General features: G+C 42.9%; 37 protein-coding genes, 4 long non-coding RNA genes and 3 other non-coding genes across 79 annotated transcripts in view; 15 read left to right on the forward strand and 29 right to left on the reverse strand.

Annotated features, from left to right (window-relative positions):
- Positions 1-1,627: 1,627 nt before the first annotated feature.
- LOC131105196 (igLON family member 5-like) lies at positions 1,628-4,755 on the reverse strand. The gene is made up of 8 exons (XM_078790823.1): positions 4,547-4,755; positions 4,111-4,200; positions 3,311-3,477; positions 3,067-3,228; positions 2,849-2,989; positions 2,079-2,309; positions 1,969-1,998; positions 1,628-1,899 (listed from the first exon to the last, which is right to left on the reverse strand). Exons 3-8 carry the CDS (start codon positions 3,333-3,335, stop codon positions 1,721-1,723), a joined length of 768 nt encoding a protein of 255 aa, XP_078646949.1. The 5' UTR covers positions 3,336-3,477; positions 4,111-4,200; positions 4,547-4,755; the 3' UTR covers positions 1,628-1,720.
- Positions 4,756-4,923: 168 nt separating this feature from the next.
- usp5 (ubiquitin specific peptidase 5 (isopeptidase T)) lies at positions 4,924-13,772 on the reverse strand. 2 transcript variants are annotated; one of them, XM_058053058.2, is made up of 20 exons: positions 13,481-13,772; positions 12,905-13,033; positions 12,767-12,830; positions 12,561-12,688; positions 12,342-12,487; positions 11,437-11,621; positions 11,264-11,358; positions 10,992-11,185; positions 9,788-9,859; positions 9,606-9,693; positions 9,395-9,520; positions 9,160-9,313; positions 8,924-9,086; positions 8,764-8,852; positions 7,300-7,485; positions 6,887-7,030; positions 6,644-6,786; positions 6,359-6,509; positions 6,134-6,218; positions 4,924-5,438 (listed from the first exon to the last, which is right to left on the reverse strand). In XM_058053058.2, exons 1-20 carry the CDS (start codon positions 13,586-13,588, stop codon positions 5,345-5,347), a joined length of 2,544 nt encoding a protein of 847 aa, XP_057909041.1. In that variant the 5' UTR covers positions 13,589-13,772; the 3' UTR covers positions 4,924-5,344. The 2 variants fall into 2 exon arrangements, with proteins under 2 accessions (XP_057909041.1, XP_057909042.1); XM_058053059.2 differs by having other exon boundaries at positions 4,926-5,438; positions 7,357-7,485; positions 13,481-13,769.
- On the forward strand, positions 13,347-20,780 carry p3h3 (prolyl 3-hydroxylase 3). The gene is made up of 16 exons (XM_058053060.2): positions 13,347-14,680; positions 14,889-15,073; positions 15,404-15,562; positions 15,678-15,870; positions 15,940-16,071; positions 16,475-16,608; positions 16,801-16,890; positions 16,958-17,010; positions 17,082-17,155; positions 17,232-17,359; positions 17,427-17,522; positions 17,602-17,752; positions 18,527-18,644; positions 18,736-18,811; positions 18,902-19,042; positions 19,338-20,780. Exons 1-16 carry the CDS (start codon positions 14,395-14,397, stop codon positions 19,491-19,493), a joined length of 2,172 nt encoding a protein of 723 aa, XP_057909043.2. The 5' UTR covers positions 13,347-14,394; the 3' UTR covers positions 19,494-20,780.
- LOC144898528 (uncharacterized) lies at positions 15,623-19,514 on the reverse strand. Its single transcript, XR_013627412.1, has 3 exons — positions 19,313-19,514; positions 16,473-17,504; positions 15,623-15,815 (listed from the first exon to the last, which is right to left on the reverse strand). It is a non-coding gene; the product is annotated as an uncharacterized LOC144898528 (long non-coding RNA).
- Positions 20,781-22,926: 2,146 nt separating the features above from the next.
- gnb3a (guanine nucleotide binding protein (G protein), beta polypeptide 3a) lies at positions 22,927-32,224 on the forward strand. 2 transcript variants are annotated; one of them, XM_078790824.1, is made up of 9 exons: positions 22,927-23,144; positions 25,964-26,039; positions 27,471-27,616; positions 27,721-27,784; positions 28,403-28,565; positions 28,659-28,725; positions 29,741-29,942; positions 30,013-30,229; positions 31,452-32,224. In XM_078790824.1, the coding sequence occupies exons 2-9, from the start codon at positions 25,983-25,985 to the stop codon at positions 31,556-31,558; spliced, it is 1,023 nt and encodes a 340-aa protein (XP_078646950.1). In that variant the 5' UTR covers positions 22,927-23,144; positions 25,964-25,982; the 3' UTR covers positions 31,559-32,224. The 2 variants fall into 2 exon arrangements, with proteins under 2 accessions (XP_078646950.1, XP_057909047.1); XM_058053064.2 differs by having other exon boundaries at positions 22,928-23,144; positions 25,920-26,039.
- Positions 28,664-31,203, reverse strand: LOC131105197 (uncharacterized). Its single transcript, XR_013627413.1, has 3 exons — positions 31,074-31,203; positions 29,994-30,210; positions 28,664-28,722 (listed from the first exon to the last, which is right to left on the reverse strand). It is a non-coding gene; the product is annotated as an uncharacterized LOC131105197 (long non-coding RNA).
- On the reverse strand, positions 31,827-35,892 carry cdca3 (cell division cycle associated 3). Its single transcript, XM_058053062.2, has 6 exons — positions 35,784-35,892; positions 35,055-35,221; positions 34,820-34,925; positions 33,960-34,751; positions 33,835-33,899; positions 31,827-32,533 (listed from the first exon to the last, which is right to left on the reverse strand). Exons 2-6 carry the CDS (start codon positions 35,184-35,186, stop codon positions 32,438-32,440), a joined length of 1,191 nt encoding a protein of 396 aa, XP_057909045.2. The 5' UTR covers positions 35,187-35,221; positions 35,784-35,892; the 3' UTR covers positions 31,827-32,437.
- Positions 35,893-36,211: 319 nt separating this feature from the next.
- On the reverse strand, positions 36,212-45,291 carry pex5 (peroxisomal biogenesis factor 5). Of its 3 annotated transcripts, XM_058053958.2 has the most exons (17): positions 45,060-45,291; positions 43,395-43,553; positions 43,273-43,311; positions 43,063-43,180; positions 42,844-42,990; positions 42,565-42,649; positions 42,223-42,313; positions 41,912-42,034; positions 40,727-40,840; positions 40,348-40,431; positions 40,015-40,134; positions 39,727-39,870; positions 39,580-39,650; positions 38,082-38,303; positions 37,843-38,008; positions 37,613-37,770; positions 36,212-37,107 (listed from the first exon to the last, which is right to left on the reverse strand). In XM_058053958.2, exons 2-17 carry the CDS (start codon positions 43,506-43,508, stop codon positions 36,861-36,863), a joined length of 2,043 nt encoding a protein of 680 aa, XP_057909941.2. In that variant the 5' UTR covers positions 43,509-43,553; positions 45,060-45,291; the 3' UTR covers positions 36,212-36,860. The 3 variants fall into 3 exon arrangements, with proteins under 3 accessions (XP_057909941.2, XP_078646955.1, XP_078646956.1); XM_078790829.1 differs by lacking the exon at positions 40,727-40,840 and having other exon boundaries at positions 43,395-43,554; positions 45,060-45,290; XM_078790830.1 differs by lacking the exons at positions 40,727-40,840; positions 41,912-42,034 and having other exon boundaries at positions 43,395-43,554; positions 45,060-45,290.
- A 383-nt stretch (positions 45,292-45,674) lies between these two features.
- clstn3 (calsyntenin 3) lies at positions 45,675-74,439 on the reverse strand. 2 transcript variants are annotated; one of them, XM_058052999.2, is made up of 19 exons: positions 74,142-74,439; positions 73,599-73,665; positions 69,577-69,699; positions 66,706-66,916; positions 66,417-66,625; positions 64,918-65,067; positions 63,406-63,591; positions 63,039-63,326; positions 61,283-61,395; positions 59,680-59,839; positions 57,441-57,488; positions 57,213-57,361; positions 55,911-56,059; positions 51,088-51,314; positions 50,770-50,931; positions 50,291-50,436; positions 50,083-50,212; positions 48,473-48,657; positions 45,675-48,399 (listed from the first exon to the last, which is right to left on the reverse strand). In XM_058052999.2, exons 2-19 carry the CDS (start codon positions 73,663-73,665, stop codon positions 48,244-48,246), a joined length of 2,859 nt encoding a protein of 952 aa, XP_057908982.2. In that variant the 5' UTR covers positions 74,142-74,439; the 3' UTR covers positions 45,675-48,243. The 2 variants fall into 2 exon arrangements, with proteins under 2 accessions (XP_057908982.2, XP_078646954.1); XM_078790828.1 differs by lacking the exon at positions 73,599-73,665.
- A 281-nt stretch (positions 74,440-74,720) lies between these two features.
- lpcat3 (lysophosphatidylcholine acyltransferase 3) lies at positions 74,721-96,824 on the reverse strand. Of its 3 annotated transcripts, none has more exons than XM_058053001.2 (13): positions 96,535-96,824; positions 93,293-93,400; positions 89,015-89,124; positions 85,879-85,972; positions 85,684-85,721; positions 84,953-85,131; positions 84,765-84,873; positions 84,606-84,692; positions 83,688-83,851; positions 79,939-80,086; positions 79,532-79,687; positions 76,499-76,619; positions 74,721-76,408 (listed from the first exon to the last, which is right to left on the reverse strand). In XM_058053001.2, the coding sequence occupies exons 1-12, from the start codon at positions 96,617-96,619 to the stop codon at positions 76,500-76,502; spliced, it is 1,398 nt and encodes a 465-aa protein (XP_057908984.2). In that variant the 5' UTR covers positions 96,620-96,824; the 3' UTR covers positions 74,721-76,408; position 76,499. The 3 variants fall into 3 exon arrangements, with proteins under 3 accessions (XP_057908984.2, XP_057908983.2, XP_057908985.2); XM_058053000.2 differs by having other exon boundaries at positions 76,494-76,619; positions 96,535-96,823; XM_058053002.2 differs by having other exon boundaries at positions 76,494-76,619; positions 89,015-89,121; positions 96,535-96,822.
- Positions 96,825-97,499: 675 nt separating this feature from the next.
- On the reverse strand, positions 97,500-97,556 carry LOC131105757 (U7 small nuclear RNA). Its single transcript, XR_009119990.2, has one exon. It is a non-coding gene; the product is annotated as a U7 small nuclear RNA (small nuclear RNA).
- Positions 97,557-98,150: 594 nt separating this feature from the next.
- Positions 98,151-103,875, forward strand: tpi1b (triosephosphate isomerase 1b). The gene is made up of 7 exons (XM_058053228.2): positions 98,151-98,444; positions 100,132-100,255; positions 101,548-101,632; positions 101,699-101,831; positions 102,996-103,081; positions 103,165-103,252; positions 103,322-103,875. The coding sequence occupies exons 1-7, from the start codon at positions 98,336-98,338 to the stop codon at positions 103,438-103,440; spliced, it is 744 nt and encodes a 247-aa protein (XP_057909211.1). The 5' UTR covers positions 98,151-98,335; the 3' UTR covers positions 103,441-103,875.
- A 1,363-nt stretch (positions 103,876-105,238) lies between these two features.
- LOC131105533 (uncharacterized) lies at positions 105,239-107,326 on the forward strand. The gene is made up of 2 exons (XM_058053718.2): positions 105,239-105,483; positions 105,553-107,326. Exons 1-2 carry the CDS (start codon positions 105,321-105,323, stop codon positions 106,200-106,202), a joined length of 813 nt encoding a protein of 270 aa, XP_057909701.2. The 5' UTR covers positions 105,239-105,320; the 3' UTR covers positions 106,203-107,326.
- A 3,959-nt stretch (positions 107,327-111,285) lies between these two features.
- Positions 111,286-122,401, reverse strand: atn1 (atrophin 1). Of its 8 annotated transcripts, none has more exons than XM_078790826.1 (10): positions 122,064-122,397; positions 120,887-121,018; positions 119,108-119,209; positions 118,783-118,902; positions 115,919-118,620; positions 115,607-115,817; positions 113,510-115,001; positions 113,242-113,385; positions 112,928-113,051; positions 111,286-111,973 (listed from the first exon to the last, which is right to left on the reverse strand). In XM_078790826.1, the coding sequence occupies exons 2-10, from the start codon at positions 120,911-120,913 to the stop codon at positions 111,940-111,942; spliced, it is 4,956 nt and encodes a 1,651-aa protein (XP_078646952.1). In that variant the 5' UTR covers positions 120,914-121,018; positions 122,064-122,397; the 3' UTR covers positions 111,286-111,939. The 8 variants fall into 8 exon arrangements, 7 of the variants coding, with proteins under 7 accessions (XP_078646952.1, XP_057909685.2, XP_057909686.2 ...); XM_058053702.2 differs by having other exon boundaries at positions 112,928-113,108; positions 113,218-113,385; positions 113,510-114,998; positions 122,064-122,396; XM_058053703.2 differs by having other exon boundaries at positions 112,928-113,108; positions 122,064-122,395.
- Positions 117,968-124,972, forward strand: LOC144898529 (uncharacterized). The gene is made up of 3 exons (XR_013627414.1): positions 117,968-118,907; positions 121,885-121,946; positions 124,944-124,972. It is a non-coding gene; the product is annotated as an uncharacterized LOC144898529 (long non-coding RNA).
- Positions 124,021-131,686, reverse strand: LOC131105529 (gamma-enolase-like). 3 transcript variants are annotated; one of them, XM_058053712.2, is made up of 13 exons: positions 131,609-131,686; positions 130,952-131,037; positions 130,317-130,412; positions 129,043-129,101; positions 128,890-128,959; positions 128,673-128,806; positions 127,153-127,375; positions 126,883-127,080; positions 126,581-126,657; positions 125,284-125,408; positions 125,102-125,210; positions 124,545-124,603; positions 124,021-124,447 (listed from the first exon to the last, which is right to left on the reverse strand). In XM_058053712.2, exons 2-13 carry the CDS (start codon positions 131,034-131,036, stop codon positions 124,378-124,380), a joined length of 1,305 nt encoding a protein of 434 aa, XP_057909695.1. In that variant the 5' UTR covers position 131,037; positions 131,609-131,686; the 3' UTR covers positions 124,021-124,377. The 3 variants fall into 3 exon arrangements, with proteins under 3 accessions (XP_057909695.1, XP_057909694.1, XP_078646957.1); XM_058053711.2 differs by lacking the exon at positions 131,609-131,686 and adding an exon at positions 131,259-131,416; XM_078790831.1 differs by lacking the exon at positions 131,609-131,686 and adding an exon at positions 131,140-131,198.
- Positions 126,572-138,770, forward strand: LOC144898530 (uncharacterized). The gene is made up of 3 exons (XR_013627415.1): positions 126,572-127,386; positions 131,156-131,355; positions 137,870-138,770. It is a non-coding gene; the product is annotated as an uncharacterized LOC144898530 (long non-coding RNA).
- On the reverse strand, positions 133,034-138,383 carry mlf2 (myeloid leukemia factor 2). 2 transcript variants are annotated; one of them, XM_058053724.2, is made up of 8 exons: positions 138,076-138,383; positions 136,659-136,770; positions 136,537-136,572; positions 136,393-136,446; positions 134,902-135,030; positions 134,550-134,709; positions 134,265-134,482; positions 133,034-133,261 (listed from the first exon to the last, which is right to left on the reverse strand). In XM_058053724.2, the coding sequence occupies exons 1-7, from the start codon at positions 138,117-138,119 to the stop codon at positions 134,268-134,270; spliced, it is 750 nt and encodes a 249-aa protein (XP_057909707.1). In that variant the 5' UTR covers positions 138,120-138,383; the 3' UTR covers positions 133,034-133,261; positions 134,265-134,267. The 2 variants fall into 2 exon arrangements, with proteins under 2 accessions (XP_057909707.1, XP_057909706.1); XM_058053723.2 differs by having other exon boundaries at positions 134,258-134,482; positions 138,076-138,382.
- A 209-nt stretch (positions 138,771-138,979) lies between the features above and the next one.
- cdc42l (cell division cycle 42, like) lies at positions 138,980-146,714 on the forward strand. The gene is made up of 6 exons (XM_058053725.2): positions 138,980-139,116; positions 141,949-142,053; positions 143,621-143,693; positions 143,788-143,897; positions 144,118-144,315; positions 145,107-146,714. The coding sequence occupies exons 2-6, from the start codon at positions 141,949-141,951 to the stop codon at positions 145,194-145,196; spliced, it is 576 nt and encodes a 191-aa protein (XP_057909708.2). The 5' UTR covers positions 138,980-139,116; the 3' UTR covers positions 145,197-146,714.
- Positions 146,715-147,010: 296 nt separating this feature from the next.
- On the reverse strand, positions 147,011-151,478 carry wnt4b (wingless-type MMTV integration site family, member 4b). The gene is given in 7 exon segments (XM_078790832.1): positions 147,011-147,385; positions 147,453-147,615; positions 148,752-148,907; positions 148,909-149,105; positions 149,315-149,612; positions 150,775-150,928; positions 151,264-151,478. Coding segments are annotated over 7 exon segments (1,227 nt in total). The 5' UTR covers positions 151,353-151,478; the 3' UTR covers positions 147,011-147,215.
- A 6,129-nt stretch (positions 151,479-157,607) lies between these two features.
- On the forward strand, positions 157,608-175,661 carry chd4b (chromodomain helicase DNA binding protein 4b). 3 transcript variants are annotated; one of them, XM_058053698.2, is made up of 38 exons: positions 157,608-157,773; positions 157,945-158,139; positions 158,976-159,100; positions 159,848-160,087; positions 160,166-160,281; positions 160,745-160,844; positions 160,922-161,111; positions 161,186-161,307; positions 161,392-161,515; positions 161,592-161,764; positions 162,081-162,530; positions 162,627-162,838; positions 162,992-163,123; positions 163,212-163,311; positions 163,735-163,926; positions 164,145-164,345; positions 164,436-164,573; positions 165,150-165,271; positions 165,349-165,522; positions 165,852-165,993; positions 166,075-166,324; positions 166,393-166,517; positions 167,114-167,348; positions 167,482-167,651; positions 167,725-167,914; positions 168,217-168,303; positions 169,775-169,866; positions 169,959-170,092; positions 170,964-171,108; positions 171,194-171,350; positions 171,471-171,556; positions 171,633-171,846; positions 171,916-171,960; positions 172,082-172,252; positions 172,341-172,449; positions 173,684-173,816; positions 173,887-174,082; positions 174,244-175,661. In XM_058053698.2, the coding sequence occupies exons 2-38, from the start codon at positions 158,076-158,078 to the stop codon at positions 174,444-174,446; spliced, it is 5,859 nt and encodes a 1,952-aa protein (XP_057909681.2). In that variant the 5' UTR covers positions 157,608-157,773; positions 157,945-158,075; the 3' UTR covers positions 174,447-175,661. The 3 variants fall into 3 exon arrangements, with proteins under 3 accessions (XP_057909681.2, XP_078646951.1, XP_057909683.2); XM_078790825.1 differs by having other exon boundaries at positions 171,919-171,960; XM_058053700.2 differs by having other exon boundaries at positions 167,725-167,902.
- Positions 175,662-175,952: 291 nt separating this feature from the next.
- Positions 175,953-190,578, forward strand: ptpn6 (protein tyrosine phosphatase non-receptor type 6). 4 transcript variants are annotated; one of them, XM_078790839.1, is made up of 17 exons: positions 176,234-176,477; positions 176,944-177,126; positions 177,238-177,319; positions 178,963-179,085; positions 179,552-179,746; positions 183,620-183,803; positions 185,041-185,157; positions 185,251-185,379; positions 186,834-186,930; positions 187,017-187,096; positions 187,175-187,321; positions 187,409-187,540; positions 187,622-187,776; positions 188,957-189,024; positions 189,108-189,259; positions 189,419-189,483; positions 190,287-190,578. In XM_078790839.1, exons 3-17 carry the CDS (start codon positions 177,312-177,314, stop codon positions 190,381-190,383), a joined length of 1,749 nt encoding a protein of 582 aa, XP_078646965.1. In that variant the 5' UTR covers positions 176,234-176,477; positions 176,944-177,126; positions 177,238-177,311; the 3' UTR covers positions 190,384-190,578. The 4 variants fall into 4 exon arrangements, with proteins under 4 accessions (XP_078646962.1, XP_078646964.1, XP_078646965.1 ...); XM_078790836.1 differs by having other exon boundaries at positions 175,953-176,477; positions 187,017-187,321; XM_078790838.1 differs by having other exon boundaries at positions 175,953-176,477; positions 176,985-177,126; positions 187,017-187,321.
- Positions 190,579-190,738: 160 nt separating this feature from the next.
- Positions 190,739-194,044, forward strand: rbp5 (retinol binding protein 1a, cellular). The gene is made up of 4 exons (XM_058053727.2): positions 190,739-190,987; positions 191,174-191,358; positions 191,790-191,891; positions 193,941-194,044. The coding sequence occupies exons 1-4, from the start codon at positions 190,912-190,914 to the stop codon at positions 193,992-193,994; spliced, it is 417 nt and encodes a 138-aa protein (XP_057909710.1). The 5' UTR covers positions 190,739-190,911; the 3' UTR covers positions 193,995-194,044.
- Positions 194,002-201,573, reverse strand: LOC131105530 (tumor necrosis factor receptor superfamily member 5). The gene is made up of 8 exons (XM_058053716.2): positions 201,450-201,573; positions 201,245-201,370; positions 201,017-201,163; positions 200,847-200,940; positions 200,701-200,777; positions 198,425-198,532; positions 195,569-195,718; positions 194,002-195,510 (listed from the first exon to the last, which is right to left on the reverse strand). Exons 1-8 carry the CDS (start codon positions 201,523-201,525, stop codon positions 195,359-195,361), a joined length of 930 nt encoding a protein of 309 aa, XP_057909699.2. The 5' UTR covers positions 201,526-201,573; the 3' UTR covers positions 194,002-195,358.
- A 916-nt stretch (positions 201,574-202,489) lies between these two features.
- On the forward strand, positions 202,490-207,299 carry tapbpl (TAP binding protein like). 3 transcript variants are annotated; one of them, XM_078790843.1, is made up of 9 exons: positions 202,490-202,564; positions 202,663-202,720; positions 202,954-203,154; positions 203,230-203,499; positions 203,568-203,768; positions 204,964-205,131; positions 206,325-206,433; positions 206,499-206,724; positions 206,829-207,299. In XM_078790843.1, exons 2-9 carry the CDS (start codon positions 202,672-202,674, stop codon positions 206,922-206,924), a joined length of 1,320 nt encoding a protein of 439 aa, XP_078646969.1. In that variant the 5' UTR covers positions 202,490-202,564; positions 202,663-202,671; the 3' UTR covers positions 206,925-207,299. The 3 variants fall into 3 exon arrangements, with proteins under 3 accessions (XP_078646969.1, XP_078646968.1, XP_057909967.2); XM_078790842.1 differs by lacking the exon at positions 202,490-202,564 and having other exon boundaries at positions 202,571-202,720; XM_058053984.2 differs by lacking the exon at positions 202,490-202,564 and having other exon boundaries at positions 202,571-202,720; positions 206,325-206,428.
- A 90-nt stretch (positions 207,300-207,389) lies between these two features.
- On the forward strand, positions 207,390-219,279 carry lag3 (lymphocyte activating 3). Of its 2 annotated transcripts, none has more exons than XM_078790841.1 (8): positions 207,390-209,267; positions 216,160-216,271; positions 216,336-216,556; positions 217,165-217,419; positions 217,494-217,805; positions 217,881-218,135; positions 218,223-218,338; positions 218,943-219,279. In XM_078790841.1, exons 3-8 carry the CDS (start codon positions 216,364-216,366, stop codon positions 219,036-219,038), a joined length of 1,227 nt encoding a protein of 408 aa, XP_078646967.1. In that variant the 5' UTR covers positions 207,390-209,267; positions 216,160-216,271; positions 216,336-216,363; the 3' UTR covers positions 219,039-219,279. The 2 variants fall into 2 exon arrangements, with proteins under 2 accessions (XP_078646967.1, XP_078646966.1); XM_078790840.1 differs by lacking the exon at positions 207,390-209,267 and adding an exon at positions 215,852-216,036.
- Positions 207,893-211,499, reverse strand: vamp1b (vesicle associated membrane protein 1b). The gene is made up of 6 exons (XM_078790844.1): positions 211,403-211,499; positions 211,030-211,089; positions 209,752-209,899; positions 209,511-209,669; positions 209,376-209,427; positions 207,893-209,013 (listed from the first exon to the last, which is right to left on the reverse strand). Coding segments are annotated over exons 2-6 (378 nt in total). The 5' UTR covers positions 211,032-211,089; positions 211,403-211,499; the 3' UTR covers positions 207,893-208,996.
- mrpl51 (mitochondrial ribosomal protein L51) lies at positions 212,131-213,228 on the reverse strand. The gene is made up of 4 exons (XM_058053494.2): positions 213,062-213,228; positions 212,787-212,877; positions 212,489-212,596; positions 212,131-212,412 (listed from the first exon to the last, which is right to left on the reverse strand). The coding sequence occupies exons 2-4, from the start codon at positions 212,875-212,877 to the stop codon at positions 212,216-212,218; spliced, it is 396 nt and encodes a 131-aa protein (XP_057909477.2). The 5' UTR covers positions 213,062-213,228; the 3' UTR covers positions 212,131-212,215.
- plekhg6 (pleckstrin homology domain containing, family G (with RhoGef domain) member 6) lies at positions 218,353-231,382 on the reverse strand. 6 transcript variants are annotated; one of them, XM_078790834.1, is made up of 16 exons: positions 231,284-231,382; positions 230,972-231,011; positions 230,218-230,471; positions 229,163-229,297; positions 228,734-228,871; positions 228,523-228,618; positions 228,398-228,448; positions 228,070-228,219; positions 226,770-226,880; positions 225,134-225,283; positions 224,933-225,067; positions 224,729-224,848; positions 224,525-224,657; positions 224,342-224,457; positions 221,985-223,090; positions 218,353-218,772 (listed from the first exon to the last, which is right to left on the reverse strand). In XM_078790834.1, the coding sequence occupies exons 3-16, from the start codon at positions 230,347-230,349 to the stop codon at positions 218,655-218,657; spliced, it is 2,691 nt and encodes an 896-aa protein (XP_078646960.1). In that variant the 5' UTR covers positions 230,350-230,471; positions 230,972-231,011; positions 231,284-231,382; the 3' UTR covers positions 218,353-218,654. The 6 variants fall into 6 exon arrangements, with proteins under 6 accessions (XP_078646960.1, XP_078646961.1, XP_078646959.1 ...); XM_078790835.1 differs by lacking the exon at positions 218,353-218,772 and adding an exon at positions 218,809-219,464 and having other exon boundaries at positions 230,258-230,471; XM_078790833.1 differs by lacking the exon at positions 218,353-218,772 and adding an exon at positions 218,809-219,464.
- Positions 231,383-232,366: 984 nt separating this feature from the next.
- Positions 232,367-240,120, reverse strand: tnfrsf1a (tumor necrosis factor receptor superfamily, member 1a). Its single transcript, XM_058053267.2, has 10 exons — positions 239,968-240,120; positions 239,161-239,261; positions 238,926-239,034; positions 238,721-238,846; positions 237,392-237,547; positions 237,233-237,311; positions 236,731-236,786; positions 235,015-235,175; positions 234,600-234,726; positions 232,367-234,460 (listed from the first exon to the last, which is right to left on the reverse strand). The coding sequence occupies exons 2-10, from the start codon at positions 239,191-239,193 to the stop codon at positions 234,144-234,146; spliced, it is 1,164 nt and encodes a 387-aa protein (XP_057909250.2). The 5' UTR covers positions 239,194-239,261; positions 239,968-240,120; the 3' UTR covers positions 232,367-234,143.
- A 3,012-nt stretch (positions 240,121-243,132) lies between these two features.
- LOC131105517 (tumor necrosis factor receptor superfamily member 3) lies at positions 243,133-246,330 on the forward strand. The gene is made up of 6 exons (XM_058053685.2): positions 243,133-243,301; positions 243,439-243,574; positions 243,638-243,763; positions 244,484-244,618; positions 245,737-245,823; positions 245,897-246,330. Exons 2-6 carry the CDS (start codon positions 243,439-243,441, stop codon positions 245,986-245,988), a joined length of 576 nt encoding a protein of 191 aa, XP_057909668.2. The 5' UTR covers positions 243,133-243,301; the 3' UTR covers positions 245,989-246,330.
- A 671-nt stretch (positions 246,331-247,001) lies between these two features.
- Positions 247,002-255,476, reverse strand: LOC131105487 (uncharacterized). The gene is made up of 10 exons (XM_078790516.1): positions 255,438-255,476; positions 255,294-255,366; positions 255,094-255,145; positions 251,354-251,464; positions 250,310-250,453; positions 248,605-248,716; positions 248,277-248,506; positions 248,181-248,203; positions 247,976-248,033; positions 247,002-247,914 (listed from the first exon to the last, which is right to left on the reverse strand). The coding sequence occupies exons 2-10, from the start codon at positions 255,363-255,365 to the stop codon at positions 247,637-247,639; spliced, it is 1,080 nt and encodes a 359-aa protein (XP_078646642.1). The 5' UTR covers position 255,366; positions 255,438-255,476; the 3' UTR covers positions 247,002-247,636.
- Positions 255,477-460,919: 205,443 nt separating this feature from the next.
- On the reverse strand, positions 460,920-470,392 carry LOC131105516 (non-homologous end joining factor IFFO1). Its single transcript, XM_058053684.2, has 9 exons — positions 469,106-470,392; positions 466,775-466,835; positions 463,867-463,962; positions 463,629-463,769; positions 463,358-463,563; positions 463,162-463,288; positions 461,734-461,823; positions 461,336-461,466; positions 460,920-461,256 (listed from the first exon to the last, which is right to left on the reverse strand). Exons 1-9 carry the CDS (start codon positions 470,041-470,043, stop codon positions 461,154-461,156), a joined length of 1,893 nt encoding a protein of 630 aa, XP_057909667.2. The 5' UTR covers positions 470,044-470,392; the 3' UTR covers positions 460,920-461,153.
- A 504-nt stretch (positions 470,393-470,896) lies between these two features.
- On the reverse strand, positions 470,897-474,748 carry gapdh (glyceraldehyde-3-phosphate dehydrogenase). Its single transcript, XM_058053570.2, has 12 exons — positions 474,652-474,748; positions 474,322-474,367; positions 473,543-473,642; positions 473,119-473,225; positions 472,459-472,549; positions 472,264-472,379; positions 472,108-472,189; positions 471,883-472,034; positions 471,721-471,799; positions 471,501-471,584; positions 471,333-471,430; positions 470,897-471,270 (listed from the first exon to the last, which is right to left on the reverse strand). Exons 2-12 carry the CDS (start codon positions 474,342-474,344, stop codon positions 471,201-471,203), a joined length of 1,002 nt encoding a protein of 333 aa, XP_057909553.1. The 5' UTR covers positions 474,345-474,367; positions 474,652-474,748; the 3' UTR covers positions 470,897-471,200.
- Positions 474,749-476,711: 1,963 nt separating this feature from the next.
- Positions 476,712-478,623, reverse strand: nppcl (natriuretic peptide C-like). The gene is made up of 3 exons (XM_058053654.2): positions 478,475-478,623; positions 477,442-477,591; positions 476,712-477,335 (listed from the first exon to the last, which is right to left on the reverse strand). The coding sequence occupies exons 2-3, from the start codon at positions 477,538-477,540 to the stop codon at positions 477,039-477,041; spliced, it is 396 nt and encodes a 131-aa protein (XP_057909637.2). The 5' UTR covers positions 477,541-477,591; positions 478,475-478,623; the 3' UTR covers positions 476,712-477,038.
- A 1,068-nt stretch (positions 478,624-479,691) lies between these two features.
- On the reverse strand, positions 479,692-494,673 carry ncapd2 (non-SMC condensin I complex, subunit D2). Its single transcript, XM_058053652.2, has 32 exons — positions 494,503-494,673; positions 494,075-494,194; positions 493,794-493,869; positions 493,666-493,724; positions 493,406-493,581; positions 492,803-492,945; positions 492,468-492,595; positions 492,271-492,394; positions 492,044-492,191; positions 491,769-491,966; positions 491,183-491,317; positions 491,010-491,097; positions 490,035-490,230; positions 489,837-489,955; positions 488,626-488,826; positions 488,373-488,547; positions 487,780-487,864; positions 487,508-487,644; positions 486,727-486,859; positions 486,268-486,343; positions 485,979-486,185; positions 485,732-485,892; positions 485,230-485,341; positions 484,989-485,112; positions 484,753-484,908; positions 482,721-482,898; positions 482,537-482,631; positions 482,376-482,456; positions 481,719-481,902; positions 481,473-481,641; positions 480,307-480,429; positions 479,692-479,994 (listed from the first exon to the last, which is right to left on the reverse strand). Exons 2-32 carry the CDS (start codon positions 494,190-494,192, stop codon positions 479,912-479,914), a joined length of 4,188 nt encoding a protein of 1,395 aa, XP_057909635.2. The 5' UTR covers positions 494,193-494,194; positions 494,503-494,673; the 3' UTR covers positions 479,692-479,911.
- Positions 490,669-490,952, reverse strand: LOC131105762 (small nucleolar RNA U85). Its single transcript, XR_009119994.2, has one exon. It is a non-coding gene; the product is annotated as a small nucleolar RNA U85 (small nucleolar RNA).
- LOC131105761 (small nucleolar RNA U85) lies at positions 493,020-493,341 on the reverse strand. The gene has a single exon (XR_009119993.2). It is a non-coding gene; the product is annotated as a small nucleolar RNA U85 (small nucleolar RNA).
- A 302-nt stretch (positions 494,674-494,975) lies between the features above and the next one.
- Positions 494,976-499,160, reverse strand: ing4 (inhibitor of growth family, member 4). Its single transcript, XM_058053653.2, has 8 exons — positions 499,068-499,160; positions 498,570-498,641; positions 497,642-497,808; positions 497,445-497,559; positions 496,513-496,624; positions 496,260-496,404; positions 495,967-496,028; positions 494,976-495,882 (listed from the first exon to the last, which is right to left on the reverse strand). Exons 1-8 carry the CDS (start codon positions 499,102-499,104, stop codon positions 495,843-495,845), a joined length of 750 nt encoding a protein of 249 aa, XP_057909636.1. The 5' UTR covers positions 499,105-499,160; the 3' UTR covers positions 494,976-495,842.
- Positions 499,161-499,380: 220 nt separating this feature from the next.
- Positions 499,381-506,640, reverse strand: nop2 (NOP2 nucleolar protein homolog (yeast)). Its single transcript, XM_058052741.2, has 16 exons — positions 506,530-506,640; positions 505,611-505,737; positions 505,482-505,524; positions 505,344-505,408; positions 504,770-505,098; positions 503,921-504,158; positions 503,420-503,619; positions 503,241-503,330; positions 502,100-502,187; positions 501,878-502,018; positions 501,653-501,792; positions 501,490-501,579; positions 500,499-500,621; positions 500,321-500,418; positions 500,039-500,175; positions 499,381-499,961 (listed from the first exon to the last, which is right to left on the reverse strand). The coding sequence occupies exons 2-16, from the start codon at positions 505,714-505,716 to the stop codon at positions 499,531-499,533; spliced, it is 2,319 nt and encodes a 772-aa protein (XP_057908724.2). The 5' UTR covers positions 505,717-505,737; positions 506,530-506,640; the 3' UTR covers positions 499,381-499,530.
- Positions 506,641-506,791: 151 nt separating this feature from the next.
- On the forward strand, positions 506,792-508,262 carry emg1 (EMG1 N1-specific pseudouridine methyltransferase). The gene is made up of 5 exons (XM_058052747.2): positions 506,792-506,981; positions 507,283-507,384; positions 507,459-507,600; positions 507,673-507,878; positions 507,946-508,262. The coding sequence occupies exons 1-5, from the start codon at positions 506,832-506,834 to the stop codon at positions 508,057-508,059; spliced, it is 714 nt and encodes a 237-aa protein (XP_057908730.1). The 5' UTR covers positions 506,792-506,831; the 3' UTR covers positions 508,060-508,262.
- Positions 508,263-509,753: 1,491 nt separating this feature from the next.
- kel (Kell metallo-endopeptidase (Kell blood group)) lies at positions 509,754-519,229 on the reverse strand. 2 transcript variants are annotated; one of them, XM_058052739.2, is made up of 17 exons: positions 518,658-519,229; positions 517,492-517,765; positions 517,143-517,406; positions 516,942-517,063; positions 516,720-516,878; positions 516,575-516,646; positions 515,430-515,618; positions 514,363-514,523; positions 514,008-514,281; positions 513,844-513,942; positions 513,690-513,767; positions 512,262-512,365; positions 512,098-512,187; positions 510,656-510,723; positions 510,434-510,585; positions 510,271-510,360; positions 509,754-510,207 (listed from the first exon to the last, which is right to left on the reverse strand). In XM_058052739.2, the coding sequence occupies exons 1-17, from the start codon at positions 518,682-518,684 to the stop codon at positions 510,061-510,063; spliced, it is 2,370 nt and encodes a 789-aa protein (XP_057908722.2). In that variant the 5' UTR covers positions 518,685-519,229; the 3' UTR covers positions 509,754-510,060. The 2 variants fall into 2 exon arrangements, with proteins under 2 accessions (XP_057908722.2, XP_057908721.2); XM_058052738.2 differs by having other exon boundaries at positions 512,262-512,383.
- Positions 519,230-519,312: 83 nt separating this feature from the next.
- zyx (zyxin) lies at positions 519,313-530,143 on the reverse strand. Of its 2 annotated transcripts, XM_058052745.2 has the most exons (11): positions 529,953-530,143; positions 529,705-529,864; positions 525,176-525,420; positions 524,426-524,730; positions 523,957-524,052; positions 522,778-523,302; positions 522,557-522,698; positions 522,276-522,445; positions 522,001-522,179; positions 521,790-521,910; positions 519,313-520,735 (listed from the first exon to the last, which is right to left on the reverse strand). In XM_058052745.2, exons 3-11 carry the CDS (start codon positions 525,402-525,404, stop codon positions 520,622-520,624), a joined length of 1,881 nt encoding a protein of 626 aa, XP_057908728.2. In that variant the 5' UTR covers positions 525,405-525,420; positions 529,705-529,864; positions 529,953-530,143; the 3' UTR covers positions 519,313-520,621. The 2 variants fall into 2 exon arrangements, with proteins under 2 accessions (XP_057908728.2, XP_057908727.2); XM_058052744.2 differs by having other exon boundaries at positions 529,705-530,143.
- A 9,276-nt stretch (positions 530,144-539,419) lies between these two features.
- Positions 539,420-560,443, forward strand: part of fam131bb (family with sequence similarity 131 member Bb) — a 33,008-nt gene continuing 11,984 nt past the window's right edge. For 2 of the 4 annotated variants that reach the window (XM_078790847.1, XM_078790849.1), the window contains exons 1-2: positions 539,420-540,124; positions 558,497-558,534. In XM_078790847.1, the coding sequence (XP_078646973.1) occupies positions 540,097-540,124; positions 558,497-558,534 (66 nt within the window). In that variant the 5' untranslated portion in view covers positions 539,420-540,096. The remainder of the gene's footprint in view (positions 540,125-558,496; positions 558,535-560,443) is intronic. The other 2 variants (XM_078790848.1, XM_078790850.1) reach the window with 1 other exon arrangement.

Raw genomic sequence — 560,443 nt, forward strand, 5'->3', positions numbered from 1 at the left:
GAATCTGGGTGTCACATTTCGGATGGTTCGTGGTTTACTGCATCTACCGTGTACTCATTTTGGCAACGCACCTGTGTCGCATTGCAACAGTTGTGGCAAAAGTACACAGCTGATGTTCACCTTCTTTCAATATAAACTACATTTTTTTGAAAGGTAAAAATAAGTATTTTATTTAGACACATGTAATGGAGTATAAATGATACATAGATAATACTGTCTTGTTTTAGTTCAAAAAGATTCATACCCTGGTCAAATGTGAGTTATGGGGGATTTATTTTCCCCCCCAAATAATTTTATTTTGTTTGAGTTTGTTTTCTTTTTTCTTGTTTTGTAGAAAGTGGCAAACAACTAAGAACTTCTGTTGAAAATATTACAGAAAAATATTGGCTGTCTTATTAAAACATGCATATGTATATTTGTATTTTTATTGTGCATATGCATATATTAGTATGTCATATTTTATACGAATCATATAAGGTAAACCTATAGCATATATTTACACAGTGATGCATTAAAACAAATGTATACATAGTTTAATATATGACTTACTATTTTTTATTTACACATTTTGTAAAAAAAAAATATTTTTTTAATATTAATATTATTATTTTAAATTATCATTATATTTTTCAACAATATCTTAGTATTTTGCCACTTTCTTGTGTCATTTCCTGATAGTAAAATACTAATAAACGCATAATAAATTCACTTTCACTTACTTTGGTCATGGTATGAATAATGTTGGGCTTAAAACAATAGTTTTATATTTCATCATTTAAATAATAGTAAAAGTAGATGTTTTTAACCACAGGAATTACAAATGCATAATGTGACAGTAATGTGTAATTAATGAAAAAAATATTAATCCAAATTATAGTCATCTTCTTTACATTCATGTCACTGCTAGTCAAAAAAAAAGAATATGCTGCATAATTAAGAATTCTTTGTCTTCACTCCTTATCCATCTTTTTGCATTCTTCTATCACTTCTGTGCTGAGAAGGCGGGCAGCGGCGGCGGCGGCTTCTTCTTCTGTGGTGGCGGTGCTGCTGCAAGAGCAGCTGGCGGGCTGCGATAAAAGAAGGGGGGAGAGGTGGGATAATATGGTGGGTGGGTGAGGGACGTTTCCGCACTAATTAGCACACATTAATGAAGTACATGGTGGTAAAAAGGCAAAAAATGAAGGATGGAAAGAGCGGAATACCAGCGACAATGGCAATACTGTCGGGAATTCTGAGACTTTCTGGGGTTCTTCATCTGGTGGGAAATTTTCTAAAAGATGAAAAAAGGAAAGAACAATGAGACGAGAGCATATAAGGTAACTGGACTGAATCAGATTCAGACTCCATTTGCATTCTCATTGTCATTCATTTCGTTTCTATGCTGCTTAGTCTTCGTTAGGGGTCACAGAGGTGCGCTGGAGACGATCCTAGCTGACTTTGGACAGGGGGACGGGGTACACCCTGGACTGGTCGCCAGCCAATCACAAGGCACAAAAAAAAACAAACACCCTTTCACACTCACATTCATACTTACGGTCAACTTATAGAGTTGCTAATTAACATGATATTCATGTTTGTGGGATGTAGGAGTCTTTATGATAACCCATAAAGACACAGTATAGCCGAAATTGAAGGTGCACAAGGTCAACCAACCAACCAACCAATCAGATGATTAAAGTGCTATTTAATATGAACAATATCTGACCTAACAAATACATTTTTATCCAATCTCAATGTTACAGTATACGTTAGCATAACTTGCCTTCCTTCTTCTAACGTGTAGGTACAACACCAGCACCAAGACCAGCAGCAGAAACACCACCACGCTGCCACCGGCTGCCAGACCCCACAAGGTCGGCTTTGGAACTAAACCCTCACGGGGGGCCGGGGAAGTACCGCCTAAACAGACACAATGTTTGCTCAAGAAAAAATGGCCTCACTCTCACAAAAAGACGCAGGTTCACTTACCAAAAATCTGGAAGGGGGTTGTCATGGAGGCTGGAAAAAAAAAAAAAAAAAAAAAATTAGATTAGACACAAACAAAATTTAAGCTCTTTTAGTTGGCAATTTTTTTTTACCTTGAACACTAATAACCATCTCTGCGTACGTGGAGGCATCATTTGTGATCATGCACCTCCAAATGCCACTATGAGAAGCCTCCACGGGGTTGAGGCTAGCCGAGGAGCTAGGGTGATGACTCCCATCAGGACCCCTCCATTGGACCACCGTGTCCAAAGGCAGACCGGATACTCTACAGTTTAGTGTAGCCTGGCCACCCACGTGGAGGAAACCCGGGGGCTCGACCCATACTGACAACACATCAGACAGAAGGTGGTCACATGATGATAGATTGACGACTGTAGCGGTTTTATATTAGAAATATTTGTCATGTTCATTCATTCATTCATTCATTCATTTTCTAATGCTTTTTTCCTCACAAGGTATCGCGGGGGGTGCTGGAGCCTAGTCGAGAGGCGAGAGGCCAGTCGGGTACACCCTGGACTGGTGGCCAGCCAATCACAGGGCACATATAGACAAACAACCATTCACACTCACATTCATACCTATGGACAATTTGGAGTCGCCAATTAACCTAGCATGTTTTTGGAATGTGGGAGGAAACCGGAGTACCCGGAGAAAACCCACGCATGCACGGGGAGAACATGCAAACTCCACACAGAGATGGCCGAGGGTGGAATTGAACCCTGGCGCTAACCACTAGACCGCCGTGCCATATTTGTTATGTTCTGTAAAGATATTACTATTTACATTACTTTTATATTATTGGTGGAGGTCACATGATCATATGATTGTACATACAGCATCATATGCTGAGTTCACTGCTCACCGGTAAAGACGGCAAGAGTGTGCTCTTCACGCTTATTGCCTGCAATGCACGTGAACCGTCCGGCGTCTCCTTCCTTCACACCTGATATGACCAGATTTTTCTCATACGTGACCTTTGACCTCAACGCAATGTCAAAATTGCCTGAAGAAGAATACACACATGAGCTGAATTAATGCATAATTATAATAATAGGAAGAGGTTTTTGTCATATAGGTCACCTTTCTGAGGAATGCGATTCCTGCCACTGATCCTGACGATTAAATCTTTGCCATGAAGCCACTCTAGGTTGTTGACGAAGTTGTTGAGGCCGCACTTGATGGTGACTCTACGGCCTGCTGCGGTGTGGACCAGTTCACCAGTGGCAGAGAGCGCATTCAGCACTAATGAAGTAAAGACAAAGCGAGGAAAAACTCAGGTTAGATCTTAATATAAGCACATACGCCATTGTGTGTTGTCACTCACCTAGCAGAAATAACATGATCATCATCGTTGTGAAAGGACTGCAGAATTTGACAAGTGTTGTTTTAAATCCAGGCTAGACGCTCCACGCCGAGCTTCTGTTTGAGATAAGATGACAAGATCTAAACGACTCGACTCCTTCTTCACTTCCTTCCTCTCTCTTTCTTTGTCTGGGAATCAAAAAAATGTAAATTTGCTTGGCAAATAATTAAACATTATAATCACAGAGAAAAACATCAAAATAAATCAAATACTGTAAAATAGTCTATAATTGGTTTGTTATTAAATGTAGCATAATTTTGGTTACTGACCAAAGAAATGTAAAGCACCGCTTTTACTCATGTTTTAACTGTGTATTAACCAATGAATGTTGTATTTTGGTGTGTCTTCTATTCTGTTTACTTGCTTTATTCAACTTCACTCTTCTATAAAGTGTCTGAGTATTTTGAAAAGCACTATACAAATAAAATGTATTATTATTATTTAAAGTGTAACTCCCTGGAAAGTGATACAACCTGGCATTGAAACAATAATTTTGTGTCAAAAGTCACAACAAAAGCTGGGAGTTTAAATAGTCAGCACCTTTAAAATAAACTTGAAACTTCAGCTCAGTAAAAATAAATGTCATTTTTTTGCAATTGCATGACAGAAAGGCACCTGTGATGGCAAACAGGACATAAGTGATAACCACAGAACCAGACATTGCTACATACGTAAGTATAAGGCTGCTCCATGCACTACAATTAATTACAATTACAATACTACTTATGAAACACCACAATATCGACAATATCACCACACACCTTTGTTTCCTCGCTGTTGCTTTGTTTTGTGTTCGGGTTACGGGGGTATGCTGGAGCCTATCCAACGGGGGTACACCCTGGTGGGGTCGCCTGCCAATCACAGGGCGTGCCTGTTTTATTTTAAATGTCACGTTAAACAATTGCATGTACAGTTAAAGGTTAGATGATGGTGAGTTTGATTTACTTTCCACAATTTTCTTTGGGACAGTATAGAATGTGAATACATTTTCTTCTGTTTTAACTGCTTTTTAGCCTTGTATTACAGTTAAAAATATTAATCATTGCTTGTACAGTCAATACAATGTTTATAGATGTTGAGTTAGAATATGGAAGAGATTAATTCATTTTCCAGGATTTGATTTCCCAAAGAGGAAAAACAGTCCAGTTAGTCACAGAGAGAACATTAGAGAACATGAAATAAACGAGTGGGTCTTACCTTCACTTGGAGGTAGTTACATGTCCTTTGTATTCTGATTTAAGGCTGAAATCCTTCCTCACTCTTGCGAGGATGCAAACTCTGTAAAGGTACAACTTCAAAAAAGTACAAATAAGGTTGCACTTTAGAAAGTTGTAGGCCAGTATAAAACTTTGTGGCTTTGATCCTCATGTTGAGATTGCACACACTGCATCTTAAATACAGAATGTGTCATTCAGAAATGTAACATCACTTCATAAGACAGAATTTCATCAACATTTCCTGCAGGAAAAATAATTTTAATACACAAAAATGGGTACCCTTTGAAGCTGAACCTGATTAGGTTCAACAAAAAGCAACTCTACAGAATTTGTTTGACTTTTTTTTATTCTTTTCTTGATAGCACACATTGGAGCTGACGCTACTTGCTCTGTGATTGAATACGGTGGAGAGTCCAATAGAAGTAACTGAAGCCATGCATTGTAAACCAGAGGTAATCGAATATTTAGTAAGGGAATCAATAGTGTGACTCCCTCCACGTGATTTTGTTTCAAACATCACATAAAAGTCCAGATTTTCAGGAAAAATGAAATTTATGCAAGTAAAAAAAAACAAAAACAAATATGCGCAGCCAAGCAGCGAGGAGTAAAGAGAGATGTATTTACACTTCTTATAACATGGATGCTCCAAAGAGCTCGTTGGGGTGTGTGTGTGTGTGTCAATAAAAGTTGTGTGCATGTGTTCTGTGAGCATCCACACTAGCCACATTCACTTTTTCACAAAAAGTGCAGCCACGCGCCCCCATCCTCCATTACGGTCTCATTCAGCCACCCGCCGATAGAAGTAGAGGTAACCCAGGTCTTTGGGAGGTTTCTCTGAGGCGGCCACCTTCTGGTCATTGAAGATAACCCACCTGAGAGACACGAACACACACAGAGCACATCAATGAGAGGGTTCTTTATAACGCAACAACAAAACACAAAGCATATGAAGTATAAAATTCAGTAAAATCATATAAAAGTATGATATATTGAATGGTTCAATGGGTGAGTTTGTCTAGAAAACAAATTAATACAAATCACATTTTAGATATAAATGATAATAATACTGAACTTAAGTAGCATAAAATAAAGGTTCAGTATTATTATTGATATCATGATATAACATGATTGTTAAGGTGAAACTGTAACCCTACTTTTGGCACACCCTGTACACATTGGCACATATTGGAACAATGAAGAGCGCCATCTGCTGGTTTATTGTGTAGGTCGTTTACATAGAGAAAAGTGCACTGCATCGTATTGAGAAGTGGTTCTATTTTGGCCCTCTCATGTATCTATTATAGACAATAACAAGTTAATTTAATAGAAACACGGCCGATGTGTCAATCAAAAAATAGTATTATCTTTGTAACGGCAGAATAAGTTTACAACAGAATAGAAGTGCAATGTTTTATATATTGTGAAGGGATTCCATTTTGGCTCTGTCATGTATCTATACACATTAGCAAGGTGAACTAATAGAGACACAACTCAATGTCAATCAAAAACCAGCATTATTATTTGATCTCTGCATCTCCATGCCTGCTAATGTAAAAGAGACACTTACTGTTGATCCTTCTTGATGTGACAGACATAGTGGCCACACATGGTACTTGTACCCATGTGGCTGATGAAGGCAAACAGTTCGTATTCTGGACAGCGAGGAGAAAGCATGGTGAGATATTGAGGACAAGAAAGAACGCTTTTTTTATCCCCATGCCAACCACCTCACAAACTCTGCTCCCATTCTAAGACAAGACGCTTTGGTCCCGTCCGCCTATGCGGTACTCACTGCCTGGTCCATCTCTGACGCAAGGCCCAGGAGGAGGATCCCGACCGCTCTCGCTCTCGGCGGCTGAACGTCCTCCTTCAGACACCTCCATGGACTCGAGGTCGTCCAGGTGTGAGAAGATCCAGTCGACGGCCCGGTCCAGGGTATTGCTCTGAGAGAAAGAGACAATAAAATAACTGTAAAAAAAAAAAAGAGCATTACTACCTTAACCATTTCAATACATGGCTTCTATTTGTTTGTGTTGCGGCCCGTCGGTTTAACTACGTTAAAGGGTGGGATTCTAACCGTTGCTCGGAGTGCTTTGGTCGCCTGGTCTCTGCTGAACCCCATTGACACAATGGTTGCCACATGCTCCTCGGAGATGCTCTCAGTCGGCGTTGTCCCACCACCTGAGCTGCAGCCGGGCAGGACCAGGGGAGTGGAGAAGTCTGCAGCCAATCAGAAAAGAGAGGAACAAAATGACATTTACAATTGAACAAGCAAGTTCCTCGGATGAGGATATGAATTAAGTCTGGCTGCTCGGCACACCCGGGTCGTCCATGTGTCCCATAACCCAGTTCATGGCGGCATCAATTCCAGTGTTCCCGGTGTAGTACACAGCTTTCCGACAGGCCTCCAAGGGGAATCCCATGTCACAGAGCTGGGACACGGTAGAATCGTCTAGGGCCGGAGCTGAGGATTGTGGAGTTTAAAGAAAAAAAATGGCTGAATTACTTTGATGTGCTTTTTCTTCTCAGAGGAACAAACATCACAAATGTCAACAAAACTTTAAATAATGCTATAAATCACTAAAAACAAAATCATGACATGTAATATAACCCAAGTGATGCAAAGTGAACAACGAAGGCAACATGAGGACAGCAAAGGCAGAAAAGAAGTAGAAAAAGGAGGACAGGACCAGTGGACGTGAGGAAAAGAGCAGAAATGACAGACAGACTGACACAGCAGTGGGGAGTAGAGAGAGTCGTCCTCCTCGTTGCCGTGGGAACCCAGGATACCTTTAACCTCCACATCTGGGGTCATGAGTGGGGGCGGGGCCACCTCTGGTAAGAGCTCCTCCCCTGGCTGCTGGCCCGCCGCACGGAGTGCGCTCAGGTCCAGCGTGTCCGGGACATCGATGCTGACATCTGCAGAGAACGTCATTGCCGACATCACATTTAAAGACATGTTTGCACATAATTCATATAAAAAGTTATCATTTTATGACAGTAAATGTTCTTTAAGGACAATATAAATGAAACCGGAATATGCTTTAGAGTAGTCAGTGTATACCAGCTTGTATAGCAGTATTCAACTTGTGAAAATGAAATGAAATGAAAATTTTTGTGTAACTATCGGGCAAAACATGAGAGTGGTGTTTGAATGCCTGATCCACGCATTTATCACATCCAGAATTGACTACTGCAACAGTATTCTCTACGGTATAACATCCAAAACCCTCAACAAATTACAATATATTCAGAACTCAGCTGCTCGCCTCCTCACCTCCACCCGCTCCCTAAAAACCTCCACTGGCTTCCCGTCCCCCAACAAATCCATTTCAAAGTCCTTCTCATCACCTACAAAGCTCTCCACAATCTAACCCCTCCATACTTCACAGACCTCCTTCATCCACACAATCCCCCGCGTCCCCTTTGCTCCTCAGACTCCAACCTCTTGGCAACTCCCCTTTTAAGACCAAGCTCCGAACCTGGGGAGACAGGGCCTGCCATCCATCGCTGCCCCCACCCTCTGGAACTCTTTGCCACATTCACTCCGTGCTTGCCCCGACCTTCCCACCTTCAAAAAAACAACTCAAAACCCAACTTTTTATACCCGACTGCTGCGCCCCGCCCCGCTTTTAGCCTTGTTTTAGCTCTAAATGAATGTTTGCATATTGTATTTTAATGCTTTTACTCAACTCTATTTTTTATCTCTACTGTAAATGGTCTTTGAGTACCCTGAAAAGCGCTACACAAATAAAATGTATTATTATTATTACAGTCAAGTATGGCCGTGGCAGTTATAGTATGTAGTTATAATATATAGTCATAGTATGGCAGTGTCATGTTATAGGGCTGCATGAGTGTTGCCGGCACTAGGGATTCCCTAGCTTAGGAATCCCAAGCCCAAGAGAAGCTAGATAACAATGATGCTCATACTAAACATTCACACCCTGGACACAATCTGGGCGTGTTCACTGTAAGGCGTCCTCACTTGTGTTGCCAGCTGTTTAGAGCATCATGGCTAACGGTAGACTCATGTTCAGTCGACAGTATATCTATCCAGCTCTACACACCAACTACTCTAAAGTATATTCATCGTAATCTGCAATAAGAAGATATACAAATTGTTTTTGACAGAGCACCCATTTACACAGATTTGAGCTACTGTAGGTGTCCTTTTAACAGTGTTTGTGTACTTACCGAGTTTCTTGGGGACCCAGTCAAGGCCAAAGGTGAACTTCTTAATCTGAATAACCAAGTGGTCTGGGAATGAGGCAAATCGGGTTGTTCTGAAGAAAGAAACAGAAACACTGAATAACACTGATCATTCATACTTTAATCATGTTTCATCAGCGCATACTTGGTGGCAGTAGTCTTGGCTTGTATAGCAGAGCTCCAGAAATCAGTGAGGAGTTCAGGTTCACTGAGGGCCGCCATGCAAGTCGCAAAGGGAATTTGCGCACGTACGGGCAAAACTGATGAGTCTCCATTCTCACGCCGACGCTCCACTTCCTGTAGCTCGTCTGACAGGGAGACAATATCAAATCAAAAATAGTGTTTGTGCCAAGACAAACATGTCCCATCAGCCTTCTTTACCGGTATTGGTGGCCTGGTCCATGGGCACGGGTAGCTGGATGATGTAATCCACCCGCTGCGTGTACTTGGCCTTTTGGGATTGCTGACACACAATCTTCTCCTCCACCAGGAACCTGAAGGCTTCAGATGGGTTGGGCCCAGAGCGACAATTTCTCTGAAAAAACGGCGAAAAAAAAATGAAGAAAATCTGAATAATGGAGGAGGACCAAGGAGCATCAAGTAATGTCACATTTACCTCCACCATGTTTATGAAGTGCAATAAAAACTCCTGAGCGTCTTGTTGCCGATTGGTGGAGAACTCCGGGTGACCTCGCCCAACAAGTGCTTTGAACATTTGAGGTGCTATGCCGATTTGGTAATCCTGGCAATAAAATACTCTGACAATATCAGCTTCGGCAATTATACAGAAAACAGTGTCAGTATTTATTTATTTTAGCTTTTCTTACATTGTGCTCAGATGCACCATTTTCATCAGCGGAATCTGGTGCCGGTTTGGAATAGTCGCCCGACAACAGACCGTAGCCCAGTTTGGCTCTGAGTGACAGCAAATAATGACATTGTTGCAGTGGACATCAACAAAATACCTCAGAAATGTTTATTTGTCAACACTTTAAAAAGAGACACTCACACTTGGGTCTTGAAATCTTGAGTGGGGTCGCTCGGGGCCTCGTCAATAATCTTGTCAATGTTGCACACATACCTAGAAAAAGCATGGGAACTACTTTACATTCATGGCTACTAAAACAGTCTCAAATTAGATTGTAAAAGCAAGTAAAAAAAGCATGGTTTTGTGTTGTTTTTTTGTTTTTTTTTACTATTGCTATATTTTGTTCCACTTACCTCATTCCAAAAAATGTATAAAATACCATTTCATTTAAACATAACTTAAACATACCCTTGATCAGCCAACTAATACTGCACTCTAGTGTGTAGTTCCAATTATCAACCTAACAGATTTATTTATTTATTCCCATGAGTGAAAATATATCTATAAACCAGGGGTCTCAAACACGCGGCCCGCGAGCCAAATGTGGCCCGCAGGACCCTAGTTTGAGGCCCCCGCCTTGATATGAAAGTTTAATGTTAGTGCGGCCCGCGCAAGTTTGATATGGATGCTGTATGGTATCATGTACCCAGAAAAAATTATTACGTTTGATTAATGTTCATGTTAAAGGTTAAATAACTGTTAATAGTTATCCTCCCTATCCGTGTGGAAGTGGTAAGTTTTTGGCTATTTAAGTTTAAAGGAAATAACTTGAAGGCTACCGTTTAGGTCGCTAGCTCTCTAGTTTGCGAGTTAGCATGTGTCTCAAGACCCTGCAGTTGCGCAATATGTTGTAAATAAAAAGAGTATAAATGTGACTATAGTCGTGTTTTGTCATGTCTACTGGGCTCTAATAATGCTTTGTTAATTTTAATCTGAAAAAAAAACAAAATTTGTCGACCCACCAACTATATGTGCTTTCTTAAGTTTTTATTATTTGCCGTTTTATTGTTCTTATTATATTTATTTATTCATTACTGATTGATTTTCTTTATTCTTGATTTGTTTATTTATTTTTCATCTTATTTTGTGTAGAAAAATAAAAAATAAGATATTTGAGAACAGTGGAATGTTTTATCAGAGCTTTTCTTGTAGAAAATCAAAACCAAAGCAAAGTTTATTCATTTTTCTGTTTTTAATAAATGCGTTTTTTTTTTTTTTTTGAGGGGGAAAACCTGATGCGGCCCAGTCTCGCCCAGACTCTAGCCCCAGTGGCCCCCAACTAAATTGAGTTTGAGACCCCTGCTATAAACAAACATAGTGGAGAGGAGGAGGACAGAATACATACTTGCTCTGGAAGTCCGGAACAGTGAAGAGCACTTGCATGACAGAGTTGAGGTAGCAGCTGTTGCCCAGGTTCTTCATGCCAGTCAGGCCGGGTCCAAACAGGGGACGCAGAGTAGTCCCTGATTCTTGGATCACCTCCCACTCCCCGACACGCTGATTAACGGCAATTTCCAGCTCTGTCATGGTCCGCTCAGTCTGAAGAGGAGCAGAGGAGGAGGACATCAGAAAGAGGAATGAATATTAAGTAAATACTTAATATTTGAAGTAACTTGCCTTTTCCATGGTCATCATGTCAATGCCAAAATGAGAAAGGTGCTCTGGTAACTTGGAGTCCAGTACCATGTCATCCTCGTCGTACGAGTAAACATCTGGACATAAAAATAACATACAACAAATCAAATAGGTACATTTTCAGAATGAGGTATTTCCCATTGTGCAAGTCTCACCTGCTCCGTCGGGTGTGATGGTTCCCAATTTGACAGCCAATGGGTGGCCCGTCTCCTGGAAGTGGAGCAGGGCGTGGTTATTGCCGCCCGAGCCATCAAAGTACCTGCGACCGCAGAGCACTTTGCCGTCTGTCAGGTTCATCCAGATGTTCTCCTGGAGGCCGCACACTTCGCACCGCCAGCCGCTATCACAGAGGGACACACCAGGGATGTTAACGCTTCCATAGCCACCTTTTCTTCAAGTGGACGTGGTCGTATCCGCCATAGTCTTATAGACGTGTGCTATGTTTACTGTGAATGCCGAGTAATATGCTCGAGTAAATTGAAATGTTTATGTTTTGGTGTTGGACGCAGAAATGGGTGTTATGGATGTAAAATGAGACAGACAGGAACAGACTGTTAGACAGGTTGCTGTGTTTGCATGTGTGTGTGTGTGTAATGCAGCCAATGACTGAGCCTCGCCATCCCATTTACATACCTCTGAAATTACAACAGTTTCTTTAAGCTGTAAAATTCGGAAGTCATACACCCTTGTCATTTTTGTGCGGTCCATGTGTTTGCTATGTCATTTATCTCGCTACAAACATCTTAAAATGGTGCCCACGACCCACAATGCTTTGCACAATTATGTGCAAATATCTTGCGATTTCGTCTTATGCACGTGATCCAAGATAGGCAGCATAATTAAAACAGATGTCATTTCGGAAGCTAAACAAGCAGACAAATGCAAGCTAAGGCAAAATTTGAGGAATAAATTTGGTTGTTAACCAAAAAAAAAACTCTAATCGAGGTACCACTTTCAATTTCCATTATTTCCTGTACAATATGGAGTTCAGTCATCATCCAAGAATGGATTGTGCAAAATTTGTTTAGTCAAGGGGGAAGACTGTGGACTTCAGTCTCACCTGGGAGGGATCTTGATTCCGTTGTCGAGCTGCTTGAGGCCGGCGGCATGTCGCGACTCCTGTCTCACCTCTCCGTCCCACTGTTGCACTTGCAAGATGTGCGACACAGAGTCAGCCGCCATGATGCCCGTCATGGAGAGTGACACCTTTGCGGATCGTTAAAATGATTCGGTCAAAAGTGCTGTTAAGATTTTAGACATTAATGGCACCCTCTCTCACCCGTTCTTTCACGACATCAGGCATAGCTGCAAGGTCCTCTGATGTCACTTCCTGTCTGTCTGGGAAGATGACAACCTTGACGTCCTCCTCATAATACTCCTGGTCTACATCAAAGCCCCCTTCGATCCCTTGGAAGCGACAAATACATATGAGTATTTAAATATCATGTGTATTTATGGTAGTAATAACAGGCATCAAAGCTTCACCTATAGCCAGCCTAGTGGGCTTCTTCTTAGGCGGGTGACCTGATCCAGCGGTATCGTCTTCCTTCTGAAAAAACACAATAAATTGTGACAACAGAAATGGTATGAAAAGCGCTGTTGATTATAATTTTTGTTTAATACCTTGGCCTTACGAGTCCTGGTGATGTGCAAGTAAGCCCTCTGACCAGCCCGAGCATGGTGCCTGCCCACATACTGGCTTCCAAAACCCAGGAAGCTGTTCATGCACACATAAAGGCCTCCTTCGCTTTCCTAGGGGGGGGACACAAATCCAAAAGATGTTGGATGTTGTCCTCCTCCATCATCACAACGCTGGGAAGTTCTCAGCAATGTGGCTAACTTTCCATGAATCTGTTGAAACTTGACGAGACAGCAAACTAACTCGCCGAATAACATATCAACTTTGATGTAAACGTTATAATGTCTAGAATACTTACAATGAACGCCTGCGAGTAAGTTTGACAGTGTTCAGGTTCTAAGTATTTCTGCTAGCTAGCATGCTAGGTGCTAAGTTTACTGTGCTCTATTAGCTTAGCTTAACGTCTGCTGGCTAGTTAATGAGGTGGTAAAGTAAATGTAGCACGACATTAACTGCTTATTAAATAGCAAAACAACACGGAGCGGAAATCCACTGTAGAACTGACTACTGTTGTTTGGTTTGTTGACAAATTAGACCATGAAAGGAGAGATGATTCTTACCGGGGAGGAAAATGACAAGGCGCATTCATCTTTGTGGACACGGTCTCCAGGTTTCGGAACCCGAATTGTGGACAAAACCGACATCAAAACCTCACTGACGTCCCCCATGGCCAGATAGCGAGTACCGACGTTCAGTGAGACACTCGCCTGTGTGTAAATGTGGACACCCCCGGGCAACCTTAATTCCCGAAAAGAGTGCCTAGCCTAGCCCGTCTAAAGTGACTGTGTTTGGTTGAATGAACCATGAGACGCTGCTGCCGTGTGTTGTGGGAAGGCCCTGAACGTAGCAGCTACTACCGTAACTATTCTGTTAAAATCGCAACTTAATCTTAAAATTAGTTTAATGGATGTGGGTGAAATTTGCCAAATAATTTTAACAACCTTTTTCTCATCGTTTGGGTTGTAATGACAAAAAATGTCAAATTTTTCACGAGTTATAATAAACTAATGCAACCCTTTATAAGTTTTTAGAAATGGGCGGATCAATCCATATATCAATACCAGGAAAGTATCAATATTGGATCGATACTAGCATACTGAGCTCAATGTTGCTGACAATCGTTGACCCATAGCAGGTTCTGATAAAAAAATGTAAGGTGGGTGTTTACTCTCCCATTGTGTAAAATCAAATGTTTTAAGCGGTCACTCCATTCAGCGATAATTACGGTAATAGCTGTTGCAACATAAACACAGCGTCCTCTTTCGTTCACTTGCTGGTACTGCAAATCAGGATCAACATGGGTGTAAATAAATACGCATTAGTACATTTCTTATGGATGATTTTTTTTTAAGGTCGTGGTTTTGTTTTTGTTTTTTTTTTATGACGAAAGAGGAAGTTAGTTCCCCAAGTCCCTCCTCCTTGCCTCCAAACTTCCACAGCCTTGACGCTGTCTCTCCTCTCCTCTCCTCGGACCATGGCGCTTCCCTCCGACTTGGTCGCTGTCTACGTGGCGTCTCGGGTCGTGTGCCTCCTTGTGCTATTTCACGAAACCTCTGCAAACTCGGACGTTTCGTCGTCGCTGCTGCAGCCTTATGACTTTTTGTACTACAAAGGCGTACGCGCGTACTTTGGTGGAGAGTGGGCCAAGGCTGCAGAGCTCCTGGAGCGCTCCATTGCCACCAAGGAGGCTCTGTTCAAGCACCGAAGGCTGTGTTATGATGAATGCTTGGCCGCGGGGCGAGATGCTCTACAAAAACTGGGTAACTTTCAGCTGCAGACAGTAACTGTAGTACTTACAGTTTATAGCTGCAAACGTGCAAATTAGGGGTGTCCAAAGTGTGGCGCATGGGATATTGGTGTACAATTAAGGTCTGTTTTTAAATCCGTTTGCACACCCCTGATTTAAATTTAAACTCTTTGACCTAAATGGGAACTATGAAGCTAATGGTCACTTCTATGTTTTGTCAGACACCGAAGAAGGGAGCCTGTGGGACCTTTGGGTCTTGGACTGGATGCAGAAGAAGGCGGAGTGTTTGAGGTTCTGTATGGGACGTTCTGTCACCCATGTGGGACAACTTCCTGTATCTACAGACATTGAGTATGAGTTCAGCTCCAGGAACCCTTACAACTTCCTGCAGGTTACATATTACAAGGTCAGTTGTTATTATTTTATACATAAGTTTATAATGGCCATGCTGGCCAATCACAAATGATCCCATTTATTGGATTGGCTTGAAACTTCTCACATAGCTCTATAAAAAACAGTAAATTTAGAGTGCTTAGTCAAATCACCATGGAATTTGGTACATACCTTTTAGGGGACTGACAAGCACATGTGAAAAGTTTGAATAAGATCAGTTGAAAAACATGGCCGCTGTCAAACAAAGCATCTTTGTAGGAGCATGGACGGGAATGAGCAACTAAGGTGTTGATCGTTTGTATTATGATTATACAATTTATCTGCTGTCACCTGTATTTGTCAGATGGAAAAGCTGCAGAAGGCGGCGTCAGCGGCTCAGACTTACTTCACGGCCAACCCCGGTCACCTGGAGATGAGGAACAACATTGAGAAGTACAGAAGGATGGAGGGAGTGACAGATGAAGCCTTTCAGGACAGAGAGACAGCGAATGAAAAGCACTGGGTTAGGAATGATGGAAAAAGAAAAATAATTCATTTCACATGTCTGCTATTGTGGTTGTAGTTGTGAGTGGTGAGGCTAGTCTGCATCAAATCGTTGATTGTTTTTACGTATACAGGCGCTGTATGATTCCGCACTCCAGCATGAGGCGTTGTCTGAGTGGGCACAGGCGGCGGACACATGGCGAGCGTGCGTGAACGAAACGCTGCGTCAGACAGAAGAGTGCAGGGTGCAGTGCGTGGTGGCCTGTCAGCGCCTGCCTGAGGACAGGGGAGAAGAAAGCGTGGATGGCGTGTTTGAGAAAGCCGCAGGTATAATAAAAGTGTTTTTCTACCAAAACCGAGAAATAGGACATCACTTTTTTTTTTTTTGTCATCTAGCGCTTTCCTTGTCGCTGCTGTCTTGTCAACAGTCGTGTGTGACTCAGGTGGCCACACGTCCCGGGAGGATCTCCTCTCAAGAGGACTTCCTGCCCACTCAGTTGGAGCATATGCACATTGCACAGTTTAAAGGTTTGTGTTTCCAATAGGGATGAGCAAATACACCACCATTTGTACTCGGAATGGGCGGGGCTTAAATTGGTATATTATTTTTACAAGGATTGATCAGAAGTTGCTATATTTATTGTTTATTATTCAGCTATATGTGTATGTGTGTAAGTCATGTATAAGACTTAAATGTATTAGTTGTTAGTATCAACTAAAGGTCTTTGAGGAGTTCTTCCTCACAAAACTCAAAACATGGCTGCATTGACATTGTGCTGTATACTGGGCACTGAAAATAGCCTTGACTTGTCCAAAATTAAACTAAGGATTCTAATCCAACCTGAGAATGATTAATTAGTGTTGTCCATCAAATATGTAAATAGATTGGACTGATTGGATGTCTTTTATAAGTGTCACTGCTTCCTCACAGCTGGAGATGTCAGAGGTGCAGTGCAGACGCTTCGCTCCCTTCTCCTCTTTTACCCTTCTGATCAGGACTCTTTAGACAACCTGCAGCTCTACGTTGACACACTAGGGGGAGACAAAGAGGCACAAACTGCTCAGGTATGAGCACTGCAATAATGACAATGTTTCCTTTCTATATTAAATGGTTGATATTCTTTCTAATGCAGTCAGTTTTGCAGGGATTTGTGTAAATTAGGCGCAAATATGCAAATATTTCTGGTAAAAAATGTTGGTCACATTGATGGGGGTTTTGTTAACTTCAAATATGGATTTCATGTGTTTATCACACAGGAGATTGCTCGTTATGTAAGCCGCTCATTACAGCAGAAGAAGCTGCTGTATTTTAGTATGGAGAATCTTAATTTCACCTTCATTGACCCCGTAAGTCACCATAAATATGCACTATTATGCTCATTTGGGACATTTTAATAAGTGTTTTCCTGTGCAGGATCTTTGGACTCCAGAGGATGTTGTTCCTGAATCCCTCAGGGAAACATGGAGGTAAGACAGCCCAAAAAGAAAGTTGGTCAGTAATCAAAGTTAAAAGTATTTACGTTTTTTTGGGGGGTCAGAGCAGAGAAAGAGAAAATTAATGAAAAAGCGGACGAGCAGCCGGAAGATGTGGATGACAGCGGCTTTTTTGCAGGTTAAACATGCATACTTTTTATAGTGCTTTTGAGCACAACACAATACTTTCCTTTTCCTGCTCGTCCTACCTCCAGGTGGTCCAGTCCCTCAGGTGGGTGTGACCATCACCATGGATGACGTGCTCCTTAACGGCACCAATCGTGTGGTCCTGGATGGAGTCATGACTGAAAAGGAGTGTGACAGGATGTTAAAGTTAGCAGAAGTAAGTTTGAGTTTGAGTCTAGCGTAACCATCTTGCCTCATTAATACATTCTGGTGTTTCTTCATAGGCTGTGGCGTCTGCAGGAGACGGTTACCGGGGGCGACGGTCGCCACACACACCTCACGAGACACTGAATGGCCTCACCCTGTTAAGAGCCGCAAAGGTGGGCTAACAATATGAATATTTTTGTTCACAAAATGCAACATTTGCGAAACATTTCATTCTTTCACTGCACGTCACAGCTGGTTCAGGACGGCCTGGTCAACCACACTGACGCCAAGTTATTACACGAGTTGGGTGAGAGAGTGCGAATCCTTCTCCATTCCTACTTTCGGAGCCCATCGGGGCTCTTTGTCGCTTTCACACACTTGGTCTGCCGGAGTGCTATTGCAGGTAAGGGGGATAACCTTGTTGTAGATTAAGCCATTATAGTATTTAAGTAAGAGGGCCCACACTAGCAGCACGGTGGTCAAGTGGTTAGCATGCAGACCTCACAGCTAGGAGAACAGGGTTCAATTCCACCAATTCTGTGTGGAGTGTGCACATGGGTTTTCTCCAGGTACTCCGGTTTCCTCCCACATTCCAAAAACATGCTAGGTTAATTGGCGACTCCAAATTGTCCATAGGTATGAATGTGAGTGTGAATGGTTGTTTGTCTATATGTGCCCTGTGATTGGCTGGCAACCAGTCCAGGGTGTACCCTGCCTCTTGCCCGAAGACAGCTGGGATAGGCTCCAGCACCCCCGCGACCCTCGTGAGGAAAAAGCGGTAGAAAATGAATGAATGAATGAAGTAAGAGGGCCCATACTAGCGGCACGGTGGTCGAGTGGTGAGCTTGCAGACCTCACAGCTAGGAGAACAGGGTTCAAGTCCACCCTCGGCCATCTCTGTGTGGAGTGTGCACGTGGGTTTTTTCTGGGTACTCCGGTTTCCTCCCACATTCCAAAAACATGCACTCCAAATTGTCCATAGGTATGAATGTGAGTGTGAATGGTTGTTTGTCTATATGTGCCCTGTGATTGTACCCCGCCTCTCGCCCGAAAACAGCTGGGCTCCAGCATAGGCTCCAGCACCCCCCGCGACCCTCGTGAGGAAAAGCGGTAGAAAATGAATGAAGGGCCCACACTAAATATCAAATGTGAAAAACACATTTTCTACCCCCAACAGGGGACCAGGAAGGCAGACTGGACCTGTCTCATCCTGTCCATGTGGACAATTGTCTCCTTGAGCCAGATACCAAACAGTGCTGGAAGGAACCACCGGCTTTTGTACACAGAGACCTCAGGTACACTTTTAAATATGGCTTTCTTTGATTGTTTTTTAGTGTAATTTAGTGCTAGTTATTTCATATCAAATCTTAATATCTCTCTGCACAGCGCCATTCTATACCTGAATGATAACTTTGATGGCGGCGAGTTGTTCTTCACCAACAGGGATGCCAAAACAGTGACAGTATGTTGTTTTTTTTTCTTCATCCCCACATTTTGTTTTTATTCCTTCCAGCTATTTAAAGTCTTATCGTTTACGATTTTGCCCCCGCAGGCTAGAGTCAAACCGACATGCGGTCGACTCGTCGGTTTCTCATCAGGACCGATAAATCCGCACGGTGTTACCGCGGTAACAAAAGGCCGGCGGTGTGCGCTGGCTCTGTGGTTCACCAAGGAGAAGTTATACAGGGACATGGTGAGTGTTCATGTCCTGATCCTTGTTGCCATGACAGTGAGAGCACAATGCAAATCCGGTGGTGGTTGTCCTTGTTTACAATATTGTTGTTAGCTCATGGAAGAGCAGTTAACCTTAAGGGGAGCTCTCAGTTGTGTGACTGTGTTATTTGCACTTTTGCTGCTTTTAAAGTGTAATAATATTTAACTGAGTGCCACTGAAACTCACCAACCGCATCATTAGCTGATAATGAGGGAGCCAATAGAAAAAGTGTATGATAAAAATGTCTACATTAATGGCATTGTCTTTCCTGCAGGAGCGAGAGGAGGTGGAGACAGCCTGGGCCGCCGATGGACAGGCTGTGACCAAAAAGGATGAAAAGGAGGAGCCCAAGAATGCTCGCAATCAAGCTCCAGCTAAGGTGGCCAGCAGAGGGAGAGGACGTGTGACGTCGGGCAAAGATGAACTGTGAGCGTGTGAAAGTGGATTTCCTGTCTGCCAGTGAAAGTAATTTATAAGTGACTTTAGACTGCATAAGAGAAACACAATACATTTCATGTGTTGTCATGACTGGAGTTGAGCATCAGGTGTTCAATCTGTATTTGTCTTCAATGCTGTATTTGAGTAAGAACCGTGTTCGTTTTTAGCGGTGTTTCACACAATATTTTCGCCATTCGCTAAGGTCAAAGGTCATCATTCAGTTCAACTATCAAAAAGTCTAACTGATGTTTTTTTTGTTTTGTTTCATGTCACAAGGATAGACTTTTAAATTATATTATGATGATCCAAGATGGCTGCTGTAGCTCAGGTCAACAATTCAACCATTTTCCCCACAGGAAATAATATAAAGTGGATTTATCCCTTCCAGTGTCAAACTGGCACCTTCATAAAACATTTAACTGTACAGGCAGTGTAACATTCTTATCTGTCATACAAGTTTAAAAAAAAAAGTTAATCACTGTGCAATACAACTAAAAGTTAAAAAAACATTTTTGTTTTGACGTTTTTTTTCATTAATTCATTCGTTTTATACCGCTTATGCTCGCGGGGGTTGCTGGAGCCTATCCCAGCTGTCTTTGGGCGAGAGGCGGGGTACACCCTGGACTGGTCGCCAGCCAATCACAGTGTTTTGACGTTTCATGTCTATCAATGTTTTTCACACTTAAGTCATTGTATCGCTTCTATTGTCCATTTCTGGTTCTATGTTTATCATCACTTTTTGTCTTTTTTCCATTCTTCTGTGTTTGCAAAAAAATATTTAGACACAAAAAAAGGCACAGAAAAAAGCACAAGCACTACATGGCGTCTTTTTGAAGGGTTAGAGGTTCTACTTTATTACACAGTGGATGACTTATTTCTACTCTTGTATGACAGTTAGGGACGCTAATGTTACTTTTTACATCATCTGTACATTTAATAAACATGACCCTGTTGCATAATATAATTCTTTTACCTCCCAAACCCTGATTAGGAGCCCAAAATAGACAAATATGCATAATTGGACTTGAACTATCAAGTTTTCTTTGATAGTTGCACGTTTTCAGTTTCTTAATGCTGCAATTTTTCAGTTTTTCCTCCATTTCTAAGTATTTATTGCACCTTTCTGTATCACCTTACTTTATGGAGGTGTATCTAATGTAATGAAGTGTGTGTAAAATTGCTTGTGTGTTGTTTGTATTTATACTTACTGTGAGCAAATGTTTTTTTTTTGTTTCTGTTCCTCTTTTTTTCCACCTTTCAGAGTACAAGTCTGTCGGAAAGTGCAGTCAAATTCACACTCTGTTGAAACCTGCAAATAAAAAAAAATAAGAAATGACTGTGTAGTTACATTAGTGTGTCAGAAATTGCAGCAGCAGCAAAAAAAAAAAAAAACGAGCATAGAAAATGGGGGGCTGCTGGGATAGAAATAGAGAGATTACTGCTAATCCCTCCATAAATGAGTGCATTTGTTTATGAAGCTTAAAAAGTCTCCCATTTAGAATATGGAATAGTAATCCAGAGTGATCATTTAATCATTCAGCGCTCTCATGCAGCCACGTCTGTCTTAACCCATTTCAACCAGTGGACCCCTGTCCCATCACCCCCCCCCCCCCCCACACACACCCGTCATCATCTTCTCAGTACAGAGTCAAGTGCTGTTTATGGCCCATATTAACACTCTCACCTCTCACCCCCCCGTCTGTGTGTTATAATCCCACTCCCACCACCATTACTTTTACTTCTGCTAGAATTGGGTCGGCGTGCCTGTTTAATGGCGCTTTAAACTTGTCGTCCTCTTGCAAGCGGAAAACACAGCGTACCCTAAACATCTGCAGTAATCCCCTCTTAAGTAGGTGTAATGTCTACATAATGCATATCGTCGCATTGGTGCTCTAATTATGCGTGGCAGGAAGTTTATGGGTCGCCATCTTTGTATTTTACTTCATGACCCAAGGCTTCCTTGCATAATATTAATCATTTAATCAATCAATTCAACAAGGGATTTAGTATGGTTTGTAGAACCATCACCGATGTCCTTTACAAAGAACCATGTGAAAATACAGCTGGAATAGGTGCAGATTCTGGAAGATCTAGAAAGCTTTCCGTGTGGGTTATCATGTGTAACATGTGTTGATTTAACAAATTAAAGCCAAAATCAGTATGCGGATCAAAAGATCCTCTGTTGCGAATCCAAAATCGGGAAAAAGCCAAAAGAAACAAACAAAAAGAGATAAAGTCAACATAGCCCGTTATTCTTAGATTACTGATCGTTAAGCATCACTGCACCTAGTTAGTTTACTGCCAGATGCTTTGAATGAACCCTTACTATGAGACTGTAAAAGTGCTGATTTCTCCCAAATCAGTGAAGAAAAAAAAGATGGAAAATATAACAATTAATTTAACCAATTATAATCATTAAATATAAATTTTGAATATAATAACAAAAAATGTTGCACAAATCACAAAAATAAACAAATTTTAAGATTTTGGTAAGAACTCAATAGACAACAATTGACAAGTGTCATTCAACAAGGGATTTAGTATGGTTTGTAGAACCATCACCGATGTCCTTTACAAAGAACCATGTGAAAATACAGCTGAAATAGGTGCAGATTCTGGAAGATCTAGAAAGCTTTCCGTGTGGGTAATCATGTGTAACAACTCAATACAAAGGGTGGAAAAATGCTATCCTATGCCACTTAATCCTCACTATATTTGGAGCGTATCCAAGCTGACTTCGGGCAAGAGGCGAGGTACACCCTGGGCAGAGAACTGGTCCCCTTTAAAATCAGATATGTGGGAGAACTTTGCTTTAGCATTACAAGCTATGTCATTACAATGTAAAATACTTGGGAAATACCAACAAGCTCCCAGTCCACCTCAAACGTCACCTTTGGTTAGAACTTTTCCACTTTTATTATTATTATTATTATTGTGTAATAGTTCTAACCAAATATGGTTTGCTGCTGTATAAACAACTGTGATAATTGACTTTCATGTAATCAAGTCACACTGAGGTCATATTTGTCATAAGTGGTGTATTGAGTTATACATATATACAGTATATATATTTTAAATGTACTATATGTTAGCCTTGTTGTGTTTTGATCTCACGCTCTGTCCTATTAGCTTTCTAATCTTAGCTCTCCTCTCAGGTTCCTAAAACATCAGTTGTGCTGGTTGCCAGTCATGGAAGTTTCAGGACTACCTCGTCGCCATAAAAAGTAATCTTCCCAGAGCTTCTTATTTTGCTTCTTCCACTCCCCCCCTCCATTATTTCCATCCCTTTATTCACCCCACACTCGTGTCTTGTGACCCCTGCACTGTACACCAACACCTTCTTTGGTCTCCCCCCCATGTCTCCTCTCCCTTTTTGTCAGCCCCCACCACCACCAACGAGCCCACACCTCTCACTGTGTCCATCCCAGGGTTTATCCCCTCATCTCTGATCTCCCTTCATCCCTCCAATCCTCATCTGTTCCTCACAGGACGACAAGAGAGAGTGACTTACAAAGGGGAGCATCACACCGGCTGTGTTGTGTCCCATAGCAAAAGTGAATGGAAAGTCTCATGACAACATTCAGAGGACCACGGGTGCACGAGTGTGATTAAAAGTCTTTCGGAACATCCTGACCGGAAGCTGGTAAGGCCTATTTATGTGTTTTGTTTGCTGCTGTGATGAAAGATCCAGAAAATGCTGTGAATTAATCAAATATTTGAATTAATTGGAACTAAATTGTGTTTTTTTGGAACTAAAGATCTTTTTTCTCAAAGTGCTGCTTGCGCTAAATTGTAAATATTGATTAAGATCAAAATATTAATTTAAATTACATTACAATGAACAATTTAAGTTCATACATTTAACATTACAATGAAATTAATTAAAATCTTAAAACTGGAAATATTAAAATACACTGTAGGATATTGCAATGTTAATAAATTACTGTAAATATATTTTACATATTATATATATATTTGATTATATTTTATTAAATTTTTTAGACAAATTCAGCATAATTATGATTCTTTCCAGAAACATGGGCCAAAAACTGGATTATAGCATTAATATATATTCAAAGAATTATTTAAATGAACTAAAAATAAATTATATTTAAATGACCACATATTAGCATACCACGGGCAATGTCTATTTTTTTTAAAATCAACAATTTTATTTAAGTGTACTTTGACTGATGGTTGAATGGCTCGAAACATGTTTAAAATACAAAACCGTCAATTGAACAGGTGGGTTAAGTTGATTTAACAAATTAAAGCCAAAATCAGTATGCGGATCGAAAGATCCTCTGTTGCGAATCCGAAATCAGGACAAAGCCAAAAGAAACAAACAAAAAGAGATAAAGTCAACATAGCCCGTTATTCTTAGATTACTGATCATTAAGCATCACTGCGCCTAGTTAGTTTACTGCCAGATGCTTTGAATGAACCCTTACTATGAGACAGTGAAAGTGCTGATTTCTCCCAAATCAGTGAAGAAAAAAAAAGATTGAAATATAACATTTAATTTAACCAATTATAATCATTAAATAGAAATGTTTATATAATAACAAAAATTTTTGCACAAATCAGAAAAAATAAACAAATTTTACGATTTTGTTAAGCACTCAATAGACAACAATGGACAAGTGTTTCCAAACTGTGGGTCAGCATCCAATTTTTTTTCAATTGGGTCAGAGTTCAAGTGTGATACATGAACAGCACATATGTCCGTCATAATTAAGTAATCTTTATCATTCATTTCTATGTTTATATTACGGTAATACATGATGAAGTAACAAAGTCTGTCAAATTTGTGTCTTTCGGATCATTTCCAGTAAAAATGCAAAGACAGCAGCAATCAGCTTTTAAAAAGTCATTTCCCACCTTCTATCCCTTCCATCTCCATCTACTAGACCCTGGGTGTCATCCTCCCCATCCCCTCTCCTCCCTCCATCTATTAACCACATGCAAAGAGCAGTCAGTAATCGGATGAGAGCAGATTTGATTCAAAAAGCACCCACCAACCCACCCACCCTCCTCGCCACCACCCGCCCTGCCCTCTTTAAAAATCTCAGTCTACAGGGATTTAAAGCTCACTCTCCTGCCGTGCCTCTTGAACTACCAGACCGTCCCCTTTCTCTCTCTCTCTCTCTTTCTCTCTCTCTCGGATGGTGTTAATGCACTTCACAATCCAGCAACGTCACCACTACCACCACTACCCCCCCCCCCCCCCCCCCCAACACTCTCCTGGCGGCCATTTAATCACATACAACAATGGCAGGCGAAAAGGGCAGTGGCACGAGACTTTCCATTCAAATGATCTTATTGACAATTTGAGGAGTTAAATCATCATTCTAATGTCATTTTAACAGGAAGGTGAAATTCACTAGCAGATTTCCAGATGGCTAAAAAAAGTCACACACGCTTTGGCCTTTTCCCTTTAGACAAATTAGAGGCAAATCCATGTGGTGAGGTGTTTTCACAGCCACTCTAATTCAAATAGGAAGGGAGAAAGTACTGCAGGGCTGCGAAAGATAGAGCGGAAATTGTCAGTTTTTCACTGGATCTTGATTGTGACGGTTCTCCACCGTGCATGCGTGGGTTTACTCCGGGTACTCCGGTTTCCTCCCACATTCCAAAAACATGCTAGGTTAATTGGCGACTCCAAATTGTCCATAGGTATGAATGTGAGTGTGAATGGTTGTTTGTCTATATGTGCCCTGTGATTGGCTGGCGACCAGTCCACCAGGATGTACCCCGCCTCTCGCCCGAAGACAGCTGGGATAGGCTCCAGCACCCCCGCGACCTTTGTGAGGAAAAAGTGGTAAAAAATGAATGAATGAATAAATGAATGTGACGTGCAGGAAAGAAGTCACTCGGGTTTGTGTGGTTTGCCCCCCCCAAAAAAAATGTGTCAGGGCGTGTGTCATGTGTGGCAATTATTGCACTCTCTGATTTTGTCCATTAGCAGATTACTGCAGCCTATTTTGTAATCATGACGTGACCAAAGTGAATTAGAATCACCCCCCCAAACCGCGACAGTGCTAGTGAGTGACAGACTCTACAGGTGATGACATTGTGACAGGATGTACTGGTTTGTGTGTACAAGGAGCAAATAACTTTCACTGTTAATGTCCTACTTGAATATTCATACACTTACATGTAGCATGAGCTTGATGTGCGTGTCCGTGTGTGTGTGTGGGGTGGGGGGCAGGGTGTGCTCTACCGGTTTCTGTGTGTTTATAGAGGTTTGCAAAGCAGCCAAGAGAGCAAGTTTGACTTGCAAAAACGTTACTTCCTATTAGACCTGGGACCTGTCACATAGGTAAACACTCACGCCGCACCGCCTGACGATGTGATGTTGTTAGCACACGGGAAGTCCTTCATTTAGTTTGAATGAGTCGTTGTTGTGTTTCTTTAGTCAGTTTTTTCCAGCCATCCCATCCCTGTTTCTGGTGGTGACAGTGCCTAAACGAGCATCGCCATGGGTGAAATGGAGCAACTGCGGAAGGAGGCGGACAACCTCAAAGACCAGATCACTGTAAGTAGACAACCCTCTACAAGCCAAGTGCAGAACCTTCAAATTCCAACGCAGTGACACCGGTTCCATTCTAACTTCAATTTCAAACCTCTTTTCCACATAGTACTGTAATGTGAATCAGACTGTCCCCTTTATAAAACCATTACTAACTGTATAGGCCAGGGGTGTACAAAGTGTAGGGCTACAAAGGAAAAAGTGAAAACATCAATGCTACTAACACAAAGCTGACATGGAGCCATTTTTTTTTCCATTTTAAAGCTGCTGTATGTCATGGATAGCCCGCTACCGAGAAGGTGCTAAATTAAATACTACCGTATTTTCTGGACTATAAGTCGCAAAATGCCAAAAATGCATAATCAGGTAGAAAAAAACATACATAAGTCACACTGGAGTATAAGTCGCATTTTTTGCGGGTAATTTATTATACAAACTACTTGACCAAAACCGACATTACATCCTCATGGAAAGCAAGTTCTAACAATAAAATAATAGAGAACAGGCTGAATAGATGTCAGCTATGCTAACACAATGGTTATTCAGTTACAAAAAAAAAATAAACATAAACAGAAAAGGTGTCCAGTGTTTATGTAACATAAACAGTTTTTTCATTTATAAGTCGCTCTGGAGTATAAGTCGCAGGAACAGCCAACCTATGAAAAAAAGTGTGACTTATAGTCCGGAAAATACAGTAATTTAATAGTAGCATCATCATCATCATCACTGAAAATTGTCCCTTCTCTGCGACTGATTCTGTGTATGCGCTAAGGTAGGCCTGTGACGATAATACATTTTGCTGGACGATAACTGGCCTACAAAGGATAGATTGGTTGTTGCAAAATGGTGATCTCTGCTTTGCAAACTCATTGTATAAAAAGGGTGGACACCCTTCTACTAAAAGTGATGTTTAAACTTTTGTCTTTTGCGTGTCCGTTTGCCTGTGATAGTTCAGATTTTTATACTATGTTGTGGATCCATTTTTTTTTAGAAAAAATATAAATATACGTGCAGCAAATGGCCACCGGACTAGACTTTGGACATCATCAACATTCTCATAATTTAATTATCAATCATTTCAATTAATTCAAGTGTTATGTATGTAATGGAATAAGCAATAGACCAAGAAAAAAACGACGCTTCACATATAGCCAAATCGCTGTATAAGACCCTTAACAGTATTTTGCCGACTTTGCCTTTCACACAGAACCCAGCAAAGGCAGGATATTGTTGTAACTGTGCGCTCTTTCACACAAACTGTATAAACTTGTCCAGCAACAATCGTTTTCAACACAACAAGGTGGAAGAAGTGAGAAACTTCAGAGCCCTATTTGTCGCTCTGTTACACAGGAGTTGTCCCACCTCTGTTACAGTTCTGATCAAACCTGAGATATTATAGATTATTTACATTATTTACATTGTGTGCCCTTTTATTAGGCGGCACGCAAGGCGATGCAGGACACCACCCTGCAGGAGGCCTCGGCCAGCATCAACGTGGTGGGCCGGGTCCAGATGAAGACCAGGAAAACACTGAGGGGTCACCTGGCCAAGATCTATGCAATGCACTGGTCCACTGACTCCAAGTGAGGACTACTGTATTGTATTATTCATACCAGTGCCAAAAGTTGTTTTTTTTCATGAGACAAAAATTGCAAAGAAAGATGATTTTCTGCCAACATGTCACTAGGCTGTGCGTCAGCGCGTCACAAGATGGAAAACTGATTGTGTGGGACAGCATCACGACCAACAAGGTAAGACAAGACGTGTGTTTAAACTCCTCCTGAGGGGAAAACTTACACCATTTGGCAGTGTTTACCGAGGAGGTACTATAGTGTGCAGAAGGTTTTTCTCTGCAAATGCAGAGCCAACGTGTCAAGTAAAGTATAATATGTCACGTCAAATTGGACGTATCCAAAAACCTGCATTAGCTACATAATTATCCCTTAATGCATTTTATTTGTTTCCCAGAGAAAGTAATCATTGCTTTAAAAATACAATAAAATACGGTATATATTATTGCTATGCAAATATATTTGTAGGTCATTTAAAAAAATCTATTCAATATAATTGTAATTAAAATGAAATTAATGTTTAAATCTGTATTATTGTGATATTATAATAAGGAAAGTTACATATTTACAACAATAACAATAATAATACTTGTGTCTAAGCATTATTGTAGCATAACCAAATTTTTACTTGTTGATATACTGTACATAAACTAACAATAAACACAACATTAATATAATTATTTAATTTTTTGGGCCCCTGATCGACAGTGTGGCAAATACTGTTATACGTTATATATATTATATACTATATATACATATATATGTATATATATATGTATATTTGTGTTTATTCTCCAGGTGAATGCCATCCCTCTCAAGTCATCATGGGTGATGACTTGCGCCTACGCACCTTCAGGCAATCTTGTGGCATGCGGAGGTCTCGACAACATGTGCTCCATCTACAATCTCAAGGGCAAGGACGGCAATGTAAAGGTCATGCGGGAGCTGGCTGCACACACAGGCAAGAATCAATACATATTTAATAGAACAATGACGTCGCCTGCTTTCTTTGAGCTTATCTTAGTTAAGCATGTTGTCACTGTGGTCGCCGCAGGTTACCTCTCCTGCTGTCGTTTCCTCAGCGACACAGAGATCATCACTAGCTCTGGAGACTGCACCTGGTGAGGAACACGTTTGGAGCACTTCAGTGGGGACACGTGTATCAGAAGTCTGCCTTTACAAACAAAAAAAGTTTTGATTTGATAAATCATTTGTCAAAATTCTTCTCTGACAGGAGAGCGGTGTTGGTTTTCAGGATGAGGAGTGCTCTTTTGTTTTTAAGGACCTATTACAAAAACACAAGTCAAAGAGCCTCTATATCACAGGAGCGCTGTGTGATTTTAAAGAACCTACTGAAAAAAATATGAGTCAAAGATCCTCCATATGACGGGAGTCCGCTGCTATTTTAAATAATCTACCTTCTGACTTCTACATCGCTATGTATATCTGTGCAATACTCTGTTTTTTATATTCAGTATAGTTACTCCAGACTCCATTCTCTGTGCAATATTAAGGCTCTAAATGCAATATATTAAGTTCTATGTGAAGTATTTCTATAATGCCTCATATTAACTCACTAGCAAAATCTCATAGTGTATATACTGGTCATATATTTCATCTCGTTTCATATTATCTACATATTGTATTTGTATATAACTCTGGGTAAAACTGTTGATTTTGTTAATACTTGGGTTATTTATATTGTTTATTTTTCTTTATAGTGTATTTTGTACTGCTTAACTGATTCTGTACTCTTGCTGCTGTGCAATGCAAATTTCCCCACTGAAGGACGAATAAAGGCATATCTTATCTTATCGTAGAAACACTTGTCAAATGTCCGTCATAAGAACGCTAGTCAAAGATCCTCTGTATGACAGACACTTCACTGCTGTTTTTAAGGACCTACTGCAAAAAAACAGTTGTCAAAGATCCTCTATATGTTACAAGAGTAGCCTTCTGTTTTTAATGATCTACCACAAAATGCTAGTCATTGATCCTCTTTATATGACATGAGTTATCTTCTTCTATACCGCTGTGGTGGTTTTAATGATCTACCTAGTACTATACTAGCCAGTGCATTAGTACTATGCTGTATTTCCTGTCAAATATCAATCTAATGGTCTCCTTTCTTTCCAGTGTTCTATGGGACATTGAGACCGGGACCCAAAAGACCATTTTCTCAGGCCACCAAGGAGACTGCATGTCTCTGGCCGTGTCCCCAGACTTCAAGTTCTTTATCTCAGGAGCGTGTGACTACACGGCCAAGCTGTGGGACATCAGGGAGGGCACCTGCAGACAAACCTTTGGAGGCCACGAGAGCGACATCAACTCTATCGGGGTGAGGAGAGTAGTTGTGCGACGTGTGATTGAGCATTTCCTAGTTCCTCACCACTTTGCTCTCTTTGAAGTTCTTCCCCAACGGCAACGCAGTCATCACAGGCTCAGACGACGCCTCCTGTAAGCTGTACGACCTGAGGGCTGACCAGGAGCTCCTCACCTACCAGGACTCCAGCATCATGTGCGGTGTCACCTCACTGGCGCCATCCCTGTCCGGACGCCTCATTCTGGCCGGTTACGACGACTTCAACGTCAACATTTGGGACTCTCTGAAGGCAGAGAGAGTGGGTGAGTTGAATTCAGTGATTACAAATTATTTTTTATACACCAGGATACAGTCATCAATTATATGAAAATTACTTATACCGGTAAAAATGATAAACATAACATCATCATCGCTTTAATGTAAGCAGCGTTTCATAATACCCAATGACGACATGCAAGTTATGAGTGAAGATGAGAAGCACATTTATTCTTGTATTCAACTCCTCGGACAGACATTCTCAACACACATAGGCCTTCAAAATAAAAGCATTGTTTTCCGTCTACCTATGTAAATAGGAGTCATAAAAATATCGACATATTAGTAGTTGGAATTGCATGGGTTACTACAGTACATCTTCCTTAATCACAAGCACAAGCATTACAGTTTGTTGATGATTTAGACAGACATCCCATTTCATATATACTTGTTCATAAATGACAATAGGGTCAAATGGAGTCAATTCCACTTTCTCATGCACTCCACATCATTATTTTCTGCACTAGGGTTGCAGGTATGCTGGAGAGGCAAGGTCGGTGGGGTACAACCTGGACTGGTCGCCAGCCAATCACAGGCACATATAGACAATCATTCACATTCATACCTATGGACAATTTGGACTCGCCAATTAATTAATATGCATGTTTTAGGAATGTGGGAGGAAACCGGAAAAGGCCACGAGACAGTGTAGCTTACATGCTAACCACTCGGACGCTATGATTACATAGATTTGTAGATAGATAAGGATAAAACAGTCACTATCACAAAACCTTTAACTGACACATTTTAACATGAACTGTCATACAAGTGTAGAAAACACCGTTAATAGTAACAGAAGAAGTACAAGCAGTAAATATGTTGGTGACTTACCCAACTTCAATTAGCATGGTAGCAGTTAGCATGTTGGCTTTCATGCTCAATGGGGACAATATGAGGACAATTTCCTCGCGACCGCCTCTTAAATTTCCATCGTGTATTTGCTAATAAATTATCAACAAACGAAAATATTTATTGAATTAGTTGAGTTTCACCGACAATACTTCGACCTTTTTCCTGTTTACTTTCTTGCGCGCCAACTGCTGTTCAATCAGCGAAAACTACGACATCGTTTGGATTAGTGATGCATTAAGGTACAGTGGGAATTTTGCCCACTGAATCGGAACATACAAAAAGGTAAAACGGTTGATTTTTGAGCGTCCAGTGTAGCCTAAATGTGACATTTCCCCCCCCCCCCATGTGTTGGTCCAGGGGTGCTGGCTGGTCACGACAACAGAGTGAGCTGCATCGGAGTGTCTGCAGACGGCATGGCGTGCTGCACAGGGTCCTGGGATAGCTTCCTCAAGATCTGGAACTGAGGCCAATCACCTGCTTATGGGTTGAAATCTGGATATCCAGAGGATGTTTTGGGTGAAGGAGACACAATGGGCGGTATTTAATTGTGCCAAGTGCTATCTGAAGTAGGGTTGTAATGTGAATGGCGAGATAATTTTACAATGTCAATCAATAATTTAGTGGATTTTAGCACAATTTCTGCTGCAGTTGAGTGGTCACACACACAAAAAAAATAAGACAGGACACTGCAAAAAGTAACTACACTGGTATGCTGTGTTTAATGTCAAGTAAAGCAAAATGAAGACAGTTGTTTTTGTTCCCCCCACCTCTTTAGATGCTTACTTCCTTTTCTATGTAGATGTTTGAGTTTATTTTGAATGTGATTGATGGATTTGGTGAAGATTAGGGGTTCTTGTTGTGACAACCCCCCTTGCAGCACAGACAGTACATGTGACAGATGGGACAATAAAAAATGGTTTCACTAAGCACTTACAATAAGCCATGACCTAGTTGTCTTATTAAAAGGATGCTAACAGCTATTGTAAATACTAGCTACCCTTCTCCTCAGTGTGCCACCTGCCAGACAAGAGGAGTAACATGTTCATATTAGTATACCACTTTTACAAAACACTGCACCATGTTTAGATTGTTTTCTTAAAAAGAACTGTCAAATAAAAGATGGGATTCTACTCGTGGGCTTTTCTTTCAGTTAACAAACACGTTTATTTATATTTACAGAAGGACAAAACAAGATAAAGAAAGTTGCATTACAATTTGACAGTAAAAGCAAACAGGAAAAAAAGTCAGTTCCTTAGAAACTACATATAAAAATTTTGAGATTTAAAAAAAAAAAAAAAAAAAAAAAGGAGGGATCTTACAAAGCTGTACAAATAATGTGGGTATCATCGATTCTCTTTGTCCAGAGACACGGCCAGAACTCTGCGGTCAATCTGTGCAGGCCGCAGCTTCTCTGGGGTGGACGAAACCTTCAGCTTCATCTGAAATAATATTAAAATATTACTTTTTAACTTCAAATCATTGATGAATACTGAGATGGATAAACACTTGGGAACCAAACGGATACAGGCACTGACTCACTGACTTAAATATACTGAAAAACTATAAATATATACTAAAAAAACAATTTCTTTCCTCGAGCCATCATCTCCCTCAACAAGACCATGTAACCAAGGCAACAAGTCGTTCTCTACAATGTAGACCCTTTGTTATTTATTCTTCTAATTTCTATATTTTGTACTGTCATACTGTTTTGCACTGAAAATGGAGCTGCTGCAATTTCATTCTACTATATGTAAAATGACAATAAAGGGCATTCTGATTCTGATATAGATTTATATATTATGTACATCATACCCAAAAAAAAATACATTTATAGCTAATGGAAGACACAGTAGAGTATATGTAATACAGATTTAATACCAGTTTTATCATCAGATAAATGGTCAGGGAATAATGGACAATTAGTTACCAACTCCTGCAAAGATATATTGCTTGATGGTGGCCATGTTTTTCCAGCCAATCTTGCTGAAATTGTACACACACTCGTGTTTACACCGAATCTATTTAAAGTGGTAGCAACATAAAAGCCAACAAAACAAACTTACCCTCCTTTGAAACGCCATGCACCTAACCCACTTTTCCCGTGATTGTTGTTCTCTTAAAATTGTTAACATCTCGTGCACCTCTCGTCTATTCTTGTGAGCTAGCTAGGTAGCAATAATCTAAAGAGAATAGCACAGCTTGTTTTACATGGCTGAAGCCATACTGTAGCTAGAGATATAGATTGTTATAGAGAAATGGTGTATAAAATGTGATTAATTATGACTACAAATAACCTAATGCGGGGGGCGGCACGGCAGCCTAGTGGTTAGCGCGCAGACCTCACAGCCAGGAGACCCGGGTTCAATTCCACCCTCGGCCATCTCTATGTGGAGTTTGCATGTTCTCCCCGTGCATGGTTTTCTCCCACATTCCAAAAACATGCTAGGTTAATTGGCAACTCCAAAATGTCCATAGGTATGAATGTGAGTGTGAATGGTTGTTTGTCTATATGTGCCCTGTGATTGGCTGGCGACCAGTCCAGGGTGTACCCCGCCTCACGCCTGAAAACAGCTGGGATAGGCTCCAGCACCCCCGCGACTCATGAGGAAAAAGCGGTAGAAAATGAATGCCAGTGGTAGAGGGCAAAGGTCAAGAAGGTTCTGTAGGAACACATTCAACTTTGTTTCTGAAATGTCCAATTAAATTGTTCTTGAATGAGAGATAAAATGTGCTTTACCTGAGGACGCCCTCTTGGAGAGTTGGTCTCTTTGAGGATCTGCAGTGGGGAGCGGCCCTCTGTACCTAAAACAAGAGAGATGTATTTAAAATATGTTGAGTCATAATATAAAAATATGAATTTACCTTTCTGCTTTGGTTTTCCAGAGTGTCCCTTGTTTTCATTGTTGACATTCTTCACAGAGACCGACACGGCAAGAGGAGAGGATCCTCCTTTCCCGCTCTGCACCGTTCTGGCTCTCAGCCCCGTGGCCCCAAACCCTTTGCCGAGCCACTGAGGTTTGAACACCAGCTGACTTGGGCTCCTGGGGTCAAAGGTGAGTCGGTGGACACCCACAGAAGGTTGCTGGTGCTGTGGCTCGAGGCTCGGTGCCTCGGGAGATTCCTTGGCGGGTTCCGCAGGAGTTCCGAAGTCAGGGGAGTCGTCAAATGTGACAATAGGGAGGGCGTAGAGGTGGTCCACGCCCTGAGTGACAGACTCTTCCACGTGATGCGACAAAGTGGAGGTCTCGTGGTGCACCTCGGCAAATACCTGGGAGGCAGTGGCGCCCTCGTGGTAGGCGATGAGACTCATGCTGAGCCTCTTGTGCAGTGGAGACTCGCGGGCTTCCTCCGCCTCCTCCAGGCTCACATCGGCTTCGATCTCCACCTCCACTTGGGGCTCCTCCAGTAGCACGAAGGGACTCGAGGCGCCCATGTTGTGGGTGGGCGTGGCAAGGAAGTTAGCATGCTCCGCCGGGGAACCAAAGGTGCGTGGTCTTGGCGGACTGAGAAGGGGCTTGGTGGAATCCTGTTCCTGGCTCTTGTGGACTTCCTTCTCCTCCTGGACAGTGTTGCTGGAGCCGTGTTGGGGGATTTTGCCTTCAGCCTCCATGTGGAAGAGCATGCCCAGGCGACGAGCGAAGGAGCCCACCTTGGCTGCAACGTGAGGTTCGGTCATTTCACAACCCACATGGTTACTACGCTCATTTAAGCAAAGCTCTTACCTCTCATGACTTCTCTCACGGGCGTACGAATAATGCCCACAGTGGGAGACCGAGGGTCACTCAAACCCAAAGGACACTGTTCATTTGTCACCTTGAGCCCACCGACCTAAGAAAAATATAGTTATTGCAGTTTGGAGGGGTGATCACATGGCAGGCACAAGTTTTGGATTTTCCAGTATAGCTCAATTAGTGTTGATAGCGCGAGAGCTAAAACATAGATGTGTATATACTCTACCTGAATGGGAGTGCGATCAATCGCCACAGATGGAGAACGTGGATCCACCAAATGAGCAACCTGGGTGTTCTTGATGGGTGCTTCAGGTTTGTCCGCAGCGCACACAGTCATCTTGCTCTCAATGGATCCCATAGTTTGTACGTTGTGTTTGTATTATTCCTCCGAACCTGGTTGCCACACCAATACATCAACATGCATACAACTTTAATGATAAGATAAAACACTTGTCAGCACAAATTCCATAATTATTAAATACCTACAGTAGTTTGTGAAATACAAAGTAGCATAATAACAGTTTATAGTGTGAAATATCGTTCCAAACAAAACAGTACTACCTAAAAATGTAAATACAGGTAAATAGCCATAATTGAACACAAAATGTAAGTCTTTTCAGGGTGAGTTTGAACCCAACAGCTGTTACACAATATACTATAATATACTGACATACATACTCTGATACACTGCTTTACTTGACATTAAACACAGCATACCTGATATATATATACACACACACACTGGTATATACGATATATACGCATATTTATTCTTCAAGAGTCGCTTAAAGGCGAATAATGCTGTGCTAATTCTAGCTAGTTAGCAAGTTAGTTTTGCTAAAGTGGGCTAACGTGTCTTCGTTTCACTTTAATTTCACATTAACTTTGTCGTATTGTGATAGAAATAATCTTGGAACAGCCGCCGGTAGAAATAAGCGAATATTTTCTAGCTTACCTTAAAAAGGAGTCGACAGTCGAGAGTACGAGTGGCGTTTAAAGCGATTTTTAAACCTTCGTACAAACTTCACATTTGAAATAAACACAGGGCTCTTGATACTTTTAAATGGCTCGGGAGAGGCCACGCTTTTTTTGAACTAACCAATCCGCTATTGGTTACTGCCCTCTGCCATGCACTGATTGGCTCAAGGAATTGTGATCGACAGGTAGGCGGGGCGTGTGGCTGCATCTTTTAAAATAAAACTGTCGTTTGCACACGTGACTCACGAAGCTTGCCAAAACTTCCTTAAGACTAAAATGACTGTTTTCAGTAAGGCGTTATTTTTTTTAAGGTATGTTTTCACATATTAATAATGTTATAATTAATAAACGACCTCCAATAATTAATGTAATTTAGCATTAGTGAACAAAACATAACATACAATCTGACAATTAGAGAATCAAAGCTTTATTGCTGATTATTATATTAAACATTGCAGTCAGATCATAACTCTGCCTTGCAACAACTGTAGAGCAACAATTACAATGCACATAAATTACAATGGAGGAAATATTTTTTTTTAAACATGAAATTTGAAAAAGAGAGGGAGGAGCCCAGAGGAACCAATCATTCCATACATGATGTTATCGTTCAATGTCCCTGCTTATTCTGGTGCACACAAACATGATGAGTAACAGTCACACTGGTTGTCAGTTCAATGTCCAGGTTAATTAATTAATCTTGACATAAAAAATGAAACTATCACTTATGATTATATTTATATAATCATTCCATTAACAAGTACTTGAGATAAAAAAGTAACAGTACCATAAATCTGTGGTACATGGTGGGAGTTTAGAGTTCTACATATGACTTGCTTTGTAAGAGGAAACAGGGACTCGTTATGTACGTAAAATAAAGAAAATGCATTCTCATTGGCTGCTACTCTCAAACACTAATACTGCATTTGTCCCAGAAGTGCACCAGATGGAGGATGATTCACAGTGTTTTCCTCCTGTCATTGTCCCTTTCGTTCAAACATGTGCCTCCATGCAGAGAACATTCACACTCAATTCGTCCTCCCTGGACGGACCTTCATTCATGCCCTCCTTCGACCTCCCGCTGGCAAAAGTGAGCCAGCAATGTGTCCAAATCCCGCCGGTCAGCGGCCGAATACAGCGAGCTCTCCCCCATCATGCTGAGAGCCATGCGCAAGGTGGACCAGATGTTGTCGGACATCACGGTGGCGGCGGCGCCTCCGGGGCCTCGCACTGCTCTTGCTTCATCACCGGCGGCCTGCCGCTGGAGAGACAGGGCTTCCAGGAAGTGCTCCACTGCCTCCCTGCAATATTAAGGAAACAATTGGCATTTATTGATGAGCTTCGGTATTGCAGACTAACATTATAATGCATATTTGTTGACATACCATAATAACCACATTAATTGCGTAATAAATGCCATAATTTGAGTGCAATGTACCTTGTAAACAGCAACTTTCACAGCACTGATTGTGCCATCTAGTGGACATACAAGTTACTTGTACTCACTGTTCAAACTAGGTGGTGAAAATAATGACTAAACTATCTAACTATAATGTAACTCTGTAATTAAAAATAACTCAACACAATTAAATATGCCAAACAACAAATTACACTTAGTCTGAACCATCTATTGATCTATTAGGGGCATGTTAAAAAGAAAATTCTATGAAGTTATTTGTACAAAAATGAAATATTAAATTACAAAAAAACAGCCTTAATGTTTCCACGAGGCTGTTGGGGAAAAAAAATAGTTTAATAAGAATAAATCATTTCCCAAAATGATGTTCTTGGACGCCACATGCTCACCTGTGTGCTCCTAAATTGACACAACTGATTCCCAAGTTGTAGCGACTGCGTACAAAACCCGGCTGCAACTCCAGGGCTCTCCTGTAGGCGGCCACCGCTTCCTCTGAGCGGCTGCCGTTAGCTAGTGTTGCGCCCAGCTTATTCCACAGCAAGTAGTCCTGAGTGGGGACAGCGAAATGTCAAAAATGACCAAACAAACACCGTTCAGGTCTACAGTGATGTTAGCTCACCTGTGGCGTGGCAGAAAGAGCTGCACTGAAACAGTCCACCGCTTTATCGTACTCGCCACTGAGGTTGAAGAGAACTCCGAGACCACACTGCAGCTGAGGGTCCACCTGAGCGGGGTCTGTGTTAGCTGCCCGGAGGAATAAAGTCTGCACGTCTGTAAACAAAGATCTGCAAAAAGACAGGCACATATTGAAACAGCTTTAAAATCACCGAATAAAAACAGGAGCTGATGGATACTCACTCAGGCAGCAGGGAGCCAAACCGCTCCCGTTCTTTATCCCTTTCTCTTGAAGCTTCCCTCTGCCGCTCCAGCTCGTGCTGCTCCCACACCGTGCGGTATTTGGGGTTGTGCTTCAGCCAATCACGAAGAGTCTCGCAGGCTTGCCTGTGCAGCGACTCATTGGTAAAGCTGACGGCCAGCGCCATCAAAGCGATCAGGTTGTCATTCTTCAGCTCCAAACACCTAACACAAAGACAGATTGAATGTTATTCTACCTCAGTCATTTGCTTTATCGTCCAATTAAGGCTTCTGGAATGGAATGGAATGGAATGGCCTTTATTGTCATTATACAAGATGTACAACGAAATTGGAGAGCTTCTCTTTTCAGTGCAGTAGTCAAGTTAAAAAAACAAAAAAAGTATATAAAGTAGAGTAAAAAGACAATTTAACAGATATATAAAAGATATATACAAGATATCCAATATATACACATACAGTAAAGTCTTGTTATATCGATATTCTCGGGAGTCGGAAAAAATACCGATATAACCGGACTATCCATATATCCGATCCTGCGCCGAACTGCATTAAAAGTGGGCAATAATGCACTGCTTCCAGTCAACTTTATTTTTCACACTTCCACCACCAGAGCGCAGCACACACACCGATTCCCGCACTTCCTGGTTCACAGGTCATGCTCAACCCGCCCCACATAGCTGGCCACACACATGCCTGCAACAGAAGAACCAACTGCAGCATGTACATATGAAAAACAGTGATTATTGCAAGCGATAAAAAGATATCTGAATACAACACAATTAAATACATGTATTTGTACGCATGTGTCTTCGTTGGAATAGGTGTGTATGCTATGTCAGTTGGTTCTTCTGTTGCAGGCATGTGTTTGGCCAGCTATGTGGGGCGGGTTGAGCATGACCTGTGAACCAGGAAGTGCGGGAATCGGTGTGTGTGCTGCGCTCTGGTGGTGGAAGTGTGAAAAATAAAGTTGACTGGAAGCAGCCGTTCGCCGTGTTCTTTTTTGGTATTGAAATCCTTAAGCAAAGATTGATTTAAGCTGCTTTTGTATCGATATAAGCAGACCAAATTGGCTGGCGGGAGATGAAAAGGGCATCGTAGTAACCGGATTTCATAATAACCGGGTATCGTACTAACGGAACTAATTATATCATAAAAGACTAGAAATTTGCTGGGAAATGAAAATAGTATCGTAATAAGTAGTAATTCGTTATAACCGATATCGATATAACGAGACTTTACTGTAGTATTGCACAGGAGCATATACAGGAGCAGATATATTAATTTTAGTGCAATGATCAATGGGTCATAGTGCAAATAATGACTGGTGTATACTACTGGCATCTCTAACAACATTGGCATAAAACAGCCAGTAGTCGTTCAAGAAATATAGAAAAGTCAAAGTTTTGGCATGATTCTAACTCTTTATACTCGCTGGGTGGGCGTGCATGTGGCGTTTGTGATGTTTTATTATGTTTCTAACCTGCGGAGGGCGCTGATGGCAGCAAATTCTTGTTCATTTTCTGCTTGACACGTGCCCAGATATTGCCAAGCCTGCATAAATTAAAATGAGTGAAATTATCAGTGGCAGCCAAACGCTTTCCTTCATGTTGTGCTTTCAGATTCTCACCAGCTGGTTTTGTGCTTCTTTCTGCACCGCGCTTTCAAAGAAGCGCACAGCGCCAGGGATGTCCCCAGCCTCCATCCTCTTCACACCTTCTGTAAAAGGGTCCTGGTGAGTCAAGTAAGGGTTGTCTTCTTCAAACTGATAACCCTGAGAGAAGGGACGGAGAGAGAGGATGTTCTAACTATGTGAGGATTAATTAATTCATGTGCATGAAATTAAGTAATGGTCAGAAGTAATGGTGCAGAATTTCCCCAAGGGGATTATTACGACACGTATGTAAGTGAGCTTGACCTTGTCGTAAGATGAATTGAGTAGCTGATCAAAGTCTGACAGCCATGGATGACTCTCTGCATCCCGTTTGGCCATCTCCTCCCACTCCTGCTGCAGCTTCTCCCAAAAATCCACATCGCTCTGATAAAATGACAATAAATCATTACTGAGGCACGACAGAGAAGGCGCTCTTCTTTAAAACTGATTTATGAGGAAGAGGAGGCGTAAGGAGGAATTTCCCTGCATCTCCTCATGACATAATTCATTTTCAAATCTTGCACTTTCCCCGATATGCCCTTCCATCATGTCTTGATCTCTGTATTCAATTATCAATGTGGTTTGGCTCCATCTCACCTCCACTGCGGCTTTGGCTTGGTGGAAATCCGGTCCTGATGTGGTGAACTCATCCACCCAGGCTTCGGCTGACTCCTCCGACACCTGAATATTAGGCCAGCAATGACACAATGGGTTGCTTGGAGTCTGTGAAGTCAACTTTGAGGTAGGAATATGTGTGTGTGTGTGTGTGTGAGTGGGGGGTTGGGAGGGCGCAGTAAATCAGGAAAAATATAGTGGAAAAGTGAATGGAAAGATGGAAGATGAAAATACAGAAAAGGCTAATACAATCCTCCCTAATGATGCATCCTAATTATCCTTAAAAAATAAAATATGTCTGTCTAAATAATGTGTGCCACAACACTAGAGTCTATCGCTGGCACGACCGCAGCGGTCCTACCTGCCTGATGACCTTGGCCCACTGCTGTGCCTGCTTAGCTTTAGCTTTCTCAATCTTCTCCTTCCTCTCTGTGGATTCCAAGGGAAGACTCCCTCCCCCTGTTTCAGTCAGGAACTATGTCGAGGAGGCGAGGTTTTTGAGGGGGGGGTCGGTGTGGGAGTATGTTTAAAATGGTAGGAGGAGCAGGGTGAATGAATGGTGGTTGTTATTAATTAAAAACGGGGCATTGATAGGGTCAAAAGTGGGAAGAATACATGGTAAAGTTAGAGCGCCCTGATTATGAGCAGGTACTCATGACACACACACATGCACAGTAGAGCGCAAGGAGCCCATTTCTCACGGAAAAAGAACACCAAAATATCCGACAAAATGTCAAAAATATAAACAAGCAGCCAAACAACTTTTTTTTTTTTTTTTACACATGATTTACATCTGATTTGTCTTCATTTTCCTCAGAAGAAATAGGCTTCTACACCGATTTGAAGGGGAATCCTGTGGAAGTTTAGCACCAGTCACAGTGAAAATACACTGTCTCATAAAAGTGAGTACACCTCTCAAATTTCGGCAAGTTTTTTTTTTTTTTTTTTTATAACAATATATCGATGTTCTGAGACACTGCAGGTATTGTTTCCAACCGGTCACAAAAGCAGGTCATTTTAATGATCAACAACACCTTCAGTTTGATGGAAAATCACCTGAAATTGGTTGGAGAGAAAACCTGCAGTGTCTTCGCCCTCCATGGCACAAGTTTGACACATGTGCTATATCTTCTCCAGGGACAATACTATAGAGATGAAATTGGATATACTTTAACATTAGTCTGTGTACAGCTTGTATAACAGTGCAGATTTACTATCAACGTAGCCATTGTTGTCCAATAGCAAAGTTATGAAAAGATAAACTGATAATGACCGGATATGAGGTTTGATAAGCAAGAATCGTCAAATTTAGAGACATGCACCGGGTATCGTCAAACCAGTGCGTCTCGAAAACAATGCTGCTGATGAAACACGGCATACAAGCCGTACATAGACTATTCTAAAGTTTATCCAAGTTTAGTATCAATGGAATTGCCCTTGAGAAGATATTATCAAATGGTTGCTGGGTGAGTTGGCTTTACTGCAGCGGAAAGACCCGTCAAAGTTTCCCAGTGGCGAGAACCTCATCCTCAAGGGGACAGCGTACCTGGTTGAGGTTGGAAGCCCAGTTGTGAGCCTCCGTGGCCTGAGCTTTATCTGTGAGCTGTTTGTCTGTTCTGCTCTCCACTGTCACACTGCCCTCGCCAATTTGCCTAATGAACTGCAGGAACTACACAACAATGAAAAACAAAAACAAGAACAAAAAAGCGATACAAAAAAAAATTACCATGACTAGCTTATTAAAAATCTAACTTTAAAGTAACGAAGTAATGGGGAAGGTGAAAGAGCAGAGTGATAGAAGTGGCATGAACTGGGATTTGATGAGATTTGGCGAGTGTACAGGAAGTTGTTGCTCACCTCTGTGTTTTGTAACTTGGGGTCGTCCACTTTTGCCACGAGCTCATTGGCTGTCTGCCTCAGCTCCTCTCCTTGCTGGTATTCTTTTGTCCTGTTTAATTAACAAGAATAAATATTCTAGGTAGTATTTTTATGATTTCATAACCTTTTCACACACAATCTTTGTTACAGTATAACATTTCTACTTTTTCACTTTGATTTTATTCTATAATGTGTCATGGCTCTAAAAAAAATGACCACAAATTGCCCCCTGGGACACACTTTGGACACCACTGCTTTAGAGGATGTCAGAATCTTTACAATAACACTTTTATGTGTTTTTCTTCTTTTTCTTTTTCTCACCAGGCGTTCTCTTTGTCTCCAAAGTCTCCCAGCCACAGCTTCTCCTCTGACTGCTCCAAATATTCCTCAGCCCAGCGTCCAGGATCTGGAAGAGAAAATAAAACACACACTAGGAGAACACACAGTAAGATTTGTTCCCCCTCCAAACACTGAAGAAAAATAGTGCAGGTTTAAGATTGATAGCGGCCCCACAGCACAGCAGTAGTCAGACAGTATAAATATATATAAATCCTATTCATTGTATTGACTTTGAGAAAAAAAAAGCCATTTTGAAGCTACCTGCAGCCTCAGCAATGAATTCTTTCGTCCAGTCGGCATCTGCAGCATCACCGAGTGCGATGAGGCCTGGCGCTGATGCGGACTCTGAGCCCGAGACAAACTCTGCTGCCCAGTCACCTGAGAGAGCCAAGGCCGCCACATCCGGAGCTGGAACATGAAATGAAAATATTGCATTGGAGACAGCCGTGAGGTTAAGTTGATGATTAAAGTGATAGGTACCTCTCTGTGGAGCTTGTCTGTAGCTTTGCTGGTCGATCTGCTGCATCTCCTCCAACAGCTGACCCATGTCAAATGTCTGTGGGGGCCGAGGCGGTGCCTGGAGGAACTCATTGACCAGCTGGAACCCCAAAACACACCTTAGTACACTTCCATGTGGTTCAATTGCCACATTAGCCAAAGTAGAAAACAAAAAAAAATATGAGCACTCACGTCTTCCTCAGTTGCAATTTCAATGGGAGTTGGGGGAATCTAGCATGAAAAATGTCAACATTAGCAGTTTCATTTCAAGAACAGCAATTTAAAACTAACTTCAAAATTCAAAAATTGCCCACTGTGGGTGTAGCGCGGTGCCGCCATGCTCCGCCCTCCTTGGTTATGTGACCGGTCAACTTCATGAGGGGATTGGCACCGCCGCATTCTGCCTCCACCAACTCCCGCATCGCCATGGCGACACAAGGATGAAACAATCCCAATGAGGCCCACTAAAAAAAACTTAGAGGACAAAAAAATACATTAATTTAGCATTTTCAAAAATAAGTTACTGGTTTATTGGATAAGGTCCTACCATTGACAGTCACTTTAAATGCACAACATAAACAGGTTATCCTGAGAATTACCATTTTAATATCTTATATAAAATTCTCTAATCTGATGAACAGGTTTTCCGACTTCCTCTAACAGTGGAAAAAGGCCAAGCGAGGTGAAACGCGTGCCCCAGTTATCTGATGCCACATAACCATGTTAAAGCTCCATCTGCTGTTTTCCATGCGATTTCCTTGTTAGGCTGAACCATGAATAATGAGGTTGGAACGAGCCTGAACACACAGGCATGCTCCGCCAGTTGAGATACGTGGGTGAATCTTTGCATCGAAAAGACCCTTTTGGACGGCAACAAAGATCAAATTTAAAGCTACGGGTTTTTTAAACATGTTATGGTTACAAGGCACCAACATAATTTACAGTAGCATAGCATAGCATATCATTAACATGAGCAAAGCCAAACAGAGGTATTAACATATGCGGTTGTTAAAAATGTTAATAATACAATTGGAATTGCATTGGTGACTACCTCTTCCTAAACCACAAGCACGGACATTACAGTTTGTTGAGAATTTGTTTCTGAAATACTGGGCAAAATTGTCCAAAGATGTATTGCATCAATAAATGTCGTGATTTTTGCATGTCATTGTTGTCATAAAAGTACACACTGTGTCAGTAATTGACTGCACAAGACAGTCAATTTTCTGTTATCAATTACATTTAGGCTGTCTGCAAATTCACACGGCTATGATATCATAATCAGGATCGATGTAAGAGGATTAGATATTATCAATGCACCCTCAACACTATCGGTGTCCACAACAATAGAGACAATACATTAGTTGTGTCAAATAATCTGCCTTTTTGAGGACAACAATGCTCACTTTTGATTGACATGAAAAGGACAACATATTGGAAAATGTTGAATGCTGTTACAACTACAATGATAAAGATCCAGTTAAATAATACCACAAAATATGACATTATCCTCTTTGTAAAAGCTAAATTATAACAAATAGGCCAAGGTGACACCTGTCTGTTTACACACCACTGACCTAATGACCGTTAAGTATTTATTTTCCGTGTTTCGCTTTTAATATTCCTTAATGTATTTTAATATATACAAAATACATAAGTTATTCAGCAGTTGTTACCTGTTTTATCTAACATGATTGACTGTCATGTGTTACAACTGACTGGCAGGCAGTGATTATTAAACACGTTTATTTAACCAGGAATAAATACAATTACGGTTTTAAATTATATTATGGTTTTATATAAGTAAATAGAATACAGAATGCTCGAGAAACAAGCCTGTAACGCATCCAACAATAGCAAGCTAGCTCGATGCTTGCTAGCTAAGCTAACTCAAAAGCTAGCTCCAGCCAGCGGTGCCGAAGAAGACAAGCAAGCCGCTTAAGACGCAAGAAGAGACGGATAGCATGATATTCACTCACCGCCGACCGAATCACAACGGTGGTCCCTCCTCTGCGTTAAGTCTGATTCCACTGCTTCAACCAAAGCTGTCAGACTGCCATCTCTCACGGAAAACAGTCAGTCGTAATCCGCCGTCGTGTGTTGCTCGTTCCTTTATTTACCTGCCTCCTCCATTCCACTAACACTGTACATTACACTGACAGCGTGGAGAAGCGCTTATTAATCAACTACAGAATGGTATTCTCAGAAGGCCTTTACGTACGTACACTGCCAGTCATGTCTTAAAGTACCTACGTAAAATGATTTAGCGTAAAATATCAAAGTTCAACAGTTGTCAGGCGCCCCAAAAGAGTCATCGAAAAAGACAAATTTGACTTAATCTGCTTGTGATTTTTTTTGTTTAATCATAGATAATGGGCTCGTTTCTGTCGTAATATTACATAATATGTACTGTTACCAATTTATCATGCATTAAAGCAATCACGTGACTACATGATCATACAGTATATACAAACAATCCTCAATATTGAAAACTTTGTACTATATTATTAAACATTTTACAATTTTATGTTATTTTTGGAATTGATGATATTTACCATTCCATTATTTCAAATAATAAAAAAAGGCTTCTCGTGGAGACGTCATATATTGATTTTATTATGAATTTTGTTGACAGTGGTCTCTCTCTCTGTAACAATCCATGTCCTCACACCACACCGGTAATTACATAATATTCCAGTGGGTATAATATAATATAAGTTATGCAATGCAAGGTTTACTCCTTCATAACATCACATTCAAAACAAAACAAAAATAAACAGGCATTTAAATTGATTTACTGACAGGTTTTTAGCACTGCACATACACAGACGGACAGCAAGAAGACACGGAAGGGGGTGGGGGGGACGGTGGAGGTGTCACATTCACTGAACCCAAATATCGGTGGACAAAAGAATGTCGAAATTTGGTGAAAAGAGAGCAGAAGATGAGACATTTATCTACAGTTGCAGGTATCACAACAAGTGTGCCTCCCAGTCTTTTTTTTCCCCCCCCTTTAGTTTTCTGTGAGTCAGATATGGACAAGTTCTTAAATTACAACATTATCACACATAAAAGTAAGAGACACTCATCAAGCCAGGAGCTATCATCCTTACCGCTACTACTATAGTATTATATATTCCTACTTATTTCTTTGATGCCGGAATTAACATAAACAGGAAATGACATCTCAAAATGTGCTGGAAAAGTGGCTGTTGCAATAATAACAATTCATAATGGTAATAATATGATGATAGTATTTATTGTTGTATGTACATAAAACTCATTACAATCAATTACAATCAAACTGCCCAAGCTGAGCGGACATTCCGGGGACAGCGGGGGGTTCGTGTGGTGTGTTGTGTGCGCGCATGTGTGTGCGGTTGTGTAGTTTTTGGAGACATTCCAGAGGTCAATGTGTGATGCCTTATAGGTCAAGTCCAGCTGTTTTATTGTAGACAGTTATTTTAACAAGTACCATAATGTGCCATAGGTACTTCAGAAGTACCAGTTTGTTTTTGTTTTTTTATAAAGTCTGCATAATAAGAAGTCAGCATTAAGTCGTAATATGAGAAAGAAGTGGTAATGTTAGGATGTTTTTCTGACCAAAAAGTTGTATCATTATAAAAATGAAGTTGCCGTGTCATGAGAATACAGTCGTAGTGCCACAAGATAGTGTTTGTCAAGAATAATAAGTTGCCACGTTACCAGAATTCGGTTGTAATATTGCGACAAAAAAAGTCGTAATGTTACGAGGATAGTCACATTTTTCAGAGGAAAAAGTCTAAACCTTATGAACGAAGTTGCCGTGTTACGAGGAACTGTTTATCGGGGGAAAAAAAGTTGCCATGTTAGACAAATGAAATCGTAAAATTTGAGAAAAAAAAGTTGTGTTACCAGAAAGGTCATATTTTTCTGAGAATGTTTTCATATTACGAGAATAAAGTCGTAATGTTACGAGAATTAAGATGTACTATTACGAACAAATTGTTTATAAAGAATAAAATGACCATTTTATTAAACATAAGTTGTTAAATGTTACGAGCCATGTTTTTCACAACCAAAAAAATCATAGAAGTTGTAATTTTACGAGAATAAAGTCGCCACGTTACAATAATAAAACACTATATTGCGAGAGAAAACAATGTTAAGAAAACAAAATGGGAATGTTGGGAGAACAAAGTCAGAATGTTACAGGAATAAAAATGGCTTACCGAAAAAAAAGGGAATATCGCAAATCGTAATGTTAAGCGAATAAAGTTATGAGACTAAAGCTACAATATTACAAGAATAACGTTGCCATGTTCCTTGAATAAAGTTGTAATATTGCAAGAATAAACTTGTTGAGAGAATAAAGTTGAACTGTTACAAGAAAAAAATGCAATATTACAAGAATAATGTTGTCATGTTACGAGATAAGTCATATTGTATGAAAAAAGTTGCAACATGACAATCATCATGTTTGTCAATAGTTGCTGAATTAAATAGTAATATTATGAAAAAAAGTAGTTTTTGAGAAGAAAAATTAAATCCTAAAAATGTAAGATTAATTCTTAAAAAATACGACTTTATTTTAGTAATATTTGTATTTTTTTCTTCTTGTAATTCCATGTTTTTTTTTGGCTTGTTTTTCAATGTGACACTACTACTCTTTTGTAGATGTAAGCTTTACAAAACATACCTTTTGTACGGAATGTGTTGCGAGAGGTTGCAAAGAGGGAGGAAACAGCTTGTGCACTGACTTTGTGAGTCAGGTGTTGGCATGTGGAGAGCAAGTATTTCAATTGTGTTCGATAACCAAGTACAATACAATCTATTTTTTGTTCGTTTTTTTTTTTAAAAGAAAGCAGCCTCATTCATTCAGCCTCACGCTATACAGACACATTATCATTGTGATGCACCACAAATCATTAAGGTGGCTCAGACTGTTAAATGACATTAACTGTATACATTGTGCCACTGAACATTTAAGTGGAGAACAATCGCCCCATTGTTGGCTATAGGTTACGTATGGCGTGGTGTGTGTGTGTGTGTGTGTGTGTGTAGCCGAGTATATCACATTGAAGGTGTTGTGTGTGTTGTTTGCAGGTATACATTCCATACATGATCATAAAAGTGTTGTGACCGGTGGTTTCCATGAGAACGGGTGCAGGGTTTACATGCAGCTCAGTAGCGGCGGGCGTTGCCCTCCCTCCCCTCCTTCTTGAAGATGATACGCTGGTCGTCGCCGGTGTTGTCAGGCGACTCTGCCACCTCCTCTTCCTCTTCCTCCTCGCCTTCTCCCTCCGTGTCAGCAGAGATGCCCATGCGAGACTCGTACGACTGCAAGTGTGAAGGACGGAGTGAGACATCGTCTTTTTAAAGATTGCACCAACTTTTTTTTTTTTTTTTTTACCTCCATGGGGTTAACGATGATAGTGAGTGCAGAGTCATCCCACTGGCCACCGCCCTCCTTCGCTGCCTCCCGGGCCTCCTCGCTGCGGCGATGGATGGAGCGGATTCGGAATACGCCGAGGATCACCATGATGACTAAGAAGCCCACACACACCATGATGATGATGGTGGCGGCCCCTGGCACCACTGATAAAAAAACAACAACAGATAATTAATACATAAAATGAAAAAACATAGTCATACTTGGGCGGCACGGCGGACCAGTGGTTAGCGCGCAGACCTCACAGCTAGGAGACCAGGGTTCAATTCCACCCTCGGCCATCTCTGTGTGCATGTTCTCCCCATGCATGCGTGGGTTTTCTCCGGGTACTCTGGTTTCCTCCCACATTCCAAAAACATGCTAGGTTAATTGGCGACTCCAAAATTGTGAGTGTGAATGGTTGTTTGTCTATATGTGCCCTGTGATTGGCTGGCGACCAGTCCAGGGTGTACCCCGCCTCTTGCCCGAAGACAGCTGGGATAGGCTCCAGCAACCCCCGCGACCCTCGTGAGGATAAGCGGTAGAAAATAAATGAATGAATGAGAATGAGCCCGCCGTAGTGTAGTGGTTAGCATTCTGGACTTGGGGTTCGAATCTCCACTAGTAAGCATCATCAGTAATCGTCGGAAATCAGTATGCAGATCAAAAAGATCCGCTGTGGCGACTCAGAAATCAGGAAAAAGCCAAAAGAATCAAACAAAACGAGAAATAAAGGCATGAATGAGATTAAACTCATAACATTACAGAAAAAAACTGTAATGAGAGGGAAAAAGTTGCAATATTACGAGATTGAGTTCTTTCTCAATTGCTTTTTTTAATCAATTACCTAAAATGTCATCCAATACTTCTCTACAAGAGAGGAGAAATATGATCTCAGGGAAGAACTACATTTGAAACACTTATATGCTAGGACTACGTTAAAAAGCCATAGCATTTCAGTATGTGGAATCAAACTGTGGAATGGATTGAGTAAGACCCTCAAACAATGCACAACGATGAGCCAATTCAAGAAACAATACAAGCAGTTGATGTTTGCTAAATACAAGGATGAAGAGTCTTGAACCAGTCATGATGTGCTATACATATCACTATATTGACACTTACTATGGTACCCATTATGTCATTGGATGCTCATATCACCTCGTACTTCGGTACGTGACAAAAAAAATCTATATTAGGAAAGCAGGAAGTGAACAAATGTAACAATTACTGATTGTAAAAGTAGATGGAGGGATAGGATTTAATAAGCTTTGCTTCTTCCTACTCCTTTTGGACATGTGGAACTGTGAACTGATTATGCATTCAATTGTAATCTGATGCATGTTCAAATGAAATAAAACCATTACCATTACTATAAATCACTCCGAGTTGGTTTGTCTGTTAGTAGGATGACACAAAAACCACACATAGGCTTTCCATAAAACTTTGTGGATATGGGAAGATGAAGTCCATTGCATTTTGGAATAAATTTGAATAAAATATGCCAATAAAAAAAAGTCATCCCAACAGTTCGATATTTTTTTTTTATCTAACATACGTTTAAAATACAAGCAGAGCATTGAAAATGTCACCTGTGTTGCGATGTTGGCTGGGCAGAGCGTGCCCACTGAGCTCGCCTGCATGTTGATGGAGAAACTGTTGCTGGGACGCCATCAAGTGGGAGGGATGGTACATACTATCCAAGGAGTGAAGGACGTTCACCTACCAGTAGAAAAAAAATACATGACTATTTCCGTTCCTATATCAACCCATCAGGAGTCAAAGTGTATGTTGCTTCACCTCCAGAGTCAACTCATTGCTGGTGTATCTGCCGTTCATCTCAGAGCAGGACAGACGGAAGCGTCTCTCGAAGCGAGACGAGCTTCTGGACAGTCGGTAGTGGACAGAGCGAAGGACGTCCTCATACACAGAGATGGATTCAGCACCTGGAGAACATGAGAGTCAATATGGCGGTGCATAAACAGAATCAGAATCAGAATCAGAATCAGAATCAGAATCAGAATCAGAATCAGAATCAGAATCAGAATCAGAATCAGAATCAGAATAGGTTTATTGCCAGGTATGATCAAACACATACTCGGAATTTGTTTTGGTATAGTAGGTGCAGACACATCTATTAAAAAAGAATGAAAAATACAAAATATACAGAATAACAGTATAAATATATGTACACAGTCTGTTTTTAAAACTCACTCTTGACCGGATCCACTTTCAAATTAACTTGCAATGTGAATGCACCAGGATCAGGACTATTTTACCTGTGATGGCAATGTAGGCTGTAGTATTGATGATATCCAAGCCCCGCTCCCGTACGACATCCATATCCACTAGAAGCTCCTCCCTCTCCGGGTCCAGTTCCTCCCCCAAAGGTTGGACCTCACAGCCGTCCAAAGTGTGGGCCACGGCGTCGGACATCAGCGCTGAGACACCAAATGTGAGAACATTTTGAAGAGTCAACCAATTATTAAGAAACCCACAACCAGGTCATTTGTGGCTGCAGATTGTTTACAATGTGAACACTAAATCCATACCGTGCTGATCTAAACCAAACTGGAAAAATTCAGTGTTCCACTCACCTCCACCTTCCATCCCTTGTGCAGCTGTGTTCACAGCGTGAGTCAGTGAGCAGACGATGCGCAGCTCAGGGAAAAGGGGGACGCCTCGGGGGCCTTCGAACTCGGGAGCAGGGCGAGCCAGATGGGGGCCGACCCCAGACAGCGAGATCTGTGGAGCATCAGGCTGCAGGACCACAAGGTACCCTTCCAAGGGCTTGAGGGACAGACAGCTCTCCTCGTTGAAACATCTGGAGGAGAGGGTGGGGGGGGCAATTACCCAGGAGGTTATCCTGCACCTGCTCCAGCTGTCTTCAGGCGAGAGGCGGGGTACACCCTGGACTGGTCGCCAGCCAATCACAGGGCACATATAGACAAACAACCATTCACACTCACATTCATACCTATGGACAATTTGGAGTCGCCAATTAACCTAGCATGTTTTTGGAATGTGGGAGGAAACCGGAGAAAACCCACGCATGCACGAGGAGAACATGCAAACCCTGGTCTCCTAGCTGTGAGGTCTGCGCGCTAACCACTAGACCACCGTGCAGCCCAGTTATTTTTATATTCTGCTTAATGTGATTAATTCATTCATTTTCTACCGCTTATCCTCACGAAGGTCGCGGGCATGCTGGAGCCTATCCCAACTGTCTTTGCGCAAGAGGCGAGCTACACCCTGGACTGGTCGCCAGCCAATCACAGGGCACATATAGACAAACAACCATTCGCACTCACATTCATACCTATGGACAATTTGGAGTCGCCAATTAACCTAGCATGTTTTTGGAATGTGGGAGGAAACCGCAGTACCCGGAGAAAACCCACACATGCACGGGGAGAACATGGCTCATGCCCGAGAGTGGAATTGAACTAGGGTCTCCTAGCTGTGAGGCCTGCACACTAACCACTCCATGCATCCCTATACCTAAAGAGCTGTAGCGGCTTATCTTGGACTTCGGACTAAAAAGCTAGCTACAAAAATTGCAATCAAAGCACAGGAGAGTCTTCCACAGAAAAATGAAAGTGAAACCTAATTTTTAATGCCAGTGTTGAATTCAGTAATGCTCATGAGGTTTGGTTGCAGTCCGCACTTATTTAGTCAGCAATCATACTGGTTCACACAATTTGCTTTTTGTCAGAATTTTGCCCATCATCCACAATGTTTATGTGAGACATGAACACAAATGTAGGGCTGCATGGCGGTCTAGTGGTTAGCACGCAGACCTCAGAGCTAGGACCAGGGTTCAAATCCACCCTCGGCCATCTCTGTGTGGAGTTTGCATGTTCTCCCCGTGCATGCGTGGGTTTTCTCCGGGTACTCCGGTTTCCTCCCACATTCCAAAAACATGCTAGGTTAATTGTCCATAGGTATGAATGTGAGTGTGAATGGTTGTTTGTCTATATGTGCCCTGTGATTGGCTGGCGACCAGTCCAGGGTGTAACCGGCCTCACGCCTGAAGACAGCTGGGATAGGCTCCAGCACCCCAGCGACCCTCGTGAGGAAAAGCGGTAGAAAATGAATGAATGAATGAACACAAATGTCACTATTTGTGCATTCTAAAGATATACAAACAGCTAAAAAGACGCATCTAGGAATGCACGTAATGGGAAACGTATGCACACTCTTGTCAAAATGACTGCAGGCCCTTAAAGCCAAAAGATTAAAGCCTGAATCAACAGCACCCTCTGCTGGTTTCTGCATATTCCTTTTTTTACCTCCAATTCCGGAAGAAATTATCAATTTGATGACATATATTTCTTCAACTGTAGTATAAATCAGCATCATATTAAAAAGAGGAATTGAGTACAGTGTGTGTTGCATATTCTCCATTAGAGTGAGCAGCTGCTTCTGTCAGCTTCTGCAGAAAGACCTGCTGTTCGGCCATATGGATGACTCCTGACCCAAAATCTATCTAATCTTCACACATCCACGTGCAATAAAACATGCATGATGAGTAAGGGAAAAAAAAAAAAAACGACTGCACACTTGAGCTAAAACTAAAACAATCTCTTTATGACCTTCACTTGCTAAAAAAAAAAAAAAAAAAAATCAGATATGCCCTGCAAGAAATCATTCTAATTTTATAGAGCGGCTTTCAAAGATGCAATATGTCGCTTTGAGCTTGATGGGATATGCCTTGTCAGCAGGCCGCTTTTCTTCTCTGGCTCTAGTATAAATATAAATCTAAACGACTCACCGCATATGCACTGGACTGCACTAATCTGAGGGGGGAATGAATATTTCAGTGACTAAAAGTGACTGCTAAAGCCAGAGACAAAGTCAGTTTGCAGTCGTGTAGAACACGCTGAAGCGCTGACCCAGGATAAAAGACAGTAGTTGTGTGATTTAGCCCCATTTGCTGAATACATGCATACGGTATATACGGCGTCATACATGTGGTCTTATTTGAAATAAGCCTCTTTGTACTGGCACCAAGTCCGTAATGAGACACTTGAATTAATATTTAATGAAAAGTAGACAGCAGTATGTTAACCATTAACGACTGAGTTTAGTTAATAAGAAGCCATGACTAAGTTAAAGTTCACAATTAGTGAGCCTCATAAGTATTTCATAACATATCCACAAAATAGCAGTCGCTTCACGATTTCACAGGCTTTTTTTTTCTCTAAATATTTACCAGTCCCCCTCGGGAGGTTTTGGCATCGTTGACATATTAATTAACACTGGTGCCAAATCAGTATTTTTGAAAGTGTGCCTCAACGGTGCCTGAACCAGTACTTAAATTATCACAGAAAAACAGGCAACATGGGAATGTGCAAAACATTTTAAGTGCATACATTTACTGTTTAAATGAATACATGCCATATAATTTGAGGAGAAATTGCCAATTGATACACCGATATCTTGCAAAACATTACTTGCACAATACCACCTTCAAGTACTTGTTGCAGGTCTGTAAAAATTTTTAATAAATGTTTAGTGGTTTGCTGGAGAGCCAAGCAGCCATGTTTCTGTCAGACAACCACAAAGCAGCTGTGACTACGGATGTACATTACCAATGGGTTCACTTCATTGTGAAGCACTGTAAAATGTAATCCATTATTATTATTATTATTCATTCATTTTCTACCGCTTATCCTCACAAGGATCGTGGGGAGTGCTGGAGCCTATCCCAGCTGTCATCAGGCGAGAGGCGGTGTACACCCTAGACTGGTCGCCAGCCAATCACAGGGCACATATAGACAAACAACCATTCACACTCACATTCATACCTATGGACAATTTGGAGTCGCCAATTAACCTAGCATGTTTTTGGAATGTGGGAGGAAACCGGAGTACCCGGAGAAAACCCACGCATGCACGGGGAGAACATGCAAACCCTACACAGAGATGGCAGAGGGTGGAATTGAACTCGGGTCTCTTAGCTGTGAGGCCTGTGCGCTAACCAGTCATCCACCATGCATATAATAATAATAATAATAATAATAATAATAATAATAATAATAATAATAATAATAATAATAATAATAATAATAATAATAATAATAATAATAATAATAATAATAATAATAATAACAACATACAATAACTATTATTATTGTTATTATAATTAATATACATAAAATATAATAACAAACATTATTATTACTATTATTAATAATAACATATATAATAATATAATAACAACTATTGATTATTATTAATAATAATTAATATTTTTAACAGTTATTTTTATTTTTATTGATTTTATTTGTAACAATATTAACAATTAATATTGTTATTATTATTATAGTTGTTGTTGTTGTTATTATTATTATTATTAACATCACACATTCACCCTCAAGGTAAAACAAGGACATAAGGACGTGAGTGAGCGATGCAGGGACACACTTGATTGGTTGACAAAATGATAAGGTCAAAACACTAATCTTACCTAATTTTCAATTCTAGAGAAATATAGCGTTTTCATGTCAAAATATAGAGTTTTCGGACCTCCTGGAGGCCATATTTGTCCAGCCAAGCTGTGGTTCTCATGTTGTATCATAGTACATCTGTGTACTAGCACCATAGTACCATTGAAGTTTCTCAGTGCAAGTCTTACAATTAACAGGACTTAACTTCTTGAAATTAGCAATAGTAGATATTTTGCACTATTTTAGCACGTCAGTTATTTTCAAATGTATCATTTTTACCAGCATTGTTCAATATACTAGCTATATCTTTTTCCCTCCTACGCCCACGCAGAATATCATACTGCAGTGAAAAACAAGCCCAAGTCGAGTAGAAATGCGATGTAATAATGTAATAATGAAAGTGCTTGGCATTCAGAATGTGCTGATACTTGAAAACTAACTGAATGAAGTAATCCTTGATGTAAGCCAGAAAGCCATAAATGAGTCTGTGACCTGCAAGTTTGCTCCAGCAAAAAGAGCACAGGTGACTTTTGCAGCAGAAATGAGCAAAGAGATAAGATATTTCTCCTTATCGCTCACTTTGACTAGGTTTTCTTTTTTCTTTTTTTGCCTCTATTTGGCAGATGGAGCCCTTTCACGGCGCGGTAGGACTTATCGCTGCTGGGGCGAGGGTTCATGTTTGAGGAGTTCAATGTCAAAGGAGAAGGAGGCGTCACAGCTCAGCCGTGACACTTTCTCTGACAAGCGCCCGAGGACCTGTCTGCTGCCACTGTACAGTTTCAACTACAGAAACATTCAACTTTCACAGTTTTCAAACCACGAAGGCGTTGTTCCCTCAGCTTGACTTCATTTTCTATTGATTCAGTCTTTTTGAAGAGCGGCAGCCAATTCTGTCTGTTATTTGAGATGAAAAAGCTTCTTTCTGCAACTAAAATGTGCTTCAAGACGATAAGAGACAGTTTTCGTACCTGAGCGAGGTGGTGAGTTTGAGGGGTCGCACTCCCGGCGTGGCGAAGCGGAGGGAGTTTCTGTAGGTCACCTGCTGCACGGCACGGTTAAAACTCTCGATGTCATCTCCCTCCAGCACCAAGACCGACTGACTCGGGTTCACGTGCACCTGTAAAGGTCAAAGGGCAGGTCATTTAAAGCAATTAGGGTAGCAAATTACGCACTGGACATGCACAGTACATGGTTTAGTTTTGATGTTAATATACATTAGATCTGAGGGTTTTGTTTTTTTATTGAGAAAGTAATACTACATTTTCTAAAAGGGTATAAACAAACTTCTCAAATGTTTGAGAAGTTTGTGTAGAAATATGGGGTAATAACTAGAAAAGCAATCTTCACTTGCTAAATGTACTGCAAAAAAGGTCAGTAAGGATAATTCATAATGCCGCCTACATACAAACTCCTTATTTCTAAAATCACAAATATGATAAGATAAGATAAGATATGCCTTTATTTGTCCCTCAGTGGGGAAATTTGCATTGCACAGCAGCAAGAGTACGGAATCAGTTAAGCAGTACAAAATACACAATATAGAAAAATAAACAATATAAACAACCCAAGTATTAACAAAAACAACAGTTTTACCCAGTTATATACAAATACAGTATGCAGATAATATGAAATGAGATATATGACCAGTCTATACACTGAGATCTTGCTGGTGAGTTAATACGAGGCAAATACTTAAACTTGCTGATATAGTTCATCTTCAAACAGCTAAAATAACGCATAAGTCTAAAAATAACCAATTACCTAAAAATGTCATCCAATACTTCTCTACAAGAGAAGAGAAATATGATCTCAGGGAAGAACTACATTTGAAACACTTATATGCTAGGACTACGTTAAAAAGCCATAGCATTTCAGTATGTGGAATCAAACAATGCACAACGATGAGCCAATTTAAGAAACAATACAAGCAGTTGATGTTTGCTAAATACAAGGATGAAGAGTCTTGAACCAGTCATGATGTGCTATACATATCACTATATTGACACTTACTATGGTACCCATTATGTCATTAGATGCTCATATTACCTCGTACTACGTGACAAAAAAAAAAAAAAAAAACTATGTTAGGAAAGCAGGAAGTGAACAAATGTAACAGTTACTGATTGCAAAAGTACCAGATGGAGGGGTAGGATTTAATAAGCTTCGCTTCTTCCTACTCCTTTTGGACATGTGGAACTGTGAACTGATTATGGGATGCATTCAATTGTAATCTGATGCATGTTCAAATGAAATAAAATGGAGTCTATTACCTTCATACCGGAGCCCAAAGTCTCCAGGTCTCCAAAGTCCAGCCCCTCCCTGCAGGCATACAGACACTCCACCACGCTGTGAGGCTCCACGCTGCCTGGACGCACAGTCACCCCTGACAAGAGCCCGTGGTAACCTCCGACATACTTCACTGAAAGCACATACATGGATATGTATATTAAGAAAAACAGCACAAGCCAAGAGTAGCATTCTTTTTTTTTTATTATTACCTTCTGTGATGCTGTTGTTCACTATCTCCTTCTGCTTCTCCTCTGGCTCTGCAGAGAATACAAATCAGGGGGGGGGTGAAGGAGGAAAAAAAGCAAAACACAAATGAGAAATACACTCATCAAAATGTATGACGACAATGTGAGGAGAAGCCTGAACAGGCCAGAGACAGACGGGAAGAATGAAAAAGCAACATGGCTTAAAAGACGCATGCTAAAATATATATATACTCATGCATGACTAATACATTCATTTCAGATGATTTCAAGATACGTGCATAGAAGGTGAATTATTTTTGTATTACTGGCAAGTATGTCAGCCTCCGCTACAGTACAGTAGTACATACATAGCCACAGTACTATCTCTGATGAAAATAACATTTCTGGCACCGAAGCAATACTATTTTTATGTAAAGCAATGGTCAAAATGGCGTCATTTCGTGTGCATAATGCAGAAATCTCCCACGGTATGATTTGCCATTTACAGTTGTCCCTTGTTTAGCACAATTAATTGGCTCCAGACCCAACAGTGATAAGTGAATTTCCGCCAAGTAGGATTCATTCATTCATTTTCTACCACTTACCCTCACGAGGGTGCTGGAACCTATCCCAGCAGCTTTGAGCGAGAGGCGGGGTACACCCTGGACTGGTGGCCAGCCAATCACAGGGCACATATAGACAAACAACCATTCACACTCACATTCATACCTATGGACAATTTGGAGTCGCCAATTAACCTAGCATGTTTTTTGGAATGTGGGAGGAAACCGGAGTACCCGGAGGAAACCGGAGTACCCGGAGAAAACCCACGCATGCATGAGGAGAACATGCAAACTCCACACAGAGATGGCCGAGGGTGGAATTGAACCCTGGTCTCCTAGCTGTGAAGTCTGCGCGCTAACCACTAGACCGCCGTGCCACCAAGTAGGATTCAATATTTATAAATTTCATAGAAAAAGCATAGAAAACCTGACTTTCTAAATATATTCTATTCCCGTTATTAGAGCCCTGTAGTCATGAAATAACACCCCTATAAATTACATTGACACTTTCATTCTTTGTTTACGCCACATTGCTAACACACACATACTACTGGACTACACAAACTTTAATCATAACATGCTAGCGACCCAACTACTTTGCCTCCAGTTTATGTATTCTAAACCTAAGAAATTGTTTATACAATGGAGTGGGAAAGAAATTAAAAGTAAGAAGCCCAAAATGTACCACTTCCACAAGGAATAGGAGGAGAACTTTTCTTCCCCCAGTTTATCATGCAGTGTGAAGGCTGTAGACACAATCTTACAGTCATGTTTCTGTCAGACAACCACAGAGCAGCTGTGACTACGGATGTACATTACCAATGGGTTCACTTCATTGTGAAGCGCTATAAAATGTAATCCATTATTATTATTATTATTATTATTCATTCATATTTGACCGGTTATCCTCACAAGGGTCGCAGGGGGTTGCTGGAGCCTATCCCAGCTGTCTTCGGGTGAGAGGCGGGGTACACCCTGGACTGGTCGCCAGCCAATCACAGGGCACATATAGACAAACAACCATTCACACTCACATTCATACCTATGGACAATTTGGAATCGCCAATTAACCTAGCATGTTTTGGGGAATTTTCTTCCCCCAGTCTATCTTGCAGTGTGAAGGTAATGTTAGATTCTTGTTTCTCCCAGCAGTTCTCCAGTGCTGGCAGCACTCATGCACTCACAGGCCATGTATTTGTATGCACTTAAAATACTTGACCATGCATCCTAAAAGTCTGTAAAAGTCTGCTTATTATACACAAGCTGCTCCCAGCAACTTCTGCAGTGTTTGTAAGAGCGTATTTGCGCTTCTCTCTGCTAATTGGCATCCAGAGATTCAGACATTTTAGTTGTTGCTGCTGTCGGAGGCTGATAGCTGTCCGGCCCTTGCTGAATAATTGATGATTCAGTTATATTATTAGCCCTCAAAGACAAAAACGGCTAAATCATAAGCGAGCGAATGTGAAAAACATCCCACGAGAGCAAGTAAAAAAAAAAAAGTTCTGACGACAGAATGTGGAGCTGGCGGCGTGATTTAAACGACACGTTGGTGACGGAAGGGACTGCACGGCTGCAGCTCATGGTGTTTATGCAAAAAACGTATTTCACTCGCCCTCCGCTCTCTGATGCTGCCTGTCACAATCAATCCTGCTTAGTGAAGGTGAAATATACATCAGCATCGTCATCAGCGTTCCTCTCACCCCAGCAGGCGCCGATGAGCATCCTCTGACGCGGGACCGGGTTTGGCAGAGCGCCGTTGTCGTGGATGAGGGCGGGGTCAAAGGTAACGCCATCCACATACAGGGTCACTGAGGGGAATTGGACGCTGAGCGACAGGTGGTGCCACTCACTGTCGCATACCTGTTGACCGCAGAGGACATTAAAACAGAGTATTATGGACAAACCAGTTGCAATCTAATTGGCCAATAAATACAATAAAATAATGACAAAATGTGCTGATCACAAGTTTAGGCTATTGACTGCAGTAAATGCGGACCTATGTATCCAGAAGTCCTCGAGAGCGCTTGGGAGTGCTGAAATCTAAGATGACAATGCTTCAATTTAACTGTGCATTTGACAAATGAAAGTATTTTGTCTGCACTTTTTTGTTTATGAATTGATTTATGAAATTTTAGGTAATTCATTTAGAATTATTTTATGTTTTTATGAAGTGTTCTTCTGTAAAGCATTTTCAATGACCTTGTGTACAAATGGTGCTTTAGAAATTAACTTGACTTGCTTGAGCTATATATTTTAATATATATTATTTCTGGTTTTTTTTTTATTTTGCAAAATATATTTGTACCTTCTTAAGCTTAACTAAACTTAGTTGGTAAACATTATTTTTTATACTAATACATTTATATATTATACTTAAAAAAATATCCATCCAACCATCCTTTTTCTAAGATGCTTGTTTAAAAATATTTAAACAGTATTTCTATTTGTGTTTGTAAATGTTTTACACTTCTATTGTTTATATTAAAAAAAAATATATTACCAGTAAAATATATCAAATATCAAAAATACTCTTTAAATACAAATTTAAAAAATAAATATATAATATCTATATAAAAATATTAATATATTTTATGTTTATTTGTTGTTATATTTTTAATTCTAAGATTTTAATGTTGGAAAAATACATTTTGGCGTTGGTGCCGGCCAATGATGTTATTAGTAAACACACAGTATACTTGCTAATATTATCATCACTTTTAGAATATATTATTTTAATTTAATTTTTTAAATGTTCATAACAACAATGTTATAAAACAAAATAAATTAAATTAAAATATTAAATAAAAATATTTTTAAATGTGTATTTATTTTATATTACTATATTTATATGTATTATATTTTCTATTAAAAAATATATATTTGGTCAAATATTTCCTTTGAATATTACCTAAAGAAATATAAATCCCACTGAATCATGAGCAAAAAAGGTAGAATAATAAAGGTTAAAATAAGCAATAAAAGTCTTGAAATAATGGTTGTAATAAGAGCGGTATCAGCAGACGGTTCAGACAAATCTTAAAAGCTTAAACTCTGTATCAGCTTTAATGTAATCCTCTTCACTCTGTCTGGGGCCAGTGGCTCGAGCCAAAACTGAACCCACCACACCAAAGCCCATTGGTTTATGCTCTAATTATTCAACTTAAGATGATTTATTTCGTCTCATATGTAATGTATGGTCAGATCGGTCTTTGGGGCGCATGCGTGACCATTAACCTTTCACGGGTCTCAGAGTTTCCTTTGAAAGTTAGCAGGGAAAGGAAAGTGTTCTCGCTCCCACAGTACCTGTTCCAGTTTCCACAAGAACTTGACGGGCCGTGCAGCGGAGACATCGGGCCAGTAGAAGAGAGAGAGACGGCAGCCATGCACCGACAGGGAGTAGTGGGAGAACGAGTCGTCTGTGAAGAAGCGCAGAAGCGGCAATTAATTGGCGGCTTAGAGCGGTCTGGTCTTCATCTCGGGTTTCCTATGGATTTTTTCTTTAGTTGAATCTTTCAACTGTGTGTGCCTCCAAGCATTACTTCTTGTGCTGAGCAGGCCAAGCCTTATACAGCAAAATACAGGCTGTGGATTCACTCGTTTATTGGACTTGTACTGCCCACTTGGCTGCCCGTGTGGAGCATCTGGAGCTGAAATGCCTCCCTGAAGAGCAGCGTAAAGACTCGGGCTATAAACATGCAGGAGTTTTCTCTGCCAAATTTTCACCCCTGAAGATCTGAGATGATAGCCCGCTGAAGGCCAAAGCAGTGAAATACGGTCAAAACATTAAAAAAAACCTCTTGAGAGGCAGGTGGATTGGTTATAGCAGGGAATCTCAACTGGTGGGTCACAGACAACTTGTCTGGAATAGAGTGGAGGCCATGTTGGTCTTTAACACTGACATTAGGAGTGTAAAAAACATGTCTCGTGGGCATTAGATGATAATAAATAAATACATTTGTCACACAATATGGCTGCACGGCGGTCATGTGGTTAGCGTGCAGACCTCACAGCTAGGAGACCGGGGTTCAATTTCACCCTCGGCGACTCCAAATTGTCCATAGGTATGAATGTGAGTGTGAATGGTTGTTTGTCTATATGTGCCCTGTGATTGGCTGGCGACCAGTCCAGGGTGTACCCCGCCTCTCGCCTGAAGACAGCTGGGATAGGCTCCAGCACCCACCCCGGAACCCTTGTGAGGATAAGCAGTAGAAAATGAATGAATGAATGTCACACAATAAATGAAATTTTGATCATTTTGCCGGCCTCAATAGATCGCCATGTGCATGTGTTTCCTCATCTTACGCCTTCAAACGGGCAGGAAGAGGGTTCACTCTGTGCATTGGTTTCAGCACCTTGGCAAGTTCGTTCTATAGAACAACTGCACGAATGTAGTGAGCCCTTTTGTCAATCATGTAGTCTCTTTGTCTAGAAGAGTGTGTAATGTAGTATATTTTTTCATTATACTTCTTAGAAGTAATGTTAAAATCTCGTCTTGTCACGTCAACCCAATCTCGTGTATCGTCTTTCTTGTACACCGATTGTCTTGTGCCCCTAACATATAAATATGACTTGAATTACAATTTAACACACCGTGACTTCATGTTGGAATTCATGTTTCACTCTCGGTGAACCACAGCTCCCCATTAATGACAGCATTCGTGTAGACTCACATGGTGACTCATCGGCAAGACAACTATCTTACAACTCACTTGTGTTTCCAACTACTTAGACAGTAATGGACGTGTTGAAATATTTAGTGAATAGTGAATGTTATACTGGTATTTAATATGATGTTGTACACAGACTACTCTAAAATATATGATTTAAAAAAAAAGTACAAAACTTCAGTTGATGTCAAAGTTCGGAATAAGTGTTTTGAGACTAAAGAGGGTAAAAGAGAGAACATTGTGGAGGTCAAGGGGTAATGAGTTCTGAAGACAAGGGGCAGAAGTGGAGCAAACAAATAAGGGAGATTTTTCTCATGTTTGATGCCCAGAAAATAGGCTCATATTTCTAGCTCTCCAATTATTTTAAATTAGAAGTATTCGGTGTAACTCACCATTCTTAACAGTGCCACACACGATGGTCTCCTCCTCCTTGCGACTCCCCTTAGGCTGAGTGGCCATAGGCTGGACATTGGTGCCCCACCTTCGCATCCAGAGCTGCAAGGTAAAATGGTCGCCGGACAGCCCAGAGATGACCGAATCGGGCACCACGGCCACGTGATTTGACCCATTAAAGGAAAAAACCAAGGATGAATCAGAGGAGGGCAGTGTGGGAAGAACTGACGTCCAGTTGGCTGCAGGTGACGGAGGAGGGAGAAGGTCCACCTCGCCACGAACAGCACCTGAAGAAGATTTAGTGAAGATATACATAAGAACAACAGTAAGAGTCCGATTTTTTTTTAGATTTGGACCAAAACGCACCACAGAGTCGTCGCACGGATCTGTCGGAGTAGCTGTCTCGGTCACAGCCTTTGCCGATGTGGCCGGTCTGAAGCTCTACGGAGGCTTGGATGTTCCACACGGTCTCCTCACACGTCTCCAAATGCAAACTGGGGAAAAGCGGGATGCTGCCTGATCCAGGTGTGTACTCCACTCGCTTGGTCCAACCTGCATTTAAACCATCCATGTCAGTCTTTATCCAGTACAGTATACTGATTTACAGGGCTAGAGACTACTTTAGCTTTTTTTCAACATAGTGTCTCCACTGACAAAAAACATTAACATGCATGGCAGGCCAGTAGTTGCATTGTAAAGAAACAGTACTTATACTTTATTTTTCCTCATCCTGACATCCTGACTACATTCCCACATTCCAAAAACATGCTAATAATTGTTGCGGTCACTTAGGTCTGAGGGCCAGCTCCAACTTGTGGTGCCCAAGATGAGACTTAAGACCAGGGGAGACCGAGCCTTTTCTGTGGTTGGCCCCAAGCTATGGAACTTTCTCCCCTCCGAAGTAAAAAAAGGCCCCCAACATCGAAAGCTTTAAGTTTTGTCTTAAAACCTACTTTTATTCTCTGGCTTTTAACTCGGAGTGAGTCGTATGGTCCTCTGTCTTTTAGTTCTTTCTTTTTATTTTAATTGGTTTTATTTTTTTATACTTTTATTGTTTAGCTTCTTGTTTTTAATATTTTAAATATCTATTTTACTATTTTATTTCTTATTTGATCTTTTAGTTTTGGATTACATAAAATGTTGTACCTATAGTTATTGTTGTTTTTTTTATTGTATTTTATTTTTATTTTTGTGAGTGTGAATGGTTGTTTGACTATATATGCCCTGTGATTGGCTGGCGACCAGTCCAGTATGTACAAAGCCTCTTGCCCGAAGACAGCTGGGATAGGCTCCAGCAACCCCGGCGACCCTTGTGAGGAAAAAGTGGCAGAAAATTAATGAATGAATGAATGAATTTCTTATTAGATTTTTTAGTTTCGGATTAAATTCAATGTGTACCTATATTTATTGTATTTTATTTGTATTTTTTTGTGAGTGTGAATGGTTGTTTGTCTATATATGCCCTGTGATTGGCTGGCGACCAGTCCAGTATGTACTCCGCCTCTTGCCCGAAGACAGCTGGGATAGGCTCCGCGACCCTCGTGAGGATAAGCGGTAGAAAATGAATGAATGAATGAATAATTATGCCCATCTCTTATGATAATGTAAAGTGTTGCTGGACCATGAGACAAAGTCATAGTGCCGAAAAAACTATACAGACCGATTTGTAAGGAAAAACCCACAATGATGCAGACTTATATAGAAACAATGGAATTTAGATAACTTGCCTGAATATTATTAAGCCGCACCACCAGCTCCTTCAACTCAAGGGTGACTCACAACAAGCACCAGCCCACATAAATCCCAACCCACAGACTAAAATCCAGCCATGTGACAATTAAAGCAAGAACTGGTGATGCAATGCAAATGCATTGTTACCCATCCAGCCGGGTTTGCAGGACGGTTTAACCGTGACGGCAACTTGAGCGTCGGCTTGAGCGCGGTTCTTCCCGCAGTCGAAGGCGGTCACCCAGAAGGTGTGTACACGCTGACGCCTGGAGTCCAGTGGCTCGGTGTTCTTAATGTTACCTAGGAAACGGCAGTGGAGAGAGGGGAGGGGAGGGAGGGGGGATGCAGAAGAGAATATAATGACACCAGAACTAAAAGTGGAACACTCACCAAATCCCCAACACAATGGCTACTTTTTGATACACAGCACGTGTACTTGAGGGTGTTTGTGAGGTGAGACAAAGTGATTGTCTCACAATAGGATGCGAGAGTGGGGAACAAGGATCAAGGAGCATCAAATAGACAGGAGAAGCCTCCGAGGACGAGGTGGGGGGGTCAGAACACAAGGTCCTCAAATTAAAGAAATACTGTAGCGTCACAGTGAGCCAGCTTCCTTCCTTCCTCCCTTTTATTTTTTTTCTTTCCTGTTTTGTTTTGACCGTCAGTCTTCCAGTGGACGGCTTAATGAGGAAGAACAGCAGCAACAAAGAGACACTGCATATACCTGAACAGCTGCTGGAGTGTTTATGCAGATAGAAACACATAACAAAAGTCCACCCACCCACGCTTTAAGTCTATTTTCAACATTTTGGGGCTTCTACCTGGCAGAAGACAAAAATCGCTGCAATTGTTTGGACTATTCTTGTGCATGCGGTCTATTTTCTATAGGCTCTGTTGTGATTCATTCATTCATTTTCTACCGCTTATCCTCATGAGGGTCGCGGGGGGTGCCGGAGCCTATCCTAGCTGTCTTCGGGCGAGAGGCGGTGTACACGCTGGACTGGTCGCCAGCCAATCACAGGGCACATATAGACAAACAACCATTCACACTCACATTCATACCTATGGACAATTTGGAGTCGCTAATTAACCTAGCATGTTTTTGGAATGTGGGAGGAAACCGGAGTAAAACCCACGCATGCACAGGGAGAACATGCAAACTCCACACTGAGATGGCCGAGGGTGGAATTGAACCCTGGTCTTTTAGCTGTGAGGTCCGCGCGCCAACCACTCTTCCACCGTGCAGCCTGTGTTGTGATTGTTTTTTTCCAATTGGGATTACAATGTACATAGAGATGATGACATATAGACACATAATCATCAGGTTTTCTCCAGGTACTCCGGTTTCTTCCCACATTCCGAAAACATGCTAGGTTAATTGGCGACTCCAAATTGTCCATAGATATGAATGTGAGTGTGAATGGTTGTTTGTCTATATGTGCCCTGTGATTGGCTGGCGACCAGTCCAGAGTGTACTCCGCCTCTCACCCCAAGACAGCTGGGATAGGCTGCAGCATGCCTGTAACCCTAGTGAGGTTAAGCGGTATAGAAAATGATGCCCGGCGTTTTTGTCACGTAAAAAGACTAGTCAAGCTAATCTCCATTTGGAACAATGAAAAATGATGTCGGATGTATTTTAAGTGTCTTACCGTCGTTGTCAATAGCAAAGGGCACATTGGGGGTGATGATGTCATAGAAGCAAATCTGGCTGTACTGTGGAGAGCAGTCAGCATCCAGAGCTTCCACTCGTACGATACGGTCGAAGAGACGCCCCTCTGGGACAGATGCCTCATAGCGACGCTCCACAAACACGGGAGAGAACTCATTGACGTCATTGACACGTACGTGCACAGTCGCCCTGAGGGATGAAGACAGTTTGGAATGGCTGGGAAAAAAAAAAAAAAAGATGTGCAATCATTCCCGGGAGGATGGACCCACTTGTGGGATTTCTTGCTGTTGACTCCATCGGGTCCCTCGCCACAGTCATAAGCCTGGATGGTGAAGCTGTGCTCCCGCTGGCTCTCACAGTCCAGCGGCTCCTTGGAACGAACAAGACCCTCACCGGTGGAGCGGTCCAGAACCACAGCCTCAAACTGGACCGAACCTGAGCCAGAAGGCCCGTTGTGTACCCGGAAGCCACAAATTTCACCTAAAAAATGGAGGGAAATGAGGCACAAATCACATATTTATAAATATATTTACCCATCGCTAGCTAGCAATATGTAGATAACTACCTAGCTTGTCATTTCTATCTATTGACCTATTGCTAGTTAGCAATATGTAGCTAACTACCTAGCTTGTCATTTCTATCTCTTGACCTATTGCTAGTTAGCAATATGTAGCTAACTCACTATCTAGTCCTACCTGCCTATGTATCAATCTATGTAACTGTATCCTGTATGTCTTTATGTAACTTTATGTACTTAATTTATCTATATTTTACTGTATATTTGTGTATATTCATTTATCCACCTATAGCCTTTCTTGGCTAATTTAGCTAACTATCCATATGTAGCTAACTATCTAGCTACCTTGCTAGCTAATCTTGCTAGCTAATGACAATGACTGACTCAAAGATATTATAGGATATTACCGTATTTTCCAGACTATAAGTCACATTTTTTTTCATAGGTTGGCTGTTCTTGCGACTTGTACTCCAGAGCGACTTATAAATGAAAAAACTGTTTATATTACATAAAGACTGGACACCTTTTCTGTTCATGTTTATTTTTGTGTAGCTGAATAACCATTGTGTTAGCATATCTTACATCTTGCAATGTCTGTTTTGGTCAGGTAGTTTGTAAAATAAATTACCCGCAAAAAATGTGACTTATAGTCCAGTGCGACTTATGCATGTTTTTTTGTCCTGTCTAATTATGTATTTTTGGCCTTGTGCGACTTATACTCCGAAGCGACTTATAGTCCTGAAAATACGGTGTACTGATAAAAATATATAAAAAGTACAGCATACTCTGGGTGTCAACAGATTTCATGTCACAAGATCTCACAAGATTAAAATGTGACAAGATTTCTTGTTTAGAAAAAAAACTGTCTCGCAATCATCACACAATACATAAAAGCTAACTTGATCAATTTCGCCCGCCTCCATATTGCCATATGCATGCATGTCTGATTTTCTCGTCTTGCACCTCCAAACAGGCAGGAAGAGGGTTCATATGCTTCATGCATATATTCAACAGCGAACAGAGCGGGGCCTCTTGTCAGTCATACAATCGCTTTGTCTTAGTGGCGGAAGGCGGGGCCACTAGCATACACACACACACAGCAAGCGTGGTGCTTCGTGAGGAGCAATGCAAAACAACATGAGGGGGAAAAAGATGCTTTCAAAGCCAAATGCCACAGCCTCCGTGTGGGATATTAATAATGACCAAGGTGAGCCCGTCAACAAAAACAAGCCAGTATGCTAAATTTATTAGAAAATAAATATTGCATTATTATGATATATTATTATATTTTATAATATTAGTGGTTCATTTGGTTTTATAAAATGCTGAGAATAATATTGTTTTGTGTCATGATAATTTAAAATATTATATTTAATAAATGGGCGGCACGGTGGTCTAGGGGTTAGCGCGCAGACATGTGCATGCGTGGGTTTTCTCCGGGTACTCCGGTTTCCTCCCACATTCCAAAAACATGCTAGTTTAATTGGCGACTCCAAATTGTCCATAGGTATGAATGTGAGTGTGAATGGTTGTTTGTCTATATATGCCGTGTGATTGGCTGGCGACCAGTCTAGGGTGTACCCCGCCTTACGCCCGAAAACAGCTGGGATAGGCTCCAGCACCCCCCGCGACCCTCGTGAGGAAAAGCGGTAGAAAATGAATGAATGAATATTTAATAAATCAGAGATGTTCCGACCAGGGTTTTATGCTGCCGATTCTGATACCAATTATCTGGGTCTGATATCGTCTGATACCATATTAACATTGTAATGCCAAAGAACTACTTTAAAGGCGTAGTAGTGTCACCACATTACATCAGCTAGCTGCTAGCCAGCTAGCAACTAGCTTCATCGCACATTCACTCACAGTGCATACATACATACTTTTCATTTTGGAACATGCTACGTGTATCTTTCGTATTTATGTTGCTAATGTGAATCAATATAACCAAGAAGGGCGTTCTTTTAAAGCTTAAACTGACTAAAGTACACCAAAATACTTTCATAAGTATTACATGTTATCATGTATGTACAGTATGTATTATATATAAAACCATAAAACATTTGCGGAACAGGCGTGTCCCATTAAGAGCATCAATGAGCTGCCTCTTTTTTTATCTGTTTTTATATCTTTAAAACACACAGAAAGATGGGCTAAATTCCCCCCAAAAGTGTAGTTTTCCCTTAAGGTCTTAATATAAGGAATAAAATAACATACCGTATGGTGTACCAACCATCAATTAGGATTCAATGACATAAAAAAAAACATGTTAAGTGTATTTTAAGTATAAATCATTGGTGACAATCTGCAAAGTACAACAGAGACGAATGGTTCCACCACTCCGTGCCAAATTGAATGTCATCCAATCTCTTATTCTGAGCGACACTAGCCCATTACGTTGTAGCGAGTCCTTCGAGTTGCTCTATGATAATTTGAAGCAACATAGTTATTTTCAGGTCCCAGGGTGCACACATGATAGAGTAGCTGACTGTTGCTGCAATGATGGCTTCAATTACACTACTGTGCTCTAAATATAGAAGCCCTCGGCGGGGCTAAAATGAGGAAAATATGGTGGAAGAAATCATCTCCTCTGAGGTTGTCCAGGTCATTGCATGTACTGTACCGGCGTAGTGCAGCGGAGCATCTTTATCCAGGGCGAAGAGTGGTGGGTTGAGGAGCACGGTGTTGTCGTTCTCCATGACGATGCCCTGGTACTCGGTCTCGATCCATGGCTTGTGCTTATTAGCTGGAAGGACCAAGGAGGCTTTAGGTCAAAGGGAGCTATTTAAAGAAAACAAATTATCGGACAAAAACTATTCTGCACAATGTTAGAGGACTGAGAAGCATGTGTACAATTTGGGAAAGAATGGTTGAAAAACATGACCACCACCAAAACATCCTTGTTCATCTGCCATTTTTTTGGTGTGCATGTATTCAAGCATGTTTTCCAGTGCGTCAGCAGCCATCTTTCCAGTTTCCGCCCAACAATGACACCCTGATCAAATTTCCCTTTTTTTTTTTTTTTTTTTTAAATCACCCTCATACCATATGGAGCGGCTATCCATCAGCTGCACAAGGTTTCTAACTCTAACGCCTGAGGTTTTTCCTGTGAATTTAACCTTTAATTGCCAATTAATTATTCATCTCAGTGCTGGATGTTCAGTTGCTGGAGGATCAAAAGGCCAAGTTAATGAGCAAGATGGGAGGATTGTTCTACACACTGCCGCAAAGTCACAGTGTCTCCTTTTTTTTTGTCTATTGTCCCGCAGCTCCTTTTGCAAGTTGGAAAATCAAGACTGCACAAAAAAAAAAAAAATCCATCTTCCTCACAGATACGATGACGTGACAACTTTGAAGATAAGACCGGCTTTAAAATACCGTATTGACCCAAATATAAGATGGTATTTTTCCCAGAGAAAAAAAAAAGTAAAAAAAGAGGACTGGTCATACATGCAAACTATAGCAAGTTTGAGCTTTTCTTCCAGACACTCACACACTGTGACCATATATGGTACAATTTGCAGCGTACATAATGACAACACATGACGATACTGATTTAATGATGGCGATGAGACGCGTAAAGTAGTTTGTCACTCTAAGGTGACATCATAATGTACAACTATGATAATCTAATTCCTTCATTTTGGACAATTATGATGCAAATATTACGGATTTTGTATAATTTTTGTTCCATAAACACAAACAAAGTCAGTTTTATCACATTTCAGACATGCAGTCAATCCCAGAAGTAGTCATAATTTTGAGTTAAAGGGTTTTTAATCTGGAAGTGCAAAACACTGCAAGATGTTCATTTTCATGATGAAACATACATACTGTATGTTGAGTAATTATACTGCAATTAATTTGATTGCAATGTACTCTATAAACATTGCAGCAGCCATTTTGTTATATCCACTGTACTACATTAGTAAATAGTTGCATCCACACATGAACAGACAAGAGATCGTCATTTTCATAAAATATCAGTTTTGCTTGTCTACACGGAAAGCTGCCATTTTCAGACTTTCCTACTGTTTTTAAACACAGCATTTAAAAGCACCCAGGACACTATTTCCATGTGAATCTTAGTGGTCTTAGTGGTGGGAATATCATGGTCTGGGGCTGCATGAGTGCTGCCAACACTGGGGAGCTATGGTTCATTATGAGAATCACGCTATCCTTTACAGTGGAGTTCCAGAATTTAACTTAACTGAACCCCTGTGGGCGGCACGGCGATGTAGTGGTTAGCGCGCAGACCTCACAGCTAGGAGACAAGGGTTCAATTCCCACCCTCGGCCATCTCTGTGTGGAGTTTGCATGTTCTCTCCCCTGTGGGTTTTGTCGGTTTCCTCCCACATTCCAAAAACATGCTAGGTTAATTGGCGACTCCAAATTGTCCATAGGTATGAATGTGAGTGTGAATGGTTGTTTGTCTATATGTGCCCTGTGACTGGCGACCAGTCCAGGGTGTACCCCGCCGGTAGAAAATGAATGAATGAACCCCTGTGGGGTTTACTCAAAAAACGGAATGTGGAATAGGTGTCTAATATTTATATATTTATATATTTCCATGTCCAAGAGGATTAAGGCAGTGCCAGATAAGCTTCAGAAGATATAATAATAAAATGCCTGCTGAAATATGCTTAAATGCTCATATACAGACAAAATAAAGATACAGTATAACAATTATCCAGTCTGGCCACGTCCCCTATTCTAGTTCCACAGTCCATTTTTTTTTTTTTTGGTCATTTATCTCCCGCCCTCAGCTGCCCTCCCTCCTCCGTGCCTCCCTCCATGTAGTATTAATCTGAGCATCAGGCATGTGGATTACATTCAGGATTACAGATTGAGAGGCATTCCATCTCCCTTGGCACCCGTCCTGCCTCTGTCACTCTATCTCCCCACAACACGCCTGCTTCGTCTGCCACCATTGGCCAACATGTCTTCCTGACACCACCTGATCTCAGAGACCACATTCACCCTTCCTCCTCCTCCTTCTCCTCCTCCTCCTCCTCCTCCTTTCTCCTTGTCTGCGTCTTTTCAGCCATGACTGCTTCTACTGCTCCTGTCACTGCTCCTTCCCTGCCGTCTCTCCATCCCCCATCCTTCCCTGATGCTGCATCCCGCCCCGTCTTTTCCCAACATCCCTTCAACCCCCCCCCCGCACACACACACACACATGATCTTTACAACACTGACTTGGAATCGGGAGGATGATGAATGTGACACCAAAAGGAAGGTAATAAGAGTCACGGCACGTACATGTAATGACATTCACTCTAGCAAAGTTGCTTGCCAGTTATTAGGCACGCCCATAATACAGCTCAAGCTGCTGGGGGTCCTAATATTCCGAAAACTGGCTACGTATCCAGAACATCTCCAAGTGCAGCTGTTTGTTTCAACAAAAACAAGTAGTCACGGGCCATTTTATTAGGTACACCTGCACAATCCAATGAGCCAAACCAAGTACTCTGCATTCATAAAGATAACAATACAATGATTATATTATCAATATTTCTTCAATAGTAGTACTACAAATAACAATAATAAGTTAATTGGCAACTCTAAATTGTCCATGGCTATGAATGAGTGTGAATGGTTGTCTATATGTGCCCTGTGATTGGCTGCCAACCAGTCCGGCGTGTACCCCGCCTCTCCCCCAAAGTCAGCTGACCCTCATGAGTTTGAAACAGTATAGAAAATGAATTAATTATAATATTATATTATATTATCACAATATTCATAAACAACTAAATTGAAGGATACAAATTGAATGAGGGCTGCATGGCGGTCTAGTGGTTAGCGCGCAGACCTCACAGCTAGGAGACCTGAGTTCAATTCCACCCTCGGCCATCTCTGTGTGCAGTTTGCATGTTCTCCCTGTGCATGCGTGGGTTTTCTCCGGGTACTCCGGTTTCCTCCCACATTCCAAAAACATGCTAGGTTAATTGGCGACTCCAAATTGTCCATAGGTATGAATGTGAGTGTGAATGGTTGTTTGTTTATATGTGCCCTGTGATTGGCTGGCGACCAGTCCAGGGTGTACCCCGCATCTCACACGAAGACAGCTGGGATAGGCTCCAGCACCCCCGCAACTCTTGTGAGGATAAGCAGTAGAAAATGAATGAATGAAATTGAATGAATAAATTGAGAGTTGCGGGTGTGCTGGAGCCTATCCCAGCTGTCTTCGGGCGAGAAGCCGGGTACACCCTGGACTGGCTGCCAGCCAATCACAGGGCACATATAAACAAACAACCATTCACACTCACATTCATACCTATGGACAATTTGGAGTCGCCAATTAACCTAGCATGTTTTTGGAATGTGGGAGGAAACCGGAGTACTCGGAGAAAACCCACGCATTACACACTCCACACAAAGATGACCGAGGTTGGAATTGAACTCGCGTCTCCTAGCTGTGAGACCGTTATTATATATTTCCAAAAAACATTGAAATGCAGCTCTTAGTATAATGCAGTGCGGTTCCATATGATCCCAAAAATAAATAATTACATTAATAGTTTATGATTTCTATGCAGGTGTACCTGTAGCGCCATGCCCACCGTATATAACCAGGTAACTTTACGGCACAAAGCAGAACACAGGACAACATGAAACAAGTCAATAATCGGACGAGGAACTGACCTTTGTTGCCACTGGCAACCGAAGTCAAGCAAAGGAAGAGGAAGGAGAGAAATTTCATTCTGCCCATCTGAGGGAGGAGAGGTGCACAAGGGGGCAACAGGGTTAGATTCTAAGGGGGGGGCATGCATCAACAACTGATTAGAAAAGACAAGCAAGAGAGGTTAACAAAAATAAAACATGCACAAGCAATTCAATAAATCCAATAAATGATTCATATATATGTTTAAAACTGTGTTAGCCTGCCTTTTAATTATGGTTTGTCAGCTTGAGGCTTTAAGTGAAAATGACTCCTGAGGGTAGAGATGCTTAGTCGGGAGGCAGAGGGATAGAGATGGAGGGGCAGGGTGGGGATCCAGCTACAATATACTGCATCCCCATAACATAACATAGACCAGGACATGGAGTACATGAGGCCACAATCCATGTGTGGACACTTGCAATGCGACATATGGCTGCGTGTATGTATTGATGGTTGGCATTCTATTTAAAGCATTAACGTGGATTGTCTCAGCAGACATGATGATGATGATGATGTGACATTACCGTGGTGATGGTTGAAGAGTTGCTTCCCGTAGCCCGTGTACCTACAGCTCTCCTTGCACCAGCATCCACCCCTCACGCCCCTGTCCTCGAATAAAACAGGACCTCAGAGCCTCCCGGTGGGGGGGAAAAAAAAAAAAAGATGGAGGTGGGAAGAAAATACACACACACACACGTACACAAAAAGAGAGAAGGCTGGCAAATGACGAAAGGAGCGATGCCCTTGTTTTTTTCGTCTGTGGAGGAGAGAGAAGGAGAGATTGCGTGGGGATGTTACGCTGGCGTCCCCCCCCCACACACCCCTCCCTCACTCACTCACTCACTCACTCACTCGCTAGCTAGCTCGCTCTCACGGCGTGTTAACCCGCCCACACTGCGTCCTTCTCAGGCTACATCCTCACAAATCAGCCTGCTGTTCCCATTTTTTTTGTTGCTTTAATAGCACAATTAATCTCATCACAATGTATTAATCGCTATGAAAAAATGTCAAATTAATTCAATTTCCTTAACAAACAATACACACACACGCATATTAAACTGCAAAATGACGTCATATCACCCATCAAAGGCAAGTAGGCAATCTGAAACGCAGCATTTTTTTAATGAACATTAGAAAAAAAAAATTTTTTAATCATACCCCGCCATTATACTTTTTTTTTTAATATATATTTTGGTACATTTGGTAAGGCAAAAATAACAGGTCATCAATCTCAGTCACCATAGTTTTGCAAAAAAATAATAATCAGAGCATTTGCTACAAGCAATCCAGCAAACTGAGATAACATGAAGCACATACAATGATCCCATTTTTGTTACTTAATAATGCCGTATCCTCATTTTTTTTTTTCCACATGACTATTTATGTTGGGCTGCACGGCGGTCTAGTGGTTAGCGCACAGACCTCACAGCTAAGAGACCAGGGTTTAATTCCACCTTCGGGCATCTTTGTGTGGAGTTTGCATGTTCTCCCCGTGCATGCGTGGGTTTTCTCCGGGTACTCCGGTTTCCTCCCACATTCCAAAAACATGCTAGGTTAATCGGTGACTTCAAATTGTCCATAGGTATGAATGTGAGTGTGAATGGTTGTTTGTCTATATGTGCCCTGTGATTGGTTGGCGACCAGTCCAGAGTGTACCCCGGGGATAGGCTCCAGCACCCCCCGCGACCCTCATGAGGATAAGCGGTAGAAAATGAATGAATTAATTTATGTTTTTTATGCCGCCTCTGATACATAAACCACATGATGGCACTGTTATTTGACCCCATTCATTAATCGGACTTGAAATTTCTCACACAGCTCAGTGCCTTGCTCCTTTCGGGGACTGAGAATCGTGTATATAACATTTGAGCAAGGTTGGTTGAAAAAAAAAACATGACCGCCGTCATTTATCATTTGTTTCATGATCATAAATGGTTAGTCATGTGGAAAATATCAAGACATGTCAAAATATGGTTACAGTTCTTTGTTGTAGTGACACTTGCTGTGCATTTCATAGCAAAAACAACCGAGGGAGTGGCAGTGACTAAACAAAATACCAAAACCCCCAAAAGAGGGAAGGTGGACCGCACTGCCACGAATATTGTTTCTCATTCCAAACTACAAAAAATTGGAAAAATGTATAAAATCAAGTTTTTTTTTTCATCACAATGCCGATCACAGGTCAGACAAATAGAAACATTCATGTACACAAGGCCATGTTGAGTCGAGTCGTGTTGTGTTATACTGTGTGTGTGTGTGTGGTTATGACACTGCTCGTTTTAGCCATTGTCATAAATCACCCCCCCCCCGCCAACCCCCCCTTTCAACAGTTGTTGTTTTCTATGCGAGCAGCGTGTTGTTGTCGTTACATTCCGAAAGTGCATTAACACCTCCCGGTGAAGATCTACTGCTGCTAAAAATTGTTTGGAGATGTAGAAATTAAAATGACAAAAAAAACACATAATAGGAAAAAGGGGGGCCAATAGACTGGTTGTGAACCTGCTGAGTGCAAACTGTGTCTCTCAGAGAATAAAAACAAACAGGAAATTGCCCGCTGATGGGCACTCAACTGGCCCGTGTGGCACAATGGTCATTTTCCTGTAAACATTTTTCCAAAAATGTTTATAAAAACACCCTTATTCTTTTTTTTTTTTTAAAAAACACAAAAATATAGATTTATTTTCACGTGAACAAATATTTATATATTATATACACTAAAGGCCTTAAAATATTTTCCTTTCTGCTCCTTTTTGCCACAGTTCCCTTCTGTCGACACTAGTCTCAGACGAACCTGAAAAGTAAGCAGAAAGAAAGTCAAAAACAAACAAACAATGATGCTGCAGGCAAGATGCTTTGCATTGAGTGTCTGCGGGTACCCGACTTTAATCCTGCTTGTGCTGGCTGCGTTCCTTCCTGGGAACCAGTGCCTTTCGCAGGTATGGCATGATTAAAAAGGCTACGAGGAAGAAGACGTGACCGCAGAAGTAGACCGATGTGTACACCTGCAACACAAAACAAAATACACCATGGTCAAATAAAAATAACGTTGATTTTTATATTGATTCCTTCCTTAATAATGATTTAGAGTGCATGAGAAAGTGTTAATCACTTATGATACTTCAAATGCTGCGACTGCCATCTTATCTTGTAACATTCATTCATGTTCAGCCTATCCCAGCTGTCTTCGGGCGAGAGGTAGGGCACGCCCGGGACTGGTCGCCAGCCAATCACAGGACACATATAGACAAACAACCATTCACACTCACATTCATACCTATGGACAATTTGGAGTCGCCAATTACCCTAGCATGTTTTTTTGGAATGTGGGAGGAAACCGGAGTACCCGGAGAAAACCCATGCATGCACAGGGGGAGCATGCAAACTCCACACAGAGATGGCTGAGGGTGGAATCGAACTCGGGTGTCCTAGCTGTAAGCCTAGCAGCCTAGTTAGAGCCTTCATTCATTCATTCATTCATTTTCTGCCGCTCATCGTCACGAGGGTCACGGGTTTGCTGGAACCTATCCCAGCTGTCTTGGGGCGAGAGGCAGGGTACACCCTGGACTGGTGGCCAGCCAATCACAGGGCACATATAGACAAACAACCATTCACACTCACATTCATACCGATGGACAATTTGGAACTCAGTTCTCTTAGCTGTGAGGCCTGCGCACTAACCACTCACCCGCCGTGCAATCTTGTAACATCAGTAAAAAAATATCTACATCAGGAGGTTGCCTACAGCCGCATCTTTTTTTTTTTTTTTTTGCTCCAGACATTAGACATTGTTATGGACTATGGTAGAACCGATGCCTTAATTGGTGCATTTACGGTCTATGACAAATATCATTACACATTTCTCGCCCGCCGTTACAGTGAAGGCGTTTTGCTACTTATTTATTTCTACACTCTGTAAAGTTAATAAAATGTTTTATCATGCTCAGTTTGACCGTGAAACACATTATTTCCATCGCCGGAAATTGATTCACCAGCAATTGTCTTTTTCACCTCCTGTCAATTCCCACCCAAAATCACTAGGTGTCATCTTCATCAGCTGGGGCTCCGATTCCCATGACAACCCTTCATTTCCTCCCCTAAGCCTTAGGACTGCGACCCCCCCACTTGCAAATGACCACCATCACATAATTAATGTCAATGTATTTTTCCCCTCCACATTTACCATGTCATGTACTACTATGCCTTTTGACCCTCATGCTACATGTTCTCTTAAAAGCATTCATGTGTAGCATAGATATATAAAATAACAGCAGGTTTCCAACCCGTAGCAGCTACTCCTTTGTGTACACATTTGCCCCATACAGTAAGTCCCTGACCAGTGAGATATACTCCCAGTTATCCAGTCTGACATTGAACTTCTTTAGATTAGTTTTGATGTTGTTTTTGAAGCACTTATTTCGCCCCCCCCAGGGGCTCACTGACCTTCTGTGATCTAGAAGTATAGGATTTGTTTAGGGAGGCGCGTGTTTGGCATGTGGATGATGTGACCCGTCCATCAAAGTTGATGTTGCACTGATATGGCGGTGATATTGTTTATGTCGGCTTCCTCCAAAACACTGACGTTGGTGCGTCTGTTTGCACTGATCCCGTAGTCTGAGCAATAAGGATCGACATGATATTTGCGTTCTTTACTTGAATCGGTATCGGCCGATACGTGCGTGGGTTCGCCGATATATATTTCCGCGTCACACTGCGGAGGAGCAGTCATCACATCGATGCTAGATAAAACTATGACAGAAATGTTTTGCACATGGTTGAATATTTACTCATTTTAAAGTTGATAATAACATTTAAATGTATGTTTAAGAAAGCTGAATCCTACTGTGTTCTGTGTTTACATTTCAGTAAATATTTGTTTAAACTTGAGACCTGTAATATTTGTTATCATTGTCATTTTTTCATATAAATTGAGGGAGCAAAAGCAGTATCGGCCAAAAATATCGGCCATCGGCTAAGGGTGATGGAAAAAAATTGGTATTGGCATCAGCCGGAAAAAAAAACATATCAGTCGATCCCTACTGAGCAATATTATGTAAATGAATAATAGATAAAAACGTGATTATTGGTCTATTTCATGTCTACAGGGATCCAATAATGTTAAAACCTGTATTTAGAAAACCATAAACGGGTTTTTGTATGCTCCAACTACAAAAATACAAAACTTATTAACTTTAATGATTAATTAATTGGGCTGTATGGCGTCGAGTGGTTAGCGTGCAGGCCTCACAGCTAGGAAACCTGAGTTCGATTCCACCCTTGGCCATCTCTGTGTGGAGTTTGCATGTTCTCACCGTGCATGGGTTTCCTCCCACATTCTAAAAACATGCTAGGTTAATTGGCGACTCCAAATTGTCCATACCCCGCCTCTCGCCCGAAGACAGCTGGGATAGTCTCCAGCACCCTTGCGACCCTCGTGAGGATAAGTGGTAGAAAATGAATGTTACAAAATGGCAGCCGCAGCATTTGAAGTATCATAACGCTGTCTCATGCAAGCAGTAGAAAATGAATGAATGAATATTAATTAATTGACTCATATCGTGGAAATTAATATCGTTTAACCAATTAAGCGCGATAAACAAGGGTTGGCTGTATAACTGAATTTTTGGAGTCACATCTTAGTCGTATTAAAACGACCGACACACAAAATGGCGGTATCAAGGCTAGCACACTTTCAATACAGTATTGTGAGACCTCTGAAATGTATTACAAAATGCTGAATAATAGTATAATATAGAAGCTTTCACACATTTACCATTGTGGCTTATTATGCATGTGCTATTGTGATTCGAAACCTATAAAGTTAAAGTCAATTGATTTCTGTTATGAAAAATAGATCCAAATTTCTCCTGCATACGCATTAAAGAGTCATAACACAATCATGATTGCGGTTAATTACCTTCAGCCATTTATCGTAGGTAAAGATGCAAAAGGGCACCAGTGCGTAGCCCATGAAGAGCCAGTGGATGAACTGCTGGATGACGTATATGAGTGGGTAGAGGGAGCTGTTTGCCAACTTTGACAGCATTGGACTGTCCTGCACCAACGCCTGAGCCTGTCACACATAAGCACACAAATATAATGGCTTCTAAAAAAAAATAAAAAAAGGACTGGTGCAAAATTTCCACCCTAGTCAGTATTTAATAATAAGCACATTTAGCAATGATTTAATCAATAAGGTTTAGTCACTTAAGAACGCAAAAAAACTAATTAAAAGGTTGAACAGTTTTAATGAGACAAACAAAGATAATGATTTTTCTCAGCGTGCTTGAGAAGTAAATGAAGAATAATAGTGGAAAAGCGTACTTGTCTCTCTACAGTGATGATGAAGAACTCCATGGAGAAGCATAGGATGTATCCCGAGTGGAGACCGTGCCATATGGTCAGAAAGAACAAAGTGGACACATGGGACAGCATCTTGTTGCCCAAGAACTTCAACCGCTTGAACACGTGCCTGGTGGTGAAAAAAGGCAGCAATACGGTTTAGCTTTCACATACTTAGAAGCTCATGTGAAGACTAATGAGGTTCATTTCATTTATCATCTATTACGCGGTGAAAATGTCCTATACACCATAAGTTCTCAAATGGTTCTCAATCTGGGACCTACATTTTCCCCATGGTCATTAAGTTACAATCTACTTGTAATTAAATCAAACCCATCCTTTTTTTTTTTTTTTTTTTTTTTTTTAAATGCTAGCAGTGTACAAAGTGTGGCCTAGAAGCAATTCCCGGCTCATTTTTTTATGCCCCGCATTCTCAAAAAATGAATAAAATTAGGGCCACACTGAAAATACATGGAGAAAAAAAAGTTGCCATGTTACAAGATATGGAAAAAATACTTCTAATACTTCCCCACTGGTTTTTAAAACACACTAAGTTGAAATGTAATCACTAAACATAAACATTATGTACTGAGTAATGAGTCATTTATCAAATGTTGTTGCTTGCACTACTCAGATGCAACCAGAGGAGGCACTGTTGAATCAATTAGTTTGCCGTCTACAAAACATGACACCTGACGCTAAGTTACTTTATCACATACTACAGTATTAATTGGCCCTGTACCCTAGAAACCGCACATGAATGATACGGGAAAAAGGCCGAAATGCCCAGGGCAGTGATACTGATAAAATATCGAGTTTAACCATGTCCAGTATCAGCCCCCGTAGCTGTCCACTCAGAGCGCGCTGCTCTGGTATCGTGCCTGTGAAACAACCAATCAGAGAACAGCGCACGAGTGCTTAGTGCCTAGTGCTTCTCCAGTCACCAAAAAACCCAAACTTGATTAATGGAACTTTAATTGTCAGACACTGACAAGATAAGACTGTTGATAAAATATTATTGTTGAAATATTTTTCTAATTATTGTGTTTACACTGTTTAGATATAATACATGTAATAAACTGAACATTTTCTGGAAACAAAATGGTCTTTTGATTAAATAGTACGTGATAATAAGCTCATGATTAAATAGTATGTGATAATAAGATCATCACATGGTTTGTCTGGTATCAGGCCCAGTATCATGCCATGTGATAACATATAAGTACAGCCTTGAAGACCTCCCCTCCAGGCCCACAACGCTGGCATGGAAACAGGAGTTCTGAACATTCGGAGAGAGATTCTCCTTTCTTTTCCATTCTTAAAAATTGGACGTTTTGCAGAACCCAACTGCATATTTCTTCCATTTTGACTGTGTTCCTGTATGGTTAATGACCAGGTGGTGCTGTTCTTTTTGTTCCATAATGTGTTTATTGTTGGTCAAGTGCTTTAGAAAATTGTTTTCTCAGAATACGACACACCTGTTTTCTCATCTAGGACATAAAAAGCTCCAATTGCTTTTGGAGAAATAGATTAAAATTCTTTAGAAGAAAGGTCTACATTAACCTCATGGGTTTTGTGCAGGATGCACTGACAATAGAATGTCTTTTCTGTGGAAATGTTTTAGTACTTTCTTGAACAGGGTATGTGTGTGTGTGTGTGTGTGGTTTGACATTAGCACTGTCACAGGACTGCTCTAATCTCGAGGTGTGTCTCATTGACATTAAACAGTGGATGTCCTGTAAGGTTTTACTCATGAACGCTCGCAAAACTGAGATGTTGATGATTGGCCCAGCTCAACAGAGTTGCCTGTTTAAGGACACAGCTCTCCAGTTTTGATAAAAGTATCATTATCCAATGTGACTCAGTTAAAAATCTCAATGTGATATTTGATTCGACTTTTCCCCATCTTTGCAACGTCGCAAAGATACGTTCTATTCCATCCACGACTCATGCAATATTAAATGAGTCGGCGACTTCCTATTTGGTTGACCGAGTTGTACACTATGCTCCGTCCAGAAACTTACGCTCACAACACGCTCGTCTTTTGGCAATCCCGAAAGCGAGAAAAAAAAAATACAGAGCCTTTTCTAGTCGGGCTCCAACACTGTGGAATGCCTCACCTCCTGATATTAGAGCTGCTACCACGGTATAACTGTTCAAGTCCCGACTCAAGACTTATTTATACACTTTAGCATTTGGTTAATAGTATGCCTGGCCTGTCTGCCTGACTGCCGCCCCCCCCCACTCTAAGCATTAAAGCAGGGGTCTCAAACACACGGTCCGCGGGCCATATGTGGCCCGCAGTACACTAGTTTGAGGCCCCCGCCTTGATATGAAAGTTTAATGTTAGTGCGGCCCGCGCAAGTTTGATATGGATGCTGTATGGTATCATGTACCCAGAAAAAATTATTACGTTTGATTCATGTTCATGTTAAAGGTTAAATAACTGTTAATAGTTATTTAAGATATTTTAATAGTTTAATAGTTAAGTTTTTGGCTATTTAAGTTTAAAGGAAATAACTTGAAGGCTACCGTTTAGGTCGCTAGCTCTCTAGTTTGCGAGTTAGGATGTGTCTCAAGACCCTGCAGTTGCGCAATATGTTGTAAATAAAAAGAGTATAAATGTGACTATAGTCGTGTTTTGTCATGTCTACAGGGCTCTAATAATGCTTTGTTCATTTTAATCTGAAAAAAAATAATTTGTCTACCCACCAACTATATGTGGTTTCTTAAGTTTTTATAATTTGCTGTTTTATTATTATTATTATTATTATACTTATTAATGATTGATTGATTTTCTTTATTCTTCATTTGTTAATTTATTTTTCATCTTATTTTGTGCAGAAAAATAAAAATTAAGATATTTGAGAACAGTGGAATGTTTTATCAGAGCTTTTCTTGTAGAAAATCGGAACCAAAGCACTGAAAACGTTTGTATATTTTTCTGTTTTTAATAAATGCGTTTTTTTTTGGGAAAACCTAATGTGGCCCAGTCTCACCCAGACCCTAGCTCCAGTGGCCCCCCAAGTAAATTGAGTTTGAGACCCCTGCATTAAGGGGATATTTAGCATTTTTTGACATAAACATTGTATGTCATCCCCATCAGCAGTGTAGTCTATCCACGGCGGTTTACCCTCCACTTTGTTCCGTGAGTGGAGTTCTGGTCGGATTTCGGTGAAGAGAAACCTAATTACGGTTAGTTACTGGGGTCACTTCAGTAAAGAGTTTGGCTTCTCAAAATAATGTGTTCAAAGGAGGAATATATTACAAGTGCATTACAAAACCGTTGCTAACAAAAAAGTCAGACTGCGACGGCAGCAGTCGCCATCCGCGCATGAACACGCACGGAACAATGGACAGGCGGGAACGTGTAGTGATACCAACAGAGAGGAAATAATGCAGAGATCTCACTCTTTTGTGATTGATACGAATGTAGTACTATTTTGCGGTGCACCATTTGGCAATGGCTGCAGGAGAAGATCTTTTTGTAGCAGGTTCCTTTAAAAAAAAAAAAAAAAAAGCAGTACACCTTGGAAAAATATGCATGTCCACAGATATTAAAGTTTCATGCATAAAAGCTCAATGGGAAGACTTTTTTGGCACATGAACCCCTTTGACGCATCTCCTTGTGTGAATTGGGACTGCGCCGCCGTCATCTATATTACAACTACGATCTTGACTAAATTAACTTTTATGACACCAGTCGGGGAAGTTCCACGGTTTCCACTGACCTGGCGGCCCAGGCGTTGGTGTTAATGTTAAAAGAGGCGATGGTTCCCCCGAAGAGCGGCGTGGTCTCGAAGAGCCACACCTTCATATTGGCACAGGCGTCCCACTGGGGCTTGCCATCTCTCATGCCGTTGTATCCGAGCCCCGTCAAGATGCATACGCCCTCCTGTAGACGTAGATATCATCATGACTAGTGACATTTATTTAAAACCTGCTAAACTGGGTGCTAATCAGGGTGTGCCTTAAGACTCATTTACGGTCTAAGACTGCAAGAGGAAGTGTGAAGCTTCTCACTGTGTCAGGTTAACTGGAGCCTATTTCCAGCTGTCTTCAGGACATATCACAGCCAATCACAGGGCACATATAGACAAACAACCATTCACACTCACATTCATACCTATGGACAATTCGAGTCGCCAATTAACCTAGCATGCTTTTTGGAATGTGGGAGGAAACCGGAGTACCCGGAGAAAACCCACGCATGCACGGAACAGAACACGCAAACTCCACACAGAGATGGCCGAGGGTGGAATTGAACCCTGGTCTCCTCGCTGTGAGGTCTGCGCGCTAACCACTCGACCGTCGTGCCGCCCGTTAACTCCTATTTCAAATTATGTAATTGTCGAAATACAGCTGTGTACCAGCTACCTCATAAATAACAAACACAATCAAAACAACAGCTTATTAATGCAAAAGGCTCAACTTTTCACTATCCAATGAAAACCCTGTATCGCCAAATGGTGGTATTTATAGTATGATGCAGTGCGGTGTCAACAATCCTGTACATAATTTAAAATGAATACCTATCATAACTGAGCATTATTATCTTTACAAAGAGTCAAATTTTGATAATTGGAGTTCATTGGTTTCTTTCTACCCAATGAAAAAAAACTAATGCAAATAACTGAAAAAACACTTACGGCTATGAGCCAGCAGCAGACATATTTATATAATATGATTTTAGCCCAGATCAGAATAAAGACACAGCGATACCAGAACGGCTGAGCCTGTGGAGAAAGCAGAAAAGTTTAGACGTGAATGAAACAGAAGCGATGTTGGTCTCCCATGTCCATACTCACGTCATATTCATCTGTCAGGTAGTAGCTCTCTTGGTAATGAGGGCTGAATATTGCAAATATAATCAGGAAGAGAAAACCTAGAGAAAACCTCTTCAGAGCCGGTGCAACGCTGCCAAGAGAAACATGTGACGAGATAATAGGATATGTAAGATATATGAAATATGAACTCAGTCTAACTTCTGGGTTACCTGTTTGGAGGCTTTCCTGGGCAGTCGCTGAGCTCCCCTGCAACCAGCCTCTGGTAGCTGCGCAGCGTGAACTGAGGGCCCACCAGGAACCCCCCGTAGAAGTAAGAGAAGCCGCAGACCTCCAGCAACGAGAGCACGGACGGCAGGGCAGCGCTCTTCTGCTGTGAACTCAGCTCCGCCTGATTATTTAGAATTGGAAGGAAAACAAAACAAAAACAAAAAAACAAATATGAGTGTCTAGACTGCACACAATTCCAATATGCCTGCTTTGGAACAGCATTCACTACGGTATCAGCTAAATGATGCATATTTATGTTTTTTTTTAAGAATAAATCAACTTAATAAAACCTATAAAGCAACTAATCCAGATAAATGTCATTGTTTGAGTGAACTATGCTTAGCCACAAAATTAGGTACACCTGAACATCTACTATAGTAACATATAATATAAAAGATGTACTTCGTTTAATGTTGAGCTGTTTCTAGTATCTAGTACCTGGCGTGAAGTTAAAAAAAGCCAACCAAAATATGAGGAAAAGCTTCCAGTAATCTAGCATTAGCATTAAAAATGAATATTCAAAATGGCATAATATGAGACCTTGAACATAAATGCCTCCTGTGATTTTATTTTTCTCCTCATAAGATCATACAGGTGCACCTAATGTCGTGGCTGGTGAGTGAATGTGAAGAAGACAAGACAAAAGAACGCAAAACGACATCAACCAACTCACTGGTTCTCTCCCGCCGTCATAGTAATCAAATGCCAAACCTGAAATCAGAGAACGCAAATCGGGCATAAGAAAACTATGTTAGGGTGACGAATGAATTAGCAGAAGGGCGTGCATAAGCGTTTAATGGGCATGATGAAAGCAGTGCTAGATAGACGGAGGCTGGAAAAAGGAAAGCCACAAGCGTGCGGGGTTTACCAATAAGTTTGAGTGTGAGGACACAGTGAGGCATCGTCCACTTGATGTCATACTCCTCTGTCGCCGTGTAGTAATAGCCTGCCAGCAGGTATAACTGCAAGGAAACGACAAGAATAAAAAAAAAAAAAACTTTATTTACAAAAGTTCAGTTTGCCCATAAACACAAAAACACAATCAATGACCAAATTTACAGTACCGATGTTGTGTCAAGATTGTCTGCACTCAATAAACTTGGACCTATGTTACCACTCTTTGAGTTCGCACACGGTGGGTCAGGGGTCTCCAACCAGTAGCAGCTTCTAATCACTTTTCAAATAGCTCCCCAAAATGGTTTATTAATTTATTATCAACTCTTATAATGACAAAATTAGAAAGTATCGGCAGTCATCCGGAAGTCCTCAGGAGCACTTAGAAGTGTGAGCAATCATAGGGGTGTGGGCGTGTCATGGGTGGAATAAATGAACACAGATTGTTGTGGAAAGCCAATGAAATACATCTAGAATAGGTGCAGATTCTGGGAGATCTAGAAAGCTTTCTGCACAGGTTATTGTGCGTAGCTGCTCTAAAGGAGTCCACAACTTAAGAGCAGCTGTCCAGCTGGACATAACTGGACATATGCTCGAGAACTGTGCACCGCAAAGAGAGGACAGCATCTCACCGCTGCAGCTTACGTCGTTTTGCAAAGTCCGCTTACAATTAAATAGGAGATAAAAATTACACAATTTGGGTCACTGTTTGTCAGTAGCCATGTTTACATGAGGAATTTTTCCTTTCCGACCTTTCCGAAAGCAATGGTATCCATGGAAAGGAATATTCCAATCGCATGTCTACATGCGCCGCTATAATCAACCAGAATAGTCAATGGGGCATGCCCAGTAAAACGTAAACGCAACATTACATGATACCGACTTCCTCCAGTTTTTCTTTCACTTGTTGGAATAACTCCGTATTGCCAGTTTTTTGTTCGTCCAGTCTTGAAATTTACTTTGAATCAAAAACAAACTTTCCGCAGCAGTCCAGTGCCGACTGCTCGCCTCCATTTTTTAAAATCGAAGAACGTCTGGAGCTGCGTGTTACATCATAATTCAGCATTCGCTGAAAGAACGCACCCGGGAACAGGAAAAGATAAAGTTCAATCTTGCTAATATTTTATAATTAAGCTCGGCACATGTTTTATATAGATATGTATTTTCTTTTTTTTTAAATAAAACTGGACTTGTGAATGGCGTATAGAAGGGTTTAGATTCTGTTCCACAGATAGCGGTAATGCACACGAAAGCTGCTAATAAACAACAGAAGAAGAAAAACACCACAAAGAAGAACGCAGTCTGACAACTTTCCGATTGAGCGGGTACAAGATACCTCAATCGGATTGGGGAAAGGAATATTCCACCCCTGTGAATCCGATTATATATTCATTCGGATTGGCACTTTTCTTTCGGAATGAGGTGTATACAAAGGTTACATTCTTTCCGTTTGAGCAAATAACCCGAATGGAATTGGAATATTTGGGTCCATGTATACGTGGCGAGTGAGCGGTGATAGTGGGTGCTGTAGCCAAACCAGTTGAGAACCACTGCTTACTTATTGAAATGTACCTGTAAACACCTTCTACAAAAACAGAATAAACCACTGCAGTAAGGCTAACATATTTACTTAGCTAAATCCACATGATGACTTCACTTTTGGCCAGGCAAGCAAATCTGGGTTTGCACATCATTAGATTGATTATTACCATTTGCAAACACATACAAAAGGCCAACAGATGCAGGAAAAAAAGCAAAGTGTTGCACAAAGAGAATGCGACTTGACACCTCGTCATTATGGGTTTCACAAGATCTTGTGAGGGCGGCACAGTGAGCGAGTGGTTAGCGCCCAGGGTTCAATTCCACCCTCGGCCATCTCTGTGTGGAGTTTGCATGTTCTCCCCCGTGCATGCGTGGGTTTTCTCCGGGTACTCCGGTTTCCTCCCACATTCCAAAAACATGCTAGGTTAATTGGCGACTCCAAATTGTCCATAGGTATGAATGTGAGTGTGAATGGTTGTTTGTCTATATGTGCCCTGTGATTGGCTGGCGACCAGTCCAGGGTGTGTACCCTGCCTCTTGCCTGAAAACAGCTGGGATAGGCTCCAGCACCCCCTGCCACCCTCAATTTATTCATTCAATTTAGTTGTACTTGAATATTGTGCTAACCTTTATAATTCATTCATTTTCTATACTGTTTAAATCCCATGAGGGTCATACTGAGAGCTGCATTTCAACGTTTTTGGAGATATATAATAACAGCAAGGAGACCCGAGTTCAATTCCAACCTCAGTAATCTCTGTGTGGAGTGTGTATGCATGGGTTTTCTCTGGGTACTCCGGTTTCCTCCCACATTCCAAAAACATGCTAGGTTAATTTGGCGACTCCAAATTGTCCATAGGTATGAATGTGAGTGTGAATGGTTGTTTGTCTATATGTGCCCTGTGATTTGCTGGCGACCAGTCCAGGGTGTACCCTGCCTCTTGCACAAAGACAGCTGGGATAGGCTCTAGCACCCCATGCGACCCTCATGAAGAAAAGCGTTAGAAAATGAATGAATGAATGAAAGATCTTGTGAGATTGACGAGAACATGACAAGAATACTCATGGGCATACGGACGATACATAAATTAATTGGATGAATTATGTGATGGGGGCTGCACTGCGGTCGAGTGGTTAGCGCGCAGACCTCACAGCTCGGAGACCAGGGTTCAATTCCACCCTCGGCCATCTCTGTGTGGAGTTCTCCCCGTGCATGTGTGGGTTTTCTCCGGGTACTCTGGTTTCCTCTCACATTCCAAAAACATGCTAGGTTAATTTGGCGACTCCAAATTGTCCATAGGTATGAATGTGAGTGTGAATGGTTGTTTGTCTATATGTGCCCTGTGATTGGCTGGCGATCAGTCCAGCAACACCAGTGACCCTCGTGAGGAAAAGCGGTAGAAAATGAATGAATGAATGAATTATGTGATGGGCATCAGTATTGATTTCACTCATGGATGATCTGTATTGGAATCGACAGCATAAAACCCTGATCAGAGCAACCAGGTTCACTCGGATCCAAACTTTTTGTTTTAAAGTAATTGAAAATCTTGCGTAACCCTACTCACCATCTGAAAGCTGAAGCTGCTCAAGACAGCTGTGACCGTCCTTCCCATCAGCCTCAGCATCAGGAACTGGACAAGGATGCATACTGCAGAGTGATAAATCTGGGAACCTGTTGGGACAAACACCACGGCTAAGTTTGACCATTGAGTAGGAATTATCCGTACTAATGTACAGGACATGTAATGCCAGTAAGATGGAGAGAAAGGCGTGGGAAAGTCTTACACAAGGAGGAATATTGAGCAACAGACCTGCTGTGAGATCCAAAGTGCAGCAACAATGGAATAAAAGAAATAATAAAAAGAAGATCAATGTCAAGGCCAGTGAGAAAAGTCAATTCATTCTTTTACGAGGTGCAGTGATCTCGAAAATACAGAGCGCTGCAAAAGATTATTAAACGTGTCTGCAAAATAAAAAAAAACAACACAAATTCAAACAATCCACCCTCTCCAATGCGAGTGTTTTTTGTTATCTGAAGTCAAACCTCCACCGTCTTCAATTGTATCCAAATTTAGCTAATATTATTAAATCAGCCTTCAGCAAATCTCACAAGACTTTAATGCAGTGAGTCACAATAGCAGAGTTTCCAAACATTTTTGTCTTGTGGACCCCCAGAGCCTTTTCGTCATAGAACCCACCCCCCACCCCCCACTCATGTGGATAATTCTCCAGCGGTAGAATGTGAATGTAATACAGCTGTTATGATTTTGGCATAACTGTTATTGTTTCCCTAGAGAAACTAGTTGAAGCGCATTGTCCCGTTTTATTGTGTGGATGAATATGAAATGATATTTACTTATCTTGGAAATTTAATTTTTCTGCATTTCATTTTATCCTCCTGCAATTTGCTCCCATACCACTAGGGGTACGTGTACCTCTGGTTGGGATTCACTGCTTATTGGACTAACTCCTCATGTGTATTTTGCTTTTTGTGTGTGTGTGTGTGTGTGTGATTGCATCATCGACGTGTACCAGTGCTGCCAAAGAGGTGGGAATGATGATAACCATAGAACAGGAAATTGAACTTGATTTCCCATTTTAACTGTGGTTACCTTACATTTACATTTGTTTGACATAAGAGATTATCTTTATTACTGCACAGTTAATAATGACATCGTGATGGGGACAGTTTGACACTGGAACAGGTCATTTTCTACCACTTATCCTCATGAGGTTCGCAGGGGTGCTGGAGCCTATCCCAGCTGTCTTTGGGTGAGAGGACTGGACTGGTGGCCAGCCAATCACAGGGCACATATAGACAAACAACCATTCACACTCACATTCATACCTATGGACAATTTGGAGTCGCCAATTAACCTAGCATGTTTTTGGAATGTGGGAGGAAACCGGAGTACCCGGAGAAAACCCACGTATGCAACGGGGAGAACATGCAAACTGGAATTGAACTCAGGTCTCCAAGCTGTGAGGCCTGCGTGCTAAACACTCTACAACAGATTATTTCTATATTGATATTCATTCATTCATTCATTTTCTACCGCTTTTTCCTCACGAAGGTCGCGGGGGTTGCTGGAGCCTATCCCAGCTGTCTTCGGGCGAGAGGCGGGGTACACCCTGGACTGGTCGCCAGCGAATCACAGGGCACATATAGACAAACAACCATTCACACTCACATTCATACCTATGGACAATTTGGAGTCGCTAATTAACCTAGCATGTTTTTGGAATGTGGGAGGAAACCGGAGTACCCGGAGAAAACCCACGCATGCACGGGGAGAACATGCAAACTCCACACAGAGATGGCCAAGGGTGGAATTGAACCCTGGTCTCCTAGCTGTGAGGTCTGCGCGCTAACCCCTCGCCACCGCGCCGCCCCATTTACACTTTATGGCAGATAAAATATTAAAATCTTACTGAAAACATTGCTTTTAAAGATTTTGTGACGGAAACAGTTTGACCCTGTAACGGATTATTTTATTGATTCGTGGTTGACTTATGAAGGTACCGCTGCTCTTTGCTTAAATGCATTAAGTTAGCAAATACTTTTTCATACTTAGAATGTAAACTAATGGGCGAAGTATACAATGAGTCACGACACTAATTTGTTTCAGCTGCATTGCGTTTATTGTTCTCAATGCGGATAAGCTGATGACTCAACACGCATGAATACAAAAAAACAATGCATTCAGAAAACCATTATATTCAATCCAAGTGAAGGGAACGTTTTTTTTTTCATCACTTTTGTAGTTTTCGCTGTTTATCCACGGATGGGATACCGTCCGCAGCCCGAGGGGTGTTTCCTTAAATAACTGAATTTGTGGAAAAAATTTCAACTCACACAGTCAACCAACCAAAGCTACTTTGCATGCAAATAAGACACACACACACACACACACACACGTGAGCCTGAGGTGGTGAGCCACCGACCAGCAATACGAGCCTGAGGAAATGTTAAACCCAAATATCACATGCAAACAGCGGGGGGTAAAAATAAATAAAACACTCTTGTGAGTTCTGAGATATTCTCAAGACAGAGATGATACGATTTTAAAACCCCTTGAAGAGGCACAGGGGAGGGTTAAGCCTCAAACACGCGGCCCGCGGGCCAAATGTGGCCCGCAGGACACTAGTTTGAGGCCCCTGCCTTGATATGAAAGTTTAATGTTAGTGCGGGCCCGCGCAAGTTTGATATGGATGCTGTATGGTATCATGTACCCAGAAAAAAATTATTACGTTTGATTAATGTTCATGTTAAAGGTTAAATAACTGTTAATAGTTATCCTCCCTAGCCGTGTGGAAGTGGTAAGTTTTTGGCTATTTTAGTTTAAAGGAAATAACTTGAAGGCTACCGTTTAGGTCGCTAGCTCTCTAGTTTGCGAGTTAGCATGTGTCTCAAGACCCTGCAGTTGCGCAATATGTTGTAAATAAAAAGTATAAATGTGACAATAGTCGTGTTTTGTCATGTCTACAGGGCTCTAATAATGCTTTGTTCATTTTAATCTGAAAAAAATAATTTGTCTACCCACCAACTATATGTGGTTTCTTAAGTTTTTATTATTTGCCGTTTTATTATTAATATATTTATTTATTACTGATTGATTGATTTTCTTTATTCTTGATTTATTTATTTTTCATCTTATTTTGCGTAGAAAAATAAAAAGTAAGATATTTGAGAACAGTGGAATGTTTTATCAGAGCTTTTCTTGTAGAAAATTGGAACCAAAGCGAAGTTTTAAATTTTTTTTTGTTTTTAATAAATGCGTTTTTTGGTTTTTTTTTGTGAAAACCTGATGCTGCCCAGTCCCAGCCAGACCCTAGCTCCAGTGGCCCCCAAGTAAATTGAGTTTGAGACCCCTGCTCTAGGCTGTTGATGTTAAACATCCAAGCTGTTGCCTGGGTGAATCTTGGGTCCATGTGAGTTCCAACAGATCTTTTGCAGTATCTGCAAGTGATTGGGATGCAGTTTATTGAACGATTCATCAGAAAAATCAAACCTTCCGCCACTTTTCCACTATCCGTTGCTAGCAAATATAACCCAATTGTTGAGTTATTGCTAAATTCTTGCTGCCTATTTCCTTGCAAATCAAAACCTTCTTATACTTCAGCCTCCACATTAAGGCTCCTCATACTGAGGAAGGTCAAGATGCTACAAGATTGGCCAGCCCAGTCACCGGATATGAACATTATTGAGTATATTTGAGATTAAAAAGGTAAGGAGGAGGGTTGGAAGATCAAACCAAATAATCTCGATGAAGTCTGGGAGTCGTTCAAGATTGCTATCTTTTCCATTCCAGATGATTTTATCAATTAGTTATTGTAGACATTGCTCATGACATATGGATGGAGTCCTCCAATACACAATATTAATTTTTCTTGCCAAGGCATTTGACTATAAATGTAGTTAGAATGTTGCATTAAACGATGTTGGTAAACAATACCAAAGTTTCAGATAATGAGGTGCATTTGGAAGCGAGCCCTGAAAGAAGTTTGCGATGGATCAAAACGCTCCGTTTGAAAAGGCGTGGTAAAACTGTTCCTTTGTGACATCACAGAGGGGTGGATTTGCTATGTGGTTCTTAGTTAGGAAGCACTGCCGTGTGTCCAATTACAGAGGAAGAGGGATGCAAAATGGGTTGAAAAATGAGCACAACAGGTCCCCCTTCAACGGTAAAATTCTGGTGGATTCCTAGATTTAGCATCACTGCTGTAATTTGAACCTGTGGTTCTGACAAAAGACATCTGCTGTTAAGTGCCGCCATTATCCCCAAACAATGACAAACATACTGCCGTATAAACAACCCCGCCCGCCTTCCTTTTCATCTCACCAAAGTTGAACGTTGCCAGAGCCAGCCCAGAGAAAGTGTGGAACAGGTGGATAATGGTGGGCGGCTGGTGGAACAAGAAACTTCGGTACACCAGAGCGAAGGGATACCCTGCAGGAGAAAAAGAGAGACATGAGGCAATATGAGCCGAGTGAAGGTCTGGTGTTAATGTGGTGAAAAACACATGGTGCCTGCAAACACATGACAATCACTGGATATGAGGGCATGGAAATATGGCACCTCGGGGGTAAAGATAAACACAATCGGTCACTGCATGCGCTTTCGAATGCGCTCTCGAAATAATTCAATAGTCTAAATCTGAATGGCCAATAATAAAAGGACGTTTTAACCACAGTTTGCCATTGTTGTCCTACTTTTGTGCAAAATGTAAATGGCTGGATTTTGTTATTTGTGGAAAGTGGGCCAACAGGATGGCTGTGAAGTTTACCATGAAAGAAGAAAGGTGTGGAAACTTTGAAGTGGCAGTTCCTTTAACTCCTCCCACTTTTTTGTGCTGTTTTTATTGATAAAGCTGGTTTTGCAAAAAACATGTTGAGCAATAATTATGGAATGGATGGAATGGCCTTTATTGTCATATACTATTTAGTAGTGTGTTCCTAGGTTTCTAATATCTGTTTATTTCTTCTTCTTCTTGTTTTGTTTGGATTACTTGATAATATTTTCTTCATTCATTCATTCATTTTCTACCGCTTTTTCCTCACGAGGGTCGCGGGGGTGCTGGAGCCTATCCCAGGTGTCTTTGGGCGAGAGGCGGGGTACACCCTGGACTGGTCGCCAGCCAATCACAGGGCACATATAGACAAACAACCATTCACACTCACATTCATACCTATGGACAATTTGGAGTCACCAATTAACCTAGCATGTTTTTGGAATGTGGGAGGAAACCGGAGTACCCGGAGAAAACCCACGCATGCACGGGGAGAACATGCAAACTCCACACAGAGATGGCCGAGAGTGGAATTGAACCCTGGTCTCCTAGCTCTGAGGTCTGCGCGCTAACCACTAGACCGCCGTGCTGCCCATAATATTTTCTTGTTAGTTATTTATTTGTTTATCTATCATATTTTGTTGGGGTTAATTAGTAGTTCATTTGTGGGTTTATTTCATTGGGTAGGCAGTACTCACAGGACCAGCATGCACCTGGGGTGGGCCTATGGTTTTTGTACCAGAGCAAGAGAGGCAACAGGAGACAATGCCTTTGTTTGCTTGCTTGGTAATAAAAAGAAATGCGAAGAAACGGGAACAAGATTGTATGGACAATGACTCTTTTGCCTGCGTAAAACACAACCCGTGGTGCATCAGTGGCCTTTTGATTATAGTTTAAGTTTATTTTTGAAGGACAAATAGCCACTACATTATCCTTTCAGTGCAATAGTTAAGTTTAAAAAAAATATACAAAAAGTAAAGTTTAAAAAAAAAAGACAGTTTAACAAGATATATACAGGATATCCAAGATGTACATATAATATTGCACAGGAGCAGATATGTATTGCAGACACCAGAATATATATTAATTTTAGTGAAATGATGAGTGGGTCTTAGTGCAAATAATGAATGGTGTATACAGATGAGTCAAAGTCACATATGAGTGTATTGTATTGAGTGTATTGAGTTGTTAAATAAGTAAATATGATTTTGAGGTAGTGACAGAGGCAGTGATGGAAATATTGCACATTTGCATTACGTTAATGAATGGTTTCTCATTCTGTTTGTGTTTGCATTGATGCACCAATATGAACACACGCATTTATGGTGGCAAATTTTATGTTGACCAGTTTTTAATAATAATAATAATACTACTACGGCGGACTCCGGTTTCCTCCCACATTCCAAAAACATGCTAGGTTAATCGGCGACTCCAAATTGTCCATAGGTATGAATGTGAGTGTGAATGGTTGTTTGTCTATATGTGTCCTGTGATTGGCTGGCGACCAGTCCAGGGTGTACCCCGCCTCTCGCCTGAAGACAGCTGGGATAGGCTCCAGCACCCCCACAACCCTTGTGAGGAAAAGCGGTAGAAAATGAATAAATAATACGGCGGACCAGGACGTGATGAGTTGGTCGACTTTGATGGGGTGGCGAACCACACCTTAGTGAGCACAAAGTATCATTTTTGTTTTCATTTATGTTCAGGACCAGAACACCGAACCACAAGTGTGAACCCTGAGAGACGTTTATATTTTTCTCACACCATTTGGCTCAAAATATTAACACACAGGCAGGAAGCAGCACCACTACAAAGTAGTCTACTAAGTTCTCAAAGACGTTATCACCTACCTTGTGCGATTAAAGCCGTTTAAAGGGGCACTGCAATGTAGTTGCTGTTGATTACCAATGTATTACGCAAGACCCATTGAGCAACACAGGGATGTGGAACATGCATACTTTATCAGATCTACATGCTGTCATCTGGGCTCTGCAGCAGTTTAGAAAGTAACCGGCGCTCTCATATGTGTCAGGGCAAAGTTCACTCTAATGACACCCTTTCAGAGTCACGGATTATTTTGAACATTCTTAGCATTGATTGTGTAACTTCATACATTTCCACTTCACAGACAATTATGTCTCAGTAACTGGTCGGTTGACTTCCTGTACCCAGTATAACATATTTATATTAATCGCTGAATGAATTAACACAAGACTAAATGATAAATGTTAGAATAAAACATGCCTATTGGTGTTTAACCTGCTTTATAATATATTGTATACATTTACAATACACACTGACGACACTGTTTTGTGTTACCTTCAGCAACCGTGGGAAATGTTACCACCATGGAGGTATTTCAATGTTTACCCACCAAACACTGCAAAATATGCGACATTCTAAACTTTACATGTCACAAGGCACACACGACTTTATGTTTTTGGCTGCTTTATAGTACATTTCAACTAAATTAGGTGGGAAATAAGTGAATACAAAAGGTAAAAGTACACTTGAATCCCTACTAAAAGTAGTTACTATCTGTTACGAGCATCAATGCCGGTGCCTTTGCTTGAAAGCACATGTCCAGGTTTTGCATAGTTACGTTTTATGGATACATAATACATGACAAGCAAATAAACAACATAGCTACATGTTCTGGAGTGCCTTCAGTCACATTAGTACACGTCAATGTAACAGTTCACGAAAAAAAAGCATATCTAAAATCGAACGAAAATACCCATAAGACATATTGAGGAGTGACAATGCCTAATCAGTAACTGGAGGTGAAACTTACCGATTAAAATGGAAAATATAAGCCGAACGGCAGGCTCCGGAGAACCCAGAGACTCCGATAGATTCTCCAGCCAGGGAGCCGCCATCTTTACTGTGGGCGGAAACGTCTCTACGCGACGGTTCACTGAACTCTACAGCAAATATTCACTCTCGCACACACATACACACACGCAAATAAATACACTACGTTTCGTGGGAACCCTCCGTGGTTAAGCCCCCTGCCTCCCCTCCCCTCAAATGTGGCCCATTCCGCTTCTCCTTCCGCGGCGTCTTTTCAGCGTGCAAGTCGCATGACCTACTCTTTACTATACATCAAGATGATTGGCTTAGGAAAAAGAGCCCACAGTTACCAGCCAATCACAATGCGCGTTCTTATGAATATTAATGATTACCATTACCCACATGAACTTGACACTTAAAATATATTTTTTTATATAATATATAAAATATATTTTACTTAATATAATATAATACTTTAATATATTTTACTGCTTATTTTAATGGCAAATGACACAACAGCAGAGTTAAGTATTTTTAATACGTTTAATTAGTCTTTTTAAAAAAACGTCGTCAAATAAGGCAATGTCGCCTCCAAGTGGCGTAATCCAAATACTACATTGATATAAGATTAATACACAATCAACCATCAATTCACTAACATTTTAAAAGCATCGAAAATAAATTATTTAGTTCGGGGAAACACATTTTCAAGTGACAAAGAAGGGTGGGATTCATGTCATACAAACCTAATAGACAAATATCCAAACATTCCTGACCAATGTTGGGTTCGGTGGCGCTGTTATGACACTATGGCTTCATACTTATTATGTCACGGTGTCAATGGCGGAGTTCCTTTGTCATAACCGAACCAGTAATGAGCTCCAGCTTTGCAACCTCAGAATTTTCGAAGAACCAAAAGTGCTTCTTTTAGTTCACAGACGCGGACTTTGTTTTCGACAGTGAAGTGAGGGCTTCTCTTTAAGAGAAACCTGCTGGACAAATATCTAAAGAGCATAAATTCCTTGTGTAATGTAAAGTCGACAGCGCTCTTATCACCCTCGACTCATACATTTTGGTCACGGTGTCAACAACTTTCTTTCTTTCTTTTTTTTAAAGCATTGAATTTCCACACAAGACTAAATCAAATTACTTTCATATACATATAACTGCTACATATAACACATTTGCGATAGTTTAGTTATTAAAACAATGACACGTTTTACTACATTCTAAATATTCAAATTTTAATCCCGAATCTACCAATCAGCTTGAAGAAGGCGTGCCATGAGGCACCGTAGCCAATCAAATAGCGTAACGTCACACATAGCCTGTGTTCGCTGTTGCAATGTTCATTGTCCAGGCTGTTTCTGTCAAAAATTGAGCTCGTGATGGAAAGGGAAGAAATCATATTTTATCTCATTTTGTGTATTGCGAATCAAAATCCAAATAGATGTGTTTTAGTATGAGCTTAAACTAACCATACAAATGTACAACTCCCAAAAGTTCATGATGGTTGCTGTTTATGCTAGTTATGATTGAGAAAGACACCTGTTTTTACGCATTGCACCCGAACGCCTCATGACATTCTGCTGTGCTCTTCCCCTTCCTCAAACATGGAGGCGCGTTTACGGGCGGTCTTCCACAAAACCAATGAAGCTATGCCGGAGGAGGGGTTAACTTTCCCGTCATTATAAATAGGTCGAATTCTCATTTGACTCTCGCTCTTCTCCCCAAAACAGAAGCAGGACATTGGAAGCGGTGTCGTCTTTAAATCTAGAGCAAAAACAACACATAACGCCAAAATGAGCAGGAAGTTCTTCGTCGGTGGAAACTGGAAGATGAACGGCGACAAGAAGAGCCTCGGAGAGCTCATTCAAACCTTGAATGCGGCCAATGTGGACCCTAATGTCGGTATGTGTTAGCTAGAGCATCGATTAAACAATATTTGGTCCTTATATAGTTTTGTGAAGCAATGTTGATTGAAACGTGAAAGTAACATGGCATGCTAAAATGGGGTCTTGTGTCACGTCCCTCAATGGAGAGTGTGTGCGTTCATGGCGGCACGTAGTCCATTGCTCTACCATGCACCTATTTACTGTCAAATACTTATCGTTCACATTGAGACCAACGAGAAATAGATTTGTGCTTTATTTATCTTCTGTTAAACCAGTCCAAACACTAGTGTCGCATGAATACACAACAAACAATCTTCGATTTAACCACGTTCTCTTGTAAGGTTCTCTCTTGTCTGATTTTTCTTGTGAGGCGTGAAGGGGACAGTTGTCAGCAGCCACTTTTTGCTGCAGACTGTAAAAAAAACACCAATATGACTCTGCTTTTACAGTGTTTTTTGCTTCTACAGTGTTTTTTGATGGCTTTTTTACACAAGTAAGGTCTGGTTTTTTTTCTGAACTTTTTTTTTCTACTCCTGCAAGTTATGCAACTGTTTTGCTCTGATTTTCCCAGAGGCCTGATCTCCCATCCTCTAATTTTCCTTGGACCTTGTTATGTCAGTGTACACTGTGAGGGCGTACTATCAATAGACCAATCGTAGAGTGCTTGTGCCCGATTCATACCCTGCAGTGTGACCGTAACCATTTGTGTGTTTCTTCATGAAGATGTGTCCTTTATAATGAATGTGCTTGCTCCTCTCACAAGTACTTAATAACAACTGCCACCTTGCACAATGAGCCTGAATGCAGGGGACAAATGAGTACACCATTACCATTAAACAGCCATGACCTCTGCAGTATTGCAAGCATGCCTGTGACCTTTGCAATGTTGAACTTTATGCAGGGAAATGACCTTTTACCAAAGCATCAATAGCAGTTTTAATATAGATGACCCGGGGCTACGGTTACAATTTGAATGGCACACTCTTACTGTACTCTGTCTGACCTCACCACACTGTGCTGCTTTTTAGATAGCATCCGAGTGTTTGCTCATGTAGAAATACACGATTCAGATTATCTGTGCAACGTTGCAGCATAAATCGCGACCCGTGTATAGGTGTGCATATAAGGCTATTTGGTGTGGAGGTGTTTAATTGGAAAGTAGAATGTTTTTTAACGGGCGTTTTCATGGACCCCAAAGTGTGCTTCACAGTTCTAAATTAAACTAATTATGGTCCGTAATATTCCATTTATATACACAAAGGGACGAGAAGTTACAAAGTCACAGGAGAGAACATGTACATAATATTAGGTGTCTAAATTCTCATTATTGTCTTGAAATATATGCTCTATAATTCCAGTTTATTTGGGTACTATTTCTGGTGGCATGTTGGAGCCTTTCATTCACAAAAAAAAACGAGTGGCCATGAGTTTTGAACGCGAGTGCAACCAAAATGTGTTTATTTATGTAAATATACGTATGTATATGTTATAAAAGATTAAGATATGCCTTTATTCGTCCCTCAGTGAGGAAATTTGTAATATAATATAATATAAATAATATAATATAATATTATATAATAATAATATATATATATAATAATATAAATGTATTTATTCATATAGACAATGGTCACCAAGCAAAATTAAAGCTTGCTGTATTCTTATGTGAAGTGACTTAAGAAAATGTATCTTTTCCTCAACAGAGGTTGTGTGCGGCGCCCCGTCTATCTACTTAGACTTTGCCAGGTCCAAACTGGACGCCAAGTTCGGCGTGGCTGCTCAGAACTGCTACAAAGTCCCCAAGGGGGCCTTCACTGGGGAGATCAGGTACATACCGCAGTGTCGTAGTTGAAATGGCTTTGGTTTAAATTGGACTTTTAATAAGTCCCTGACATGATTCGTCCACTTTACTTAAATGTTATATGTTTGTAATTATGTTCTACATCGTTTGATTTTTTAAAGTGAACGGTAAATTCAAAATAAATAAATTACATTTATAGCTCATGGTGCTAGCCATTTTGAACTAACTCACAGCTTAGCCTCATTTCCGGAAGTGATGTCATCATGGTGACATCTCTCAGCTAAATCAGAATAAACACATCTCCAGGTGGATCCGTTCTCACTTGGTTCAGTATATTTTTCATCAAAATAGTAGTCATGTCAAAACATTGTGTTGCTGCTGGATGTTCACAATATCAGAGTGAAACTGAAAGGTTTAAGGCAGGGGTCTCAAACTCAATTTACTTGGGGGCCACTGGAGCTCGGGTCTGGGTGAGACTGGGCCGCATGAGGTTTTCCAAAAAAAAACGCATTTATTAAAAACAAAAAAATTTAAAAAACGTTGCTTTGGTTCCAATTTTCTACAATAAAAGCTCTGATAAAACATTCCACTGTTCTCAAATATCTTACTTTTTATTTTTCTACACAAAATAAGATGAAAAATAAATAAACAAATCAAGAATAAAGAAAATCAATCAATCAGTAATAAATAAATATAATAATAATAATAAAACACCAAATAATAAAAACTTAAGAAACCACATATAGTTGGTGGGTAGACAAATTATTTTTTTCAGATTAAAATGAACAAAGCATTATTAGAGCCCTGTAGACATGACAAAACACGACTATAGTCACATTTATACTCTTTTTATTTACAACATATTGCGCAACTGCAGGGTCTTGAGACACATGCTAACTCGCAATCTAGAGAGCTAGCGACCTAAACGGTAGCCTTCAAGTTATTTCCTTTAAACTTAAATAGCCAAAAACTTACCACTTCCACACGGATCGGGAGGATAACTATTAACAGTTATTTAACCTTTAACATGAACATTAATCAAACGTAATAATTTTTTCTGGGTACATGATACCATACAGCATCCATATCAAACTTGCGCGGGGCCGCACTAACATTAAACTTTCATATCAAGGCGGGGGCCTCAAACTAGTGTCCTGCGGGCCACATTTGGCACATTTGGAATTGAAGCTGGACATTTTTGCAGATTTAGCATTAATGTAGAATATAATTACAAACAATATTTAACACATTTAAAGAAAGTGGCTGAATAATGTCAGGGAATCTATTAATACACGTAACTACACATGCGTGTCTTCAGCCCTGCGATGATCAAGGACTGTGGCGTCCACTGGGTTATACTGGGACACTCTGAGAGGCGTCACGTCTTCGGGGAGAGCGACGAGGTGAGTCTGTATGCACTATAAAGACGCTAAGTTGATTTACATTCCGCACTCTTTGCTCCCCATCAGCTCATCGGTCAGAAGACGGCCCACGCTCTGGAGAGCGGCCTTGGCGTGATTGCCTGCATTGGTGAGAAGTTGGATGAGAGAGAAGGCGGCATCACCGAGAAGGTTGTTTTTGCACAGACCAAGGTCATCGCAGGTAGTCTTGACAATCTTTTTCTTCCCCCCCACCCCCCACAGGAATTTTGAGGCTAATCAGGAAGTGAAAGGAATCTATCTATTTGTTTTGTTCCAAAAATGATAATTTTCTATAAACATAACTTAATCTGGGGCGGCACGGCGGTCTAGTGGTTAGCGCGCAGACCTCACAGCTAGGAGACCAGGGTTCAATTCCACCCTCGGCCATCTCTGTGTGGAGTTTTCTGTGGGTCCTCCGGTTTCCTCCCACATTCCAAAAACATGCTAGGTTAATTGGCGACTCCAAATCGTCCATAGGTATGAATGTGAGTGTGAATGGTTGTTTGTCTATATGTGCCCTGTGATTGGCTGGCCACCAGTCCAGGGTGTACCCCGCCTCTCACCCGAAGACAGCTGGGATAGGCTCCAGCACCCCCCGCGACCCTCGTGAGGATAAGCGTTAGAGAATGAATGAATGAATAACTTAATCTGTTATTGTACTTGATTCACCGTCAGCAGGGGCATATGATGCATTCAAGATACAGCCAGCAAGTAGGAAATATCCAATCTCCCAAAGCATTATCATAAAAAAACGTCTCAAAACTGCATTACGAGTACATTATAGTCAACTATAGTCAACGAGTGGTTAGCACACAGACCTCACAGCTAGGAGACCAGGGTTCAATTCCACCCTCGGCCATCTCTGTGTGGAGTTTGCATGTTCTCCCCGTGCATGCGTGGGTTTTCTCCGGGTACTCCGGTTTCCTCCCACATTCCAAAAACATGCTAGGTTAATTGGCGACTCCAAATTGTCCATAGGTATGAATGTGAGTGTGAATGGTTGTTTGTCTATATGTGCCCTGTGATTGGCTGGCCACCAGTCCAGGGTGTACCCCGCCTCTCGCTCGAAGACAGCTGGGATAGGCTCCAGCACCTCGTGAGGAAAAGCGGTAGAAAATGAATGGCACTTTTCCAAGTTGAGGAAATTTTCCGGCTTTCTGAACTGCAGAAAGATTTTAGGATTTATTTTTGTATGATGTTTCACTATTCACTATATTGTTCAGTGCTGCCTCATTCTTGTGAGAGCGTACACTGGAGATTGCAGAAACTTGAATGTCTGAATGTAGATTTTGTTCTTCAGAGTTGAAATTCTGATGTTTGGAGGTCTTATCTTTTTTCCTTCCAGATAATGTAAAGGACTGGAGCAAGGTGGTGCTTGCCTATGAACCCGTGTGGGCCATCGGCACGGGCAAGACCGCCTCCCCCCAGCAGGTAAACACAGACAACCACAAATGTTTGCTATCTCTCCCTGACGCCTACAATGGTCTAACGTCTCCTGTGTTGGACTCTCCCAGGCTCAGGAGGTCCATGAGAAGCTGAGGGCATGGCTGAAGACCAACGTGTCTGAAGCTGTCGCCAACTCTGTGAGGATCATCTACGGAGGTACCTTGAACTCAAAATAAAAATCACATCATCCTGCCTCCGTCTTATCTCGACATTCTTCTCCTCCAGGTTCTGTGACCGGCGGAACCTGCAAGGAACTTGGCTCCCAGAAGGATGTGGATGGTTTCCTTGTGGGCGGAGCCTCCCTCAAGCCAGAGTTTGTCGACATTATTAACGCCAAGATTTAAAAAGCAACCATGTTGGATAATCCATCAACTTTCAACACTTAGTCCTCCTCCTCTTTTTTTTTTTTTTTTTTTTTTATTCAAAGTGTGTAACGCCGTCATTCCCTCCTTGTATTTCACTTCCTTGTGAGGAAAAGGAGCAGCTTGGCACGTGCACTGAGGTCGTCCGTGTGCATCAAAACACCGACCATTACGCCTTTTTACTCAAACAGGAGGCTCTGTGCCATCACCGCTCTGTGTCTCAAATTGATTTGCCTTTTATTAATATCTGTGTTGCATCTCTGGTGCTCTGTGACTTGTTCCTAACTTGTAGTTGTGCTCTCACTTTGCTAAGAGGAGGCAGGTCCATTACGTGCCCATTCATGTTGTGTGTCATGGCGGATGAGCTTTTGAGGGTGAGGAAACTGTAAGAAAACAATAAACCATTCAGAGACTGTATTTGGTGTGTTGTTTTTCTACATTTAATGTGGTTACATAAGACACTCAGACTAATGTGCATGTTCATGAATAGACTATGGTGATCCTTTTAGATTCTCTGGGTTCCACTGAGCAGGTCATATTTCAGTAGCGAGTGCTCCACTATTTGATGTATGCAAGAATGGAGCGTTCTCCCAATTTAGAAACACAAATGAGTAACCACAAACATAAAAGAAAAACACACACAAAAAGAAGCCATTTTAATTGGTTTTATAGTAAAATCCAAATACTGCATGACATCCTCTATCAGAAAAATAGTATTAAGGAACAATCTTTACAGTACTATGTTAGTATTGTTCGTGTTCATTGTCATGCAGTATGTAGAAATTACAACAAATTATCTTAAACTGGCACGGCGAATGAGTGGTTAGCGCACAGACCTCACAGCTAAGACACCAGGGTTCAATTCCACTCTCGGCCATCTCTGTGTGGAGTTTGCATGTTCTCCCCGTGCATGCGTGGGTTTTCTCCGGGTACTCCGGTTTCCTCCCACATTCCAAAAACATGCTAGGTTAATTGTCCATAGGTATGAATGTGAGTGTGAATGGTTGTTTGTCTATATGTGCCCTGTGATTGGCTGGTGACCAGTCCAGGGTGTACCCCGCCTTTCGCCCGAAGACAGCTGGGATAGGCTCCACCAACCCCCGCGACCCTAATGAAGATAAGCGGTAGAAAATGAATGAATGAATGAATGAATGAATATCTAAACTAGGCTGCACGGCGGACGAGTGGTTAGCACGCAGGCCTCATAGCTAAGAGACCAGAGTTCAATTCCACCCTCGACCATTTCTGTGTGGCGTTTGCATGTGTGGGTTTTCTCCGGGTACTCCGGTTTCCTCCCACATTCCAAAAACATGCTAGGTTAATTGGCGACTCCAAATTGTCCATAGGTATGAATGTGAGTGTGAATGGTTGTTTGTCTGTATGTGCCCTGTGATTGGCTGGCGACCAGTCCAGGGTGTACCCCGCCTCTGGCCCAAAGACAGCTGGTATAGTCTCCAGCACCCCCCGCGACCCTCGTGAGGAAAAGCTGAATGAATATATTAAGCTGTTCTAATGGTTTAATTTGTTTTACCTTTTCAGTCAATAATTATTGGTAAAACTTACTAATTGGTCACAAAATACACATATACAACCTAAAAAGATCACAACCCTGCTGGAAATTATACAAATGAGCAATTAAAAGGATAATATTAAATATTTGTTCTTATTGGGATTGTCAAATTTTGATGTAGTAGCACTTCCACATCGTTAGATGGCAGCACGTAGATTTGCAGTACACTCATCTACTCACTCGAGCTCATTTCCGTATTTACAAGCGAAGCGTGACGTTCAGGGTCTCGTAAAATACGGCTTTGAGGCGCAAATTCGCTCATTTTAAAATTTCCACTCCGGGTGCGACCACAATGATGTCTTTAAAGGCTTTTCTCAACGAGAGACTGTTGGCGGTGGCGGATGAGATATTCGGGGCCGTCGAGAAGACAATAGACGAGTACAAAGAGGAGATTTGCCGTATGAAGGACCTGGAAATCGGTCGCCTTAGAATGCAGCTGAGGCTCCTGAAGCCAGGTTAGTGTGAATTTAATATGTATATAATAATAATATATTACATTGTATATATTTTATTCTTCTATTTAGATCCATTGATCGGTGTCCAGCTGCAGGAGCACACACGTTACCCCCTGCCTCCTCCTCCTCCTCTTTCTCCTCCTCCTCCTCCTCCTCCACAACAGCAACAGAATGATGCAGCAGCAGACATGGTGGCCCCACACAGTGCAGAAGAAGCCAGCAGCAGCAACTTGGAGCAACCCAGGGAGCCTGCTCGAGTGAAGACAGAGCCCCACAGGAACCACAAGGAGTTCTGGCTGGGCCATAGCTCAGAGGAACAACTGGAGGATCTGGAGTCGGACATAAAAGACTTCATGTCCTCTGCTTCCAATGTGAAGAACAGTCTCCAGGACTTCCCTTCATTGCCCTTTTATTTGTACCACAACAACATCGGGGAGGAAGCCAAAGAGAAGCCGTACAGCTGCAGTGTTTGCGAGAAGCGATTCGCCAACTGCTCTCACCTGGCGGCTCACATCAGGACGCACACGGGCGAGAGGCCCTACAGGTGTGACATATGCAGGAAGAGCTTTGTCACCACCAGTGCCCTCAACAGGCACCAGACCATACACACCGAGGGCAAACACTACGTGTGCATTTACTGCAGTAAAGCCTTTAAATGGATGGAGTCTCTGGGCAGGCATGTGAGGATTGCGCACAAGAGACTTAACGTCCCTGAATGACCTCAATTTAATCGAAATATAAACATATGTAGTTAGTTTACATTTATACGCATTCGGCCAGGTTCAAGTGGGGATTCAAAATGGACTAGTCGTAAACAGAATAATCCATCCATGGCTTCATTAGGGTTATCAGTGAGCTGACCTTGGCTGAATTTTTGGGCTGAAAGGTAGGGTACTGCCTGGACTGGGCGCCATTTAGGGTATTTGCACCTATGGAATGTACAATTTAAACTAACATGCATGTATTTGGACGTTGGGAAGAAACCGGACAGGGAGAACAAAGCGAATTTCGCAGAAAGATGTTCCAACGGGGGCGGCACAGTGGTCGAGTGGTTAGCGCGCAGACCTCACAGCTACGAAACCAGGGTTCAATTCCATCCTCGGCCATCTCTGTGTGGAGTTTGCATGTTCATGCGTGGGTTTTCTTCGGGTACTCCGGTTTCCTCCCACATTCCAAAAACATGCTAGGTTTATTGGCGACTCCAAATTGTCCATAGGTATGAATGTGAGTGTGAATGGTTGTTTGTCTACCCCGCCTCTCGCCCAAAGACAGCTGGGATAGGCTCCAGCATCCCCCGCAACCCTTGTGAGGAAAAGCGGTAGAAAATGAATGAATGAATGTTCCAACGGAAATTTGGACCCAGGCTGTGAGGCTGACATGCTAGCCGCTATGCCACAGTGCGGCCTTAACATAATGATAATAATCCATTCAGCCATTTTCTGCCCCGCTTGTCCTTGTTTATGTTCCCGGTGAGCTTCCCTCAGTGGCATCAAACAGTAATCCATACTCTCTCTCGGTGCAATGAAATACAACACATCCATAGCGAGTGAACGCATCCCATAAGTCAACAAATAAGCGCTAAACATAACATGTTTAAAACTTTTATTAAGTGTTGTTTGGGCTTTTTTGTATAAGCTATGCATCTGGCTATCTGGTGGGCCACACGAACACACTTGGCGGACCTGATGTGGCCCATGGGCCACAGTTTGCCCACCACTCTTGTTGACCCTTGTTCTAACCACAATTCCACTGTGCTGCCCTAAATATAATAGTAATAATCTTAGGATAGAATATAATGATAAAATGGAAAAAGTGGCATTTATTTAAGAAAGCGGTGTATTGTTCTCCAGTAATAGTTTAGGCTTTAAAATCATGTTCTATAAATAACCATCAACGGGTGCAAACTGTAGTGTTTGTTTTGAATGTTGAGAATATGTGCATTTTGTCAAGGCTAACGCCAATAAAAGATGTAACTGTGTAATCATTATGAAAATGTTTTTACTTGGCTTTTAATTCCGCTTTGGCCCCTTGCGTTGATAGCATGTCAGTTTCCCTTTGATCCGCTAGGTGGCAGCAGCGGCACGCCATTGACAAGCTACGGTATTTGTTGAAAAAAAAGAGAAACTCAATATGAGCGTCACTTCCTGGATAGCAGACTTCTTACAATCAAAGGTTTAAAAATAGAAATGAGGTAAGGTAACCCCTTTATGGATTGATTTTTGACCAGAAATGAGGCAGCTGTAGTATTGTACAACTAAAACATTTTAGTATTAACAGCAAAAACACTAAACGTTGATTAGGAACACCCTGCCTGCACTAGCAAATGATACTGAATTTTGTAGTTTCCTATTTCCTAATGGCCTAATATCTAATTTCTTATCTCCCCTCATCTCTCTATTTCCCACCCTTCCATTATTTTACTTTATTTTATTAGCCTTTAGTGTCACCTATAAAAAATACCTATAAAATTTGCTTTGCTTTATTTTACTTCATCTAATCTCTTTAGTGCACAGTTTAACAAATCATCCAATTGTTTACTTTAGTGGAGCCTAAAACAGGTTAAAGACACTATACATAAATAATATGAGTGCCGAGGTAGCAATTGGAAACAAAGACTAAAAACTTTGAAAGTTTTACTTGCCACCAAGCCTGAGCTCGCGCACAAGTATTAGCAAGTTTAAGCTAACTGTGTTAGCTTCGTTTAGCGGAGCATGCTAATGCTGTTGTGTGTGTGCCACTCTGTAAGTGTTGTGCTTCCGTGCTTCTTAATGTAACAGAGCGTTTTTGTATGGCCGCTGACTTCGACTAAGTTGTGTGTGAAATAGGGATGGCAGCCACAGTCGCAAAAAGCATTTAGATAGCTCTCCCGCGTAGCCATAGTGAAAACACATTTTCAACACACATCACACTTCCGGCCTTCAAAATAAGAGCAGCGCACATCCGGTCTCATAGAGGTCATAAAATAAGGGCGTCATAAAAGTAAAGCTATTTAATTGCATCTGCAAGTATGTCTTTTTTAACCACAAGCACGGATATGATATGATAACAAAATCTACCGTGAGAAAAGTGTAAAAAGTAGAAAACAGAATTTGAAACAAAATAAAACACATTTCATAGGGCCCTCCCTATGTAGATGGTTCACATTTTTTTAAGTAATGCTATTATTTTATGTAATTAGAAAAGATTGTATTTGATCTCCTCATGGCAGAGAGCCCTCACTGTGGTCCTCTTTCAACTGTTATAGATAACGACTTGAAGATGTTCACCAATCATTCAAGGAGATCCTCTATGGATCATCTTCAGTGGGGCTGAAGTACTGAGAGATGCACTTGAGATGGCGCTTGAAAAAGACAACACACTCAGCTGCTCAGTGAGTTCCATGTGATGGTGATTCTGCTAAAGATGAACGAGATTCACTTTTCTTCATTGACTATAATTCTACTATCCCTCGCTGTAGCATGTGACAATGACGGTAACAGTCAGAGCCTGAAGACTCCTTTTTAGTTCATATGGGCAACAACGTGTCTCCACAGTGTGGCCCGGCTATGTGCAGTCAAGTTGTTATTGGCCACGGGGCGACCGTTATTGAGTTTGACGGCTCCACTGGGAGGAGAGGCATGACTGTGGAGCTGTTGCATCAGCTCGAGGATGCAGCAATGTGTTCTTTGTGTCACACCAAGCATGTCAACATAGTCTGTGGGACCGTTTAGAGACTGTCCTGCTGCATTTATAGCACGTTTTATATATGACGAATGAATCAGGAAATGCAGACGTTCACAAATTGGCCTTATTTTGTGCTGAGTCATTGCTTGGTGATTAAAATTTATGGCCATAATAAATTACATTATTTGTTTATTAGCATATTGCACCAATTAACCACAACATTAAGTACACCTGCAAAACAAATGGGCTCAGTCAAAGTAGTATTTGTATTTTTTTTAAGGAAATTCAGTTTTCACTCTCCATGTGCATCCACATGTATTCATGTTTCATCTTCTCCTTTCACAATGCCCTTAGCCTTCCTCACTGATGAAGTGCTAAGAATATCACAGGCAGATGTGATGTCATCAGTGGGGGACAATCACATTCATCCTGCCAGAATTCTCGTGTACATTACGTTGACACACTTATTCAAGGTGACTTTTGTGACACACTACCTGCATACCTTATCATATACTCTATGTCCTATCATCATACCATATCTTCACAGTCTTCAGGCAGTCAGTCGTCATACAAGACGTCATTGTATTTTGTAGGCCTGTTCACCATAGAGGACAAACGGGACAGGGTATATCATAATCACTGGGCTGTGTTCTTTCTTTCCTTTACTTTCTTTCTTCAGGTGACTAAAAAGGGTGAAAGGAAAAAAACTTGTGAAATAGGAACTGCATTTTTGGGGGGGAATTTAACCCATCATTCGCTTTCCCTTTTATGTGCATTCTAGTGAGAGAAAATGAGTTAATATGACCCAGCTAAGAATGGACGTCATAAGAAATACGTATTTTGACGCTAAGGCCCTCACAAAAAAATACACCAACGGCATCATTTACATAACGGACTTCTATATTAACCAAGCTACAAAGATATTGTTATTGTAGCAGCTGACATGAAAAATTATATTTATCTGGCGGACTAACACGACGCCTCGCTAGCTTGTGTCATCGTCAGTCACAGACAGAAGAGTGGATACCTAGTGCTCAATTTCGCTAAGAAGACTCAACAAGAGGCTTGTTTGCTGTCAGCATTTTTTTACCTGACGACCGGAGCACATGTCTTGTGCTGGAAGACACAGCCATGCCAAGGAGAGTGTGCATGTAGCTGTATCTATGCTGCTATGCTGTTATTGACGGAAGTAGCGTAAGCTATATGCACGATGTGAAATCAATGCGCCTAGGAAAGACGTTTCGGTAATGTTTTAAATCATCACAATGGCAAATACAAGTATTAGATGTTATCATCAATGTACCTGCTGTTGCTATAAAATAATAATAATAATAATAAAATGCTGTGAGGGTTGTTTTTTAGAGGGCTTCATAGTCGAAATAGGTGTGCCCCAATTATGTGCATTGTTAGCTAGCTCGTATTAACTCATTTTCTGGCGTTTCTTCTTAGCATGAAAACATGGGGTAGTAATAATAACAATAATAATTGCTGTGCATTGTTTGTATTGGTGCCATTTTGGCCACTCAAGGACACCATACAGAGTGTAAATAACGCTATGTTTCAACAGCAGTTAGGCAACTAATTTAGAAAAACGGGAAACATAAATAACTTAATTATGTTTTGTAGGACGTTTGACCTTAGAGGACAATGGGGCAGAGCATACTATAATAAGAAAAAAGAGGAAGACTGTAGTTTGTTCTGCAGTATCTGAAGGCCCCCGTTCAGTGATCCGTGTCCGTTTGAAGGAGGTTCCTGTGTGCCAGACATGGCAAGAAACACATCACGCCTTGGAGCTTTCAGCAGCGCTGTCCGTAAATCGTACTCTCGCAGCTCCTCCTCCATTTTTTCCCCCCCCTCTCTTTTCATTTTTACAGTTCACTATGGAATGCCAAGTCTACAGGGCTGCTGCTGTTCAATGGAGCAACTCAACTCCCATGTCTCGCACTCATCCCATGTGTCTCCTATTAGCCACACTCGCCAAAAGACGAGGGGGGGGGGGCCTAGGAGAAGGAGTCCGAGAAGGGGGGAGGGGGAGGCGCGTGAGGAATTTGATATGCTTTGTGTAAGAATGACTTGTATAACACAAAGACGTGGACTAAAAAAAAGTCAAGGTAAATAACTGCAGGTAAAAACATAGCAAAAAAAACCCCATAATTTATTTCCATGTTGGTTTTTTTGCTTTCATCTTGTTTCACAAGGTCAGTTTCAAATGAAAAGTGAGTCATACCATGAAAATGTAAAAAAATAATACAAATAATATGTACTTATATATATATATATATAATTAATTATTATAGACAAACGGACCACATTAATAATAATAATAATAACAATAATACTGCTGTAAACAGATCACTAAAAGGCTGGTCTCATGCATATAGATTCCTCAAGTACAAATGAGGGCATAATTACTAAAATGAAGAACCAAAAAGTTCCACTGGTAAGCTCCTCTAGCTACATGCAATGACATTAAAAAGACTCATTCTGTCTGGCGTTGAGTATTTTACACATACTGTACTTCACACTATTGCCCAACCCCTCCCTTCTAATTCATATACTGTACAGAGCACAATACAAAAAACAGGACTGAAGTTCAAGAACACAATGCAGGACAAAAAAAAAAAAAAAAAAGAGTCTGGAACTTCGACTTGGTGCAGTTCACAGGGACGGTGTGTAAATTCCCCATCCCGTCTTTGTCTTTTCATAGTTTGTATTAATAGTGCTTTCATTTTCTTCTTCAATTCAACTTTGCACGCATTTTCATCATTGTTTATCCTTTCTTGTGCCGCTCCCTCACAGGGTCTTGTCACTTTCTTTCTTCAGGTGACTACAAAAAGTGAAAGGAGAATCAGAATCAGTCGTTAGTTTTACACGGTACAATCAACTGTGCAAAGATGGGAAGTTTTCTCCCAGCATGAGAACATGAACATTCATTCATTCATTTTCTACCGCTTTTCCTCATGCTTCCTCAGCTTATCCCAGCTGTCTTTGGGTAAGAGGCGGGGTACACCCTGGACTGGTGGCCAGCCAATCACACGGCACATAGTATAGACAAACAACCATTCACACTCACATTCATTTTGGAGTCGCCAATTAACCTAGCATGTTTTTGGAATGTGGGAGGAAACCGGAGTACCCGGAGAAAAAACCCACGCATGCACGGGGAGAACATGCAAACTCCACACAGAGATGGCCGAGGGTGGAATTGAACCCTGGTCTGAACACAAACATAATAATAATAATACATTATTTTTTAAAGGTGCCTTCTTGGGCACTTAAGGGCACCATACAGAGTCTAAATAATGATTTGTTTTTATTACAATTACTTAATTTTCCAGTCCATTCCACAATGTTGTGCGACATTTACTTTAAAGCTTCATTAAATTGTCTTTCCAGTTAACTAATCAGGAAATTTTAGCTATGCCTAATGAGCACAGTAACACGAAAGGGAAATGCCTCAGTATAAATAAACTTATTTCTGCTATTCTATCAAACTAGCTAACAAACTTGTTTTCTACGTAGCTACTTTTGGCATTTTTGGTGCAAATGAAGGGGTATACTTTAACTTTTTGCCAATACAGTCTGCTTGCATTGGGATCAGATGGGGCCTTGACCCCTAGATCTAACAGGAGGCAACTTGTGTAGCATTTGGAACCTACTTTGATTAGAAATGGCATCATTTTGTTCTCGACTGATTATTGTGTGACTTTGGGTTGCACCAGGTGGTTTTCGGATATGTCAGGACTAATAGAAATTGGTACATTCTGGTACATAAACGTACCTATAGTACTCGTCCTGGGTGAGGGAATGGTGGTGATGGTGATGTATCCACTGTTGTTCCAGGGCCAGTCTCTGGATCTGCAGCTCCGCGCTCTGGGCCTGCTGCATGGCCTGGAGCTGGTGGGCTGCCGACATGGGACCAGTGAGGGAGGACGGTTGGGGCAGGTCACGGAAAGGAGCACCTGGGAGAAGTGTCCCCCCGAATGCGGAAATGAAATCATCAGTATCATTGCTAAGAGCGATGTCTGAATTTTTAGGACTGTTTTTGATAGAAAAAAAGTGAGCGAGTACATGGACGAGGAGTCTTCTCCTCACCGAACAGCTGTTGGCGAAGCACCTCGCTGTCAGTGAGGGGGTGAGCCAGGATGGGTGTGCCTAATGTTGCTGCGGGGTAAGGGAGGCGTGCCAAAGGAGACCCCGACGCCAGCGGGTCCATCAGGGGGTGAACCCCGCCCGCCGCTGGATGCCAATGATGTAATAGGAAATATAGGAGATATTTAATAAGAGCCAAAGAAGCAGCAATACTTCAAAGGAAACGAAGAAGTACATGAGCGTAAGCGGCATAGTTAGTAGCAGTGGATACCTGTGTCTTGTTGGTGCAAATGAAGGTGCGAGTGGATGTGGGAGTGCTGGTGATGGTGGGGTGTGACGTTTAACATCTGGACACGACCCATGTTTTCTCCTCCACTTCCACCTCCGCTTGTTCCTCCTCCGTTTGCGTTGCTGCCTCCTCCTCCTCCTCCTCCTCCTGCACTTCCTCCCCTTTCTCTTTCCCTTTCCCTCTCTCGTTCCCTGTCTCCGAAGGCTGGCGGTGCCGTTCTGTCTCGTTCCCGCTCCCGTTCTCTGTCTCCACTTCTGTCTCGCTCAAAAGAGGCGGGTGATCGAGTGGGAGTCGGGTAGGTCTCAGAGGAAGTGGTTGGTGGTAGATGAGAGGGCAGAGAACTGGGGAAAGATGAATGGGGGACTGGGTGATGAACTGAGGTGGCGTTGGAGGTTGGTGGAGCAGGAGGAGGAGGAGCAGATGGAGGTGCAGCCGGGCCCGTGGGAGGTGGGGCAACGGGTGGTGGGGCAGACGAAGCATGTGACGGCGGTAGGAGTGACGAAGGAGGTGGATTGGACAAGGACTGCGGGGCGGGAGGGTTTGGAGGTCGAGCTACTGGAGGCAGAGTTGGGTTCTGGAGATGTGGGGGGCCAGCAGGTGGTGGGGGAGGAGGAGTGCAATAGAGGGACACCTCATTCGGTCCCCCTCCACCTCCCCCAAGGAGCAAGGAGTGGGCATGTGCGTGAGCACTGGCATGGGAATGAGAGTGAGCCAGGGCTAGGGCTGCAGGATCAGGAATGGAGCTTGGTGGGTAGACCCGTTCATCGCTCTTAAACTCAAATCCCGGCTTCATGCGCTCACGGTGAGCAGCAACTGCATGAGGAAAGCCAACTCCTCCTAACCCTGAACCCCCAATTCCTCCAGGTACAGGGCCTCCCCCGACCCCAGGGTGACCCCCAACACCGTGGCCCCCTTCAAGGCTGCCACCGTATAGAAACCCCAAGATTGCTGCAGCTGTTGCAGCATCAGCAGGTAGATGATGCGGATGAGCTAATGCGTGATGATTCTGGAATTGGGGTAGAAAAAAGGAGGGGTGGACATGAGGATGACCGTGATGAACTTGAGGGTGGTGTGCTTGAGCCCGATTCGCCGCCCCCAGTGGGGACATAGCATGGGGACGAGCATACTCACTCAGGGTTCTTAGAGCTGGGGTATCGGGACCAAGATATGGACCACCGATACCTATTCCCAAAGCACCCTGAGGGCCCCCAACTACTGCTGATGCCCCAGCCATGGATGGCAGGAGAAGAGAGTGGGGGATCGCGTGAGAGAGGCTGGGGTGGAGGTGGTGTGCTGGAGGAAGGTGAGCATGCGGGTGAGAGGGATGATGTTGAGGGTGAGGTGGAGGGTGGGCGGCCGGGTTGCCCGGACAGGAGGAAGATGATGAAGGATCCAGGATCATAGAGGATGAAGACGGGAAGAAGAGGGAAGAACCATGACGAGCGCCTGCAGCTACACTGGCATCTTTTTGCTGCTGCAAAAAAATGAAAGAAGAAATAAATAATTTTATTATTATTATTTAAAATAATATAAATTAATAATTTATAAATAATACATTTCATTCATTCTACCGCTTTTCCTCACGAGGGGTAGCAGGGGTTGCTGGAGCCTATCGAGCGGGGTACACCCTGGACTGGTCGCCAGCCAATCACAGGGCACATATAGACAAACAACCATTCACACTCACATTCATACCTATGGACAATTTGGAGTGGCCAATTAACCTAGCATGTTTTTGGAATGTGGGAGGAAACCGGAGAAAATCCACACATGCACGGGGAGAACATGCAAACACAGAGATGGCCGAGGGTGGAATTGAACCCTGGTCTCCTGGCTGTGAGGTCTGCATGCTAACCACTCGACTACCGTGCCGCCCCAATAATACATTTATTATTTATAAATTAATTCCATTGTGCGATCGCTTAAATGTAGTGTCCATTGGGTTATGTAATGGCCCACTGAAAACGGCCTCGCAACCCCCTTTTGGGTCCTGACCCACCATTTGAGAACCACCTCTTCTTCACCATTCAGCACTATATTTAAAAACTTTATTGAGACAGTTTTGCTCCACAAGCTCACCTGTAGATGGCGATCCAGTTCCCTCTCACGCTCCCTTTCCCGCTCTCTTTCTTTTTCTCTTAGATCCCTGGCCCGTTGCTCAACCTCCCTCCGAGCTCTTTCTATCACCTCATTCCTCTTCTTCCATAATTTGGAACCATCCAACGGAACAAAGAGGACATCGCTGCGGGCACAGGAGTTGCCGCTGCCCCGGTCAAGGACTTTGTGAAACCTAGAGACAAAGTGAAACAGCGCACCGGTTATTTCAGCCATCAGGATTCAGTATTACAATCATTTCGGGAACTGAAGTGAGAGACAAATAACAACAATTACCTTGCTGATTGGCTAGCGTGGATGGGAATGTCTACGGGCTTAGGTTCAGGAGACGGGCTTCTCAACACGGGTGGAGGACTCTCACTCTCGTCCCTCTCCTCTGGTGGTTCCTCCTTAATTACAGGCGGTTGGGGCAGGCCTGAATCTGAAAGGCCGTCTCCGCCAGGAAGTGTCGGGGTAGCAATGCTGTTGTTAGTAAGAGGTGGAGGGCCCTTACAGACATTCTGAGGTGATTGGGAGTTTGTATTGCTGCCAGTGGGTGTACCACTGTTGCTATTGCTGTTAGCCAGATTATTGCCGCCGCTCCCATTAGAGTGGTATGTTCCTGTGAAACTAGGGTGGCTGTTCAAGGTGCTATGTAAAGGGGAGGGACGGCATCCTGGTGATGGCATGCCTGGCCCGGGAAGAGGCATGTTAGGTGCAGAGGTGGATCCGGGGGGGAATGACGAGAAACCTCCCATCTGATTGGTGGAGGGGCTTGGTAGTGGAGATAGATGGGTCGGAGGAGTCTGAGCAGTTGACTGGTAGTGTGGGGCACGTATATTAGGTGCCATACCTGGTGGGGGTTGCTGAGTAGGAGGATATGGAGCATTTGGAGGATGTCCATGACTGGTAGCAGAGGATGGCGACAGGGCAGGAGGTTGATTTGGAACCCCGCGGTTTTGGTACAGAGCAGACTCTCGCAGGTTTGAGTCCCTCTCTCTTTCTCTAGGTCCTGGCTGGTAGTGTGGGTGAGAAGGGTGAGGATTTTGGATTCCACCAGACCCTGAAAACTCTCTTCCTAGATTAGAGGTAACGCCAGTTGGGCTGAGATAATCTCGATTGGTCCCAGTGGACGGAGGAGCGCCAGCATTGAAATCTTTCCCACTAGTGGGAGGATACTCTCTGTGAAAGCTGTCAGGTCCAGAAGAAGGGGTTTGTGCCTGGTCTATGGGAGGTGGAAAGTCCCGATTGGAGGAGTTTGTGGGATGTGAGTGTGGAGGCATAGAAGAATGAGGTGGGTGGCCGCTGTTGTTTTGCGGTGATGCTGGTGGATCTCGGCTCAGCATGGGGTTAACAGGTAGTCCGCTAGCTGAACCGGGGTGGTTTCCTTGTGAGATGGAGTTGTTGTTTGGGTTACAGTTTCCTTCTCTTGCTTGGCCTCCAACCTCACCCCATCTGCCTCTGTCTTTGTCTCTGGTATGCCCCCCTCCAGCTCCGTTAGGGCCAAATTCTCTACTCTGGTTTTGATTTGGCACGGGAAACTCTCTTCCCATATCCCGTTCCCTTTCTTGATCTCTGTCTCTGAAAGCTGGAACGTAGTCTCTTCTTTCAGCACCTATATTAGAAGGTCCATCTCTTCCAGAGCCTTGGAACTCCCTGTTTTGTCCTACAGACAAACCTGCAAACTCCCTGCCTTGGATACCAACCATCCCACCACTACTATTAGCCCCACTATTCGTGTTGCTGTTGTTACCAATGGGAGCAGAGAACTCCCTGTTGAGCTCAACCCTCGGTCCCCTCTCCCTGTCTCCCACAGCCCCCCTGTCTCTATCCCCTCCCCCTCCAGCATACCTGGGAATGTACTCCCTGTGTGGGTGAGGGTGTGGATGGGGGAGGTAAGAAGGGTGAGAGGTGGCGTGTCGAGAGGAAGGAGGGTTGTAAACAGAGGGAAGTTGCTGCTGCTGCACTGGGGGCTGGGGCTGGTGCTGGTGTGGGTGATGGTTGCCAGGGTAACGGTTGTAGCCCCAGCTCCCCTGGCAACCGGTTGCTGTGCCACCCTGCCAGGTGGGGGAGCTGTAATGGTGAGGGTGGGTGGTGGTTTGGGTCTGGGGTTGGGATTGCGGCTGGGAGCCGGTCTGCATCAGGGACGCGGGAGTGGGTTGGGTCTTGTCCAGGTGCTTATCTGCTTTATCCATTTTGTCTCTTTCTATTTTGACCTCAGCGGGAAGATTTTGCCCCCCCAGCTCCAGTGGTTTAAGAGCAGGTGGAGGAGGAAGAGGTGGGGGCAAGGATTGTGTAATGCCAGGGCTGTTATGGGAAAAATCTCCACCCACGGCAGATGTCTTTGTCACACATTGTGTGTTGGCTTTGGAATTAATTCTATTGCCACTTGGCACGGCATCGGCGCCAGTAGGTCCACCATACTCAACTTTACACATGAGTTTGGAGTCCAGAGAGAAATAAGACTTCCTCCCAGCAGAGCTGTCATTTGAAGAATCCCCAGCTCCACGGAGCGAGGGATTGAGACCCGAGGAGGGGCAAGGATGGATCGGCTTAAGCGCACAGTCCTCAATTCGTGCATCCGTATCCATCTTTTGTCCATCTCCACAGGGATCCTCCCCTCTCCGCTCTCGTAGTGTCCTTCTGTCCTCTGACGCCAGGCCTCCTGCGCCTCCATCTTTGCTTTTCTCCCGTTCCCTTTCTCCTTGCTTTGGTGAGTCAGGGCCCTCGGAATCAGAGTCGAGGCTACCCAGAGGAGAAGCGGAGAGACTTGGGGATGAGGAACGATTGTCCTGGTCGATGTCCCGCCCACTGCTAAGGCTGCTGCTGCTATTTGCCAGGCTGCCCACAACCGAACTCCTGCTGCCCTGGGATTGGCCGTCTTCATTGTCACTCTCACGGGATTGGTTGGACACGGAGGTTGGAGGCGGGACTGCGGAGGGAGCCAAGCTGTCAGTGGAGTGTGTTGATGTTGGAGGGTTCTGGTTGGCGGCTGGATCCTGGACGAGAAAAGATCATTTGTGGATGAAGTAAAAATCAATGTTGTGAAAGGATCTATTGCCAGAGCACGGCAGAAATAACTCCTTATAGGTCAGACACACGCCGTTTGGATGAATTATTCCACTGCTTTATATAACTGGCTGATGAAATGTAACACAAACCTGAACTTTCTGCCTTTTTGCAGGAGACACAAGTTCCTCCCCCTCGCTCTCGGATGAATCATGCCCTTGTGATCTGCGACTGAAGCGATTTCCAGCCAGTTCCTCACCGCCACCTCTTGGCTAAAGTGACACAATACTTTTAATTCTACAGACACACGTTATTTTGAATGCATAGTCTTTCATGCAGTGGACATGCATTGTTACAGATATTGATACTGTACTACAAAGACACTATAACAATGATTACATGGGTGCAAGTCATTGTTACCCTAATCACAACCACAGGCATGCACAGACGTTACATAGAGAGTGTACAAGCTCCAACCGTTTGTCTATCGTTACGTTCAGGTCGAGTGGGGCTGGAGTGCGGGCGTCTACCCCTCCTCTCCTCGCTCGCCCCCCGCCGCCGCCCACTGCGCATGGGAATCTGCATGGTCCAAAATGCAAGAATGTTAAAACAAAATGGCAAAACAGGAAGTGGTAGCATGTAGTCGAGATATTACACCTCTTGGACCGGTTATTTTCAAAGTGTGGTACAGTAAGCCTTTACTAGTTTTTCTTTATTTTCATCAAGTTGCTACACATCCGGGTACTCCGGTTTCCTCCCACATTCTAAAAACATGCAAGGTTAATTGGCGACTCCAAATTGTCCATAGGTATGAATGTGAGTGTGAATGGTTGTTTGTCTATATGTGCCCTGTGATTGGCTGGCGACCAGTCCAGGGTGTACCCCGCCTCTCGCCCAAAGACAGCTGGGATAGGCTCCAGCACCCCCCCCCCTGCATTCCAAAAACATGCTAGGTTAATTGGCGACTCCAAATTGTCCATAGGTATGAATGTGAGTGTGAATGGTTGTTTGTCTATATGTGCCCTGTGATTGGCTGGCGACCAGTCCAGGGTGTATCCCGCCTCTCACCCAAAGACAGCTGGGATAGGCTCCAGCACCCCCCGCGACCCTCGTGAGGAAAAGCGGTAGAAAATGAATGAATGAATGAATGCTACACATCCGGCTGCATGGTGGATAAGTGGTTTGTGTTCAGGCCTCACAGCTAGGAGACTCGACCGTGGGTTTTCTCCGGGTACTCCGGTTTCCCCCTCACCCCTTCCAAAAACATGCTAGGTTAATTGGCGACTCCAAATTGTCCATAGGTATGAATGTGAGTGTGAATGGTTGTTTGTCTATATGTGCCCTGTGATTGGCTGGCGACCAGTCCAGGGTGTACCCCGCCTCTCACCCCAAGACAGCTGGGATAGGCTCCAGCACCCCCTGCGACCCTCGTGAGGATAAGCAGTAGAAAATGATTGAATGAATGCTGCACATCCCCCTGGAGGATGCCCGTCTCACACTTCCTGTTCTAGAACAATGTGAAGCTGGCAATATTGTAGTTTCTAATCAACACAACCTTGATTATCTATCAACACTGTGTATAAAGATTAGCACCTCACACTCACTTAACTGTGCCTGTTGTGAGCACCAGGTGCTCACGACGATCACCAATCCCACTTTGATGTGGTCTGTATGAAAGGCAGATCTTATTTTACAGTTCTGATACATCAACCTTTTGAGGGAACTCTTTACCAAGAGGCTATGGCATTGTTTCTCAAACTGTGGCAAGAGTTCCACTGGTGGTACGTCGGCTCCATCTAGTGGTATACAGAAACCCCATTTTAAGTCAAAATAAAATGGTATCAGAAATAGTATATGTATGAAATATGTAAATTAGTCAATGGTAGTTGGTGGTCGATTGGCCTGACTTCAGTTACAGGCTGCGTGCGTTCAGTCCCCCTCCCTCAGCAATGGTATGAATAAGTGTCAATGGTTGGCTAGAGACCAGTACAGGGTGTATCATGCCTCTCGGCCCAAAGTCAGCCAGGGTAGGCTCCAGCTCACCCATGAAACTGAACAGGATAAGCGGAAAAAAAATGGATGGCTGAATGGATAATAGTAGAAATACAAATGTATGAACCAAAGATTGGAATTGAGTTTCAAAATTCAGTTCAAATTTTCTGGGAGTAGAAGTCATGGATTATGACAAGCTAGGTACTTGGTGAAAAACATTTGAGAATCATGCAAAAACTCTATGGCCGTGTGCCTCACCCATACCGATTCTTTGTGTGTCCGCGTTTTCATGATTTCTTCTTTATAATGTCCATTTTACAAAACACCAGGCATTGTAAGACCTCGAATGGGTCGCTTCTGCCGTTTCTGTTGTTGTTTACTCACTCCGCTGAGAACCTGTAAAGAATCATAAACAAAGAAGGCATTATTTGGCCTGCAGATGTTTTTTTTAAGATGGCATAAAGTCTCTCTTCTATTTCTCTCTCACACACAAACACACACACACACACACACACTCAGAGATGCAGGAATAACCAATGTGCAAAATAGGATTTGACCACGTGTGGAGATGAAGAATTTGCGCCATTGTGAAAACGTGTAATTTACAACTGCAGAAGGCCTCGTTTCATCGTTTAAAATTCCCAGCATGCCTCTCTTTCTGTCCCTGGATCAACACTACTGCTGGCTCAAAACACACATACACACATTCACACACACACACACACACACAGTGGTGGTTTGGCCTGTGCTCTTACACCAAAAACTTGATATTAGGCGTGCATGCAGTAGAACAGGCAGGGTAGGGAATATGGAGGTACACACACACACACATACATACACACCCCTGTGGCCACTTGTGGTTAACCCTATGTCCTATGACCTGGTTATGGCAGCATCACATGCTTATTTGAAATATATATATATAAATCCATTTGCTGTATAATGAATGATGAATAAGGATATAAATAGTGTGCACAAAGGTGATTTTTTTTCTCTCAGCTGCACTGCTACACATGGCTATGCATTAATTATTAGTGTGTATGCTGCAGTGACATGCATAATAGGAAAAATAGAGCACACACTTATAATAATAACTATAAATAATAATAATAATAAGGATGAATGATGCATGGCACATACAGGTGGCAGCTGCCTGCACTTACATGCAGGAATTGAGTACTGCAGTGCCAATGTAAAGATGCATGGACGGACTGAGAATGGCGAAATTATCTCACACCGGCTTTTCTTTTTTTTTTTTACAGGAATGTGGCTATGCCCAGTAAGTCATTATGGAGCCTGAACGCAGCACCGGGATGACAATAAGGTACAATGGAGGGGTGTGTGTGTGTGTGCGTGGGGAAGGGGTGGGGGGGGGGGTAGATTCCAAAACACACAGCATACATTATTTTGTCACTGCACCCCCCTTTTTAATCCTGCTTACCTTTTAATATCCAACGATGTCTTCTGGTTCTACTGTCCCTTTTACAGCCATTTTTCCCCCGCTTTCTCCCAACACACGCCGCCTCACGTTTGGAGAAAAAAAAAACCCAACAAGGCGACTGAAATCGTAGCAGCAGCAGCAGCAGCGTGGAAAAATCTGAACTGTACAAATTGATGCGTATGTGCCCTGGCTTCTTACCCCACCCCCTTTTTTTTTTTTTTTTTGCTTTTGCCTCCACCTCCCCTCCTCCTACCTTGTACCCCACTCTTCCTCCAAGACGACTTTTATTTTTTATATACGAATATGTCTCTCCCTGACTGGCTTTTTCTCTGTGAGAGAGCACAATTTTAGCAGTGGAGAGAGGGATGAGAGAAAGGAGGAGGAGAGGAGGGCGTGATTTGCATAAGGAAAGGAAAGGAAAGGAAAGGAACAGGGGGGAGACGTCAGGAGGAGGAGGAGGAGGCCAAAACTCTGAAGAGGGAGGGGTGGTGGTGGTGGGAGGGGGGTCCCTCTGGAGTCACCTTTACAGTACACTGAATTATATTCGTCATGCACATAAATACGTAGCAAATACACAAACCCAGCCTTATAATAACAATGACGACAAGAGTGATTTAATTTAATACAATAAGTTGTTTTCAAAGATGTTCCCCCGTGATTGAGTCCACGTCCACGTCTGTCCTGCAGCTGTCTGTCTGAGCTTGTGTCCAGCCAAGCGGCTCTGCAGACCTCCTCTTCCTCCTCCCTCCCTCCCTCTCTCTCTCTCTCTCTCGCTCTCTCTCTACCCTTCACACAGCCCCCTGTCCCGTCTCCTATTGTGTGGTAACTATAGCAACCTAGCCGGAGACTGTTCCCATTGCGCCTGCGTGGCTCCACAAGCCTTTTCTTTCTTTTAAACCATCAGTCGTCGTCACGGAGCAAAGCCTCGCCGAGCAGCACACAGCCGGAGCATATATCACACTGTCGCACTCTGCTGGTCACTTGGTGGTACTGCAGTCCATTTAGATCCCATACAGCTATTCCGTGTTAGGTTTGATCAATGAGTGATTAAGCAGAAATAAAATAACATCCCATAATTCAGTGAATAACATTACAATGACAATCATTTAGTTCACATATTCAAAGCTGTATTTGTAATAGAAAATATGTAATATTATCAGACTAATTGTAATGTAATTACAAGAAAATTGCATAATTCTATTTTAATAAAATTATAGATTTATGATACAAAGATGATACAGTTTTACATGAACAAAATCGTACTTGTGATATACTAATTAATGATAAAAAAAGTAATCATTTTACAAGAATAACTAAAGAATATTACAAAAAAAGATACATAATTGGACAATAAATATTGTCAAATTGTTAAAATATTATGATGTAATGTAAAATTACAAGTGAGAATTCTTTTTAAAATTATTTATCCGGGACACATTTGCACGATGAGGGGGAAAAATGAGCATAAGTTTTGCAAGATTAAAGGAATCAATGAAAGTCACTATATTCTATTATATTGGACAAACCAGCAACACATTAAAAATAATAAAGTCTAAATATTACATGAAAACAATTGTGATTTATGAGAAAAAATAATAATTTTAGTAGAATAATTCAAAATATTATGTGGTCCAGGGGGGTTCACAATTTGGGGAAAATAAAGTAGCAATATTCTGGGAAGAAAAGGAATGATTTTATAAGAATTTTGTGAGAATTAAGCCCTAATATTTTGAGGGAATTTTTTTTTACAAATGCCATAATTTTACAGGAATTCTTGTAACTATACAAGAATACATTTTGTATGATTATATGATTATACAAAGTTGGGGTTGTTGTAATTTAATTTGTAATAGTACAATTTTTGTTTGTTGTCCCAGGGTTGCTGATAGTGTAATTTATCATCTTGCCCACTAGAGAGCGCAATTACACGCTTAATTGTGTCTCTGCCAATAGATATTGAGACAGATGCATTTATAGAGTCAACATATAGCCATCTCTTTATTTTCCACAATTACACACAAATATTGTTTAAAGCTGTGTAAAGCCGCTTGGTGTTCACAGTATCGGAAAGTCAGGGAACGTGGTAGAGCACAATAAAGATCAAAGGTCATCCATCCACATTTGACAAAAAGTAGAGCCAGGCGATCAGTGCAGGGTGACACAACAATAATACAGCAAAGTCAACCACATAATAACAAAGCTCGGAGCGACACAACATTTGTTGTGCTTTGCACACAATGATTGCTAGTATTATTATTATTATTATTATTATTATTATTATTATGATGTTTGTTTTTATCGTCACCACTCATGTTCAAAGTGCACTGGGATTGCGAAAGTTGTGTCCAGCAAAGCGAGCCTGGTCACCCAACTCTTCCTCAATCCTAACAAGAATTGACAAAGAAAGTCGGAAAGGATGAAGTTAAAGAAGTACGGATGTATACAATATATACATACACATATCTATACAGGGATACACACCTCATGAGCTGATTGTATTTAGCCAAACGCTCAGAACGACAAGGAGCTCCAGTTTTAATCTGGGGAAAGAATCCAAACATTATTTATTATTATTATTATTATGATTGCTGGTAGGCATTTTTTAGGTTGCTGTCCTTTATACATAACATAAAATGATGTAGTAGAAGAAGTCGTATCCGAGGCAAGACACAGCACCTCTGTTGTGTTAGCAATTATAGCTATATGACAAGCACAAAATTGTCCTAATTTAATTAGAATAAAGTCATAATATTACTAGAAAAAGTCTTAATTTTATTACAATAATATGTTTATTATTGGTATATGGTATTCAGTTATAATATTGTGACAAAAAAAGCTATGTGAACTTCTCAGCGTTTCCTCTCTCCTCCCTTTCCCAAGCGAGTGCACGCCAAATACGGGTTCCGCGTACATAAACGTACACACCCATCTGTGCCCATGCAGACCAAATACAGTGCTCTTCACCAAACTTACAACCTACAATAGATGACTGAAAAAAAGGTAACACCAAATATCATGTCATGAGTGTCTCTGTGTACCTGTCCAGTGCAGAGTCCCACCACCAGGTCAGCTATAAAGGTGTCCTCTGTCTCACCTGAGCGGTGGCTCACCATCACTCCCCAGCCGTTCTCCTGAGCCAGCTTACAGCTGACGGGCAGAAAAAGAAGAATGATAAATAATCTAAAAATCTAAAATCAATACAAACACAAAATGTACTCACGCCTTAATGGCCTCCGTGATGGAGCCAATCTGGTTGACTTTAAGGAGAAGACAGTTGCAGGCCTTTTCCTCCACGGCTCGTTGTATCCTACGCGGGTTGGTGACCGTCAGATCATCCCCAACCACCTGCATGATGCAAACATCGCTGAAATACTCATATATATGATATAAGATATATTTATATAGGCTGCACGGTGCAGGAGTGGATAGTGTGCAGGCTTCACAGCTACGAGACCCGAGTTCAAGTCCACCCTTGGCCATCGATGGTCATCTACTCTGGTTTCCTCCCACATTCCAAAAACATGCTAGGTTAATTGGTGACTCCAAATTGTCCATAGGTATGAATGTGAGTGTGAATGGTTGTTTGTCTATATGTGCCCTGTGATTGGCTGGCCACCAGTCCAGGGTGTACCAGCCTCTCGCCCGAAGACAGCTGGGATAGGCTCCAGCACCCTCCGCGACCCTAGTGAGGATAAGCGGTAGGAAATGAATGAATGAATGAATTTTAGTAGCATAATGTTGAAATAGTTTTTTTAAGCTGTAATATAAAACAAACAAAACAAAAATCCAAGATAAGCCGCCACAGCTCTTTAGGTAGGGCTGCATGGAGTGGTTAGCGAGTGGTTAGCGACTCAAGTTCAATTCCACCCTCCACCATTTCTGTGTGGAGTTTGCATGTTCTCCTCGTGTATGCGTGGGTTTTCTTCCCACATTACAAAAACATTAATTCATTCATTTTTAACCACATTTCCTCACAAGGGTCGCGGAGGGTGCTGGAGCCTATCCCAGTTGTCTTCGGGCGAGAGGCGGGGTACACCCTGGACTGGTCGCCAGCCAATCACAGGGCACATATAGACAAACAACCATTCACACTCACATTCATACCTATGGACAATTTGGAGTCGCCAATTAACCTAGCATGTTTTTGGAATGTGGGAGGAAACCGGAGTACCCGGAGAAAACCCACGCATGCACGGGGAGAACATGCAAACTCCACACAGAGATGGCCGAGGGTGGAATTGAACCCAGGTCTCCTAGCTGTGAGGTCTGCGCACTAACCACTAGACCATTCCAAAAACATGCTAGGTTAATTGGCGACTCCAAATTGTCCATAGGTATGAATGTGAGTGTGAATGGTTGTTTGTCTATATGTGCCCTGTGATTGGCTGGCCACCAGTCCAGGGTGTACCCCGCCTCTCGCCTGAAGACAGCTGGGATAGGCTCCAGCAACCCGCCGCGACCCTCGTGAGGATAAGCGGTAGAAAATGAATGAATGAATGTACGTATATTCTTTTTACCTGGATGCCCACTGAGGATGTAAACTGAGTCCAGGCAGGCCAGTCATCCTGGTCAAAGGGGTCTTCAATGGAAACAACTGCAAGGAAGCATAGAAGAACTCTTGATTACTCTGCTGTGGAATCATGTTCCACACAGATACAGCACACTATCATCTGGGCAAGGATACACATTCTCATTTGCCAGATGAGCACCGTAATTAAAAGCTCTTTAAGAGGTTGTAATTGTCAGAGCTGGAGAGGCAACACACTTCCTTTAGAGGTGACAGTGGAAGCTCCACACACACACACACACACACACACACCTGGGTAGTTGTTGATGAAGCCTTGGTAGATGTTTGCCAGTTCCTCGCCACTGATGTTGCGTGCGGCAAGAGGCGGAGACTTGAAGTCCAAGTCATACTTTCCCTCGATGAAAAACTCGGAAGCGGCCACATCCATCCCGATGACCACTTTATCTGTGTAGCCCGCCTTCTCTATGGCCGTCTTGATCAACTCCAGAGCTGTATGGTCACACAACCAGGAAGTGATGTCACAAGATTTTGTAAGTTTTATTTTTTTTTTGGCATTCTTACCTTCACTGTTCTCTTGAATGTTTGGGGCAAATCCCCCCTCGTCTCCAACATTGGTAGCATCTTGACCGTACTTCTCCTTGATGACACCTCTCAAGGTCTGATAGAGCTCCGCCCCAATGCGTAGGGCCTCCCGGAATGACTCCGCCCCCACAGGAAGCACCATGAACTCCTGCATGGCCAGTCTGTTTCCAGCGTGGGAGCCCCCATTGATCACATTAAAAGCCTAAATGAAGGGTAGGACAATTTTTTGTATTTTGATTCAATTCAGTTAATTGCATTTACTTATGTTATTTACTTTATTAAACTAAGCTAAAACTAAATGAGTAGTGTAATATTTAATTGGGGACTGCACAGCGACCGAGTGGTTAGCATGCAGACCTCACAGCTCAATTCCACCTTCGGCCATCTCTGTGTGGAGTTTGCATGTTCTCCCCGTGCATGTGTGGGTTTTCTCCGGGTACTCCGGTTTCCTCCCACATTCCAAAAACATGCTAGGTTAATTGTCCATAGGTATGAATGTGAGTGTGAATGGTTGTTTGTCTATATGTGCCCTGTGATTGGCTGGCGACCAGTCCGGGGTGTACCCCGCCACTTGCCCGAAGACAGCTGGGATAGGCTCCAGCAACCCCCGCGACCCTCGTGAGGATAAGCGGTAGAAAATGAATGAATGAATGAATATTTAATTGAATGCACAAGCTGTTTTAAGGAACTTGTAATATGGAAAAAGATGTATATATCATCATAATTATTGTTGGCTGCAGTTCTGGAGGTTCTACAACAGTGGTCTCAAACATGCGGCCCGCGACACTAGTTTGAGGCCCCCGCCTTGATATGAAAGTTTAATGTTAGTGCGGCCAGCGCAAGTTTGATATGGATGCTGTATGGTATCATGTACCCAGAAAAAATTATTACGTTTGATTAATGTTCATGTTAAAGGTTAAATAACTGTTAATAGTTATCCTCCCTATCCGTGTGGAAGTGGTAAGTTTTGGGCTATTTAAGTTTAAAGGAAATAACTTGAAGGCTACCGTTTAGGTCGCTAGCTCTCTAGTTTGCGAGTTAGCATGTGTCTCAAGACCCTGCAGTTGCGCAATATGTTGTAAATAAAAAAAGTATAAATGTGACTATAGTCGTGTTTTGTCATGTCTACAGGGCTCTAATAATGCTTTGTTCATTTTAATCTGAAAAAAATAATTTGTCTACCCACCAACTATATGTGGTTTCTTAAGTTTTTATTATTTGCAGTTTTATTGTTGTTATTATATTTATTTATTACTGATTGATTGATTTTCTTTATTCTTGATTTGTTTATTTATTTTTCATCTTATTTTGTGTAGAAAAATAAAATCGAGAACAGTGGTATGTTTTATCAGAGCTTTTCTTGTAGAAAATTTAAACCAAAGTAAAGTTTATTAATTTTTTTTGCAGCCCAGTCTCGCCCAGACCCTAGCTCCAGTGGCCCCCAAGTAAATTGAGTTTGAGACCCCTGTTCTACAGGAACAACCACAAGGTAGACTCACAGGAACTGGAAGCACTAGGTCACCATTCCCCGCCAAATCTGCAATATGACGGTAGAGAGGCACGCCCTTCTCCGCTGCTCCGGCTTTGCATATGGCCAGCGACACCCCAAGAATAGCGTTGGCGCCAAATTTAGCTACAAGCATCCATACAAGCAGTCACACAACATGTGGATTCGGCAGTCATTGATTCAAAATATAAAAAAAAAAGGCGACTTACATTTGTTTTCGGTACCGTCCATTTCAATCATCATGTTGTCCAGCTTGTCTTGCTCCAACACGCTGACGCCCTGAGACATACAACATGTCACTCACCCACATCATGCCAACAACGTCCGTGTGAATATGAACACGCACGTGGAGTTCTACTCACTGATTGGATGAGGGCAGGTGCAATGCAGTCATTAATGTGACCAACCGCTTTGGTTACACCTAAGAAAACATACATAGGACAACATATTCAACATGTTATTTTCATTTTACAAAAGTGGCCATTTATCTACTTAATTAAGTTTAATCCTTAAAGCACCAAGAGGCATCAGATAATGAGGTTTGTGCATTTGGAATTGAGCCCTGAAAGAAGTTTTGGATGACTCTGCAAGCTCTGTTTTACAGAATTTCAAACACTGACTTCAACTGATGTCAATGCAACCCGGCCTTCCTCTATAGGAGGCCACAACTCAATACAAAGGGCCGAAAAATTAGCATAATAGGTCCCCTTTAAGTAATGACTAATTTTATTAGTAATTACCTATTTAATAATAATAGTAATTACCTATTACCTTTATATTCCCCCCTGGCCAATAGCACTATTCATTCATTTTCTACCGATTATCCTCACGACGGTCACGGGGGTGCTGGAGCCTATCCCAGCTGTCTTCGGGCGAGAGGCGGGGTACACCCTGGACTGGTCGCCAGCCAATCACAGGGCACATATAGACAAACAACCATTCACACTCACATTCATACCTATGGACAATTTGGAGTCGCCAATTAACCTAGCATGTTTTTGGAATGTGGGAGGAGTCCCCGGAGAAAACCCGAACTCGGGTCTCCTAGCTGTGAGGCCTGCACGCTAACCACTTAACTACCATGCAGCCGGATGTGTAGCAAGAGTTCTTTTATGCTTCCTTGCAGTTGTTTCCATTGAAGACCCCTTTGACCAGGATGACTGGCCAAAGGATATACATTCATTCATTCATTTATTTTCTACCGCTTATCCTCACGAGGGTCGCGGGGGTGCTGGAGCCTATCCCAGCTGTCTTTGCGCGAGAGGCTGGTACACCCTGGACTGGTCGCCAGCCAATCACAGGGCACATATAGACAAACAACCATTCACACTCACATTCATACCTATGGACAATTTGGAGTCGCCAATTAACCTAGCATGTTTTTGGAATGTGGGAGGAAACCGGAGTACCCGGAGAAAACCCACGCATGCACGGGGAGAACATGCAAACTCCACACAAAGATGGTCGAGGGTGGAATTGAACTCGGGTCTCCTAGCTGTGAGGCCTGCGTGCTAACCACTCGTCCGCAGTACAGCCCCAATAGCACTAATCGTAAATTAAAAAAAAAACATACTTTTTACGTCTCTACATGGTTCTTCTGAAGGGGTTAATTCAGAGATTGGCATATTTTGCTGACCTTTGCCCTTGTAACGAGTCTTGTCTCCATCTCGCAGTTCCAGAGCCTCATAAATGCCGGTAGAGGCGCCACTTGGCACGGCCGCCCGGAACAAACCTGAATCGGAGACCAAAAACAGTGAGCTCGGTCCAGAAGTATTGGGACAACGACACCACAATTGATTTGAAATTGAACAATTAACACGTGTTTTATGTGGGAAATACTTTCACGAGCAGAGGATCTTCATCTTCCTCTTTAAAGTACCGCATTATTTACTGTGGATAAGACAGCCCCTTTTTTTCAAGACTCATTTGTGGAAAAATATTAACGACAAAATTAATAATTTTAACAGGGAAAACTTAATATTAGTATTCAAACCTTGTCCTTTTTTTTGGTAATTTGCTAACAACCTTTGAATATTTTTTTTCTGTTCTGCGTCATGGCTGCTTCGTCCAGGTGTGTGTGACAGGAAGAAAAGCTCTGACTTGCTTAATGGAGAAGTTGTTTGGCACCACCTGTCGGATTGCATGTATAAATCCTCCCCATTTGTCATACTATTTTATTAGGATTGATGCAGTATGTGTACATTTCTAGAATTGTTCAAAAAAGTATAAACATAGCTGCACACATACATCAAAATTTTTGTCATTGTTCACCTTTATTGGTATGAAGATCGACTTCCACTGTTGGGTTACCCCTGGAGTCTAGGATCTCCCTGGCAACAATATTCAGAATGGACATCCTGTAAAATAAACAACAAGATTGCATTTTCCTATTTTAATTTGAATGCACAACCTATTGTATTATGTATCAGTCCTGCAGTACCGCACAAACAAACACGCACATTTTCCTCCCCGCAGGAGAGACTCTACTGTCGAGACCTGAATCACCATCGTAGCGATGGTGTTGTGAGACGTTGAGAAGATGGAGGAGTGAGAGAATGGAATGAGGAATTCTTCTTACCTGCGGCCTGTGTGGAGCGTGGTGGAGACGGTGAGAGGATGTGAGGGAATGAGAGGAGCAAGAAGATGAAGGAGCGACACAGGGAAATGGGAGGAGGGTGAGTACTACAACACACGCAGGGAGTGGGGGGTCGGTGCTGATGAGTCACGGGAAGATGAGGAGGGGTGGGGGATCAAAGATGGAGATGCTGTGGAACAGCAGGAGGCTTGTTTAAAGCGACGGTGCGGCCACATTCATCATTTATGTGCACTGTTGCCATTTTTCTTTCATATATGAATATATATTATTACAACATTGTGTCTGGTGGATACAAACACAGAATATTAGCTTACATATAGAGTAATAAATACCTTAAGTCAGGTGATATCTACCGATGAGGCAATCAAAGGAGACAGGTACGACGTGTGCGTTTAAAAATAGTTGACAGTGTCAGAGCAAGAGGGCTGCTATTGGATGAATTTATTGGGAGTCAGTGGAATCTCATTGGCTGCTCCACAGGCTCCATCTGTATGTCACATGACCTACTAGATTACAACACTGCACGCATACTCACTGGCCACAACAATAGGTACAGTCTCCAACACAGAATGTTACGGTTTGCTGTAAACAACTACACTGCATCATCACTCCTTGGAATATTTTAGTTCCCATAAATCCATTTTCTATGCCAGCTTAGCCTCATTAAGGATGCCGGGGTATGCTGGAGACTATCCCAGCTGACTTTGGGCGAGAGGCGGGGTACACCCTGGACTGGTCGCCAGCAAATCACAGGGCACATATAGACAAACAACCGTTCACACTCACATTCATACCTATGGACAATTTGGAGTCGCTAATTAACCTAGTATGTTTTTGGAATGTGGGAGGAAACCGGAGTACCCGGAGAAAACCCACGCATGCACGGGGAGAACATGCAAACTCCACACAGATATGGCCGAGGGTGGAATCGACCTCAGGTCTCCTATCTGTGAGGCCTGCACGCTAACCACTCAACGCCATACAGCCCAATTAAATAAGCATTCAAGTTAATAAATGTAGTATTTTTTGTAGTTGGAGCATACAAAAACCCGTTTATGGCTTTCCCTGTAGACATGAAATAGTCCAATAGTCACATTTTCATTCCTATTATTCTTTTACATAATATCACTTACATTCATACCTATGGACAATTTGGAGTCGCTAATTAACCTAGCATGTTTTTGGAATGCGGGAGGAAACCGGAGTACCCGGAGAACATGCAAACTCCACACACAGATTCAAATCCAGGTTCCATGCAAGCCCATTTTAGTTCCCTTATTTTGCAATATTTTATATGTGGGGACAAAGTCGACTATAGGGAATGTTCCACCTTGAGAGATAGTATCAGAAACCCCTTTCACATGGCCTGGAAAAACTTGTTCAACCTTGACAGCATTTTTTGTGTTGTTCTGTTGTTCAATTTCCCACTTTGGACGTAGCATCAGAAAGCACAGCCTGTTACAGCTAGTATTTTCCAATCCTTTTGTCTGTTCTGTATAAATGGTCTACCAATGTGGAATGGAGGGCATTTCTGTATGAAAAATAGTCCACACAAGACACAGAGCATGTATTTATCTAGCAATTACTTTAATCTAGCTTGTTCCATTAGTCAACAGTATACAGTTCAATTCACAGACACACGTGTGCCTCCACAAAACAAAACGGACTGTACAGCAGATGCACTGCATACTTTTAAGCACTTTAGTGGGCAAAAACAACACACATCAAACTTTCGGGGAACGGGTTAAGTAAAGTAAGGGGGGGGGCAGGGGGGGGCGTTTGTACAAGTGTGTAAGTGTGGCACTGAGGATCAATTCTAAGACTACCAATGTTCTGTGTGTCGAGAGGGTTGTTTGTTGAGTGTGTTTTATGTATAGACAGTCCGGTCAGATCAAACATCAGTGAGGAAGATGGAAGGATCCTCAATGTGGTTCACAGCATCCGTAGAGTGTTTCCTTCACTCACCACCAACCCACAAAAGGCTCCTACGAGGAGAGAAAGAACACTTTTACAGCAGAAATGACATTTTACAATGAACCAGTGCAAGAGACTTACTGATCAGCCTTCATTAAATACCTAGCTGACAAGGAATTAGCAACTATTCTAACATATAACTACTCATTTTTAGTCTCTCTTGATGTTAAACATCATTTTTGGATGTAAACTTACATAATATAATCACATGACCCAACATGGAGCGTTGCAGCTCAGTTTTTACATTCATGGTTGCGTATTGCAATGGAATACCGAACATAGTACTTCTTCCCACTCAGAGCATGCAAGCCAGACAGACCCCCCCCCCCATGTACATATTACACGCAGTAGAAGTAGACCTTATTTGAGACTGCATGCATGTGTATGTGAGAGACAGCCATTAACACCACACCCCCTTTTCGGACCCATTGACAAATATCATTCCGTTATATAGAAGAATATACTTTTTTTTTTGTACAATCTGTCTCTGAAGCCACTTTTGGTAACGTACACTCGCCAGTGTTGGTGTTCTCATATTTTTTTTTTTTAGGATGGGGAAAAAAGTGTAAGGATGGATAGTGTGAGCCAAGCATGGATATCACCTTTAATTTGCACATATGCCACTCAACTTGATCAATTTATAAATATGCAGGGTTTATTTCATATTTCAATATTATGTACAGTCAAGTGAAAAAAAATGGGAAAGCACATAAGTCAAATTGACTTAAAATTTATCACAGTTCAACAACACACTAAATTTGGTACACACTATCGACAAGCATGTTGGTAAGATTGGTTGGAGAACATGCCTGCCAAGCAAAACATTTTTCTATAAATATGGGCAGAACAAATTCACCATAAGTCATTGACTATTTGTCTAATGAGTATCAAAATTATGAAGATATCTGTATTATGTATACTGTATGTTTAAACATGTCTGTTATAGCATCTTTCCCCCATGTCTTCTTGTAAGGCACAGATCTATCTCTACGTGAAGAAATACACACCTTGTACCTTTCACCAGTCGTAACGTGGGCGGGGCTGGGGTGGGGGGTGATGTCGGGGGGACTCGTGCCGATGGCCCGGTGGGGTTGTGGAGCTAGGCGGGGCAGTGAGAGCCAACTGCTGTCCCCCTGCCCGTCGCTCACGGCCGTAGTCTAGCCCCCGGGTGTTTGGCGGGGCGTACCGTCCCGCCTGACTCCTCCACTCCACATCGAAGGCTTCAGCCTCACCTGGCCAGGAACGTTGGTTATTAATTAGCTCAACTACTTTTCTCCGTCGTGAAGTAAGACGACTCACTCTCATCCAAGTTGATGAAGTCCTGCCGTTCCTCACGGTCTCCGGTGCGGCGGTTCCGTGAGCGCTCCATGATGTGCGCGCGCTCGCCGATGTGATGACCGATGGCGAGGCGCTCCAGGCCGCTTTCGCTGTCTCGCATCGACTGACGTGTCTCACGAATCTGTAATGAACCGCACGGTGATTACAAAAAAAGGTCGCTCTGGATGAAATTCAATTATTGATATGACAGGTTTAATACAACATAAATCATTCCTTTAAACTATCATAACATGGGATTTTCAGAGGATGAGGAGAGCAAATAGATCAATAGCTTGTGTGACAATATAGTAGGAATTTAACCACATATTCTCACCCCTCCAGGGCCTGTCCTTGTCGCACTGGTTTGCTGGTATACTGTAGGAGCCCCGGAGTCTAATGAAGAGTAGGAGATCACTGTGGAAGAGGAGAATGTCTGACAGTTGGGCGAACCGGATAGCCTTTCCTGGAAGGGAAATTTCAGGTATTGTCATATCTATTACGAAGGAGGTGCGAGACTGCGAGAAGAGGCACATTTCTACCAATAAACCCTGATTGTTTCCACAGCTGGGGTGTGTAGGCAGACTGTTTACTGCTGCGTCAGCTACACAAACCAACTGACATAACATACCAGTGAGTCAGTGTGTAATTTCTTTATTGACTGAACAAAGACAGCCCCACTGTCAGGAGATCTGGAAGACGATGTTCGATTCTCCCCTTGTGTGTCTTCTCCTTGTGAGTGGGTTTCCTCCCACATTCCAAAAACATGCTAGGTTAATTAGCCACTCCAAATTGTCCATAGGTATGAATGTGAGTGTGAATGGTTGTTTGTCTATATGTGCCCTGTGATTGGCTGGCGACCAGTCCAGGGTGTACCACGCCTCTCGCTCGAGTACAGCTGGGATAGGCTCCAGCAACCCCCGCGACCCTTGTGAGGATAAGCGGTAGAAAATGAATGCATGAATGAATATTTAATTGGATGCACAAGCTGTTTTAAGGAACTTGTAATATGGAAAAAGACGTGTATATATATATATATCATAATTATTGTTGGCTGCAGTTCTGGAGGTGCTACAACAGGGGTCTCAAACATGCGGCCCGCGGGCCAAATGTGGCCCGCAGGACACTAGTTTGAGGCCCCCACCTTGATATGAAAGTTTAATGTTAGTGCGGGCCGCAAAAGTTTGATATGGATGCTGTATGGTATCATGTACCCAGAAAAAATTATTATGTTTGATTAATGTTCATGTTAAAGGTTAAATAACTTAGTTATCCTCCCTATCCGTGTGGAAGTGGTAAGTTTTGGGCTATTTAAGTTTAAAGGAAATAACTTGAAGGCTACCATTTAGGTCGCTAGCGCTCTAGTTCGCGAGTTAGCATGTGTCACAAGACCCTGCAGTTGCGCAATAAGTTGTAAATAAAAAGAGTATAAATGTGACTATAGTCGTGTTTTGTCATGTCTACAGGGCTCTAATAATGCTTTGTCAATTTTAATCTGAAAATAATTATTTGTCTACCCACCAACTATATGTGGTTTCTTAAGTTTTTATTATTTGTTTTATTGTTATTATAATAGGGATAGGCTCCAGCATGCCATAGTCGCAACAAGAAATACATCTTTGAATACACGTTGTTTTTAAATGGCACTTGTTTCCTTCCCAATTAACTACATTAGGGGTGCCCATTGTCATTCCACAGCTCATTCTCATTCATTCATTCATTTTCTACCGCTTATCCTGACGAGGGTCTTATTATAAAATTAATTCCAAACTATGTGGGGAAGTTACATTTTCTGCATGATTTGAAAGCAGTTGTATAAATTACTCACCATGTTCCCCATCATTTCCCCCATCATGCCAAACATGTCCATGAAGCCTCCACCCTGCAAACAGATATGAGGTGATCTTGATTCAAGCTAATCATGATGTATAAAAGAAACCAAGCCAACAAAGGTTCTAGATGCAACACTTACCATTCCCATCATGCCAAATGGAGTCAGTGCACCAGCCTGGAAAATAAACCAAACGTAAGCTCGAAAAAGATAAAACAAAATAAAACAAACATGCAACGGGTTTGCGGTTTTAGTTGTGTTACCTGTCGCCGTGGTGCACGATGTGGCTGCATCTGTGGGGCAAGTGCAAAAGGGTCCACGGCAAATGGTCCAAACATACCCCTCATCTGCTGCCTATGAGCTGCGAATGGATCCCTGGGGGCACAACAACCACAACGTTAGGGTGACGCCAACATTGAATTAGCATGAGAAAATGTCTATATGGTGCATATGCCAAAAGTACAACCCAGAAGTATATATGAATTCATGTCATTGTGTTGATTGTAGGAGCATTTGGGAGAAGTAGCAAATGAACAGTGTAATTCCCATTTAATACATATTTAACAATGTTGTTTGATGCTTTTGTATTGTATGTATTGTACATATTTACTGTATTGATATTTGTAATTTTATGTAATGTTGTTCTTATTTTCAGCACTCCTCTCTCCGGTCACAGTGCTTTTGCTCTTTGTTCAGGCTGCATGTGTAAGTAAGAATTTGTTCTTAAATTGCTTGCCTGGGTAAATAAAGGTATAATAATAATAATAATAACAATGTATAATAATAACAATGTAATAATAACCGTGCATGCGTACTCCGGTTTTCTCCCACATTCCAAAAACATGCTAGGTTAATTGGCCACTCCAAATTGTCCATAGGTATGAATGTGAGTGTGAATGGTTGTTTGTCTATATGTGCCCTGTGATTGGCTGACGACCAGTCCAGGGTGTACCCCGCCTCTCGCCCAAAGACAGCTGGGATAGGCTTCAGCACCCCCGCGACCCTCATGAGGAAAAAGAGGTAGAAAATGAATGAATGAATGAATGAATGAATAACACTCTCATAATGGTATGCGGGCTCCACCTAGTTGTATGCAGAAACTATTACTTTTCTTTTAATACAATTACAACTATGTTCAAAACATACACCTGAAATAATTATAGAAATACAAATTTATTACAAAATGTATTAAATGGTTTTGTAACATTTAAATATAGCAAATATTGTACATTGTATCTCATATATATTCTATTTTTAACATGATCTATATATTTTCTTAAAAATATTGAAAAGCTTTGTCACATACAAAGTAATTGGTCTCATGCACCATGCAGTGTCACACATGTTTTTGTTGTCATGATTAGATTGTGTTCACTAAGCTATGAGGTGCAACGCTGTCAGGCAGCAAATCCGCTTATTTCAGGTAGTTGAACCTCCCATCGATTACTCACAATATGCCATGTCGCCCCTTTAGGAACTAAAGTGATGTTGTTGAGCTCCTAACATGTGAATCTGTTCAACATGGTGGCAACCAACTAGGCCGTCACAACTGGCCGGAGGAACGAGTCACCTGCCTCCTTTGCACACCGACAAACCCACGTAATGTGCCGACATGTAGCTCTTTTCACCAGTGTTGCAAACGCCTAAATGTCGAAGCTAGGATCTACTGTGTTTACTCACATCATGAAGGGGTCGTCATCAACGTCATTCAGGAATCGAAACATGTTGAGGGGATTCAACTCAGCTGGCTGTTGTTGTTAGCTAGCCAGCTAGCTAAGGTAAATAGACGTCTTTGCTACGTATGGAACTGGATGCTAGATTGAATCAAACGCCCTTCCCCCAAAATAGCAACGGCTGTAGAATTCTTTCAGCTGAGTACAGCGATAAACTAGCTCACTGTGACACAAGATGGCACATTCCACAACCTCGAACAAAACATGAGAACGGAAGTCAGTTTTTGACAAAGGAGAACCAAATGAGCTTAACAAGCGTCTGTGCAGACCGCCACCGCTACTTCCGGTTTAGAATGTTTAAAGAAATAAAAGCCGAATGAGTATCTCGTTAGATAAATGGCATTACACAGGCCCGGGAGTTCAGTTTAAAACGTGGGAATACCTCATGTTTTGCAGCTGATTCCTAAAAACAGCAGAACACTATTGAAGGGCTTTAACTAACGTGTTTCAAATCCTCAAATCCTGTCACAAGCTACAGGATCTTTGACATCATTTTTGCAGTTGATCCTCAAAACCAATAAAGCGCAGAAGGAAATATTCAACTAGTATTTTTGAAACAGGTCCTTAAAAGCATTGGAGCTCTTCTCTGAGAGGTTTCTTTATGAAAATCTTTGAAACAGATTTTGGAAAACTGCACAGTACTCCTGTCCTAGAATCTTGGACTAGTGTAAACACATTCTGTCTTGATTTATGACTATGATTTTTAATGACATTGTTAGCCATTTGATGAGGTAAATAATGTATGACAGCCACTGACATTTCTTGTAAACCCAAAATCATTAAACAAATAGCCATGAGCATTACCATTAGGCATAACCTTATTTCCTGTATTTTATTGTTTTACCTGCTAGTTTTTCCGGTTCCTGTGCGTGGCGCTGTTTCCTATATACTGACGAGAATGCGGCACGTCTGTCCTGCGCACGCGCACAAAGTCATTCGACCCTCAAACCCGGATGTAACCAACGCCTAACCTGTCGGAAGAAAAACGGTGAGTAGAGTTTTAAAAAGCTGTTTTAAATGTAACTGTTCTGGTATTCTAGCAACGGGTTAGAACTGGGATATCACATTTACAATTCCCAGTTTACAACGAGGGGAAAAGTTAGTTTATTTGGCCATGAAACCTCAGGAACCACGACTTACCACCACCAAGCTCAGCTCAGCGTAGAGTAGCGTAATGTAGTGTATTGTAGTGCTGGCTGGGCTAGCATCAATCTGGTTAATGCTCTTTTGTCAATTGTCATATATTGTCTCTTAATCAATATTTATATATATGGCAAATTGTTGTATGTATACTTCAAAATGTGATTGAAGTGAAGCACTGTATATCGTTCAGGCTTTGAAGTACCTGATAAAATGTTTATATAAGCGAAAGTCCGTGATATATTAGTTGCAGTATTAGGGGCCGACATGTTTCTTTTTGAGGGACATCTTTGGTGTGTGGCCTGTGCGGAAGTGATTTTCAGTCGTCAATGTTTTTTTTTTTGCTTGTACATGTATTAACAAGTCTGCCTCAGTCAGGGCAAAATCCTTTTACGACAGTAAAACACTGCCTCCCAAATATGAAGGCAATTTCACAGGAATTCTTATCAGATTAAAAGAAAAAGCAAAAAAAAAAAAACATTACAATGTTCACTTTGGAATTATAAATATGACTGATGGATTTATTGTTCAGGTTTTATTTGTGGTGTGTAACTATTCAGTCTTTTGACAGACAACTTGCCACTCTTTTGTTATAAAAGAGTTAAAATATTATTATTGTACACCCCAACAATGTATTAAGATTATATATTGTAATATACCACAGCATTTTTATTTTCAAGAGAGAATATTTGGTGCAGTCTTAGATTGAGCAGGTTGTTGCAGATGGTAAGTGTATTTAGTGACATCTCAAATGCAAAACTAGTATTTGCACACCTTATTTACTTGGTTTATCAAAGCAAAACTTAGTGAAATATATTATCTTAAATGCTCTAATTAGCTTAAGTAGCTGCACTGGAACAATGTAATCTAATGCACAAGTTCTCACTTTTGGATGAGTATGGTGGAAGTTACATAGCAGATCATAAAACGTTTACGCTTGTGCAATTCATTGTGTCTGAAAAGAAGTAGGAAGAAGCAGATCTTCTTTAATCCAACCCCATCTCTATGTTTCAAGTTATAATTCAGTTTAAACTAGGGGAATGTTCTGATCGGGGTTTTATGCTGCCGGTACCGAACCCGATGTCTGCCTCTGCTGGGCCCCTTCAGCCGCATCCGCTGCCCTCTTAACCGCAGATGCAGGCTTCTGTGCCTGGAAAGGAGACAAAATGCCGGCACACATCTGTCAGTTCGGCACCACTGTTGTTTTAAATGCGCTGCAAACGCTCACTTGTCACGGCCATGCGAGCTGTGCATGCTCAATGGACAGCCGAACTGGGGAAATGCTGAGACCGAGCTGCACCAACCACGGAGTCAGAAGTGGTTGCAGAGTGCACGCGTGTCGCACGTCATCCGGAGTCTGTCATCTGTCTTGGCCAATCGATCAAAGCACCCCTAGTTTAAACTTTTCGTGGATACCTTATTGCTTGCCTATTCCTTGATCGAAACATCTCTTTATTCGGTGTAAAAAGAATAAAAGGAAGCAATGTTTACACAAGTGGCAGATGAAAATCTGAATATACACTGACGTGAAGGTACAAGCTGAGACTCATCAAAATAAATACCTGACGGCTCCAGGGACCAACGGATAAACAAATGAAGACTTAGCAACAGTAAAGGAACAGCAATTGCATCCTCTCACTCATTAGTATATCCCTCATTGTGTCATCCTCAACTACTATTCATTGTGGAACTACTCCTCTTCGTCATTCTTTATCATTTTCCTCCTCTGATCCCTCTCTGTCTTCGGTCATCCCAATCTGTCTTGCCTCAGCTAACAGTTGTCGCCCTGATACGCCCTGCCAGTAAATGGGACAGGCGTCAGTTTGAGACTAGGTTTCTATTTGAGAATTTCCGGTAAGCATTCTGTAATAGTGAAAGAAAAGAATTTGTAGATGACATACTCAATAATGAGAAGAATGAATACAGGAAAATAAAAACATTTTACAATGAGTAAGTAATTCTAGAATCTGTTTTCTATTATCTTGTCAAATGATAAATAACAATTGAGGATAAGTCATATCAGAAGCTGTTGTTTTCAATAATAGTGACACACAGGGACACCACATTATAATAATTGCTGATAATAATTTCCTCTGTTAGGTAACAAAAAACATACTTGCAAGTTATATTTTGTGATGGTGCTAGTGGTAAACAGTTAGAGAACCACTACACAATATGATGTGTGTTGTGTAAAAAAAAAAAAAAAGAAAAAAGCTGTCAAAACAACATGTAACAGGACAGGAAATCTTAACAAATCTCCCTTCCTGTTTTGTGCTTACTTTGACACTCATTATGCATGGTTTTATTTTCAATAATTCTTATGTTTTCAAGTAAATTATCTGACCATGGAACTGGTCACATGGTGCAGAGTTAGCGCTCCTCTGTTACAGAATGCTTAAAATGCCATTTAAATTAGTGTATGGTGGCCATTGTTAAGATGTGTGTGCACAGCAAAACGCCTACAATGGATTAAAAAAAATGAGTAATACACACTAGCACTAAAATAGACTAAAAACTGCTATACCCAAATTGAATATACATTTATCACTTCACCCATCACCCTATTGAGGATAAGTGGTATAGAAAATAGATGGATTTATTACATCATCTAAACTTCAAAGGTTTATTTTATCTTAGTCTGCACTTAATGATGTTTCTTATTTTTGCTTTGCCTCTGCAGATGCAGACTATAAAATGTGTAGTTGTAGGGGACGGTGCTGTGGGAAAGACCTGCTTGCTCATCTCCTACACAACCAACAAGTTCCCCTCAGAATACGTGCCTACGGTAAGAGTCTTGATTTGATATGTATCCTGTATAGGACGTTTGGTTGGTCTGAGATTACTGTCATTTCTGGTGTGTGTGTGTGTGCATACGCACCAGTGTTTAAGAAGCATACGCTAAATTTAGAGAGAAAAACAGATTTGCGCATACGTGTACAAGCTGCACATGTCCACATCATAAAAATACATTGTCATGTATTTCCGTGAGGACCAGGCGGTTTATTGAACAGGAGTCAATCAGGAACAATGAAAGAACTCACAATGAGCTTGTGAACCCATCGGAAATCGCAGGAGGTCATTACTCAATACAACAAAGGCTGAAATCATCACACAGCACATTAACACTCAAAGGGAGCAAAGAAATATACAGTAATATCCCACAACTTATTTTTTCCCAGCAGAAGAGTTGTCAGAGCATGGAAAAAATGTAAATCATGATTTTCTTGCTTGGAATTCTGATAACAATGATGTGTGTTTATGTTTTTCTTACTACAAATGAAAAGAAAGACTGAAAATAATTCAAGTCAAAAACATGGCACCTTCATGCTTGTAAAAAAGACAAGCCAATTAATGCAGTCGTTCCTCCCTTGAGCTGATGGCTGATAGGTGCCACTGGTGGCGTCTGTCGTCAACGGGTAAAACCAGGACATCAGAGCCAACTCACCCTTTGTCGGCGAGGCTGGCTGGGGATGGGGAGTGTGAAGTATCGTCCGTCATGCTAGAGACGGTGCACTGTGAGCCGTTCGTTCAGCTCCTTAAGTAAATTATGAAACATTTTGTCATTTAGAAATGAGATTGCTTGTTCGTGTGAATCGAGATCGGAGTGCCCTAACGTGCATGTAGCTCATTGTCCCTCAGCTGATGCCATGTTCTTCTTCTTTAGAACATCACCTAGCCTCTGCGGCATCCACGTATTGCACTTCAATTTACCCTACCTTCCATTTAGCTGTTGAAAGGAGGTGGTTGAGCAATCTCTTTATTGAAGCTAACTATACAGGGCTCTACATTAAAAACCAAAATGACTAATTAAGGTGAGAACTACTTGCCCGAACTTGCCCCATGTAAAATGAAAAGACTGCCATAATGATATCATGTAATTTTTTTCATGCAGACTGTGGATTACAGACCGCGGTCTAAATAAACGATTCTGATTGGTCCATTTCAAGATTTGCAAGGATTGCTTTGCAAATTACCACCGGAATTACGCAGTCCGTGTTTTACCAACACCCAACAAGAACCGCTTTAAAAAAAAAAAACTCTTGGCAGTATGGCATGCCAAAGTGCACTTGCCCGACGGGAATATCACTGATTAGATTTACTTGCCCGAATTTTGTTTTAACTTGCTCCGGGCCATCGGTACATCGTTATTGTCGAGCCCTGCTATATGAAAACTGATAATTAGCATTTTTTAAACCTCCACCTCCATGCATACACACCCACACACACTTTGGTGTAAAAAAATCTCTATCCACATGAGTGGAAAAAATGTCTGTCCATATAACAGCTCCGTGATTGCATAATTAACTGATCAAATGTCCAATCCAATAGTTTGTTTGTTTGTTTTTTTATAGGTTTTTGACAATTATGCAGTGACAGTGATGATTGGGGGTGAGCCCTACACACTAGGCCTTTTTGACACCGCAGGTAAGAGGAATTTTAGTTTGTTTAGGAAGTCTCGTTTGTTTCCATCACTAAAAGAGCTTCTAAGAAAACCTTATCCCCCCCCGGATGCCCTCAGGTCAGGAGGACTATGACAGGCTGCGTCCTCTCAGCTATCCACAGACAGATGTGTTCCTTGTATGCTTTTCTGTCGTCTCCCCTTCTTCATTTGAGAACGTCAAAGAGAAGGTCAGTGTTGAATCAGGTGGACTGTTTTGTGAGTTAAAAGCATAACAATGCCCTTTAAAAAATTGCATAATTGTTTAACTGATTGCTGGCAATATGACATCATCGACACGTACAAACCTGCTCATGTTGTTTTAATAAATATATTTAGTATAAATTATTGTGCTGCAGAGCAATGACATTACTCATGAATTCTATTCTTGTTTTTTTCCACCCTCTTCAGTGGGTTCCTGAGATTTCTCATCACTGCCCACGCACGCCCTTCCTGTTGGTGGGCACTCAGGTGGACCTTCGGGAGGACAGCAACACCATCGAGAAGCTGGCCAAGAATAAACAGCGGCCCCTGTACCCCGACAGCGCAGAGAAGCTGGCCCGTGAGCTCAGGGCAGTCAAATACGTGGAGTGCTCCGCTCTCACGCAGGTATGATGCTTATTTTTAGATCGACAGTATAATGTATCTCAGGATAGCGAGACGACTTTGTTGGCTCACATACATTGGAGGAGTTGAATCAGTTGAATATAAAAGGATCAAGAAATGAGCTGAATCACAAAACATGTTTGTTGTTGTGTTTTGGATTAAAACTTAGCAACATGCCTTGTCTTCCAGGGGACCATTTAGCATGTCTGAAAGTATATTTATGTATTTATATTATTTACGGTAGGGCTGCATGGCAGGTGAGTGGTTAGCACACAGGCCTCACAGCGAGGAGACCCAAGTTCAATTCCACCCTGGGCCATCTCTGTGTGGTGTTTGCATGTTCTCCCCGTGCATATGTGGGTTTTCTCTGGGTACTCCGGTTTCCTCCCACATTCCAAAAACATGCTAGGTTAATTGACGACTCCAAATTGTCCATAGGCATGAATGTGAGTGTGAATGGTTGTTTGTCTATATGTGCCCTGTGATTGGCTGGCGACCAGTACTCTCGCCCCAAGGCAGCTGGGATAGACTCCAGAACCCCCGCGACCCTCGTGAGGATAAGCGGTAGAAAATTAATGAATGAATTATTTACGGTATTGTCCTTATATTTCATTATTTGGCGTGAAACACAAACAAATCAAATATGTTGCAACTTTTGTAGCCTTGGTCTCTGTACGTCTGTATTGTACAACATTATTCAACAAGTTATGTTTTTGTGCTGCCCCCCCAAGACAAAAGCATTCTGACTTTTGAGTGACAATATGTGACGCCTGCTTCCTTTTCTTGTGGACCAGCGAGGACTTAAGAACGTATTCGACGAGGCCATCCTGGCTGCACTGGAGCCCCCGGAGGCCAAAATCAAGAAGAGGTGTGTTCTTCTATAGATGACGACAGCAGCAGTTGGAAACCAAACGGTATAAGAAATGTGTTGGGGGGGCATAATTGAAATATCAAGTGAGTTCAGTAGCCAATTAAGACAAGGGGGAAGGTTGGAAGAGATGTAAGAACGTGGTTGTGGCGATTGTGCCTTCAAAAAAAAAAAAAAAGAGTTGAAAGAAAGCAGATGGAGAAAAAAGGTCAGTGTGCAGTAAACTCGGGTAGCATCACCCATCTCCTCATCACCAAAAGCTTTTAGAAAGTGCAGTGTTCTCCACAAATATTCCAATGGGGCAGGACCCCCTCCCTGCCTCACTTAATCACCCCCTGCCTCCCTTTTAAAGAGTTTTTTTTTTATTATTATATAATTGCTTTTTTGCCTCCTGGGCTTGATGTCATGTGACCTGCTGGGGCTTTTCCTCACAGTAATGGAGTACAAATAAAAATACTTTACACCTTTTTCTTTTATAGTGAACTTTGGTTAGTACCTCTAAAGGGGCAACTTAATGATATGTGGTACTCTGCTTTATTTCTGACTGATTGATGGAAGTACGCTCCAAAAAAGATAGCAGTCTGCTCTCATTAGTGGGGAGGCCATTTTCAGCTTTTTCCCTTCTTTGGGTGACTTAAAAATTTTATTTTATTCTTCCTTTTGTGTATATTGTATTGATTGTGACTTTGTTTTGGGACCTTTTTTAGGTGTAATTTTTTTTAACTTGAGGTTTTATTTGTTTCATCACTAGACTACCAACAGGGTGATTGATAAAAAAAAAAAGGACAAATTAAGCTGTAATATTTTGCATAGATCTCAATTCTGAGTGATTGAGATGTTAACCTTTGCTAGATAATTTGTGGGAGTTTGTAATCGCATAATATTTGTAATAAAAATGGTTTAATTGACTTGAACACAAGCACCTTGTTTTGACCACATTAATACCACATAATATCACTGGCGGTGTATTGGTATACACTGGGGGGTGGTGGTGGATAAAAATACCTCATAATAGTTTTTTTTTTCTTGTAAATTAAACATTTGTACTTCAGGTATTACTTAACAGCTTATTAAGGTAAATTAAACCCTTGTTCTTCATTATTAGGGTATTTTCTTGTTTCCCATGGTCCTCTTTTGGATAAAATGTGTCTCCTTAACAGTTTAGCAATTTTGACATGGGGGGAAAAAAGGAGGTACTTTGCAATAAAAACAAATTTGACTTTTTCTTATTGCACTCTCCGTATGAGTTCAAATTCAGAGACAATAACTTGCGCTCACATTCTAGTAAACTACTTTATTAGATAACAAACTGCTAAAAGCACTGCTGATACATAGCAAAAAAAAAAAAGCACAAAACACAAGACAGACACGCATGTCAGTAGGAGCTATTCTGTGTTTTAACATGTCTGCTGGAGGCTGAAGTGTCACAAAGACTTCCGGTATGCAATAAATAAACAGCAATAGAGAAGATGCTGAACACAGTGGATGCACCTACCATGCAGAAAATAAAATAAAAAATATATTGTGCTGGAAAGTTTCCTCTTGTTAGTTCCTCTTATGTTCCGCTTTGAGAGCTTTGTCATTTTCAGGATGACAGCTGTATGAGTGATGTCTGTTATATATTATTTGGTCAGTTTCAGGATTATGGTTGGTAGTGGTAATGGTTTTAGTTTAGTTCGAACGTGCTTAACAAAGTTGCATTGAAGTACATCATGTTTACATTCACATAATTCAACACGTCCAAAAAGGAGCAGGAAGAGAACGAGCTTATTTATACAGCCCCTTCTTCGTGTCTCGGGTTACTGATTATTTGTAAAGTATGGACCTTTTTAGTGTTAAAATTCTGATCAGCCTCACCGCTCCGTTGTAAAAAAATGTAAGCTCATGAAGAGATAAACGTGTCATCAGTGGTAAAATAGTCTTATCCTCATCCTGATGTTGAGGAGTGTCTGTCTGGTGTTTGTTGGGGTTCTCAGTCTAACGTGTTAGCTTTGTTTTAATAAAGGGTAAAGGCAGTTGCAAGGCAGAGGGGGATTTAAACTCTGCAGGTGTGAATAGTAACCGTGTTCTTGCATTGCTGGCAGCGCACTGAGCAGCACCAGGAGAACTTGCACGAACACCTCTGCACAACCTCTGCTCTGCCGGCTCTGTAACCCGGTCCACAGCAGACCAGCTCGCAGCCATCCGGGGCTAGCCGCGATGTTCCTGAAGGAGGATTGTAGAAAATGTCAGGAATTTGGTTTGGTCATCTTCTGGATTCGGTTCCTCTTACCATTGCATCTTCTGCCCGCCGTACCGGGGATACCGTTGTCAGGATCCAGGTGACAGAAGTCTGGGGATGGTGCAAGGTACACCAGGTCTCTGGCAGCAGGGGGTTTGACCTGGGGGTCACGGGGGAGCAGGGCGGTCCTGGATCCGATACGAGTCAAGCGTACCTACCATACGAATCAAAAGGATTTGGGGAAGCTTCTTGGGTTTGATGACAACTTTTAATCAAATTAATACTTAATAATTTTTAAATTAGGATTAATCACTATTTGCAACTGAAATATGCCCTTTTACTAAATTTAATGAACAAAAGGATTGTATATATTTGTATTAGTCAAAATTTAAATCTGTTTACCTAACACTACTAGTCTCAGTTGTAGCACAACATTTGAATCACACTTCAACCATGTTACTATGAGCCGTGAGGAGTTGCATTCACAGGTACCACGTGTACTCTAGATGTATTTCCTGGGATTTCCGAGTCAGATTTCCGAGCAGTGCGAGTGCAACCTCAACCAATCAGAACTGAGGTCGTAAAGGTCAAAGCAACATGTCTATCCCTATCATTGCAAAGGCAAGCAAATCTGCATGGGTCAAATGTGGGGTTTCTCTGGGTACTCCGGTTTCCCTTCCACATTCCGAAAACATGCTAGGTTAATTGGCGACTCCAAATTGTCCATAGGTATGAATGTGAGTGTGAATGGTTGTTTGTCTATATGTGCCCCCTATGTGTCCCCTGTGCCCACCAGTCCAGGGTGTACCCCGCCTCTCGCCCAAAGACAGCTGGGATAGGCTCCAGCACCCCCCGCGAAAATGAATGAATGAATGAATAGTTACCAAAATTCACCCACTATTTTTGACCGTTTTAATTTTGATGTCTGGGCGGCACGGCGGTCGAAAGGTTAGCGCGCAGACCTCACAGCTAGGAGACCAGGGTTCAATTCCATCCTCGGCCATCTCTGTGTGGAGTTTGCATGTTCTACCCGTGCATGCGTGGGTTTTCTCCTGGTATTCCGGTTTCCTCCCACATTCCAAAAACATGCTAGGTTAATTGTTGACTCCAAATTGTCCATAGGTATGAATGTGAGTGTGAATGGTTGTTTGTCTATATGTGCCCTGTGATTGGCTGGCCACCAGTCCAGGGTGTACCCCGCCTCTCGCCCAAAGGCAGCTTGGATAGGCTCTAGCACCCCCCGCGACCCTCGTGAGGAAAAGCGGTAGAAAATGAATGAATAGTTACCACAATTCACCCACTATTTTTGACAGTTTTAATTTTGATGTCAAACAGGAAGATTTTCAGTACCTCCGTGGCTCCATCGAAGCGCTCCTTGAGTACGATGCCGACACGCCGGAATGGCGGCATGACTTTCCAGCAGGTCCTCAACTCGCAGGAACCGGAGACACCATGACACTTGCACTCCACCTGCATGTTATGAAGGATAGCCTAAAGATGGAAAGACAAAACATGAAAATAATCACTTGAATCTCCACAGTGGGGAGAACGAGACACTAACTTTTCGACCAGCCTCATTGTTGTGGAGATTCATCAGCGGTCGTCCCGCAGAGAGGCCCTTAGCTCGTTCCAGTTCATCCACAAATGTTTGGGAGAAGGCGACACCGTAGGACAGGTTGTCACTACAGCCGGACCACTGGAAACCTGCACGGTGGACGGTGTATCATCCCGGAAATAGTACTTAATAGTACTTTATAACATTTGCTGTACTGTGCATTTAAATTCATGCATATTTAATATAGAATTTACAGTAGCTGCAGGACTAAGTTTGAGTGGCAGCATGTCTATGCCTGCTATGCAAGTCACTGCTTTACCGCAAGCTGCATTTTCATGTAATAGAATCCAGGCCTCACCCTCGGGGCTGACCCCCCTGACCTTCCTGTCACAGCCACACCTCTCCAGCTCCCCACGCGTGCACGCTTGAGTCACGGCTACTGCCACGGCTGCTGAGGACAAAGCGTGCACGAAGGCTGCCTCACGAGTGCCTGTTAAAAAAAACAAAAATGTTAAACACTGACTCTCCTTTTTTTTTTTTTTTAAAGTATTTTCTCCTTTTATGAGCTGACCTTGGTACATGACTCTGCCGAATACATTGATCCCTCTGGGGGTGGTGGAACAGTTCCAGCGGCGATTCCGGAACTGGTGTTGACACTAACGTGGACACCATTACAATTGTGATAGTCTGATGGTCATTTAAATATACTGGCCACTTAATTAGATACACTTGCACCATCTAATGAGATCTAATACAAGAACTGTATCAAAAATTCTGCATTAGCATATATAATAGCCAATTTTATGAATACATGTAGTGTACAGCTACATTACACATACTTTGTTTTTGTTTTCAATAAGTGAATGTCTTATCTACTCTTGTCTACAGTATAAGTCAATATTATGATTATAGTTATGTATTTGTAGTAGGGCTCGATTAAAATATTTGATCATGATTAATCACATTTTGTCCATAGTTAACTCTCAATTAATCACATTTAATCGCAGATAGAAATAAGTTTTTATCTATAATCTATAATTTTATAAAGTATGGGAAAACAAAGATTATTACATAAAAGTTTATGTAAAAGGATATAAATTTCGGAACTAGAGGCATTATTTAAAACAATACAGTCAGCAAGCATATTTTTGTATTACTATTTTCTGTATTTTTAGCATATTAGCTCTTAAACCCGCTTACAAACGTTCAGCAAATACAAAATGTGAGCGAGTGAGACCTCCCTGACAACAAACTGTTTTTTGTTTTTTAATTACAGTGTCAGCTCAAAATAAGATTAGTTTATTTATGATACTGGTTTTAAATTGTAAATGGTTGTCAGTAAAAAAAAGCCTATTTAGGAACATAAAGAGAGGATTATTATAAAGGATTTGCCACAATGCACCTTTCCTTTATCAAAAATACAAATGAAAATACCTAAAACACAGGACAATAATCATTATATTACAGTAAATATTTTATTACAATACTGTAACTATTACTACTACTTAGAAATCCCACAGTTTTTGAATGTTTAATGTGTGCTGCGATTTGTCCTACTTTTTTGACGGTCATGAAAGCACCGCTGCACCGTTGTCTAACAAATTTTTAGTTAGTTTGCCATTTAATTTGGGTTTGAGCTGACAGAAGTTTAGAAAACTGCTTTTGTTCATGCCAACTCCATCCACAATGAGAGGCATACTGTTAAAATGAACATTTCTTCATGTCTTCCATTGATTTTTTGGTCTAACTAATGAAGTAGCAGGAAGTATCCACATTTCTAGTTATTTTAACCAATATATGTATATATTGGTGTCGTACCTCCTCTATGACCATCTCGGCAGCCTTGCGTACAGACTCCATAACCTCCCCCCGTGCCCTGCACACCCCCACCTGCCCTGGGGTCAGCCCCCTCAGCCGTGCACACGGGGCAGCACCGGACACGGGCCTGGAGCGAGGCAGCCTCGCCAGGGAGCTAAGAAGAGAAAAGGGGATTGGTTCCTAGTTTAGTGACGCACAGCGGGAGTTTAAGGGGACATAATTAAGGGACTGGGGGGGGGGCACATCAATAAAGAACGACGAGGTAACAAGTTGTCAGACTTTTAGAGGGGGGACGGAAACAAGGGGACAAACAGGCAGAAGAAGAAGAAGACGAAGAAGGAAGAAAAGGGAAAGGTCACCAGCGGGGAGACAAAGAAAAAAGAGGGGAGCCACTGAAAGGCATTTGGGAGACATGTCACCATCTTTTAAATGTTATAGCATGACAAACAAACTCCCCCCCAACCCCCCTCCGTCCCCTTCTACACTTACAGCCAGTTGGTTGCCATGGTGGGGTGGGTTGCCCATAGCAACAGGAGGAGGAGTGGTGCTGTGAGATTGACAGTGGAGACAGTTGGCATCGGACTGTCCGTCCGTCTTTCCGTCTCTCCGTGTGTCAGGCTGGGTCTTCGGACAGCACACTGCCCGTCTCTTCAGTTGGGATGCTCAGTCTTGGTCCGCTGTTCAAACTCTCTGGATACGTCCCTGCTACTGGTGCTACTGGTGCTACTGGTGATGATGTTGGTCTGATGGTGTGATGGTGTTCCGGTGCCAGAACCTGGGGTTGTTCCCCTCATATCTGTTTGCAAGTTGACAGGACATTAGAACATTGGATCTAATATGATTAGAGACAAAAGACGAAACAAAATGCACTTTTTCAGAAGTCGTTTTTGTTTATTAACATTGTCGAAGAGCAGGATTATGCAAAAATAACCGTAAACGTGGCTAATACCCTGAAGGAAGAGCTGGTGGTCTTGGACCATCTTCATCTTGTTTAATAATCTATAATAAGATATATATATATATATAGTATGTTAAATATACCCTAGGTTTTTTTTATTTTAATTGAAAACAAACTTTAGACCAGCAACTCTAAAAAAAACACTATATATAATTTTAAGTTTATTATGAAGTTGTTTATAAAGCTAATTAAATATTATTTTACATCTGAAAAATATATATAATTATTTTTTATATATATTTATTTTTGTTGTGTTTTTAAAAATAAATATATTATGATAGCAGCTATTTAGAATAAGTATTTTTTCCAGAAAAAAAGCCAACCTGAGGGCTGGTTCCCAAAATGGGTCACTTTTCAATTTTTTTTGGGGGGGGAGGGGGGCACCGACTGTCATTAGTCAATTGAGGTTATTTGTTTTATTTGAAATTGAGACCCAATTTCCATGTAGTAGTAAAATATTTTCTATATATTTCAATGTTGTGGCAATACAAACACAGTACTTATTATGTATTTGTGTTTCTAATTTGAGCATGAAAACCAAATTTTGAGTAATTTTTTTTTTTTTTTATATCGCTTACCAGTTCATAGTCCTGTGGTATCCAGCGTAATATTTGCAGATGAAACTGAAATCCAGGTTCTAATCCAGTTAGGTTCCACTGTTATGTTGTCTGCAAAGCATGCTTGTCCCACAAACTGCATGCAGCCACACTAAAACAAAAACAAAGTCCACGTGTTGACTTTAAACTAAAAAAAAACTCCTCTGATGACGAGTGAGATTTAATATCGAGAAGCATCTATCGGAGAGTCACTTGAGTAGCCCCGAGTCGTCGGTTTCCATTGCGGGTGAGAAAGAATTCCAGGTTGAAGCAGTGAGGATTGAAGGCGGTGTGGAAGCGCGGCAGGATGATCGGTGATGGTGGTTTTAAAGACGCGGAGAGGGTGAGGGTGGGAGCGAGGACGGGCGTGATCCTGGGTGTGGTGAGATACACGGTGAAGGGGTTGGAGAGGGGCGCTTGGCAGGATAGTAGTATTGCACTAAGCAGGTAGCAACTGTTTTCTATTGTGGTTGATTGGCATGAATGAGAGGTTCAATTGCATTGTGTTCACCTTGCATGGTTAAACAAACGCAAGAACCAAACCATTTTCCTATTCATATTAATTGGAAGATGCCTTGCAAAAAGGCCACCCAAACAATGCCCCTGAACCTCTGCATCCTATGCATGTGAGAAAGCACCTTACCTAATATTTAATTTTCCCAAACTTTGTTGCTCTTTTTACGAGTTTCCCTTCGTGTCCAGCCACCCCCTCCACCCGCCATCCACCACCCCCCACTTCCATCCCGCATTTGCCCTCTGGCTCTCCCTCTCTCCCACTCCCTATATTGTCTTAGAAGAAGGGGTGACATTTAGACAAGGGGAAGAAAACACACTGCCGACAAATATTGGAACTGAGGCAAATAAATCACCAGCGATAGGAGAGGGAAAAGAGGGCATAGGGACACAGCCCTATATGGGACATGGGGGGCCATTTACATTGGCGGCAGGAAAACAGCTGTAAAGTAACACTTGACAACACTGAAAGAGAACGCCAGGGACGGGGGCAAAAAAGGAAAAAAGAATGCCACAATCATATATTTATTTTATTCTTTCATTTCTTTTTTTGGCTTTTAATTAGTCGGCCACAATGTAATTTTTATAATATAGAGGGACAATGAAAAATGCCTTAAAAATGCTCCCTGAGGCACCCCAGATGAAGATGAATAAGCTAAACTGATCCTTCTAAGTTGAACTAATTAATACCTTTTCTCCCATCAGCATCAAACACTATATATAATTTTAAGTTTATTATGAAGTTGTTTATAAAGCTAATAAAATGTTATTTTACATATGAAATATATATATAATTTTTTATATATATTTATTTTTTATTTTTGTTGTATTTTTTAAAATAAATATATTATGATAGCAGCTATTTAGAATAAGTATTTTTTCCAGAAAAAAAACGTTTTTCCAACCTGAGTTCTGGTTCCCACAATGGGTCACTTTTCAAATATTTTTTTTTTGGGGGGGGGGGGGGTCAGAATGTAATTTTTTATAATATAGAGGGACAATGAAAAATGCCTGAAAATGCTCCCTGAGGCACCCCTAGATGAAGATGAATAAGCTAAACATTCTAAGTTGAACTAATTAATACCTTTTCTCCAATCAGAATCAAGCACTATATATAATTTTTGATTTATTATGAAATTGTTTATAAATCTAATAAAATATTATTTTACATATGAAAAATACATATAATTATTTTTATATATATTTATTTTTGTTAAGCTAAACTGATCCTTCTAAGTTGAACTAATTAATACCTTTTCTCCCATCAGCATTTTTGTTCATTGGTTAATGGAAGCACTTTAAATTCCAGCTGACCTTTAACCTCGCAGACTCTTCTTTTACTATCCGAAGCGCCAATAAAGTGACTCTGAGCTACATCCTTGTCCCACCTTGATGGCACTTATTTACGGCTCATTGTTGAATCGCTCGGTGTTGCCGCCGAATTCAAACATTTGCAGACGCCACCCCAGTAAGTCCTCCAGCAGGCCCATGGCTGTGAACCCTGTGACACCCATGACTGCTTCCTGAGTAAATGCCCCCCCATCTCCCCACCCCCACAGCTCCATCTCTCCTCCGCCGACCAAGACAGTCAGGTCCTCCTCGTGTCATATTCCTCCCTTTGTGTCCCCTCTTTCTCTGTGACGTCTTCCGCAGTCTCCCACAGCAACGCCATGGTGATAAGTGGTCCGCTGTCATGTCCGGCGCCTCTGTTATGCTCATCCCTTCACCCTCCTCGTAAATAACTTGTCTCCGCTCTCTCTTTTTCATCTTTTTCTTTCAACACCATTTTTCTTTTCCAAAACGGTGCTTTTGATTGTCATTGGGAGGCTAGTCGGAGGCGTTAAGTCACTTAACGTATATAATTCCCCCTGCTGGAGGTCATAGAAACTTCTCTTTTTTTTTTTGCTATGATGATTGCATCTTGCACAAGCAGCGCTCCAACGCAACAAAGAACCACGTGCACCGCTCTGTATGGATATTATGGGATGCCAACGGTGTTGTTAGGCAGGGAAAAGTGGAGGGAGGCGGGGGGGAGGGGGCCAAGCGGTGATAGTTATGGAGGGGCTGTGCGTGAGAGGTGGAAGGAAGATGGCTGAGATGCCAGGAGGAGGAGGAGGAGGAGGAGGAAGTTGCACATAGCATTCACGCAACAGTAATTGAACACGAACACATTTATAGGCCTTTATTGTGATGTGCGTGTACAGTGACATATTGCCATAGAAGGCCTACCAATTCGTTTAAACATATAAATATCCAATTATCCTTCAATTAATTTTCCAGGAAGAGAAAAATTTTAGGTTCAATGCCGATGTTAGTGAGTAAATTCATATCACAGACTTACTCATTTGCAGCTACTTTGAAGTAACCCGATAAGAGGCCCTACGCGAAGGTGGAAAACAACACACTGAGCAATCAAAATCCAATATCACCATCGCCAGGAGCCGCTTCACACAGTAATAAAACAATTGATTACAAATTGAAGCTTCGTGCAGGAGATCTAGTAAAACAGTCATTGGATGCTTCATTGGGTACACCAATCTAATACAAGGGACTGTATGTGACAAACCATGACCCTTTTACATTGCCTTTAAAAGCTGTCTTTTTTTATCTTGTGTAGAAAAAGTGGTTAGCACGCAGACCTCACGGCTAGGAGACCAGGGTTCAAACCCACCCTCGGCCATCTCTGTGTGGAGTTTGCATGTTCTTCCCCGTGAATGCGTGGGTTTTCTCCGGGTACTCCGTTTTCCTCCCACATTCCAAAAACATGCTAGGTTAATTAGCGACTCCAAATTGTCCATAGGTATGAATGTGAGTGTGAATGGTTGTTTGTCTATATGTGCCCTGTGATTGGCTGGCGACCAGTCCTCTCGCCCCAAGACAGCTGGGATAGGCTCCAGCACCCACGCGACACTCGTGAGGATAAGCGGTAGAAAATGAATGAATGAATGGTACAGAAGTGGTCAATACGGTGGTCTAGTGGTTAGCGTGCTGACCTCACACCTAGGAGACCGGGGTTTGCATGTTCTCCCCGTGCATGCATGGGTTTTCTCCGGGTACTCCAGTTTCCTCCCACATTCCAAAAACACATGCTAGGTTAATTAGCAACTCCAAATTGTCCATAGGTATGAATGTGAGTGTGAATGGTTGTTTGTCTATGTGTGCCCTGTGATTGGCTGGCGACCAGTCCAATCTCTCACCCGAAGACTGCTGGGATAGGCTCCAGCAACCCCTGCGACCCTCGTGAGGATAAGCAGTAGAAAATGAATGAATACAGGTTCTGTATAAACAGTGCTGGCATGGAATATGGAGCATGAAAATGACTCGGCAATATCCAGGCTTTGGGGTTAAAAGCTCCTTTCACACTGTAAAAGTCTGCATGTTTTACGCCCTTTTACTGTTATCTATAAATGGCACCCAAACTGAATGGGTGTCTAATGTCGACCCAGCAGTTTTCCACCTTGTAAGTTAGGAACCCCTTTCACACTGCCTGTTCTGTATCAATGGCACCAACAGGATGGGGGCACAAAGTCATACATTTTCATACCTTTGCAGGTAGTAGCATCGTTTTAAAGTGCCTGTTAAAGGTAGACTTTTCCTGGCTTTCTTCCTTTTGTGGCTGTTCTGTTTAAAAGGCACTGATACAGTATGGGAGAACAAAGTTGACCTGGCAATTTTACAGCTTCTGAGGGAGAAGCATCTTCCCAGGTTCTTTTCTCTAACACCGTTCGGTATGAACAGCACCAATACAGAGAGGGCTTCCAAAGTCGACCAGGCTATTTTCCAGGTTCTGAGTAGTAGCTGTTATCGTATTGCCTGTAGATGCTGTAATTTCCTGGGCTTTTCTGTATAAACAGCACAGACACAGCTTGGCAATGGGTCAACCTGGTAATATTGTGACTATGGAGATAGTAGACTCTTTCACACTGCCTGTAAATGCCAACATCTTCCCAGTTTTTTGCGCTTTGTCGGCATTCTGCATAAATGGCATCAACGAAGACCGTGTCAAAAATCCATTGGGCAATTTTCCATGTCACTGTGTGAAAGGCTTAGACTGTGTAAATAATGCAAAAAGTAACATTTCTTCATTTTGTGTCCTGCGTCCTAAATAGGATATATGAACCACTTATCCCATTGGCTGAATATACACCTGCATTACACCTGGTTCTCATAGTCTGCAATTTTAGTCCTTGAAGGCAACACTTTTTTGTGTGTGTGTTTTTTCCCCAAGTCCATGCACTTGATTTGTCCTTTGAGTTGTCGCTGTGCATAGACTTGTTGACCGTGACACCAGCAGCTGTCAGGTCCAGTTGTGGAGACATCAGGGGCAGTTTGGGGACACCCAGTTGGACTTTTTTGGACCGCACATTTTCATATTGTAATGCATGATTGGTGAATTTGGTGCTAGTCAGCATTATTATGGTCTGGAGTGGAGGGTTTAGGCCCAGCCTACCCTTTCTTGTCCTTTCAGGTGTAGTATATTATAGCCTGTATGCTAGTACTACTAGTACTGCTACTTGTAGTATTATGGTCTGGCGAGGCATATGGGAAGGGGGGGGCGTCACCATGACAATGAGGTGGTTAGCTCTGAGGCCTGTGTGCATGGAATGAGGCCTGCGTGCATGCATGTCTAGGAGTGGTAGCGTGCGTGTAAGCGCGTGTGTGTCAGGCAGCGTGCACGTTGGAAGGGGGTGGGGGCAGTGTGAGTATTATGGTCTGTCCGTTGCGAGGTAACTCTGCAGAGTCCTGTGTGGGAGGGGAGGGGAGGGGGGGGATTATTATGGGATGTCTGCCCCCTTTGTGTGTTTGTGAGGATGTTAGCTAAGCTGTGAGGCTGGGGCAGATGGGAAAAAGGGGAGTGTGTTTTTAGGTTTTAAATGAATGAACCCTAAATTGAGTTGTTGGACTACATAGACTAGTTTCCTAGGTATCAAGGTAAGATTTTTTTTTTCTTTCACTAAATGAGGCGCTTGTGTCACTCCTGTGTGTACATATTCTAATTAGCCAACTTGTTTGAGTGCGACCTATTATAAACAACGAAGATATAATGCTAGCCAGGGCAATAAATGTCATTTTAAAAACGTACTAATTTATCTTTTCCACTAGCCGCCCCCTCCCTTTCTGGTCACCCTCGGTCCACTCTCTCCAGCAGTCCCACGTCATTTTCCCTCCTCCCTCGTCGACCGAGGAGACAGCTTTAGGGGGGATTAATAAACCCAGCGAGGAACACTGGAGAAATGTCAGGCAGCGAGGATGACAGGGACAACTTCGTGGACGCCGAGGAACACTCACTCCTCCACGGTAAGACCCACCGGCCCCTCACCGCTTCTTGTTGTGTTGACCGGAGCTAGCCTTCAAAGCGATGCTAACATTAGCTCTAGCTAACCGGGGGAGTTGTCGCCATGTTAGTTAAGATAACTTCACGTGCAGGTGTCCTCCTTCCTTGTTTACCTTTTCAGGGACGAATAGCGTCTACTGTCAAAGTTTGATCAAAAAAGGCGGTCAAGTTGTTTTTATCGCAGTATTTTATTTTGTTTTTGTACCACATTACGCGCACACGCCAATGCGTGAGAGCGTGCACGCGGATTTGGACGCGCACGGGGACGTGCACGCGCGCCCTCCCCATCCCTATCGCGCCTGCAGGGCGCTCTCCACTACGCATGCGCTGCAATTATAACGCGACAGGACAAGTGTTAAGTAGTTGGGGAAATTAGTACAAATAGCCAGCAAAATTAAGTAGAGCTATGGCATCAACAAACCATGCTTAAAAGTAAGTCAGCACTTGTATTTAAATGGACGTAAAGTACTAAATGTAGTGTTATATATTGTCTTAGTACAAATAACAAAATATAAAGTACAAAATATATGTACTCTATGTTAGTCAAAGTAGAACTACCGGATCAACAACCATAGTTAAAAAGCACTTGATTTTACATGTATCAAATGTAGTAAAACTGCCCATTTTATACTGCCTGTAAAAGGAATCTTTGTACCGTGTCACGGTTCTGTATGAATGGCACCAACAGGCACAAAGTCATCATGGCATTTATTCTTATTTCTCCATAAGTAAAATGTACATTTCAAAGTATTTGCACTTATGTTTCACCAAGTGTGACAAGTGCGAGTGTCCCCTGCAGACGACAACGAGGCGGAGGACGTCATGTCTGACGTGGAGGAGGTGCCCAAGTCCAAGAAGAAGAAGAAAGCCAAGAAGAGCAGCCGTGAGAGCAGAAGCAACAAGAGGCAAAGAGCCATCAGGGAGGCGAGTTTGCTTTCACATGACTCATGCTGCACCCTCCACATGGCAACCCCTTCAAATGTAGTCACATTAGCTACATATAACAGTATGATCATAATTACATAATTATTATTCTAACTTAATTATAACTTAAAGTCGTTCTGTGCCCACACACACAAATGATGGAAGGTTGCTGTCAATCTCCTACAGACGAGCAGTGCCAGCATCCACACCAATGATTATAATTTTTCTTTACATTAGGTACTCCTGCACGGTCTAAGGCAGGGAAGTCCAAATGTTTTGCACTGAGGGCAGCATACTGAAAAAAACCTGCATGTCATATTTGGTGGTAACTGCAGCAACATTTAAAAAATGTCTTCTTAGATTATGCCTTTTTGCTCTTTTTTCAATTGTTGTTTTTTCTAATAGTATTTTTATGATGTTTTGTGGGGAAATAATAACAAGCTCTGGGCTGCACATTTGACACCCCTGTTCTAAGGAAATTCACTGTACTCACATTTTTAGAAAGCTAAGGGCAGAGACTGGACTTCTTCCTACACTTTTCATCGTTTTTATTTATGTAATGTCAATGGAAGTCCAACTTTTACTTCACCAAACTGTAGTCATTAATTCAGACAAAGAAGCACCAGTCAAAGATTTTGTCTTTTATATGACAGGAGTGCTTTGCTGTTTGTTTCTGCTGCAGAAACCCAACTTAAAGATCTTCCATATGATGTTCCTGTGTACTGTATTTGCTATTTACGTAACCAGGATTTACAGCTGAGCTCCCCAGAGCACCTGATCGGAGTGGAGGCAGCCGAACGGGATGAGGGAGGTCTGCGTTCGGAGAGTGACGGAAGTGACTATGCCCCTGGGAGGAAAAAGAAGAAACGCTCCAGCTCGACCAAAGAGAAAAAGAAAGGAAGCACAGCATCCGAGAAAGGTGGCTCGAAGAGCAAACGCAAAGATCCGGAACCGGATGATGACGACGATGATGACGATGACTGCCAAGTAAATGGGAACTCTAAAGCAAGAAACAAGAGCTGTTAATTCCTATAGGGATAACCTTTCTACTCTTGTCCACCTCAGCCGAAAAGCTCCTCACAGATGCTGGAAGCGTGGGGGATGAAAGATATCGACCATGTCTTTACTCAGGAAGACTACAACTCCCTCACCAACTATAAGGCATTCAGCCAGTTTGTCAGGTAAGGAAACTTTGAAATGCATGTACATGTATGGAAGAGTTGGGCACACTGTGTATTCTACTCCTGAACTACTGCATACAAAAAGGTGAACCTTTGTCAAACTATGCAACCTCACTGTGTTGCGCATGCTATTTTCATATAAATACACCATATGGTGGCGCTGTTATTCAACCTCAAAGATGGACTCCATAAGTCATATTGACTTAAACAACTCTGGGAACTCTGCAAAACACTGTAATTACGATGTTTAGACGAATCACCACAGAATTTGGGACACACCTTTAGGGGACCGGCAAGCACATGTCTGATTAATTTGAACTAAATTGGTTGAAAAATGTGACCGCCAGCAAAACTTGTGTGGGCAACTAATTGTCAATAAGTTATTAATCACTGACCTAATTTATGTAGTGATTGCAAAACTTTGAGGATATTTACATTATGTCACATTTGTTGTTGCCCTTAGACCCTTGATTGCAGCCAAGAACCCCAAAATTGCTGTTTCCAAGATGATGACTTTAATGATGGCCAAGTGGAGAGAATTTAGCACAAACAACCCCCTGAAGGTATTGTACTTAGTTGATTAGAACGAAGGGTAAATGGAGGAGCGCTCGTGTGCAAAGTTCTTGAATCTCCCCCGCAGGGCTCCGCCACAGCAAATGCAGCTCTGGCAGCCGCCAATGTGGCTGCAGCTGTGGAGAACATGGTCGTGGCCGGGACAGACGGAGGGGTGGACGTTGGCACTGCCGCTGCTCCCACGACGACATCTGCTGCTTCAGGGGTGCCGCCTCCAGCACCACCGCTTCGCAAGGCCAAGACCAAAGAAGGCAAAGGTAAGTAAAATGTTCGGTTAGAAAACATCTGGTTTGTATTTGCTTGAAGTTGTCGTTCTTTATTTCCACCTCAGGCCCTAATGCTCGTAAAAAGTCCAAGTCTTCTTCTAAAGCGCAGCCGAAGCCCAAACCCAAGAAGGTGGCTCCACTCAAAATTAAACTAGGAGGCTTGAACAGCAAGAGGAAGCGCTCTTCCGTAAGATATTTACCACTACACTGTTTTCCGTTTATGTAACTTGCTTATAATTTCTGCAAAACTATATCCCCGCTATCTAATCAGAGCGACGAGGACGAGCCAGATGCGGACAGTGACTTTGACGAAGCGACCTTCTCCGTGTCAGAAGGCTCCAACCGCAGCAGCCGCAGCAAGAAGAAATCCAAGAGTGCAAAGAAGAAGAAGAAAGGTGTGACCTTTTTTTCCCCATTTGGACATCACCTCTGAACCTCTAACTGCCCACTAACTTCCTGTGTCTCCTTCAGTCGAGACAGAGGATGGTGACGGTTACGAAACAGACCACCAGGACTACTGCGAGGTGTGCCAGCAGGGTGGAGAGATCATTCTTTGCGACACCTGTCCCAGGGCTTATCACATGGTCTGTTTGGACCCTGACATGGAGAAGGCACCCGAGGGCAAGTGGAGCTGTCCACACTGTGTAAGTACAGTCGTCTGGGCTCCATTCATCCACTGACAGTATCTCACAAAATACAGTACATCATTTTATTATATCTTGTTAAGTCCTACACGTACATTAGAATGAATAATTTGTACATTGAGAGTGTTTCATCTTGATGATTTATTTTATATTGGTGTTCCAATTAATCTATAGCGTCCCTTGAGACAATATGTTGTATTAAAAATAGTTGCTGAAATGAGAGACGCATCCTCACTTTTGGGAGATGTAGTAGATGTAGTATTATTGTACTACTTGCTAACCGTTTCCCAATTACCGTCCGCCCATGTGACACCAGGAGAAGGAGGGGATCCAGTGGGAGGCCAGAGAAGATCTCTCCGATGCTGAAGTGGAAGACGAGGACGACAGGCAGGATGATGGCGCAGAGGAAGAGGACGACCACCACATCGAGTACTGCAGAGTGTGCAAGGACGGAGGAGAGCTGCTCTGTTGCGATACCTGTCCCTCGTCGTATCACATCCACTGTCTCAACCCACCTCTCCCTGAAATCCCCAACGGCGAGTGGATCTGTCCCCGTTGCAAGTGTCCACAAATGAAGGGTAAAGTCCAGAAGGTTATAACATGGCGTTGGGGGGAGCTGCCCGCCCCCATGCCCGTCCCCCGGCCTGCTGACCTGCCTGCTGATGCTCCTGACCCGCCACCACTGGTTGGCCGCAGGGAGAGGGAGTTTTTTGTCAAATGGTGCAATCTTTCCTACTGGCACTGCTCCTGGGTGCTAGAGTTACAGGTACATGTTGCCAACATGTACAAACAAACAAACACCAATTATGGCGCAATAAATCAAATCTCATGTGTGTGTTCTGTTCTTACCTGTGGTTACCAGCTGGAGCTGAACTGCCAGGTGATGTTCCGCAACTACCAGAGGAAGACCGACATGGATGAGCCGCCTCCGGTGGATTTTGGAGGTGAGGGCGATGACGACAAGAGCACAAAGAGGAAGAACAAGGATCCGCTCTTTGTCCATATGGAGGCAGAGTTCTACCGCTATGGAGTCAAGATGGAGTGGCTGATGCTACACCGCATTCTCAACCACAGGTATAGTCCCTTTTTATTTACATACTGTTGTTGTTGTTATTGTTATTATTAATACAAATTAATTTCTTGTTTGTAATTACTCAAGCCAACAGTTTTATTTTCATCAGAATTGTATGCACTCTTTGATATTTTAATGTGATATCTCAATGCCAGTGTGGACAAAAAGGGAAATGTGCACTATCTGATCAAGTGGCGAGATCTGCCCTACGATCAGTCAACCTGGGAGAGCGAAGACATGGATATCCCGGAGTTTGACACCTACAAGCAGACTTACTGGAATCACAGGTGCGCCTTGACACGTTTTGAGTCTTTCGACTATCACCTGTGCCCTTTTAAACCAAATTTTTGTAACCTAATTATGTTTTAAAATTAGAGAGTTGATGATTGGCGATGAGGGAAGGCCTGGTAAGAAGCTGAAGAAGCCAGTCAAAGTCAAGAAGATGGAGCGTCCACCTGCGAATCCAGTTGTAGACGTAAGTATTCCAAGTACCAGCCATGAAGTGGTCTGCCTTGTATAAAATAGTTAGTTTTGGTTGGCATTGTTGCTATAACAATATGCATTAATTATTTAACACATTATGTTTGTGTTTACCTTATTTAGCAGGATGAGCAACAAATCACGCAGGGTCTCGTAGGGGTTTGAAATCTTTGAAAATGGTTGAAGATTATTCCTCTGTCACCCTGTTATCTTTCAAAACAGGATGACGTTTGCATGAAGTATTTTGAATAGCTGTCTCATAACTCATGTTTAAAGTGCTTAAATGGTGTGAATTTGATCTATAAATAGCAGTATGATAAGATCAGAGTGTACCAACATTTTGCATTGAATATAATGTGGATCAGGAAGTAGAACATTACAGAAAAGCATTAATCAGCCGCTTGCTTTCCTCTCGTAGCCCACCAGCAAGTTTGACCGTCAGCCTGACTACCTGGACAGCACAGGAGGAACTCTTCACCCCTACCAGCTGGAGGGTTTGAACTGGCTCAGGTTTTCTTGGGCTCAGGCCACCGACACCATCCTTGCCGATGAGATGGGCTTAGGCAAGACTGTCCAGACTGCTGTCTTTCTCTACTCACTCTACAAAGAGGTGAGGGGCGCAATCACCAGTGTATTGTGTTCTTTGTGCCCTGCTCTGTCAGTCAGTGTCAGTTGTAGGATGAATCAAGACATGTGACATATATCAAATGGCATTTTGCCCATTTAAAGGGGATGAGCTCTATTCTAAAAGCAGGGCAAAACATTTGGTTGCACCTCTCTTGTGTGTGTTAAATTCAAAATGCGGACCCCATCCTTGTTTTCTCTCAGGGTCACTCCAAAGGTCCTTTCCTGGTCAGTGCACCCCTGTCCACTATCATCAACTGGGAGAGAGAATTTGAGATGTGGGCGCCGGACATGTATGTTGTCACATATGTTGGAGACAAGGACAGCAGGGCTGTCATCCGAGAGAACGAGTTCTCTTTCGAAGGGAATGCTATCCGAGGTGGGAAGAAGGCATCCAAGATGAAGGTGAGAAAGATGCAGTGACTCATTTCCAATTATGGCTCACGTCGCATTAAAAGTTGTTTTCTTCTTCTGTTTTTGATGCTGGCTCTGCAGAAAGACTCAACAGTCAAGTTCCATGTCCTGCTGACATCCTATGAGCTAATAACTATTGACCAGGCTGTGCTGGGCTCCATTGAATGGGCTTGTCTGGTGGTGGATGAGGCACACAGGCTCAAGAACAACCAGTCCAAGGTGTTTTACTATTTTGTAGCTCCTATATTTACCGCTGCCATAGAGGTGGTGATTCGTTCATATTTGTTTCTATTAGTTAGCAGAATTAGGCAAAGGCAGTAAGGAATGGACCAAGGATGAGATGAGCATAAGCAACACTAACAGTACGATCACATTTTAACATCGACATCATGCTAAGTTAGCTTATTTGCTGAAGAAGAACAAAATGTTAAAATTTACAACTCCCATGTCTGTAGCTGACTACTGGATAGTTGACAGAGGTCCAGGTTTGATTTTAAGATGTGTAGTAAAGCCTGTTTTTTTACCCCTCAAGTTTGGTGGTCATAAATGGCTCATACATTACATATATTACTGTTAGAATGTCATTATAAAGTTAATTTCGTATAATAAGGGACCTTTTAAGTACTGCAGATTTTTGGGTATGTTTGTGAAGTAGTACTTTTTGTCAGCTGCAACTATGCACCTTCCCCACTAGGTTGTGCTACTACACTTGGAGTTATTATTAACTTGCATTTCATGACAAATGTCAAATAATATACATCTAATTGAATTCACTGAGTATTTTCGTCATGTCAGTTCTTCAGAGTGTTGAACAACTACCCGCTACAACACAAGCTGCTCCTGACCGGCACCCCTCTTCAGAACAACCTGGAGGAGCTCTTCCACTTGCTTAATTTCCTGACTCCAGAGAGATTCAAGTCAGTATAATTTTTTTTGTTGCATGTGTGGCTCACCTTGTTTTGTTTGGCTGAGCTTGTTTTCCTTACCTTGACAGCAATTTGGAAGGCTTCCTGGAGGAGTTTGCCGACATCGCCAAAGAGGACCAGATCAAGAAACTCCATGACATGCTGGGACCACACATGCTTAGGAGGCTGAAGGCGGACGTCTTTAAACACATGCCATCCAAGACTGAGCTCATTGTCCGAGTGGAGCTTAGCCCCATGCAGAAGTAAGTAATAAAAGTAATGACATCTTCTTTTAGTTTACTTATTATTCCTGTTTGTTTTATTTATTTGAACATTTGAACATTTCATTTTACTTCAGTATATACCACTTATCACAATTCATAATTCGACATGTTGAAAAGAAGTCGGAAGAACAACAGCTTATTTGTTTCTACCCCTCGTTTCCCATCAGTTGTTAATACATTTATTAATTTCCCATTCAACATGTTCCATTTACCAGCTCTGAATAACTCCATAATAACTAACATACTGATATGCTGACATTGAAGTTACATTTTTCCCTAAGGTCATATTTCTCTTTACCTGCATCCAGGAAATACTACAAGTTTATTCTAACACGCAATTTTGAGGCCTTGAACACTCGCGGAGGAGGAAACCAAGTCTCTCTTCTCAACGTGGTGATGGATCTGAAAAAGTGCTGTAATCACCCATACCTCTTTCCTGCTGCTGCTACAGTACGATCCACATCCTTTTTTGTACTCACATACTGCATGTTAAAATGTAGTCATCATCCAGTCTTTTTTTTTCCACCATAGGAGGCACCAAAACTTCCAAACGGCATGTATGAGGGCATGTCTCTGACTAAGGCGTCTGGCAAGCTGATGCTCCTGCAGAAAATGATGAAGAAATTGAAGGAGGGAGGCCACAGGGTTTTGGTTTTCTCTCAGATGACCAAAATGCTCGACCTGCTGGAGGACTTCCTGGAAAACGAGGGCTACAAATATGAAAGAATCGACGGAGGAGTGACAGGCAACATGCGACAGGAGGCCATCGACCGCTTTAATGGTAACCCGACCCGTGATATGGTGTATTTTCTATGCTGCTAACTCATATGTTGATTTTTAATCCAACAGCTCCTGGTGCTCCCCAGTTTGCGTTCCTCCTCTCGACTAGAGCAGGAGGTTTGGGAATCAACCTTGCATCCGCAGACACTGTTATCATCTATGACTCAGACTGGAACCCTCACAATGACATTCAGGTATGACCCACCCCCCATTGTTCAGGTAATTTAGTAAACTTCCTCACACTTTTCATTGGCCAAGATAGATTTGATTATATTTGGGTTAAGATACAGGAAGTATGTACATTTTATGTTATATCCTTATTCCAGAATTTATGAAATAATAAAGAACTAACAAATCAAATGTATATAAGTATTCAGTGTTTGCCATGAGGCTGAAAATTGAGTTCAGGTGATGATATGTAACATAACAAAATGTGGATCAAGATCCACTTTACAATCCAAGATAGGGATTTGTTTGTATTTTAATGACTAATAGAGAGCTTCTAATGCTAAAATACTGACGGATACAGAAGGTTGCTCTTCCAAATTGGGATTCTTATGCATTTGTGATAGTCTGCACCTTGCTGTGTGATATTCAAATGGATGATTATACTGTATAACCACTGTTGCTATGAAGACCACAAAGGTGATTGTAATATTCTTGCTTGTTACGCAAACGGCAAAAGAAGTTAACGACTGTAATATCAACAAAACAATGTACCGTAACATTTATTGTGAGCGACAATGTATATGGTGACAGCTTCTTGTGCATGTTCTCTTCCTACGTGCAGGCATTCAGCAGAGCTCACCGTATCGGTCAGAACAGAAAGGTGATGATCTATCGTTTTGTGACCAAAGCGTCTGTTGAGGAGAGGATCACACAGGTAGCAAAGAAGAAGATGATGCTCACCCACCTAGTGGTGCGACCTGGGCTCGGTTCCAAGACGGGGTCTATGTCCAAGCAGGAGCTTGACGATATTCTCAAATTTGGAACCGAGGAGCTCTTCAAGGATGAAGTTGGAGAAGGTTTGTGTCACTCTAGAAGGGACATGTATGGATTGTCATTGGATTGCATTATACAGGTGTACCTGATGTTGTAGCTTATGAGTGTTTTTGATATTTTTATACATCACTATATTGGATCTGTCCTGCTTACTAGGGGACAACAAGGAGGATGACAGCAGCGTGATTCACTACGACGACCAGGCCATTGATCGTTTGCTGGATAGGAACCAGGACGCCACAGACGACACCGAGCTTCAGAGCATGAATGAATACCTCAGTTCCTTCAAAGTGGCTCAATACGTGGTCAAAGATGAGGATGATGAGGTAAATAGTGTGTGAAGAACTGAAAACAGTTATTGATGTTATTGGCTGTTATTGATACGCTGTTTTCTTTAAGGAGGAGGAAGTGGAGAGGGAGGTGATCAAGCAGGAGGAAAGCGTGGATCCCGACTATTGGGAGAAGCTGCTTCGCCATCACTATGAGCAGCAGCAGGAAGATCTGGCCCGCAATTTAGGCAAAGGCAAAAGAACACGAAAGCCGGTCAATTACAACGACGGCTCCCAGGAGGACCGAGGTATAAGACAGGGTACAGAACATTATATAATGCAACCTCTTCTTTCTGTCTGTGCTGTGCTGTGTCATTTGTGTTTGTGAGTGCATTGCATGCTTTATTTTAATGACTTTCTGTTTACTATTTGTATTGTCCTAGTTAAACCAAGTATGAGAACACAGTAGGTAAATCTGCTAAAAATTTGCAATCTTTCTGATGCATTTTTTTTTTTCCTATTCCAGAGTTGATTGAAGAAGCACTGTTTGTTTTGATGCACTTTCAAATTAATGATTAGATTCTGTCCAAGAGTTAATGAAGTGTGTCGCTCATTCCTTCAGACTGGCAAGAGGATCAATCCGACAACCAGTCTGATTACTCTGTGGCGTCAGAGGAGGGTGACGAAGACTTTGATGAGCGTTCTGAAGGTACACTTAAACTCATTGCTGCTCTTTTGGGGCCCTGTGTTGACTTTGGTCTTCAGCTGACTGTTGCTCTATGTTGAGGAGTTACCAAAGTACAGTGGAACCTTAAAGGCCAACCACAAGGCATTCAACTCCCTATATGTTTGCGTTTAGTAAAAATTATAAATGTATTAACTGTGTTTTTAATTTTGTAAGTCACACTTAAATTTAACTTAATGTAAGTGTAAAAATAAGTCTAACTGCTGTATTATAAATCTGAAGTAGGCTTGCTAGAGGGCCAGTAGACATCATCCATCAAACTTTTTAATCTTCCTAACTCATTCAAGTGTAAAAATAAGTTAAAGGTAACCCCTGTGTAGGAAAACTTTAAAATCACAACACTCTAAACACAACAGTTCTTATGTATGCTAAAACTGTGCACTGTCCATTCAGTTCTTCATTTATTCATTCATTTTCTACCGCGAGTTTGCATGTTCTCCCTGTGCATGTGTGGGTTTTCTCCGGGTACTCCAGTCCAGGGTGTCGCCAGCCAATCACAGGGCACATATAGACAAACAACCATTCACACTCACATTCATACCTATGGGCAATTTGGAGTCGCCAATTAACCTAGCATGTTTTTGGAATGTGGGAGGAAACCGAACCCGGTGAAAACCCACGCATGCACAGGGAGAACATCATTCAGTTCTTATGTCCACTTATTGCTTTAGTCATCATTACACTTTTCCTCTCTGGTAATTACTGGTAAACGTCTATGGTGACATCACAAAAAATCTCCAAACACGTGTTAGATCCTCAGTGAGCTGAGTTTCTCCACTTTAAAGGCACATTTTCCCCCAAAGTTTCTCCCCAAATTGTAAAACCTTTTTGAAGTTACACTGCAGTTTCCAATTAAGAATGGATGTTTAAAAAAAAAAAGAACAAAAGTCTGGAGTTCTTTACCTGACTAACAACCCTCCACATCACCCACTTACCCCTGCAGCTCTGTATTCGGATTTGGATGACTGCAACATCGGCTATGGGTTCGGCATGAAAAAAAGCAGAATGTGTTCATGCATGTTTTTGTCTCGTTAGACAGAACAGAAAGTAAATGTGTTCATTGTAACTAGTTTGTTTCCAGATACACTTCAAACTACTTTTTCTACCTGTTTCAGTTCATTGTCATGCCTACTGTAACTGTTGTTTCTATTAATTATGAATCTCATTGTTGCCGGAATTGGATTAAATGACACTACTTTCAGTTGTAATTGTTCTAAAAGCACAATTGCTCCAAGACGTACATATACGTATATGTAAAAAGTATGGGGAGAAGAAGAGAGCAAGAGAGAGGCACCTTCAGTAAGAGGGTGCCATTTTCTCGCGTAAGTGCTTATAGAGCAGCCCCGGTACAATGAACACATCACGTTCCAGTTTGAACATTTCATCGTTGATATATTTTTAGCTTGTTGAGATGACTATACTTGTCCCACCACAGCCAACGCCCGCAGACCTAATCGCAAAGGCTTAAGGAACGACAGGGACAAGCCTCTACCTCCGTTATTGGCCAGAGTGGGAGGGAACATCGAGGTGAAGCTTATATTGCACCCATTTTACTGTTGTTTTTTTTTTAATCACTTCTTTCCATGCAGCACTGAGATATTATCCATTTAACCTGACAGGTTCTGGGCTTCAACGCACGGCAGAGAAAGGCCTTCCTAAATGCTGTGATGCGGTATGGGATGCCTCCGCAGGATGCATTCACCAACCAGTGGCTGGTGCGGGACCTTCGAGGGAAGTCTGAAAAGGAATTTAAGTGAGGAGGAAATAATTTCTCATTTCTAGCCATCACATTATAAATGCTTGCAAACACTCAAACTTGATTAGGTGCACATCCTTCACTATGGATGCAACTCAGGGATTCAAATCAAGATTTTTTTTTATATGTTGCAGTCATTTAGAGTTTGTATTATGTCAACCCACAACCCACCATGACCCAGAGTTGACTGGACGACCATAGTCCTATGATTTGTATTATATTTTATTAGTTTTTTTTATTGAAACACTCTTTGAAGAAGATTGTATTTTTTTAGATCACCAAAATCCATATAAATATTAGATTAGATTAGATTCAACTTTATTGTTATTGCTCATGTCACTGGTACAGGGCAACAAAATGCAGTTAGCATCCAACCAGAAGTGCAATTTTATAAATACCTTATTAGTAAGTAAATGTAGAAATAGAATAGAGCTGTAAATGGACAGATATATGTACAAACTATAACAGGCTGTGACTATGATACAGTGGATATAAATGACTATAATATGGCTATTGCAGATTATACAGATTATAAACAGTATGCACAGTATGAATGTGACAAGATATAATAACAGTAATATGTACAGTAGTGCAATGAAGTGACTATGATACAGTGTGGATATGTATAGGGATATAAATGACTATAGTATGGCTATTGCAGATTATACAAATTATGAACAGCATGATCTATGAATGTGAGGAATTAATGAATGAAAATGTGAATATGAATGAAAGTTTGCTCAAAACTAACCCCACTTTGTAATTCTTTCTTTATAAGTCGTGATTTTTTAGTATTGTATGCTGTTTTTTCGTTGATTTTCAACTGTAAAAAAAAGTTGTTTTGTTTTTTTTGACACATTGTTTGCAGGGCTTATGTGTCTCTCTTCATGAGGCACCTGTGCGAACCCGGAGCTGACGGAGCTGAGACCTTTGCAGATGGTGTTCCCCGCGAGGGACTGTCTCGGCAGCACGTGCTCACTCGAATCGGTGTGATGTCCCTCATAAGGAAAAAGGTAAGGATTTCCGCATAGTTTTCTGGACATATCTGTAATTAAAATCACCCATCAATGATCCAATGATGACGGTATTGAATGACAGGTGCAGGAGTTTGAGCATGTGAATGGTCAGTGGTCAATGCCGTGGATGGCAGAACTAGAGGAGAACAAAAGGGCTGCGGCTTTGGCTGCCGGTGAAGATCCTAAGACTCCTTCAACTGGGACCCCTGCGGATACACAACCTAACACTCCTGTGCCGGGTAAATATTGTTAAATTGATACTTCTCTGACAGTGTCAATCAAAAGTGAGTGTGCATTAGATGTCATTAGAATGTGCAGGCTCTTTCTATGCTTTTGTTCATTCGTTATTTTTTAAACAGAGGATCTTTCGAGATCAGAGGACAGAGAGGACTTCAGGAAGGATGCAGAGGAAAGCACAGGCGCCAGGAAGGCAGATGATCCAGAGGTAATACTACATTAGTGTATGTTTTTTTTTTTTTTTTTGGCTCTGATGTCATTGATTATTTCTTCCTTTGCCATAGATTATCGAAATCCCAGATGAGTCGGACAAGTCACCGGCCTCCGAAAACAAAGACGGCTCCCCCGCGAGGAAGGAGGACAAAGAGAAGGAGGCGCGAGGCGAGGAGGAAGGGAAGGAAGCTGATGACTTGAGCAAGACGTCACAGGTGTTAGATGCCGCTGAGGTGAAGGGTGAAGCCGCAGAGGGGAAAACAGATGGAGAGGAGCGCTTGAAAGGTGCAGTTTGTGTCTTCAGTCGCTTTATTTCATTTTGATGTCTTTTTAACTTACGTTTTGTGGTTTCAGCAGAAGAGACGAAAGATGACAAGATGGATACATCAACCGAGAAAGGTGCGTACGCTCACATTTTGGTTACCTGATGGTCATGTGATGGTACACTTGGTACAGCTTGTGTAGTGGATCTGATTAGATGATGCATGTGTCCCTTTATATCTGTCTGTTTTTCTCATAGATCAAAAAGAGGACAAAGACAGCATGAAATCGGACGAATCCAGCAAACTTCAGAATGGAGAGAATGCCAGAGAAGGAGCAGCAGCTTTGTCCATGGTGAATGTCACTGAAGAGAAGAGAAAAGCCAGCAAGCAGAGGTTCATGTTCAACATCGCAGATGGAGGCTTCACAGGTTGGAAAACACAAACACACACACACACATGCGTATGTTTTTTATTTTTATTTTTAGGATTTCATGACCTTTCCCTCTTGTTTTGCAGAGCTTCACTCCCTGTGGCAGAATGAAGAAAGGGCAGCCACCGTCACCAAGAAGACCTTTGAGATTTGGCACCGTCGCCATGACTACTGGCTCCTTGCTGGCATCATACAGTATCCGTTTTTTGTTTTTCCATGCAAAACTTTGCAATTACACCTTTTTGCTCCGCTTTTGAGAGAAAAGACGCTCAAATGGGGGCGGCACGGCGGTAGAGTGGTTAGCGCGCAGATCTCACAGCTTAGGAGACCAGGGTTCAATTCCACCCTCGGCCATCTCTGTGTGGGGTTTGCATGTTCTCCCCGTGCATGCGTGGGTTTTCTCCGGGTACTCCGGTTTCCTCCCACATTCCAAAAACATGCTAGGTTAATTGGCGACTCAAAATTGTCCATAGGTATGAATGTGAGTGTGAATGGTTGTTTGTCTATATGTGCCCTGTGATTGGCTGGCGACCGGTCCTCTCGCCCCAAGACAGCTGGGATAGGCTCCAGCACCCCCGCGACCCTCGTGAGGATAAGCGGTAGAAAATGAATGAATGAATGATTTGGACCTTCAAAAAGGTTTTTCAATTTGGAAACTTTGGGGGAAAATGTGCCTCTAAAGCGGAGAAACTCTGCTCAGTGAGGATCTAACATGTGTTTTGAGATTTTTTTGTGATGTCACCATAAAAGATTACCAGTGATTTCAGAGAGGGAAAGTGTGATGATGTCTAAAGCAATAAGTGGACATAAGAACTGAATAATGTTCTCCCCGTGCATGCGTAGGTTTTCTCCGGGTATTCCGGTTTCCCCCCACATTCCAAAAACATGCTAGGTTAATTGTCCATAGGTATGAATGTGAGTGTGAATGGTTGTTTGTCTATATGTGCCCTGTGATTGGCTGGTGACCAGTCCAGGGTGTACCCCGCCTCTTGCCCGAAGACAGCTGGGATAGGCTCCAGCACCCCCCCGTGACCCTCGTGAGCGCTCAAATGGTTGCTCCTGAAATAGATGTTCCCCGTGGCCATGTGGGAAAAACCTCCTTTCTCATGGGCACGATACTGCTTCTGACCCCCCCTAAGCTATCTGAGCCCACCCTGTGTATACCACTTCACTGAAGAAAGCTTTGTATTTAAAAAAAAAAAAGCCAAGTATATAAACATCTTAAAGTAGAGCTAGTCGCTAGACAGGCATGCAAACACTACAGACACACAAAATGGCACTTAAAAAAAAAAGCACTTTTAAACTGTCCAAATTTCAGCATCAAATACACTATTGTGAGACCTCAGAGACCCACAATTGTCAAAGACAAACCTTAGGCCACTGTCAATCTCATATCAATAGTTATACACTTGACCGTGACGTCTCTCAGACACGGCTACGCCCGATGGCAGGATGTCCAGAACGATGTAAGGTTCGCCATCCTCAATGAGCCCTTCAAAGGCGAGATGAGCCGGGGAAACTTTCTGGAGATCAAGAACAAGTTCCTGGCACGCAGATTCAAGGTGAACTAAATGCAGCGTGTGTGAAATTCTGCCTGCGTGTCTCACATACCGATTGTTGCATTCTTATTAGTTACTGGAGCAGGCATTGGTCATCGAGGAGCAGCTCCGCCGGGCGGCTTATCTCAATATGACAGAGGACCCAGCCCACCCCTCCATGGCTCTTAACACTCGCTTCAGTGAGGTGGAGTGTCTGGCCGAGTCTCACCAGCATCTCAGCAAGGAGTCCATGTCTGGAAACAAGCCTGCCAATGCAGTGCTGCATAAAGGTAGTGATTGGATTCTAACAGAAACACTGACTTATGTAATCATGATGATATTTTGCAACAAAAAAAGTGTTGATTTATACTCAGGGCTGTCTTCTGTTTGCATCACTAAATTCAGGAAGTATCTTTGCTCATCATCCATTTTTTTTTTCGACACCTTTCAGTTCTCAAACAGCTGGAGGAACTGCTGAGCGACATGAAGGCTGACGTCACAAGGCTCCCCGCGACCATCGCCAGGATACCGCCGGTTGCTGTGCGGCTGCAAATGTCCGAGAGGAACATCCTCAGCCGACTAGCCAGCCGTGGGCCCGAGGTGACCGGCCAGAACCAATCGCAGAGTGTGCAGCAGATGCAGGTTTCACGTTGAGCCAAGAACTTTTCACGACAGTGTAGCAGAACCCCCCGCCCCTTTTGCCCCACTTGAACTACCTTATACAGCACAGGTTAATCCTCTTCGGTCCACACACACACACACACACACACATGCAAAGGAACATCAGCTGTGCTGCAGGACTTCCAGAAGTCAATACAGGAAATGAACAGAAATGACTTTCATGGCGTCAATGCCAAACTGTACCAGGTTTATGTGTATTTATATACACTATACACCGAAGATGCTAACAGCATCCTAACTCTTCATTGCAATTTTTGGGGACTATTGACAGTGGATGTTGAATTCACAGGATTATACGGCTCATTTTCACACAAATGAATTGTGAACTTTTAAGCAGTTTTCCTTTAAAAGTGTCATGTAACGTTCTCACCTGAATGTGTGTCTTTCCCGTATTTCTGTCTCTTGTATGTACAGTTCATACAGTACTGTGCAAAAAAATCATTCACGGCCATTAGTTTTAAGGGTACATCAGATAAGTGTGTAACCAGGACGGATACGACTGTTAGCTTTAGAAGAGGCTTGTTGCTGTTATTGCTCAAATAAAGCAGACATTATGCTAACTAATTGCAATAGGAGTATATATTATATGTCACTATTACAACTACTATTACTAATTTTGTCAGAGAGATGGGAAAATAACACTGAATGTTTTGAACTCCTGTTTCTATACCAGTGTTTACCAGCGTTGCTTTCCTTAGCTGTCATGTAGTATTTCTTTAGATGGTAAACAAGGTGAAACTGAATCAACAGCATCTGTGCTAGTTGAAGCACAGTTGTTTTTGTTGTATTTTTGCACAGTACTGTATGTATGTATTGTATGTATATACTGTATGTATGTATGAAACAGGTCATATTTGGCGGACAAAGCTGTTACCTTCGCTTAGTCTTGTCCTATTGTTGCCCCCATCCCAAAAACCTGTGTGACATCACTTTAACTGGTCTGGGATCAGCTCAAACGGCGACAAAGTACCCCTCAACATTCCTCCAGTCACTCTCCTGAAGCTCCTGTTTTACTTAAAAACAAAGGGTACACACGACGTGGGCAGTTTTGAGACATGTTGGCAATCTTAACTTAAATTTATTTCTGTATGTGTCATTTTTATTATTATTATGATGACTGCCTTTTTGTTTTTACCAACTGTTTTGTTTTCAATGGACCACAATAAAAGGTCAACTGTTTTTTTTCCCCAGCATATTGAATTCCATTTCTTAGATCGCCATTTTTTTGGTTTTGTATTCATGACCGTGTTCATCCTATTGACACTTTTAAGCAGTCGCTGCAAAATGAATGGGGTACACCTATCTTTTATTGGTGTATGGACCTGAGTATAAGACAATACTATTATAAGATTACTGCTCTTTTTTTAAGATCAATTTATCTTGATTGTGGTCACCATTATCTTGAAATTACTAACCTTGGACATTTTATTTCCCTAGAGGGTTTCTGTGTGGGGGGCTGCATCTTTCCAAGTCGTTTGTGTGTGTGTGTGTGTGTGTGTGTGTGTGTACGTGATAGGAATAAACGCTCTGTCTCACTTTGGGAGATGTGCTTTGGCGCCACCTGTTGGTGAGCATGTTTACATCCACTGACAGCTCGTCCTTTCCAGACTGTTTTTGGGGTATTACGGTATTACTTATTACTGTCATTGCTTTCGTATGTATCAGATTTTGTTTTTACACCGTTTCATGTTGCAGTCAATATGGGAAGTATGTGTACAAAAAAAGTTCTAGTCATAAAAGTTTTTCTTCTAGGAGTTCCTGTGTGGAATGACCATGTGTCCCAGTACTTTTGACCAGTATTGAGTAAGAGGAAGCTCTGCGGGAGAAAGGAAGAAGCATATTATCTTCCTGTAATTAAGAGAATTGGAGTAAATTACAGGGTGGGAGCCCAACTGCAACAAAAGTGTTGATAACCTGCTAATATAAATGTGGAGTTCTCTGCCCGCAGAAACGTCCAGACTGTTGTTGACCCGCAGGGCGACGAGGAACAACAATGAAGTGTGGGTGAGTTGACAAAGTGGATAAGTTCCTATAAGTTATATTTAGCTTCATTTCTTAATTTCAGTTTGTCTTTTATAGCGAGAGGTCACTATTATCTCTACAACATGTTAGCAAAGCATTGTTAGGATTTGTTTTTTGTTTTGCTACATTTTTAGCATCTAAACATTACGACATATTTCATACAGTTTACGTTAACAATGGAAAACTCAATTTTTTGTGTGTTTGAAATAGCTTTGTTTACACATACAGTACTACTGAGATACAAATAAGGAAGTGTACTTTGACTGTAACCTTTGTGTTCACACTTTAACGGACACATGCACACCTGAAAGCCACAGGGGAAAAAAGTTAACATTTTGTTTATTTAATTTATAACCTCTTTTGAGAATGACTGACTTCTATAATGGCAACTTACATCGAGTTTCATTAAAGATTAATATTTTATTTATTTATTTTCCGACCTTGTCAGCTGTTCTGGTTCCTGTCTTTGCTTTCACTATTTTGTGAAAGGATCAACAAAAAGGAAGGAAGAGTGAGAGAGAAAGAGGAGGAGATAGTGTGAAGAGGTTCAGGGACCAGCCGAGAAGAGGACTTTTGGCTTTTTGCTTTCCTGAGAGTCAAGCACAACCTAAAGCCAGGAAGGAGAGAACGGGTAATTCAATTTATACACCAAAATAAGTCATTCTAGCTTCTTTTTCACAATTCTTAGTGATTGTTTTTGCATGATGACAGCTAATATGATGCTTTCTGTTAAAAAAAAAAGCAGGGGCAAGTAGGAGGTAACTGTTGCCAGCCAGCCAGCCAGCCGGTCTTGTTCGGTTCTGACCCAGACACGTCATGGTTCGGTGAGTGGACGCCCCTTGAGCAAAGATGTCAACTTCTCTGTTTTCATGTATGTATGTTGTGTTCAGGTGCTTCTGTAAAGGCAGCCTTTTCTGAAAACCTTCGTTGCAATGTTTCCGTTCATTTTTAAAAATGTAAGACGCATTTCAGTGTAGTCTCCTCTGTTACGCTAACAACAACAAATCCATAAAAAAAACTTACGGGTGCCTGAGCTTGCTTGTATATAGAGTATTTGTTTTTTGGAAATCTTTAGGGCCCGCTCTCACTGTGCCCGGCTTGGTCGTGATTCCTTCTCCTTCTCCTTACCCTCAAGACTCACACAATGTGCCATCACTTCATCATACAAGACTATTACTGCAATTGTCTTCACTTTTGTGGCCTATTTTGACTTGTTCTCTTTTTTTGGAATTATGCAACGTGGTTGTTGTCATTAACTTATTCAATCCCTTCCATTTTAGGCCATTTTGACTGATTTTTCAAGGCACACAGAATATTGTGTTCTAGGCCAGGGGTCTCCAACCTTTTTTGCACCATGGACCAGTGTGATTTGGGTCTTTTTTTCCACGGACCGGCAATGTGTGGCAGAAAAATACGACAGGGCTAAAAGCAAATGTTAAGTGCAGGGAAAATATAACTCACCCGCTGAATCAGTGGGAGGCCTGAGCTTGTTTCGTTAAGACGAGATGGTCCAATCTAGGTGTGATGGGAGACTGTGAGTCGTTAATAAATTATTTATTACTTCTATGCGGACCTGTATTGGTTCCCTGCCCGGCGGTTGGGGACCCCTGTTCTGGGCTCTATAAACATGGAACCTACCAAAAGAAAGATTAGACTCTTGTCTTTCATCAGGAAAAAGAGGATGTTTTTACCTTTTTCCATTCTTTAGTAATCAGCAGTAGAACATAGGTAAGTTTCAGGGAAATATCAGTTCCCAACAAAAAAAAGATTTGAATTAGACTCTTGTCTCTCATTAGGAAAAAGGGGATGTTTTTACCTTTTTCCATTCTTTAGTAATCAGCAGTAGAACATTGGTAAGTTTCAGGGAAATATCAGTTCCCAACAAAAAAAATGATTTGAATATTAACAAAAATATGTAATTAAATTCAGCCAATCATTATACACTTCATTCCACATTCCAAAAACATACATGTTAAGTTAATTAGCGACTCCAAATTGTCTGTAGGTATGAACGTGAGTGTGAATGGTTGTTTGTCTATATGTGCCCTGTGATTGGCTGACGACCAGTCCAGGGTGTACCTCGCCTTTTGCCCGAAGACAGCTGGGATAGGCTCCAGCACCTTTGTGAGGATAAGCGGTAAAAAATGAATGAATCATTACACACAGAAATCTAATTGGAAATTACATTTATTTGCAAAAGGTACAAACATTAATAATAGATGGACAATGTCAATAAATAGTGACATGTGTGTTATAGTTTTGCCATGCGTTTGGCTGGAGACCAGTCCAGGGTATACCTTGCCCCTCACACAAAATCGGCATAGTGTATAATGTATGGGCACTTTCTGAAAATGAAAGTGACTATGCCTGTACATGCCTGTGCATATATTTCACTCATCAATTGTTTAAAACTGAAAAGATTGGTGGAGACTATTAAGCCAGTGTGTGTCCGTGTGTGCCCATCTAGGTGGTTCCACAGAGACATCACAGGCCTGCAGGCCGAGGACATACTCAAGACTCACGGCATCCACGGCAGCTTCCTGGCCCGACCCAGCAAGAAGAGCGTGGGGGATTTCTCCCTGTCTGTCAGGTAATTTAGTAAAACTGTTATTATATCTTATTACCCCCTACAAGCAGGCAAAATATCAGATAACTGTGATGAAGGATTATTACATTGTTTTAACTGCAGTGGATTATTTCATTTTAATTGTGTTGTTTTTAATTAGCAAGATGATGAAAACTCATCAAAAATGTGTCATTGGATTTTGCATTTATAGCTTTTATGGTATATGATCTCATTCTTTTCAACTATGTGCCCTGTGATTGGCTGGCGACCAGTCCAGGGTGTACACCGCCTTTTGTCCGAAGACAACTGGGATAGGCTCCAGCACGCAGTAGAAAATGAATGAATGAATATACTCCATCAGTGCTAGTGATGCTTCATAATAATATTTCCATAACAATCCAGATTAAGGCATCTTCTACTCATCTATGAGTTGTATGTTATTGTTTATTTTATATTTTTATTGTCACAAGTTATTGTTGTTCCTTGTCAGGGTGGGTGAGCAGGTGACCCACATCCGGATCCAGAACACGGGGGACTACTACGACCTTTACGGCGGTGAAAAGTTTGCCACGCTGTCTGAGCTGGTGGAGTACTACACAGCCGACAATGGCATTTTGCAGGACAAGGACGGCACGGTCATCGAGCTCAGATACCCTCTCAACTGCTCCGACCCCACCACTGAGAGGTTTGGAATACTTTGACCCCTGCTGACAAAATACTACACAATATCTCGGGTTGGGTATAATGCGCGGCCGGAAAATTTAGTGTGATTTTGTGGAAAAACTGTTCGGATTGGTAGAAAATCGATGCATTTATTTAATAATGTCTGATAAAAAGTAGAATAATAAGTGCTGTATTTAAAATTTGTTATATAGTAATACAGTTTCAGCCTGTTCTCATCATAATTTAGTGTCGTTTTGTACAAAAATAATTAAAATGTGTTGGAAAATGTACACAATTATTACTGTATATAATGATAAACCTTTACTTTTAAGAAGGACAATTAAAGGCCATTACGTAAAATTGAATATTACATTATTTTCCATTAATATAGAAATGCTACTGTAAATTTTGTCGGAATTTGAATTTAAAAAGTACTACAATTATCAGACTACATGCTTTCTGTGCTTTTTTTTCCCCAAATGTCAAATGCTATGTTATAACCTCACCCTTAAAGAATAAAATTAACAAGCTTTATTGGGTTTTTTTATAATACAGAAATTAGTTGTTTGTCTGTTGTGACAAAAAAATGTTAAAAAACAAAAAAAAAAAAAATTTAATTAATAGAATTTTTTTAAAAAATAAATATTATGTCCTTACCACAACAAAATACAAAATAATAAAAGTTCTATTTATTGGTACAAAAATACATTCACAAGAATTTTGTATAATTTGGGATGAAAAGTACAAAACGCATTACAATTAATGACTGCTTTTGGTAGGAAATATTTTAAAATTAGCAGCAAATTGACTCAAATTAAATACCAACACTAGACGAAGAAAGGCTACATTACAATAATAATAATAATAATTACAAATCATATACAGTCATATATACATATATGAATGCAGAATTATAATTATTCCTCTTGCAGTGGCGTACGCTTCTACTTGTAGCAACAAGAATCTGTTTTAATTTAATTTGACCTTAAAATAGCTTTCGAAGGGAAGCTATTCAGAAAAAATGAGCAACCCCCCCCCAACCCGCGCCACCCCACCACCACCCGGTCCCAGCTGTCCTTCTCTTTGTCAGTTGTCTAACTTCCCTTTTATCACTGCGGTTGGAAACTTGACGTTTTGACACTCTTGAAAGCGATGGCCAGACCGTCCTTGCTTGTCTTCCTCTTTCGCACACTCCATCATGTCCTCACCATTTGTCTTGTCTTGGAAAAGGTTGTACACACACACACACAAGTAGGCACTTTAAGCGTAATAGTCGCACTTGTGAATGATTCATATGTACACAGTTGTTTCATATCAACATTTGATTCATCACGTATTTAGTCCAAATGCGCATTTAAAATGAGTGTACTTCGAGAACAAGATTGAATACTTCATTAAAGAATAGTGTCGGTGGTGCAGGGGCAGTGGACGTTCTGGTTGAGGGACCCGGGGGGGAGGGGGGGGGTGGCGTTAGGCTGGTTGACAACTAAAAATACTTTGTTCTCTTAAGCCACAAAATCTGTCATCAGAAATTTTCCGACCACAAAACAGGAAGTTGAGCAGAAGAAGAAATCGAGAACTCTGTGTAAAATGATGCCCAACCCAGCTTTGTGTACATTGACTGACACGACGCACCGCTAACGGCCTTTTCATATATTGTGTCCTTTCCTGTTAAATGTCCCCTCGAAGGTAAAACATGTCCATACGATGAAAGCATAACGTCAAGATGCCGTGGGTCCCATGATGAGCTGTGGGTTGTGTCTCTCTTTTTCATTCAGTGTGCCCTTATTGTCGACCTACCCAGTACACTATTGTACCACATTTACACGTGTCACACTACACATTCACACACAAGATACTTCTTGACCTGATTGCATACTCAATTTGCATTATGTGATTATTCCACCAGCAAACACTGTTTTATACCATGTACCTTGTACCCTTCAAGCTTAAAATACCTATTTGAAACAAATCTTAATTAAACGGAAAGTTAATTAATACTTAATTCAAGGTCAATAAATTGTATATTTTCTATAAATTTGAAAAATTTCAATAAATTGTATATTTTCCGGAAATGCTACAATGTGTCAGATAATGAGGTTTGCGCATTTGGAAGTGAGCCCTGAAAGAAGTTTTGGATGGCTCTGCGGGCTCGTTTTTTTTTTCCTGCTTGCACTCAGTAAACATGGACCTACTTATTCGGAGGTCCTCGTAAGTGCTGAGTAGGCCTGCCTAGAAGCGGGAAATCCATGCAAATACAGTAAAGTGTCGTTATATCGATATTCTCGGGAGTCGGAAAAAATACCGATATAACCGGACTATCCATATATCCGATCCTGCGCCGAACTGCATTAAAAGTGAGCAATAATGCACTCGACATTGTTCTATAGTATAGAACAGGGGTCAGCAACCTGCGGCTCCAGAGCCGCATATGGCTCTTCAACCTCTTTATTGTGGCTCCCTTTGCGATGCTTGAATATTTTTAACACCCGAGTGGGGAAAATGCACGTCTTTTGTAATGAGTTTTAAAAAATCCAACTTTGTCTGAGACCATGAATGCATCCTGAGTGAGTTCTGACTGCTATCCAGTTCAGTACATGAAGAAAAACAAGTAATACTTACCTACAAATCTAAAAAATAAATTCGAGATAATTTAAAAACAGCGGCATGGGAACTTGTTTTTACGTTTACAGTAGTTTACACATACATTTATGTAAGTTTATCTCCAAAACTAGCAAGAGTACTCCAACTCGTCTTTTCTTATCTGAACTACTTTGATACCCCCAAATTCCCTCCAATGTTGTTTTAAACATACTATATGTTTTGCGGCTCCAGGCTATTTTTCTTCAGTGGGCATTGGGTAAAATGGCTCTTTTCATAGTAAAGGTTGCCGACCCCTGGTATAGAACAATGTTGAGCAGCTTAAATCAATCTTTGCTTAAGGATTTCAATACCAAAAAAAGAACACAGCGAACGGCTGCTTCCAGTCAACTTTATTTTTCACACTTCCACCACCAGAGCACAGCACACACACCGATTCCCGCACTTCCTGGTTCACAGGTCATGCTCAACCCGCCCCACATAGTTGGCCAAACACATGCCTGCAACAGAACCACGAACGCCAGCATGTACATATGAAAAACAGTGATTATTGCAAGCGATAAAAAGATATCTGAATACAACACAATTAAATACATGTATTTGTACGCATGTGTCTTCGTTGGAATAGGTGTGTATGCTATGTCAGTTGGTTCTTCTGTTGCAGGCATGTGTTTGGCCAGCTATGTGGGGCGGGTTGAGCATGACCTGTGAACCAGGAAGTGCGGGAATCGGTGTGTGTGTGCTGCGCTCTGGCGGTGGAAGTGTGAAAAATAAAGTTGACTGGAAGCAGCCGTTCGCCGTGTTCTTTTTTGGTATTGAAATCCTTAAGCAAAGATTGATTTAAGCTGCTTTTGTATCGATATAAGCAGACCAAATTGGCTGGCGGGAGATGAAAAGGGCATCGTAGTAACCGGATTATCATAATAACCGGGTATCGTACTAATGGAACTAATTATATCATAAAAGACTAGAAATTTGCCGGGAAATGAAAATAGTATCGTAATAAGTAGTAATTCGTTATAACCGATATCGATATAACGAGACTTTACTGTACTGCAGAAAGAGGTGCAGAATCTAGAAGATCTTGAAAGCTTTCTGTGCTTTCTGGTTATTGTGTGTAGCTGCTCTATAGAAGTTGTATTATTTTGGTGTGAATCACAATATGGAGGGAACTATGGCACTTGGCACTATAGCACTTCTTTGATATGAAATTTGAAGTTGATAGTCTAGGTTTTCTTCAAGAATAAACATTCTTAGTGTACAACATTGTCATCAAACTGACTTATTTGTCCAGGTGGTACCACGGTCACCTGTCCGGTCCAAACGCTGAGAAGATGCTGATTGCTCGAGATGAGTCTGGGACCTTCCTGGTCAGAGAGTCGCTGTCTAAGCCCGGAGATTTTGTGCTGTCCTGTCTGACGGATGAACGGACCAAAACGGGAGTGAGGAGAGTGTCCCATATCAAGATCATGTGCCAGGTGTGTTTATTTAGCAACACCAAAAGAGTTATTTAGTTATTTATAAGAGTTATTTATTTAGAGTTATTTCACTTAATTGTAGTCTTTTGACAAGACAATTGACATTTTGAGCCAAATAAATGACCTCGCTTTCTCAAGATTTATATTTTTAAATATTTTTTTTTTTCAAGTTCTTTCAATATGAGTCAAAAAACTGGTACATTACACTAAAAAGGATATATTTATTAGCTGCTCAGGGAGTCAAAAGTCATTTGGCACCATGTTTGTTTGCATACATAAATATTTAGAGTAATTGGATCCAGACCTGACCGTGATACGTGAATTTCTACAAGTAGGATTCAATATTAATAAACAGAATATTTTTGTATTTCGAGCACAGAAAACCTGTTTATAACTCTCTAAATCAGATTTTTACCATTATTAGAGCCCTGTAGACATGAACTAACACCCCTATAGTCCTTGTTACACTGCTTTTATCCTAAATTGGTATGGGATCCTGCACGGACACAAGAAACGGCTGCTGCATCGTAGCAAGCTATGCAGCTAACTAGTTAACTAGTTAACTCCTTCCAATTGACTTACTCTAAACTTAAAGTGGTGATCGAGTGATTAGCACGCAGGCCTCACAGCTAGGAGACCACAGTTCAATTCCACCCTCTGTGTGGAGTTTGCATGCTCCAAATTGTCCAAATTGTGTATGAATGTGAGTGTGAATGGTTGTTTGTCTATACATATGTGCCCTGTGATTGGCTCTGTGATTGACCCCACCCAAAGACAGCTGGGATAGGCTCCAGCACCCCCGCGACCCTCGTGAGGATAAGCGGTAGAAAATGAATGAATGAACAAATAAACTTGAAGTGAAGAATGACAAAGTAAGAAGCCAAAATCTTACCACTTCCACTACGAATAGGAGGAGAACAGACAGGAGAGCTATATTGTGTCTGACCCATGCAGAGTGAAGGTAATCTTGAAGGTAATATAATCTAGTGTCATGTAACATTAATGACCCCTAGTGGCAAGAATATATATCTACAGATAACGCACATGTAACACGTTTTTTCAATATTGTTTGACTAATAATAGTCCTTTGTCAAGCACGAAACAGCAGCCATTTACTAATTCATTCATTTTCCAAAACGTGAGGGAGCGATGTTGGACTTTTTTTCTAGGGAAACAATACCGTCTTATATCCGGGTTCATACTTCATCACTGTACCTGTTGGTGTCTTTGTGTCTAGAATGACCGATATACCGTGGGAGGCTCGGACTTGTTTGACACACTCAGCGACTTGGTGGAGTTCTACAAACGCAAAGGCATCGAGGAAATCTCTGGCAACTGGGTGCATCTCAAACAGGTACGTGTGGCCTTAATGCAGAGTTTAGGATGCAGCTCTTGGATGTTATTATATAGTTGCTGCATACAGTATGTATTGTGTGCATCTTGGCAGCCGTATTACTCAACCAGGGTGAACGCAGCCGACATCGACAGCAGAGTGAAACAACTGGACCAAACCACACAACAGCAGCAGGATACAGAAGGCGGGAAAAGCAAGGCGGGTTTCTGGGAGGAATTTGATGTAAGACACTTCACCCTCACTCACGGTTAAATTTTGTTGATAATGTCTCCATCTGGCGGCACGGCGGTCTAGTGGTTAGCGCGCAGACCTCACAGCTAGGAGACCAGGGTTCAATTACACTTGGGCATCTCTGTGTGGAGTTTGCATGTTCTCCCCGTGCATGCGTGGGTTTTCTCTGGGTACTCCGGTTTCCTCCCACATTCCAAAAACATGCTAGGTTAATTGGCCACTCCAAATTGTCCATAGGTATGAATGTGAGTGTGAATGGTTGTTTGTCTATATGTGCCCTGTGATTGGCTGGCGACCAGTCCAGTGTGTACCCTGCCTCTCGCCCGAAGACAGCTGGGATAGGCTCCAGCACCCCCGCGACCCTCGTGAGGAAAAAGCGGTAGAAAATGAATGAATGAATGAATGAATGTCTCCATCTACCTTTCTACAAACCTCTTCCTGCTGCACAATGCTAGTATGCTGCCATCTGCTGGTGGTGGTGGAATAACATACTCTATTATGATTGATTGAGTACATTATATATTCAAATTCCAAACTAAATAAATGGACGTTGTGTATTTTTAGAAATAGTTTTGAAGTAGTAAATACAATGTATTTGTACTGTCACTTGAATTAAGAGCATAAACTTGTTTATTTAAAAAAATGTGTACCACTTCATAAACAATCACAAAATCCATCCATCCATCCGTTTTTTATGTCGCTTATCCCCATTAGGATTGTGGAGGTATGCTGGAGCCTACCCCGCCTCTCACCCAACGTCAGCTGGGATAGGCTCCAGCATACCTGCGCCCCTCATAGCATAAATGGATGGATAGAATACAAAAATGAAAATATAAAACAAATAATAATATAATACAGGCTGCACACAGGCCACACAGCTAGGAGACCTGAGTTCGATTCCACCCTTGGCCATCTCTGTGTGGAGTTTGCATGTTCTCCCCGTGCATGCGTGGGTTTTCTCCGGGTACTCCGGTTTCCTCCCACATTCCAAAAACATGCTAGGTTAATTGTTGACTCCAAATTGTCCATAGGTATGAATGTGAGTGTGAATGGTTGTTTGTCTATATGTGCCCTGTGATTGGCTGGCCACCAGTCCAGGGTGGACCCCGCCTCTCGCCCGAAGACAGCTGGGATAGGCTCCAGCAACCTCCCGACCCTCGTGCGGATAAGCGGTAGATAATGAATTAATGACATTTCTTCAACTTCATTAACATTCACAAAATCCATTTTCTATGCCGCTTATCCTCATTAGGATTGTGGTAGTATGCTGGAGCCTACCCCGCCTCTTGCCCGAAGTCAGCTGGGATAGGCTCCAGCATACCTGCAACCCTCATGAGCGGCATTGAAAACGGATGGATGGAAACGGCTAAATCTGCACTTCCGTTGTCAAACAAGATGAGTTTTGTTGACATGACATAAACGCTTAATTGGTGACCCCCACCCAGGCTCTTCAAAAGTTGGAGGCAAAGGTCAAAAAGAGTCGAGAGGAAGGTCAGAGACCAGAAAACAAGAGCAAGAACAGATACAAGAACATTCTGCCGTGTAAGTTTTATGCTTTATGTTAAAATCATATACATATGTATTCATTCAACTAATTACTAATCCCAAATTCTCCACTCATTCCGCAGTCAATGACACAAGAGTCACCCTGCAGGACGCTGACCCCAACATCGTGGGTTCAGATTACATCAACGCCAACTATGTGCGGGTATGTCACTTCATGCAAAATGTGAAAAAAACATTTTCATTGTTTTTGTTCATTTATTTTGGGTCCTGTGTACTACAGAACACCTTGATGGAGTCTGAGAATCCTAAAGTTTACATTGCCACTCAAGGTTGCCTGGCAACAACCGTCAACGACTTCTGGCAGATGGTTTGGCAAGAGAACTCCAGGGTTATCGTTATGACGACCAGGGAGGTTGAGAAAGGGCGGGTCGGTATCACAACCAAGCCGTGTCACGACTCCATTTTTCATTTTTTGTGCATTTCATACAGAAACGCATGTTTAACTTTTGCGCAGAATAAATGTGTGCCATACTGGCCCAACGGTGAGACCTCAAAGGAGGTGGGCTCCTATGTGGTGACCTCTACGTTAGAAAGGGAAGCATCAGATTACAAAGTCAGAGTCCTGGAGATTGCTCCTGTAAATAAGGTGGGCCCCTCACAACACTCACCAACTCACTGTGTATTAATTTACAGTAAAAAGATGCTTACATTGTCGCTTCTTCTCCAGCCCAAACAATCCCGCACCGTGTGGCACTACCAGTACCTGAGCTGGCCTGATCACGGCGTCCCCCAAGAGCCGGGCGCCATCCTCAGCTTCCTTACCCAAGTCAACGCCAAACAGGCCGAATATACCGATGCTGGTCCCATGATCATCCACTGCAGGTATACCCTTGTGATTATGGCAAGTGTAATCTTATAAAGTGTTTTTATGTTTCTGAGGGCTTAAATTCTATTTCCAGGATTACGATTAGTAGTAACAAAAGGTTTTGGAGTCAACTTGGAGTTTATCCTTTTGGAATGTTTTGGAATGTGCTTGTGACCTGAGGTAGTAGGTTTGTTTGTTACATGATTGTTGCACTCTTAGATACGTGTTTAGGAATCTATGTTGCGCAACCTTTAACCAAAATAACCTTTACTTAAGACGTTTATCCGCCAGTGATTGTCGATAAGATCCAATCATAGAGATCAGTAAATTGTGCCAAGTGATAATTATTTGTATGTTAAGTTAGTAGTATGTTGAGTTGGTAGTATTTATTCATTCATTCATTCATTTTCTACCGCTTATCCTCACGAGGATCAGGGGGTTGCTGGAGCCTATGCCAGCTGTCTTCGGGTGAGAGGCGGGGTACACCCTGGACTGGTGGCCAGCCAATCACAGGGCACATATAGACAAACAACCATTCACACTCACATTCATACCTATGGACAATTTGGAGTCGCCAATTAACCTAGCATGTTTTTGGAACGCGGGAGAAAACCCACGCATGCACGGGGAGAACATGCAAACTCCACACAGAGATGGCCGAGGGTGGAATTGAACTTGGGTCTTCTAGCTGTGAGGCCTGCGTGCCAACCACTTGCACTCCGTGCAGCCGGTAGTATTTATATTGGACTTCATTTCTTTAATGGATGTAATTTGGTGAAAAAAATATTGCCCCAGCGCTTTTTTTTCAGTTTTTGTAGTATTATTATTTGTGGTCCAACATTCCAAAAAACATGCATATTAGGTTAATTGGTGACTCCAAATTGTCCATAGGTATGAATGTGAATGTTTTTTTGTCTATATGTGCCCTGCTATTGGCTGGCAACCAGTCCAAAGACAGCTGGGATAGGCTCCAGCATGCCCCCGCAACCCTAGTGAGGATAAGCGGAGTAGAAGATTTATGGATGTGTGTTGAGGTGCAAATGGAATGCATTACTTGTTTGCCACCAGTAGAGGCACTATTGATTCATACTAGTTTATCCTAATTGAGCAATTCATGGATTCACCAATGGTTAATATTCCCAACCAAATTATGTGTCCACTTTCTGCAGTGATGTTTTATGTTATGTGTGTGTGCAGTGCTGGGATCGGTCGGACAGGCACCATCGTGGTGATTGACATGATCATTGAGACCATTGACACCATAGGTAAATAAAAAAAAAAAAAAGAAGAATCCCCGCTTGAATTGGCTGGACTAACTCCTCCTCTTCCGATGATGTCCTCCCTGCAGGTCTAAACTGTGACATCGACATCTCCAAGTACATTCAGATGGTGCGGGAGCAGCGCTCTGGCATGGTGCAAACCGAGGCCCAGTACAGATTCATCTACCTGGCCGTTTCTGAGTACATCCAGACCACCAAAGCCAAAGATGGCGCCTCCATGGTCAATGCAAACTCTTTCCATTTGTCTTAGCTTAGTAGTCAGCAAATACCATAATGTATGTCAACAAACTCCTTATCAACACATGAACCTTCACCCACCTGGTGCAGCTAGACGGACTTAACCGTTTCTCAACCATTTGTCACTTTGTGTCTTCTGCAGGAAGCCGAGACAGAGTATGAAAATTTACAAATCAAACACATGCCGCCCAGCAGGAACGCCACAAAGTGAGTGATTACACTACCATATTAAGCACTGTAACCAACAAAAAAACATGCACGTGATGGCAAAATACATAAAATAGTCAAATGAAAAAAATCTAGCAGAGAACATTTTTAAGATTAAAATATCAAATTGTAAATTTGCTGATATAGTTAATCTTCAAACAGCTAAAATAATGCATAAGGCTAAAAATAACCAATTCGCTAAAAAGGTCATCCAATACTTCTCTACAAGAGAGGAGAAATATGATCTCAGGGAAGAACTACATTTGAAACACTTATATGCTAGGACTACGTTAAAAAGCCATCGCATTTCAGTATGTGGAATCAAACTATGGAATGGATTGAGTAAGACCCTCAAACAATGCACAACGAAGAGCCAATTCAAGAAACAATACAAGCAGTTGATGTTTGCTAAATACAAGGATGAAGAGTCTTGAACCAGTCATGATGTGCTATACATATCACTATATTGACACTTACTATGGTACACATTATGTCATTGGATGCTCATATCACCTCGTACTTCGGTACGTAACAAAAATTAAAAAATGTGAAAAAAAATTATATATATATTAGGAAAGCAGGAAGTGAACAAATGTAACAGTTACTGATTGTAAAAGTACCAGATGGAGGGGTAGGATTTAATAAGCTTTGCTTCTTCCTACTCCTTTTGGACATGATTATTGGAACTTTTGGAACTGATTATGTGATCACTCAATTGTAATCTGATGCATGTTCAAATGAAATAAAACCATTACCATAAATATAGGTTTTTACATTTTAATATTGATATTTTGCCATTGCAGAAACAAGGAGGATGTGTACGAGAACGTGAGCAAAGCAAAGAAAGACAAGAAGAAGGCAAAATCAGACAAGAAGAGTGGCTCGTTAAAGAAGAAATAATAACAGGAGTATATTATTAAGTCATGATGTGTTATTTATGTTGGACCATTTTGCCTCCTCTCACTCTTTAACAAACCTTTAACAAAACATGAAGGTGAATGGTTAAGTCAAGTAACACAGTATGAATTTATACACATATGAATAAATAGTCGTGATAAACACAAAAAATATTTGGATGTTTGATTAAATCATTAGTATTATCTCTAAGATGGGGGGGGGGTGATTTATTTTTTTTCATGGGGCTCAGAATTCCTGGTAGCGCCCCTGGTAGGCCCCTCCCTCCACACCACATGTTTCTGCTTGTTTGAAGGCCACGCCCCTTTGAGTGAAAGGCAATAGGGAAGAAGACTGAATGAAACCTCCTCCTCCTGCCCCTTCCATGAGGAGAAAAGGAGAAGCTGTTTGTGTGTGTGTGAGTGAGAGAGAGCTTCATTGTGAGTCACTGCTTTGCTGGAAACAACATTTTACATTTTTACACACTCAAAGAAGGAAAGAAACTTTTAAAACTAAGATTAAGAACAAGCAAAAATGTCCAAACCTGACTACTCTGGTACTTTTCATATGGTGGAGCAGGACAATATGGACGCCTACCTTGCTGCTTTAGGTAAGATGTTTTTTTTTTGTAATAATTCCTCCCTGCTGTTCTACACCAGTATGTCTTTTTTTAATAACATCTCCATTTGCAGCTGCACACACAAGAGAGGAGTGATCTCATCAGCTTGTCCTCTGTGTGACCCCATGATGAAGAAAAATGTCCTGTTTTACATTCAAGTGTGCTCCCTTCTTCCAGACATTAACTTCGCACTGAGGAAGATTGTATGCCTGTTGAAGCCCACCAAAGAGATCATCCACGATGCGGCCTCGGGAGCCATGAAGATACGCACCATCACCACTTTCAAGAACTTCAACATGGATTTCATCATAGGACAAGAGTTTACAGAAGACCTGGGTCCCGTCGATGGCCGTACGTGTCAGGTATGAACCTTTTCCTGTTCATGTTGTGGCGTCAGTAAGTTTATGTGTCTGTGGTAAAATCAGATGGTGACCCCCCCCCCCCGCTGGGATTTTGTCTTCTAACCACCTCCTGCTGATACGCTCACAATGGACAACTGGTGTTTGAAAGACGGCCAATGAAAACATGAGAAGCAAATAATTCAATCCCCCTGCCTCACACTCGCCCTGCTCTACTGCATGACAGTATACCAGCATATAAAGACAATGACTCCAAATAATACCCAAAATTGTAGGAATATTACATCGTGTGATGAAATAACAGCACACATAAATACCCAAATCTTGAAGGCCAGTTGGTCCTGATGTGATTTTTAAATGCTTGAGCTACTTAACATTCCACCCAGTTCACGCAAACACACAGCATGTTTGTGTCCTCTGACCCCCCCCCGCAGACCACAGTGAGCTGGGAAGGGGAGAAGCTGGTTTGTGTACAGCGTGGCGAGAAAGAAGGCCGAGGATGGACACACTGGCTGGAGGGTGACAAGCTGCATTTGGTGAGTAAAAACAGGCACAGCCCCTCACCATGACTTTCTACTGTGCCGCACGGTGGACGAGTGGTTACTTAGCATCTTGGCCACACGGGCAGGAGATCAGGAAGTCTGGTTTCCTCCCACATATTCCAAAAACATGCTAGGTTAATTGGCGACTCCAAATTGTCCATAGGTATGAATGCGAGTGTGAATGGTTGTTTGTCTATATGTGCCCTGTGATTGGCTGGCGACCAGTCCAGGGTGTACCCCGCCTCTCGCCCAAGGACAGCTGGGATAGGCTCCAGCACCCCCCACGACCCTCGTGAGGAAAAGCGGTAGAAAATGAATGAATGAATACGAGTGTGAATGGTTGCCTTGCAATTGGATGGCGACCACTCTGGGGTGTAACCCGCCTCTCCCCCAAAAGTCAGCTGGGATAAGCTCCAGCCTAGAAGGTATAGTTGATGTCAGTTATTGAATGTAATCCATCCAGCTGCATTGTTCTTTGTTTGTGAGTTGTAGCTTCCATTTCCTTGTTGTCATCATGTGACCTTTCATATTTTATCCTTTTATCTACTCTTGTACTTTCACTACTGTAAACCTGGAATTACCCCTTGTGGGGCTAATAAAGGCATATCTTATCTTATCTTCTCAGAGCTTACCTTACAGTTTGCATTCAAAGGTACATGGCTTTGATTCTGATTCTGGACCCAGGTTTCCAGGGCTGGTATCATTTAGCTTTTTATGCGGCATTGTTGCAAGGTAACCACTATGAACGTCAGTCATTCGTTCATTTTCTACCGCGTTTTCCTCACGAGGGTCGCAGGGGTGCTGGAGCCTATCCCAGCTGGCGAGAGGCGGGGTACACCCTGGACTGGTTGCCAGCCAATCACAGGGCACATATAGACAAACAACCATTCACACTCACATTCATACCTATGGACAATTTGGAGTCGGCAATTAACCTAGCATGTTTTTGGAATGTGGAAGGAAACCGGAGTACCTGGAACATGCAAACTCCACACAGAGATGGCAGAGGGGGGGGGTTGAACTCAGGTCTCCTAGCTGTGTGGTCTGCGCGCTAACCACTCGTCCGCCGTGCAGCCATGAATCAGTCAAGTCAAGTTTATTTATACAGTAAACCTCGGATATATCGGACTCGGATATATCGGAAATTCGCTCACAACGGACAGATAAAAAAAGAACCAATTTTTCTGTAATGCATTTCCAATAAAAATTCATTGCATATATCGGATTTTTTATAACGGATTTCGCCTATTTTGGACAAAATCTCCAGTCCCGTTCCAATTTCCCTCCCGTATATCGGATGGCCGCATCGTGTCTTTCTCCTGGCTCCAGATTTAGGACAAATATAAAAGTGAGTGACGTCAATAGTACTAACAAAAGAGTCTCAAAGGACTTTTTACAAACTGTCAGCAGCTAGGAGACCAGGGTTCAATCCCACCCTCGGCCATCTCTGTGTGGAGTGTCCATGTTTTCTCCGGGTACTGCGGTTTCCTCCCACATTCCAAAAACATGCTAGGTTAATTGGCGACTCCAAATTGTCCATAGGTATGAATGTGAGTGTGAATGGTTGTTTGTCTATATGTGCCCTGTGATTGGCTGGCGACCAGTCCAGGGTGTACCCCGCCTCTTGCCCGAAGACAGCTGGGATAGGCTCCAGCACCCCTTGTGAGGGTAAGCGGTAGAAAATGAATGAATGACTATACATTGGGTGTAAACTGTAAAAGATTAAGTGTCTTTAAGATGTCAAACACAAGGCATTGTTCCACTGAGTAGCTTTATGGAGGATTTTCAATATCCTTACTTGCAGTGGGGGGGTTTGGACACAGCAGCGCCTTGTTCAAGAAAAGGGGAAAAAACGATATGGGGGTTGGTACAATTAGGAAGTGAAAGAGATTACACGGTCAAATAATGAAGGGACAATGTTTTGGATACAATCCCATCATTGAGCAACCCCCCCCTTTTTCATGTTCTGCACTCCTCTATTGATTGTCCCTATTAATTAAACACCCTCACTTCTTCTTCTCTCTCTCCCTTTGTCCTCTGCAGGAGATGAGAGCTGAAGGCGTTGTTGCCAAGCAGGTCTTCAAGAAGGCCGATTGAAGTACCCTTTTTTTTTTTAGTGATTAACCTCGTTTATTCTGTATAGAAAATCATCAAGGTACATGGATTTTAATCACTATTATGAAATGTTAGAATGAGGGTGAATGTTTGTGTGGTATGGTACCAATAACAGAGAGAGAGAGAGTACGTGTAAAACATTCCATGGAAGGATTAGGTCCACAAGGGTTTTGGACAGTGGTGCAACATCTGTCACTGTCTATACACTTGTGGATGTAGCTGAATATGCTTATTGTACAATGCATGATCATCATTGGATTTGAACATGTTATCAGCAAAAAATGCATGTATAGTTGAAAATAAACAGTGTAAATGTCAAACCCTAATCCCAAAACTTAGGAAGAATTTGGTTAATTAACGTAAAAAACTGAATTAAAAAAAAATTTGACTCCTTAATAATAATTTATTATTATTATTTTATTTTTTATTATATTATATATATTATATACATTCATTTTCTACCGCTTTTTCCTCACAAGGGTCGCGGGGTTGCTGGAGCCTATCCCAGCTGTCTTCGGGCAAGAGGCGGGGTACACCCTGGGCTGGTCGCCAGCCAATCACAGGGCACATATAGACAAACAACCATTCACACTCACATTCATACCTATGGACAATTTGGAGTCGCCAATTAACCTAGCATGTTTTTGGAATGTGGGAGGAAACCGGAGTACCCGGAGAAAACCCACGCATGCACGGGGAGAACATGCAAACTCCACACAGAGATGGCCGAGGGTGGGAATTGAACCCTGGTCTCCTAGCTGTGAGGTCTGCGCGCTAACCACTATACACCGTGCCGCCTTATATATAATATAATTATATTTAATATATATAATATATTATATAATTTTAAAAATATTAATATAGAGTATATTGCTAAATATTTTCCAGTTATCATTGTGATTATTGAATTAAAAAAAGGTGTCGGTCTGACACTAAAAAAGACTATTTTGCTATATATTACACACACTGGACATTTCGTAGGTACACACTCCAATGCAAGAGCTGTATTTACATATCCTGCATATAGTGCTCATTGTATCTTGTACTGGTACAGTAGTACTCGTACTACACTTTGATCATCTCTGCATTTGATAAGTGACAAGTGTAACTAAATAAGTCTCCAATGAGTGTAATTAAGTGATTACATTTTGATTAATAAATACACTAAAATTAACAGTTAATTTCAAATTCGATATGTTTCTGAAAACAAAAAACGTTAACCCTTAATGTGACACTGTCAGTACCACAACTGTCCTGCAGGGGGCAGTGCCACAGATTCCAATCCATCTTAATCTGTCTTGTGTATGAATGTGCAAATGACAGTAGAATGGATACTCCCAAACAAACTACACCCATGTTCCACACCACTCGTCCTCCTGTGGCTCAGAGTAGCTCCTGTGGTACACATCAGTCCTATTGCAGCGGTCCGAGGAGTCAGTCATAAGTGTAGTGCGAAGGTCCATTTTGTCTTCTGTGCTGTGATTGATTGCACTATCATCTGAAGAAGATGATCATCAGCACCAATCAGACGAGTACGGTGTTGTGATGTTTATTACCTGGGTTAAATATGCTAAGTTGGCAGGCCGATGGCACATCACTCTTTTGGCAGAGATCATATAGTGCTGGGTTTGGTAGCGGAGGCTCCAGCAGGCTGTCGGTGATGGCTGAAGCCGTCGTTACCACATGAACAGGAATGCTTGACCTGGCTGAGGACATCATATACACAAACAAAACAAAACAATCATGTTTTGGATACTAAAATTTCATGATAACAAATAAACCAAATACAAAAATGAATGTTAAAACTCAGAAGAGCAATTAGAGTTTTAGTTTTTTTCATCGTTTTGTATTTTAATAAAAGGCTATTTGTAAATACGTGTTTTATGACATCATCACGCACGTGACCACATTTTCCCACTGGACTCTTTGAAAGTTCAATGTAGCTGGGAAATAACATATTCACAGACAACATTCAAGCCAAATGTAAACATGGCTGACATATATGATATGTGCAGATATATGCTGATATGTGCAGATATATCTATGCACCTATTTCCAGTTTCCCATAAAAAAAACACTTTCAACATAAATGCATCTCTCACTGTTTGCGCTGCCATTTTAGGTGACACGCTACAATAAAGGGGACCTATTAAGCTTTTTCCACTTTTCCGACCTATAAATGTACTTAGAATGTTGTATTCTCGTGTTAAACGATCCCAAAGTTTCAGATAATGAGGTTTGTGTGCCCTGAAAGAAGTTTGGGATGTCTCAAAATGCTCGGTTTCAGAAGGCGTGGTAAAACTGCCCATTTGTGATGTCACAGAGGAGCAGACTTCCTTATATGGGCGTGTCTGTAAGCCAGATAAGCTCTCTGTCCTTCCCCAAGCTCTGCTTCTCTGTTCACATTGCTAGCAATGGCTCGTGAGGGAAAGCTGGACTTGCCTACAAACTTCCTGAAGCCCGACACCTTTCCAAACTTACTTGGCCGTGTAGAAGAGTCAGAAGAGCAAGCGGTAAGTAACAATTGATCATTGTCCCAACTGTGTTTATTTTGTGTAATTCATGGAGCAAAAACGCTTGTTTGTGTAGCATTATAGAGTGTGCATACAGGAAGTCGGGTTGCGAGTAGCCATTTCCCACCACAATTAGTGGCTCTACCCGAGTTTTTTAAACACTGGTAGTCCCGCACAACACATTAGACATTACCGATGCTTTAGACCTACCTAACGCTAAAATGCTAAAGCTACTTACCATTGAGATACGTCTTGAAGTAACCTCTTCTATTGAGAAACTTTCCAGTTTCTACTTCAGGATTGGATTCCGAACATTTTAAAAAGAAAGATTGCCGTTTATCAACTCATATAAAGTTAGCTAGCAGCACATACCGGAAGTCCTTTTAAGCACTCACAAGTGTGACCAATCACAGCAGAGTGGGCGTGCCTGGGGGGGTGGGCTGAGGGTGGACTATATTAATAAAGACAGTATTCTTGGGAAGCACAAAATCCAAAGAAATACAGCTGAATAGGTGCAAATTCTGGAAGAACTAGAAAGCTTTCTGCGCTGGTTATTGTGTGTAGCTGCTCTATAGGAGTCCACAACTCAATACAAATTTGCATAATGGGTTCCTTTTAATAAATTAAAAAAAACTTCCTCATCAAATGTATGATATTTATGACTTTTTCATTGTATCAAATATTCGAGTTTGCTCAATTAGTTTTACATTGAAGTTGTGTTCAATGACTGTAAATAGCTATACTGAACACAAGTCATATGCTAATTGAGTGGTAAAGTGTCACTACACACAAACACATACACGTGTACACACAGCAAGATGTATTGTGTCTGTAATTTCCACCCTTATCTCATCTACACAACAAATGTCAGTCAACACAGTGTGGCACACATGTAGGAGTCGTTATTACTCATATGTGATTTGTGCGTCACATGGCCGCCACATTTGTTACATCAAGCTGAATATGTGCCGGATGTGGTGTCCTTTTTCAGTTTGTCATGTTGCTGGAATTAAATATGCATATTCAGAGAGAATTATTCCTTGAAAAATAACATATGACTCAAAAGTAAATATTGCAACCGCTCTGGAGTCTACTATTTAAATGAATGAGCCTGGTATTGGAAATTCTATTTTTACCTTATTGTCTATATCAGGGGTGGGCAAACTTTTTGACTCGCGGGCCGCATTGATATGACAAAATTTACGAGGGGGGGGGGGCAGACTATATATTTTACACGTAACAGTCCACCTGGTATTATTGTATCTGTAAAATTGTCATGCAATCTGCTATAATTATTTATTATTTTATATTTATATTTAAATATTAAAAATATTATAAATAATAATATTATAAATTATAAATATTATAATAATTACAATAAAATTAAATTAATAATTATTATATTATTATTATGTAAAATATGCAAATATAACTATACTATTATATATAATTAATATAATAATTAGCATTAATATAATAATTATATTAATTATAATAGTTCTAATAATAGTTATAATAATCTAATAATAATAATTATTATTATTATGTGCTATTGTCCCTTTTTTCAGGAGCACTTTGTAAACAACAGACCATGTCAAAAAACGAAATTGATAAAACCATCAAAAGGTTGGCTCAGGCCATGATGCCAGGTTGTATGTTGAGTTTAAATGAAATACTTTGGAAAGATTGGGCGGGCCGTATTCAAACACTTGGCGGGCCGGATGTGGCCCCCGGGCCGTAGTTTGCCCACCCCTGGTCTATATGTTCTTCTGTACATCCACCACAGAGGAAACAGTGGGAGGATGTCTGCAAGTAGCGCACCCGAAACTGTACTGCAGGTAGCACTCAAATGTGTTAGAGACCCATGTGAAACATTCCGAGGAAAAATGTTCTACTCACCCATTTTGTGTGCTTTGCGTTTAGCAGTCCAGCACATCAGTCCTAATACAGCCAGTATGGTCAGCACAAAGCCCAGCCACAAGCCTGCAGGTAATATCCACAAGCAACCTGCAGAACACACAGTAAAAACACTGTCAATATAGTTTTATTATGATTTATAAAGTCAGTCTCTGTGTCTTTTCTTAACATCCACCCGCTCATTCTCTGCTCAATCCAATTTAACAGTTTGCATTTTGAAACAGTCTTCCTATAATAATGAAAATATAAATAATCAGTTCCATCCTAAAAGCTACCTTGACTGTATGCAAGACAAAAGATGACTGTTGTATGAATAACATTCTTTGTACCTTAAATATCGTAAATTCTTCTGTTTAAGCCAACAATGCCTTCTTCTTTGTCAGGAGCCAATTATGAACTATTAGTGTACTCCCATCTTACAAAGAATACTAAACTCATCACACAACAAGGCAACACTCAAAATGAAGACTTGAGAAATATACAAACACGTACCAATACTAAAACTAAAAAAAAAAACAACTCTTTCCCGTAATGCATTGCATCATTGGGGCACTGCAATGATTTCAGCCTCCCTCTCCCAAAAGATGAAAGCAAAAAACTGTAAAAAAAAAAGTGAAAGAGAAAAAAGTTTCTCTTTATGCACACATACTAAAAACATATCCCAAATATGGAGGTATGGTTACTTACTTAGGTATGGTACCATTGCACCTCTCATGAATACATACAGAAGTAAAAAAAAGCCATAAACACTGGTATGTAAAAAGAGATGAGTAAAAAAAAAAAACATCATTTGTTAAAAAAAAAAGATCTGCAATGACGTCAGCCTCCCTCTCCCATAAGATGAAAGCAAAAATAGTTGTTCTCTTTTTGCACACATACTAAAAACATATCCCAAATATTGAGGTATGGTGACTTGTACTAATGTATACATACAGAAGTAAAAATAAAGTCATAAATACTGGTATGTAAAAAGAGATTAATAAAAAACGGAATTTGTTAAAGAAAAAAAGATCTGCAATGACGTCAGCCTCCCTCTCCCACAGGATGAAAGCAAAAATAGTTGTTCTCTTTATGCACACATACTAAAAACATATCCCAAATATGGAGGTATGGTTACTTGTACCATTGCACCTCTCATGAATACATACAGAAGTAAAAAAAAAAAGCCATAAATACTGGTATGTAAAAAGAGATGAGTAAAAAAAACATCATTTGTTAAAAAAAAAGATCTGCAATGACGTCAGCCTCCCTCTCCCATAAGATGAAAGCAAAAATAGTTGTTCTCTTTTTGCACACATACTAAAAACATATCCCAAATATTGAGGTACGGTGACTTGTACTCATGTATACATACAGAAGTAAAAATAAAGTCATAAATACTGGTATGTAAAAAGAGATTAATAAAAAACGGAATTTGTTAAAGAAAAAAAGATCTGCAATGACGTCAGCCTCCCTCTCCCACAGGATGAAAGCAAAAATAGTTGTTCTCTTTATGCACACATACTAAAAACATATCCCAAATATGGAGGTATGGTTACTTGTACCATTGCACCTCTCATGAATACATACAGAAGTAAAAAAAAAAAAAGCCATAAATACTGGTATGTAAAAAGAGATTAGTAAAAAAAAACATCATTTGTTAAAAAAAAAAGATCTGCAATGACGTCAGCCTCCCTCTCCCATAAGATGAAAGCAAAAATAGTTGTTCTCTTTTTACACACATACTAAAAACATATCCCAAATATTGAGGTATGGTGACTTGTACTCATGTATACATACAGAAGTAAAAATAAAGTCAGAAATACTGGTATGTAAAAAGAGATTAATAAAAAAACTGAATTTGTTAAAGAAAAAAAGATCTGCAATGACGTCAGCCTCCCTCTCCCACAGGATGAAAGCAAAAATATTTTTTTTTTTGCACACATACTAAAAACATATCCCAAATATGGAGGTATGGTTACTTGTACCATTGCTCTCATGAATACATACAGAAGTAAAAAAAAAGCCATAAATACTGGTATGTAAAAAAAAAAAGATTTGTTAGCCCAACCCCCTACAACTCAAAGTTATGTGGACTTGCACTCATTGATGAACAAAGGCAGGGATAGCACACTTCCTTCCTGGCCAAAACCTTTCAGGCATACAGTACAAGTTCCCACAAGACTTCCCAAAATGACTGTAACATGTGGAACCGGCTGAGCATTTATAGAGAAACGTTTGTATTTAATCGTCTCTGCGCTGATGGAATTTAAACCCACCAGACTTTAAGTCCCCGCAGATGGCATCCGAAGTTGACGTTCCTTTGGTTTTTAACTCTCGCCCCAAGTCCTCACACCTGTGAATAAAACACAACTACAATACACCCGATTCTGTACAATATAATAACAATTCCAAGATGTCTAACCTGGTGTGTATTTGACAGGCTGATTGGAAATCCGACACGTTACTGTAGGTGCCCTCTTCACACGGAGCACAGATTGCATCATTAACCTCTGTGGCTGCAACAAAGAACATTTTTGTTCACTTTCATTTTTAGATATGTGTATTTTCTGTTTTTTCACGTAGCCATATTACTTTGAACTTTCAACCCTGATCCCGGAGGGCAGAAGGTGGCAGGAATGCAGTGCTCACAGGGCTCGCGGTCACACAAGAAACCTGTCAAGCACCCGCACACTGTGTCCTTGTCCGCCGTGCACTGCTTTAGTGTCTTCTGGTTGTTGCCTGTTATGAATTTATATATAATATATAATTATTATGTGAGGTTTTGGATCAGTTTCTATTGCCAAATGTTGAGTGACTTACTGCCACTGCACTGCCTGCACACCATGCAGCTACTTAAGTGATTTCTGGTGGCCGTGTAGAGTCCACGTCCGCATTCACCACACCGAGTCTTCTTGGCAACGTCGCAGTCGGCTTGCACATAGCTTCCTGATGAGCCAACAAAAGCATACAGACACCCACGGTTCAAAACACCAGAGTAAAGTAACTGTGTGACCCTCCAACTGACCTGGGGGGCATCGATCGCAGCACTTTCCACCTTTACTCAAGTACCTATCCTCAGCAGTGCACTTCCCGTCGGCCATCGCTACTCAGATATCCAAAACTTTGGTCTTCAAGACTTGCCGTCCAAAGAGCACCTTTGCCTCACATCTCTGCTGTGTGATACCTTACCTTGCTTATCCCACACAGTGGAAACCCCCATTGACCCCCCCACCACCACTGTCTTCTTTTTTTTGGTCCCTCCCTTATTTCCTTCCTGCTGTCACTCCCCCCTGCCACCTATAAAATGTTTTTTTTTAATTGTTCACCTTTTCCTCTCTTGCCATCATTGCCTATTGTGTCCATTGGACCTTTTGTTCTGCAGTTACAGGACCTTGAAGCTGCTTTTTGTTTGACTTGGCAAGGTGGTCCTTCCTGTCATCCATCTTATTAATATTATACACAGGATCATGGATATGCTTACATTTGCAATATAAGTATGAGGACCTGGGAGAGGGATGAAGGAGATTTTGGAGTGGTTTATTTGACATGTACTGCAATCACATCAAAATGATTAAATAATGGGATAGGACTCTTATATGCATTTTGGTCCAGATCAAGTGCATACAAGCTTTTAATTAATAATTTGAACATTACTTTAATATTTTTAGCATTGTGTTTGGAATATCAAGATGTGTATTGCATGACACCAACATTACAGTGTTAAACAGTGCCATCGTGTGGTATAATGTATAAACTGCACACCTTTTTTTTACCTCGACACAAGTCAATCAACAGTCAACGAAAAATCATTAATAGTTGAAAATACCCATAAAACTATAAAAAAATACATACAATATCTGTTGTATAATTGTTAACGTTTTTATCCTCCTGCTTAATTCCGCTTAAAAATCACCCTTTATAAGACTGGGACTTTATAAGTGGGAGGCGCTTGTCTCCATTTCAACATCAAAGCCACGGAGACGTTTACTTTCATTTTCCCGCTTGACAGCTCTTGCTTTGCGCATGCGCCACAACTCGACCCCTATAAACATGGCAATATTTTCAACTGTTCTTTCCTGTTACTGAAGGTTAGTAATTACTGGTTTACTGAAATAATGTGACTTTTTTGAGCGTTATAGTGTGAGTACCCGTCGGTCCGTTTAAATTTGATGTGGTTTGTTGTTGAAATCAAAAGTGAAAGTAGCAGTGAATGTGTTCTGTTTCTCTATAACATGAAGACTTCCACGATGGTGACAGGAATCATTTTGTTTGGACTCCTGACGACATGTGTTCGTGGTAAGCAATTTAGTTGCAGCATATATGTGTAGTAGAGTATAGTACAGTACAGATTTTTAGACATGTGTACATCTTTTTTTGTCATTATCTGACATTAAAACTTCTGTTTTTGACGTCAGAATTATCCCCCATTCATTCATGTGTTCAAACAATTACCTGCAAGTATAAACAAAATGGCGACTTCCAGAATCATAACCTTGCTTCTCCTTGTCTCTTTAAACTGTGATTGACAGCATCCGGGGTTGCTGATGTGGTTCTGTCCTGTGAGTTCATTGAGGACTCGGTCCAAGGAGGTTCTGTCTTTGCCAGAACTCCATCCACTCTCATCTTGAAAGATGTCACCGTTGCTTCCGATGATGAATCGCTGGAAGCACTCACCCCGTTTGTTCCACCGTTCAAGCAGGATCCAGATCTCATTTTGTTTGAGACCAAAGGTTCTTTTCCTCGCCTTCTTTTCTATACCCAAACAAATTGTTCTCCTCTTTTGATGTTCTTCCTGTTTGTTGCAGCGTCATCCTTCGAGATTCCCAATGTGGAGTTGCTACTCCATGCCGACTGCAACGAGCAGGAAGTGATGTGTGAAATAACGTCTTATACCCCCCACGGTTCAAAGAAGGAATCGGGATCTGGTTATTTCATGGTGTCCATCGACGTGGAAGGTGCTGACTTCAGTGCTATGTTGATCCTCCACACGTTACCCGTGGTAATGGACCAATCGACACTGATACAAAGCACACTGAACCTGCCTATGAGCCATGCTGGAACGCTGTTGACTGATGGTGAGACACAAACAGAACTGGTGTGAAAGATGTCCTAAGTCATATATTTTTTTAATCTGTCTCCATAGTACCCTTTTTGGTGTTTTCCACCGTCAAGACTCCATCTATCCCTCTGAGAGGCAACTGCCTCCTTGGCTGTGGTTTTAGGTACGTAGAGGCATTGCCTGATGAGGAAGTGCACATTGAGTGGCGACAGCAGCATCGAGGACAAGGTCGGAAAATCCTCACGATGAAGACTAAGCTGAATGATCCAGAAGGGAGCACGGAAGGTAAGTGTGGCGTCAACGTAAGGATTAGTTCAGAGCTGTATAGGTCTCTGCATACAAAAAAGGCCTATCTCTCAAATATTGTTGACATATCATAACCAAGGCTAAAAATAACCAATTAGCTAAAAATGTCATCCAATCCTTCTCTACAAGAGAGGATAAGTATGATCTCAGGGAAGAACTACATTTGAAACACTTATATGCTAGGACTACGTTAAAAAGCCATAGCATTTCAGTATGTGGAATCAAACTATGGAATGGATTGAGTAAAACCCTCAAACAATGCACAACGATGAGCCAATTCAAGAAACAATACAAGCAGTTGATGTTTGCTAAATACAAGGATGAAGAGTCTTGAACCAGTCATGATGTGCTATATATATCACTATATTGACACTTACTATGGTACCCATTATGTCATTGGATGCTCATATCACCTCGTACTTCGGTACATGACAAAAAATATTAAAAATTAAAAATACATAAGGAAAGCAGGAAGTGAACAAATGTAACAGTTACTGATTGTAAAAGTACCAGATGGATGGGTAGGATTTAATAAGCTTTGCTTCTTCCTACTCCTTTTGGACATGTGGAACTGTGAACTGATTATGTGATGCATTCAATTGTAATCTGATGCATGTTCAAATGAAATAAAACCATTACCATTACCGTATCTCTAGTCATCATCCATTAGACAGCATGATTATTGCATAGGTGAGCCTTAGGTTAGCCACAATAAAAGGACACTCCAAAATGTACAGTTTAACTCTAGTATTGGAGGTGATCCGCAGCGTTCCGAATCTGGTTTTACCACCAGATACTGACCTCATCACACTATCTCTGTGCATTCAAAATGCCTTCAAAATAGTAAAACTAAGTATAACTATGTTAGCATATTTAATCATCCGGTAATGTAACAGGTAGGCTTTCTCTACCTAATGTTATTTGCTGTATGTTTGGCATACAGCAGATTTGCCGAATCATGAAAACACCACTAAAAGGCGTACAGACAACAATTTTTCATTGTTGGTCGACACCTAAACCTAATAACAAATGAAAAAAATCCTGACCAAAAAGAGATAAATAGCGGTATAGTTAAATTAGGTGATGATTTGTGGCAAGATAGTTGTTGTACTGTCAGGGATGTACTTGTGTAGGACTAATATCGGTTTTGCTGACAGTATTTCCCTGTTCTCAGTGCATCACGACAGAGAGGAATCCAGTGTGGATGCTTTCCAGGTTGTTGGTCAAGGAAACGCATCTGTGACCCTGAACAATTTAAAGGTGACGGATGAGGGCGCCTACATCTGCTCTGTATCTTTAGGTCCTTTCCATGGCCAGCAGGTCGTTAATCTCCGGGTCGTTCGTAAGTTTCACCCATATTGGAGCTTCTTGACCTATAAGGCTACTCTCACTTTACATTGTGTGCATGTGAATTAGCCGAGTGGTTAGCATGCGGGCCTCACAGTTAGGAGACTCGAGTTCAATTCCACCCTCGGCCATTTGCTTGTTCTCTCCGGTTTTCTCCGGGTACTCCGGTTTCCTCCCACATTCCAAAAACATGCTAGGTTAATTGGCGACTCCAAATTGTCCATAGGTATGAATGTGAGTGTGAATGGTTGTTTGTCTATATGTGCCCTGTGATTGGCTGGCGACCAGTCCAGGGTGTACCCCGCCTCTCGCCCGAAGACAGCTGGGATAGGCTCCAGCAACCCCCGCGACCCTATTTGGAGTCGCCAATTAACCTAGCATGTTTTTGGAATGTGGGAGGAAACCGGAGTACCCGGAGAAAACCCATGCATGCACAGGGAGAACATGCAAACTCCACACAGAGATGGCCTAGGGTGGAATTGAACTGGGGTCTCCTAGCTGTGAGGCCTGCGCGCTAACCACTTTCTCCGCCGTGCAGCCCAAAATATTGATTGATTATGAGTTTTATTTATTTTTCGACCTCGTTGCTATGAGATTTTTTTTCATTTTTTTTTCCATTTTTTTTCAAGTCACGTTTTAATCTCGCGTCTTTTCTCCGTGGGTGGAGGCGGGGCCGCTAGCATACACACAGAACTGCAGAAGAGTGTTGCCTCATGAGGAGAAATTCAAGATAACATAGTCAAAATTAAATGAATAACATGGATTATTTTATCGTGTATTGTGACATCCCTACTGTATACTGTATGTGAGTGGACATACATCATTTTATGTGGTAAATGTCATAATATAGAGTGTGTGTGTATGTGAGTGGACATACAGAGATTCACATTTTGTGTGCGGGGGGGTAAATAAAGAAGAAGGCTCACGAGGGTCGCGGGAGGGTGCTGGAGCCTATCCCAGCTGTCTTCGGGCGAGAGGCGGGGTACACCCTGGACTGGTCGCCAGCCAATCACAGGGCACATATAGACAAACAACCATTCACACTCACATTAAAGAAGAAGATGTTTACATTATTTTTACATGTGAATGGACCCTCCCCCATTGTGTGCATATGTTTTCAATGTATGTGTATGTGAATGGACAGACACATGTTTACATAGTATGTAAACATCTTGGTTTTTTTTGTAGAACCCCCCATTGTTTCTCTCTCAGAGACAAAGTTGGTACTAAAGGCAAACGCCCCACAGACTGTAAGGTGCCATTGTAGTAAATACTTCCCTCTGGATGCTCAGGTGAGGTACTACACTTCAAACAACCACCCATCCAACATGCAGTACTTCACATGTTGACATTTGCTTCCAGATGGAATGGTTGTCGCGCTCGCCAACAAACAAGGAGCCCACCATCTTCCCCGATCAAGGCTTCCTGTCCAGCCACCGGAAGCACGGCGACGGCACGTATACACTCTCGTCCCGCCTCATCGTTCCCTCCAGCGTCCCCCACGGAACTGAAATCATCTGTAAGGTGTCACACCCAGCTCTGGATGCTCCTCTTTTTGTTAGTGTACTGGTCGAACACCAGGAAGCAGGTAAGTGGCTCATTTCACACCCCGATCAGACATGATAGCATTTTAAATATAAAACTAGCAACGGGTCTCGTGATTCATGGTCATATTGTTTTTCGTTTTTGCAGATGACTACTGGTGGGTGCTATGCTTTCTATTTGTCACTGTGCTTTTCTTCTACCAGCTCCTCAAATAATTACATAGTCACTGTTTCACTTTGTTAGACTTTGACTAGATTTTATTTGACTTGAATGAAAACTCGGGTTAAGGTTGTTATCTGTATTTTGCATAGAGATTTGATGTTTTTTGTGCACTACTGTTTGCTTTTAAATAAGCAAGTAAGAGTGAATAAATTATTGTGTAAATGGTTTAGTTTACTTTGAACATCCATCCATACATTTTCTAAGCCGCTTATCGTCACGAGGATCGCGGTCCATGCTGGAGCCTATCCCAGCTGTCTTTGGGTATTCGCCCCTGATATTAATAAGAACGTACCAATACACCATCCATCCATTCATCCATTTTCTATACCTCCCGTCCTCACTAGCGTCAAGGGCATGTACTGGAGCTTATCCCAGCTGACTGTTCGCCAGCCAATCACAGGGCACATATAGACAAACAACCATTCACACTCACATTCATACCTATGGACAATTTGGAGTCGCTAATTGACCTAGGGGCGGCACGGCGGACGAGTGGTTAGCGCGCAGACCTCACAGCTAGGAGACCAGGGTTCAATTCCACTCTCGGCCATCTGTGTGTGGAGTTTGCATGTTCTCCCCGTGCATGCGTGGGATTTCTCCGGGTACTCCGGTTTCCTCCCACATTCCAAAAACATGCTAGGTTAATTGGCGACTCCAAATTGTCAATAGGTATGAATGTGAGTGTGAATGGTTGTTGTCTATATGTGCCCTGTGATTGGCTGGCGACCAGTCCAGGGTGTACCCCGTCTCTCGCCCGAAGACAGCTGGCTACAGCACCCCCGCGACCCTTGTGAGGATAAAGCGGTAGAAAATGAATGAATGAATGTTTTTGGCAAGTGGGCGTCCTCCACACAAAGATGCCCATGCAGAGATCCGCACCCCTCGATCGCCATCATGCTAACTAACCACTGAGCCATCAATATAGCATATAAACTAGATTTTTTTTTAAATGGCGATATTACGTCTTTCAAAAATAATTCAGAGAACAGTTGCATTGTTAACGTCTTTTATTGGCATCAGCAAAATGGACAGGCATGCATTTCTTTTTTGCAAACAGTTGCACCTTTTCTGCATTTTCACTCTGTAATTCTGTCACCCAAAATAATATTTTTGCACACTATCATTTAAATTTTTCATTAGCTACATTTGTGCAGAAATAACTCACAATTAGTCTTAATAAATTAAAATAAATGCCTCTATAAATCATCTTAACAACCCCCTCCACCAAAAAAAAATGCATGTTAAAGTTCTCAGTGCTACATAATGTTAACAGTTCAAAGTTGTGTTTGGCACTGGTGAGCGTCGTGGCTTTGCAAAAGCTTCAGTTTGTTATTATTATTATTATTATTATTATTGGATCATGGGGACATTAAATGTCCATAAACCTGCTGACGAGAGCAAAATATACAGTCATCGTTAGATAAAGAAAGCATGGATGCACAAGTGTTGCTATTAGGGAGAAAACTACCGACAAGGATGGCCATGCAAATAGGAAACAATCAGCTCACCTTGGCCTACTTTGTGTTATTGTGTCAAGTTAAGCAATAAAACACTCCACAAGAACTACAAGCAGGAAAGAGTGAATTTCTGAGCCTATAAATGGATTAAAAAGAAGTACGGAATCCTGACTTGAATCTGTTCTGTACAAAGCTATCAGTGTGATTCTCCACATTCATCCGTCTATGGCTGTTAAAGTACTTTGCATTGCAATTCAGCGGTCCAATCAGCTTTGGAGATTGTCTCTTTTAAGTGGCTCAAATTTTGCTCAAGTTTCAGATACGCTCCCGTAGAAGAGGTTTTTTTTTTGTATTAGTAGGCTGCAATTAGTTAGGCTCATCACTTTACAACAAAAGAGCAAAGTTAGTGTTCACAACAATAACAATAAGCTTGGTACTGGTAATCATCACATCGACCCGTCTTCCTTCTTCTCAATAATTCCTGGCATGAACATTTAAACCAAAACAAAACAGTTTCCATAATATGTGACGAGGAGGAGGAGGAGGGGGGGGAGGGTAAAAAATCTCTCTCTTTCTCTCTGTCATCCATCCCATAACATTCGCAAGTCCATATCCACCTTTAGTGATGGGCGGCCCTTAGTAGAAGAAGTACACTGCAAATAGCGAGGAAGAGAGGAAGTCATTAGTGTAATGGCCCCCCCGTCTTGCAAAGCATCCGAGCCTCAACCACTAAAAAAAGCCATAAACACTCACACAAAAGACTCCTTTTTATATTATATATTTTTATATTTATATAATATGTTTATATTATGTGTGATATGTGTATGTGAATGCTAATTTCCCATATTTATCTGTATTTGCAGTATAGTTGGTGTGAATGGACAGACAAATAATGACGTATATACAGGTATGTGGACATAAATGGACACGCATACTTGCATTATTATCTCAGGTGTACCTAATGAAGCGACCAGTTGGGTATATTAATTAAATCTGTATACTATATTGTACTCACAGAATATTATCCCCACGACAATGACTCCAATAATCCCCATCATGATCATCATCTGAAATAAGAAGACATCATCACTTTGTCGTCAGTGTTAAAAAAAAAAAAAAAAAAAAGAGCCACCCTTAAACGTTGCCCCACCTTGCAGTTTTTCCACCAGTACTTGTTCTTCAGCTTGGCTGCGCAGCTCTCAAACTGCGACGCCCCAGCTTGGAGTGCATCTGCTCTGTCATCCAGTTCTGAAAGCTTCTGGTCCCTTTCCAGAACCTTGTCCACGTTTACCCTCATGATGTCCACCACCTTCATGACAACACATTTCATATTCTTCAAATATGAAGAATTGGAAATGGCATTTATTGTTTTGATTCTTTCTGTGCCGTACCTCCTCCACTTGGGCCTGCGTCTGCTGTAGCCTACGGTTGCTGGAGGTGTTGGGTGGCCCGGCAGGTGGGCCGGCCGGGGCGCCATCTGCACCGGGAGCTCCTGGAGCACCGGGGGCTCCACCTGGGGCGGCAGCATCTGGGGCGGACCTAGGGAGATAGGAGGAAGAGGGATTCAGAAAGTGAATGAAATGATATAATATGCATGGAATTGATCATCAATAAGGAGTCAATGAACACCGAAATTCAAATTAAAACCAAAACTCCACTCTCACTGGTCAACACATTAGGTACGCCTGCAATGCAAGACAATTGATAATAATGCTAGGTTGCATATATGTTTATTAATATTGTGGTTCTAGTTTGCATTGCACTACATATTTTACAATATTTTGGTCACTTTATGCTGTACTGTTAGAATTTTTTTTTTTAAATGGGCATTATTATATTTGTAGAATCACAATCTTGAATTGTGTATTACCTAACATTGTGACCGATATTTTGGACAAATTTTGATGGACCCATTGCTTTGATTGGCACCAATAATACTGACACCGTTCATAATATTTCATACACTCAAACAGTATTGAATCTTTTTTTTATTAATTATTAAAATATTGTACATAAATATTAGAATGGAAATCATGTATTTTAGTTTGTTGGGAATATTTTTGTCTCACAAAATGTGAAGATTTTTGGTGATATGGGCATATTATAAATAAATATATTAATTAAAATATTATATATTATAATTAATATTAAAATTAATATTATATTAAAATAAAATATTAAAAAATAAAAACATATATATGATAAAAATAAATATAAAGTCATGCATGTTTTGTATTTTCCTTTTTAGATAAATATTTGAGCATTGCATTAGACAGCAGTGAGATATGCAAAATACTACTAATAATATAATAATAATAATGACAAAACCAATAAAAACATGCCTGTTTAATATTTTTAAAAGATGAAAATATATGCTAAAATCTGTTCATAATAATGTTGTAAAGTATACATTATTGCATTACATACATAATATATATACTGTATATTTTAACTATGACCACAATAATATAACATAAAAAGCTATATGTAAACAGCAATGATTTAATGAACCATGTATAGTGATAGGTATCACATTGCACCATTTAGTCACCAATAAATGATGACAAACACAACTAAGGAGAAAACACAGCCAATTAGCTCCATTCATAGTGTTTCCCCAGTGACTGTAATGCTGGGGTAATTTAAAAAACAGCCGCATTAACACTCACATCGTCTATGCAGCTGTTTGTGCTGACTCAGCAGAGGCGGCAGCGTTCTCAAGTCCAACACTGAAGCGAAACAAAACAAAAAACAAAAGAATCACATAGGATTTTCAAAGGGACGTGGAGATGATGACAAGAGTTCCAAAAAGTGCCGCAGTGTAGCGGCTCTAAAGTGTCGCAATGAGGCCACAAGAAAAAGAAGTAGTGAAAAGATGAAGATGCTATCAGTCCCAGCATCCAGCTCCTCCAGAAAAGATGCAGATTGGCTCACTTCACGCTAAAAATCTCCCAAATCCTCAATGTTTTTCTGTGTGTGTGTGTGTGTGCGTGGAAGTGCCACGGTGGGTTGCTGCAGTAATGCGTCTATATCGTCTCCCACCTTTCCTTCCGCACTTGGGCTCTCAAACACAGTGCGGTACTAACCCCCCCCCCCACCTCTCCCTCCCCAACATGCATACTTTGCAGTATTGCAGCTCGGATGGGAGTGAGGCTGGGGGTGGGGTGGGCGAGCGTGGACGTCATTGCAGTGCGTGGATGTCCCCTCTTGATGAGTTGACTCGACAGTTTAGCTTGGGATTCTCCTATTTTCATTCGCATTTGTCATCGATACAGTACACCCACTGGACACTACTTTAGGTACACCCGCCTCTATTAGTGTATTCTTTTGTCTATGTCAGGTTTTAAAAATACATAAACTCATCTCAGTATGATGCAATGCAGTCATACAAGTACTGTAGATACTACAGTCACGTTTAAACTGTTACGAGTACCACTGGTGGTACTCTGGCGCCACCTAGTGGTACTAGGGTGCAGCACAGATTCTCTTATAAATAAAGACAACACACTGACATGTATACAAACATATTTACCTACAGTAATGGAAATGTATGACCATTATAATATTTGTAAAGGGGTAATTTTAGGTTACAGCACTTGTATTGGATGCATTACTGCAAATGTATCTAATGTAGTGGTTAAATATTGTCATAAAGTCACATTTTCTCCCAAGAAAGTACAAAGGACACTTTTCATGATTTGTTACCCTGTAATATATTGTGGTAAATTGCCATATTTTAAAGTAAAATGTGGAAAAACAACACAATAACATCTCATCAATACTAGTTTTAATCATATGCATACAACTTCTAAAAGACAAAACAAACACAAGCTGGTCTGATTCCCTTGTCATGTCTTAGCGATGTTTTCCAGTACGGTTAAAACGTCTGTAGAGGAATCGGATCCTCTTTTCCAAGTTGTGTCTATCCAGAGTCATCATCCTGTCTCCCACCATCTTCTTCTTCCTAATGAGACGCTGCAGCTCGTTGCCTTTGAACGCCTTCAGCCAGGAAGGACCGATGAAAAGGTCTTTAGGGTGGGCTTTAAAATCCCCTGCAGGTACACACATACATATTAAAATATATAGTATGTAGTAACTTAGGAATATCATTGACCTTGAATCACTTACCTAGGATTCCGATGTTGTCATATACGCCAAACATGCTCCTTTTCTCATTCCATCTGTCCACTACTTTCGGCTTGGGGATGGCGTGCATCCTTATGAGGCAGCTCGTACCTGTAAACGTCAGAAGCATAGTTTGCTCATAATGGAAATGTTCTACACATTTGCCAAGTGAGCCGAAATACTAATTTATTCAAATACTACCACAGAAGGTAAAAGCTAACTTTCCTTTATGCTATGGATATGCCCGTCCTTAAAAACATGACATGTTAAACTTAATTAGGAATGACTGTACTCTACCTACCAGTGGAGAAGGCTTTCGCTGAATCCAGTAGAGAGCCGGTCGACCGACAAAGGGAGGCTCCAGCTCGCAGCAAACCTCCCACACCAAACATCTACAACAAAACACTCATTTAATACTCTATTATAATGTATTTCATCGCCATAAATGACGCTGCGTGTGAATGTGTCGTTCAGCTTCACCGATATACTGACCCACTGTATCGGAGCTAGCATACATTAGCTTTTCGTTTTCGTAATAAAAAGACAACAATGCGACACATGTTGTTATATATTTACCTCGTCCCGTCTTTGAATCCCAAAGAAGAACGAATATGTTATTTCAATAATTGGTATAAGTGAAGACTGACGCTTGAAAAGCTATGTTATTGGAAATTTTGGATGCATGTGGACGCCGCCATCTTTACTCACTGACCCACAATGCATTGCGTTGAAAACGTATTACCCGGATGTAAACAGAACCAAATTATCACACCACAACAAATATGTCAAATATGAGCATTCAAAATACCACCAATACAGTAAAATGTACCTCTGTTGTGTTGTGGAGATAAGACTGACATGCGTTGGAAAATACCTGAATGTAATTCCTTAAATTCGGCTTTGACGTCATTTTTAAGTATGCCACCCTGTATTGTGTGACGTATTCAGTGTTGTCACGAATTGTGCATAAGGCATTTCCTGTGTGTAGTTTATTGTTGTCAATACAGTGATGCAATTGAGTAATCTAAAGTTTTTTTCATAGATAGTTGACACAAACACAGAATCAACTAAGTAGAATCTGTAGAAGTCTAAGTAGAAGTCTTGCTAGCTAGTGCTTAAACACAATAACAGTGTACTGTGTCTTTAAGTACACAGCTGCAACAATGCCAGGTAAATCACAATAAAAGTATCACAGTGTATTTCTAATACTGCCTGCCACATACCCACACAGAATAAAACCTCAGTGGAATATTTTGTCATCTTCAAAGTAACAATCACTGCAAGTTATTATTGAATTATGCTGACTATGTGAGTGTAGGTGGAAATTAAATGGAAAAAAAACCCCAAATGAATGATTAGATTCCATTACTCTGAGATATGAGTGGGCAGCGGATGAGTGATTTTGTCAATTAAAATTATCTGATGAGAAATTACATCACTCATATGTTTTTTTCCACAGTAAAAAAAATACATCATTGCAATTAACAACCTATGTGCATGCATTACAGGTACTGGAGTAGTAAAGAGTATTTATGGAAATGTAATTTTAGAAATGCAAGCAACATCGCCAGTCATAAATGCTGACTAAGCAAATGTGAAATAATTTTTCCGAAATGAGATGCATTCTCTGCCAGAAACCGTCAGTCAGTGGAACATTCAGTGTCATCAACAACACGTTGACTACCAGGAGGTGTGATGTTTGCTGACAAGCTCATTACAATATATTATTCATCAAAATGCTAAACTTGTACAAGTCCAAAAGTCTCATCTCTTCCCACGTGGGGGTCTCTAGAAAGCCCCCCCCATAGTGACACACATTTATTTGGCACAGCATTAGGCACATCACCACCAGTGACATGTGGTGAGCTTCATGGCTGGTGAGGCACTGACTCTTTAGTCCATATTTTAATAAGTAAAAAACATATCTGTTATTTGTATATAAAGTCTATGTAGTTGCAGTCTTTGTATATGAAGCCTGTCCTTCTCCACGAAAAGTTCTGATGCTTTGTTGTAAAGGTCTAATCACCTTCTGGCGAGCTTGGTAATGGTAATGGTTTTATTTCATTTGAACATGCATCAGATTACAATTGAATGCATCCCATAATCAGTTCACAGTTCCACATGTCCAAAAGGAGTAGGAAGAAGCAAAACTTATTAAATCCTACCCCTCCATCTGGTACTTTTACAATCAGTAACTGTTACATTTGTACACTTCCTGCTTTCCTAATATACTTTAAGTTTTGTTTTGTTTTGTTTTTTGTCACATACCGAAGTAGGAGGTGATATGAGCATCCAATGACATAATGGGTACCATAGTAAGTGTCAATATAGTGGTATGTATAGCACATCATGACTGGTTCATGACTCTTGGATATGCAATCCGCCATCTTGACTTGAAAACAGCCTTGTCTTAGGTTTTTGGCCTATATTTGATCAGGAAATATGCCAATTTTTACTTTTTTCATTTTTACATTTGTTCACTTCCTGCTTTCCATAATACAGTTTAAGGGTTTTTTTTTATAATGCACCTCGTACCGAAGTACAAGGTGATATGACCATACAATGACAATGACATAATGGGTACCATAGTAAGTGTCAATATAGTGGTATGTATAGCACATCATGACTGGTTCAAGACTCTTGGATATGCAATCCGCCATCTTGACTTGAAAACAGCCTTGTCTTAGGTTTTTGGCCTATATTTGATCAGGAAATATGCCAATTTTTACTTTTTTCATTTTTACATTTGTTCACTTCCTGCTTTCCATAATACAATTTAAGGGTTTTTTTTTTATAATGCACCTCGTACCGAAGTACAAGGTGATATGACCATACAATGACAATGACATAATGGGTACCATAGTAAGTGTCAATATAGTGGTATGTATAGCACATCATGACTGGTTCAAGACTCTTGGATATGCAATCCGCCATCTTGACTTGAAAACAGCCTCATCTTAGGTTTTTGGCCTATATTTGATCAGGAAATATGCAATTTTTTACTTAAAATAATGTTAAAAATGATTGGAATAATACAGAAAAGACATTCATAGTGCAGGTCAATAGACAAATATTAATATTTACAGTATTTTACGTTTTAATTCTCTGCTTCCTTTCCTGGTAATGATGTCAATCCATGTTGTGAAAGATGGCTGACCAGCAGTGACGAAGGACACACGCTGATGCACATTAACCACTTGGTTTAGTGACGCCGAAGGTGTGAACAAGTGACACCTCGAAGTTACGCTACCTTGCAGTATTTACGTCCACACAGCACAATTACAGTATATGTGCGAGACAAAAAGAGAGAATCCGTGGGAGGAAGTTGGTCTCCTCCCGCTCATAGTTTCCAATCCGACAGAGAACACACAGCAGAAGAACAACCAATCGAAGACTCCGCCTCCCCGTCTGTAGGCATATATGGTACATCTTGTCACGCAACATCACCAAAAAGTCTCCTGCAGAGGGGAAACATTTCACATATTGTCAAAAGACACAACAAAAAATGTTTGAGTTTTTGGTGTTTGGCCTGATTTCATTGTCTATGACAGGTAATTTATGGGGAATTTCATTACTTTTAATGTGCTGTATTCTGCAGAAGGAAATTCCATCCATCCCACTAGGATGACAAACGGATAGAAGTTGCACATTTTAATTTCTCTGTCTTGTCCTAGAGGGTCACCATGAAGTACAGGAAGTGTTTGCTGAATCCAACTCCAAGGTCGTACTCCCGTGTGTCTGCAACACTTCATCACGTGTTATCATTTGGAGGAAAGACAACCAAGGGTAAGACATCTCAATTGGTTTTTATTTATTTTAAGTTTTACAATTATCAACCTACCGTCCACAGTACTGTCTGGAGACAAGAGAAGAGCGGAATGCAGTTTTGGGGCTCCAGATGGTTGCAGAATGGAGATCGACGTGTCCGATGCCCGTACTCCCGATTTGAAAGAGGTGACTGCAGCCTGCACATCAGCAACATCAGGGAGGACGATGGCGGCGTGTTTGAGTGCAGGTTCATCAGCGGAGGACAGTCCATGACACGCTCAGTCATGCTGAGAGTCATTAAAGGTACTGTCATTCAAATTGTTCATTTGGATTGATTGTTATCATAAAACCCTTCAATTATAGTAAAACAATTGGTTACAACAATTCAAAAAAATATACAGGTATAAAGATTTTTACCTTTGCACAAATGATGACCTCATCAAAACACATTGTGAAGCATATAAACAAGCTTAGGTGGCTGCACAATATTATTATATTATTTTTGTTTGTTTTTAATAGAAATATTATCATATAACCCGAGTTCAATTCCACCCTCGGCCATCTCATGGAGTTTGAGAACAATAATAATATTGTATAAAGCCTTTATTTTTCAAAGGTAGAAATATAATATGTGCCAATTAATAATAAATATAAATATAATATATATATATATTTTTTTAATATTTTAAAAATATATTTTATATACATAAAAATATATAAAATAAATATAAATCTATAAAATATACAAATATAATATAAATCCACTGTGGAGTGACACCTGAGCCTGTGGGTGCCAGCGTAAATATATATTAAAAAAAATTAAATATATTTTAAATACATAAAAATATATAAAATAAATATAAATATATAAAATATACACATATAATATAAATCAAATTTTTTCTTTGTAGTATCTGTCTCCTCGGCAGCCCCCGTTGCTGGGATAGAGTTTTCAGTCCACTGTGGAGTGACACCTGAGCCTGTGGGTGCCAGCGTACAATGGAGATTGAACAACAGCACGTTTGTGTCTCCAAGTGGAGAGAACCTTAAGACAGCTCAGTGGACTATCGAGGAAACGGCTAGCGTGACACTGACAGGCGAGTGGACTTGTGTGGTGGCCCACCAGGGCTTTGAGGGCCGAGCATCTGCATCTTTAACCGTGAAAGGTAAGAGGAACTTTTATACACGAGAGAATATATATATATATATTTTTTTTACAGTTTCCTTTCTTTCCCTGCAGGAATCATCCATCCACCCAGAGATGATGCAAGAGTGTATGCAGCTGTGGGATGTGCAGCCACCCTCCCTTGTGTGTTCTCCCCTGGCTCGATCCCCTCGAAACCCAGCTGGCGGAAACTACATCCTGGCTCTTCAACAAAACCTGGTCGTCTTCCATCTTCCTTTTCCTTTTCATCACCAGCTTCCAAGCCTGCTTGGGACCAATCAGCCCGGGTGGAAGATGTCGGTCTTGAAGATGAGGGGAGGTACACATGTGCTGGAGTGGTCGGAGGACAAAGCCTGTCTCGAAGGATGCAGCTCGTCATCGCAAAAAGTATGAAGTAGTTTTAGTCATCTTTTTATCAATATTTCCCAATAAATTGTATTAATGCCACTTTTGTGTCTGAAGTTGACCGCGGCGTCTCCTGGATGAAAATGGTGACATTGACGTGTCAGCTGACGGACACCAGTGAGGTCATGCGTTACGAGTGGGTTCATGTGACCTATGACCCCAGTGGCACACGCTTGGTTAAATCCATCCAGGAAGGAAAGACTCTTTATATGGGCAAAGTGAATGTTGAGGATGTGGGCGAATGGGTGTGTCGATTCCACGGGAAAGAAGGCCTTCTGGGAAACGTAACACATCGAATTGCACCTCAAAATGGTAACTTTTGATTTCTTTGTAGATTTTAGTTATTTTCATTTGACTTAAATTGACTTTTCTGTTTTTTTTTTCTTTTAAAAATGACAGGTCACCTTACAGGGTCAACTAGTTCTTTGTACAACACATCGTTTGTACTCAGTCTCAGCGTTCTCCTCGTTCTTCTGGTTCTGATCCTGGTTCAACTATACAAAAAACACCAGAGGGTAAGAGTCGTTTATTTACATATTGCAACTGTATCAACCATCAAGTCCAATCATGCTACAAAGATGACAAACATATAGTACTGAGTACTATATTTTTTACTATAAACACACTACATTATGTCATCATTTAAAAATAATTCCGTCTAGGGTTTTAAATTATTCCAAAGTATTTGACAAACTAAAATAAATAAATAAAAAACAAAAAAACAATAATAATAATAATACAATAAAAATTATACAATAAACAATTTTTTATGGTATGACAAACGTAGCAATTGTTAAATTGTTGGAATATGTATTGCATGTGCAAAAATAACTAGTAGGATGTAGTGGCACTATTCCACCACAGGGGGAAGTGTTGAGCAGGTGGTGGCTCCCGAGCAGAGAAGAAGAACATCCGGGTAACTGTAGAGTAACATTGATGAGGTTCACTTATAAAAGAAACACATCGTTTCATTATTATTATGTGTGCAACACAAATACAGTACATTTAAAACGTAATTAAGCGTGAACTGCCTATTAATTACACACATTGTACAATATCTTAAATTGTAAAAAATACTTTAATTATGCTCACTCTCATTTGTTTATTTCCACTCTACAGAGAAAAAAGATCTTTCAGTTCTCTGCACTGGAGACCATTCTTCATGTTAAGGTCAACGAGCGCGACAAAAGAGAGGAAAGTCAAGTGAAAAAGTGAAGTCATATTTCATCTGAGACTTATAGACAGTTGTATTATAGATGTTTGTACATGAACCAATGTTTGCTAAAGAAGGACAGTAACGTATGTTTTCACAAAGAGTGGTAAAGGCTTTTATTCACTACACAATAAAAAAGTAGAACTATATATGTACACAAAACAATGGCCAATATAAATAAGTTACATACACCAAATACAGATCTATATGTAAACTACATTCAAGTAAAAAAAAAAAAAAGAGCTCAGTGTCTTTACTACACTTGACTACACGGCCCCAAGTCTTGCTCAGAAAGATCACAGAGCGTCAACGACTGACTGATATCGTCCGGAATTCCTTTGCCTCCAGGATGCAAATAGTCCATCACTTCCTTGTCATCAAAGCACCAGCCAGGCCAGTCCACGTTGACACCATTTGTAAATAGAGGGCTAAACAGGGAGGCAGACACATTACAAATACAGTACCTACTATTTTCATTCATTCGTTCATTTTCTACCGCTTATCCTCACAAGAGTGGCGGGGGTGCTGGAGCCTATCCCAGCTGTCTACACCCTGGACTGGTCGCCAGCCAATCACAGGGCACATATAGACAAACAACCATTCACACTCACATTCATACCTATGGATAATTTGGAGTCAGGAATTAACCTAGCATGTTTTTGGAATGTGGGAGGAAACCGGAGTACCCGGAGAAAACCGGAGAGAACATGCAAACTCCACACAGAGATGGCCGAGGGTGGAATTGAACTCTGGTCTCCTAGCTGTGAGGTCTGCGCGCTAACCACTCATCCGCCGTGCAGCCCTCTATTATATTATCATGCAAAACTACAGTATTATCATATTATCATATATAGTAATAAAAAGTACAAGTAAGGGTGATGGCAAAAAAGGAAAAATGTGATGACAACCATTGAACAGGAAATGGATGCAGCGGGACGCTCTGACCTTCCATTATATCTTCAAGGACACCTGTTTTTTTCACCTAGCATGTTTTTGGAATGTGGGAGGAAACCGGAGTACCCGGAGAAAACCCACGCATGCACGAGGAGAACATGCAAACTCCACACAGAGATGGTCGAGGGTGGAATTGAACTCTGGTCTCCTAGCTGTGAGACCTGTGCGCTAACCACTCATTCACCGTGCAGCAGGAGATATGTCATTTTACACAAATCGGTATCAGAAAATGAGAGTTGGACAATATCGGCATATCGGTTTTTGGCAAAAAAAAAGTGAGGAAATGGAAGCTTATCTTTTAAGCCAAAATATATGGCGGATGAACTTGAGGTTATTAGGTAACACTTCCCCCATAATAGTACAACGAAGACAGTCACTTACAATGTCCTCTCTCATTGGGATGTCTTTGTCTTTCAGTACAAGACTTGTTCTCCCCGTTGAGCTGGTAAAGTCAACATAGTACTCGGGTAAAAAATGCGGACAGCAAACAAGCATCCGGTTGAGTCTTCCTAGCGAAGTTGAGAGACGTATCCACTTTTCGGTCTGTCTTGTTGCAGTGGCTTGAGGCGTTATGTTCCTCCCCCAGAGGAATATCATTGTTTGTGAACGCTGCTATCATAACAATATCGCTGTAGCATGGGTAATATACAGGTCAGTTATGGAAATGAGACATTTTGGGGATTTTTTTAGGGTTTTATTTTCAAAATATTTGGTTCAATGACATCCATTGTTAGCACTGCCATGCTAACTCATGTTAGAAAAGGGAATTCAATATGTGTTCATGTTTCACATAAGTGGTTAGCACACAGGCCTCACAGCTAGGAGACCCGAGTTCAATTCCACCCTCCACCATCTCTGTGTGGAGTTTGCATGTTCTCCCCGTGTATGCGTGGGTTTCCTCCCACATTCCAAAAACATGCTAGGTTAATTAGCGACTCCAAATTGTCCATAGGTATGAATGTGAGTGTGAATGGTTGTTTGTCTATATGTGCCCTGTGATTGGCTGGCCACCAGTCCAGGGTGTAAAAAGACAGCTGGGATAGGCTCCAGCACGCCCCTCGACCCTCGTGAGGATAAGCGGTAGAAAATGAATGAATGAATGACATTTGTTCAACTTCATTAACAATCACAAAATCCATCCATTTTCTATACCGCTTATCCTCATTACGATTGTGGTGGTATGCTGGAGCCTACCCTGCCTCTCACCCAAAGTCAGCTGGGATAGGCTCCAGCATAAGCGGCATCGAAAATGGATGGACGAAAACAGCAAAATCTACACTTCCGTTCTAAAACACCCTGGACTGGTCGCCAGAGCACATATAGACAAACAATACAAAAATGTATTAAATACATATAATAAAGGAAAAGCGGCAGAAAATGAATGAATGAAAAGTGTACATGTGATCATCCATTTTCTAAGCGGTAGAAAATGAATGAATGAAGGAATGAATGTTTCACATAAGGATTGTGGGTGATGCAGTTTACAATGGTAAATTAATTCCCTTCATATTTGTGTGATGGTTCAAAATGTTAAAATATCACCTAAAACATTGGATACTATTGGATACTTTTTCTTTGACTTGTTTTTTGTGATAACCATTGAGCAGGAAATTGGAACTCGTTGTAGCATCCATCTATTTTTTATACCGCTCGTCCTCAACATTAAACATTAAAGCAACAAAAATTAACATGTTCACTTTGTCAGATCGCAGCACGGCGGTCGAGTGGTTAGCGCACAGACCTCACAGCTAGGAGACCAGGGTTCAATTCCACCCTCGGCCATCTCTGTGTGGAGTTTGCATGTTCTCCCCGTGCATGCGTGGGTTTTCTCCGGGTACTCCGGTTTCCTCCCACATTCCAAAAACATGCTAGGTTAATTGGCGACTCCAAATTGTCCATAGGTATGAATGTGAGTGTGAATGGTTGTTTGTCTATATGTGCCCTGTGATTGGCTGGCGACCAGTCCAGGGTGTATGAGTAGTTTTAATTCTCACCTGTCTATCTTGTCATTGTCCTCTCCGTCCACCAGTTGCTCTCTCCATCCTTGACTCACCGTGAGGGCTCGGTGCCGGAGCAGCTGCACCTCTCCTCCCTCTTCCCACTCCGTGTCTCTGTCTCCGTCACTCGGGGACGGAGATGAAGAGGTGGACAGCAATGGAGACGGAGCAGGGTGGTACTTGGGCTTTAAATGGGCCATATGTACATTTTTGTGGTTTTTTGAACCATCTTTGTCTCTCGTTCTCCCTTTGGCTCTTTCAAGAAGATCTTTCAGAGGAGACGGTGGCGTAGACATGCTGGAGGATTCCTCTGGAATTCCGATGTGTGGATTGGAAACGCTCCTTTGGGTTTTCAGTCTAGGCTTTTTATCGTTAAAGCTAAGAGTCTTGAGTTCAGGTTCAGAGAAGGTCTGAGGGTCTGGTGAGATGTTTGTAGTCCAAAAGGTTCCCTGGGTGGGCTTCAGGGAGCTGAGCTTCAGCACCAGGTGGGAATTGGTGCTCAGGCTGCAGTCAGAATCGGAAGAGGAGTTGTTGGATGTTGACCATGGTGGCTTCGAACCTTGAACCATGTGAGGAAAGGGGTCTTGGTTTGCGCTGAATGGCTTCTTCTTGCGTAATAGCTTCAGATTTTTGTGGAGTCCGTTCGTCTCAGGAGGAAACGCTATGTCTCCCAGTTCGTGTTTTTTCCATGTGGAATGGTTAGCAGGTTGGAAATGTCCTTCCAAGTGTTTTTTTGATGGTTCCGTGTTCAGGTCATCCATTGGGTAGTCCACAGCTGGATAACCGCCTGGTACGAGACTACGTGGCCGGGTGGATTTTTCAGAAATCTGTTTTTCAACCATCATGGTGGGGGGTGGATTAGCATGATTCCAAGTTAGAGACTGACTCAGTACCTTCTCTTGATGGACTTCACTTTGTCTTGCTCTCCAGCCATGATCCTTGATGCCCAATCTCTGGTGCAACAATCTAGCAGAATCCTGATACCCAGCATCAGCACCGTTTAGCACCTGAACTATACTACCATCTGTCTCATCGGCCACCGAAGGTCTTTTCGCCCCAGAGTGTCTTCCTGTCTCTGCCTCCCTCAAGTTTTCCAGCGTCACCTGTCAATGTAAAATCATGAGTAGTGATTCCTTGCAACAATGTTACAAGTCTAGACTCAGAAGCGTTTTACAAAGAGTTCACACAGAGGACTTCAGCTGAGGTGTAGCAGCTAAAGAACTAAGCAGCTAACTTCATGTACCACCAATTCTCCAATGAAGATCTCTATTAAAGGAACCACCGTTTCTTAGAGTCTTTGGGTCAAAAACATTGGCATGGACAGCTGTGGCTGTAGGCAACGCCCAATGTAGTTTTTCAAATATGAAATAATAATAATATGAATGTAGTTTGTATGAATGTAGTTTTTCAAATATGAAACAATAAGAATATGAATATGAATATGAATATTTTGTTAGTCTATATGTGCCCTGTGATTGGCTGTTTCTTAGAGTCTTTGGGTCAAAAACATTGGCGTGGACAGCTGTGGCTGTAGGCGATGCCCAATGTAGTTGTTCAAATATGAAATTCATTCATTCATTCATTCATTTTCTACCGCTTTTCCTCATAAGGGTCGCGGGGGTGCTGGAGCCTATCCCAGCTGTCTTGGGGCGAGAGGCGGGGTACACCCTGGACTGGTGGCCAGCCAATCACAGGGCACATATAGACAAACAACCATTCACACTCACATTCATACCTATGGACAATTTGGAGTCGCCAATTAACCTAGCATGTTTTTGGAATGTGGGAGGAAACCGGAGTACCCGGAGAAAACCCACGCATGCACGGGGAGAACATGCAAACTCCACACAGAGACGGCCGAGGGTGGAATTGAACCCTGGTTTCCTAGCTGTGAGGTCTGCGCGCTAACCAAATATGAAATAATAATAAAAATAATAATAATAATATGAATATTTTGTTTGTCTATATGTGCCCTGTGATTGGCTGGCGACCCGTCCAGGGTGTACCCCGCCTCTTTATGTACCACCAATTCTCCAATGAAGATCTCTATTAAAGGAACCACAGTTTCTTAAAGTCTTTGGGTCAAAAACATTGGAATGGACAACTGTGGCTGTAGGCGACGCCCATTGTAGTTTTTCAAATCAACTCCCCCAGTAGTTGAAATCTCGATACCCGTGCCAGTTTGCCACTTCTCACTGTTGCAACATCGGTTCTGTTGCTGCTGTGTTGTACAATATGTTGTACTTGTTCATGAATTAAGGAGCATGTGGACAAGGACAGGTACATGTTCCTCTTTCTCATGCAGTCCAAATCATTATGAAGAATTAAGAAATAGTATTTCAACTATGTTTTACCTTTGCCTGATTAATGGTAGACACCCACGTGGAGCAGCTTTCTGGGGTGCTGGTTGCAAACACATAGGCATTTACAGGACAGCAAAGCTCCCCCACCTCCACCAGAAGAAAAGAACCTGTAAAAAAGGGGCGTGTCTTAATTAAAACTGAAATCTTCCTCAACTTTCCCGTGATTGTACTCACAGTTATCCTTAAGTGCAATGCAGTAGGTTCTGTCAAGGGCTAAAGGAGGTCGTGCCACTTTCAGGTGTTCGCCTTTCTTCTGCACTTTGGTCATGAGAAGAACATCTGAGAAGAGCAGAGCCACCACCTCCAGCTGAAGATGAACATAAAGATGAGGTTAGTAAGGAGGTAAAGTGAAGGACCAAACAGGATCCACTGGCTCACCTTGCTGTCTTTTCTGCCTCTGACCTTCAGGTTCTCCTCTAAGAGGAGCTTGCGTACCACCCCGGAACCGACGCCTGGGATGGGGCAAGTCAGCTTGAACTGACAGACATCTCGGACATGCTGCGGAGAAGATGTGATGGGTATGACTTGCAACAGAAGGTCAGACTAAAGCCTTGTTTTCTATTAGTCCAATTTCTCGTTTACCTTGTCAATTTCCTCGCTTAGTCCCTCCATCTCATACCCCTCCAGCCTCTGCGCGGAGATGGAGAGCGCCATCTCCTCGTCCTTCAGTCTCAGGTGTTCATTAATGCTGTCTAGAAAAGTATTCACGCTGTATAACTGGAAAGAAAAGCACATTTTAATTCCATTTTAATACATTTTTATTCCGCTTTCATAGTTTCTCACCATACTGCGAATGCTGCGCTGCACACGAGGGTCCAAGGTGGTTTTGAGGACAGCCTTGAGAAGTAGGGGGTACTTGGTGATCCTCTGGTGAGGTTTGGCCTGCATGTCTCCGATACGCATACGCTGACATTGAGGGTGAGTCTCCACCCACTGGAAAAAAAAACCAAACATAATTTCATTATATTTGCAACTGATTACATTTTTAAAACAATAACAATATTTAAAACAACACTTAGAAAAGTGACGACAGAGTCTGAGTGAATTCAAGAAACAATAGAAGCAGTTTGATGTTTGCTTACAAGGATGAAGAGTCTTGAACCAGTCATGATGTGCTATACATATCACTATATTGACACTTACTATGGTACCCATTATGTCATTGGATGGTCAGATCACCTTGTACTTCGGTACGAGGTGCATTATTTAAAAAAAAACAAAAAAAACCCTTAAACTGTATTATGGAAAGCAGGAAGTGAACAAATGTAAAAATGAAAAAAGTAAAAATTGGCACATTTCCTGATTGAATATAGGTCAAAAACCTAAGATGAGGCTGTTTTCAAGTCAAGATGGCGGATTGCATATGCAAGAGTCTTGAACCAGTCATGATGTGCTATACATATTACAATATTGACACTTACTATGGTACCCATTATTGTATTGTCATTGTCATTGTATGGTCATATGACCTTGTACTTCGGTACGAGGTCCATTATTAAAAAAAAACAAAAAAAACCTTAAACTGTATTATGGAAAGCAGGAAGTGAACAAATGTAAAAATGAAAAAAGTAAAAATTGGCATATTTCCTGATCAAATATAGGCCAAAAACCTAAGATGAGGCTGTTTTCAAGTCAAGATGGCGGATTGCATATCCAAGAGTCTTGAACCAGTCATGATGTGCTATACATATCACGATATTGACACTTACTATGGTACCCATTATTGTATTGTCATTGTCATTGTATGGTCATATGACCTTGTACTTCAGTACGAGGTGCATTATTAAAAAAAACAAACAAACCTTAAACTGTATTATGGAAAGCAGGAAGTGAACAAATATAAAAATAAAAAAGTAAAAATTGGCATATTTCCTGATCAAATATAGGCCAAAAACCTAAGATGAGGCTGTTTTTAAGTCAAGATGGCGGATTGCATATCCAAGAGTCTTGAACCAGTCATGATGTGCTATACATATCACTATATTGACACTTACTATGGTACCCATTATGTCATTGTATGACATAATTGTATGTCATGTATCACATTGTATTTCGGTACGTGACAAAACAAAACAAAACTTAAACTATATTAGGAAAGCAGGAAGTGAACAAATGTAACAGTTACTGATTGTAAAAGTACCAGATGGAGGGGTAGGATTTAATAAGCTTTGCTTCTTCCTACTCCCTTTGGACATGTGGAACTGTGAACTGATTATGTGATGCATTCAACTGTAATCTGATGCATGTTCAAATGAAATAATACCATTACCATTACCATTACTGTCTGTCACCAGGATGTAGTCACATATCATTATCGTACTGTCAATTCTGACTGGAATACATGTGCCACTAAACAAAACGACTGGCCTAGTCAAAACCCTAATTTTAGTCCGCATAAAGTTATCGACACAAGGCTCACCTGGACGTATGTGAAGAAATGTGGGTTGCTCTCCATCTGATTGCGTGCAAACTCAATGCTGTTCTCCTCCTCAGCACAGTAATGGTGGTACTGAGAGAAGTGGTCGTGGAACTGCAGATAGAAACATTAACTGTATGTTGATTCTTTTTATATATGATATACAGTGACAGTGTGCTTGCCCCCCCATCCAGATTTCTTATATTTTTGCATTTAAATGTTTAAAATCGTCTATGTGTGCCCTGTGATTGGCTGGCGACCAGTCCAGGGTGTACCCCGCCTTTCGCCCGAAGACAGCTGGGATAGGCTCCAGCACCTTCGCGACCCTCGTGAGGATAAGCGGTAGAAAATGAATGAATGAATGAATGTTTCAGATCATTAAACAAATATAAATATTACTCAATGACAACACAACTGAATACAAAATGCAGTCCAAATCCCCAAAAAATTATTGTGGAAAAATGATTGCCCCGTAAACATGGTTTGGCCACCCATAGCAGCAACAACTGCAATCAAGCGTTTGCAATAATTGAAGAATTATTGCCCCAAAACAGCCCTATGCCACCATAGTTTACTGTTGGTATGGTCTTCTTTTCCTGAAATGCAGAATTACTTTTATGCCAGATGTAATGGTACCTTCCAGAAAGTTCAACTTGGTGGCGCTCTTGGGGTAATTATGATTCACCACAGTTTCATGTTTTCATCATTTGTGGATAATGGCTCTCATTGTGGTTGGTTAGAGTCCCAAAGCTTTAGAAATGGCTTTATAACCTTTTATAACCTAAATACAAGGATGAAGAGTCTTGAACCAGTCATGATGTGCTATATATATCACTATATTGACACTTACTATGGTACCCATTATGTCATTGGATGGTTATATCACCTCGTACTTTGGTACGAGGTACATTATTAAAAAAAATACAAAAAAAACCTCAAACTGTATTATGGAAAGCAGGAAGTGAACAAATGTAACAGTTACTGATTGTAAAAGTACCAGATGGAGGGGTAGGATTTAATGAGCTTTGCTTCTTCCTACTCCTTTTGGACATGTGGAAATGTGAACTGATTATGTGATGCATTCAATTGTAATCTGATGCATGTTCAAATGAAATAAAACCATTCCCATTACCATTTTTCAGACAAAGCCATGTAGGTTTGGATTTTTTTTCTCCCTTAATAATAATACATTTCATTTAAAACTTGACAAACATGCACAAAGATGAAATCAGGAAGCGGGTAGCAAACACATTTTCCCACCACCGTATGTCGCGACTTCAAACCAACCCCAGTAAGCACTCACATGCAGGCAGCCAGCCTCTAACCTCACAGGGTCAAAGGGTTTGCCTGTGGAACGGACTTCCTCTAACATGGGATAAATGACTTCCTGCCAGAACAGCTGATGTGCGCTGAGGATGGCAGGGAGGTTGGAGAAAAGCAGCGTGGGGGTCACCTGGCGACACAGGAAGTCAATACAAAAGTTGAAAAATCAAAGTTGCGTGACTGTTCCGCCATCGAAATGGAAACATGCAGTGCTACATTTGAATGTTTCCTTTCGTGTGCTGGTGTCATGTGGGTAGAAAATGTGCTCTGACCCAAAAAAAAAAAAAAAAAGCATGAGCTGCACTGACCTCCTGCAGGAAGCCACGGAGGTGTAAGTTGACCAGGGCTGCAATCACCAACTGCAAGAAGCATGGAGCGTCCATTTAAAAACAATGTTAACACTGATGATGCAGTGGTGTGGGCGGGGTCTTACATCCTTGATGATGAAAAGTCTGTTGATGTAGCTGAGCTCAGTGTGCACAAACTCCCACAGAGCTTCCTGCTGATGCTTCTGCATGCGAGACATCATCTGGCAAGAGAGGAGCAAGAGTGAGTGAAATTCATAAAACCAAACTTATTAGTGGAAGCTAATAATCCATTCCAGGTTCAAACTTTTTTTTTTATTTTTTAGAAGTCTCTCTTACCGAGTGAGAGTGGACAATGTCAGTCCAGTTCCTCTCCAACGTGCTTCCACCAATTTCCTCCCTCCATCTCCACTTCAAGCTGACGGGTACAGCAAAGGCCTCCAGCCCCTGCTTGAGAACATCCAGCTGACTCTGCTCCTAAGAGGTTGAATGATTTTATATCATAATAGGGTTTTCATTCCCAAAGCCTCCCTAAAAGGTAATTACTCCTTACAGGAACACAAATATAAGGCACATTTATGCACTCAAAAGACTAAGACTAAGTACGGAAGTATGTATACGTCTCAGCAATTACTGATTGTTTACTTCTACTACTTTACTACTTTATACAGGTATGTAAAATAAAGATATTTGGTCCCAGTATTGACCCATGGGGTACTACAGTACTCGCCGCTGCTGTAGTGTTGTAACCACAAGACAAGATGGTACCTCAGCCGTTGGGTTCCTATCAGACGCTCCCTGGTTGAGAAAAACTTGTTTGAGTGCAGCTCTAGGCTTGGCAGCTGTTGTCGCTCCCTTACTCATCGACGCGTAGTCACTCACAACTTTCTGTCTTGTTCGCCTCTGGAAACAAAAGGCATAATTACGTGAATAAAGATAATAACAATCAAAATGTTAATTATTTATGAATACATGCATTATAAAAACAAATAATTTACAAAAATGTTAATTGTGAAATTATGAAAACATTTACATTATCAGTAAGCATTTGTCACACTTTATTTATTTGTGGAAATAGATAGATGTGGAAGAAGTTGAAGAATTTACTAAAAGCAAGTGTTAAATGCCTAAATAAAATAAAAAATGTCAAGTGCTTAAATAAAAAAGCGAACTGATCTAACAAATAATATAAACTATTTATTTATTTTAATAAATTATTTATTTAAATGTAAATTATTTAATTTATATAAAAATGTATGTTTTTTATAAATTATTTTATTTATAATACATTTTTCCACACACATACATATAATTAATATTACAATATTAGCATGTAGAATTTTTCCTACAATTTGTTGTAGAAACAACAATGTTTTTGTTTCTACAAACAACAACACATTTTTCTGTGTTTTTATAGATTCAATTGTGCCAAAAAAAATGTTTAAATAAAACTAATAAATAAACAAACGATATATTTCATTTCATTTTTTTTTCAAATTTTACGATTTTTATTTTTAATGAATAAAAATATATTTTCAAACTATTTTTACAAAATTTAAACGTGTGAAGCTACGACCGTAATCCCAGTTCAGTGCATACCTACCTTGGTTCTAAGGTAATTGGATGGTTATTTTTGGTATTGTTAGAAGCAAATATAATTATTGAATAAAAACAAGAAAAAACATAAAGTAGAACTGTCATCGTTTACACGTTAATAACGCAATGGAAGTTTGCTAATGCTAATGATGCTAATGATACTTCGTAGTGATTCCTAATGATGAGGAATATAGAATATACCGGTAATTGTGTCTTCTTTTACTTGCCTGATGTGCATATGTATAGAATTTGAGTTTGTCTGCTGACCCCTTGTGGTCCGCCGGGGTGTCCTGCATATGAGACTCGCTGTTGTTCGGTCTGCCAGCAGCATCACGTGACGGCACTACTGCCACCTCCATTGCTGTTGGACGATAAAGACGTATCCAAGGGTGCTCATATGTGATGTTTAAAGTGGGGAGGACGCTGTGCCCACAGGCTCGCTCATTGCCCAGAGAAAGTCATCCGGCCCTGATAGGAGGGTCTACAGGAGGGGGTGGGGTTATTATTAGTGACGTGAAAATATAGTTTGCAGTTGACGTTTTCCCACAAATATATATATCATATACATGCATGTTAAAATGGAATATTTTGAATGGGAAAAAGTAGTGCTATCTTATAGACAACAATTTGAAATTGACAATGAAATATTAACATCAAAGACTGTATTAGTTTAGTCAATATAAATGTGGGATCCATATATTTCAATTAATATTGCTATTGTAGTCTAATTTAAGGAACAGATATGCCACTTCTGACCTGAATACCCCCAGAAAAGAAATAGTATCATTTCAACAACATATTAATAAACATAGTAAGTAGTACATAGTAAGAAAATAGTAATATTATAAACATCTATGTATATGATACAACAGTTATACAGGTGTGCCTACTATTGTTGGCCGTCCATTGAAGAAGTGACGTATACAATACTGGTTACTTCAAGGAAACACAGACAAACAATGTAATGCGGCAATGACTTGCCTGAAAACCGTTTGTGTTGTCACAGATTTTGAACTTTAACCTGTTGGAAGTGAAAAGCAATCCATCACAGAGCGTTTGATTGATCGGTGACAGCAAATATTACGCTTATCCTCTCTAATACCTGTAGGCTACATTGTCATAGACATCAAATCACAGTCAGTGTGTAAATGTATAGAATACGCTTTGTGGTGTACTTTGCTCTTTAGGTGAGTTAACAAATCTTGAAGAAGTATGTTGTAACATAAGAAGTACTTTCTTGTGAGAGTACAACAAACACAACTTAGAATAAAGTACCAAAAAATAATAACCTACCTGGGCTTGAGTGTATCCATTAGTATAAAATGATCATTTTAGTTTCTGTTCACTTTCTCTTCTCCTTCTTCTTCTTTTCCTCTTTCCTGTTTACCTGGGCCCCTCCCCTCACTGGCTTTCACCTGTGCCCTCTCACAACTGGCCCGACGGGAACGACTGCATTGTGCGGCCCACAAATCAGCACTCAGGGCTGATCTCATGTGAGAGAGGAGTGAAAAAAAAAAAGCGTAGACGGTGAGGCGCTGACGGATTGTTATTTCAATGTCAAGTGTGTCTCGTCTCCACATGGGAGAAAATCGTTTTCGGATATTCACAACAGGGCCACAATATTCATTTTCTACCTTTTTATCCGGGCAAGAGGCGGGGTACACCCTGGACTGGTCGCATAGCCAATCACAGGGCACATATAGACAAACAACCATTCACACTCACATTCATACCTATGGACAATTTAGAGTCGCTAATTAACCTAGCATGTTTTTTGGAATGTGGGAGGAAAACCCACGCATGCACGGGGAGAACATGCATACTCCACACACAGAGATGGCCGAGGGTGGGATTGAACTCTGTGTGTCCTAGCTGTGAGGTCTGCGCGCTAACCACTCGACCATATAATCAGAAAATAGAGAAGCATGGCGAACACCACTGCAAATTAAATTAACTTAACACTGCATTAACTTAATAAAGTGGTACAATTTGACGTTCAATGCTAATTTTCTGTAAACAGAGCAGACATGGGGAAAAGTCCAATTTTTTGCAAGTTTCAGGTCTTTAATCCCAAGACGTAAGTCAAGTCAAGTCAAGTTAAATCAAGTCATATACTTGAAATTTTGAAATCCTTACAATTTAATGTGGCTTAGAATCTCTGGCCCAATGTGTTGTCTTTCCTGAAATAAAGTTGAATGCCGTCTTAAACAATACATACTATAGATACTAGAACAATTATTATTTTGATCACTCTGCTTCTACTTGTTCTTCAGAGTATTTCCTATGATTTCAAAATGTAGTATATGATCAACCTTTTTATGATTTTAGGTTGGAATTCTGACACAATCACACTCAAAAAAAAAAAAACAATATTAATGACACTTGACCTTTTCTTTATTGAAAAGAACCTCGCTGCATCACTCATTGTGCTGGAGAACGTCCATATTAAAGTGTGTTGCATAAAGTGTATGAGGAAAGACCTTGGCACATTTACAAGTTGGTGCAGGCTGAGATTGGTATGACGGCCTGAAACAAGGCGCGGCCCTGCTTCGCATTAAAAGCCGTGATTAATGCTTGCATAAGAATGGGGCCTAATGGAATGCTGACAAGGTGGAGGAGGTGAAGGAGGAGGAGGAGGAGGACATCTGGGAATACGGGAGGGATTTTCCCCAATTGACACTGACTTTAATACAGTTTAAAAAGACCCCCCCCCCACTGCCAGCTTCAAAACAAATGACAGAAAAGTCAAGAGCAACCACTGCGACAATTAGCACCCAGATGACCTTTAACCTCAGCCATGGTTGAATAGTGTTCCGACTTTAAAGTAGAACTATTAACCCTGAAGAGTACATAATCTGACTGCATTTCCTTAATAGGTATTTTGAAAAGTATATACAGTATGTACAACATTACCGCACCACATTGCTTCATTGCTTTGATATGACAAAACTTCCAACCATACAATGAGAGTTGAGATATACCACAAAGGGTTTGAAATCACACAAAACGATTCATAGTCTGTCCATATGAGGTCATTTTATGTGTTGAATGATACCTTCTAGCTGGAAAAGACGTGAAAATAACATTATTTTTTCTTTTTTAGAGAAAATATTATTTTTTGCACCATTTTAAATGATCCAAGTGTCTAGAACCGGGGAACACCAATGGAAAGGAACGGAACCATGTGTACTTTTAAGAGCGATCGTCAGGCCCATAAACGTTGATGTACCGATAGTCGAAGATCATCTATAACAATGTTGTCCTAAGTCCAGCCTTCTGATAATAAAACATAACATGCCATGATTCAGAACATTGTACAGGACCATTATGAAGTCAAAAGAATAATGTTATAAAAACAGTAAGCATAGCAAAGTTTACATATTGAATTTAAATTTGTTTCTAGTGTTTTTATCAACTAAAGGTGAATATCCTGAGCATTCTTCAATTTTTCTGTATGCTGCTCTTGGTGGTTGTCTTACCTGCTAACATAGATTTAGCATTGTTTACTTGCAAGGCAGCAAGCAACAAAAAAATTGTTCCTGCCCACAAACACAAAATGGATGGACGACAAATGCGATCAAAATCGCATTAATTAACCAAATGGATGCTAAATAACTTTTCCTTACATTGTATTTGTGTATGTAAAACGACAATAAATTGAATCCTATCCCATCCTATTCTATTTTGCGTCGCCTTTGCTGCTGATTTAAGTATGACTGCAAAAAGGCTGCAATTTTCCAGCATTTTTTGAAGTGTAAAAAGACTAGACTTGAGGGCCATTTTGACTTCCGCCAGTTAAATAGTGTTGATCTGGAACATTCTTATCTATATTTACATTCAGAACATACATTCTGTCACTTCCAGCCAAAAGATTCACATTGATCAAATAAAAAACGGCACATTTGTCTCTGCATAGTCCATCTTTAAATCCAGGAAGCATCTTGAGCCATCTTGATCTCTCTCAGTAGTTTGAATCCAACCCAGAGATGGCAGGATGAGAGGTAGCTAGCTCATATGTCCACAAAGGCCGCGTGCAACAACTGTGTCTATCATGGAAATCTCTCAGGCCGTCTTTGAGAACAAAAACGTAGATTCAGGTGTATGTGTGTGTGTTTTTTTTTTTTTTGGGTCCCACTTGGCACACATCAGAGCGTTACTGAATGCTGTACTTTGTCTCCAGCTCCTCGGCCGCCTTCCCCAGCTGCATCTGTCTGAGATTGTGCAGCAGCTTTTGCAGCATAGCCGAGTGCAGCATTCCACTGCGACCTCCGCCGCCGCCGCCGCCGCCGCCGCCGCCTAGCGAGCCCATCTCGGCCCACGCTCGGAACATCTGGTAGTGGGCTTCCCTGGCGTAGCGGTGGTCCAGCATGGCTGTTTCGATGATGTTGTCAGTCACACCAAGGGACCGCACCAGCTGCTTGACCTGATGCACGGGAACCACCTCAAGCAGTGTGTTGATGAGGTCGCTGACTGAGACGAGACAGCAGAAAGACAGTAAACCTTCTCATGTTATATTTGTTCATGAAGATGTCAAGAATGTACTCGGCCTAAAAACACAGCGGCCAAGATACCAGAGGCATGAAAGGGGGTATTGTCCAAAATCACTCACTCTTGACCTCCAGAGGGACACAGTCGGGCAACACGGACGGGTCCATTTCAAGTACAGTGTTCTGAGGAACAGCCATGTCGCTGTTGTTGCTGCTATTGCTCGGTGCTTCCGTGTTCCTAACCAGTGTCTGCGATGGGATGCAACCACAACATGTTATTAGGACGCTAGATGCTAAGTATAGACAATGTCTGACGGTCTGGGGCTGCACAAGTGCTGCTGGCACTGGGGAGCCGCGGAAACATGAATTCCAACATGGTCATTTTCCAACACGATGCTGAAGGTGATGCTATTAGGGATTTAAACAACACTCATTTTCAGTGAAGCGTAAACACAAGCTTTATATAATATCCCAGTGTGATGATTTCTATAGTATTGCCACTTGATAAGATATCAGAAAATGATCAATTTACTGTACCTCGTATAATTCTGGAGACGTGACTTTGAGCAGTGTCTTTTTTGTGCAGCTTTTGGTGGCCTTGTAGGTAACAAGGAAGACCAGGAGAAGCAAGACCAAGGCTGTAGCAACCACTCCAGCCAGGACGTTGATGAGGAATCCGTTTCCACTCTCCTCCACAGCTGAGTAGGACACAAAGGGAACAAAGCGTGACAAAGGTGGACGTGAAAGGTTGAACTTGCTTTTTCTTTGGCTTTTTTGGACACCTTTATACAGTAATAGAACCTTAAATGGTTTGTGTGCTATTATTTTTAAGTTGGTTACATTCCTTTCACAATTGTGTGACAATTAAGAATGCAAAACTTTGAGACACAATCCACTTTTTACGCCATCGCCATTCGTCAGCCTAGTTTTTGTATTTTGATATTAGCGGTTAGCTAATTTTTCAATTTTTGTGACAGGTAAAAATGATTTTTGTCACTGTTTGTGATGTCACCACAGATAAAAAAGGAGGTAAAAAAGAGTGATGATAACCATAGATCCTGAAATGGAACAGATTTCAACATATGTTGAATACTACAATCAAATCAACCAATTGCACGCACACATTTCTTTCAATATAACTATCATAGGACACTGGTACTGCTTATAAAACACCACTAGGTGGCAGTATTGCTCTTAACTAACCATCTTGTTCTCCATTACCTGTTAAGATGAGTGAGTACCTTTACTTTATTTTAGTCTTACTTAAATGAATGTAACTTCAAACGTTTTATGATAGCGACAATTTGTGACCCTGCAATGGATTAATTGCAGTTTGTCAGTTAGTACGATGTAATTACATAACATTACTGCTATATATTTTTTGTGTTTTCATCATTCTTATGTTTACATTTGGCGGGGCTTTTGGGACGTCAGACCAACAGATGGATCCTTATGATAAAGTTGTTTTGGATGTTAAGGCATGGCGGAGGCGAAACAAGCCAGAACACAAGGCATGACACATCATTACTTCCGTAACAAGTCGAGGTTAGCAAAGAAGGATTCATTGTTCTGTTCTTGCAACACGCAGTGTATATGCATGTATTATACAATTATTTATAATAATAATAATACATTTTAATTTGTATAGCGATTTTCAAAATACTCAAAGACACTTTACAGTGAAGAAAAATAGAGTTGAGTAAAAAACAGAATAAGAAATGCATTAAAATATTAATTCACTCATTAATTTTCTACCGCTTATCCTCACGAAGTCGCCGGGGGTGCTGGAGCCTATCCCAGCTGTCTTTGGACGAGAGGCGGGGTACACCCTGGACTGGTCGCCAGCCAATCACAGGGCACATATAGACAAACAACCATTCACACTCACATTCATACCTATGGACAATTTGGAGTCGCCAATTAACCTAGCATGTTTTTGGAATGTGGGAGGAAACCGGAGTACCCGGAGAAAACCCACGCATGCACGCGGAGAACATGCCAACTCCACACAGAGAGTGGACTTGAACTCGGGTCTCCTAGCTGTGAGGGTAAAATAAACATATATATATTTACATTTCTTCATTTTAATATGTTTATGTAATATTTGTCATTTAAATTATTTTACAGATTTTTTTTCAATTAATTAATTCAATATTTAGTATTTTAGACACCTTTTTCTTTTAGGATTCACTTAGAAATAAAAGAAAATGTTAGGTTAAACTATTAAGCCAACCTTGTGGCTTGTGGACTCACCTGTAGGATTTCGGGAAGGAAGCGACTCGCAAAGATGTTTGCAATCAGTTGAGCAACTGTGTAGAGAGGATGTGTGGGTTAGTAAGCAATCACGTCAACGCGTTTGTTTAGGAGATCAGCAAAGAAGATAAATATTCACAATCTGGCCACGACTGGAAACCTTGGAGTCACTATTATGTTTACATGTGTTAAGATATGTTTTGAGTATAACTCATTTTTTGACAATGTTTGGCTAGTTTCCCCTGGTAGCCAATAACCTGTGGCAAATCCGTATGAGTGATGGGGTGCAAAAAGGCTGTAGGGGTACACAAGACAAAAAAAAGGTTGGGAAACACCGGCATAAAATGCTATATTTACAATGGATTGACTTCTCTCTTCTCCGCTCCCTGATGGAAAGATTGAACAAATGCTCGCAGCAGGTTTCGGTTCAACAAAACCACTTCCCCGTCAAACTTTTCAGCGAGGAGGGGACAAACGCCGCCCTCTCCAGACACACACTCACGTCTTGCATGGCTCACACTTCCTTTTCACTCGATGGTACTTCTCCTTGCACTCACAACCCGTGTTCCTCTCCGATGTGCCTGCACGAAACAACAAATCTTAAAAATAAACAAACAAACAACATGACCATGAGATTCATCCCATCATAAGGAACACTTACATTTGTCGACTTCCTTCTCATCAGGACCGCACTGCAAACATTTGCGACACTCGGTCGTCTCTGAGTCGATGACAAAAGTGTAATACCCGTCCTTGCAGCGGCAGATAGTGTTTCTGTGTCTTTCACATTTGGATACTTGTACTTCATTTTTTGACTCTGCGGGGAAAACAATCAGAAGGAGGCACTGGGTAAAAAAACATTGCCAATAATCGGTTGCTCCTCTGCTCCCCCCTGGAGTTGAACCATGATTTACTTCCACTTTACCATTAGTAGACACCTTGTATGCTCTGACACTGAGTAAACAGTAACGACTATGGCAGGAAATGCGCTACATTTGTTGATCTGATAAGGTGATCCACACAGATGGTGGACAATAAAGAGCTAAAGAAATATAAATAAATAAATAAAATATTTTAAAATATTTTATTGATTACTTGCTATGTTTGTTTAATATTTTTATATTATTTAACACTAAAGAAATGGTGTTTTTCCATACAGATGTGTTGTTCCCCTGTAGACAGCAAATTATTTTAAGACTGACAATAGCGCCTCTGTTGGTTGTGGCCAAGTACTGCACTCTCCATTTTGCCTCAACTGCTTCAAGACGACTTATTCTTTCTCTTTGGGCTTTTCCCACAGCAAATCAACCGCCTCCATCCAACCCTGTCTTCCGCATTTGTCTCTCTAACACCAACTACACTCATGTCCTCCTTCACTACATTCATAAACCTCCTCTTTGGTCTTCCGCTACGCCTCCTACCTGGCAGCATCCTTCTACCAATATATTCACTATCTCTCCTCTGGCCTCTCGGACTTTATCTCCAAGGCCTCTAACATGTAAGGTTTCTCTGATGTACTCATTCCTGATCCTATCCATCCTGGTCACTCCCAATGACAACCTCAGCATCCTCATCTCTGCTACCTCCAGTTCTGCTTCCTGTCTTTTACCACAAGACAACAAGCTGTCAATTAGTCACACAATAAATTATTATGCCCATTCCTAATCTTAGTTAATCTTAGTTATTGCTTAGTAGAAGTTGATTTTATACATATTTGCAGATTAACGGTCAATTTAATATCCATTTAATTGGATGAATACATTGGAAGTGATAAAGAAAAAAGTTATAATACAATGTGTGACCATTTAGTGTATGGAAAGTCGTACAAACATTGCACACAAATGAAAAGTGCTCGCATGGTAGGTGTCCTGGCTGGTCCAGCGCTAATGTATGCACCACCATAACTAGTAACAACAACAATAAAAGATGTTAGATTGACTATCTGAAGGTACCACTATTACATACAGAACCTTTAAGAAAGTCTTCTTACCTTTGCACTGCTTGCATCGCATACAATTGGGAGAGTAGTTCATTTCATCCGTGTACTGGTCCACAGGACACAGCGCGCAGTTACTCCTCATCCCCTCAGCGAGGCACATGTGCACAAGCTTAAAACCTGGATAACAGGAAAAGTGACAAGTTGACACTGTGAAAGCGATCCAAATAAACCAGACGCTGCAATAATTGCTTCTAACCTGGAGAGCATTTGTAGCAACATATTCCCGTCTCAGTCAGGTAGTCACCATACGGACATGTTTTGTTCTTGAGGGTGGGAATCAGCGCCAGGGTGGGTGTGAACACGCACTGCGACACAAAAACAGATCACACTGGTGATACAACATTCTGTTCTGTTTAAGCATGCCGCTACAAAAACAGTGTGGCTAAAGCGTGACTAATTTACATTGTGCTCAAGATCTAGTCAGTACTCACCCCGACTAGCAGTAGGGCACCATAACCCACCATCTTGTTGTGCCTGCTGCCCGTCCGCCGTGAAGATCCTACACTTTAGTTTACTCCATTGGCGAGAACACCTATGAATAAAGTCATTTATAAGTACAAATCATTGACAAACACAACATTGTGGAGCGGCCACCCCACCATCAACTCATTGCTAATGCTAACCATTCTTAATATAGCAAAATTAATTTGTTTCAGAGATTGTATGGAAAAAAGGCAAAACATGGATGTTAGGAATCTCAATAGAGTGTGACAAAGAGGAAACTCTTGCTCGGCTGGTTTTAAATTCATGTCACACCTCATACTTGAACAAAAACAATCATCAATGCAGGTGTTGACTTGACAGCACTGTTTCAATCATTCACTTTGCATATAAAAAAACATTACACTGCTTCTTGTCATAATTTTTTTGCATGGAAGTAGAAACTGACTCAATTCAGTCCCATTCTGGTGTGAAATAGTAAATATTTTACAGTATGTGAGATATAAACGTCTTATAGAAGATATGAGACATTCAAGGGAACTAATGCCGCCATTAAAAAGAAGGCAATACAAAACACTGTTTTGAAAAAAAACAGGAGCTACTTTTAAAGTCTTCACAAAAAAATGTACCAAATGTCACTGACGTATAGTATGTAAAGCCAGTCGTGGGTTCAATATTTGACTATTTTATTTGCGTTTTCTACCACGGAGGTGGTTTCGCTTGAGCGCTGCCAACATTGCGCCCACTTCCACTTAAAGCGTCACGTCCACATTTTCATTTCTTATAGCCTCACTTACCTTGGACAAGTACCGTCACAAGACAAGTTCCCTCCAGGATTCGTCCTCGTTTGTTTTCTTCGGAAATTTAACGAAAATTTAACGTTATGTTTTAAAAAGCGATGGGGGCAAAAAGGAAGAAATCCGAGGCGAAGGCACTGGCAGCAGGCGAGAAGGCGGACTCAAGCGGGAAGTCGTGACGTCACCGAAACCTTTCAAAGAACGATGCCGCACTTTGGTGGCAATTAAGCCAAGTCTAACCTGAAGCACAAAGATTGGCTTTATCTAAACTATCTTTCTTATTTGTGGTTGGTAGTTGGCATTGTGGTGTTAAACTCCACTGACTGAGAGATGTTTGTAATATCTTGCAGTTTTATTTAGCCCGAAAAGTCAGCTGGGATAGGCTCCAGCATAAACACGTGACTCTAATGGAGATAAACGGCATAGAAAATGCATGGATGGATATGTTTTGTAATGTTTTTTAATGTTAATAAAACTAATGTACCAATATAAATAAAAAGTGCAGTATGCATTTTGAGTGATTTAATTGTTTTATTGTATTTTTATAGTATTTTTTACTATTTATTCTAGTATTTTTTACTATTTTTTTAAATTTAGAGTTGAATTTTGATCAGAATAAAACTATTTAATAAAATGAAAAAAATATTGAGGTGTGTGAAGTGTTAGTATTTAATTGTGTCAATATTTTTTAATGTAATCATATATTTTTAATAATATAGTTATTTTCATGGGGAAAAATAATTAATTGTCAACATTGAATGTTATTTTATATATGATAATTTATTTCAATTTAAAAAACTAATAATGATATAATGAGAAAACAAATATTTTCTACTGCTTATCCTCATTAGGGTTGCGGGTACGCTGGAGCCTATCCCAGCTGTCTTCGGGCGAGAGGCAGGGTACACCCCGGACTGGTCGCCAGCCAATCACTGGGCACATATAGACAAACAACCATTCACACTCACATTCATACTTATGGACAATTTGGAGTCGCTAATTGTTTTTGGAGTTCTACATGCTAACCACTTATCCACCGTGTTGCAGGTAGATACATATTAGATAGATAATTAGATGGATAAATACATACGTATATGGCTATAAATACACTGTACATACACTGTGTCGGAATGGAACCTGAAAAAAAAAGTCACAAGTTTCGTTGACCCCAGGAAAGTCACACAATTCCCAGCATGTATTTCTCACCCGGTCATCTCAATCATATCGGTCAGTCATTATAGTGTCGAGTCATCATACCAACTCTCTGTTTGACACTTCCTGTTTCGCAGTTCATAATGTTGTGGGTTTCTGAGGAAACTGGTTTAAGCAGAGGGTGCTGCAAGCAGTCGAGCACTTTGCATGTCACCGTCAACAAGAACAAGAGGAGTGATAGTGACTAACGAAACACACACAAAAGGTCTTTTTCTGTGTGTTTTTTTTCTCCCCACGCAAGTGAAATCACGCTGGACCTTCCCCAACACCACCACTTATCACAACATTAGGTACCCTGGTACAAATCTAAAGCCACCAATACTTTTCTACTTTTGTATCAATACAAAATCACAATACAATATCAATATTTTCATAGTAGAAAATTTCTGCGGAAATTTTGATGGGCATGCAACCTGTGCTGTGAACCTCGGGCCCGGTGTCTGCTGTGCCACGCCGCCGGGCAATGCCGTGTGTAAATTACATGAGGAATTTAGCAAAAAAGTAAACATGCTAACTGTTAGCATGTTAGCATGCTAGCATCTAGCGAGATAGCACTCTACGTATAGTGAAAGCGTCAAGGTAGTCCTAATTTTTTTCATTTTTTCAAAATGTTCTAATTTTCCTCATTTTGTCGTCTTTCTCAATTTTCTTCTTTTCCAGTTTTTCTTGTTTTCCTCATTTGTCTTATTTTTCTAGCTTTTTCTCATTTCCCCATTTTCCCCACTTTTCTCATTATTCAAATTTTCTTAATTTTTCTTATTTTTCTGAATTTTATCATTTTTCAAATGTTTTTTCTAATTTTTCTAATTTTTTCTTTTTTCTCATTTTACTTGTTGATTCCTACGTTTTCACCAAAAGAAATTAGCTAAAACGGTGTGGCCAGGAGGAGTTGTTTGGAAAAACAAAACAATTATTTTTTGGGCCGCATTATGTGCACAAAAATGGGAAGATTAAGATATAATAAGATTTTTAATAACTAAACATTTTGAGAAATATTAAGATGGGTTGCTCTGCACCAGGGGTGGGCAAACTACGGCCCGGGGGCCACATGCGGCCCACCAAGTGTTTGAATCCGGCCCGCCAGTTGCTTTTTCAGTATTTCAACTTTTAACATACAAACTGGCAACATGTCTTATTTAGTCATTTTTTTTTTAAATGTAAAATTTAGTGACATAGTTTGATGTTTAAAGTGCTCCTGAAAAAAGCCACATGAGAACATACAGCTACAATTAGACAAATCATTCAAGGAAAATGTGTGTGTTAAATACATGTTCTGGCCCCCTGGACAATTTTGTTAACTCAATGCGGCCCACGAGTCAAAATATTTGCCCACCCCTGCTCTGCACTGTAGAGCCCCCATTGACTGCTGCTTGGCAGCTGTCAGTGGGGGCCTGCATTGCGGTGCATGCCCATAATAAGATACAAATGGGGACACTTTTCCCACTCATCAACGGATCAGCCTTGGAGGAGGTCTGCAGGCTACCTATTGACATGATAACATTGCACACAGTCGTGTATTCTTTCTTTACATAACCAGATAGCTAATGAATTCAAGTGCATGTTGCCATACGTTGGTGAAAACATTGAAAAAAAATCAAGAGCTTATGAACGATTCACAGTGTACAAAATGACTGCCTTGACTTGCTGTTTACCTGAACACGATATGACATGTTGCTTCATCCTGGTCATTTTGGACCTAGACTCTATTTGCTGACCTGAGTCAATAATGCAACATGTTAGTCTATCTGGTCCTGAAGCATTGTTGTGTTTTGTGTCGTAATGACAATGTGGAAGTCAGTCATTCTGTTGTGGATCAACCTTTAATATGAAAGAGTGAAGCGTCAGTCCTGTTAAGTAGATCCTCAGCCAGTAATCAGGATAAGTGACTTCCTGGAAGACAAATCGAGAGAGATAGAGGTTGCAAGGGTCTATGCAGAAAGGAAGGGGGTCCGCTACCGCTCATTGTGAGATTACAAAAACAAAATGTCTGCCTTTCATAATGAGTCAGCGTTGTGACATCTGAAAAAGAAAACCCATCAACACACACTTTTCGTCCCCATGTTCAGTTTGACGGTAACCAAGGGGGTCTCAGGTTGCATTTTGACTCTGTTCCTCATCCATTGTGAGTATTTGGTAAATGATAAAAGACCAAATATCACTTGTGTGTAGATATATGTACATTGTATCGACTAATTGCTTATTTATGTATGAATTTTGTACTCAACTAAACAATTATGCTTGTCTTGCTTGTCCTTCCAGATGACGCAAACCTTCGATTGTTTTCTTTTAACGTCCCTCTTTTTGTATTCTTCTGTACTGACAATGCAGTGCAACCACTCACAATACCCATGGCCCGTAAAGGCCCCACAACTTTGCTGTGACAAGTGCCCACCAGGTATACTTTTTGCAATCTAAGTGATAGCGTGCAGCTTGTGATCAATCAGACTGTGCATTCCAGGTCAACACATGATTCAGCGCTCTTCAAGCAGTTGTGCTATCGACTGTGAACCTTGCACGAGCTACCGCTACTCCGATTCCCACAACGTGGAGATGAGCTGCAACGTCTGTAGGATGTGTGATAAACGTGAGTGGGTGCAGTTTTGTTTTTGTCCCTCTCGATAGTTTGTTTATATGGTGCACAGTTTGTGGTTTATGGTTACAAGAATATAAAGCACCTTACTACAACCTCCACATTTTAGCAATACTGTATTTTAGTTTACTGTACTCCTTCTCATGGGACAATACTGCATGGGTATTATGTGTTATGTGTTGTATTTGCGCATGTGTTGCAATGGGGAGATATGTTCCGGGGTTGGGAAGGAAAAGGGGTGACGGACAGGAAGTGAGGCAGAACCCACATGTTAGAGAGTTGTAGGCGTGGGTTACGGCCGCGACAGTAGCCCTTGTTAGGGAGCATTGTTCTTTTGGACCTTAATAAAACACCAGTTGTTGTTCCGCCCGTAGGGTCTGGTGTTTGGATGAGCGTAGAGTGTTACAATACTATCAAAATGACTCATTTACACCATGATGGTAGGGTAGGTAGGGTCTGGGGCTGCATGAGTGCTGCCAACTCTGGGGAGCTGTGGGTCATTGAGAGGAAAACACAAATTCAATCACAGAGGGTTTAATTAGCATCTTAATACTAGCAAGGATGAAGTTATTTTTATACTATACTATATTTTAGTCGAGGCTGACTGTCCATGGTTCAAATACAGCCCACTGTGCTACAATAACAAGCGTATAAACAACCGTATACCTCGATAACATTCTATCTTTTAACAATATCATTTGATTTCCCTTCCAGCTAACATGGAGTATGAGTCACCTTGCCAAAAATCTTCCAATGCCGTGTGCAGATGTATAAAGGGCTACACATGCGTAGACCAAGAGTGCACAGGATGCTTGCATGTACCAGGAACCATCAAGTCCAACACTACAGGTACCTGAACCTTCAGCCAGTCTTCTTATAGTAACACATAATAAATTATGTAATAAATAATGCCAAATTTTCCCTTCACAAACATATAGCTACAGTATCTGGCTAGCAATAACACATAATAAGGTAACAAGTCTAGTCTTGTGTGTGTTTTTATGGCTGTGTTGAGGATCTGTTGGGTCTCTGAGAGGAGCAGGACAGAGATAGTAATCTGCCACTGAAACGACTCTTCTTTGGGGAGATGATGCTGCGCATTCCGTGATGCTGGTTGCCCTTGATGGAATAAAGTTCAACACATATATGGAGTTATTATTGTACGAGAGGCAGGGTACACCCTGGACTGGTCGCCAGCCAATCACAGGGCACATATAGACAAACAACCATTCACACTCACATTCATACCTATGGACAATTTGGAGTCGCTAATTAACCTAGCATGTTTTTGGAATATGGGAGGAAACTGGAGTACCCGAACAACATGCAAACTCCACACTTAGATGGCCAAGAGTGGAATCGAACCCGAGTCTATGGAGTTATTATATTACGTTATATTTTTGTGGGTATTTTACAAACATGTTTCTAATATTTTAGCCCCATTAAGGTTGGTAAACATCAGGGGCGTCACTGGGTTCTGAGGACTGGAGATGCACAGGATATGAATGAATGTATTAGACATTCACAAAAAAATAAAAAAAATAAAAAAATCCAAAAAACAAATAACAAACAAGAACCAGGATATAACATAATATATATATATATATATATATATATATATATATATATATATAACAAAAAATAAAAAATATTTTAGTGCTGAAGCCCCCCTAAAATAGCCCCAATGACGCCACTACCACCTACCAATAATCTTCCTTTGTTTTGTTTTGTGACTCTTAACATTGGTATTAAAGCATGGTATTTCACCCCTCCCTTGTAAAAGTGCATTAAAGTCACGTGGTCATGTCATTAAAGTGAAGTCTGGTCCTAGCATGAGTCAAACTGCCCAAATCACATGACATTGTGTTGACAATGAAGGCTAGTCACGACAGTTGAACCAGCCACAAATGTACCAAAAAATAAACAATTGCCCCCTCTAGTGGATGACCTTATCATTTCTCTTACAGATGCAGTGGGGTACCTGGTAGCAATTGTCCTCCTGTGTGCTGTCATTCCTGTCATAGTCTTTCTCCGCTGTGTCAGATCCAAGCATGGTGAGCGTATCCTTATGTCATTCATCTAAAAATATTCTTTTTGTTGTTTATATGACCGTACTCGTCAAACCAGTTGCAGTGATGCGGTGCACAGACCAAGAAGAGGAGGCGTGCAAGCCTGTCCAAGAGATGTGTGGCAAATGTGACCAAACAGTTGAGGTGTAATAATGGGACATTTGAATCGGTTAAACATTGTATTACGTGTCGCTAAAAGATGTGTGTACATTTGTACACAGAGGCCAGGTATTAAAATACTATTCACTCAACCGCAGAGAGTACCATGCATCTACGTATTATTAGAGAAGATGCCTTGACTTGTTGTTTCTATTTATATGTTTTTTATTATTGTTTTCTATAATTGATGCAGAGGAGTTGAAAGTTTTCCATGCTTAAGTTTTGGCTCATTATACAGTGGAACCTGTTTAGTATCCCTGGGATTGCCTGATTCATGTCGTACATATACTTTCAGGTGACTTCCACCAGATACATAATAATAAAAGATAATAGTAATAAAATATTTTTAAACTATACACCCGTTTGTTGACGTTTTCCTCCATTTTGGCAAATGGGTGCATTTTTTTAACTGCGGAAAGGGGGATGAAAGATCGGCTCGTGCTTCCTTTTCCTGTTCTTTTTATTCATTTTGGACCACAAATCTTTTTTTTGCAAAACCAGGCAAGCGATAACCCAGTTTTCATAGAAATGACCCCAGTGAATGTCTGCAAAAAAGGATTCAATATTTATAAATTTAATACTTTTATAGTAAGACCACAGAAATTTTTTTAATGACTTTCTAAATACATTTTAATCATGATTAGAGCCCTGTAAACATAAAATAATACCCCTATAATAACCTTTAAACTTCTATCATTCTTTGTTTACACCACATTGCACAACACTGCAATCGGTGTCGGGGCATAAGAGACAGCTGCTGCTCATAGCAAGCTACCGAGCTAATTGGTTAGCCTCCAAATTACTTGTCCTAAGTGTTTCAAATAGAGGAAGAAGGTCAAAGTAAGAAGCCAAAATATACCACTTCCACGTGGATTGGGAGGAGAACTTTTTTTTCACTCTATATTCCCCCTAAAGCTAAAAGCCATTGTTCTGATATGTTTGACAACTTGCACCAAAAGGGGGGGGGGGGTTGAACCAATATTTAGTAATAGCTTTTTTTGCAGCAAAAAGGATGGTCCTAAATAAATTCAGTAGTGTGACCGTGTTTGCCCTGTTCCTGATTTCTTATTTTGGAAGTGTGGATCCACACTCCGTCCAACACACTCCCTCATTCTTAAGTTTTGTTATTTAAATAGCTTTATTGTCACGCAGGCCTCACAGCTAGGAGAGTTGCTGTACTAGCAGATTTAAACAATGTCAAAAAGTAATAAATACTAATCACCGACCAGAGTACTTATTTTCTTGTCACATTCAAATTAAAATAACCAACCTTTGCCCTGCAAGTGCATGTTACAATTTGGTTGTTTTATCCGAGATTGTGCTAATAAAAATCTTTTTCAAATACATAATACATAAAATTGTTCTTCTGTTCATTCAAAAAAATCTGCATTCAAGTTTGGCATCCAATAATAAGTAAACAGGAGATGTGAGGCACACTAAATGATCCTAAGTGTTGTTTAGCTTGCAAGTTAGCATAGCTTTGATTGCAATGGCCCCTAAAGCGAAACAAACATTTTACAGTAAATATGACCGTATTCTGAATGAAGTCCACCATCAAACACATTGTGGACTTCAATGGGTCCCATTTGTGAACCTTGCCGTGGTTCCACTGCCATAGTCCTTTTCATTCATCCATCCATCAGAACACCTCCTCTTTGGAGACGTGCCACTCTTTACCTTCCTCCTGAGACGGGAAGAACGCCGTTACTACTTTGCTGCTCATCTCCTCCTCCTCCTCAGAGAGGGGAACGTTGGCTGAGCTCACGGGGTTTGTATAAAATATAGGAGTGGCTTGGTCTTCCTCATCTTCGTCCTTGTCTGCCGCTCTCCTGGCTTCCATGACGGGGCCCACTTGGCCGGTGAAGTGACTGAGCCAGCTGAAGATGACCGTGCCTGCATTGTGGACATGCACGGCACCTGCAGAATAAAAGGAGTCAACACGTGGTAGATTGCTAAGATGGACGCATGGGTTTCCTACCAGATGGGTCGATGGGGAAATGCTGCTCTGCATCCTTGCCTGCAACATCAGCACCACCCTGGAAAGGAAGCATCAGTTAAAAGGTGCTGGAAATGAAAATGTTGGTGAGTATCTCCTAATAATGTTACAATACAGCCGCTGAAGTTGAATATTGTGTTTGAGCAAAATACTACTCCACACTACTACAGTTGTACACTTCACTCACCTTGTTATGTAACTTCACCACAGCTGGAAGACACAAAGCATATGGATCATCAGGTTCCAATCAATTCATCAATAATGAACTGATCGGCCATCATACCTCTCTTCAAGCAGGTTTTATCTTGGGGCCGACAGATGCAGAACAGGATCGCCACGGAGACGGCGACCAAGATGGCCGCCGGACACATGCTGGCCGCCAGGTGAATGGTGTTCCTCTCTGCTGTCTCACAAGAACATTTGACGACATTCAGGTGTTGTTTTATTCGCTTTAAAGTAAGTAAACGCTCACCTCTGTCAGTATGTGCGTTGTATCCGTGCTGAGCATCATACCTAGGTGATATTTAGCCACAAATACGTCGAAATGATCGCATCTGAGAGATTATCGGGGTGATTTTTTTAATGTGTGAGTGAAATAAAGCGTCACTCACTCTGGAAAGAACAATCTGGTAGAGATGCTGCCGTCTCCTGAGGAAGAGGAAGAAGGAGTCTGTTTGTCTTCATCTGAAGTCACAGCAACTGTTGTTGTTGTTGTTGTTGTTGCTGAAAGACAAAAAGCAGGGTTTTAATCAAGACAAATTAGTGAAACTAATTTTCTCTATTTTCTTTGTAAAGGTTAGAAATGATTTTACATTGTAAAAAAATATTGTGTGGCACTATTTATTGATTTATCTAAGCCATTTGATACAGTCCATCACACATTTTTAATTGATAGATTACTCCGGATTGAACATCCCCAAAGGAGTATCTCAAGGTTCTGTCTTAGGACCCTTATTATTTGCTATTTATATCATTCATTCATTCATTTTCTACTGCTTTTTCCTCACAACGGTCGCTGGGGGTTGCTGGAGCCTATCCTGTTCGCCAGCCAATCACAGGGCACATATAGACAAACAACCATTCACACTCACATTCATACCTATGGATAATTTGGAGTCGCCAATTAACCTAGCATGTTTTTTCAATGTGGGAGGAAACCGGAGTACCCGGAGAAAACCCACGCATGCACAGGGAGAACATGCAAACTCTACCCAGAGATGGTCGAGTGTGGAATTGAACCCTGGTCTCCTAGCTGTGAGGTCTGCGCGCTAACCACTCCATTTATTATGACGTGTGCTATTTGACCTCTTGTAAATGAGATAATGATCTCAATGTTTTTTTTATCTGGTTAAATAAAGGTTGAGTAAAAATAAATAAATAAAAAAAGACAGTTTTGGAAATACAGCTGGAATAGGTGCAGATTCTTGGAAGATCTAAAAAGCTTTCTGTGTTAGTTATTGTGTGTAGCTGCTCTACAGGAGTCCACAACTCAATACAAAGAAAATGAAATGGTCCCCTTCAATAAAAGGTACATTTTTGTAGTTAGAGCATAGAAAGCCGGTTTATGACTTCATAAATAAAGTTTTTAATCTTTATCAGACCCATGCAGACATGAAAAGTCAGCATTACACTCCTATTATTAATTGTTGACATCACATTGCACAACTCTGCAGGGACTCGAGGAGGCCGTTTGCTAACCAGTTGGCCTCAAATTTATTTATTTTAAGCTTAAAAAGTAAAAAAAAAACTACCACTTCCACATGAAATGTGAGGAGAACTTGTTTTCATTCTATTATGTTGGACATGCCATAGATGACTTCATGCGGTGTTAAGGTAATGCAATGTTAGGTGTCATTACTGCCACCTAGTGACCAGAATACTCCATATTTACCATGTTTAAGAGAATTTTCAGGTTTTAGTACAAAGTGTTGTCAGTCTGGCGTGTTCAGCAGCCACCCTTCTCGACGTTTTTTTTTTGTTTGTTTCTTGATTTTTTTTCTCCTTAATCATGGACTATCTTAGTCAGAACTTTTTCTGAAATCCCTACTCGGAAGGATTTTCACATGCGAGAACAATATGTGGCATTTTCGCTCTGACTTCACTTGCCGTCTAGCTATGAATACTCTTATTTACCCACCAACTGCTTGTGCTGGGAACAACTGCGACAACTGTGAATGTGACATCACGTCATTTTGATTGATAGGATGCTTGCAGACTGCAGCATGCATTGCCATAAATAAGCTTTGTGAGGGCCTGGTTGTCGTTGGCGTGCACGACAATAAAGTCAACCACAGCAGTGCTCAGTATGTGATTTACCCAATATGGTCACGTCCCTTCTCTTGATACAGTTCCTGCAGTTCTCGGTATACGGAACCACGTCGATGCAGTGAAAGCCAGCTTGGCATGCACACTTGAGATTTGACCTGCTGGTACAGTTGGCAATCACCTTCTGGTTAAACTCTGCAAGAGACAAAAAGGAAGATTATGTAATCGGATTTAATTGGAGGCATAACAATAAGCATAGTGCAGACATAACAATAGCAATAAAAACAATAAACAATAACAATAATGTGCGTTAGCAGGACTGTATGGGAGTTTTCCTCTGCATTTCTGAGTAGTTATTGCATAATTCTTAATGATAAAATGCATCATAAATGGTATGTGTGTGGATATTTAGTATGATTTAGTTTACACCAATAATCAACATGATGTAAAGTCAATAACTGTCAATCAAACTCGGGAAAAATATGAGTAATATTGGAAATGTGCAGGAGAGAAAAGTGGGGGTTCGGAGCACTTCTGAGGGTGACCAATCACAGTGGAGTGGGCGTGCCCGGCGGCAGAACAAATTAAAACAGACTGTTTTGAAAATCGGCGACACGGCTGTCGAGTGGTTAGCGCGCAGACCTCACAGCTAGGAGACCCGAGTTCAATCCCACCCTCGGACATCTCTGTGTGGAGTTGGCATGTTCTCCCCGTGCATGCGTGGGTTTTCTCCGGGTACTCCGGTTTCCTCCCACATTCCAAAAACATGCTAGGTTAATTGGCGACTCCAAATTGTCCATAGGTATGAATGTGAGTGTGAATGGTTGTTTGTCTATATGTGCCCTGTGATTGGCCAGTCCAGGGTGTACCCCGCCTCTCGCCCGAAGACAGCTGGGACCCTCGTGAGGAAAAAGCGGTAGAAAATGAATGAATGAATGTTTTGAAAATCCATGAAAATACAGCTGAAATAGGTGCCGATTCTGGAAGATCGAGAAAGCTTTCTGTGCGTGGCATTGTGTGCAGCTGCTCTATAGGAGTCCACAACTCAATATAAATGGCCCAAAATGAGCATAGTAGGTCCCCTTGATGCTTTACCAGGCCTGCAGTCGCCGTAGCAACGATGGCAGCTGTCCTCGTGGTTCCAAACTGCGGTGTAGCTCCATGCGGGACACGGCTCGCATTGCTCACAAGATTTCTGGAACTCACCTGACACAAGAAGAGCGACACATTGACGACAGGATGACGGAGAGCATACTGAGGCAGGATGTGGTCACGGACCGATACCGCTTCTTTTGTCAGCATTAAGACAAACATATGAAAAGAAGATGAAAGCTGCGTTTCCAAGATTTAGCAAATATAAATAATAGCTATAGCTATAGTTAGCCACCATTTCATAAGCGGCTAAGTTGAGGACGATACATATTTAAACAGAACACAATGCAAAGCAAATACAATGCAAAATACACAAACCTTTTTCATGTAAAAAAAAAAGCTGGACTGAAAAAAATACCAATATTAATATAATATTTTTTATCTGCTAGAATGTCATTCTGCAGTGAAAATTGCTGTGATGGCAAGAAAAATTGCAATATTTTTTCCACTAAATAACACCAAACAACAAGGATGCAAAACGTTGCCAAACATATAGACCAGGGGTCACCAACCTTTTTGAAACTGAGAGCTACTTCACGGTTACTGAATCATACGAAGGGCTACCAGTTTGATACGCTCTTCTGAAATAACAAATTTGCTCAGTTTGCCTTTAGTTATACATTATTTATAATGATTAGTAATACTCACCTATGTAAAGACACTGATCATGTTAATGATTTCTAACAATGATTATCAAAAATGACAACAAGGTGGGAAACAGATATCAATATTCAACACTTTATCTCTATTAATCACAGTATTTGTTACATTTTCAGATGATCACTTACATCACTACATTTTAGCAAAAAATATCCCATTTGCACAAGCCACTGACATGCCCTGTTAACAAATCATGAACTATGTTGCAACATGTTTCAAAAAGTTAACAATTATGTAATGTTAAACAAAATCAACTTACATATTTTTAAATATGTAATACATTTTTTATTTCACATTTTGAACTAGTGGCCAAGTCTGTGTTATGTTTAACAAAATTATAACTTTTAAATGTCATGAACACACTTTTAAATTGAACACAATTCTTCAATATTTTAATTCAACTTTGCCATGGCACTACCATGTTGTCACTGACTACATCTGGTATCCGTCCTTGGTTAGTGGGAAGACTGGCATTGCATGCTGTTCACCAGTGTGTTGTAATCTGGTGTGTAACTTGACACTGCAACTGTGAGTGAGTCTCTCAGATGTGCATCAGTGAGGCGTGTTCTGTGTTTGTTTTTGATGAAGTTCATGTCAGAAAATGCTGATTCACAGAGATAGGTTGAGCCAAACAGGCTGGCAACCTTCATGGCTGCTGTGCATACTCCACTGTACTTCTCTGTGTCAACAAGGCGCCAAAAGTTTGGTGCAGCCTGGTAGGCTTTGAGATGGAGATCATTTTGCAATGTTATAATTTCAATCTCCACCTGTCCAGCATCCAAGTTGAACGTTGCACTTAACTGCTCAGCAAAGCATGCTGTGTCCCCATTCATGAAAGGGTTGGAAATGAAGAACACACATGGTTCAAGCTGATGAAGGTCACAAAACCTATTCTCAAACTCTTGCCCAAGTCTGTTTATTACTTCAATGTACTTTTCTGCCACTTTTTCAAATGTCTCAGATGCAGAAGCATTGTCTTTCAGCACTGACTGCACAGAGGGAAAGTGCAGAACTTTTTTTCTCTGTAAATCTGCAGAGAATGCATTCATTTTGGCTTTAAATGCATTTAAAGCACTTATCATATCGACAACAGTCTTACCTTTGCCTTGCAGCTGGCAGTTCAGGAGGTTTAGTTTCCCAGTAATGTCCACCAAAAATGCAAGGTCAAGTGTCCACTCTGTGTCCTCTAGCAGTGAGACATCTTCGCCTTTGGACTGCATGAACTCTTTGATTTCACGCAAAAGAGACAAAAAACGATGCAAAACTCGTCCTCTGCTGAGCCATCTGATTTCTGTGTGTAGCAGTAGGTCCCCATATTCTGCTGACATCTCCTCTAATAGTACCTTGAAAATCCTGTGCTGCTTTGCTTTGGAGCGGATGTTGTTTATGATTTTCACAACGAGAGTCATCACGTGCCCAAAGCCGATCACTTTCGCACACAACGCCTGCTGGTGAATGATGCAATGGTAATGCAGAAATTTGGGGAAGTCTGGGTCACGTTTACAGTGAGCGATGAAACCTGTCTGTCGGCCGACCATAGCAGGAGCCCCGTCTGTTGTCACCGCTACCAGCTTTTCCAATGGCACCTTTTTCTGCACGAAAAACTCCTTCACCGTGTTATAAATGTCAACTCCTCTCGTAGTTGTCTTTAAGGGCAGTAGTGTCAGGAGTTCTTCTTTTGTGGAGAAATCATTAAACACCATCCGGATAAAAACCAATAACTGCGCTGTACTGCTGCTGTCCACGGACTCATCGCACTGGAGGCTAAACCACTTGCACTTCGCCAGATCCTGCTCCAACTGATCGACCAAGTTACTGGACATAGCTGATACTCGTCTTGCCATCGTAGATGCCCCCAGTTGGACGTCGGAAAGAGTGGAGATTAGGTCGCTTCCATTTTTCTCGTCTTTAAATACAGTGTTAGCAATTAATAACATCGCTTCTTTGACAACTTCTCCATCTGTAAATGCCTTTTTTTTCTTGATCAGAAAATGTGTAGCTCTAAACGAGGCTTCGGTTGCTTTTTGTGAGTTTTTGGCCGGCCTCGTAAAAAAAGACTGTTGCTTACCCAGAGCGGTCTTTAGCTCACGGGCTTTTTCTGCCCGTAGGGCGCTTGCAGGTGGATATTTATCATGGTAGCTTTTGTGACACGTATTGAAATGTCTCTCCACATTGTGCCGTTTTGCTGTCGCCACGGTCGTCCCGCAAATCAGACACACGCAGGTTTCTTTTACAGTCGTAAAAAAGAACTCCTCTTCCCATTCACTGTGAAAGAGATACGTTTTCTTTCTTTTTTCTGCCATGTTTTTGGGGTACGAAAGTGCATACAGCGCCCGCTAGCTTACTCTCCACATCCCACAAGCTCTACTTTACTGCCCATAGGTAAATATTGTGCGCGTTAACCTTAAAGTATTTTTAAGATAGTATTTTTTAAATCTATATACATACAAGTGTGATTAAAAAAATAATAGCAACAGAACAAAATTAATTTTTAGACGCAGCTCTCTATGAGATGTGCTATTTTTGGAAACGGCCCGCGGGCGACTCATGTGGTCCTTGCGGGCGACCGGGTGCCCGCGGGCACCGTGTTGGTGACACCTGATATAGACCATAAACTAAATAAAATAAGTTCAGGTTTTTGGAATAACAACCAAAAAAAGAGCGGATTTGAATTCAGAATTCAACTAATTTCTGTGTCTAAAATACATAATAAAAGTTACAATACAATACAATGTAAAGATCTAAACATGACACAATACGGAAGTCAAAAATGTCAAGTTATATAAAAAATGGACAACAACCTGGATTGAAAATGCTACATTTTGGGCACAAAAACATTCTATTGTGCCAAATGTGGAAGAATAAATGGATTCATCTAAATTATTAAAATTCATCAGCAACCAAAATTCCACAGCAACGTCTGAAGCATAATTCGACTGAATTTCTGGAAAAAATATATCTCTAAATGTGCTCACAATCATGATAAATTCCATAAAAATGTCAGACAAAGTTTTTTTTCTCACCTGGAGGGCACATTTTGCACACTTTTTGCTCGATGTAGGAGTCCTTCTCATTCTGTGTGCACAAATCAATGCATATCGTAGGTCATAGTGCATCAGTACCATAAAGATAACTTGTATACAGCTATAATAATACCAATATGGATGGATGGCACTGTATGTATTGCAAATGAAAATAAAAAGCCAGGAGGAAGTCCACTTACCAGCGGTAAAGTGAGTAGCAGTTGTGCAGATGACAACAGCACACCCGCTAAATATTGCACTTTCAGGCCCATCCTGTGGATATCCAGTCATGTTAGCTTGTTGATATGATAATGTGAGGAAATTAAACGATTTTTTTTTTTTACCTTACGCTGCACCCCTCCCTGTATAACTTGTTACTTGCTTGTTACTTACTGGTGTGACTGGTGTCACCTCATTCAGCCAGTCTTGCTGTCACTCTTTCCTCCACGGCTTACGCTTCCTCCACCCACTGAGTACCAGCAGCATCTCAACACACTTGGCCTCTTTCCGTGTCAAGTGTGCTCACTTCTGATGCAAAACATCAACATGCATCTTTTTTACAGGAAATAGGGCAACAAATTAAAAAAAATAGACTTTTTCTCTTTTTTTTTAAAGCCGCATTTTAAGGGGATAAAATAAAGACAATAATAAAATATATTAAAAAAATAACGGGAATTTTTCATATATTAAGACATATATATATATATTTTTGGATTCCCATTCAAATGGGAAAATCAAGCAAATCAAGTAAAATAAGAAAAATATGACTGTAATCTAATAAGAGCCAATATAAGAAATGGATCAAACATTCTGCTTTTTTTTTAAAAGCCGTATTTTAAGGGGATAAAATAAAGACAATAATAAAAAATAATGACAATTTTCCAAATATTAAGACATTTGAGTTTGAATTTTGTGATTTTTGACAAAAAACGTAAGGTCATATTTTTCAGTTTTTTCAACTTGCTTCTAATGCACTTTTCTGATCAAAAACACAGTGGAAATCTCACGCACACTCAACAGGGGCACTAGAAGCACCCAAAAATGGCATTAAATGCCCGAATTTGAATTTTGCAATTTTTGACCAAAAATTTAAAAAGGGGGGGGGGTTATCGTTTTTTTCAACTTGCTTCTAGTGCACTTTTCTGGTCAAACACACAGTGGAAACCTCACACACACTCAACAGGGGCCCCATAAGCACCCAAAAATGGCATAAAATGCCAGAGTTTGAATTTTGTGATTTTTGACAAAAACGTAAGGGGGGGGGGGTGTATTGTTTTTTTCAGTTTTTTTCAGTTTTTTTCAGTTTTTTTCAACTTGCTTCTAATGCACTTTTCTGGTAAAAAACACAGTGAAAACCTCACACACACTCAACAGAGGCCCCAAAATCTCCCAAAAATGGCATAAAATTCCAGAGTTTGAATTTGGTGATTTTTGACAAAAACGTAAGGGGGGGGGGGTGTATCGTTTTTTTCAGTTTTTTTCAACTTGTTTCTAATGCACTTTTCTGGTCAAAAAAACAGTGGAAACCTCACACACACTCAACAAGGGCACCAGAAGCACCCAAAAATTGAGTAAATTGAAAAATTGAGAGTTTGAATTTTGCGTTTTTTGACAAAAAATGTAAGGGGGGGCCGCGGCAGTCGATTTTTTGCCTTTGTTTGAGTTGCTTAAATGACACCTTCCTGGTCCGGGAAGTGGACAAAACCCACCACACATTAATCAGGGGTCCCAGCAGGACCGAAAGAAGGCAAAAAATCCCACTTTTCTTAGGCTTTGTTTTTTCGCATGTTTTTCAGGTCTGCGGCTGCCGTTAATTCTCCTTTTTTGAGGTGCCAAAACAACACTTTTCTGGTCCGGGAGGTGGACAAATCGCACCACACATTAATCAGGAGGGACCCCTGAAGGGGGTAGAAGAAGAAGGCAAAAAATCCCACTTTTCTGACGCTTTGTTTTTTTGCCCGTTTTTCAGGTCCGCGGCTGTCAATTTTTCGCCTTTGTTTGAGTTGTTTAAATGACACCTTCCTGGTCCGGGAAGTGGACAAAACCCACCACACATTAATCAGGGGTCCCGGCAGGACCTAAAGAAGGCAAAAAATCCCACTTTTCTGACGCTTCGTGTTTTGCCCGTTTTTCAGGTCCGCGGCTGTCGATTTTTCGCCTTTTTTAAAAGTTGTTTAAATGACACCTTCCTGGTCCGGGAAGTGGACAAAACCCACCACACATTAATCAGGGGTCCCGGCAGGACCTAAAGAAGGCAAAAAAACCCACTTTTCTGACACTTCGTGTTTTGCCCATTTTTCAGGTCCGCGGCTGTCAATTTTTCGCCTTTTTTTGAGTTGTTTAAATGACACCTTCCTGGTCCAGGAAGTGGACAAAACCCACCACACATTAATCAGGGGTCCCGGCAGGACCTAAAGAAGGCAAAAAATCCCACTTTTCTGACGCTTCGTGTTTTGCCCGTTTTTCAGGTCCGCCGCGGCTGTCGATTTTTCGCCTTTTTTTTAAGTTGTTTAAATGACACCTTCCTGGTCCGGGAAGTGGACAAAACCCACCACACATTAATCAGGGGTCCCGGCAGGACCTAAAGAAGGCAAAAAATCCCACTTTTCTGACGCTTCGTTTTTTGCCCGTTTTTCAGGTCCGCGGCTGTCGATTTTTCGCCTTTTTTTTAGGTTGTTTAAATGACACATTCCTGGTCCGGGAAGTGGACAAAACCCACCACACATTAATCAGGGGTCCCGGCAGGACCTAAAGAAGGCAAAAAATCCCACTTTTCTGATGCTTCGTTTTTTGCCTGTTTTTCAGGTCCGCGGCTGTCGATTTTTCGCCCTTTTAAAAGTTGTTTAAAAGACACCTTCCTGATCCGGGAAGTGGACAAAACCCACCACACATTAATCAGGGGTCCCGGCAGGACCTAAAGAAGGCAAAAAATCCCACTTTTCTGATGCTTCGTTTTTTGCCTGTTTTTCAGGTCCGCGGCTGTCGATTTTTCGCCTTTTTAAAAGTTGTTTAAAAGACGCCTTACTGGTCCGGGAAGTGGACAAAACCCACCACACATTAATCAGGGGTCCCGGCAGGACCTAAAGAAGGCAAAAAATCCCACTTTTCTGACGCTTCGTTTTTTGCCCGTTTTTCAGGTCCGCGGCTGTCGATTTTTCGCCTTTTTTTAAGTTGTTTAAATGACACCTTCCTGGTCCGGGAAGTGGACAAAACCCACCACACATTAATCAGGGGTCCCGGCAGGACCTAAAGAAGGCAAAAAATCCCACTTTTCTGACACTTCGTTTTTTGCCCGTTTTTCAGGTCCGCGGCTGTCGATTTTTCGCCTTTTTTTAAAGTTTTTTAAATGACACCTTCCTGGTCCGGGAAGTGGACAAAACCCACCACACATTAATCAGGGGTCCCGGCAGGACCTAAAGAAGGCAAAAAATCCCACTTTTCTGACGCTTCGTTTTTTGCCCGTTTTTAAGGTCCGCGGCTGTCGATTTTTTGCCTTTTTTAAGTTGTTTAAATGACACCTTCCTGGTCCGGGAAGTGGACAAAACCCACCACACATTAATCAGGGGTCCCGGCAGGACCTAAAGAAGGCAAAAAATCCCACTTTTCTGACGTTTCGTTTTTTGCCCGTTTTTCAGGTCCGCGGCTGTCGATTTTTCGCCTTTTTTTAAAGTTGTTTAAATGACACCTTCCTGGTCCAGGAAGTGGACAAAACCCACCACACATTAATCAGGGGTCCCGGCAGGACCTAAAGAAGGCAAAAAATCCCACTTTTCTGACGCTTCGTTTTTTGCCCGTTTTTCAGGTCCGCGGCTGTCGATTTTTCGCCTTTTTTTAAAGTTGTTTAAATGACACCTTCCTGGTCTGGGAAGTGGACAAAACCCACCACACATTAATCAGGGGTCCCGGCAGGACCTAAAGAAGGCAAAAAATCCCACTTTTCTGACGCTTTGTTTTTTGCCCGTTTTTCAGGTCCGCGGCTGTCGATTTTTCGCCTTTTTTTAAGTTGTTTAAATGACACCTTCCTGGTCCGAGAAGTGGACAAAACCTACCACACATTAATCAGGGGTCCCGGCAGGACCTAAAGAAGGCAAAAAATCCCACTTTTCTGACGCTTCGTTTTTTGCCCGTTTTTCAGGTCCGCGGCTGTCGATTTTTCGCCTTTTTTTTAAAGTTGTTTAAATGACACCTTCCTGGTCCAGGAAGTGGACAAAACCCACCACACATTAATCAGGGGTCCTGGCAGGACCTAAAGAAGGCAAAAAATCCCACTTTTCTGACGCTTCGTTTTTTGCCCGTTTTTCAGGTCCGCGGCTGTTGATTTTTCGCCTTTTTTTAGTTGTTTAAATGACACCTTCCTGGTCCGGGAAGTGGACAAAACCTACCACACATTAATCAGGGGTCCCGGCAGGACCTAAAGAAGGCAAAAAATCCAACTTTTCTGACACTTCGTTTTTTGCCCGTTTTTCAGGTCCGCGGCTGTCGATTTTTCGCCTTTTTTAAAAGTTGTTTAAATGACACCTTCCTGGTCCGGGAAGTGGACAAAACCCACCACACATTAATCAGGGGTCCCGGCAGGACCTAAAGAAGGCAAAAAATCCCACTTTTCTGACGCTTGGTTTTTTGCCCGTTTTTCAGGTCCGCGGCTGTCGATTTTTCGCCTTTGTTTGAGTTGTTTAAATGACACCTTCCTGGTCCGGGAAGTGGACAAAACCCACCACACATTAATCAGGGGTTCCGGCAGGACCTAAAGAAGGCAAAAAATCCCACTTTTCTGACGCTTCGTCTTTTGCCCGTTTTTCAGGTCCGCGGCTGTCGATTTTTTGCCTTTTTTTTAAAGTTGTTTAAATGACACCTTCCTGGTCCGGGAAGTGGACAAAACCTACCACACATTAATCAGGGGTCCCGGCAGGACCTAAAGAAGGCAAAAAATCCCACTTTTCTGACGCTTCGTTTTTTGCCCGTTTTTAAGGTCCGCGGCTGTCGATTTTTCGCCTTTTTTTAAAGTTGTTTAAATGACACCTTCCTGGTCCAGGAAGTGGACAAAACCCACCACACATTAATCAGGGGTCCTGGCAGGACCTAAAGAAGGCAAAAAATCCCACTTTTCTGACGCTTCGTTTTTTGCCCGTTTTTCAGGTCCGCGGCTGTCGATTTTTCGCCTTTTTTAAAGTTGTTTAAATTACACCTTCCTGGTCTGGGAAGTGGACAAAACCCACCACACATTAATCAGGGGTCCCGGCAGGACCTAAAGAAGGCAAAAAATCCCACTTTTCTGACGCTTCGTTTTTTGCCCGTTTTTCAGGTCCGCGGCTGTCGATTTTTCGCCTTTGTTTGAGTTGTTTAAATGACACCTTCCTGGTCCGGGAAGTGGACAAAACCCACCACACATTAATCAGGGGTTCCGGCAGGACCTAAAGAAGGCAAAAAATCCCACTTTTCTGACGCTTCGTCTTTTGCCCGTTTTTCAGGTCCGCGGCTGTCGATTTTTTGCCTTTTTTTAAAAGTTGTTTAAATGACACCTTCCTGGTCCGGGAAGTGGACAAAACCTACCACACATTAATCAGGGGTCCCGGCAGGACCTAAAGAAGGCAAAAAATCCCACTTTTCTGACGCTTCGTTTTTTGCCCGTTTTTCAGGTCCGCGGCTGTCGATTTTTCGCCTTTTTTAAAGTTGTTTAAATTACACCTTCCTGGTCTGGGAAGTGGACAAAACCCACCACACATTAATCAGGGGTCCCGGCAGGACCTAAAGAAGGCAAAAAATCCCACTTTTCTGACGCTTCGTTTTTTGCCCGTTTTTCAGGTCCGCGGCTGTCGATTTTTCGCATTTGTTTGAGTTGTTTAAATGACACCTTCCTGGTCCGGGAAGTGGACAAAACCCACCACACATTAATCAGGGGTTCCGGCAGGACCTAAAGAAGGCAAAAAATCCCACTTTTCTGACGCTTCGTCTTTTGCCCGTTTTTCAGGTCCGCGGCTGTCGATTTTTCGCCTTTTTTTAAAGTTGTTTAAATGACACCTTCCTGGTCCAGGAAGTGGACAAAACCCACCACACATTAATCAGGGGTCCTGGCAGGACCTAAAGAAGGCAAAAAATCCCACTTTTCTGACGCTTCGTCTTTTGCCCGTTTTTCAGGTCCGCGGCTGTCGATTTTTCGCCTTTTTTTAAAGTTGTTTAAATGACACCTTCCTGGTCCAGGAAGTGGACAAAACCCACCACACATTAATCAGGGGTCCTGGCAGGACCTAAAGAAGGCAAAAAATCCCACTTTTCTGACGCTTCGTTTTTTGCCCGTTTTTCAGGTCCGCGGCTGTCGATTTTTCGCCTTTTTTTAAAGTTGTTTAAATGACACCTTCCTGGTCCAGGAAGTGGACAAAACCCACCACACATTAATCAGGGGTCCTGGCAGGACCTAAAGAAGGCAAAAAATCCCACTTTTCTGACGCTTCGTTTTTTGCCCGTTTTTCAGGTCCGCGGCTGTCGATTTTTTGCCTTTTTTTAAAGTTGTTTAAATGACACCTTCCTGGTCTGGGAAGTGGACAAAACCCACCACACATTAATCAGGGGTCCCGGCAGGACCTAAAGAAGGCAAAAAATCCCACTTTTCTGACGCTTCGTTTTTTGCCCGTTTTTCAGGTCCGCGGCTGTCGATTTTTTGCCTTTTTTAAGTTGTTTAAATGACACCTTCCTGGTCCGGGAAGTGGACAAAACCCACCACACATTAATCAGGGGTCCCGGCAGGACCTAAAGAAGGCAAAAAATCCCACTTTTCTGACGCTTCGTTTTTTGCCCGTTTTTCAGGTCCGCGGCTGTCGATTTTTCGCCTTTTTTTAAGTTGTTTAAATGACACCTTCCTGGTCCGGGAAGTGGACAAAACCCACCACACATTAATCAGGGGTCCCGGCAGCACCTGAAGAAGGCAAAAAATCCCACTTTTCTGACGCTTCGTTTTTTGCCCGTTTTTCAGGTCCGCGGCTGTCGATTTTTCGCCTTTTTTTAAAGTTGTTTAAATGACACCTTCCTGGTCCGGGAAGTGGACAAAACCCACCACACATTAATCAGGGGTCCCGGCAGGACCTAAAGAAGGCAAAAAATCCCACTTTTCTGACACTTTGTTTTTTGCCCGTTTTTAAGGTCCGCGGCTGTCGATTTTTCGCCTTTTTGTAAAGTTGTTTAAATGACACCTTCCTGGTCCAGGAAGTGGACAAAACCCACCACACATTAATCAGGGGTCCCGGCAGGACCTAAAGAAGGCAAAAAATCCCACTTTTCTGACGCTTCGTTTTTTTGCCCGTTTTTCAGGTCCGCGGCTGTCGATTTTTTGCCTTTTTTTAAGTTGTTTAAATGACACCTTCCTGGTCCGGGAAGTGGACAAAACCCACCACACATTAATCAGGGGTCCCGGCAGGACCTAAAGAAGGCAAAAAATCCCACTTTTCTGACGCTTCGTTTTTTGCCCGTTTTTCAGGTCCGCGGCTGTCGATTTTTCGCCTTTTTTTAAAGTTGTTTAAATGACACCTTCCTGGTCTGGGAAGTGGACAAAACCCACCACACATTAATCAGGGGTCCCGGCAGGACCTAAAGAAGGCAAAAAATCCCACTTTTCTGACGCTTTGTTTTTTGCCCGTTTTTCAGGTCCGCGGCTGTCGATTTTTCGCCTTTTTTTAAGTTGTTTAAATGACACCTTCCTGGTCCGAGAAGTGGACAAAACCTACCACACATTAATCAGGGGTCCCGGCAGGACCTAAAGAAGGCAAAAAATCCCACTTTTCTGACGCTTCGTTTTTTGCCCGTTTTTCAGGTCCGCGGCTGTCGATTTTTCGCCTTTTTTTTAAAGTTGTTTAAATGACACCTTCCTGGTCCAGGAAGTGGACAAAACCCACCACACATTAATCAGGGGTCCTGGCAGGACCTAAAGAAGGCAAAAAATCCCACTTTTCTGACGCTTCGTTTTTTGCCCGTTTTTCAGGTCCGCGGCTGTTGATTTTTCGCCTTTTTTTAGTTGTTTAAATGACACCTTCCTGGTCCGGGAAGTGGACAAAACCTACCACACATTAATCAGGGGTCCCGGCAGGACCTAAAGAAGGCAAAAAATCCAACTTTTCTGACACTTCGTTTTTTGCCCGTTTTTCAGGTCCGCGGCTGTCGATTTTTCGCCTTTTTTAAAAGTTGTTTAAATGACACCTTCCTGGTCCGGGAAGTGGACAAAACCCACCACACATTAATCAGGGGTCCCGGCAGGACCTAAAGAAGGCAAAAAATCCCACTTTTCTGACGCTTGGTTTTTTGCCCGTTTTTCAGGTCCGCGGCTGTCGATTTTTCGCCTTTGTTTGAGTTGTTTAAATGACACCTTCCTGGTCCGGGAAGTGGACAAAACCCACCACACATTAATCAGGGGTTCCGGCAGGACCTAAAGAAGGCAAAAAATCCCACTTTTCTGACGCTTCGTCTTTTGCCCGTTTTTCAGGTCCGCGGCTGTCGATTTTTTGCCTTTTTTTTAAAGTTGTTTAAATGACACCTTCCTGGTCCGGGAAGTGGACAAAACCTACCACACATTAATCAGGGGTCCCGGCAGGACCTAAAGAAGGCAAAAAATCCCACTTTTCTGACGCTTCGTTTTTTGCCCGTTTTTAAGGTCCGCGGCTGTCGATTTTTCGCCTTTTTTTAAAGTTGTTTAAATGACACCTTCCTGGTCCAGGAAGTGGACAAAACCCACCACACATTAATCAGGGGTCCTGGCAGGACCTAAAGAAGGCAAAAAATCCCACTTTTCTGACGCTTCGTTTTTTGCCCGTTTTTCAGGTCCGCGGCTGTCGATTTTTCGCCTTTTTTTAAAGTTGCTTAAATGACACCTTCCTGGTCCGGGAAGTGGACAAAACCCACCACACATTAATCAGGGGTCCCAGCAGGACCGAAAGAAGGCAAAAAATCCCACTTTTCTTAGGCTTTGTTTTTTCGCATGTTTTTCAGGTCTGCGGCTGCCGTTAATTCTCCTTTTTTGAGGTGCCAAAACAACACTTTTCTGGTCCGGGAGGTGGACAAATCGCACCACACATTAATCAGGAGGGACCCCTGAAGGGGGTAGAAGAAGAAGGCAAAAAATCCCACTTTTCTGACGCTTTGTTTTTTTGCGCGTTTTTCAGGTCCGCGGCTGTCAATTTTTCGCCTTTGTTTGAGTTGTTTAAATGACACCTTCCTGGTCCGGGAAGTGGACAAAACCCACCACACATTAATCAGGGGTCCCGGCAGGACCTAAAGAAGGCAAAAAATCCCACTTTTCTGACGCTTCGTGTTTTGCCCGTTTTTCAGGTCCGCGGCTGTCGATTTTTCGCCTTTTTTAAAAGTTGTTTAAATGACACCTTCCTGGTCCGGGAAGTGGACAAAACCCACCACACATTAATCAGGGGTCCCGGCAGGACCTAAAGAAGGCAAAAAATCCCACTTTTCTGACGCTTCGTGTTTTGCCCGTTTTTCAGGTCCGCGGCTGTCGATTTTTCGCCTTTTTTAAAAGTTGTTTAAATGACACCTTCCTGGTCCGGGAAGTGGACAAAACCCACCACACATTAATCAGGGGTCCCGGCAGGACCTAAAGAAGGCAAAAAAACCCACTTTTCTGACACTTCGTGTTTTGCCCATTTTTCAGGTCCGCGGCTGTCAATTTTTCGCCTTTTTTTGAGTTGTTTAAATGACACCTTCCTGGTCCAGGAAGTGGACAAAACCCACCACACATTAATCAGGGGTCCCGGCAGGACCTAAAGAAGGCAAAAAATCCCACTTTTCTGACGCTTCGTGTTTTGCCCGTTTTTCAGGTCCGCCGCGGCTGTCGATTTTTCGCCTTTTTTTTAAGTTGTTTAAATGACACCTTCCTGGTCCGGGAAGTGGACAAAACCCACCACACATTAATCAGGGGTCCCGGCAGGACCTAAAGAAGGCAAAAAATCCCACTTTTCTGACGCTTCGTTTTTTGCCCGTTTTTCAGGTCCGCGGCTGTCGATTTTTCGCCTTTTTTTTAGGTTGTTTAAATGACACATTCCTGGTCCGGGAAGTGGACAAAACCCACCACACATTAATCAGGGGTCCCGGCAGGACCTAAAGAAGGCAAAAAATCCCACTTTTCTGATGCTTCGTTTTTTGCCTGTTTTTCAGGTCCGCGGCTGTCGATTTTTCGCCTTTTTAAAAGTTGTTTAAAAGACACCTTCCTGATCCGGGAAGTGGACAAAACCCACCACACATTAATCAGGGGTCCCGGCAGGACCTAAAGAAGGCAAAAAATCCCACTTTTCTGATGCTTCGTTTTTTGCCTGTTTTTCAGGTCCGCGGCTGTCGATTTTTCGCCTTTTTAAAAGTTGTTTAAAAGACGCCTTACTGGTCCGGGAAGTGGACAAAACCCACCACACATTAATCAGGGGTCCCGGCAGGACCTAAAGAAGGCAAAAAATCCCACTTTTCTGACGCTTCGTTTTTTGCCCGTTTTTCAGGTCCGCGGCTGTCGATTTTTCGCCTTTTTTTAAGTTGTTTAAATGACACCTTCCTGGTCCGGGAAGTGGACAAAACCCACCACACATTAATCAGGGGTCCCGGCAGGACCTAAAGAAGGCAAAAAATCCCACTTTTCTGACACTTCGTTTTTTGCCCGTTTTTCAGGTCCGAGGCTGTCGATTTTTCGCCTTTTTTTAAAGTTTTTTAAATGACACCTTCCTGGTCCGGGAAGTGGACAAAACCCACCACACATTAATCAGGGGTCCCGGCAGGACCTAAAGAAGGCAAAAAATCCCACTTTTCTGACGCTTCGTTTTTTGCCCGTTTTTAAGGTCCGCGGCTGTCGATTTTTTGCCTTTTTTAAGTTGTTTAAATGACACCTTCCTGGTCCGGGAAGTGGACAAAACCCACCACACATTAATCAGGGGTCCCGGCAGGACCTAAAGAAGGCAAAAAATCCCACTTTTCTGACGTTTCGTTTTTTGCCCGTTTTTCAGGTCCGCGGCTGTCGATTTTTCGCCTTTTTTTAAAGTTGTTTAAATGACACCTTCCTGGTCTGGGAAGTGGACAAAACCCACCACACATTAATCAGGGGTCCCGGCAGGACCTAAAGAAGGCAAAAAATCCCACTTTTCTGACGCTTTGTTTTTTGCCCGTTTTTCAGGTCCGCGGCTGTCGATTTTTCGCCTTTTTTTAAGTTGTTTAAATGACACCTTCCTGGTCCGAGAAGTGGACAAAACCTACCACACATTAATCAGGGGTCCCGGCAGGACCTAAAGAAGGCAAAAAATCCCACTTTTCTGACGCTTCGTTTTTTGCCCGTTTTTCAGGTCCGCGGCTGTCGATTTTTCGCCTTTTTTTAAAGTTGTTTAAATGACACCTTCCTGGTCCAGGAAGTGGACAAAACCCACCACACATTAATCAGGGGTCCTGGCAGGACCTAAAGAAGGCAAAAAATCCCACTTTTCTGACGCTTCGTTTTTTGCCCGTTTTTCAGGTCCGCGGCTGTTGATTTTTTGCCTTTTTTTAGTTGTTTAAATGACACCTTCCTGGTCCGGGAAGTGGACAAAACCTACCACACATTAATCAGGGGTCCCGGCAGGACCTAAAGAAGGCAAAAAATCCAACTTTTCTGACACTTCGTTTTTTGCCCGTTTTTCAGGTCCGCGGCTGTCGATTTTTCGCCTTTTTTTAAGTTGTTTAAATGACACCTTCCTGGTCCGGGAAGTGGACAAAACCCACCACACATTAATCAGGGGTCCCGGCAGGACCTAAAGAAGGCAAAAAATCCCACTTTTCTGACGCTTGGTTTTTTGCCCGTTTTTCAGGTCCGCGGCTGTCGATTTTTCGCCTTTGTTTGAGTTGTTTAAATGACACCTTCCTGGTCCGGGAAGTGGACAAAACCCACCACACATTAATCAGGGGTTCCGGCAGGACCTAAAGAAGGCAAAAAATCCCACTTTTCTGACGCTTCGTCTTTTGCCCGTTTTTCAGGTCCGCGGCTGTCGATTTTTTGCCTTTTTTTTAAAGTTGTTTAAATGACACCTTCCTGGTCCGGGAAGTGGACAAAACCTACCACACATTAATCAGGGGTCCCGGCAGGACCTAAAGAAGGCAAAAAATCCCACTTTTCTGACGCTTCGTTTTTTGCCCGTTTTTAAGGTCCGCGGCTGTCGATTTTTCGCCTTTTTTTAAAGTTGTTTAAATGACACCTTCCTGGTCCAGGAAGTGGACAAAACCCACCACACATTAATCAGGGGTCCTGGCAGGACCTAAAGAAGGCAAAAAATCCCACTTTTCTGACGCTTCGTTTTTTGCCCGTTTTTCAGGTCCGCGGCTGTCGATTTTTCGCCTTTTTTTAAAGTTGTTTAAATGACACCTTCCTGGTCCAGGAAGTGGACAAAACCCACCACACATTAATCAGGGGTCCTGGCAGGACCTAAAGAAGGCAAAAAATCCCACTTTTCTGACGCTTCGTTTTTTGCCCGTTTTTCAGGTCCGCGGCTGTCGATTTTTTGCCTTTTTTTAAAGTTGTTTAAATGACACCTTCCTGGTCTGGGAAGTGGACAAAACCCACCACACATTAATCAGGGGTCCCGGCAGGACCTAAAGAAGGCAAATAATCCCACTTTTCTGACGCTTCGTTTTTTGCCCGTTTTTCAGGTCCGCGGCTGTCGATTTTTTGCCTTTTTTAAGTTGTTTAAATGACACCTTCCTGATCCGGGAAGTGGACAAAACCCACCACACATTAATCAGGGGTCCCGGCAGGACCTAAAGAAGGCAAAAAATCCCACTTTTCTGACGTTTCGTTTTTTGCCCGTTTTTCAGGTCCGCGGCTGTCGATTTTTCGCCTTTTTTAAAGTTGTTTAAATTACACCTTCCTGGTCTGGGAAGTGGACAAAACCCACCACACATTAATCAGGGGTCCCGGCAGGACCTAAAGAAGGCAAAAAATCCCACTTTTCTGACGCTTCGTTTTTTGCCCGTTTTTCAGGTCCGCGGCTGTCGATTTTTCGCCTTTTTTTAAAGTTGTTTAAATGACACCTTCCTGGTCCAGGAAGTGGACAAAACCCACCACACATTAATCAGGGGTCCTGGCAGGACCTAAAGAAGGCAAAAAATCCCACTTTTCTGACGCTTCGTTTTTTGCCCGTTTTTCAGGTCCGCGGCTGTCGATTTTTTGCCTTTTTTTAAAGTTGTTTAAATGACACCTTCCTGGTCTGGGAAGTGGACAAAACCCACCACACATTAATCAGGGGTCCCGGCAGGACCTAAAGAAGGCAAATAATCCCACTTTTCTGACGCTTCGTTTTTTGCCCGTTTTTCAGGTCCGCGGCTGTCGATTTTTTGCCTTTTTTAAGTTGTTTAAATGACACCTTCCTGATCCGGGAAGTGGACAAAACCCACCACACATTAATCAGGGGTCCCGGCAGGACCTAAAGAAGGCAAAAAATCCCACTTTTCTGACGTTTCGTTTTTTGCCCGTTTTTCAGGTCCGCGGCTGTCGATTTTTCGCCTTTTTTAAAGTTGTTTAAATTACACCTTCCTGGTCTGGGAAGTGGACAAAACCCACCACACATTAATCAGGGGTCCCGGCAGGACCTAAAGAAGGCAAAAAATCCCACTTTTCTGACGCTTCGTTTTTTGCCCGTTTTTCAGGTCCGCGGCTGTCGATTTTTCGCCTTTGTTTGAGTTGTTTAAATGACACCTTCCTGGTCCGGGAAGTGGACAAAACCCACCACACATTAATCAGGGGTTCCGGCAGGACCTAAAGAAGGCAAAAAATCCCACTTTTCTGACGCTTCGTCTTTTGCCCGTTTTTCAGGTCCGCGGCTGTCGATTTTTTGCCTTTTTTTTAAAGTTGTTTAAATGACACCTTCCTGGTCCGGGAAGTGGACAAAACCTACCACACATTAATCAGGGGTCCCGGCAGGACCTAAAGAAGGCAAAAAATCCCACTTTTCTGACGCTTCGTTTTTTGCCCGTTTTTCAGGTCCGCGGCTGTCGATTTTTTGCCTTTTTTTTAAAGTTGTTTAAATTACACCTTCCTGGTCTGGGAAGTGGACAAAACCCACCACACATTAATCAGGGGTCCCGGCAGGACCTAAAGAAGGCAAAAAATCCCACTTTTCTGACGCTTCGTTTTTTGCCCGTTTTTCAGGTCCGCGGCTGTCGATTTTTCGCCTTTTTTAAAGTTGTTTAAATGACACCTTCCTGGTCCGGGAAGTGGACAAAACCCACCACACATTAATCAGGGGTTCCGGCAGGACCTAAAGAAGGCAAAAAATCCCACTTTTCTGACGCTTCGTCTTTTGCCCGTTTTTCAGGTCCGCGGCTGTCGATTTTTTGCCTTTTTTTTAAAGTTGTTTAAATGACACCTTCCTGGTCCGGGAAGTGGACAAAACCCACCACACATTAATCAGGGGTCCCGGCAGGACCTAAAGAAGGCAAAAAATCCCACTTTTCTGACGCTTCGTTTTTTGCCCGTTTTTAAGGTCCGCGGCTGTCGATTTTTCGCCTTTTTTTAAAGTTGTTTAAATGACACCTTCCTGGTCCAGGAAGTGGACAAAACCCACCACACATTAATCAGGGGTCCCGGCAGGACCTAAAGAAGGCAAAAAATCCCACTTTTCTGACGCTTCGTTTTTTGCCCGTTTTTCAGGTCCGCGGCTGTCGATTTTTTGCCTTTTTTTAAAGTTGTTTAAATGACACCTTCCTGGTCTGGGAAGTGGACAAAACCCACCACACATTAATCAGGGGTCCCGGCAGGACCTAAAGAAGGCAAAAAATCCCACTTTTCTGACGCTTGGTTTTTTGCCCGTTTTTCAGGTCCGCGGCTGTCGATTTTTCGCCTTTGTTTGAGTTGTTTAAATGACACCTTCCTGGTCCGGGAAGTGGACAAAACCCACCACACATTAATCAGGGGTTCCGGCAGGACCTAAAGAAGGCAAAAAATCCCACTTTTCTGACGCTTCGTCTTTTGCCCGTTTTTCAGGTCCGCGGCTGTCGATTTTTTGCCTTTTTTTAAAAGTTGTTTAAATGACACCTTCCTGGTCCGGGAAGTGGACAAAACCTACCACACATTAATCAGGGGTCCCGGCAGGACCTAAAGAAGGCAAAAAATCCCACTTTTCTGACGCTTCGTTTTTTGCCCGTTTTTAAGGTCCGCGGCTGTCGATTTTTCGCCTTTTTTTAAAGTTGTTTAAATGACACCTTCCTGGTCCAGGAAGTGGACAAAACCTACCACACATTAATCAGGGGTCCTGGCAGGACCTAAAGAAGGCAAAAAATCCCACTTTTCTGACGCTTCGTTTTTTGCCCGTTTTTCAGGTCCGCGGCTGTCGATTTTTCGCCTTTTTTTAAAGTTGTTTAAATGACACCTTCCTGGTCCAGGAAGTGGACAAAACCCACCACACATTAATCAGGGGTCCTGGCAGGACCTAAAGAAGGCAAAAAATCCCACTTTTCTGACGCTTCGTTTTTTGCCCGTTTTTCAGGTCCGCGGCTGTCGATTTTTCGCCTTTTTTTAAAGTTGTTTAAATGACACCTTCCTGGTCTGGGAAGTGGACAAAACCCACCACACATTAATCAGGGGTCCCGGCAGGACCTAAAGAAGGCAAAAAATCCCACTTTTCTGACGCTTCGTTTTTTGCCCGTTTTTCAGGTCCGCGGCTGTCGATTTTTCGCCTTTGTTTGAGTTGTTTAAATGACACCTTCCTGGTCCGGGAAGTGGACAAAACCCACCACACATTAATCAGGGGTCCCGGCAGGACCTAAAGAAGGCAAAAAATCCCACTTTTCTGACGCTTCGTTTTTTGCCCGTTTTTCAGGTCCGCGGCTGTCGATTTTTCGCCTTTGTTTGAGTTGTTTAAATGACACCTTCCTGGTCCGGGAAGTGGACAAAACCCACCACACATTAATCAGGGGTTCCGGCAGGACCTAAAGAAGGCAAAAAATCCCACTTTTCTGACGCTTCGTCTTTTGCCCGTTTTTCAGGTCCGCGGCTGTCGATTTTTTGCCTTTTTTTTAAAGTTGTTTAAATGACACCTTCCTGGTCCGGGAAGTGGACAAAACCTACCACACATTAATCAGGGGTCCCGGCAGGACCTAAAGAAGGCAAAAAATCCCACTTTTCTGACGCTTCGTTTTTTGCCCGTTTTTCAGGTCCGCGGCTGTCGATTTTTCTCCTTTTTTAAAGTTGTTTAAATTACACCTTCCTGGTCTGGGAAGTGGACAAAACCCACCACACATTAATCAGGGGTCCCGGCAGGACCTAAAGAAGGCAAAAAATCCCACTTTTCTGACGCTTCGTTTTTTGCCCGTTTTTCAGGTCCGCGGCTGTCGATTTTTCGCCTTTGTTTGAGTTGTTTAAATGACACCTTCCTGGTCCGGGAAGTGGACAAAACCCACCACACATTAATCAGGGGTTCCGGCAGGACCTAAAGAAGGCAAAAAATCCCACTTTTCTGACGCTTCGTCTTTTGCCCGTTTTTCAGGTCCGCGGCTGTCGATTTTTTGCCTTTTTTTTAAAGTTGTTTAAATGACACCTTCCTGGTCCGGGAAGTGGACAAAACCTACCACACATTAATCAGGGGTCCCGGCAGGACCTAAAGAAGGCAAAAAATCCCACTTTTCTGACGCTTCGTTTTTTGCCCGTTTTTAAGGTCCGCGGCTGTCGATTTTTCGCCTTTTTTTAAAGTTGTTTAAATGACACCTTCCTGGTCCAGGAAGTGGACAAAACCCACCACACATTAATCAGGGTTCCTGGCAGGACCTAAAGAAGGCAAAAAATCCCACTTTTCTGACGCTTCGTTTTTTGCCCGTTTTTCAGGTCCGCGGCTGTCGATTTTTTGCCTTTTTTTAAAGTTGTTTAAATGACACCTTCCTGGTCCAGGAAGTGGACAAAACCCACCACACATTAATCAGGGGTCCTGGCAGGACCTAAAGAAGGCAAAAAATCCCACTTTTCTGACGCTTCGTTTTTTGCCCGTTTTTCAGGTCCGCGGCTGTCGATTTTTTGCCTTTTTTTAAAGTTGTTTAAATGACACCTTCCTGGTCTGGGAAGTGGACAAAACCCACCACACATTAATCAGGGGTCCCGGCAGGACCTAAAGAAGGCAAAAAATCCCACTTTTCTGACGCTTCGTTTTTTGCCCGTTTTTCAGGTCCGCGGCTGTCGATTTTTTGCCTTTTTTAAGTTGTTTAAATGACACCTTCCTGGTCCGGGAAGTGGACAAAACCCACCACACATTAATCAGGGGTCCCGGCAGGACCTAAAGAAGGCAAAAAATCCCACTTTTCTGACGCTTCGTTTTTTGCCCGTTTTTCAGGTCCGCGGCTGTCGATTTTTCGCCTTTTTTTAAGTTGTTTAAATGACACCTTCCTGGTCCGGGAAGTGGACAAAACCTACCACACATTAATCAGGGGTCCCGGCAGGACCTAAATAAGGCAAAAAATCCCACTTTTCTGACACTTCGTTTTTTGCCCGTTTTTCAGGTCCGCGGCTGTCGATTTTTCGCCTTTTTTTAAAGTTGTTTAAATGACACCTTCCTGGTCCAGGAAGTGGACAAAACCCACCACACATTAATCAGGGGTCCTGGCAGGACCTAAAGAAGGCAAAAAATCCCACTTTTCTGACGCTTCGTTTTTTGCCCGTTTTTCAGGTCCGCGGCTGTCGATTTTTTGCCTTTTTTTAAAGTTGTTTAAATGACAACTTCCTGGTCTGGGAAGTGGACAAAACCCACCAAACATTAATCAGGGGTCCCGGCAGGACCTAAAGAAGGCAAAAAATCCCACTTTTCTGACGCTTCGTTTTTTGCCCGTTTTTCAGGTCCGCGGCTGTCGATTTTTTGCCTTTTTTAAGTTGTTTAAATGACACCTTCCTGGTCCGGGAAGTGGACAAAACCCACCACACATTAATCAGGGGTCCCGGCAGGACCTAAAGAAGGCAAAAAATCCCACTTTTCTGACGCTTCGTTTTTTGCCCGTTTTTCAGGTCCGCGGCTGTCGATTTTTCGCCTTTTTTTAAGTTGTTTAAATGACACCTTCCTGGTCCGGGAAGTGGACAAAACCTACCACACATTAATCAGGGGTCCCGGCAGGACCTAAAGAAGGCAAAAAATCCCACTTTTCTGACACTTCGTTTTTTGCCCGTTTTTCAGGTCCGCGGCTGTCGATTTTTCGCCGTTTTTTTAAGTTGTTTAAATGACACCTTCCTGGTCCGGGAAGTGGACAAAACCCACCACACATTAATCAGGGGTCCCGGCAGGACCTAAAGAAGGCAAAAAATCCCACTTTTCTGACGTTTTGTTTTTTGCCCGTTTTTCAGGTCCGCGGCTGTCGATTTTTTGCCTTTTTTTAAGTTGTTTAAATGACACCTTCCTGGTCCGGGAAGTGGACAAAACCCACCACACATTAATCAGGGGTCCCGGCAGCACCTAAAGAAGGCAAAAAATCCCACTTTTCTGACGCTTCGTTTTTTGCCCGTTTTTCAGGTCCGCGGCTGTCGATTTTTCGCCTTTTTTTAAAGTTGTTTAAATGACACCTTCCTGGTCCGGGAAGTGGACAAAACCCACCACACATTAATCAGGGGTCCCGGCAGGACCTAAAGAAGGCAAAAAATCCCACTTTTCTGACACTTTGTTTTTTGCCCGTTTTTAAGGTCCGCGGCTGTCGATTTTTCGCCTATTTGTAAAGTTGTTTAAATGACACCTTCCTGGTCCAGGAAGTGGACAAAACCCACCACACATTAATCAGGGGTCCCGGCAGGACCTAAAGAAGGCAAAAAATCCCACTTTTCTGACGCTTCGTTTTTTGCCCGTTTTTAAGGTCTGCGGCTGTCGATTTTTCGCCTTTTTTTAAAGTTGTTTAAATGTCACCTTCCTGGTCCAGGAAGTGGACAAAACCCACCACACATTAATCAGGGGTCCTGGCAGGACCTAAAGAAGGCAAAAAATCCCACTTTTCTGACGCTTCGTTTTTTGCCCGTTTTTCAGGTCCGCGGCTGTCGATTTTTCGCCTTTTTTTAAGTTGTTTAAATGACACCTTCCTGGTCCGGGAAGTGGACAAAACCCACCACACATTAATCAGGGGTCCCGGCAGGACCTAAAGAAGGCAAAAAATCCCACTTTTCTGACGCTTCGTTTTTTGCCCGTTTTTCAGGTCCGCGGCTGTCGATTTTTCGCCTTTTTTTAAAGTTGTTTAAATGACACCTTCCTGGTCCAGGAAGTGGACAAAACCCACCACACATTAATCAGGGGTCCCGGCAGGACCTAAAGAAGGCAAAAAATCCCACCTTTCTGACGCTTCGTTTTTTTGCCCGTTTTTCAGGTCCGCGGCTGTCGATTTTTCATCTTTTTTAAAGTTGTTTAAATGACACCTTCCTGGTCCGAGAAGTGGACAAAACCTACCACACATTAATCAGGGGTCCCGGCAGGACCTAAAGAAGGCAAAAAATCCCACTTTTCTGACGCTTCGTTTTTTGCCCGTTTTTCAGGTCCGCGGCTGTCGATTTTTCGCCTTTTTTTAAAGTTGTTTGAATGACACCTTCCTGGTCTGGGAAGTGGACAAAACCCACCACACATTAATCAGGGGTCCCGGCAAGACCTAAAGAAGGCAAAAAATCCCACTTTTCTGACGCTTCGTTTTTTGCCCGCTTTTCAGGTCCGCGGCTGTCAATTTTTCGCCTTTTTTTAAGTTGTTTAAATGACACCTTCCTGGTCCGGGAAGTGGACAAAACCCACCACACATTAATCAGGGGTCCCGGCAGGACCTAAAGAAGGCAAAAAATCCCACTTTTCTGACGCTTCGTTTTTTGCCCGTTTTTCAGGTCCGCGGCTGTCGATTTTTCGCCTTTTTGTAAAGTTGTTTAAATGACACCTTCCTGGTCCGGGAAGTGGACAAAACCCACCACACATTAATCAGGGGTCCCGGCAGGACCTAAAGAAGGCAAAAAATCCCACTTTTCTGACGCTTCGTTTTTTGCCCGTTTTTAAGGTCCGCGGTTGTCGATTTTTCGCCTTTTTTTAAAGTTGTTTAAATGACACCTTCCTGGTCCAGGAAATGGACAAAACCTACCACATATTAATCAGGGGTCCCGGCAGGACCTAAAGAAGGAGAAAAAATCCCACTTTTCTGACGCTTTGTTTTTTGCCCGTTTTTCAGGTCCGCGGCTGTCGATTTTTCGCCTTTTTTTAAGTTGTTCAAATGACACCTTCCTGGTCCGAGAAGTGGACAAAACCTACCACACATTAATCAGGGGTCCCGGAAGGACCTAAAGAAGGCAAAAAATCCAACTTTTCTGACGCTTCGTTTTTTGCCCGTTTTTCAGGTCCGCGGCTGTCGATTTTTCGCCTTTTTTTAAGTTGTTCAAATGACACCTTCCTGGTCCGAGAAGTGGACAAAACCTACCACACATTAATCAGGGGTCCCGGAAGGACCTAAAGAAGGCAAAAAATCCCACTTTTCTGACGTTTTGTTTTTTGCCTGTTTTTCAGGTCCGCGGCTGTCGATTTTTTGCCTTTTTTTAAGTTGTTTAAATGACACCTTCCTGGTCCGGGAAGTGGACAAAACCCACCACACATTAATCAGGGGTCCTGGCAGGACCTAACGAAGGCAAAAAATCCCACTTTTCTGACGCTTCGTTTTTTGCCCGTTTTTCAGGTCCGTGGTTGTCGATTTTTCGCCTTTTTTTGAAGTTGTTTAAATGACACCGTCCTGGTCCAGGAAATGGACAAAACCCACCACACATTAATCAGGGGTCCCGGCAGGACCTAAAGAAGGCAAAAAATCCCACTTTTCTGACGCTTCGTTTTTTGCCCGTTTTTAAGGTCCGCGGCTGTCGATTTTTCGCCTTTTTTTAAAGTTGTTTAAATGACACCTTCCTGGTCCAGGAAGTGGACAAAACCCACCACACATTAATCAGGGGTCCTGGCAGGACCTAAAGAAGGCAAAAAATCCCACTTTTCTGACGCTTCGTTTTTGCCCGTTTTTCAGGTCCGCGGCTGTCGATTTTTCGCCTTTTTTTAAGTTGTTCAAATGACACCTTCCTGGTCCATGAAGTGGACAAAACCTACCACACATTAATCAGGGGTCCCGGAAGGACCTAAAGAAGGCAAAAAATCCCACTTTTCTGACGTTTTGTTTTTTGCCCGTTTTTCAGGTCCGCGGCTGTCGATTTTTCGCCTTTTTTTAAAGTTGTTTAAATGACACCTTCCTGGTCCAGGAAGTGGACAAAACCCACCACACATTAATCAGGGGTCCTGGCAGGACCTAAAGAAGGCAAAAAATCCCACTTTTCTGACGCTTCGTTTTTTGCCCGTTTTTCAAGTCCGTGGTTGTCGATTTTTCGCCTTTTTTTGAAGTTGTTTAAATGACACCGTCCTGGTCCAGGAAATGGACAAAACCCACCACACATTAATCAGGGGTCCCGGCAGGACCTAAAGAAGGCAAAAAATCCCACTTTTCTGACGCTTCGTTTTTGCCCGTTTTTCAGGTCCGCGGCTGTCGATTTTTTGCCTTTTTTTTTTAAAGTTGTTTAAATGACACCTTCCTGGTCTGGGAAGTGGACAAAACCCACCACACATTAATCAGGGGTCCCGGCAGGACCTAAAGAAGGCCAAAAATCCCACTTTTCTGACGCTTCGTTTTTTGCCCGTTTTTAAGGTCCGCGGCTGTCGATTTTTTGCCTTTTTTTAAAGTTGTTTAAATGACACCTTCCTGGTCCAGGAAGTGGACAAAACCCACCACACATTAATCAGGGGTCCTGGCAGGACCTAACGAAGGCAAAAAATCCCACTTTTCTGACGCTTCGCTTTTTGCCCGTTTTTCAGGTCCGTGGCTGTCGATTTTTCGCCTTTTTTTAAAGTTGTTTAAATGACACCTTCCTGGTCCAGGAAGTGGACAAAACCCACCACACATTAATCAGGGGTCCTGGCAGGACCTAAAGAAGGCAAAAAATCCCACTTTTCTGACGCTTCGTTTTTGCCCGTTTTTCAGGTCCGCGGCTGTCGATTTTTCGCCTTTTTTTAAAGTTGTTTAAATGACACCTTCCTGGTCCAGGAAATGGACAAAACCCACCACACATTAATCAGGGGTCCTGGCAGGACCTAAAGAAGGCAAAAAAATCCCACTTTTCTGACGCTTTGTTTTTTGCCCGTTTTTCAGGTCCGCGGCTGTCGATTTTTCGCCTTTTTTTAAAGTTGTTTAAATGACACCTTCCTGGTCCGGGAAGTGGACAAAACCCACCACAGATTAATCAGGGGTCCCGGCAGAACGTAAAGAAGGCAAAAAATCCCACTTTTCTGACGCTTCGTTTTTTGCCCGTTTTTCAGGTCCGCGGCTGTCGATTTTTCGCCTTTTTGTAAAGTTGTTTAAATGACACCTTCCTGGTCCGGGAAGTGGACAAAACCCACCACACATTAATCAGGGGTCCCGGCAGGACCTAAAGAAGGCAAAAAATCCCACTTTTCTGACGCTTCGTTTTTTGCCCGTTTTTAAGGTCCGCGGTTGTCGATTTTTCGCCTTTTTTTAAAGTTGTTTAAATGACACCTTCCTGGTCCAGGAAATGGACAAAACCTACCACATATTAATCAGGGGTCCCGGCAGGACCTAAAGAAGGAGAAAAAATCCCACTTTTCTGACGCTTTGTTTTTTGCCCGTTTTTCAGGTCCGCGGCTGTCGATTTTTCGCCTTTTTTTAAGTTGTTCAAATGACACCTTCCTGGTCCGAGAAGTGGACAAAACCTACCACACATTAATCAGGGGTCCCGGAAGGACCTAAAGAAGGCAAAAAATCCAACTTTTCTGACGCTTCGTTTTTTGCCCGTTTTTCAGGTCCGCGGCTGTCGATTTTTCGCCTTTTTTTAAGTTGTTCAAATGACACCTTCCTGGTCCGAGAAGTGGACAAAACCTACCACACATTAATCAGGGGTCCCGGAAGGACCTAAAGAAGGCAAAAAATCCCACTTTTCTGACGTTTTGTTTTTTGCCTGTTTTTCAGGTCCGCGGCTGTCGATTTTTTGCCTTTTTTTAAGTTGTTTAAATGACACCTTCCTGGTCCGGGAAGTGGACAAAACCCACCACACATTAATCAGGGGTCCTGGCAGGACCTAACGAAGGCAAAAAATCCCACTTTTCTGACGCTTCGTTTTTTGCCCGTTTTTCAGGTCCGTGGTTGTCGATTTTTCGCCTTTTTTTGAAGTTGTTTAAATGACACCGTCCTGGTCCAGGAAATGGACAAAACCCACCACACATTAATCAGGGGTCCCGGCAGGACCTAAAGAAGGCAAAAAATCCCACTTTTCTGACGCTTCGTTTTTTGCCCGTTTTTAAGGTCCGCGGCTGTCGATTTTTCGCCTTTTTTTAAAGTTGTTTAAATGACACCTTCCTGGTCCAGGAAGTGGACAAAACCCACCACACATTAATCAGGGGTCCCGGAAGGACCTAAAGAAGGCAAAAAATCCCACTTTTCTGACGTTTTGTTTTTTGCCCGTTTTTCAGGTCCGCGGCTGTCGATTTTTTGCCTTTTTTTAAGTTGTTTAAATGACACCTTCCTGGTCCGGGAAGTGGACAAAACCCACCACACATTAATCAGGGGTCCTGGCAGGACCTAACGAAGGCAAAAAATCCCACTTTTCTGACGCTTCGTTTTTTGCCCGTTTTTCAGGTCCGTGGTTGTCGATTTTTCGCCTTTTTTTGAAGTTGTTTAAATGACACCGTCCTGGTCCAGGAAATGGACAAAACCCACCACACATTAATCAGGGGTCCCGGCAGGACCTAAAGAAGGCAAAAAATCCCACTTTTCTGACGCTTCGTTTTTTGCCCGTTTTTAAGGTCCGCGGCTGTCGATTTTTCGCCTTTTTTTAAAGTTGTTTAAATGACACCTTCCTGGTCCAGGAAGTGGACAAAACCCACCACACATTAATCAGGGGTCCTGGCAGGACCTAAAGAAGGCAAAAAATCCCACTTTTCTGACGCTTCGTTTTTGCCCGTTTTTCAGGTCCGCGGCTGTGGATTTTTTGCCTTTTTTTTTTAAAAGTTGTTTAAATGACACCTTCCTGGTCTGGGAAGTGGACAAAACCCACCACACATTAATCAGGGGTCCCGGCAGGACCTAAAGAAGGCCAAAAATCCCACTTTTCTGACGCTTCGTTTTTTGCCCGTTAAGGTCCGCGGCTGTCGATTTTTTGCCTTTTTTTAAAGTTGTTTAAATGACACCTTCCTGGTCCAGGAAGTGGACAAAACCCACCACACATTAATCAGGGGTCCTGGCAGGACCTAACGAAGGCAAAAAATCCCACTTTTCTGACGCTTCGTTTTTTGCCCGTTTTTCAGGTCCGCGGCTGTCGATTTTTCGCCTTTTTTTAAGTTGTTCAAATGACACCTTCCTGGTCCGGGAAGTGGACAAAACCTACCACACATTAATCAGGGGTCCCGGAAGGACCTAAAGAAGGCAAAAAATCCCACTTTTCTGACGTTTTGTTTTTTGCCCGTTTTTCAGGTCCGCGGCTGTCGATTTTTTGCCTTTTTTTAAGTTGTTTAAATGACACCTTCCTGGTCCGGGAAGTGGACAAAACCCACCACACATTAATCAGGGGTCCTGGCAGGACCTAACGAAGGCAAAAAATCCCACTTTTCTGACGCTTCGTTTTTTGCCCGTTTTTCAGGTCCGTGGTTGTCGATTTTTCGCCTTTTTTTGAAGTTGTTTAAATGACACCGTCCTGGTCCAGGAAATGGACAAAACCCACCACACATTAATCAGGGGTCCCGGCAGGACCTAAAGAAGGCAAAAAATCCCACTTTTCTGACGCTTCGTTTTTTGCCCGTTTTTAAGGTCCGCGGCTGTCGATTTTTCGCCTTTTTTTAAAGTTGTTTAAATGACACCTTCCTGGTCCAGGAAATGGACAAAACCCACCACACATTAATCAGGGGTCCTGGCAGGACCTAAAGAAGGCAAAAAAATCCCACTTTTCTGACGCTTTGTTTTTTGCCCGTTTTTCAGGTCCGCGGCTGTCGATTTTTCGCCTTTTTTTAAAGTTGTTTAAATGACACCTTCCTGGTCCGGGAAGTGGACAAAACCCACCACAGATTAATCAGGGGTCCCGGCAGAACGTAAAGAAGGCAAAAAATCCCACTTTTCTGACGCTTCGTTTTTTGCCCGTTTTTCAGGTCCGCGGCTGTCGATTTTTCGCCTTTTTTAAGTTGTTTAAATGACACCTTCCTGGTCCGAGAAGTGGACAAGACCTACCACACATTAATCAGGGGTCCCGGCAGGACCTAAAGAAGGCAAAAAATCCCACTTTTCTGACGCTTCGTTTTTTGCCCGTTTTTCAGGTCCGCGGCTGTCGATTTTTCACCTTTTTTTAAGTTGTTTAAATGACACCTTCCTGGTCCGGGAAGTGGACAAAACCCACCACACATTAATCAGGGGTCCCGGCAGGACCTAAATAAGGCAAAAAATCCCACTTTTCTGACACTTTGTTTTTTGCCCGTTTTTAAGGTCCGCGGCTTTCGATTTTTCGCCTCTTTTCAAAGTTGTTTAAATGACACCTTCCTGGTCCAGGAAGTGGACAAAACCCACCACACATTAATCAGGGGTCCCGGCAGGACCTAAAGAAGGCAAAAAATCCCACTTTTCTGACGCTTCGTTTTTTGCCCGTTTTTCAGGTCCGCGGCTGTCGATTTTTTGCCTTTTTTTAAAAAAGTTGTTTAAATGACACCTTCCTGGTCTGGGAAGTGGACAAAACCCACCACACATTAATCAGGGGTCCCGGCAGGACCTAAAGAAGGCAAAAAATCCCACTTTTCTGAAGCTTCGTTTTTTGCCCGTTTTTAAGGTCCGCGGCTGTCGATTTTTCGCCTTTTTTTTAAAGTTGTTTAAATGACACCTTCCTGGTCCAGGAAGTGGACAAAACCCACCACACATTAATCAGGGGTCCCGGCAGGACCTAAAGAAGGCAAAAAATCCCACTTTTCTGACGCTTCGTTTTTTGCCCGTTTTTCAGGTCCGCGGCTGTCGATTTTTCGCCTTTTTTTAAGTTGTTTAAATGACACCTTCCTGGTCCGAGAAGTGGACAAAACCTACCACACATTAATCAGGGGTCCCGGCAGGACCTAAAGAAGGCAAAAAATCCCACTTTTCTGACGCTTTGTTTTTTGCCCGTTTTTCAGGTCCGCGGCTGTCGATTTTTCGCCTTTTTTTAAAGTTGTTTAAATGACACCTTCCTGGTCTGGGAAGTGGACAAAACCCACCACACATTAATCAGGGGTCCCGGCAGGACCTAAAGAAGGCAAAAAATCCCACTTTTCTGACGCTTTGTTTTTTGCCCGTTTTTCAGGTCCGCGGCTGTCGATTTTTCACCTTTTTTTAAGTTGTTTAAATGACACCTTCCTGGTCCGGGAAGTGGACAAAACCCACCACACATTAATCAGGGGTCCCGGCAGGACCTAAAGAAGGCAAAAAATCCCACTTTTCTGACGCTTCGTTTTTTGCCCGTTTTTAAGGTCCGCGGCTGTCGATTTTTCGCCTTTTTTTAAGTTGTTTAAATGACACCTTCCTGGTCCGAGAAGTGGACAAAACCTACCACACATTAATCAGGGGTCCCGGCAGGACGTAAAGAAGGCAAAAAATCCCACTTTTCTGACGCTTCGTTTTTTGCCCGTTTTTCAGGTCCGCGGCTGTCGATTTTTTGCCTTTTTTTTTTTAAAGTTGTTTAAATGACACCTTCCTGGTCTGGGAAGTGGACAAAACCCACCACACATTAATCAGGGGTCCCGGCAGGACCTAAAGAAGGCAAAAAATCCCACTTTTCTGACGCTTCGTTTTTTGCCCGTTTTTAAGGTGCGCGGCTGTCGATTTTTCGCCTTTTTTTAAGTTGTTTAAATGACACCTTCCTGGTCCGAGAAGTGGACAAAACCTACCACACATTAATCAGGGGTCCCGGCAGGACGTAAAGAAGGCAAAAAATCCCACTTTTCTGACGCTTTGTTTTTTGCCCGTTTTTCAGGTCCGCGGCTGTCGATTTTTCGCCTTTTTTTAAAGTTGTTTAAATGACACCTTCCTGGTCCGGGAAGTGGACAAAACCCACCACAGATTAATCAGGGGTCCCGGCAGAACGTAAAGAAGGCAAAAAATCCCACTTTTCTGACGCTTCGTTTTTTGCCCGTTTTTCAGGTCCGCGGCTGTCGATTTTTCGCCTTTTTTAAGTTGTTTAAATGACACCTTCCTGGTCCGAGAAGTGGACAAGACCTACCACACATTAATCAGGGGTCCCGGCAGGACCTAAAGAAGGCAAAAAAATCCCACTTTTCTGACGCTTCGTTTTTTGCCCGTTTTTCAGGTCCGCGGCTGTCGATTTTTCACCTTTTTTTAAGTTGTTTAAATGACACCTTCCTGGTCCGGGAAGTGGACAAAACCCACCACACATTAATCAGGGGTCCCGGCAGGACCTAAATAAGGCAAAAAATCCCACTTTTCTGACACTTTGTTTTTTGCCCGTTTTTAAGGTCCGCGGCTTTCGATTTTTCGCCTCTTTTCAAAGTTGTTTAAATGACACCTTCCTGGTCCAGGAAGTGGACAAAACCCACCACACATTAATCAGGGGTCCCGGCAGGACCTAAAGATGGCAAAAAATCCCACTTTTCTGACGCTTCGTTTTTTGCCCGTTTTTCAGGTCCGCGGCTGTCGATTTTTTGCCTTTTTTTAAAAAAGTTGTTTAAATGACACCTTCCTGGTCTGGGAAGTGGACAAAACCCACCACACATTAATCAGGGGTCCCGGCAGGACCTAAAGAAGGCAAAAAATCCCACTTTTCTGACGCTTCGTTTTTTGCCCGTTTTTCAGGTCCGCGGCTGTCGATTTTTCGCCTTTTTTTAAGTTGTTTAAATGACACCTTCCTGGTCCGAGAAGTGGACAAAACCTACCACACATTAATCAGGGGTCCCGGCAGGACCTAAAGAAGGCAAAAAATCCCACTTTTCTGACGCTTTGTTTTTTGCCCGTTTTTCAGGTCCGCGGCTGTCGATTTTTCGCCTTTTTTTAAAGTTGTTTAAATGACACCTTCCTGGTCCGAGAAGTGGACAAAACCTACCACACATTAATCAGGGGTCCCGGCAGGACGTAAAGAAGGCAAAAAATCCCACTTTTCTGACGCTTTGTTTTTTGCCCGTTTTTCAGGTCCGCGGCTGTCGATTTTTCGCCTTTTTTTAAAGTTGTTTAAATGACACCTTCCTGGTCCGGGAAGTGGACAAAACCCACCACAGATTAATCAGGGGTCCCGGCAGAACGTAAAGAAGGCAAAAAATCCCACTTTTCTGACGCTTCGTTTTTTGCCCGTTTTTCAGGTCCGCGGCTGTCGATTTTTCGCCTTTTTTAAGTTGTTTAAATGACACCTTCCTGGTCCGAGAAGTGGACAAGACCTACCACACATTAATCAGGGGTCCCGGCAGGACCTAAAGAAGGCAAAAAATCCCACTTTTCTGACGCTTCGTTTTTTGCCCGTTTTTCAGGTCCGCGGCTGTCGATTTTTCACCTTTTTTTAAGTTGTTTAAATGACACCTTCCTGGTCCGGGAAGTGGACAAAACCCACCACACATTAATCAGGGGTCCCGGCAGGACCTAAATAAGGCAAAAAATCCCACTTTTCTGACACTTTGTTTTTTGCCCGTTTTTAAGGTCCGCGGCTTTCAATTTTTCGCCTCTTTTCAAAGTTGTTTAAATGACACCTTCCTGGTCCAGGAAGTGGACAAAACCCACCACACATTAATCAGGGGTCCCGGCAGGACGTAAAGAAGGCAAAAAATCCCACTTTTCTGACGCTTCGTTTTTTGCCCGTTTTTCAGGTCCGCGGCTGTCGATTTTTCACCTTTTTTTAAGTTGTTTAAATGACACCTTCCTGGTCCGGGAAGTGGACAAAACCCACCACACATTAATCAGGGGTCCCGGCAGGACCTAAAGAAGGCAAAAAATCCCACTTTTCTGACGCTTCGTTTTTTGCCCGTTTTTAAGGTCCGCGGCTGTCGATTTTTCGCCTTTTTTTAAGTTGTTTAAATGACACCTTCCTGGTCCGAGAAGTGGACAAAACCTACCACACATTAATCAGGGGTCCCGGCAGGACGTAAAGAAGGCAAAAAATCCCACTTTTCTGACGCTTCGTTTTTTGCCCGTTTTTCAGGTCCGCGGCTGTCGATTTTTTGCCTTTTTTTTTTAAAAGTTGTTTAAATGACACCTTCCTGGTCTGGGAAGTGGACAAAACCCACCACACATTAATCAGGGGTCCCGGCAGGACCTAAAGAAGGCAAAAAATCCCACTTTTCTGACGCTTCGTTTTTTGCCCGTTTTTAAGGTGCGCGGCTGTCGATTTTTCGCCTTTTTTTAAGTTGTTTAAATGACACCTTCCTGGTCCGAGAAGTGGACAAAACCTACCACACATTAATCAGGGGTCCCGCAGGACGTAAAGAAGGCAAAAAATCCCACTTTTCTGACGCTTTGTTTTTTGCCCGTTTTTCAGGTCCGCGGCTGTCGATTTTTCGCCTTTTTTTAAAGTTGTTTAAATGACACCTTCCTGGTCCAGGAAATGGACAAAACCCACTACACATTAATCAGGGGTCCCGGCAGGACCTAAAGAAGGCAAAAAATCCCACTTTTCTGACGCTTCGTTTTTTGCCCGTTTTTCAGGTCCGCGGCTGTCGATTTTTCACCTTTTTTTAAGTTGTTTAAATGACACCTTCCTGGTCCGGGAAGTGGACAAAACCCACCACACATTAATCAGGGGTCCCGGCAGGACCTAAAGAAGGCAAAAAATCCCACTTTTCTGACGTTTCGTTTTTTGCCCGTTTTTCAGGGCCGCGGCTGTCGATTTTTCGCCTTTTTTTAAAGTTGTTTAAATGACACCTTCCTGGTCCGGGAAGTGGACAAAACCAACCACACATTAATCAGGGGTCCCGGCAGGACCTAAAGAAGGCAAAAAATCCCACTTTTCTGACGCTTCGTTTTTTGCCCGTTTTTCAGGTCCGCGGCTGTCGATTTTTCACCTTTTTTTTAAGTTGTTTAAATGACACCTTCCTGGTCCGGGAAGTGGACAAAACCCACCACACATTAAACAGGGGTCCCGGCAGGACCTAAAGAAGGCAAAAAATCCCACTTTTCTGACGTTTCGTTTTTTGCCCGTTTTTCAGGTCCGCGGCTGTCGATTTTTCGCCTTTTTTAAAAGTTGTTTAAATGACACCTTCCTGGTCCGGGAAGTGGACAAAACCCACCACACATTAATCAGGGGTCCCGGCAGGACGTAAAGAAGGCAAAAAATCCCACTTTTCTGACGCTTCGTTTTTTGCCCGTTTTTCAGGTCCGCGGCTGTCGATTTTTCGCCTTTTTTTAAAGTTGTTTAAATGACACCTTCCTGGTCCAGGAAGTGGACAAAACCCACCACACATTAATCAGGGGTCCCGGCAGGACCTAAAGAAGGCAAAAAATCCCACTTTTCTGACGCTTCGTTTTTTGCCCGTTTTTAAGGTCCGCGGCTGTCGATTTTTCGCCTTTTTTAAAAGTTGTTTAAATGACACCTTCCTGGTCCGGGAAGTGGACAAAACCCACCACACATTAATCAGGGGTCCCGGCAGGACGTAAAGAAGGCAAAAAATCCCACTTTTCTGACGCTTCGTTTTTTGCCCGTTTTTCAGGTCCGCGGCTGTCGATTTTTCGCCTTTTTTTAAAGTTGTTTAAATGACACCTTCCTGGTCCAGGAAGTGGACAAAACCCACCACACATTAATCAGGGGTCCCGGCAGGACCTAAAGAAGGCAAAAAAATCCCACTTTTCTGACGCTTCGTTTTTTGCCCGTTTTTAAGGTCCGCGGCTGTCGATTTTTCGCCTTTTTTAAAAGTTGTTTAAATGACACCTTCCTGGTCCGGGAAGTGGACAAAACCCACCACACATTAATCAGGGGTCCCGGCAGGACCTAAAGAAGGCAAAAAATCCCACTTTTCTGACGCTTCGTTTTTTGCCCGTTTTTCAGGTCCGCGGCTGTCGATTTTTCGCCTTTTTTAAAGTTGTTTAAATGACACCTTCCTGGTCCGAGAAGTGGACAAAACCTACCACACATTAATCAGGGGTCCCGGCAGGACGTAAAGAAGGCAAAAAATCCCACTTTTCTGACGCTTCGTTTTTTGCCCGTTTTTCAGGTCCGCGGCTGTCGATTTTTCGCCTTTTTTCTAAAGTTGTTTAAATGACACCTTCCTGGTCCGGGAAGTGGACAAAACCCACCACACATTAATCAGGGGTCCCGGCAGGACCTAAAGAAGGCAAAAAATCCCACTTTTCTGACGCTTTGTTTTTTGCCCGTTTTTCAGGTCCGCGGCTGTCGATTTTTCGCCTTTTTTTAAAGTTGTTTAAATGACACCTTCCTGGTCCAGGAAATGGACAAAACCCACTACACATTAATCAGGGGTCCCGGCAGGACCTAAAGAAGGCAAAAAATCCCACTTTTCTGACGCTTCGTCTTTTGCCCGTTTTTCAGGTCCGCGGCTGTCGATTTTTCACCTTTTTCTAAGTTGTTTAAATGACACCTTCCTGGTCCGGGAAGTGGACAAAACCCACCACACATTAATCAGGGGTCCCGGCAGGACCTAAAGAAGGCAAAAAATCCCACTTTTCTGACGTTTCGTTTTTTGCCCGTTTTTCAGGGCCGCGGCTGTCGATTTTTCGCCTTTTTTTAAAGTTGTTTAAATGACACCTTCCTGGTCCGGGAAGTGGACAAAACCAACCACACATTAATCAGGGGTCCCGGCAGGACCTAAAGAAGGCAAAAAATCCCACTTTTCTGACGCTTCGTTTTTTGCCCGTTTTTCAGGTCCGAGGCTGTCGATTTTTCGCCTTTTTTTAAAGTTGTTTAAATGACACCTTCCTGGTCCGGGAAGTGGACAAAACCCACCACACATTAATCAGGGGTCCCGGCAGGACCTAAAGAAGGCAAAAAAATCCCACTTTTCTGACGCTTCGTTTTTTGCCCGTTTTTCAGGTCCGCGGCTGTCGATTTTTCGCCTTTTTTTAAAGTTGTTTAAATGACACCTTCCTGGTCCGGGAAGTGGACAAAACCCACCACACATTAATCAGGGGTCCCGGCAGGACCTAAAGAAGGCAAAAAATCCCACTTTTCTGACGTTTCGTTTTTTGCCCGTTTTTCAGGTCCGCGGCTGTCGATTTTTCGCCTTTTTTAAAAGTTGTTTAAATGACACCTTCTTGGTCCGGGAAGTGGACAAAACCCACCACACATTAATCAGGGGTCCCGGCAGGACCTAAAGAAGGCAAAAAATCCCACTTTTCTGACACTTTGTTTTTTGCCCGTTTTTAAGGTCCGCGGCTGTCGATTTTTCGCCTTTTTGTAAAGTTGTTTAAATGACACCTTCCTGGTCCGGGAAGTGGACAAAACCCACCACACATTAATCAGGGGTCCTGGCAGGACCTAAAGAAGGCAAAAAATCCCACTTTTCTGACGCTTCGTTTTTTGCCCATTTTTCAGGTCCGCGGCTGTCAATTTTTCGCCTTTTTTAAAGTTGTTTAAATGACACCTTCTTGGTTTGGGAAGTGGACAAAACCCACCACACATTAATCAGGGGTCCCGGCAGGACCTAAAGAAGGCAAAAAATCCCACTTTTCTGACGCTTCGTTTTTTGCCCGTTTTTCAGGTCCGCGGCTGTCGATTTTTCGCCTTTTTTAAAGTTGTTTAAATGACACCTTCCTGGTCCGGGAAGTGGACAAAACCCACCACACATTAATCAGGGGTCCCGGCAGGACCTAAAGAAGGCAAAAAATCCCACTTTTCTGACGTTTCGTTTTTTGCCCGTTTTTCAGGTCCGCGGCTGTCGATTTTTCGCCTTTTTTAAAGTTGTTTAAATGACACCTTCCTGGTCCGAGAAGTGGACAAAACCTACCACACATTAATCAGGGGTCCCGGCAGGACGTAAAGAAGGCAAAAAATCCCACTTTTCTGACGCTTCGTTTTTTGCGTGTTTTTCAGGTCCGCGGCTGTCGATTTTTCGCCTTTTTTTTTAAGTTGTTTAAATGACACCTTCCTGGTCTGGGAAGTGGACAAAACCCACCACACATTAATCAGGGGTCCCGGCAGGACCTAAAGAAGGCAAAAAATCCCACTTTTCTGACGCTTCGTTTTTTGCCCGTTTTTCAGGTCCGCGGCTGTCGATTTTTCGCCTTTTTTTAAAGTTGTTTAAATGACACCTTCCTGGTCCGGGAAGTGGACAAAACCCACCACACATTAATCAGGGGTCCCGGCAGGACCTAAAGAAGGCAAAAAATCCCACTTTTCTGACACTTTGTTTTTTGCCCGTTTTTAAGGTCCGCGGCTGTCGATTTTTCGCCTTTTTTTAAAGTTGTTTAAATGACACCTTCCTGGTCCAGGAAGTGGACAAAACCCACCACACATTAATCAGGGGTCCCGGCAGGACCTAAAGAAGGCAAAAAATCCAACTTTTCTGACGCTTCGTTTTTTGCCCGTTTTTCAGGTCCGCGGCTGTCGATTTTTCGCCGTTTGTTAAAGTTGTTTAAATGACACCTTCCTGGTCCGGGAAGTGGACAAAACCCTCCACACATTAATCAGGGGTCCCGGCAGGACCTAAAGAAGGCAAAAAATCCCACTTTTCTGACGCTTCGTTTTTTGCCCGTTTTTCAGGTCCGCGGCTGTCGATTTTTCGCCTTTTTTAAAGTTGTTTAAATGACACCTTCCTGGTCCGAGAAGTGGACAAAACCTACCACACATTAATCAGGGGTCCCGGCAGGACGTAAAGAAGGCAAAAAATCCCACTTTTCTGACGCTTCGTTTTTTGCCCGTTTTTCAGGTCCGCGGCTGTCGATTTTTCGCCTTTTTTCTAAAGTTGTTTAAATGACACCTTCCTGGTCCGGGAAGTGGACAAAACCCACCACACATTAATCAGGGGTCCCGGCAGGACCTAAAGAAGGCAAAAAATCCCACTTTTCTGACGCTTTGTTTTTTGCCCGTTTTTCAGGTCCGCGGCTGTCGATTTTTCGCCTTTTTTTAAAGTTGTTTAAATGACACCTTCCTGGTCCAGGAAATGGACAAAACCCACTACACATTAATCAGGGGTCCCGGCAGGACCTAAAGAAGGCAAAAAATCCCACTTTTCTGACGCTTCGTCTTTTGCCCGTTTTTCAGGTCCGCGGCTGTCGATTTTTCACCTTTTTCTAAGTTGTTTAAATGACACCTTCCTGGTCCGGGAAGTGGACAAAACCCACCACACATTAATCAGGGGTCCCGGCAGGACCTAAAGAAGGCAAAAAATCCCACTTTTCTGACGTTTCGTTTTTTGCCCGTTTTTCAGGGCCGCGGCTGTCGATTTTTCGCCTTTTTTTAAAGTTGTTTAAATGACACCTTCCTGGTCCGGGAAGTGGACAAAACCAACCACACATTAATCAGGGGTCCCGGCAGGACCTAAAGAAGGCAAAAAATCCCACTTTTCTGACGCTTCGTTTTTTGCCCGTTTTTCAGGTCCGAGGCTGTCGATTTTTCGCCTTTTTTTAAAGTTGTTTAAATGACACCTTCCTGGTCCGGGAAGTGGACAAAACCCACCACACATTAATCAGGGGTCCCGGCAGGACCTAAAGAAGGCAAAAAAATCCCACTTTTCTGACGCTTCGTTTTTTGCCCGTTTTTCAGGTCCGCGGCTGTCGATTTTTCGCCTTTTTTTAAAGTTGTTTAAATGACACCTTCCTGGTCCAGGAAGTGGACAAAACCCACCACACATTAATCAGGGGTCCCGGCAGGACGTAAAGAAGGCAAAAAATCCCACTTTTCTGACGCTTCGTTTTTTGCCCGTTTTTCAGGTCCGCGGCTGTCGATTTTTCACCTTTTTTTAAGTTGTTTAAATGACACCTTCCTGGTCCGGGAAGTGGACAAAACCCACCACACATTAATCAGGGGTCCCGGCAGGACCTAAAGAAGGCAAAAAATCCCACTTTTCTGACGTTTCGTTTTTTGCCCGTTTTTCAGGTCCGCGGCTGTCGATTTTTCGCCTTTTTTAAAAGTTGTTTAAATGACACCTTCTTGGTCCGGGAAGTGGACAAAACCCACCACACATTAATCAGGGGTCCCGGCAGGACCTAAAGAAGGCAAAAAATCCCACTTTTCTGACACTTTGTTTTTTGCCCGTTTTTAAGGTCCGCGGCTGTCGATTTTTCGCCTTTTTGTAAAGTTGTTTAAATGACACCTTCCTGGTCCGGGAAGTGGACAAAACCCACCACACATTAATCAGGGGTCCTGGCAGGACCTAAAGAAGGCAAAAAATCCCACTTTTCTGACGCTTCGTTTTTTGCCCATTTTTCAGGTCCGCGGCTGTCAATTTTTCGCCTTTTTTAAAGTTGTTTAAATGACACCTTCTTGGTTTGGGAAGTGGACAAAACCCACCACACATTAATCAGGGGTCCCGGCAGGACCTAAAGAAGGCAAAAAATCCCACTTTTCTGACGCTTCGTTTTTTGCCCGTTTTTCAGGTCCGCGGCTGTCGATTTTTCGCCTTTTTTAAAGTTGTTTAAATGACACCTTCCTGGTCCGGGAAGTGGACAAAACCCACCACACATTAATCAGGGGTCCCGGCAGGACCTAAAGAAGGCAAAAAATCCCACTTTTCTGACGTTTCGTTTTTTGCCCGTTTTTCAGGTCCGCGGCTGTCGATTTTTCGCCTTTTTTTAAGTTGTTTAAATGACACCTTCCTGGTCCGGGAAGTGGACAAACCCCACCACACATTAATCAGGGGTCCCGGCAGGACCTAAAGAAGGCAAAAAATCCCACTTTTCTGACGCTTCGTTTTTTGCCCGTTTTTCAGGTCCGCGGCTGTCGATTTTTCACCTTTTTTTAAAGTTGTTTAAATGACACCTTCCTGGTCCGGGAAGTGGACAAACCCCACCACACATTAATCAGGGGTCCCGGCAGGACCTAAAGAAGGCAAAAAATCCCACTTTTCTGACGCTTCGTTTTTTGCCCGTTTTTCAGGTCCGCGGCTGTCGATTTTTCGCCTTTTTTTAAAGTTGTTTAAATGACACCTTCCTGGTCCCGGAAGTGGACAAAACCCACCACACATTAATCAGGGGTCCCGGCAGGACCTAAAGAAGGCAAAAAATCCCACTTTTCTGACGCTTCATTTTTTGCCCGTTTTTCAGGTCCGCGGCTGTCGATTTTTCGCCTTTTTTAAAGTTGTTTAAATGACACCTTCCTGGTCCGAGAAGTGGACAAAACCTACCACACATTAATCAGGGGTCCCGGCAGGACGTAAAGAAGGCAAAAAATCCCACTTTTCTGACGCTTCGTTTTTTGCGTGTTTTTCAGGTCCGCGGCTGTCGATTTTTCGCCTTTTTTTTTAAGTTGTTTAAATGACACCTTCCTGGTCTGGGAAGTGGACAAAACCCACCACACATTAATCAGGGGTCCCGGCAGGACCTAAAGAAGGCAAAAAATCCCACTTTTCTGACGCTTCGTTTTTTGCCCGTTTTTCAGGTCCGCGGCTGTCGATTTTTCGCCTTTTTTTAAAGTTGTTTAAATGACACCTTCCTGGTCCGGGAAGTGGACAAAACCCACCACACATTAATCAGGGGTCCCGGCAGGACCTAAAGAAGGCAAAAAATCCCACTTTTCTGACACTTTGTTTTTTGCCCGTTTTTAAGGTCCGCGGCTGTCGATTTTTCGCCTTTTTTTAAAGTTGTTTAAATGACACCTTCCTGGTCCAGGAAGTGGACAAAACCCACCACACATTAATCAGGGGTCCCGGCAGGACCTAAAGAAGGCAAAAAATCCAACTTTTCTGACGCTTCGTTTTTTGCCTGTTTTTCAGGTCCGCGGCTGTCGATTTTTCGCCGTTTGTTAAAGTTGTTTAAATGACACCTTCCTGGTCCGGGAAGTGGACAAAACCCTCCACACATTAATCAGGGGTCCCGGCAGGACCTAAAGAAGGCAAAAAATCCCACTTTTCTGACGCTTCGTTTTTTGCCCGTTTTTAAGGTCCGCGGCTGTCGATTTTTCGCCTTTTTTTAAAGTTGTTTAAATGACATCTTCCTGGTCCAGGAAGTGGACAAAACCCACCACACATTAATCAGGGGTCCCGGCAAGACCTAAAGAAGGCAAAAAATCCCACTTTTCTGACGTTTTGTTTTTTGCCCGTTTTTCGGTCCGCGGCTGTCGATTTTTCACCTTTTTTTAAAGTTGTTTAAATGACACCTTCCTGGTCCGGGAAGTGGACAAAACCCACCACACATTAATCAGGGGTCCCGGCAGGACCTAAAGAAGGCAAAAAATCCCACTTTTCTGACGCTTCGTTTTTTGCCCGTTTTTAAGGTCCGCGGCTGTCGATTTTTCGCCTTTTTTTAAAGTTGATTAAATGACACCTTCCTGGTCCAGGAAGTGGACAAAACCCACCACACATTAATCAGGGGTCCCGGCAGGACCTAAAGAAGGCAAAAAATCCCACTTTTCTGACGCTTTGTTTTTTGCCCGTTTTTCAGGTCCGCGGCTGTCAATTTTTTGCCTTTTATTAAAGTTGTTTAAATGACACCTTCCTGGTCCGGGAAGTGGACAAAACCCACCATACATTAATCAGGGGTCCCGGCAGGACCTAAAGAAGGCAAAAAATCCCACTTTTCTGACGCTTCGTTTTTTGCCCGTTTTTCAGGTCCGCGGCTGTCGATTTTTCGCCTTTTTTTAAAGTTGTTTAAATGACACCTTCCTGGTCCAGGAAGTGGACAAAACCCACCACACATTAATCAGGGGTTCTGGCAGGACCTAAAGAAGGCAAAAAATCCCACTTTTCTGACGTTTTGTTTTTTGCCCGTTTTTCAGGTCCGCGGCTGTCGATTTTTCGCCTTTTTTTAAAGTTGTTTAAATGACACCTTCCTGGTCCAGGAAGTGGACAAAACCCACCACACATTAATCAGGGGTCCTGGCAGGACCTAAAGAAGGCAAAAAATCCCACTTTTCTGACGCTTCGTTTTTTGCCCGTTTTTCAGGTCCGCGGCTGTCGATTTTTCGCCTTTTTTAAAGTTGTTTAAATGACACCTTCCTGGTTTGGGAAGTGGACAAAACCCACCACACATTAATCAGGGGTCCCGGCAGGACCTAAAGAAGGCAAAAAATCCCACTTTTCTGACGCTTCGTTTTTTGCCCGTTTTTAAGGTCCGCGGCTGTCGATTTTTCGCCTTTTTTTAAAGTTGTTTAAATGACACCTTCCTGGTCCAGGAAGTGGACAAAACCCACCACACATTAATCAGGGGTCCCGGCAGGACCTAAAGAAGGCAAAAAATCCCACTTTTCTGACGCTTTGTTTTTTGCCCGTTTTTCAGGTCCGCGGCTGTCAATTTTTTGCCTTTTATTAAAGTTGTTTAAATGACACCTTCCTGGTCCGGGAAGTGGACAAAACCCACCATACATTAATCAGGGGTCCCGGCAGGACCTAAAGAAGGCAAAAAATCCCACTTTTCTGACGCTTCGTTTTTTGCCCGTTTTTCAGGTCCGCGGCTGTCGATTTTTCGCCTTTTTTTAAAGTTGTTTAAATGACACCTTCCTGGTCCAGGAAGTGGACAAAACCCACCACACATTAATCAGGGGTTCTGGCAGGACCTAAAGAAGGCAAAAAATCCCACTTTTCTGACGTTTTGTTTTTTGCCCGTTTTTCAGGTCCGCGGCTGTCGATTTTTCGCCTTTTTTTAAAGTTGTTTAAATGACACCTTCCTGGTCCAGGAAGTGGACAAAACCCACCACACATTAATCAGGGGTCCTGGCAGGACCTAAAGAAGGCAAAAAATCCCACTTTTCTGACGCTTCGTTTTTTGCCCGTTTTTCAGGTCCGCGGCTGTCGATTTTTCGCCTTTTTTAAAGTTGTTTAAATGACACCTTCCTGGTTTGGGAAGTGGACAAAACCCACCACACATTAATCAGGGGTCCCGGCAGGACCTAAAGAAGGCAAAAAATCCCACTTTTCTGACGCTTCGTTTTTTGCCCGTTTTTCAGGTCCGCGGCTGTCGATTTTTCGCCTTTTTTTAAGTTGTTTAAATGACACCTTCCTGGTCCGGGAAGTGGACAAAACCCACCACACATTAATCAGGGGTCCCGGCAGGACGTAAAGAAGGCAAAAAATCCCACTTTTCTGACGCTTCGTTTTTTGCCCGTTTTTCAGGTCCGCGGCTGTCGATTTTTCACCTTTTTTTAAGTTGTTTAAATGACACCTTCCTGGTCCGGGAAGTGGACAAACCCCACCACACATTAATCAGGGGTCCCGGCAGGACCTAAAGAAGGCAAAAAATCCCACTTTTCTGACGCTTCGTTTTTTGCCCGTTTTTCAGGTCCGCGGCTGTCGATTTTTCGCCTTTTTTTAAAAGTTGTTTAAATGACACCTTCCTGGTCCCGGAAGTGGACAAAACCCACCACACATTAATCAGGGGTTCCGGCAGGACCTAAAGAAGGCAAAAAATCCCACTTTTCTGACGCTTCGTTTTTTGCCCGTTTTTCAGGTCCGCGGCTGTCGATTTTTTGCCTTTTTTTAAGTTGTTTAAATGACACCTTCCTGGTCCGAGAAGTGGACAAAACCTACCACACATTAATCAGGGGTCCCGGCAGGACCTAAAGAAGGCAAAAAATCCCACTTTTCTGACGCTTCGTTTTTTGCGCGTTTTTCAGGTCCGCGGCTGTCGATTTTTCGCCTTTTTTTAAAGTTGTTTAAATGACACCTTCCTGGTCTGGGAAGTGGACAAAACCCACCACACATTAATCAGGGGTCCCGGCAGGACCTAAAGAAGGCAAAAAATCCCACTTTTCTGACGCTTCGTTTTTTGCCCGTTTTTCAGGTCCGCGGCTGTCGATTTTTCACCTTTTTTTAAGTTGTTTAAATGACACCTTCCTGGTCCGGGAAGTGGACAAAACCCACCACACATTAATCAGGGGTCCTGGCAGGACCTAAAGAAGGCAAAAAATCCCACTTTTCTGACGCTTCGTTTTTTGCCCGTTTTTCAGGTCCGCGGCTGTCGATTTTGCGCCTTTTTTTAAGTTGTTTAAATGACACCTTCCTGGTCCGAGAAGTGGACAAAACCTACCACACATTAATCAGGGGTCCCGGCAGGACCTAAAGAAGGCAAAAAATCCCACTTTTCTGACGCTTCGTTTTTTGCCCGTTTTTCAGGTCCGCGGCTGTCGATTTTTCGCCTTTTTTTAAAGTTGTTTAAATGACACCTTCCTGGTCCGGGAAGTGGACAAAACCCACCACACATTAATCAGGGGTCCCGGCAAGACCTAAAGAAGGCAAAAAATCCCACTTTTCTGACGCTTCGTTTTTTGCCCGTTTTTCAGGTCCGCGGCTGTCGATTTTTCGCCTTTTTTAAAGTTGTTTAAATGACACCTTCCTGGTTTGGGAAGTGGACAAAACCCACCACACATTAATCAGGGGTCCCGGCAGGACCTAAAGAAGGCAAAAAATCCCACTTTTCTGACGCTTCGTTTTTTGCCCGTTTTTCAGGTCCGCGGCTGTCGATTTTTCGCCTTTTTTTAAGTTGTTTAAATGACACCTTCCTGGTCCGGGAAGTGGACAAAACCCACCACACATTAATCAGGGGTCCCGGCAGGACGTAAAGAAGGCAAAAAATCCCACTTTTCTGACGCTTCGTTTTTTGCCCGTTTTTCAGGTCCGCGGCTGTCGATTTTTCACCTTTTTTTAAGTTGTTTAAATGACACCTTCCTGGTCCGGGAAGTGGACAAACCCCACCACACATTAATCAGGGGTCCCGGCAGGACCTAAAGAAGGCAAAAAATCCCACTTTTCTGACGCTTCGTTTTTTGCCCGTTTTTCAGGTCCGCGGCTGTCGATTTTTCGCCTTTTTTTAAGTTGTTTAAATGACACCTTCCTGGTCCGAGAAGTGGACAAAACCTACCACACATTAATCAGGGGTCCCGGCAGGACCTAAAGAAGGCAAAAAATCCCACTTTTCTGACGCTTCGTTTTTTGCCCGTTTTTCAGGTCCGCGGCTGTCGATTTTTCACCTTTTTTTAAGTTGTTTAAATGACACCTTCCTGGTCCGGGAAGTGGACAAAACCCACCACACATTAATCAGGGGTCCCGGCAGGACCTAAAGAAGGCAAAAAATCCCACTTTTCTGACGGTTTGTTTTTTGCCCGTTTTTCAGGTCCGCGGCTGTCGATTTTTCGCCTTTTTTAAAGTTGTTTAAATGACACCTTCCTGGTCCGGGAAGTGGACAAAACCCACCACACATTAATCAGGGGTCCCGGCAAGACCTAAAGAAGGCAAAAAATCCCACTTTTCTGACGCTTCGTTTTTTGCCCATTTTTCAGGTCCGCGGCTGTCGATTTTTCACCTTTTTTCAAGTTGTTTAAATGACACCTTCCTGGTCCAGGAAGTGGACAAAAGCCACCACACATTAATCAGGGGTCCCGGCAGGACCTAAAGAAGGCAAAAAATCCCACTTTTCTGACGCTTCGTTTTTTGCCCGTTTTTCAGGTCCGCGGCTGTCGATTTTTCACCTTTTTTTTTAAAGTCGTTTAAATGACACCTTCCTGGTCTGGGAAGTGGACAAAACCCACCACACATTAATCAGGGGTCCCGGCAAGACCTAAAGAAGGCAAAAAAATCCCACTTTTCTGACGCTTCGTTTTTTGCCCGTTTTTCAGGTCCGCGGCTGTCGATTTTTCGCCTTTTTTAAAAGTTGTTTAAATGACACCTTCCTGGTCCGGGAAGTGGACAAAATCCACCACACATTAATCAGGGGTCCCGGCAGGACCTAAAGAAGGCAAAAAATCCCACTTTTCTGACGCTTCGTTTTTTGCCTGTTTTTCAGGTCCGCGGCTGTCGATTTTTCGCCTTTTTTAAGTTGTTTAAATGACACCTTCCTGGTCCGGGAAGTGGACAAAACCCACCACACATTAATCAGGGGTCCCGGCAGGACCTAAAGAAGGCAAAAAATCCCACTTTTCTGACGCTTCGTTTTTTGCCCGTTTTTCAGGTCCGCGGCTGTCGATTTTTCACCTTTTTTTAAGTTGTTTAAATGACACCTTCCTGGTCCGGGAAGTGGACAAAACCCACCACACATTAATCAGGGGTCCCGGCAGGACCTAAAGAAGGCAAAAAATCCCACTTTTCTGACGCTTCGTTTTTTGCCCGTTTTTCAGGTCCGCGGCTGTCGATTTTTTGCCTTTTTTTAAAGTTGTTTAAATGACACCTTCCTGGTCCGGGAAGTGGACAAATCCCACCACACATTAATCAGGGGTCCCGGCAGGACCTAAAGAAGGCAAAAAATCCCACTTTTCTGACGCTTCATTTTTTGCCCGTTTTTAAGGTCCGCGGCTGTCGATTTTTCGCCTTTTTTCAAAGTTGTTTAAATGACACCTTCCTGGTCCAGGAAGTGGACAAAACCCACCACACATTAATCAGGGGTCCTGGCAGGACCTAAAGAAGGCAAAAAATCCCACTTTTCTGACGTTTTGTTTTTTGCCCGTTTTTAAGGTCCGCGGCTGTCGATTTTTCGCCTTTTTTTAAAGTTGTTTAAATGACACCTTCCTGGTCCGAGAAGTGGACAAAACCTACCACACATTAATCAGGGGTCCCGGCAGGACCTAAAGAAGGCAAAAAATCCCACTTTTCTGACGCTTCATTTTTTGCCCATTTTTCAGGTCCGCGGCTGTCGATTTTTCGCCTTTTTTTAAGTTGTTTAAATGACACCTTCCTGGTCCGGGAAGTGGACAAAACCCACCACACATTAATCAGGGGTCCCGGCAGGACCTAAAGAAGGCAAAAAATCCCACTTTTCTGACGTTTCGTTTTTTGCCCGTTTTTCAGGTCCGCGGCTGTCGATTTTTCGCCTTTTTTTAAAGTTGTTTAAATGACACCTTCCTGGTCCGGGAAGTGGACAAAACCCAGCACACATTAATCAGGGGTCCCGGCAGGACCTAAAGAAGGCAAAAAATCCCACTTTTCTGACGCTTCGTTTTTTGCCCGTTTTTCAGGTCCGCGGCTGTCGATTTTTCACCTTTTTTAAAGTTGTTTAAATGACACCTTCCTGGTTTGGGAAGTGGACAAAACCCACCACACATTAATCAGGGGTCCCGGCAGGACCTAAAGAAGGCAAAAAATCCCACTTTTCTGACGCTTCGTTTTTTGCCCGTTTTTCAGGTCCGCGGCTGTCGATTTTTCGCCTTTTTTTAAGTTGTTTAAATGACACCTTCCTGGTCCGGGAAGTGGACAAAACCCACCACACATTAATCAGGGGTCCCGGCAGGACCTAAAGAAGGCAAAAAATCCCACTTTTCTGACGCTTCGTTTTTTGCCCGTTTTTCAGGTCCGCGGCTGTCGATTTTTCGCCTTTTTTAAGTTGTTTAAATGACACCTTCCTGGTCCGGGAAGTGGACAAATCCCACCACACATTAATCAGGGGTCCCGGCAGGACCTAAATAAGGCAAAAAATCCCACTTTTCTGACACTTTGTTTTTTGCCCGTTTTTAAGGTCCGCGGCTTTCGATTTTTTGCCTTTTTTCAAAGTTGTTTAAATGACACCTTCCTGGTCCAGGAAGTGGACAAAACCCACCACACATTAATCAGGGGTCCCGGCAGGACCTAAAGAAGGCAAAAAATCCCACTTTTCTGACGCTTAGTTTTTTGCCCGTTTTTCAGGTCCGCGGCTGTCGATTTTTTGCCTTTTTTTTTAAAGTTGTTTAAATGACACCTTCCTGGTCTGGGAAGTGGACAAAACCCACCACACATTAATCAGGGGTCCCGGCAAGACCTAAAGAAGGCAAAAAATCCCACTTTTCTGACGCTTCGTTTTTTGCCCGTTTTTCAGGTCCGCGGCTGTCGATTTTTCGCCTTTTTTAAAGTTGTTTAAATGACACCTTCCCGATTTGGGAAGTGGACAAAACCCACCACACATTAATCAGGGGTCCCGGCAGGACCTAAAGAAGGCAAAAAATCCCACTTTTCTGACGCTTCGTTTTTTGCCCGTTTTTCAGGTCCGCGGCTGTCGATTTTTCGCCTTTTTTTTTAAAGTTGTTTAAATGACACCTTCCTGGTCCAGGAAGTGGACAAAACCCACCACACATTAATCAGGGGTCCCGGCAGGACCTAAAGAAGGCAAAAAATCCCACTTTTCTGACGCTTCGTTTTTTGCCCGTTTTTCAGGTCCGCGGCTGTCAATTTTTCGCTTTTTTTTAAGTTGTTTAAATGACACCTTCCTGGTCCGGGAAGTTGACAAAACCCACCACAGATTAATCAGGGGTCCCGGCAGAACGTAAAGAAGGCAAAAAATCCCACTTTTCTGACGCTTCGTTTTTTGCCCGTTTTTCAGGTCCGCGGCTGTCGATTTTTTGGCTTTTTTCAAAGTTGTTTAAATGACACCTTCCTGGTCCGGGAAGTGGACAAAACCCACCACACATTAATCAGGGGTCCCGGCAGGACCTAAATAAGGCAAAAAATCCCACTTTTCTGACACTTTGTTTTTTGCCCGTTTTTAAGGTCCGCTTTCGATTTTTCGCCTTTTTTCAAAGTTGTTTAAATGACACCTTCCTGGTCCAGGAAGTGGACAAAACCCACCACACATTAATCAGGGGTCCCGGCAGGACCTAAAGAAGGCAAAAAATCCCACTTTTCTGACGCTTCGTTTTTTGCCCGTTTTTCAGGTCCGCGGCTGTCGATTTTTTGCCTTTTTTTTAAAAGTTGTTTAAATGACACCTTCCTGGTCTGGGAAGTGGACAAAACCCACCACACATTAATCAGGGGTCCCGGCAGGACCTAAAGAAGGCAAAAAATCCCACTTTTCTGACGCTTCGTTTTTTGCCCGTTTTTAAGGTCCGCGGCTGTCGATTTTTCGCCTTTTTTTAAAGTTGTTTAAATGACACCTTCCTGGTCCAGGAAGTGGACAAAACCCACCACACATTAATCAGGGGTCCTGGCAGGACCTAAAGAAGGCAAAAAATCCCACTTTTCTGACGCTTCGTTTTTTGCCCGTTTTTCAGGTCCGCGGCTGTCGATTTTTCGCCTTTTTTTAAAGTTGTTTAAATGACACCTTCCTAGTCCAGGAAATGGACAAAACCCACCACACATTAATCAGGGGTCCCGGCAGGACCTAAAGAAGGCAAAAAATCCCACTTTTCTGACGCTTCATTTTTTGCCCGTTTTTAAGGTCCGCGGCTGTCGATTTTTCGCCTTTTTTTAAAGTTGTTTAAATGACACCTTCCTGGTCCAGGAAGTGGACAAAACCCACCACACATTAATCAGGGGTCCTGGCAGGACCTAAAGAAGGCAAAAAATCCCACTTTTCTGACGCTTCATTTTTTGCCCGTTTTTCAGGTCCACGGCTGTCGATTTTTCGCCTTTTTTTAAAGTTGTTTAAATGACACCTTCCTGGTCCAGGAAATGGACAAAACCCACCACACATTAATCAGGGGTCCCGGCAGGACCTAAAGAAGGCAAAAAATCCCACTTTTCTGATGCTTCGTTTTTTGCCCGTTTTTCAGGTCCGCGGCTGTCGATTTTTTGGCTTTTTTTAAAGTTGTTTAAATGACACCTTCCTGGTCCAGGAAGTGGACAAAACCCACCACACATTAATCAGGGGTCCCGGCAGGACCTAAAGAAGGCAAAAACTCCCACTTTTCTGACGCTTCGTTTTTTGCCCGTTTTTCAGGTCCGCGGCTGTCGATTTTTCGCCTTTTTTAAAGTTGTTTAAATGACACCTTCCCGATTTGGGAAGTGGACAAAACCCACCACACATTAATCAGGGGTCCCGGCAGGACCTAAAGAAGGCAAAAAATCCCACTTTTCTGACGCTTCGTTTTTTGCCCGTTTTTCAGGTCCGCGGCTGTCGATTTTTCGCCTTTTTTTAAAGTTGTTTAAATGACACCTTCCTGGTCCGGGAAGTTGACAAAACCCACCACAGATTAATCAGGGGTCCCGCCAGAACGTAAAGAAGGCAAAAAATCCCACTTTTCTGACGCTTCGTTTTTTGCCCGTTTTTCAGGTCCGCGGCTGTCGATTTTTCGCCTTTTTTAAGTTGTTTAAATGACACCTTCCTGGTCCGGGAAGTGGACAAAACCCACCACACATTAATCAGGGGTCCCGGCAGGACCTAAAGAAGGCAAAAAATCCCACTTTTCTGACGTTTCGTTTTTTGCCCGTTTTTCAGGTCCGCGGCTTTCGATTTTTTGCCTTTTTTCAAAGTTGTTTAAATGACACCTTCCTGGTCCGGGAAGTGGACAAAACCCACCACACATTAATCAGGGGTCCCGGCAGGACCTAAATAAGGCAAAAAATCCCACTTTTCTGACACTTTGTTTTTTGCCCGTTTTTCAGGTCCGCGGCTGTCGATTTTTTGCCTTTTTTTTAAAAGTTGTTTAAATGACACCTTCCTGGTCCAGGAAGTGGACAAAACCCACCACACATTAATCAGGGGTCCTGGCAGGACCTAAAGAAGGCAAAAAATCCCACTTTTCTGACGCTTCATTTTTTGCCCGTTTTTCAGGTCCACGGCTGTCGATTTTTCGCCTTTTTTTAAAGTTGTTTAAATGACACCTTCCTGGTCCAGGAAATGGACAAAACCCACCACACATTAATCAGGGGTCCCGGCAGGACCTAAAGAAGGCAAAAAATCCCACTTTTCTGATGCTTCGTTTTTTGCCCGTTTTTCAGGTCCGCGGCTGTCGATTTTTCGCCTTTTTTTAAGTTGTTTAAATGACACCTTCCTGGTCCGGGAAGTGGACAAAACCTACCACACATTAATCAGGGTTCCCGGCAGGACCTAAAGAAGGCAAAAAATCCCACTTTTCTGACGTTTCGTTTTTTGCCCGTTTTTCAGATCCGCTGCTGTCGATTTTTCGCCTTTTTTTAAAGTTGTTTAAATGACACCTTCCTGGTCCGGGAAGTGGACAAAACCAACCACACATTAATCAGGGGTCCCGGCAGGACCTAAAGAAGGCAAAAAATCCCACTTTTCTGACGCTTCGTTTTTTGCCCGTTTTTCAGGTCCGCGGCTGTCGATTTTTCGCCTTTTTTTAAGTTGTTTAAATGACACCTTCCTGGTCCGAGAAGTGGACAAACCCTACCACACATTAATCAGGGTTCCCGGCAGGACCTAAAGAAGGCAAAAAATCCCACTTTTCTGACGCTTCGTTTTTTGCCCGTTTTTCAGCCGCGGACCTGAAAAACGGGCAAAAAACAAAACGTCAGAAAAGTGGGATTTTTTGCCTTCTTTAGGTCCTGCCGGGACCCCTGATTAATGTGTGGTGGGTTTTGTCCACTTCCCGGACCAGGAAGGTGTCATTTACACAACTTAAAAAAAGGCGAAAAATCGACAGCCGCGGACCTGAAAAACAGGCAAAAAACGAAGCGTCAGAAAAGTGGGATTTTTTGCCTTCTTTAGGTCTTGCCGGGACCCCTGATTAATGTGTGGTGGGTTTTGTCCACTTCCCAGACCAGGAAGGTGTCATTTAAACAACTTTAAAAAAAGGCGAAAAATTGACAGCCGCGGACCTGAAAAACGGGCAAAAAACGAACCGTCAGAAAAGTGGGATTTTTTGCCTTCTTTAGGTCCTGCCGGGACCCCTGATTAATGTGTGGTGGGTTTTGTCCACTTCCCGGACCAGGAAGGTGTCATTTAAACAACTTTAAAAAAAAGGCGAAAAATCAACAGCCGCGGACCTGAAAAACGGGCAAAAAACAAAACGTCAGAAAAGTGGGATTTTTTGCCTTCTTTAGGTCCTGCCAGGACCCCTGATTAATGTGTGGTGGGTTTTGTCCACTTCCCGGACCAGGAAGGTGTCATTTAAACAACTTAAAAAAAGGCGAAAAATCGACAGCCGCGGACCTGAAAAACGGGCAAAAAACGAAGCGTCAGAAAAGTGGGATTTTTTGCCTTCTTTAGGTCCTGCCGGGACCCCTGATTAATGTGTGGTAGGTTTTGTCCACTTCTCGGACCAGGAAGGTGTCATTTAAACAACTTAAAAAAAGGCGAAAAATCGACAGCCGCGGACCTGAAAAACGGGCAAAAAACGAAGCGTCAGAAAAGTGGGATTTTTTGCCTTCTTTAGGTCCTGCCGGGACCCCTGATTAATGTGTGGTGGGTTTTGTCCACTTCCTGGACCAGGAAGGTGTCATTTAAACAACTTTAAAAAAAGGCGAAAAATCGACAGCCGCGGACCTTAAAAACGGGCAAAAAACAAAGTGTCAGAAAAGTGGGATTTTTTGCCTTCTTTAGGTCCTGCCCGGACCCCTGATTAATGTGTGGTGGGTTTTGTCCACTTCCTGGACCAGGAAGGTGTCATTTAAACAATTTTAAAAAAAGGCAAAAAATCGACAGCCGCGGACCTGAAAAACGGGCAAAAAACGAAGTGTCAGAAAAGTGGGATTTTTTGCCTTCTTTAGGTCCTGCCGGGACCCCTGATTAATGTGTGGTGGGTTTTGTCCACTTCCCGGACCAGGAAGGTGTCATCTAAACAACTTTTAAAAAAGGCGAAAAATCGACAGCCGCGGACCTGAAAAACGGGCAAAAAACGAAACGTCAGAAAAGTGGGATTTTTTGCCTTCTTTAGGTCCTGCCGGGACCCCTGATTAATGTGTGGTGGATTTTGTCCACTTCCCGGACCAGGAAGGTGTCATTTAAACAACTTAAAAAAAGGTGAAAAATCGACAGCCGCGGACCTGAAAAACGGGCAAAAAACGAAGCGTCAGAAAAGTGGGATTTTTTGCCTTCTTTAGGTCCTGCCGGGACCCCTGATTAATGTGTGGTAGGTTTTGTCCACTTCTCGGACCAGGAAGGTGTCATTTAAACAACTTAAAAAAGGCGAAAAATCGACAGCCGCGGACCTGAAAAACGGGCAAAAAGCGAAGCGTCAGAAAAGTGGGATTTTTTGCCTTCTTTACGTTCTGCCGGGACCCCTGATTAATCTGTGGTGGGTTTTGTCCACTTCCCGGACCAGGAAGGTGTCATTTACACAACTTAAAAAAAGGCGAAAAATCGACAGCCGCGGACCTGAAAAACAGGCAAAAAACGAAGCGTCAGAAAAGTGGGATTTTTTGCCTTCTTTAGGTCTTGCCGGGACCCCTGATTAATGTGTGGTGGGTTTTGTCCACTTCCCAGACCAGGAAGGTGTCATTTAAACAACTTTAAAAAAAGGCGAAAAATTGACAGCCGCGGACCTGAAAAACGGGCAAAAAACGAACCGTCAGAAAAGTGGGATTTTTTGCCTTCTTTAGGTCCTGCCGGGACCCCTGATTAATGTGTGGTGGGTTTTGTCCACTTCCCGGACCAGGAAGGTGTCATTTAAACAACTTTAAAAAAAAGGCGAAAAATCAACAGCCGCGGACCTGAAAAACGGGCAAAAAACAAAACGTCAGAAAAGTGGGATTTTTTGCCTTCTTTAGGTCCTGCCAGGACCCCTGATTAATGTGTGGTGGGTTTTGTCCACTTCCCGGACCAGGAAGGTGTCATTTAAACAACTTAAAAAAAGGCGAAAAATCGACAGCCGCGGACCTGAAAAACGGGCAAAAAACCAAGCGTCAGAAAAGTGGGATTTTTTGCCTTCTTTAGGTCCTGCCGGGACCCCTGATTAATGTGTGGTAGGTTTTGTCCACTTCTCGGACCAGGAAGGTGTCATTTAAACAACTTAAAAAAAGGCGAAAAATCGACAGCCGCGGACCTGAAAAACGGGCAAAAAACGAAGCGTCAGAAAAGTGGGATTTTTTGCCTTCTTTAGGTCCTGCCAGGACCCCTGATTAAAGTGTGGTGGGTTTTGTCCACTTCCTGGACCAGGAAGGTGTCATTTAAACAACTTTAAAAAAAGGCGAAAAATCGACAGCCGCGGACCTTAAAAACGGGCAAAAAACAAAGCGTCAGAAAAGTGGGATTTTTTGCCTTCTTTAGGTCCTGCCGGGACCCCTGATTAATGTGTGGTGGGTTTTGTCCACTTCCTGGACCAGGAAGGTGTCATTTAAACAACTTTAAAAAAAGGCGAAAAATCGACAGCCGCGGACCTGAAAAACGGGCAAAAAACGAAGCGTCAGAAAAGTGGGATTTTTTGCCTTCTTTAGGTCCTGCCGGGACCCCTGATTAATGTGTGGTGGGTTTTGCCCACTTCCCGGACCAGGAAGGTGTCATTTAAACAACTTTAAAAAAAGGCGAAAAATCAACAGCCGCGGACCTGAAAAACGGGCAAAAAACGAAACGTCAGAAAAGTGGGATTTTTTGCCTTCTTTAGGTCCTGCCGGGACCCCTGATTAATGTGTGGTTGGTTTTGTCCACTTCCCGGACCAGGAAGGTGTCATTTAAACAACTTTAAAAAAAGGCGAAAAATCGACAGCCGCGGACCTGAAAAACGGGCAAAAAACGAAATGTCAGAAAAGTGGGATTTTTTGCCTTCTTTAGGTCCTGCCGGGACCCCTGATTAATGTGTGGTGGGATTTGTCCACTTCCTGGACCAGGAAGGTGTCATTTAAACAACTTTAAAAAAAGGTGAAAAATCGACAGCCACGGACCTTAAAAACGGGCAAAAAACGAAGCATCAGAAAAGTGGGATTTTTTGCCTTCTTTAGGTCCTGCCGGGACCCCTGATTAATGTGTGGTTGGTTTTGTCCACTTCCCAGACCACGAAGGTGTCATTTAAACAACTTTAAAAAAAGGCGAAAAATCGACAGCCGCGGACCTGAAAAACGGGCAAAAAACGAAGCGTCAGAAAAGTGGGATTTTTTGCCTTCTTTAGGTCCTGCCGGGACCCCTGATTAATGTGTGGTTGGTTTTGTCCACTTCCCGGACCAGGAAGGTGTCATTTAAACAACTTTAAAAAAAGGCGAAAAATCGACAGCCGCGGACCTGAAAAACGGGCAAAAAACGAAACGTCAGAAAAGTGGGATTTTTTGCCTTCTTTAGGTCCTGCCGGGACCCCTGATTAATGTGTGGTGGGTTTTGTCCACTTCCCGGACCAGGAAGGTGTCATTTAAACAACTTAAAAAAAGGCGAAAAATTGACAGCCGCGGACCTGAAAAACGGGTAAAAAACGAAGCGTCAGAAAAGTGGGATTTTTTGCCTTCTTTAGGTCCTGCCGGAACCCCTGATTAATGTTTGGTGGGTTTTGTCCACTTCCCGGACCAGGAAGGTGTCATTTAAACACCTTTAAAAAAAGGCGAAAAATCGACAGCCGCGGATCTGAAAAACGGGCAAAAAACGAAACGTCAGAAAAGTGGGATTTTTTGCCTTCTTTAGGTCCTGCCGGGACCCCTGATTAATGTGTGGTGGGTTTTGTCCACTTCCCGGACCAGGAAGGTGTCCTTTAAACAACTTTAAAAAAAGGCGAAAAATCGACAGCCGCGGACCTGAAAAACGGGCAAAAAACAAAACGTCAGAAAAGTGGGATTTTTTGCCTTCTTTAGGTCCTGCCGGGACCCCTGATTAATGTGTGGTGGGTTTTGTCCACTTCCCGGACCAGGAAGGTGTCATTTACACAACTTAAAAAAAGGCGAAAAATCGACAGCCGCGGACCTGAAAAACAGGCAAAAAACGAAGCGTCAGAAAAGTGGGATTTTTTGCCTTCTTTAGGTCTTGCCGTGACCCCTGATTAATGTGTGGTGGGTTTTGTCCACTTCCCAGACCAGGAAGGTGTCATTTAAACAACTTTAAAAAAAGGCGAAAAATTGACAGCCGCGGACCTGAAAAACGGGCAAAAAACGAACCGTCAGAAAAGTGGGATTTTTTGCCTTCTTTAGGTCCTGCCGGGACCCCTGATTAATGTGTGGTGGGTTTTGTCCACTTCCCGGACCAGGAAGGTGTCATTTAAACAACTTTAAAAAAAAGGCGAAAAATCAACAGCCGCGGACCTGAAAAACGGGCAAAAAACAAAACGTCAGAAAAGTGGGATTTTTTGCCTTCTTTAGGTCCTGCCAGGACCCCTGATTAATGTGTGGTGGGTTTTGTCCACTTCCCGGACCAGGAAGGTGTCATTTAAACAACTTAAAAAAAGGCGAAAAATCGACAGCCGCGGACCTGAAAAACGGGCAAAAAACGAAGCGTCAGAAAAGTGGGATTTTTTGCCTTCTTTAGGTCCTGCCGGGACCCCTGATTAATGTGTGGTAGGTTTTGTCCACTTCTCGGACCAGGAAGGTGTCATTTAAACAACTTAAAAAAAGGCGAAAAATCGACAGCCGCGGACCTGAAAAACGGGCAAAAAACGAAGCGTCAGAAAAGTGGGATTTTTTGCCTTCTTTAGGTCCTGCCGGGACCCCTGATTAATGTGTGGTGGGTTTTGTCCACTTCCTGGACCAGGAAGGTGTCATTTAAACAACTTTAAAAAAAGGCGAAAAATCGACAGCCGCGGACCTTAAAAACGGGCAAAAAACAAAGTGTCAGAAAAGTGGGATTTTTTGCCTTCTTTAGGTCCTGCCCGGACCCCTGATTAATGTGTGGTGGGTTTTGTCCACTTCCTGGACCAGGAAGGTGTCATTTAAACAATTTTAAAAAAAGGCAAAAAATCGACAGCCGCGGACCTGAAAAACGGGCAAAAAACGAAGTGTCAGAAAAGTGGGATTTTTTGCCTTCTTTAGGTCCTGCCGGGACCCCTGATTAATGTGTGGTGGGTTTTGTCCACTTCCCGGACCAGGAAGGTGTCATCTAAACAACTTTTAAAAAAGGCGAAAAATCGACAGCCGCGGACCTGAAAAACGGGCAAAAAACGAAACGTCAGAAAAGTGGGATTTTTTGCCTTCTTTAGGTCCTGCCGGGACCCCTGATTAATGTGTGGTGGATTTTGTCCACTTCCCGGACCAGGAAGGTGTCATTTAAACAACTTAAAAAAAGGTGAAAAATCGACAGCCGCGGACCTGAAAAACGGGCAAAAAACGAAGCGTCAGAAAAGTGGGATTTTTTGCCTTCTTTAGGTCCTGCGGGGACCCCTGATTAATGTGTGGTAGGTTTTGTCCACTTCTCGGACCAGGAAGGTGTCATTTAAACAACTTAAAAAAGGCGAAAAATCGACAGCCGCGGACCTGAAAAACGGGCAAAAAGCGAAGCGTCAGAAAAGTGGGATTTTTTGCCTTCTTTACGTTCTGCCGGGACCCCTGATTAATCTGTGGTGGGTTTTGTCCACTTCCCGGACCAGGAAGGTGTCATTTAAACAACTTTAAAAAAAGGCGAAAAATTGACAGCCGCGGACCTGAAAAACGGGCAAAAAACGAAGCGTCAGAAAAGTGGGATTTTTTGCCTTCTTTAGGTCCTGCCAGGACCCCTGATTAAAGTGTGGTGGGTTTTGTCCACTTCCTGGACCAGGAAGGTGTCATTTAAACAACTTTAAAAAAAGGCGAAAAATCGACAGCCGCGGACCTTAAAAACGGGCAAAAAACAAAGCGTCAGAAAAGTGGGATTTTTTGCCTTCTTTAGGTCCTGCCGGGACCCCTGATTAATGTGTGGTGGGTTTTGTCCACTTCCTGGACCAGGAAGGTGTCATTTAAACAACTTTAAAAAAAGGCGAAAAATCGACAGCCGCGGACCTGAAAAACGGGCAAAAAACGAAGCGTCAGAAAAGTGGGATTTTTTGCCTTCTTTAGGTCCTGCCGGGACCCCTGATTAATGTGTGGTGGGTTTTGCCCACTTCCCGGACCAGGAAGGTGTCATTTAAACAACTTAAAAAAAAGGCGAAAAATCAACAGCCGCGGACCTGAAAAACGGGCAAAAAACGAAACGTCAGAAAAGTGGGATTTTTTGCCTTCTTTAGGTCCTGCCGGGACCCCTGATTAATGTGTGGTTGGTTTTGTCCACTTCCCGGACCAGGAAGGTGTCATTTAAACAACTTTAAAAAAAGGCGAAAAATCGACAGCCGCGGACCTGAAAAACGGGCAAAAAACGAAACGTCAGAAAAGTGGGATTTTTTGCCTTCTTTAGGTCCTGCCGGGACCCCTGATTAATGTGTGGTGGGATTTGTCCACTTCCTGGACCAGGAAGGTGTCATTTAAACAACTTTAAAAAAAGGTGAAAAATCGACAGCCGCGGACCTTAAAAACGGGCAAAAAACGAAGCATCAGAAAAGTGGGATTTTTTGCCTTCTTTAGGTCCTGCCGGGACCCCTGATTAATGTGTGGTTGGTTTTGTCCACTTCCCGGACCACGAAGGTGTCATTTAAACAACTTTAAAAAAAGGCGAAAAATCGACAGCCGCGGACCTGAAAAACGGGCAAAAAACGAAGCGTCAGAAAAGTGGGATTTTTTGCCTTCTTTAGGTCCTGCCGGGACCCCTGATTAATGTTTGGTGGGTTTTGTCCACTTCCCGGACCAGGAAGGTGTCATTTAAACACCTTTAAAAAAAGGCGAAAAATCGACAGCCGCGGATCTGAAAAACGGGCAAAAAACGAAACGTCAGAAAAGTGGGATTTTTTGCCTTCTTTAGGTCCTGCCGGGACCCCTGATTAATGTGTGGTAGGTTTTGTCCACTTCCCGGACCAGGAAGGTGTCATTTAAACAACTTTAAAAAAAGGCGAAAAATCAACAGCCGCGGACCTTAAAAACGGGCAAAAAACGAAGCGTCAGAAAAGTGGGATTTTTTGCCTTCTTTAGGTCCTGCCGGGACCCCTGATTAATGTGTGGTTGGTTTTGTCCACTTCCCGGACCAGGAAGGTGTCATTTAAACAACTTTAAAAAAAGGCGAAAAATCGACAGCCGCGGACCTGAAAAACGGGCAAAAAACGAAACGTCAGAAAAGTGGGATTTTTTGCCTTCTTTAGGTCCTGCCGGGACCCCTGATTAATGTGTGGTAGGTTTTGTCCACTTCTCGGACCAGGAAGGTGTCATTTAAATAACTTAAAAAAGGCGAAAAATCGACAGCCGCGGACCTGAAAAACGGGCAAAAAGCGAAGCGTCAGAAAAGTGGGATTTTTTGCCTTCTTTACGTTCTGCCGGGACCCCTGATTAATCTGTGGTGGGTTTTGTCCACTTCCCGGACCAGGAAGGTGTCATTTAAACAACTTTAAAAAAAAGGCGAAAAATTGACAGCCGCGGACCTGAAAAACGGGCAAAAAACGAAGCGTCAGAAAAGTGGGATTTTTTGCCTTCTTTAGGTCCTGCCGGGACCCCTGATTAATGTGTGGTGGGTTTTGTCCACTTCCTGGACCAGGAAGGTGTCATTTAAACAACTTTAAAAAAAGGCAAAAAATCGACAGCCGCGGACCTGAAAAACGGGCAAAAAACGAAGCGTCAGAAAAGTGGGATTTTTTGCCTTCTTTAGGTCCTGCCAGGACCCCTGATTAAAGTGTGGTGGGTTTTGTCCACTTCCTGGACCAGGAAGGTGTCATTTAAACAACTTTAAAAAAAAGGCGAAAAATCGACAGCCGCGGACCTTAAAAACGGGCAAAAAACAAAGCGTCAGAAAAGTGGGATTTTTTGCCTTCTTTAGGTCCTGCCGGGACCCCTGATTAATGTGTGGTGGGTTTTGTCCACTTCCTGGACCAGGAAGGTGTCATTTAAACAACTTTAAAAAAAGGCGAAAAATCGACAGCCGCGGACCTGAAAAACGGGCAAAAAACGAAGCGTCAGAAAAGTGGGATTTTTTGCCTTCTTTAGGTCCTGCCGGGACCCCTGATTAATGTGTGGTGGGTTTTGCCCACTTCCCGGACCAGGAAGGTGTCATTTAAACAACTTTAAAAAAAGGCGAAAAATCAACAGCCGCGGACCTGAAAAACGGGCAAAAAACGAAACGTCAGAAAAGTGGGATTTTTTGCCTTCTTTAGGTCCTGCCGGGACCCCTGATTAATGTGTGGTGGGTTTTGTCCACTTCCCGGACCAGGAAGGTGTCATTTAAACAACTTTAAAAAAAGGCGAAAAATCGACAGCCGCGGACCTTAAAAACGGGCAAAAAACGAAGCGTCAGAAAAGTGGGATTTTTTGCCTTCTTTAGGTCCTGCCGGGACCCCTGATTAATGTGTGGTTGGTTTTGTCCACTTCCCGGACCAGGAAGGTGTCATTTAAACAACTTTAAAAAAAGGCGAAAAATCGACAGCCGCGGACCTGAAAAACGGGCAAAAAACGAAACGTCAGAAAAGTGGGATTTTTTGCCTTCTTTAGGTCCTGCCGGGACCCCTGATTAATGTGTGGTGGGATTTGTCCACTTCCTGGACCAGGAAGGTGTCATTTAAACAACTTTAAAAAAAGGTGAAAAATCGACAGCCGCGGACCTTAAAAACGGGCAAAAAACGAAGCATCAGAAAAGTGGGATTTTTTGCCTTCTTTAGGTCCTGCCGGGACCCCTGATTAATGTGTGGTTGGTTTTGTCCACTTCCCGGACCACGAAGGTGTCATTTAAACAACTTTAAAAAAAGGCGAAAAATCGACAGCCGCGGACCTGAAAAACGGGCAAAAAACGAAGCGTCAGAAAAGTGGGATTTTTTGCCTTCTTTAGGTCCTGCCGGGACCCCTGATTAATGTGTGGTTGGTTTTGTCCACTTCCCGGACCAGGAAGGTGTCATTTAAACAACTTTAAAAAAAGGCGAAAAATCGACAGCCGCGGACCTGAAAAACGGGCAAAAAACGAAACGTCAGAAAAGTGGGATTTTTTGCCTTCTTTAGGTCCTGCCGGGACCCCTGATTAATGTGTGGTGGGTTTTGTCCACTTCCCGGACCAGGAAGGTGTCATTTAAACAACTTAAAAAAAGGCGAAAAATTGACAGCCGCGGACCTGAAAAACGGGTAAAAAACGAAGCGTCAGAAAAGTGGGATTTTTTGCCTTCTTTAGGTCCTGCCGGAACCCCTGATTAATGTTTGGTGGGTTTTGTCCACTTCCCGGACCAGGAAGGTGTCATTTAAACACCTTTAAAAAAAGGCGAAAAATCGACAGCCGCGGATCTGAAAAACGGGCAAAAAACGAAACGTCAGAAAAGTGGGATTTTTTGCCTTCTTTAGGTCCTGCCGGGACCCCTGATTAATGTGTGGTAGGTTTTGTCCACTTCCCGGACCAGGAAGTTGTCATTTAAACAACTTAAAAAAAGGCGAAAAATCGACAGCCGCGGACCTGAAAAACGGGCAAAAAACGAAGCGTCAGAAAAGTGGGATTTTTTGCCTTCTTTAGGTCCTGCCGGGACCCCTGATTAATGTGTGGTGGGTTTTGTCCACTTCCTGGACCAGGAAGGTGTCATTTAAACAACTTTAAAAAAAAGGCGAAAAATCGACAGCCGCGGACCTTAAAAACGGGCAAAAAACAAAGCGTCTGAAAAGTGGGATTTTTTGCCTTCTTTAGGTCCTGCCGGGACCCCTGATTAATGTGTGGTTGGTTTTGTCCACTTCCCGGACCAGGAAGGTGTCATTTAAACAACTTTAAAAAAAGGCGAAAAATCGACAGCCGCGGACCTGAGAAACGGGCAAAAAACGAAGCGTCAGAAAAGTGGGATTTTTTGCCTTCTTTAGGTCCTGCCGGGACCCCTGATTAATGTGTGGTGGGTTTTGTCCACTTCCCGGACCAGGAAGGTGTCATCTAAACAACTTTTAAAAAAGGCGAAAAATCGACAGCCGCGGACCTGAAAAACGGGCAAAAAACGAAACGTCAGAAAAGTGGGATTTTTTGCCTTCTTTAGGTCCTGCCGGGACCCCTGATTAATGTGTGGTGGATTTTGTCCACTTCCCGGACCAGGAAGGTGTCATTTAAACAACTTAAAAAAAGGTGAAAAATCGACAGCCGCGGACCTGAAAAACGGGCAAAAAACGAAGCGTCAGAAAAGTGGGATTTTTTGCCTTCTTTAGGTCCTGCCGGGACCCCTGATTAATGTGTGGTAGGTTTTGTCCACTTCTCGGACCAGGAAGGTGTCATTTAAACAACTTAAAAAAGGCGAAAAATCGACAGCCGCGGACCTGAAAAACGGGCAAAAAGCGAAGCGTCAGAAAAGTGGGATTTTTTGCCTTCTTTACGTTCTGCCGGGACCCCTGATTAATCTGTGGTGGGTTTTGTCCACTTCCCGGACCAGGAAGGTGTCATTTAAACAACTTTAAAAAAAGGCGAAAAATTGACAGCCGCGGACCTGAAAAACGGGCAAAAAACGAAGCGTCAGAAAAGTGGGATTTTTTGCCTTCTTTAGGTCCTGCCGGGACCCCTGATTAATGTGTGGTGGGTTTTGTCCACTTCCTGGACCAGGAAGGTGTCATTTAAACAACTTTAAAAAAAGGCAAAAAATCGACAGCCGCGGACCTGAAAAACGGGCAAAAAACGAAGCGTCAGAAAAGTGGGATTTTTTGCCTTCTTTAGGTCCTGCCAGGACCCCTGATTAAAGTGTGGTGGGTTTTGTCCACTTCCTGGACCAGGAAGGTGTCATTTAAACAACTTTAAAAAAAGGCGAAAAATCGACAGCCGCGGACCTTAAAAACGGGCAAAAAACAAAGCGTCAGAAAAGTGGGATTTTTTGCCTTCTTTAGGTCCTGCCGGGACCCCTGATTAATGTGTGGTGGGTTTTGTCCACTTCCTGGACCAGGAAGGTGTCATTTAAACAACTTTAAAAAAAGGCGAAAAATCGACAGCCGCGGACCTGAAAAACGGGCAAAAAACGAAGCGTCAGAAAAGTGGGATTTTTTGCCTTCTTTAGGTCCTGCCGGGACCCCTGATTAATGTGTGGTGGGTTTTGCCCACTTCCCGGACCAGGAAGGTGTCATTTAAACAACTTTAAAAAAAGGCGAAAAATCAACAGCCGCGGACCTGAAAAACGGGCAAAAAACGAAACGTCAGAAAAGTGGGATTTTTTGCCTTCTTTAGGTCCTGCCGGGACCCCTGATTAATGTGTGGTGGGTTTTGTCCACTTCCCGGACCAGGAAGGTGTCATTTAAACAACTTAAAAAAAGGCGAAAAATCGACAGCCGCGGACCTGAAAAACGGGCAAAAAACGAAGCGTCAGAAAAGTGGGATTTTTTGCCTTCTTTAGGTCCTGCCGGGACCCCTGATTAATGTGTGGTAGGTTTTGTCCACTTCTCGGACCAGGAAGGTGTCATTTAAACAACTTTAAAAAAGGCGAAAAATCGACAGCCGCGGACCTGAAAAACGGGCAAAAAACGAAACGTCAGAAAAGTGGGATTTTTTGCCTTCTTTAGGTCCTGCCGGGACCCCTGATTAATGTGTGGTGGGTTTTGTCCATTTCCTGGACCAGGAAGGTGTCATTTAAACAACTTTAAAAAAAGGCGAAAAATCGACAGCCGCGGACCTGAAAAACGGGCAAAAAACAAAGCGTCAGAAAAGTGGGATTTTTTGCCTTCTTTAGGTCCTGCCAGGACCCCTGATTAAAGTGTGGTGGGTTTTGTCCACTTCCTGGACCAGGAAGGTGTCATTTAAACAACTTTAAAAAAGGCGAAAAATCGACAGCCGCGGACCTTAAAAACGGGCAAAAAACAAAGTGTCAGAAAAGTGGGATTTTTTGCCTTCTTTAGGTCCTGCCGGGACCCCTGATTAATGTGTGGTGGGTTTTGTCCACTTCCCGGACCAGGAAGGTGTCATTTAAACAACTTTAAAAAAAGGCAAAAAATCGACAGCCGCGGACCTGAAAAACGGGCAAAAAATGAAGCGTCAAAAAAGTGGGATTTTTTGCCTTCTTTAGGTCCTGCCGGGACCCCTGATTAATGTGTGGTGGGTTTTGTCCACTTCCTGGACCAGGAAGGTGTCATTTAAACAACTTTACAAAAAGGCGAAAAATCGACAGCCGCAGACCTTAAAAACGGGCAAAAAACTAAGTGTCAGAAAAGTGGGATTTTTTGCCTTCTTTAGGTCCTGCCGGGACCCCTGATTAATGTGTGGTGGGTTTTGTCCACTTCCCGGACCAGGAAGGTGTCATTTAAACAACTTAAAAAAAAGGCAAAAAATCGACAGCCGCGGACCTGAAAAACGGGCAAAAAACGAAACGTCAGAAAAGTGGGATTTTTTTGCCTTCTTTAGTTCCTGCCGGGACCCCTGATTAATGTGTGGTGGGTTTTGTCCACTTCCCGGACCAGGAAGGTGTCATTTAAACAACTTAAAAAAAGGCGAAAAATCGACAGCCGCGGACCTGAAAAACAGGCAAAAAACAAAGCGTCAGAAAAGTGGGATTTTTTGCCTTCTTTAGGTCTTGCCGGGACCCCTGATTAATGTGTGGTGGGTTTTGTCCACTTCCTGGACCAGGAAGATGTCATTTAAACAACTTTAAAAAAAGGCAAAAAATCGACAGCCGCGGACCTTAAAAACAGGCAAAAAACGAAGCGTCAGAAAAGTGGGATTTTTTGCCTTCTTTAGGTCTTGCCAGGACCCCTGATTAATGTGTGGAGGGTTTTGTCCACTTCCTGGACCAGGAAGGTGTCATTTAAACAACTTTTAAAAAAGGCGAAAAATCGACAGCCGCGGACCTGAAAAACGGGCAAAAAAACGAAGCGTCAGAAAAGTGGGATTTTTTGCCTTCTTTAGGTCCTGCCGGGACCCCTGATTAATGTGTGGTGGGTTTTGTCCACTTCCTGGACCAGGAAGGTGTCATTTAAACAACTTTAAAAAAAGGCGAAAAATCGACAGCCGCGGACCTTAAAAACGGGCAAAAAACGAAGCGTCAGAAAAGTGGGATTTTTTGCCTTCTTTAGGTCCTGCCGGGACCCCTGATTAATGTGTGGTTGGTTTTGTCCACTTCCCGGACCAGGAAGGTGTCATTTAAACAACTTAAAAAAAAGGCGAAAAATCGACAGCCGCGGACCTGAAAAACGGGCAAAAAACGAAACGTCAGAAAAGTGGGATTTTTTGCCTTCTTTAGGTCCTGCCGGGACCCCTGATTAATGTGTGGTGGGTTTTGTCCACTTCCCGGACCAGGAAGGTGTCATTTAAACAACTTAAAAAAAAGGCGAAAAATCGACAGCCGCGGACCTGAAAAACGGGCAAAAAACGAAGCGTCAGAAAAGTGGGATTTTTTGCCTTCTTTAGGTCCTGCCGGGACCCCTGATTAATGTGTGGTGGGTTTTGTCCACTTCCCAAACCAGGAAGGTGTCATTTAAACAACTTTAAAAAAGGCGAAAAATCGACAGCCGCGGACCTGAAAAACGGGCAAAAAACAAAGTGTCAGAAAAGTGGGATTTTTTGCCTTCTTTAGGTCCTGCCAGGACCCCTGATTAATGTGTGGTGGGTTTTGTCCACTTCCCGGACCAGGAAGGTGTCATTTAAACAACTTTACAAAAAGGCGAAAAATCGACAGCCGCGGACCTTAAAAACGGGCAAAAAACAAAGTGTCAGAAAAGTGGGATTTTTTGCCTTCTTTAGGTCCTGCCGGGACCCCTGATTAATGTGTGGTTGGTTTTGTCCACTTCCCGGACCAGGAAGGTGTCATTTAAACAACTTAAAAAAAGGCGAAAAATCGACAGCCGCGGACCTGAAAAACGGGCAAAAAACGAAGCGTCAGAAAAGTGGGATTTTTTGCCTTCTTTAGGTCCTGCCGGGACCCCTGATTAATGTGTGGTGGGTTTTGTCCACTTCCCGGACCAGGAAGGTGTCATTTAAACAACTTAAAAAAGGTGAAAAATCGACAGCCGCGGACCTGAAAAACAAGCAAAAAACGAAGCGTCAGAAAAGTGGATTTTTTGCCTTCTTTACGTCCTGCCGGGACCCCTGATTAATGTGTGGTAGGTTTTGTCCACTTCTCGGACCAGGAAGGTGTCATTTAAACAACTTTAAAAAAGGCGAAAAATCGACAGCCGCGGACCTGAAAAACGGGCAAAAAACGAAGCGTCAGAAAAGTGGGATTTTTTGCCTTCTTTAGGTCCTGCCGGGACCCCTGATTAATGTGTGGTTGGTTTTGTCCACTTCCCGGACCAGGAAGGTGTCATTTAAACAACTTTAAAAAAAGGCGAAAAATCGACAGCCGCGGACCTGAAAAACGGGCAAAAAACGAAACGTCAGAAAAGTGGGATTTTTTGCCTTCTTTAGGTCCTGCCGGGACCCCTGATTAATGTGTGGTGGGTTTTGTCCACTTCCCGGACCAGGAAGGTGTCATTTAAACAACTTAAAAAAAGGCGAAAAATCGACAGCCGCGGACCGGAAAAACGGGCAAAAAACGAAGCGTCAGAAAAGTGGGATTTTTTGCCTTCTTTAGGTCCTGCCGGGACCCCTGATTAATGTGTGGTGGGTTTTGTCCACTTCCCAAACCAGGAAGGTGTCATTTAAACAACTTTTAAAAAAGGCGAAAAATCGACAGCCGCGGACCTTGAAAACGGGCAAAAAACGAAGCGTCAGAAAAGTGGGATTTTTTGCCTTCTTTAGGTCCTGCCGGGACCCCTGATTAATGTGTGGTGGGTTTTGTCCACTTCCCGGACCAGGAAGGTGTCATTTAAACAACTTTAAAAAAAGGCGAAAAATCGACAGCCGCGGACCTGAAAAACAGGCAAAAAACGAAACGTCAGAAAAGTGGGATTTTTTGCCTTCTTTAGGTCCTGCCGGGACCCCTGATTAATGTGTGGTGTGTTTTGTCCACTTCCCGGACCAGGAAGGTGTCATTTAAACAACTTAAAAAAAAGGCGAAAAATCGACAGCCGCGGACCTGAAAAACGGGCAAAAAACAAAGCGTCAGAAAAGTGGGATTTTTTGCCTTCTTTAGGTCCTGCCGGGACCCCTGATTAATGTGTGGTAGGTTTTGTCCACTTCTCGGACCAGGAAGGTGTCATTTAAACAACTTAAAAAAAGGTGAAAAATCGACAGCCGCGGACCTGAAAAACGGGCAAAAAACGAAGCGTCAGAAAAGTGGGATTTTTTGCCTTCTTTAGGTCCTGCCGGGACCCCTGATTAATGTGTGGTGGGTTTTGTCCACTTCCCGGACCAGGAAGGTGTCATTTAAACAACTTAAAAAAGGCGAAAAATCGACAGCCGCGGACCCGAAAAACGGGCAAAAAACGAAGCGTCAGAAAAGTGGGATTTTTTGCCTTCTTTAGGTCCTGCCGGGACCCCTGATTAATGTGTGGTGGGTTTTGTCCACTTCCCGGACCAGGAAGGTGTCATTTAAACAACTTTAAAAAAAGGCGAAAAATCGACAACCGCGGACCTTAAAAACGGGCAAAAAACAAAGTGTCAGAAAAGTGGGATTTTTTGGCTTCTTTAGGTCCTGCCGGGACCCCTGATTAATGTGTGGTGGGTTTTGTCCACTTCCCGGACCAGGAAGGTGTCATTTAAACAACTTTAAAAAAAGGCGAAAAATCGACAACCGCGGACCTTAAAAACGGGCAAAAAACAAAGTGTCAGAAAAGTGGGATTTTTTGCCTTCTTTAGGTCCTGCCGGGACCCCTGATTAATGTGTGGTGGGTTTTGTCCACTTCCCGGACCAGGAAGGTGTCATTTAAACAACTTAAAAAAGGCGAAAAATCGACAGCCGCGGACCTGAAAAACGGGCAAAAAACGAAATGTCAGAAAAGTGGGATTTTTTGCCTTCTTTAGGTCCTGCCGGGACCCCTGATTAATGTGTGGTAGGTTTTGTCCACTTCTCGGACCAGGAAGGTGTCATTTACACAAATTTAAGAAAAGGCGAAAAATCGACAGCCGCGGACCTGAAAAACGGGCAAAAAACGAAGCGTCAGAAAAGTGGGATTTTTTGCCTTCTTTACGTCCTGCCGGGACCCCTGATTAATGTGTGGTGGGTTTTGCCCACTTCCCGGACCAGGAAGGTGTCATTTAAACAACTTAAAAAAAGGTGAAAAATCGACAGCCGGACCTGAAAAACGGGCAAAAAACGAAGCGTCAGAAAAGTGGGATTTTTTGCCTTCTTTAGGTCCTGCCGGGACCCCTGATTAATGTGTGGTGGGTTTTGTCCACTTCCCAAACCAGGAAGGTGTCATTTAAACAACTTAAAAAAGGCGAAAAATCGACAGCCGCGGACCTTAAAAACGGGCAAAAAACAAAGTGTCAGAAAAGTGGGATTTTTTGCCTTCTTTAGGTCCTGCCGGGACCCCTGATTAATGTGTGGTGGGTTTTGTCCACTTCCCGGACCAGGAAGGTGTCATTTAAACAACTTTAAAAAAGGTGAAAAATCGACAACCGCGGACCTTAAAAACGGGCAAAAAACAAAGTGTCAGAAAAGTGGGATTTTTTGCCTTCTTTAGGTCCTGCCGGGACCCCTGATTAATGTGTGGTGGGTTTTGTCCACTTCCCGGACCAGGAAGGTGTCATTTAAACAACTTAAAAAAGGCGAAAAATCGACAGCCGCGGACCCGAAAAACGGGCAAAAAACAAAGCGTCAGAAAAGTGGGATTTTTTGCCTTCTTTAGGTCCTGCCGGGACCCCTGATTAATGTGTGGTGGGTTTTGTCCACTTCCCGGACCAGGAAGGTGTCATTTAAACAACTTTAAAAAAAGGCGAAAAATCGACAACCGCGGACCTTAAAAACGGGCAAAAAACAAAGTGTCAGAAAAGTGGGATTTTTTGCCTTCTTTAGGTCCTGCCGGGACCCCTGATTAATGTGTGGTGGGTTTTGTCCACTTCCCGGACCAGGAAGGTGTCATTTAAACAACTTTAAAAAAAGGCGAAAAATCGACAACCGCGGACCTTAAAAACGGGCAAAAAACAAAGTGTCAGAAAAGTGGGATTTTTTGCCTTCTTTAGGTCCTGCCGGGACCCCTGATTAATGTGTGGTGGGTTTTGTCCACTTCCCGGACCAGGAAGGTGTCATTTAAACAACTTAAAAAAGGCGAAAAATCGACAGCCGCGGACCTGAAAAACGGGCAAAAAACGAAATGTCAGAAAAGTGGGATTTTTTGCCTTCTTTAGGTCCTGCCGGGACCCCTGATTAATGTGTGGTGGGTTTTGTCCACTTCCCGGACCAGGAAGGTGTCATTTAAACAACTTAAAAAAAGGCGAAAAATCGACAGCCGCGGACCTGAAAAACGGGCAAAAAACGAAGCGTCAGAAAAGTGGGATTTTTTGCCTTCTTTACGTCCTGCCGGGACCCCTGATTAATGTGTGGTAGGTTTTGTCCACTTCCTGGACCAGGAAGGTGTCATTTAAACAACTTAAAAAAAGGCGAAAAATCGACAGCCGCGGACCTGAAAAACAGGCAAAAAACGAAGCGTCAGAAAAGTGGGATTTTTTGCCTTCTTTAGGTCCTGCCGGGACCCCTGATTAATGTGTGGTTGGTTTTGTCCACTTCCTGGACCAGGAAGGTGTCATTTAAACAACTTTAAAAAAGGCGAAAATCGACAGCCGCGGACCTGAAAAACGGGCAAAAAACGAAGCGTCAAAAAAGTGGGATTTTTTGCCTTCTTTAGGTCCTGCCGGGACCCCTGATTAATGTGTGGTGGGTTTTGTCCACTTCCCGGACCAGGAAGGTGTCATTTAAACAACTTTAAAAAAGGCGAAAAATCGACAGCCGCGGACCTGAAAAACGGGGAAAAAACGAAGCGTCAGAAAAGTGGGATTTTTTGCCTTCTTTAGGTCCTGCCGGGACCCCTGATTAATGTGTGGTAGGTTTTGTCCACTTCTCGGACCAGGAAGGTGTCATTTAAACAACTTAAAAAAAGGCGAAAAATCGACAGCCGCGGACCTGAAAAACGGGCAAAAAACGAAGCGTCAGAAAAGTGGGATTTTTTGCCTTCTTTACGTCCTGCCGGGACCCTTGATTAATGTGTGGTAGGTTTTGTCCACTTCTCGGACCAGGAAGGTGTCATTTAAACAACTTAAAAAAAGGCGAAAAATCGACAGCCGCGGACCTGAAAAACGGGCAAAAAACGAAGCGTCAGAAAAGTGGGATTTTTGCCTTATTTAGGTCCTGCCGGGACCCCTGATTAATGTGTGGTGGGTTTTGTCCACTTCCCAGACCAGGAAGGTGTCATTTAAACAACTTTAAAAAAAGGCGAAAAATCGACAGCCGTGGACCTGAAAAACGGGCAAAAAACGAAGCGTCAGAAAAGTGGGATTTTTTGCCTTCTTTACGTCCTGCCGGGACCCCTGATTAATGTGTGGTAGGTTTTGTCCACTTCTCGGACCAGGAAGGTGTCATTTAAACAACTTTAAAAAAGGCGAAAAATCGACAGCCGCGGACCTGAAAAACGGGCAAAAAACGAAGCGTCAGAAAAGTGGGATTTTTTGCCTTCTTTAGGTCCTGCCGGGACCCCTGATTAATGTGTGGTGGGTTTTGTCCACTTCCTGGACCAGGAAGGTGTCATTTAAAAAACTTTACAAAAAGGCGAAAAATCGACAGCCGCGGACCTTAAAAACGGGCAAAAAACAAAGTGTCAGAAAAGTGGGATTTTTTGCCTTCTTTAGGTCCTGCCGGGACCCCTGATTAATGTGTGGTGGGTTTTGTCCACTTCCCGGACCAGGAAGGTGTCATTTAAACAACTTTAAAAAAGGCGAAAAATCGACAGCCGCGGACCTGAAAAACGGCAAAAAACGAAGCGTCAGAAAAGTGGGATTTTTTGCCTTCTTTAGGTCCTGCCGGGACCCCTGATTAATGTGTGGTGGGTTTTGTCCACTTCCCGGACCAGGAAGGTGTCATTTAAACAACTTAAAAAAAGGCGAAAAATCGACAGCCGCGGACCTGAAAAACGGGCAAAAAACGAAGCGTCAGAAAAGTGGGATTTTTTGCCTTCTTTAGGTCCTGCCGGGACCCCTGATTAATGTATGGTAGGTTTTGTCCACTTCTCGGACCAGGAAGGTGTCATTTAAACAACTTTTAAAAAAAGGCAAAAAATCGACAGCTGCGGACCTGAAAAACGGGCAAAAAACGAAGCGTCAGAAAAGTGGGATTTTTTGCCTTCTTTAGGTCCTGCCGGGACCCCTGATTAATGTGTGGTGGGTTTTGTCCACTTCCCGGACCAGGAAGGTGTCATTTAAACAACTTAAAAAAAGGTGAAAAATCGACAGCCGCGGACCTGAAAAACGGGCAAAAAACGAAGCGTCAGAAAAGTGGGATTTTTTGCCTTCTTTAGGTCCTGCCGGGACCCCTGATTAATGTGTGGTAGGTTTTGTCCACTTCTCGGACCAGGAAGGTGTCATTTAAACAACTTTTAAAAAAAGGCAAAAAATCGACAGCTGCGGACCTGAAAAACGGGCAAAAAACGAAGCGTAAGAAAAGTGGGATTTTTTGCCTTCTTTAGGTCCTGCCGGGACCCCTGATTAATGTGTGGTGGGTTTTGTCCACTTCCCGGACCAGGAAGGTGTCATTTAAACAACTTAAAAAAAGGTGAAAAATCGACAGCCGCGGACCTGAAAAACGGGCAAAAAACGAAGCGTCAGAAAAGTGGGATTTTTTGCCTTCTTTAGGTCCTGCCGGGACCCCTGATTAATGTGTGGTGGGTTTTGTCCACTTCTCGGACCAGGAAGGTGTCATTTAAACAACTTAAAAAAAGGCAAAAAATCGACAGCCGCGGACCTGAAAAACGGGCAAAAAACGAAGCGTCAGAAAAGTGGGATTTTTCGCCTTCTTTAGGTCCTGCCGGGACCCCTGATTAATGTGTGGTGGGTTTTGTCCACTTCCCAGACCAGGAAGGTGTCATTTAAACAACTTTTAAAAAAGGCGAAAAATCGACAGCCGCGGACCTGAAAAACGGGCAAAAAACGAAGCGTCAGAAAAGTGGGATTTTTTGCCTTCTTTAGGTCCTGCCGGGACCCCTGATTAATGTGTGGTAGGTTTTGTCCACTTCTCGGACCAGGAAGGTGTCATTTAAACAACTTAAAAAAAGGCGAAAAATCGACAGCCGCGGACCTGAAAAACGGGCAAAAAACGAAGCGTCAGAAAAGTGGGATTTTTTGCCTTCTTTAGGTCCTGCCGGGACCCCTGATTAATGTGTGGTGGGTTTTGTCCACTTCCCGGACCAGGAAGGTGTCATTTAAACAACTTTAAAAAAAGGCGAAAAATCGACAACCGCGGACCTTAAAAACGGGCAAAAAACAAAGTGTCAGAAAAGTGGGATTTTTTGCCTTCTTTAGGTCCTGCCGGGACCCCTGATTAATGTGTGGTGGGTTTTGTCCACTTCCCGGACCAGGAAGGTGTCATTTAAACAACTTAAAAAAGGCGAAAAATCGACAGCCGCGGACCTGAAAAACGGGCAAAAAACGAAATGTCAGAAAAGTGGGATTTTTTGCCTTCTTTAGGTCCTGCCGGGACCCCTGATTAATGTGTGGTGGGTTTTGTCCACTTCCCGGACCAGGAAGGTGTCATTTAAACAACTTTAAAAAAGGCAAAAAATCGACAGCCGCGGACCTGAAAAACGGGCAAAAAACGAAGCGTCAGAAAAGTGGGATTTTTTGCCTTCTTTACGTCCTGCCGGGACCCCTGATTAATGTGTGGTAGGTTTTGTCCACTTCTTGGACCAGGAAGGTGTCATTTAAACAACTTAAAAAAAGGCAAAAAATCGACAGCCGCGGACCTGAAAAACGGGCAAAAAACAAAGCGTCAGAAAAGTGGGATTTTTTGCCTTATTTAGGTCCTGCCGGGACCCCTGATTAATGTGTGGTGGGTTTTGTCCACTTCCCAGACCAGGAAGGTGTCATTTAAACAACTTTTAAAAAAGGCGAAAAATCGACAGCCGTGGACCTGAAAAACGGGCAAAAAACGAAGCGTCAGAAAAGTGGGATTTTTTGCCTTCTTTACGTCCTGCCGGGACCCCTGATTAATGTGTGGTAGGTTTTGTCCACTTCCTGGACCAGGAAGGTGTCATTTAAACAACTTTAAAAAAAGGCGAAAAATCGACAGCCGCGGACCTTAAAAACGGGCAAAAAACGAAGCGTCAGAAAAGTGGGATTTTTTGCCTTCTTTAGGTCCTGCCGGGACCCCTGATTAATGTGTGGTGGGTTTTGTCCACTTCCTGGACCAGGAAGGTGTCATTTAAACAACTTTACAAAAAGGCGAAAAATCGACAGCCGCGGACCTTAAAAACGGGCAAAAAACAAAGTGTCAGAAAAGTGGGATTTTTTGCCTTCTTTAGGTCCTGCCGGGACCCCTGATTAATGTGTGGTGGGTTTTGTCCACTTCCCGGACCAGGAAGGTGTCATTTAAACAACTTAAAAAAAGGCGAAAAATCGACAGCCGCGGACCTGAAAAACGGGCAAAAAACGAAGCGTCAGAAAAGTGGGATTTTTTGCCTTCTTTAGGTCTTGCCGGGACCCCTGATTAATGTGTGGTGGGTTTTGTCCACTTCCCAGACCAGGAAGGTGTCATTTAAACAACTTTAAAAAAAGGCGAAAAATCGACAGCCGCGGACCTGAAAAACGGGCAAAAAACGAAGCGTCAGAAAAGTGGGATTTCTTGCCTTCTTTAGGTCCTGCCGGGACCCCTGATTAATGTGTGGTAGGTTTTGTCCACTTCTCGGACCAGGAAGGTGTCATTTAAACAACTTTTGAAAAAAGGCAAAAAATCGACAGCCGCGGACCTGAAAAACGGGCAAAAAACGAAGCGTCAGAAAAGTGGGATTTTTTGCCTTCTTTAGGTCCTGCCGGGACCCCTGATTAATGTGTGGTGGGTTTTGTCCACTTCCCGGACCAGGAAGGTGTCATTTAAACAACTTTAAAAAAGGCGAAAAATCGACAGCCGCGGACCTGAAAAACGGGCAAAAAACGAAGCGTCAGAAAAGTGGGATTTTTTGCCTTCTTTAGGTCCTGCCGGGACCCCTGATTAATGTGTGGTGGGTTTTGTCCACTTCCCAGACCAGGAAGGTGTCATTTAAACAACTTTAAAAAAAGGCGAAAAATCGACAGCCGCGGACCTGAAAAACGGGCAAAAAACGAAGCGTCAGAAAAGTGGGATTTTTTGCCTTCTTTAGGTCCTGCCGGGACCCCTGATTAATGTGTGGTAGGTTTTGTCCACTTCTCGGACCAGGAAGGTGTCATTTAAACAACTTAAAAAAAGGCGAAAAATCGACAGCCGCGGACCTGAAAAACGGGCAAAAAACGAAGCGTCAGAAAAGTGGGATTTTTTGCCTTCTTTAGGTCCTGCCGGGACCCCTGATTAATGTGTGGTGGGTTTTGTCCACTTCCTGGACCAGGAAGGTGTCATTTAAACAACTTTGAAAAAAGGCAAAAAATCGAAAGCCGCGGACCTTAAAAACGGGCAAAAAACAAAGTGTCAGAAAAGTGGGATTTTTTGCCTTCTTTAGGTCCTGCCGGGACCCCTGATTAATGTGTGGTGGGTTTTGTCCACTTCCCGGACCAGGAAGGTGTCATTTAAACAACTTAAAAAAAAGGCGAAAAATCGACAGCCGCGGACCTGAAAAACGGGCAAAAAACAAAGTGTCAGAAAAGTGGGATTTTTGCCTTCTTTACGTCCTGCCGGGACCCCTGATTAATGTGTGGTAGGTTTTGTCCACTTCTCGGACCAGGAAGGTGTCATTTAAACAACTTAAAAAAAGGCAAAAAATCGACAGCCGCGGACCTGAAAAACGGGCAAAAAACGAAGCGTCAGAAAAGTGGGATTTTTTGCCTTTTTTCGGTCCTGCCGGGACCCCTGATTAATGTGTGGTGGGTTTTGTCCATTTCCCGGACCAGGAAGGTGTCATTTAAACAACTTTAAAAAAAGGTGAAAAATCGACAGCCGCGGACCTTAAAAACGGGCAAAAAACGAAGCGTCAGAAAAGTGGGATTTTTTGCCTTCTTTAGGTCCTGCCGGGACCCCTGATTAATGTGTGGTGGGTTTTGTCCACTTCCCGGACCAGGAAGGTGTCATTTAAACAACTTTTAAAAAAGGCGAAAAATCGACAGCCGCGGACCTTGAAAACGGGCAAAAAACGAAGCGTCAGAAAAGTGGGATTTTTTGCCTTCTTTAGGTCCTGCCGGGACCCCTGATTAATGTGTGGTGGGTTTTGTCCACTTCCTGGACCAGGAAGGTGTCATTTAAACAACTTTGAAAAAAGGCGAAAAATCGACAGCCGCGGACCTGAAAAACAGGAAAAAAACGAAGCGTCAGAAAAGTGGGATTTTTTGCCTTCTTTAGGTCCTGCAGGGACCCCTGATTAATGTATGGTAGGTTTTGTCCACTTCTCGGACCAGGAAGGTGTCATTTAAACAACTTTAAAAAAACGCGAAAAATCGACAGCCGCGGACCTGAAAAACGGGCAAAAAACGAAGCGTCAGAAAAGTGGGATTTTTTGCCTTCTTTAGGTCCTGCCGGGACCCCTGATTAATGTGTGGTGGGTTTTGTCCATTTCCTGGACCAGGAAGGTGTCATTTAAACAACTTTAAAAAAAGGCGAAAAATCGACAGCCGCGGACCTGAAAAACGGGCAAAAAACGAAGCGTCAGAAAAGTGGGATTTTTTGCCTTCTTTAGGTCCTGCCAGGACCCCTGATTAAAGTGTGGTGGGTTTTGTCCATTTCCTGGACCAGGAAGGTGTCATTTAAACAACTTTAAAAAAAGGCGAAAAATCAACAGCCGCGGACCTGAAAAACGGGCAAAAAACGAAGCGTCAGAAAAGTGGGATTTTTTGCCTTCTTTAGGTCCTGCCGGGACCCCTGATTAATGTGTTGTGGGTTTTGTCCACTTCCCAGACCAGGAAGGTGTCATTTAAACAACTTAAAAAAAGGCGAAAAATCGACAGCCGCGGACCTGAAAAACGGGCAAAAAACGAAACGTCAGAAAAGTGGGATTTTTTGCCTTCTTTAGGTCCTGCCGGGACCCCTGATTAATGTGTGGTGGGTTTTGTCCACTTCCCAGACCAGGAAGGTGTCATTTAAACAACTTTAAAAAAGGCGAAAAATCGACAGCCGCGGACCCGAAAAACAGGCAAAAAACGAAGCGTCAGAAAAGTGGGATTTTTTGCCTTCTTTAGGTCTTGCCGGGACCCCTGATTAATGTGTGGTGGGTTTTGTCCACTTCCCAGACCAGGAAGGTGTCATTTAAACAACTTTAAAAAAAGGCGAAAAATTGACAGCCGCGGACCTGAAAAACGGGCAAAAAACGAAGCGTCAGAAAAGTGGGATTTTTTGCCTTCTTTAGGTCCTGCCGGGACCCCTGATTAATGTGTGGTGGGTTTTGTCCACTTCCTGGACCAGGAAGGTGTCATTTAAACAACTTTAAAAAAAGGCAAAAAATCGACAGCCGCGGACCTGAAAAACGGGCAAAAAACGAAGTGTCAGAAAAGTGGGATTTTTTGCCTTCTTTAGGTCCTGCCGGGACCCCTGATTAATGTGTGGTGGGTTTTGTCCACTTCCCGGACCAGGAAGGTGTCATCTAAACAACTTTTAAAAAAGGCGAAAAATCGACAGCCGCGGACCTGAAAAACGGGCAAAAAACGAAACGTCAGAAAAGTGGGATTTTTTGCCTTCTTTAGGTCCTGCCGGGACCCCTGATTAATGTGTGGTGGATTTTGTCCACTTCCCGGACCAGGAAGGTGTCATTTAAACAACTTAAAAAAAGGTGAAAAATCGACAGCCGCGGACCTGAAAAACGGGCAAAAAACGAAGCGTCAGAAAAGTGAGATTTTTTGCCTTCTTTAGGTCCTGCCGGGACCCCTGATTAATGTGTGGTAGGTTTTGTCCACTTCTCGGACCAGGAAGGTGTCATTTAAACAACTTAAAAAAGGCGAAAAATCGACAGCCGCGGACCTGAAAAACGGGCAAAAAGCGAAGCGTCAGAAATGTGGGATTTTTTGCCTTCTTTACGTTCTGCCGGGACCCCTGATTAATCTGTGGTGGGTTTTGTCCACTTCCCGGACCAGGAAGGTGTCATTTAAACAACTTTAAAAAAAGGCGAAAAATTGACAGCCGCGGACCTGAAAAACGGGCAAAAAACGAAGCGTCAGAAAAGTGGGATTTTTTGCCTTCTTTAGGTCCTGCCGGGACCCCTGATTAATGTGTGGTGGGTTTTGTCCACTTCCTGGACCAGGAAGGTGTCATTTAAACAACTTTAAAAAAAGGCAAAAAATCGACAGCCGCGGACCTGAAAAACGGGCAAAAAACAAAGCGTCAGAAAAGTGGGATTTTTTGCCTTCTTTAGGTCCTGCCAGGACCCCTGATTAAAGTGTGGTGGGTTTTGTCCACTTCCTGGACCAGGAAGGTGTCATTTAAACAACTTTAAAAAAAGGCAAAAAATCGACAGCCGCGGACCTGAAAAACGGGCAAAAAACGAAACGTCAGAAAAGTGGGATTTTTTGCCTTCTTTAGGTCCTGCCGGGAGCCCTGATTAATGTGTGGTGGGTTTTGTCCACTTCCCGGACCAGGAAGGTGTCATTTAAACAACTTAAAAAAAGGCGAAAAATCGACAGCCGCGGACCCGAAAAACAGGCAAAAAACGAAGCGTCAGAAAAGTGGGATTTTTTGCCTTCTTTAGGTCTTGCCGGGACCCCTGATTAATGTGTGGTGGGTTTTGTCCACTTCCCAGACCAGGAAGGTGTCATTTAAACAACTTTAAAAAAAGGCGAAAAATTGACAGCCGCGGACCTGAAAAACGGGCAAAAAACGAAGCGTCAGAAAAGTGGGATTTTTTGCCTTCTTTAGGTCCTGCCGGGACCCCTGATTAATGTGTGGTGGGTTTTGTCCACTTCCTGGACCAGGAAGGTGTCATTTAAACAACTTTAAAAAAAGGCAAAAAATCGACAGCCGCGGACCTGAAAAACGGGCAAAAAACGAAGCGTCAGAAAAGTGGGATTTTTTGCCTTCTTTAGGTCCTGCCGGGACCCCTGATTAATGTGTGGTGGGTTTTGTCCACTTCCCGGACCAGGAAGGTGTCATCTAAACAACTTTTAAAAAAGGCGAAAAATCGACAGCCGCGGACCTGAAAAACGGGCAAAAAACGAAACGTCAGAAAAGTGGGATTTTTTGCCTTCTTTAGGTCCTGCCGGGACCCCTGATTAATGTGTGGTGGATTTTGTCCACTTCCCGGACCAGGAAGGTGTCATTTAAACAACTTTAAAAAAGGTGAAAAATCGACAGCCGCGGACCTGAAAAACGGGCAAAAAACGAAGCGTCAGAAAAGTGAGATTTTTTGCCTTCTTTAGGTCCTGCCGGGACCCCTGATTAATGTGTGGTAGGTTTTGTCCACTTCTCGGACCAGGAAGGTGTCATTTAAACAACTTTAAAAAAAGGCGAAAAATCGACAGCCGCGGACCTTAAAAACGGGCAAAAAACAAAGCGTCAGAAAAGTGGGATTTTTTGCCTTCTTTAGGTCCTGCCGGGACCCCTGATTAATGTGTGGTGGGTTTTGTCCACTTCCTGGACCAGGAAGGTGTCATTTAAACAACTTTAAAAAAAGGCGAAAAATCGACAGCCGCGGACCTGAAAAACGGGCAAAAAACGAAGCGTCAGAAAAGTGGGATTTTTTGCCTTCTTTAGGTCCTGCCGGGACCCCTGATTAATGTGTGGTGGGTTTTGCCCACTTCCCGGACCAGGAAGGTGTCATTTAAACAACTTTAAAAAAAGGCGAAAAATCAACAGCCGCGGACCTGAAAAACCGGCAAAAAACGAAACGTCAGAAAAGTGGGATTTTTTGCCTTCTTTAGGTCCTGCCGGGACCCCTGATTAATGTGTGGTGGGTTTTGTCCACTTCCCGGACCAGGAAGGTGTCATTTAAACAACTTAAAAAAAGGCGAAAAATCGACAGCCGCGGACCTGAAAAACGGGCAAAAAACGAAGCGTCAGAAAAGTGGGATTTTTTGCCTTCTTTAGGTCCTGCCGGGACCCCTGATTAATGTGTGGTGGGTTTTGTCCACTTCCCGGACCAGGAAGGTGTCATTTAAACAACTTAAAAAAAGGCGAAAAATCGACAGCCGCGGACCTGAAAAACGGGCAAAAAACGAAGCGTCAGAAAAGTGGGATTTTTTGCCTTCTTTAGGTCCTGCCGGGACCCCTGATTAATGTGTGGTTGGTTTTGTCCACTTCCTGGACCAGGAAGGTGTCATTTAAACAACTTTAAAAAAAGGCGAAAAATCGACAGCCGCGGACCTGAAAAACGGGCAAAAAAACGAAGCGTCAAAAAAGTGGGATTTTTTGCCTTCTTTAGGTCCTGCCGGGACCCCTGATTAATGTGTGGTGGGTTTTGTCCACTTCCCGGACCAGGAAGGTGTCATTTAAACAACTTTAAAAAAGGCGAAAAATCGACAGCCGCGGACCTGAAAAACGGGCAAAAAACGAAGCGTCAGAAAAGTGGGATTTTTTGCCTTCTTTAGGTCCTGCCGGGACCCCTGATTAATGTGTGGTAGGTTTTGTCCACTTCTCGGACCAGGAAGGTGTCATTTAAACAACTTAAAAAAAGGCGAAAAATCGACAGCCGCGGACCTGAAAAACGGGCAAAAAACGAAGCGTCAGAAAAGTGGGATTTTTGCCTTATTTAGGTCCTGCCGGGACCCCTGATTACTGTGTGGTGGGTTTTGTCCACTTCCCAGACCAGGAAGGTGTCATTTAAACAACTTTAAAAAAAGGCGAAAAATCGACAGCCGCGGACCTGAAAAACGGGCAAAAAACGAAGCGTCAGAAAAGTGGGATTTTTTGCCTTCTTTACGTCCTGCCGGGACCCCTGATTAATGTGTGGTAGGTTTTGTCCACTTCTCGGACCAGGAAGGTGTCATTTAAACAACTTTAAAAAAGGCAAAAAATCGACAGCCGCGGACCTGAAAAACGGGCAAAAAACAAAGCGTCAGAAAAGTGGGATTTTTTGCCTTCTTTAGGTCCTGCCGGGACCCCTGATTAATGTGTGGTGGGTTTTGTCCACTTCCTGGACCAGGAAGGTGTCATTTAAAATACTTTACAAAAAGGCGAAAAATCGACAGCCGCGGACCTTAAAAACGGGCAAAAAACAAAGTGTCAGAAAAGTGGGATTTTTTGCCTTCTTTAGGTCCTGCCGGGACCCCTGATTAATGTGTGGTGGGTTTTGTCCACTTCCCGGACCAGGAAGGTGTCATTTAAACAACTTAAAAAAAGGCGAAAAATCGACAGCCGCGGACCTGAAAAACGGGCAAAAAACGAAGCGTCAGAAAAGTGGGATTTTTTGCCTTCTTTACGTCCTGCCGGGACCCCTGATTAATGTGTGGTAGGTTTTGTCCACTTCCTGGACCAGGAAGGTGTCATTTAAACAACTTAAAAAAAGGCAAAAAATCGACAGCCGCGGACCTGAAAAACGGGCAAAAAACGAAGCGTCAGAAAAGTGGGATTTTTTGCCTTCTTTAGGTCCTGCCGGGACCCCTGATTAATGTGTGGTTGGTTTTGTCCACTTCCTGGACCAGGAAGGTGTCATTTAAACAACTTTAAAAAAAGGCGAAAAATCGACAGCCGCGGACCTGAAAAACGGGCAAAAAACGAAGCGTCAGAAAAGTGGGATTTTTTGCCTTCTTTAGGTCCTGCCGGGACCCCTGATTAATGTGTGGTGGGTTTTGTCCACTTCCCGGACCAGGAAGGTGTCATTTAAACAACTTTAAAAAAGGCGAAAAATCGACAGCCGCGGACCTGAAAAACGGGCAAAAAACGAAGCCTCAGAAAAGTGGGATTTTTTGCCTTCTTTAGGTCCTGCCGGGACCCCTGATTAATGTGTGGTAGGTTTTGTCCACTTCTCGGACCAGGAAGGTGTCATTTAAACAACTTAAAAAAAGGCGAAAAATCGACAGCCGCGGACCTGAAAAACGGGCAAAAAACGAAGCGTCAGAAAAGTGGGATTTTTTGCCTTCTTTACGTCCTGCCGGGACCCTTGATTAATGTGTGGTAGGTTTTGTCCACTTCTCGGACCAGGAAGGTGTCATTTAAACAACTTAAAAAAAAGGCGAAAAATCGACAGCCGCGGACCTGAAAAACGGGCAAAAAACAAAGCGTCAGAAAAGTGGGATTTTTTGCCTTATTTAGGTCCTGCCGGGACCCCTGATTAATGTGTGGTGGGTTTTGTCCAATTCCCAGACCAGGAAGGTGTCATTTAAACAACTTTAAAAAAAGGCGAAAAATCGACAGCCGCGGACCTTAAAAACGGGCAAAAAACAAAGCTTCAGAAAAGTGGGATTTTTTGCCTTCTTTAGGTCCTGCCGGGACCCCTGATTAATGTGTGGTTGGTTTTGTCCACTTCCCGGACCAGGAAGGTGTCATTTAAACAACTTAAAAAATGGTGAAAAATCGACAGCCGCGGACCTGAAAAACGGGCAAAAAACGAAGCGTCAGAAAAGGTGGATTTTTTGCCTTCTTTAGGTCCTGCCGGGACCCCTGATTAATGTGTGGTGGGTTTTGTCCACTTCCCAAACCAGGAAGGTGTCATTTAAACAACTTAAAAAAGGCGAAAAATCGACAGCCGCGGACCCGAAAAACGGGCAAAAAACGAAGCGTCAGAAAAGTGGGATTTTTTGCCTTCTTTAGGTCCTGCCGGGACCCCTGATTAATGTGTGGTGGGTTTTGTCCACTTCCCAAACCAGGAAGGTGTCATTTAAACAACTTAAAAAAGGCGAAAAATCGACAGCCGCGGACCTTAAAAACGGGCAAAAAATAAAGTGTCAGAAAAGTGGGATTTTTTGCCTTCTTTAGGTCCTGCCGGGACCCCTGATTAATGTGTGGTGGGTTTTGTCCACTTCCCGGACCAGGAAGGTGTCATTTAAACAACTTTAAAAAAAGGTGAAAAATCGACAACCGCGGACCTTAAAAACGGGCAAAAAACAAAGTGTCAGAAAAGTGGGATTTTTTGCCTTCTTTAGGTCCTGCAGGGACCCCTGATTAATGTGTGGTGGGTTTTGTCCACTTCCCGGACCAGGAAGGTGTCATTTAAACAACTTAAAAAAGGCGAAAAATCGACAGCCGCGGACCCGAAAAACGGGCAAAAAACGAAGCGTCAGAAAAGTGGGATTTTTTGCCTTCTTTAGGTCCTGCCGGGACCCCTGATTAATGTGTGGTGGGTTTTGTCCACTTCCCAAACCAGGAAGGTGTCATTTAAACAACTTAAAAAAGGTGAAAAATCGACAGCCGCGGACCTTAAAAACGGGCAAAAAACAAAGTGTCAGAAAAGTGGGATTTTTTGCCTTCTTTAGGTCCTGCCGGGACCCCTGATTAATGTGTGGTGGGTTTTGTCCACTTCCCGGACCAGGAAGGTGTCATTTAAACAACTTTAAAAAAGGCAAAAAATCGACAACCGCGGACCTTAAAAACGGGCAAAAAACAAAGTGTCAGAAAAGTGGGATTTTTTGCCTTCTTTAGGTCCTGCCGGGACCCCTGATTAATGTGTGGTGGGTTTTGTCCACTTCCCGGACCAGGAAGGTGTCATTTAAAGAACTTAAAAAAGGCGAAAAATCGACAGCCGCGGACCTGAAAAACGGGCAAAAAACGAAATGTCAGAAAAGTGGGATTTTTTGCCTTCTTTAGGTCCTGCCGGGACCCCTGATTAATGTGTGGTGGGTTTTGTCCACTTCCCGGACCAGGAAGGTGTCATTTAAACAACTTTAAAAAAAGGCGAAAAATCGACAGCCGCGGACCTGAAAAACGGGCAAAAAACAAAGCGTCAGAAAAGTGGGATTTTTTGCCTTCTTTAGGTCCTGCCGGGACCCCTGATTAATGTGTGGTGGGTTTTGTCCACTTCCCGGACCAGGAAGGTGTCATTTAAACAACTTTAAAAAGGGCGAAAAATCGACAGCCGCGGACCTGAAAAACGGGCAAAAAACGAAGCGTCAGAAAAGTGGGATTTTTTGCCTTCTTTAGGTCCTGCCGGGACCCCTGATTAATGTGTGGTAGGTTTTGTCCACTTCTCGGACCAGGAAGGTGTCATTTAAACAACTTAAAAAAAGGCGAAAAATCGACAGCCGCGGACCTGAAAAACGGGCAAAAAACGAAGCGTCAGAAAAGTGGGATTTTTTGCCTTCTTTACGTCCTGCCGGGACCCTTGATTAATGTGTGGTAGGTTTTGTCCACTTCTCGGACCAGGAAGGTGTCATTTAAACAACTTAAAAAAAGGCGAAAAATCGACAGCCGCGGACCTGAACAACGGGCAAAAAACGAAGCGTCAGAAAAGTGGGATTTTTTGCCTTATTTAGGTCCTGCCGGGACCCCTGATTAATGTGTGGTGGGTTTTGTCCACTTCCCAGACCAGGAAGGTGTCATTTAAACAACTTTAAAAAAAGGCAAAAAATCGACAGCCGTGGACCTGAAAAACGGGCAAAAAACGAAGCGTCAGAAAAGTGGGATTTTTTGCCGTCTTTACGTCCTGCCGGGACCCCTGATTAATGTGTGGTAGGTTTTGTCCACTTCTCGGACCAGGAAGGTGTCATTTAAACAACTTTAAAAAAGGCAAAAAATCGACAGCCGCGGACCTGAAAAACGGGCAAAAAACGAAGCGTCAGAAAAGTGGGATTTTTTGACTTCTTTAGGTCCTGCCGGGACCCCTGATTAATGTGTGGTTGGTTTTGTCCACTTCCCGGACCAGGAAGGTGTCATTTAAACAACTTTAAAAAAAGGCGAAAAATCGACAGCCGCGGACCTTAAAAACGGGCAAAAAACGAAACTTCAGAAAAGTGGGATTTTTTGCCTTCTTTAGGTCCTGCCGGGACCCCTGATTAATGTGTGGTTGGTTTTGTCCACTTCCCGGACAAGGAAGGTGTCATTTAAACAACTTTAAAAAAGGCGAAAAATCGACAGCCGCGGACCTGAAAAACGGGCAAAAAACGAAGCGTCAGAAAAGTGGGATTTTTTGCCTTCTTTAGGTCCTGCCGGGACCCCTGATTAATGTGTGGTGGGTTTTGTCCACTTCCCGGACCAGGAAGGTGTCATTTAAACAACTTTACAAAAAGGCGAAAAATCGACAGCCGCGGACCTTAAAAACGGGCAAAAAACAAAGTGTCAGAAAAGTGGGATTTTTTGCCTTCTTTAGGCCCTGCCGGGACCCCTGATTAATGTGTGGTGGGTTTTGTCCACTTCCCGGACCAGGAAGGTGTCATTTAAACAACTTAAAAAAAGGCGAAAAATCGACAGCCGCGGACCTGAAAAACGGGCAAAAAACGAAGCCTCAGAAAAGTGGGATTTTTTGCCTTCTTTACGTCCTGCCGGGACCCCTGATTAATGTGTGGTGGGTTTTGTCCACTTCCCGGACCAGGAAGGTGTCATTTAAACAACTTTAAAAAAAGGTGAAAAATCGACAGCCGCGGACCTGAAAAACGGGCAAAAAACAAAGCGTCAGAAAAGTGGGATTTTTTGCCTTCTTTAGGTCCTGCCGGGACCCCTGATTAATGTGTGGTAGGTTTTGTCCACTTCTCGGACCAGGAAGGTGTCATTTAAACAACTTAAAAAAAGGCGAAAAATCGACAGCCGCGGACCTGAAAAACGGGCAAAAAACGAAGCGTCAGAAAAGTGGGATTTTTTGCCTTCTTTAGGTCCTGCCGGGACCCCTGATTAATGTGTGGTGGGTTTTGTCCACTTCCCAAACCAGGAAGGTGTCATTTAAACAACTTTAAAAAAGGTGAAAAATCGACAGCCGCGGACCTGAAAAACGGGCAAAAAAAAAAGCGTCAGAAAAGTGGGATTTTTTGCCTTCTTTAGGTCCTGCCGGGACCCCTGATTAATGTGTGGTGGGTTTTGTCCACTTCCCAGACCAGGAAGGTGTCATTTAAACAACTTTAAAAAAAGGCGAAAAATCAACAGCCGCGGACCTGAAAAACGGGCAAAAAACGAAGCGTCAGAAAAGTGGGATTTTTTGCCTTCTTTAGGTCCTGCCGGGACCCCTGATTAATGTGTGGTAGGTTTTGTCCACTTCTCGGACCAGGAAGGTGTCATTTAAACAACTTAAAAAAGGCGAAAAATCGACAGCCGCGGACCTGAAAAACGGGCAAAAAACAAAGCGTCAGAAAAGTGGGATTTTTTGCCTTCCTTAGGTCCTGCCGGGACCCCTGATTAATGTGTGGTGGGTTTTGTCCACTTCCTGGACCAGGAAGGTGTCATTTAAAACACTTTAAAAAAAGGCGAAAAATCAACAGCCGCGGACCTGAAAAACGGGCAAAAAACGAAGCGTCAGAAAAGTGGGATTTTTTGCCTTCTTTAGGTCCTGCCAGGACCCCTGATTAATGGTCGTAGGTTTTGTCCACTTCTTGGACCAGGAAGGTGTCATTTAAACAACTTAAAAAAGGCGAAAAATCGACAGCCGCGGACCTGAAAAACGGGCAAAAAACGAAGCGTCAGAAAAGTGGGATTTTTTGCCTTCTTTAGGTCCTGCCGGGACCCCTGATTAATGTGTGGTGGGTTTTGTCCACTTCCCAAACCAGGAAGGTGTCATTTAAACAACTTTAAAAAAGGTGAAAAATCGACAGCCGCGGACCTGAAAAACAGGCAAAAAACGAAGCGTCAGAAAAGTGGGATTTTTTGCCTTCTTTAGGTCCTGCCGGGACCCCTGATTAATGTGTGGTGGCTTTTGTCCACTTCCCAAACCAGGAAGGTGTCATTTAAACAACTTTAAAAAAGGTGAAAAATCGACAGCCGCGGACCTGAAAAACGGGCAAAAAACGAAGCGTCAGAAAAGTGGGATTTTTTGCCTTCTTTAGGTCCTGCCGGGACCCCTGATTAATGTGTTGTGGGTTTTGTCCACTTCCCAGACCAGGAAGGTGTCATTTAAACAACTTAAAAAAAGGCGAAAAATCGACAGCCGCGGACCTGAAAAACGGGCAAAAAACGAAGCGTCAGAAAAGTGGGATTTTTTGCCTTCTTTAGGTCCTGCCGGGACCCCTGATTAATGTGTGGTGGGTTTTGTCCACTTCCCAAACCAGGAAGGTGTCATTTAAACAACTTTAAAAAAGGTGAAAAATCGACAGCCGCGGACCTGAAAAACGGGCAAAAAACGAAGCGTCAGAAAAGTGGGATTTTTTGCCTTCTTTAGGTCCTGCCGGGACCCCTGATTAATGTGTGGTGGGTTTTGTCCACTTCCCAGACCAGGAAGGTGTCATTTAAACAACTTTAAAAAAAGGCAAAAAATCGACAGCCGCGGACCTGAAAAACGGGCAAAAAACAAAGCGTCAGAAAAGTGGGATTTTTTGCCTTCTTTAGGTCCTGCCGGGACCCCTGATTAATGTGTGGTTGGTTTTGTCCACTTCCCGGACCAGGAAGGTGTCATTTAAACAACTTTAAAAAAAGGTGAAAAATCGACAGCCGCGGACCTGAAAAACGGGCAAAAAACGAAGCGTCAGAAAAGTGGGATTTTTTGCCTTCTTTAGGTCCTGCCGGGACCCCTGATTAATGTGTGGTAGGTTTTGTCCACTTCTCGGACCAGGAAGGTGTCATTTAAACAACTTAAAAAAAGGCGAAAAATCGACAGCCGCGGACCTGAAAAACGGGCAAAAAACGAAGCGTCAGAAAAGTGGGATTTTTTGCCTTCTTTAGGTCCTGCCGGGACCCCTGATTAATGTGTGGTGGGTTTTGTCCACTTCCCAAACCAGGAAGGTGTCATTTAAACAACTTTAAAAAAGGTGAAAAATCGACAGCCGCGGACCTGAAAAACGGGCAAAAAACGAAGCGTCAGAAAAGTGGGATTTTTTGCCTTCTTTAGGTCCTGCCGGGACCCCTGATTAATGTGTGGTGGGTTTTGTCCACTTCCCAGACCAGGAAGGTGTCATTTAAACAACTTTAAAAAAAGGCAAAAAATCGACAGCCGCGGACCTGAAAAACGGGCAAAAAACGAAGCGTCAGAAAAGTGGGATTTTTTGCCTTCTTTAGGTCCTGCCAGGACCCCTGATTAATGGTCGTAGGTTTTGTCCACTTCTTGGACCAGGAAGGTGTCATTTAAACAACTTAAAAAAAGGCGAAAAATCGACAGCCGCGGACCTGAAAAACGGGCAAAAAACGAAGCGTCAGAAAAGTGGGATTTTTTGCCTTCTTTAGGTCCTGCCGGGACCCCTGATTAATGTGTGGTGGGTTTTGTCCACTTCCCAAACCAGGAAGGTGTCATTTAAACAACTTTAAAAAAGGTGAAAAATCGACAGCCGCGGACCTGAAAAACGGGCAAAAAACGAAGCGTCAGAAAAGTGGGATTTTTTGCCTTCTTTAGGTCCTGCCGGGACCCCTGATTAATGTGTGGTGGGTTTTGTCCACTTCCCAAACCAGGAAGGTGTCATTTAAACAACTTTAAAAAAGGTGAAAAATCGACAGCCGCGGACCTGAAAAACGGGCAAAAAACGAAGCGTCAGAAAAGTGGGATTTTTTGCCTTCTTTAGGTCCTGCCGGGACCCCTGATTAATGTGTGGTGGGTTTTGTCCACTTCCCAAACCAGGAAGGTGTCATTTAAACAACTTTAAAAAAGGTGAAAAATCGACAGCCGCGGACCTGAAAAACGGGCAAAAAACGAAGCGTCAGAAAAGTGGGATTTTTTGCCTTCTTTAGGTCCTGCCGGGACCCCTGATTAATGTGTGGTGGGTTTTGTCCACTTCCCAGACCAGGAAGGTGTCATTTAAACAACTTTAAAAAAAGGCGAAAAATCAACAGCCGCGGACCTGAAAAACGGGCAAAAAACGAAGCGTCAGAAAAGTGGGATTTTTTGCCTTCTTTAGGTCCTGCCGGGACCCCTGATTAATGTGTGGTAGGTTTTGTCCACTTCTCGGACCAGGAAGGTGTCATTTAAACAACTTAAAAAAGGCGAAAAATCGACAGCCGCGGACCTGAAAAACGGGCAAAAAACAAAGCGTCAGAAAAGTGGGATTTTTTGCCTTCCTTAGGTCCTGCCGGGACCCCTGATTAATGTGTGGTGGGTTTTGTCCACTTCCTGGACCAGGAAGGTGTCATTTAAAACACTTTAAAAAAAGGCGAAAAATCAACAGCCGCGGACCTGAAAAACGGGCAAAAAACGAAGCGTCAGAAAAGTGGGATTTTTTGCCTTCTTTAGGTCCTGCCAGGACCCCTGATTAATGGTCGTAGGTTTTGTCCACTTCTTGGACCAGGAAGGTGTCATTTAAACAACTTAAAAAAAGGCGAAAAATCGACAGCCGCGGACCTGAAAAACGGGCAAAAAACGAAGCGTCAGAAAAGTGGGATTTTTTGCCTTCTTTAGGTCCTGCCGGGACCCCTGATTAATGTGTGGTGGGTTTTGTCCACTTCCCAAACCAGGAAGGTGTCATTTAAACAACTTTAAAAAAGGTGAAAAATCGACAGCCGCGGACCTGAAAAACAGGCAAAAAACGAAGCGTCAGAAAAGTGGGATTTTTTGCCTTCTTTAGGTCCTGCCGGGACCCCTGATTAATGTGTGGTGGGTTTTGTCCACTTCCCAAACCAGGAAGGTGTCATTTAAACAACTTTAAAAAAGGTGAAAAATCGACAGCCGCGGACCTGAAAAACGGGCAAAAAACGAAGCGTCAGAAAAGTGGGATTTTTTGCCTTCTTTAGGTCCTGCCGGGACCCCTGATTAATGTGTTGTGGGTTTTGTCCACTTCCCAGACCAGGAAGGTGTCATTTAAACAACTTAAAAAAAGGCGAAAAATCGACAGCCGCGGACCTGAAAAACGGGCAAAAAACAAAGCGTCAGAAAAGTGGGATTTTTTGCCTTCTTTAGGTCCTGCCGGGACCCCTGATTAATGTGTGGTTGGTTTTGTCCACTTCCCGGACCAGGAAGGTGTCATTTAAACAACTTTAAAAAAAGGCGAAAAATCGACAGCCGCGGACCTGCAAAACGGGCAAAAAACGAAGCGTCAGAAAAGTGGGATTTTTTGCCTTCTTTAGGTCCTGCCGGGACCCCTGATTAATGTGTGGTAGGTTTTGTCCACTTCTCGGACCAGGAAGGTGTCATTTAAACAACTTAAAAAAAGGCGAAAAATCAACAGCCGCGGACCTGAAAAACGGGCAAAAAACGAAGCGTCAGAAAAGTGGGATTTTTTGCCTTCTTTAGGTCCTGCCGGGACCCCTGATTAATGTGTGGTGGGTTTTGTCCACTTCCCAAACCAGGAAGGTGTCATTTAAACAACTTTAAAAAAGGTGAAAAATCGACAGCCGCGGACCTGAAAAACGGGCAAAAAACGAAGCGTCAGAAAAGTGGGATTTTTTGCCTTCTTTAGGTCCTGCCGGGACCCCTGATTAATGTGTTGTGGGTTTTGTCCACTTCCCAGACCAGGAAGGTGTCATTTAAACAACTTAAAAAAAGGCGAAAAATCGACAGCCGCGGACCTGAAAAACGGGCAAAAAACAAAGCGTCAGAAAAGTGGGATTTTTTGCCTTCTTTAGGTCCTGCCGGGACCCCTGATTAATGTGTGGTAGGTTTTGTCCACTTCTCGGACCAGGAAGGTGTCATTTAAACAACTTAAAAAAAGGCGAAAAATCGACAGCCGCGGACCTGAAAAACGGGCAAAAAACGAAGCGTCAGAAAAGTGGGATTTTTTGCCTTCTTTAGGTCCTGCCGGGACCCCTGATTAATGTGTGGTGGGTTTTGTCCACTTCCCAAACCAGGAAGGTGTCATTTAAACAACTTTAAAAAAGGTGAAAAATCGACAGCCGCGGACCTGAAAAACGGGCAAAAAACGAAGCGTCAGAAAAGTGGGATTTTTTGCCTTCTTTAGGTCCTGCCGGGACCCCTGATTAATGTGTGGTGGGTTTTGTCCACTTCCCAGACCAGGAAGGTGTCATTTAAACAACTTTAAAAAAAGGCAAAAAATCGACAGCCGCGGACCTGAAAAACGGGCAAAAAACGAAGCGTCAGAAAAGTGGGATTTTTTGCCTTCTTTAGGTCCTGCCAGGACCCCTGATTAATGGTCGTAGGTTTTGTCCACTTCTTGGACCAGGAAGGTGTCATTTAAACAACTTAAAAAAAGGCGAAAAATCGACAGCCGCGGACCTGAAAAACGGGCAAAAAACGAAGCGTCAGAAAAGTGGGATTTTTTGCCTTCTTTAGGTCCTGCCGGGACCCCTGATTAATGTGTGGTGGGTTTTGTCCACTTCCCAAACCAGGAAGGTGTCATTTAAACAACTTTAAAAAAGGTGAAAAATCGACAGCCGCGGACCTGAAAAACGGGCAAAAAACGAAGCGTCAGAAAAGTGGGATTTTTTGCCTTCTTTAGGTCCTGCCGGGACCCCTGATTAATGTGTGGTGGGTTTTGTCCACTTCCCAGACCAGGAAGGTGTCATTTAAACAACTTTAAAAAAAGGTGAAAAATCGACAGCCGCGGACCTGAAAAACGGGCAAAAAACAAAGCGTCAGAAAAGTGGGATTTTTTGCCTTCTTTAGGTCCTGCCGGGACCCCTGAATAATGTGTGGTTGGTTTTGTCCACTTCCCGGACCAGGAAGGTGTCATTTAAACAACTTTTAAAAAAGGCGAAAAATCGACAGCCGCGGACCTGAAAAACGGGCAAAAAACGAAGCGTCAGAAAAGTGGGATTTTTTGCCTTCTTTAGGTCCTGCCGGGACCCCTGATTAATGTGTGGTAGGTTTTGTCCACTTCTCGGACCAGGAAGGTGTCATTTAAAGAACTTAAAAAAAGGCGAAAAATCGACAGCCGCGGACCTGAAAAACGGGCAAAAAACGAAGCGTCAGAAAAGTGGGATTTTTTGCCTTCTTTAGGTCCTGCCGGGACCCCTGATTAATGTGTGGTGGGTTTTGTCCACTTCCCAAACCAGGAAGGTGTCATTTAAACAACTTTAAAAAAGGTGAAAAATCGACAGCCGCGGACCTGAAAAACGGGCAAAAAACGAAGCGTCAGAAAAGTGGGATTTTTTGCCTTCTTTAGGTCCTGCCGGGACCCCTGATTAATGTGTGGTGGGTTTTGTCCACTTCCCAGACCAGGAAGGTGTCATTTAAACAACTTTAAAAAAAGGCGAAAAATCGACAGCCGCGGACCTGAAAAACGGGCAAAAAACGAAGCGTCAGAAAAGTGGGATTTTTGCCTTCTTTAGGTCCTGCCGGGACCCCTGATTAATGTGTGGTAGGTTTTGTCCACTTCTCGGACCAGGAAGGTGTCATTTAAACAACTTAAAAAAGGCGAAAAATCGACAGCCGCGGACCTGAAAAACGGGCAAAAAACAAAGCGTCAGAAAAGTGGGATTTTTTGCCTTCTTTAGGTCCTGCCGGGACCCCTGATTAATGTGTGGTGGGTTTTGTCCACTTCCTGGACCAGGAAGGTGTCATTTAAAACACTTTACAAAAAGGCGAAAAATCGACAGCCGCGGACCTGAAAAACGGGCAAAAAACGAAGCGTCAGAAAAGTGGGATTTTTTGCCTTCTTTAGGTCCTGCCAGGACCCCTGATTAATGGTCGTAGGTTTTGTCCACTTCTTGGACCAGGAAGGTGTCATTTAAACAACTTAAAAAAAGGCGAAAAATCGACAGCCGCGGACCTGAAAAACGGGCAAAAACCGAAGCGTCAGAAAAGTGGGATTTTTTGCCTTCTTTAGGTCCTGCCGGGACCCCTGATTAATGTGTGGTGGGTTTTGTCCACTTCCCAAACCAGGAAGGTGTCATTTAAACAACTTTAAAAAAGGTGAAAAATCGACAGCCGCGGACCTGAAAAACGGGCAAAAAACGAAGCGTCAGAAAAGTGGGATTTTTTGCCTTCTTTAGGTCCTGCCGGGACCCCTGATTAATGTGTGGTGGGTTTTGTCCACTTCCCAAACCAGGAAGGTGTCATTTAAACAACTTTAAAAAAGGTGAAAAATCGACAGCCGCGGACCTGAAAAACGGGCAAAAAACGAAGCGTCAGAAAAGTGGGATTTTTTGCCTTCTTTAGGTCCTGCCGGGACCCCTGATTAATGTGTGGTGGGTTTTGTCCACTTCCCAGACCAGGAAGGTGTCATTTAAACAACTTTAAAAAAAGGCGAAAAATCGACAGCCGTGGACCTGAAAAACGGGCAAAACGAAGCGTCAGAAAAGTGGGATTTTTTGCCTTCTTTACGTCCTGCCGGGACCCCTGATTAATGTGTGGTAGGTTTTGTCCACTTCTCGGACCAGGAAGGTGTCATTTAAACAACTTTAAAAAAGGCAAAAAATCGACAGCCGCGGACCTGAAAAACGGGCAAAAAACGAAGCGTCAGAAAAGTGGGATTTTTTGCCTTCTTTAGGTCCTGCCGGGACCCCTGATTAATGTGTGGTGGGTTTTGTCCACTTCCTGGACCAGGAAGGTGTCATTTAAACAACTTTACAAAAAGGCGAAAAATCGACAGCCGCGGACCTTAAAAACGGGCAAAAAACAAAGTGTCAGAAAAGTGGGATTTTTTGCCTTCTTTAGGTCCTGCCGGGACCCCTGATTAATGTGTGGTGGGTTTTGTCCACTTCCCGCACCAGGAAGGTGTCATTTAAACAACTTTAAAAAAAGGCGAAAAATCGACAGCCGCGGACCTGAAAAACGGGCAAAAAACGAAGCGTCAGAAAAGTGGGATTTTTTGCCTTCTTTAGGTCCTGCCGGGACCCCTGATTAATGTGTGGTAGGTTTTGTCCACTTCTCGGACCAGGAAGGTGTCATTTAAACAACTTAAAAAAAGGCGAAAAATCGACAGCCGCGGACCTGAAAAACGGGCAAAAAACGAAGCGTCAGAAAAGTGGGATTTTTTGCCTTCTTTAGGTCCTGCCGGGACCCCTGATTAATGTGTGGTGGGTTTTGTCCACTTCCCAAACCAGGAAGGTGTCATTTAAACAACTTTAAAAAAGGTGAAAAATCGACAGCCGCGGACCTGAAAAACGGGCAAAAAACGAAGCGTCAGAAAAGTGGGATTTTTTGCCTTCTTTAGGTCCTGCCGGGACCCCTGATTAATGTGTGGTGGGTTTTGTCCACTTCCCAGACCAGGAAGGTGTCATTTAAACAACTTTAAAAAAAGGCGAAAAATCAACAGCCGCGGACCTGAAAAACGGGCAAAAAACGAAGCGTCAGAAAAGTGGGATTTTTTGCCTTCTTTAGGTCCTGCCGGGACCCCTGATTAATGTGTGGTAGGTTTTGTCCACTTCTCGGACCAGGAAGGTGTCATTTAAACAACTTAAAAAAGGCGAAAAATCGACAGCCGCGGACCTGAAAAACGGGCAAAAAACAAAGCGTCAGAAAAGTGGGATTTTTTGCCTTCCTTAGGTCCTGCCGGGACCCCTGACTAATGTGTGGTGGGTTTTGTCCACTTCCTGGACCAGGAAGGTGTCATTTAAAACACTTTAAAAAAAAGGCGAAAAATCAACAGCCGCGGACCTGAAAAACGGGCAAAAAATGAAGCGTCAGAAAAGTGGGATTTTTTGCCTTCTTTAGGTCCTGCCAGGACCCCTGATTAATGGTCGTAGGTTTTGTCCACTTCTTGGACCAGGAAGGTGTCATTTAAACAACTTAAAAAAAGGCGAAAAATCGACAGCCGCGGACCTGAAAAACGGGCAAAAAACGAAGCGTCAGAAAAGTGGGATTTTTTGCCTTCTTTAGGTCCTGCCGGGACCCCTGATTAATGTGTGGTGGGTTTTGTCCACTTCCCAAACCAGGAAGGTGTCATTTAAACAACTTTAAAAAAGGTGAAAAATCGACAGCCGCGGACCTGAAAAACAGGCAAAAAACGAAGCGTCAGAAAAGTGGGATTTTTTGCCTTCTTTAGGTCCTGCCGGGACCCCTGATTAATGTGTGGTGGGTTTTGTCCACTTCCCAAACCAGGAAGGTGTCATTTAAACAACTTTAAAAAAGGTGAAAAATCGACAGCCGCGGACCTGAAAAACGGGCAAAAAACGAAGCGTCAGAAAAGTGGGATTTTTTGCCTTCTTTAGGTCCTGCCGGGACCCCTGATTAATGTGTTGTGGGTTTTGTCCACTTCCCAGACCAGGAAGGTGTCATTTAAACAACTTAAAAAAAGGCGAAAAATCGACAGCCGCGGACCTGAAAAACGGGCAAAAAACGAAGCGTCAGAAAAGTGGGATTTTTTGCCTTCTTTAGGTCCTGCCGGGACCCCTGATTAATGTGTGGTGGGTTTTGTCCACTTCCCAAACCAGGAAGGTGTCATTTAAACAACTTTAAAAAAGGTGAAAAATCGACAGCCGCGGACCTGAAAAACGGGCAAAAAACGAAGCGTCAGAAAAGTGGGATTTTTTGCCTTCTTTAGGTCCTGCCGGGACCCCTGATTAATGTGTGGTGGGTTTTGTCCACTTCCCAGACCAGGAAGGTGTCATTTAAACAACTTTAAAAAAAGGCGAAAAATCGACAGCCGCGGACCTGAAAAACGGGCAAAAAACAAAGCGTCAGAAAAGTGGGATTTTTTGCCTTCTTTAGGTCCTGCCGGGACCCCTGATTAATGTGTGGTAGGTTTTGTCCACTTCTCGGACCAGGAAGGTGTCATTTAAACAACTTAAAAAAAGGCGAAAAATCGACAGCCGCGGACCTGAAAAACGGGCAAAAAACGAAGCGTCAGAAAAGTGGGATTTTTTGCCTTCTTTAGGTCCTGCCGGGACCCCTGATTAATGTGTGGTGGGTTTTGTCCACTTCCCAAACCAGGAAGGTGTCATTTAAACAACTTTAAAAAAGGTGAAAAATCGACAGCCGCGGACCTGAAAAACGGGCAAAAAACGAAGCGTCAGAAAAGTGGGATTTTTTGCCTTCTTTAGGTCCTGCCGGGACCCCTGATTAATGTGTTGTGGGTTTTGTCCACTTCCCAGACCAGGAAGGTGTCATTTAAACAACTTAAAAAAAGGCGAAAAATCGACAGCCGCGGACCTGAAAAACGGGCAAAAAACAAAGCGTCAGAAAAGTGGGATTTTTTGCCTTCTTTAGGTCCTGCCGGGACCCCTGATTAATGTGTGGTTGGTTTTGTCCACTTCCCGGACCAGGAAGGTGTCATTTAAACAACTTTAAAAAAAGGCGAAAAATCGACAGCCGCGGACCTGAAAAACGGGCAAAAAACGACGCGTCAGAAAAGTGGGATTTTTTGCCTTCTTTAGGTCCTGCCGGGACCCCTGATTAATGTGTGGTAGGTTTTGTCCACTTCTCGGACCAGGAAGGTGTCATTTAAACAACTTAAAAAAAGGCGAAAAATCGACAGCCGCGGACCTGAAAAACGGGCAAAAAACGAAGCGTCAGAAAAGTGGGATTTTTTGCCTTCTTTAGGTCCTGCCGGGACCCCTGATTAATGTGTGGTGGGTTTTGTCCACTTCCCAAACCAGGAAGGTGTCATTTAAACAACTTTAAAAAAGGTGAAAAATCGACAGCCGCGGACCTGAAAAACGGGCAAAACACGAAGCGTCAGAAAAGTGGGATTTTTTGCCTTCTTTAGGTCCTGCCGGGACCCCTGATTAATGTGTGGTGGGTTTTGTCCACTTCCCAGACCAGGAAGGTGTCATTTAAACAACTTTAAAAAAAGGCAAAAAATCGACAGCCGCGGACCTGAAAAACGGGCAAAAAACGAAGCGTCAGAAAAGTGGGATTTTTTGCCTTCTTTAGGTCCTGCCAGGACCCCTGATTAATGGTCGTAGGTTTTGTCCACTTCTTGGACCAGGAAGGTGTCATTTAAACAACTTAAAAAAAGGCGAAAAATCGACAGCCGCGGACCTGAAAAACGGGCAAAAAACGAAGCGTCAGAAAAGTGGGATTTTTTGCCTTCTTTAGGTCCTGCCGGGACCCCTGATTAATGTGTGGTAGGTTTTGTCCACTTCCCAAACCAGGAAGGTGTCATTTAAACAACTTTAAAAAAGGTGAAAAATCGACAGCCGCGGACCTGAAAAACGGGCAAAAAACGAAGCGTCAGAAAAGTGGGATTTTTTGCCTTCTTTAGGTCCTGCCGGGACCCCTGATTAATGTGTGGTGGGTTTTGTCCACTTCCCAGACCAGGAAGGTGTCATTTAAACAACTTTAAAAAAAGGCGAAAAATCGACAGCCGCGGACCTGAAAAACGGGCAAAAAACAAAGCGTCAGAAAAGTGGGATTTTTTGCCTTCTTTAGGTCCTGCCGGGACCCCTGATTAATGTGTGGTTGGTTTTGTCCACTTCCCGGACCAGGAAGGTGTCATTTAAACAACTTTTAAAAAAGGCGAAAAATCGACAGCCGCGGACCTGAAAAACGGGCAAAAAACGAAGCGTCAGAAAAGTGGGATTTTTTGCCTTCTTTAGGTCCTGCCGGGACCCCTGATTAATGTGTGGTAGGTTTTGTCCACTTCTCGGACCAGGAAGGTGTCATTTAAACAACTTAAAAAAAGGCGAAAAATCGACAGCCGCGGACCTGAAAAACGGGCAAAAAACGAAGCGTCAGAAAAGTGGGATTTTTTGCCTTCTTTAGGTCCTGCCGGGACCCCTGATTAATGTGTGGTAGGTTTTGTCCACTTCTCGGACCAGGAAGGTGTCATTTAAACAACTTAAAAAAAAGGCGAAAAATCGACAGCCGCGGACCTGAAAAACGGGCAAAAAACAAAGCGTCAGAAAAGTGGGATTTTTTGCCTTCTTTAGGTCCTGCCGGGACCCCTGATTAATGTGTGGTGGGTTTTGTCCACTTCCCAAACCAGGAAGGTGTCATTTAAACAACTTTAAAAAAGGTGAAAAATCGACAGCCGCGGACCTGAAAAACGGGCAAAAAACGAAGCGTCAGAAAAGTGGGATTTTTTGCCTTCTTTAGGTCCTGCCGGGACCCCTGATTAATGTGTGGTGGGTTTTGTCCACTTCCCAGACCAGGAAGGTGTCATTTAAACAACTTTAAAAAAAAGGCGAAAAATCGACAGCCGCGGACCTGAAAAACGGGCAAAAAACAAAGCGTCAGAAAAGTGGGATTTTTTGCCTTCTTTAGGTCCTGCCGGGACCCCTGATTAATGTGTGGTTGGTTTTGTCCACTTCCCGGACCAGGAAGGTGTCATTTAAACAACTTTAACAAAAGGCGAAAAATCGACAGCCGCGGACCTGAAAAACGGGCAAAAAACGAAGCGTCAGAAAAGTGGGATTTTTTGCCTTCTTTAGGTCCTGCCGGGACCCCTGATTAATGTGTGGTAGGTTTTGTCCACTTCTCGGACCAGGAAGGTGTCATTTAAACAACTTAAAAAAAGGCGAAAAATCGACAGCCGCGGACCTGAAAAACGGGCAAAAAACGAAGCGTCAGAAAAGTGGGATTTTTTGCCTTCTTTAGGTCCTGCCGGGACCCCTGATTAATGTGTGGTGGGTTTTGTCCACTTCCCGGACCAGGAAGTTTCATTTAAACAACTTAAAAAAAGGTGAAAAATCGACAGCCGCGGACCTGAAAAACGGGCAAAAAACGAAGCGTCAGAAAAGTGGATTTTTTGCCTTCTTTACGTCCTGCCGGGACCCCTGATTAATGTGTGGTAGGTTTTGTCCACTTCTCGGACCAGGAAGGTGTCATTTAAACAACTTTAAAAAAAAGGCGAAAAATCGACAGCCGCGGACCTGAAAAACGGGCAAAAAACGAAGCGTCAGAAAAGTGGGATTTTTTGCCTTCTTTAGGTCCTGCCGGGACCCCTGATTAATGTGTGGTGGGTTTTGTCCACTTCCCAAACCAGGAAGGTGTCATTTAAACAACTTTAAAAAAGGCGAAAAATCGACAGCCGCGGACCTGAAAAACGGGCAAAAAACGAAACGTCAGAAAAGTGGGATTTTTTGCCTTCTTTAGGTCCTGCCGGGACCCCTGATTAATGTGTGGTGGGTTTTGTCCACTTCCCGGACCAGGAAGGTGTCATTTAAACAACTTTAAAAAAAGGCGAAAAATCGACAGCCGCGGACCTGAAAAACGGGCAAAAAACGAAACGTCAGAAAAGTGGGATTTTTTGCCTTCTTTAGGTCCTGCCGGGACCCCTGATTAATGTGTGGTGGGTTTTGTCCACTTCCCGGACCAGGAAGGTGTCATTTAAACAACTTAAAAAAAGGTGAAAAATCGACAGCCGCGGACCTGAAAAACGGGCAAAAAACGAAGCGTCAGAAAAGTGGGATTTTTTGCCTTCTTTAGGTCCTGCCGGGACCCCTGATTAATGTGTGGTAGGTTTTGTCCACTTCTCGGACCAGGAAGGTGTCATTTAAACAACTTAAAAAAGGCGAAAAATCGACAGCCGCGGACCTGAAAAACGGGCAAAAAGCGAAGCGTCAGAAAAGTGGGATTTTTTGCCTTCTTTACGTTCTGCCGAGACCCCTGATTAATCTGTGGTGGGTTTTGTCCACTTCCCGGAACAGGAAGGTGTCATTTAAACAACTTTAAAAAAAGGCGAAAAATCGACAGCCGCGGACCTGAAAAACGGGCAAAAAACAAAGCGTCAGAAAAGTGGGATTTTTTGCCTTCTTTAGGTCCTGCCGGGACCCCTGATTAATGTGTGGTTGGTTTTGTCCACTTCCCGGACCAGGAAGGTGTCATTTAAACAACTTAAAAAAAGGCGAAAAATCGACAGCCGCGGACCTGAAAAACGGGCAAAAAACGAAGCGTCAGAAAAGTGGGATTTTTTGCCTTCTTTAGGTCCTGCCGGGACCCCTGATTAATGTGTGGTTGGTTGTGTCCACTTCCCGGACCAGGAAGGTGTCATTTAAACAACTTTACAAAAAGGCGAAAAATCGACAGCCGCGGACCTTAAAAACGGGCAAAAAACAAAGTGTCAGAAAAGTGGGATTTTTTGCCTTCTTTAGGTCCTGCCGGGACCCCTGATTAATGTGTGGTTGGTTTTGTCCACTTCCCAGACCAGGAAGGTGTCATTTAAACAACTTAAAAAAAGGCGAAAAATCGACAGCCGCGGACCTGAAAAAACGGGCAAAAAACGAAGCGTCAGAAAAGTGGGATTTTTTGCCTTCTTTACGTCCTGCCGGGACCCCTGATTAATGTGTGGTTGGTTTTGTCCACTTCCCGGACCAGGAAGGTGTCATTTAAACAACTTAAAAAAAGGCGAAAAATCGACAGCCGCGGACCTGAAAAACGGGCAAAAAACAAAGCGTCAGAAAAGTGGGATTTTTTGCCTTCTTTAGGTCCTGCCGGGACCCCTGATTAATGTGTGGTGGGTTTTGTCCACTTCCCGGACCAGGAAGTTTCATTTAAACAACTTTAAAAAAGGTGAAAAATCGACAGCCGCGGACCTGAAAAACGGGCAAAAAACAAAGCGTCAGAAAAGTGGATTTTTTGCCTTCTTTACGTCCTGCCGGGACCCCTGATTAATGTGTGGTAGGTTTTGTCCACTTCTCGGACCAGGAAGGTGTCATTTAAACAACTTTAAAAAAGGCGAAAAATCGACAGCCGCGGACCTGAAAAACGGGCAAAAAACGAAACGTCAGAAAAGTGGGATTTTTTGCCTTCTTTAGGTCCTGCCGGGACCCCTGATTAATGTGTGGTGGGTTTTGTCCACTTCCCGGACCAGGAAGGTGTCATTTAAACAACTTAAAAAAAGGTGAAAAATCGACAGCCGCGGACCTGAAAAACGGGCAAAAAACGAAGCGTCAGAAAAGTGGGATTTTTTGCCTTCTTTAGGTCCTGCCGGGACCCCTGATTAATGTGTGGTAGGTTTTGTCCACTTCTCGGACCAGGAAGGTGTCATTTAAACAACTTAAAAAAGGCGAAAAATCGACAGCCGCGGACCTGAAAAACGGGCAAAAAGCGAAGCGTCAGAAAAGTGGGATTTTTTGCCTTCTTTAGGTCCTGCCGGGACCCCTGATTAATGTGTGGTTGGTTTTGTCCACTTCCCAGACCAGGAAGGTGTCATTTAAACAACTTAAAAAAAAGCGAAAAATCGACAGCCGCGGACCTGAAAAACGGGCAAAAAACGAAGCGTCAGAAAAGTGGGATTTTTTGCCTTCTTTAGGTCCTGCCGGGACCCCTGATTAATGTGTGGTGGGTTTTGTCCACTTCCCGGACCAGGAAGTTTCATTTAAACAACTTAAAAAAAGGTGAAAAATCGACAGCCGCGGACCTGAAAAACGGGCAAAAAACGAAGCGTCAGAAAAGTGGATTTTTTGCCTTCTTTACGTCCTGCCGGGACCCCTGATTAATGTGTGGTAGGTTTTGTCCACTTCTCGGACCAGGAAGGTGTCATTTAAACAACTTTAAAAAAAGGCGAAAAATCGACAGCCGCGGACCTGAAAAACGGGCAAAAAACGAAGTGTCAGAAAAGTGGGATTTTTTGCCTTCTTTAGGTCCTGCCGGGACCCCTGATTAATGTGTGGTGGGTTTTGTCCACTTCCCAAACCAGGAAGGTGTCATTTAAACAACTTTAAAAAAGGCGAAAAATCGACAGCCGCGGACCTGAAAAACGGGCAAAAAACAAAACGTCAGAAAAGTGGGATTTTTTGCCTTCTTTAGGTCCTGCCGGGACCCCTGATTAATGTGTGGTTGGTTTTGTCCACTTCCCGGACCAGGAAGGTGTCATTTAAACAACTTTACAAAAAGGCGAAAAATCGACAGCCGCGGACCTTAAAAACGGGCAAAAAACAAAGTGTCAGAAAAGTGGGATTTTTTGCCTTCTTTAGGTCCTGCCGGGACCCCTGATTAATGTGTGGTTGGTTTTGTCCACTTCCCGGACCAGGAAGGTGTCATTTAAACAACTTAAAAAAAGGCGAAAAATCGACAGCCGCGGACCTGAAAAACGGGCAAAAAACGAAGCGTCAGAAAAGTGGGATTTTTTGCCTTCTTTACGTCCTGCCGGGACCCCTGATTAATGTGTGGTTGGTTTTGTCCACTTCCCGGACCAGGAAGGTGTCATTTAAACAACTTAAAAAAAGGCAAAAAATCGACAGCCGCGGACCTGAAAAACGGGCAAAAAAACGAAGCGTCAGAAAAGTGGGATTTTTTGCCTTCTTTAGGTCCTGCCGGGACCCCTGATTAATGTGTGGTGGGTTTTGTCCACTTCCCGGACCAGGAAGGTGTCATTTAAACAACTTAAAAAAAGGTGAAAAATCGACAGCCGCGGACCTGAAAAACGGGCAAAAAACGAAGCGTCAGAAAAGTGGATTTTTTGCCTTCTTTACGTCCTGCCGGGACCCCTGATTAATGTGTGGTAGGTTTTGTCCACTTCTCGGACCAGGAAGGTGTCATTTAAACAACTTTAAAAAAAGGCGAAAAATCGCCAGCCGCGCACCTGAAAAACGGGCAAAAAATGAAGCGTCAGAAACGTGGGATTTTTTGCCTTCTTTAGGTCCTGCCGGGACCCCTGATTAATGTGTGGTGGGTTTTGTCCACTTCCTGGACCAGGAAGGTGTCATTTAAACAACTTTAAAAAAAGGCGAAAAATCGACAGCCGCGGACCTGAAAAACGGGCAAAAAATGAAGCGTCAGAAAAGTGGATTTTTTGCCTTCTTTACGTCCTGCCGGGACCCCTGATTAATGTGTGGTAGGTTTTGTCCACTTCTCGGACCAGGAAGGTGTCATTTAAACAACTTTAAAAAAAGGCGAAAAATCGCCAGCCGCGCACCTGAAAAACGGGCAAAAAATGAAGCGTCAGAAACGTGGGATTTTTTGCCTTCTTTAGGTCCTGCCGGGACCCCTGATTAATGTGTGGTGGGTTTTGTCCACTTCCTGGACCAGGAAGGTGTCATTTAAACAACTTTAAAAAAAGGCGAAAAATCGACAGCCGCGGACCTTAAAAACGGGCAAAAAACGAAGCGTCAGAAAAGTGGGATTTTTTGCCTTCTTTAGGTCCTGCCGGGACCCCTGATTAATGTGTGGTTGGTTTTGTCCACTTCCCGGACCAGGAAGGTGTCATTTAAACAACTTAAAAAAAGGCGAAAAATCGACAGCCGCGGACCTGAAAAACGGGCAAAAAACGAAGCGTCAGAAAAGTGGGATTTTTTGCCTTCTTTAGGTCCTGCCGGGACCCCTGATTAATGTGTGGTGGGTTTTGTCCACTTCCCGGACCAGGAAGGTGTCATTTAAACAACTTAAAAAAAGGCGAAAAATCGACAGCCGCGGACCTGAAAAACGGGCAAAAAACGAAGCGTCAGAAAAGTGGGATTTTTTGCCTTCTTTAGGTCCTGCCGGGACCCCTGATTAATGTGTGGTGGGTTTTGTCCACTTCCTGGACCAGGAAGGTGTCATTTAAACAACTTTAAAAAAAGGCGAAAAATCGACAGCCGCGGACCTTAAAAACGGGCAAAAAACGAAGCGTCAGAAAAGTGGGATTTTTTGCCTTCTTTAGGTCCTGCCGGGACCCCTGATTAATGTGTGGTTGGTTTTGTCCACTTCCCGGACCAGGAAGGTGTCATTTAAACAACTTAAAAAAAGGCGAAAAATCGACAGCCGCGGACCTGAAAAACGGGCAAAAAACGAAGCGTCAGAAAAGTGGGATTTTTTGCCTTCTTTAGGTCCTGCCGGGACCCCTGATTAATGTGTGGTGGGTTTTGTCCACTTCCCGGACCAGGAAGGTGTCATTTAAACAACTTAAAAAAAGGTGAAAAATCGACAGCCGCGGACCTGAAAAACGGGCAAAAAACGAAGCGTCAGAAAAGTGGATTTTTTGCCTTCTTTACGTCCTGCCGGGACCCCTGATTAATGTGCGGTAGGTTTTGTCCACTTCTCGGACCAGGAAGGTGTCATTTAAACAACTTTAAAAAAAGGCGAAAAATCGACAGCCGCGGACCTGAAAAACGGGCAAAAAATGAAGCGTCAGAAAAGTGGGATTTTTTGCCTTCTTTAGGTCCCGCCGGGACCCCTGATTAATGTGTGGTGGGTTTTGTCCACTTCCTGGACCAGGAAGGTGTCATTTAAACAACTTTAAAAAAGGCGAAAAATCGACAGCCGCGGACCTTAAAAACGGGCAAAAAACGAAGCGTCAGAAAAGTGGGATTTTTTGCCTTCTTTAGGTCCTGCCGGGACCCCTGATTAATGTGTGGTTGGTTTTGTCCACTTCCCGGACCAGGAAGGTGTCATTTAAACAACTTAAAAAAAGGCGAAAAATCGACAGCCGCGGACCTGAAAAACGGGCAAAAAACGAAGCGTCAGAAAAGTGGGATTTTTTGCCTTCTTTACGTCCTGCCGGGACCCCTGATTAATGTGTGGTTGGTTTTGTCCACTTCCCGGACCAGGAAGGTGTCATTTAAACAACTTAAAAAAAGGCGAAAAATCGACAGCCGCGGACCTGAAAAACGGGCAAAAAACGAAGCGTCAGAAAAGTGGGATTTTTTGCCTTCTTTAGGTCCTGCCGGGACCCCTGATTAATGTGTGGTAGGTTTTGTCCACTTCTCGGACCAGGAAGGTGTCATTTAAACAACTTAAAAAAAGGCGAAAAATCGACAGCCGCGGACCTGAAAAACGGGCAAAAAACGAAGCGTCAGAAAAGTGGGATTTTTTGCCTTCTTTAGGTCCTGCCGGGACCCCTGATTAATGTGTGGTGGGTTTTGTCCACTTCCCAAACCAGGAAGGTGTCATTTAAACAACTTTAAAAAAGGTGAAAAATCGACAGCCGCGGACCTGAAAAACGGGCAAAAAACGAAGCGTCAGAAAAGTGGGATTTTTTGCCTTCTTTAGGTCCTGCCGGGACCCCTGATTAATGTGTGGTGGGTTTTGTCCACTTCCCAGACCAGGAAGGTGTCATTTAAACAACTTTAAAAAAAGGCGAAAAATCGACAGCCGCGGACCTGAAAAACGGGCAAAAAACGAAGCGTCAGAAAAGTGGGATTTTTTGCCTTCTTTAGGTCCTGCCGGGACCCCTGATTAATGTGTGGTGGGTTTTGTCCACTTCCTGGACCAGGAAGGTGTCATTTAAACAACTTTACAAAAAGGCAAAAAATCGACAGCCGCGGACCTTAAAAACGGGCAAAAAACAAAGTGTCAGAAAAGTGGGATTTTTTGCCTTCTTTAGGTCCTGCCGGGACCCCTGATTAATGTGTGGTGGGTTTTGTCCACTTCCCGGACCAGGAAGGTGTCATTTAAACAACTTTAAAAAAAGGCGAAAAATCGACAGCCGCGGACCTGAAAAACGGGCAAAAAACGAAGCGTCAGAAAAGTGGGATTTTTTGCCTTCTTTAGGTCCTGCCGGGACCCCTGATTAATGTGTGGTAGGTTTTGCCCACTTCTCGGACCAGGAAGGTGTCATTTAAACAACTTAAAAAAAGGCGAAAAATCGACAGCCGCGGACCTGAAAAACGGGCAAAAAACGAAGCGTCAGAAAAGTGGGATTTTTTGCCTTCTTTAGGTCCTGCCGGGACCCCTGATTAATGTGTGGTGGGTTTTGTCCACTTCCCAAACCAGGAAGGTGTCATTTAAACAACTTTTAAAAAGGTGAAAAATCGACAGCCGCGGACCTGAAAAACGGGCAAAAAACGAAGCGTCAGAAAAGTGGGATTTTTTGCCTTCTTTAGGTCCTGCCGGGACCCCTGATTAATGTGTGGTGGGTTTTGTCCACTTCCCAGACCAGGAAGGTGTCATTTAAACAACTTTAAAAAAAGGCGAAAAATCAACAGCCGCGGACCTGAAAAACGGGCAAAAAACGAAGCGTCAGAAAAGTGGGATTTTTTGCCTTCTTTAGGTCCTGCCGGGACCCCTGATTAATGTGTGGTAGGTTTTGTCCACTTCTCGGACCAGGAAGGTGTCATTTAAACAACTTAAAAAAGGCGAAAAATCGACAGCCCCGGACCTGAAAAACGGGCAAAAAACAAAGCGTCAGAAAAGTGGGATTTTTTGCCTTCCTTAGGTCCTGCCGGGACCCCTGATTAATGTGTGGTGGGTTTTGTCCACTTCCTGGACCAGGAAGGTGTCATTTAAAACACTTTAAAAAAAGGCGAAAAATCAACAGCCGCGGACCTGAAAAACGGGCAAAAAACGAAGCGTCAGAAAAGTGGGATTTTTTGCCTTCTTTAGGTCCTGCCAGGACCCCTGATTAATGGTCGTAGGTTTTGTCCACTTCTTGGACCAGGAAGGTGTCATTTAAACAACTTAAAAAAAGGCGAAAAATCGACAGCCGCGGACCTGAAAAACGGGCAAAAAACGAAGCGTCAGAAAAGTGGGATTTTTTGCCTTCTTTAGGTCCTGCCGGGACCCCTGATTAATGTGTGGTGGGTTTTGTCCACTTCCCAAACCAGGAAGGTGTCATTTAAACAACTTTAAAAAAGGTGAAAAATCGACAGCCGCGGACCTGAAAAACAGGCAAAAAACGAAGCGTCAGAAAAGTGGGATTTTTTGCCTTCTTTAGGTCCTGCCGGGACCCCTGATTAATGTGTGGTGGGTTTTGTCCACTTCCCAAACCAGGAAGGTGTCATTTAAACAACTTTAAAAAAGGTGAAAAATCGACAGCCGCGGACCTGAAAAACGGGCAAAAAACGAAGCGTCAGAAAAGTGGGATTTTTTGCCTTCTTTAGGTCCTGCCGGGACCCCTGATTAATGTGTTGTGGGTTTTGTCCACTTCCCAGACCAGGAAGGTGTCATTTAAACAACTTAAAAAAAGGCGAAAAATCGACAGCCGCGGACCTGAAAAACGGGCTAAAAACAAAGCGTCAGAAAAGTGGGATTTTTTGCCTTCTTTAGGTCCTGCAGGGACCCCTGATTAATGTGTGGTTGGTTTTGTCCACTTCCCGGACCAGGAAGGTGTCATTTAAACAACTTTAAAAAAAGGCGAAAAATCGACAGCCGCGGACCTGAAAAACGGGCAAAAAACGAAGCGTCAGAAAAGTGGGATTTTTTGCCTTCTTTAGGTCCTGCCGGGACCCCTGATTAATGTGTGGTAGGTTTTGTCCACTTCTCGGACCAGGAAGGTGTCATTTAAACAACTTAAAAAAAGGCGAAAAATCGACAGCCGCGGACCTGAAAAACGGGCAAAAAACGAAGCGTCAGAAAAGTGGGATTTTTTGCCTTCTTTAGGTCCTGCCGGGACCCCTGATTAATGTGTGGTGGGTTTTGTCCACTTCCCAAACCAGGAAGGTGTCATTTAAACAACTTTAAAAAAGGTGAAAAATCGACAGCCGCGGACCTGAAAAACGGGCAAAAAACGAAGCGTCAGAAAAGTGGGATTTTTTGCCTTCTTTAGGTCCTGCCGGGACCCCTGATTAATGTGTGGTGGGTTTTGTCCACTTCCCAGACCAGGAAGGTGTCATTTAAACAACTTTAAAAAAAGGCAAAAAATCGACAGCCGCGGACCTGAAAAACGGGCAAAAAACGAAGCGTCAGAAAAGTGGGATTTTTTGCCTTCTTTAGGTCCTGCCAGGACCCCTGATTAATGGTCGTAGGTTTTGTCCACTTCTCGGACCAGGAAGGTGTCATTTAAACAACTTAAAAAAAGGCGAAAAATCGACAGCCGCGGACCTGAAAAACGGGCAAAAAACGAAGCGTCAGAAAAGTGGGATTTTTTGCCTTCTTTAGGTCCTGCCGGGACCCCTGATTAATGTGTGGTGGGTTTTGTCCACTTCCCAAACCAGGAAGGTGTCATTTAAACAACTTTAAAAAAGGTGAAAAATCGACAGCCGCGGACCTGAAAAACGGGCAAAAAACGAAGCGTCAGAAAAGTGGGATTTTTTGCCTTCTTTAGGTCCTGCCGGGACCCCTGATTAATGTGTTGTGGGTTTTGTCCACTTCCCAGACCAGGAAGGTGTCATTTAAACAACTTAAAAAAAGGCGAAAAATCGACAGCCGCGGACCTGAAAAACGGGCAAAAAACAAAGCGTCAGAAAAGTGGGATTTTTTGCCTTCTTTAGGTCCTGCCGGGACCCCTGATTAATGTGTGGTTGGTTTTGTCCACTTCCCGGACCAGGAAGGTGTCATTTAAACAACTTTAAAAAAAGGCGAAAAATCGACAGCCGCGGACCTGAAAAACGGGCAAAAAACAAAGCGTCAGAAAAGTGGGATTTTTTGCCTTCTTTAGGTCCTGCCGGGACCCCTGATTAATGTGTGGTAGGTTTTGTCCACTTCTCGGACCAGGAAGGTGTCATTTAAACAACTTAAAAAAAGGCGAAAAATCGACAGCCGCGGACCTGAAAAACGGGCAAAAAACGAAGCGTCAGAAAAGTGGGATTTTTTGCCTTCTTTAGGTCCTGCCGGGACCCCTGATTAATGTGTGGTGGGTTTTGTCCACTTCCCAAACCAGGAAGGTGTCATTTAAACAACTTTAAAAAAGGTGAAAAATCGACAGCCGCGGACCTGAAAAACGGGCAAAAAACGAAGCGTCAGAAAAGTGGGATTTTTTGCCTTCTTTAGGTCCTGCCGGGACCCCTGATTAATGTGTGGTGGGTTTTGTCCACTTCCCAGACCAGGAAGGTGTCATTTAAACAACTTTAAAAAAAGGCAAAAAATCGACAGCCGCGGACCTGAAAAACGGGCAAAAAACGAAGCGTCAGAAAAGTGGGATTTTTTGCCTTCTTTAGGTCCTGCCAGGACCCCTGATTAATGGTCGTAGGTTTTGTCCACTTCTTGGACCAGGAAGGTGTCATTTAAACAACTTAAAAAAAGGCGAAAAATCGACAGCCGCGGACCTGAAAAACGGGCAAAAAACGAAGCGTCAGAAAAGTGGGATTTTTTGCCTTCTTTAGGTCCTGCCGGGACCCCTGATTAATGTGTGGTGGGTTTTGTCCACTTCCCAAACCAGGAAGGTGTCATGTAAACAACTTTAAAAAAGGTGAAAAATCGACAGCCGCGGACCTGAAAAACGGGCAAAAAACGAAGCGTCAGAAAAGTGGGATTTTTTGCCTTCTTTAGGTCCTGCCGGGACCCCTGATTAATGTGTGGTTGGTTTTGTCCACTTCCCGGACCAGGAAGGTGTCATTTAAACAACTTTTAAAAAAGGCGAAAAATCGACAGCCGCGGACCTGAAAAACGGGCAAAAAACGAAGCGTCAGAAAAGTGGGATTTTTTGCCTTCTTTAGGTCCTGCCGGGACCCCTGATTAATGTGTGGTAGGTTTTGTCCACTTCTCGGACCAGGAAGGTGTCATTTAAACAACTTAAAAAAAGGCGAAAAATCGACAGCCGCGGACCTGAAAAACGGGCAAAAAACGAAGCGTCAGAAAAGTGGGATTTTTTGCCTTCTTTAGGTCCTGCCGGGACCCCTGATTAATGTGTGGTGGGTTTTGTCCACTTCCCAAACCAGGAAGGTGTCATTTAAACAACTTTAAAAAAGGTGAAAAATCGACAGCCGCGGACCTGAAAAACGGGCAAAAAACGAAGCGTCAGAAAAGTGGGATTTTTTGCCTTCTTTAGGTCCTGCCGGGACCCCTGATTAATGTGTGGTGGGTTTTGTCCACGTCCCAGACCAGGAAGGTGTCATTTAAACAACTTTAAAAAAAGGCGAAAAATCGACAGCCGCGGACCTGAAAAACGGGCAAAAAACGAAGCGTCAGAAAAGTGGGATTTTTTGCCTTCTTTAGGTCCTGCCGGGACCCCTGATTAATGTGTGGTAGGTTTTGTCCACTTCTCGGACCAGGAAGGTGTCATTTAAACAACTTAAAAAAGGCGAAAAATCGACAGCCGCGGACCTGAAAAACGGGCAAAAAACAAAGCGTCAGAAAAGTGGGATTTTTTGCCTTCTTCAGGTCCTGCCGGGACCCCTGATTAATGTGTGGTGGGTTTTGTCCACTTCCTGGACCAGGAAGGTGTCATTTAAAACACTTTAAAAAAAGGCGAAAAATCGACAGCCGCGGACCTGAAAAACGGGCAAAAAACGAAGCGTCAGAAAAGTGGGATTTTTTGCCTTCTTTAGGTCCTGCCAGGACCCCTGATTAATGGTCGTAGGTTTTGTCCACTTCTTGGACCAGGAAGGTGTCATTTAAACAACTTAAAAAAAGGCGAAAAATCGACAGCCGCGGACCTGAAAAACGGGCAAAAAACGAAGCGTCAGAAAAGTGGGATTTTTTGCCTTCTTTAGGTCCTGCCGGGACCCCTGATTAATGTGTGGTGGGTTTTGTCCACTTCCCAAACCAGGAAGGTGTCATTTAAACAACTTTAAAAAAGGTGAAAAATCGACAGCCGCGGACCTGAAAAACGGGCAAAAAACGAAGCGTCAGAAAAGTGGGATTTTTTGCCTTCTTTAGGTCCTGCCGGGACCCCTGATTAATGTGTGGTGGGTTTTGTCCACTTCCCAAACCAGGAAGGTGTCATTTAAACAACTTTAAAAAAGGTGAAAAATCGACAGCCGCGGACCTGAAAAACGGGCAAAAAACGAAGCGTCAGAAAAGTGGGATTTTTTGCCTTCTTTAGGTCCTGCCGGGACCCCTGATTAATGTGTGGTGGGTTTTGTCCACTTCCCAGACCAGGAAGGTGTCATTTAAACAACTTTAAAAAAAGGCGAAAAATCGACAGCCGCGGACCTGAAAAACGGGCAAAAAACTAAGCGTCAGAAAAGTGGGATTTTTTGCCTTCTTTAGGTCCTGCCGGGACCCCTGATTAATGTGTGGTTGGTTTTGTCCACTTCCCGGACCAGGAAGGTGTCATTTAAACAACTTTAAAAAAAGGCGAAAAATCGACAGCCGCGTACCTGAAAAACGGGCAAAAAACGAAGCGTCAGAAAAGTGGGATTTTTTGCCTTCTTTAGGTCCTGCCGGGACCCCTGATTAATGTGTGGTAGGTTTTGTCCACTTCTCGGACCAGGAAGGTGTCATTTAAACAACTTTAAAAAAAGGCGAAAAATCGACAGCCGTGGACCTGAAAAACGGGCAAAACGAAGCGTCAGAAAAGTGGGATTTTTTGCCTTCTTTACGTCCTGCCGGGACCCCTGATTAATGTGTGGTAGGTTTTGTCCACTTCTCGGACCAGGAAGGTGTCATTTAAACAACTTTAAAAAAGGCAAAAAATCGACAGCCGCGGACCTGAAAAACGGGCAAAAAACGAAGCGTCAGAAAAGTGGGATTTTTTGCCTTCTTTAGGTCCTGCCGGGACCCCTGATTAATGTGTGGTGGGTTTTGTCCACTTCCTGGACCAGGAAGGTGTCATTTAAACAACTTTAAAAAAAGGCGAAAAATCGACAGCCGCGGACCTTAAAAACGGGCAAAAAACGAAGCGTCAGAAAAGTGGGATTTTTTGCCTTCTTTAGGTCCTGCCAGGACCCCTGATTAATGTGTGGTTGGTTTTGTCCACTTCCTGGACCAGGAAGGTGTCATTTAAACAACTTTAAAAAAGGTGAAAAATCGACAGCCGCGGACCTGAAAAACGGGCAAAAAACGAAGCGTCAGAAAAGTGGGATTTTTTGCCTTCTTTAGGTCCTGCCGGGACCCCTGATTAATCTGTGGTGGGTTTTGTCCACTTCCCGGAACAGGAAGGTGTCATTTAAACAACTTTAAAAAAAGGCGAAAAATCGACAGCCGCGGACCTGAAAAACGGGCAAAAAACGAAGCGTCAGAAAAGTGGGATTTTTTGCCTTCTTTAGGTCCTGCCGGGACCCCTGATTAATGTGTGGTGGGTTTTGTCCACTTCTCGGACCAGGAAGTTTCATTTAAACAACTTTAAAAAAAGGCGAAAAATCGACAGCCGCGGACCTGAAAAACGGGCAAAAAACGAAGCGTCAGAAAAGTGGGATTTTTTGCCTTCTTTAGGTCCTGCCGGGACCCCTGATTAATGTGTGGTGGGTTTTGTCCACTTCCCAAACCAGGAAGGTGTCATTTAAACAACTTTAAAAAAGGCGAAAAATCGACAGCCGCGGACCTGAAAAACGGGCAAAAAACGAAACGTCAGAAAAGTGGGATTTTTTGCCTTCTTTAGGTCCTGCCGGGACCCCTGATTAATGTGTGGTGGGTTTTGTCCACTTCCCGGACCAGGAAGGTGTCATTTAAACAACTTAAAAAAAGGTGAAAAATCGACAGCCGCGGACCTGAAAAACGGGCAAAAAACGAAGCGTCAGAAAAGTGGGATTTTTTGCCTTCTTTAGGTCCTGCCGGGACCCCTGATTAATGTGTGGTAGGTTTTGTCCACTTCTCGGACCAGGAAGGTGTCATTTAAACAACTTAAAAAAGGCGAAAAATTGACAGCCGCGGACCTGAAAAACGGGCAAAAAGCGAAGCGTCAGAAAAGTGGGATTTTTTGCCTTCTTTACGTTCTGCCGAGACCCCTGATTAATCTGTGGTGGGTTTTGTCCACTTCCCGGAACAGGAAGGTGTCATTTAAACAACTTTAAAAAAAGGCGAAAAATCGACAGCCGCGGACCTGAAAAACGGGCAAAAAACAAAGCGTCAGAAAAGTGGGATTTTTTGCCTTCTTTAGGTCCTGCCGGGACCCCTGATTAATGTGTGGTTGGTTTTGTCCACTTCCCGGACCAGGAAGGTGTCATTTAAACAACTTAAAAAAGGCGAAAAATCGACAGCCGCGGACCTGAAAAACGGGCAAAAAGCGAAGCGTCAGAAAAGTGGGATTTTTTGCCTTCTTTACGTTCTGCCGAGACCCCTGATTAATCTGTGGTGGGTTTTGTCCACTTCCCGGAACAGGAAGGTGTCATTTAAACAACTTTAAAAAAAGGCGAAAAATCGACAGCCGCGGACCTGAAAAACGGGCAAAAAACAAAGCGTCAGAAAAGTGGGATTTTTTGCCTTCTTTAGGTCCTGCCGGGACCCCTGATTAATGTGTGGTTGGTTTTGTCCACTTCCCGGACCAGGAAGGTGTCATTTAAACAACTTTACAAAAAGGCGAAAAATCGACAGCCGCGGACCTTAAAAACGGGCAAAAAACAAAGTGTCAGAAAAGTGGGATTTTTTGCCTTCTTTAGGTCCTGCCGGGACCCCTGATTAATGTGTGGTTGGTTTTGTCCACTTCCCAGACCAGGAAGGTGTCATTTAAACAACTTAAAAAAAGGCGAAAAATCGACAGCCGCGGACCTGAAAAACGGGCAAAAAACGAAGCGTCAGAAAAGTGGGATTTTTTGCCTTCTTTAGGTCCTGCCGGGACCCCTGATTAATGTGTGGTAGGTTTTGTCCACTTCTCGGACCAGGAAGGTGTCATTTAAACAACTTTAAAAAAAGGCGAAAAATCGACAGCCGTGGACCTGAAAAACGGGCAAAACGAAGCGTCAGAAAAGTGGGATTTTTTGCCTTCTTTACGTCCTGCCGGGACCCCTGATTAATGTGTGGTAGGTTTTGTCCACTTCTCGGACCAGGAAGGTGTCATTTAAACAACTTTAAAAAAGGCAAAAAATCGACAGCCGCGGACCTGAAAAACGGGCAAAAAACGAAGCGTCAGAAAAGTGGGATTTTTTGCCTTCTTTAGGTCCTGCCGGGACCCCTGATTAATGTGTGGTGGGTTTTGTCCACTTCCTGGACCAGGAAGGTGTCATTTAAACAACTTTAAAAAAAGGCGAAAAATCGACAGCCGCGGACCTTAAAAACGGGCAAAAAACGAAGCGTCAGAAAAGTGGGATTTTTTGCCTTCTTTAGGTCCTGCCAGGACCCCTGATTAATGTGTGGTTGGTTTTGTCCACTTCCTGGACCAGGAAGGTGTCATTTAAACAACTTTAAAAAAGGTGAAAAATCGACAGCCGCGGACCTGAAAAACGGGCAAAAAACGAAGCGTCAGAAAAGTGGGATTTTTTGCCTTCTTTAGGTCCTGCCGGGACCCCTGATTAATCTGTGGTGGGTTTTGTCCACTTCCCGGAACAGGAAGGTGTCATTTAAACAACTTTAAAAAAAGGCGAAAAATCGACAGCCGCGGACCTGAAAAACGGGCAAAAAACGAAGCGTCAGAAAAGTGGGATTTTTTGCCTTCTTTAGGTCCTGCCGGGACCCCTGATTAATGTGTGGTGGGTTTTGTCCACTTCCCGGACCAGGAAGTTTCATTTAAACAACTTAAAAAAAGGTGAAAAATCGACAGCCGCGGACCTGAAAAACGGGCAAAAAACGAAGCGTCAGAAAAGTGGATTTTTTGCCTTCTTTACGTCCTGTCGGGACCCCTGATTAATGTGTGGTAGGTTTTGTCCACTTCTCGGACCAGGAAGGTGTCATTTAAACAACTTTAAAAAAAGGCGAAAAATCGACAGCCGCGGACCTGAAAAACGGGCAAAAAACGAAGCGTCAGAAAAGTGGGATTTTTTGCCTTCTTTAGGTCCTGCCGGGACCCCTGATTAATGTGTGGTGGGTTTTGTCCACTTCCCAAACCAGGAAGGTGTCATTTAAACAACTTTAAAAAAGGCGAAAAATCGACAGCCGCGGACCTGAAAAACGGGCAAAAAACGAAACGTCAGAAAAGTGGGATTTTTTGCCTTCTTTAGGTCCTGCCGGGACCCCTGATTAATGTGTGGTGGGTTTTGTCCACTTCCCGGACCAGGAAGGTGTCATTTAAACAACTTAAAAAAAGGTGAAAAATCGACAGCCGCGGACCTGAAAAACGGGCAAAAAACGAAGCGTCAGAAAAGTGGGATTTTTTGCCTTCTTTAGGTCCTGCCGGGACCCCTGATTAATGTGTGGTAGGTTTTGTCCACTTCTCGGACCAGGAAGGTGTCATTTAAACAACTTAAAAAAGGCGAAAAATTGACAGCCGCGGACCTGAAAAACGGGCAAAAAGCGAAGCGTCAGAAAAGTGGGATTTTTTGCCTTCTTTACGTTCTGCCGAGACCCCTGATTAATCTGTGGTGGGTTTTGTCCACTTCCCGGAACAGGAAGGTGTCATTTAAACAACTTTAAAAAAAGGCGAAAAATCGACAGCCGCGGACCTGAAAAACGGGCAAAAAACAAAGCGTCAGAAAAGTGGGATTTTTTGCCTTCTTTAGGTCCTGCCGGGACCCCTGATTAATGTGTGGTTGGTTTTGTCCACTTCCCGGACCAGGAAGGTGTCATTTAAACAACTTAAAAAAGGCGAAAAATCGACAGCCGCGGACCTGAAAAACGGGCAAAAAGCGAAGCGTCAGAAAAGTGGGATTTTTTGCCTTCTTTACGTTCTGCCGAGACCCCTGATTAATCTGTGGTGGGTTTTGTCCACTTCCCGGAACAGGAAGGTGTCATTTAAACAACTTTAAAAAAAGGCGAAAAATCGACAGCCGCGGACCTGAAAAACGGGCAAAAAACAAAGCGTCAGAAAAGTGGGATTTTTTGCCTTCTTTAGGTCCTGCCGGGACCCCTGATTAATGTGTGGTTGGTTTTGTCCACTTCCCGGACCAGGAAGGTGTCATTTAAACAACTTTACAAAAAGGCGAAAAATCGACAGCCGCGGACCTTAAAAACGGGCAAAAAACAAAGTGTCAGAAAAGTGGGATTTTTTGCCTTCTTTAGGTCCTGCCGGGACCCCTGATTAATGTGTGGTTGGTTTTGTCCACTTCCCAGACCAGGAAGGTGTCATTTAAACAACTTAAAAAAAGGCGAAAAATCGACAGCCGCGGACCTGAAAAACGGGCAAAAAACGAAGCGTCAGAAAAGTGGGATTTTTTGCCTTCTTTACGTCCTGCCGGGACCCCTGATTAATGTGTGGTTGGTTTTGTCCACTTCCCGGACCAGGAAGGTGTCATTTAAACAACTTAAAAAAAGGCGAAAAATCGACAGCCGCGGACCTGAAAAACGGGCAAAAAACGAAGCGTCAGAAAAGTGGGATTTTTTGCCTTCTTTAGGTCCTGCCGGGACCCCTGATTAATGTGTGGTGGGTTTTGTCCACTTCCCGGACCAGGAAGTTTCATTTAAACAACTTAAAAAAAGGTGAAAAATCGACAGCCGCGGACCTGAAAAACGGGCAAAAAACGAAGCGTCAGAAAAGTGGATTTTTTGCCTTCTTTACGTCCTGCCGGGACCCCTGATTAATGTGTGGTAGGTTTTGTCCACTTCTCGGACCAGGAAGGTGTCATTTAAACAACTTTAAAAAAAGGCGAAAAATCGACAGCCGCGGACCTGAAAAACGGGCAAAAAACGAAGCGTCAGAAAAGTGGGATTTTTTGCCTTCTTTAGGTCCTGCCGGGACCCCTGATTAATGTGTGGTGGGTTTTGTCCACTTCCCAAACCAGGAAGGTGTCATTTAAACAACTTTAAAAAAGGCGAAAAATCGACAGCCGCGGACCTGAAAAACGGGCAAAAAACGAAACGTTAGAAAAGTGGGATTTTTTGCCTTCTTTAGGTCCTGCCGGGACCCCTGATTAATGTGTGGTGGGTTTTGTCCACTTCCCGGACCAGGAAGGTGTCATTTAAACAACTTAAAAAAAGGTGAAAAATCGACAGCCGCGGACCTGAAAAACGGGCAAAAAACGAAGCGTCAGAAAAGTGGGATTTTTTGCCTTCTTTAGGTCCTGCCGGGACCCCTGATTAATGTGTGGTAGGTTTTGTCCACTTCTCGGACCAGGAAGGTGTCATTTAAACAACTTAAAAAAGGCGAAAAATCGACAGCCGCGGACCTGAAAAACGGGCAAAAAGCGAAGCGTCAGAAAAGTGGGATTTTTTGCCTTCTTTACGTTCTGCCGAGACCCCTGATTAATCTGTGGTGGGTTTTGTCCACTTCCCGGAACAGGAAGGTGTCATTTAAACAACTTTACAAAAAGGCGAAAAATCGACAGCCGCGGACCTTAAAAACGGGCAAAAAACAAAGTGTCAGAAAAGTGGGATTTTTTGCCTTCTTTAGGTCCTGCCGGGACCCCTGATTAATGTGTGGTTGGTTTTGTCCACTTCCCAGACCAGGAAGGTGTCATTTAAACAACTTAAAAAAAGGTGAAAAATCGACAGCCGCGGACCTGAAAAACGGGCAAAAAACGAAGCGTCAGAAAAGTGGGATTTTTTGCCTTCTTTACGTCCTGCCGGGACCCCTGATTAATGTGTGGTTGGTTTTGTCCACTTCCCGGACCAGGAAGGTGTCATTTAAACAACTTAAAAAAAGGCGAAAAATCGACAGCCGCGGACCTGAAAAACGGGCAAAAAACGAAGCGTCAGAAAAGTGGGATTTTTTGCCTTCTTTAGGTCCTGCCGGGACCCCTGATTAATGTGTGGTAGGTTTTGTCCACTTCTCGGACCAGGAAGGTGTCATTTAAACAACTTAAAAAAAGGCGAAAAATCGACAGCCGCGGACCTGAAAAACGGGCAAAAAACGAAGCGTCAGAAAAGTGGGATTTTTTGCCTTCTTTAGGTCCTGCCGGGACCCCTGATTAATGTGTGGTGGGTTTTGTCCACTTCCCAAACCAGGAAGGTGTCATTTAAACAACTTTAAAAAAGGTGAAAAATCGACAGCCGCGGACCTGAAAAACGGGCAAAAAACGAAGCGTCAGAAAAGTGGGATTTTTTGCCTTCTTTAGGTCCTGCCGGGACCCCTGATTAATGTGTGGTGGGTTTTGTCCACTTCCCAGACCAGGAAGGTGTCATTTAAACAACTTTAAAAAAAGGCGAAAAATCAACAGCCGCGGACCTGAAAAACGGGCAAAAAACGAAGCGTCAGAAAAGTGGGATTTTTTGCCTTCTTTAGGTCCTGCCGGGACCCCTGATTAATGTGTGGTAGGTTTTGTCCACTTCTCGGACCAGGAAGGTGTCATTTAAACAACTTAAAAAAGGCGAAAAATCGACAGCCGCGGACCTGAAAAACGGGCAAAAAACGAAGCGTCAGAAAAGTGGGATTTTTTGCCTTCTTTACGTCCTGCCGGGACCCCTGATTAATGTGTGGTTGGTTTTGTCCACTTCCCGGACCAGGAAGGTGTCATTTAAACAACTTAAAAAAAGGCGAAAAATCGACAGCCGCGGACCTGAAAAACGGGCAAAAAACGAAGCGTCAGAAAAGTGGGATTTTTTGCCTTCTTTAGGTCCTGCCGGGACCCCTGATTAATGTGTGGTAGGTTTTGTCCACTTCTCGGACCAGGAAGGTGTCATTTAAACAACTTAAAAAAAGGCGAAAAATCGACAGCCGCGGACCTGAAAAACGGGCAAAAAACGAAGCGTCAGAAAAGTGGGATTTTTTGCCTTCTTTAGGTCCTGCCGGGACCCCTGATTAATGTGTGGTGGGTTTTGTCCACTTCCCAAACCAGGAAGGTGTCATTTAAACAACTTTAAAAAAGGTGAAAAATCGACAGCCGCGGACCTGAAAAACGGGCAAAAAACGAAGCGTCAGAAAAGTGGGATTTTTTGCCTTCTTTAGGTCCTGCCGGGACCCCTGATTAATGTGTGGTGGGTTTTGTCCACTTCCCAGACCAGGAAGGTGTCATTTAAACAACTTTAAAAAAAGGCGAAAAATCAACAGCCGCGGACCTGAAAAACGGGCAAAAAACGAAGCGTCAGAAAAGTGGGATTTTTTGCCTTCTTTAGGTCCTGCCGGGACCCCTGATTAATGTGTGGTAGGTTTTGTCCACTTCTCGGACCAGGAAGGTGTCATTTAAACAACTTAAAAAAGGCGAAAAATCGACAGCCGCGGACCTGAAAAACGGGCAAAAAACAAAGCGTCAGAAAAGTGGGATTTTTTGCCTTCCTTAGGTCCTGCCGGGACCCCTGATTAATGTGTGGTGGGTTTTGTCCACTTCCCGGACCAGGAAGGTGTCATTTAAACAACTTAAAAAAAGGTGAAAAATCGACAGCCGCGGACCTGAAAAACGGGCAAAAAACGAAGCGTCAGAAAAGTGGGATTTTTTGCCTTCTTTAGGTCCTGCCGGGACCCCTGATTAATGTGTGGTAGGTTTTGTCCACTTCTCGGACCAGGAAGGTGTCATTTAAACAACTTAAAAAAGGCGAAAAATCGACAGCCGCGGACCTGAAAAACGGGCAAAAAGCGAAGCGTCAGAAAAGTGGGATTTTTTGCCTTCTTTACGTTCTGCCGAGACCCCTGATTAATCTGTGGTGGGTTTTGTCCACTTCCCGGAACAGGAAGGTGTCATTTAAACAACTTTAAAAAAAGGCGAAAAATCGACAGCCGCGGACCTGAAAAACGGGCAAAAAACAAAGCGTCAGAAAAGTGGGATTTTTTGCCTTCTTTAGGTCCTGCCGGGACCCCTGATTAATGTGTGGTTGGTTTTGTCCACTTCCCGGACCAGGAAGGTGTCATTTAAACAACTTTACAAAAAGGCGAAAAATCGACAGCCGCGGACCTTAAAAACGGGCAAAAAACAAAGTGTCAGAAAAGTGGGATTTTTTGCCTTCTTTAGGTCCTGCCGGGACCCCAGATTAATGTGTGGTAGGTTTTGTCCACTTCTCGGACCAGGAAGGTGTCATTTAAACAACTTAAAAAAAGGCGAAAAATCGACAGCCGCGGACCTGAAAAACGGGCAAAAAACGAAGCGTCAGAAAAGTGGGATTTTTTGCCTTCTTTAGGTCCTGCCGGGACCCCTGATTAATGTGTGGTGGGTTTTGTCCACTTCCCAAACCAGGAAGGTGTCATTTAAACAACTTTAAAAAAGGTGAAAAATCGACAGCCGCGGACCTGAAAAACGGGCAAAAAACGAAGCGTCAGAAAAGTGGGATTTTTTGCCTTCTTTAGGTCCTGCCGGGACCCCTGATTAATGTGTGGTGGGTTTTGTCCACTTCCCAGACCAGGAAGGTGTCATTTAAACAACTTTAAAAAAAGGCGAAAAATCAACAGCCGCGGACCTGAAAAACGGGCAAAAAACGAAGCGTCAGAAAAGTGGGATTTTTTGCCTTCTTTAGGTCCTGCCGGGACCCCTGATTAATGTGTGGTAGGTTTTGTCCACTTCTCGGACCAGGAAGGTGTCATTTAAACAACTTAAAAAAGGCGAAAAATCAACAGCCGCGGACCTGAAAAACGGGCAAAAAACAAAGCGTCAGAAAAGTGGGATTTTTTGCGTTCCTTAGGTCCTGCCGGGACCCCTGATTAATGTGTGGTGGGTTTTGTCCACTTCCTGGACCAGGAAGGTGTCATTTAAAACACTTTAAAAAAAGGCGAAAAATCAACAGCCGCGGACCTGAAAAACGGGCAAAAAACGAAGCGTCAGAAAAGTGGGATTTTTTGCCTTCTTTAGGTCCTGCCAGGACCCCTGATTAATAGTCGTAGGTTTTGTCCACTTCTTGGACCAGGAAGGTGTCATTTAAACAACTTAAAAAAAGGCGAAAAATCGACAGCCGCGGACCTGAAAAACGGGCAAAAAATGAAGCGTCAGAAAAGTGGGATTTTTTGCCTTCTTTAGGTCCTGCCGGGACCCCTGATTAATGTGTTGTGGGTTTTGTCCACTTCCCAGACCAGGAAGGTGTCATTTAAACAACTTAAAAAAAGGCGAAAAATCGACAGCCGCGGACCTGAAAAACGGGCAAAAAACAAAGCGTCAGAAAAGTGGGATTTTTTGCCTTCTTTAGGTCCTGCCGGGACCCCTGATTAATGTGTGGTAGGTTTTGTCCACTTCTCGGACCAGGAAGGTGTCATTTAAACAACTTAAAAAAAGGCGAAAAATCGACAGCCGCGGACCTGAAAAACGGGCAAAAAACAAAGCGTCAGAAAAGTGGGATTTTTTGCCTTCTTTAGGTCCTGCCGGGACCCCTGATTAATGTGTGGTTGGTTTTGTCCACTTCCCGGACCAGGAAGGTGTCATTTAAACAACTTTACAAAAAGGCGAAAAATCGACAGCCGCGGACCTTAAAAACGGGCAAAAAACAAAGTGTCAGAAAAGTGGGATTTTTTGCCTTCTTTAGGTCCTGCCGGGACCCCAGATTAATGTGTGGTAGGTTTTGTCCACTTCTCGGACCAGGAAGGTGTCATTTAAACAACTTAAAAAAAGGCGAAAAATCGACAGCCGCGGACCTGAAAAACGGGCAAAAAACGAAGCGTCAGAAAAGTGGGATTTTTTGCCTTCTTTAGGTCCTGCCGGGACCCCTGATTAATGTGTGGTGGGTTTTGTCCACTTCCCAAACCAGGAAGGTGTCATTTAAACAACTTTAAAAAAGGTGAAAAATCGACAGCCGCGGACCTGAAAAACGGGCAAAAAACGAAGCGTCAGAAAAGTGGGATTTTTTGCCTTCTTTAGGTCCTGCCGGGACCCCTGATTAATGTGTGGTGGGTTTTGTCCACTTCCCAGACCAGGAAGGTGTCATTTAAACAACTTTAAAAAAAGGCGAAAAATCAACAGCCGCGGACCTGAAAAACGGGCAAAAAACCAAGCGTCAGAAAAGTGGGATTTTTTGCCTTCTTTAGGTCCTGCCGGGACCCCTGATTAATGTGTGGTAGGTTTTGTCCACTTCTCGGACCAGGAAGGTGTCATTTAAACAACTTAAAAAAGGCGAAAAATCAACAGCCGCGGACCTGAAAAACGGGCAAAAAACAAAGCGTCAGAAAAGTGGGATTTTTTGCGTTCCTTAGGTCCTGCCGGGACCCCTGATTAATGTGTGGTGGGTTTTGTCCACTTCCTGGACCAGGAAGGTGTCATTTAAAACACTTTAAAAAAAGGCGAAAAATCAACAGCCGCGGACCTGAAAAACGGGCAAAAAACGAAGCGTCAGAAAAGTGGGATTTTTTGCCTTCTTTAGGTCCTGCCAGGACCCCTGATTAATAGTCGTAGGTTTTGTCCACTTCTTGGACCAGGAAGGTGTCATTTAAACAACTTAAAAAAAGGCGAAAAATCGACAGCCGCGGACCTGAAAAACGGGCAAAAAACGAAGCGTCAGAAAAGTGGGATTTTTTGCCTTCTTTAGGTCCTGCCGGGACCCCTGATTAATGTGTTGTGGGTTTTGTCCACTTCCCAGACCAGGAAGGTGTCATTTAAACAACTTAAAAAAAGGCGAAAAATCGACAGCCGCGGACCTGAAAAACGGGCAAAAAACAAAGCGTCAGAAAAGTGGGATTTTTTGCCTTCTTTAGGTCCTGCCGGGACCCCTGATTAATGTGTGGTAGGTTTTGTCCACTTCTCGGACCAGGAAGGTGTCATTTAAACAACTTAAAAAAAGGCGAAAAATCGACAGCCGCGGACCTGAAAAACGGGCAAAAAACGAAGCGTCAGAAAAGTGGGATTTTTTGCCTTCTTTAGGTCCTGCCGGGACCCCTGATTAATGTGTGGTGGGTTTTGTCCACTTCCCAAACCAGGAAGGTGTCATTTAAACAACTTTAAAAAAGGTGAAAAATCGACAGCCGCGGACCTGAAAAACGGGCAAAAAACGAAGCGTCAGAAAAGTGGGATTTTTTGCCTTCTTTAGGTCCTGCCGGGACCCCTGATTAATGTGTGGTGGGTTTTGTCCACTTCCCAGACCAGGAAGGTGTCATTTAAACAACTTTAAAAAAAGGCAAAAAATCGACAGCCGCGGACCTGAAAAACGGGCAAAAAACGAAGCGTCAGAAAAGTGGGATTTTTTGCCTTCTTTAGGTCCTGCCAGGACCCCTGATTAATGGTCGTAGGTTTTGTCCACTTCTTGGACCAGGAAGGTGTCATTTAAACAACTTAAAAAAAGGCGAAAAATCGACAGCCGCGGACCTGAAAAACGGGCAAAAAACGAAGCGTCAGAAAAGTGGGATTTTTTGCCTTCTTTAGGTCCTGCCGGGACCCCTGATTAATGTGTGGTTGGTTTTGTCCACTTCCCGGACCAGGAAGGTGTCATTTAAACAACTTAAAAAAAGGCGAAAAATCGACAGCCGCGGACCTGAAAAACGGGCAAAAAACGAAGCGTCAGAAAAGTGGGATTTTTTGCCTTCTTTAGGTCCTGCCGGGACCCCTGATTAATGTGTGGTAGGTTTTGTCCACTTCTCGGACCAGGAAGGTGTCATTTAAACAACTTAAAAAAAGGCGAAAAATCGACAGCCGCGGACCTGAAAAACGGGCAAAAAACGAAGCGTCAGAAAAGTGGGATTTTTTGCCTTCTTTAGGTCCTGCCGGGACCCCTGATTAATGTGTGGTGGGTTTTGTCCACTTCCCAAACCAGGAAGGTGTCATTTAAACAACTTTAAAAAAGGTGAAAAATCGACAGCCGCGGACCTGAAAAACGGGCAAAAAACGAAGCGTCAGAAAAGTGGGATTTTTTGCCTTCTTTAGGTCCTGCCGGGACCCCTGATTAATGTGTGGTGGGTTTTGTCCACTTCCCAGACCAGGAAGGTGTCATTTAAACAACTTTAAAAAAAGGCGAAAAATCAACAGCCGCGGACCTGAAAAACGGGCAAAAAACGAAGCGTCAGAAAAGTGGGATTTTTTGCCTTCTTTAGGTCCTGCCAGGACCCCTGATTAATGGTCGTAGGTTTTGTCCACTTCTTGGACCAGGAAGGTGTCATTTAAACAACTTAAAAAAAGGCGAAAAATCGACAGCCGCGGACCTGAAAAACGGGCAAAAAACGAAGCGTCAGAAAAGTGGGATTTTTTGCCTTCTTTAGGTCCTGCCGGGACCCCTGATTAATGTGTGGTGGGTTTTGTCCACTTCCCAAACCAGGAAGGTGTCATTTAAACAACTTTAAAAAAGGTGAAAAATCGACAGCCGCGGACCTGAAAAACGGGCAAAAAACGAAGCGTCAGAAAAGTGGGATTTTTTGCCTTCTTTAGGTCCTGCCGGGACCCCTGATTAATGTGTGGTGGGTTTTCTCCACTTCCCAAACCAGGAAGGTGTCATTTAAACAACTTTAAAAAAGGTGAAAAATCGACAGCCGCGGACCTGAAAAACGGGCAAAAAACGAAGCGTCAGAAAAGTGGGATTTTTTGCCTTCTTTAGGTCCTGCCGGGACCCCTGATTAATGTGTGGTGGGTTTTGTCCACTTCCCAGACCAGGAAGGTGTCATTTAAACAACTTTAAAAAAAGGCGAAAAATCGACAGCCGCGGACCTGAAAAACGGGCAAAAAACAAAGCGTCAGAAAAGTGGGATTTTTTGCCTTCTTTAGGTCCTGCCGGGACCCCTGATTAATGTGTGGTAGGTTTTGTCCACTTCTCGGACCAGGAAGGTGTCATTTAAACAACTTAAAAAAAGGCGAAAAATCGACAGCCGCGGACCTGAAAAACGGGCAAAAAACGAAGCGTCAGAAAAGTGGGATTTTTTGCCTTCTTTAGGTCCTGCCGGGACCCCTGATTAATGTGTGGTGGGTTTTGTCCACTTCCCAAACCAGGAAGGTGTCATTTAAACAACTTTAAAAAAGGTGAAAAATCGACAGCCGCGGACCTGAAAAACGGGCAAAAAACGAAGCGTCAGAAAAGTGGGATTTTTTGCCTTCTTTAGGTCCTGCCGGGACCCCTGATTAATGTGTTGTGGGTTTTGTCCACTTCCCAGACCAGGAAGGTGTCATTTAAACAACTTAAAAAAAGGCGAAAAATCGACAGCCGCGGACCTGAAAAACGGGCAAAAAACAAAGCGTCAGAAAAGTGGGATTTTTTGCCTTCTTTAGGTCCTGCTGGGACCCCTGATTAATGTGTGGTTGGTTTTGTCCACTTCCCGGACCAGGAAGGTGTCATTTAAACAACTTTAAAAAAAGGCGAAAAATCGACAGCCGCGGACCTGAAAAACGGGCAAAAAACGACGCGTCAGAAAAGTGGGATTTTTTGCCTTCTTTAGGTCCTGCCGGGACCCCTGATTAATGTGTGGTAGGTTTTGTCCACTTCTCGGACCAGGAAGGTGTCATTTAAACAACTTAAAAAAAGGCGAAAAATCGACAGCCGCGGACCTGAAAAACGGGCAAAAAACGAAGCGTCAGAAAAGTGGGATTTTTTGCCTTCTTTAGGTCCTGCCGGGACCCCTGATTAATGTGTGGTGGGTTTTGTCCACTTCCCAAACCAGGAAGGTGTCATTTAAACAACTTTAAAAAAGGTGAAAAATCGACAGCCGCGGACCTGAAAAACGGACAAAAAACGAAGCGTCAGAAAAGTGGGATTTTTTGCCTTCTTTAGGTCCTGCCGGGACCCCTGATTAATGTGTGGTGGGTTTTGTCCACTTCCCAGACCAGGAAGGTGTCATTTAAACAACTTTAAAAAAAGGCAAAAAATCGACAGCCGCGGACCTGAAAAACGGGCAAAAAACGAAGCGTCAGAAAAGTGGGATTTTTTGCCTTCTTTAGGTCCTGCCAGGACCCCTGATTAATGGTCGTAGGTTTTGTCCACTTCTTGGACCAGGAAGGTGTCATTTAAACAACTTAAAAAAAGGCGAAAAATCGACAGCCGCGGACCTGAAAAACGGGCAAAAAACGAAGCGTCAGAAAAGTGGGATTTTTTGCCTTCTTTAGGTCCTGCCGGGACCCCTGATTAATGTGTGGTAGGTTTTGTCCACTTCCCAAACCAGGAAGGTGTCATTTAAACAACTTTAAAAAAGGTGAAAAATCGACAGCCGCGGACCTGAAAAACGGGCAAAAAACGAAGCGTCAGAAAAGTGGGATTTTTTGCCTTCTTTAGGTCCTGCCGGGACCCCTGATTAATGTGTGGTGGGTTTTGTCCACTTCCCAGACCAGGAAGGTGTCATTTAAACAACTTTAAAAAAAGGCAAAAAATCGACAGCCGCGGACCTGAAAAACGGGCAAAAAACGAAGCGTCAGAAAAGTGGGATTTTTTGCCTTCTTTAGGTCCTGCCGGGACCCCTGATTAATGTGTGGTTGGTTTTGTCCACTTCCCGGACCAGGAAGGTGTCATTTAAACAACTTTAAAAAAAGGCGAAAAATCGACAGCCGCGGACCTGAAAAACGGGCAAAAAACGAAGCGTCAGAAAAGTGGGATTTTTTGCCTTCTTTAGGTCCTGCCGGGACCCCTGATTAATGTGTGGTAGGTTTTGTCCACTTCTCGGACCAGGAAGGTGTCATTTAAACAACTTAAAAAAAGGCGAAAAATCGACAGCCGCGGACCTGAAAAACGGGCAAAAAACGAAGCGTCAGAAAAGTGGGATTTTTTGCCTTCTTTAGGTCCTGCCGGGACCCCTGATTAATGTGTGGTGGGTTTTGTCCACTTCCCGGACCAGGAAGTTTCATTTAAACAACTTAAAAAAAGGTGAAAAATCGACAGCCGCGGACCTGAAAAACGGGCAAAAAACGAAGCGTCAGAAAAGTGGATTTTTTGCCTTCTTTACGTCCTGCCGGGACCCCTGATTAATGTGTGGTAGGTTTTGTCCACTTCTCGGACCAGGAAGGTGTCATTTAAACAACTTTAAAAAAAGGCGAAAAATCGACAGCCGCGGACCTGAAAAACGGGCAAAAAACGAAGCGTCAGAAAAGTGGGATTTTTTGCCTTCTTTAGGTCCTGCCGGGACCCCTGATTAATGTGTGGTGGGTTTTGTCCACTTCCCAAACCAGGAAGGTGTCATTTAAACAACTTTAAAAAAGGCGAAAAATCGACAGCCGCGGACCTGAAAAACGGGCAAAAAACGAAACGTCAGAAAAGTGGGATTTTTTGCCTTCTTTAGGTCCTGCCGGGACCCCTGATTAATGTGTGGTGGGTTTTGTCCACTTCCCGGACCAGGAAGGTGTCATTTAAACAACTTTAAAAAAAGGCGAAAAATCGACAGCCGCGGACCTGAAAAACGGGCAAAAAACGAAGCGTCAGAAAAGTGGGATTTTTTGCCTTCTTTAGGTCCTGCCGGGACCCCTGATTAATGTGTGGTAGGTTTTGTCCACTTCTCGGACCAGGAAGGTGTCATTTAAACAACTTAAAAAAGGCGAAAAATCGACAGCCGCGGACCTGAAAAACGGGCAAAAAGCGAAGCGTCAGAAAAGTGGGATTTTTTGCCTTCTTTAGGTCCTGCCGGGACCCCTGATTAATGTGTGGTTGGTTTTGTCCACTTCCCGGACCAGGAAGGTGTCATTTAAACAACTTTTAAAAAAGGCGAAAAATCGACAGCCGCGGACCTGAAAAACGGGCAAAAAACGAAGCGTCAGAAAAGTGGGATTTTTTGCCTTCTTTAGGTCCTGCCGGGACCCCTGATTAATGTGTGGTGGGTTTTGTCCACTTCCCAGACCAGGAAGGTGTCATTTAAACAACTTTAAAAAAAGGCGAAAAATCGACAGCCGCGGACCTGAAAAACGGGCAAAAAACAAAGCGTCAGAAAAGTGGGATTTTTTGCCTTCTTTAGGTCCTGCCGGGACCCCTGATTAATGTGTGGTTGGTTTTGTCCACTTCCCGGACCAGGAAGGTGTCATTTAAACAACTTTAAAAAAAGGCGAAAAATCGACAGCCGCGGACCTGAAAAACGGGCAAAAAACGAAGCGTCAGAAAAGTGGGATTTTTTGCCTTCTTTAGGTCCTGCCGGGACCCCTGATTAATGTGTGGTAGGTTTTGTCCACTTCTCGGACCAGGAAGGTGTCATTTAAACAACTTAAAAAAAGGCGAAAAATCGACAGCCGCGGACCTGAAAAACGGGCAAAAAACGAAGCGTCAGAAAAGTGGGATTTTTTGCCTCCTTTAGGTCCTGCCGGGACCCCTGATTAATGTGTGGTGGGTTTTGTCCACTTCCCGGACCAGGAAGTTTCATTTAAACAACTTAAAAAAAGGTGAAAAATCGACAGCCGCGGACCTGAAAAACGGGCAAAAAACGAAGCGTCAGAAAAGTGGATTTTTTGCCTTCTTTACGTCCTGCCGGGACCCCTGATTAATGTGTGGTAGGTTTTGTCCACTTCTCGGACCAGGAAGGTGTCATTTAAACAACTTTAAAAAAAGGCGAAAAATCGACAGCCGCGGACCTGAAAAACGGGCAAAAAACGAAGCGTCAGAAAAGTGGGATTTTTTGCCTTCTTTAGGTCCTGCCGGGACCCCTGATTAATGTGTGGTGGGTTTTGTCCACTTCCCAAACCAGGAAGGTGTCATTTAAACAACTTTAAAAAAGGCGAAAAATCGACAGCCGCGGACCTGAAAAACGGGCAAAAAACGAAACGTCAGAAAAGTGGGATTTTTTGCCTTCTTTAGGTCCTGCCGGGACCCCTGATTAATGTGTGGTTGGTTTTGTCCACTTCCCAGACCAGGAAGGTGTCATTTAAACAACTTAAAAAAAGGCGAAAAATCGACAGCCGCGGACCTGAAAAACGGGCAAAAAACGAAGCGTCAGAAAAGTGGGATTTTTTGCCTTCTTTAGGTCCTGCCGGGACCCCTGATTAATGTGTGGTTGGTTTTGTCCACTTCCCGGACCAGGAAGGTGTCATTTAAACAACTTTAAAAAAAGGCGAAAAATCGACAGCCGCGGACCTGATAAACGGGCAAAAAACGAAGCGTCAGAAAAGTGGGATTTTTTGCCTTCTTTAGGTCCTGCCGGGACCCCTGATTAATGTGTGGTAGGTTTTGTCCACTTCTCGGACCAGGAAGGTGTCATTTAAACAACTTAAAAAAAGGCGAAAAATCGACAGCCGCGGACCTGAAAAACGGGCAAAAAACGAAGCGTCAGAAAAGTGGGATTTTTTGCCTTCTTTAGGTCCTGCCGGGACCCCTGATTAATGTGTGGTGGGTTTTGTCCACTTCCCGGACCAGGAAGTTTCATTTAAACAACTTAAAAAAAGGTGAAAAATCGACAGCCGCGGACCTGAAAAACGGGCAAAAAACTAAGCGTCAGAAAAGTGGATTTTTTGCCTTCTTTACGTCCTGCCGGGACCCCTGATTAATGTGTGGTAGGTTTTGTCCACTTCTCGGACCAGGAAGGTGTCATTTAAACAACTTTAAAAAAAGGTGAAAAATCGACAGCCGCGGACCTGAAAAACGGGCAAAAAACGAAGCGTCAGAAAAGTGGGATTTTTTGCCTTCTTTAGGTCCTGCCGGGACCCCTGATTAATGTGTGGTGGGTTTTGTCCACTTCCCAAACCAGGAAGGTGTCATTTAAACAACTTAAAAAAGGCGAAAAATCGACAGCCGCGGACCTGAAAAACGGGCAAAAAACGAAACGTCAGAAAAGTGGGATTTTTTGCCTTCTTTAGGTCCTGCCGGGACCCCTGATTAATGTGTGGTGGGTTTTGTCCACTTCCCGGACCAGGAAGGTGTCATTTAAACAACTTTAAAAAAAGGCGAAAAATCGACAGCCGCGGACCTGAAAAACGGGCAAAAAACGAAGCGTCAGAAAAGTGGGATTTTTTGCCTTCTTTAGGTCCTGCCGGGACCCCTGATTAATGTGTGGTAGGTTTTGTCCACTTCTCGGACCAGGAAGGTGTCATTTAAACAACTTAAAAAAGGCGAAAAATCGACAGCCGCGGACCTGAAAAACGGGCAAAAAGCGAAGCGTCAGAAAAGTGGGATTTTTTGCCTTCTTTACGTTCTGCCGAGACCCCTGATTAATCTGTGGTGGGTTTTGTCCACTTCCCGGAACAGGAAGGTGTCATTTAAACAACTTTAAAAAAAGGCGAAAAATCGACAGCCGCGGACCTGAAAAACGGGCAAAAAACAAAGCGTCAGAAAAGTGGGATTTTTTGCCTTCTTTAGGTCCTGCCGGGACCCCTGATTAATGTGTGGTTGGTTTTGTCCACTTCCCGGACCAGGAAGGTGTCATTTAAACAACTTAAAAAAAGGCGAAAAATCGACAGCCGCGGACCTGAAAAACGGGCAAAAAACGAAGCGTCAGAAAAGTGGGATTTTTTGCCTTCTTTAGGTCCTGCCGGGACCCCTGATTAATGTGTGGTTGGTTTTGTCCACTTCCCGGACCAGGAAGGTGTCATTTAAACAACTTTACAAAAAGGCGAAAAATCGACAGCCGCGGACCTTAAAAACGGGCAAAAAACAAAGTGTCAGAAAAGTGGGATTTTTTGCCTTCTTTAGGTCCTGCCGCGACCCCTGATTAATGTGTGGTTGGTTTTGTCCACTTCCCAGACCAGGAAGGTGTCATTTAAACAACTTAAAAAAAGGCGAAAAATCGACAGCCGCGGACCTGAAAAACGGGCAAAAAACGAAGCGTCAGAAAAGTGGGATTTTTTGCCTTCTTTACGTCCTGCCGGGACCCCTGATTAATGTGTGGTTGGTTTTGTCCACTTCCCGGACCAGGAAGGTGTCATTTAAACAACTTAAAAAAAGGCGAAAAATCGACAGCCGCGGACCTGAAAAACGGGCAAAAAACGAAGCGTCAGAAGAGTGGGATTTTTTGCCTTCTTTAGGTCCTGCCGGGACCCCTGATTAATGTGTGGTGGGTTTTGTCCACTTCCCGGACCAGGAAGTTTCATTTAAACAATTTAAAAAAAGGTGAAAAATCGACAGCCGCGGACCTGAAAAACGGGCAAAAAACGAAGCGTCAGAAAAGTGGATTTTTTGCCTTCTTTACGTCCTGCCGGGACCCCTGATTAATGTGTGGTAGGTTTTGTCCACTTCTCGGACCAGGAAGGTGTCATTTAAACAACTTTTTAAAAAGGCGAAAAATCGACAGCCGCGGACCTGAAAAACGGGCAAAAAACGAAGCGTCAGAAAAGTGGGATTTTTTGCCTTCTTTAGGTCCTGCCGGGACCCCTGATTAATGTGTGGTGGGTTTTGTCCACTTCCCAAACCAGGAAGGTGTCATTTAAACAACTTTAAAAAAGGCGAAAAATCGACAGCCGCGGACCTGAAAAACGGGCAAAAAACGAAACGTCAGAAAAGTGGGATTTTTTGCCTTCTTTAGGTCCTGCCGGGACCCCTGATTAATGTGTGGTGGGTTTTGTCCACTTCCCGGACCAGGAAGGTGTCATTTAAACAACTTAAAAAAAGGTGAAAAATCGACAGCCGCGGACCTGAAAAACGGGCAAAAAACGAAGCGTCAGAAAAGTGGGATTTTTTGCCTTCTTTAGGTCCTGCCGGGACCCCTGATTAATGTGTGGTAGGTTTTGTCCACTTCTCGGACCAGGAAGGTGTCATTTAAACAACTTAAAAAAGGCGAAAAATCGACAGCCGCGGACCTGAAAAACGGGCAAAAAGCGAAGCGTCAGAAAAGTGGGATTTTTTGCCTTCTTTAGGTCCTGCCGGGACCCCTGATTAATGTGTGGTTGGTTTTGTCCACTTCCCAGACCAGGAAGGTGTCATTTAAACAACTTAAAAAAAAGCGAAAAATCGACAGCCGCGGACCTGAAAAACGGGCAAAAAACGAAGCGTCAGAAAAGTGGGATTTTTTGCCTTCTTTAGGTCCTGCCGGGACCCCTGATTAATGTGTGGTGGGTTTTGTCCACTTCCCGGACCAGGAAGTTTCATTTAAACAACTTAAAAAAAGGTGAAAAATCGACAGCCGCGGACCTGAAAAACGGGCAAAAAACGAAGCGTCAGAAAAGTGGATTTTTTGCCTTCTTTACGTCCTGCCGGGACCCCTGATTAATGTGTGGTAGGTTTTGTCCACTTCTCGGACCAGGAAGGTGTCATTTAAACAACTTTAAAAAAAGGCGAAAAATCGACAGCCGCGGACCTGAAAAACGGGCAAAAAACGAAGCGTCAGAAAAGTGGGATTTTTTGCCTTCTTTAGGTCCTGCCGGGACCCCTGATTAATGTGTGGTGGGTTTTGTCCACTTCCCAAACCAGGAAGGTGTCATTTAAACAACTTTAAAAAAGGCAAAAAATCGACAGCCGCGGACCTGAAAAACGGGCAAAAAACGAAACGTCAGAAAAGTGGGATTTTTTGCCTTCTTTAGGTCCTGCCGGGACCCCTGATTAATGTGTGGTTGGTTTTGTCCACTTCCCGGACCAGGAAGGTGTCATTTAAACAACTTTACAAAAAGGCGAAAAATCGACAGCCGCGGACCTTAAAAACGGGCAAAAAACAAAGTGTCAGAAAAGTGGGATTTTTTGCCTTCTTTAGGTCCTGCCGGGACCCCTGATTAATGTGTGGTTGGTTTTGTCCACTTCCCGGACCAGGAAGGTGTCATTTAAACAACTTAAAAAAAGGCGAAAAATCGACAGCCGCGGACCTGAAAAACGGGCAAAAAACGAAGCGTCAGAAAAGTGGGATTTTTTGCCTTCTTTACGTCCTGCCGGGACCCCTGATTAATGTGTGGTTGGTTTTGTCCACTTCCCGGACCAGGAAGGTGTCATTTAAACAACTTAAAAAAAGGCAAAAAATCGACAGCCGCGGACCTGAAAAACGGGCAAAAAACGAAGCGTCAGAAAAGTGGGATTTTTTGCCTTCTTTAGGTCCTGCCGGGACCCCTGATTAATGTGTGGTGGGTTTTGTCCACTTCCCGGACCAGGAAGGTGTCATTTAAACAACTTAAAAAAAGGTGAAAAATCGACAGCCGCGGACCTGAAAAACGGGCAAAAAACGAAGCGTCAGAAAAGTGGATTTTTTGCCTTCTTTACGTCCTGCCGGGACCCCTGATTAATGTGTGGTAGGTTTTGTCCACTTCTCGGACCAGGAAGGTGTCATTTAAACAACTTTAAAAAAAGGCGAAAAATCGCCAGCCGCGCACCTGAAAAACGGGCAAAAAATGAAGCGTCAGAAACGTGGGATTTTTTGCCTTCTTTAGGTCCTGCCGGGACCCCTGATTAATGTGTGGTGGGTTTTGTCCACTTCCTGGACCAGGAAGGTGTCATTTAAACAACTTTAAAAAAAGGCGAAAAATCGACAGCCGCGGACCTGAAAAACGGGCAAAAAATGAAGCGTCAGAAAAGTGGATTTTTTGCCTTCTTTACGTCCTGCCGGGACCCCTGATTAATGTGTGGTAGGTTTTGTCCACTTCTCGGACCAGGAAGGTGTCATTTAAACAACTTTAAAAAAAGGCGAAAAATCGCCAGCCGCGCACCTGAAAAACGGGCAAAAAATGAAGCGTCAGAAACGTGGGATTTTTTGCCTTCTTTAGGTCCTGCCGGGACCCCTGATTAATGTGTGGTGGGTTTTGTCCACTTCCTGGACCAGGAAGGTGTCATTTAAACAACTTTAAAAAAAGGCGAAAAATCGACAGCCGCGGACCTGAAAAACGGGCAAAAATTGAAGCGTCAGAAAAGTGGGATTTTTTGCCTTCTTTAGGTCCTGCCGGGACCCCTGATTAATGTGTGGTGGGTTTTGTCCACTTCCCAAACCAGGAAGGTGTCATTTAAACAACTTTAAAAAAGGCGAAAAATCGACAGCCGCGGACCTGAAAAACGGGCAAAAAACGAAACGTCAGAAAAGTGGGATTTTTTGCCTTCTTTAGGTCCTGCCGGGACCCCTGATTAATGTGTGGTGGGTTTTGTCCACTTCCCGGACCAGGAAGGTGTCATTTAAACAACTTAAAAAAAGGTGAAAAATCGACAGCCGCGGACCTGAAAAACGGGCAAAAAACGAAGCGTCAGAAAAGTGGGATTTTTTGCCTTCTTTAGGTCCTGCCGGGACCCCTGATTAATGTGTGGTTGGTTTTGTCCACTTCCCGGACCAGGAAGGTGTCATTTAAACAACTTAAAAAAAGGCAAAAAATCGACAGCCGCGGACCTGAAAAACGGGCAAAAAACGAAGCGTCAGAAAAGTGGGATTTTTTGCCTTCTTTAGGTCCTGCCGGGACCCCTGATTAATGTGTGGTGGGTTTTGTCCACTTCCCGGACCAGGAAGGTGTCATTTAAACAACTTTAAAAAAGGTGAAAAATCGACAGCCGCGGACCTGAAAAACGGGCAAAAAACGAAGCGTCAGAAAAGTGGATTTTTTGCCTTCTTTACGTCCTGCCGGGACCCCTGATTAATGTGTGGTAGGTTTTGTCCACTTCTCGGACCAGGAAGGTGTCATTTAAACAACTTTAAAAAAAGGCGAAAAATCGCCAGCCGCGCACCTGAAAAACGGGCAAAAAATGAAGCGTCAGAAACGTGGGATTTTTTGCCTTCTTTAGGTCCTGCCGGGACCCCTGATTAATGTGTGGTGGGTTTTGTCCACTTCCTGGACCAGGAAGGTGTCATTTAAACAACTTTAAAAAAAGGCGAAAAATCGACAGCCGCGGACCTGAAAAACGGGCAAAAAATGAAGCGTCAGAAAAGTGGATTTTTTGCCTTCTTTAGGTCCTGCCGGGACCCCTGATTAATGTGTGGTGGGTTTTGTCCACTTCCCGGACCAGGAAGGTGTCATTTAAACAACTTAAAAAAAGGTGAAAAATCGACAGCCGCGGACCTGAAAAACGGGCAAAAAACGAAGCGTCAGAAAAGTGGATTTTTTGCCTTCTTTACGTCCTGCCGGGACCCCTGATTAATGTGTGGTAGGTTTTGTCCACTTCTCGGACCAGGAAGGTGTCATTTAAACAACTTTAAAAAAAGGCGAAAAATCGACAGCCGCGGACCTGAAAAACGGGCAAAAAATGAAGCGTCAGAAAAGTGGGGTTTTTTGCCTTCTTTAGGTCCTGCCGGGACCCCTGATTAATGTGTGGTGGGTTTTGTCCACTTCCTGGACAAGGAAGGTGTCATTTAAACAACTTTAAAAAAAGGCGAAAAATCGACAGCCGCGGACCTTAAAAACGGGCAAAAAACGAAGCGTCAGAAAAGTGGGATTTTTTGCCTTCTTTAGGTCCTGCCGGGACCCCTGATTAATGTGTGGTTGGTTTTGTCCACTTCCCGGACCAGGAAGGTGTCATTTAAACAACTTAAAAAAAGGCGAAACATCGACAGCCGCGGACCTGAAAAACGGGCAAAAAACGAAGCGTCAGAAAAGTGGGATTTTTTGCCTTCTTTACGTCCTGCCGGGACCCCTGATTAATGTGTGGTTGGTTTTGTCCACTTCCCGGACCAGGAAGGTGTCATTTAAACAACTTAAAAAAAGGCGAAAAATCGACAGCCGCGGACCTGAAAAACGGGCAAAAAACGAAGCGTCAGAAAAGTGGGATTTTTTGCCTTCTTTAGGTCCTGCCGGGACCCCTGATTAATGTGTGGTAGGTTTTGTCCACTTCTCGGACCAGGAAGGTGTCATTTAAACAACTTAAAAAAAGGCGAAAAATCGACAGCCGCGGACCTGAAAAACGGGCAAAAAACGAAGCGTCAGAAAAGTGGGATTTTTTGCCTTCTTTAGGTCCTGCCGGGACCCCTGATTAATGTGTGGTGGGTTTTGTCCACTTCCCAAACCAGGAAGGTGTCATTTAAACAACTTTAAAAAAGGTGAAAAATCGACAGCCGCGGACCTGAAAAACGGGCAAAAAACGAAGCGTCAGAAAAGTGGGATTTTTTGCCTTCTTTAGGTCCTGCCGGGACCCCTGATTAATGTGTGGTGGGTTTTGTCCACTTCCCAGACCAGGAAGGTGTCATTTAAACAACTTTAAAAAAAGGCGAAAAATCAACAGCCGCGGACCTGAAAAACGGGCAAAAAACGAAGCGTCAGAAAAGTGGGATTTTTTGCCTTCTTTAGGTCCTGCCGGGACCCCTGATTAATGTGTGGTAGGTTTTGTCCACTTCTCGGACCAGGAAGGTGTCATTTAAACAACTTAAAAAAAGGTGAAAAATCGACAGCCGCGGACCTGAAAAACGGGCAAAAAACGAAGCGTCAGAAAAGTGGATTTTTTGCCTTCTTTACGTCCTGCCGGGACCCCTGATTAATGTGTGGTAGGTTTTGTCCACTTCTCGGACCAGGAAGGTGTCATTTAAACAACTTTAAAAAAAGGCGAAAAATCGACAGCCGCGGACCTGAAAAACGGGCAAAAAATGAAGCGTCAGAAAAGTGGGATTTTTTGCCTTCTTTAGGTCCTGCCGGGACCCCTGATTAATGTGTGGTGGGTTTTGTCCACTTCCTGGACCAGGAAGGTGTCATTTAAACAACTTTAAAAAAAGGCGAAAAATCGACAGCCGCGGACCTTAAAAACGGGCAAAAAACGAAGTGTCAGAAAAGTGGGATTTTTTGCCTTCTTTAGGTCCTGCCGGGACCCCTGATTAATGTGTGGTTGGTTTTGTCCACTTCCCGGACCAGGAAGGTGTCATTTAAACAACTTAAAAAAAGGCGAAAAATCGACAGCCGCGGACCTGAAAAACGGGCAAAAAACGAAGCGTCAGAAAAGTGGGATTTTTTGCCTTCTTTACGTCCTGCCGGGACCCCTGATTAATGTGTGGTTGGTTTTGTCCACTTCCCGGACCAGGAAGGTGTCATTTAAACAACTTAAAAAAAGGCGAAAAATCGACAGCCGCGGACCTGAAAAACGGGCAAAAAACGAAGCGTCAGAAAAGTGGGATTTTTTGCCTTCTTTAGGTCCTGCCGGGACCCCTGATTAATGTGTGGTAGGTTTTGTCCACTTCTCGGACCAGGAAGGTGTCATTTAAACAACTTTAAAAAAGGTGAAAAATCGACAGCCGCGGACCTGAAAAACGGGCAAAAAACAAAGCGTCAGAAAAGTGGGATTTTTTGCCTTCTTTAGGTCCTGCCGGGACCCCTGATTAATGTGTGGTGGGTTTTGTCCACTTCCTGGACCAGGAAGGTGTCATTTAAAGCACTTTAAAAAAAGGCGAAAAATCGACAGCCGCGGACCTGAAAAACGGGCAAAAAACGAAGCGTCAGAAAAGTGGGATTTTTTGCCTTCTTTAGGTCCTGCCGGGACCCCTGATTAATGTGTGGTGGGTTTTGTCCACTTCCTGGACCAGGAAGGTGTCATTTAAACAACTTTAAAAAAAGGCGAAAAATCGACAGCCGCGGACCTTAAAAACGGGCAAAAAACGAAGCGTCAGAAAAGTGGGATTTTTTGCCTTCTTTAGGTCCTGCCGGGACCCCTGATTAATGTGTGGTTGGTTTTGTCCACTTCCCGGACCAGGAAGGTGTCATTTAAACAACTTAAAAAAAGGCGAAAAATCGACAGCCGCGGACCTGAAAAACGGGCAAAAAACGAAGCGTCAGAAAAGTGGGATTTTTTGCCTTCTTTAGGTCCTGCCGGGATCCCTGATTAATGTGTGGTGGGTTTTGTCCACTTCCCGGACCAGGAAGGTGTCATTTAAACAACTTAAAAAAAGGTGAAAAATCGACAGCCGCGGACCTGAAAAACGGGCAAAAAACGAAGCGTCAGAAAAGTGGATTTTTTGCCTTCTTTACGTCCTGCCGGGACCCCTGATTAATGTGTGGTAGGTTTTGTCCACTTCTCGGACCAGGAAGGTGTCATTTAAACAACTTTAAAAAAAGGCGAAAAATCGACAGCCGCGGACCTGAAAAACGGGCAAAAAATGAAGCGTCAGAAAAGTGGGATTTTTTGCCTTCTTTAGGTCCTGCCGGGACCCCTGATTAATGTGTGGTGGGTTTTGTCCACTTCCTGGACCAGGAAGGTGTCATTTAAACAACTTTAAAAAAAGGCGAAAAATCGACAGCCGCGGACCTTAAAAACGGGCAAAAAACGAAGCGTCAGAAAAGTGGGATTTTTTGCCTTCTTTAGGTCCTGCCGGGACCCCTGATTAATGTGTGGTTGGTTTTGTCCACTTCCCGGACCAGGAAGGTGTCATTTAAACAACTTAAAAAAAGGCGAAAAATCGACAGCCGCGGACCTGAAAAACGGGCAAAAAACGAAGCGTCAGAAAAGTGGGATTTTTTGCCTTCTTTACGTCCTGCCGGGACCCCTGATTAATGTGTGGTTGGTTTTGTCCACTTCCCGGACCAGGAAGGTATCATTTAAACAACTTAAAAAAAGGCGAAAAATCGACAGCCGCGGACCTGAAAAACGGGCAAAAAACGAAGCGTCAGAAAAGTGGATTTTTTGCCTTCTTTACGTCCTGCCGGGACCCCTGATTAATGTGTGGTAGGTTTTGTCCACTTCTCGGACCAGGAAGGTGTCATTTAAACAACTTTAAAAAAAGGCGAAAAATCGACAGCCGCGGACCTGAAAAACGGGCAAAAAATGAAGCGTCAGAAAAGTGGGATTTTTTGCCTTCTTTAGGTCCTGCCGGGACCCCTGATTAATGTGTGGTGGGTTTTGTCCACTTCCTGGACCAGGAAGGTGTCATTTAAACAACTTTAAAAAAAGGCGAAAAATCGACAGCCGCGGACCTTAAAAACGGGCAAAAAACGAAGCGTCAGAAAAGTGGGATTTTTTGCCTTCTTTAGGTCCTGCCGGGACCCCTGATTAATGTGTGGTTGGTTTTGTCCACTTCCCGGACCAGGAAGGTGTCATTTAAACAACTTAAAAAAAGGCGAAAAATCGACAGCCGCGGACCTGAAAAACGGGCAAAAAACGAAGCGTCAGAAAAGTGGGATTTTTTGCCTTCTTTACGTCCTGCCGGGACCCCTGATTAATGTGTGGTTGGTTTTGTCCACTTCCCGGACCAGGAAGGTGTCATTTAAACAACTTAAAAAAAGGCGAAAAATCGACAGCCGCGGACCTGAAAAACGGGCAAAAAACGAAGCGTCAGAAAAGTGGGATTTTTTGCCTTCTTTAGGTCCTGCCGGGACCCCTGATTAATGTGTGGTAGGTTTTGTCCACTTCTCGGACCAGGAAGGTGTCATTTAAACAACTTAAAAAAAGGCGAAAAATCGACAGCCGCGGACCTGAAAAACGGGCAAAAAACGAAGCGTCAGAAAAGTGGGATTTTTTGCCTTCTTTAGGTCCTGCCGGGACCCCTGATTAATGTGTGGTGGGTTTTGTCCACTTCCCAAACCAGGAAGGTGTCATTTAAACAACTTTAAAAAAGGTGAAAAATCGACAGCCGCGGACCTGAAAAACGGGCAAAAAACGAAGCGTCAGAAAAGTGGGATTTTTTGCCTTCTTTAGGTCCTGCCGGGACCCCTGATTAATGTGTGGTGGGTTTTGTCCACTTCCCAGACCAGGAAGGTGTCATTTAAACAACTTTAAAAAAAGGTGAAAAATCGACAGCCGCGGACCTGAAAAACGGGCAAAAAACGAAGCGTCAGAAAAGTGGGATTTTTTGCCTTCTTTAGGTCCTGCCGGGACCCCTGATTAATGTGTGGTAGGTTTTGTCCACTTCTCGGACCAGGAAGGTGTCATTTAAACAACTTAAAAAAAGGTGAAAAATCGACAGCCGCGGACCTGAAAAACGGGCAAAAAACAAAGCGTCAGAAAAGTGGGATTTTTTGCCTTCTTTAGGTCCTGCCGGGACCCCTGATTAATGTGTGGTGGGTTTTGTCCACTTCCTGGACCAGGAAGGTGTCATTTAAAACACTTTAAAAAAAGGCGAAAAATCGACAGCCGCGGACCTGAAAAACGGGCAAAAAACGAAGCGTCAGAAAAGTGGGATTTTTTGCCTTCTTTAGGTCCTGCCGGGACCCCTGATTAATGTGTGGTGGGTTTTGTCCACTTCCCAGACCAGGAAGGTGTCATTTAAACAACTTTAAAAAAAGGCGAAAAATCGACAGCCGCGGACCTGAAAAACGGGCAAAAAACGAAGCGTCAGAAAAGTGGGATTTTTTGCCTTCTTTAGGTCCTGCCGGGACCCCTGATTAATGTGTGGTGGGTTTTGTCCACTTCCTAGACCAGGAAGGTGTCATTTAAACAACTTTGAAAAAAGGCAAAAAATCGAAAGCCGCGGACCTTAAAAACGGGCAAAAAACAAAGTGTCAGAAAAGTGGGATTTTTTGCCTTATTTAGGTCCTGCCGGGACCCCTGATTAATGTGTGGTGGGTTTTGTCCACTTCCCGGACCAGGAAGGTGTCATTTAAACAACTTAAAAAAAGGTGAAAAATCGACAGCCGCGGACCTGAAAAACGGGCAAAAAACGAAGCGTCAGAAAAGTGGGATTTTTTGCCTTCTTTAGGTCCTGCCGGGACCCCTGATTAATGTGTGGTAGGTTTTGTCCACTTCTCGGACCAGGAAGGTGTCATTTAAACAACTTAAAAAAGGCGAAAAATCGACAGCCGCGGACCTGAAAAACGGGCAAAAAGCGAAGCGTCAGAAAAGTGGGATTTTTTGCCTTCTTTACGTTCTGCCGAGACCCCTGATTAATCTGTGGTGGGTTTTGTCCACTTCCCGGAACAGGAAGGTGTCATTTAAACAACTTTAAAAAAAGGCGAAAAATTGACAGCCGCGGACCTGAAAAACGGGCAAAAAACAAAGCGTCAGAAAAGTGGGATTTTTTGCCTTCTTTAGGTCCTGCCGGGACCCCTGATTAATGTGTGGTTGGTTTTGTCCACTTCCCGGACCAGGAAGGTGTCATTTAAACAACTTTAAAAAAAGGCGAAAAATCGACAGCCGCGGACCTGAAAAACGGGCAAAAAACGAAACGTCAGAAAAGTGGGATTTTTTGCCTTCTTTAGGTCCTGCCGGGACCCCTGATTAATGTGTGGTGGGTTTTGTCCACTTCCCGGACCAGGAAGGTGTCATTTAAACAACTTTAAAAAAGGCGAAAAATCGACAGCCGCGGACCTGAAAAACGGGCAAAAAACGAAGCGTCAGAAAAGTGGGATTTTTTGCCTTCTTTAGGTCCTGCCGGGACCCCTGATTAATGTGTGGTGGGTTTTGTCCACTTCCCGGACCAGGAAGGTGTCATTTATACAACTTTAAAAAAGGCGAAAAATCGACAGCCGCGGACCTGAAAAACGGGCAAAAAACGAAACGTCAGAAAAGTAGGATTTTTTGCCTTATTTAGGTCCTGCCGGGACCCCTGATTAATGTGTGGTGGGTTTTGTCCACTTCCCGGACCAGGAAGGTGTCATTTAAACAACTTAAAAAAAGGCGAAAAATCGACAGCCGCGGACCTGAAAAACGGGCAAAAAACGAAGCGTCAGAAAAGTGGGATTTTTTGCCTTCTTTAGGTCCTGCCGGGACCCCTGATTAATGTGTGGTGGGTTTTGTCCATTTCCCAGACCAGGAAGGTGTCATTTAAACAACTTAAAAAAAGGTGAAAAATCGACAGCCGCGGACCTGAAAAACGGGCAAAAAAACCAAGCGTCAGAAAAGTGGGATTTTTTGCCTTCTTTAGGTCCTGCCGGGACCCCTGATTAATGTGTGGTAGGTTTTGTCCACTTCTCGGACCAGGAAGGTGTCATTTAAACAACTTAAAAAAGGCGAAAAATCGACAGCCGCGGACCTGAAAAACGGGCAAAAAGCGAAGCGTCAGAAAAGTGGGATTTTTTGCCTTCTTTACGTTCTGCCGAGACCCCTGATTAATCTGTGGTGGGTTTTGTCCACTTCCCGGAACAGGAAGGTGTCATTTAAACAACTTTAAAAAAAGGCGAAAAATCGACAGCCGCGGACCTGAAAAACGGGCAAAAAACAAAGCGTCAGAAAAGTGGGATTTTTTGCCTTCTTTAGGTCCTGCCGGGACCCCTGATTAATGTGTGGTTGGTTTTGTCCACTTCCCGGACCAGGAAGGTGTCATTTAAACAACTTTAAAAAAAGGCGAAAAATCGACAGCCGCGGACCTGAAAAACGGGCAAAAAACGAAACTTCAGAAAAGTGGGATTTTTTGCCTTCTTTAGGTCCTGCCGGGACCCCTGATTAATGTGTGGTTGGTTTTGTCCACTTCCCGGACCAGGAAGGTGTCATTTAAACAACTTTAAAAAAAGGCGAAAAATCGACAGCCGCGGACCTGAAAAACGGGCAAAAAACGAAGCGTCAGAAAAGTGGGATTTTTTGCCTTCTTTAGGTCTTGCCGGGACCCCTGATTAATGTGTGGTGGGTTTTGTCCATTTCCCAGACCAGGAAGGTGTCATTTAAACAACTTAAACAAAGGTGAAAAATCGACAGCCGCGGACCTGAAAAACGGGCAAAAAACGAAGCGTCAGAAAAGTGGGATTTTTTGCCTTCTTTAGGTCCTGCCGGGACCCCTGATTAATGTGTGGTAGGTTTTGTCCACTTCTCGGACCAGGAAGGTGTCATTTAAACAACTTAAAAAAGGCGAAAAATCGACAGCCGCGGACCTGAAAAACGGGCAAAAAGCGAAGCGTCAGAAAAGTGGGATTTTTTGCCTTCTTTACGTTCTGCCGAGACCCCTGATTAATCTGTGGTGGGTTTTGTCCACTTCCCGGAACAGGAAGGTGTCATTTAAACAACTTTAAAAAAAGGCGAAAAATCGACAGCCGCGGACCTGAAAAACGGGCAAAAAACGAAGCGTCAGAAAAGTGGGATTTTTTGCCTTCTTTAGGTCCTGCCGGGACCCCTGATTAATGTGTGGTAGGTTTTGTCCACTTCTCGGACCAGGAAGGTGTCATTTAAACAACTTAAAAAAGGCGAAAAATCGACAGCCGCGGACCTGAAAAACGGGCAAAAAGCGAAGCGTCAGAAAAGTGGGATTTTTTGCCTTCTTTACGTTCTGCCGAGACCCCTGATTAATCTGTGGTGGGTTTTGTCCACTTCCCGGAACAGGAAGGTGTCATTTAAACAACTTTAAAAAAAGGCGAAAAATCGACAGCCGCGGACCTGAAAAACGGGCAAAAAACAAAGCGTCAGAAAAGTGGGATTTTTTGCCTTCTTTAGGTCCTGCCGGGACCCCTGATTAATGTGTGGTTGGTTTTGTCCACTTCCCGGACCAGGAAGGTGTCATTTAAACAACTTTAAAAAAAGGCGAAAAATTGACAGCCGCGGACCTGAAAAACGGGCAAAAAACGAAACGTCAGAAAAGTGGGATTTTTTGCCTTCTTTAGGTCCTGCCGGGACCCCTGATTAATGTGTGGTGGGTTTTGTCCACTTCCCGGACCAGGAAGGTGTCATTTAAACAACTTTTAAAAAGGCGAAAAATCGACAGCCGCGGACCTGAAAAACGGGCAAAAAACGAAGCGTCAGAAAAGTGGGATTTTTTGCCTTCTTTAGGTCCTGCCGGGACCCCTGATTAATGTGTGGTGGGTTTTGTCCACTTCCCGGACCAGGAAGGTGTCATTTAAACAACTTTAAAAAAGGCGAAAAATCGACAACCGCGGACCTGAAAAACGGGCAAAAAACGAAGCGTCAGAAAAGTGGGATTTTTTGCCTTCTTTAGGTCCTGCCGGGACCCCTGATTAATGTGTGGTGGGTTTTGTCCACTTCCCGGACCAGGAAGATGTCATTTAAACAACTTAAAAAAGGCGAAAAATCGACAGCCGCGGACCTGAAAAACGGGCAAAAAACGAAGCGTCAGAAAAGTGGGATTTTTTGCCTTCTTTAGGTCTTGCCGGGACCCCTGATTAATGTGTGGTGGGTTTTGTCCATTTCCCAGACCAGGAAGGTGTCATTTAAACAACTTAAAAAAAGGTGAAAAATCGACAACCGCGGACCTGAAAAACGGGCAAAAAACGAAGCGTCAGAAAAGTGGGATTTTTTGCCTTCTTTAGGTCCTGCCGGGACCCCTGATTAATGTGTGGTAGGTTTTGTCCACTTCTCGGACCAGGAAGGTGTCATTTAAACAACTTAAAAAAGGCGAAAAATCGACAGCCGCGGACCTGAAAAACGGGCAAAAAGCGAAGCGTCAGAAAAGTGGGATTTTTTGCCTTCTTTACGTTCTGCCGAGACCCCTGATTAATCTGTGGTGGGTTTTGTCCACTTCCCGGAACAGGAAGGTGTCATTTAAACAACTTTAAAAAAAAGGCGAAAAATCGACAGCCGCGGACCTGAAAAACGGGCAAAAAACAAAGCGTCAGAAAAGTGGGATTTTTTGCCTTCTTTAGGTCCTGCCGGGACCCCTGATTAATGTGTGGTGGGTTTTGTCCACTTCCCGGACCAGGAAGGTGTCATTTAAACAACTTTAAAAAAGGCGAAAAATCGACAGCCGCGGACCTGAAAAACGGGCAAAAAACGAAGCGTCAGAAAAGTGGGATTTTTTGCCTTCTTTAGGTCCTGCCGGGACCCCTGATTAATGTGTGGTGGGTTTTGTCCACTTCCCAAACCAGGAAGGTGTCATTTAAACAACTTTAAAAAAGGCGAAAAATCGACAGCCGCGGACCTGAAAAACGGGCAAAAAACGAAACGTCAGAAAAGTGGGATTTTTTGCCTTCTTTAGGTCCTGCCGGGACCCCTGATTAATGTGTGGTGGGTTTTGTCCACTTCCCGGACCAGGAAGGTGTCATTTAAACAACTTAAAAAAAGGCGAAAAATCGACAGCCGCGGACCTGAAAAACGGGCAAAAAACGAAACGTCAGAAAAGTGGGATTTTTTGCCTTCTTTAGGTCCTGCCGGGACCCCTGATTAATGTGTGGTGGGTTTTGTCCATTTCCTGGACCAGGAAGGTGTCATTTAAACAACTTTAAAAAAAGGCGAAAAATCGACAGCCGCGGACCTGAAAAACGGGCAAAAAACGAAGCGTCAGAAAAGTGGGATTTTTTGCCTTCTTTAGGTCCTGCCGGGACCCCTGATTAATGTGTGGTGGGTTTTGTACACTTCCTGGACCAGGAAGGTGTCATTTAAACAACTTTGAAAAAAGGCGAAAAATCGAAAGCCGCGGACCTTAAAAACGGGCAAAAAAGAAAGTGTCAGAAAAGTGGGATTTTTTGCCTTATTTAGGTCCTGCCGGGACCCCTGATTAATGTGTTGTGGGTTTTGTCCACTTCCCGGACCAGGAAGGTGTCATTTAAAAACTTTTAAAAAAGGCGAAAAATCGACAGCCGCGGACCTGAAAAACGGGCAAAAAACGAAATGTCAGAAAAGTGGGATTTTTTGCCTTCTTTAGGTCCTGCCGGGACCCCTGATTAATGTGTGGTGGGTTTTGTCCATTTCCCAGACCAGGAAGGTGTCATTTAAACAACTTAAACAAAGGTGAAAAATCGACAGCCGCGGACCTGAAAAACGGGCAAAAAACGAAGCGTCAGAAAAGTGGGATTTTTTGCCTTCTTTAGGTCCTGCCGGGACCCCTGATTAATGTGTGGTAGGTTTTGTCCACTTCTCGGACCAGGAAGGTGTCATTTAAACAACTTAAAAAAGGCGAAAAATCGACAGCCGCGGACCTGAAAAACGGGCAAAAAGCGAAGCGTCAGAAAAGTGGGATTTTTTGCCTTCTTTACGTTCTGCCGAGACCCCTGATTAATCTGTGGTGGGTTTTGTCCACTTCCCGGAACAGGAAGGTGTCATTTAAACAACTTTAAAAAAGGCGAAAAATCGACAGCCGCGGACCTGAAAAACGGGCAAAAAACAAAGCGTCAGAAAAGTGGGATTTTTTGCCTTCTTTAGGTCCTGCCGGGACCCCTGATTAATGTGTGGTTGGTTTTGTCCACTTCCCGGACCAGGAAGGTGTCATTTAAACAACTTTAAAAAAAAGGCGAAAAATCGACAGCCGCGGACCTGAAAAACGGGCAAAAAACGAAACGTCAGAAAAGTGGGATTTTTTGCCTTCTTTAGGTCCTGCCGGGACCCCTGATTAATGTGTGGTGGGTTTTGTCCACTTCCCGGACCAGGAAGGTGTCATTTAAACAACTTTAAAAAAGGCGAAAAATCGACAGCCGCGGACCTGAAAAACGGGCAAAAAACGAAGCGTCAGAAAAGTGGGATTTTTTGCCTTCTTTAGGTCCTGCCGGGACCCCTGATTAATGTGTGGTGGGTTTTGTCCACTTCCCAAACCAGGAAGGTGTCATTTAAACAACTTTAAAAAAGGCGAAAAATCGACAGCCGCGGACCTGAAAAACGGGCAAAAAACGAAACGTCAGAAAAGTGGGATTTTTTGCCTTCTTTAGGTCCTGCCGGGACCCCTGATTAATGTGTGGTGGGTTTTGTCCACTTCTCGGACCAGGAAGGTGTCATTTAAACAACTTTAAAAAAAGGCAAAAAATCGACAGCCGCGGACCTGAAAAACGGGCAAAAAACGAAGCGTCAGAAAAGTGGGATTTTTTGCCTTCTTTAGGTCCTGCCGGGACCCCTGATTAATGTGTGGTAGGTTTTGTCCACTTCTCGGACCAGGAAGGTGTCATTTAAACAACTTAAAAAAGGCGAAAAATCGACAGCCGCGGACCTGAAAAACGGGCAAAAAGCGAAGCGTCAGAAAAGTGGGATTTTTTGCCTTCTTTACGTTCTGCCGAGACCCCTGATTAATCTGTGGTGGGTTTTGTCCACTTCCCGGAACAGGAAGGTGTCATTTAAACAACTTTAAAAAAAGGCGAAAAATCGACAGCCGCGGACCTGAAAAACGGGCAAAAAACAAAGCGTCAGAAAAGTGGGATTTTTTGCCTTCTTTAGGTCCTGCCGGGACCCCTGATTAATGTGTGGTTGGTTTTGTCCACTTCCCGGACCAGGAAGGTGTCATTTAAACAACTTTAAAAAAAAGGCGAAAAATCGACAGCCGCGGACCTGAAAAACGGGCAAAAAACGAAACGTCAGAAAAGTGGGATTTTTTGCCTTCTTTAGGTCCTGCCGGGACCCCTGATTAATGTGTGGTGGGTTTTGTCCACTTCCCGGACCAGGAAGGTGTCATTTAAACAACTTTAAAAAAGGCGAAAAATCGACAGCCGCGGACCTGAAAAACGGGCAAAAAACGAAGCGTCAGAAAAGTGGGATTTTTTGCCTTCTTTAGGTCCTGCCGGGACCCCTGATTAATGTGTGGTGGGTTTTGTCCACTTCCCAAACCAGGAAGGTGTCATTTAAACAACTTTAAAAAAGGCGAAAAATCGACAGCCGCGGACCTGAAAAACGGGCAAAAAACGAAACGTCAGAAAAGTGGGATTTTTTGCCTTCTTTAGGTCCTGCCGGGACCCCTGATTAATGTGTGGTGGGTTTTGTCCACTTCTCGGACCAGGAAGGTGTCATTTAAACAACTTTAAAAAAAGGCGAAAAATCGACAGCCGCGGACCTGAAAAACGGGCAAAAAACGAAGCGTCAGAAAAGTGGGATTTTTTGCCTTCTTTAGGTCCTGCCGGGACCCCTGATTAATGTGTGGTAGGTTTTGTCCACTTCTCGGACCAGGAAGGTGTCATTTAAACAACTTAAAAAAGGCGAAAAATCGACAGCCGCGGACCTGAAAAACGGGCAAAAAGCGAAGCGTCAGAAAAGTGGGATTTTTTGCCTTCTTTACGTTCTGCCGAGACCCCTGATTAATCTGTGGTGGGTTTTGTCCACTTCCCGGAACAGGAAGGTGTCATTTAAACAACTTTAAAAAAAGGCGAAAAATCGACAGCCGCGGACCTGAAAAACGGGCAAAAAACAAAGCGTCAGAAAAGTGGGATTTTTTGCCTTCTTTAGGTCCTGCCGGGACCCCTGATTAATGTGTGGTTGGTTTTGTCCACTTCCCGGACCAGGAAGGTGTCATTTAAACAACTTTAAAAAAAGGCGAAAAATTGACAGCCGCGGACCTGAAAAACGGGCAAAAAACGAAACGTCAGAAAAGTGGGATTTTTTGCCTTCTTTAGGTCCTGCCGGGACCCCTGATTAATGTGTGGTGGGTTTTGTCCACTTCCCGGACCAGGAAGGTGTCATTTAAACAACTTTAAAAAAGGCGAAAAATCGACAGCCGCGGACCTGAAAAACGGGCAAAAAACAAAGCATCAGAAAAGTGGGATTTTTTGCCTTCTTTAGGTCCTGCCGGGACCCCTGATTAATGTGTGGTGGGTTTTGTCCACTTCCCGGACCAGGAAGGTGTCATTTAAACAACTTTAAAAAAGGCGAAAAATCGACAACCGCGGACCTGAAAAACGGGCAAAAATCGAAGCGTCAGAAAAGTGGGATTTTTTGCCTTCTTTAGGTCCTGCCGGGACCCCTGATTAATGTGTGGTGGGTTTTGTCCACTTCCCGGACCAGGAAGGTGTCATTTAAACAACTTAAAAAAAGGCGAAAAATCGACAGCCACGGACCTGAAAAACGGGCAAAAAACGAAGCGTCAGAAAAGTGGGATTTTTTGCCTTCTTTAGGTCTTGCCGGGACCCCTGATTAATGTGTGGTGGGTTTTGTCCATTTCCCAGACCAGGAAGGTGTCATTTAAACAACTTAAAAAAAGGTGAAAAATCGACAGCCGCGGACCTGAAAAACGGGCAAAAAACAAAGCGTCAGAAAAGTGGGATTTTTTGCCTTCTTTAGGTCCTGCCGGGACCCCTGATTAATTTGTGGTTGGTTTTGTCCACTTCCCGGACCAGGAAGGTGTCATTTAAACAACTTTACAAAAAGGCGAAAAATCGACAGCCGCGGACCTTAAAAACGGGCAAAAAACAAAGTGTCAGAAAAGTGGGATTTTTTGCCTTCTTTAGGTCCTGCCGGGACCCCTGATTAATGTGTGGTGGGTTTTGTCCACTTCCCGGACCAGGAAGGTGTCATTTAAACAACTTTAAAAAAGGCGAAAATCGACAGCCGCGGACCTGAAAAACGGGCAAAAAACGAAGCGTCAGAAAAGTGGGATTTTTTGCCTTCTTTAGGTCCTGCCGGGACCCCTGATTAATGTGTGGTGGGTTTTGTCCACTTCCCAAACCAGGAAGGTGTCATTTAAACAACTTTAAAAAAGGCGAAAAATCGACAGCCGCGGACCTGAAAAACGGGCAAAAAACGAAACGTCAGAAAAGTGGGATTTTTTGCCTTCTTTAGGTCCTGCCGGGACCCCTGATTAATGTGTGGTGGGTTTTGTCCACTTCCCGGACCAGGAAGGTGTCATTTAAACAACTTAAAAAAAGGCGAAAAATCGACAGCCGCGGACCTGAAAAACGGGCAAAAAACGAAACGTCAGAAAAGTGGGATTTTTTGCCTTCTTTAGGTCCTGCCGGGACCCCTGATTAATGTGTGGTGGGTTTTGTCCATTTCCTGGACCAGGAAGGTGTCATTTAAACAACTTTAAAAAAAGGCGAAAAATCGACAGCCGCGGACCTGAAAAACGGGCAAAAAACGAAGCGTCAGAAAAGTGGGATTTTTTGCCTTCTTTAGGTCCTGCCAGGACCCCTGATTAATGTGTGGTGGGTTTTGTCCACTTCCTGGACCAGGAAGGTGTCATTTAAACAACTTTAAAAAAAGGCAAATAATCGACAGCCGCGGACCTGAAAAACGGGCAAAAAACGAAGCGTCAGAAAAGTGGGATTTTTTGCCTTCTTTAGGTCCTGCCGGGACCCCTGATTAATGTGTGGTGGGTTTTGTACACTTCCTGGACCAGGAAGGTGTCATTTAAACAACTTTGAAAAAAGGCGAAAAATCGAAAGCCGCGGACCTTAAAAACGGGCAAAAAAGAAAGTGTCAGAAAAGTGGGATTTTTTGCCTTATTTAGGTCCTGCCGGGACCCCTGATTAATGTGTTGTGGGTTTTGTCCACTTCCCGGACCAGGAAGGTGTCATTTAAAAACTTTTAAAAAAGGCGAAAAATCGACAGCCGCGGACCTGAAAAACGGGCAAAAAACGAAATGTCAGAAAAGTGGGATTTTTTGCTTTCTTTAGGTCCTGCCGGGACCCCTGATTAATGTGTGGTGGGTTTTGTCCACTTCCTAGACCAGGAAGGTGTCATTTAAACAACTTTGAAAAAAGGCAAAAAATCGAAAGCCGCGGACCTTAAAAACGGGCAAAAAACAAAGTGTCAGAAAAGTGGGATTTTTTGCCTTATTTAGGTCCTGCCGGGACCCCTGATTAATGTGTGGTGGGTTTTGTCCACTTCCCGGACCAGGAAGGTGTCATTTAAACAACTTTAAAAAAAGGGCGAAAAATCGACAGCCGCGGACCTGAAAAACGGGCAAAAAACGAAACGTCAGAAAAGTGGGATTTTTTGCCTTCTTTAGGTCCTGCCGGGACCCCTGATTAATGTGTGGTGGGTTTTGTCCACTTCCCGGACCAGGAAGGTGTCATTTAAACAACTTAAAAAAGGTGAAAAATCGACAGCCGCGGACCTGAAAAACGGGCAAAAAGCGAAGCGTCAGAAAAGTGGGATTTTTTGCCTTCTTTACGTTCTGCCGAGACCCCTGATTAATCTGTGGTGGGTTTTGTCCACTTCCCGGAACAGGAAGGTGTCATTTAAACAACTTTAAAAAAAGGCGAAAAATCGACAGCCGCGGACCTGAAAAACGGGCAAAAAACGAAACGTCAGAAAAGTGGGATTTTTTGCCTTCTTTAGGTCCTGCCGGGACCCCTGATTAATGTGTGGTGGGTTTTGTCCACTTCCCGGACCAGGAAGGTGTCATTTAAACAACTTAAAAAAAGGCGAAAAATCGACAGCCGCGGACCTGAAAAACGGGCAAAAAACGAAGCGTCAGAAAAGTGGGATTTTTTGCCTTCTTTAGGTCCTGCCGGGACCCCTGATTAATGTGTGGTGGGTTTTGTCCACTTCCCAAACCAGGAAGGTGTCATTTAAACAACTTTACAAAAAGGCGAAAAATCGACAGCCGCGGACCTTAAAAACGGGCAAAAAACAAAGTGTCAGAAAAGTGGGATTTTTTGCCTTCTTTAGGTCCTGCCGGGACCCCTGATTAATGTGTGGTTGGTTTTGTCCACTTCCCGGACCAGGAAGGTGTCATTTAAACAACTTAAAAAAAGGCGAAAAATCGACAGCCGCGGACCTGAAAAACGGGCAAAAAACGAAGCGTCAGAAAAGTGGGATTTTTTGCCTTCTTTACGTCCTGCCGGGACCCCTGATTAATGTGTGGTTGGTTTTGTCCACTTCCCGGACCAGGAAGGTGTCATTTAAACAACTTAAAAAAAGGCGAAAAATCGCCAGCCGCGGACCTGAAAAACGGGCAAAAAACGAAGCGTCAGAAAAGTGGGATTTTTTTCCTTCTTTAGGTCCTGCCGGGACCCCTGATTAATGTGTGGTGGGTTTTGTCCACTTCCCGGACCAGGAAGTTTCATTTAAACAACTTAAAAAAAGGTGAAAAATCGACAGCCGCGGACCTGAAAAACGGGCAAAAAACGAAGCGTCAGAAAAGTGGATTTTTTGCCTTCTTTACGTCCTGCCGGGACCCCTGATTAATGTGTGGTGGGTTTTGTCCACTTCCCAAACCAGGAAGGTGTCATTTAAACAACTTTAAAAAAGGCGAAAAATCGACAGCCGCGGACCTGAAAAACGGGCAAAAAACGAAGCGTCAGAAAAGTGGATTTTTTGCCTTCTTTACGTCCTGCCGGGACCCCTGATTAATGTGTGGTAGGTTTTGTCCACTTCTCGGACCAGGAAGGTGTCATTTAAACAACTTAAAAAAGGCGAAAAATCGACAGCCGCGGACCTGAAAAACGGGCAAAAAACGAAACGTCAGAAAAGTGGGATTTTTTCCCTTCTTTAGGTCCTGCCGGGACCCCTGATTAATGTGTGGTGGGTTTTGTCCATTTCCTGGACCAGGAAGGTGTCATTTAAACAACTTTAAAAAAAGGCGAAAAATCGACAGCCGCGGACTTGAAAAACGGGCAAAAAACGAAGCGTCAGAAAAGTGGGATTTTTTGCCTTCTTTAGGTCCTGCCAGGACCCCTGATTAATGTGTGGTGGGTTTTGTCCACTTCCTGGACCAGGAAGGTGTCATTTAAACAACTTTAAAAAAAGGCAAATAATCGACAGCCGCGGACCTGAAAAACGGGCAAAAAACGAAGCGTCAGAAAAGTGGGATTTTTTGCCTTCTTTAGGTCCTGCCGGGACCCCTGATTAATGTGTGGTGGGTTTTGTACACTTCCTGGACCAGGAAGGTGTCATTTAAACAACTTTGAAAAAAGGCGAAAAATCGAAAGCCGCGGACCTTAAAAACGGGCAAAAAAGAAAGTGTCAGAAAAGTGGGATTTTTTGCCTTATTTAGGTCCTGCCGGGACCCCTGATTAATGTGTTGTGGGTTTTGTCCACTTCCCGGACCAGGAAGGTGTCATTTAAAAACTTTTAAAAAAGGCGAAAAATCGACAGCCGCGGACCTGAAAAACGGGCAAAAAACGAAATGTCAGAAAAGTGGGATTTTTTGCCTTCTTTAGGTCCTGCCGGGACCCCTGATTAATGTGTGGTGGGTTTTGTCCACTTCCTAGACCAGGAAGGTGTCATTTAAACAACTTTGAAAAAAGGCAAAAAATCGAAAGCCGCGGACCTTAAAAACGGGCAAAAAACAAAGTGTCAGAAAAGTGGGATTTTTTGCCTTATTTAGGTCCTGCCGGGACCCCTGATTAATGTGTGGTGGGTTTTGTCCACTTCCCGGACCAGGAAGGTGTCATTTAAACAACTTTAAAAAAAGGCGAAAAATCGACAGCCGCGGACCTGAAAAACGGGCAAAAAACGAAACGTCAGAAAAGTGGGATTTTTTGCCTTCTTTAGGTCCTGCCGGGACCCCTGATTAATGTGTGGTAGGTTTTGTCCACTTCTCGGACCAGGAAGGTGTCATTTAAACAACTTAAAAAAGGCGAAAAATCGACAGCCGCGGACCTGAAAAACGGGCAAAAAACGAAGCGTCAGAAAAGTGGATTTTTTGCCTTCTTTACGTCCTGCCGGGACCCCTGATTAATGTGTGGTAGGTTTTGTCCACTTCTCGGACCAGGAAGGTGTCATTTAAACAACTTTAAAAAAAGGCGAAAAATCGACAGCCGCGGACCTGAAAAACGGGCAAAAAACGAAGCGTCAGAAAAGTGGGATTTTTTGCCTTCTTTAGGTCCTGCCGGGACCCCTGATTAATGTGTGGTGGGTTTTGTCCACTTCCCAAACCAGGAAGGTGTCATTTAAACAACTTTAAAAAAGGCGAAAAATCGACAGCCGCGGACCTGAAAAACGGGCAAAAAACGAAACGTCAGAAAAGTGGGATTTTTTTCCTTCTTTAGGTCCTGCCGGGACCCCTGATTAATGTGTGGTGGGTTTTGTCCACTTCCCGGACCAGGAAGGTGTCATTTAAACAACTTTAAAAAAAGGCGAAAAATCGACAGCCGCGGACCTGAAAAACGGGCAAAAAACGAAGCGTCAGAAAAGTGGGATTTTTTGCCTTCTTTAGGTCCTGCCGGGACCCCTGATTAATGTGTGGTGGGTTTTGTCCACTTCCCAAACCAGGAAGGTGTCATTTAAACAACTTTAAAAAAGGCGAAAAATCGACAGCCGCGGACCTGAAAAACGGGCAAAAAACGAAACGTCAGAAAAGTGGGATTTTTTGCCTTCTTTAGGTCCTGCCGGGACCCCTGATTAATGTGTGGTGGGTTTTGTCCACTTCCCAGACCAGGAAGGTGTCATTTAAACAACTTTAAAAAAAGGCGAAAAATCGACAGCCGCGGACCTGAAAAACGGGCAAAAAACGAAACGTCAGAAAAGTGGGATTTTTTGCCTTCTTTAGGTCCTGCCGGGACCCCTGATTAATGTGTGGTGGGTTTTGTCCACTTCCCGGACCAGGAAGGTGTCATTTAAACAACTTAAAAAAAGGTGAAAAATCGACAGCCGCGGACCTGAAAAACGGGCAAAAAACGAAGCGTCAGAAAAGTGGGATTTTTTGCCTTCTTTAGGTCCTGCCGGGACCCCTGATTAATGTGTGGTAGGTTTTGTCCACTTCTCGGACCAGGAAGGTGTCATTTAAACAACTTAAAAAAGGCGAAAAATCGACAGCCGCGGACCTGAAAAACGGGCAAAAAGCGAAGCGTCAGAAAAGTGGGATTTTTTGCCTTCTTTACGTTCTGCCGAGACCCCTGATTAATCTGTGGTGGGTTTTGTCCACTTCCCGGAACAGGAAGGTGTCATTTAAACAACTTTAAAAAAAGGCGAAAAATCGACAGCCGCGGACCTGAAAAACGGGCAAAAAACAAAGCGTCAGAAAAGTGGGATTTTTTGCCTTCTTTAGGTCCTGCCGGGACCCCTGATTAATGTGTGGTTGGTTTTGTCCACTTCCCGGACCAGGAAGGTGTCATTTAAACAACTTTACAAAAAGGCGAAAAATCGACAGCCGTGGACCTGAAAAACGGGCAAAAAACAAAGCGTCAGAAAAGTGGGATTTTTTGCCTTCTTTAGGTCCTGCCGGGACCCCTGATTAATGTGTGGTTGGTTTTGTCCACTTCCCGGACCAGGAAGGTGTCATTTAAACAACTTTACAAAAAGGCGAAAAATCGACAGCCGTGGACCTTAAAAACGGGCAAAAAACAAAGTGTAAGAAAAGTGGGATTTTTTGCCTTCTTTAGGTCCTGCCGGGACCCCTGATTAATGTGTGGTTGGCTTTGTCCACTTCCCGGACCAGGAAGGTGTCATTTAAACAACTTAAAAAAAGGCGAAAAATCGACAGCCGCGGACCTGAAAAACGGGCAAAAAACGAAGCGTCAGAAAAGTGGGATTTTTTGCCTTCTTTACGTCCTGCCGGGACCCCTGATTAATGTGTCGTTGGTTTTGTCCACTTCCCGGACCAGGAAGGTGTCATTTAAACAACTTAAAAAAAGGCGAAAAATCGACAGCCGCGGACCTGAAAAACGGGCAAAAAACGAAGCGTCAGAAAAGTGGGATTTTTTGCCTTCTTTAGGTCCTGCCGGGACCCCTGATTAATGTGTGGTAGGTTTTGTCCACTTCTCGGACCAGGAAGGTGTCATTTAAACAACTTAAAAAAGGCGAAAAATCGACAGCCGCGGACCTGAAAAACGGGCAAAAAACGAAGCGTCAGAAAAGTGGATTTTTTGCCTTCTTTACGTCCTGCCGGGACCCCTGATTAATGTGTGGTAGGTTTTGTCCACTTCTCGGACCAGGAAGGTGTCATTTAAACAACTTTAAAAAAAGGCGAAAAATCGACAGCCGCGGACCTGAAAAACGGGCAAAAAACGAAGCGTCAGAAAAGTGGGATTTTTTGCCTTCTTTAGGTCCTGCCGGGACCCCTGATTAATGTGTGGTGGGTTTTGTCCACTTCCCAAACCAGGAAGGTGTCATTTAAACAACTTTAAAAAAGGCGAAAAATCGACAGCCGCGGACCTGAAAAACGGGCAAAAAACGAAACGTCAGAAAAGTGGGATTTTTTTCCTTCTTTAGGTCCTGCCGGGACCCCTGATTAATGTGTGGTGGGTTTTGTCCACTTCCCGGACCAGGAAGGTGTCATTTAAACAACTTTAAAAAAAGGCGAAAAATCAACAGCCGCGGACCTGAAAAACGGGCAAAAAACGAAGCGTCAGAAAAGTGGGATTTTTTGCCTTCTTTAGGTCCTGCCGGGACCCCTGATTAATGTGTGGTGGGTTTTGTCCACTTCCCAAACCAGGAAGGTGTCATTTAAACAACTTTAAAAAAGGCGAAAAATCGACAGCCGCGGACCTGAAAAACGGGCAAAAAACGAAACGTCAGAAAAGTGGGATTTTTTGCCTTCTTTAGGTCCTGCCGGGACCCCTGATTAATGTGTGGTGGGTTTTGTCCACTTCCCAGACCAGGAAGGTGTCATTTAAACAACTTTAAAAAAAGGCGAAAAATCGACAGCCGCGGACCTGAAAAACGGGCAAAAAACGAAACGTCAGAAAAGTGGGATTTTTTGCCTTCTTTAGGTCCTGCCGGGACCCCTGATTAATGTGTGGTGGGTTTTGTCCACTTCCCGGACCAGGAAGGTGTCATTTAAACAACTTAAAAAAAGGTGAAAAATCGACAGCCGCGGACCTGAAAAACGGGCAAAAAACGAAGCGTCAGAAAAGTGGGATTTTTTGCCTTCTTTAGGTCCTGCCGGGACCCCTGATTAATGTGTGGTAGGTTTTGTCCACTTCTCGGACCAGGAAGGTGTCATTTAAACAACTTAAAAAAGGCGAAAAATCGACAGCCGCGGACCTGAAAAACGGGCAAAAAGCGAAGCGTCAGAAAAGTGGGATTTTTTGCCTTCTTTACGTTCTGCCGAGACCCCTGATTAATCTGTGGTGGGTTTTGTCCACTTCCCGGAACAGGAAGGTGTCATTTAAACAACTTTAAAAAAAGGCGAAAAATCGACAGCCGCGGACCTGAAAAACGGGCAAAAAACAAAGCGTCAGAAAAGTGGGATTTTTTGCCTTCTTTAGGTCCTGCCGGGACCCCTGATTAATGTGTGGTTGGTTTTGTCCACTTCCCGGACCAGGAAGGTGTCATTTAAACAACTTTACAAAAAGGCGAAAAATCGACAGCCGTGGACCTTAAAAACGGGCAAAAAACAAAGTGTAAGAAAAGTGGGATTTTTTGCCTTCTTTAGGTCCTGCCGGGACCCCTGATTAATGTGTGGTTGGCTTTGTCCACTTCCCGGACCAGGAAGGTGTCATTTAAACAACTTAAAAAAAGGCGAAAAATCGACAGCCGCGGACCTGAAAAACGGGCAAAAAACGAAGCGTCAGAAAAGTGGGATTTTTTGCCTTCTTTACGTCCTGCCGGGACCCCTGATTAATGTGTCGTTGGTTTTGTCCACTTCCCGGACCAGGAAGGTGTCATTTAAACAACTTAAAAAAAGGCGAAAAATCGACAGCCGCGGACCTGAAAAACGGGCAAAAAACGAAGCGTCAGAAAAGTGGGATTTTTTGCCTTCTTTAGGTCTTGCCGGGACCCCTGATTAATGTGTGGTGGGTTTTGTCCATTTCCCTGACCAGGAAGGTGTCATTTAAACAACTTTAAAAAAAGGCGAAAAATCAACAGCCGCGGACCTGAAAAACGGGCAAAAAAACGAAGCGTCAGAAAAGTGGGATTTTTTGCCTTCTTTAGGTCCTGCCGGGACCCCTGATTAATGTGTGGTAGGTTTTGTCCACTTCTCGGACCAGGAAGGTGTCATTTAAACAACTTAAAAAAAGGCGAAAAATCGACAGCCGCGGACCTGAAAAACGGGCAAAAAACGAAACGTCAGAAAAGTTGGATTTTTTGCCTTCTTTAGGTCCTGCCGGGACCCCTGATTAATGTGTGGTGGGTTTTGTCCATTTCCTGGACCAGGAAGGTGTCATTTAAACAACTTTAAAAAAAGGCGAAAAATCGACAGCCGCGGACCTGAAAAACGGGCAAAAAACGAAGCGTCAGAAAAGTGGGATTTTTTGCCTTCTTTAGGTCCTGCCAGGACCCCTGATTAATGTGTGGTGGGTTTTGTCCACTTCCTGGACCAGGAAGGTGTCATTTAAACAACTTTAAAAAAAAGGCAAAAAATCGACAGCCGCGGACCTGAAAAACGGGCAAAAAACGAAGCGTCAGAAAAGTGGGATTTTTTGCCTTCTTTAGGTCCTGCCGGGACCCCTGATTAATGTGTGGTGGGTTTTGTCCACTTCCTGGACCAGGAAGGTGTCATTTAAACAACTTTGAAAAAAGGCGAAAAATCGAAAGCCGCGGACCTTAAAAACGGGCAAAAAAGAAAGTGTCAGAAAAGTGGGATTTTTTGCCTTATTTAGGTCCTGCCGGGACCCCTGATTAATGTGTGGTGGGTTTTGTCCACTTCCCGGACCAGGAAGGTGTCATTTAAAAACTTTTAAAAAAGGCGAAAAATCGACAGCCGCGGACCTGAAAAACGGGCAAAAAACGAAATGTCAGAAAAGTGGGATTTTTTGCCTTCTTTAGGTCCTGCCGGGACCCCTGATTAATGTGTGGTGGGTTTTGTCCACTTCCTAGACCAGGAAGGTGTCATATAAACAACTTTGAAAAAAGGCAAAAAATCGAAAGCCGCGGACCTTAAAAACGGGCAAAAAAGTAAGTGTCAGAAAAGTGGGATTTTTTGCCTTATTTAGGTCCTGCCGGGACCCCTGATTAATGTGTGGTGGGTTTTGTCCACTTCCCGGACCAGGAAGGTGTCATTTAAACAACTTTAAAAAAAGGCGAAAAATCGACAGCCGCGGACCTTAAAAACGGGCAAAAAACGAAGTGTCAGAAAAGTGGGATTTTTTGCCTTCTTTAGGTCCTGCCGGGACCCCTGATTAATGTGTGGTGGGTTTTGTCCACTTCCCGGACCAGGAAGGTGTCATTTAAACAACTTAAAAAAAGGTGAAAAATCGACAGCCGCGGACCTGAAAAACGGGCAAAAAACGAAGCGTCAGAAAAGTGGGATTTTTTGCCTTCTTTAGGTCCTGCCGGGACCCCTGATTAATGTGTGGTAGGTTTTGTCCACTTCTCGGACCAGGAAGGTGTCATTTAAACAACTTAAAAAAGGCGAAAAATCGACAGCCGCGGACCTGAAAAACGGGCAAAAAGCGAAGCGTCAGAAAAGTGGGATTTTTTGCCTTCTTTACGTTCTGCCGAGACCCCTGATTAATCTGTGGTGGGTTTTGTCCACTTCCCGGAACAGGAAGGTGTCATTTAAACAACTTTAAAAAAAGGCGAAAAATCGACAGCCGCGGACCTGAAAAACGGGCAAAAAACAAAGCGTCAGAAAAGTGGGATTTTTTGCCTTCTTTAGGTCCTGCCGGGACCCCTGATTAATGTGTGGTTGGTTTTGTCCACTTCCCGGACCAGGAAGGTGTCATTTAAACAACTTTACAAAAAGGCGAAAAATCGACAGCCGTGGACCTGAAAAACGGGCAAAAAACAAAGCGTCAGAAAAGTGGGATTTTTTGCCTTCTTTAGGTCCTGCCGGGACCCCTGATTAATGTGTGGTTGGTTTTGTCCACTTCCCGGACCAGGAAGGTGTCATTTAAACAACTTTACAAAAAGGCGAAAAATCGACAGCCGTGGACCTTAAAAACGGGCAAAAAACAAAGTGTAAGAAAAGTGGGATTTTTTGCCTTCTTTAGGTCCTGCCGGGACCCCTGATTAATGTGTGGTTGGCTTTGTCCACTTCCCGGACCAGGAAGGTGTCATTTAAACAACTTAAAAAAAGGCGAAAAATCGACAGCCGCGGACCTGAAAAACGGGCAAAAAACGAAGCGTCAGAAAAGTGGGATTTTTTGCCTTCTTTACGTCCTGCCGGGACCCCTGATTAATGTGTCGTTGGTTTTGTCCACTTCCCGGACCAGGAAGGTGTCATTTAAACAACTTAAAAAAAGGCGAAAAATCGACAGCCGCGGACCTGAAAAACGGGCAAAAAACGAAGCGTCAGAAAAGTGGGATTTTTTGCCTTCTTTAGGTCCTGCCGGGACCCCTGATTAATGTGTGGTAGGTTTTGTCCACTTCTCGGACCAGGAAGGTGTCATTTAAACAACTTAAAAAAGGCGAAAAATCGACAGCCGCGGACCTGAAAAACGGGCAAAAAACGAAGCGTCAGAAAAGTGGATTTTTTGCCTTCTTTACGTCCTGCCGGGACCCCTGATTAATGTGTGGTAGGTTTTGTCCACTTCTCGGACCAGGAAGGTGTCATTTAAACAACTTTAAAAAAAGGCGAAAAATCGACAGCCGCGGACCTGAAAAACGGGCAAAAAACGAAGCGTCAGAAAAGTGGGATTTTTTGCCTTCTTTAGGTCCTGCCGGGACCCCTGATTAATGTGTGGTGGGTTTTGTCCACTTCCCAAACCAGGAAGGTGTCATTTAAACAACTTTAAAAAAGGCGAAAAATCGACAGCCGCGGACCTGAAAAACGGGCAAAAAACGAAACGTCAGAAAAGTGGGATTTTTTTCCTTCTTTAGGTCCTGCCGGGACCCCTGATTAATGTGTGGTGGGTTTTGTCCACTTCCCGGACCAGGAAGGTGTCATTTAAACAACTTTAAAAAAAGGCGAAAAATCGACAGCCGCGGACCTGAAAAACGGGCAAAAAACGAAGCGTCAGAAAAGTGGGATTTTTTGCCTTCTTTAGGTCCTGCCGGGACCCCTGATTAATGTGTGGTGGGTTTTGTCCACTTCCCAAACCAGGAAGGTGTCATTTAAACAACTTTAAAAAAGGCGAAAAATCGACAGCCGCGGACCTGAAAAACGGGCAAAAAACGAAACGTCAGAAAAGTGGGATTTTTTGCCTTCTTTAGGTCCTGCCGGGACCCCTGATTAATGTGTGGTGGGTTTTGTCCACTTCCCAGACCAGGAAGGTGTCATTTAAACAACTTTAAAAAAAGGCGAAAAATCGACAGCCGCGGACCTGAAAAACGGGCAAAAAACGAAACGTCAGAAAAGTGGGATTTTTTGCCTTCTTTAGGTCCTGCCGGGACCCCTGATTAATGTGTGGTGGGTTTTGTCCACTTCCCGGACCAGGAAGGTGTCATTTAAACAACTTAAAAAAAGGTGAAAAATCGACAGCCGCGGACCTGAAAAACGGGCAAAAAACGAAGCGTCAGAAAAGTGGGATTTTTTGCCTTCTTTAGGTCCTGCCGGGACCCCTGATTAATGTGTGGTAGGTTTTGTCCACTTCTCGGACCAGGAAGGTGTCATTTAAACAACTTAAAAAAGGCGAAAAATCGACAGCCGCGGACCTGAAAAACGGGCAAAAAGCGAAGCGTCAGAAAAGTGGGATTTTTTGCCTTCTTTACGTTCTGCCGAGACCCCTGATTAATCTGTGGTGGGTTTTGTCCACTTCCCGGAACAGGAAGGTGTCATTTAAACAACTTTAAAAAAAGGCGAAAAATCGACAGCCGCGGACCTGAAAAACGGGCAAAAAACAAAGCGTCAGAAAAGTGGGATTTTTTGCCTTCTTTAGGTCCTGCCGGGACCCCTGATTAATGTGTGGTTGGTTTTGTCCACTTCCCGGACCAGGAAGGTGTCATTTAAACAACTTTACAAAAAGGCGAAAAATCGACAGCCGTGGACCTTAAAAACGGGCAAAAAACAAAGTGTAAGAAAAGTGGGATTTTTTGCCTTCTTTAGGTCCTGCCGGGACCCCTGATTAATGTGTGGTTGGCTTTGTCCACTTCCCGGACCAGGAAGGTGTCATTTAAACAACTTAAAAAAAGGCGAAAAATCGACAGCCGCGGACCTGAAAAACGGGCAAAAAACGAAGCGTCAGAAAAGTGGGATTTTTTGCCTTCTTTACGTCCTGCCGGGACCCCTGATTAATGTGTCGTTGGTTTTGTCCACTTCCCGGACCAGGAAGGTGTCATTTAAACAACTTAAAAAAAGGCGAAAAATCGACAGCCGCGGACCTGAAAAACGGGCAAAAAACGAAGCGTCAGAAAAGTGGGATTTTTTGCCTTCTTTAGGTCTTGCCGGGACCCCTGATTAATGTGTGGTGGGTTTTGTCCATTTCCCTGACCAGGAAGGTGTCATTTAAACAACTTTAAAAAAAGGCGAAAAATCAACAGCCGCGGACCTGAAAAACGGGCAAAAAAACGAAGCGTCAGAAAAGTGGGATTTTTTGCCTTCTTTAGGTCCTGCCGGGACCCCTGATTAATGTGTGGTAGGTTTTGTCCACTTCTCGGACCAGGAAGGTGTCATTTAAACAACTTAAAAAAAGGCGAAAAATCGACAGCCGCGGACCTGAAAAACGGGCAAAAAACGAAACGTCAGAAAAGTTGGATTTTTTGCCTTCTTTAGGTCCTGCCGGGACCCCTGATTAATGTGTGGTGGGTTTTGTCCATTTCCTGGACCAGGAAGGTGTCATTTAAACAACTTTAAAAAAAGGCGAAAAATCGACAGCCGCGGACCTGAAAAACGGGCAAAAAACGAAGCGTCAGAAAAGTGGGATTTTTTGCCTTCTTTAGGTCCTGCCAGGACCCCTGATTAATGTGTGGTGGGTTTTGTCCACTTCCTGGACCAGGAAGGTGTCATTTAAACAACTTTAAAAAAAAGGCAAAAAATCGACAGCCGCGGACCTGAAAAACGGGCAAAAAACGAAGCGTCAGAAAAGTGGGATTTTTTGCCTTCTTTAGGTCCTGCCGGGACCCCTGATTAATGTGTGGTGGGTTTTGTCCACTTCCTGGACCAGGAAGGTGTCATTTAAACAACTTTGAAAAAAGGCGAAAAATCGAAAGCCGCGGACCTTAAAAACGGGCAAAAAAGAAAGTGTCAGAAAAGTGGGATTTTTTGCCTTATTTAGGTCCTGCCGGGACCCCTGATTAATGTGTGGTGGGTTTTGTCCACTTCCCGGACCAGGAAGGTGTCATTTAAAAACTTTTAAAAAAGGCGAAAAATCGACAGCCGCGGACCTGAAAAACGGGCAAAAAACGAAATGTCAGAAAAGTGGGATTTTTTGCCTTCTTTAGGTCCTGCCGGGACCCCTGATTAATGTGTGGTGGGTTTTGTCCACTTCCTAGACCAGGAAGGTGTCATATAAACAACTTTGAAAAAAGGCAAAAAATCGAAAGCCGCGGACCTTAAAAACGGGCAAAAAAGTAAGTGTCAGAAAAGTGGGATTTTTTGCCTTATTTAGGTCCTGCCGGGACCCCTGATTAATGTGTGGTGGGTTTTGTCCACTTCCCGGACCAGGAAGGTGTCATTTAAACAACTTTAAAAAAAGGCGAAAAATCGACAGCCGCGGACCTGAAAAACGGGCAAAAAACGAAACGTCAGAAAAGTGGGATTTTTTGCCTTCTTTAGGTCCTGCCGGGACCCCTGATTAATGTGTGGTTGGTTTTGTCCACTTCCCGGACCAGGAAGGTGTCATTTAAACAACTTAAAAAAAGGCGAAAAATCGACAGCCGCGGACCTGAAAAACGGGCAAAAAACGAAGCGTCAGAAAAGTGGGATTTTTTGCCTTCTTTAGGTCCTGCCGGGACCCCTGATTAATGTGTGGTGGGTTTTGTCCACTTCCCGGACCAGGAAGGTGTCATTTAAACAACTTAAAAAAAGGTGAAAAATCGACAGCCGCGGACCTGAAAAACGGGCAAAAAACGAAGCGTCAGAAAAGTGGGATTTTTTGCCTTCTTTAGGTCCTGCCGGGACCCCTTATTAATGTGTGGTAGGTTTTGTCCACTTCTCGGACCAGGAAGGTGTCATTTAAACAACTTAAAAAAGGCGAAAAATCGACAGCCGCGGACCTGAAAAACGGGCAAAAAGCGAAGCGTCAGAAAAGTGGGATTTTTTGCCTTCTTTACGTTCTGCCGAGACCCCTGATTAATCTGTGGTGGGTTTTGTCCACTTCCCGGAACAGGAAGGTGTCATTTAAACAACTTTAAAAAAAGGCGAAAAATCGACAGCCGCGGACCTGAAAAACGGGCAAAAAACGAAGCGTCAGAAAAGTGGGATTTTTTGCCTTCTTTAGGTCCTGCCGGGACCCCTGATTAATGTGTGGTGGGTTTTGTCCACTTCCCGGACCAGGAAGTTTCATTTAAACAACTTAAAAAAAGGTGAAAAATCGACAGCCGCGGACCTGAAAAACGGGCAAAAAACGAAACGTCAGAAAAGTGGATTTTTTGCCTTCTTTACGTCCTGCCGGGACCCCTGATTAATGTGTGGTAGGTTTTGTCCACTTCTCGGACCAGGAAGGTGTCATTTAAACAACTTTAAAAAAAGGCGAAAAATCGACAGCCGCGGACCTGAAAAACGGGCAAAAAACGAAGCGTCAGAAAAGTGGGATTTTTGCCTTCTTTAGGTCCTGCCGGGACCCCTGATTAATGTGTGGTGGGTTTTGTCCACTTCCCAAACCAGGAAGGTGTCATTTAAACAACTTTAAAAAAGGCGAAAAATCGACAGCCGCGGACCTGAAAAACGGGCAAAAAACGAAACGTCAGAAAAGTGGGATTTTTTGCCTTCTTCAGGTCCTGCCGGGACCCCTGATTAATGTGTGGTGGGTTTTGTCCACTTCCCGGACCAGGAAGATGTCATTTAAACAACTTTAAAAAAAGGCGAAAAATCGACAGCCGCGGACCTGAAAAACGGGCAAAAAACGAAACGTCAGAAAAGTGGGATTTTTTGCCTTCTTTAGGTCCTGCCGGGACCCCTGATTAATGTGTGGTGGGTTTTGTCCACTTCCCGGACCAGGAAGGTGTCATTTAAACAACTTAAAAAAAGGTGAAAAATCGACAGCCGCGGACCTGAAAAACGGGCAAAAAACGAAGCGTCAGAAAAGTGGGATTTTTTGCCTTCTTTAGGTCCTGCCGGGACCCCTGATTAATGTGTGGTAGGTTTTGTCCACTTCTCGGACCAGGAAGGTGTCATTTAAACAACTTAAAAAAGGCGAAAAATCGACAGCCGCGGACCTGAAAAACGGGCAAAAAGCGAAGCGTCAGAAAAGTGGGATTTTTTGCCTTCTTTACGTTCTGCCGAGACCCCTGATTAATCTGTGGTGGGTTTTGTCCACTTCCCGGAACAGGAAGGTGTCATTTAAACAACTTTAAAAAAAGGCGAAAAATCGACAGCCGCGGACCTGAAAAACGGGCAAAAAACAAAGCGTCAGAAAAGTGGGATTTTTTGCCTTCTTTAGGTCCTGCCGGGACCCCTGATTAATGTGTGGTTGGTTTTGTCCACTTCCCGGACCAGGAAGGTGTCATTTAAACAACTTTAAAAAAAGGCGAAAAATCGACAGCCGCGGACCTTAAAAACGGGCAAAAAACAAAGTGTCAGAAAAGTGGGATTTTTTGCCTTCTTTAGGTCCTGCCGGGACCCCTGATTAATGTGTGGTTGGTTTTGTCCACTTCCCGGACCAGGAAGGTGTCATTTAAACAACTTAAAAAAAGGCAAAAAATCGACAGCCGCGGACCTGAAAAACGGGCAAAAAACGAAGCGTCAGAAAAGTGGGATTTTTTGCCTTCTTTAGGTCCTGCCGGGACCCCTGATTAATGTGTGGTGGGTTTTGTCCACTTCCCGGACCAGGAAGGTGTCATTTAAACAACTTTAAAAAAAGGCGAAAAATCGACAGCCGCGGACCTGAAAAACGGGCAAAAAACGAAACGTCAGAAAAGTGGGATTTTTTGCCTTCTTTAGGTCCTGCCGGGACCCCTGATTAATGTGTGGTTGGTTTTGTCCACTTCCCGGACCAGGAAGGTGTCATTTAAACAACTTAAAAAAAGGCGAAAAATCGACAGCCGCGGACCTGAAAAACGGGCAAAAAACGAAGCGTCAGAAAAGTGGGATTTTTTGCCTTCTTTAGGTCCTGCCGGGACCCCTGATTAATGTGTGGTGGGTTTTGTCCACTTCCCGGACCAGGAAGGTGTCATTTAAACAACTTAAAAAAAGGTGAAAAATCGACAGCCGCGGACCTGAAAAACGGGCAAAAAACGAAGCGTCAGAAAAGTGGGATTTTTTGCCTTCTTTAGGTCCTGCCGGGACCCCTTATTAATGTGTGGTAGGTTTTGTCCACTTCTCGGACCAGGAAGGTGTCATTTAAACAACTTAAAAAAGGCGAAAAATCGACAGCCGCGGACCTGAAAAACGGGCAAAAAGCGAAGCGTCAGAAAAGTGGGATTTTTTGCCTTCTTTACGTTCTGCCGAGACCCCTGATTAATCTGTGGTGGGTTTTGTCCACTTCCCGGAACAGGAAGGTGTCATTTAAACAACTTTAAAAAAAGGCGAAAAATCGACAGCCGCGGACCTGAAAAACGGGCAAAAAACGAAGCGTCAGAAAAGTGGGATTTTTTGCCTTCTTTAGGTCCTGCCGGGACCCCTGATTAATGTGTGGTGGGTTTTGTCCACTTCCCGGACCAGGAAGTTTCATTTAAACAACTTAAAAAAAGGTGAAAAATCGACAGCCGCGGACCTGAAAAACGGGCAAAAAACGAAACGTCAGAAAAGTGGATTTTTTGCCTTCTTTACGTCCTGCCGGGACCCCTGATTAATGTGTGGTAGGTTTTGTCCACTTCTCGGACCAGGAAGGTGTCATTTAAACAACTTTAAAAAAAGGCGAAAAATCGACAGCCGCGGACCTGAAAAACGGGCAAAAAACGAAGCGTCAGAAAAGTGGGATTTTTGCCTTCTTTAGGTCCTGCCGGGACCCCTGATTAATGTGTGGTGGGTTTTGTCCACTTCCCAAACCAGGAAGGTGTCATTTAAACAACTTTAAAAAAGGCGAAAAATCGACAGCCGCGGACCTGAAAAACGGGCAAAAAACGAAACGTCAGAAAAGTGGGATTTTTTGCCTTCTTCAGGTCCTGCCGGGACCCCTGATTAATGTGTGGTGGGTTTTGTCCACTTCCCGGACCAGGAAGATGTCATTTAAACAACTTTAAAAAAAGGCGAAAAATCGACAGCCGCGGACCTGAAAAACGGGCAAAAAACGAAACGTCAGAAAAGTGGGATTTTTTGCCTTCTTTAGGTCCTGCCGGGACCCCTGATTAATGTGTGGTGGGTTTTGTCCACTTCCCGGACCAGGAAGGTGTCATTTAAACAACTTAAAAAAAGGTGAAAAATCGACAGCCGCGGACCTGAAAAACGGGCAAAAAACGAAGCGTCAGAAAAGTGGGATTTTTTGCCTTCTTTAGGTCCTGCCGGGACCCCTGATTAATGTGTGGTAGGTTTTGTCCACTTCTCGGACCAGGAAGGTGTCATTTAAACAACTTAAAAAAGGCGAAAAATCGACAGCCGCGGACCTGAAAAACGGGCAAAAAGCGAAGCGTCAGAAAAGTGGGATTTTTTGCCTTCTTTACGTTCTGCCGAGACCCCTGATTAATCTGTGGTGGGTTTTGTCCACTTCCCGGAACAGGAAGGTGTCATTTAAACAACTTTAAAAAAAGGCGAAAAATCGACAGCCGCGGACCTGAAAAACGGGCAAAAAACAAAGCGTCAGAAAAGTGGGATTTTTTGCCTTCTTTAGGTCCTGCCGGGACCCCTGATTAATGTGTGGTTGGTTTTGTCCACTTCCCGGACCAGGAAGGTGTCATTTAAACAACTTTAAAAAAAGGCGAAAAATCGACAGCCGCGGACCTTAAAAACGGGCAAAAAACAAAGTGTCAGAAAAGTGGGATTTTTTGCCTTCTTTAGGTCCTGCCGGGACCCCTGATTAATGTGTGGTTGGTTTTGTCCACTTCCCGGACCAGGAAGGTGTCATTTAAACAACTTAAAAAAAGGCAAAAAATCGACAGCCGCGGACCTGAAAAACGGGCAAAAAACGAAGCGTCAGAAAAGTGGGATTTTTTGCCTTCTTTAGGTCCTGCCGGGACCCCTGATTAATGTGTGGTGGGTTTTGTCCACTTCCCGGACCAGGAAGTTTCATTTAAACAACTTAAAAAAAGGTGAAAAATCGACAGCCGCGGACCTGAAAAACGGGCAAAAAACGAAACGTCAGAAAAGTGGATTTTTTGCCTTCTTTACGTCCTGCCGGGACCCCTGATTAATGTGTGGTAGGTTTTGTCCACTTCTCGGACCAGGAAGGTGTCATTTAAACAACTTTAAAAAAAGGCGAAAAATCGACAGCCGCGGACCTGAAAAACGGGCAAAAAACGAAGCGTCAGAAAAGTGGGATTTTTGCCTTCTTTAGGTCCTGCCGGGACCCCTGATTAATGTGTGGTGGGTTTTGTCCACTTCCCAAACCAGGAAGGTGTCATTTAAACAACTTTAAAAAAGGCGAAAAATCGACAGCCGCGGACCTGAAAAACGGGCAAAAAACGAAACGTCAGAAAAGTGGGATTTTTTGCCTTCTTCAGGTCCTGCCGGGACCCCTGATTAATGTGTGGTGGGTTTTGTCCACTTCCCGGACCAGGAAGATGTCATTTAAACAACTTTAAAAAAAGGCGAAAAATCGACAGCCGCGGACCTGAAAAACGGGCAAAAAACAAAACGTCAGAAAAGTGGGATTTTTTGCCTTCTTTAGGTCCTGCCGGGACCCCTGATTAATGTGTGGTGGGTTTTGTCCACTTCCCGGACCAGGAAGGTGTCATTTAAACAACTTAAAAAAAGGTGAAAAATCGACAGCCGCGGACCTGAAAAATGGGCAAAAAACGAAGCGTCAGAAAAGTGGGATTTTTTGCCTTCTTTAGGTCCTGCCGGGACCCCTGATTAATGTGTGGTAGGTTTTGTCCACTTCTCGGACCAGGAAGGTGTCATTTAAACAACTTAAAAAAGGCGAAAAATCGACAGCCGCGGACCTGAAAAACGGGCAAAAAGCGAAGCGTCAGAAAAGTGGGATTTTTTGCCTTCTTTACGTTCTGCCGAGACCCCTGATTAATCTGTGGTGGGTTTTGTCCACTTCCCGGAACAGGAAGGTGTCATTTAAACAACTTTAAAAAAAGGCGAAAAATCGACAGCCGCGGACCTGAAAAACGGGCAAAAAACAAAGCGTCAGAAAAGTGGGATTTTTTGCCTTCTTTAGGTCCTGCCGGGACCCCTGATTAATGTGTGGTTGGTTTTGTCCACTTCCCGGACCAGGAAGGTGTCATTTAAACAACTTAAAAAAAGGCAAAAAATCGACAGCCGCGGACCTGAAAAACGGGCAAAAAACGAAGCGTCAGAAAAGTGGGATTTTTTGCCTTCTTTAGGTCCTGCCGGGACCCCTGATTAATGTGTGGTGGGTTTTGTCCACTTCCCGGACCAGGAAGTTTCATTTAAACAACTTAAAAAAAGGTGAACAATCGACAGCCGCGGACCTGAAAAACGGGCAAAAAACGAAACGTCAGAAAAGTGGATTTTTTGCCTTCTTTACGTCCTGCCGGGACCCCTGATTAATGTGTGGTAGGTTTTGTCCACTTCTCGGACCAGGAAGGTGTCATTTAAACAACTTTAAAAAAAGGCGAAAAATCGACAGCCGCGGACCTGAAAAACGGGCAAAAAACGAAGCGTCAGAAAAGTGGGATTTTTGCCTTCTTTAGGTCCTGCCGGGACCCCTGATTAATGTGTGGTGGGTTTTGTCCACTTCCCAAACCAGGAAGGTGTCATTTAAACAACTTTAAAAAAGGCGAAAAATCGACAGCCGCGGACCTGAAAAACGGGCAAAAAACGAAACGTCAGAAAAGTGGGATTTTTTGCCTTCTTCAGGTCCTGCCGGGACCCCTGATTAATGTGTGGTGGGTTTTGTCCACTTCCCGGACCAGGAAGATGTCATTTAAACAACTTTAAAAAAAGGCGAAAAATCGACAGCCGCGGACCTGAAAAACGGGCAAAAAACGAAACGTCAGAAAAGTGGGATTTTTTGCCTTCTTTAGGTCCTGCCGGGACCCCTGATTAATGTGTGGTGGGTTTTGTCCACTTCCCGGACCAGGAAGGTGTCATTTAAACAACTTAAAAAAAGGTGAAAAATCGACAGCCGCGGACCTGAAAAACGGGCAAAAAACGAAGCGTCAGAAAAGTGGGATTTTTTGCCTTCTTTAGGTCCTGCCGGGACCCCTGATTAATGTGTGGTAGGTTTTGTCCACTTCTCGGACCAGGAAGGTGTCATTTAAACAACTTAAAAAAGGCGAAAAATCGACAGCCGCGGACCTGAAAAACGGGCAAAAAGCGAAGCGTCAGAAAAGTGGGATTTTTTGCCTTCTTTACGTTCTGCCGAGACCCCTGATTAATCTGTGGTGGGTTTTGTCCACTTCCCGGAACAGGAAGGTGTCATTTAAACAACTTTAAAAAAAGGCGAAAAATCGACAGCCGCGGACCTGAAAAACGGGCAAAAAACGAAGCGTCAGAAAAGTGGGATTTTTTGCCTTCTTTAGGTCCTGCCGGGACCCCTGATTAATGTGTGGTGGGTTTTGTCCACTTCCCAGACCAGGAAGGTGTCATTTAAACAACTTTAAAAAAAGGCAAAAAATCGACAGCCGCGGACCTTAAAAACGGGCAAAAAACGAAACGTCAGAAAAGTGGGATTTTTTGCCTTCTTTAGGTCCTGCCGGGACCCCTGATTAATGTGTGGTTGGTTTTGCCCACTTCCCGGACCGGGAAGGTGTCATTTACACAACTTTAAAAAAAGGCGAAAAATCGACAGCCGCGGACCTGAAAAACGGGCAAAAAACGAAGCGTCAGAAAAGTGGGATTTTTTGCCTTCTTTACGTCCTGCCGGGACCCCTGATTAATGTGTGGTGGGTTTTGCCCACTTCCCGGACCAGGAAGGTGTCATTTAAACAACTTAAAAAAAGGTGAAAAATCGACAGCCGCGGACCTGAAAAACGGGCAAAAAACGAAGCGTCAGAAAAGTGGGATTTTTTTCCTTCTTTAGGTCCTGCCGGGACCCCTGATTAATGTGTGGTGGGTTTTGTCCACTTCCCAAACCAGGAAGGTGTCATTTAAACAACTTAAAAAAGGCGAAAAATCGACAGCCGCGGACCCGAAAAACGGGCAAAAAACGAAGCGTCAGAAAAGTGGGATTTTTTGCCTTCTTTAGGTCCTGCCGGGACCCCTGATTAATGTGTGGTGGGTTTTGTCCACTTCCCGGACCAGGAAGGTGTCATTTAAACAACTTTAAAAAAAGGTGAAAAATCGACAACCGCGGACCTTAAAAACGGGCAAAAAACAAAATGTCAGAAAAGTGGGATTTTTTGCCTTCTTTAGGTCCTGCAGGGACCCCTGATTAATGTGTGGTGGGTTTTGTCCACTTCCCGGACCAGGAAGGTGTCATTTAAACAACTTAAAAAAGGCGAAAAATCGACAGCCGCGGACCCGAAAAACGGGCAAAAAACGAAGCGTCAGAAAAGTGGGATTTTTTGCCTTCTTTAGGTCCTGCCGGGACCCCTGATTAATGTGTGGTGGGTTTTGTCCACTTCCCAAACCAGGAAGGTGTCATTTAAACAACTTAAAAAAGGCGCAAAATCGACAGCCGCGGACCTTAAAAATGGGCAAAAAACAAAGTGTCAGAAAAGTGGGATTTTTTGCCTTCTTTAGGTCCTGCCGGGACCCCTGATTAATGTGTGGTGGGTTTTGTCCACTTCCCGGACCAGGAAGGTGTCATTTAAACAACTTTAAAAAAGGTGAAAAATCGACAACCGCGGACCTTAAAAACGGGCAAAAAACAAAGTGTCAGAAAAGTGGGATTTTTTGCCTTCTTTAGGTCCTGCCGGGACCCCTGATTAATGTGTGGTCGGTTTTGTCCACTTCCCGGACCAGGAAGGTGTCATTTAAACAACTTAAAAAAGGCGAAAAATCGACAGCCGCGGACCTGAAAAACGGGCAAAAAACGAAATGTCAGAAAAGTGGGATTTTTTGCCTTCTTTAGGTCCTGCCGGGACCCCTGATTAATGTGTGGTGGGTTTTGTCCACTTCCCGGACCAGGAAGGTGTCATTTACACAACTTTAAAAAAAGGCGAAAAATCGACAGCCGCGGACCTGAAAAACGGGCAAAAAACGAAGCGTCAGAAAAGTGGGATTTTTTGCCTTCTTTACGTCCTGCCGGGACCCCTGATTAATGTGTGGTGGGTTTTGCCCACTTCCCGGACCAGGAAGGTGTCATTTAAACAACTTAAAAAAAGGTGAAAAATCGACAGCCGCGGACCTGAAAAACGGGCAAAAAACGAAGCGTCAGAAAAGTGGGATTTTTTTCCTTCTTTAGGTCCTGCCGGGACCCCTGATTAATGTGTGGTGGGTTTTGTCCACTTCCCAAACCAGGAAGGTGTCATTTAAACAACTTAAAAAAGGCGAAAAATCGACAGCCGCGGACCCGAAAAACGGGCAAAAAACGAAGCGTCAGAAAAGTGGGATTTTTTGCCTTCTTTAGGTCCTGCCGGGACCCCTGATTAATGTGTGGTGGGTTTTGTCCACTTCCCGGACCAGGAAGGTGTCATTTAAACAACTTTAAAAAAAGGTGAAAAATCGACAACCGCGGACCTTAAAAACGGGCAAAAAACAAAATGTCAGAAAAGTGGGATTTTTTGCCTTCTTTAGGTCCTGCAGGGACCCCTGATTAATGTGTGGTGGGTTTTGTCCACTTCCCGGACCAGGAAGGTGTCATTTAAACAACTTAAAAAAGGCGAAAAATCGACAGCCGCGGACCCGAAAAACGGGCAAAAAACGAAGCGTCAGAAAAGTGGGATTTTTTGCCTTCTTTAGGTCCTGCCGGGACCCCTGATTAATGTGTGGTGGGTTTTGTCCACTTCCCAAACCAGGAAGGTGTCATTTAAACAACTTAAAAAAGGCGCAAAATCGACAGCCGCGGACCTTAAAAATGGGCAAAAAACAAAGTGTCAGAAAAGTGGGATTTTTTGCCTTCTTTAGGTCCTGCCGGGACCCCTGATTAATGTGTGGTGGGTTTTGTCCACTTCCCGGACCAGGAAGGTGTCATTTAAACAACTTTAAAAAAGGCGAAAAATCGACAACCGCGGACCTTAAAAACGGGCAAAAAACAAAGTGTCAGAAAAGTGGGATTTTTTGCCTTCTTTAGGTCCTGCCGGGACCCCTGATTAATGTGTGGTGGGTTTTGTCCACTTCCCGGACCAGGAAGGTGTCATTTAAACAACTTAAAAAAGGCGAAAAATCGACAGCCGCGGACCTGAAAAACGGGCAAAAAACGAAATGTCAGAAAAGTGGGATTTTTTGCCTTCTTTAGGTCCTGCCGGGACCCCTGATTAATGTGTGGTGGGTTTTGTCCACTTCCCGGACCAGGAAGGTGTCATTTAAACAACTTAAAAAAAGGCGAAAAATCGACAGCCGCGGACCTGAAAAACGGGCAAAAAACGAAGCGTCAGAAAAGTGGGATTTTTTGCCTTCTTTACGTCCTGCCGGGACCCCTGATTAATGTGTGGTAGGTTTTGTCCACTTCCTGGACCAGGAAGGTGTCATTTAAACAACTTAAAAAAAGGCGAAAAATCGACAGCCGCGGACCTGAAAAACGGGCAAAAAACGAAGCGTCAGAAAAGTGGGATTTTTTGCCTTCTTTAGGTCCTGCCGGGACCCCTGATTAATGTGTGGTGGGTTTTGTCCACTTCCTGGACCAGGAAGGTGTCATTTAAACAACTTTACAAAAAGGCGAAAAATCGACAGCCGCGGACCTTAAAAACGGGCAAAAAACAAAGTGTCAGAAAAGTGGGATTTTTTGCCTTCTTTAGGTCCTGCCGGGACCCCTGATTAATGTGTGGTGGGTTTTGTCCACTTCCCGGACCAGGAAGGTGTCATTTAAACAACTTAAAAAAAGGCGAAAAATCGACAGCCGCGGACCTGAAAAACGGGCAAAAAACGAAGCGTCAGAAAAGTGGGATTTTTTGCCTTCTTTAGGTCCTGCCGGGACCCCTGATTAATGTGTGGAAGATTTTGTCCACTTCTCGGACCAGGAAGGTGTCATTTAAACAACTTTTAAAAAAAGGCAAAAAATCGACAGCCGCGGACCTGAAAAACGGGCAAAAAACGAAGCGTCAGAAAAGTGGGATTTTTTGCCTTCTTTAGGTCCTGCCGGGACCCCTGATTAATGTGTGGTAGGTTTTGTCCACTTCTCGGACCAGGAAGGTGTCATTTAAACAACTTAAAAAAAGGTGAAAAATCGACAGCCGCGGACCTGAAAAACGGGCAAAAAACGAAGCGTCAGAAAAGTGGGATTTTTTGCCTTCTTTAGGTCCTGCCGGGACCTCTGATTAATGTGTGGTGGGTTTTGTCCACTTCCCAGACCAGGAAGGTGTCATTTAAACAACTTTAAAAAAAGGCGAAAAATCGACAGCCGCGGACCTGAAAAACGGGCAAAAAACGAAGCGTCAGAAAAGTGGGATTTTTTGCCTTCTTTAGGTCCTGCCGGGACCCCTGATTAATGTGTGGTAGGTTTTGTCCACTTCTCGGACCAGGAAGGTGTCATTTAAACAACTTAAAAAAAGGCGAAAAATCGACAGCCACGGACCTGAAAAACGGGCAAAAAACGAAGCGTCAGAAAAGTGGGATTTTTTGCCTTCTTTAGGTCCTGCCAGGACCCCTGATTAATGTGTGGTGGGTTTTGTCCACTTCCTGGACCAGGAAGGTGTCATTTAAACAACTTTAAAAAAAGGCAAAAAATCGACAGCCGCGGACCTGAAAAACGGGCAAAAAACGAAGCGTCAGAAAAGTGGGATTTTTTGCCTTCTTTAGGTCCTGCCGGGACCCCTGATTAATGTGTGGTGGGTTTTGTCCACTTCCTGGACCAGGAAGGTGTCATTTAAACAACTTTGAAAAAAGGCAAAAAATCGAAAGCCGCGGACCTTAAAAACGGGCAAAACACAAAGTGTCAGAAAAGTGGGATTTTTTGCCTTCTTTAGGTCCTGCCGGGACCCCTGATTATTGTGTGGTGGGTTTTGTCCACTTCCTGGACCAGGAAGGTGTCATTTAAACAACTTTGAAAAAGGCAAAAAATCGAAAGCCGCGGACCTTAAAAACGGGCAAAAAACAAAGTGTCAGAAAAGTGGGATTTTTCGCCTTATTTAGGTCCTGCCGGGACCCCTGATTAATGTGTGGTGGGTTTTGTCCACTTCCCGGACCAGGAAGGTGTCATTTAAACAACTTTAAAAAAAGGCGAAAAATCGACAGCCGCGGACCTGAAAAACGGGCAAAAAACAAAGAGTCAGAAAAGTGGGATTTTTTGCCTTCTTTAGGTCCTGCCGGGACCCCTGATTATTGTGTGGTGGGTTTTGTCCACTTCCTGGACCAGGAAGGTGTCATTTAAACAACTTTGAAAAAAGGCAAAAAATCGAAAGCCGCGGACCTTAAAAACGGGCAAAAAACAAAGTGTCAGAAAAGTGGGATTTTTTGCCTTCTTTAGGTCCTGCCAGGACCCCTGATTAGAGTGTGGTGGGTTTTGTCCATTTCCTGGACCAGGAAGGTGTCATTTAAACAACTTTACAAAAAGGCGAAAAATCGACAGCCGCGGACCTGAAAAACGGGCAAAAAACGAAGCGTCAGAAAAGTGGGATTTTTTGCCTTCTTTGGGTCTTGCCGGGACCCCTGATTAATGTGTGGTGGGTTTTGTCCACTTCCCAGACCAGGAAGGTGTCATTTAAACAACTTTAAAAAAAGGCGAAAAATCGACAGCCGCGGACCTGAAAAACGGGCAAAAAACGAAGCGTCAGAAAAGTGGGATTTTTTGCCTTCTTTAGGTCCTGCCGGGACCCCTGATTAATGTGTGGTAGGTTTTGTCCACTTCTCGGACCAGGAAGGTGTCATTTAAACAACTTTTAAAAAAAGGCAAAAAATCGACAGCCACGGACCTGAAAAACGGGCAAAAAACGAAGCGTCAGAAAAGTGGGATTTTTTGCCTTCTTTAGGTCCTGCCGGGACCCCTGATTAATGTGTGGTAGGTTTTGTCCACTTCTCAGACCAGGAAGGTGTCATTTAAACAACTTAAAAAAAGGTGAAAAATCGACAGCCGCGGACCTGAAAAACGGGCAAAAAACGAAGCGTCAGAAAAGTGGGATTTTTTGCCTTCTTTAGGTCCTGCCGGGACCCCTGATTAATGTGTGGTGGGTTTTGTCCACTTCCCAAACCAGGAAGGTGTCATTTAAACAACTTTAAAAAAGGTGAAAAATCGACAGCCGCGGACCTGAAAAACGGGCAAAAAACGAAGCGTCAGAAAAGTGGGATTTTTTGCCTTCTTTAGGTCCTGCCGGGACCCCTGATTAATGTGTGGTGGGTTTTGTCCACTTCCCAGACCAGGAAGGTGTCATTTAAACAACTTTAAAAAAGGCGAAAAATCGACAGCCGCGGACCTGAAAAACGGGCAAAAAACGAAGCGTCAGAAAAGTGGGATTTTTTGCCTTCTTTAGGTCCTGCCGGGACCCCTGATTAATGTGTGGTAGGTTTTGTCCACTTCTCGGACCAGGAAGGTGTCATTTAAACAACTTAAAAAAAGGCGAAAAATCGACAGCCGCGGACCTGAAAAACGGGCAAAAAACGAAGCGTCAGAAAAGTGGGATTTTTTGCCTTTTTTAGGTCCTGCCGGGACCCCTGATTAATGTGTGGTGGGTTTTGTCCACTTCCCAGACCAGGAAGGTGTCATTTAAACAACTTTAAAAAAAGGCGAAAAATCGACAGCCGCGGACCTGAAAAACGGGCAAAAAACGAAGCGTCAGAAAAGTGGGATTTTTTGCCTTCTTTAGGTCCTGCCGGGACCCCTGATTAATGTGTGGTAGGTTTTGTCCACTTCTCGGACCAGGAAGGTGTCATTTAAACAACTTAAAAAAAGGCGAAAAATCGACAGCCGCGGACCTGAAAAACGGGCAAAAAACGAAGCGTCAGAAAAGTGGGATTTTTTGCCTTCTTTAGGTCCTGCCAGGACCCCTGATTAATGTGTGGTGGGTTTTGTCCACTTCCTGGACCAGGAAGGTGTCATTTAAACAACTTAAAAAAAAAGGCAAAAAATCGACAGCCGCGGACCTGAAAAACGGGCAAAAAACGAAGCGTCAGAAAAGTGGGATTTTTTGCCTTCTTTAGGTCCTGCCGGGACCCCTGTTTAATGTGTGGTGGGTTTTGTCCACTTCCCAGACCAGGAAGGTGTCATTTAAACAACTTTACAAAAAGGCGAAAAATCGACAGCCGCGGACCTGAAAAACGGGCAAAAAACGAAGCGTCAGAAAAGTGGGATTTTTTGCCTTCTTTAGGTCCTGCCGGGATCCCTGATTAATGTGTGGTAGGTTTTGTCCACTTCTCGGACCAGGAAGGTGTCATTTAAACAACTTTAAAAAAAAGGCGAAAAATCGACAGCCGCGGACCTGAAAAACGGGCAAAAAACGAAGCGTCAGAAAAGTGGGATTTTTTGCCTTCTTTAGGTCCTGCCAGGACCCCTGATTAATGTGTGGTGGGTTTTGTCCACTTCCCGGACCAGGAAGGTGTCATTTAAACAACTTTAAAAAAAGGTGAAAAATCGACAGCCGCGGACCTTAAAAACGGGCAAAAAACGAAGCGTCAGAAAAGTGGGATTTTTTGCCTTCTTTAGGTCCTGCCGGGACCCCTGATTAATGTGTGGTGGGTTTTGCCCATTTCCTGGACCAGGAAGGTGTCATTTAAACAACTTAAAAAAAGGCGAAAAATCGACAGCCGCGGACCTGAAAAACGGGCAAAAAATGAAGCGTCAGAAAAGTGGGATTTTTTGCTTTCTTTAGGTCCTGCCGGGACCCCTGATTAATGTGTGGTGGGTTTTGTCCACATCCTGGACCAGGAAGGTGTCATTTAAACAACTTTAAAAAAAAGGCGAAAAATCGACAGCCGCGGACCTGAAAAACGGGCAAAAAACGAAGCGTCAGAAAAGTGGGATTTTTTGCCTTCTTTAGGTCCTGCCGGGACCCCTGATTAATGTGTGGTGGGTTTTGTCCACTTCCTGGACCAGGAAGGTGTCATTTAAACAACTTTAAAAAAAGGCGAAAAATCGACAGCCGCGACCCTGAAAAACGGGCAAAAAACGAAGCCTCAGAAAAGTGGGATTTTTTGCCTTCTTTACGTCCTGCCGGGACCCCTGATTAATGTGTGGTAGGTTTTGTCCACTTCTCGGACCAGGAAGGTGTCATTTAAACAACTTAAAAAAAGGCGAAAAATCGACAGCCGCGGACCTGAAAAACGGGCAAAAAACGAAGCGTCAGAAAAGTGGGATTTTTTGCCTTCTTTAGGTCCTGCCGAGACCCCTGATTAATGTGTGGTGGGTTTTGTCCACTTCCTGGACCAGGAAGGTGTCATTTAAACAACTTTAAAAAAAGGCGAAAAATCGACAGCCGCGGACCTGAAAAACGGGCAAAAAACGAAGCGTCAGAAAAGTGGGATTTTTTGCCTTCTTTAGGTCCTGCCAGGACCCCTGATTAATGTGTGGTGGGTTTTGCCCATTTCCTGGACCAGGAAGGTGTCATTTAAACAACTTTTAAAAAAGGTGAAAAATCGACAGCCGCGGACCTTAAAAACAGGCAAAACACGAAGCATCAGAAAAGTGGGATTTTTTGCCTTCTTTAGGTCCTGCCGGGACCCCTGATTAATGTGTGGTGGGTTTTGTCCACTTCCTGGACCAGGAAGGTGTCATTTAAACAACTTTTAAAAAAGGCGAAAAATCGACAGCCGCGGACCTGAAAAACGGGCAAAAAAACGAAGCCTCAGAAAAGTGGGATTTTTTGCCTTCTTTAGGTCCTGCCGGGACCCCTGATTAATGTGTGGTGGGTTTTGTCCACTTCCCAGACCAGGAAGGTGTCATTTAAACAACTTTAAAAAAAGGCAAAAAATCGACAGCCGCGGACCTTAAAAACGGGCAAAAAACGAAACGTCAGAAAAGTGGGATTTTTTGCCTTCTTTAGGTCCTGCCGGGACCCCTGATTAATGTGTGGTTGGTTTTGCCCACTTCCCGGACCAGGAAGGTGTCATTTACACAACTTTAAAAAAAGGCGAAAAATCGACAGCCGCGGACCTGAAAAACGGGCAAAAAACGAAGCGTCAGAAAAGTGGGATTTTTTGCCTTCTTTACGTCCTGCCGGGACCCCTGATTAATGTCTGGTGGGTTTTGCCCACTTCCCGGACCAGGAAGGTGTCATTTAAACAACTTAAAAAAAGGTGAAAAATCGACAGCCGCGGACCTGAAAAACGGGCAAAAAACGAAGCGTCAGAAAAGTGGGATTTTTTTCCTTCTTTAGGTCCTGCCGGGACCCCTGATTAATGTGTGGTGGGTTTTGTCCACTTCCCAAACCAGGAAGGTGTCATTTAAACAACTTAAAAAAGGCGAAAAATCGACAGCCGCGGACCCGAAAAACGGGCAAAAAACGAAGCGTCAGAAAAGTGGGATTTTTTGCCTTCTTTAGGTCCTGCCGGGACCCCTGATTAATGTGTGGTGGGTTTTGTCCACTTCCCGGACCAGGAAGGTGTCATTTAAACAACTTTAAAAAAAGGTGAAAAATCGACAACCGCGGACCTTAAAAACGGGCAAAAAACAAAATGTCAGAAAAGTGGGATTTTTTGCCTTCTTTAGGTCCTGCAGGGACCCCTGATTAATGTGTGGTGGGTTTTGTCCACTTCCCGGACCAGGAAGGTGTCATTTAAACAACTTAAAAAAGGCGAAAAATCGACAGCCGCGGACCCGAAAAACGGGCAAAAAACGAAGCGTCAGAAAAGTGGGATTTTTTGCCTTCTTTAGGTCCTGCCGGGACCCCTGATTAATGTGTGGTGGGTTTTGTCCACTTCCCAAACCAGGAAGGTGTCATTTAAACAACTTAAAAAAGGCGCAAAATCGACAGCCGCGGACCTTAAAAATGGGCAAAAAACAAAGTGTCAGAAAAGTGGGATTTTTTGCCTTCTTTAGGTCCTGCCGGGACCCCTGATTAATGTGTGGTGGGTTTTGTCCACTTCCCGGACCAGGAAGGTGTCATTTAAACAACTTTAAAAAAGGCGAAAAATCGACAACCGCGGACCTTAAAAACGGGCAAAAAACAAAGTGTCAGAAAAGTGGGATTTTTTGCCTTCTTTAGGTCCTGCCGGGACCCCTGATTAATGTGTGGTCGGTTTTGTCCACTTCCCGGACCAGGAAGGTGTCATTTAAACAACTTAAAAAAGGCGAAAAATCGACAGCCGCGGACCTGAAAAACGGGCAAAAAACGAAATGTCAGAAAAGTGGGATTTTTTGCCTTCTTTAGGTCCTGCCGGGACCCCTGATTAATGTGTGGTGGGTTTTGTCCACTTCCCGGACCAGGAAGGTGTCATTTACACAACTTTAAAAAAAGGCGAAAAATCGACAGCCGCGGACCTGAAAAACGGGCAAAAAACGAAGCGTCAGAAAAGTGGGATTTTTTGCCTTCTTTACGTCCTGCCGGGACCCCTGATTAATGTGTGGTGGGTTTTGCCCACTTCCCGGACCAGGAAGGTGTCATTTAAACAACTTAAAAAAAGGTGAAAAATCGACAGCCGCGGACCTGAAAAACGGGCAAAAAACGAAGCGTCAGAAAAGTGGGATTTTTTTCCTTCTTTAGGTCCTGCCGGGACCCCTGATTAATGTGTGGTGGGTTTTGTCCACTTCCCAAACCAGGAAGGTGTCATTTAAACAACTTAAAAAAGGCGAAAAATCGACAGCCGCGGACCCGAAAAACGGGCAAAAAACGAAGCGTCAGAAAAGTGGGATTTTTTGCCTTCTTTAGGTCCTGCCGGGACCCCTGATTAATGTGTGGTGGGTTTTGTCCACTTCCCGGACCAGGAAGGTGTCATTTAAACAACTTTAAAAAAAGGTGAAAAATCGACAACCGCGGACCTTAAAAACGGGCAAAAAACAAAATGTCAGAAAAGTGGGATTTTTTGCCTTCTTTAGGTCCTGCAGGGACCCCTGATTAATGTGTGGTGGGTTTTGTCCACTTCCCGGACCAGGAAGGTGTCATTTAAACAACTTAAAAAAGGCGAAAAATCGACAGCCGCGGACCCGAAAAACGGGCAAAAAACGAAGCGTCAGAAAAGTGGGATTTTTTGCCTTCTTTAGGTCCTGCCGGGACCCCTGATTAATGTGTGGTGGGTTTTGTCCACTTCCCAAACCAGGAAGGTGTCATTTAAACAACTTAAAAAAGGCGCAAAATCGACAGCCGCGGACCTTAAAAATGGGCAAAAAACAAAGTGTCAGAAAAGTGGGATTTTTTGCCTTCTTTAGGTCCTGCCGGGACCCCTGATTAATGTGTGGTGGGTTTTGTCCACTTCCCGGACCAGGAAGGTGTCATTTAAACAACTTTAAAAAAGGCGAAAAATCGACAACCGCGGACCTTAAAAACGGGCAAAAAACAAAGTGTCAGAAAAGTGGGATTTTTTGCCTTCTTTAGGTCCTGCCGGGACCCCTGATTAATGTGTGGTGGGTTTTGTCCACTTCCCGGACCAGGAAGGTGTCATTTAAACAACTTAAAAAAGGCGAAAAATCGACAGCCGCGGACCTGAAAAACGGGCAAAAAACGAAATGTCAGAAAAGTGGGATTTTTTGCCTTCTTTAGGTCCTGCCGGGACCCCTGATTAATGTGTGGTGGGTTTTGTCCACTTCCCGGACCAGGAAGGTGTCATTTAAACAACTTAAAAAAAGGCGAAAAATCGACAGCCGCGGACCTGAAAAACGGGCAAAAAACGAAGCGTCAGAAAAGTGGGATTTTTTGCCTTCTTTACGTCCTGCCGGGACCCCTGATTAATGTGTGGTAGGTTTTGTCCACTTCCTGGACCAGGAAGGTGTCATTTAAACAACTTAAAAAAAGGCGAAAAATCGACAGCCGCGGACCTGAAAAACGGGCAAAAAACGAAGCGTCAGAAAAGTGGGATTTTTTGCCTTCTTTAGGTCCTGCCGGGACCCCTGATTAATGTGTGGTGGGTTTTGTCCACTTCCTGGACCAGGAAGGTGTCATTTAAACAACTTTACAAAAAGGCGAAAAATCGACAGCCGCGGACCTTAAAAACGGGCAAAAAACAAAGTGTCAGAAAAGTGGGATTTTTTGCCTTCTTTAGGTCCTGCCGGGACCCCTGATTAATGTGTGGTGGGTTTTGTCCACTTCCCGGACCAGGAAGGTGTCATTTAAACAACTTAAAAAAAGGCGAAAAATCGACAGCCGCGGACCTGAAAAACGGGCAAAAAACGAAGCGTCAGAAAAGTGGGATTTTTTGCCTTCTTTAGGTCCTGCCGGGACCCCTGATTAATGTGTGGAAGGTTTTGTCCACTTCTCGGACCAGGAAGGTGTCATTTAAACAACTTTTAAAAAAAGGCAAAAAATCGACAGCCGCGGACCTGAAAAACGGGCAAAAAACGAAGCGTCAGAAAAGTGGGATTTTTTGCCTTCTTTAGGTCCTGCCGGGACCCCTGATTAATGTGTGGTAGGTTTTGTCCACTTCTCGGACCAGGAAGGTGTCATTTAAACAACTTAAAAAAAGGTGAAAAATCGACAGCCGCGGACCTGAAAAACGGGCAAAAAACAAAGCGTCAGAAAAGTGGGATTTTTTGCCTTCTTTAGGTCCTGCCGGGACCTCTGATTAATGTGTGGTGGGTTTTGTCCACTTCCCAGACCAGGAAGGTGTCATTTAAACAACTTTAAAAAAAGGCGAAAAATCGACAGCCGCGGACCTGAAAAACGGGCAAAAAACGAAGCGTCAGAAAAGTGGGATTTTTTGCCTTCTTTAGGTCCTGCCGGGACCCCTGATTAATGTGTGGTAGGTTTTGTCCACTTCTCGGACCAGGAAGGTGTCATTTAAACAACTTAAAAAAAGGCGAAAAATCGACAGCCACGGACCTGAAAAACGGGCAAAAAACGAAGCGTCAGAAAAGTGGGATTTTTTGCCTTCTTTAGGTCCTGCCAGGACCCCTGATTAATGTGTGGTGGGTTTTGTCCACTTCCTGGACCAGGAAGGTGTCATTTAAACAACTTTAAAAAAAGGCAAAAAATCGACAGCCGCGGACCTGAAAAACGGGCAAAAAACGAAGCGTCAGAAAAGTGGGATTTTTTGCCTTCTTTAGGTCCTGCCGGGACCCCTGATTAATGTGTGGTGGGTTTTGTCCACTTCCCAAACCAGGAAGGTGTCATTTAAACAACTTTAAAAAAGGTGAAAAATCGACAGCCGCGGACCTGAAAAACGGGCAAAAAACGAAGCGTCAGAAAAGTGGGATTTTTTGCCTTCTTTAGGTCCTGCCGGGACCCCTGATTAATGTGTGGTGGGTTTTGTCCACTTCCCAGACCAGGAAGGTGTCATTTAAACAACTTTAAAAAAGGCGAAAAATCGACAGCCGCGGACCTGAAAAACGGGCAAAAAACGAAGCGTCAGAAAAGTGGGATTTTTTGCCTTCTTTAGGTCCTGCCGGGACCCCTGATTAATGTGTGGTAGGTTTTGTCCACTTCTCGGACCAGGAAGGTGTCATTTAAACAACTTAAAAAAAGGCGAAAAATCGACAGCCGCGGACCTGAAAAACGGGCAAAAAACGAAGCGTCAGAAAAGTGGGATTTTTTGCCTTTTTTAGGTCCTGCCGGGACCCCTGATTAATGTGTGGTGGGTTTTGTCCACTTCCCAGACCAGGAAGGTGTCATTTAAACAACTTTAAAAAAAGGCGAAAAATCGACAGCCGCGGACCTGAAAAACGGGCAAAAAACGAAGCGTCAGAAAAGTGGGATTTTTTGCCTTCTTTAGGTCCTGCCGGGACCCCTGATTAATGTGTGGTAGGTTTTGTCCACTTCTCGGACCAGGAAGGTGTCATTTAAACAACTTAAAAAAAGGCGAAAAATCGACAGCCGCGGACCTGAAAAACGGGCAAAAAACGAAGCGTCAGAAAAGTGGGATTTTTTGCCTTCTTTAGGTCCTGCCAGGACCCCTGATTAATGTGTGGTGGGTTTTGTCCACTTCCTGGACCAGGAAGGTGTCATTTAAACAACTTAAAAAAAAAGGCAAAAAATCGACAGCCGCGGACCTGAAAAACGGGCAAAAAACGAAGCGTCAGAAAAGTGGGATTTTTTGCCTTCTTTAGGTCCTGCCGGGACCCCTGTTTAATGTGTGGTGGGTTTTGTCCACTTCCCAGACCAGGAAGGTGTCATTTAAACAACTTTACAAAAAGGCGAAAAATCGACAGCCGCGGACCTGAAAAACGGGCAAAAAACGAAGCGTCAGAAAAGTGGGATTTTTTGCCTTCTTTAGGTCCTGCCGGGATCCCTGATTAATGTGTGGTAGGTTTTGTCCACTTCTCGGACCAGGAAGGTGTCATTTAAACAACTTTAAAAAAAAGGCGAAAAATCGACAGCCGCGGACCTGAAAAACGGGCAAAAAACGAAGCGTCAGAAAAGTGGGATTTTTTGCCTTCTTTAGGTCCTGCCAGGACCCCTGATTAATGTGTGGTGGGTTTTGTCCACTTCCCGGACCAGGAAGGTGTCATTTAAACAACTTTAAAAAAAGGTGAAAAATCGACAGCCGCGGACCTTAAAAACGGGCAAAAAACGAAGCGTCAGAAAAGTGGGATTTTTTGCCTTCTTTAGGTCCTGCCGGGACCCCTGATTAATGTGTGGTGGGTTTTGCCCATTTCCTGGACCAGGAAGGTGTCATTTAAACAACTTAAAAAAAGGCGAAAAATCGACAGCCGCGGACCTGAAAAACGGGCAAAAAATGAAGCGTCAGAAAAGTGGGATTTTTTGCTTTCTTTAGGTCCTGCCGGGACCCCTGATTAATGTGTGGTGGGTTTTGTCCACATCCTGGACCAGGAAGGTGTCATTTAAACAACTTTAAAAAAAAGGCGAAAAATCGACAGCCGCGGACCTGAAAAACGGGCAAAAAACGAAGCGTCAGAAAAGTGGGATTTTTTGCCTTCTTTAGGTCCTGCCGGGACCCCTGATTAATGTGTGGTGGGTTTTGTCCACTTCCTGGACCAGGAAGGTGTCATTTAAACAACTTTAAAAAAAGGCGAAAAATCGACAGCCGCGACCCTGAAAAACGGGCAAAAAACGAAGCCTCAGAAAAGTGGGATTTTTTTGCCTTCTTTACGTCCTGCCGGGACCCCTGATTAATGTGTGGTAGGTTTTGTCCACTTCTCGGACCAGGAAGGTGTCATTTAAACAACTTAAAAAAAGGCGAAAAATCGACAGCCGCGGACCTGAAAAACGGGCAAAAAACGAAGCGTCAGAAAAGTGGGATTTTTTGCCTTCTTTAGGTCCTGCCGAGACCCCTGATTAATGTGTGGTGGGTTTTGTCCACTTCCTGGACCAGGAAGGTGTCATTTAAACAACTTTAAAAAAAGGCGAAAAATCGACAGCCGCGGACTTTAAAAACGGGCAAAAAACGAAGCGTCAGAAAAGTGGGATTTTTTGCCTTCTTTAGGTCCTGCCGGGACCCCTGATTAATGTGTGGTTGGTTTTGTCCACTTCCCGGACCAGGAAGGTGTCATTTAAACAACTTTAAAAAAAGGCGAAAAATCGACAGCCTTTAAAAACGGGCAAAAAACGAAGCGTCAGAAAAGTGGGATTTTTTGCCTTCTTTAGGTCCTGCCGGGACCCCTGATTAATGTGTGGTGGGTTTTGTCCACTTCCTGGACCAGGAAGGTGTCATTTAAACAACTTTGAAAAAAGGCAAAAAATCGAAAGCCGCGGACCTTAAAAACGGGCAAAAAACAAAGTGTCAGAAAAGTGGGATTTTTTGCCTTATTTAGGTCCTGCCGGGACCCCTGATTAATGTGTGGTAGGTTTTGTCCACTTCTCGGACCAGGAAGGTGTCATTGAAACAACTTAAAAAAGGCGAAAAATCGACAGCCGCGGAGCCTGAAAAACGGGCAAAAAACGAAACGTCAGAAAAGTGGGATTTTTTGCCTTCTTTACGTTCTGCCGGGACCCCTGATTAATCTGTGGTGGGTTTTGTCCACTTCCCGGACCAGGAAGGTGTCATTTAAACAACTTTAAAAAAAGGCGAAAAATCGACAGCCGCGGACCTGAAAAACGGGCAAAAAACAAAGCGTCAGAAAAGTGGGATTTTTTGCCTTCTTTAGGTCCTGCCGGGACCCCTGATTAATGTGTGGTTGGTTTTGTCCACTTCCCGGACCAGGAAGGTGTCATTTAAACAACTTTAAAAAAAGGCGAAAAATCGACAGCCGCGGACCTGAAAAACGGGCAAAAAACGAAGCGTCAGAAAAGTGGGATTTTTTGCCTTCTTTAGGTCCTGCCAGGACCCCTGATTAATGTGTGGTGGGTTTTGTCCACTTCCCGGACCAGGAAGGTGTCATTTAAACAACTTTAAAAAAAGGTGAAAAATCGACAGCCGCGGACCTTAAAAACGGGCAAAAAACAAAGCGTCAGAAAAGTGGGATTTTTTGCTTTCTTTAGGTCCTGCCGGGACCCCTGATTAATGTGTGGTGGGTTTTGTCCACATCCTGGACCAGGAAGGTGTCATTTAAACAACTTTAAAAAAAAAGGCGAAAAATCGACAGCCGCGGACCTGAAAAACGGGCAAAAAACGAAGCGTCAGAAAAGTGGGATTTTTTGCCTTCTTTAGGTCCTGCCAGGACCCCTGATTAATGTGTGGTGGGTTTTGCCCATTTCCTGGACCAGGAAGGTGTCATTTAAACAACTTTTAAAAAAGGTGAAAAATCGACAGCCGCGGACCTTAAAAACAGGCAAAACACGAAGCATCAGAAAAGTGGGATTTTTTGCCTTCTTTAGGTCCTGCCGGGACCCCTGATTAATGTGTGGTGGGTTTTGTCCACTTCCTGGACCAGGAAGGTGTCATTTAAACAACTTTTAAAAAAGGCGAAAAATCGACAGCCGCGGACCTGAAAAACGGGCAAAAAAACGAAGCCTCAGAAAAGTGGGATTTTTTGCCTTCTTTACGTCCTGCCGGGACCCCTGATTAATGTGTGGTAGGTTTTGTCCACTTCTCGGACCAGGAAGGTGTCATTTAAACAACTTAAAAAAAGGCGAAAAATCGACAGCCGCGGACCTGAAAAACGGGCAAAAAACGAAGCGTCAGAAAAGTGGGATTTTTTGCCTTCTTTAGGTCCTGCCGGGACCCCTGATTAATGTGTGGTGGGTTTTGTCCACTTCCTGGACCAGGAAGGTGTCATTTAAACAACTTTAAAAAAAGGCGAAAAATCGACAGCCGCGGACTTTAAAAACGGGCAAAAAACGAAGCGTCAGAAAAGTGGGATTTTTTGCCTTCTTTAGGTCCTGCCGGGACCCCTGATTAATGTGTGGTTGGTTTTGTCCACTTCCCGGACCAGGAAGGTGTCATTTAAACAACTTTAAAAAAAGGCGAAAAATCGACAGCCGCGGACCTGAAAAACGGGCAAAAAACGATGCGTCAGAAAAGTGGGATTTTTTGCCTTCTTTAGGTCCTGCCGGGACCCCTGATTAATGTGTGGTGGGTTTTGTCCACTTCCTGGACCAGGAAGGTGTCATTTAAACAACTTTGAAAAAAGGCAAAAAATCGAAAGCCGCGGACCTTAAAAACGGGCAAAAAACAAAGTGTCAGAAAAGTGGGATTTTTTGCCTTATTTAGGTCCTGCCGGGACCCCTGATTAATGTGTGGTAGGTTTTGTCCACTTCTCGGACCAGGAAGGTGTCATTGAAACAACTTAAAAAAGGCGAAAAATCGACAGCCGCGGACCTGAAAAACGGGCAAAAAACGAAGCGTCAGAAAAGTGGGATTTTTTGCCTTCTTTGGGTCTTGCCGGGACCCCTGATTAATGTGTGGTGGGTTTTGTCCACTTCCCAGACCAGGAAGGTGTCATTTAAACAACTTTAAAAAGAGGCGAAAAATCGACAGCCGCGGACCTGAAAAACGGGCAAAAAACGAAGCGTCAGAAAAGTGGGATTTTTTGCCTTCTTTAGGTCCTGCCGGGACCCCTGATTAATGTGTGGTAGGTTTTGTCCACTTCTCGGACCAGGAAGGTGTCATTTAAACAATTTTTAAAAAAAGGCAAAAAATCGACAGCCGCGGACCTGAAAAACGGGCAAAAAACGAAGCGTCAGAAAAGTGGGATTTTTTGCCTTCTTTAGGTCCTGCCGGGACCCCTGATTAATGTGTGGTAGGTTTTGTCCACTTCTCGGACCAGGAAGGTGTCATTGAAACAACTTAAAAAAGGCGAAAAATCGACAGCCGCGGAGCCTGAAAAACGGGCAAAAAACGAAACGTCAGAAAAGTGGGATTTTTTGCCTTCTTTACGTTCTGCCGGGACCCCTGATTAATCTGTGGTGGGTTTTGTCCACTTCCCGGACCAGGAAGGTGTCATTTCAACAACTTTAAAAAAAGGCGAAAAATCGACAGCCGCGGACCTGAAAAACGGGCAAAAAACAAAGCGTCAGAAAAGTGGGATTTTTTGCCTTCTTTAGGTCCTGCCGGGACCCCTGATTAATGTGTGGTTGGTTTTGTCCACTTCCCGGACCAGGAAGGTGTCATTTAAACAACTTTAAAAAAAGGCGAAAAATCGACAGCCGCGGACCTGAAAAACGGGCAAAAAACGAAGCGTCAGAAAAGTGGGATTTTTTGCCTTCTTTAGGTCCTGCCAGGACCCCTGATTAATGTGTGGTGGGTTTTGTCCACTTCCCGGACCAGGAAGGTGTCATTTAAACAACTTTAAAAAAAGGTGAAAAATCGACAGCCGCGGACCTTAAAAACGGGCAAAAAACGAAGCGTCAGAAAAGTGGGATTTTTTGCCTTCTTTAGGTCCTGCCGGGACCCCTGATTAATGTGTGGTGGGTTTTGCCCATTTCCTGGACCAGGAAGGTGTCATTTAAACAACTTAAAAAAAAGGCGAAAAATCGACAGCCGCGGACCTGAAAAACGGGCAAAAAATGAAGCGTCAGAAAAGTGGGATTTTTTGCTTTCTTTAGGTCCTGCCGGGACCCCTGATTAATGTGTGGTGGGTTTTGTCCACATCCTGGACCAGGAAGGTGTCATTTAAACAACTTTAAAAAAAAAGGCGAAAAATCGACAGCCGCGGACCTGAAAAACGGGCAAAAAACGAAGCGTCAGAAAAGTGGGATTTTTTGCCTTCTTTAGGTCCTGCCAGGACCCCTGATTAATGTGTGGTGGGTTTTGCCCATTTCCTGGACCAGGAAGGTGTCATTTAAACAACTTTTAAAAAAGGCGAAAAATCGACAGCCGCGGACCTTAAAAACAGGCAAAACACGAAGCATCAGAAAAGTGGGATTTTTTGCCTTCTTTAGGTCCTGCCGGGACCCCTGATTAATGTGTGGTGGGTTTTGTCCACTTCCTGGACCAGGAAGGTGTCATTTAAACAACTTTAAAAAAAGGCGAAAAATCGACAGCCGCGGACCTGAAAAACGGGCAAAAAACGAAGCCTCAGAAAAGTGGGATTTTTTGCCTTCTTTACGTCCTGCCGGGACCCCTGATTAATGTGTGGTAGGTTTTGTCCACTTCTCGGACCAGGAAGGTGTCATTTAAACAACTTAAAAAAAGGCGAAAAATCGACAGCCGCGGACCTGAAAAACGGGCAAAAAACGAAGCGTCAGAAAAGTGGGATTTTTTGCCTTCTTTAGGTCCTGCCGGGACCCCTGATTAATGTGTGGTGGGTTTTGTCCACTTCCTGGACCAGGAAGGTGTCATTTAAACAACTTTAAAAAAAGGCGAAAAATCGACAGCCGCGGACTTTAAAAACGGGCAAAAAACGAAGCGTCAGAAAAGTGGGATTTTTTGCCTTCTTTAGGTCCTGCCGGGACCCCTGATTAATGTGTGGTTGGTTTTGTCCACTTCCCGGACCAGGAAGGTGTCATTTAAACAACTTTAAAAAAAGGCGAAAAATCGACAGCCGCGGACCTGAAAAACGGGCAAAAAACGAAGCGTCAGAAAAGTGGGATTTTTTGCCTTCTTTAGGTCCTGCCGGGACCCCTGATTAATGTGTGGTGGGTTTTGTCCACTTCCTGGACCAGGAAGGTGTCATTTAAACAACTTTGAAAAAAGGCAAAAAATCGAAAGCCGCGGACCTTAAAAACGGGCAAAAAACAAAGTGTCAGAAAAGTGGGATTTTTTGCCTTATTTAGGTCCTGCCGGGACCCCTGATTAATGTGTGGTAGGTTTTGTCCACTTCTCGGACCAGGAAGGTGTCATTGAAACAACTTAAAAAAGGCGAAAAATCGACAGCCGCGGAGCCTGAAAAACGGGCAAAAAACGAAACGTCAGAAAAGTGGGATTTTTTGCCTTCTTTACGTTCTGCCGGGACCCCTGATTAATCTGTGGTGGGTTTTGTCCACTTCCCGGACCAGGAAGGTGTCATTTAAACAACTTTAAAAAAAGGCGAAAAATCGACAGCCGCGGACCTGAAAAACGGGCAAAAAACAAAGCGTCAGAAAAGTGGGATTTTTTGCCTTCTTTAGGTCCTGCCGGGACCCCTGATTAATGTGTGGTTGGTTTTGTCCACTTCCCGGACCAGGAAGGTGTCATTTAAACAACTTTAAAAAAAGGCGAAAAATCGACAGCCGCGGACCTGAAAAACGGGCAAAAAACGAAGCGTCAGAAAAGTGGGATTTTTTGCCTTCTTTAGGTCCTGCCGGGACCCCTGATTAATGTGTAGTAGGTTTTGTCCACTTCTCGGACCAGGAAGGTGTCATTTAAACAACTTAAAAAAAGGCGAAAAATCGACAGCCGCGGACCTGAAAAACGGGCAAAAAACGAAGCGTCAGAAAAGTGGGATTTTTTGCCTTCTTTAGGTCCTGCCGGGACCCCTGATTAATGTGTGGTGGGTTTTGTCCACTTCCTGGACCAGGAAGGTGTCATTTAAACAACTTTAAAAAAAGGCGAAAAATCGACAGCCGCGGACTTTAAAAACGGGCAAAAAACGAAGCGTCAGAAAAGTGGGATTTTTTGCCTTCTTTAGGTCCTGCCGGGACCCCTGATTAATGTGTGGTTGGTTTTGTCCACTTCCCGGACCAGGAAGGTGTCATTTAAACAACTTTAAAAAAAGGCGAAAAATCGACAGCCGCGGACCTGAAAAACGGGCAAAAAACGATGCGTCAGAAAAGTGGGATTTTTTGCCTTCTTTAGGTCCTGCCGGGACCCCTGATTAATGTGTGGTGGGTTTTGTCCACTTCCTGGACCAGGAAGGTGTCATTTAAACAACTTTGAAAAAAGGCAAAAAATCGAAAGCCGCGGACCTTAAAAACGGGCAAAAAACAAAGTGTCAGAAAAGTGGGATTTTTTGCCTTATTTAGGTCCTGCCGGGACCCCTGATTAATGTGTGGTAGGTTTTGTCCACTTCTCGGACCAGGAAGGTGTCATTGAAACAACTTAAAAAAGGCGAAAAATCGACAGCCGCGGACCTGAAAAACGGGCAAAAAACGAAGCGTCAGAAAAGTGGGATTTTTTGCCTTCTTTGGGTCTTGCCGGGACCCCTGATTAATGTGTGGTGGGTTTTGTCCACTTCCCAGACCAGGAAGGTGTCATTTAAACAACTTTAAAAAGAGGCGAAAAATCGACAGCCGCGGACCTGAAAAACGGGCAAAAAACGAAGCGTCAGAAAAGTGGGATTTTTTGCCTTCTTTAGGTCCTGCCGGGACCCCTGATTAATGTGTGGTAGGTTTTGTCCACTTCTCGGACCAGGAAGGTGTCATTTAAACAATTTTTAAAAAAAGGCAAAAAATCGACAGCCGCGGACCTGAAAAACGGGCAAAAAACGAAGCGTCAGAAAAGTGGGATTTTTTGCCTTCTTTAGGTCCTGCCGGGACCCCTGATTAATGTGTGGTAGGTTTTGTCCACTTCTCGGACCAGGAAGGTGTCATTGAAACAACTTAAAAAAGGCGAAAAATCGACAGCCGCGGAGCCTGAAAAACGGGCAAAAAACGAAACGTCAGAAAAGTGGGATTTTTTGCCTTCTTTACGTTCTGCCGGGACCCCTGATTAATCTGTGGTGGGTTTTGTCCACTTCCCGGACCAGGAAGGTGTCATTTCAACAACTTTAAAAAAAGGCGAAAAATCGACAGCCGCGGACCTGAAAAACGGGCAAAAAACAAAGCGTCAGAAAAGTGGGATTTTTTGCCTTCTTTAGGTCCTGCCGGGACCCCTGATTAATGTGTGGTTGGTTTTGTCCACTTCCCGGACCAGGAAGGTGTCATTTAAACAACTTTAAAAAAAGGCGAAAAATCGACAGCCGCGGACCTGAAAAACGGGCAAAAAACGAAGCGTCAGAAAAGTGGGATTTTTTGCCTTCTTTAGGTCCTGCCAGGACCCCTGATTAATGTGTGGTGGGTTTTGTCCACTTCCCGGACCAGGAAGGTGTCATTTAAACAACTTTAAAAAAAGGTGAAAAATCGACAGCCGCGGACCTTAAAAACGGGCAAAAAACGAAGCGTCAGAAAAGTGGGATTTTTTGCCTTCTTTAGGTCCTGCCGGGACCCCTGATTAATGTGTGGTGGGTTTTGCCCATTTCCTGGACCAGGAAGGTGTCATTTAAACAACTTAAAAAAAAGGCGAAAAATCGACAGCCGCGGACCTGAAAAACGGGCAAAAAATGAAGCGTCAGAAAAGTGGGATTTTTTGCTTTCTTTAGGTCCTGCCGGGACCCCTGATTAATGTGTGGTGGGTTTTGTCCACATCCTGGACCAGGAAGGTGTCATTTAAACAACTTTAAAAAAAAAGGCGAAAAATCGACAGCCGCGGACCTGAAAAACGGGCAAAAAACGAAGCGTCAGAAAAGTGGGATTTTTTGCCTTCTTTAGGTCCTGCCAGGACCCCTGATTAATGTGTGGTGGGTTTTGCCCATTTCCTGGACCAGGAAGGTGTCATTTAAACAACTTTTAAAAAAGGCGAAAAATCGACAGCCGCGGACCTTAAAAACAGGCAAAACACGAAGCATCAGAAAAGTGGGATTTTTTGCCTTCTTTAGGTCCTGCCGGGACCCCTGATTAATGTGTGGTGGGTTTTGTCCACTTCCTGGACCAGGAAGGTGTCATTTAAACAACTTTAAAAAAAGGCGAAAAATCGACAGCCGCGGACCTGAAAAACGGGCAAAAAACGAAGCCTCAGAAAAGTGGGATTTTTTGCCTTCTTTACGTCCTGCCGGGACCCCTGATTAATGTGTGGTAGGTTTTGTCCACTTCTCGGACCAGGAAGGTGTCATTTAAACAACTTAAAAAAAGGCGAAAAATCGACAGCCGCGGACCTGAAAAACGGGCAAAAAACGAAGCGTCAGAAAAGTGGGATTTTTTGCCTTCTTTAGGTCCTGCCGGGACCCCTGATTAATGTGTGGTGGGTTTTGTCCACTTCCTGGACCAGGAAGGTGTCATTTAAACAACTTTAAAAAAAGGCGAAAAATCGACAGCCGCGGACTTTAAAAACGGGCAAAAAACGAAGCGTCAGAAAAGTGGGATTTTTTGCCTTCTTTAGGTCCTGCCGGGACCCCTGATTAATGTGTGGTTGGTTTTGTCCACTTCCCGGACCAGGAAGGTGTCATTTAAACAACTTTAAAAAAAGGCGAAAAATCGACAGCCGCGGACCTGAAAAACGGGCAAAAAACGAAGCGTCAGAAAAGTGGGATTTTTTGCCTTCTTTAGGTCCTGCCGGGACCCCTGATTAATGTGTGGTGGGTTTTGTCCACTTCCTGGACCAGGAAGGTGTCATTTAAACAACTTTGAAAAAAGGCAAAAAATCGAAAGCCGCGGACCTTAAAAACGGGCAAAAAACAAAGTGTCAGAAAAGTGGGATTTTTTGCCTTATTTAGGTCCTGCCGGGACCCCTGATTAATGTGTGGTAGGTTTTGTCCACTTCTCGGACCAGGAAGGTGTCATTGAAACAACTTAAAAAAGGCGAAAAATCGACAGCCGCGGAGCCTGAAAAACGGGCAAAAAACGAAACGTCAGAAAAGTGGGATTTTTTGCCTTCTTTACGTTCTGCCGGGACCCCTGATTAATCTGTGGTGGGTTTTGTCCACTTCCCGGACCAGGAAGGTGTCATTTAAACAACTTTAAAAAAAGGCGAAAAATCGACAGCCGCGGACCTGAAAAACGGGCAAAAAACAAAGCGTCAGAAAAGTGGGATTTTTTGCCTTCTTTAGGTCCTGCCGGGACCCCTGATTAATGTGTGGTTGGTTTTGTCCACTTCCCGGACCAGGAAGGTGTCATTTAAACAACTTTAAAAAAAGGCGAAAAATCGACAGCCGCGGACCTGAAAAACGGGCAAAAAACGAAGCGTCAGAAAAGTGGGATTTTTTGCCTTCTTTAGGTCCTGCCGGGACCCCTGATTAATGTGTAGTAGGTTTTGTCCACTTCTCGGACCAGGAAGGTGTCATTTAAACAACTTAAAAAAAGGCGAAAAATCGACAGCCGCGGACCTGAAAAACGGGCAAAAAACGAAGCGTCAGAAAAGTGGGATTTTTTGCCTTCTTTAGGTCCTGCCGGGACCCCTGATTAATGTGTGGTAGGTTTTGTCCACTTCTCGGACCAGGAAGGTGTCATTTAAACAACTTAAAAAAAGGCGAAAAATCGACAGCCGCGGACCTGAAAAACGGGCAAAAAACGAAGCGTCAGAAAAGTGGGATTTTTTGCCTTCTTTAGGTCCTGCCGGGACCCCTGATTAATGTGTGGTAGGTTTTGTCCACTTCCCAGACCAGGAAGGTGTCATTTAAACAACTTTAAAAAAAGGCGAAAAATCGACAGCCGCGGACCTGAAAAACGGGCAAAAAACGAAGCGTCAGAAAAGTGGGATTTTTTGCCTTCTTTTGGTCCTGCCGGGACCCCTGATTAATGTGTGGTAGGTTTTGTCCACTTCTCGGACCAGGAAGGTGTCATTTAAACAACTTAAAAAAAGGCGAAAAATCGACAGCCGCGGACCTGAAAAACGGGCAAAAAACAAAGCGTCAGAAAAGTGGGATTTTTAGCCTTCTTTAGGTCCTGCCGGGACCCCTGATTAATGTGTGGTGGGTTTTGTCCACTTCCTGGACCAGGAAGGTGTCATTTAAAACACTTTAAAAAAAGGCGAAAAATCGACAGCCGCGGACCTGAAAAACGGGCAAAAAACGAAGCGTCAGAAAAGTGGGATTTTTTGCCTTCTTTAGGTCCTGCCGGGACCCCTGATTAATGTGTGGTGGGTTTTGTCCACTTCCCAGACCAGGAAGGTGTCATTTAAACAACTTTAAAAAAAGGCGAAAAATCGACAGCCGCGGACCTGAAAAACGGGCAAAAAACGAAACGTCAGAAAAGTGGGATTTTTTGCCTTCTTTAGGTCCTGCCGGGACCCCTGATTAATGTGTGGTTGGTTTTGTCCACTTCTCGGACCAGGAAGGTGTCATTTAAACAACTTAAAAAAAGGCGAAAAATCGACAGCCGCGGACCTGAAAAACGGGCAAAAAACAAAGCGTCAGAAAAGTGGGATTTTTTGCCTTCTTTAGGTCCTGCCGGGACCCCTGATTAATGTGTGGTGGGTTTTGTCCACTTCCTGGACCAGGAAGGTGTCATTTAAAACACTTTAAAAAAAGGCAAAAAATCGACAGCCGCGGACCTGAAAAACGGGCAAAAAACGAAGCGTCAGAAAAGTGGGATTTTTTGCCTTCTTTAGGTCCTGCCAGGACCCCTGATTAATGGTCGTAGGTTTTGTCCACTTCTTGGACCAGGAAGGTGTCATTTAAACAACTTAAAAAAAGGCAAAAAATCGACAGCCGCGGACCTGAAAAACGGGCAAAAAACGAAGCGTCAGAAAAGTGGGATTTTTTGCCTTCTTTAGGTCCTGCCGGGACCCCTGATTAATGTGTGGTGGGTTTTGTCCACTTCCCAAACCAGGAAGGTGTCATTTAAACAACTTTAAAAAAGGTGAAAAATCGACAGCCGCGGACCTGAAAAACGGGCAAAAAACGAAGCGTCAGAAAAGTGGGATTTTTTGCCTTCTTTAGGTCCTGCCGGGACCCCTGATTAATGTGTGGTAGGTTTTGTCCACTTCCCAGACCAGGAAGGTGTCATTTAAACAACTTTAAAAAAAGGCGAAAAATCGACAGCCGCGGACCTGAAAAACGGGCAAAAAACGAAGCGTCAGAAAAGTGGGATTTTTTGCCTTCTTTAGGTCCTGCCGGGACCCCTGATTAATGTGTGGTAGGTTTTGTCCACTTCTCGGACCAGGAAGGTGTCATTTAAACAACTTAAAAAAGGCGAAAAATCGACAGCCGCGGACCTGAAAAACGGGCAAAAAACAAAGCGTCAGAAAAGTGGGATTTTTTGCCTTCTTTAGGTCCTGCCGGGACCCCTGATTAATGTTTGGTTGGTTTTGTCCACTTCCCGGACCAGGAAGGTGTCATTTAAACAACTTTACAAAAAGGCGAAAAATCGACAGCCGCGGACCTTAAAAACGGGCAAAAAACAAAGTGTCAGAAAAGTGGGATTTTTTGCCTTCTTTAGGTCCTGCCGGGACCCCTGATTAATGTGTGGTGGGTTTTGTCCACTTCCCGGACCAGGAAGGTGTCATTTAAACAACTTTAAAAAAAGGCGAAAAATCGACAGCCGCGGACCTGAAAAACGGGCAAAAAACGAAACGTCAGAAAAGTGGGATTTTTTGCCTTCTTTAGGTCCTGCCGGGACCCCTGATTAATGTGTGGTAGGTTTTGTCCACTTCTCGGACCAGGAAGGTGTCATTTAAACAACTTAAAAAAAGGTGAAAAATCGACAGCCGCGGACCTGAAAAACGGGCAAAAAACGAAGCGTCAGAAAAGTGGGATTTTTTGCCTTCTTTAGGTCCTGCCGGGACCCCTGATTAATGTGTGGTGGGTTTTGTCCACTTCCCAGACCAGGAAGGTGTCATTTAAACAACTTTAAAAAAAGGCGAAAAATCGACAGCCGCGGACCTGAAAAACGGGCAAAAAACAAAGCGTCAGAAAAGTGGGAATTTTTGCCTTCTTTAGGTCCTGCCGGGACCCCTGATTAATGTGTGGTGGGTTTTGTCCACTTCCTGGACCAGGAAGGTGTCATTTAAACAACTTTAAAAAAAGGCGAAAAATCGACAGCCGCGGACCTTAAAAACGGGCAAAAAACGAAGCGTCAGAAAAGTGGGATTTTTTGCCTGCTTTAGGTCCTGCCGGGACCCCTGATTAATGTGTGGTGGGTTTTGTCCACTTCCTGGACCAGGAAGGTGTCATTTAAACAACTTAAAAAAGGCGAAAAATCGACAGCCGCGGACCTTAAAAACGGGCAAAAAACGAAGCGTCAGAAAAGTGGGATTTTTTGCCTTCTTTAGGTCCTACCGGGACCCCTGATTAATGTGTGGTGGGTTTTGTCCATTTCCTGTACCAGGAAGGTGTCATTTAAACAACTTTAAAAAAAGGCGAAAAATCGACAGCCGCGGACCTGAAAAACGGGCAAAAAACGAAGCGTCAGAAAAGTGGGATTTTTTGCCTTCTTTAGGTCCTGCCGGGACCCCTGATTAATGTGTGGTGGGTTTTGTCCACTTCCTGGACCAGGAAGGTGTCATTTAAACAACTTTGAAAAAAGGCGAAAAATTGAAAGCCGCGGACCTTAAAAACAGGCAAAAAACAAAGTGTCAGAAAAGTGGGATTTTTTGCCTTCTTTAGGTCCTGCCGGGACCCCTGATTAATGTGTGGTGGGTTTTGTCCACTTCCCGGACCAGGAAGGTGTCATTTAAACAACTTTAAAAAAAGGCGAAAAATCGACAGCCGCGGACCTGAAAAACGGGCAAAAAACGAAACGTCAGAAAAGTGGGATTTTTTGCCTTCTTTAGGTCCTGCCGGGACCCCTGATTAATGTGTGGTAGGTTTTGTCCACTTCTCGGACCAGGAAGGTGTCATTTAAACAACTTTAAAAAAAGGCGAAAAATCGACAGCCGCGGACCTGAAAAACGGGAAAAAAACGAAGCGTCAGAAAAGTGGGATTTTTTGCCTTCTTTAGGTCCTGCAGGGACCCCTGATTAATGTGTGGTGGGTTTTGTCCACTTCCCAGACCAGGAAGGTGTCATTTAAACAACTTTAAAAAAAAAGGCAAAAAATCGACAGCCGCGGACCTGAAAAACGGGCAAAAAACGAAACGTCAGAAAAGTGGGATTTTTTGCCTTCTTTAGGTCCTGCCGGGACCCCTGATTAATGTGTGGTGGGTTTTGTCCACTTCCTGGACCAGGAAGGTGTCATTTAAACAACTTTGAAAAAAGGCGAAAAATCGAAAGCCGCGGACCTTAAAAACGGGCAAAAAACAAAGTGTCAGAAAAGTGGGATTTTTTGCCTTCTTTAGGTCCTGCCGGGACCCCTGATTAATGTGTGGTGGGTTTTGTCCACTTCCCGGACCAGGAAGGTGTCATTTAAACAACTTTAAAAAAAGGCGAAAAATCGACAGCCGCGGACCTGAAAAACGGGCAAAAAACAAAACGTAAGAAAAGTGGGATTTTTTGCCTTCTTTAGGTCCTGCCGGGACCCCTGATTAATGTGTGGTGGGTTTTGTCCACTTCCTGGACCAGGAAGGTGTCATTTAAACAACTTGAAAAAAAGGCGAAAAATCGACAGCCGCGGACCTTAAAAACGGGCAAAAAACGAAGCGTCAGAAAAGTGGGATTTTTTGCCTTCTTTAGGTCCTGCCGGGACCCCTGATTAATGTGTGGTGGGTTTTGTCCATTTCCTGTACCAGGAAGGTGTCATTTAAACAACTTTAAAAAAAGGCGAAAAATCGACAGCCGCGGACCTGAAAAACGGGCAAAAAACGAAGCGTCAGAAAAGTGGGATTTTTTGCCTTCTTTAGGTCCTGCCGGGACCCCTGATTAATGTGTGGTGGGTTTTGTCCATTTCCTGTACCAGGAAGGTGTCATTTAAACAACTTTAAAAAAAGGCGAAAAATCGACAGCCGCGGACCTGAAAAACGGGCAAAAAACGAAGCGTCAGAAAAGTGGGATTTTTTGCCTTCTTTAGGTCCTGCCAGGACCCCTGATTAAAGTGTGGTGGGTTTTGTCCACTTCCTGGACCAGGAAGGTGTCATTTAAACAACTTTAAAAAAAGGCGAAAAATCGACAGCCGCGGACCTTAAAAACGGGCAAAAAACGAAGCGTCAGAAAAGTGAGATTTTTTGCCTTCTTTAGGTCCTGCCGGGACCCCTGATTAATGTGTGGTGGGTTTTGTCCATTTCCCGGACCAGGAAGGTGTCATTTAAACAACTTTAAAAAAAGGCAAAAAATCGACAGCCGCGGACCTGAAAAACGGGAAAAAAACGAAGCGTCAGAAAAGTGGGATTTTTTGCCTTCTTTAGGTCCTGCAGGGACCCCTGATTAATGTGTGGTGGGTTTTGTCCAATTCCCAGACCAGGAAGGTGTCATTTAAACAACTTTAAAAAAAAAGGCAAAAAATCGACAGCCGCGGACCTGAAAAACGGGCAAAAAACGAAACGTCAGAAAAGTGGGATTTTTTGCCTTCTTTAGGTCCTGCCGGGACCCCTGATTAATGTGTGGTGGGTTTTGTCCACTTCCTGGACCAGGAAGGTGTCATTTAAACAACTTTGAAAAAAGGCGAAAAATCGAAAGCCGCGGACCTTAAAAACGGGCAAAAAACAAAGTGTCAGAAAAGTGGGATTTTTTGCCTTCTTTAGGTCCTGCCGGGACCCCTGATTAATGTGTGGTGGGTTTTGTCCACTTCCCGGACCAGGAAGGTGTCATTTAAACAACTTTAAAAAAAAGGCGAAAAATCGACAGCCGCGGACCTGAAAAACGGGCAAAAAACGAAGCGTCAGAAAAGTGGGATTTTTTGCCTTCTTTAGGTCCTGCCGGGACCCCTGATTAATGTGTGGTGGGTTTTGTCCACTTCCCAGACCAGGAAGGTGTCATTTAAACAACTTTAAAAAAACGCGAAAAATCGACAGCCGCGGACCTGAAAAACGGGCAAAAAACGAAGCGTCAGAAAAGTGGGATTTTTTGCCTTCTTTAGGTCCTGCCGGGACCCCTGATTAATGTGTGGTGGGTTTTGTCCATTTCCTGGACCAGGAAGGTGTCATTTAAACAACTTTAAAAAAAGGCGAAAAATCGACAGCCGCGGACCTGAAAAACGGGCAAAAAACGAAGCGTCAGAAAAGTGGGATTTTTTGCCTTCTTTAGGTCCTGCCGGGACCCCTGATTAATGTGTGGTGGGTTTTGTCCACTTCCCAGACCAGGAAGGTGTCATTTAAACAACTTTAAAAAAAGGCGAAAAATCGACAGCCGCGGACCTGAAAAACGGGCAAAAAACGAAGCGTCAGAAAAGTGGGATTTTTTGCCTTCTTTAGGTCCTGCCGGGACCCCTGATTAATGTGTGGTGGGTTTTGTCCATTTCCTGGACCAGGAAGGTGTCATTTAAACAACTTTAAAAAAAGGCGAAAAATCGACAGCCGCGGACCTGAAAAACGGGCAAAAAACAAAGCGTCAGAAAAGTGGGAATTTTTGCCTTCTTTAGGTCCTGCCGGGACCCCTGATTAATGTGTGGTGGGTTTTGTCCACTTCCTGCACCAGGAAGGTGTCATTTAAACAACTTTAAAAAAAGGCGAAAAATCGACAGGCGCGGACCTGAAAAACGGGCAAAAAACGAAACGTCAGAAAAGTGGGATTTTTTGCCTTCTTTAGGTCCTGCCGGGACCCCTGATTAATGTGTGGTGTGTTTTGTCCACTTCCCGGACCAGGAAGGTGTCATTTAAACAACTTTAAAAAAGGCGAAAAATCGACAGCCGCGGACCTGAAAAACGGGCAAAAAACGAAGCGTCAGAAAAGTGGGATTTTTTGCCTTCTTTAGGTCCTGCCGGGACCCCTGATTAATGTGTGGTGGGTTTTGTCCATTTCCTGGACCAGGAAGGTGTCATTTAAACAACTTTAAAAAAAGGCGAAAAATCGACAGCCGCGGACCTGAAAAACGGGCAAAAAACGAAGCGTCAGAAAAGTGGGATTTTTTGCCTTCTTTAGGTCCTGCCGGGACCCCTGATTAATGTGTGGTGGGTTTTGTCCACTTCCAGGACCAGGAAGGTGTCATTTAAACAACTTTGAAAAAAGGCGAAAAATCGAAAGCCGCGGACCTTAAAAACGGGCAAAAAACAAAGTGTCAGAAAAGTGGGATTTTTTGCCTTCTTTAGGTCCTGCCGGGACCCCTGATTAATGTGTGGTGGGTTTTGTCCACTTCCCGGACCAGGAAGGTGTCATTTAAACAACTTTAAAAAAAAGGCGAAAAATCGACAGCCGCGGACCTGAAAAACGGGCAAAAAACGAAGCGTCAGAAAAGTGGGATTTTTTGCCTTCTTTAGGTCCTGCCGGGACCCCTGATTAATGTGTGGTGGGTTTTGTCCACTTCCCAGACCAGGAAGGTGTCATTTAAACAACTTTAAAAAAACGCGAAAAATCGACAGCCGCGGACCTGAAAAACGGGCAAAAAACGAAGCGTCAGAAAAGTGGGATTTTTTGCCTTCTTTAGGTCCTGCCGGGACCCCTGATTAATGTGTGGTGGGTTTTGTCCATTTCCTGGACCAGGAAGGTGTCATTTAAACAACTTTAAAAAAAGGCGAAAAATCGACAGCCGCGGACCTGAAAAACGGGCAAAAAACGAAGCGTCAGAAAAGTGGGATTTTTTGCCTTCTTTAGGTCCTGCCGGGACCCCTGATTAATGTGTGGTGGGTTTTGTCCACTTCCCAGACCAGGAAGGTGTCATTTAAACAACTTTAAAAAAACGCGAAAAATCGACAGCCGCGGACCTGAAAAACGGGCAAAAAACGAAGCGTCAGAAAAGTGGGATTTTTTGCCTTCTTTAGGTCCTGCCGGGACCCCTGATTAATGTGTGGTGGGTTTTGTCCACTTCCCAAACCAGGAAGGTGTCATTTAAACAACTTAAAAAAGGCGAAAAATCGACAGCCGCGGACCCGAAAAACGGGCAAAAAACGAAGCGTCAGAAAAGTGGGATTTTTTGCCTTCTTTAGGTCCTGCCGGGACCCCTGATTAATCTGTGGTGGGTTTTGTCCACTTCCCGGAACAGGAAGGTGTCATTTAAACAACTTTAAAAAAGGTGAAAGATCGACAGCCGCGGACCTGAAAAACGGGCAAAAAACGAAGCGTCAGAAAAGTGGGATTTTTTGCCTTCTTTAGGTCCTGCCGGGACCCCTGATTAATGTGTGGTGGGTTTTGTCCACTTCCTGGACCAGGAAGGTGTCATTTAAACAACTTAAAAAAAAGGCGAAAAATCGACAGCCGCGGACCTGAAAAACGGGCAAAAAATGAAGCGTCAGAAAAGTGGGATTTTTTGCCTTCTTTAGGTCCTGCCGGGACCCCTGATTAATGTGTGGTGGGTTTTGTCCACTTCCTGGACCAGGAAGGTGTCATTTAAACAACTTTGAAAAAAGGCGAAAAATCGAAAGCCGCGGACCTTAAAAACGGGCAAAAAAGAAAGTGTCAGAAAAGTGGGATTTTTTGCCTTATTTAGGTCCTGCCGGGACCCCTGATTAATGTGTGGTGGGTTTTGTCCACTTCCCGGACCAGGAAGGTGTCATTTTAAAAACTTTAAAAAAAGGCGAAAAATCGACAGCCGCGGACCTGAAAAACGGGCAAAAAACGAAACGTCAGAAAAGTGGGATTTTTTGCCTTCTTTAGGTCCTGCCGGGACCCCTGATTAATGTGTGGTGGGTTTTGTCCACTTCCCGGACCAGGAAGGTGTCATTTAAACAACTTAAAAAAAGGTGAAAAATCGACAGCCGCGGACCTGAAAAACGGGCAAAAAACGAAGCGTCAGAAAAGTGGGATTTTTTGCCTTCTTTAGGTCCTGCCGGGACCCCTGATTAATGTGTGGTGGGTTTTGTCCACTTCCCAGACCAGGAAGGTGTCATTTAAACAACTTTAAAAAAAGGCGAAAAATCGACAGCCGCGGACATGAAAAACAGGCAAAAAACGAAGCGTCAGAAAAGTGGGATTTTTTTGCCTTCTTTAGGTCCTGCCGGGACCCCTGATTAATGTGTGGTAGGTTTTGTCCACTTCTCGGACCAGGAAGGTGTCATTTAAACAACTTTAAAAAAGGCGAAAAATCGACAACCGCGGACCTGAAAAACGGGCAAAAAACGAAGCGTCAGAAAAGTGGGATTTTTTGCCTTCTTTAGGTCCTGCCGGGACCCCTGATTAATGTGTGGTGGGTTTTGTCCACTTCCTGGACCAGGAAGGTGTCATTTAAACAACTTAAAAAAAAGGCGAAAAATCGACAGCCGCGGACCTGAAAAACGGGCAAAAAATGAAGCGTCAGAAAAGTGGGATTTTTTGCCTTCTTTAGGTCCTGCCGGGACCCCTGATTAATGTGTGGTGGGTTTTGCCCACTTCCTGGACCAGGAAGGTGTCATTTAAACAACTTTGAAAAAAGGCGAAAAATCGAAAGCCGCGGACCTTAAAAACGGGCAAAAAAGAAAGTGTCAGAAAAGTGGGATTTTTTGCCTTATTTAGGTCCTGCCGGGACCCCTGATTAATGTGTGGTGGGTTTTGTCCACTTCCCGGACCAGGAAGGTGTCATTTTAAAAACTTAAAAAAAAGGCGAAAAATCGACAGCCGCGGACCTGAAAAACGGGCAAAAAACGAAACGTCAGAAAAGTGGGATTTTTTGCCTTCTTTAGGTCCTGCCGGGACCCCTGATTAATGTGTGGTGGGTTTTGTCCACTTCCTGGACCAGGAAGGTGTCATTTAAACAACTTGAAAAAAGGTGAAAAATCGACAGCCGCGGACCTGAAAAACGGGCAAAAAACGAAGCGTCAGAAAAGTGGGATTTTTTGCCTTCTTTAGGTCTTGCCGGGACCCCTGATTAATGTGTGGTGGGTTTTGTCCACTTCCCGGACCAGGAAGGTGTCATTTAAACAACTTTAAAAAAGGCGAAAAATCGACAGCCGCGGACCTGAAAAACGGGCAAAAAACAAAACGTCAGAAAAGTGGGATTTTTTGCCTTCTTTAGGTCCTGCCAGGACCCCTGATTAATGTGTGGTGGGTTTTGTCCACTTCCTGGACCAGGAAGGTGTCATTTAAACAACTTTAAAAAAAGGCAAAAAATCGACAGCCGCGGACCTGAAAAACGGGCAAAAAAACGAAGCGTCAGAAAAGTGGGATTTTTTTGCCTTCTTTAGGTCCTGCCGGGACCCCTGATTAATGTGTGGTGGGTTTTGTCCACTTCCTGGACCAGGAAGGTGTCATTTCAACAACTTTAAAAAAAGGCGAAAAATCGACAGCCGCGGACCTTAAAAACGGGCAAAAAATGAAGCGTCAGAAAAGTGGGAGTTTTTGCCTTCTTTAGGTCCTGCCGGGACCCCTGATTAATGTGTGGTAGGTTTTGTCCACTTCTCGGACCAGGAAGGTGTCATTTAAACAACTTTAAAAAAGGCGAAAAATCGACAACCGCGGACCTGAAAAACGGGCAAAAAACGAAGCGTCAGAAAAGTGGGATTTTTTGCCTTCTTTAGGTCCTGCCGGGACCCCTGATTAATGTGTGGTGGGTTTTGTCCACTTCCTGGACCAGGAAGGTGTCATTTAAACAACTTAAAAAAAAGGCGAAAAATCGACAGCCGCGGACCTGAAAAACGGGCAAAAAATGAAGCGTCAGAAAAGTGGGATTTTTTGCCTTCTTTAGGTCCTGCCGGGACCCCTGATTAATGTGTGGTGGGTTTTGCCCACTTCCTGGACCAGGAAGGTGTCATTTAAACAACTTTGAAAAAAGGCGAAAAATCGAAAGCCGCGGACCTTAAAAACGGGCAAAAAAGAAAGTGTCAGAAAAGTGGGATTTTTTGCCTTATTTAGGTCCTGCCGGGACCCCTGATTAATGTGTGGTGGGTTTTGTCCACTTCCCGGACCAGGAAGGTGTCATTTTAAAAACTTAAAAAAAAGGCGAAAAATCGACAGCCGCGGACCTGAAAAACGGGCAAAAAACGAAACGTCAGAAAAGTGGGATTTTTTGCCTTCTTTAGGTCCTGCCGGGACCCCTGATTAATGTGTGGTGGGTTTTGTCCACTTCCTGGACCAGGAAGGTGTCATTTAAACAACTTGAAAAAAGGTGAAAAATCGACAGCCGCGGACCTGAAAAACGGGCAAAAAACGAAGCGTCAGAAAAGTGGGATTTTTTGCCTTCTTTAGGTCTTGCCGGGACCCCTGATTAATGTGTGGTGGGTTTTGTCCACTTCCCGGACCAGGAAGGTGTCATTTAAACAACTTTAAAAAAGGCGAAAAATCGACAGCCGCAGACCTGAAAAACGGGCAAAAAACAAAACGTCAGAAAAGTGGGATTTTTTGCCTTCTTTAGGTCCTGCCAGGACCCCTGATTAATGTGTGGTGGGTTTTGTCCACTTCCTGGACCAGGAAGGTGTCATTTAAACAACTTTAAAAAAAGGCAAAAAATCGACAGCCGCGGACCTTAAAAACGGGCAAAAAACAAAGTGTCAGAAAAGTGGGATTTTTTGCCTTCTTTAGGTCCTGCCGGGACCCCTGATTAATGTGTGGTAGGTTTTGTCCACTTCTCGGACCAGGAAGGTGTCATTTAAACAACTTTAAAAAAGGCGAAAAATCGACAACCGCGGACCTGAAAAACGGGCAAAAAACGAAGCGTCAGAAAAGTGGGATTTTTTGCCTTCTTTAGGTCCTGCCGGGACCCCTGATTAATGTGTGGTGGGTTTTGTCCACTTCCTGGACCAGGAAGGTGTCATTTAAACAACTTAAAAAAAAGGCGAAAAATCGACAGCCGCGGACCTGAAAAACGGGCAAAAAATGAAGCGTCAGAAAAGTGGGATTTTTTGCCTTCTTTAGGTCCTGCCGGGACCCCTGATTAATGTGTGGTGGGTTTTGCCCACTTCCTGGACCAGGAAGGTGTCATTTAAACAACTTTGAAAAAAGGCGAAAAATCGAAAGCCGCGGACCTTAAAAACGGGCAAAAAAGAAAGTGTCAGAAAAGTGGGATTTTTTGCCTTATTTAGGTCCTGCCGGGACCCCTGATTAATGTGTGGTGGGTTTTGTCCACTTCCCGGACCAGGAAGGTGTCATTTTAAAAACTTAAAAAAAAGGCGAAAAATCGACAGCCGCGGACCTGAAAAACGGGCAAAAAACGAAACGTCAGAAAAGTGGGATTTTTTGCCTTCTTTAGGTCCTGCCGGGACCCCTGATTAATGTGTGGTGGGTTTTGTCCACTTCCTGGACCAGGAAGGTGTCATTTAAACAACTTGAAAAAAGGTGAAAAATCGACAGCCACGGACCTGAAAAACGGGCAAAAAACGAAGCGTCAGAAAAGTGGGATTTTTTGCCTTCTTTAGGTCTTGCCGGGACCCATGATTAATGTGTGGTGGGTTTTGTCCACTTCCCGGACCAGGAAGGTGTCATTTAAACAACTTTAAAAAAGGCGAAAAATCGACAGCCGCGGACCTGAAAAACGGGCAAAAAACAAAACGTCAGAAAAGTGGGATTTTTTGCCTTCTTTAGGTCCTGCCAGGACCCCTGATTAATGTGTGGTGGGTTTTGTCCACTTCCTGGACCAGGAAGGTGTCATTTAAACAACTTTAAAAAAAGGCAAAAAATCGACAGCCGCGGACCTGAAAAACGGGCAAAAAACGAAGCGTCAGAAAAGTGGGATTTTTTGCCTTCTTTAGGTCCTGCCGGGACCCCTGATTAATGTGTGGTGGGTTTTGTCCACTTCCTGGACCAGGAAGGTGTCATTTAAACAACTTGAAAAAAGGTGAAAAATCGACAGCCGCGGACCTGAAAAACGGGCAAAAAACGAAGCGTCAGAAAAGTGGGATTTTTTTGCCTTCTTTAGGTCTTGCCGGGACCCCTGATTAATGTGTGGTAGGTTTTGTCCACTTCTCGGACCAGGAAGGTGTCATTTAAACAACTTTAAAAAAAGGCAAAAAATCGACAGCCGCGGACCTGAAAAACAGGCAAAAAACGAAGCGTCAGAAAAGTGGGATTTTTTGCCTTCTTTAGGTCTTGCCGGGACCCCTGATTAATGTGTGGTGGGTTTTGTCCACTTCCCGGACCAGGAAGGTGTCATTTAAACAACTTTAAAAAAGGCGAAAAATCGACAGCCGCGGACCTGAAAAACGGGCAAAAAACGAAGCGTCAGAAAAGTGGGATTTTTTGCCTTCTTTAGGTCCTGCCGGGACCCCTGATTAATGTGTGGTAGGTTTTGTCCACTTCCCGGACCAGGAAGGTGTCATTTAAACAACTTTAAAAAACGGCGAAAAATCGACAGCCGCGGACCTGGAAAACGGGCAAAAAACGAAGCGTCAGAAAAGTGGGATTTTTTGCCTTCTTTAGGTCCTGCCGGGACCCCTGATTAATGTGTGGTGGGTTTTGTCCACTTCCTGGACCAGGAAGGTGTCATTTAAACAACTTTAAAACTGTCGATTTTTCGCCTTTTTTAAAGTTGTTTAAATGACACCTTCCTGGTCCGAGAAGTGGACAAAACCTACCACACATTAATCAGGGGTCCCGGCAAGACCTAAAGAAGGCAAAAAATCCCACTTTTCTGACGCTTCGTTTTTTGCCCGTTTTTCAGGTCCGCGGCTGTCGATTTTTCACCTTTTTTCAAGTTTTTTAAATGACACCTTCCTGGTCCGGGAAGTGGACAAAACCCACCACACATTAATCAGGGGTCCCGGCAGGACCTAAAGAAGGCAAAAAATCCCACTTTTCTGACGCTTCGTTTTTTGCCCGTTTTTCAGGTCCGCGGCTGTCGATTTTTCACCTTTTTTTAAGTTGTTTAAATGACACCTTCCTGGTCCGGGAAGTGGACAAATCCCACCACACATTAATCAGGGGTCCCGGCAGGACCTAAAGAAGGCAAAAAATCCCACTTTTCTGACGCTTCATTTTTTGCCCGTTTTTAAGGTCCGCGGCTGTCGATTTTTCGCCTTTTTTTAAAGTTGTTTAAATGACACCTTCCTGGTCCAGGAAGTGGACAAAACCCACCACACATTAATCAGGGGTCCTGGCAGGACCTAAAGAAGGCAAAAAATCCCACTTTTCTGACGCTTCGTTTTTTGCCCGTTTTTCAGGTCCGCGGCTGTCGATTTTTCGCCTTTTTTAAAGTTGTTTAAATGACACCTTCCTGGTCCGGGAAGTGGACAAAACCTACCACACATTAATCAGGGGTCCCGGCAGGACCTAAAGAAGGCAAAAAATCCCACTTTTCTGACGCTTCGTTTTTTTCCCGTTTTTCAGGTCCGCGGCTGTCGATTTTTCGCCTTTTTTAAAGTTGTTTAAATGACACCTTCCTGGTCTGGGAAGTGGACAAAACCCACCACACATTAATCAGGGGTACCGGCAGGACCTAAAGAAGGCAAAAAATCCCACTTTTCTGACGCTTCGTTTTTTGCCCGTTTTTCAGGTCCGCGGCTGTCGATTTTTTGCCTTTTTTTAAAGTTGTTTAAATGACACCTTCCTGGTCCGGGAAGTGGACAAATCCCACCACACATTAATCAGGGGTCCCGGCAGGACCTAAAGAAGGCAAAAACTCCCACTTTTCTGACGCTTCATTTTTTGCCCGTTTTTCAGGTCCGCGGCTGTCGATTTTTCGCCTTTTTTAAAGTTGTTTAAATGACACCTTCCTGGTCTGGGAAGTGGACAAAACCCACCACACATTAATCAGGGGTACCGGCAGGACCTAAAGAAGGCAAAAAATCCCACTTTTCTGACGCTTCGTTTTTTGCCCGTTTTTCAGGTCCGCGGCTGTCGATTTTTTGCCTTTTTTTAAAGTTGTTTAAATGACACCTTCCTGGTCCGGGAAGTGGACAAATCCCACCACACATTAATCAGGGGTCCCGGCAGGACCTAAAGAAGGCAAAAACTCCCACTTTTCTGACGCTTCATTTTTTGCCCGTTTTTAAGGTCCGCGGCTGTCGATTTTTCGCCTTTTTTTAAAGTTGTTTAAATGACACCTTCCTTGTCCAGGAAGTGGACAAAACCCACCACACATTAATCAGGGGTCCTGGCAGGACCAAAAGAAGGCAAAAAATCCCACTTTTCTGACGCTTCGTTTTTTGCCCGTTTTTCAGGTCCGCGGCTGTCGATTTTTCGCCTTTTTTTAAGTTGTTTAAATGACACCTTCCTGGTCCGGGAAGTGGACAAATCCCACCACACATTAATCAGGGGTGCCGGCAGGTCCTAAAGAAGGCAAAAAATCCCACCTTTCTGACACTTCGTTTTTTGCCCGTTTTTCAGGTCCGCGGCTGTCGATTTTTCGCCTTTTTTTAAAGTTGTTTAAATTACACCTTCCTGGTCCGGGAAGTGGACAAAACCCACCACACATTAATCAGGGGTCCCGGCAGGACCGAAAGAAGGCAAAAAATCCCACTTTTCTGACGCTTCGTTTTTCGCCCGTTTTTCAGGTCCGCGGCTGTCGATTTTTCGCCTTTTTTTAAAGTTGTTTAAATTACACCTTCCTGGTCCGGGAAGTGGACAAAACCCACCAAACATTAATCAGGGGTCCCGGCAGGACCTAAAGAAGGCAAAAAATCCCACTTTTCTGACGCTTCGTTTTTTGCCCGTTTTTCAGGTCCGTGGCTGTCGATTTTTTGCCTCTTTTTAAAGTTGTTTAAATGACACTAATACATATTACATAATACATATTACATACATATAATACAACACATATTTTTCCTATTTTTCTATTTTTCTTATTTTCCCCGTTTTTCCTATTTTTCCTAATTTTCCTATTTTTCCATTTTTCTATTTTTCCTATTGTTTTCTAATTTGTCTATTTTTCCTATTTTCCTATTTGTCCTGTTTTCCTTTTTTCCTATTTTTCCCAATTTCCTATTTTTCCTATTCTTCTATTTTTCCTGTTTTTCCTATTTTCCTATTTTTCCTATTTTTTCCAATTTCCTACTTTTCCTATTTTTCTATTTTTCTTATTTTCCCCGTTTTTCCTATTTTTCCTTATGTACCTATTTTCCCATATGTACCCTAATTTTCCTATTTTTCCTAATTTCCTATTTTTCCTAGTTTCCTATTTTTCTTATTTTCCCCGTTTTTCCTATTTTTCCTACTTTTTTCATTTTCCTGTTTTTCCTATTTCTCTATTTTTTCTAATTTCCTATTTTTCCTAATTTTCTATTTTTCTTACTTTTTTCTTACTTATGTCATTTTTCAGTTTTTTTCAGCTTGCTTCTAATGCACTTTTCGGGTCAAAAACACAGTGGAAACCTCACACACAACAGGGGCCCCAGAAGCACCCAAAAATGGCATGGAATGCCAGACTTTCAATTTTGTTATTTTGGACAAAAAACGTAAGGGGGGTATGTCATTTTTTTCTGTTTTTTTCAACTTGCGTCTAATGCACTTTTACTGGTCACAAAACACAAAAACAGATGGAGTTGCTCTATCATACCCAATAATCATAACCAACACCCAATAATCACACACAGTCTTTCTCTTGCTGAGATTCATCCTTTATTCTCTTCCCTCTCCTGTTGGACACACAGACTATCCCGCATCTCTGCAAGGACGCTTAGTGGATGTTTCTAGCTTTTTAAATACAGTATGTACACTATTTACTTACAGTAGCATACTTCCATGAAATCAACAAACAAAAAAAAGTTTAAAAAATATAAGATCAAATGTCTGTTTACATTCCAGTAATTATATTTCAATTCACTTAGCAAATGCATACACTCGTATGGGCAAAAGGTCATTCCATTTAAAGCAACCATATGTAAAAATTTGACTTCAAAGTGAATGAATTAGAATACAATTGATGGCACACTGACTTATAAGAAGGAGAATAGAGTCTGTGTTATTGCCACGGCAACCAAGTGTCACCTACTTTTAGTGCTTTTTATTATTGGTGGACCAGCCTGGACACCTCTTGTGTTAATATTGTGATAATATTCTTCTAATTGTGCTTTGTTGCACACTGAAATGATCTGAGATTGTTTATTTCAACTGTAGATAATTATTATATCTTTAAATATGAATATGAAGTCTGGGCTACTTTCATTGTATTTTTTTTTCTTGTTGCGTTCATTTGCTTGAGTGTCTTTCTTTGTTACGACATCATTTGCGATTCAGCGATAAAGCCGGCACACTGGCACATGCATACAAAGACAATCCCGCAAAAAAAAAACGTTTTTCTCCAACGTCCTTTCATATCTTGTCAATTTTATGCCATGCATCCATGATAAAGAAACCTCAAATGTCTTCTTTTGTTTTAAATGGACAACAAGCTCACTGATAAACACAAGAAATATTGTATACTGTCGTTTGCTATTTACAGTGTGTCTCAATTACATGTTGATTGTTTCATTCTTTGTTTTGTTTTTGTTTTTTACTTTCAATGTGCAAACCTTTAACAGGCTTGGAAATAAGTTCAGTTGTGTAAGCACGTCGGTGAAAATAAGCTTCAGCAGCATCTTTTTGTATTTCCTTTCTTACGTTTTGGCACTCGGCGGGTTCACTTCTTTGAACAAATGCTCTTGATTTGCCTCCCATATGTAAAAAGTACGCACACTAATCCAATTTCCATACACTCATCCAAATTCTAAACACTGAACAAACACCAGCGACTATATCTTGGTCAACATTCTTTAAAGCATATTTCGTGTACAATTGCGTCTCTAATAATAATAAAATAATAATAATAATGTCAAAGAAAATGCACTCCGCAGTTGTGAGGCAGTAAAACGCTGATTGGTGACATCATATTACAAATGTACGTCCGTAGACACAAGCGCCAGTAGAAGCCTGATTGCTACCAACAACTTTACATAGTGTGATGAACGTAGGGATGTTTGCCTTGGTTTTACTCTACATTCAGCCTAAAGCATCGCTGCATGAAGATGACATCACAAGAAGCATTATGTAATATTTTCAGCTACTTTGTAATGCAGGACAATTCAGTAGGAAATTGGACAAAAAGTTAAGCACTATGTGAAGTTCTGAATTGGACTCTGAATTGGACTCAAAATTTTTCATGGCTCCATGGTGAATGTAAACAAAAAAAAAACCCTCAAAAGCTAGAAACTGGCACCACAAAAAGACATTTTTAGCCCAATTGAAATATAAATACAAGAACACCATTTTGCTTCCCAAAAAAACACAAAAATACTCGAAATTTCCACTAAAATATTATATTTTAACCTAAAAAAATTATTTAAACATTCATTCATTCATTTTCTACCGCTTTTTCCTCACGAGGGTCGCGGGGGTGCTGGAGCCTATCCCAGCTGTCTTCGGGTGAGAGGCGGGGTACACCCCGGACTGGTCGCCAGCCAATCACAGGGCACATATAGACAAACAACCATTCACACTCACATTCATACCTATGGACAATTTGGAGTTGCTAATTAACCTAGCATGTTTTTGGAATGTGGGAGGAAACCGGAGTACCCGGAGAAAACCCATGCAAACTCCACACAGAGATAGCTGAGGGTGGAATTGAACTTGGGTGTCCTAGCTGTGAGGCATGCGCGCTAACCACTCGTCCACCGTGCAGCCTTGCCTTGCTTTCTTTCATTCATTCATTCATTTTCTACCGCTTTTTCCTCACGAGGGTCGCGGGGGGTGCTGGAGCCTATCCCAGCTGTCTTCGGGCAAGAGGCGGGGTACACCCCGGACTGGTCGCCAGCCAATCACAAGGCACATATAGACAAACAACCATTCACACTCACATTCATACCTATGGACAATTTGGAATCGCCAATTAACCTAGCATGTTTTTGGAATGTGGGAGGAAACCGGAGTACCCGGAGAAAACCCACGCAAACTCCACACAGAGATGTAATTGAACTCGGGTCTCCTAGCTGTGAGGCCTGCGCACTAACCACTCGCGCACCGCGCAGCCTTGCCTTGCTTTCTTTGCACCACAAAAACATTTTCCCTGTAGTTAAAGGTCATATTATCCCCCAAAGTGCATAAAAGCATATACGTATGTTTTGTTGTATAGCAACAAATTACATTTTGCCACCCAAAAATGATACTGTATATTGATTTTGATGTCAAATGCTACAAACATTTTAGTTAAAAATGATAACTTTGGCCACAAAAAAAGTTATATATTTTGCCTGGCTGCATTTATTTGTTCTTTTTGCTTATTTGGAAAGGAAAAACGCCAATATTTTTGTTCCAAAATATGGCCTACATTTACACTGCATAACATATTATTTCCCACTAAAAACATTTCCTTTTACATGAAAGCCCCCAAAGCCTAAATTTTGTCCATAATTCCTTCCAAAAACAAGAATAACATACTTTTTGAGTAACCCTAAAATACATCAAATGAGATACTTGACTTTTTGTACCAAATCCTACTAAAACGTCCAAGTGCTTTGACGAGGATGAGAACATACATACGGACTACATACGATGTGACTGATTATGTGTGACGTGATAGTGCAGCACTGTTGAGGAGATCACATGACCTCGGCAGCAAGATGTCAGGACCTCCCGGCGTTGGAGGAGGAAGGAGGCGAGGCCGAGCTCCTGTCGCTTTCTCTCTGATCGCTATCATCAGAGGACGTCTGTGCGGCCGTCGCGTTACTACAGAGGTAGAAGGGACGTTTTTTTTTGTTTTTTTTGGGGTGATTTCACCGAATGACGTGTTTAGCGTGTACTGTACCTGTCTCCGCTTTGCGTGATGAGTCTCCTGCAGGTCTCCATCTGGACGTCCAGGCCTCTCTTCATGGAGCACATCTCCATGTACTCGTGTAAGTGGCGGTTCATGTCGCTCTTGGCTGTGGCCAACTCCAGCTGGAAAAAAACTCCATTGATCAGCTGAGTATGCACTTTATGTAATCAATACCCTCTTAGGTACTGACAGTATTGATGTCTCTGTGGTGGTGGTAATCTATACAGGACTGGACCAACTTTGGGGCAGGGGGTGAACGTTCAAATGATGGTTAATTGGAGCATTTCAAATAACTAAATAACAGAATGCCAATACTTGACTGTCAGTTAGTAAACTGGCTACTTCCTGGTTAATGAAGGAAGTAAACGATAAAAGAGTGCCTGGCTCACCTCAATCTGGTCAATCGTCTCCTGGTATTCCTTCTCTCGGGACTTGAACAAACACTCTGTGTCATTTATCACTTTTTCCAAACAATCCTCCTAGTGGGGTGAAGTAAAAAAAAAAATAAGCATACTTAGATGATAAATACTGTGTAGTTTGAGGTCACATTCATTTAGTGTCAAATAGTATAACATTTATACATAATGTAAAGCAACATGCTAAACAAATGAGCAACATAAACACCAGGCCAGGGATGTCCAAAGTATTCTGAAAAAATGTATGCTTATGTATGTTTAGGTGACAAACCTTATTATTATTATTATTATTATTATTTCATTCATTCTCTACCGCTTATCCTCACAAGGGTTATTATCATTATTATTATTCATTCATTCATTCATATTCGACCGCTTTTCCTCACAAGGGTCGCAGGGGTGCTGGAGCCTATCCCAGCTGTCTTCGGGCGAGAGGCGGTGTACACCCTGGACTGGTCGCCAGCCAATCACAGGGCACATATAGACAAACAACCATTCACACTCACATTCATACCTATGGACAATTTGGAGACGCTAATTAACCTAGCATGTTTTTGGAATGTGGGAGGAAACCGGAGTACCCGGAGAAAACCCACACACACACACACACAGGGAGAACATGCAAACTCCACACAGAGATGGCCGAGGGTGGAATTGAACCATGGTCTTGTTATTATTATTATTATGATTTTTGTGCTGTGGCCCAATAAAATATGAGCTGCGGTCCACATTTGGTTCTCAGGCTGCAGTTTGGACACCCCTGCACTAGATATTTCACACAAAACTCATGATGTGCTCCTGTTTCACGGCTCCATGGTGAATGTAAACAAAATCCCTCAAAAGGTAGAAATTGGCACCACAAAAAGACATATTTTTAGCCCAATTGAAATAAGAAACATAATAAGAACACCATTTTGCTTCCTAAAAAACCCACAAAATACTCAAAATTCTCATTAAAATAATATAGTTTAACCTACAAAAATTATTTGAACAAAAAATATATATTTTCTGCACAAAAATTTGACCCACAAAACAAACAAGCAGAAACAAAAGTGATATAATTACCCCACCAAATAAAAAAAAAATTCTTAAACCCCCATGATTAATTAATTAATTCATTCATTTCTAACACTTATCCTCATGAGGGTAGCAGGGGTGCTGGAGCCTATCCCAGCGGGGTACACCCTGCACTGGTCGCCAGCCAATCACAGGGCACATATAGACAAACAACCATTCACACTCACATTCATACCTATGGACAATTTGGAGTCATCAATTAACCTAGCATGTTTTTGGAATGTGGGAGGAAACCGGAGTACCCGGAGAAAACCCACATATTTCCACTCTAAAACATTACATCATAACCTAAAAAATGACATCATAGAATGTATATTGTGCTACCTCTCCAGGTAAGTGGGCGGGGTCTGGAGGCAAGGTGCATCCTGGGAAATCCTCCCACAAAAGCAGCGTCTCCTCCGTCTCCTCCCAGGCCAGACTGTCGCAGTCGTCCTCAAACTCACACTCGCGCCTGCAGCACACGAATGCACCAAAAGTTCAAAGGTGAGTTAAGTCTCCAAAAAGTCACATGACCACTCACAGCTGGTTGAGCATCCTCTGCATCTCTTCGTTGATCTGATTGGCCGACGATCCACCATGCTGCTGCTGCTGCTGCTGCTGGTCCTCTTCCTTAGCTATGCCTGTGTCGCTCTCCGAGGTGCTGACCGTTTCTTCACCTTCGCTGCCATTTACGGACTGAGGCGTTTGTTTGCGACGCAGACTTAAAGACGACTGGTTGTTTGGAACCTGTACAGGTTTTTAGTTTAAGTCTCAAGTTCACAAATTAACAACATGGATGATGTGGTCTCCACCTGGTACATCTGGATGACATCTTCACAGTTCCTCTGCTGCGCCACATCACAAAGGCGAGCTGTGATATCAATCCTTCGGCAGATGTCCATGTCCACTTTCATAGCCTTCTCCTGGATCTTGGTGTCCAGGTCCGACAGGTCCTTTAATCAGACAGGCTTGTTTAACTCAAGTTTTATCGCCAAAGTGATGGTTCTTGATCACATGACACCATGAGAAGAGAAAAAAAATGAAGCTCACGTTGCTCATGAGGCCCTTGAAGAGAACCAGCTCGGCCTTCAGCTGCTGAACTCTGAGGGCCAGCTCGTCTTGGCAGCCTTCGCTCTCCTGCAGGTCCTGCATGACACACATAAGCCACGTTTACATGAGGAGTTTTTCTAATTCCGAATGGAATCTTTCCGAATGACTTTTCCGAAAGTAATGGTATCCATGGAAAGGAATATTCCAATCGCATGTCTACATGCGCCGCTATAATCAACCAGAATAGTCAATGGGGCATGCCCAGTAAAACGTAAACACCAATATCACGCGATACCGACTTCGAGTTTTTCCTTCACTTTTTGGAATACCTCCGTATTGCCAGTTTTTCCTTTGTCCGGTCTTGAAATTCCAAACAAAAACGAACTTTCCGCAGCAGTCCAGTGCCGATTGCTTGCCTCCATTCTTTAAAATCGAAGAACGTCTGGAGCTGCGTGTTACGTCATATCTCAGCATTCGCTGAAAGAATGCACCCGGGAACAGGAAAAGATAAAGTTCAATCTTGCTAATATTTTATAATTAAGCTCGGCACATGTTTTATATAGATATGTATTTTCTTTTTTTAAATTAAACTGGACTTGTGAATGGCGTATAGAAGGGTTTAGATTCTGTTCCACAGATGGCGCTAATGCACACGAAAGCTGCTAATAAACAACAGAAGAAGAAAAACACCACGAAGAAGAACGCAGTCTGGCAACTTTCCGATTGAGCGGGTACAAGATACCTCAATCGGATTGGGGAAAGGAATATTCCACGTCTGGGAATCCGATTATATATTCATTCGGATTGGCACTATTCTTTCGGAATGAGGCGTATACAAAGGTTACATTCTTTCCGTTTGAGCAAATAACCCGAATAAAATTGGAATATTTGGGTCCATGTATACGTAGCTAATGTTTACGTGAGACGTTTACATACACCCATCGTGTGCTTGAATGTCTTGTCTGACTGTAACTGTGTATATACAGTATAGAAATACATAAATAGACATATTGTATACACAAACAGGAAGCCCGAAAACACCAAGGCGTACACACAAGAGCTGCAAGCGCCCACATACGTATGTGCAAGCTGCAAAATTCTACATTATGCAAAAGCTTTCAGCAGTAAAATAAACCGCATGAAAACATTGTAAATACTAAATGCCTCATCGACTACTTAAGAACAGCAGTAATTGTCTTTTAACGGCGCCCCCTGTTGACTTATTCATGCACGCCTAGCACAACACAACACAACTGTGAGGTACAATATACGGTATGCAGAATTAGTAGAAGTCAAGTACCTTCTCATCAAGGCCTGCTATTTGTAAGAGAAAACCGTCGTGCTTGTGTTGTACTTTTTCATTGGCTATTTTTTTTTTGCAACACTTATTCCAAGAGGAGTAGAAAAGAATAATGAAGTACGCGGGGAAGTAAGATCCAAACACTTGTGTAACAACTTAAGATGTTTCATTCTTTTTATATAGTCACATTAAGCACTGTTAAGTCATTCTATCCCAGCCTTCATTTGTGAAAGCGTGCACACATGTGAAAGAATTCAAATACCCAAAAGACTCTTTTATTTCTATGGGAAAGTTGCAGGCTGAGTTCTTATAAAATGCACTATAGTTCTATTGTGGAGTTGCATCATCTCTTTTTTTTCTCTTGCGCAAAAAAAACTTGTAAAAAACGGATTAGTTCATAATAAATGTTTTATGATGGTCACAGTTTGACCCTGGAACAGATTATTTATATTTCCATGGTTTCCTAATTGGAACAATTGGGATTGTGCTGGATCTTTGAGGTTCGGCTAGCTTGATGTTAGTGAAGGCGTGCACACGTGCAAAAACATTCAAATTCCCCCTCAATGTGTAATGTGTGTTTTCAACGCTACAAGACTCTATGCCTTGTCATTTCCTGGTTGTTGTGCTGCTTTTATTTCTATGGGAAAGTTGCAGGCCGAGTTCTTATAAAATGCACTATAGTTCTATTGTGGAGTTGCATCATCATCTCTTTTTTTTCTCTTGCGCAAAAAAAAATGCAAATACGGATTAGTTCATAATAAATGTTTTATAATGGTCACAGTTTGACCCTGGAACAGATTATTTATATTTCCATGGTTTCCTAATTGGAACAATTGGGATTGTGCTGGATCTTTGAGGTTCGGCTAGCTTGATGTTAGTGAAGGTGTGCACACGTGCAAAAACAAGTCCCCTTCAATGTGTAATGTGCGTCTTCAACGTTACAAGACTTTTTTCACTTCCTGGTTGCTGTGCGGCTTTTATTTCTGTGGGAAAGTTGCAGGCTAAGTTCTTATAAAATGCACTATAGTTCTATTGGGGAGTTGCATCATCACCTCTTTTTTTCCTCTTGCGTAAAAAAAAAACTTGTAAGACGGATTAGTTCATAATAAATGTTTTATGATGGCTACAGTTTGACCCTGGAACAGATTATTTATATTTCCATGGTTTCCTAAGGACAATTGGGATTGTACTGGATCTTTGAGGTAGTTTGATGTTTGTGAAGGTGTGCACGTATAATGTGAGTCTTCAATGTTACAAGACTCTTTTCACTTCCTGGTTGTTGTTCAGCTTTTATTTCTATGGGAAAGTTGCAGGCCGAGTTCTTATAAAATGCACTATAGTTCTATTGCGTAGTTGCATCATCACTTCTTCCGCAAAAAAGACATAAAAGACGTTTCAGTTCATAATAAATGTTTTATGATGACCGCAGTTTGACCCTGGAACAGATTATTTACATTTCCATGGTTTCCTAAGGAAAATGGGATCGTACTGGATTTTTGAGGTTGGGCTAGCGTGATGTTTGATCGGATATCCCACAATATTATCATGATATCATTTTGCCCCCCCCACACACACACACAAAAGCATGCACACCACGTCTAATATTACCTCCTGCAAGTCTGCAATCTTCTGCTGCAGGTCCATTCTCATTGTGTATTCTTCTTCCCATCTACAAAATCAAACAAATCCAAAAGGTGAAATGAGGCTAGAAGACTTTACATAAGCACGTATCTAATAATAAATCAAATATTATCAATACTTATAGCATACAAAGTAAACTATTAGGATTATTATTATTATTGTATATGTGTAATGGGCTTCTTCCGCACCAAACTCAGCCAAACATGCCTTTATAGACTTTGCTTTGGGCAGTGGGAACAGAAAAGGGCCTTCCTCAAATTGTTCCCACCACGGTGTACATGTACAGGTCTTCACAATGCCACGCTTAAACGACAAATAAAGATTCAGGGCTTGTAGCCGGGCTCATAAATTGTTTGTTTGAATAAAAAGTGCACCACTGTGATGCCATTAATCCTAACTTTTAATTCATTTAAAAGCCCGAGCGCCCTCTGCGATGCTTTGTGTGTGTGTGTGTGTGTGTGTGTGATTCACACTCACACTGCAGACCTGCTGCATCATCTCATTAAGGATGCACATTTTTTTTTGTAACTACTGCGACACATGGAGATCTTGAGGTGCATCGCCATCATTCCAGAAAACACGAGATGTAACGTTTGCAGAATACAGAGGAGTTTCGCAACCTTTCGTAAGGAAGGCCACCCTCCCACCACCACACAGCACACTCTTTCTAGCGACTTGCAGTGCATGGTGCATTGCAGATATGGAGAGGAGTGACAGAGGGGGAAGGTGCGTTCACTGTGTGTGCGGTTAAATAATCTCAAATAAACAGGAACAAAAACGTCCTTTTGGTGGTCTGTACAGAGGTCATAGTAGCTGGGTTGCCAGACGTCACTTGGGAGAAAAAAGGCTCATCACATGAAGGTTATTTGAAGCCAGACAGACATGAAGGCACCCATGCCTTTAAAGACTCCCATCGCGCACTCTTCCTATGACATTGAATGCACCGTTCAAACATTCAAACTGAAAGGATGTTTTAGTGACTGGTGTGGTATTCGGGAACGATGGCACCTCAAAAAAAACAAAGTGGAATGAAAACCCGAAAAAAATGTACAGTGAAGAGACACAGTCTTGAAATCTTAATCAGGGAATTAAACTGGCAACCTTCTGACCTCCGAATGTATCGTAAATGCTGTTCAATGCCTCATTTCCTACCTGTCAACTTGGGACAAAACTAAGTAAAAAAAGCAGTCATTGACCAGTCTACATGTCAATCATCAGCAACAATTTGCGTGCTACCTCCATTACATAATCCGACGTCTAGCATTTTGTGTGTGCACACAAAATGTCCGTGTGACACAGAGTCAAATGATTCTGTGACTTTAGAGTACATCCAATTTGTGATGTGTTCAATGGCACTATTCCTACTTTTCTCCAATGCTGCATTTCATTCATTCATTCATTCATTTTCTACCGCTTTTCCTCACGAGGGTCGCGGTGGGTGCTGGAGCCTATCCCAGCTGTCTTCGTGCGAGAGGCGGGGTACACCCTGAACTGGTCGCCAGCCAATCACAGGGCACATATAGACAAACAACCATTCACACTCACATTCATACCTATGGACAATTTGGAGTCGCCAATTAACCTAGCATGTTTTTGGAATGTGGGAGGAAACCGGAGTACCCGGAGAAAACCCACGCATGCACGGGGAGAACATTCAAACAGAGATGGCCGAGGGTGGAATTGAACCCTTGGTCTCCTAGCTGTGAGGTCTGCGCGCTAGCCACTCGAACGCCATGACGCCCCCCCCAATGCTGCATTTAAACAGTCAAATAAGGAACGAACCAATCAGCATCCTTATAGAAGACACGTAAACAATGACATCCTCAAGTGATTGACAAGGGTGCTGCCCAATGAGCGGTTTTATCGGAATTAAAGCATAAAGCATGTTGGTGAGAGGCAATAAAACTGCAACAAATCTCTAACTTGTGTACCTTAAATGTTCTATTAACCACTAAATATGCTACATGCTTATATATATTGTATATTATATATATATATATGTATATATATATGTATATATATATATATATATATATATATATATATATATATAAGATATCACTATAGAATATTCAGGCCACTCCCCTACAGGCCCAAAGCTCCAATGTGACTAATCTTCACATGATTGACCTTCATTCTTCCTTATATATTTAGAAAGCCGTTAATCTAGTGGGTATATTTCTAGCAGCAGCACCTGCCTCTGCCGCAGGACCAGGTCAGAGCGGGTGGCATTTTTGCTGAGTCAGCAAGAACCAACTGTGGAAAAACAGGTCAATAAAGTGGATTCATTCCATTTACCTGCGTTTATACTCATCCCGCTCCCGCTTGACTTTAGCCAGGACGTTGTAGAGCGCTCGGATTTCAGGAGTGATGGTGTCGATCTGGACCCCGACTCCATCCGGGTGCACCCAGGACACCCCCGGACTGGTGAGACGCTCTGTTCCATATCTGCGAGTGGGGTTGTAGGACCAGATGGTGCCCGGGAGGAAGCGTGGAGCAGATGTGATGTTGCGGCCTGGTCCTGTTGTTCTGGATCCTGGGGAGTCCACTGAAGGTGACGCCTGGCTGATGGTGATAGCTGGGTTACAAGTGGCGTTGGTTTGGGTGGAATTGTCAGGTGCTTGGAGGGAGGGTGGGAATAAAGTGGTTGGCCTCCTGGCTGAGTTGTTGGTGTTGTGGAAAGGTAGCGATCCAGGTCTGAGCGGGATGGCTCCGACAAAACCCGTCTGCACTCCGGCATCTTGGGTGTGTGGCCTGGCCTCGCCGCATCCCTTGTTGACCTCCAAGGCCTGCTGAAGCTGCTTCTCCAGAACCTTATTCCGGCGTTCCAGCTCGTGCACTTTAGCCAGGAAGCATCTGAATCTCAGGTTCAAGGTCTTGAGGACGCTGATGTTGGAGCCCAGGTCGTTTCTGAGAGCCATTGCTGCTGGAGGATGGTGCACAGTCTGGTGGTGGTGGAGGTGGTGGTGAGGGGGGTAGTGGTGGAGGTAAGGGGAGCTCTGTGAGGGGAACTCGGGACCCGGATGATCAGGCCCTCCTGGTCCGGGGAGATCGCCAAGGAGAAAAGACGCCGGATCCGAAGCACCGAAAACGGCGTCCGGGAGGAGGCCCGAGGGGGATTCGAGAGGTTGTCCTGCTGCTTGGCTCGGCTGCGGATGTTGTTGGAGATGTGTGGTGGCCCCCAACAATGGATTCATGCTATGGTATGGAAAACTAAATCGCTGCAGATCTGGCATGAACACGGACGGCGAATGTCTCTCCAATGCAGAATAAAACAATACAATGTTTCCCTTCTTATATAAGCGCCTCTGAATTAAGACTCAAAAGCTTTAAGGTCTTAGCTGTGACCGTCCGGAAGGAGAGCGCAAAAGCAGCTAAATTATTCACAAAATGAACACCGACAAACGAAGACGAATCGCAGCGATAGCTCATCCGCGTCTGGGGTGGAGGTTTTAGGCAAACAAAGCGGAGGGAAAGCGGATGAATGGAGCATAAATCCGATGTCTCTTCGTACCTCTGGTTGTGGCAACAAGATGTGACCGCAGGACAAGTGCTGCCAGGCTTACCGTAATGACGCCACCAGAAGAGCAGCTGGAGTTTTAACCCTTTCATTTCCGCACTGCACAAAACCCATACAGAAACCACATATTCTCTAGAAACTCTAATTCTACAATATAATCCACATGGATGCTTACGGGCGCTACAGAAGAGCTAAAATAAAACGGAGAACAATTAGAATGGGTATTAAGGTAACATCAGAAAGCACAGCAAGTGTCCGATATTATGCAACTGTAGTGCCCTCTAGTGGCTGCAGACGATATAGGAAATTACAGCACAGGAGCCTGCAGGGCGCTGTTATGACACAATTCCCCAAATATATACAGTTAAATACACACCACTGTGCAAATATATTTGCATTATCAAGGAAAATGTTCCAAAAAAAAGAAAAATTCGCAAGAATTTCTTCCAGCATTATTATTTACAATTAATTCATTTTAAAATGTAATAAAAATACATCAACCATAAACCAGGAAGTGGTCATCTACTGATGTGCCTGATGTTCATGAACACAACGCAAGAGGCTGTGAATCTCACAAAGAGGACTTTTATTTCTCCGCCGACTGCAGCAGATGTGCAGGATCAGACACTAAACACCTTCACTTCTCACAAGAGCAGAACAGGGAAATTCAGACAAGAATTGGTCATCAATTTAAATATTTTGCAATCTATGGAGAGGTGTGTGTGTGTATGTATGTGGGGGGTGGTGGGTCTCTCCCCAGGCAGCGGGGTATTGTCTAGTAAACAAGGCAGTCTTCCACCTGTACACGACAAAATGTCATCGTACAGATGGAATTCTGACATGGAGAATGTGGCAAAGTGATGTGGTGACAGTTTACTCCTTGGCGGCCATGTGGGCCATCAAGTCGCACACACGGTTGCTGTAGCCAAACTCATTGTCGTACCTGGGAACAAAACATCGCCATTAGTAAAAAAGGAGATAAAGTATCAATCTGATAAAACACACCATGACACCAGCTTGACAAAGTGGTCATTGAGGGCGATGCCAGCGCCAGCATCAAAGATGGAGGAGTGGGTGTCACCGTTGAAGTCTGTGGACACCACCTGCGAAAGGATAGCATGGCATGTTCAGTGTCAAATAAGTCAGGGACTAACTGGTGTGACAAGTGCGGACCTGGTGCTCTGTGTATCCCAGAATGCCCTTCATGGGGCCCTCGGAGGCGGCCTTCACCACCTTCTTGATGTCATCGTATTTGGCCTGCACAGAAAAAAGTAGGTCAATTGCTATTTAGTGAATAAACAGTGATAAATATAATTTCCTTGCAGTTTGCTGGCAAGTTCAGCTTTTATACTCAATGCCAAAAAAAAAACAAAAAAACAAACAGTTCACTCACTGGTTTCTCCAGACGCACGGTCAGGTCGACTACAGACACGTTGGGGGTGGGGACACGGAAGGCCATGCCGGTCAGCTTGCTACCAACATGGACACATTCGAGTCAAATCCCATTCTTGGGAATAACTGCTAAAAAAAAATTTTAATTTGTTGCGACACCCACCCGTTGAGCTCGGGGATGACCTTGCCAACAGCTTTGGCTGCGCCGGTCGAAGCGGGGATGATGTTCTGGCTGGCACCGCGGCCGTCCCTCCACAGCTTGCCTGAGGGTCCGTCCACAGTCTTCTGGGTGGCGGTGATGGCGTGAACAGTGCTCTGATTGGGGTACAAAAAGCCATTATTTAGATTTAAGTTGATATGCAGGTGATTTATACGTTTGAATCCTCACCATCAAGCCCTCAATAATGCCAAAGTTGTCATGGATGACCTTGGCCAGGGGGGCCAGGCAGTTTGTTGTGCAGGAAGCGTTGCTATGGGACAGGAAAACGGTTTTAAGAATAGACTCCTAAATAAAAACTAGAAATCTATCCCACAAGTGACTTACCTGACCACACTGAGGGAGTTGTCGTACTTCTCGTGGTTGACCCCCATGACGAACATGGGCGCATCAGCGCTGGGGGCGGAGATGATGACTCTCTTGGCGCCACCCTTCAAGTGAGCCTGCAAAATCGGGTATGTTTAGTTTTATTTTAGCAATATAATAAAAAGGAGCACACAGTACAGGACAGACTATACATACAGAGGCCTTCTCGATGGTGGTAAAAACACCAGTGGACTCAACCACGTACTGGGCACCAGCATCCCCCCATTTGATGTTGGTAGGGTCCCTCCTGCACAAAAAAAAAAAATTCAAGAGTCAAGTCCCTGTAACTGTAATATATCATGAGAGCCTGTTTGTGAGGTGAGAAATATACACCTGTGATAAAAAGGCTTCGCAACACATCTTAAAAAAAGTAGCCATTTTGCTTTTCGTTGACCAGTTAACCGTTAAAATGAGCGTAACGTGTCACGACTGTAGCTCATAGCTACGCGGCGTGTTACTAATGTTTGCGTCCTCAACGTTACATTGTATGTATGTAATGTATGCAAGACGTTAATTTAGCATTTTTATTACCCTTAATTTCCAGGCATATTTTTACCGTGTTGTTATTCCCTTCTCAATTATAAATTTAAATAACAGCAGGTTTCATAACTGCTTTGTGTTTCCGTCATACAGATACCAGTATTACCATTAAACCTCAACTCGAGGCCAGCATTACTTGGCAAACCCACCCACCCACCCACCCACCACACCAGATTCAATGATAGTTACAGTTTTCCAATGAACTGTTTTTTTCCATTAATTCTATATTTCCATGCATTTTTACACCCTCCATAAGAAGTTATTCTATGAACTCACTCATGGAACACGGTGATCTTGTGTCCATCGATGACCAGCTTGTCACCCTCAATCTTGACCTCACCGTGGAAGCGGCCGTGGGTGGAGTCATACTTGAACATGTAGACCTAAAGCAAAACTAAACATTTTAGTGTCGTCATTTTAAACCAAGACCCTCTATATCTATATATATCTATCTCTATATACACACACACATATATATACATACATATACATATATACACACACATATACATATATATACACATATATATACACACACATATATACATATATATATATATACACATATATATACACATATATATACACATATATACACATACATATACATATATATATATATACACATATATATACACATATACATATACATATACATATATATATATACACATACACATATACATCCTGATAGACCCACCATGTACTCCAGGTCAATGAAGGGGTCATTGATGGCCACAACTTCCACCTTCTTGGAGTGGAAAGCAGCTCTGGTCACCAGACGACCAATGCGGCCAAATCTGAAAAGGAGATAGTTCGTTGTAGTTTCAATAAGTTGGCCGCTAGGTGGCGACAGAATCACGCAGAAGCTCTAAGCACAGTTGGGACAGTCAGTATCATTACTAAAGGCAGTCAAGTGAGGGTTACCCATTTTTTTAAATTTCCATATATGCATATAAAATATTAAACTTTTACTATATAACCCTTCAGTTTCCCCTCTGAAATTTAACTACTGACAGTACAAAGGGAGCAGGTTTAACATACAAACCGCTAAAGTCTAAGCAAGTGTTGTAACTCTGATGACGACAACAACAAGCGCTGTGTTTGATCAGCAGCACTGTTACTTTTTAACTGCGGGGGGGTTCAAAATACAAGAGGGGAGGATAGCGGCCAGATAACCAAGCCAGCCAATAGAAGGTTGGAAGTTAGACAGGAAGGAAAAACAATGTCGAAACTGAGTCTTTAGCAATGCTATCAACTGAAGGTCAAAGTTCAAGTAGGATTATTAGCTTTAGTAGTGATCTTATCAGAACTAAAACACAGACAGACAGAAGGCCGTCACATTAGTGGAAGTACGGTGTCATTCCAGCATGGTAGAAGAGGTTAAAAATAGCTTGACATTTAGGAAGATTAACTTGCACCACGTATGGCAAAGATGGAATCTATGTGATATGGGAAATTAAATGTATAGTTTCTTACCCGTTGATACCGACTTTCACCATTGTGCCTGAGTTGAGGGAGTCCTCTGCAGGAAAGAAATGATAATAAATAAGCACATGCAGTGTTTTCAAATGCTGGAATACGCTCTGAATAGTTATATAGGTTAATTTTATAAAATATATAAAAATATTACAACAATAATGAAAAATTATTACAGTTTTGAATAAAACTACAAAATTAATACAATACAATGCTAATTTAAGTAGTGATCCTCATTGAACTGTTACACTTCAATGATAAATTGGTGTCCTCCCAGGTGTTTCCCAAGTTAGCTAAACAGGTAAAATCCAAGTAATAAAGTGACTTTACCGTTTGTGAGATGCCTGATTCTGCTTCGCGACTCCAGGTGAGAGTGGGAAAGAGCAAAGTTGAGCAGGCCTTTTTATCATTATCTGGATTGCAAAGCCACGCCCCCTTTGTGGTCACACCCCTTTCTGAATGTCAAGGTCAGCTGGCAACAGAACCATGTGATGTCTTGGAGACACCAGAAGCTTCCACATTGTACACACACACACACACACACACACACACACAGATATACATAATGTCTGCAATGGTTTGGTTTACACCATCGCTTGTCTGGAGGGTCCCTCTCTGACCTTCTCAGTAAACCCCCACACAGACACTCATGGGGAAAGATCATGTCTCTTTCTGCCTTACAGTGACATTTCATGTCCAAAAAACCATGACCCCTTCACCTTTTCACTTGATTCGGGAAAGATTAGCCATTAGCTTGAGTCTTTACGTATGTATGCAATTGAAATGCATGCAATGTACATAAGCAGAGGCCTTCATTGAGATTCAATATAAATGAATTCCAATGGGTTGTGTTCAAAATGCTTTGAAATACATGTAAAGCAGATATCTACTTAGTTTTAGAACCATAATACAAAGTCAATGACCTATGAAGTACAGTAGTTGCTAAGTCCCGCCCAACACCCCAGCAAAGACGTTTTGCTTGGTGAGGGTCAAAATGTTCAAAATGTACTCTGTAACTTTAGCAAACAACACATTTGGTACCAGGGTCATCACTAGGTTCTGAGGACGGGGGGGATGGGCGGATTAGCCCCCTGGAGATGCACAGGATATGAATTAATCTAGAAGACATTCAAAAAAATGCAAAAAATCTAAAAATATTCAAAAAACAAATAACGAACAAGAACCCGGATATAACTTTCCCACTTTTGGACAGATTTAGTCGAGATACTCAATTGTTTTAGGCCATCATTAAATTTACACAAGTACACACAATCTTCACTGCAAAACTGTAATCAATTATATAATAACTATAATTATATTATTACTATCATCATTATTCTTCTGATTATTACTACTCCTAGTAGGCCAGTATTAGCCTGCTTATTGGCTTGCTTATTAGCCTGCTTTTGCCCTATTTTATGAAATTTGTCAGAGATTTTTTGTAATAAAAAAAAAAATATATATATATATATAATGTTTAAAAATCAATACAAAATATCAAATTATTTGGGGGGGGCTGAAGCATAGGCCTAATGACATCACTGTGTGGTACACACCTTTTGAAGATGGACAAGCACGTGTGTTTAAAAATCATTTTCAAAACATGACCCCATCTTGCAAAACATCTATGCAGCAACACAAGATGGAACAATTAAACGTCCTTTCAGGACACTGGTTATACATGTAGGCTAGCATTTATTGGAAAACATTTTTTCACAGGCTTATAAGAGGCCTCACATGTCAACATCGGAGTGTTTCCACACAACATGCAATATATTTACCTTATATTGTGCACTGCTATCAGCTATGTGTTTGCAGACGTGCCAGTGAATCTAACACAGGCTTGGCTGTGTGCGTGCATGCATGCCACTTTGGGCCTCTGCTCCACAGCTTAAGGTCAAAGAGGGGAAGTAAAGGTCAGGCTAAGTTTAGATGGTGGCTGACAGAGCCACATTTTACTTTTAGGACTACAGTAAATGCTGCCTCTCTTGTATTAAATATGCCTCAAATATCACAGGGAAGAGAACAGTGCTTGTAAGACTATTGTATAGGGAACCAATCAGAGTTAATACCATAATAGAAGAGCATATGAACTTTTAAGAACACATTTTGGCTTTCATTTACCTGACTGATGTTTAAATGCATGAAAAACTTTCAGACATCATTTATGCAACTTGAGAACGTGGGTAGGAAGTCCAGTGCAAAGTCCGTTAGGGGCAGAGGAGAAATGAAGATGCATATGATGAGTGGCTGCCATCTAGTGGCACATAAAAAAAACAAAAAATAGGTTTATTTACAGCACAATTATACTTAATTTTAAATTTAAAAAAACTAAGTCGGCGTTTGTACCTGATGAAAAGTGTGCAAAAAAAGAAATGAGAGGAATAACAAAACGTCTAATCTGTTTATTCATGCAAATCATAATGAAATAAAAAGGAAATGTGTACATGTTTGGCACCAATCTAGTAGGTTTTACTACACAACTTTAACATTTGACCCAATTAGCAGACTAAAGCTACAATTTCAAACTAAAGTTGTACAACAAGATGCTGCTTGATGACAATACTCACACAATATGGCAGAATCTACAGCTGCTCTAATATAAACAGCGACTAAAGGTTTCTACTAGCGTGATGACACCATGGTAACATGTAAACATCCTTTTACCATCCAGCATCCAACACGGTGATAGCAGTCTGTTCCTCTGTACATTACAACTAACAGCCCAATCCACTCATAGACCCGATCCGGTCCAGTTTGAGGCCAAAGCAACCTCGATTCCATCCCCTCCGTGAGCGCTGCTCAGGTTCCACCCGCTTCTGATTGGCCAGAGCCTCTCTGAGGAGGCGGAGCCAGGGTGTTTCCACCTGGACGTCAGCCCATTTGGTGGAAAACTCAGAGGCTTTGGCGCCAGAGGATAATGTGGACTGCTCCTCTGCCGGGCTGTTCAAGAGGTTCTCCAGATCGTCCATGGTCAAAAGGTCGTTGTAGCGGTCCAGAAGCTGCTCCATTAACTTCATGTTACAAAATAAAGAAATTAAATTGCATGGCATACAAGTTAACAATGGAGACATTTCATGAGCCATCCTCATTCTACACTTTTGCCAACCAAGTCCATACCTGTGCACTATCAGGAGTGTGCAGAGCGCGAGCCTCTACGGTGTCCAAGGGGGCCATGAGGAGCAGAGTGACCCCAAGCAGGACAGGACAAAGCAGCATGGCAGCACAAGTGATGAACACGCCAACAGAAAATACTGTAGCTGCAAGAGACTGAACATTTGGAACATGATGTCGTGACTGTTTGTTGATTAGCACGCAAGGACCTGGCATGACGACAATTGTCCAGGTCCCACTGCTGACCTAAAGACAGACATTGTATGACAACTGTGGTGCCATTTAGCAAGGCACCAAAACTTTTTTTTTTTTTTTTTTTTTTGAGTAATGCTTGTAGCAATAAAAACCAGAAGAAAAAAAAAACCTGCATTAATTAAATAGGACGAAAATGACTTTCCCCTTTGGGATTAAAGTGGTTAAGAAAATGTATCAATAATATAAATTAAGCAATTAGGAAAAAGATTCAATTAGCTCACCAGTTAAATTAAGTATTTTCTTTTAGTTTTTATATATGCACATATGTATACACATACACGCATATACTCTACACATATGCATATAAATAAGTACATTTTAAAACTGTATATGCACATATATAAATAGATATAAATGGAAAATATAGATGTAGTATTTTTAAAAGTAAACTTACTGTAGTAAATTTTAAAAAGGCAGAAAATATTTATTTTTGGGGGATTAAAATAGTATAAATTTAAAACACAAAAATCTAAAAAATAAAATACTAAAATTCTATAACATACACTTAAATATAAATTAAAGTATTTTTAACTAAAGTGGAGAAAAGCATCTTATGGAATAAAGCAAAACAATTTGAAACAAAGCACTAAAGAATTAAAGAAAAAAAAAGAAGAAATTAATTTAATTTCACTGGCATTCATTCCTACTGCAAAAATCAGTATGGCATGTTCAGAAAGGAAAATAAATGAAGTATGCCCAACAAATCAAATCAAACTTGATTTGCCGTTTCATTTCTGCAAGTGAAAAGAAGAACGGTTCTTTTGCAAAAGAAAAGCATGCTCACCTAGCTGACTGTAGTGCACCGAACTCTCCTTGTGGATGTCTTCTGCGGTTAGTGCCTCTTCATCTCCACTCAGAGCTGCCGCTCACTTGTTGGCACCTGCTGAGAACATCACTATCTCACTGGGCTTGCCACGCCTCCTTCTCTTCTTCCTCCTCCTCATTCGCTCTGTGGTGGAATTGAAATTAGGATTGTTTTTCCCCCCTCCTCTTTCTGGCAGAGGCGGAATGCGGGTGTGCGGGCATCTTGCCTCCACTCGTGCCACTGAGTGAAGGGGCAGGACCCAACTAAGACATGGTGGATGTAATGGCATAGTGATCTGACCTTTGTCTTGTTTTTTTTTTTTTTTTTGTGCCAACAGCTACCCGCAACCCCTGCCGCCAAATTACAACACTAGCAACAGTGAGTTGCAGCCTGTGATTATTTCAACTAGGGTCTACCTCAAATAGTCAACCTCCGTGGTACTCAGATAACAGCTCACTTTTAATACATTTGAAGCAGGAGTGGATACAGTCATATTGCAGAGTGGTTATGTAAAGCCACCATGCCATGCATGCATAGAGAAGAGCACCCCTCTCATCTTTTTGGGAGAGGATGCGGTGTGGAGGAGGGCGGTAGGCGAAAGAGATTAGCAATTAGGGGGGTTAAACTACCGTGCATGTGATATCAGTGAAGAGCCCGTGGGAGGTGGAAAAAAGTAGGCAGCATAGTGAGGAGGGGGGAAAAAATGTAAATAAAGACAAAAAAAAAAAAAAAAAATCACCAGGCAGAGAGACCTAGAAAAAGATTGATGACTGAAGAGAGGCCAACCTGTTAGGAAAGTAAGCATATCAAATGATGGGGAAAAGAAAAAAATGTTAGTAAAGCAGAGAAAAATGATGGAAGGCACTCTCGGATGAAGGGAATACTGCAAGCGGTACACCATTGAAAGCTATAGCGCAAGAAACCAATAGTTTTAAAAGTGCAAGGCAGACGCACAACACCTCAGCTATGGCACACCGGCTTGAAAAAAATGTAAATAAAACATATTTTTCAGCCAACTAAGTTGATTTCAACTATGTTAAAATGCAAAATTAACTAAATTTTAGACTGGGGCAAGCAAAAATGGCCACATAAAAATTAGCTCTGCCACACTTTGGAATCCCTTGGTGTAAATATCAAGGACGTAACCCAGCAGACAGGTTGGACCACAGTGATGGGACACAAGACAATGCTGCTGCTTGGGAGCTGACCACACCAAGTGTAGGTTTATTACAATTACGTCTCCACTCTAAAACACATAATCACCGTTTAGTCTGTGCTAAAAGTAGCAAAAAGCGCTGTTTAAAAAATATAAAAGGTCATTGCGAAAAAACAAAAAGTAAAATATGCAAAAAGCTGGACAATAACGTTAAAAAAGAGACAGGATAAAACTTTTTTTTTTTTTTTAAAAAGGGGGAGTCAGTTTCTGAGGCGAGCTCGGCGAGGCGTTCGGGCAATTGGCGTAGTGACTTTAGGGGTCTCGCTCTCCATCAACACAGCATCTGATGAAACAAATAAGGATTGGAGTGTGAGAAATCATGTGACCTCTTGGATCTCATGGATTGTGGGATTAGTGTTTTTTTTGTTGAGAGCGCTACTTTTGGTGGGCAAAAACAAATGTGACATACAGTATTAGGTAACGTGTGGGGACTATGAAAAGTGAACCACATAAGCATGGACACGACTCCCCTCAGTTGTAACCAACTTGTCATGAATATTACCTTCACCTGCAAGACTTGAGTGAGACATTACCAATCACAATTCAGTTTTAGAACCAAACTGCGGTAAGCTAAGCAATTGTTGGATAAACTTACCCTCTTCGTCCTCCTCCGAATCACTACTGAAGGTAATTACAGGCTTCTTTGACTTGCGAGTCTTTTGAGGAGTCACAAAACTGTTGTCGCTGCCACAGCTGGCAACTGATGGTTTGGACTGACCTGGATGGACAGAGAAGGCAGCAAAAAGTGTCACCAGATGAGACTGTAGAATTTAAAAAGGTCTCCGATTGAGTAAAATTGACTTTTCGGTGATGTGACCCAAGAGTGTGTTTGTGAGCACCAAATATGAGAAAGATCCATCATCTCCCTTTGACAGGAGGCTGTCAAACGATCATTATTTGGAGTACCGGGGTTTTTCATGAGCCGCCCCCATCTTGATGAGGCTGCTGTGTATATAACCACTGCTTTCACAGACAGCTTTATAATTTATATATATTTTTTAAATCACGCTGCTCTGGACATCTTAACCCTTTAACGGCCTAACCAAGAAAAAAGCAATATAAATTTTCTGAATTTCTTATTGCCTTAGGTGAGTAATCTTGTTTTTAACGGAAAAATATCCGGGTAATGGACAGTCTATTCTTATACAGTAAAACACCAACCACTTCATATCATAAAATTACAAAGACTTACAGATTTTCCTGCTACAAAGTAACATACTATTTCCGTCTATCAAGGTCTCTATCAATAACACAATGTAAATAATTATTCCTGCCTTTCAGATTTTAATCCAAAAAGGTCAAAATGTCTTTTTCCCACCATATGACATCCTAGTTGGATCCTAGTGGAGGGTGAAGTGGTAGAGATGGCTTAAGCAGTTGGAGCTCAGTTTGGCCCTGCTTTCAATGAAGTATAGTGACTCAAAATGTGCTCAACCATTTGGTCGACCAGACACTTAAAAGGTTAAAATATATCCTGGAGCCAACTATCCATCAGTCAGCTACAGACATGATAGCAGATCGCAGTAAGTTTGGTTTTTATTGTCTTCTTCTTCGGTGAAAGCTCACATCACTATGCTTTGTTGCTAACGTGTGTCCTGTCCAAATCCTGAATGCTACTTTACTCTGTCATGCATCACGTTGGACAGAGTTAGAGTTTTTTTTAAAGAGTGCATAAAGTGCACAATAGTGTTTCTTGGAGCGACACATTCTATGGGAGATGGTTGTGGACAGGCCATGAAACCATCAACATTATGCACAGACCTCTCTTGGATCTTGCTCTTCCTCTGCCAGGCAAGGGCGCATGTCTGGGTGTCTTGTCAGAAGATCCTGCCACTTTTGGGTTCTCCTCATCCATTTCAGGGCTTTCCACATTTTCCAAGCCGCGCGTGTGGACCGCAGTTAGCCGCTTCTCGAACTCATCCACTTGGGTCTATTACAGAACATGTTACCACCGAACACAATACCATGTATCACTTTACTGGAAGCGTGTATATGTGTGTGTGCCACCTTGAATTGAATCTTGGCACCTCGTCGCAGCTTGGCGGTGATGGCGAGCAGAGGCTGGTAGACACCGGGTTCGGTCAGCTTGTCGCTGTAACACTCCCAGCACTCCTGCAGCCTCTTGAAGCCACGCTCACACATGGACAGCAGAGACAGAGAGATGGCCAAGTCGCACCACTGGCGCTCCGTCCTAGGGAGGAGAGAAGAAAGATGGATTTGAGGGAGTGAAATTTGATTAGAAATTATGCAAATTGCACAGTATTCCATCTATTCAAGATCTTTTACTTGTGCGTTGTGGCTTTGCGCTGGCATTTGGAAAAAATTGCATTTTCTATCAACGTCAAGTCTTAATTCACTTTGCCATGGCGTAATGCAAGATGTCCTTCCTTTGAGTATGGATGACTCAGAGGCGTACTCGAGGCAGAGGTCACACCCCATTGTTCCAACTCCATTCTCCAATAACACGCAGACACGACTGCCATGACAAGATGAGTGAAGTGAGTGTCAGTGCGTGATTACTGTGTGAATTCAACTGTGAACTGGCCTGCGAATGGTGGGTGTCTCTTCACGACAAGTAATTACCCGCATGTCCACCCCCTGCAACTTCACATCACAGCTGGACACAGTCACAGAAGAAAGCAGTGGGAGACATTATGGTCTCACCTGGCAGTCCTGAAGCGCTGACACAGTTTTTCCACCAGTGATTCAGTCTGCCTCTCTTTGGTGATGTAGGAGAAGAGTTGCCTAAGAAACCACAAACATGTCATTTGTTGAACATACACAATCTCATATGTCAACAAGCCACAGCAAAGGAGCCTACTTACTTCATAATAGTGTTGAAGTCATCAGAGCTCATTCCTCTCTCGGGGTCAGACAGACGACTGATGATGTCCGGGAGCAGGTTGTAAATTGCATTGTCCTGACGGAAAACATGATTGGCAGGTAACAGTGTGAGAAACTTGCCAATTATTCAAATTACCTTTTCTTTTTGTGTGTATGCGTGCGCACCTTGGTAGCCAGCTCATTGAAGAAGTTGAGGGCCAGGCTGGCGATGTGAGGCTGGGGGTCAATTAGCAGCACGGCCACCTCGCTGACTTGCCCCTTGACCTTAAGGACATCCTTTAGCACCAATTGTGTCAGCACCGTCACAGCCGTCTGCCTCACTGAGGGCACTTCGTCACTGAGCCTGCGACAGAAAAAGGATGTCAAATTAGGATAACGAGACAACTCTTCCCCCCCAAGCTTAAATTTGAGATTAAATCTCCAAATCAAAAGGAGGGATATCTCCAGTAGTCAAAGACAGGCCTGTATGAAGGGAAGAAGAAAGATATAATTAAAGTACCGGTACTCAGACCAAGTATATGTAATGCATCACAGGGTGGTCAAAAGAATGGGGTTTCCACATTTGAAGGCTTCAGGGTAGATACAAGTGCAGAAAAACAAATTGTTTTTGTTTAGCTAGTGATGTTTTAAAGAAAAAAACATATTGCTGTTTTAGTTACTACAATGAGCTGGGGTGAGCAGAGTCTAAAAAAAACAAACAAAACACATCTGATCTTATGACCAAATTGTACAAATGAAATAAAATCACATTAAATGAAATGACCTATAGGGATGACTCGATCGATCTTTAGGATCGGCTTAGGTGCAGTAACGCGCTTCAAAGTTGGTTGCCACTCGACTCCCACGAAGATGCAGACTTGTCCGTGGTGAAACTAGTTTCACTTTTGACGTTGGATGTTTGGCTTGCGCGACTCATGCTGGATTAATATGCTTTATTTTCACAGCGTTGTGTTTTACCGAAAAAGTTATTTTCTATAACCACATTCAATCTCACAAATTCAAGTTTGTAAAATAATTTAAAAAAGGATGAATAGCAATCAGCAAGACTGTTAAAAAAAATTCGAATCGAAAGCCAAAAAACGTAGATTGGGACATCCCTAATAACTAACATTAAACGATTACGTAACAAACAAAATTAAAGTGACTGAATCCTATTGAACATATGCACTATATGTCATATTGCAGCATTTCAGGCTGTTTGTGCCAATAAGTCAGTTTCATCCAATATGAAAATATGGACATCATTGCTGGTTGCCACTTCCACGTTTGACGATATAAAAATATAATGTTTAAAAATGTACATAAATATGCGGTCCAATTTATCTGCATATCTCAATTTCCAAAAGTCAGTCTTGCTGGTCTGGTGTGATGGTGAAAGAGCAATTTAAAGTTGGCCTCACTCAGACCCACACCACAAAAGAAACTCATTAACCAGTACCCTCATTTATGCCAGGGAGTAGGATTTCTGGCAGAAGATCAGAAAAGCATACACAGCACTTTCACATGCCAGCATAGGGGCTTACCACTGCAATGAACAGGGTAATTAATTCTTAATACGCTTATCTGAAGGCTCCAAGGCAGCAGCAGCCTTCGAGGACAGTGGAGGTGTTTGTGTGGGAGACAATTAGTGAGAACTTATCAGGTAGGAAACACCGGGAGGGCAAAGCGGCATTAGAAGAGTGACTGTCTGACATATCCAAAAACACCTAAATGTCGACACATTATAATTAAAACTCGCACATCAAACAACACAACATCGTTTAAGTTGGCCATAGGGCACTCAGGCTTTACTTGGGCTTTAGAAGCCATTAAAAGGGGTTTTTAAAAGTGAACTTCTTGGCAGAAGTGAAAAACATTTAATTTGTCTCCTACTTGCTCAGTCACTCTGCATAATTACAACACAGTGGCCAGCTACAATCTGTTACACACTAGTAATTAAAAAAGGGACCCTGTCCAAAGCAGCCTGACCCTGTGTGTTCTTGCTAAACCATGATGCTATGCCAGACTGGTTGCCGTGGTAACCACTGGCCATGCGCTTGCCAATACAGACCATCACAAATTAGTTTCATCAAAGTCCCAATAGAAAGTGTAAATGTTTGCCCATTACGAGGTTCAGTGGAGCCATAATGGGTATCTAATTGTGAGGAACAAGTGCATGAGAGTTTCAGAGCAATGTTCAACAAATCCATTCAGTTACCTGGCATATAAATTCTGTGTCCAGGGCTCCAAAATATTAGGGAAGCGGACCGTGAGATCTCCCAGGGCAATGATGGCGTTGGCCCTGACGACAGGAAGAGTAGAGCGCTCCAACACTGTAAACATTAGACGGGCATTCTCCTCGCAAACAGTCGGACTGGAGTGGGGGAGGTGAATGGTATAGATACATCAGTATTTTAGACTCCATTGTGAGTGAACAAGAGAGGAGGGGTTTACCTAATCATCATGTACTGTGACAGGGCCAGACAGGCAGCAGTGGTGAGCTGTGGGTGGGAATAGCGTCCAGGGGAGCTGCAGACTTTCACCAGCAAGGGAAGGAATGCGCACAGGAGGTTCTCCTCTAAAAAAGGCAAGAGAATAGCCAAGGGGGGAGTTTAAGCTAAATATTTCATCAGCATATGAATGTCACACCATGCATCACATTCGTTACACAGGAGAAGATCAGAAGCAACGTTACCAGCGAGCAATTCGGTCTCACAAATCTTGCGAATGAGCTCGGCCTCTGTGTCTTCTGCAGAGGCGCCGACCAAGCCGAGATCCTCCTCTATTGTGCTGTCATTGGCTGTTTGCTGTGAGGAAAATGAAAGCTTGACATAAGATACTGTCATCACATGGTGGTTACATTTCTTCAGAGGGACAGGGAAACTTGTTTGCTTTGGTAGCGGCTGGGTTGCATCTGTGTTGGGAATGGTAATAGCTACCTGCCAATTTCAATATAGTGTATACAACAATAACAAGATGAACTAAAAGTTCAATAAAACACATTTTAAGAAACAAGTAAACAGTCAGAGACAAGCATGTCATGAGTAATATCAAAAAGACTAATGTGACAAACTTGGTGTTGTTTCACAGCCTTTCCCGGCCAAATGTCTGTTATTGTTCTTGCGTGCAGCAATTACTACAGTGACATTGTGTTAATACTATGCCAGACTTGTAAAAAAATGGATATCTTTGCATACCTTAGCTTTGGTGGATGGTCCCTTTTCTTTCTCCTCCCTCTCCTCTGTCTCTCCTCTGCGCCTCCGCAGCTCAGTGCTCACGCTGCGTTCGAGGTGTGACACCTGCCAGAAGGCCACGCTACCACAAAGAGCCAGCAGTTGAGCCAAACACACGCAGTTCACTGCGGGAGGGAAGAAAACATGGTGAGGCAACAGTGTCTAGAAAAAACAACCAGCCAATGATAAATACATGAGAGTTGTCACTCACCTTGTTGACCAAATTCTTGAGAGCCTTCTTGTATTTGTTCGCCATCCTTGTTGACCTGCTCGCTTTCTGCGATTTGATCTAACAGGAGTCGAGTGGTGCGCTGGAGCAGCCGGGAGCACAGCTGGTCAGGGGATTCAGCCAGAAAGTAGATGAGGCGGACGGCTTGCTCCACGAAGCTCTGCCAGTGAGGGTCCTCCATCATGGCACCTGGTGGAAAAAACGAGCAAGTCCGACCGGGGTGAGACATATTGTGCAGAGTTTTATGCTGAACAACAAGAGGGGCACAGACCTTCAGCAATTGCTTGTGTGAGGCAGGTAAAGAGTTGATGTTCCTGAGGCAGTCTGAAAGGGGCACCTCTGGATTGCTTTAAGAAACACAAACATTGCATTTACTAATTTTTTAGCACATGTTTCACAAGTTTGAGTAACCATGAGGAGTGTGCAGATAAACCTTAAAAATGTATAGTATATAAAAATGCTTTTCCTATTACTACAATACTTGGAAAATATATTATATAGGTACTGGAACACATCAAGCACTACAGCTGGTCAATTTCTACCCATCAATCTATACCTTTTATTGCCCCTATGTTGGAGTATCAAGTCTAGTGGTATGATACTTAAATAATGGAGGTTGGTGTAATTTCAAATACAGTAACTTTGAATAGCGCACAATTTCCTCCACTGTTTACTGTGCGGCCTTCCAGTACGACGCAAATATAGTTATATTAAGAAATTAAAATCTTACCCTAACATGGTCAGTGATGTTGCAGATGGTAATAATGGTGTCCCTCGCCAGAAGGAAGTCCTCAGTCACTTTTTCGCCCAAAGCCACAGAACAAAGGGTGTCTAAATTACTCAGGACCACTTCCCTTTCACCCCTGTAAAAAAAAAAAAAAAAATCCATGCAAAATAAATAAATAAAATAATATTTAGGGTCTAACTGTGTAAACATATGCAAACTATGGCCTACATTACAGTTGTGAGTTGGCCTTACTGCACTTAGCAGCTGGGCAGATAATCTATGTGAGCGGGCGAGTTAGAAGAAAAATGAGATTTAACAGGTTGTGAATGCTGGCGGCTGTATGAAGAGAGGCAGCAGTGTGGGTGGACTACAAGATTGCTTTTGTTGTCTCTACCCTAGAGCAGTAGAAGGGGGAGCACTAAAAATATATATGTTCATCAAAATGCACTGGCAACAGTCCTTGCTATATATGGTTGCGACTGAAATGATTTACTCGATGACTCAGGACCAACATGAAAGGAATTGGGCCATTATGTGGTGAACCACATTACAAAATTTACATTTATTTGATAACTGTTATCAATAGGGATGTAAGATATTGGCTTTTTTTTTACCAATAACCTATATGTCAATATTGTCCAATGCTCAGTTTCCAATTCCAATATCAACAAACACTGATGTGTACATATTTATACATACATATATACTGTGAATAGATGGATTATTTATCGCTGTAAAGGCAGATCCTTTATATATATCTCTGGTATTGGATCTTTGATCTTACCGTGCAGCCATGCCTAGCAGGAGGACTGCAGCTCGTTTGTATAGTGCAGAGGTTTCCGTTTTACCAGTAAACCTCTCCCATAGAACCTGCACAACACTCGACTCCAGACTACTGCCACTGCCAAAGAACTCTTGCACCTGCAAAGACATATTTGATCGTTTACAATGCTGCTACATTTGCGATAATGGTAAATCATGACTATTAAGGCGAGCTTAGGAATCAAGAGCATATACGGTAGGTTCTCGTCTGTGATTTTAAAAAAAATGACTCACAATCTCCTCAAGACACTGAATTGTCCCCAGAGAGGCGTCCACCATCAGTTCAGAAAGACTATCCACAAGAGTTTGAGCTTTCATCCTAAAAAGATTTTACAAAATTAGAATGCTACATTTAATCTAAATTCATCAGCTACTCATTAATCCTTGTAATATCGCAAGGGTGATATCGCAATATCAAGACATGCATTTTTAATAATCAGAATAAAATTATACTACTATACACCACTATACTACTACTTATAAAATTATGCCATAATCTTCAGCTTTACAGATGCCTTTATTGTGCATGTTCACAATGAACTCTGGTGAATTATGCCTCATCGATTAGGAGAGAGGCCACTATTTGAGAAAACGTAGAAATTTATCCAGATTGAAGTAGGCCTGTCACAATATCACATTTTGCTGGTCAATAATTGTTGAGATGGACACTCAAAAAAAGAAAATAAAACCACACACACAGTTAATACTGTATAGTGTTATGTATATAAACTAATGTAGGGGGTCTGCCACCACTGCAAATGAATGTAGTGAATGACACTGACTGATCGATTATCGTGACAGGCCTACACTGAAGTGTTTTTCTTCACCTGGTGGTGTCTCCTTTGGGGTTCAGATAGAGGTGCCTATAGGCCTGGACAACAGCATCTTTGATGGCGGCGTCAGCTGACCAAACCAATGGCAACATCTTCCTCACGCCGCTGAGAGAGTTGGCGACACTGAACTCGCACACCGTTACGCAAAACTGCACTGCCTCCTGAACGACTAAAAGACAAAACACAAAACAGTTAGAGTGTGAATTTTGTCTGTTGGCACCAAATACAATCTTGGAAGACTTCCGACCTGAAGTGGTTTTCCAGTAGAGCATTGAGTTGATGACCGAGATGGCTCTCTCCACCTGAAGAGCAAACGTTTCTGTATCTCTAAGGTACTGCACCAACATCTCCTGCTTCTTCAGCTCAGCATCCTCCTCCTCTTTATTGCCTTCTTTACATGGAGTGGGGGACAAGTTGTGGCTTGGCTCAGGAGCATCCTTATCAGAGCCTAAGAGGCAAGGCAGAAAAATGTGAATTACTACAAAATCTGCTTGGACATGACACTGCCAAAGCTGTTGAGCTAAAAAAAAAAAAAAAAAAGGACCTCCCGAGTTATGCTGGGAACACCGAGGTAGGCTGGACTGCAACGTGTATAGTATGCGTAAAAAATGTAATGTGTATCCCTGCCTGAACGTCCACATTATGTGTGGTATCATTCACAGTAGCAATGACATACTGTATTCAGTCTGACTGGCTTCAGGCTTCTCTCTAAATTATTCTGTGTATAATCCTCCACCTTTAAAAATGCATTAGAAAATTTGTAGAAATAGAGGCCTCGTCCAAAATCTTCTCTACAAAGCCGTGCAGAGTATGTGATCTATATAACCTGAACATGAAAATGTGTGCATCATTACAGCATCGCTACAGCATTGTCGAGTGTCCGCGGTGTAAAGGCTGGCGGAGCAATGTAATATTCGTCTCTGTGGCAACACAAAGCCGATTGCCTCGTTCCTCCAGACTTAGTGATGTACATGAGATGGTTAGTAGGGCTGGGACGATACCTGCTTGTGAGGAGAAGACACCGTATGTTTTCAACTTTTTTTAAAAGATTTTTCCAATGCAAAAAAAAACGTGCCATGGCTCAAAAAAGGTTGAAAAAACTGGGATAGAATATAGCATTGATTCTAAGAGGAGGAATCAGTGTGAGGGGAAAAATAAATGAATACATAACAGTAGGTTAGAATGCAAGTTAAAAAGTGTCAAGGTCAATGTTTACTTCAGGCAATACCTTTCTGAAATGAGAACCTGAATGTCAAGGGCTTGTATTTGACCTACACGTTTATAACTCACAGTACCTGAACTGGTGGCTATTATGAACTTGTCAATTTTAATTACAACAGTCACAGAAAGATAACTTTGAATGAATGTTCCCCAATGACGACATGCTAAATCACAAAGTTAATGGCGGTTCAATGTGGTTTTCATTAAGACGACAGAGTCATGAATGAAAGGGTTTACCTTTGAAGAGTAGAGACATTGTGTTCATTAGAGTCTCTGGGGAGAGAGTAGACAGAGCAGCAAAGATCTCCGATTCGGGGAAGCAACTGTGGGCTTTTACACAAAGGCGCACTGCATTCCTGTGCGGGTGAAAAATCAAATAACTCTAGTGACCAAACAGTGCGCTATTACCAAATATGTCTGGGGTGTTAGCATCACCTGTACTTATTGACCCGGAGGTACTGAGCGATCTTCACTGCCGTGGCCCTGTCGTCATCCTGAACAGCCTCTTCCTCTTCATATTCTTGTTGTTGCTTCCTCGCGGCGTCGCCTGAATGCTCCAGCTCTTTCTGGACGGTGACGTGCAACTCAGGCTCCATGGCAGCCCACAGCTCTGAGGCTTTAATGACTGCCACTGCCAATAAGCAGACAAGATGAGGTCTAATGAGAAGATCTTATAGATAACATTAACACACTAATCAGAAAAGATGGCAAATAACTTCATATGTTGCACAAAGTTGAAATGTGATGTCATCTTGTAACATCTCAATGTACCAATGCCTTGTGCTCTTTTGCCAGATACATGGCACTGTGGTCTTTATGAAGCCTTTTCAATTATATTGAGAGGCTTTCTACAAGAGTGCAGCCTCACTCACATTAATGAATCCATGCAAACGTTGAATGGATCTGTTGTGCTACAAACAGGTGTAACTTTATGACTCAAAGCACTTAGAGTGAATGCATCTGAGAATTTGGAAGAGGCTAAAAGAGGTGGGGGGGAAAGCATTGTGTCATTCGCTTCACAAGTAAAGTGAACAAAAAGGAGCCGGATGGAGTGAGAGACAGACTGTTTTGTCCTCAGATTACCAAAGAAGCAACTCATAGCTGGCTGAACAGTGAACACAGTTGGGTGAACTTCAGGCCTCGAAGCACAGACACACTGTAGGTTGCATACCCATGATTACTCCTATGTAACCTCAAGAGGAGCAATAATGGTGCAGACTAGTTACTGTAGGCAGACCCTTACAGCAGAGTAAGAAACCTCCCTTACACTGCCAAGATTACCTGCCAGTTGAGGCAAGAAGAAGCCAGCTGTTGTTCAGTCAGCTCATATTCGCCTTGGTCTCATCATTGGGCAAAAAAAAAAGAGGATATCACATTGAAAAAAACTGAAATTACAAAAGTGAACTTTACCTGGTGTGTCCCCCTTCTGTTTGTCTTTCATCTCCTTAAGCTTTGCCATCTCTTTCTCCAGAGGTTTTTTCAGATCCGTGCTGCTCAACTTAAGAACACAACATCTGAGATTTTTGATTGAATTACCAATGCTTTAAAAAGTGAGAATAAAATAGAAGAATGGGTAGAATTACCTTGCAGCTGTAGGGGTTGTGTGCGATGAAGGCTGCCAGCAATTGGATGGCGCTCTTCACTGCATTGACGGATTTGTCCATCAGGCGCCCCACAGCGAGGCCCATCACCTCACTGTATCGACACAGTGGCAACGCCTAACACAGGGAAGACGGTCACAGCCACGGAACTTTGTTAGCCAAGAGAGCCATGATAGTCAATATTTTAAAGGGGATCTATTTTACCTTTTCTGACCTATAAACGTAAGTAGAATGTTGTATTCTTGTGTTAAACTATGCCAAAGTTTCAGATAATGGTGTTTACGCATTTGGAAGTGAGCCGTGAAAGAAGTTTGGGGTGGCTCTGAATGCTCGGTTTCAAAAAGTTGTTAACACCAGCTCCCTGTGATGTCACAGTGAACCAGATCCTTATGTGGGCGTTCCCAAATACAAGCTGGAGGCTCAGGTCCATGGCTTCCAGGCAATATTTGTTCAGGTTTAAAAAGGACAGCTAACTTACCCAAAGAGGCTAACGAAAGTTATATTAATTTTGTAGCCTTGGCTGAGTAAAGGTTGGGAAGCGTTGCTCGAGTGCAACAGGGGGGCTTACTTTGCTGTTGACGATACGCGTGTACACTTGCAAGACACGAGCTCTGACGTGGGAATGGGTGTCGTGCAGATGCTCTTGCAGCGTATCAAAGAATCGGTCACGGTCAGCTTTGCCAGACTCATCCAGTCCGTCTCCGCACAGGACACGTACCAGGATCTCTCCCAATACCTCACACACAGCTACACGCATTGTGTGGCTCTAAGAAAAACACGGAAAAAACTGATTATACTCTACAGCATTAAGATAAGAAAGGAAGAACTCTATGAAGATCTTACCTCTCCTTCCAGGTGTGTAATAAGCACACTGATGTTGGGGATCAGTAATTCGGGTAAGAGTGCACCCAGTTCAGAGAGGAAAGCAGCAAATGCTTTGACCCCCGACCCCTCTCTGGCAAGCTCCTCACTTGACTTTTGGCCAATCTCCCTAAAGAAATAAATCAGTTATTTAGAAAAATAACTACTGTTACTTAAAAGAGGGAGTTCATGAAAGCATGCCAACTGACCTTATTACTTCTCCTATTATTGCTCTCATTCCATATTCCGTGCTCCATACACACAGAGCCTGTGCAAAGACCGAGGACAACTGCTCAAAGTGCTGCAGCAACTGGATCACCTTCACACTTGCACCTATTGGGAATCAGATTGAGAACTCCATACAGCGAAATCCCCAAAGATCAATCAATACAGGGGTCAAGCTAACCTAGGAGGTGATTGTATTTCTTGAGCAGCACTCCTAGCAGATGGATAATACCGTCTCTGGTGGGTTTGGTCTTAACGTGGCTGATAGTTGGGTTCTCCAGTAGCTTATAGCAACAGCAAGTCACACAGCTGAGGAAACAACAGAAAATTGGACAAGTGTCATATGTTTCCTGAACTTTACATTTAACACAAAAAACTGACTTAACAGTTTACAGACTTACTTTCTCAAGCATTCCATATCATTGTTAAAGTAAAAAAACGTCCTCTCGATAGAAATGTTAATCCCAGCTGTTACTTGCAAAGAGACTTTTTATGGAGAAAAAGCTGTGTGAGTACCTGGTGAACTCTTCTTCTACTAGAGAGAGGTTCCAGAGGGAACGGATATCCAACTGGAGGAGCTGCACAAGAGCCTGAAGAACTCTCTCTCTCTCGCTGTCCCACTGCAGAGGTCCCTCGCCAGTTTTGGTCTTTTTTCCACTCTGTACAAAGCATGGATACTCTTCATTATTTCCATATATTTCCATATGAGTAGTGTAGCATGAAATACAGTAGATGCCCTCAGATTACCAAAGATTGATGCTCATACCTGCCAAACCATCTAAAGAGATTATGCCCTCTTGCCAACTGTTACATAAACATTCATCACACAAACAAAACCAGCCATACATTGTTTGACATCTCCTACCCATCCTGTCCCATTGCTCTTGAGGAGGACAGAAGTTGTAGAAGCAGAGTCAGTGTCAATATAGGTGGGCCCTTACAGCAGTGAAATATAACTATGACACTACCAAGATTACCCATCGAAACAGATGGCGAGAGTTATCGTAATCCCTGGTCTAACAGATCACACAACTGCCATAATTTCATCACAGGGCATTTCAATATTAAACTCAACTATCAGCCATAAAAAGTAGTAAAGTGCGCTGTTAATCAGGTTACCTTCCCAGGTGCCGTAATAATACTCTGCCTGTAGGAATCGCTTTCAAGGCACTCTGTCATTTTGCAGAGCAGAAAGACACTCATTTTGACAGCGTTGAGCTTTTCCTTGCGCTCTGCTGCCGAAACAGAGGTGGAGAGGAGCAGTGCTGGCAGGGAAGTCGCCAGGCTGTTAACAACTGCAACAAAAACAACCAGGAAGATAAATTTCGTTTTCTTTTTTTTTTTAAACATGACAAACATTGACATGTAGCAGTTCTGACCTTGCACCAGCAATTCCAAAGTGTCCTCCTTCACACTCATGTCCACTGAATGGGAATGCCTGTAAAATGTAAACGTGTTTACATAAGTGCAAAAAAAACACTGCAGGGTTAAAAAAAAAAAAACTCACTGTAATACACTGTAGGCTGTGTCAAAGTGTTCCAGGATACACAAAGGCCCTTGGCTTCTCAGGGCAGCCTTGAATCCTAAATACAATACACACAAAACGAAGATCGAAACACACAGGTACAGTTAATTATATGATGGCCAAAGGAAGCAAACGCGCAGCAAAAGCTCTCGTCTCGGTTTGCGTGTTTGGTTTTGGAGCATTTCTACCTTTCGAGCTATGGGATGTAGCTGCGCACTTGCACGTATCGACCACCGTACGTTTATATTGAGTATACCACTTACTGTTAAGATAGGACTGTAGCTGTTTTGGAGGGACCACATCTTGCACGACGTACTGGTTTATTCCCCCACTCTTGACCAGGTCGCCCACGCAAACGGGCACGAAAAAGTCCCAAGACATTTCTGTGGAGGAAAACACTGCATTTGTGCAATTCGTCACATCACATCAAATACATTACCTAAAACGCTAGCGCTTTGATTCATGTTGGTTCGTTCAGAAAAGAAAACAATACGTTGTTATATAGCATCGTAAATGAAAGGAACAGGATGACAATTGAATTAAATATATGTTTAATTTCCTGTCAGCGCTCTTGCTAGCACAACGCTATAATGCTAACTTAGCGGGTAGCTGGGTTTACAGTGGTACCAGTGTAAACAATAACGACAAACAGTTGTCGAGCGAAAACGTTGTTTTAAAACGCCGAACTTACCGTTGATAGTCGCCCGTCAACCACAACAACGCTTGACGCGGTCCTAAGTTCTCTTGTTTGTTCTCTCGTCCCTCCAGTCCACAAACGGTATGTGGCCGCCGTCGGATTTTCAAATTTGAAGGACATGGCGCCAATGGCTCAGTGACGTCATAGACACGCGACGACAGTGTACTACAGAATTTAGAATTTAAAACAGTTCATAGCGCCACTTGTCATTTTACGGTTGTATTAACATTAGACATGAAAGATTGTTTGAGCATTCAATCAAAATTTCATGTTAATAACACTGCAACAGATTTTTTTTGTTTTCTTGGTTAGACGCATGCATTTCTGCATCTTGATGCATCGATTCCACCAACCATTGTGATCATTTAAAATTCAGTGGCAGTAAACATCCTCACGTCCTCCATGGTTCTCACTATCTTCCAAATGACTGTGTTACAAAAAGCAACTCGAAAACTATTCTTGAAACAATTGCACACAGCAACTGGATGAATTGTAACAGAGTTTTAAGTTGCTTAAACTGTAAGCAACAAATTGTCGATCACTAGAAAGCTTAGGATGTCCTTTCCATGGCACAACACAAAAATACACTGTTCGATCTCAGGATATATAAGAAAATATCAATAAAAATGCAATTTTAGATGATCCTGTTAAAATATACACTAAAACAAAACAAGCAAAAACTTAATAGGTGGTAAAAAAAAATCAGCCAACAGTTTGAGGTAGTAGCTGTATTTAAATGATTGATAACACAATCACACACCTCCCCCTTGTACCAATAAACCAGCTACATCAATATTCTTTTCACAAAAATGCCTTGCACTCTAAACAGCACTCAATCAAAATGCTAAAATGAATACATCGTCACTACCAAAATATGACTACTACTTTCAGGATGCAGCATTTTTGTCACACCATTTTGTTCACTTTAAACTGTAAAAACAAAAAGAGTGAAACTAGCTCTCCATGGCTTGGTAAAAGGTATGTACACAACAAAGGCAAAGAATTATAAATGGCCACCTTGTTTTCAGAGAAACTACTTAAATTGCATGTCAATACAGTATCCAGTATCATGCAAATTTGAACCGTTAAAGTAGGGTAGTTGTAGTGTTTCAACACAACGTAAAAAAAGGAATTGCAATAAGAGCACCAACTAAAAAAAAAATACAGTTTTAAATACACCTATAACCCGATCCTTCACACTCTGCATCAAAGCAAATACAAAAACAAAAAAAGCACCAAATGTTAAGTAAAACAACAAAAAAATCTAGCAATTAATGAAGAAATGTGTTTTTCCCCATCATGTCAGTGTTTGTTCCAGGATATCCAGACAGCTTTTACTTTCTCTTTCTGTCTTGAGAACAGCGTGGACAATACCTACACAAAGCAGAGACAACTGAGTTCAACCATCAGTCTTTGAACTGCACATATTGGAAATATGGAGGATTTCAGACTTCTTACCATTTTCCTCTTGGTTTGGTTGTCAGACCCACACATGCAAAGTGGAACCACTCAATGGAGCACTGCAACAATTATTATTTTAATTTTTTTTTTATTTTAATTGCTAATTATTATGACAATGATTTTTTAAAAATTAATAACAATCAGTATAACATTTATTTAGACATACTGGAACCTTATTTAGATATTTAAAGTGCAAGTGTGTTAAATGTAACAAAGCATGAGAATACTTCTTTGTAGGTGAGGTCCATTTTGTTGATGACATGAAAGAGAGAACATGATATAAGACTCACATCAGTGTTGTCACAGCCGATCATCTCGCCATAAGACACCTGATGGCACAGACAGTAGGTGGGCTCGTTGGGGTCCACCGGCATGTCCAGCACATCAGACGGGTGCACATTCCCAAAGTTGGAAGAGGGGCTGTTGAATTCTCCCCTAATGGTGCACCAAAAAAAGATTAGGATTCCGAAGCCCAAAATGGGGAATAAAATAAAATGCATGTTTGAAGATAAAGACATGAGAAGTTAATAAAGACGACGTTACGTTTGAAGGAGTTTGACTTTCTTTTGGGTGCTCTTGGGACTGCCGTCTTCATCGGAGCTCTTCACTTTAGATCTTGTTTTAGCAGACTTCTTTTCCTTCTGTCTGGTGTCTCCTAGAATTACAAAAAATGTTTATATTCATTAATTTTCTACTGCTTATCCGCATGAGGGTCGCTTGGGGTGCTGGAGCCTATCCCAGCAGTCTTCGCGCGAAATACGGGGTACACCCTGGACTGGTCGCCAGCCAATCACAGGGCATATATAGACAAACAACCATTCACACTCACAGTCATACCTATGGACAATTTGGAGTGGCCAATTAACCTAGCATGTTTTTGGAATGTGGGAGGAAACCGGAGTACCCAGAGAAAACCCACGCATGCACGGGGAGAACATGTAAACTCCACACAGAGATGGCGGACGGATTGAACTTGTGTCTCATAGCTATGAGGTCTGCGTGCTAAACACTCGACCGCCATGCATCCTAAAAACAAGCACATTATTTTGTATATATATTTATGATGTGACATATGTTGCCCAATCGACATCCATTGCAGTCTGGTCATCCTGGAAGGGGGATTTTCCACCTCTTCAGGGGAAATTAGATTTTGAGTGTTTCCTTGTCTGGTTGAGGGGGGTTCAGATCAGGGCATGTTGTCGATTGTTGCCATTTAAAAAAAACCTTTGAGACTCTATTGTGATTGAAAGCTATGCAAATAAACATACTTGACATGAATGGAGATGAATTAGACAGTCTACATTGTGCACAGGTGTGAATGTAGCTGTGAAGTGTTCTTAAATGGGTCATTTGATTGACTGGCAACGAGTCCTAGGTGCACACTACTTCTCACCGAAAAAGTCGGGCTTGGTTACAGCTCACTCATGACCTTAATGAGAGGTAGATAAACGAATGTTGGGATAGTTGGCACCGACCTTTCTTCCCTTTACTGGAAGTGGAATCATAATCCGTGCTCTCAATCTGTTTTTCCTTCAGGTCAGCTTCAAATCGGGCCAGGTCTGTGTCAAGACGTCTTATATGCTTGTCAACCTGAAGACAAGAGAGAAGATTATACATCATTGTCCTTCATGTCCTGTAAACAAATGGTGAATTTCTACAGTCGGATACAAACCATCTCATAGGTCTGCATTGCCAGCTGCACTTTGTCATCTCCAAACTCTTTGCATTTGCTGTACGACTGCTGAATTTGCCTCAAGATGGAGAGCTTTTGCTCGGAGGAGAGGGTCCGTGCATTTGAAGTGTATTCTTTAGCAAGGGAGTCTATCTGTCCTTTAAGATCTACAGCAAACAATTATGGAAACACATTAGACAACAAAGTTGCAGACTCGTGAAATATAGAGTATAATTAAAAATGTTTTCTACAATGCCTGACACGTCCAAACACTCAAAACACAAAATCAAACACACATACATCGAACATCTTTAATGTATGTACTATGCATGTTAGTTTGTGATAAATACAAATACAAAGACGAACAATAAGTGGATATTCTTATCACTCACTTCGCACCTGTTTATGAAGTACGATTTTATGCACTGTAAATATGCTCTGAAACCCCAGAAAATACAATGAAAACATGCAAATTCAACGTGTGTGATGATGTGTGTCTCTGAACGCAACCCCTCAAAGCTCATAACAACAAGTGTGATTCAAATGTTCTCCTACTATTAAAGAAGATGTTTTAGATAAATAGATTTTCAAACATGTGTGCTGTCTTTTAGTTTGATTTATATGTGTACTTCATTTGGAGTTTTTCATACAGACAAATAAACACCTAAAAATCTGTTGTAATACAGTGAAAAAAAAATATTTCAGACATAGTTGCAAATGGTGACTGGTGGTGAATGGTGATTAATTTGAAAAGCGTGATGAATCTGATTTCATTTGAAACAATCAATTGACAGCCCCATTTAACAACATGACGAAAACAAAAAATACTTAACATTATCAGTTGTGCCTCAACAATGTAAACACGTTTGTGAAATACAACACTTGTAAGATTTGCGTTTTGACGTCAGATGGCACATTCAATTCTCACCTTCTGTGCGTTGATCTAAATCTCTCATCAAATTGAAGTTTCTCTGCAACTCGAAGGGCAGGTTTTCTATGCCTAGTGTAAAAAAAAGAAGGGTTTATTTATGAAGGGATTCAAAGAATGTGAAATGCAAGCAAAAGGAGATGAAGCCAAGAGAGTCTGTTCATCTGTAGCCCGACGTGAATATGCGTTTGGATTATTTGAGTAAATATAATAATGAATACGACCATATACATGTAATCATTGCGTGTGTTGTTTAACAAATAGGTATCGCATAACGTGTGATTGAACGATTTAACTTCCCAATCTTAGTGCGTTGTGCCAATCCAGCAAATAGACTGAGCCGAACGCCGCGTAACAGCTGGGAAACGTCTAAAAGGTTCGCCTTCTGGACGTTTTTCGACAACCCATTCGACTATACACTAAAAAAAATAAATTATCCAGCTAAAACGCTTCCGAAGTATTCCAAAATGTTTCTTTAAAGATGGATATATAGCTTACTGTCCAAATAATGCTCCAAATACATCCCCGCCGCCATCTTGGAAAATGTAAACAACACAGCTTCCGGTGAGCGAAGGGGCAGCTCTGATTGATTCGGTTTCCGAAGTCGAAGACTGCTGTATAAATCAGCATCACTGCATTGTACTGCATGACTGATTATTAAAGGCATAATATATAATAAAAGTTAGGAGATATTTAAAGCATATTAAAATTGTAAATTATTTTTTAACCTAAATTATTCTTGTAGCTCACCTCAAATATCAAACTGAATGATGGTGAAAAAAACAAGACACTGTAAAATAATGAAAGAACATATGTTAAAAATGTATTTAATCGACCCATAGCAGACATATCATCTTGCATTTCAGTCATATTACATTATACAAAAGAAAACGTGACTCCACTTCAATGCATTGTACTACATTTCAATTATTTCAAACATATGTACACAATGCATACACGATCACTCCTTGCTCTCTTCCTGGCGCAGCATTTTCTTCAATTTTTTGAATTTGTTCTTTCCCATTCTTTTCTTGGCTTTCATGTTTTTTTTATTTTTTTTGCCTTGTTTCTTCTCTAAACTGCTCCCATCCTTTCTGTTGGCTTTCTGCATTTTTGTCTCATCCGCATGTGAGGTGCTTTTAACCTCTTGTGCCTTTACAGTCTCTATGTCCCTCTTGGCGATCTTTGCCTTTTTAGGTCCAGTCAATGAGTTCTTTTTGATTTCTTTTTGCTTCAAGGGAGACATTTTCTTGGCTGCTGTGCCGTTGGTTTTTGTTGCTTCCTTCTTTAATTGGCCAGCATTGGCGACGACACTCTTCTTGGTCTTGTCTGCTTTGTCTTTTGGAGGATCTGTCAACTCTGTCACCGGTGATGCGTCTGCATTGTCTTCATCTATATTAGAGACAGATAAAGAAGGTGAGCTCTTGATCGAGTGAAAGCCAGGATTGTGAGGCAATGAGAAGTGTTACCGTTCCCCGAGGGGGTTGTGGGAGTCACATTGGAGAATTTTTTAAACTTGGCCACAAAAAAGCCGTCCATGTTGTGAGAGTGCGGGTAGAAACGTCTCGTAAGCCGCAAAGTCGGATGGAATCGCCGCTCTTTGAATCTGAACAAATGCAACAAAGATATGTTAAGGCGTTCCCCCCCCCCCCCTCCTGTCACTGCACCTTAGACTGGCCGGTTGCTGACATCACTGCATACAGATAGTGTTTGTGCATGTTATTTTGATTCTTCTACCAGCGTTGTAATACCTGATGAAGCCCTCCTTGCCAAAATCCAGTCCAGTGGGAACCAGTTTGACGTTCCGCTTCTTTAAAGCGTAGTCAACCACCCATTCGTTCTCCTCCACCTGCCAAGACGCAGTTGGTTGGTCGGCAAGCCAACTTAAACAGCATGACCTTGGAGCATGCAGAGGGCCGGGACACAAACCATTATGGAGCATGTGCAGTAGACCACATAGCCTCCTGAAGTCGAGTCAGCGTTGACGGAGTCGATGGCGGATAAAAGCAACTCTTTCTGCAAGTGGGCACAGCGCAGAATGTCTGCTTCGTCCTGTCAGGGAATTCAGTGCATTAGTTGTGTAATATTATTATTATAAAAATAAACTTTAAACAATTAAATAAGCGGGCAGCACGGCAGTAGAGTGGTTAGCGCGCAGACCTCACAGCTAGGAGACAAGGGTTCAATCCCACCCTCGGCATGTTCTCCCCGTGCATGCGTGGGTTTTCTCCAGGTACTCCGGTTTCCTCCCACATTCCAAAAACATGCTAGGTTAATTGGCCACTCCAAATTGTCCATAGGTATGAGTGTGAGTGTGAATGGTTGTTTGTCTATATGTGCCCTGTGATTGGCTGGCCACCAGTCCAGGGGTGTACCCCGCCTCTCGCCCAAAGACAGCTGGGATAGGCTCCAGTACCCCCGTGCCCCTTGTGAGGAAAAAGCAGTAGAAAATGAATGAATGAATGCACTTTAAACAATTAAATAAGCGGGCAGCACGGCGGTCGAGTGATTAGCACGCAAACCTCACAGCTAGGAGACAAGGGTTCAATTCCTCGGCCATCTCTGTGTGGAGTTTGCATGTTCTCCCCGTGCATGCGTGGGTTTTCTCCGGGTACTCCGGTTTCCTCCCACATTCCAAAAACATGCTAGGTTAATTGGCGACTCCAAATTGTCCATAGGTATGAATGTGAGTGTGAATGGTTGTTTGTCTATATGTGCCCTGTGATTGGCTGGAGACCAGTACAGGGGTGTACCCTGCCTCTCGCCCAAAGACAGCTGGGATAGGCTACAGCACCCCACGACCCTCGTGAGGATAAGCGGTAGAAAATGAATGAATGAATTAAATAAGCTTTAAACAACAATGTGAATATGGTTTTTGGAATACAGGTCCATAGAAGCACAGCAAAGAATGGTGATTTACCTTGTTGTTCTTCACAGCAGGGTCTTTAGCGATGACTCCTGTGCCTGAGCACGGTGCATCCAACAGCACTCTATCAAAGCCTCCCATGACCTGCATGCAACGTTCAAACTCTTACTATGACGTACACAACCTTTAAGCACAATTAAACATGCATGCACGTTACCTTCGGGAACTGCCTGCCATCATAGTTGCACACCAGGGTGTTGGTGACCCCCAGGCGGTGGATGTTACCCACCACGCTCTTCAATCTATCGGCGTTGGCGTCGTTAGCAACAATCACACCAGTGTTTCTCATCAGCTGAGCTACGAGGGGGAAACATTTGCATGCAAACTTCATACGCAATTCAACACAAGAGCTGGTTTCTATTCGTTATTGAGCGCATCCTACCGATATAGGTGGTCTTTCCTCCGGGGGCTGAGCTCATGTCCAACACAAACTCCCCCTCCTGTGGCGAAAGCGCCATGACTGGCAAGAAGCTGGAGGCTCCTTGTAGCATATACTGGCCAGACAGGTACTCTGGAGTGGCACCTGGGTCATCACAATATTTTTATTTATTTATATACTTTTATTCTTTACTTCCGTGGATCGTTCATAGGTTACTACGCTCACCTATCGGGACGGAGGAGTCGTAGATGACCAAGCCCACTTTGGACCACTTTCCCAGTGGATCCAAGTTCACTCCTCTGTTGATCAAGGCCTAAAAATACAAATATGAATTCAAAATCTAAATGACTTGGTTGGTTCACTACAACAATTAGAGAGCTACAGAGAGAGAGAGAGAGAGCTGATAGACAGAGAGAGAGAGATGGTAGAGAGAGAGAGATATGGTATATATATAGAGAGAGAGATGATAGAGAGAGAGAGAGAGCGAGAGAGATGATAGAGAGCGAGAGAGATGATAGAGAGAGATAGGTGATAGAGAGAGATGATAGAGAGCGACAGAGATGATAGAGAGCGACAGAGAGATGATAGAGAGAGATAGGTGATAGAGAGAGAGAAATAGATGATAGAGAGAGAGAGAGATAGATGATAGAGAGAGAGAGAGATAGATGATAGAGAGAGAGAGATAGATGATAGAGAGAGAGAGAGAGATAGATGGTAGAGAGAGAGATAGATGGTAGAGAGAGAGATAGATGATAGAGAGAGAGATAGATGATAGAGAGAGAGAGAGCGATAGATGATAGAGAGAGAGCGAGAGAGCGAGATATGGTACATATAGAGAGAGATGATAGAGAGCGAGAGAGAGATGATAGAGAGCGAGAGAGAGATGATAGAGAGCGAGACAGAGATAGAGAGCGAGAGAGAGATGATAGAGAGCGAGAGAGCGATGATAGAGAGAGAGACAGGTGATAGAGAGAGAGAGAGAGGTGATAGAGAGAGATGGTAGAGAGAGAGATAGATGATAGAGAGAGAGAGAGATAGGTGATAGATGATAGAGAGATGGTAGAGAGAAAGAGATGGTAGAGAGAGAGAGAGATAGATGATAGAGAGATGATAGAGAGAGAGAGATAGATGATAGATGGATAGATAGATAGAAATGTTGTTGCCTGGCTCCCGTATAATAATAAATAATAAATAATAATGTGGAGAATAAATAGATGACATCAAATATGAACAATGTACAGCGTAAACAGTAATTTGTACAAATAATTTAGAATAAATAATAATAATTCATAATAATTATAATAAGTTCTTTTTTCAGTGACACCCTTTTAAGGGACATTCAAGTGTCCTTAAACAGGTGACCTACCTGAGCAAGATCCCGCCTCCTGGTTTTCAGCGTGTTGGTCCTAATAGTGACAGGTCTATGTATTTCATTCGCCTCCAGGAAATCCACCAGCTGTTTGGGACAAGAACATTCATGTTTAAGTCCATCATCTCAGATGTCATTGGGATAATGATGCACATTTTCACGGTGAGAGCAGATACCTCAGAGAGAGGGAAGAGGTCGACGAACTTCTCGATGAGGAAGTCGTTGTAGCTGTAGTACGTGCACAGATCCTTTATCAGCAGAGAGATGTACTCCACTCGATCTTTGCCTTCTTCTCTTTTGGACGCAAAATTACACAGGACATCGATGTTGTCCTTTATTCGCTGGTGGATCGTCTTCAGGTCCACAGGCAGGACACCTGCGTTGTGTAGGCGACAATTCAGGGTTTGCGTCCTTGAATAGTGGACGTTTATTTAACTCCATTTAACTGCACCAATAATCACATTAGGAGACGCTGCCTATGACATCACTGTCTTGTGTGGACAATAACATACAACACAACAAATGTTGTGAGCTCCTGATATGTTCAATTCCCCTTTTCCACATTAAATTTGTTTTCTCCTAAAGTGGAAATATGCTGATATTGAGTTTATTAAAAAAGAAGCTGCTATTGGAGGAAAATGCTGTCATTAAAGACAACTTAACACAACAGTACACACCTTCCTTCCCGCTCCCCTGTGCGGCAGGCAGCTTGAACTGATCCACGTCGTCCATGTTGGTCTGTAGTGCGTCTTCCTCATCCTCCTCCATAGCTGATTTCTTTTCCTTCTCCTGCTCCTGCTCCTCCTCCTCATCATCATCGTCGTCGTCGTCATCATCATCATCATCATCGTCTTCGAGTCCCATAGTTTCCTTCAGCTTTTTATCTTTCTTAGCTGCACGCTCAATTGGAAGCAGCTAAAGAGAATGAAAAAGGAAGTCATCAACATGTAACTGAATTAACTTCAATAATGAGAAACTTGAATCAAGACTCGTGTGTGGGACAATTTTTGCTTTTTAGTCCACTCCCACATACAAACAAAGTGGACAGGTTTTTCTTTTTAACTACTTAATGACATTTATATTTATTGAATGGTATATTTTGCCATTAGGCTCCAGCGCACCCCTGGAACCATAATGAGGATAAGCGGCATAGAAAACTGATATTTTTCATTCATTTTCTACCGCTTATCCTCACGAGGGTCGCAGAGGGTGCTGGAGCCTATCCCAGCTGTCTTCGGGCGAGATGCGGGGTACACCCTGGAGTGGTCGCCAGCCAATCACAGGGCACATATAGACAAACAACCATTCACACTCACATTCATACCTATGGACAATTTGGAGTCGCCAATTAACTTTTGGAATGTGTTTTGGAATGTGGGAGGAAACCGGAGTACCCGGAGAAAACCCACGCATGCACGAGGAGAACATGCAAACTCCACACAGAGATGGCCGAGGGTGGAATTGAACTCAGGTCACCGAGCTGTGAGTACACAGCTCTTATAATGAATGTGACAAGTATTACATACCTCCTCTCCATCACTTTCTTCTTCATCACTACCATCCTCAAGTGCACCGTAGTCATCTACCATTTCATCATCATCATCTTCGTCGTCGTCGTCGTCTTCATCCTCCTCCTCCTCCCCCTCCCCCTCCAGTTCTTGTATTCCTAATTTTGTGTTCATCTTTGCCCCTTTCTTCTGCTGTGGCTTCGGTAGCTTTTCTTCTTCCTCCTCCCCATCATCACCATCTTCGTCGTCTTCTTCCCAGTGTTCATCGTCATCCTCGCTGTCAGATTGCTCCAGTTTCCGCTTCCTCTTCGCCGGCTTCAACCACTGACTGTTGTCATCAGTGAATCCTTTAGAAACAAATAGCGCAAGTACAAATAGTAAGTACTAACCTAGTTCTGATTAAAAATACAGTCGTTCCTTGTGACATTCCGTGTGGAAGTGGTTCGTTTTTGGCCTTCTTCCTCACTCAGTTTCTCACGTTTGGGATAAATAATTTGGGGGCTAACCAGGTAGCTCAGTATATTGCTATGTTTAAGTTGGGATACAACAAAGAAGGCTATACCATATTTAGATGTATGATTTTGATGGCTACCTTTCTTGGGCAGCTCAACAACAGCTTCTTTGGCCTTTGTTAAGTTTTTGGCTCTCTTAGCATTCCTGTAGATACACAATAATAACAACATGAATGAAACAATTTAAATTCATGTCACGGAATCCATCACACTTGTACCTTATCCTGGCTCTTCTTGACAGACGTTTTGGCTCAGATGCATCTGCAGTCATGAAAGTCAGTCAGCTGTATAATAATTTATTCATAAGGATGTTTCTTATGGCATTAAAAAAAACAGCACATAATCACCATCTTTGATAAACTTGGCCAACTCTGTCTCTGCCCCTTGCTGCTTTTTGGATTTCTTCCCAGGGCCACGCTTCACCTTGCTGGTGGGATCCAACTTACGACCCATGATTCCAAGTTACAAGGACACCTTGAAGAGGAAAAAATGGTCAACATCTGTGCAAAACAACAACAGGGATGTATAGTGATTATTTTTTAATGAAGTCATTACATTGAAACTATAAATAATAATAGAATGTGCATTCCATCGGCATATTATATGCCAACTGCGTGTATATAGGTCTTTCTTCTGTTTTAATTATATAATAAGAGGGACAAAACTGCAATAAAAAATTAAAATGCAATATTTCTGGAATTGGTGTGTATTTTTTAAATGAACAAATTACAAATGTCACACTTAAAATGATGTGAAAAAATTGTAATACTCATTGTTACCGGAATAAGTCACAAAATCATTAGACTAATGTAGTATATGTAATGATTTTGTCTTTTTTAATACTATTTTATTCAGATATTATGAGAACGTTTTCCCATTTTCTCAGATTAAAAAAATAGATTTATTTGATGTATTCTAATAATCGTGACGGCAAATTAGATTTCATTACGCGGCATGTGGAAGTATTGATGGAATTAACTTTCATGAACAATGTACATACATATTCGTGTTATGTCGTGACCCACATGTAAAAATGTTAAAAACAAACCTAAATTACACGACTGAGCAAAATTGTTATAATGTATAGTACACGAATTAGCCTCCTTCGCCTTTGCAAACATGTGTGCGCGTGTAAAATATGTTGACAGTGAATCTTGCGATGTGTATTAATTAAACGGATTCTTCGCAATATTTAGGAATACTTACATTGTTCTAAAGACTAACTGACGTCTTGGTTATAGAGTTTACAACAAAATTTTTACTTACTCTTCGACCCGAACTCAGATTTTCACAAGCAGGACGAAATCCTCACATGTGAATTTTCCCTACAACACGTTGTGGTGAAACTTCCGGCGCACACAAGTGACGCAGCTAGCTAGCGGCTAATCACACATCTATACAATAGTACGAATATATATATTTTTTACTCTAACATGATTAATGTATTGTAAATAATAATAATAATCAAGCAATCACCAATGTACTCCAGATATTTAAGTGTTATTTTTTTCCATGTTGACGTATACATTCTGCGACAGTTAGTCTATACCGACACCAGTGAAGCCAAGATGGCGGCTGCCAACGGGAAGAAGCGTGGTCTGGAACATTTGGACGAATATGAACCGAAAGCTGCAAAACATCTCCGCAGTCTGCATGACCGCATGGCGGAGAGGCGGTTAGTTGTTATTCTGGAGGGAGCCTCGTTAGAAACTGTGAAGGTAAACGTGGCAGGTTGTCATTTTATCTACGACGAGTAGTAGTCCATAAAAACTAGTGAGACTCTTTTGTATATACAGTACAGTACCCACTTCATTTTACACATATAGTGGGACAGATCAGTTAAATAACAATCAGTTTGTGATACGAGCCATATATTTGTCATAAACAAATGAGCAAAAGCAATTTTAGCTAAAAAAAAAAATAGGAAAATATTTCACTTTGTAACTATCTGCTCCACAAATACTGATTGATGATCAAATGTGTGATGATAATCAATCGATTTATTCATTTATTTTATAGGTTGGTAAAAGTTTCGAGCTGCTGAACTGTGATCAACACAAAAACATTATCATAAAAAGTGGAAGGGATCCAGGACACATCAGACCGGATATCACACATCAGGTAATCAGCTGCCAATCAATGTTTTATGTATGTTGCAGTGAGATGTGCGCCAATAACAAAATGTCTCCCACCAGTGTTTGCTCATGTTAATGGATAGTCCGCTGAACAGAGCCGGCCTGCTGCAGGTTTACATCCACACGGCAAAAAACGCCTTAATCGAGATCAACCCACAGACTCGCATCCCAAGAACCTTCACTCGCTTCTGTGGCCTTATGGGTAAACAACTGTAGTTGAACACAACGTATATTTTCATTTATCTAACATACGTTTGTTTGTGTTCTATTTTAGTTCAGCTACTGCACAAACTGAGCGTGAGAGCAGCCGACGGTCCTCACAAGCTTTTGAGAATAATCAAGAATCCCGTGTCGGACCACCTGCCACCCGGGTGCCCTCGGATCTCAACTTCCTTCTCCGCCGGAGAGGCCGTGGGCCCTCGTTCCTTGGTGCCGGAAGGACCGGCTGCAGTGGTGATCGGCGCGTTTGCACACGGAGCGGTAAGACTCGGTCACCATGTTTCGATGTGTGTTGTGTCAAGATTATTAATGAGCGTCCCCTCAACAGGTGAATGTGGACTACACAGAGAAGACGGTGTCCATCAGTAACTACCCCCTTTCTGCTGCACTCACCTGTGCAAAGATGTGCTCGGCTTTTGAGGAGGTATGGGGGGTTTTGTGATAGAACCCCAAGTTCTCCCCACTCAAGCCAGAAACTTTTTGTGAATAGACTGGACCAGGGATGCTTTGTTGACCCTCTTTTGTACAATGATAATCTCCATGTAGACGCTTCTACAGTGATGATTCTCATGAAGAAGCTGAAATGCTTTGTTTTATTGTCAGTTTGTATTATAAATAGTACAAATACATTGTTTGTTTTTGATATTCATTGTTGAAACAATTCTTTAGAACAGGGGTCTCAAACTCAATTTACCTGGGGGCCACTGGAGCTAGGGTCTGCGCAAGGCTGGGCTGCATCAGGTTTTCCAAAAAAAACCAAAACGCATTTATTAAAAACAGAAAAATATACAAACTTTTTCAGTGCTTTGGTTCCGGTTTTCTACAATAAAAGCTCTGATAAAACATTCCACTGTTCTCAAATATCTTAATTTTTATTTTTCTGCACAAAATAAGATGAAAAATAAACAAATCAAGAATAAAGAAAATCAATCAGTAATAAATAAATAAATAATAATACTAATAATCGGCAAATAATAAAAACTTAAGAAACCACATATAGTTGGTGGGTAGACAAATTATTTTTTTCAGATTAAAATGAACAAAGCATTATTAGAGCCCTGTAGACATGACAAAACACGACTATAGTCACATTTATACTCTTTATTTACAACATATTGCGCAACTGCAGGGTCTTGAGACACATGCTAACTCGCAAACTAGAGAGCTAGCGACCTAAACGGTAGCCTTCAAGTTATTTCCTTTAAACTTAAATAGCCATAAACTTACCACTTCCACACGGATAGGGAGGATAACTATTAACAGTTATTTAACCTTTAACATGAACATTAATCAAACTTAATAATTTTTTCTGGATACATGATACCATACAGCATCCATATCAAACTTGCGTGGGCCGCACTAACATTAAACTTTCATATCATGGGCCGTGTGTTTGAGACCCCTGCTTTAGAACTTTAGGCATCAGTTTTTACAGAACAGATCCAATGTATTACTTACCATACATTATCAATGAGACTACATAATGTTTGTATTGTGATGTTTTGGCCCCATATTAATACGTCATGTTAGCTAATGTTGAGTAAGTCCTAAATTAGGTAGAGCTGTCAATTTTTTTTTTAAATTGTCTTAAATTTGTCACCCAAAAGATGTTATATTACCAACAAAACGTCATCAGCTCAGAGAGCCTCGGCAGGAATTGCATACTGTACATTGAATTGACCATGACAGTTTATTTTGCAACAGAAGAGCATTAAACTTTGAACACATTGTCCAAATAACAGAATGCAAACAAGGCAAATGTAGAAAAAAAAAAACAACAGTCATCTAACACATCCTGTTAGTAATACGCAGAATTATTCTACATTCTCGTATGTACACAATGTTACAGCCTATTTGTTTTTAACTCATTCAACCCCAGCCATTTGTGATGATTTTGACTGATTTTTCAAGGCATAGAAAATATTGTGTTCTTGGGCTATTTAGTAGTCCGCAGTAGAAATGTGAATATGTTTCAGTAAAATATGAGTTCTCATTTAAAATGTAACTTTCACACAAATCTAGCCATATACATACACATATATATATATATATATATATATATATATATACACACATATACACGTACATATACATATACACGTATACATACATACACACACATGTGTGTGTATATATATATATATATATATATATATATATATATATATATAATGTTGATGCCACAACATAAACACACCAAAAAAGGTTATTTACATGAATTTTTTTACAAATATAACACCATGAACTATTTACAATTTTCACATTTTTTCCACATGTGTGCATGCATTAAAATTTCCCTCCTTGGAGCATGGATTTCAATGGGAAAGATGCAGGCCGAGCTCTTATAAAATGAAACTCTGCCACCTTGTGGATGTTTTTTTTTTTTGCCTTAAAACGGCACCAAACATGCTTGTGAAGTTGCATGATCACCTCTTTGTGACGCTCAGCATCCGAGTGTTAAATCCCACTGAGTTGTTTTGGGACACTCGAGGTTGGTCGGACAAAGACGGGACTTAGCACAAATGGCTGAGATCAGGAAGGAAGGCTCCAACGGCATCAAATGATGGTGAGGGTCGGCGTTGCAGTTGATCTGAAGAAAAGAGAAGAATGATGAAGAGAACAGGGTATAAAAATAAAAGGCGTATCGGCGTACCTGAGAAAAAGACATAAAGAACAGTCGAGTGAGTGAGAATCCAGAGAGTGACGTGTCTTCCGGCTGCTTCTTTAAACTCCTTTTATAAGCCTGTTATGACGTAGAAAAAGTACATGAATCATCGTTGTACAGTGTGTACACCAAAAATGCTAAATCCTCTGACCTTCAGCGCTATCTGCAGTGCCGAATACTGCAGCCACACTTCCTGCTGCTGAGCTGCAGGCAGTGGACGCACACCCTTCTTGTCTGTCACTGTTAGGTAATGGGACCACACGCACTCACCCACAGCGTGCACCGACTCGCTCTTGGAGTAAACTGCACAAACATAACAACATGATGATGTAGAGAAAACACATTTAAGCATGATAAGCTTTTTTTTTTTTACCGTCAGGTAGAAGCAGGTGAAGGACGTCTTTGGCAAGGAGGAAGCCCAACACGCCGTAATTCATAGCTCTGGTTTTTTGAAGACAGCAAACACAAGAATTTAAGAGTTGAGGGATATAACATATTACATACAACCATGTTTGAGGTGTATTGCAATAAGCTGGAAAGAGGTGGCATATTTCTGGAATTTGGGCAACACCAATTTTGGGAAATGGCAATTGTCTTCCTGTTTTGGTCAAATAGTTTGTAAAATTCATTCATTCATTCATTTTCTACGGCTTTTTCCTCATGAGGGTCGCGGTGGGTGCTGGAGCCTATCCCAGCTGTCTTTGGGTGAGAGGCGGGGTACACCCTGGACTGGTCGCCAGCCAATCACAGGGCACATATAGACAAACAACCATTCACACTCACATTCATACCTATGGACAATTTGGAGTCGCCAATTATGTAAAATAAATTGTATATATAAAAATATACTCCAGTTCGACTTTATGTATGTTTTTTTTTCTACCTAATTATGCATTTTTGGCCTTGTGCGACTTATACTCCAGAAAATACGATAATTAGAAAATGGTGAGACAAAACACAGGAAGTGAACAATGAGCAAATTAAATATTGTCATCATCCAAACGAAACACATGCAAATTATTATTTAACATTATTAATTGTTATAAAAGGGCTGCACGGCGGTCGAGTGGTTAGCGTGCAAACCTCACAGCTAGGACACCGGGGTTCAATTCCACCCTTGGCCATCTCTGTGTGGAGTTTGCATGTTCTCCCCGTGCATGCGTGGGTTCTCTCCGGGTACTCCGGTTTCCTCCCACATTCCAAAAACATGCTAGGTTAATTAGCGACTCCAAAATGTCCATAGGTATGAATGTGAGTGTGAATGGTTGTTTGTCTATATGTGCCCTCTGATTGGCTGGCGACCAGTCCAGGGTGTACCCCGCCTCTTGCCCGAAGACAGCTGGGATAGGCTCCAGCACCCCCACGACCCTCTTGAGGAAAAGCGGTAGAAAATGAATTAATTAATTATAAAACATGTTTTTCATCCAAATATGTATTTTTAATATTTCACTTATTGGCGAAAATATAATACATTTCTCCCAGTAGCCAAGGTTATCACATCATTGAATCACTTTTTGTAGCAGCAGTGAATATTTGAATGACTATTTTTATTATTATGTATAGTTCATGCATCTATTTTCTATACTGCTTGTCCTCAGTAGGGTCCCGGGTATGGGGTCCACTTTGGACTGATTCACATTATTTTCATTGGACAGTGATGATAGTGTTTTTTAAACAATAAAGGTGATTTTGAGTTAGTTTTGCAGCTTCCGCTGTTTTGGGAAGACTTTCTACAAGATTCTGGAGTGTGTCGGTTGAAATTGTGCCCTGTCTAAGGTCAAAGGTTGCAATTGATGTTGTGTGACAACACTTTACCTTGGATATGTGGGATGGAAGAGAGGAGGGATGAACATCCCCATGGGGATGATCAGGTCATTTCCCAGAAAAGATGGCGAGACGGACAAACTTAAAAGCAACAAGTAGCATAATTAGTATGAATTTGTGACACCCCGTGTTGTGTATATTAATTAGACTCTTACATATCAGTGGCATCATTCTGCACATTCAAGAGTTTGCTGCGTCTCTTTTGCCACAAGGACAGAAGTTGCAGGTAGTTGGAGAAGAAACTCTGCATGACAGACACCTGCAAGGATGGCGTCAGCTTTGTTAAAAAAAAAAAAAAAAGACATCTTAATACAAAACCTGCTAACTATCAGCTTCAAGCGTGGGAGCTGGAAGTAAAATATGTTGAGTTAATATCGAATTAATGTTCAATGAGACAAGCACAAGACTTGATCACCAGAACAAAAATTTTTATTCTATATTTAAATGATCTCACAATGTAATAAAAATAATAATAATCTACTATAATAAGCTAAATAATAAGCTACTGGGGATTTTCTACCGCTTTTTCCTCATGAGGGTCGCAGGGGTGCTGGAGCCTATCCCAGCTGTCTTCGGGCGAGAGGTAGGGTACACCCTGGACTGGTCGCCAGCCAATCACAGGGCACATATAGACAAACAACCATTCACACTCACATTCATACCTATGGACAATTTGGAGTCGCCAATTAACCTAGCATGTTTTTGGAATGTGGGAGGAAACCGGAGTACCCGGAGAAAACCCACGAAAACTCCACACAGAGATGGCTGAGGGTGGAATTGAACGAGGGACTCTTAGCTGTGAGGCCTGTGTGCTAACCACTCGACCATCGTGCAGCCCAATGTATAAATTCATTCTTTCATTTTCTACCGCTTTTTCCTCATGAGGGTCGCTGGGGTGCTGGAGCCTATCCCAGCTGTCTTCGGGCGAGAGGTAGGGTACACCCTGGACTGGTCGCCAGCCAATCACAGGGCACATATAGACAAACAACCATTCACACTCACATTCATACCTATGGACAATTTGGAGTCGCCAATTAACCTAGCATGTTTTTGGAATGTGGGAGGAAACCGGAGTACCCGGAGAAGGCTGTAATAATGTTTAAATTTTTTTTTTAGAAGATTATAAACACCCGCCAGCGTTCTGGACTTTGAAGCAGATGCCCTGGATTCGAATCTCCACTAATATGCATCATCGGATCAAAAAAGATCCACTGTGGCGACTCTGTAATTAGGAAAAAGTCAAAAGTTTTCTATGTCCCAACTACGAAATTCTTCCATTCATAAAAAATGATTTCTACTTTGTGACAATTGTAACCAAAATAAAGGAGGAATTATTGGATGTGTATTGGATAGCAAACACAACTCATTAGCATTAAAGCTACAGACACAAAAAACAAATTTTCCCAGTAGGGCTACACTAAAGGCACTTTTAAACTGCCTAAATTCCAGTGCCAGTTAGTTTAGAACAACACACTTCCAATACACCATTGTGGGACCTCGGAGACTTATTTAAAATAAAAATAAGATAGTAAAATAAGATATAGAAATCCATGCACAGCAAGGGTATGTAGGAATTCATTTACCTGAGAAAAAAGCAAGTCAAGCTCAGCCTCATTGGAGATTTCCTTTGTAGTCACAAGTCTTGGAGTTATGGATTTAACCTGATGGCGGAGAAGACATTTTATTGAAATAAATGTTCAGGTTCAAAGAGACAACTTACTGTATGTCATAAATCACCTTTTTCATAACAAACTGTAGAGTCTTGTCATCTGTCCACCTGAGTTGGTGTACTTGAGACTTTAAGGAGGACAGGATGTGGTAAATCATCTCTTCTGCCTGTTAGAAATATAAAAAACGATCCTCAGTTGAAATACCGTAACGCCCTTGTGATGTCACCTCACCTCTCCACCGGAAATGTTCTCCCTTAACAGATGTACGAGAACCCAGTGGAACCCACGCTCGGTTTCGATCACACAGCGCTTCCAGCGAGGGGCTGTCTGGTGAAGAGCTCCACCATCCATGGTGAAGATGTTTTGAAAGTGGAAGTTGCGTTGCCTCACGCCTGTGTGGTCCAAAGTCTCTGACAAGTTCTTGGCTGTGTCAGAGAATCTGGAGTCCAGGGCGGGCATTAAGGTGTGCAGCAAGTTCAGCACCATGAAGGTGTGGAGGGGGCCACTGAGCAGAATGAGACGGGGGTCAGAAACCAGAGGACGTGTGTGAAAACATCTGTGATGCATTGTGGGTCACTTCCAGTACCTTTTGCTCAGCTCGTGCTTCGTCAGCCACTTGCCAATGATGCGGGACATCTGCACGATGTAACGCAAGTTGTGGAGGAGAACGTGGTCGTCTTCCATGAGGGGCTGCGGGTGGAAAGCAGCCTGCAGGCACCCCAACCAGTCCACGGCTGGAGCCTTGTGCTGCAGACACATTAGAAAGCGAAACCATGAAACCTGAACTTGCATGTAATTATATTCAACCCATGAGGAGTACAATATTTCAGTTTGCATGTTCTCCCGGGAGACCCTAGTTCGATTCCACCCTCGGCCATCTCTGTGTGCAGTTTGCATGTTCTCCCCGTGCATGTGTGGGGTTTTCTCCGGGTACTCCGGTTTCCTCCCACATTCCCACATTGGCGACTCCAAATTGTCCATAGGTATGAATGTGAGTGTGAATGGTTGTTTGTCTATATGTGCCCTGTGATTGGCTGGCGACCAGTCCGGTGTTTAAATAAATTGTGATTTTTTTTTTTTTTACTATATTTAAATACACATTATCGTATTCAATTTCACATCAACCCAAATAACCAGATTGGTTCAAGAAGTGATGTTAATAAATGAATATTTCTGCAACATTATATTATTAGTGACATGCTGACAAGCTATCAGGCGCTCAGTAGGTCGGCCTTGTGTACTAACCTGACAAGAGACGCTCAAGGCAACATCACCTTATGTTGACCTCCTTGTATTTGATCAGGAAATGCACAATTTCAATGATTTTCGAAGTGTTAAAAAAACTATTGAAATCATACAGAGAATATACTAAAAATTAATTATGCCTGCCTTGACTGCATGGGTATAATGTAGTATAATTCAGAATGAATAAGAAGCCTGGATCCTTTATAATGAAACATGAGACTACACAATAAAGACAAAAGTCCCAATTAGAGTTTGGAACAACTAGAATAGATGTATGATGGCCAGGTTTAATCATGTGACCTAAACCACAAGCACGTTGCAGAAATCTCAGAGAAATTGTGGAAGTGGTTATACTTTTGCCCACCTATTGTAACATGCACCTTCCCAAGACACTTAAAGTGACTTTACCTGTAACTCTTTAATGGTCATGCGCTGATAGAGCTCTCCTTTGGCCATGCGATGGCCCCGAGGTGTTGCCGCCACAGCCAGCTCAGAAGACAAAGAAATGAACATCCCCACGTGGATCATGTTACTGCTGGCCGGGGCCCCCAGCAACGCCAGGTACCTCTGACACGAAGCCAAGAAAGGACGCAGCGTCTATGTGGTGATCGGAAGCATAAAGTACAACATGTACAGTAAGCTACTGGGTATCACAATCGATGAAAATATGAGCTGAAAACCTCATATTACTAAATATACAACATAAGGTGGCCAGAAATATTTCAATATTGAACAAAGCAACATTTGTTCTCAATCAGAAATCACTCCACACTCTTTATAACTATAAAAGCAATCTTCACTCGCTAAATGTCCTGCAAAAAAAGGTCAGTAAGGATAATTCATAATGCCGCCTACAGAGAACATACTAACTCCTTATTTCTAAAATCACAAATACTTAAACTTGATGATATAGTTCATCTTCAAACAGCTAAAATAATGCATAAGTCTAAAAATAACCAATTACCTAAAAATGTTATCCAATACTTCTCTACGAGAGAGGAGAAATATGATCTCAGGGAAGAACTACATTTGAAACACTTATGCTAGGACTACGTTATGCTAGCCATAGCATTTCAGTATGTGGAATCAAACTATGGAATGGATCGAGTAAGGACCTCAAACAATGCACAACGATGAGCCAATTCAAGAAACAATACAAGCAGTTGATGTTTGCTAAATACAAGGATGAAGAGTCTTGAACCAGTCATGATGTGCTATACATATCACTATATTGACACTTACTATGGTACCCATTATGTCATTGGATGCTCATATCACCTCGTACTTCAGTACGTGACAAAAAAATAAAAATTAGGAAAGCAGGAAGTGAACAAATGTAACAGTTACTGATTGTAAAAGTACCAAATTGAGGGGTAGGATTTAATAAGCTTTGCTTCTTCCTACTGCTTTTGGACATGTGGAACTGTGAACTGATTATGTGATGCATTCAATTGTAATCTGAAATGTTCAAATGAAATAAAAACATTACCATTACCATTACCAAGCTACATTATAATAGCACAAGTATGTTTTGAATCCATTAGCCAGCCAACCTCTGTTCTTGCTTGAGACTTCTGCGTCTTGCTGTTCCATTCAATGGGGATCAACAGGTCAGGCTGATCAATCTGCAGGCAGAGATGTGGATTCATGTGGCGTTTCCGTGACGATTCTACCTTGTGACTGTTTAAAAGACCTAACCTGTATGTACTGTTTGGTTTTCTTGCTAGCCGTGTCATTAGGGTCGTTGCCGACACAGAGTTTGAAGAAGGGGAAGGTGGCGTAGTCCCTCATCAGCACACCGAGGGTGACGTTAAAGTCGGTTTGATTCCACTGGCCTGACACGGGCCAACCCCCCAACTGCAAGGAAATATCAATACTACATTCTGGTTGTATTTTTGTATTTTTCCTATGTATCATCACCTTCTGGATGAGCGTGAGGAAAGGTTCAACTCCAGCAATGTCCAAGGACTTGGTGTCCAAACATGAGCGGTAGAAGCTTTTGGCCTTCTGCACAGCTGAGCTTGTGCGACTGTCATTGGATTCTGATAAGAGTGACACAGTAAAAATGAAAGACACTCATTAAGCATCAAATGCAGCTGAAGAAATGAAGATGTCCCCTACCTAAAATTTCCCGGATATACTGAAACAGCTCATTTTCCCTGTCCAGCGTGCTCTTTTCTTTGACGTTCCGGTCCTCTGTCGTCTTGCTTTGCCGTACTCTGGACTTTGCTCTCTGGTGCCCCTGCATGTTCTGTTCTCGGTGGTGCCCCCCACTGTCAGGTCCGCATGAGAACTTGACGTAGTCACACGGGTGCGTGAAGGGGTCAGCAGACACAGAGAGATGAGCCGAGGCCCTTTGGCAGGCTGGGAAAGAACATGGGGTGACTACAGGAACAAATGAGAGCAGAATTACACCAGGAATTCAAAGTTTGGATTTTTTTTTTTTTAAATCGTGTGTGTGTGGGCCCACCGACGGGTGCCTGGTTCTTGTCAAGAAAGTAGTGTAGGTAATACGTCATTCCCAGGATTGCAGCACATGAACAGAAGCCCAGAATGAAGAGACAGAGTGTTTGAGTCCGTTCATCTGTCTGTTGTTGCTCAAGGTTGGTCCCTGGTAGGTGCTGAAGCCCCTGCTCCGTTTGCTGTTGGTGGTTGGCCTCTGCAGGTTCTTGGGTGGGGAGATTCAGCTGAAACAGAGCTGAGGGGTGAAGCCCCCTCTCAGGATCTGGCTGTGATGGTGATAGCTGAGGATGCAAGTATGTCAAATAATATAGTACTTATAAACGCAGAACATACAAGACCCCAGCAGATCTTGCAAAACTCAACAAGTTTTGAAATGATTAACTCCAAAAGTGTGCTTTTTCTTTGTTTTTTTGTTATTCTACCACAGAAGGCTACCAGTGACGAATGTATGATGATAACCATAGAAACAGTAACAGTGAAGCAATAGCATGTCTGAAAAGGAGTAGAAAGAAGCATAGCTTATTTTCATTCATTTTCTACCTATCCTCACAAGGGTTGCCGGGGGTGCTGGAGCCTATCCCAGCTGTCTTCGGGCGAGAGACTGGTTGCCAGCCAATCACAGGGCACATATAGACAAACAACCATTCACACTCACATTCATACCTATGGACAATTTGGAGTCACCAATTAACCTAGCATGTTTTTGGAATGTGGGAGGAAACCGGAGTACCCGGAGAAAACCCACGCATGCACGGGGAGAACACTCCACACAGAGATGGTCGAGGGTGGAATCGAACTTGCATCTCCTAGCTGTGTGGCCTGCACGCTAACCACTTTTCACCGTACAGCCCGAGCTTATTTTTAATTAATTTTAATTAAATTTAAATCTAATTTTAATTTGTCAAAATAGTAATAATTTAAACAAACAAGATGTAATTTTCCATTGTAAACAATGTTATAATTAATGTACTTAAGTTGAAGGGACTTGTATAAACATCTGTGATGACGCCTTTGGTAGAAGCTCCAATATTTGGGTCATTTGTCAGGGTTATTTACTTTAAAACAGAGCAACAGGACCCAATTTGCAGTATAAAGTTAAAACATTAGTTTAGCACTGTGTCATCCTAAGTGCATAAGAGGCCTCATAGCAACTTAAGATATTTTTGGTCCCACCTCGAGTCCATTAGGAGTTGCACTCATTCTTGGCAGATGGACGTCCTGCTGTGTTTGTCTGCTGTTGGCGTCGTTCTTTCACATCTGACATCCACACGTCAGCTTCTTGCTCCGTCAGACAGCTCTTTATCTGACTCCATCACTCAAGTCTTTTCTTTCATGTCACTGATAAAAAAAAAAAAAAAAAACTACACAGGGAACATGAACACTCCTTTACATATACTGTGCAGCAGTGTATTTAGTTTGTAGTACATGGACATGCATGGTGTTGATTTAATGTAAACTGCAAAAATGATCTAATTTATAAAATAAAAATTGTCAAGCTGCATTCATACCAAAGTCACAAAGAACACAAAGCTGAGAAAAATAAAAACCAGGTCAATCAATTGCGTTTGATTATTGCCGCACTGCAACGAACAAAGTAAACAAACGATAGGAAGTAAACACAACATATACACACATTGGCGTCATTATCAGCGCTAAGTATGGCTGGTGGTGACTGATAGAGAAGTGTGCCGTCCTCCAGCTTCACGCCACATGTATGTGATCAAGCTTAGTGAGGGGGGAAGGGGGGGGGGCACATGACTTCGTCAGAATACTCTGGACACGTCATTAGATTGTGTAGCTAATGGAAAAAAAAAAAAAAAGCAAAACATTTCCGCAGCATTTTATTCATTATTTTTTGTTTTACAGCTCAAGAATGTTTGGGGCTAAATGTTTTTGTTTTTACACATATACATTCACACATAACAAACTGGAGTTTATATAAAAAAGTTATACAAAAAAAGGACAAACACAGGCATCGCCACATGGGATGGCAAAGGCATTAAGTTGTTGATGTCGAAGAAGAATATTTGGTGAAACAAAAACACCACCAGATCTTACAGTATGCCGCGCGCATGCAATGTTAAGTCTATTAAGTCACTATCGTTGCTACTGAGGAATGATTTTCTATGGTTGTAACCCACTTTGGGTGGGATGCAATAAGGCAGGCATGTTGCCGAGATAGGAATGAAGGCATAATCACTGAAATACAGTACAATATTGATGAAATAATACCGAACTGATTGAAGTAGAAAAGATGAATGGGAAGAAATTGCAGAAGAAACCTTAGATTGAGATTAAGGTCAAAATACTGGACTCAAAAAAACACACAAATAAACATCCATGAACACAGCTTTTATACTGTATATTTGGTCACTATGCTTAAACATTGGCTACCTAAAAAGCCTTAAAGCTTGTGCATCTGATAGGTCCATATGTTATATTTCTGTAAATCAAAGTTTAAATGCGATGCATCAGAAAAACGGCGACTTAAACCATGTGCTGGAGCTTTAGAGTCAAAAATAAAAAGACATTTCAAATAATCAGAATAGGTCCTGTTTGGAGCTATGCTGGTGACACTTTTAGCTACAAAATAGCGCAATCTGTGCTGGTAAAAGCTTTGCTCGGCTCTTTGCTCGCGGTTTGTGCAGCCTTACAGCATACATATAATACTTAACTTTGCTCCTATTGAATCAAGTTTACCTTGTTCTAAAAGTCAAATGATGCTATTATTCGCAGGCATGCCTGCTAAAGTGGTATTGAACTAGCAGGAGGAGGTTCCTCCAAGGTGATGCTGAGAGCAGCAGGTAGAGTGTTCACACTTCCAGGTTGCTACTCTAGGATCTGACTGTTCTGTGCAAGATATGCGGAGCATTTTAGCGTAAACATACGACAAGGCTTAAACAAGGTGCAGTACTTTACCTCTGCACTAAAGTGGATCAGACAAAAAGACGAGTGGACGTGACGCCAACGCTGCAAGCAAACACTGTTTTTATGTAGCACATTCACGCCTGTGAGCCAACGCTGACAAAAAGCCCTGTTTGTTTCAAGAAGGCCAAACTCTGAATGGAACCTGTGCTTTTGGATTTGGTTCATGATTAAATGGGGGATTGAGGGGGGGAGGGGAGGGCATAGTGGGTTCACTGGGCGGCCTGCTTGGCTCGCTTGGAGTGGCACTTCATACACAGGATGCGACCATCCAGTGGGTAGCAGCCATTTTCATCCGCTTCTATGGAGAGAGGGCGAACACAGTCCTGTGGAATAACACCAGAAGTCACAATCTATGGGTACAAGATTTGTACTCCTCCAAGATCAGCACAATTTAAGTGCAATGATAACCACGGAATGGTGAAACTCACCATAAGTCAACATCAATAGTAAAAAAAAAAAGAATCAGTGCTGTTTTCAGGTTGAAAAAATTCATATATAAATGGCTAAATTACCTCAAATACATTTACGTCATTCAAAAGACACATTCAAATACTCCCAATGCTAACACGTGTGAGTCTATATTGTGTATTATATAGGTCTTATTGACTTTTATGTCTACTAAATTGGGTAATATGGTGACTATGGTGTGTTATGTCATGTCTAAAGGGCTCTATTAAGAAGGTTAAAAACTGTTCTTTTACAAAAATATTCCATTTGTAAAAAGGAATTGTATTAGCAGAAATTGTTATTGATTATTGCTGCACTGCAATGTAAAAAAAGTAAACAAATAGGAAGTAAACACAACCTATACACACATTGGCGTCATTATCAGTGCAAGGTATCAGTGTTGTTTTGTGGTTGAAAAAATGCATATATAAATGGCTAAATTACCTCAAATACATTTAAGTCATTCAAAAGACACATTCAAATACTCCCAATGCTTACATGTGTGAGTCTATATTGTGTATTATATAGGTCTTATTGACTTCTATGTCTACTACATTGGGTAATATGAGTGTAAAGGTGGCTCTATTAAGAAGGTTAAAAACTGTTCTTGTACAAAAATATTCCATTTGTAAAAAGGAATTGTATTAGCAGTAATTGTTAACCATGATAAATGACGGATGACCATAGTTTCACTTGACAACAATTTTTTTTCTATACTTGTATAAAAGTTAAAACTGTGATGTACTTGACTCCTTACATCATTAAAGCTGAGTACTTTTATGATATACTGTAGCTGTTAACTTATTTTTACACTTGTAACACTTCAGAATGTTAAAATGTTCCTCTAAAAGTGCCTTTACAGTTAATAACATGTTATTATAGTCACATTTGAATGTTCTAGTGTATGTAATGCTGCTGTGTTTGTCTTACTTCGCAGCGGTAACACTTGAGGTGGAAGTTCTTCTCAAGAGCCACAACCCGGACTGTCTCCTCGCTGCCTGGCGCTGGAATAATGGGCTCATTGCAGCTGACACAAAGAGGGGAGAAACGCCTGGAATGGGGAAAAAAGATAAAGTCACATTCCCAAATACTAACACCTTTGGTGATAATGAGGATTTATGATTAATTTCTCAGTATGCACCTATGGTAGTCCGCGACACAGTATGGGTTGTTGTTGTTATCGGTGATGAAGGGCGCGCCCTCCAGTATGCAGGAGCAGGTAATGCAGCGGAAACATTGAGAATGGAAACACTGACCCACCGCCTTCAGCACACGGTCCGTAATCCTCTCCCCGCATCGAGAACACACTGCAAGGGAATTCTGAGGAGGAACACAGGGAGCATGAAGATGTGAACTTTAAAATGATGCACTTGATGAACAAAGACTTCCATTCATTTTCTGATACGGTCTTCTCACCATGTAGCAGTCCTCACACTGTGGGGTGCCATCCCTGTCATAGAACTGCATGCCCTGCAGGGGGCGATGGCAGGTCATGCAACAGAAGCAGTTTGAGTGGAAGAGTTTATCCATGGCCCTCACTGCTGGCTGAGTACGGGACAACGCCTCACCACACTTGCCACAAACCTCTGAAATGACAGTAGAGATGGAAAGACTGGTATTAGAAGGGTCAAAAGATAACAAAAATAGGTTATTCTCAAATATACAGTTTCCTGCTGGTTAATGTTACAAGTCTGTACCAGTAGGCGGGGCCGGGCCCACAGGTGGGAGAGCGTCCATGTTTTTGATGAAGTCCTTGGTCATTCTCTCCAGTTCTTCCACCTCCCTCATGTTGAGGGGGACACCTCCACCTGAGGTTAACACTGGACCAGAACGTGATGGCTGCCGACACACAGACAATTAAGTCATAATACTCACCGGATACAGTCGTATAAAAAAGACAGTAATGAGTTGAACATACCATGGTTGCAGGAGGAGATTTCATTGGCTGACTGGAGGAGGACAAGGGTGGAGGAGATGCCATAGTCTTAGGTTGGGTCGGTGGCACGGCAGCAGGTGGGGTTTGGTTGACATTCACCTGACTGACAAATGGAGTACTCTTCGTGTGGCTCGTGGTGGCCATGTTTGACGGAGCAGGCGGTGCAGGGGCAGCAGCTGGCGGCGGGGGCAAAGTGCTTGTGCTCGATGCAGGGGGGTGTTTTGGCTCACCACTGGCTGCGTACGGAGAGTGGTTTAGGTTCTGGTTGAGTTTTTTGGCCAGCGACGATGACGAAGTGGCCGTTCTTGCTCCAAACGGAGACTTGGCGACTGCTGGTGGCGGCAAGTTGTGATTACGGCTCGTGCGGGCTTTGAGCTCCTCGGCCCACGGTGCAGGAGGGGGGCGGTCTCCCATCTCAGGAGGAGGGAGGAATGACAGAGTTGGTTTGGGTGCTGTTGGTGGGGGACCGGCTGGTTTGGGTGATGGTGTGGAATACTGGCTAGGCAACTGTGGACACATGAAATAAAAGACTCCTCAGATGATTAAAAAACAAAACTATGAAACAAGCTGCTGAAATGAGCTCAGGGGAAGGTAATATCTGGCACAAAACACATCAACAGTTTTGACTGAGGCACTTTGATAAAGCAAATACGACGCCTCGTGTTGTTTTGGAGCTTATCAACAGGGATTCAGCTTTCTGACATTTATTTTACAGATTTGAAGCAAACATTATTGTGCCCTGATCCTGCACCTCATGCTTGGATTAAACACACACCATTTATGGACCTCTCACTGGGTCTCTGGCAGCACAGTCTGGCTTCATCACACTCCCCACTCACTCAATCACTCACTCCGGTGTGCAACGCTCTCTGCAAGCATCTCCCCACTCTGCCAGCCCGATGTGCTGTGTGTGCAGTTCACTTATCATCGAGTTTTCCACCTGAACTGAGACTCATATAACCAGAACTGGCAACACTCATTATTTCCACTAACCGGCCAAGTCTTTGTTTTAGATAGATATACTTCATTCATAGTCATCTTTTTCCCCCCCATCATATCCATAACAAATTCAAAGATCGCTTATTGTCCCTCGGGTCGTCTCTGTCAAACGTTTTTCACTTTTCAAACACCGTGTCGATAGGAAAAAGCCGCAGGCGTTACCTTAGGGTTGAAGGGGCCCCGTGTCTCCATTTCCGAAAGCAAGTCGGTCAGAGAGTCGATCTGCTTATCAAAACTTGTTTGCTTCTCCATAGCCCTCTGCCAGACAAAGGATGGGAGGGAAGAAACGCATTATGTACTGTACATTACAAAATGGGCATAAATGATATGTAGCTACAAACTGTAGAAAGTGAGTTGAACAGCTGAGTGAAAGTGAAAACGGGTTAAAATGATGATGTAATAAATGTTTTAAATTTGTACTAATTGCACGACAGAAAGGTATTATTCAGTTTATTCAGCATTTGATACTGTAAATGAAATGAAAATCACCTTATCGCTTATTCTTTTCTTAAGTTATTTTGTTAATTTTCTAATTCATTTTTTCCACTTTTAGCTATCGAATGACTGTGGAACAATTGTTAAAATAATTCGAAGTCCATGTTTCATTGTCACAGGGTCCGTTCTGGCTTACCTGTGGGTGTCCAGCAGCACTGGGGAAGCTAGTACCAGTGGCGGGGAGGGGTGGTGCAGGTGGTGCAGGTGGTGCAGGTGGTGCAGGTGGTGGCGGCGGCGGCAGCAGCGAAGGGGGTGAGGCAAAACTGGACAAACCGGTGCTCTCCCCAAGGGGGGGCGGCAGGGAAAGGTCATCTGCGACAGGGGGCGGAGCCGGGAAGGCCGGAGCGGGGGCGTCAGAGGCGGGAGGAGTGATCTGACATTCGGGGGGAGGGGCTGGCAAGTCGTCATCCATAGGCGGGGGAGGAGGCGGGGGAGGGAAATCTGGGAGAAATAAAGGGGAGGAGTTGATTGGTTGTAATTTGGGACTGTCGGTGTTAGAATAATCAAGGTCATCATTGATTATGAGGAGCTGATATGCAAATGACATCACAGTCGCCTGCCTGCGAAAAATTTCAGTTAAAGCGAATTCTGTTAATGTTAACATGAGGCCACCAAAAACTCAACATTACCTCAAATGTGTTTGTATTCTCATTCACTTGCAGTGTTGTCTTGAATTTTTTTAAATTACAGATCACCTGAGGGAAGGCAGATGTTGCTCAAGTGGCTAATTACACCAGTCCACCTTACTGCATTATGTAAACTATCAAGTAAACTACTCATAATATTCTGGTTTGTTCTCTTGTTTTGTCACACTGACTAGAAAAAACTCTCTATGTACAGTATATTGCTATGGTGTAAATACTGATCGAATATAATGTGGGAATACCATCAGAGAGTGAGGGTGGCGGCGGGGGCAGATCGCCCACTCGTCCAATCACGCCTGTGCCCACGGGCATCGGCGACGGAGCGGAGGGAGGCGTCATACTTTTGGGCCGCGGTGGTGCCACCGAAGCAAACTTCTTTGGCTGGTTGTAGAAGGATGGCGTGGTGACCTTGAAGTTGAGTGAGGACGTCACCATGACCGGCTTGCTGCTGCTGCTGCTGGAGCTGTCCATCTTTGATTATTTATACCTGGGGAGGAACACAACCAAATTTGAGACATTTTGACGTCAAATATATTTGTGTTAAAAATACGTTTGAAGTTGAGGTTTTGTTATACTGTTATGGTTAACACACAGTACATGGTATTGTAGTTATGTTTACATCATTAAATAATATTTAAGGTAGATTGAGGTAAAGCCGGGGCGGCATGGTGATCGAGTGGTTAGCGCGCAGACCTCAAAGCTAGGAGACCAGGGTTCAATTCCACCCTCAGCCATCTCTGTGTGGAGTTTGCATGTTCTTCCCGTGCATGCGTGGGTTTTCTCCGGGAACTCCGGTTTCCTCCCACATTCCAAAAACATGCTAGGTTAATTGGCGACTCCAAATTGTCCATAGGTATGAATGTGAGTGTGAATGGTCTATATGTGCCCTGTGATTGGCTGGCGACCAGTCCAGGGTGTACCCCGCCTCTCGCCCCAAGACAGCTGGGATAGGCTCCAGCACCCCCGCGACCCTCGTGAGGAAAAGTGGTAGAAAATGAATGAATGAATGAGGTAAAGCCAGGCAAATTTGAATTGTATTGTAGCCTAGTGGATTATGGTCTGGATTTAGCCATAAAATATAAAAACACAGATTTTGCTAAATAATTAATGAATTTAATTCCAGACACTGTAATCACAAAAGCTTTGTCAAATTGTCAATGGCTGGATTTAAAGGAAAATTACACCATTAGCACTGGACCGTGTACACAGAGCAGATGCGGCTTCCACAGAAAACTCAAAATATTTATCACATGGCTGTTTATGAGGGCATAAATCACACTCCCAAGTGGGTCGTGGATGTCTAAGTAACATTACCATGCAATGTGCGTCAGGGAAAAAAGGGGTCAGGTCAGCTCATACATTGCTTGATGTTTAACAAATATTGATCTTACCACAGTGTATTTACAAAGATCGCGACGCAATGTGGGAGGGAAGACTACCAATTCCGATTTCCAACAGAAGCTTTCGTCAAAAGATGTGGTGTGTGTGCCTCGTAAACTCATCTATAGGCGTACTACCAGTCATGCAGCTGAAACAACTCTCTGTTTCAATGATGACTTGTCACATTCTTTCTTTTTAGCCTGCTGCCCTACAAGAATACCAGGAAGAACTTTGGGTATGTGTCATTTCCAATTCTCTTTCCCGAGACACACAAGTTCTGACATGACATGAGCTCTTAAAGTACACTGAAGATTGCATAACAAGTTTGAACAACTGAAATTGAAATGTTTTAGGCATATGATCCCTTATCTATTTAAATTGCCATTGTGTCGCATTCCACACAACCAGCTTTCTCTGAAAAGTTGTGTTGTGTTCAATAAAATAAAATAAAAACAAAGTCATGACGTTATTCGGAACTTTAACATCTTGAGTAGCAGCACACCGATGGCCTTTTATGGGGCTGTTTATATAAGACAAAAAAAAATGTCAGGGAAACTTTTAATAGATGTCAATTAACAGTGGAAACAGGTTGCATGTGTTCCTCCTGAGCATTTTAGTCATGGTGAGATCAACTCCAACATCTGCTCCAACAGACCCACAGCTAATCTGTCTTGAAACTTGATGCTGGAGATGAGCGAGAGAGACCCTTTTGCGGTGAACAGAAATGTTGCATTACAGCACAATGACATCACCTTCTGTGTGCTGGTTTGCCTGCCCCCCGCCCCCCCTACGCTGAGCAGCGTTTCCCTCAATCTGTGCAGGTTTAATCTTTGCTCTACCTAAATGGGGAACTGTTTGGGCAACGGCTCATCATAGCGTCATTATTCTTTGTATATGTTCCTCATATTTTTGTCACATGAACTTGAAAGTGTCACTTTGGGCTTGATACAATCACTTCCACTTTGCAGCTTGAATATAAGATTACATTATATAGTCTTATCAAAGCACCCAAATCACACGTTTTTAACTTGCCCCGCTATTAAATAACCTTCTCTACAATGGGAGAGTTAATACAACACCATTGACATGCAAGGGTGTAAAAAAAAAAATGCCAACGGGAATGGGATGCTCTGCTGCATAACTGTATAATTACCAATTTAAATAACAATAGTCAGCCTTTGAAAGTCCCACCTCTGGAGCTTTATTTAAGAAGTAAAAAGTTTCAAAAAAGTCCCATGTTACGTCACAAGCCACGTCATGTGATGTTGTTGCGCTTGAAGATTTCCTTGTTCTAAAAAAAGGATATTAGAGTCAACACTTAGTAGCCATAAAGTAACCAACTTTAGTTTACATACTGTAAAATTGCTTCCTAAATCATTTATTTGTGCATAGTAAAGACGACAGATGACATGTGCAGCAGGCTACTGTAAATATAGGTAAAACTTAATCATGCATTATGGACCATGTCTGCTCCCTCATTGTTATCATTTCGGCAGTATGTTTATGATATAATCTCTCCATTGTTCTGGTGTAAATAGTGCACCCAGTCTTTGGGAAAGTATGTCTTCTAGGCCAGGGTCACTAATGCAGGCACAAACAATCCCCTTATAGATTAGACATCCTTCATTGAGAACCTGTGCTGTGTTCCATCTCTGTTCACACTGAGTCAGCCTGGCCCCAATCAAGTTTCAACACTCTTGATAGACAAAACACAAGTATAACAAGCAGATTTCAGGCTGTAAAGAGCTCCTGTCTCAACTTGTCGAGGCTACAATTAAAAGGAGTATTCCCCCATAAAGTCACGTTCTTCTACATATCTTAAATTTGCCTCCCAAGTGTACCATAATCCTCCAGAATATCCAGAATCCAAAACTGTAATGGTTTTATTTCATTTGAACATGCATCAGATTACAATTGAGTGCATCACATAATCAGTTCACAGTTCCACATGTCCAAAAGGAGTAGGAAAAAGCAAAGCTTATTCAATCCTACCCCTCCCTCTGGTACTTTTATCAGTAACTGTTAACATTTGGTCACTTCCTGTTTTCCAAATATTGTTTTTTTTTTGTCAGGTAGCCGTGTATTGTCACTTCTGTGAATGTAAGGAATGGAATTAAAAGGAGCATTCCCCCATAAAGTCATGTTCTTCTACATATCTTAATTTGCCTACCAAGTGTACCATAATCCTCCAGAATATCCAGAATCCAGACTGGTGTTTCTCTTTACGCTGATAGTAATGTAGGTTAGACTTTTTTGTTGTTAATACAACACTGAATCAACAACACGTCTGTTGGATACAACAAAGCAGGGTGCTTCATTTTGCCTAAATTGGTTCAATACGTTATTATTAACCTTTAAGGAGGTCCCAACTCACTGACTTGAGTCAATGAACCCAATAAACCAGTTCAAATAATTTACTGTATGTCTGCTGTGTTTCCAGTGTGACTACTGATTCGAGTCAGTTAACCAAAATAACCGAGTCCTCTGTGAACCAAATCATTCGAATCACGAGTCTGTTGTGTTTCCAGAATAGATAAGATATCCAATAAAAAATATCCAATAACCAGAATAATAACCAGAATATGCTGTATTTCCTCAATGGGGACCTCTGAATTTCAACTCCTGATTCATTACAAAGATTTGAATCATTACCCGGTTTGTTTCTGAACCGAACTGTGAACTGATAAACAGTAAAGGAATTATATAAAATGGCACACTGGCTAGCTAGGTGAGGTGCCAAAGCAGTTTACCTGATTTTTACGCTACCTAAGTGCCGAGAAAATGGTTCACGCGTGCTTATGTTCAATGTACCTACATTCCAAGCGAGAACAAACAAAAGACGACTAGGTTCAATCACTGCGGCTGCCTGCGCCATTCACCTGCCAGTCCCACCGGCTACACGTAAATTTCCCCGGCTGTCAGCGCCTCCAACGCTCGGGTTAGCCTAGCTTGGTGCAAGACTAGCACAACCCATTAACAAGCAGAACCTCGCGATGCTTTGGGTGTTCTATTGATGTGGTCAAAGGGATTAACACTTTCCTAGTGTTGGTTTGCCATAGAATTATTAAATAATCTTTAAAGTAAAATGAGTGTGCGGATGCTAGCACGGGAAGCTAACATGGACAACTTTTTTTCGGTGCTTCCGCATAGCCGCCTTTTATTGTCAATGTACATGAAACGGCAAACATGAGAACAATGTGATGGTTTTGTATCGGCCTAATAAAAAATAACCCACAGGTACAGTATGAATAAGTTGTCATAATGTGCGGTCTGTCACGTTAAAGCGACGCAGAATGTGTGTCACAAGCCGCAGGATCCTAAAGTGACAACAGTTGTCCTTATTAGGTCATTTGTTTGTGGTCGTCGTAAAAAAAACAGTTAAAATTCCTACCGTGACAATACACGTGAAGTGGTTCTCCCGTCTTTTTTCGTTGTGGTTGTTCCTCTCAGTGTAATGATAAGAGTGGCTAGTAATGGTAACTTCTCCGCCTCTCTCCCTCGGTGAAGCTTCCTCTGTCCAGCCGCTAGACCCTCCCACTGCGCGTTTCACGCTGGATAAGGAATGACAGCATCCTTTCAAACAAGTTCTTTCTCGTTTGACTTGAGCTCATGAGCTGTGTAGTACAAGGTAAACAGCACCTCTCTCTCTCTCTTTCTGTCCAGTCAGACCCCTCCTCCAACACCCCCCCTGCTCTCCTTTCTCTCTGGATTCTTGCAGCATTCTTCATTCAATGACATCAACCCTCTTCAAGCCTCTCCTTGTAAGGTCAGAAAAGTGAGGGAATGGAGAACAGAGCGAGAGGGAGGGAGAGATCATGGGCAAAAGAGGTTGATTAGGTACAGACATGACATGTGCAACTTGCTTTTTAAAACAAAGCCACTACAGCATCAAGGGCTACATGATAAAGCACCCTTTGTTTGGATTCCAACAAAGGGTCAAGCTGTCAAATGTTTTATTAAATAACTTGAAAAATTCTTAATGAGTTTGGATCAAATCTTCAGAAATTGTCAGTTACGGGATATGGAAGAACTGATCAAATTTTGGAGGTGATCCGGATCACCGTCTGGATCCTGGATTTAAAAAAAAATTGTGAGATACGACCATTTTCGCCATTATTCGGGACATTTAAGCCTTCCAGGTGTATCATGCTAGGTGTTAGCATGTTAGCATTGCTAGCATGATGATATTAGCATTTTAGAAATTTCAGCTGTTTTCATCGGTCAGCACTTATATGAACACTTTTCTTAGCATGCTAACATTAGCATATTAGCAATGCCAGCGTTCTAACAGGCAGAAACTGCTATGCTGGGTGTCAGCATGCTAACATTAGCGTGTTAGCATGCTAGCATGCTAATGTTAATGAGCGCACCAAAATATTTTGCAATTTTCATGAATATGAATTTAAGTAGGGCTGCACGGCGGTCGAGTGGTTAGCACGCAGACCCCACAGCTAGAAGACCCGAGTTAAATTCCACCCTCAGCGATCTCTGAGTGGAGTTTGCATGTTCTCCCCGTGCAGCGGGTACTCCGGTTTCCTCCCACATTCCAAAAACATGCTAGGTTAATTGGCGACTCCAAATTGTCCATAGGTATGAATGTGAGTGTGAATGGTTGTTTGTCTATATGTGCCCTGTGATTGGCTGGCGACCAGTCAATAAATGAATGAATGAATGAACTTAAGTAGACACTTGGCATGTTAACATAATTATACTAACATTTTTGCATTTTCAGAGGTAGGCACTTATATAAACACTTAGTGCTATTATGCTAGATTTTTAGCATACAAATATTAGTATGTTAGCATGCATGTTAGCATGGGAACTATGGTGCTTGGCAGAGGTCTGCGTTTCTGAGTGCTTTTCTGGTTGCATGTGGTTTTTTAAATTTCACAACAAATTTAGTGATTTTATTACATTATTCTTCAATCAATTACTTTTTATTTCATAAGCCTTTTGCATAAATAACAGTTTGGCCACTTTTAACTTTGCAGCATTTGTGCATATAACTCCACAAAAAATTATCAGAGCACTTGGGGGGGGGGGGAAGTAATTTGCTGAAGACAAACAAAGTGATCAAACTTACAGCCCGCACATCTGGTGCTGAGTGATGGAAAGTTTTATGAAATGCATTTTAATAAGTGTAGTAAAGCCTGATTTAAAAAACAAAAACAAAACAAAGATGTCTTCTATAGTGGTGGGCGTATACAAGAGGCAGGCTAATCTCACAGGGGGGCGGGGCAGAGACAGTATCATGTCCATGGGGTTTCCAAGGTTTTTCATTAATGACATCATGAAAACTCAACTTTTAAAGCAACCGTTTCAGTGTCGCTTCTTTAAAAAGTGAAACAAACCCATGAGGGAGATGATAGATTTTTTTAATTTTACATCCGATGCTCATAAACATGCTCTGAGGATGCGTATTCCTGTTAGGATGTCATTAAAAAGTAATTTATTAGTATTTTCCACTCCTGCCAAGCAAAGGTTGTGTAAGCACAGGAGGCACATCTCCCCTGGTTTCAACCACATGCAAATGTTCTCTGGCTAACTGAATTTAAGGGAGTGGTCATCTCTGGAATTCGATCCTACTATTGTCCCACAAGAAATGTTTCCCAGTCTCTTTCCACTTCCACTGACACCAAAAAATGTGTCCAAGCCTCCAGAAGTTTCCTTAAAGGAAAAAAGGCTAAGCTGTAATAATGAAAGTTCTTTCTACTCCCAGCTCCGAGCATCTTTATGGTGACAGAAGTTCTGAGAGTTAGGATCAGGCAGGGTAGAAGGCAGCCGTGGGGTCCAGCCAGTGTGGAGGTAAGAGGCTGCTACAATCAGAGCCAGACAGCCTGGAATGCTGCCAAACCGTGGAATGAACCTCTACCCCCAACCCCCCATCTCTCAGCCTGTCCTCTACACTGCACTTTTATTTCCCTTTCCATCTTTCTTTCCGCTCCTCCCTCTTCACCTTCCTGCTTATGACCAACACCTGAACATTATATCCTCCTATTTCCCCAATGGGAAACCAGGAGGCCAAGATAATGTTTGTTGATAAATGATTAGACTCTATCCTATTAATCAGAAATGTCTTCATATCTCAAAATTAATCCGTCAACAAGAAATTCCAGGCATACTTTAGACAGGATGAGGACCTGCCTACCTGAGAACATGGAAACATTTCTCTGCTGCCAAGCTGGCTTCTATGGTTTCTCTAAGGGTGGCAAGGTCATCCAAATATCAACAGTATTGATACCGGTAGAATTGGTATCATTACTAACATGATGAGATAAAACATTTTTCTTTAAAAATATCAAATTTTTGTTATGTTGTTGCATGTTCTCCCCGTGCATGCGTGGGTTTCCTCCCACATTCCAAAAACATGCTAGGTTAATTAGCGACTCCAAATTGTCCATAGGTATGAATGTGAGTGTGAATGGTTGTTTGTCTATATGTGCCCTGTGATTGGCTGGCGACCAATCCAGGGTGTACCCCGTCTCTCGCCCAAAGAAACTGGGATAGGCTCCAGCATCCTTGCGACCCTCATGAGGATAAGCGGTAGAAAATGAATGAATGTATGAATGTTATGTTGTTTATATCGTAAGTGTCCTGTGATTGGCTGGCGACCAGTCCAGGTGTACCCCGCTTCTTGCCCGAAGACAGCTGGGATAGGCTCCAGCACCCCCAGCAACCCTCGTGAGGATAAACGGTAGAAAATGAATGAATCATTGTTTATACCTCACAGCTAGGAGACCAGGGTTCAATTCCACCCTCGGCCAACTCTGTGTGGAGTTTGCATGTTCTCCCCGTGCATGCGTGGGTTTTCTCCGGGTACTCCGGTTTCCACCCACATTCCAAAAACATGCTAGGTTAATTAGCGACTCCAAATTGTCTATAGGTATGAATGTGAGTGTGAATGGTTGTTTGTCTATATGTGCCCTGTGATTGGCTGGCAACCAGTCCAGGGTGTACCCTGCCTCTCGCCCGAAGACAGCTGGGATAGGCTCCAGCACCCCCAGCGACCCTCGTGAGGATAAGCGGCAGAAAATGAATGAATGAATGAATGTTTATATCGTATGTGCCCTGTGATTGGCTGGCGACCAGTCTAGTGAGTACCCCGCCTCTCACCCAAAGACAGCTGGGATAGGCTCCAGCACCCCTGCGACCCTCGTGAGGATAGCGGTAGAAAATGAATGACTGATTGCTTATATTGTTACATTATTGATATTGTTATGTAGTCTAATCTCTTCGTACTTCCAGTTTTCATATAATTCAGTTTTCTTTAAGATTTTTACCCAAATGTTGCCTTTTAGTGTAATATTTCACATAAACTGCGGTCGTCCCTTTGCGCGGTACTGTCCAAAACGTGCCTAAAATCGCCCATCCATTCAAAGCACCTCTTGACTGCACTTCCGGCTTCCACCTACAGGGGTCAGGACTGATGCACCACAGGCATCCAGACATGAATGCCTTGAGGGAGAAGTCTCCCCAGATTCCCTCTCTGACAGCAAGTACATCTACATCAGTTAGGAATAAGATAAAAGACAGAGATGAAGTGGAGCCCATGAGGTACTGACGTCGCTGATAAAGACAAAGATGGATAGCGGTGAGGCGAAGGGGCAGCAAAAACCAGTCTCACAGAGACTCGCATCGAGGTGGCCGTCTAGACGAGGACATTTGGGGCAAGAGGGAAATGTGGGTAATTGCAGGAGAGGAGGACGGAGAAGTGTAAATAATAGAGAGGTTGGAACGCCTTGTATGCAAGATTTTGGGTTGTGCAGTGCAGACTCCCAAACAATATACTGGAGAATTCAACCCTTAACCCTGAAGAGTTTCTTGACTTTTTGAGCCATTCAGTTTGTGATTTGGATGCCCTTTATAACTGTGTTGAATGAACATACAGGAGGTGACCTTCTCCAAAAGAGAAGTAGACTTAGACGTAGTAGACAAGCAGACACAGACTGTCTCTGTCAATGTTTATGTTCTACCACTTTCAGAAAATATCATTGGCATGAAAGATTGAATAACAGCTGCTATTCTGGAAGAATTCTCATATTGGTTTGATGTTGTCCATGCTGCCAGTGGTGGACACATTGAGCACTTGTAAAACATGAAATGAAAATTTTACGGCATGTATGTACAACACGTGTGTCCAAGCTGGAGTTTTATATTGTTTTTTTCATTTTTGAAATATCGCGTGCTGATTTTGGTGCATTCTTTTTGAATCACCCTGTAAAAATAGTTTTAAATCTGACAGTGAAGAACAATGAAGAGAATGAAGAACAATGCATGAAAATCAATGCTGTTGCCTGAAAATAATAAGCAGGGGTGTCGCAAGATCTCACAGGATTCAAACGTGACAAGGTTTCTCACGCATCTTGTAGGCACAAGACCTAGGGCCATAATTATTCATTCATTCATTCATTTTCTACTGCTTTTCCGCGGGGGGTGCTGGAGCCTATCCCAGCTCTCTTTGGACAAAAGACGGGGTACACCCTGGACTGGTCACCAGCCAATCACAGGGCACATATAGACAAACAACCATTCACACTCACATTCATACCTATGGACAATTTGGAGTCGCCAATTAACCTAGCATGTTTTTGGAATGTGGGAGGAAACCGGAGTACCCGGAGAAAACCCACGAAAACTCCACACAGAGATGGCTGAGGGTGGAATTGAACGAGGGACTCTTAGCTGTGAGGCCTGTGTGCTAACCACTCGACCACCGTGCAGCCCAATGTATAAATTCATTCATTCATTCATTTTCTACCGCTTTTTCCTCATGAGGGTCGCAGGGGTGCTGGAGCCTATCCCAGCTGTCTTCGGGCGAGAGGTAGGGTACACCCTGGACTGGTCGCCAGCCAATCACAGGGCACATATAGACAAACAACCATTCACACTCACATTCATACCGATGGACAATTTGGAGTCGCCAATTAACCTAGCATGTTTTTGGAACTTGGGAGGAAACCGGAGTACCCGGAGAAAACCCACGCATGCACGGGGAGAACATGCAAACTCCACACAGAGATGGCCGAGGGTGGAATTGAACAACTGGTCTCTTCACTGTGAGGTCTGTGTGCTAACCACTTGTCCGCCGTGCCGCCCCTCTTGTGGCAGATGTGACTCAAATTAAAACACGCAACAGCTTGATTTAAAAAAGCTGCATCGATGACAGGAAACGTGATTTTTAAAGTTAGTTGAATCAATCCGCCATTAAAATGACTAAGATATCCGCTCACATGTCCTTGGAGTTCCACAACCAAACAGGATTAAATGAGTTCATGCGGAAGCAGATGGACAAGATAGTGACGGCTGCATGAAAGTCGACGATTACAGCAATGAGTCAGACGTGATAAAAATCAAACAGGGAGCATCTGTATTTAAATTCAGCGCAACATCATCATCATCACCGCCGTAACGTTGATAAGAAAGCGAGCTCGGCTCTGACAGAGCCATGTTTTGCGAGGCATTCCCATGTCGGCGTGCACACTTTGTGACTAGCGGTGCAAACACGCACAAGGAACAAACATGGAAGAAAAGCAGGCCTCCCACTTTGTGAGTGACCTATGCATCATGGACTGGATTAGTGTCAGAAATATCTTCCCGCTGCGGCTGACCTTGTGTTGCATTCATGGTCCATGACACAGATCGCCACGTTGTCACAGGTGATCTGCACGTGTGGGAGTGAGTGGGAGGGAAGCGGACACTACTTGTGCTTGTTATGTAGTAAAGACAATTGTGAAAACACAGTTGTAGTGTAGCAGTAATGTTACTAGATACTCTTCTACTGCTTCCCTGATACAGTATTATCTGAAAGGATGCAGTAAACGCACCTAAATATTCTTAAATATATGATCGTGACGGCAATAAATCGCACCTAGTCGGCTTTGCCGCTACGTAAGAGTGTACAGAGTGCAGCTAGCATCCAGCATCAATCACTCTCGCGCTATAGCAATTACAGTGTACATCACAGGGAACTCATGACCTCCAAAAACATATTAGCAGAAGCACAAGGACGAGTATCAGGGTGAATTGTAGTGTGTTGATAAAAAACTGCATAATGTGCAGTGTTAACGTTTCTATTAACTCGTTCAATAATAGCCATTTTTGAAAAGCTGTCCTTCTTGGTATTGGCTGTTTTTGATGATTTTTTGATGACTGACTGTGAATTGTCAAGGGCTTTTCATTTTAGTGCAGACCTGCCAACATATACACATTTATAGTACTCAACATGCAATTTCACTGGATGCTCTTTTTTGTGTTGTATTTTCCTGGTTTCAGGGCTTCACAACGGTCGAGTGGTTCACGCGCAGACCTACCACAGCTAGGAGACCAGGGTTCAATTCCACCCTCGGCCATCTCTGTGTGGAGTTTACATGTTCTCCCTGTGCATGCGTGGGTTTTCTCCGGGTACTCCGGTTTCCTCCCACATTCCAAAAACATGCTAGTTTAATTAGCGACTCCAAATTGTCCATAGGTATGAATGTGAGTGTGAATGGTTGTTTGTCTATATGTGCCCTGTGATTGGCTGGCGACCAGTCCAGGGTGTACCCCGCCTCTCGCCTGAAGACAGCTGGGATAGGCTCCAGCAACCCCCGTGACCCTCGTGAGGAAAAGCGGTAGAAAATGAATGAATGAATTAATGCTACACATCCGGCTGCATGGTGAATAAGTGGTTAGCGTGCAGGCCTCACAGCTAGGAGACCTGAGTTCGGGTTTTCTCCGGGTACTCCGGTTTCCTCCCACATTCCAAAAACATGCTAGGTTAATTGGCGACTCCAAATTGTCCATAGGTATGAATGTGAGTGTGAATGGTTGTTTGTCTATATGTGCCCTGTGATTGGCTAGCGAGCAGTCCAGGGTGTACCCCGCCTCTCGCCCGAAGACAGCTGGGATAGGCTCCAGCAACCCCCGTGACCCTTGTGAGGAAAAGCAGTACAAAATGAATGAATGAATTTTCCTGGTTTCAGTTGTCATGGGTGAGTTGGAATTGAACCCGACTAACTTTTAGGTACCAAGTGAGGTACACCCTGGCGTGGTCGGAATTCAATCACAGGGTACGTTTAGATAAATAACCAGTCACACTCACAAATCACAAAAACAGAAAATTTAGAGTCTCCACAATCATCCTAACGTGCTTTTTTGTCGAATTACCTGGCGAAAACCCACACATGCACAAGAACATGCAAACTCCACAGAGATGCTTTATCCACTCTGTAATGGAAGTCACACACACACATTGTCTCCACACCTCTCTCTTGCACATTCGACTCAAGTGTCCTCTCCCCATCTGTCCGGCTTATCTCTCCTTCCTTCCTTCCTTCCTTCCTTCTTGACTCGCCACCAAGTCCACATAATGCGAATGACCACACACACACACACACACACACACACACACCCCTCCTCCGCACACATCTCCTTCTCACTGTCCAGACTGTGCCTGTGTATTCATTCTCTGCATACTGTCACACAAATGCAGAGAGGAGGGCAAAAAAACATAATCATCCCCATTTTTATTACTATGTATCTTCTCAAGAAACAATATTATAGAAAGTAAGCCTTAGATATACGTCAGACTGGTCAGTGTACAACAGGGATGTATTAAGTATGACATGGAGCCCGTTAAAAATATAATTTAACAAGAAAAAAAAACATTTAAAATGTATAAATTCTCAGTAATTTCACAAAAATGGTCAAAATATGAAGATAAAAGGTTGTAATCTAATAGTTGTACGTTTGTCATAATTGTAAGACAATAACGTCGTAATATTAGGAGGAAAAAAAACATAATTTTGATAGCATGAAGTTAAAATATTAGAGAAAAAAATTTTAAGTCATAAAATTATGACAAACAATAAACACATTTGTAATTTCCGGGAGTACAAATGCAAAAATATGGCAATCAAGTCATTGTTACGAGAATAACATTTTGAAGAAGACAGGTGAAATTGTTGGGGGAAAAAAGCAGCATAAATGAAAAAAAACCAGCAGTAATGTTATGACAAAAGTCCAAATATTATGAAGAAAAGTTTTATTCTAACAAGAGGAAAGGTTGCAATTTTACAAGTATAAACATTACGAACAAAAATAACATAATTTTAGTAGCATAGAAGTTGAAAGTTGTAATATTATGAAAAACAACACAAAATAAAATAAAATAATATATTTATGGGAATAAGGCCAAAATACACTTTTTCCTACAGTTGTCCCTCATTTATCATGATAAATTTGTCCAGCAGTGCAGTGAATTTTCATAAAGTTTGGCTCAATATTAATAAATATATAATTTTGTTATTATACCTATTTTTGACCTTCTAAAAATGATTAGAGCCCTGCAGACATTAAATAGCACCCCTATAGTCAGTTGTATACTCGTAATACAGCAAATAACTCACCATTAACATTGAGAAAGGTCATTGTTGTTGCAGTATCTCAAATATAATATAATGTGGGTCCATCGCCTGTTATTAAAAAAAACAATCACCCATCCTTGTTTGATTGATATACAGTACAGCCAATCTAATGTTTATCTGCCATACATAGATGTACACCCCGACATTCCTGCTATCTTCATTTACATGTGTGGGAGTAAAAACATGTTGCAGCTGAGTGCAAAACTTGTCATGCACAAGTTTCCCATGGTGGCACAGAAACGGGGAAGTTTAATATGATGAACTTCATTTTGCATATGAAGCGGTATCAAACAGGAAACGGGACGGCAAACAGAAAAGAGTTAAATACTTCATTGAGCACCTGGAACCTAAATGAAATAATGCGTTTCTGACACTACATTGTGGATAAACCCATACCACACGTGCATATTTTTGCATATTTCACACCACAAAATAAATAATAATAAAAAGTACCTATACTTTATGTTGATATCGGCTCAATATCGACATCGGACGGCATTCAAGGCTGCAATATCGGCACTGGAAATGAAAAAGTTGTATCAGTACAACCCCTACTTTTTGTTGAGGTGACATGAGGTGAGAACTAAAGATGTTATTCAATGTGGGGTTGCTCCCAACCCCCCCAAAAAACAGAGAGGGGTGTAAAGAAGGCTTCCTTTTGTTTGTTTTGTTCCCTCACATTTCTAGCGGACTCCTGATTGCGAGGGAGACGGAGAGAGGCGCGAAAAAACATCTGCTGTGCATTGTCAGGCTGAGCGCACACACGGAGGGAGAGACGGCGAGAAAGAGGATCCCCCATTTTAGCTCAAGAATATTATAGCAGTGCAGATATCTACAACAATGGCAGCCGGCCACTCTCAGTATTGTGCTATTGATCCTCGTGGCAACCTAATACACACACACAGTCAATCTAATTGTTGCTTTAAGCTCGTTAGACCGGCTAGTTTTTTTCCTCCACATGATCAGTGAGTCATATAGTTTGAATAAATGTCATGATGACAGCAAATTAAGACAGTTGGAACTGGACTTTGGCTGCAATATCGACAGTGTAAATGATGCCTTGCATCTTTATTTAGTCGTCTATTGCCTCCGGGGCGTACTGACTTACCAAGTGGATCTAAGACACTGCACTGAGAGAGAGCGGGATGGAGCGACGGATGAAGAGAGAGAGAGACAGATGAGAGAGAGAGAGAGAGAGAGAGAGCGAGGGAGGACGAGTGGCCGGGTAAGCGCAGGAGAGAAAGAAAGAGAGAGCACAGGAGAGCAGAAAAAAAAAACACACAGCGGAAAGGAAGAGAGAGTCGCAGGAGGAAGAGGGAGAATGCACGGCGTCTGGCTAACTCTTCCATGCTTGTATCCAGGGCCTTTGTGAATACACCATGGGATGCATCGGCTCCAGGAGACTGAGTAAGCCCCACTTCTCTCGCTCGCTCATTGCGGAAAAAAAAGTAGGGGGGCAGCAGGGGGGGTTGGGGCAAGGAAGGGAGGAGGTTGTGTTGGCGGGGTGTCCTGCAGAAGTGATGCTGTCTATTATTGCAGGGAGCAACGCTTTGTGTTTTATGCATGCGTGAGATGTTGTGCTTCTTGCTCTGTGCAGCGTTTAAGAAAATCTATGGAGAGGCTGTTACATACAGTATGCAGGCAAGATGTCAGAGACGATATGTGTTAAAATGTGTGTGTGTGTACATCACCCCCCCCCCCCACCACCACCTCTCTGCTCCCCTCCTCCCATCCTATGATTTATGATGCTGTTTGGCAGTATGTATATGTGTACGAGTAGGAGGCAGAGCGGGATGGAGAAGGGAGAGGCGGGAGCTTATTTATAGGGCAACATGGCTTGAAGGAAAAGAGATGGGGTGGAAAACAAAAAAAAAAAGAAAAGTGATAATGCCATTGTCAGAGGCGTTTGCACAGTTTGTTATTATTTGCACGAATAATAGGGATGAGGCCGGGATAATCAGACAAGCAGCAGAGGAAGAATCTCAGTGCTGGCAGGCAAGGAGGAAGGGAGACGGCGGGATGGCAATGGGGAGAGAGAGAGAGGGAGGGGCGAATACATGCAGGCAAGGGTGTGTGGGATTGATGGGAGTCTTCAGGTGAGAGCCCTCCAGAAGAAAAACACACGTAGCGGGTTTAGACAATCAGCATCGGGGGGCTGCAGCACATCAGGGGTACGCTTGTTAGCGTGGAATATTGCTTTTTACGGCAACAATGAGGACCGAATCTCACCCATAGGTAAAAATAAACACACTTCCTTTTGCTGTTAAATATTCATGAGCCACTTAGCACGAGGAAGCTCTTAAACTTATTTATGGCCAAGCAGCGTCTGAACTCCACAATTCAATGTCAGCATAAACACGGCCACCCTTTGCAGGGTCAAGCATGTCAAAAGCAGCTAGCGCACATCTTAAGGAAGAAAAAAAAACAAAACACCGCAACTCATTGCAGCAGGAGCAGTTTCAACTAGATTAGCGCGTTTGGCACGTTGTAGAGCAAGCGTAACAGTACAAGGTCGTGGTCTAGACGAGAGCCAAGCAACTCCGGTGTGGAGGAAAATCATGTAATAGAAATAAACAACAGAGAATATGGAGGGTGCATTGTGATCAGATGATTGGCTCCACATGCTGATCCTCATTTTGAACACAAATATTCATTCATTCATTTTCTACCGCATAGAGTAGAGGGCGTTCTGGAGCCTATCCCAGCTGTCTTCAGGCGAGAGGCAGGGGTACACCCTGGACTGGTCGCCAGCCAATCACAGGGCACATATAGACAAACAACCATTCACACTCACATTCATACCTATGGACAATTTGGATTTGCCAATTAACCTAGCATGTTTTTGGAATGTGGGAGGAAACCGGAGTCTCCAGAGAAAACCCACGCATGCACAAGGAGAACATGCAAACTCCACACAGAGATAGCTAGCTGTGAGGCCTGTGCGCTAACCATTTGATCAAATAAGCCATAAAATCCAAAATGACAGTCTGGCTAATATCCTTGCCATATTATAAATAGAGGATAAGTGATGATGGTTCCATGGACTTAACGTGTTTATTTATCATCTTACAAGCTCTATATAGATGATGAATCCAAAGGACCTTTACAATGGATGAAGACTCTTGAACCAGTCATGATGTGCTATACATATCACTATATTGACACTTACTATGGTACCCATTATGTCATTGGATGGTCATATCACCTTGTACTTCGGTACGGGACAAAAAAAAATGAAAAAAAAGAATGTGAGTGTGAATGGTTGTTTGTCTATAGGTGCCCTGTGATTGGCTGGCGACCAGTCCAGGGTGTACCCCGCCTCTCGCCCGAAGACAGCTGGGATAGGCTCCAGCACCCCCACGACCCTTGTGAGGAAAAAGCGGTAGAAAATGAATGAATGAAAAAAACTTAAACTATATTAGGGCTGCGCGCAGACCTCACAGCTAGGAGACCAGGGTTCAATTCCACCCTCGGCCATCTCTGTGTGGAGTTTGCATGTTCTCCCCGTGCATGCGTGGGTTTTCTGCGGGTACTCCGGTTTCCTCCCACATTCCAAAAACATGCTAGGTTAATTGGCCACTCCAAATTGTCCATAGGTATGAATGTGAGTGTGAATGGTTGTTTGTCTATATGTGCCCTGTGATTGGCTGCCGACCAGTCCAGGATGGACCCCGCCTCTCGCCTGAAGACAGCTGGGATATGCTCCAGCACCCTCGCTACCCTCGTGAGAATAAGCGGTTGAAAATGAATGAATGAATAAACTATATCAGGAAAGCAGGAAGTGAACAAATGTAACAGTTACTGATTGTAAAAGTAAACTGTATTATGGAAAGCAGGAAGTGAACAAATGTAACAGTTACTGATTGTGAAAGTACCAGATGGAGGGGTAGGATTTAATAAGCTTTGCTTCTTCCTACTCCTTTTGGACATGTGGAACTGTGAACTGATTATGTGATGCACTCAATTGTAATCTGATGCATGTTCAAATGAAATAAAACCATTACCATTACCATTACAATGGATACAAGAGCAGGTGGAATGTCTACATCTCATGTGACATCTGATGTAAACAATAGAATCAGCAGCAGCAGCAGTAGCAGCACGGCTAATGTGAGGGCATGGTTGTGTTTATCCTAGGTGAGAATAGCTTTAGTGTGCACTATTGATCAGGCTTCTCAGCTGCAGTCCAAGCTGCCAAGCGATGATCAACAGGAGGGAAGCTCCCGCACAAGAGTACCTTGCATGGTTCTGTCGATAACTGTGTCGCTATTTCAGACCAATTCAATGGTATCAGTAGCTTCTTTCACAACTAAATACCACAAAAGTTGACGTGGCATTTATTCACCTTTGCCTTTTATACGGACCCCCAACGAAGCAGGATATTGCTGCTGTGTGCTTTGACACATCAACATGGCATTCAGCAATCTAACAATTGTAGGAGTTGCGCAACAACATTGTGCGATGTGTTAAATATTGCAACAATTGCTTTCAACACACCAGGACAGGAGAATTGTTTTAGGTGATGAACTTCCCAGGGTTACGGCTTGGTTGCTATCTCTAAAGGTGCAAAATCGACAGAGACAAAGAAAAGACAAAGACAAAGAAAACAAGGACCAAAAGGTAAAAAGAAAACAAACCCAAAAAACTAGTTTGCCCACTATTTGTATTCTGTTTATGCCTAAATTACTCACAATTTGTGACCGAAAATAGGTGTGCATTGACACAAAATGAGCGCGCTCCCGCACAACTTATTTACACCTTTTTAAGTACTGTTTACGTCTAGTGCACAATAATACTATGCGCAACATGCATTGTTTCTGCATGGCTATGCATTGTAAACACCACTTCCTGCATCCATGAAGAAGTCATGGCATTATTTGAGAGCAGGCATCAACCCTGTAGCATCATTCATTCCTCTATTTGCAAGGGAACTTATGTTATATTAAACTCCAGAGAAGAAAGGTAAGACTATACTTTCTTGCGGCTACAGACCGACAACACGCAAAGTGCAGGATAACTAGAAGACATCACTTTCGGGAATTATGATGACTTATTAAGAGAAATTCACAAGGAACATCCACAAGGTTATAGAATTACTTGAAAATTCCCCCCGACTTCTTCCAAAAAGTTAAGCATTCATGTGAATTCGACAACCAGAGCATGTCGATTGCGGTGCGTTCATATTGAATTCAATTCAAAGTGCGTGCCAAGGGCAAACAAGACTAAAGACAGTCAGATTCATAAAAAAAAAAAAAGGGGCAAGTTATGGCAATTTCCTCCCAAAGTCATACTATGGTACAATACAGCAGTAATAGTGAATAGCGTGTAATATTAGATTTGTACTGTATCCTATTGGAATATAATGAATAGCGCATCCGGCTGCACGGTGGTCAAGTGGTTAGCACGCAGGCCTCACAGCTAGGAGACCCGAGTTCGATTCCTCCGCCTCTCTGTGTGGAGTTTGCATGTTCTCCCCCGTGCATGCATGGTTTTCTCCGGGTACTCCGGTTTCCTCCCACATTCCAAAAACATGCTAGGTTAATTGGCAACTCCAAACTGTCCATAGGTATGAATGTGAGTGTGAATGGTTGTTTGTCTATATGTGCCCTGTGATTGGGTGGCGACCAGTCCAGGGTGTACCCCGCCTCTCGCCTGAAGACAGTTGGGATAGGCTTCAGCACTGCCCGCGACCCTTGTGAGGAAAAGCGGTAGAAAATGAATGAATGAATGCTACACATTTGGCTGCATGATGGATAAGTGGTTAGCGTGCAGGCCTCACAGCTAGGAGACCCAAGTTCGGGTTTTCTCTGGGGACTCTGGTTTCCCCCTCACTCCTTCCAAAACATGCTAGGTTAATCGGCAACTCCAAATTGTCCATAGGTATGAATGTGAGTGTGAATGGTTGTTTGTCTATATGTGCCCTGTGATTGGCTGGCGACCAGTCCAGGGTGTAGACCGCCTCTTGCCTGAAGACAGTTGGGATAGGCTCCAGCACTGCCCGCGACTCTCGTGAGGATAAGCGATAGAAAATGAATGAATGAATGTTGTGTTTAAAAATAACATTATTGGAAGTTAATATAGCCCTGTGATTGGCTGGCGACCAGTCCAGGGTGTACCCCACCTCTCGCCTGAAGACAGCTGGGATAGGCTCCAGCACCCTCGCGACCCTCGTGAGGAAAAAGCAGTAGAAAATGAATGAATGAATGAATATAGCCCTGTGATTGGCTGGTGACCAGTCCAGGGTGTGCCCCTGCCTCTCGCCCGAAGCCAGCTGGGATAGGCTCCAGCACTGCCCGCGACCCTTGTGAGGGTAAGCGGTAGAAAATGAATGAATAGTGCATCCATCCATCTATTTTCTGTACCGCTTGTCATCACTAGTGTCGCATGTATGCTGGAGCCTATCCCAGCTGTCTTTGGTTGAGTGGGCGGTCGCCAATTGGAGCACATATAGTGGATAGTACGTATTTAATTTGTGCTTTCATCAAGTGGCGTTAATAGAATGAATGAGAAAATACAGCAAGAGTCTTGTGGGCTTCATCAACACCTAAAATACCGCTTCATTTTAATTCAATTGACCACCAACCCATTGTTGCATTGATTAACTGATTGTTTTAAACTAAGAATTATATTGACTTCTCAGCCCTTTTTAAAAGCTATTTAGCCTCCACCTCCTCAGCCACACTGGGTCACGTGACAGGGATGCGCAAGGCATCAATCACCCCTTCAGAGAGCAAAAGCCTGAGAAGAACAAGTCGATGCGTGGCACGAATTCTTTTTTTTTACTTCATCAGCGGGGGGGGGGGGGGGGGGGGGGGAGGCACAAGAAAATATCTGTTCCTAAAATGTGTGACAATAACTGTACTTTGTGTGTATGAATCAGCTTTTACAAAGGACACAGCATTATTCATGCTTCATTGAGAGCAAAAGTACCAACGCAATTATTTGTAATGGTACTCATATTGTTCCAGCTCCACTGCGAAGGCACATTAGCTGCTTCGCTATTGATATTATCAGCAGTATCTGTGCTGGAGACCACACATCAGAAGCATTTTCCCATATCCAGTTACCAGGTCACATGATACCTGGGTGTGCTAGAAACATAAATCATTGCATAAATCAGGGCATTGTTTGTGCTGTGAATCAAACTGCTTTGTCTCAGGAAAGCAGTATGGAAATAATAGAACGGAATATGGGGCATTGTGATAACTCACGTTTTTCTCTAGACCGTGTTTATTTTGACTTGTGTAATAAATGTCACACTTTTTCATACAGTTCATCACACACTAATCATTTAGTTGAATTTGCATTTGTGCATTTGCATTTACAAATACCGTGGAACCGTAAAAGTCAAACACAGTTTGCATTACAACCATTTTTAAGGAGAATAGAAGCCAAATTGTCACCATCAGGATGTTTTATGGCAAAAATTAGTTTAAAGTTTAGTGTTTTTTGTTCAGAAGTAGCCATCAAGGCTGTTTTTACCCAGTGCCTTTCCTATGGTGGAGTCATGAGTGAGGCCTGCAGTTCTTTGGATGTTGTTGTGGAGTCTTTTGTGACTTGAATGAGTCATCACTGCGCTCTTGGGGTAATTTTGGTTGGTCAGCCATTCCTGGGAAAGTCCACCATATTTCCATGTTTTCGCCATATGTGAAAAATAGCTCTCACTGTGGTTAGCTGGAGTCCCAAAGCTTTAGAAAATGGCTTCATAACTACAGATATTGAACTCAGGTTTGATGTACTACAATTAATTTAAGTTTTAACAGGGAAAACAATCATTTTTCACACAGGGCTATGTGGGTTTGGATTTTCTAGTCCCTTAAGAATTAAAAGTTTAATTCCACCACCATTCCATGTTTTTGCCATTTGTGAAAAATGTCTCTCACTGTAGGTAGCTGGAGTCCCAAAACTTTAGAAAATGGCTTTATAACTACAGATATTAAACTCAGGTTTGATGTACTACAATTAATTTAAGTTTTAATTGGGAGGGCAAACAGTTTTTCACACAGGGCCATGTAGGTTTGGATTTTCTAGTCCCTTAAGAATTAAAAGTTTTATTGAAAAAATGCATTTTGTGTTCAGTTGTGTTGTTCCAATCACCCATTTATTATGGCGCTTATCCTTATTAGGGTCGTGGGCCAGTTGTGTTGTGTTGACTAATTTAAATTTGTTTGATGATCTAAAACATTTAAGTGTGACACACAAAAAAAAGAAATCAGAAAGGGGTCAAACACTTTTTCACAGCACTGTACTGTATATAAAACAAAATATATAAATCTATAAAAAAAATTTTAATCATCTTATAAATTTGAGTAACTCCAATTGAGGAACGTTGCATTCCTCATGAAAGGAAAAGCAAAACAAAGTGCTATTATATTGCAAAGATATGGTCCTTGTTGCAACAGTGGACAAAACAGCTTTAAATGGGACCTATTATGCTATTTCCACTTTTCAGACCTATAAATGTTGTTAGAGTGTTGTACTTATGTGTTAAATGATGCCAAAAATGTCAGATAATGCGTTTTGCGCATTTAGAAGTGAGCCATGAAAGAAGTGTGGCTCTCAAAGCTCGGTTTAAGATAGCTTTTTCTAACACAGGCTCACTGTGATGTCACAGTGAGGCGAACTTCCTTATACGGGCGTTCCCTGGTCCAACCTCTAGGCTGGCTGTTTCACTGCTCTGATTTCACCGTGTTAGCACAGACCTAACACTAATGGCTTCCAGGAAATATTTGTCCAGGTTTTAACTTGCCTAATGGTTGGAGTTGCAGAATTTTGACCGGAAAGAGAAAAATATGGGACTGTTGTGTGAACATAGGCGAAGCTGGACTATGTGTTGCTGTAGCCCGATGTTTTTTCAGCGTTACATGGTCATGTTGAAGAGTAAGAAGCCTAAATAACAATGTATCAGTGTCCTAACTGTTTATTTTGTGTTAAGTAAGTGGTTGTCTGTGTAGCATTACAGAGTGTGCATACAAGGAGTGTCTTGCTTGCATGCATGCAAATTACAAGCTCAACACCACAATTGGTGGTTACAATTACACGGGTAGTCCCACAAAAAAATGTTTAATGACCAAATTGACACTACCGATGTTGTGTCAAGATTGTCTGCACTCAATAAACGTGGACAAAATTAGAAAGTGGGGCTCGGCAGTAGTCCGGAAGTCCTCAGTAGCAAAGTGTAACCGCTACAGCATTCAGAACAACCATTTCTGCCGTGTGTGGGACTTCCTGTGTTTGTGAGAGTGACATGAGTTTTGAGTGACACCGGATATACGTGTATATATAGGTAAAAACAGATCGATACTTTATTCACTGCCAACAGAAATTCACAGTTCTTTTCACAATAGCAGTTTTTCACGCTTGTATTACAAATAACAATGTTTAAATAAATGTGTAAGCACTATTATCTGATGTCATGTGACATAGTGATGAGCATGCAGAAGGAAGATGTGTGTGACTGGGGGGGTCAGTCTCTTTATATTAGGACCAAACACAGCTGACACTTTTGCAGTGTACATAATGCAAGCCAAGACAGACACGTGTTCCACTTTCTTCCCTACGACATACGCTTTGTTGCAATAAGTTACATTTTCAGTTGGAGCTGTTCAAAACGCTTCCTTCCGATGCTCACTGTCTTGTGTGATATGGAGATGTTTTTCGGCGACATTAAATATAGATATTTTACTGGAATTTCTGATTTATTTTCATATTGTAGGACCTGTAGACCATTAAAACTTTGAGGTGTTTACATTCATGAACTGTGAGGAAATCTATATTAGTATATGCTAGCATGTATTCAAATGCATTTTGAGCAAAACACATACTGTAGAGCAGGGGTCTCAAACATGCCAAATGTGGCCCGCAGGACACTAGTTTGAGGCATTGATATGAAAGTTTAATGTTAGTATGGCCCGCGCAAGTTTGATATGGACGCTGTATGGTATCATGTACCCAGAAAAAATTAATTTAATAATAAGATTAATGTTCATGTTAAAGGTTAAATAACTGTTAATAGTTATCCTCCCTATCCGTGTGGAAGTGGTAAGTTTTTGGCTATTTAAGTTTAAAGGAAATAACTTGAAGGCTACCGTTTAGGTCGCTAGCTCTCTAGTTTGCGAGTTAGCATGTGTCTCAAGACCCTGCAGTTGCGCAATATGTTGTAAATAAAAAGAGTATAAATGTGACTATAGTCGTGTTTTGTCATGTCTACAGGGCTCTAATAATGCTTTGTTCATTTTTATCTGAAAAAAAATTATTTGTCTACCCACCAACTATATGTGGTTTCTTAAGTTTTTATTATTTGCCGTTTTATTATTATTATTATATTTATTTATTACTGATTGATTGATTTTCTTTATTCTTGATTTGTTTATTTATTTTTCATTTTATTTTGTGCAGAAAAATAAAAACTAAGATATTTGAGAACAGTGGAATGTTTTATCAGAGCTTTTCTTGTAGAATTTTTTTTTAATTTTTTTGTTTTTAATAAATGCGTTTTTTTTTTGGCAAACCTGATGCGGCCCAGTCTCACCCAGACCCGAGCTCCAGTGGCGCCCAAGTAAATTGAGTTTGAGACCCTTGCTGTAGAGGTCACCGTAAATGACATTTCTAGTCATTAATGTATGCATGTTCTTGGATACTCAAATGTTTTTTTATTTCCTCATGGATTTGTACTCCAGCAGTAGACAGGCTGTGAGTGTAGAATAGACGCTGTTTTCCACATGACTTTGTCCCGTAACTGCATTACAGAGAGGAATTCCCTGCCACTCACGCTCAAAACAACACAACACACCTACTGTCGCGTGACTTTACACACACTCAATGGAATAACAACAACAACAATGGAATCGAGTGCACTGTTCTCCTCCTGTTAACTGGCAAATCTGGCAAACGGAGGCATACACCCGACTGATTAGCTTGTGTCCAATTTGGCAGAGCCTTGCATGCGTCAACACGTTCAAGGTGAATGTGTCATTGATGTAACACTGAGATACAGTGAAGCCTAACGACCCCCCTTCCCCTCCCCACACACACATATATATGCTCATACATCAGGACTTCAATGACTGCATGTGTGACATCGGGTCATCACCTGCAGATTTATTTGGATGCTAGGTCACGGGAGTTAATGTTAAATGTAAATGGGTTCGTATGCGAGTTAGCCCTACTTATCATTGCTGGGCTTTTATGTGAAAAGTGGCAAATCAGAGTGAATATTGCCCGTGTGTGGGCACATGATGACATTTTGTAAACAATGTGACTCAGCCGCTGAGTGTATTATGAAAATGAAACATAATGCTGTGAAAGAAAGACTTTTATCTGTGAGAGTGTGAAACATGGGAGTGGATGTTATGTGTTTATGAATTCATGTGCAACTGCACATGCGCTCAGCATTCGTGTGTCACCGGTGCTAATTGCGTCTTTGTTATCTGCAGCTGTTCAGCAAGCAAGAAAATAAAAGATGGCACGCATATTAAGCGATATCAGCCTCACGCGTATTAGTCCTCCTCTTCTGCGGCTTTTCATCCTTTTAACAGAATTGGATGACATTGCCATATCGGGTCTAAATGTTCATTATAAATTCAGTAGGCCATTAGGATGTTTATGGGCGTTATCAGGTTTATGAAGCCTGGCTAAATCTTTCTGTGCCAAGACGCTACTTTTACGCAGGTTTTCGGTTACCACACTAAGTGCTAAGTGACGGCTGTGATGTATTTAGCTTCCAGTAGTATAGAGCAGTGATTTTCTACCACTGTGCCGCGGCACACTAGTGTGCCTTGAGAAATTGTTAGGTGTGCCGTGAGGAATTATCCAATATCACTTTTTATAATTAACATTTATTAATCATCATTTGCAAATATTATGTCAATATCCACGTATACGTGGACCCAAATATTCCAATTGCATTTGGCTTATTTGCTCAAACGGAAAGAATTTAACTTTTGTATACGCCTCATTCCGAAAGAATAGTGCCAATACGAATGAATATATAATCGGATGAACAGGGGTGGAATATTCCCAATCCGATTGAGGTATCTTGTAGCCGCTCAAACGGAAAGTTGTCAGGGTGCGTTTTTCTTCTTCTGTACTTTATTGGCGGTTGGCAAGCAGCTTTCGTGTGCATTAGCGCCATCTGTGGAACAGAATCTAAACCCTTCTATACGCCATTCACAAGTCCATAAGTCAAAAAAAAATTTATATCTGTATAAAAAATGCAATGAGTTGAATTATAAAATATTAACAAGCTTGAATTTGATCCTTTCCTGGTTAAATTTATCATATCGCATGCTCAGATATGACATAACACACAGCTCAAGACGTTCTTCAATTTTAAAAATGGAGGCCAGCAATCGGCAAAGTTTGTTTTTTGATCCAAACTAAATTTCAAGACTGGACAAACAAAAAGTGGCAATACGGAATTATTCCAACAAGTGAAAGAACAACTCGGGGAAGTCGGTTTCACGTGATGTTGGTGTTTACGCTTTACTGGGCATGCCCAATTGACTATTCTGGTTGATTATACAGTAAACCTCGGATATATCGGATTCAATTGTTCCCACTGGTTTTGTCCGATATATGCGAAATCCGTTATATGCGTATACCGGAAAATGTCCGTTTTACGCATATATCGGATTTATATCCGGTATATGCGTAAATCGGATTTTATCCGTTATAAAAAGGCACTTCCTTGACTATGTTTCCAATGTACCTGGACTGGGCAATGAAAAGAGACGTACGGTAATGAGAATTTAACTTTATTGGACTCTGAGCATAACAAATTGTTAATTAAGCTAGGCCCTGTTACGCCCGTCAGGCCTACGTTATTTCCAATAGTGAGGTTAAGATCTCATTCACTGCTGTGCTAGTATTATTGACGTCACTCACTTTTATATTTGTCCTAAATCTGGAGCCAGGAGAAAGACACGATGCGGCCATCCGATATACGCGAGGGAAATTGGAACGGGACTGGAGATTTTGTCCGAAATAGGCAAAATCCGTTATAAAAAATCCGATATATACAATGAATTTTTATTGGAAATGCATTACAGAAAAATTGGTTCTTTTTTATCTGTCCGTTGTGAGCGAATTTCCAATATATCCGAGTCCGATATATCCGAGGTTTACTGTAGCAATGCATGCAGACAAGAGATTGGAATATTCCTTTCCATGTATATCATTGTTTCCGGAAAAGGCAATTCGGAAAGAGAAAAACTCCTCATGTAAACATGGCTACTGTGGAGTGTCCGTGGTGTAAAAAGACTGGCAGAGCAATGTAATATTGGTCCGTGTGGCAACACCTAGCTCGTTCCTCCTTAGTGATGACTTAGTGATGTTTTCCAATGTAAAAAAACCTGTGTATAGTAGCTTCAGCCTCCATTCGCACTAAGTTAATGACTCGCGCTGTGTTTTTACATCTCATACCCCTCCCCTGCAATTTTGTGTGTGTCCAAAGGCACATTTAGCTTTCCCTGCGCCAAACTTCCCCAACCGTTTGAGAGCCGGTCCTCAGCTGCGTTCCCCCGCTGTACTCTACAGCTCACTAACCCAGCATCTGCACATATCGCTGTGAGAGGGCTGCTATCCAAGCCATTACCCCTTTTTTTTTCGTGGCAACCAGCTTCACTGCAGCTGTCATGATAAACAAGCACCAAGCCCCCCTGGTTCCTCACCGGTATGGTTGCAGGGCACCGGGAGTCAAAAAAAAAAAAAAAAGACAGATGACAGTCAAGTGCTTCCCACTCGAGCGGGAGCCGTCAAGCCGCTCCAGTCAAAGCAAGAGTTGACAGCGCTGGCGCTGCCGATCTTTGGTCATTCATTACACACGGTTGAGCCGCTCCCTTTTTTTTTTTTCTTTTCCCCCCAGTGCTCCTCCATCTCCCCACACTAGATCGTGCTCCTCCTTGGCTGTGCTAAACCAGGCTCTCCCCCATGACTGCAGGGGGGGTATCCAGCACTGCACAGTTGCATGTGCGGGGGAGGAGACAAGGAGAGCGCCAAGGGAGAAAAAGCTGGCTCAGTGCGCTGGTCATGTGCTCCGTTGTTGTTATTGCTTTTTTTTTTTTTTTCCCCTCAAGGAAGTATCCTGCCTGCCTTCTTGGGAGCAGAATTACGCATTGGCTTACTGTGTCAATGCTGAGCATCACCTATCAGGGTGCAGAGACACACACACACGAGCATTGCTATAGCCTCAGAAACCAACGAGATGCTAGATAATGACTACTGACCCATGATCTGTGGAGACATTCCGAGCCCTGTAGCCTAAACTAGCTTCACTAATCAAAGACAGAGAAACAGATCCTTGTGGATCGCTTCACAAACATACATTAATATCCATTCCATATTATATACAAAGAAATGTACACTGTACTTAATGTTCTTGGTTCACATAATGCTGGGGAACTTCAGGCTACATAATACATAATGCATAATTATGATTTATGTATTTGAAGAGTGACTGTTAATCTACTAATTGGACAAACAAGGCTGCAGGATAGCAAGCAGAGAGAAAGCAAGCCAAGCAATGTCAGACAAGACTGTGTATTCCGTACATTGTGCTGCAGGCCAACTATAGTATATGGGCATGCATATACACTACGTTCATGTTGAGTTTGCAAGGGCACGTTTAAGGAAATCTGGGACACTCTCCTCTCCCATCCAGGTCCTAAAAAAAATGTCTCGCTGACATAAGGTGCCATCTCACACCACACTCGAACAGCACCCAAAATGAGCCACGCCTGACTAATCCGACCGGGGTCAAACACAGTTCAGTTCTTAATAGTAAAATTTGCAAACGTCTCAGACAGTCTTTACCACCGCTTGGGGAAGATCATCAGCGGAACCTTTTGTTGTTTGTGCTGAGAGACGTCCTTTCTTTAATAAGGACACCTTGTTCACTTTTTTTTTTCTCAAACATGAAAGTAACTGCAAACTGCATTTATATGCTAACTTGCATGGCTTAAAGGTGTATTTTACGCCACATGACACAAGGTGAAGGACTAAAGAATCCATCTGTGCTTTTTTTTTTTTTTAAACCGCTTATCCTATTCAGGGTCATACAGTAGCTGACTTTGGGCAGGAGGCAGGGGTACACTCACTCCCTCATGGGCAACACAAATCAATCATTCATTTTCTACCGCTTATCCTCACGAGGGTCATGGGGGATGCTGGAGCCTATCCCAGCTGTCTTCGGGCGAGAGGCGGGGCACACCCTAGACTGGTCGCCAGCCAATCACAGAGCACATATAGACAAACAACCATTCACACTCACATTCATACCTATGGACAATGTGGAGTCGCCAATTAACCTAGCATGTTTTTGGAATGTGGGAGGAAACCGGAGTACCCGGAGAAAACCCACGCATGCATGGGGAGAACATGAAAACTCCGCACTGAGAGGCCAAGGGTGGAATCGAACTCGGGTCTCCTAGCTACTTGTACTTGTACAAACCTGAATATAAGACGACCCCTTCCCTGCTTTGCTTCTTACGTCCTGTTTAGTCCTGTCTCATACTTTTGATAGTCTTGAAGGTGAATTCAGAGTCTGGATTTGAATATGGGGAGTGAGTCGATGTTTTTTTGAATGCTGATGATAATGAGTTCCAGCGTTTGGAAAACAAACAAGGATGGAGACACGAAAAATAAGCAGATTAAGGGATGTTGTTGATATTGGATTAATATGACCGTTCTCTATCCAGGGTGAAACCCAGGCTCTTTACCAGAGGGGTGAGACCAAGGAGCTGTCAATGGTGGGGGTGAAACTGTTGACTTTGGAGACTAATTTATTTATTTATTCCAACAAGAAAAAGTTCAGTTTTGTTACTGTTGAGTTTAAGGAAGTTTGTGGTAAACCAGGATTTGATTTCTGATAAACACAGAGTATAGAGTTTGCTTTGGTGGAAAAAGTAGAGCAAAGCAGTGGAACTGGAAGTTGAACCTGCAGAATTTATTGCCCGGACAGCTCCCTAGCAGTGACATTGGAGGGGTCGAACTTGAAGGATTTAAACTGCATGAACAGAACAGAGTGTGGTCTGTGAGACATGAATGGAGACTAGCTTATTTAAGTCCTTGCTTTCGGTAGCTGCCTTCATGCATGAAAAAAAGTTGAATCAAATCCAACCTGACGTATATAAGCTGTTGAAAGTTGCACGCCGACAAGAAGAAGAATCGCACAAAGTACGCTGGGATTAAAGTGGGTCAAATCAAGTGGAAATAAAACTTCATTAATCCACAAAGTAGCTGTTTAAATCGATTAACTTGCCGATTTCAAGACTCAGAAGCATTCTAGGAGACTCCTGAAGAATACAAGCAAACATTGAATGGATCTGGCGTCTATAGAGGGCACCTGGCCTGTGCCCTGCCTCGTGACCTTTGTAGTCATCTAATTGAACTGGATGGAGTTCAGAAGGAGGGATGATATCACAGAGACACGGTGGAGCTAAAAGTTTTGATTCACTGGGTCAGTGGGTCAGAGACATCACTGGACATCCACAGAGCCAAACCACTCTCACTGGCACTCCCAAGGAATAGCCCAACGTTGCCAAATGCAGCTGTGACTACACCATCGCCTCTGCAACACACACAGAGTGCTGATACAGGAGTGCGCCCCTCTGAGAGTTGCGCACACACACACAAAGCTGATACGGAGAGCAGGCACCTAGAGACGGTCGCTGCGTTTAAACCCAATTACCAGTACACTCTATCGAATTAAACCAATGTTTTAATTAGGATTTTAGCAGTCAGGAAGGAGGGGGGATAATAACGTTCATTTGTCAAACAAAGAGGTTCTTGTAGATTACTTAGTGTTGATCTACTATTCTTTACATTTACCATTAAAATGGACCGGTGTATTTTGGTACAGTTTACATTTTAAGTCAGGGGTGGGCAAACTTTTGACTCGCGGGCCGCATTGATTTAAAAAAATTGACGGGGCTATACATTTTACACGTAACAGTCTGCCTGGTATTATTGTATCTGTAAAAGTGTCATGCAATCTGATATTATTATTTTATATTTCAATATATATATATATATATATATATATATATATAATTTATGATTTATTATTCATTCATTCATTTTCTACCGCTTATCAACACGAGGTTCGCGGGGGTGCTGGAACCTATCCTAGCTGTCTTTGGGCCACAGTCGGGGTACCAGCCAATCACCGGGCACATATAGACAAACAACCATTCACACTCACATTCATACCTATGGACAATTTGGAGTCGCCAATTAACCTAGCATGTTTTTGGAATGGCATGTTTATGCAAACTCCACACAGAGATGGCCGAGGGTGGAATTGAACCCTGGTCTCCTAGCTGTGAGGTCTGCACGCTAACCACTCAACCGCCATGGAGCCCTATTATCATTATTATTATTATTATTATTATTATTATGTGCTTGTGTCCCTTTTTTCAGGAGCGCTTTGTAAACAACAGACCACATCAAATAACAAAATTGCTAAAACCATCAAAAGGTTGGCTCAAGCCATCATACCAGGTTGTATGTTGAGTTTAAATGAAATACTTTGGAAAGAATGGACGGACCGTATTCAAACACTTCGTGGGCCGGATGTGGCCCCCGGGCCGTAGTTTGCCCACCCATGTTTTAAGTTCTGAAAGGTATTTTTTTATCCCTCATAATGGAAATGTACTAATCTGATACTGATTTGGCAACTTTCCATTGTGGTACCGGTCGCAGTGGTACAGTATATAAAGGGTGGAGCTAAATGCACTGCGGTGTAGTCTAATTGAAAATGGAATGGAAGGAACGCAAAACACACTTTTCTCAAACAAATCCCATCTTCTTCTTTTAAGCAACAACCATGCCAAAAGGAGTTGGATGTCCTCCATTGTTGTCCTTCATTTACAGATTCTTGTTAGTGAATGCAAGGTGCTATTCCTGTTGCTTGATAACATGGCTGATACCGCTGCAGTGAAAGACATTCTGACCCAACTGGAGCCTCAGACAAAGCGAGGAACATCCAGAATCTTTCAATTATATGAGCAGAACGGTACTGATAGACGCACTGGCTTGAGAAAAAAGCAATTGGAGAAAGTAGAGAAACTATCAGTTTAACCGAGGGTGGTTAAACAAACAATAGCATTTACATTCATGTCAGTTACATAAACAGCTTGACATCCCAGCAGCCCGACCATAGGAAACTTGCAGTGAATTAACCAAGGACACGGTACAGTGCTGCATGATGACATTATCTTAGGTGCACCAACAGCATAAATAACATTTGCATTAATCTAACTATTCATTGCATTAAATCAGGGGTCTCAAACTTGCGGCCCGCGGGCCAAATGCGGCCTGCAAGACGCTAGTTTGAGGCCCCCACCTTGATACCAAAGTTTAATGTTGCACACCGGACACAATTAACATGATTTTGCGCCCGCCCATACTGTTACCCTACCCTGTTACCCCGCCCCTGTTTTGCTTTGGATTAGCAATGAAGCTAAAGGCTTATGACGCTGGGTACAAATAAATGCAGGAAATGATTTGGAATAAAAACGGAAAATACACGTCAAGATAAAGCATCTCATCAAACATGTTGTTAAAGTTACGACGCTGCTCCCAGACGGAACTGAGTACGATGCTAACTTGCTAATTGGGTAAAATTATTAAGTTTCATTAATGTTCATGTTAAAGGTTAAATAACTGTTAATACTGTACATTTGAATCTGAAAAGAATAATTTCTCTCCCAACTGTATGTGGTTTCTTACGTTTTTCGTATTTGCTGTTTTATTATTATTTTACTTATTTATTACTGATTGATTGATTTATTGTCTTTATTCTTAATTCATTCATTCATTCATTCATTTTCTACCGCTTTTTCCTCACGAGGGTCGCAGGGGTGCTGGAGCCTATCCCAGCTGTCTTCGGGCGAGAGGCGGGGTACACCCTGGACTGGTCGCCAGCCAATCACAGGGCACATATAGACAAACAACCATTCACACTCACATTCATACCTATGGACAATTTGGAGTCGCCAATTAACCTAGCATGTTCTTAGAATGTGGGAGGAAACCGGAGTACCCGGAGAAAACCCACGCATGCACGGGGAGAACATGCAAACTCCACACAGAGATGGCCGAGGGTGGAATTGAACCCTGGTCTCCTAGCTGTGAGGTCTGCGCGCTAACCACTAGACCGCCGTGCCGCCCTTTATTCTTAATTTGTTTATTTATTTTTTTTATATCTTATTTTGTGTATAGAAAAATACAAATTAAGATATTTGAGAACAGTGGAATGTTTTATCAGATATTTTGGTGTGGAAAACCGGAACCAAAGTACTCAAAAAGTGTAGGGTATAGCAGAAGCAAAAACATTGAAGCTAGTTTTTTTTTATTGATTTTTTTCCAGTTTTTAATAAATGCGTTTTGGGTCTTTTTTGAAAACCTGATGCGGCTCAGCTTCACCCAGAACCTAGCTCCGGTGGCCCCCTGAGTTTGAGACCCCTGCATTAAACGGTTATTTTTTCTTTTAAATCCATTCCTTACATTCACAGAAGTGACAATACTGACGGCAAAAGACTCAACCTTGTCTAGCGGTACTGTATACAAGCAAACTGTACCACAAAACTGGCACCAGTGCTGAAAAGTGGGATGGTACAGGTTGGATATTTTGGAGAAAATTCATGTGGCCGCTATCTATAGAAGATGATATACTTAAGCACGATTGAAGCATGATTGTCTCCAAGTCGAATCAATGAAATGGAACATTAACATTTCTTCTCTTTCTCTGTGTCTCCCCCCTGTTGTCTCTGCACTCAGCAGCAGATGGCGTGCCAGTCCAGAAGGATGGGGAGCAGGTAAGACCTCATTCGCCGTTTAGCAGAACTTTTGCCACAAGCCAGGACAAGCCGAGGAACCAACATGGCTGACTTGAAGTAGTTGCACGGTGAGGTGCGGTGTTGACAGGCAGCTCACCTCACCCACCCACCCACCCCCCCATCCCCTGACTCGAGTCACGTGCTCTCCTGCTCTCACTAGTAGATTAGGAAAGTACCGCTGTGCGTCACTGTCAGTCACTTCCATTTCCAGCACATACGTCTGCACATGATAGGGTGGCATATAGCTGGAAGAGTGAACAATTTCCATCAATCGGCTTACTGCGGTCAAACAATGTGTCGACGTCCACCCCCGAAAAGAGTTGCTGCTCAGTGCTCGTAAAGAAAAAAAAACAGTGACCATTCCCATTATAGCTTCTCCTCACTTCCTCCTCTTTCTCTCTCCTCTGGGACAGGGTGCAGAAGAGAAAGCCATTTTCCACTAAAACGCAGCTTCACTTTTCAACCAAAAAAGTACTGCAGACCTATTCCATGATTTATTTATGCATTATGCTCCGCCGTGCCCTTGCAAGAGAAGAACTCACCCATGCAGGGCCATCATAAGATCATTTTTTTGGGGGGCCTTTTTAAGAAGGAACATGGGTGTAGCTTCTTTACTTGTGCACTCGATCATTCAAGTGCTAAATCTCTTCACTACTTGTGCCTGTGTGGAAGGAGACGTATAAAAGGAAATAGCTACGTGGAAAATATGTTTACACAGAAAAGAAAAAAAAAAACAGGAAGTTGTCAACTGTATTGATTAATACGCTGCTGCAGGAAGTCATGCTCTGTACAAGTGGCGATTCTGAGTTATGTTGGTTGGTATTCAGTTACATTCATATAATAGTCTGTTAAAAAGGAGTATAATGAAAAAGATATGTTAAAAAAAATTAAGTCACAATATGAGGATGGATGGTTTGATCTTTTAAAGCGTATTCGCTGAAGAAATCTAAATAATGAAAAGTCTGTAGAGACTGACAGTTAGTTAGCATAGCTGTGTAGCAAAGCCTGTTTATTTTTCACACTCTGAAGTGTGGTCATATGCGTACACTAGCGAGGAGCGGGTTAGAGGCGTTACCATGTCAACGAGGAAGAAGGTTTTTGACCTCATCACATCATGAAAAATCGACCCGCTTCTCGCCCGAAGACTTCTGGGATAAGTTCCAGCACACCGCTGACCCTAGCGAAGACAAGTTGTACAGAAAATGGATGCATGGATGAATATTATGAAAAGTTTTTTCTCACATGTGCTACTCCTAAATAGGCTGTAGGCACATATATCACTATTGGAATATGATTAAAATGTCCATTTTGTATTTTAGAGGACATTTAATATTTGATTTTATTGTTGGATTTTCTACTTTCTTCTCAATTAAATAACTATGCCAATCCCTACAATGAATTAACTGTAATTAATCCATCGTTGAATTGGCCTAATTTGCCCATGGAGGTGCACAACGAATGAAATGAAAGTGTTACTACTTTCCACTAAAAACCGACTGTCAATATCGACTTTTCTGCATCGCCAGTAGCCACCCGGTGTCCCGGTCTAGTTAGTGTCCAGCTGATAAAGAAAAATTCCGCCTTATCGTCTTTGTCCTCAGCAGCACCAGCAGCCTGCCCCCCCCCCCCCCCCCCCACACACACACACACACATCCTCATCCTGCTACTGCAGGCTTTAGTCTTTTGTCTGACTGCTGCATCAGATACTACTGACATCTTTTTCTCTCTATCAGACTGCCTCTGGCATCCGTACACTAACTATACTAGTAGGTGTGTACTATATTTTGTGGTGATTTGACTAAACAAACACGTTACAGTAGGTGTTTTGTTGAATACGTAGAGCTGTGAGAGAAATTCCAAGTCAAGCTACATTATGGGGGTCAAATT

This window comes from Doryrhamphus excisus, linkage group LG5 (genome assembly GCF_037039965.1).
Source record: "Doryrhamphus excisus strain RoL-2023G ecotype Guam linkage group LG5, RoL_Dexc_Guam_v1.1, whole genome shotgun sequence".
NCBI classification, from domain to species: Eukaryota; Metazoa; Chordata; class Actinopteri; order Syngnathiformes; family Syngnathidae; genus Doryrhamphus; species Doryrhamphus excisus.

Excerpts from the sequence above, each read along its gene's own strand:
- LOC131105196 (XM_078790823.1), bottom strand. The coding sequence starts at position 3,335 with ATGATGATCATGTTATTTCTGCTAG. Across the intron at positions 3,229-3,310 it reads GATCATGTTATTTCTGCTAG|TGCTGAATGCGCTCTCTGCC; the intron begins GTGAGTGACAAC and ends TTACTTCATTAG. Across the intron at positions 1,900-1,968 it reads AACCCCCTTCCAGATTTTTG|GCGGTACTTCCCCGGCCCCC; the intron begins GTAAGTGAACCT and ends GTGTCTGTTTAG.
- usp5 (XM_058053058.2), bottom strand. The coding sequence starts at position 13,588 with ATGGGGGACGTCAGTGAGGTTTTGATGTCGGTTTTGTCCACAATTCGG. Across the intron at positions 12,488-12,560 it reads CTGATGTCGTGAAAGAACGG|GTGTCACTCTCCATGACGGG; the intron begins GTGAGAGAGGGT and ends CGATCCGCAAAG. Across the intron at positions 6,219-6,358 it reads CGTCAGAGATGGACCAGGCA|AATACGAACTGTTTGCCTTC; the intron begins GTGAGTACCGCA and ends CTCGCTGTCCAG.
- p3h3 (XM_058053060.2), top strand. The coding sequence starts at position 14,395 with ATGGCGCTTCCCTCCGACTTGGTCGCTGTCTACGTGGCGTCTCGGGTC. Across the intron at positions 17,523-17,601 it reads CCCTGTTAAGAGCCGCAAAG|CTGGTTCAGGACGGCCTGGT; the intron begins GTGGGCTAACAA and ends TGCACGTCACAG. Across the intron at positions 19,043-19,337 it reads AGAAGTTATACAGGGACATG|GAGCGAGAGGAGGTGGAGAC; the intron begins GTGAGTGTTCAT and ends TCTTTCCTGCAG.
- gnb3a (XM_078790824.1), top strand. The coding sequence starts at position 25,983 with ATGGGTGAAATGGAGCAACTGCGGAAGGAGGCGGACAACCTCAAAGAC. Across the intron at positions 28,566-28,658 it reads GGAGCTGGCTGCACACACAG|GTTACCTCTCCTGCTGTCGT; the intron begins GCAAGAATCAAT and ends TGGTCGCCGCAG. Across the intron at positions 29,943-30,012 it reads GCGACATCAACTCTATCGGG|TTCTTCCCCAACGGCAACGC; the intron begins GTGAGGAGAGTA and ends CTCTCTTTGAAG.
- cdca3 (XM_058053062.2), bottom strand. The coding sequence starts at position 35,186 with ATGGGATCCATTGAGAGCAAGATGACTGTGTGCGCTGCGGACAAACCT. Across the intron at positions 34,926-35,054 it reads TTGATCGCACTCCCATTCAG|GTCGGTGGGCTCAAGGTGAC; the intron begins GTAGAGTATATA and ends TATTTTTCTTAG. Across the intron at positions 33,900-33,959 it reads TGGAAAACCAAAGCAGAAAG|GTACAGAGGGCCGCTCCCCA; the intron begins GTAAATTCATAT and ends CTCTTGTTTTAG.
- pex5 (XM_058053958.2), bottom strand. The coding sequence starts at position 43,508 with ATGGCGATGCGGGAGTTGGTGGAGGCAGAATGCGGCGGTGCCAATCCC. Across the intron at positions 42,650-42,843 it reads ATTCATTGCTGAGGCTGCAG|ATCCTGGACGCTGGGCTGAG; the intron begins GTAGCTTCAAAA and ends TTTCTCTTCCAG. Across the intron at positions 40,432-40,726 it reads GGGCCAAGGTCATCAGGCAG|GTGTCGGAGGAGTCAGCCGA; the intron begins GTAGGACCGCTG and ends CCTAATATTCAG.
- clstn3 (XM_058052999.2), bottom strand. The coding sequence starts at position 73,665 with ATGGGCAGAATGAAATTTCTCTCCTTCCTCTTCCTTTGCTTGACTTCG. Across the intron at positions 59,840-61,282 it reads TCTTGTGGAAACTGGAACAG|GTATGCGACAGTGAGTGGCA; the intron begins GTACTGTGGGAG and ends TGCGGTCAACAG. Across the intron at positions 51,315-55,910 it reads AAACTCACCACCTCGCTCAG|ATGTTTCAACGAGGAGAGCT; the intron begins GTACGAAAACTG and ends CCTCTCCTCCAG.
- lpcat3 (XM_058053001.2), bottom strand. The coding sequence starts at position 96,619 with ATGGCGGCTCCCTGGCTGGAGAATCTATCGGAGTCTCTGGGTTCTCCG. Across the intron at positions 85,132-85,683 it reads ATGACGGCGGGAGAGAACCA|GCGGAGCTGAGTTCACAGCA; the intron begins GTGAGTTGGTTG and ends CTAAATAATCAG. Across the intron at positions 84,874-84,952 it reads CCAGGAAAGCCTCCAAACAG|CGTTGCACCGGCTCTGAAGA; the intron begins GTAACCCAGAAG and ends TTCTCTTGGCAG.
- tpi1b (XM_058053228.2), top strand. The coding sequence starts at position 98,336 with ATGAGCAGGAAGTTCTTCGTCGGTGGAAACTGGAAGATGAACGGCGAC. Across the intron at positions 103,082-103,164 it reads AGACCGCCTCCCCCCAGCAG|GCTCAGGAGGTCCATGAGAA; the intron begins GTAAACACAGAC and ends GGACTCTCCCAG. Across the intron at positions 103,253-103,321 it reads TGTGAGGATCATCTACGGAG|GTTCTGTGACCGGCGGAACC; the intron begins GTACCTTGAACT and ends CTTCTCCTCCAG.
- LOC131105533 (XM_058053718.2), top strand. The coding sequence starts at position 105,321 with ATGATGTCTTTAAAGGCTTTTCTCAACGAGAGACTGTTGGCGGTGGCG. Across the intron at positions 105,484-105,552 it reads GCTGAGGCTCCTGAAGCCAG|ATCCATTGATCGGTGTCCAG; the intron begins GTTAGTGTGAAT and ends TCTTCTATTTAG.
- atn1 (XM_058053701.2), bottom strand. The coding sequence starts at position 120,913 with ATGAAAACGCGGACACACAAAGAATCG. Across the intron at positions 118,621-118,782 it reads CAAAAAGGCAGAAAGTTCAG|GATCCAGCCGCCAACCAGAA; the intron begins GTTTGTGTTACA and ends TTTCTCGTCCAG. Across the intron at positions 113,386-113,509 it reads TTTGCACCAACAAGACACAG|CGGCGGGCGGGGTTCACCCC; the intron begins GTATCCACTGCT and ends ATTGGCATCCAG.
- LOC131105529 (XM_078790831.1), bottom strand. Across the intron at positions 127,081-127,152 it reads CATTCAAGAGAACAGTGAAG|CTCTGGAGTTGATCAAGACG; the intron begins GTAAGAATGCCA and ends GTGACCATACAG. Across the intron at positions 124,448-124,544 it reads AAATACAATCAGCTCATGAG|GATTGAGGAAGAGTTGGGTG; the intron begins GTGTGTATCCCT and ends AATTCTTGTTAG.
- mlf2 (XM_058053724.2), bottom strand. The coding sequence starts at position 138,119 with ATGTTTCGATTCCTGAATGACGTTGATGACGACCCCTTCATGAT. Across the intron at positions 135,031-136,392 it reads GGGAAATGATGGGGAACATG|GAAAGGCTATCCGGTTCGCC; the intron begins GTGAGTAATTTA and ends TTTCCCTTCCAG. Across the intron at positions 134,710-134,901 it reads CAAGGACAGGCCCTGGAGGG|ATTCGTGAGACACGTCAGTC; the intron begins GTGAGAATATGT and ends GGTTCATTACAG.
- cdc42l (XM_058053725.2), top strand. The coding sequence starts at position 141,949 with ATGCAGACTATAAAATGTGTAGTTGTAGGGGACGGTGCTGTGGGAAAG. Across the intron at positions 143,898-144,117 it reads TTGAGAACGTCAAAGAGAAG|TGGGTTCCTGAGATTTCTCA; the intron begins GTCAGTGTTGAA and ends CACCCTCTTCAG. Across the intron at positions 144,316-145,106 it reads AGTGCTCCGCTCTCACGCAG|CGAGGACTTAAGAACGTATT; the intron begins GTATGATGCTTA and ends CTTGTGGACCAG.
- chd4b (XM_058053698.2), top strand. The coding sequence starts at position 158,076 with ATGTCAGGCAGCGAGGATGACAGGGACAACTTCGTGGACGCCGAGGAA. Across the intron at positions 159,101-159,847 it reads GGCAAAGAGCCATCAGGGAG|GATTTACAGCTGAGCTCCCC; the intron begins GCGAGTTTGCTT and ends TTACGTAACCAG. Across the intron at positions 166,518-167,113 it reads ACCCTCACAATGACATTCAG|GCATTCAGCAGAGCTCACCG; the intron begins GTATGACCCACC and ends TCCTACGTGCAG.
- ptpn6 (XM_078790836.1), top strand. Across the intron at positions 185,380-186,833 it reads GTTTCTGGGAGGAATTTGAT|GCTCTTCAAAAGTTGGAGGC; the intron begins GTAAGACACTTC and ends ACCCCCACCCAG. Across the intron at positions 189,484-190,286 it reads CCCAGCAGGAACGCCACAAA|AAACAAGGAGGATGTGTACG; the intron begins GTGAGTGATTAC and ends TTGCCATTGCAG.
- rbp5 (XM_058053727.2), top strand. The coding sequence starts at position 190,912 with ATGTCCAAACCTGACTACTCTGGTACTTTTCATATGGTGGAGCAGGAC. Across the intron at positions 190,988-191,173 it reads CGCCTACCTTGCTGCTTTAG|ACATTAACTTCGCACTGAGG; the intron begins GTAAGATGTTTT and ends CCCTTCTTCCAG. Across the intron at positions 191,359-191,789 it reads TCGATGGCCGTACGTGTCAG|ACCACAGTGAGCTGGGAAGG; the intron begins GTATGAACCTTT and ends CCCCCCCCGCAG.
- LOC131105530 (XM_058053716.2), bottom strand. The coding sequence starts at position 201,525 with ATGGCCGACGGGAAGTGCACTGCTGAGGATAGGTACTTGAGTAAAGGT. Across the intron at positions 198,533-200,700 it reads CTGCGGGGACTTAAAGTCTG|GTTGCTTGTGGATATTACCT; the intron begins GTGGGTTTAAAT and ends TGTGTTCTGCAG. Across the intron at positions 195,719-198,424 it reads ACGCAAAGCACACAAAATGG|CCAGGTCAAGCATTCCTGTT; the intron begins GTGAGTAGAACA and ends TGATGTCCTCAG.
- tapbpl (XM_078790842.1), top strand. The coding sequence starts at position 202,594 with ATGTGGTTTGTTGTTGAAATCAAAAGTGAAAGTAGCAGTGAATGTGTT. Across the intron at positions 205,132-206,324 it reads CGTTAATCTCCGGGTCGTTC|AACCCCCCATTGTTTCTCTC; the intron begins GTAAGTTTCACC and ends TTTTTTTTGTAG. Across the intron at positions 206,725-206,828 it reads GGTCGAACACCAGGAAGCAG|ATGACTACTGGTGGGTGCTA; the intron begins GTAAGTGGCTCA and ends TCGTTTTTGCAG.
- vamp1b (XM_078790844.1), bottom strand. Across the intron at positions 209,670-209,751 it reads CGCAGGCCCAAGTGGAGGAG|GTGGTGGACATCATGAGGGT; the intron begins GTACGGCACAGA and ends GTTGTCATGAAG. Across the intron at positions 209,428-209,510 it reads ACTGGTGGAAAAACTGCAAG|ATGATGATCATGATGGGGAT; the intron begins GTGGGGCAACGT and ends TTCTTATTTCAG.
- mrpl51 (XM_058053494.2), bottom strand. The coding sequence starts at position 212,877 with ATGTTTGGTGTGGGAGGTTTGCTGCGAGCTGGAGCCTCCCTTTGTCGG. Across the intron at positions 212,597-212,786 it reads AGCGAAAGCCTTCTCCACTG|GTACGAGCTGCCTCATAAGG; the intron begins GTAGGTAGAGTA and ends TGACGTTTACAG. Across the intron at positions 212,413-212,488 it reads TGACAACATCGGAATCCTAG|GGGATTTTAAAGCCCACCCT; the intron begins GTAAGTGATTCA and ends GTGTACCTGCAG.
- lag3 (XM_078790840.1), top strand. The coding sequence starts at position 215,991 with ATGTTTGAGTTTTTGGTGTTTGGCCTGATTTCATTGTCTATGACAG. Across the intron at positions 216,272-216,335 it reads TGGAGGAAAGACAACCAAGG|TACTGTCTGGAGACAAGAGA; the intron begins GTAAGACATCTC and ends TACCGTCCACAG. Across the intron at positions 216,557-217,164 it reads CATGCTGAGAGTCATTAAAG|TATCTGTCTCCTCGGCAGCC; the intron begins GTACTGTCATTC and ends TTTTCTTTGTAG.
- plekhg6 (XM_078790833.1), bottom strand. The coding sequence starts at position 230,349 with ATGGAGGTGGCAGTAGTGCCGTCACGTGATGCTGCTGGCAGACCGAAC. Across the intron at positions 228,619-228,733 it reads ACATTGTCCACTCTCACTCG|ATGATGTCTCGCATGCAGAA; the intron begins GTAAGAGAGACT and ends CTCTCTTGCCAG. Across the intron at positions 225,068-225,133 it reads AGCGCAGCATTCGCAGTATG|TTATACAGCGTGAATACTTT; the intron begins GTGAGAAACTAT and ends TTTTCTTTCCAG.
- tnfrsf1a (XM_058053267.2), bottom strand. The coding sequence starts at position 239,193 with ATGGTGGGTTATGGTGCCCTACTGCTAGTCGGG. Across the intron at positions 237,312-237,391 it reads TGAGAAGGAAGTCGACAAAT|GCACATCGGAGAGGAACACG; the intron begins GTAAGTGTTCCT and ends TGTTTCGTGCAG. Across the intron at positions 234,461-234,599 it reads TGTCCCTCTGGAGGTCAAGA|TCAGCGACCTCATCAACACA; the intron begins GTGAGTGATTTT and ends GTCTCGTCTCAG.
- LOC131105517 (XM_058053685.2), top strand. The coding sequence starts at position 243,439 with ATGACGCAAACCTTCGATTGTTTTCTTTTAACGTCCCTCTTTTTGTAT. Across the intron at positions 244,619-245,736 it reads CATCAAGTCCAACACTACAG|ATGCAGTGGGGTACCTGGTA; the intron begins GTACCTGAACCT and ends TTTCTCTTACAG. Across the intron at positions 245,824-245,896 it reads CTGTGTCAGATCCAAGCATG|TTGCAGTGATGCGGTGCACA; the intron begins GTGAGCGTATCC and ends TCGTCAAACCAG.
- LOC131105487 (XM_078790516.1), bottom strand. The coding sequence starts at position 255,365 with ATGGGCCTGAAAGTGCAATATTTAGCGGGTGTGCTGTTGTCATCTGCA. Across the intron at positions 250,454-251,353 it reads CTACGGCGACTGCAGGCCTG|AGTTTAACCAGAAGGTGATT; the intron begins GTAAAGCATCAA and ends TGTCTCTTGCAG. Across the intron at positions 248,034-248,180 it reads TGGTGAAGTTACATAACAAG|GGTGGTGCTGATGTTGCAGG; the intron begins GTGAGTGAAGTG and ends CTTCCTTTCCAG.
- LOC131105516 (XM_058053684.2), bottom strand. The coding sequence starts at position 470,043 with ATGCCAGATCTGCAGCGATTTAGTTTTCCATACCATAGCATGAATCCA. Across the intron at positions 463,564-463,628 it reads ATGTCATCCAGATGTACCAG|GTTCCAAACAACCAGTCGTC; the intron begins GTGGAGACCACA and ends AAACCTGTACAG. Across the intron at positions 461,467-461,733 it reads AGACGATTGACCAGATTGAG|CTGGAGTTGGCCACAGCCAA; the intron begins GTGAGCCAGGCA and ends GTTTTTTTCCAG.
- gapdh (XM_058053570.2), bottom strand. The coding sequence starts at position 474,344 with ATGGTGAAAGTCGGTATCAACGG. Across the intron at positions 472,380-472,458 it reads CCACCATCGAGAAGGCCTCT|GCTCACTTGAAGGGTGGCGC; the intron begins GTATGTATAGTC and ends CCGATTTTGCAG. Across the intron at positions 471,585-471,720 it reads CCGTGCGTCTGGAGAAACCA|GCCAAATACGATGACATCAA; the intron begins GTGAGTGAACTG and ends TTTTCTGTGCAG.
- nppcl (XM_058053654.2), bottom strand. The coding sequence starts at position 477,540 with ATGCTGCTTTGTCCTGTCCTGCTTGGGGTCACTCTGCTCCTCATGGCC. Across the intron at positions 477,336-477,441 it reads ACACTCCTGATAGTGCACAG|TTAATGGAGCAGCTTCTGGA; the intron begins GTATGGACTTGG and ends TGTAACATGAAG.
- ncapd2 (XM_058053652.2), bottom strand. The coding sequence starts at position 494,192 with ATGTCTTGGGACTTTTTCGTGCCCGTTTGCGTGGGCGACCTGGTCAAG. Across the intron at positions 490,231-491,009 it reads ACAGAAGGGGGACACACCAG|TGGCAGTCATTAAAGCCTCA; the intron begins GTAAAGTTCACT and ends GCTTATTGGCAG. Across the intron at positions 480,430-481,472 it reads AAGAGCAAGATCCAAGAGAG|GTCAGTCCAAACCATCAGTT; the intron begins GTCTGTGCATAA and ends CTGTCCATCCAG.
- ing4 (XM_058053653.2), bottom strand. The coding sequence starts at position 499,104 with ATGGCGGCGGGGATGTATTTGGAGCATTATTTGGACA. Across the intron at positions 497,560-497,641 it reads CAATGCAGACCTATGAGATG|GTTGACAAGCATATAAGACG; the intron begins GTTTGTATCCGA and ends TCTTGTCTTCAG. Across the intron at positions 496,625-497,444 it reads TTCCAGTAAAGGGAAGAAAG|GAGACACCAGACAGAAGGAA; the intron begins GTCGGTGCCAAC and ends TTGTAATTCTAG.
- nop2 (XM_058052741.2), bottom strand. The coding sequence starts at position 505,716 with ATGGGTCGTAAGTTGGATCCCACCAGCAAGGTGAAGCGTGGCCCTGGG. Across the intron at positions 501,793-501,877 it reads AGGAAAGACCACCTATATCG|CTCAGCTGATGAGAAACACT; the intron begins GTAGGATGCGCT and ends TCCCCCTCGTAG. Across the intron at positions 501,580-501,652 it reads ATGGCAGGCAGTTCCCGAAG|GTCATGGGAGGCTTTGATAG; the intron begins GTAACGTGCATG and ends CGTTGCATGCAG.
- emg1 (XM_058052747.2), top strand. The coding sequence starts at position 506,832 with ATGGCGGCTGCCAACGGGAAGAAGCGTGGTCTGGAACATTTGGACGAA. Across the intron at positions 506,982-507,282 it reads CCTCGTTAGAAACTGTGAAG|GTTGGTAAAAGTTTCGAGCT; the intron begins GTAAACGTGGCA and ends TTTATTTTATAG. Across the intron at positions 507,385-507,458 it reads GACCGGATATCACACATCAG|TGTTTGCTCATGTTAATGGA; the intron begins GTAATCAGCTGC and ends GTCTCCCACCAG.
- kel (XM_058052738.2), bottom strand. The coding sequence starts at position 518,684 with ATGAGTGCAACTCCTAATGGACTCGAG. Across the intron at positions 517,766-518,657 it reads CAACTCCTAATGGACTCGAG|CTATCACCATCACAGCCAGA; the intron begins GTGGGACCAAAA and ends TTGCATCCTCAG. Across the intron at positions 512,384-513,689 it reads TTGACTTGCTTTTTTCTCAG|CTGACGCCATCCTTGCAGGT; the intron begins GTAAATGAATTC and ends TTTTTAACAAAG.
- zyx (XM_058052745.2), bottom strand. The coding sequence starts at position 525,404 with ATGGACAGCTCCAGCAGCAGCAGCAGCAAGCCGGTCATGGTGACGTCC. Across the intron at positions 524,053-524,425 it reads GTGCTGCTGGACACCCACAG|AGGGCTATGGAGAAGCAAAC; the intron begins GTAAGCCAGAAC and ends TTTGTCTGGCAG. Across the intron at positions 522,699-522,777 it reads AATCTCCTCCTGCAACCATG|CCATCACGTTCTGGTCCAGT; the intron begins GTATGTTCAACT and ends GTGTGTCGGCAG.